The 576716-nt window shown below is 39.1% G+C and overlaps 1 protein-coding gene across 1 annotated transcript; it reads right to left on the bottom strand.

The window, feature by feature from the left end:
* Nucleotides 1-258342: 258342 nt before the first annotated feature.
* CNTNAP5 (contactin associated protein family member 5) lies at nucleotides 258343-522597 on the bottom strand. The gene is made up of 24 exons (XM_059852775.1): nucleotides 522279-522597; nucleotides 452560-452670; nucleotides 445285-445478; nucleotides 401716-401863; nucleotides 394632-394835; nucleotides 392492-392676; nucleotides 388803-388946; nucleotides 378518-378782; nucleotides 376038-376187; nucleotides 374751-374922; nucleotides 360765-360871; nucleotides 347671-347790; nucleotides 336463-336663; nucleotides 309019-309175; nucleotides 300230-300357; nucleotides 299890-300060; nucleotides 297616-297834; nucleotides 291538-291777; nucleotides 290024-290248; nucleotides 276076-276206; nucleotides 274529-274613; nucleotides 264727-264945; nucleotides 260496-260567; nucleotides 258343-259498 (listed from the first exon to the last, which is right to left on the bottom strand). Exons 1-24 carry the CDS (start codon nucleotides 522352-522354, stop codon nucleotides 259302-259304), a joined length of 3921 nt encoding a protein of 1306 aa, XP_059708758.1. The 5' UTR covers nucleotides 522355-522597; the 3' UTR covers nucleotides 258343-259301.
* Nucleotides 522598-576716: the final 54119 nt, after the last annotated feature.

Raw genomic sequence — 576716 nt, 5'->3', positions numbered from 1 at the left:
AGAGGAAAAAGAGACAATAAACCCCCTGGTGCATTACAGCAATTTCTATGCTTTAGCAATGCAGATTTCCTGTTTTTGGATATTTACATGAAAATTTGGTGTTACTGATTCTTTAAAAAAAAAAGATTTCTACTAAGCTAAAAGCTTTAAGGGATAAGTCAGGTGGAAAATGTGCTGAAGACAAAACAGGTGAAACCTGGCTTAAGTTTCTATCCTTTTACAGCCCTCTGATCCAGGGCTGGTCACTTAGGCTAGGTTTTCAAAGATGTTTGGTTGCCAAGCCCTAATTTGGAAATTCCTAGTACCATTAAATAACTTTGGTCTCCAAGTTAGTTTAGTTTCCCTTTTTCTGAATTGCCTTTTTTTAGAAATTCACTGTTTTCTTCCCTCTTCATTGAAAAAAAAATGTTGGTAGTATTACAGAAATAACTTAGGAAGATGGATGGATGGAAAGTATCACTTTTATTTTTCCCTATTTCAGTAAAGACTCCAGACTTGTAATGTACTGTGAACATTCTGGTAAATTGCCTTCAAAGTTTCCGTATTTTTCTAAGGATATCATTTTGGAATTCTGGTACTATTGCTTTGGCATGCAGCATTTACTCTGTGCCTTTCCTCACAGTGTATCATGTAGCCACCATGCCATCTGTGTTTTATCTTTATTTCAGGCATGGGCAATTCATTGAAACTTGGATTGGATGGCAGTCTGCAGTTGTGTCTTTTTTTAATATGTGATAAGACTGTGTATAGATAGGAAAATCTCATTCTATTACAGATAGCTTTTCTAGTCTTCTTCTTCAGTTTTGGCCACCATAAACTTCAGGTTTTTAAGTATCACCCTTTCTTCCACAACACATGAGGTCATCCAGTTCTTCCTATGTCTAATCCCCCACCAACCCTGTTTTCCCTCATTTTTACTACCTCCCATATGCAGAGTCACAACTATTTAAGAAAAGAAAAAGATATATCCTGGTTGACAGCTGTGACAAATGTTCATTCATTACTTTCATGCATAATTAAATTACTTTCTTAATTGTATCCAATTAATAGTTAACTTTTTTACATTCAAATTAAGACACTTGCATTAGGAGAAGTTTCTGAGAATTATGAAGGACTGAAACCATACTTCTCGTGTTTCTAAACTAAAAGGGAAATTTCAGACAGTATACCTGAAACAAAACCAAGGAGAATCCATGAGGAAAATATCTTTTGGTATTCAAAGTGCACTTAAAGCCAAGTCCTACCATTTTTAAATTTATGCATAGATAGATGCCTCTATGAAGCTACTGTTAAGAGGAGCATAAATCATACCTAATAACTGAATGCATCTAAAATTTGGGGTCACATCTGTCTGCCTTGCTACATCTGGCAGACTGTGATAATTAGGTTTTCTCACGAAGATGAGAATTACAACAAATGTATTTGTTGATATTATTATCCCTTCAAGAGATTTCAGATCCATTTTTAATTGATGTAAATAACAGCTCTGCTGAAGCCAGTTGAACCCTGCTGTTAGCTGCCTGCAGGGAATCTGTCCTTCCATTCCCAGGTCAGATTTGCAAGAGCTGAGTGACCCACAGTTGTTTTTGCTTTGACATTCTCCAAAACATTTGTTATAATTTTATCTTAGTGGGAAGGTTTCTTCACTCTGTTTTGATTTCAAACATTTTATAACAAAAAGTAGTTGAAGTAGAAAGAAAGTTTAAAGCACATTTGTTTACATGTTTAATTAAATGTTTCACTAACAGCATCAGAATTATTTTGTTTTGGTCCAAAACACTTCCCTAAAATTAGCGCTGTCTAATTCTGTTCAAAGGCACAAAATGCCTGTCTACATCTAATACAATTATAGAGAATGAGAGAGTATGTTTTCAACTAATAAAGAGAAAGTTTCTTCACTGTGGGTAAGTAAACTGTTAGGGAAGAAGCAATTAATATCTATTTTTATGGCTTTTTGCACTTAGTTGCATTTCATCTTGCATACAAACTTAAATGCAGCATAGCTGCTGTTTGTCCCTTCCCTTTCCACACCCTGTGGGACTGTTTCAGGTGACCTAATGCTGTGTGCAGAAGGCAGCTACAGTAGATTGAACAGGAGAAGGATTTTGCCCTCATTAATTTGCTTTTAAAGAATGGTGTCCAGGGTGAAGGATGGATGTTTAGTAATGCATAGGCAAGAAGGTCAAGAAAAGGCTTCTGTTTGTTTTCATAGAATCAATCCCATAAATACTTTTGTACAAATCTGTTGTGCCAAATCCAGCTCTATAATGCTAGGATTGATCAGAGAAAAGGAAAAAAAAAACCAAACCATGCAATGGGAACTGAATTTGCAATGCTATCATATGGGAAGGAATGCCTTCTTGACCCCAAGTTTATGTCCTGAAGAATAAAACCTGATAGAAGCTGTCAGTTTTATCTTAAGCTGCAGAGCTGTAAGGATTATTTCAGCTGAGGATCTTAATATTGGTCTCTGCCTTCACACAAGAAATGACACTTATGTAAGGAGATAGCAAGAGCTTTAAGAATTAAAATGAACTTAAACCGCAGGCTCTGTAGGGTAGGGATGCACTTTCTGTCTGGATTCACACACACACTGATTCTTTTTCCAGTGCTTCTGTAACTTCCACCAAAAACCAAGTGAAAACTCAAAGGCCAGATGCAGCAGCAGGGTACGCTGTGAAATTCCCCATTTCCATTACAAGGGTTTGTGCCCTGCACCCCCAGTGCCTCTGCTACCCCTGAGGGGGCTGTGCTTTTTCAAAAGAACAAAGTCAGGGCTTTGGCATCTGCAAAGTCAAGGGAATAATTTTCTCTAAAATTATGGCAGCAGAGTCCTTTTTCTTACCTTAAACATGGGTAATAAACATGTTTTTCACAAAACATGCAGCTAGAGGCACAGAAGAAGGTGGGTGGCAAAGAGAAGCACAGAAATTATGTTGGGTGAGAAGCAGAAAATTTCACATCAGTTGCATGATCAGGATGTGTGCTGGAAAAAACTTTTTCTCTATGCCTCTTCTTCAGCACATCTCAGGAAGGACCAGCCAGGAAGGGGAAATCTATAGCAAACTTTAGGTGGAGAATGATGGGTCAAGGACAACTTAGGATAGTATTTCCCTGTAGCTGGAGACCTAGGCTTTGGCTCTCAGTTACAGAAAAAATTTTTGAGGACACTGAAAACTATCCCAGATAAAAAGAGGAAATTAAGGACTGTTTAAATATCTCTCATTTCTTGTATATCTTCTACTGGGAACTAGTAAATAAGAGACATTTCTTAGGGAAAATGGCTGAATGCCCTAAGAAAAGAAGAAAAAAAAATTAAAAAGAGAAAAAAAAAAAGATCTCTTGGCAATCCTGGATCTCTCTAGGCAATTTTAAGTACCTGTAATAAAATTCTTTCCTAATCACCATCACTGCTGCTTGCTTGGCTAGATGGAACTTTCTTTATCAATACAAAATACCAGCTTTAAAAAATTTTGCAGTTTGCTATGGCTGTGAAAATTCTTTCTGATATACTTTTAGCTGCTTTAGAGATTACTGTCTTTCCAAAACTAGACTTTTCAAATGAAAGAAATAATTTTTTTTCAGTTTTGAGGAGTCATCCATAAGATATCCAGCATAAAACATCCTACAGTGGTCTATCATTCAGTAATACTCTTCTCATTTAAAACTTCATAATGAAGGGTCTCAGCAGGCTCTAGAACATCTCTGGGGTCAGCCCATGATCTTCCAGTGTTGTCTTAGAGGACATGTGCAGATCAAACTGCAGTGCTCACAGTTCCTTATTTCTATTATTAAAATCTTTAAAACTCAGTTCAAGGGTCTTTAGGCATCTAGGAATGTTTTCTTGCAATAAGTACACTTATTGGTCTAAATTTCTTAATCTTCCCTTTTAATTACAAATTGATGATATTCATTCTCACAGTGTCCTCTCAAAGATTTAAATGGGATCTGTTGAGAAATATATTTTACGATAACAAAATTAGAGCTGAACAATAGAACTACATTTTAAGGGGGGGTTATATAATGCAGGAATTATTTAATAATAGTTGTGGTGTAATTAGTTTGAAATTATGTATGCAGTTCATGTGTGATTTTTTTCTTTAAATGGATTTAAAGCAATGAGCATGGAATATTAAAGCAATGAGCTGTCATGAACTCCAATAAAATAACATGGCTAGACACACAGTGAAGCAGAGTATTTAATAAGCACTCCCTGGAATATTTTTTAATAGTCCAATATTTAAAAAGATTCATTAGAAGAATACTCAGTAGTTATGAATTGTAAGCAAAGATATTTATTAAGCTGTTGACACCTTAGATACAAAAATTCCTATTGTCTGCAAATCTTAGAATAGCAGCAGAAGTTTGCTGATACTGAAGTATCTAAATAGTATCTTAGAGAGTTGTAAGGATTTTAGAAACACTTCAGTGTCATAATAAGAAAATGCAGGAGAGAAATACATATTATAGATTGAAAAAATCACCTTGTTTGTACATTTTAGGCAAGCCTATCTATGTGTCATTTATGGATAAATCAGAAAAATATATTTCATCTTTACTCTTTTTCCCCTGTTGAAAAAACCTCCAGAGCAAACTGCACAAATAGGGGCCCCAAAAAACCAAAGTTATGTATATAAAGGGGTTTGATTCTTTCTCACCAGGATAAAATCTGCTCATAGAACTGAGTTTAAATAAGAAATTTATGGGAATTACAAATAAATGAAGAAGCATTTAAAAATCTGTCTTATCTGTAATTAATCATGTAGTATCAGAACAAAGACCAGATTTTTTCATAGTTCCCAGCTCTCTCTTTCATGAAAAACAAAATAGTTCCTGGGTTCACTGGTTCAAATACCTGCCAGTTTATAATTATATTTTTCTCCTCCCATCCCCTCATGGCAAATCATTCCAGCAACTTTAGCCTGTCTTTATAAAACTTTCTTGAGAGATTTTGTTTCTGTTCTTTATTTTTACTAGCTGTGCAGTAGAACTGCTGCACTAATCTGGGTTTCATGTTTTGGGTTTGTAGTCATCCAAACTCTGTTATATGCTACCTAAAGGAGCCCTGGAGCTGCTTCTGGACAGACATAGGAAAGCAGTTTGGTATCCATGTGTGTCTGAGTAGAGGCATGATAGGAATCCTGCCTCCTCCTGGATTTGCAGTGAAAATGGAGAGGGAGAGATGAAGCAGGACAGAATCACCACCTGTGGATCCTGTGGCATCTCATCTGTCCTTCTTCACCCTGGGCTTCTGGCTGGTGGGGGTCCCAGAGTCTTCTGGGCTGCCACCTTTGCACAGTCCAAATTCTGGGGATCCACAGGGTGGTCACAGGTGCCCTTCCCATAACTTGGGGTGATGTGTATGAGAGTTGCTTCCTTTCCCAGTTTGCCACCGTGGAAGTTCTTGTCTGGATGTGTTATCCTGAATGTGCTAACCCGATTTTACCTCTGCTAGGGCTGGAGTTATTGCCTTCCTGTTCCAAATTCCTCCCTTCTGTGCTTATCTGAATTATTCCCAAATAATTATTATTATTTGCTTATCATCTTATGGCAAATTCCTCTTGTGGCCTTGACACTGTTTGAGAAAGGCAACAGGGCTCTTTAAGTCCTTTCAAAGAGCCATTCTTGGAAGTTTTTGTTACATGTTGCAAATAAAATATAAGGAAACTTCTTTCACATTTCAGGGAGGGCAAATTAAAATGAATGTAATTATTTCTAGACTAAGCATATTATGCACGTGTTAGCTACCACAGCTTGCTTAGTGCCAGGATATCAAATCACAGCACCTAACTTCATTCCAGTTCTGGTATTAGAGGTCTTTGTTAAAAGACAACAGTATTTTCAGCTTTTGCAACATAAGAGTATTTTTATGAAACACTTTGTGAATATTCAGGCATGTGAATGAGACTGAGAATGGAGCAGGGTGTGTGTTATTAGTGGAACCATATGTACAGAAAAAAATTCTTAAGAATGCTCCAAGACTATAGAAGAGAGCTAGAAATTAGGACCTGATTAGCAGTCTTAGCTAAACAGGGTATGTCATATTTTGCATTATGTGCCCTTATTTTATCGACGTGAAATGTACTGTCTGGCACATCACCTCAGAGAGCTTCCTCAGCTGATGCAGAAACTGACTGTGACAGCTGTTTTTATGGCAAATCTCCCCTCCAGTGTCCTCTCTGCTATAAAATTGGGAAACAAATGAGAGAACTTGATGAATAGCAGATTCAGTTTATTGGCAGTTACATTTATTTTTCTATCTTTATATAAAACATGAAGTATCAATATATCAATCTTTATGTATGTGACTGTAACCATATTTTTCCAGCCTGTGCACAGTGCTTGTATTCTAGGCTCATAAGGTGTGTGGGAAAAGGTCCTCTGAGTGTTTGAATAACTCTTAGCACAATAGAGCTTAAAGGATGATTTGTGCCTTTGGGCACTGCAGCTGTGTAAGCACAGAACATCTGAAATATATTCTGGAATATGGAACTGAAAATTAAATGGGAAATGCTCATTATGTTGCATGTGTTATGATCAGCCTAATTTGTAAGTACTGAAGTGGTTTGTCTTCAGAGGGACATTAGGTAATATCTGGATGAACCCAAAGCAGCTTTGGCTCAGATTTACAATGTTATTCAGGCACTTCCCTTGCACTGATTTCCAAAGGCAATGGGGATAGATTGACTAGACTCTTGTGACCACCACCATTTATTCTTTTTACTGAGGGGATGCTTTGGAGCAGATCGGTTGCACAAATCCTGATCAGTCTTAGACTGATGACACTGTGACAAACACTGTGACAAAAAGCCTAGGGAAACAGAGATAGCTCTAATCACAAACAGATGCCAAACTGACTCTTTTGGCCTATTGAAATCTGTACTTGGACATTGATTGCAGACTTAAGCATTGGGAAACCACTTACACTCTTCTTAATTCAACTCAAATTTAGATTTAATTTAATTTTCAATTCAGATTTAGATCTTAATATAAAATCTATCTATGTTCTTGAGTGGATAGCACAGGATAGGGTGGGTAAAGGGCAATGCTGGGTCTAAACTGGCAGCTGAGTTAGGTACACGTGCCCCAAGTACAGGCAAGCCTGGAATGTAGGCTGTAGCAGGACACTGGTGCTTGTTGGAGACATTTTCAGTAGCCTTTTTTAAACATGGAACTGAACTGCCTCTATAAACCTAAGTACATCATTCATCCTGTGGGTCTTCTGCATATCTTTTGAATGCTGAAGACATCTTTGCATGCTATAAATAATTATTGATATTTCACATAAGACACACTAGCCATACTCCAGGACTTAGGTGTTATTGATTTAGCCATTACTTTTCACATTTCTCCTTTACCCTTAGAAGATTTGCTGTTAACTGGATTTTATAATTATTGCACTCTGGAATTTTAAATGCTCCCAGAAACTCCCCTGCCTTTCAGTTAATAAAACAACAGGCTAGTACATTAGGTAGGATATTTGCTTTTGTTTTTAACCTCGGGTTTATGTCTTATTTTTATCATATCTGGATAAACAAAAAAGTTGTTTATCCAGATATGATAAAAATAAGACATAAACCTGAGGTTCTATATATTAGAAAAAGCCATGACATAAACCTGAGGTTCTATATATTAGAATCCTAATATATAGACACAATCCCACTGGCCATAAGTCTCTGGAAAGGAAGATTCCATCTTGACCAGAACCTTGTGTTAGGTTCTATTTTACAATACTGACCTGAGAAGCTGCAAAGAAATAATGTAGCATCAGCTATCATAAAAGAAATCACCACCTTTCTCCTGCCATTATCCCACATACTTTGAATTCAGTATTGTCTCTTTACCAAGGAACATGCCCTACCTGCAGTTGCACACACCACACCACTGAGTGTCCAAGAAAGTGAAATTGCCAGCACTTAGTATAAGCAGCACCTTCAATCATTGGAAAATAACAAGATTTTAGTAGTGTTTATGAAGAACAGCTAGGAGTTCTTCACTTGATAAGCAGGTATGTATTTTCACATGTGCAATGTAACTACGTATGGGTTTCTCAATATAGGTACAGTATACATGTTCTTACTGCAAAGATGAAGAAAATGAATGTTAAATTGCTACTTTTTCATTGTGGTCTACATTTTATTGTCCTACTGCAACAGTTTATCTTCACGCTGACCCCATTTTTTTATTTCTGTAAAATGGGAATACTCATATTTACCAGCATATGGTGTTGGAGATACATGTGGTCAGTACAAAATCACCCAGAAGTAACAAATTAGGACAGGATAGAGACGTGGATATTCGTTTGTGCTTCTTGGTTGTGCATGGCTCAGTGTTTTGAACACTAGTCTATGCTCACACATGGCAAGGATGTAGAGTGAAAAAACAAACAATGGAATTAGACAGCTGTGTGGCCTTCTTTTTTCCTTCTCTGTGCTTTAATTCCTCTGCCTTTCATAAGGAATACTGGCTTTTTCCTTAAACTTTAAGTGACTTTTAATGTCTTAGAAGAAAGGAGGAATGCTACAAAAACCCCACACTGGGTAAAAGGGATAGCTTGGAGCTAATCTTGAGGACATTTAAAGTCAGCTTTCTTCATGTTCTTTTAATGAATAAGAACACTGGTTCATTTTTGGAGCCATAAATTGTCATAAAACTCATGGGTTTTGCCAGTTCATAATTGTGACTCCAAAAAATACTATATCTAATATAGTGTATATCTTGTATAACAAGAAATAGTTGATAGGCAGGCAGTAGAATTGTTCCAATGTTTCATTTTCTCCCAGTTTTCTCTTTTACTCTTTGTGTTTGGTTTTGAGCAATTTTTGGGACCTCTGATTTGACACAGGCAGAAAAAGATAATTGGACTTTTTTCCCACTAGTCTCCAAGACAGGGTCCAAGTGCTTCATGGAAACATAAAATTATCAGTATCATTTAACAATAAACATTTTCCTCCCTTTCTCCCTATCTTCATTGTGGTACTCCAGAGGATCTTGGCATCTGAAAAGTGCTCAGTGCTAAATTAACTGGGTCACCCTGTGACTGCACAGATGTTACCTTTTAATGGCTTCCATGGCTTCTGGCATTTACTGCCTCAGCAGGCTGGGAGGAGGAGGATAGGAAAATCATATGCAGTAATTATATAGCTTATTTGCATGAATAGTGTCTTTTTAAACAAAAACACATTTTGGTGTCTTTTCCTTTGACAAAATATTAACAAATTACTTGCAAGCCAAAAACCATCAAGTATATTTCAGTTCCCATAACCAGTAAGCTGAACTTTTTTTTCCCAGGTTTCTGGCAGAAACATTAGAAATTCCTGGAAAAATATGGCTACTACTGGATTTTTAATATGAAACGTTTTTAAAAGCAGGTCTAATTATTGTTAATATCCTCTCCTTCATGAGGAGAAGTGGAGGGCCAGGCACTGATCTCTGCTCTCCGTTGATCACCTATAGGACACAAGGGAACAGCTTGAAATTGTGTTAGAGGAAGTTTGGGCTGGATATTAGGAAAGGTTCTTCACCCAGAGGGTGGTTGGCAGTGGAACAGTCTCCCCAGGGAAGTGGTCACATCACCAAGCCTGAGAGAGTTCAAGAAGCATTTGGACAACACTGTCTGGCACATGGTGTGGCTCTTGGGGTGTCCTTTGCAGGGCCAGAAGTTGGACTCAATGATCCTTGTGGGTCCCTGCCAGCTGAGAGGTTCTATGATTTTAAATATGTTTTCACAAGCAGAGTGAATAAGCATGTCCACACTAAAATCAGAGGAACTATGATGATTGTCAGCAGCCAAAAAATTTGCCTTGGAAAACATGAGCACAAGGTATTTAAGCAAGTTAATTTTTTGGCTTATTTTTTTCCCTCCACTGATATTGTCTCCTCTCAGAGTCCATTTATTCAAGCTGGGATCAGCAGATAACTCCTCCTGAGCTGCTAAGATAACTTTATGTTATACAACTCACGTTAATGGTGTTATTTTAATAACCTAATGATTAGTCCGTTCTTAATCTGTTCCATATGCAACAGGTTAGTCTACTTTGACTTTAAGCAACATAATTTGAATTTCAGTCTCCAAATTTTAGTTTCAGTTATTGCTAATCAATATCAGTTTTAATAATTCCTGTTTCTAAAGAGTTTCATAATCATGTGTTCTGTCCTGAATTGATGTCCATTTTCTATGTTTAAAAGTATCTAAATAATTACATTTTGTACATAATATATAATGCAACCTCAAATGCATATACTGGCCCATTTATTTTGATAATTACCTACATTTGCCAAGCTGAACCGTTCAGTTACTCTTATTTTTGTAACACAGCAGGTCTGAGGAAGAGATGAGATATGAATATGAACCAACATTTTTCAACGTAGATTCATAACTATGAAAGAATCTTTTTCAAAGAATAGTATAAGAAAAATACTTGGAAATCTAAGCACATCTACATAAAACTATGAGAAAGAATACTTTTTCACCTTCCAGGAAAAACAGGTTGCAAGAGCTTTCTCAGTGTCCCCTAAACATCACAAATGTGTTTTCCTGGTTTGAGAGCAAGAAGCATGAGATAAGACAAATGTGTAATTACTTCTTGACCCACTCTTCTGGGTTATACATTTTCATGAGGTGCCATGATTCATTATTTGCGTTGATATGTACAGAAGGATGGGGCTGCTTAGTTGATATTCATTTATTCAACAGTCTGTAATCTATATTTAATAGAGTACCAGACTGTGGCATAATAAACCGTTTAAAAAGATAGCTGCTGCTTACACAGGGGTTATTGCTTGCATAACCTGTACTTACTTTTCATTACAAAACTAAAAGAGCAAAGCATAATTCACACAAGAAAATGAAGTTAACATTTAATGGCTTGAAAAATGATAGTGTACCATAATGCTGTGCAGCACTCTGAACACTTATAAAACAAAACAAGGGAGCAAAAAAAAAAAAAAAAAAATACAAATAAAAAGGCATTAAGAGTGCACTGTGAAATATGGGCATCAAAGCAAAACAATGCATTCTAGTTTGCCACCTGCTTAGCAGGACCACTCAAAGATTGCTAATTAATCTGAAACAAGTTACTGAGCACACAAAAAGACCTACAGTGGCACAAATGCTCAGATATTTTTTGTTACCCTTTTTTTCTTAGATTTGTTATATTTCTGTTCCTTACATTTTCTTCCATGGAAATAGAAGTCTTCACATCATATGTAAAGTGCTGTTTGCTCTGCATATAGCCATGGAAGCTAGTGACAATCATGATTGCCTCTAGAAAGAAATCTTACTGTAGGTCAGATACCATCCAGATTTGTTAAGATGAAAAGCCTGATATTGAAACTGATAGCAGAATGAGGGAGATGTGCCCTGGTAACCACAGTCTGTGAGGAGAACTTCAAGGCAGTTGTTGGGATGATGGTATTAAGCCCCAAATTTTGGGGCACTTAGAAGTCTAACACCGTTGGTTATTTCTATAGTAACAGGGGTTTCCAAGTCATCTCTTGCTGGACTTCTCAATGAGCTTAGCTCCTAAAAACCAGTGCTGGTTCAGTCAGCATCTGTAGTCCTGAAGAATTCTGAAGTTCCTCAGACTGGAAAATATGACTTTTGTTCTTGGTGAGAACTTGGCTGGAACATGTTCTTGCATGCACAGGAAGTTATTGAGTGCCAGCAGCAGCACAGTGTGGGCTCAGCAAGTTCAGCTATTCCTCCTTTGGGAAGTCATGGAGTCCCCAGCACCACCCTCCACTGAGACACTACTGGAGGGACCTAAAAACCAAACCAACAGATGGAAATGTCAGCAGAAAAGCCCATCTGTGGCCATCTCCTGCTGGCATAGGAAGGTGAGTTCACCTACAGTGATTTGAAGGGAAATTTTCACCTTCCAGGCAGCAGAAAATTGTTTCCTGTTAAGTGCAGTGACTGCTGTTTTAGACAAAAAACACCCACATAGTCTTCTTAGATTAATGTCAAGAGAGAAAAAAAAGCCAGTTAAAATAAATAAATAAAAGAAAACACTCTCAAGGGTGTCAGAAATATAATTAAATTCGTGGCTAAAGAATTTCAAGTGCCAATTAGGGGGTCATTGTAGGGTTGAAGAAATTGGAGAAGCTTTTTTTTAAATCTTTACATTTAAGAAGCTTTTTCTGCTTGTAATGCTATCACATTGTATAATTCAGTGAGTAAACGTGATATACATAGAAAATTAATGATCATGCCTTGTTGCCTTTTTAAGTTCCCTTTTTCTCTGTATGTCTGCTGAAGAACTTCTCTATTTTAATGTCTTTGCTTGCTCTCTTCTGCGACTTGCATAAACACCACAGAAAGCTGACACCTGGGAATCCTTGCAGTTGCCTTAAGGGCAATTAGCTATAAAAGACAGGGCTAAAAGCTAATTGCTCTGGTTTAGTTCTCAAAGTGCAGGTGAAGTTTGTTGAGAAATGAAACTTAAAGGGGAGAAAGGCCAGTTAAAAATTTATCTCTTGAGTTTAACTGGAGCTTTTAGGACTGAAAACTTTTGCTGGTTCAGCAGTAAATTTCATGTTCTAGTGTCTGCTGGAACGAGGTCCCAAGTTTTCACTTTTTTGTTTACATTCTTGGGGATATTTTGTGCCTTTCCTTCCCTTTTTGGGGAGCTGGCAGAGGATGAAAGGGAAAACAGCACCAAAAAATATGATGGGACTGGAAAGAAGAAAAGGTCTTGACTGTCAATGTTTCTAGAGCTTGTGTGTCTGCAAAGTGTGCTGGGATTTAAGTTGGATGTATGATGACAACTGGTGGAACCAGCAAAAGGAATTTGTGATGTTCTTCAGTTAGCTTGGTAACTAAAGAAAACACACTGTCTTCCCTGGTACTTTTTACATTGGATATGTAGTAAAAAATGGATGCTAAGGAAAGATTTGAAGCTGGTTCTATTTATTTGAGTTTGGGTGTAGGAGGACTGCAATGGAAAATTATAAAATAGCTGTTGTATTCTGAACAGTCAACTCACTGGAAGTAGGAGAGGAAACGCCTTCCCACCTCAAAATCTCGGAGTTTGCAAATAATTTTCCTGTCATGACTAAAGATTTTTGAAATATTCAGTTTGCAACAAGCACAATAAATGTTTGTTTCAGTGTCTCTAAAACATCCTGTTTCTACCACTTTATGGGGCTTTTTTTGACTCTACTATTTGAGAACAAAATTGAGACAAAAGGTTTTCTTCTGTTCATTTTGAAATGTCAAGAACAGTTGTATGAATAATGAGTTAAGAGAGGAAATCACAAATCTGTATTCAGAAATCTGCCTAAATTACCCAGTTCTACAAATAAGACTGATAATGCAACACATCTTCAAAAAGCTCCCAGCTGGCTCTATTTCCATGAAGTAGACCAAGATTTACTGACAATCATTTATTGACAGTGTTGAACAAACTGTAGTTTGCTCCCTCATACTTCAAAAAGATGTCTTGGTGTAAAGTGTGTATCCCAGAAATGGCAGGGTGTCCATGTTTTCCATCTCCCTCTCCACCAAGGGGTGGTTGTGTTTTGTTCCCTGGTATTTATCCAGCTGCAGAAGATCAGCCAAAAAGAGCCCATTCCATGCACCTGTTTCTGTGCTTTTGTTTCTTTCTGATTAAGAGAAGTTATTTGACCTCTCCTGCTACCATGTCCTTTGAGATTGATATGAGATAGTGCTTAGCAGTTTGGACAGGAGGGGAAAATTAAGAAGGGATGAGACCAGGCATGTTCTCACCACCTGACCAGATCTGTTACATGTCCTTTGCTAAGACTGAGGCAATCTAGTTGTCAGAGACCCTATTTTACATTTGCTAAATCTATATCCTTGCTGTAATGAAAGATAAAACAGAGTTTAGCAGTAAGGCTATGTAAGAATGGTTAATAATTTGGGAGGTTTGGACCCAGATACAGCAAATTGATTTGGTGAGTGTGTGCAAACCTCCTCCTACTGAAAAATGGAGAGAGGACAGGTCTTGACATGCCCTGGAGAAGGACACTGAAACAGGTAGATGTGTGACTTGCTAGAGGAAGTAGAAATGTATGGATTTGTGAAATGTGCTGTGGAAGGATATGGTATTAATTTTATATGTTCAAATGTAAATATGAATGACTATAATTGAGGCAAGGTTGTCACACTTCTTGAAGGGAAATCCAGAAGTAGTTTGTCCATATTTCAGAGATCACTGTTGAGACTAGTAAATTGCTGGTTCCAACCTCTCCAGAACAGTCAAGTGAAATTCAAAGGTGAGATATTGGTTTATCTTCAGTTTAATGTAAAAAACCACCCACCTTCTTCTATCCATTAGCATTTTCATATTTTCAAGCAAATCAAGATTACCTTGATATGTGTGGGCAAGAAAACTCTCAATTGAAATATGTTTTAGGCTGGTAGTTAGAGCATGCATTCAGGAGAGGGGTTCAAACCCATTCAGGGGAAGGGCAGGTTAGAGTGTAGGGCTCCCCTGCTGCATACAGAAGCTGTAGCCCCAAGATAATGGCTGGAGAGGCACCACCACTGTCTCCTCTCTCTTCCACTCCCAAGTGGTTACCTAAGAACTGTGTTGGTTCCCAAAGGCCAGTTAGCTGAATAAAAGTGAAGATAGCAGCCTATGTTTTAGATATAGGTTTAACTCCATGGTTCCTCATCTCAAATACTCTGTTAGTTCCTGGTAATGCTAAAAATGGGCACAGAAATCATCAGAGACATTTAAAATGGATGAAGATGAGTGCCTCAAGGATCAGAAGTGGCAGAATTTTCATAGGTCTCCCTTTAAGATTGGGTTGTTTTTCTAGCTTTTCAAGTATTTGAGTGTATTTTCTTGCTAAGTGCACTTTTCTAAGATAAAGCTGAATAAAGCTGGCAAAATCAGTTCCTGGTGTTCAGCACTAGGAAAGACCAATTGCCTGCAGAGGAAGCCAGCTGCAGCAGGGAGGGACCAAGGTTTCCTGGCTTGCTAGGCTGATCCTGAAGCCTTTGATGACAAGGTCTGCCTGCTGCTCCAGGAGCAGGTGGGGACTGAAAATGAACCAAAGAAACAAGTAGCAGGGGAAAAAATATCAGGGCATGGAAAGGAAATTCTTGCTACTTTGAAAACACCATTTCACTAAATAATTGAGTTCCCTCTCCACATGCATGCTTGTTCCATATGCTCAAAGTTTAAGCTAAGTATTTTCTTTTTATTACTTCTCTGTTATCAGTACAAACATGTAATCTTGTGCTTATTGCTAAGTCTGTATCTGTCTTCAGTTTTTATGCTTTGTAATTCCCAAGGAAATCAGTTCTGGATATCTTGCACTGAAAAACTGTGCTCACTCTGCAGGCTAGAGGAGTTTTAAAACTGTAGGCAATGATTGTAATCCTTTGTGTAGTTACACTGGTGCAAAGCCTGGGTAATTTTAATGTAGCAAAGAGAAGCATTAGGGTTGCTGTTCTCAGGAGGATGCTCACTAATTATTTCTAGATAAGGTGGTGGGAATAATCAGTGCTAGGTATTGGAATGAGTATTCAATGTCATTTGTGTCCACATAATAATACCAACATCTACTTCTGTTCAACTTCTATTATCACTTTTCTTTTTTCCTTTTAAATTGAGAAGGTGCAAGAAAGCTTACTAAAAATACATGAAGTGAACTGTACATGGATCTTTTTGAACGCTGTAGATCTGTATCAGGCAGTGAAGTTTATTAAATGAATGGAGTTGTGTGGCAGACCCCACTGGCAGTTGGATCACTGTGTAGAGGGGATGTTGCTGAGTTTGAACTGAACTTGGTGGCACTGAGTGCTTGGGTAGAGGTTACAGAGAACAGGCTGACCCACCCACAGCTCTTCAGGGAAGAGATGCAGTTTAGGTTGATGGAGAGGGGCTTGGTTTCCCATGTTGATCTAAAAGTGTGTCTTCATTCTGATCAGTTAAGAATTATTCCTAAAACGTTAAAAATCAAAGTTCTGCTCCAAATGGAACCACTGTGTTTCCAGGTTGGTTCCTTTTCCACAGGGAGCCTAGTGAAGTATAGGACATTTCACCTTTCCTTGGAGCATAGCATATTGAGATATTTTTTGCCTGGAGCTATCAGGAATATATTTCTCATGGCATGCACAGAAGGACATGGAGATTACAGTTGTCCTAAGTGTAAGCATCTCATTCTGAGTAGTCTTCTGAAATCATTAGGATTTTTAAACATTTTTCTTATAGTTTGAGGAAATTCCTCAAATCCTATTCTCTTCCTGGAAACTGCTGACTCCCAAAAGCACCTTGCACACTAACACCTTTTTTGGAATAATTTTAGAATAATTTTAGCCAATAGTTTGTCAGCTGTAGGAGCCTACTCTGGCAGGGAGCCTATTTTGTGCTTTTTCCTTTATAAGTCTGGTTTTCAGTACAGGTTTGGGCTTTGTCAACCCAACCCAAATACACTTTTTCAGCTGGCATTACAATGCACCTTTAGAAATAGCCAGGCGCTGACACTGAGGAACACTCTGATGTTAGAGCTGTTTTGTTGTTACAACAGCAGTGACCTCATGGCACTTCACCTGTAATTTCCTTTACAGAATCCCTGGTACCTTCAAGTTCAAGCATTGAGTAATTTTATCAGGCCTTCAGGTGATGCTCCCACTCAGCCATCAGGGATCACCTGGAGACCTTCCCTTTCATTCCCTGCAGTCACCATGAGATGGCACTTGTCACTTGCTGGGCTTGTTTCACTCCATTTGAACCACAACGACTCAAAGCTTATTGATCCTTGGAGACACTGAGCTTTCCAGCCCCGCTGTTCGCAGCGTGCAAGTGTGAAACTTTACAAGTGACTTTTAAAGGCAGCCAAAGAATGTGTGAGACAGATTGTTAGGGGAAAAAATGCAAACCAAAAACAAAACAACAACTCAACATTATTTAATTTGATGGTGCAGAGCTTTATGCCAAAATAAGGCATGTGTTTGCTGTTAGCAATCAAAGAGGTTTAGCAATGAAAAGTGACATTTTGTTTATGGGATTTTACAAGCAGGGGCTCCCTAGGGAAATTAATTTGGCCCTCTGGAATGCTGCCCTCCTCCATGTCACTATCCCTGCAGTCCCAGCATTTTTTTTTACCACCAAGCTTTATATTAGTTTTTGGGTAGATAGAGCCCAGAGGGAGGGATGTGGGTGCAGTAGGTAGCTTCCCTAACTCCACACTGCATTGTAAACCCATGGCAGGTCTCCAGCATTTTCAAAGTGCTCCCTAATAAATCATCAGAGCCAGATCCTGGACTGCAGCTAATAAGCTACCATCTAGAGAGCTGGGTTTTATTTTGTCCTTTCAATAAAATCCCAGAGCACAAACCCAAGCTTTTTAAAATAGTGGTCCCCTAACATAGCCTGGAGGCAGTCTAAATAATTTAGGTCCTTCTTCATCTATGTATTCTGTGGAAAAAAAGAGAAGCCTTGAAATTCTCAACTTATTTCTTAATAACAGATTTCTTCAATTTGTGTCTCCATTCTCTCTAGCTATATTCCCACCCCATTTTCAGCTGCACAAATTATTCTCATCTTTTCATGAACTGAATGGTCTATAATTTTTTTCAATGTGTGTTTTCAAACAGTTGCTCCCCTCCATCCCATAGGTAGTCAAATGATATACACATATAAGTACATTGCTTCTTAGTGATTTTTTTTCTTTGGTGGAAATCGGTAGAACCTTATATTTATAGCTTGCAAATTTTACCATCTAATTTTGAGTGTATCTTTATTTCTTTATTTCTAAAACCATGAGAGGGTACTATAGTTGTAAAGCATTATCATCATCACTAATTTTAAAATAATCAATAAAAGACATCGTAGTTGATTATATCCTGGGGGTTCAAGAAAAGGAAAGTGATAAAAACATGTAGAATTGCTGTGTTTTCAGCCATTTTCTTGCAATGCCAAGGTTTGAACCATGGAAGTGATCTTTCACTGTCAGCTATCCTGATCTACAGGATTGATAATGGAGGATGAAATTGTATTTTCCAATGCTTAGTTTACTCCTCTTTGAAATGAGTCCCTGATTCATCTAGGCTAGAAGGGACTGAGATGTATATATCTGGGCTCTTCTATAACAGGATGTTAAATTTCACCCTTGTAACAGACAATTTCAGAGCAAAAAGTAAGAATTGGTTGAGGAAAGGCATTGTGTCCTGGCTTTGAAGAGATGATAAAGGCTCTACACTTTCCTCAGGAGTTTCTCAGTCAATCTCTTTGTCAAGCATGCATGTAGCAAATTTCTCAGTCTTGCATATGTGATTCAGTTTCCAGACTCTTGTTATGCCTTTCACCAAAAGATTAAAGGGTTCTGTGTGCACCATACATCCTCTCTTTGAACGTACATATTTCAACCAATTTGTCTTTCACTCTTCTTTTCTGATTAATTAAGCAGATTGAGCTCTCTGAATCCCAAAGTCAAGCATTTTTTTCCCAATCTTAGAAGAAATTTCTGAGAGTCACTTTATATCTTTCTGGTATAGTGTTTCTCTACTGATTTATCCGTGCTCTTCAGCATCCTAAAAAAAAAAAAAAAAAAAAAAAAAAAAGAGGTATTTTGCAGTGCCTGGTATCTAGAAATCTAATGAGCTATAAGTGTTTGAAGCTCTAGATAGATGCAAGAGGTCGTTTAGTGACCAAACTTTTCCTGCCAGAGGCTATGAGGGAAAATCTCTCAATCTCCATTGGAGTCCATGAAGGAAGACAATGGTAAACAAAGTTCTCAAACTACCAAAATCAGTTCTCTTAGAAGGGGAAGACTAAATTTTTTCCCCTTTCCATTTCAAATTATGTCATAGACTTTTTTTAAAAAAGGACAATTTTAATGGAAAAATAGGAATCCATTCCAGAAAAAACAGGGTCTCATGGTTGTCTTTCTCCAGTGAGCTACCTAGTCTCAATGTGAGAGGGTGAAATATATTTTTCCAATGTCTCTTAATGACTGTCCATGATATCATGTGTCTGTTTCTCTCTTTATGGGGCACAATCTGTCCTTCTCAAGGTTGTTTGATCCACCAGTGTTTCCAATTCAGAAAAAGGTGGAAAGAGCAGTACAGAGGAGGACAAGACTGGTAGATTGGTAGCTCTAGGGCAGTACAGACTGATTACCAGTAGGAATGTTAGAGAAGAACTGAGTGCTGTTCAAGAATTTTTAAGAGTCTGGATAGAAAAAAAGTAGGAAAAAAAAATAAAAGTAAGTAAAGTTTTGGATGGGAAGAGTATTATCCTGTCTCTCATGAACTTTTCCTTTGCAGGAGTCTCTGCCCTGATTGGGAGTTAGAAATTAGAATCATAGGCAGAAAATAAAGATGAATAAAGAACTAGGGAAGAAAACAAACAAAATCCAACAAATCAAAAGATCTTCACTCTGGCAATTTTTCTAGAATATCTTTGTGAATGCCTGATGAAAAAAAAACAGCATAATATAGAATATCAGAATTTTATTTCTGCTAAGAGAAGGTGGATATTTTACTAAGTTTTTTTTTTCCTAAATCTGCCTATAACAACTTTGTAACAGTGAAGAGCATTACATGTTTATATATATATATGTGTGTGTGTGTGTATGCAGGCTTTTGATTTAGCTTTAATCACATTTTAGTCTTTTTCTCCCTCCTTCTCTCTTTCCATCTCTTTCCCACCTGTTTGGTTTAGCGGTTTTGTTTCACTTCCAGCAATTATGTATTATGCATGCACAGTTCAGCAAAGCTAACAAGAGTTCTGCAGCACACTATCTTTGTACATAAGTGCTCCTCTTGAAAGCATAAAATCAGATTGCAATTGTTTAATAACAACTGCTTTTGTAATAACAAAAGAAATTAGACTCTGCAAGACATATTTTTATGGGGACATAAGCCCTGTAGATACTTTGTTGGTTTTTTATTATTCTCATGATTCTTTGGTTATACACAGAAAAATATTTAAAAGAATTATTTGTTTTGCCTGGAAATTGTCCTTTCCTATGTGTTCAATGCTCAGTATAAGTTCCCAGTTTGGTTAATGTTGCACTTGCTTGATTTATACTACTGGGTTTGCTTATATAGGTAGGCATATTTCTGAACAACCTACAAACCAAAGACTTAAAATACTAGAGCTTTGCTAATATTTTAATGCAATAAAATGTACTGGCTTTAGAGAGGATATTTTTCAGAACTTGTAACAGGAATTAGACTGTTTGGATTTTTTTTGCACCTCCCAAATCTCTAATTTTGGTGTACTAAATGTACTGGAAAACAATTGTTCCCTTTGTGTGACTGCTAAATGTGAAATAGATTTCATATGAAAATAATAAAAAGAAAAAATAATAAAAAGAAAATCTCAACTATGTGCATTTAGGTACCAATAAAACATTTACAGGAGAATGTTGGTGTTAGTGGTTGGTCGCTCAGAAATTCATTGACAGATGGAAAGGAGTAAACACAGTTTGCTCTTCTTCAAGGCATGCAAACCTTGTATTTGGCTTCCAGGAGACATTTCTGACTTAGAGGACAATTCCTTGTTTTGGGGGAAAAACAGAAAAGCAAAAGAAAATCCCACTCCAACAATCTCTTTCTTCTGTTTTTGATATCTGAGCTTTAAAGGTTGAATGAAATAGGAAGAGGAGCACATCTGGATAGGCAATAACAATAAAGAGTCCAAAATATCTTACCACATTCCTGTATAAAATAGAAGCCAACCATTGAGATGTGAGAATATGAGAAGAATAATGACAATGAAAATATAATCCTTTATCTGTTAACAGTCCAACCATACAGACAAGACATAAAGATATCTACAATGTCTTGTAGTGTGATTTTTCATTTCTACTGATTTTTTTTTCCTTTTTAAAACCTAAGCAACTTAGTAAAAATAAAATAATTCACTTAATATCTCCAAGTTGCAGAATCTGCACTTTAAGTTGAATTTTTTTCCTTCATTTTCTTAACTAAAAATATTTTTCATCTGAAGCCCAATTCCTACAACATCAGCAAAGCAAGGAGAAAAGAAAATCCTACTTTGACAGCGTGTCTGTTTCTTCATTTTGTATTTGGAACAGCTCTGATCTACAAGCAGGCTCTGACTTTGTGAGGAGCAGAGATGGGACCTGGGGTAAGGCATGCTCTATTTCTGTGCTGGCTGATGACAGCAGAGCTGGGTGAGTGACAGAGCTGGAGCCCGGGGGGAATCAAACACACGGCAGCAGCCGCTGCCACGGGCTCCTCGCTGCCACTGCGTGCAGGGGACTTCTAAGGCTGGAGTTCTCCAGGGATTCCTTGAACTTGTCTTTGTTTTTCCTTTTGTTGTTATTGTTGCACTTTCCCCATTTTTGACTCTCTGCTCGGCTTTTCTCTGTTGCTGCTTCTTCTTCTTATCCCTTCTGAGGCAAATTGGGAAGCTGTGAATATCTCCTGGTCTTCAGAGGATATGAATTTTTAGTCATTATTATCATCCATAAGCATCATTATTTCTTTGCATTTATGTAGTGCTGAGGGTCTGGCTAATGGTTTTAGAGAACGGGAAAGAAGGTCCTAGCCTAAAGGATTTTACAGTCTATTTGTGAGCCAATCAACATCACAGCACAGTCTGGGAGCCAAGGGGGGCACTGGGATAATGAAGCCAGAAGAAAAGAAAGTATCATTTAGAGCGTGTTTTCCTCTTAACTTGTCTGTTTATTGACTTGCCTTACCTTGCAACAAAAAACTTCTGTGAGTTTGTCTGGTCAGGTGTGAAATTGGCAGAAGAAATGTAGAAAGATAAACAAACACAAAGGCCAAAAAAAAACCCCAGACAGACTTCATGCACTTACATTAAACTCAGGCTGAATGAGTTGAATGTAAGTGCATGAAGTCAGAGCCACCAGCACTTTTTTTTAAGGTATTCTCTTCTGGATTTGGAAATTTAGGAAAGCAGAGATTACCAGTCCAGTGTGGAAGTCAGCCTATCTCAGCCAGCACCACGTCTTAGACCACTTTAGAGATGAGGACCTCTCTAATTACAGATTTGTGGTTATCTCTCCTAAGAATAGTCTGGTCTCTAACAGCTTCAGACACACAGGTCATTGCAAACTTTTGAATTGCAAAACACATATTTTTTCATGGTACCCATCCATACCCTCTCTCTTCTGAAACAAGTGACTATAGGAAAGGGAATAATCAAACCACTTAGAAAGGCAATCATTTCCTTGGCTAATAGCCCCAGGATAGTGTCAGCAGACATGCTGCTGGCACATATAATCCATTTAAAGTGAGGGTAACAAAATTTTGGCAAATGAATGAGTCACTGGAATAAATGCAGGCATCCAGGAATGTAAAATAGATGGAATGGAAACAACCAGTGTATTTGCACTGATCCTTACGTGGGAATCTCCTGGTTTTACCAAAGGGACAAGCTGGTTTAGATAGGGACAAGAGCTGCAGAAACATACTGCAATCTAGGAGCTAGAAGAAACGTCTTCTTTCCTAATATGTTGGTCAGAAAATTGAGGAGAGGTGATTATTTTGGGTTCTGTCTGAAGATCACTTGCAAATTTCAGCTGAGGAAGGAGATGGTGGCTCTGACTGCTTCTTGGAGCTGGCTGCCATGAACAGATTAAACACACTTCCATCTGCTTCTGGGTGCAATTCAGCATAATTTAAGGCAGAGCATTATCTTCTGTGTCATTCCCCCTTCCCCACCACACACATGCACACTGAGATCAATGGAGATTAGCAAAGGTTTTGATTTGTTAGAATTTGTGATGAGGCTTAGACATTTTCCCAAGTAATGAATTATTTGACTCCCACTTCAGGTAAAAATTGTGAAGTATTCAGCCTTTTCACAGCAATCATCCTGATGATCTTTTTTTTTCTTTACAGAGAAGGCTATGCCTGTGTACAGCAAGGCAAAGCAGCTTACAGAGCATTTGTTTAATATGTATTCTGATTTTTTTTCCACAAAAGCTTTTAAGAATGCTCCTTTTAAAAAGAATGTTAGAAGAAAAAGCTTTATCTCTGTGATAAAAAAAACCCAAACTCTTACATATTTGCTGAGTTATCAAGATGCCCTCTATGTTCATGTTCTCATTCTTTAAATTATATTTCTTCTGACAAACTCATTTTCAGTCACAGTAATGAGCAGATAAACAAGGGGTAGCAGTGGATAGCTGCAGAGTGAATAGAATAATTCAGAAGGGGAACTTTTTTCCCTGAAGAGCACGTCAGCTCCTAAAAATTTATGCATCTAGCCTTGAGATATGCAAGCCATATGCATAAATAAATAAGCTTTTGAATGCACACCATAGGGTTTGGCAGTGCTGGAGATTCTGGGTGGGGGGGAAACCTGAAAAAAAATTCAGTTTTTCTTGACTGTTGAAGATGTACAATTATTGGGTGTAGTAATTAGACAATTAAGCTGTCCCTAATAAATCTGTCTTATGGCTCTTGGAACTTTGGTAGCCATGAACATGAGGTTTGTGCTGAACACTTTACACCCTTCTGCTGAGCATTTTATCAGCTTATGAAATTTTGAAGAAGAACATGTCCATTCCATAAGCTCACCATCAGAGGCAGAAGAGACAGAAGTTAATAACATTAAGAGATACATTGCCTTTTCAACAAACAGCTGCATGACAAATTGTACTCTTTTCATTTATGTTTCCAATTTGTACATACTTCCTTGCTTATCTTGAAATCTTTAAACTAATTTTGCTTCTTGCATCACACCAGAAACATCAGTGTGACACTGGGCACTGGCACTAGAAAGGGACAGAAAAACAATCATAGATTCTCCTAATCACTCTCCTGGTTTTTTTCTTTGGTTTGGACACATCATCAATGCAGTTTTATTCCTGAAGACCTGGGGCACTGCGTTGGCCAACAGAGAGTACATGCTGAATGCAGTAAGAATAAAGTTGAAATTCTTTTCTACCAACCTGTAGAACCCCAAGCATTACTCTTATGCTTGTGAGTAGTGAGAAGGGAAGAGAAATGGAAAATTGAGACACTGTGCAGAGGGACTGGGTGTGTCGTGGGACACAAAGCTTGTGATGTCCCATGCTTTACACACCTGAAGTCTGCTGCTTTGTGAAAATGGTGCAAAAAGAACCTGGGTGTCAGTTTTAATGTAATGGACATGGTGGTTTATAACACCTGAGATCTCATCCAGTAACATTTGTTTCCACTGTGGGGCGGGGAAGGTATTTGGGCATCTGTTTTGGTAGAAAACTCAACCACCTCCACTGCTTTTATTGAGACAACTTCCATTCCTACAAGCTTGGTGTATAAGCATCTGTATTTGAAAAAATGAAACTAAATTCACCCTTAATCTGGATTCAATTTTCTCAGCAGCTTTTGAGGGTGATTTCTGAAGATTAGGTATAAATATCCAAAGGATTTAGATTGACAGTAAGAGACTCTGGATTGAAATGAAAACAGGGAAAAATATAAAAAGATAAATTTATGATCTTATAATTCTGTTGAGTCCCAGCAAGCTAGAGCACATAAACTTTTAAATGCTAACATAGGGATTTTAAAATCAATGGAGTGTTTAATAGAATTCTGTACAATGCATGCAAAACTGGAGAAACGTGGCAACATACAAATTTGGAATGAGTGAAACCTTGAATGTGGCTTGGTTACATAATTAAAACTAGACAAACAAAGGAAAATGTCAATAATCCAACCAAGAAGTCACACAAATATAGATTGGAGTCTTGCTGTCAAGGAAAAAAAAAAACTAATCAAAACAAACCCACAGCTTGGAAAGCAGATGACATTTCAGAAACTGGAAAGAATACAAAGAATTTTAAGTAAGGGTCATATATGAATTGCTGAAATTATGCACTGAACTCCCCAGTATATGATTCAGTTGAGGGAACACCTGGGATGACCATTCTGATACATCATATGTCTGCCCTCAGCAGTGTCCAGCAGTAAATGTAGTGTTTTCCCTCCTAAGAGACCTGGAGCAGGGATTAAAAAAAAAAAAAAAAAAAAAAAAAGAAAAGTGAGAAATGCAGATATGATGCTGTTACAGCAGTGGAAGTATTTTTTTGGGTGACTTTGTTTGTGATATGATTGGGAGGTCTTAGGCTGAGAGGTTGGCAAAGATGTCTTAAATGTAAGATATTTATGTTTTGGCAAAGCAAGGACAAATTCAGCAACAGCCATGCTGATAAAGACCAATCCTTTCCATCAAACTTCTTTCCTACAGAAAGAAACATTCTTCACCTTTTGCTGTAGCTCATGCCCTATGTGACTTTCCTAGATGCCCAAATGGGTTTGTTTTCCTCTGGACCCCTACGACAACAGCGGACAGAAAAGTGGAATTTATCATGGACAGTTAGGTCCAACTGGGGGACTTTCTTGCAGGGAGACAAAACAGAAACTGCCTCAGTTTCTAATTCAGCTACTCCTCTTATGGGATCACAACTAATGTTCCCAGTTTTTTTCCATCTTCCTCTTGTCCTCTTAGATTCATTCTCACTGCAGTTCAGCAGACCCTCATCCAGGCTGGGGCATCTCACTGGAACAGCAGCTTCACTGCAGGCCTGCTCTGTGATTACAGTGACAGAAGTGTGCCTGATCTGAAGAGTTTTATGAATTAAAATGTACTCAGCAAATAAAAGGTTTGAACAGCAGCTATTTTCACAGATTATGGGGTACTTTAAAAAGAAGTGCTTGGATTAAAGGAGTCTTGATTTTATTTTAGAAGTCAAAGACATGTCATACCTTTTTAGCAAAATGTGATTAATACAAAATTTCACAGTCAATTCCTAACATTAATATGAAAAACCAGGCAGAATAACCAGAAAAATCTGGATTTTTCATTCCATCATCTATTAATCCCTCTGAATGAGAGGCATCAGATGCAATTACCAGGTAACATCACATGAGCTGGTACTCAGCAGTTCTCTTTTCTGACTGAACAGCAGTCGGTCTGCTAAGATTTAGTCCAATGAATTTATTTCACCAGAAGACTCCTGGATCTAGCAAATGGCCCCAGAGGATTCTGGTTTTGTTGGAATTTGGGTCTCAAAGCCCAGCTTCAGTGTGAATCCTTTGATGGCATATGAAGGCTGTATTTACATGGTGACAGTCTCTTCTGTAAGGCCACCAAGGGTATCTGTGTGGTCCTGGCTGTTTTTATTAAAGAAAGGTGTTACTGTGAGATTTTCGGAAAGGTGTTACTGTGAGAATTTTAGCTTCTGCCATGTTTGTAGAAAACTGCCCAACAAATCCAACAGAAGAGATGGGGAAGGGTTTGTATCCCATCCCTACCTCAGACAACTCCAAACACTTGCTAATTCAGTCACACCTCTTCCTTAACCCAGGTAAAAGGTCTGTACACTATCCATGCTCATAAATTTATTTCATACAAGCAGTTTAAACTCCTAAAACAAACCAATTTTCTCTCCTGTCTAAAAATAACATTGTTATACATCATGGCTAGCACTTCTTTTTTCCTTAAACTGAAAAATAATTAAGAGCTTCATCCTTTCCCTCCATCTCCCTACCCAGCTCTGTGATATCTCAATCCATTTTTGCATTGCTATTACCAATTTTAATTCATCCATATTAATCCTGTGGTGACCTTCAATGATTTCAGTGCAGTCAGTCCATGAGATGAGCCCGTAAGGCTCAGATGATTTGTAGGACAGGTTTTTTTTCATTGCTGATGTTCTTAAAGAAAAACAGTATTTTGCCCAAAGAAGGATGAAAATACATTTTCCTGACAGGAAGAGAGGGAACATTTTTGTTATGATTGAAAAAAATCTCAAAAGTTGTGGGGATAAAAAATGATGAAATTGGGATGCAAAAATATGCAAAAATAAGAGGTTAGGGGAACTTGCTGCACAAGCAAAGTGCCAATACTCTGGGCCTGTTCCTGCCAGCATGGATATTTAACAGGGATTTGGCATGGTATATGTTTCTGATCTCACCTGCATACATATTGTAGCATTAACACATCAGAGCTTGTTCTTTAAGGCCCAGGAACCCCCTGCCATGATTTCACTGTACACAAGAACAGGGGTGAATGCTCACATGGAGGCTTTCTGTACCTTAGGGAGTTAACTGCCAGCAGCTGTGGGTGAGGCTCCCAGTGAAAATCCAAAAGATAAACTATTATGGATTAACAGTGGAAAGGGGGCCACACTCACTGTGGTTACTGAGCATTGAGAACACCATAGGATCCCTATGATGCCTCTAATTGAAGGAACAAAATAAAAATTACACCTTAATTTATCTCCTAATCTGGGGATGAACCAGGAATTCTGGCTGCACAAAGGGTTGCAGTGCCCTTAAGGACAAAGTCCCTTAACACTGGTCACGTGTACATTCACATTATACAGGGAGTGTCACTGAATGCAGTCAGTTACTCTCGTGTGTGAGTACTGTTTAACCAGCAGGGATGACAAAATCTGTCTGCTTATTGCTGACTCAATTCATGTTTGATCAAAGCCCCACTGATACATCTATCAAACTTGCTGCTAGCTTAATCCCTACTGCTCTCATTTCAAATGACTGAGTCATTTCCCCCTGTTATGTTCAGCCTGCTGTAAACACCAGCACTTTCTGTAAGTCTCTCTTTTCACCCTGCTCTTTAATAATCTCCAGAGCTTTTTTTCCATGAAAAATGTGTTCATATTTCTGGAAATTTTCATGCTTATTGCTTTTGTCATTTAAGCCCTCCTAGCACTGTTGCCCTCTGTTACCTTCTCTGCTGTGTACTTGTGCCCCCATGATGTGCACAAATGCTCATCTCTCTGGATCTTCATGCTTCCTTTTCATATGTGTTTCTAATTACATCCCACAATTTACAAGTTTTCAGTATGAAAAATTATTAGATATAATGACTATCTGTGGTGAATTTTTCCCATTCTTGGGTTAAAACCCAATTTCTTCCTCACGTAAACATTTATTCTCCTTTATTCTAAATTTACTAAATAATAAGACTTGTTGACGGCTTAATGTTTGGATTCAATTAACTATTATGTCCCTAGGCAAATTTTAAGGCAAAACTTGACTAATTCTTTTCAGAGATGTGTGATACATCCTCAGGCAAAAAATCTGCTTGTATATTTTCAAACTCCTGAGCCTTCATGCGAAGTATGAGCATTGCCTCCTCTTAGTCCTCCTCAATTTACATCTTATTTATATATTTTTTTTGTACAATAGCAGTTATGTCATAAAACTGACTAGGAGTAGGCAAAAGTATTTGGAAGAAGAGTTAATTAATGACAACAAAAAAAAATCCAGAAACTAAGGTTTCAGTTGTGGACATACATTTATATATATATATATATATATATATATATATATAAAATATTATATATATATATATATATTTATTTATTTATTTATTATTATATAAACACTGTGTAGATATATATGTGTATATAGATTATATTTAAGTATATTATGACTTTTATATTTTATTATTATTATTCTTTTAGGGAAGCAAGTAATCAACCCATATGGTATTGGGAATATAAATAAACTACCCATAAAAATGATTGAGATTAAAAACAATTTAAAAATCTAGGAAATATAAATTCATATTATGACATTTGGAGTTTGAGAGAAATCTTGTAGAGTTTTTTTTTTTGTATTTGCAATGGCCAGAACGAAAGTCCTCATGATTGATGTTAGCTTTCAGTTCTATGACTTGTTCCAGTTTGTGTCACAATATTTGACTGATGTAGGAGTGTATTGTTCTTTGTTTGGATTTTTTTTTACTCAGTGATGTGTGACAGCATCACTTTGCAATCAGTACAGAAGCAGGGCAACATGTCAGCTTGATTTATTTAGCTGCTTTTCTGTTAACACTCCTCATCATGTTGGTAGAATGATCAGGTAGCTGGCACTAATGTCATTATGCAAGGGGCATTTTATTCATTCAATGAATATATATATAATATCGAAAAGAAAAAAAAATGTTTTCCCCATGTTTGGGAAGACATGTTGGCAGGACGTTACCCAAGATGTGCCAATCAACAAGTGGCTAAGACCAGTTGGATGATCTGTCCTGTCTGATTTGATATCAACCAGATGTTTTGCAAGCTGCTGAGTCACAAGGAAGTACTGATTTCAAAAGTAGCCTTTTGCACAAAGTGAGTCTTCATTAGTTTTCCTCAGCAGACAGACTCCAGTACCTGTACATTTATAATTTTTACTGCATTTCTGGCAGTTGCATTTCCCTGGCCATCATGGTATCTGCATTACAAATTAGTTACTGACATTACTCAGTAATTTAAATAGGGCAAATAAAGCAGCACCTAAAGATCTTTCTTCCTGGTTTGAGTTCTTGTTATCAGTTGTCAATTACCTGGCTCTGGTTTATATTGGCAGTTTATATTGCCACTGGTGGGCTTGTTCTTGAGTCCTCCACACCAGCAATCACCATATTAATTTTGGCAATTTTCAAGACCATTTGATATCTTATGGGTTCTTTTAATCCTTGAATGAAAAATGTCTCCAGTCTTAGGAGAGAGTTCATCAGCCTTGCTGTATCCAAACAACTGTAGGTAGGATGATCTGTAAGTTTAGTTTGAAAGAAGGGGCAAAGCTGTCTGCTGATTGCACTGGGAATATCTCACAAGTGTCAAATCTTCACTGAGTGTAAATTAAACACCAGTCTTTCTGATTAATTTACGTAGGTGTCACCAGCTTGTTCAGGTTTTCAATTAATTCCTCCCACCACCTCCCACCCCAATTCCAAATGGCTCAAATTAGAAAAAGAATTTCATTCTGAGCTGCAAGTGCTCAGCTCTTTGCTTGAAATGTCCAAAAGGGCAGGTAGAGGTGACCCTTGCAGAGAGTGCACATAAACAGCTTCACTCACTGACACGAGTGTCCCACAATTGCAAGGAAGGACTTCAGTAATTTTATTTCCCAAACTCTTAAAAGCACAGAAGAAATTGGATGGAGAGTTCTCTTCGCTTCTATTATTCTCTCTCATACCTCTTTTTCTTTGATGCTTCTATGTGGTTTCTAATGTTATACTGGAGTAATTTGAAGGGACAATTTTTCTCTATTTGTATAGAGACACCTGATATAGCACTTTAGTCCCACAGTATTAAATAAGAATTTTAAAAAAAATCTTTTACTCTAAACTTTCCTCTTCTTTCAGTAGTATGCTCTTGTTTTCCTTTTATTTATTTTTTTAAAAATTCTTGATGGTGAAGAGTCTTTCCCGTGGGAAATGAGAACAATTTTGAGAAAAACATGAGAAGAATCTGACTTCATCTGTTTATTTTGATCATTTCATCAATCCTGTGGTGCCCTTGAGTAAACATTTTCCTTTAAGTGTTTCATTGTTATCATTCCTCACGTCCTCTGCAGTATGAGTTTTTCAGCTTTCTCATGAAAGCTTCATATATATTCATCTTAAAGAAGCTCACACTGCACCACTGATCCTTGCTTTGCTCTCGCCTATAATTCTTTTATGCTTAATAGATTTTATCCATGGACAAGTATTGTTTTAGGCTTTTTGCCAGTGTTTAGTCCTGTGAGCCAGTTTTCTACACAAAGCAGTTACAGCAGCTCTCTGTGAAGAATGTTCTGGCCTTGGCTTATACTGAGACCCAAACTAGCAGACCTGCACAGACTAATATGTGGTGTTAAAAAGACATAAATCATTCTTGGCCACAAATGAAATGTTTTAACTTTTGTAAAGTAGTATTCGAACTAGAAACTGTTGAGTTTACACTTTTCTTTACCTAACCACTTTTAGAATGAAGGAAAGAGTCCACATTTCTCAGACTACTTTGTCCCTCTGGTTGGTGCAGTGTGGACTTGGACAGTCTGTGCCATATCTCCCTGTTAGCTCCTCATTATAAGAATGAGAGAGAGCTGGGTCATAGCCACAGTTCAGCTTACAATGTGGACAAAGGGATGCTGACATCTACACACCCTGCAAACCTGTGAGAATGGATGTCCTTGTTTTTTCATACATTTATTTTGGTGAAAGATGAGGTGGGTGGGGTTTTTTTTGTTTGTTTGTCTCCTCTCTGTTATTTCTGAAGTTGATATCCTGAAAAACAAGAAAATGCTATTCCAAAGTATTCCTCACCTCCTACATTAGTTTAACAGATCCTGCAAAAACATTTTGAACAGCAAGAAAAAAAATGTAATCCTTAGGATAACCTGAACAACATTTCAATAGACAGCATATTAATAAAATTGAAAAATATTTGGAAAAGTAAAGCTGCAAGTCAAAGAGCATTCACTTCAGAAACAGAGGTGATCAGAGAGCAGTGTCTGTCTGTGAGGAGGGGAAGGTCATCAGTTCAATCCTTGGTGTTACTTCATTAGCTCTGGTTAGGGGAGACATGACAAATATGGCAGGATGGGGGAAAAGAGGAGAATTTTTAGTCACCGATCAGAGTACAAAGGATCTGATATTAATGAATAGAACTTTCTTTTCATTACTGGTCTACTGAGAGAAAGCAGAGATGTCTGCAAAATTTTACTAAGTAACTACTTCAAGACATAATGGCCAGAGCTGTTTTTTTTTTTTTTTTTTTTTTTTTAATTTGCATTTTTAAAGTTATTTTTCGCATTAAGTACTTTACCAACTCATATGCAAATAATTCATCAGGGAGCTTTATCACTGTCAAGCAACTAGTTTGATCTGAAGCAAAGTCAGAGAAGCCACAATGGTGAGCCCATAGCCAAACTGAATCTGAGCAGAGATTACTGCTCAGAGTTTCTGGGCTGCTTTGGCTGCTTTATGGAGAGAGATGATGTCAGGCAATGCCAATACCTCTCTTCCTCTTTTTCACCCTGAAAAACATTTTTTTGGGTTACACATTGCTTACTGTTTCTAGTCCTCCAGTCTGTAAAGATATCAGATGAAAGTCCACAGAGGTGTCTTCTGGTATTTGTAAAGCCTCTTTAACCATACCACTTTCACCTGTGGTTCTTGAAAGCAGACTATGGTATTAATTTAGACTAAGAAGAAAAAGGAAAAGAAAAAGTATCACAAAGAGTTGACTGATATTTCTGTGAGTATGCTGACACATCTAACATGGACCTCAAAAGGGGAAAGTTTCCTCATGGTAGAAGAAGAAAATAGAAAAATAAGGCCTGAATTGCATATTCTCTTTCCTCATTGAGTTCTATGAGTTTTTACATCTCTGAATCTGTTTCCCCAACTACAAAATGTCACAGATGTCCTCTGTTTGGACTCTGGAGGGAAATACATCAGCAAATGCAAACTATTAAAACTTATAATTTTTTTGTTGAGCTTTAGAAATGTTGCATGGTGATTGTTTCACCTGTTTTCAGGCTGGGTATGTGGAGTCTTAGTAACTGGAGAGGGAATATTAAAGGCCTGTGGCATTCAAGTGGCTGATATAGAACTAGGAGCCATTTCTCTAAAGTTTTACTCTTTCCCCTCTAAAATAGCATTTTTGAAAGACAGATAGTAGTTCTATATATTTATATAGGTGTTTATGTTTGTGCTTAAGAATACTCTGAATCATATCAATTACAAGAAATATATTAAATGTACCGGTGCCAAATCGATTTATGTCAAGTATTATTGATTTCCATGAAGTTTCAGCTCAAGATATTTGTGTGGTTTATTTGTTCATTATTTTTACTTGCGCCATTTCTAAAATCTAATTTAAAAAAGGATTAATCTTTATGTCAAATAAAATGTTTTTATTTTCAACACTTTTAGCCTTAAAAAATACAAGTGGAAGACACTAATTGTGGATTAAGATGCATGAATTAATTTTTCAATGTTTCATTTCAACAAAAATAAATGAAGTATTTCAATGGTATAATTTTTTTAATCTAAAAGTGTTGAAAACAGCATGATGTTACAAAATGTCATTGTGTTTTCTACTTTCATCAGAAAGGAGACACAAGTGAAAAATGGGTGGAAAATGTTGTTTCCTACTACCTTTCAAGAAATGTGGTTCTCTAATCAAGCTGCTCAGATTCCCAGAATCATGGTGAATAGCAGTTAATTTTAACTCCATGTACAATAGCATCCATGTGACCCTTTTTGACCCTCAGAAATTTTTTAAAAGCCCCAACCAAAATCACAACAGACCTGGTAAATGTTTTTTTTTTTTTTCTCTTTTAGATTGGAGGTGAAAATTGATAAGTAGACGGGGGAAGACTGGTTGTTATTAGTAAACAAGAATCAGCAGGAAGCGAAGAAAATCAGTAATTGCTTTTTTGTCAAAGAGAAAGTGCCTCCACCTGGTGTAGAAACATACAAAGCACCATGGGAGAACAACTCTATTGGAAGATAAGAAGTAGAGATAGAAGTCTTTGCACTTTTGAAATATGGTCTGTGCTGCACTGTAGGATGTTTATGGATCCTGACTGTGGCTGAGCAATTCTTGGGGTGACAAGGTGAGTGTTAATGACCAGTCAGGGACCTCAGTGCATCAGGAAAAAGGCACGGCCTTCACACATGGCACTGACCAGCTGCTTTGGTGATCTGGCCTGATGTGACAATCCGTGTGTGGTGGGAGTTCAGCAAGCCTGGTGCCAGGGCTGGGAGTCAGAACAAAGCATGACATGCTCAAGAGGGGAAAAGTTTTGAATTTTCCGCCTCTTTTGGTTTGATTGTTCTTTGCTTTAATTCCAGACCAAAATGAATGAACCATTGTTGCTTCAGTGGGATACTAGAAATGAGTGAAACACCTCAGAAATAGATGTGTGCCTTTTTTCCCCCCCTCTTTTATTTCTCCCCCCCCTTTATTATGTAGCAGGTAGCAAAAGAAATGGGATGACCATTTTGCTGCTTGCTTCCAACCAGCTGGATTATTTCTAGTTGGCTGGTCACGTCTCCTACACCTACTGATATAAATGATGGGCTTAGTTAAAATGGTCTGTGCTTTTAAATTTATTTTCCTTTTTTTATTAAGACAATCCAGCAGATTGCTTTATTTTTCTCAACTGCAGCAGAAAGAGCATGAGTGAACACGCCTGGACTCCTGGTCCCTGGAGAGTAATCACACATTTGTGCAGACATGCTCCTTGACCCTGTGCTAAAAGGCTAATCCTAGAAAAACAGGGCAATGAGGTCGTTCACTTGTGTGTTTTCTCTGTTGTTGCATTCTCTTTCACCAGGGTTGTGATGGTGTATTGCTGGATGCTTTTTCATACAGTCAGGTTGCTTCCTCCTGCATCTCAACTCTTTATATAAAGGTGTATATTACCTTCTTCAGTGTATATATATATATATATTTATACTAATATTTGAGGCTAATCTGAAAAAGGATACCAATGCTGAATTCTGCATCTCTTTCTGTAACAAGCCCTGTTGCAGAAGAGCTGAGTTTCTGCCATGCTTGGTGTGGCCAGGTACTCCACACTCTGGGTTTTGGAGCCTGTGATTCAGTCAAAATTTATCCTATGTTCAAAACTTCCACAGGGGTGTGCAAAGTAAAGGATATTTCTCTATTTGTCCTCCCTTTCTAGTTCCTTCAATGTACTCCCTCCTACTTGATTCTATCTCCCAAAACTTGTGTAAAACCAGGAACCAAATTAACGTGGACCAAGTAGGGGGAAAGCTCCTAAAAAGCATGTCAGATGGAAGTCATGAACTGAAGAAAAATTGCTATAATTTTGTAGTTTAGTGATAAGTGTTTTTTGGCTGAGAGTAAGAAAGCTAAATTCTAGTGCCTGATCTTCAGGCTTTTTTTCTTTTTTATTATTACACTTATTGATAGCAAGTCTAGTTGAGAAAACAAAGTTTAAGTTCATGTGTGTGCATGCACATGTCAGCTCTGCCTAATAACTTTTGAACTTGTAGAACTTGATTTCAACCAAATCTGACATTAGTAAAAATGTGATTTGACCATTTGTGTGGGGTTTTTTATCTGTTTGGGGTTTGTGGTTGTGGGAGCATTGAGCTTCTTGAGGGGCAGGGTTGTTTGTATGGTTTTGGGTTTAGATGTTTTATTTTGTGGTTTTTGTTTGTTTTTCTAGTGGGATCAATCACTGAATAAAACTGTTGAGAAGAGGAATGAGTGCTTCCAGGAGAGAAAAGCCACAGGGGTAAACTCATCTCTGGGTTTACATAGCAAAAAATCCCTGCTTTTCAAATTCAGACTGTTCTCTGTCCCAGGAGCATTCAAATGCTGGGATAATGGAGCCACCTTGCTTCCCTCTTGGGTTGCTGTGGAACAGAGCTGTGCAAATGGCTGTTTTCTCAGTTAATTGGCAATTTAAGAGCAAATTGTCCAAATTCTAGGGTGTGATGTAAATTAAGGTTAAAAACAATATAAATATATTTTAAGCCCCCTAACCCTTAAAATGTTTCTTACCAAATAAAGAGGCATAAACTTGCGAATAAAAAATAAACTAGAGTGTTCTGAGATAATTCTGAAAAAAGCATTAAAACGATATCTTTAGATAAAAATATTGCTATATGTAAAGAATTGCCTGTTCCCAATGGAGGTAGTGGTGCCAGTTTTTGAGGTCAGTTTAGCAAAACCAAAACCACTTCTGATTTATTTATACTCTTAACCAACCAAACATCCTTTTTTTTTTGCTTTTGGGGGCCAGTAAGGGAAACGTCAGTCCTGCTCCTCAGCAGCCATCTAGACTTGACTCAATTTCTAAGTCAGACTTCTTTCTCCATTCATGCCCTGCCAAGAAAGAGCTCAAGGTTTCTATAAACACTATTTAAGGATTGGCAAGCAGTGAGGTTTGGGAGCTGGGAATGTTTGAGACAGCAGACTTTGTGCATGGAATTTACAGGGCTGATTTCAGTGGAAGGAATGCAGCAGGTGATCTGTCTCCATTGATTCCAGAGTGTATCCAGGGAGATTAAGGGGTTAACCTGCCTGCTGTAATTGCTTATAGCTGAGATGTGTATGCACTGCGCTCAGTATATGAAGTGAGACAGCTGATCCACGGTGTGAGGAGTCATTCTGCAGAGAGCAGGCTCTGGAAAGGCCCTAAATAGACTTGCTTTGCTGCCTTACCCTCTCTAGGTCTGCACTGGGGTATGCTGGGGTGTCCTTGCTGGCAGGGCTCACTGAGGAGAAGCAGCCCAGCTCTGGTGCTGGCAATGAGGAGCTTTTTCTGCCTGCTCTCTCTGCTGGCCTGCTGCCTGCTTTTGCAACCAGCAAGGCAGGGACATCCTCCCCAGCAGCTCAGATCTAAATCCCAGATATGGAGATTGATTTCCAGCACAGCCTGTGCTGTGTGTAAATCCTGGATCAAACAGGCTAATCACTGTTAATCACTGCTAATCAGCATGATGGTGCCTGTAGACCCTTGCAGCCCTGCTTACTGGCTAGGGGGGACAAACTGCCAGTAGATGCTAAATCATTAACAGTTGCTGTTGAATTTAAGTAGCTGGTGGTGCTGAATTTAAGTGACTAGTGCTACTGTCATACACTGCCAAGAAATGAAATATTCCAGAGCTGTGGCATCACTGTGCATTTTTCTCAGCACGACTGTGATTCAGGCTGAGAAGCGTTCGACTGCCTCAGCACAGGAGCAAACTTAGTGGAAGAACTCCTTCCAAATAAACCACAGAGTGTTTTACTGCTGATTATTTTTGTGGTTTTTTTCATAACTCCATCATAGGTTATGTTACAGCCCTCTCCTACCTGCAGTTTAGCATTTGCACTCAGCACTTTGGCTGAAAGGAAAACTATCACTGGATCCCAGACTGCATCATCTATCCTTGTTGTTTACTGCATGGTCTATTCTTGGATAGCTATGGAATTTGGGAAACTTTCCTACAGGCTACTGTGATTTTCATGCTTTTATTTGCACTACACAGGTTTGATTGACTTTTTTTTTTCCCTATTTCTTTCTTTTAATTTGCAAATTGTATTTCAAAATAGTAAGGAAATGTGGCAGGTTGTATAGTTGTAGAGAATTATGGCCCCTCTCTGGTAGTTAATGTACCCTGAGCTTTTGGCTTAGGTGCCTCATAATGCCACATGAGGCATGTGGAAACTGCTCAGAAACACATTTGTTAACTGTCATGTCAGTGCTTAATTATATCTTACTTCTGTTTCAGTGCATCATGCATAAGCCTGCTAAATGTTCTGTGTGAATCCAAACCTGATTTATAGGCACAAAAGTACCTTAGAGAATACCAGTGGAATAAAAGAGCTCCTTTTAATGTGCTTTGCTATCTGCAGAGATCAAATTTAGTGTAACTTTGTTAATCTTTGAATCAGTAAACAATACAGTGTGTAGCTTTAATTTAAGCAGATTGCTTACTTATGATCTTGTTCTCATGTGTGCTGTGAAAATTAAATTTTCTTTCTTTGCTAGGTTGTAGGAAGAGTTGAACCTATGGTGTGTGTGTTTCTAGATCCTCTGCTGCTGCTGTTCAGGGCAGTTTCAAAGCCATGACAACACCACTGATTTATACCATCTAGTGTTCAGATTTTGCTGCTGTTGGTGATGGGAAGCAAAATACCATTTTGAGGCTGCAGCTTTCTCCCTGTAAGAACCTGAACTAAAGGAATAGGGAGGGCAGAAGGGAGGAGATTGTGCTTAGGTAAGGAAGTGAGCTCTTGCTGCTGTGTGCTGGGGGTGTTGCTGCATTCTTCTCAGTAAATTATTTTAGTTCTCTCAGGTGGTGGCAGCAGCTCCAAGATGCCATAAGTGCTTTTGCTCTGAAATGAGATTTACTGAGTGCATGAGCCTGGAGCCTGTGAGCTTTGGGAAGCTGCTGAATGGTTGCTCTGCATGAGCAGACTGAGGGCAAAGTAGCATCACAGTGTTTGGAGAGTGAGGTTCTCATGTGTCCTATGATGCCAAATAAAGAAGTTTGCTGTTTACCAGTGAGGATGATGCAGCTTCTCTATCCCTATCCAAACACTTGTAGGGGCATTGGATGAAGGAATAACCCTTTTCTGCTTTGAAACTTGTGCTAAACCTCATGAAGGGTTTTGAAGTGAGTCTTGCTTAGACTGTTAACACACAGGGGTTTCTTGCATTGATAGCTGGAGCCTGTGCCTCCTTGCATTCCTTCTTGTCTGATCTAATACATGTGAAAGGGTGTTAGGCCTGGAGTTTACCAAATACCTGGAAGCCCTAAAAGATAGGGGCCGGGTGGTGGAACTGAAACAGCCCGCCTCAAATTTCCTGGTAAAGGAAGACAACATGCTCAAAGCTTGTGAGAAGGGGTTTGTAAGGAAGTTGTCCAGAATGGGGATTGTCTTTCTTGAGAAACTGGTCAGCCATGGAAAGCTGTTGGGGTACCCATGGAAGAGATCAGGAGTCGGTGGTCCTCTTGGAGTGGCATTTAGGTGAGCAAGGATATGAGGTGAGGCTCTGTCTGGGATCAGGCTGTGGGAATGCACACTTTCAAAGAAAAGAACAAGATTTCTGTCACACTATGAAAGTGAAGCTAGCAGTGAAATTTAGAAATGATACCAAGAAGTTAATTCCACAAATTAAACTTTATTTAAACCAATAGACTTTTTACAATAGCTCAACTGACCTGGAATTTCATCCCACATAGCTCATGGCTATCAATGGGTATAATGGGAGCAAGAGGAGATAACAACAAAGGTCAGAAACGGGCTTTTAAATATCAGCTTTGAATTGGAGAAAGCTGTAGAGAAGGCAGATATTGCAGTTTCTTAGAACTTAGTTTGAAAACTTTAGATTATGATTGCACAGGACCTTTTCGGAAGGGACATGAAATGTCTTTAAAATGCTTTTATGCACATAAAATATAAGGTTATGAAGGTTTTTCTTTTTTTTCTCCTTTCATCATGGTTGCTTACCACAGGCATTTCCCTTTTTATACTTACTATAAACCCTGGTGCAGCTGCATTGTTGTTCACCTTAGCAGAAGATAAACCAGGGAAGATTTGCATAGCTACAGTTGCTTATCTCTTTGCTGTTTTCTCACCATGCCCAGCAGGCATGGTAGGAATCCATCATTTACAGTGACTTTATACAATCCATGAAACCCAGAAATTTCACTAGGAGAGGAAGCAGCTGAAATCTGTCTGAATTTTTTACAAGTCAGTTCTTCAATGATAATACTTGCAGGACTATTTAATGAAGATGCCTGTGTTCAGTTATATAAATACACACATGTAAAAGCCCAGGTGATGCCCTTTGTCTTGTTAGATCATCACATTCTGTTTCAGTCTGTGCAGTAAGGAGTGAAACACCATTTAATTATTGAAGGATAGACTGTCTCTGCAAATTAGCTCCCTTTAAATTTTAGAACAGTTTAGGGCTTACACAGGGGTCCTGCAGTCATAATCTTCAGGGCTTTAAAAGCTGCTCGGAGTTGACACAGGAAGAGGGAATCCAAAATTATTGCTGCAGTATGCCAGCCAATGAAGTCAGCTGTGCCTGAGGCAGACACAGCTGCTAAAACCCTTGTGCTTGAATTCTGCATGGGCACCCTGAGATTCCAGCTATCTCAGTGCAGACTCTGTTTGAAATGCAAGAACTTCTTCCCACAGACTCAGCTTCACAAAAGCCTTGATCTGTGTGCTCTACTCACAGCACAGTTTTGACAAACTACCATCAACACATAGAACAGGGTAAATAAATAAAGGTTAAAAAGCTGTATCCTAGGGTTTGAACATCTTGAAATGAAGACCTTTGATTCATATGTCTCAGATGAGTTCTACTAAATATTCAGTGGGGTGTTGCTTAGGTAGATTGGCACCTCTTAAGGCAGTAGAGTTATTTTGGTGGCAAAACAGTTTAATGGATGCAAAAAGACTAATGATGAGAGTTGATGCCCATGTAACTAGAGAATGCCAAGAGTTGATTTCATTATTAAAATAAATTTTAAATTTAAAATGTTATTTTAAGATCAGTATGCAAAATGGGCATTAGTTTAGTCTTTAAGATGCATTTGATTTGTGATTTCAGGTACCTGAGCCCCTAGAACTAAGGTAAAGTTTGAATCTTACCAAAAAACCAAAAAGGTGATCCATCAATGTGCTTTTTGTTTATCTTTAACAGAAACTGTCTTTTTGTTTAAAGTTCAAGTCCAAAACCAACATTAGGTGTTGTAAAGAAACATTTAAAGTATTAAAAGAAATAGTAAATCCTGGGCTATTAAACATAACTGCAGGCTATCTAAAAGAGATTTTTTTTTTTTCTGTTGGAGATCTTAAATTTAGACTTCGGTGTGTGTGTAAAAGAGATCAACTTCTGCTGCATATAGTATGTTGAGCTGAGGAAGATATAAGGTTGCAGTTGTTTAGGAAGCCTTTGGTCCTAAAATCTGCACCCTCTGTCAGACTCTGGTCAGGCTTCTCAGAGATGATCAATTTAAACCATTTCTGTCCCTAAAGAAAAGTTTATAGGAGCTTTTTGTTTCTAATTCACTTTATGCATTTTTGGTGATTGAAGAGATGTAAAGAGTGTCTTTCAGTAGCAATAGTTTCTGCTTCTTGAAGGACTCTGCTAGGAGATATTTTCTGCATGATTTTCACATAGTCTCTATGAGCATTCACCATTAGATAAATCTGAAGTAAAGCTCTCTTGAGGAACATGCAATGAATTCAGCCATCTAATGAAAGGGAACAAGATATTCTCCAGATGGGATACTCTAATGTCTGATTCTCCTTTGGAAGAGAGAGAAATTGACCTTTAGGGCATGGTCAGCCCTTGCTGTCTGGTGAAAGAAAAAAAAAGTAAAAAAAGTAGACTACATAAATATGTTTTTTTCCCTTCTTCCCTCATAGGGACAGGTTGGTCTTTTTTGTTAGGTCTTTGTTACTGGAATGTGGTAGATGAAAGAGAAGTTGAATGGGTAACACTGGCAAGAAAATTTGCTTTACTTTGAAGATTTAAAATAGGCTTATGAGCTGTTTACATCCTCTCTTGAATGAAGATATTAACAAAATACAGGTATCTCTGGTACTATGCACAGCAATTCATTGGACACTTACTGCTTTTCAAACATACAATTATTTATTTACTGTCTCTTTAAGGGTGTGTTAGACATTTTTTAATTGTAAAAAGTTTTCAAGAGATATTTTTTGATTTAAGAAGCTTTCTAAGATAATCCCTTATCTACTAAGCATACAGAAAGAGCCAAACCCATCAGCTCAGCATAGTCTCTGAGTTTTAATGGGTGCTTTGTGATTTTAGAGTGTAATGAAGTTTTCCAGGGAAGGGTTGGATTAATCCTGTCTTGTAGGAAAGCTGTGCAAAAATAAATCTATCCATGTGAGCAAATTTTAAATAAATGGGTACATTTGCCAGTCTCTGAACTCAGGATTAATTTTTATGCCTGGTTGATTCATGTGGGATCTAAAAACCATGAGCCTAAAGTGTTGGAAATGTATAGGAAAATTGTCATTTGGTCATAATTCACCTTGACATGAGTGATGGAGAATTCATATGGGTAAGTGAAGCCTTTGAGGGCATGGGCCACAGTTATTAAATCAAGCTTTTCTATGAATACAAGATTTCATAAGGTTGCACTTGCAACAAAACCTTTGTATTCAGTCAGACTGTGGGGAAGGAGTTAATAACATATTTGTGAACATTTGTTTGCATCTGACATGGCTTGTTCATTTAGTCAGACTTTTTTATGGCTTCTCACTTGCCCTGCATAGAGTATGCAAGTAAACTGAATTTTGTTTGCTAATATTCAGACAGGGTTTTCTCTTGTTGCTTTCCAGAGTGTCTCCAAAACACACACATACAGCTGTGCTAATATCAGAACAGAAACTTTGTCACTGGTGTCCTTTCTTGATTAAGTCACTGCCCACCCTGAGTAATAAAAGAATCTAAGCAGAAACTGTGACCTGCTGCATCTTTGATAGACAGAAAATCATTGCAATGTACCTACCCACAAAAACAAAGGGTGATTATTATTCATGTAGAGAAAAGTTGTGGATAAAGGAGATGTTTACAGAGATCAGAATGAGTTTGCAAAAGATTGCATGGGAGACTTGCTCCTTTTCTGGGTGCAGAATCTTGATTGTGGCGGAGCTTACTCTGATGACCTGATCACCTATTTAATTATATCTTGGATAAATTTGTTTTACAGTCTCATGCCCAAAATATTTAATTGGTTTAAGTTACAGAAATAGGATCAGTTAGCAGCAGCTCAGTTTTCTAGCTGTTAGTGTTTTTGCCGTGCCATTTTTGGTGTAGAAAGGTTGTCTTATCTATGCTGCATACTTCTACAAATGATTAAAATTCTTTTTTGACATATTTGTGATTCTTTCAATGTACAGTGTCTCTCAATTTTTTCAATTCTTAATCATATGCAAACTATGAGGCTTTAATATTTCTTCCCATACCCAAATTTTCTTAATGTACAGTAAAAAATTTGTCCTTCAATTATGTGGGATTTTTTCTAATTGGTTGTAATTGATTGTATATGAGGGGTAGGGAAAGGTAATCAAGTCTATTACTTGCAAAAAATCATACAGCACTTATCCCTTTAAAAGTTGGGCATCTGACCAAAATAAGTGCATAACTTTGCCTCTAGTCTTTGAGGAGGAATCAGTCCCCTTGTGAGCTGAATCGTGTGTCTGCTCTAGTCTCTAACAGCAAAGGATCTCCAGATGCTTAGTTTAAGTAAACACCTAAATTTCAGACTAAGTTCTCATAAGCAAATTTCTTAATGAGTTCTGCCCCCTCATTCCTCTAGTCCAAACCCTGTGGTCAGTGGCTCTCTACAGTCTGTGTTGGATCAAGTTTCATGCTCCATTACACCTGATTCTCTTCCCTTCCCAGAATGAAACTCTGGCTACCAGCTGGAGCATTAGTAGAGACTTTTCTCAGCTCTCTGACTGACACAAATGGTCTTCCAGTGTCCTCTGGAGCTCCACTGACTATGTTGATTTATATCAGCTGCAAGTCTGGCCCAGTGGCTGTAACCAAACTATTGATAAAATCCAGAAGTTCAACTAATGCAAAGAAATTGATTTTTTAATATACATTTCTATTTGAAGGGTGGTCCTTAGAGTCATTCTTTGACTCCGAGTTGTAATCATATTCGTGTTGTTCAGATGATATACTATGCCTGGGGTTGCAATGTGTCATGAAAACCACATTGTGTTGGATAAAAATACAATCTGCAGTCGAATAAGACTTTTTTTCACCGTTGTCTATCAAAATTTCTATTACTAGCTCAGTCATTCATTAGCAAAAATACAAAGCACATGTTCTGAGCTCTGTACAGGACCATCAATTATGCTAGTCTTGTGAAGAAGTACTGGCATTCATTTTGAACTGGACAGCAGATTTTTTTCTCTTCTTTTCACAAGGCTATTTTTATTCTTTTATAAGTGTAAACAAACATCCTAGCCCATCTTCCAGGGTATGTCCCTGACACAGGACATGGAATGACTCATTTATAATGAAGCAAAGCTCTACTGAATGCAGAACTTTAAAATTTCTTTCTTAAACTCGGCTCCTGAATTAACACCTCTTGAGAGAAATGTTAAGACTCTTGTATTGTCTGCAAAGAGTAGCAAATCTTTGATGGAAGAGCTCTTCTGTCTGACAGGGAACTGTAAGTTCAGTTTTCTTGTCACTTCTTATCTGTGGCTATTTTTGGTAGACCAGAATGCTTTAGAATATTATAGACATTTTTTTCTGTATGGTTGGACCTCATTTCTAGACAATTCTACTGCCTTTATAAATTATAAGTTACTATTATCATTGTAGTAGATTAAATCATCATAATTTGAGGGAAGCTTAATCAAGACCTTTGTCAACAAAGGCTGGTTAGCACACAAATTATTAAATAGGTGGAAATATAATTGCTCTTTAAAAAGGATGAAGGGAGAATGAAGCAGCCAGTCATAGTCAAGAAAGATGGAAAAGAAAGCAAATATGCCAGATAGCAGAAAATTAAAATGTATAACATGCTATTTTTCTAGACATGTGTCTGTACCAGGTTAAAGTTTTATGGTTAGAGATTCATAATAATAACTTCTTTAGAGTTAGAGGGACTGAGTAGAAAAGGAGACCCTTTTTGGAAATTGAAATCTTTGCCTATCTAAGAGCATAAATTTGTATTTTAAGAACTGTATCAAAGGTCTCTCTCTTTTTTTAAAAATACTTTTCAGTGTGTAAATTGGAGCTTTTACAAAGGAGATTTAGTTTGGGGTGGGAGAGAAGCAAGAAATAGACTTTTCCTTTTTGTTAAAATTCACAGGTTTTCAGCCCAAAAGTGCAGTCTTAATGAAGCAATATTCTGCTGGAGGAAGTTTTCTAACCATCAGTTTTAAAAACTGGGAAAAAGGAGGTAGGAATAGCCCAAGCATAGCCCATTCATAGGCAAGTAGCTTGAGAGGAAAAAATAGGTTATTGTGAAAATATGTTTTCTAGGATTTAGTCTTGTTGCTATTAAAAATGACAATGCATCATTTTGAATAGAATGGTTCACCACATTAATATTGTATTCCAGGCTTAGCTAGAAGCCTTTTAATGATGCATTAATAGGAATGTATGGAGACTCCAAATAAGCTGTACAATTCTCCATTTCACATGCTTGACCCCAATGTCACACAACATGGCAGGAACACCAAATTTGTATGTTTACCAGCTGTTAGCAACACCATTGCTTGTATTTGTGTCTGTGCACAGCTTGGTGAGTCTCACTGTTTGTTTATGATCCCTGCTTTGCATTGCTGTCACATAATTCTCCCCATCAATAATAATCACAGACGTGTTTACTTTAGAAATATGGGGAATGAATATGCTTTACTTCAACCTAAGGGAAATTTCATAAATAAGTACCTGTGAAGGAAATAATGAACCTGCTGATAAACATATGTATTTTTTACTGGAGACTATTAAAGCATTTACTCATGTGTCTTGAAACAGACTGAGGAAACACAACTTCATCATAATTCTTATTTGACAGTGACTAGGATAACATATACCCTGCATACTCTTTGTTTGTTTGTTTGTTTGCTTTCCCCTAAATGCTTTCCTGTAAAAAATGAACCAAAACTGAATTTAGAATGGAAAGTATAGGTTATTTTGTTTATTGTGTAATATAACTTAGGATTTCTAGCCTAGCATCTTGCTCTCCCATTTTCTTGCTCTTACAATGCAGCTGGGGAGAAACAATCTATTGAGCTTCATTAATCCTTTTAATATCTGTTGTCTGCATTATTTGCTCTTTACTTTGTCTTTAGAATTAATATTTAACTTCCATTATGCAAAGTCCATGTAGCTGTATTAAATTCTATTTGCTAGACTTCTGTGTCAAAGTACTGTTGGGACAACATTTAGAACCCAGTATCTCTTCCTATTCTAACATTTAGGCAAATCTGTGAATAGTCTTTATTAGATTTCTTGAATTTCCTGAAGGATTTCTTATTCCTTCATCTACATAACTGATAGAGATGGAAAACAAGAAATATCCCTTCTACCCTGTTTGCCTCCTTCATAAACAATTGCCTGTTACAACTTGATTTCCAATTTCTAGCCAATTTTCTACTTGACTTGCTGGTCTTTTTGCTTAATTCTCTTGGTACAATTGACTACAGGCACTTTTTTTCTCATGTATGCTTGTTTGCAACTATTTGAAGTAGACTAATTCTAAACCTTACTGTAGTTGTGAAGACCTAGATTGGGAAGCTATTTTTGCTCTCTCTTTATGTATTTTAATGATGGTTCTTAATGGGGCATTCTTAATTTTCACTGCAAGCACACTGGGAAGGTGTCTTGACATGATGTGACCTGTCCAGTTGCTTGTTGAGTGGCCAGATTAAATGAGGACAGTACAGCTTAGGCAGGGATCTCTTCCTGGTTACCAGAAGCTCTTCAGGGTACTAACAACCAAAAACCACCATGTCCTGTGTTATAGGGGCATCAGTGAAAAAACCCAGCTGTCACTGAGGCACTTCCTGTTCACTTTGGAGAGAATATCAGATCAATGTTGTTTTCAGCTCTATGAGAATTTATATCCAATTCTTCTAATTACTCACAAACTAGTTGTCAACAGGCTTTATGGATGGGATTAATATAGCTGAGTAAAGACTCTTGAAGTTTGCTTTCACTCTTTTCCCTGGAAATAAAACACAGACTCTGGATGAATAAAGAATTATTTTTTTTTCAACTATCCAAGCTTTGCTGAAGTGCTTCAATGTTAAGTCTCTTCTAGTGTTTCCCAAATTAATTATTTGACCTTCTTGTATATGTCTATAGCCCAATCCTGGTCCTGTTCTTGCTTTGAAACTAAACAATAAGACTGCTGAGAAGTTTGAACAGGACATAACTCTGCTGGTTTTCGTGAAGCACCATCTTAGGGTGGAAACAATGCTTTCAACTTTCGAGAAATTCTCGGAAAATTAAAAAAAAAAAAAACCACACAAAACCCAGGAAAAATATCACTTCATTCACTTCACCATTTTTCACTCAGATCATTTTTCTCTCCTAGAAGTGCTTGATTTTTAAGAAAAATTGCTTTGGGGGTTTTATTTATACCAGTAAAAGTAGGGTTCCAAAAGCATCTGGAAATCACCAGATGGGATGGTAATATTAATTCTGACTCAGCATGGAAAATATGGAACAAAAGTAAATACAAGAAAAAGTATTTGTAAATAAATGAATCAAGATCAGAAATCAGGGCAAATTGGAGAAAAAGTCTTAGAACTTGAATCAATGAGCAGTAACAGCTTCAGTGATGCAGTGTGAAATTTGAAAAACATGTAAGCAAAAGGATAAACACATTTGAGAGTAGACTCTAACTTTTGGGGAGCTGTCTGGGAGCAGATGCTGAAGTTTTGTAGGACAATAACAGGGGAAAAAATTCCTTGTAGGTGACTGCAATGTGATCATCAAAAAGATAGTGATCAATGAACACATAGGGGAAAAAACAGAGCATTGAGCAAAACAGAGCCCCTGTTCACAGGCAGGAGCCCAGTGCTGGGGCTGCCTGCAGTTCTGAGACTGTCCCAAAATCCTTTCTCCCCAGAGGAAGCTCAAGCCTGTCTTTCAAATCAAAAAGAAAAGGAAACAGTTATAATAAAGGCAAGCTTTGCAAAGTCAGCTCCAGCCTGCTGTCTTCGGTTTCCCCTTTGTCAGCAGAAGCTGTTGAGAGGCAGCCTGGCAGCCCACCTGTGTTTGTTTTTCAGGTTATTAAATATCAAACCTGAGCCAAACAGAGTGGAAGTTAGAAAATGTGTCAGAAATAAGGGATAAAATCTTAAAGGATCAATTCCCGCAAGTGTCACAAGGCACCTAGGGGGAATGTGATCAGTTAAACAAGCCTGAGGGACACTGGCAGATCTCCTGAGGCTGGCCAGAGTCTTATTAAGCTTCAGGTTTTCTAATATTGTCTGGGCAGTTCTTTATTGGTGGCTTATGGACAGGAATGCTCTTACCATTGGTAGGAAGCCACTTTTACAAGAATGAAGGTACCAGCTCTTCAGCAGGCTCCCCAGTGTGAAGTTTTAGCTTTAATTCCATCTGTAAGAATTTGGGGTACTCATATTGGCACTGTATGATAAACAAAGACTTAAAATCAAGGCACTTCACAAAGTATGGACTGTCCTGCATTTGATGCCACATTGTATTGGGTTTGTATGGCCACCTTTTGGTACTGGGGCAACGACAGGGTTGTTTTCTGTGAGAAGCTGCTGGAAGCTCCCTGCCTGTCCAGCAGAGCCAATGCCAGGCAGCTCCAAGAGGGATGTGCTGCTGGTTAAGGCTGATCCAATCAGAGATGGTGGTAATGTCTCTGTGATAACATATCGAAGAATAAGGAGAAATGTTTTTGCACAGGTGTAATTGCAGCCAGTGAAAAACCAGGGCTGTTGCAAGAATGAGAATCAGAAAACACCAACATTCTGAGTTTACCTAAGGAAAATCACATTCATCTTTACTCACTGTTCAGCAGTGGAGCAATTAGTTTTTGTTTCACTCTTGTTTGTTTGGGGTTTTTTTAGGAGGATGCTTTTTTGGTGATTTCTCTTTTTAGGTTGTGAGTCTCTTTGGGTTTTTTTCCAGTGTAGAATCCCTAAATAATGTTAGTGACACAGACCACATATTGGGAATATCCTTTCCACGGAAAGTAGCTTTGTTTTAATTCTAAATTATTTCAAAGGTATTGCAAGCAATTCTGTTTCTTACCTTATAAAACACAGGCTGAAATCTACCACTACAAAGCAAGTGTAGGGCTGTGCCTATTCCCAGGGCTCAAACAGCCAGGTGAAGTCAAGCTGGACTTGAGTCGTTTACTTCTCAGGCAAAAGCTTCATTTCTTACAAAAGTACCAGATAATAGAAATTTCACAGTATGCTCTTGTGCATCTAGGAAACTGATATTTTAATCAGAGCTGTAGAATTTCTTGGGAATCATTTGCTGTGCCTAGGAGAAAAAAAGGTGGCTGCTTCCAGCACCTTCTGCTCCTCCACCTCCTTTGTGTAATGCATCATTAGTGTAAATTGTTACTGTGCAACAAGAGGATACCTTGAGTTGTACAGCTTGAAGAATTTGTCCTGATCCTTGTTCCAGCTGACAAACAAACAAGATGAGCAGCCTGAATGCTCTAGGTTTTCCTAGATGATTTGCATAATGGATTTTTGAGTCTTGGCATGCTGGCCTGCAAGCTGCGTGCTCCCTCCTTTTCTTCTCCAACGTGGAAATGTAATCTGAACTCTTGTCATGCATTTGGGAAATGAACCCAGGCTTGTGATTCAAGGTAATCAGGATGCAAATCGGGTCCTGTGGCCCAGTAATCTCAGCTCACCTGTATGTGAACAATGACTCTGACAGAAATAATGATATTAAACCAAAGTCCTGCTCTCTTGTGTGCATGTGAAAAATCAAGGAGGCAATAGATTTATTCTTATTCTCTGACAGTAGAGTTTGTCTTGGCCTCATTACTGTATTTCTGCTTAATTAAGAGTTTCAGGCAGTGCTAAAGAAACATTTCTTGCACTAAAACTACAAACTGATTTGGAGTTTGTAATGTTTTCTGATATGTTAGCATATCCAGTAGGTATTTGTAAGAGGAAGTTTTAACAAATCCCAACATCTGAGGATTGCTCTTACATAATTAGTTCATGGGAGATACTCCAAGGCAGCACAGTCAGATGGATAAATCATACTGGGGGAAAGCTAGGAAACCCTGTTGTTTTGACTTTCCCAGTGCTGAAAACACTGTGCCAGGGCTGTAAGTACTGTGACTTGGGAAAGGAAAGAATCAGATCAAGAATATTTCAAGTATTGGCCTTTCCCACCAGTCGTGTTTCTGCTGCTCTTGTCCCACAGCCTTGCCTTTGCCAGTGCCCCCGCACTGAGGGAAACATAGCATGCAGTGGCCAACTAGTCCCCCTTGAAAAGCAATTTATGCTCACCTTAGGGACTGCAGACAGTGGAGTTGTGTCTGGCTGCCTCAGTGGCAGTCAGGCACCTTTGAAGAAGGCTTTCCTTAGGCTTAGTCTGTACCCACTTGCTACTTGCCAGGAGCTGTCAGTGATAAGCAGAAAGCCTGGCTGTTACATCTATTCTCTGATGCCTTTAGTCCTTGAAAAGTCAGAAAGGTGACTTTGCAGAGAACATTCAACACTCGTCCTGAGGGTCCCCTTGCAGTCCTACCTTAATTGCCTCCTTCAGCTCAAAGTGTCTTTCCTCCTTTTGCCTTGCTGTGTGGCAGAATCTCCTCTTATGCTGCATTATTTAGTATCTCAAGAGTGGGCACTGTGACTTCAAATGCTTTGAAGCCTCCAAGCCAACTTGGATTATTTAAAGAAATGAGGCATTTCTCTGTGGTTCTGAACAACCCAGTTATAGGATTTTTTTTTTTCTTTTAAATACTGGACCATGGATAGCAAATGCTCTGCCTGGATAGAAGGAGGATGTTCAGCTTAATTAACAGAGGAAAGTTCTTCCTCTCACTTTGGCTTCAGCCCCTTCTGGAGAGCTCCAGCAGGCCCATGTAAGCAACTCCTCTTTGGCTACACAGTTCTTGACTTAATCTTTGGGAATTACCACTTATTTTTTGAATTAGTGTCAGTGTTATGTTATAGGGAGGTGGGAAAGCAGACATGTCATTAGTGAGTGTGGTAACAGTGTGTTAGGGATGTTACTTGATTAAACCTTAAGCACAGCACTACAAACCAGCAAAATCCTTCTGGCAGAGTTCTTACCTACTGAGTATCAGATTCTTTGGGGTATAGATTTCAGTTCAGATGTCAAGAAACTTTTCCTGATCTTTTTCATTGAAATACTTTGCTGATGCTGTAACTTTATTCTTTTTAGTTTTCATTGATTTCTAATTTACAGATGAGCTAGCAACCCATAAGGAGAACCTTTGCTATGATATTTGTGTACTTCATCAAACAGGATGATCAGGACAGTGCTGAGAGAGAAGTTTAAGTCAACTCAGTTGACTTCAATTTCAACAGCCAAATCTTCTCTTTGATTCTTGCAGTGAAGGCACTTCTGATGGTCAGTCTTTTTTTGGTACCAAATCAGAAAGTGTACATTTCTATTATTGACCCCTGAAAGCTTTTAGAGGTGTCCTGAGCTATGCATGTTTTTTATTGGGGTGCAAATGACTAGTTCCTGACTTTTGATATGAAGAAAAGCTAATCTACACTGGGAGCTCTCAGGCTTCAGAGTGCACACATTTGGTAGGCTATAAATACTGTTAATATCCATGGCATCAAAGATTAATGATATTAGTTTTCATTTGTTCTATAGACAGGAGAAACTTCTCATTTAAATTTAACCAAGTAAGATAATCTTTTTGACACTTGATGTGAACATGCCACTGAAAAAACCCACGTAATTTATTGATTAAAACTTATGAATATTTTAACAGTACTTAAAGGAATTTTTGTAGGAATGTATGTTCCAATGACCCAGTAATTCAAAGGATTAATTGAAAACTTGGAATTCCAGATGAGTTCAGGAGGATACAGCTAGCAAAGAGTTTTTAGACACATGTCCTAAATAATATATTTATCTTTACGACCTGAATTAACTTGTGAAGCTAGTGACTATTAATGCTGGTCAGAAACACCCCAAACCTCTAGTTTATTACTTTTTCTTTCTCTGAAAGAAAATGGGAGGTGTTTGATTTTGTTTTTCCTTTTTATTAAATAGATCTGATTTCCATGGGGAAGCTACTGATTAAAAGAAACAAATGAAAAAAAGTCCCAGGCATTTCCATCAAATTTCTGGTTTTGCCTGACTGTTCATTGTGTAGAAATTATTTGTTAGAGACATTTCTGGGGATATTTCTGGGGTACCTTGCCTACATGTCTACAGCTCTTGATGAAAAGACCTTAAGTTTTTCTTTGTTTGATGGCTTTCAAGGGCTTGCTGCTTTGAAGTTAGAAGCACTGCACTTTTTTCCCCTCTACCAGTTTTCAGGCTCAAAAGCACTTTCACAATGCATATAGATGAAGGCTGCATGCAGTCTGATTTCTGCAGTGGTGAAAAAGGCACAAGAGGAATTTGCAAAGTTCCTTGGTTTCTATCTTCACTGTGAATAATTTGGTAGTCTTTAACGGACTTGAAATGTTGGTAAATTGCTCAATTTTATGTATTTAAAAACAAAAAAACGGAAAAAAACCCAAAACATCAACCTATCATTTTAATTCTTTGCTCATCATCTTGGGAAAGAGTTTCACTGCAGGCTTATGCCAAACTACTGAGACCATCATCCTAGATGTGACTTTGGTCTGTTTGTGGGCTGAAAGTACCAAAGATATACTGACACTGTTTAGACATGAGTGATAGCAATGCCAAGACACAAAAATAAAAAAGTATTTAATTTAACATGACTGTCAAATTTTCCAATATATTGTATGCAGGCAATTATGTGAATGTACTTGAAGCTTGTTGGATTATACAGTGTAGCTCCTACTTCACCAGAGGTGATTGGAATTGTAATTAAAGATGCATTACTGCATCTTTAAGTGAAAACATGAAATATGAAAATCATTTATATGATATGAAAATCATTTAAATATGAAAATCAACAACCATCACTCAACAGAGCTGGTAAAGGTCATAATCCAAACTTATCTGGGAACTGTGTTTTATCTTTCAACATGCTTTCAGTATGGATTTTTCATAGCTAAGAATCTATAAAAAGTAATATTGCCCCAAGAGGGACTCCTGAAACCATTCACAGCATCTCAAACCTGTCAGGATTGTATGTTTCAGCAGTCTAAAAATTTATCATTCTCATCAGTCTGTTTGATGAAATGAAATCTGTAAGCTGGTTGCTGGATATAAATTACCTGGGAGGCTGAAGATTAAAAGTAGCTCCTGAACAACTGGAATGAGGGGGGGGGGGAAAATTGAGCCACATTACCCCAACTCACTGGATTTTTATATGGAAACCTATTCCCAGGCAATTGATTTTACATTATTCATTATTTGTTTGAGATTTGAATGGCAGCTAGAATATTATAAAAAATAATGAAACTCTCCAAAGGCACTGGAAGTACAAATTCAAGCCCAGTTACAGGTATATGGCTCAAAGAATGCTCTTATCCTTGAAAATGAGCTTCATTTATTTTCAATATGCTGAGGAAAAACAACTGCATTTGAAAACTCAATGTTTTGTTCATTAGCACTCTGTCTTACCTGTCTTGTTTTAAGCTCCCAAATCCTCCCACTATTCTGATTATTTGCCTGATAGGGTGTGATTTCAGCTGAAATTTAGGAGATCAGGAATAGCCAACCAGGTAATTCATTCTTGAAGAGCCACAGGGATTGCTTGGAGCTTGTGAAGTTGAGCAGGGAGAAGGAACTCTATTAAATCACATACCTGCAGACAGAAACATCCCAAGCTGGGCTGGGGGGAGTTTGGATAATGCTGGAATTTTGCCTTACAGATAGGGAAAGGCACATCCCTTCCCAAAGTTCTGATACCATCAGTGCCATGAGCTGTGGCCAGACCATTTCTGCAGAAACAACTGTGATGGTGTAAGACTTTATTCCTTCCTCCCTCTTCTCCCATCAGTGCACTAGTGCTGTTCTGCTCTCAGCTACTGCCCATGCAACAAAGCTGAGGAAAGAGAAGCACAAAGGCTTAAGTTTCTTGAAGGATCAATGCTAGGTAGTTTTGTATCACTTCAATAAAACCTCATCTCTTTTTAAATTGTATGTTTGTTCTTGAAAATTACAGAAGTGTGTTCACTGATACTTTCTCAATGGGTTTTGCCTGAGGTACAGACAAATGTTAGGAAAGTAGAGCCCAAGTGTTTACATTCAGCAAAGGTTGAAGCAATCAAAGTTTCCTGTGATCTATTGGGCACAGCCTGGTATTGGATATTGCTGTCACCCATGAGAACAGGCAAAGTGTTAAAAACCCAAATAATCAGAAGTCAAAAATTACATGGGGCTTTCTCATCTCTGCTCACAAAAACAGAAACTTTCACATTGCAACTGATCATTGCATTCAATGTACAATTTTTTTGTTTTATCATGTAGAATCATTCAGAGGAGGCTTTCAAATGTTTTTAACATATAATCACTTTTAAAGTGGTGGTGAAAGAGGCTGGCACTGATTTAAAAATTTTATTGAAACATTTTATTTTTGAGGAATTTTGACCACATTAAAACAAAGCATTTAAAAAGCTAAGTAATTTTGAGGTCTGTCAGTCACAAGCAGTTTTATGGGAGCAATTGTTCCCTCTACAGCCACGCAGACCTTGTGTGGCTGAAGCTCACAATCCTGAACAGGCAAAGTGTCACCAAAAGATGTCCTGGTCACTTGTTCCTCTCACACTTCCTGTGCTGAGTCTAATAGTGATGTGATTACTTCTAAGCTAACTGAGGGATTGATTCAGCTGAAAACTTAAAAAAAGAAGATAAAAAAATTCTAAAATTCTTCCTGGACTATTTGAATAATTTCAGCTGGAAGAAAGTATTGTTGTCTCGGGGAAAACAAAAAGCTTATGAGGAAAAGCCTTTCCCATCTTTAGCTGTGGTGATGGATTAGTTTTTCTACAGGTTTCTCTCTAGGGCTTTTACAGCATTAATTTTCATAGGCAGGATTGTTGCATTAGGACTTAAAATTGCTCAGGCCAAAGGGCTTTTTGTGGTGTTGTTTTTTTGACTTCGCTCTTCAAAGACATTACTTTGTTCATGATGAATCCATGGAAACTCAGTCTAGATTTGTTTGCTACCCAGAGGTGTAGCTTAACCCTGTGCTACACTGGGTGATATAAATGATGTTTATATGATTCCAAATGAAGTAGAAATTGATGTCAAGTCTTGTGGACAAATTTTGTCATACAATGAGGGAACTAGAATAACCAATGCATCCAGGAATAGTATGGGAATGATAGGTGCTTGTCAGATTTGAATATTATTCATTCTCATATCCAAGGCTTATGAGACATCCTGTTTAATCCACACTGAAGTTTGGTGCCTCTTGGGTTTAATTAACCCTGATGTAACTCTGATGACTTCATTAAAGATGGACTAGAGCAGTGTCTGAATCATTCACAGGAGCACAAATGTGGTATTTTAAAAAGAGATTTAAAAAAAACCCCAAATCTGTGGCAAGAATCTTTGAGACAATAAACTTTGACTGTATTTCCAAAAAGTACTGAACAACTTCTGCATCCATACACATGTTAGTGGGTTATATTTCAACAAAGACTAGGATTTGTTGCAAATTTGTGTTTGTCTTGACCAAAGAACTAAAATGATTTGGTGTCTTCAAGAGTAAATCCCAGACCTATCAGATGGGTTAATTAAGCAGGATGGTTTTTGACTTGTGTTCAAAGGGGCCATTCATTCCTGCAGGTGATTATTTAGGTCAGCTCTCAAAGGTATGCTTAAAAAAGGCATTGCTCATACACACCATGTGTTCTTTTATCCCCCCTGGTCTCCCAAGGGTGTTTCTGTCAGTTCCCAACAGAATTGCATTGCTCCTGCATTTTCTCAGAGCCCTTAGGTGGGTTATTGAAAAGAGTGGCTGTAGGGATCTGGGAAAGGGAAAGCAGGGACAGAGTCATGACATGAGATATGAATAAACCTCTTCCATTGAGATTCAGAGAGCTCCCCACAGTCAGTTCTGCTCTCACAGTTTAAAACCAAATGTGAGGAGGAAATATCCACCGAATAATAACCTTTTACTCAGAGAGAGTCATCCTAGGCAAATTTTAGTCAAGCACTGGCTAAACTAATCTGGCTTGACACCAATAATAAATTGTGCAAATTCCTGTGACCTTCATCATTCTTATTTTGTATTAAATGTCATCTTGTTAGATCATGCATGAATGAATGGCACAATATGATAGATAGCATGAATTATTGTTCACTAATAGATTTTGTTAAAATGTCTCCTCTCTGGGCTGGTCCTTGAGAAATATGCTCAAATTTATTTCTTAGCAGGCCTTCAAAATCAGAGTTGAGCCTTGATAGGAGTTGAAAAAATTGCTTCTGGTTGGTTTTGGTGTGGAATTTTTTTTTCCTGCTTTGGTTTGGTTTTAGGGTCTTTTGAGGTGTTTTTTTGTGTTTTGGTTTGTTTTTGTTTTTTTTTTTTTTCCACCATCTTGGTTTTTTTCCCCTCAATTTAAGACTAGGTTTTTTTTTTTTTTTTCTGTCCTTTTACTACTGCATGATTGTAGACACTTGGAGTGATATAAACACAAATACACAAGCTTAACTTGGGTCTGACTCTGCAGGTTGTGGTCATCAGAAACTTTGAGAAAGTAAGATAGACTATTTCTGAAATACATGAGGAACACCACAGACTAAGCAAGGTGGTGGTTAAATTGACAGCAGGTGAAAACATTTCAGTTTACAGCCCCTTAAGGCCACCACTTCCCACCCACGAAAACCCATGTTTTCATGCTCCCTGCACAGCCCTGCCCCATGGATGCTGTAGCATGGCATTAAAGGGAGTTCAATAGGCTTTTTGCTTTCCCCTGGCAAGCCAAGCTGCTCATCAGCAACCCTTAAAACTCCATTAAAAGAAATGCACTAGAAGTGTGTTTGCCTCTGAAATTACAGAGTCCAGGCTATTGAAAGACAAAGATATTTGCTTAATAGTTTAGAATAATTAGGATGTTACCTAGGCTGATCCAATAATTTTGTCTCCAAAATGTTCTTGTCCCTGAACATCTATCTCTTGGCATATAACCAAATTATTAAGTTTACTTTTCACTAAACACTGTTGAAAAATATTTTTAATATACTTGCAGAGATTGTCAAATAGTAAAAATTTTAATTGCTAGTGGTTTTCTTGGAGAACACAAAAATCCCCTAAAACTATCATCTTTAAGGCTTCAAGATTGTAGATAATTAAATGTGATCCATCTTTAGCCCAACTCCTTTTTCTGTCCACAGTTCTATGTAGATATATCTCTGCAGATGTTTAAAATGCCAAACATAATAATTCCACAAGGCAAAAGACACTGCTGTCTGCCTCAAATCCCTTCTTTCCAAGAGGATGGATTTTGTGCCATGGTTGTGTGTCTCAGGGTGTGGTTTTAGTCCGAGCCATTTTCCTTCACATACACATGATATCTCTGACATAACCACAGGCCCTCTAAATGGGCACTAGGAAATTGAGACTGACTACAATGTCAAGTTTTCTGATGCCTTTCTCTCCCACCTGGGGTTATGTTTTTCTTGTCAACCAGCATAGCTTGAAGCCATCTCTAGGCTGCTTTAAAAATGTTGGTGTTCAGATCTGATATCTGTAGTTCAGATGGAAAAAAAACCTAACTAATATTGAACTTTTGATTGGAAGGCAGCAATCTCAGCTTCCATAACTGAGTAAAATCCTTATTAAATGTTTCTGCATCTCTGCAGCAAATTTCTGTCAATGGACTCAAAAATCCTAGAGCATTTTTAACCTTGAATAAGCAGCACATTTTTATTCTAACAACTATATTTCTCTAAAAATCTTTTGCTGTGTCATTAAGTAGCAACCCATTTTGCACTGGAACTGATGTTTCCCTCTCATCCTGCTGCATAATGGAATTGTCTTGGGCCCTTTACACTCAACTGCACTTTAATTGGGTGTCACAGAAGGTAGGTGGAAGGTATAAGAATGTTCCATCTGAGTAAGCTTCAGAAAATTTGGCTCAGAGCAGAAAACAGCAAAAGGAGCATAGTGGTAGGTTCCACAGTGGCTGCATCTTGTCTGGGATAACAGTATAAAATCAGATAAATCTGGGTACATAATGTGTCACCACCCTGGGGAAATGACCAAATAATTGGATAGATGGTTTTCCCTGCCTCACTGTTGTTCTTTGCCTTATTCTTTTTCCTCATCTCCTTCAGTCATTCTATTATAGAAATACTGAAAATAATTATTTGAGGAACTTCAAGAAAGTGTCAAGGAGATGTTATTTCTGAAGTATATTTCTTCAGTCATGCACCTCTTGCCTGAAGCCTTGAATATAATCATGAGAACAGTTACGTAGAACAGAACAGGCAATTACAATATGACAACGTGAAGGGATTGAGTGCTATGTTGGAATTTTTTGTACTTAATTTTACTTATCAGACTCTACACTGAGTACCTTTTCTGTTTATTTTTGATAGGTGTATAACAGAGTTGTTTGTGGGGTGTTTTAGTGGTTTTTTTTTTTTTCATCTCCAGAAACTTTGTTGTGTTTTGACTTTGATGTGTTGCCAGTTTGATTTAGGTGCATCCAATGCAAAAGTGAAATTGTGACTAGTAAAAGTTACTAGCTAAATTGTTCTTTTGGGACTATGCCAACCCTACAGAAGGTCCAAAATCACCTTTGCCTTGAAGGCAATACCCTCTAGCTTAGATTTTTCCTGAAAAAATAAAGTTCAAAAGGTGGGTACTCAATTTAGTCTGCTTTTGGCAGGGATAAGATTTAAGACTAAGCAGGTATTTTTAAGAGTGGCTGACCCGAGATTGAGAGTTGATATGCCAGCAAGAACCTGCAGTGCATTCATTTCCCAAAGATTTCAGCAAATCCCATCCAGAGATATTTAACACAGGTGTGTGATTTCCTGTGAACCTCCTGCTTCTGGGACTGGGGAGCTCTCTGATGTTTCACTTTCCAGTGTCTCATTCAGTAAGTCCTTCTCCCAAAAGGAGGTATTTGTAAACCCTTACTTTATTCTATCATATAAAGTAAGAACAATCTTGTTGAAATCAGTGTGAGTCTAATTCAAATGATTCTTCCAAGAAAGAAAATCTTAAAATCAAAAGTGTCTACATGACATTGCAGTGTAGTGTTTATTCTTACCACGTTAACAAGCAGAATTTGGGAAAATTAGGCATGTTGATGTATGAAAAATAAAATTTGCAAAATTTAGGATTTCTTAGCATGAGAAACAGCCTAACCTCGCTTTAATTTAAACACTGAAGATATAAAAGATATTTAAAGAAACCCAACCAGTCCCAGATTTTTACAGTCTTTCATAATTAAAGGACATGAGGTCACATGAAGATAATCATGGATAAATTTCAAGCAAATGAAATGAAATATTTCCTCACAAAGCACTTAGATTATGCTGGAGGTCAGAATCAAACAGTGGAGCTGCACTTGTGATAAACACGAGCTGACTTTATCATGGTCCATAAAACTTTTAGCTGACTTGCTAGATTGGGTTAGTCTGAGTTCATGGCTCAGAGCATTACCTGATTACAAAATAATTTAAAAATATTTTTCTTTTCCCTATGCAAAGCATGGTCTGTTGGCACATTAAAAAAAAAAAAAAACCACCAAAAACCAACCAAAACAAAAGTGCCTTTATTTTTTAACAATGCTTTGTAGTAACAATACACACCAAAAAAGTAATGTATTGCTAAAAGAATGATGCATGTAGCTGGGGCAATTTGAAGTGATTTTATTTCAAACTGTTCTCAGAGTATATTGATGTGTCCTGATGTTTTGTATTTGAGCTGATGTCGCATACATCTCTTGTCCTGATAAAATGATATCCACGTGTGTGTTGCTCTGGCTTAGCATACAGTTTTAAGATACTACTTGTGTTTGTTTTCCATCTTTTTTTCATCCTATTATTTCAGGTTTTATTAGGGTGCACTTCTTCAGGTTTAATAGATCATGAGCACAATACTATTTTGTCACATTAACATAGAATGCTTTAAAGTCTTTCCTGTCTTAAGAAATTCTGAAACATTCAATTCTTCTGAAACTACTATCCCTTTGAAAATCAGCTTTAAGCTGTCATCTTATCCTCTTGCAAATATGTGATCCTACTGTCTGTAGGTCTACAGAACATTTTATTCAAAGATACTTTGTGTCATTGAGGTAATACTACAATGCAACTGAAGTTCAGAAATTATAAGAAGTTCAGAAAATATATGAAGCTGAAGGAATTGGAAATAGACTGTTTTGCCTGGAGCACATCACCTCTGATGTCTTCCCATCCCAGGTTCACTAAAATCCAGATTGTTTCACTGTATGCATGGCTGCCAGGGCTGGGCCAAAGAAGGTCCCAGGAACGGGAATGCCGTGTGGAAACTGTAAGTCAGCAAGGCTGTGAAACAAGAGGTGGGTGCCCGAGCCTTTCACTCAGTGTAAGGTAATGAGGATTAATTATCAAATCAGCTTCCAGAAATATTTCTATCAGTACAAAAGTCTTTGCAAACCCCCCCAAAAATCCAATTGATCCCTAAGGTCCTGTAAGTAGACCATGGAACCACTGTTGACTCAGAACAGTTGTCAGCAGGGAAAGCAGTGGCAACTGCTGGTGAAACTGCAGTTACCTTATGGAAAGGATGCAGTTATATCTGAGACAACTTCACTGTTCTATGCTTGGAAACACAAAAAGAGGGACTGTTTTAAGTCTTAGGACACTTAAAGTTATCAAATATTGCTCATTTCTGATGGTGTTCTGATGTTCAACAACAACCTGTAACAATTCCAGTGGGGTTGTCGTTATTTCCATCAGAGTACTCTCAGGAAACTTAACTTTGGGCCCTTTCCTTCTGCCTGTATCCTTCACTTGTTAAATAAATGCAATCCTGACTGCAATGAATTCTACTGCCAGCTTGGAGAGTGGTGACCTTCCCCGTTGCAGAGGTGACTGGAGTTTGTTCCAGGGCAGCAAGCAACAGAGGATGTTGGAAGTGGAGAAAGGAAAGCAGTGAGGGAGGGGGAGTCCCTCATACCCAAGGAGAAATGTTGCAAGGGTGCAGAGAGCTGTTTTGTTTCATGGTGGCAATTTTCAGTCTGCAGGAGTGCTGGGTCAGTGGGAGAAAAGTGACCCATGAGTTTGAGACTGAGCAGCGCCTTGTTCTGGGGTTGCCATTTAAACCCTTGAAGGAGAAGTTAAAATTGTGAGTTCCTCAGTAATTCTGCTGTGAGGAAGGAAACTAGGAAAACAGTGTCTTAACAACATGAAAAGATCCTGATCTATTTTTTTCTCCAGGCATATTTGTTTGATCATGCTGGAGCTTTGAGGCCAAATAGCCTGCAAATTGCTTTCTCATTTCAGATGTTTCCATTGCTGCAAAACAAATACTTTGTTTTGCAGCTTTTAAATGATCCTCCCAAGCATTTCTCCTTCTTATCCCATTTCTCTTCCTTGCTTCAGCATTTTCACTGCTGCTGCCATTCATCTGCATTTCTTTTTTCTTTGATATTTATGAACTCAGCTTCAGCAGCAGAGTTCACAGAAAACATCCCCTCCTTCTCTGTGCAAGACAAGCCATGTAAAAATAGTCTACTGAAATGAAGGAAGGAGACCAAAATTCTTACTGGTAAATCAGGCCCTCAGGCCAAATTTCACTGTGATGTGGGGAGTATTACCTAGTTATCTCCCAGGGGAGGAGGTCTGGAATTAACCTTCCTTCCGAGACGTAGAAAGATGTCTCAACCTAATTTAAACTCTTCCCAGGGGAAACAGTCCTGTAGGAGTCTCACTGGAAGAACAGGACAGATTTCAGCAGAGTGAGGGGTTTCAGTGCCTGAAGGGTTCCGATGCATGAGACCTCCTTGGTCTCTCACGTTCTTCTAAACAAGTTCTTCCATCTCTGTACCACTGTGTCTTTTCTCCCACTCCTATTTCAATAATACACTTTGACAAAAACTTGTGAAGAGGTCTGGGTGTATTCCTGCCTTAGATCTGCCTTGAAGGCAGGTACTAGTTCTGTTTTAACTACCATTGCTTTCATTGCCAAAGTGCCTGAGACACCCAGTATCCGTTTGTTTGAGGTATGTTTAGAGATCCACTTGATTTTTTTTCTCCTTGTATTTTTTATTTTTGATGGTGGGATAATTTTCCAGCCCCTAATGAAAACAAACAAAAGATATCCTAGATTTGCATGGGCAGGAATCCACAGTGGAGCTAGAATTATGAGAAGGAAAAGAGAGAAGGAAGTTTCAGAAATTGGAATAAGACGATTTTCTCTTTGTTGTTGTTTGTTGTTGGGTTGTTTAAATTAACATTCACAGTGAGCAGGCTGAGCTCCCAGAAAACATGAGTGTGACAAACATTCCTATCTATAGGAATGATCTTATTACCTATATACAGGTAATAAGATCATTTTCTCTGAAACACCCCTCCCCTAGCTGGGCACTGGAGGCATATGATGCATAAAGGGAAACTGGCAGCATTTTCCGGCAATTCTTCACTGATTTTTTTTTTTCCTTGAATTATTATTATTTTTTTTCCTTGAATTATTATGTTTGAATTATTTTAAATATTCTGGATAGCTAATTTCTGAGTTTGTATATCTGAGTGTGTATGTGTAAATATGAAATCTCAGAACACTTTATTTATGCATAAGATTTTTCTCCTTCTTCCACTGCTGGAATTACTGCATGAAATCCAGACGAAGGATTCTGTTATATGAGACATTAAAATAAATAGTGTGAATAATCTCTTGCAGCTTTAAACATCTATGAATCAAAATCTATTTGCTCTCTTCATTGTTATGTTCCTACATCTCGATTAATGAGATTTCTGAACAACAGTCTGGGAGTAAGAGATTTTAATAGAGTAGATAAACTGAAAAAGTTGAAAGGAAAAAAGCCTGAGTGGGAACAAAAAGGAACTGTCTCCATCTCTTGGATTGTTAATATGCCTTTCCTGTCTAACTTCTGCAGACATTCTTCTTGAGATCAATTAAGTCTCATTTTAAAGTTCACATTTCCTCACATTTTGCTTTTCTTTCTGGTTAACACTTCACACTTTGAGACTTATTAGCTGTATCCTGAGTAATCCTGTGTCCTCCTCTTATTAGTCATAGTGACAAGAAAAGAATGGTTGGGACTGTTTGTCTATAAGATATTAACCCTTTCATTTATCTAATGGTGTCTTGCAAGATTAAAGACACAGCAGAAATCAGCCTGAATTCTTACAAGTCACACAGGATTGAACTAGAAGGAAAGCAGCATCCCCATCAACCAACAGAGGGCTGGAAAGGGGGATTGTAGGTGATGCTGGGAATCACAAATATGTGCAAGCTGGTAATACACAGTCAGCATGGATGGCTCCTGCTGTATTTGATGGTAGACGGCATTCCACTCCTTCCAGTTTAACCTTACACTTTGCTTTTGTGTCCAAATATCTTGCAGACATTTTGACTCCTTCCTTAGTCTCAATAATGTTGGCATGAAGGACTCCAAGTGCCTGAATGCTTTATCAGTTTGTGTCCCCTCTATCAATTACTGCTCTGTGTAAGGGCACACAGCAGTACAGAGAGTACTCTGCTCTCCCTGTTCAAAACCCCCCCACAACTATTATAGTGCTAGAGTTACTGGTCTGAGCTGAGAGCAAGTTAGAATTTAACTCTGTTAATGTATCATCTTTCCTTTCTCTCTCTGGAAATTCCACAAACTGAATGTATTGAAATAATTGAAGTCCTTTCATGTGTTTCAGAGTGTGATGGGAATGGGAAGGAAGCTCTTTCCGACCAAGCTGTAGGGCTGGAAGTTCCCCGAGCCCTCTAATAACTTTCAAATTTATCAGCCAATTTCAATAAAATGCAGCAGATCTACCAGAGAGTAACTTCCTACAAGTTTTCTGACAATCAGGTGCTAGAAAGACAAGGGCACCTACAGAGAGAAGGGTACAGGCAGCCCAACCCTTAGTGATCCTTGCCTGGTTTGCTCAGTGGGAATGGCCAATGACAAAATGCAAAAACTCAAGGCAAGGCAGGGCAAACTGGGTTTATTTTCCAGCTAAGGATGTGGGGAGGAGATGAAGATAAGGAAGGGGTGAGGTCTAGAGATCTTAACAGAATCTTGGGTATTGTCAGGGGTGCTTCAGTGACAGGAGTCTGAGGAGGAGACTGCAGTCTGCAGAAGAACTTGCTAATAGGTTAGTGGATAGAAACAACACAACTTTAAGAAAAAAACTCCAGATTTTCTGTGACCAATGTAATAAGTTGTATTTCTGGCTAATCACTGGTTCTTGTTTATCATTTTCACTTCAAACCATGAGGTTCAACTCATATGGGTAAAGGTGAATCACACTACTTTTATTTCCAGATTGTTTTTCAGCAGGCAATTAGAGAGAGTAAAAGGAAACAGTAACAAAAAATACAGAAAATTGCAGGCACAGAAGAATCTGGAGAATTAGGTATATAATTCATGTGGATATGTTTTTAGGACAATCATTCATTTTTTAAAACATTTTCTGATGTTCAGTGGCTTACAATGGGGCAAGTTTTTAATTAAGATTCCTATCTATGATATTTTCATTGTAAGCTCCCTTAGATTGCAGCTTCTGTGTGTTGTGTTATTAAATTTCAGAAACAGTGTTGTCAGATGATGCAACCACCATTTCTAGGACTGAAATAATGAGAGGCAGCTTATGAAATCCTGTGACGTTTCAGAATCTGGTAGAAATGTGCTGAGTGAAAACAATTGATATCAAGGTTTTTTCTTTCCCCTAATACATTTTAAAGATCTATAATTTCAGATTTTTACAGTATATCTGGAAGAAAGAAGAAATGTGACTTCAGATTTCAGCACCACCCAATGAAAGGACAAGATAATTGTTAATTTAACTTAGCCAATGATCAATCCATACACAAAATGTCATGATAAACAGCCCTCTCTGAAGTGCTCTGTGCTCTTCAACTACTTCCCCTAGCACCCATTTTTTTAATTTGCTTCTCCCAACAGTCTTTTGTTTTTCTCCCTGTGTGCTAATTTCTATCTAGTTCATACCTTCCTTAGGTTTCATCTGACTGTCTTTTCCTTTTTTGGCTTCTTCTGTCTGATAAAAATTAGATTCAGCAAATTAAAATAATATACTTAAAGCTCACCCAAAAAAAAAGCAAATAAATAGGCTGGGAAAAGTTTTTGGCTTTAATATGTTTTGTTCTAGAATACTGAATTCTATGATTTTTTTTTTTTAAGATTTCTGAAGCACAGGATAGAACATATTAAAAAAATAATAGTGCATGTGCTGTGGGAATTGTTTGTCCACTTACCTGCTTTGAACAGATTCTGTATACAGTCACAGGCAAGAACATGGCTCTTGTCATTTGTAGAGATTTCTTCTTTTTTTAATTAACTCTTAAAAAAAAAAATTAAATAAATTCAGGTTTTTAAAAATATGTTGAAAATAAGTGTCAAAACATTAGAACTTGCTAATAAAGCGTAACTGGTTTCCAAGTAAACCTAACTAGAACTAGGTACTGCTTTAACCCAAGAGCAAAATCTGCTTTTACCCCACAGGGCTATCTTGCTGTTACATGTAATACTGGTAGCTGTGGAGGTAATCACAGATTTTCACCCAGGAAATCAATAAAAAGCTTTTCAATCAGCTATTGTCTACTGACAAACAGATAACTCCAGCAGCCTGTTACCACCCACTGGCTCCTATGTTTAAGAGGAATACATGCTTTGTGAGTATTTTCCTGGGGATAGTTATGTCTAGATTCTTCCTGAAAGGCATACAATAAATCCCTCTAATCTGCAGTCTGCCAGCATTTGATTTCTGCATACTCAGCCCAACCCAGCTCATGACAGGTGAATGCAAAACTATGAGCTAATGAATCAAACAAACATTCAGCTTTTGTAGGAATTTGCATGGTGGTAATATTGGAATAAATGATAAATTCCAAATGAAATTCAATGAGACTGAATCAGCCTTTCTGAGATTTATCTGTCTTTTTCTCCTTGGAAAGTATCTGAGAGCAAAGTGTTTATTCTTTTTTTGCTAGATTTGTTTGGATTTAGTGTTGGACTAGGCGGACTGGATCAGACCCAAGTTCCACACTGGCCAATATTTTGTCTTCATCATTGACCACTGACACAGACTTCAGAATAAGGCAAAAGAGATCTGTTGGAAGCTGTCATGGGAGTCTTGCTCTCTGTTTTATGACAAGGTTATCCCAAGCTGCAGATCCCTGAGGTTGCCCTTAATTATATATTCAGCTGTGCTCTTCACATTGAGGTGTTCTCCACAAACAGAGGAGCTCTGGGAATCCCAACATAAATGAAGACATTTAGACACTGGCTTCTAATCTTGTTGTATGGGCTCTCTTGCTGGTTGATAGAGAAAGATGGGCTCTTGTAGGATGCAGTTATCTTGCTGTATGGCAGACGTCCAAGAGATCTGTCTTGTGCCTAGGAGAGACATTCAGGGAGCTGTGTCTTAGATAAGTCCACTTCTTTCTACTGATGGCAAAAGCAACCTGTAAAACTAGCTCAGAGGTACACAACTACAGCTTTGTGAGATTAGTCTCTCTCTTGTCAGCTTGAAATATGTAGGTAGGACATAGTGTTGGTTTTTTTCCAATTCTAAAACATATTTTATCCTTTCTTATAAAATGCTGTTAGGTTAGGAGTTCAAGAGTTATTAGAAACAGCAGGAGAAGACCACTGGAGTTCCCCTGGGCTGAGTTGACAGTGATAGCAATGAGAATTGCTGTGTAGACAAAAGCCCAGCTATTGACAAGCGCAGGAGTGCAGCTGTTCTCCTGTTGGTTGGTTCAGTGTCTGCTGCATGTGACTTGCCACACTATGATAAAAACAAAAGAGACAGGACAGGCAGAACACAAACCATGGAAGGTGATGAAAGTGTGCTGGAAACCTTATTCTCCTCCTCCCTGATAGCAAGATAAATGTGAAGACAGCAGAGAAAGCAATGGCAAAATAGTTCCTGGAGATGAGCACCAAGGGCCAAAGATAAAATGTAGCAAATACTTGGGTCTGTGTGGAGAGATATGCCTGGTTTCTGAGAGAAGAGAGATGTCCTTTAGGCAGTGTGTGTATGTGTATGTATGTATATATATATATATGTGTGTGTGTGTGTGTGTGTGTATTTATATATACTGCCTAAAGGACATCTATCTCAGCCTTTTATCAAAGCCTTTTGTCACCTTATTTGGAGGGAAATTCCTTGATGGCAAGTTACCAAACTGCAGATGACTCATAGGACTGAGTCAGCGTGACTGGGTCACACTTGCATTTGCTCAGAATCAGAGAAAAGGTTTTTCCCTCCCTTTTCCATTTCTTCTGTGTAAAACTTGTATGTGTCTCTAAAGAAGGTATTTATGTGGTTGTTTCAATGCTTTCCTCTTTTCACTTATCAGATTTAAAATCCATGTTTGGTAAACTTGGAAGGAGAATGTGCTTTATCCAGGGAGATATTTAAAGTTTAAAGTACTTTTAGTAGTCTTTTTCTTCTCTTTTCTTGCACTGGATATGGCTTTCAACAGGTAAAAAAAAAGATACTTCAGGCTTTCTATGGAGAAAATCTTGCTGGATACTTTATGTAACACTTCATCATTGCCTGTGTACACAGAATTCAGCTAACTTTAGGAAGCAGCATTTTGGTATCATTTTTTCTACTGGGACATGTCCAAATAAGAAAATAATTTATCTTTTCAATCTTACTCTCATGTATATTTTCCATTTTGGTTTAGCTTTCCATTCATCATGTGGCACTGGTGCATATTGTATTAGGGTATTAGATCAAACTGTCAAAAAGCTGACTTTTTTTTTCCCCCTAAGCATATGCATTTTTGGAATAGTAATTAATTCAACCAACTGGAAGTAAGTAATTAGTGGGTTTTTTTCCTTGTGCTTGTTGCAAGTTTTGATATGAAGCATTTTTAGAAGGTTGCAGTTTTAACATCTTAAAAACCCTTATTTTTGGGTACCTTGGTTATACAAGAAGAATGTGTGATCTTAGGGAGTACATTAACACACACGATGCTAAAGATGGTTTTTGGAGGGAGAAATGCCTAATGACCTTAGAGAAGAGCCTTGTGAATGATCAATGGTTGTCTGCATAGGTGGTTTGAATATTCAAGACTTCATGTTTCATAATTATAGCCAACTACTGTGACTATATGTAGGATTAGTGTGTTCCTTTCCTGAAGTTCTGTGTGCTGTAGGTGACAAAAAGTTACTTTAGATGAACCCCATGAAAAGCCCAGCTGTATGGGACCAGTGAGATTGTGACTGAGAAACAGCAAGATAATAGAATCAAATGCAGAATGTTTGTGCTCTGCAAGGACTGGAAAGCTGTGCACAGGAGGGTAATGCTGACAGGGCAATGTACAAATATAGCAAAGAGATTTACACAACATAAACTGAACCCACAATGCTTTAAAAGATGGACATGAAAGTATGAAAAGCTATGCAGAAAGTCACTGACCTATTTGAAAGAATGTCTAGTGGAACAATGGAGGATAATGGCTGGCAGGAGAATGACTAACACTGCAGAAAAGGGCCTGATTCATTGTGCTTAGGAAAGGAACTGAGGTTTGGATGCAGGATGCTGGGCATTGAATGCCCACTGTGGGCTTTTCAGCCATACCTTTGCAATGTTGAACTTCCTCCCTGCTGGCCTGAATAGACAAAGTTGTGCATAAATCCAGCATCCCATTATGCTGAGTGAATGTTTGTCCTGGGAGGGAAGTATAAGGAAAATGTTTGAAAGGGTTTCTAGATCCAGCAGGTGTTCTCTCAGCTTGGAATGCTGGGACTGAGTGGAGGTACTGGGAATGCCTGGAGTCCTGGGACCACAGGGAGTACAGGATGGCTAATGTAACAGGGAGTACTGTTAAATTGTTCAAGTGATACAATAAATGAGCAGAGGATACAGATCCTCTCACCTTTACTACCATTCTGATCTATAACTTTAATAAAGATTCTTTAACCTATGATTGTCTGGGCTGAGATGGGCTCACCTCTCCCTTATTCAACCTGTGATTTTGGTGTATTTATACCATAATATGGAGAAATTAATTTGAGGATGGTGAAGATGACTCATTATCTATTTACTAAAAAGGGGAAATTTGTGACCTAGATAAGATCCATGATTTCATTTCACATGACTTGAGGTTGTTTAGTTTCGTTTAGTGCAGCAAAGGCAAGAAAGGAAAAGAAAAGCTTTGTTTGGGGGTTTTTACTTCCACTATTCTCAACCATGTGTTTCCATACCACATGACGTGGTCCCCAAACAGAAGGCTTTCTTTTCACTTTACAAAATACTTATTGGAAAAAAAGGATTATTTAAAAAAATTTGTTGCTTATTTATAACCTGCTGAAATTTCAAATACCTGTTTAGGCCCCATAAATGCTGAACAAAATCCCCACTCTGTTTTATCAGTTGGACATGGGGTGAAAGCTACTTTGAAAAGCCTTTTATTTTCATGTGGTATTTACCTGGCCTCAGACCATTAGAGTCTCATCCTTAGTGAAGAGCTGGACAGTTCTTTTATGTCAGTCTAAAGACAGTTATGCCTTTTTTATTTTGGTTTGGTGGGGCTTTTTGTGGGGGAGGGTTGTGGGGTTTTTTTTTTGGTTGGTTGGTTTTTTGGCGGTTTATTTTTAGTTTTAGTTGTTTGGTTTTTTTTTTTTTTTTTTGTCTATTAAAGAATAAACTGTTAAAAGAATAAAAGGCCAAATGTGTTTGTTTCCTTTTACAAGGAGGTGAATTAAAGGAAAAGAGATACTTGGGCTTAAAAGGGCTAGATCTTCCTGCTGCCTAGCTGGCAGAAAGTAGATGAGCTGTAGTCATTTATGAAAAAATAAGAGTGAACCCAAGGCTTTGTCCGCCATTGTGTTCCTCCTCTTTTACCCCCATGTGAGCTGCTGCATATCAGTGGGATTGGGATAATGGGCTATTCATGCTTTTGTAGGAGAATGGATTATTGACATTTTTCCCCCAGTATTCAGGGAGGCATGTTATGGATAAGAGTAAAGCATTCATGCATACATGTCTATGTGTGTGTCTGTGCAGAAGTATGTGTATTTGTACAATATAATTTGTGTTAATATGTATGTAGTGTTATTCTCCCCACATCCCTTGTCTGACCTCGTCCAGAAGACAATAAATATAGTATTAGCCTTGCTGCTTCTGGGACTTTTATTAACTTTCTCTAGCTGCTTTAATTTTCTTATTGTTAATACCTCCTGTAATTCAGGCACAGTACTGCCCAACTGCATGGTAATTTGGAGCAGGGGGAAGTCAGGCTCTTTAGTGACCTTTTCACTAGAAATTTCTCAAGAAAGCAACTGTTAGCAAGTTTGAATGTGTCTTTTGATAACCTTTAAGGTTCAGTGTGTGTCCTTCTAATGAGCTATTCAATAACTCAGTGCCTCAGCTCTGCTAATACTTGTCATATTTAGCATGTGGTTGTGTGGCCCTGAAATTCAATCTTTCTTTTTCAAGGAAGAAGTAAGCAATGCTGAGAGCCTGGTAAACAGTTTGTGCTAAGAGATTTGTTGCTGGGAACACCTAAGATGCCTCTAATTCTTTAAAACCAGACAGTAGAAAATATTATGGCATCATCTTAGCATATGCATAAGCAAATAATGATTCTTACATTCTCTCCTATCCAATCTTACAGAAATTTTTAGTATTTAGTAGAACTTGATCATGGTATTTTTCTCCCATGATTTTATCAAATTAGGTTTGAGACAATATGAGTTTTGAAAATTTTCAAAAACATCCTAAATGCATGTCACCTTAATTCTTTTGTTGGTTTTGTACTAATAAATAATTATGTTGGAGATTTTTATTTTCCCCTCCACTGTGGATCATCTTTTTAGCCGTTACAATACACGGTTACAGAGCCATATTTTTTATAATTTTGTGTCTGGCTGGTTCTGCCCAAGGGTTCTTGCTGAACAGAATACTAAAAGTCTTATCCTGATCATCTTAGAAATATTAGTGTGTCAAAATTTGCTGCTTGCCAGTTTCTTTCTAAATTTAATGATTTTTTTATGTATTCCAAAATACTCTAGAATGTGATCTGAGCCTGGTTTTTATGTGGGAGCACTGATAAAGAGGAAAAAAATATCTTTTGAATTTGACATTTAATCAGAGGTTAAAATGCTGAGCTGTGGCTAAAGAAATTTAGTTTTCATTCCTAACTTTAAAACAGTTTCCTTATTTGACACAAAATTTGTTTCTCCACCTGCTTTATTTGTTCCAAGTGGGCTGATAGCAGTTCCTTAACCTGCAAGGATATTGCAGTAATAAATTTCCTAAATCATCAAAGGATCTTGGATAGCAGATTACTGAGGGCTGATGAAGTATCCAAGAAGAGCAATAGAAATCAGTTACATGCACACTTTTCTCAGCACTGTACTGCAGTACTTTAAAAAAATTTTAAAAATGAAAAGAAATTATCTTAAGTAGCCTTAGTAAGTTCATGTTTCTCCATCATCCTTCTCTCCATATCCTGTTGTCTGTAACAATCATTTCAAACATAAAAAGGCCCAGAAAAGTGCAACTTTTAGGTATTGTAGCTTCCAGTCATGTTGGTTTGATGCTTTGTAGGCTTTTCTCTTAGGGTGTTTCTGTTCTGAATTGCAAGCAGCATGTCAGATTCCCTACATGCTCATTTGGACCTGCTGCTGTCTTTGACACAGCCTCTGGTCCTAGCTGAAGATTTCATGGTTGTCTCTTATTTTTCTTTCTCTTTTTTGTGGAGTCTAGCAGTTGTGAAGGCTTTGTTTTGATAAAAAATTTGTAACCCTTTGAGATAACATGCATCCATGGGTTCCTTATCAACAATAACAGCCAATTTAATAACCAGGAAAAATTATTACTGAAGGTAAGGTCCAGCTGTTGAAACAAAGCTGGTCCTCTCATCCATTCCATTCAGGAGAAGGCAAAGATTTCTTCCCCCATTGTCTGCTGCTGGCTAGAGGTTTCACTTGTCATTCTGGATGCATCACATGGTGCAAAGATGGTCTGGGACCTTTATTCTGGAGAGTTCAGTGACCTCTTTGAAGAAACTGGAGGGTTTATGTTTTGTGGAGTAGGGAATCATGAGGATACTCAGCCAGTAGAAGCTGTGTAACAGCCATCACCTCCTGATGGTGAATATGTGCTGTGTAATGAGGGAACATCCTGAACAGAAATGCAGAAGAGAAGAACCAAAGGCAGGATTTCCACTCAGCGCCTCTGCCCCCTTCTTCTCCTGTACAGAACTGATCAGAATCACTTCCTTGAGAGGTATTCTAAGCTCATTTTATCTGTAAAAAGTCTCCTCTTGCATTATTTATTTGGGGCCTTTATTGCAGGAGTGGGCTGGGGATTTTCATGAGTGATGACAAATAGAATGTAATTTCCTAATTTCTTGCTGTCTCTCAGTTCTATGGAAATACAAAATGTCTCTCAGCTACTTTCATTAGAGGAAAGTACAGGTGCTAACTCTGAAACAGAAAAATGCCTTTTCCCTTATAGTCTTCTGGCCATTTTTGGAATATCAGTCCCTCTGGGTGAAAAAACTATCTGGATTAAGTTAGATATTTTATTCAGAGTAGCTAATGCAAAATAAACAGCTCTATCATATTTTTCCTCTCTTCCTGGAATCCAGCCAGATTTCCTGCAGTGTTGCAAATAATATCTACTCTTTCAATTAACCTTAGATAGAATGCTTAGGCAAACTAGAACTAAATTGCAAGTCACCCAGTCTCCTCTCTAAAATCAGAAAACTGCAATTTAACCACTAACTTCAGGCAGAGATTGTTTTTATCTGTGAAATTATATCTGTGTTTTACAGACTAGCCACCAAGATAAACACACATGTTTTTCTTTATTCTGTCTGTGGGTTGTCAGGGCGTTACACAAGCTGAAAACCAGGTATGGGGTCTGGTAAATAAAGGCAACACAGCTGGAACACAAACTGTCTGGAATGCTATTTACTGTAATGCTCTTTCTTTAGTAGACTTGTTATTTGAAGACTACCTGTAAACCCACAGATACTGAAATTTAAGAACAACTTGTGGTTATACCTGTTACTGATAAAGCAGACCCATTTTGTTGGTGTTTTCAGCCTAGGGTCTAATGATAAATCAAATCTACTGTGCATCTGAATTCGCAGGTGCCAAGTTTGCTTGCTGAAGGTGAAACTAGGTGGAATCTTGTATAAAATAAAATGTCTCACTGCCCTACACAAAGAAGAAAAATCACTAAGGTAACATGAATTTCTTGTTGACTTCTTAGCCAAAAGCAGCAGGGAAATCTGTAGCGATAAGTATATTCACCTAGAAGCTCTGTATGTAAAGGGCAAAGTTGCACAGATGACAAGCTGGATGTTTTGAGAGGAGTTTTGCTGCTGAAAAGCATAAAGAGTGTTAGGACTTGTTATTTTTTTTCTTGAAAAACAACTGGTGACACACTCTAAGGTCAACATGTAATATCTTTTCCATGCTCTTCTAAAAAGTCAGATTAGTCCTTTCAGCAGTAACCTTTCTCACATTGAGCATGTTTGCTTTCCTGCCTTTAAAATTCATCTTCTCTGTTTGTGATTCTGACAGCTTGTAGGATTACATTGTTCATATATCAATGTAGATGTGCCCTCTTTGTCATATTTTGATTAAAAGAAGTATACTTTTACTTATGCTAAGATAATATAGTGTACAGCAGATATATAACCTTTTAGCAAACCTTCATTTTTTTTTTATATTTTAAAAGAACCTTCAGATGCCATGTAACTATTCAAGCTCAATACAGTAATACTGAAACAGGGTTTGGTGGGTTGAAGAAAAAATTGTCTCTTAATCTTTAGACAGATACAAAGGAAAGCAGGGAAATGTGAAATAGAAAAGTCCTTGGGAATACTTGAGTAAACACATATCAAACATTACTCATGTCCATTTTAGAAATAACCCAATAAACATGGGTTCATTGTGCTCATTGTCACTTACTTTATAGTAGATAACACTTTTCATTTTGAGGGCTTTCACATCCTACCACAAAAGCCCTGTCTGCACACAAAAAATTTGTTCTTGGAACATGAATCTGAAATAGACCTCCTGGGCCACTAGGTCCAGTATTTTTACTTTGTTAGGCAACTATACCTTTTATATAACCTGTATATTTTTCAAGTGAGTATCAAAAAGAAAAAAAATAATAAAAATTTGTTTACTTAGTTAGCACAATACATTTAAAAAACATATAATTGTATAGTGTTGTATTTATTTTTATTTAAAAATAAAATCACCAAAGTGAGACATGATTTAATTATCATTACTCTGAAGATATTTATTTATATGATTTTGAATGCTTAGTCATCTTTTTTTATTTGGTTCTTCCAGCTGAAGGAAAGAAGTGTGAATATATGGTGTGAATAATAAGGAATCATCATTTGTTCTAAGCTAATTTTATAAAATATGTCCTTGTTCCAACATACCACTGCTTGTTATCACTTTTACTAGGAGTTAATGGTATTACTGTGTTATTTTGCAAAAAGATAATAAATATCCAAAAAGAAAGTAATTTCTCTAATTGTACCAAACCAGGTGATAAGATACCTCACTGGGACCAGCCACCCCATAACCAGTTGTGTTCCCTTTCTTTTGGGCATGTTGCTTGCTTTCTGTCTGCTTTGCTCCATGTCTTTTATTGAGATCTGTCAAAGGTTTTCAGTCACGTGAAAGGTTTTTATTATGGGGGGCTAAACAAACAAGGCTTACTCTTGGTCTGCCCACTTCCCAAATATTTTGATCAGATACCACTAGATTTAGAATTAGGTGGATGTCAGCAGTCTATGAAGCTTTGTGGTAATGTAGGATTGGGCAGGACCCACATTATCCTGATTTTACTTTTTTGTGGGATTCTTCCCACTAAGTGACTGTTTTCTGCCATAGAATGAATGAGCTTTTTCATTTTCTCTGTACTTTTCATTACTCCAAGCTGTGCTACTCTATTTCCTCACTAGCAGTGACCTTGAGGTTTCAAAATTCTTTTACCTTTCAGTCCTGTGTTATATCTGAAGAGAGCTCCATTATTGCCACTTTCCTGGCAAATCAAGGTGAGATTTCTTAGTCTCTACAATGGTTTCTGAGTTCCCTTGGGTATCCTAATGGCCAGTCTCTTCATCTGTTACCATTTGAACAAATTTCTCTCCAATACAGGTGGCCAGAATTTTGTTCAATATTCTGGATAGAGGCTTTTACAGCATCATTAGTAACTTGTATCACTACTGAAACTACTTCATCTTTTAGATCTAGCAGTCATTTAAAGATCCTGGCAGTGATTTGGCTTTTTTTGTGATCACACCAAAATAATTGCTTCTCATAATCTTCTCATGGAAAAATGCACCTCAGGTCTTCCCCCTCTATTTTTTTTAACTGATGAGACATCAGCATAGATCAGATAGTCTTGATGTTAGTCCCTATGAGTATGACCTTGTACTTCATGGTAACACAGAGCTTATTAATGCCTCAGTTTCAGGCCATATGCACTATTAATTAGCACATGCAGGCCTGGTTTACTGGGGGGGAGAGGGAGGAAAAGCATCCCTGCTCCCATCTTTGCTAGCACCATCTTAAGCTGGGCGTGCTTTCACATCGTCGGCCATGGAGCTGCACCACCCTTCTGCACAGACTGAGATGGTGTTAGCACTTGCATTCCTACTTGCAAGGATGACCTATATCTCTCCTATCTACACGATGATAAGGTTTTTTGGTTTTTTTAAAATTATTTCAGTTGCTCTCCTATGTTACAATCAGAATCATAGACCTTGGTGTGAGATTGTTTGTTTCCTCGAGTCCCTTCAGATGGGAGACACCCTCCAAGATGTGAAGGTTTTGTCATTCTTTAAGCATAGCTGAGAGCTGTGGAAAGACTGCTATATATTTGGAGAAAAGCCTAGGAAAATTCTATAAACCTATGCAGTATCCTACTGTCCAAATGAGCTGGTCACATTTTCCTGATGAAATGTAGGCTTCTAATGGGCACCAAAGTGTTTTCAATTTCACTGGATTTTAGCGTTTGTTGAGCTTTCCCTGAGTATTCATTAATCTAATTGTGAGGCAAATGCCAGCTTCAGACTAAAGGTGACCTAAATGTCGCACCACTTTTAGCACTAAAATAAAGAGTGTTCAAGAATTAATGAGCATAGTGGCCACATTTCTTATGCATAGCAACTGGTGAATCTCAGCTCATGTCTCTTTGACACAGAATGCTCCTCAGTCAACTCTCTATTTCCCAGGCGAGTTGCTTCTCTTGCAGTTGTCAGATAGCTGTTTTTTTATCAGTTTATGACAAACCACAGGGGCAGTGGATCAGAGGAGTTGGGGCTTTTGATTAGTTCTATGCAATATGAGAAGTTTCCTTTCCTTCAACAAAATCTGTTCAGCTTTCTTCTCAGTGTTTTCTCCAAAATTACAGGATATACTTAACTTTCCCCTGAGATACTTGAGAATAGCATCCTGACTCCTTTCACTTCTTTTCAGATATAGTATTTCTATTTTCTTTCCTCTTTCATCTTGCTTTTTATCCTTTGTCAAATGGCAAAGGACAGCACTATGACTAACAGGGTAGCAAGAAAAAAAGGAGGAAAAGACATTTTGAAGGGTGATGTGAATTACCCAGTTAACAGGTCATAGATTTAGCAAGGCTTATGTTGGAATAATAATAAGTCTTAACCATTTTAAACATGTCTGTGGTGTATATGAGAATTAGGAATTTGGGCTATACCTGCAATTACAGGAGAGAAACTTTGGCTGGAAAGGGCAGGGAACTTCTCACTTTAACTGTGTCTGAGCAGCCATTGCTGGGGGACAGCTTTAACCCGTGTAGGTGGGAGCACAGCTGTGCTTAGTAGGGCAGGGGTTAATAGGGACCTGAGCAGTTATTCCAGAGATGGCACTCCTTAATGGTAATGAGCAGTCCTCTCAGAGCCTGTTGTGTTACTGGTGAAGCAATCACAAGGCCTTTCAGCACTTCCATGAAGTCTGCCATCTTCTTTACCACAGAATAATTTTTATTGGCAGAAAACTGTCTTGGTTTGAAAAGACAGGTGTCTGCTAAGGAAGGCAGGAGCCTCTCTGGAAAGTGAAAAATGTAAACCCCCTCCCCTGAATTATTAAACTTTTGAAATTAAGGAGCTCTCAGGCAAAGATATGGGAATAGAAGTAACAGTTATTTACTAGGAAAATTAAAATCAAAATACAGTAATACAGAACAACACTGACAGAATCAGAATATGAACTGCACCCTGTTAGTCAGGGTGGTGGTAGCAGTCCCATTAAATGGTGGCTGCAGTCTTCCTGCAGTGGCAGATGTGGTTCTGTTGAGGCAGTGATCCTGTAGAAAGGTGCAGTTTTCCTCAGTCAGTCCAGTGGTGGTGTAGATGGGCCTGGTCTTCCTCTGGGAATCCAGTGGAAAAAGGCTCCCTTGGTGTTCCAAATCTCAGATTTTTATCTAGGTAGGAATGCTTGACTCCTCCCCCTGGGTGGAGCATCTCCCAATGGGATGATGTAATTTTATCAGTCAAAGATTCAATGGCTCATTAACAGGACATATCCCTATGGAGGGAGGATGGGTCATGGAAGAGATAAAGAACACTGCTCCATCTGGTTTCAACAGATGGTGATAGAATACTTACCTCTGGTTACATCTTGCATTGCAACCTAAGACAAAAACTTTGACATCTCTGACTGTGATTTCCAAGCCACTGCGGTGGCCTTGGGCATGAGTGTAATTTTTAAATTCTTCTGTGAAATACAGGAATTTAGTCCTCAATAGACTCCAGTGATTTACTAATATTTAAGTTACTGGATTGATCACTTAGCGTTTGGGTAACGTTCCCAGTAATAACCAGGAATATGTCCTTGTGGCATTAAACTTTGTGGAGCTCTAAAATACACTGAGACCCCAGGCCAGAATATCTGACATGTGATTTATGTCATATGTCCTATGTCTCTGCACTGCAGTCATTCCAGCTTCCCACATTTTCTGTAATCACCATGGTTAGAGTTCATTTTCTGTCCTCCTATGTCTCACAGGCTAAACCAGAACATTTTTTTTGCCTGGTAAAGAACTACATATGTACAGATTGGCCAGCTGCCATGCATGCCCAGGTGGCCAAGCTACTTCATGCATTTTAAATGTGCAAGGGTTGAGTTTGGTCTGTCCTTTCCTCAACTAAAAGAATAAATTTAGAAAAGTGATGTTAATCAACTGTCTAAACATTGGACATAAGTGTGGAAAATTATCCGGGTATTTCTATTTCTGATTCAAATGCCTATAGGAAGAAAAATTATTAAAGCCAGATAAGTGGATAGCTAGGAAAATAGCTGGTTTAGGTTTGTGTTAGGAGGTGACATCCTATCCCCAGGACCTGTTAAGAAGTGTATGGAGAAAGTCTGGAAGATATCACATGGTAAGGGTTTGAGGATTAGGAAATGAGGGCAAAGAGCAAAGGCACTGATGTCTTGCATGAATAAGGATGCAACTTCCTGTTGTGGAGAGGAGAGTACCAGGAAAGAGTGATTTGGTCCAGAAGTGTCCGTGTTTTTGAGCTTCAGGACATCAGCAGGTCCTGTCTGCTTTATCTCACAGTTATAGCATCCCTGTCTCCTCTTGGCCATCATGCTGTGTGTGACTGCAGTGAAACAATTGATTGCTGATTAGTAACCCTCCCGCTCTTCTGTCATTCAGTGCAACTCCTATGTGCCATCTTCAACTTTTGGTGTCCTGTGCCACGGTTTCATAAATTCTCCAAAACTTCTTTTACATCCTTGGAGAGTATACAGTCAAACTTTTGGGGCTTATCAAGGGTGTTTTGCCTCTGAAATTCTGTGTGCAGTGGCCGTCCCAGCTTCAGAAGAATCTCTGACAGGCAGCCATATTTGACAGCTGTATGACTTAATGTGTACAAGTCTCTTAACAACTGATTTAGGCTTCTAATTCTAACACTGCCCAGTGATGTCAAATAAGAAAACAGCTTTTAACTTGTCATGCTGAATATTAGTTGACATTATACTACTATTTTCTTCCACCTTCAGCCTGTCAGCAAAGAAGAGTGAGGAAATCTAGCTATCTAATTTTAACTTTACTATCAATATAATCCATCTATTTTCCATTTATAATCTATTTACTTTCCATCAAATACATATCATATCAATTTTGCAGTTACTAAGGCAGTCACAGCATTACAATATGTGACATTGCCATTAAAATTTAATACAGCCTTTGTTTGATCTTTGTTGAGGGACAAGAATGTTGATGATGGTGAATTGCACCGATACAGTGAAGAGTTAATCTAAGAAAAATTTTTTCTCAATCTTTTAATAATTTTTCTTCAAATCTCATTGATTTCTCTGATAATATATATGATCACATTGTAAAATAAAACGTGATTGAGACTTAATAGTACATGGGCTCAATGCTAAGTGATGATAAAAAGTAAGAAATTTCAATTAATACATATACTCACAGATATCTAGAAATACAGTCTCATCAGTCCACAGTCATTTTGAGTAGCATGCTCTAACTTCTAAATTTAGGAGAATCTGACAAGGTCTCATGCTTTCATAAAATTTGGGTACTACTTCCTCCCTCCAAGTGCTTAGCTTAATAATTACCATATCATTACTGAAATGGCTGCCCTTTCAAGGTCTGTCTTTTTGTTAATGTGCTTTTCTGGTAGCTGGCCATTTAAATGTGGCCAGGATGAGCTGTCATGCACTGCAGTAAGTGGATATTGCAGTTTTCTCCCTCCCATCTATGCAATACTTTCCAGCTAAAAGAGCACGTGAGATCGAGAGGGATTCCTCAGCAATGAAAAATGAAATAATGGTGTCAGAAGGATTTTCAATTTATCAGAGAAAAGGCATAATGAAATCCAATAGCTGGAAGAGAAGGCAGAGACAGACTTATTAGAAATAGGGTGTGCAATGAAGGATAGCTGTCTATTGGAAAAGCATATCTAAAAATGCAGTGAGATCTATGCTACCTGGAATCTTTATGTATAAAAATTGATGAGTTTTTAAAATATACATTTTAACTTCAGGAGAAAATATGAGCCTCTTGTCGATATTTTTTTTTTAAATTATATCCTCTGTTCTGTTCAGTAGATGGAAAAATAAGTGATAACAATAACTATTTTCTCATTTCCCAGGTGATAAATATATGCTCTACTGCTTCTCAAAACTCAGTTTTAAATAAAATTAAGAGGGAGTGGGGGGGAAACTGTAGCTGAAGTATGATATGTCTATATATTTTTAATCTTTTTTTAATCCTGTCTCCTTTTGATCCTTTTTGACTCCTGACAAGAAAATAGAGAACCCTTCTTCACCCAGAAAAAAAAAGTATTGGGAAGCAAAAACCAAAAAGATGATGATATTTAAAATAAATTTTCATTTAGAGATGAGCCAGGAAAACAAAACAGAGCACCCAATCTGTAACTATTTTAACTAGTCTTTTATCTTATTATTTTCATAATGAACCAGCACAAACTAATCCTAAACATGTGGTAGGTGACTGACTGGGACATCTTAAGTACCTAGTCCAGCAACTTCAAAGAGAAGTAATAAATGTTCAATCATATGTAAAGCATATCAGAAGAAAAGGTGTCCACTAAATATTCACACACCATTTGATGAGGCATGAAGATGGCCTTTCCTACCACTAGTTCAGAATTTTTGTTGGAATAGCATTTTTGGAAGAAAGGTTAGTAAGGAGACAGGATGGGTTTTATCAGTGGTATTTTGCTGCTTTTTTTCCCCCCATCATTTCACATGTCACTCCTCCAGTTGATTGTGACTGTTTGAAGGATTGCTTTATGTGTACAAAATGAGTTATCTGACTTTGCCTACCCTTCTTTTGTGTCTAGAGATCTGGTCAAGCCTTTCTCCCTTATAGAAATAACCCATTGATTGTGATCCACAGTCCATGATGGAAGGCAGTGCCATGGGTCTAGTGAAGAATTTTCAGGCCAGTAATTTTCATGGTAAATTTTAGAGATTGCTTCCTATAAGAGGTGTATCTCTGTATAAATGAACCTGTATCTTTACCCTTAAGAAATCAAGCAAATAAGACAGACTATTACTGATAACATAGGCCACCTATACTTTTTTTTTACTTAGTGGCTTCATATTCTGGGCAAAATATTTTTTCCAGTTTTCTTTGTCTCTGATATACATAGTATCACCATTAATATGTATATATACTTTTATAAAAGGAAACTCCAATGTCAAAATGACACATTTATTGATATAGATGCAACAGGCTGATATTTTTCCCTTACTGAAGTGCTAATGCAAAATTTATGTGTCTCTGTAAAAAGAAACATTTTGGAATTTGGAGTGGTGAGTCATGGGCCTCTCTCCAGAAAGGGAGTGCAGATAAAGAATATATCTTTAATTGCAGCTTGGGATAACACTTTTCAAGTGCTAGGTACAGGGCAGCCAGGCTAACATGGAGCTAATAGCAGGTGGCTGAACCAGCCGGAGTAGAACTGCCACCTGCTGCAACATCCACCATTAATTAACTAACTCATCATTAATTGCATGGCCTTCTAACCAAGATCATGTGGAATATCTGTATGCTATCTAATGAAATCTCTGCTTCTGAATGATAAATCTGAACTCTCAGGGGGACTGTTTATGACCTAGTTCTGAAGACACTGGATGTATGTTTAGAGAGAAGCCAAAGTCCCAGGAATGCAGAGTTCACAGAGCCACATCTCAAGCTGTTTTATTTGGCACAGTCCCACGTCAGCTGCCCTTTGGGGTCAGGGGGGCAAAATCAATTTTGGCTTGCTGAGAATCCCAGTCTGGAGGCCTGTGCTGAATGCAGCTTCATCCTGCTATGGATGCTCTACTTCTCCAGAGACAGAAGGTGATTATCAATCACTAAAGGACCTCAGTGCTCTGCAGTTCTTTACTGTAAATACTAATCAATAGCAACTCTATTGTTAGCAACCCAGAAACTTCTGGTCTCTTGGCTTCTGTCAGAGGGTGAGGTTTCTGTATTTTTCCTGTACCAGCTACTTAGGTTACACCTCCTTTTGTAACGAGTGTCAGTAATTCTGAAGAGCAACATGAGTCAAAGAAGCAGGGGTTACAGTACCAGCAGCAGCATGGCTTTGAAGCTGCAAAATAATAATTCGAAATTAGCTCAGGAGGTCTTGCTAATTTCTAATACAGCTCCTTACAGTCTATCTAAAAATACGTTGGTTTTTACTTAAATATTTGTTGATAGAAGGACAGGGAAGATCTACAGAAACCCAGCTACTGAAGCAGCACTAGTAGTGGCTGAAGACAATGTCTAATACTTCCATCTTGCCAAAAAGGAGGATTTTTGGCACTTTGAGTAAATCCAGTGTTCACCAACACTGTGATTTGGCTGCTCAACAATGTGAGCAGCCAAAATTTCTTCTGTGCAGCACTCATGAAAGAGAAATCCAGAGGAAGGGAATTTTCTGTTCTGTCTCTGTTTGGGCATTGAAACCTTAACCAATACAGTAGCAAATTGAAAACTACTCAAGTAAACTATCAGTGTATGCTTTGATGTTTTAAGACAACATTTCTTTTCAACATTGGGACTGTCTGATGTAGAGTCAGCATTTTTGGGTCCAGTTCTACTGCCTATGTAAATCAAGTTCAAGTGCAAGTGGCAAGTTATTGCTGGGGCACTTTATGCAAGTTTTCTGCTTGACAATTTCTATGATCCTTTCTGGCTCACAATCAAAAGCAGACATTGTGGTTTCACTGGAATAAATAATACACCAAGCCTGATCAGCTTGGGGAAATGGCAGGTTTCAGCATTTCAGGTTAATCTCAAGCCAGTAATTCATTCTGATTCTTAGCTGCTGTTCTTGCTATGATGCCAAAATACCAGTTCCTCAGCTGATATATTCATATTCTAATTTTCCAGTAATTAGTGTCCTCCTGAAAATGGGTTCTTTTTTCTTCATTTTCAATCACAATGTTTAATTGAAATTCAAAAGAGAAATGCTGCATCATATTTATGGATTGAAGAATGTGTGGTAGACAATTATTATGATTTTAAAATACAGCTTGCTTAGAAATAAAAAATAGGTGTTGTGAGTTTGATTCATTCTTTGAGTTTGAAATGGAAATTATTATAAATATGTAAATAACTTGTGAATGAAATGAAATTAGTTTTCTATTTTTGTCATTAAAAATCAGGAAAATGAAGCTCAGATGTTAAATGTAATTATTTTTAAACATTAAAAACCAAGCGCTAAACAATTGCAAAAAGCAGAAATTGCAAAAGAAGAAGTTGATCAGGAAAAGCTCACAAATCCAGGGCATAGAGAAATCCTAGGTGAAAAATAGTAATTTTTTTATTATGTTTATTTAAAAGATCTTTAAATCTCCTGAGCCAAGGACAGTGCTGTTCACTGCTGAGCTAGTTTAAAGAGAAGAGAAAAGCAATTGTCTTGAAGCAGAGCATTTTAATGTGCATTTCTACCCCTTTTAGTTCTGATCTCAGTTAAATTGAAAAGCAAGTTACTGAGACTGCTCAAAGCCCTTAACATGAGGCAAAGGAACAAGAAAATTCTTCTGATTTGCAAATGGAATAGGTGTTCAGACAACAGACTGGTGTTTCCTATAAAATGAGCCTTTCTCATTCTCATGAAAAATGGTCTTGTGTGTCTTTCTGTTTCAGGAATGTGCAGCTTTTTTTTGAACAGCAGCAGTAGCAATACTGGTAACATGTTTAGCAGGTTAAACATGAGCCTGACCACTGGTGGGGGTTTGGAGTGGTTTTTTTTGTTGTAAAATAGTGCAGTTTTCATAAGAAAAAAATGATAAGAAAGTGGAATGTGTGGAATGGCATTGAGCTGTTTGCTCAGGGTTGAATGACATGACATGATCATCAATAGGATGTTAGTGGAGATAACTTTCAAGAGAAGTAATTTTTGTTCTTACACTACAATGTCCTGGTATTTCTATAGTTAAATCATAGAAGATCTAAATGATTTAAAAAATTGGCAGAAAACATAATTCTAATCTCAACTTGGAATTTTTTCTGGATGTCAGAATAATAGCAGAACAGGCAATCCCTTTTGGGAACCATTGCAAATCTGAACTCACCAAGATATATTTTTTAATCTCAAGAAAGTCCCCCAAAATGAATAAAGACCCCACCCCAAATGGAATAAAAAGGTCCTTTGATTATCTTGTTTTGTGATATTCAACTTCACATGGTCCCTGATTAGGTCCAAGATTGCCTTTTATTCTCAACATGGCCAAACCTTGCTATTTTGTTTTCAGATTTCCATACATTATGGCATCTTTTGTAGCTGTAATTCATAATCCAGCCTTGGATCCTGCCGTGTTATGGCATCTCCCACCTTTCACAGGGAAAAGATTTATTTCCCTGAAAAATAAGTATTTTCAGCTTTCCTGGTGATATAACTTTCACACTGATATTCTAAAATTGAGGAGTAAATATTCTGAGACATGATTTGAAGATCTTTATGGCTGTGATTGCTTCTATCTAAAAGAAATCTCCTTCTTTTCTTTTCCAAGATCCACATAGTACCTGGGAAGTGGCAGTCTTGGAGTATGTTGTGTTTTTTTGTAAAAATGTGCTGCACTACATCTATGCAAAGGGCTTCCTTTTGTCATCATTCAGGCTTGTCTATTGCTCCTCTCCTTTAAAACACTTTCAATTCTACTTCTCAGCAATATGATTAGGCATATATTATTATGAGACAAAATGTTAATAGAAAAATAAAGGTTGTTTAGATGACATAGGACTAATTTATTCCATTAATTAGAGTGAAATTTTATGCAGTTATTCAAAATAAGTAGACATGCAAGTTATTCAATAACTTAATAAATTACCATAAAGTCTACTCTAAATCTAATATCTTTCAATTCCTCAAAGATGAACATTCTGATATCAATGACTTTAATAAATTCTACAAAGACAACTTCACTTTGGCATAAACACAAACAGTAATAGAGTTAATAGGAAGTATGTTTCTATACCAATTAAATTTGACCTTGAGGACCAGAAAGTCAACTGATATCATGTGGTGTATAGTCTATTTAGGATATTTCATAGTATTAAATCCTATGATGATATAAATGGAGTCCACAGAGAAATAACTTGTTTTTATCTTTCTAAAACCAGGCTGATATATGATTAGTTCCACAAACCTTCCTAAAATTAGTTTAAATGTTTTCATTCAGGACTTTTATTTTGACAGAAAGGGACATTGCAGGGTACCTTGGTTAGATATATTTTCTCAGATTATTTTCTGTTAAAAATGAGATCTTCATAATATGTATTTTCAAAAATCTCCATTATCATGATTTAAAAAAAAAAATCTTGTTTCTGGATAAATTACTTATTTTGATCTCTAAATTAGAAAAAGATACTTCATTCTGTTTACAGAACAGCTTCCTCTAAGAGTTTTACATATAATAAGAGGGGTTGATCTATTGCAGTCATTAAACATCTATTGTTGTATGATGTCTCAAAATTGTGTGTCAGTACAATGTTATTAAATAAATTGAAAAATGATTCTATGTTGGAGGTATTTTTAAATTAGTTCATTTTTGAAATGTCACTTATTAGCAGCCAACTTTTAACAAGCTAGATTTTTCCACAACTTCCTGAGAAGTTATTTTCGTTCTTGGCAATTTGACACAAAAATAAAAGTTGAAACATTGAGATTTTCAGGAGAAAGTCGGGTTTGGTTATGTTTTGTTTGCTGAGGTTTCCTCAGCTTCTTCTCTTTCCTGGATGGCTACAAGGAAATCAGTACCAACCTGATTTCTCCTGAGTCTGAGTGGAGCATCTGTCTCAAAATTAAATGGAAAAAGTCCTTAATAAATTACTGAAACATAAATTAATAAACACGTAGTACAACACTATTGTCTGGTGTTAAATGTTGGTCCAGCTATTTAGTTAATTAAAGCACTTTAGCTCTTGCCAATTTATTAGTGTCAGCTTATTGCTTTCTGGGTTCAAACCCCACAGGCATTCAGTCTGGAAAGCAAGGACTAAGGCAACAACTGGATTTCAACTTGAATGCTGCAGACTAGACATTGTTTTCATAATTTTTATGCTGCGTGCCTTCATAGCAGTAGAAAGATAGTCAGCAACAGTGGTAGTTAATATACATCCTTCTCATAGTTTTGAAATATGTTTTAATAATCAGTATTCTTTCAATATTTTCACATTGTATTTTTGTAATAATTATATAATATTTTTCCCTTACTTGTCAAAATGAGTTGTTCTTCTATGTTTTATGAATGTGGCATCCTATTTAAGATGAATAATTATTTAGAAATACTCTTATATAGTGTCTTCTCTTGTGCTAATTTAATCAGAAAAACTGATTCTGGCTAAATCTGAGCTCTTCAGAGAAAATACCATTTCCTGAAAAAATTGGATTCAGCAACTGGTATCACTTGTGTAGTTATTAATGTTTCACTGGACTAGTATTATCTGTAAAGTAATAAGGGCCTGTCTGTGGATCAATACTGAGGATAGGTCTTTGAGAACAAGTAAGCCTGTTCATTTCAAAGTGTATTACTCACCTGAATTAAGATTGTGAAATAATACTATCAAAAAGAATTAAAGCCATTTTAAATTGCTTTAACATAATTCACTTTGGAAGACAACAGAATTGAATTTTGTTGAATTCAGACTTTATTTATTTAACCTGGATGGGCCTGTCCAGAGCATGTCTCCAGTGACAGTGGCTGTTAGATACTCTGGGATTTAAATGGGCAAAGCAAAAGGCAGAGCTGGAGCATCCTGCCTGTGGGTGCTGACAGCCAGGCTCCTCTTTGTCCTCCCTGCCTGATCTTCCCAGGAAGGAGCTCTCTGCCCACACTGGTGTGCTGTCACCTTCACCTGTGGCTCCAGCCATGGAAAACACATGGAGGGAGGTGACCTTCCTAGCAAGACTGTAAAGCTTCCCTTTAGCTGTGGGCTTGGATGACAACTGTATACATAACTCTTCCCATAAATTGTGAGATCAGTGGATTTAGGTACTCCCTCAAATTCACCCCATAAATCAGTGGAAGCAGCTTTCCAAGACATGTGCTCCCTGCTCTAAAAACAGGGTGAAGGCTGGCAAAGTTGTTAAGTGTAGGTGCTCCATGTGAAAGGGGAGATGGAACGAAATGTGTGTGATGGGGGAGGGTGGCAAGTGGGGTCCCAGCCTGCTCTAAGGGTGACGGGTAACAGAAGCAGCAGAGCTGTGAATGTTCTTCCTGGCCAGGATAAACAGCTGGGGAGTTGTGTATTGAGGGCAGCCAGAGGAGATACAGTGATAGGAGGGGTGAGTGAAAGAGAGATGCACCACCAGCCCCTCTGAAATGGCAGTAGAAATTTCACAGACAGGATTTCAGAGCTAAAACCAGAAGTTTGGGGTGGTTTTTTTTTTGTTTTTTTTGTTTTTTTGTTTTTTTAAAGAAAGAATAGTTTTTCAAGTGCATGCATGTATGTATATATGTGTATATATATATATAAGTAAAATCCCCTGTATTTTCTTCTGCAACTTTGAAGTTGGTTTCAAACAGTAATACCAGAGCTCTTTTTTGTTTTTTCATTTCCCCTCAGCTTTCCTCTCCTCAGAGAAAAAAAAAAAAAGAAGGAGCAGGAAGATACTAAGATTATGAGTGGTGAAGGGACTCCTTTTCCCAAAGCAATTTTTTAAAAGCTACAAAAAATTGCTAATAGTGTTGAAGCTAATAGTGTTGATATTTATTCCAGGAGAGAAAAGCCTCCAAATAATAAGAACAGCAGGGAGTTAATTCCATTCTAATTCAAATAGATATGAATAAATAAATAAGCCACAGTATCAGAGTTTTAGCTATTGGAGGAAACTACCAGAGGAAATTGCTGGTTTTGTAGGTTTTGAGTCTGCAGACAAAGTTTGTTAGCAGGGTTTTTGATGGTCTGTCCTATAAGCCCTTATTGTTTTGAAATAATTGAATTTCACATTGTTCTGAAAGTAGAAAGTTTTGGAAAGGAACATGTCAGGTGCAATCAAAACTACCTTGGCAGGAGCAAGAAGTGATCAGGCAGCCAACAGGAATGCTCTTTGTGAATTCTTTACCAGCCAGGACAATGCCCCTGCCTCTATCCAGAAATTTCTTGGGCAGAAAATTATTTGGGTGGAGCAGAGGAGGACAGAAATTGAGGGGTGGAGGGGGGAATGGCAAGCTGGGTTGCTGCAGACCAAGAAATGTTCAGGGGCAGGAGTGGCTGCATGTGTGCCTCTAGAAACTGGGCAGGGAAACAGCCTGGCAGTCATGCAGGAGGCTGCAGTACTGCATGGCACATGCTGAAATTTAATTTTTCACTGTCTGTGTTGGTTTTCTTTGTTATTTAACAAAGATAGCAACTTTCTTTCAATATTGGGTGTCTTTGGGTAAAAAATGAGTTTTAGTTAAACATCAGGGCCCTTCATTTTCAGCTCACTGAAGGTAACACAGTAAAAGGTAATGTTGTCTGGCATGTTAGATGGGAAGGAAAACTTGATGAACTAACGATCCCTTCTAACCTTAAATCTATGAATCTATTACCAGCTTGACTTATCAAGATTAAATGTTTGTTTGCCCTCCTTTTCTCTTGCACAGCAAGAACAGCAAGGGGAATATTCATTGTGTTTGGACTGCTGAGGAAAAAGTGTTATAGAATAACAATCTTACTTATCTTTTAATTTGCTTTGTCCCAGGTTTTTCTGGAGCAGTGTCTTACTATAATTTCAATTAATACTGTTCTGAGGTAAAAAATGCATAGCTGCAGCTAGAATTCAGGAAACAGTAACAGCAAAAGCTTGTCAAGTGATTAATGCATGTGTGGAATTTAGGATGGCACATTTTTATAACCTGTCTAGGAAGCACTGACACTGGTGGATAGCAAGCTCTCAAAGAGCAGTAGAAGATGATTATAGATTGGGTCGCCATTGGTTACGATGATGGAAGTACCTGATTAACGACTTGCAACAGTAAAGAAAGACCAGAGATTAAAGTTGGCAAGGCAGTCAGCCTGTGCTGATGGAAGACAGATAGTTGCAGGAGAGGAGATGATTTTTGTAACCCAAAAAATATGGGAGTGAATATGTGTGGGAGCAAAATCATATGGAATTAGATTTTTTGTGTTGTTATCTGTGCCACTACCATGACCTAACAAAAGATCAACGAAGGTAACACAAATAAATGTATGCTTTTTAAGAAATTGCTCTTTCTGAAAATTAAGCTGGCACCCTGTAGGAATCAAATGTTCACATGCTAGAAATCACTAAATTTCAGTGGGTTAATGTTTATTTAGAGCATTGCAAAATCTGTTAGAGACTTAAGCATTGACTTCCTGTTTTGTTACCCTCTACCTGAAATTGGCACCCACTGAGTAAGGTAAGCTAGTCTCTGAGGGAGCTGTAGAGCATTGTTAACATCAGCACCAGAACAACTTTTACCTGCTTTGTGTTTATTTTTTATCAATGACTGAAATATTCACCATATTTGTTTAGCACCTATTCTAAGCAAGCAAACTCCCTTCTGCTTGTTGCTCATTCAAGAAGGCTCAAGTTTTGTCTACATTTCCATACATGTTTATGCCTCCTTAGAGTTTCAAGAACTTCCCTGTTCTGAGGAGTTTCTGATCTATCATGAATAACAATTTTCTTAGCCTAATTGTGTTCATTATTTTCATTATATCTAACTGGAAATATATGCCTATAGAAAAAAATTGTGCAGTTGCTGCTCTGACTCCAGTTTGCTTATGGCATTCTTTATTTTTGCTATAAATTTAGGATTTAGGTGATTAGTAAGCTCCATTCATCCTTGAAAAAGTAGCTTGTGCATTTCAGTGCAAGAGCTACAAGGGCATGATAGCTTTGCCAGGAAAGCAATGTGTCAGGGACAACCTTGTCAGTTATCCTACAGTCTTTACTCTCTCAATATCAAAGGAAATTATTGGGGAAGGGGTGAAACTTGAACACCTCAGGAGTCCTTTGCCCTCTCTAGATCTGATTTTAGCAAAGATAAATTATCGACCATGTGCCAGACATGCTTTGTGGTGATGACAGAAGATAAAAGCCAAGACAGTGATTTCTGCTTGTGCCTTCAACCCTTCATGGTGGTAACAAAGTTCTCTGTGTCAACGGGAGATTCAGTTTTGTAAAATTTGTAAAACAATTCCATTTTGTGTATGAGTCCTGAAATCACTGGAAACCCATTTAGTTGGAAACAAAGATCAGCATTGCTGAAAGGTTTTCTGGAATTCAGACTGAGCATGGCTTTTGATTTTCTTTTTTGTTTATAACTTTCTAGTTTTTTAAACTATTACCACTTGTTCTGTGGGGCTGTTATTACTTTGCTGTGCCTTAGTAGTATGATACATTAGATCATAGTATGATCTCTGGTTATCTCCTGCTGAATTGTGTGCATGCTTAATATTTGTTTGTAGCCTCTGGTGTTTGAATAAGGGTTATTTGGTTTTCCATATGACCTGAGAATTTATTGCATTTCCAAATGCCTTTCACTCATAGACACAGAAATAGTTAATTAGTAAAACTTACACTGTTGTTTTAATAACATAGGTCTTTAGAGATTAAAAACCCCCCAAACATAGGCCTAATTGCAAAAGCAGTGACAGGGTAAATCCAGATTACACCTGAAGGAAGGTGTTGGACCATTTTGGATAGAAAACCAGATGTACATTTACCAGTACATGCACTTTTTCCATTTGCTAGAGCCCATGTACCATCTAGAGTGAAGGCATGGTTAAATGGGCTGAAGGGTGGGAGAAGAGCTACAGGTATGAAAGAGTTTACTTGCTTTAAGTGATGGATCAAAAAATTATAGTTGGTACACACCTACAGCTGTTTTCTTTTGAGGATCAAGAAAAGGAGGTATTGCAGAAGAGAATGGTGAAAGCAGTATCATTTTCAGTATTAAATTATGTGCATTCAAGTGATGCAGAGAAGTTGAAGAAATCCATTGGCCCACATTAAAAGAAGTAGTTGCATTCTGCTGTGGAAAATGTATTGATGTGCCTGTGCTTTGAAGCAAAACCAGGGACGTGCTTTTAGAGCTCTTTGTGATATTGGTTTACATATGTTTCGTAGTTCTTTAGATCTTTAGCAAATAAATCCCACAAAGAAAATGTGTTCCAGTCCAAGGAGTGCAAGAGCTGCAGCCCCCAGGGATGCTGAGACCATGGTGCACATGGGCTTGGGCACCCTGGATGAAGTACACAGTCTCTCCAGCACTCTGTAGTGCATATTTCAGAGGGTGACAAAACAGGCCAGGAGGATTTTTGTGCAGAGGAAGAAAGTGGCAAGTTTACAGCATGGGTTTGAAGAAGGGATATCTGAGATTTGTTATCATAATTCTTTATTTTCTGCTTTGAAAATTTACCCAAGCTTTAGATATTTGTCCAAAGCACCTGCACACTTATCCATGCATCATCATCTGCCCCCAGTACTTCTGTTGGATCTTGGCAGTTCTCCAAGAATATGCAAAGCAGTTTTGTGTAAGAGTAACAATTCCTGAAGGTGTGGGAGATTTGCCTTCTTGTGAACTCTTCTGTTGATTAATGTAGGTGTAATCAATCTGATCTTTCTGAGGATCACTGTGTTTATTTAAGTGTGTAGCTCATATTTCTACCCAGGAAATTCAGCGCAGGCACCACTTCCAGAGAACTATTTCATAGCTCATCTTATATTTTTAAAGAGCACTCAAACTCTCACAAACATCCTGCACAAAGAAACCCAGCAATTCATTGGGATAGTCTGCCATAAATCACAAATGCAATGAGACCACTAGCTTCTGATGGAAAGGGCCTTACTTGATCTGCCATCAGAAAGGATTTTCTGTAGGTATCTACACTGAATTTTGAGTCTGATGGGAAAGTTTTCTTTGATCTGACTCTGAGCTTCTCCTAATGGATGATTTGATAGAGCTCCTCCAACTTATATATAAAATGATTATTTAAATGAGACATTGGAGATTATTTCATTAAAAAATTCAAATCTTGAGGCACCAGTTATTTGAAGTACAGACCATAATGTATGTCAGAACCTGCAGCCTTTTGCTTTTAGAGGCTCTTTGCCTGACCTTAAATCTGGAGTCTAGAGTCCTATACTCTTTTCAGCTCAGGTCATTAGTAGCCATTTCATCAAGAGATGGTTTTGTACTTGTTCAGACTCCTTTCTTTCTAGTCTCTCTTGTCTCTCAGACTTGGGGATGATACCAAGGTTTATTTTGTTTGGTTTGGTTGCTGTTTGGTTTTGTTTGTTTATTTTTAAAACAGACACCTCACTAATCTAGCTGGTAATTTTTATCTAACCAAGAATAATGTCAAAAAATTAACCAATAAAATGAGATCCAAAACACTCAGCAATATCCTTTGAAGCCTACCTGCATATTTCTCCATTTTGCCTCCTCTTTCTCATTTGGCTTATTCACAAGCTGGTATTGTGTAGTATATAACAAAGAGAGCAGTATTATTCTGGTCAGAATAGCAGGCAGGAGAGAAAGGTACTATCTGTCCTACCAAGTTACCCAGCTGAAAGAATCTCTCCAGCTTAACCTGTCTTTTTCTCTTTTCAAGTGATATCAGTTGATGTCTGCAAGATTGCTGTACTCCCTGGTGCTAGTGCCTACCTCTGAAAATTTCACCAAGCAGAATTTACAGCCTTCCAGAGAGAGATAAGACCAGCCATCACTGCAATCTTTAGATGATGGTTTTAGCTGTTCCAAATTCAGCACTCTTGGTCCTTTGCCAACCAACACATTAGCACAAACTTTATGCATTAGGTGTTAGCTGGAAAACAATTCAGACTTGGAATGTATAGATCTTCCAAGAGGAAGTTTCCCTGATATTTATGTCACTAACCTTTGCAATTTTGTTTTGCTCTTTGAAAGAGTGTAGCCTCTATAAATAACAGAGGTAAAGTTCTAGGCTTGTAATCAGTCAGCTGTTATTTGAAGTAATTGAAAAATCCTGGTTTCAAGTTCAGCCCAAAATAAGCATCAGTGTCTGACAAAGCTGCAGGATTTCCTGCAAAGCAAGATTTAGTGTCTTTATGTAAGACAGTAATTTCTGGAAAACTCTAGACACAGCTGAGCTTGAAAGACAACAATTAATTTGTTGATGATTTGCAATATTCTTAGGGACCTGTTTCTCTTCTGACTGAGAGTCTACCAAGGCATATCTAGAGCACCTTTAATATAATGTCCTTTACATGGAAAAAGCTCTAATTTGACCTTTTGTTTTATTGAGGAGTATTTCTGACATATCAGTGAAAATTGAATAAGCTTTTTCAGTTTAATTCAGGCAGATTCATAAAGCTGGGTGGTAGCTGAGGCAGGTGCAAAGCTTTTGCAGACAGCTTAGTTGACACTGGAATCACTTTGTGACTGAAACAGAAGAATGCAGTTTATGCAGAGGTTTTCATTTCCTCCTTCCTAAACTAAGCGCTTAAATATGGCCTTAGGAGAGGATTTTTTATATATATGGCAACAGCTGCATCATTTTTTTCCGTGGTATTGTTTCCAATCAAACAAAACTTCTTTTGGTTTTTTTTTTTGTCAATCAGAGAGAGAAACAGTGAAAATCAACCACTTGAGTGTCTCTGATGCCCTGACACTCTGTTTTCCTTCCTTCAGTCAGGTTTGAGGTATTTTTCAGGCATGAGTTTAACCCACAGAAAAATTACTGAAATTAATTCTACTTTTCCACAACTTCTGGCTCTCCCCAAAAATGCTTTTTCTCAAACTGTTTCTTTTGCTCTAAGGCAAAACCTAGGAAACCTGGTTTTGTGAGGAAATAAGAACATGTGGTGTGCATCTAATGGGAAAAAAAAATTAAGACTTACTGTATTTTATCTATTATACTCCTGATATCAGTCTTTTGGAAAAGCAGATTGCTGGAAATGCAGACACTTTGACTCTACATTAATAACATGCTAAAATGCAGATGCTTAATTAAATTAACATGGTAGTAGTAATTTAATGGTAATTAAATTACAATGGAGTAATTTAGGTAGGGATGTGGCAGTGGAGGTTGTGTTGCTCAGTGTGCTCAAACAGACCAAACTAACTAGGCCAAGTCAGAGCTTTGTCCATGCAAGTTTTGAATATCTCAAGGAATAGGATCTCCTATTTAATGGCAGACATTGGGGTTGATTCTCCTTTGCCTTTCTGCAATTCTCAGTGCCTGAGCAGAAGTGACTGTGGAGTGCTCCAGGACTGAAAGTCATTTTGTACATGCACTTTGCAGAGGCCTTAAAATCTGCAGTTAAATCTCAAATCTTCCCTCATTCTCAAAGTTTAGAGACATCTGTGGCATTTGACCACTGTAAGCTCCTCAGGGGAGGCATGGACTGTGGAGTTCCTGTTCATCTTGAAAAATGCTTCTCTTTTTCTTTTTTCTTTCTAAAATTCTTCTTTGAGGAATTGGTAGTGGCCTCTTGACCTGAAAATATCTTCTACTTCCATTTTAAGACCTATAATCTTTCTTTTAAGAAGCCTAGCTGTAAGGCATCTGCTTTCTCTGATAAAGGATCTATCATTTACTTCATTACACTGCTGCTGGGTCCTGAAGGTTTGTAATTGTCCTGGTGATGTCAATGCAAATTCCCTCTGAAAGTCTCAAATTGTAGAAACTTGTGGTAAGCAGAGACAAGATGAAATAGTGATCACACTAAAACAGGGTATATCCCACTATGGCTCAGGCTTATCAGAAAGCATTTTTGCTAGTTTTAGGGCAATGCTGTGAGACAGTTAATCCATTGGGAGAATGTTAGTTTTCTCTTTGATGCTTGTAAGAATTAAAGGTGCTAAGCACCTTCCAGGAGGAATTCTTTAGAAAGTTAACTCTTAATTTATTCTTGCAATGGGTCACCCTTGTTAGCTTTTAAAGCAAACACTTGTTTTTTTGCTTTATGCATAGAAAGTGTCATGATAATTGATTTAAGAGATGTTATATAACACTACAGTATTTTCACTTAGACTTAAATTAAGATATGTTAAAGTAAAATTCATCATCCAAAAGAGACACATTGGGAGAGTCTAGTCTCACATTTTGAATGAAAAATATTTTACTCATGTTTCCTTTTTAGAAATAAAATTAACATTTCACATGTTATTTCTGGAAATAAGGTTCAGCAGCATCACAATTTCTCCTGTCAAATATTTTCATGACTCTTTTCCTGACTCTTGGTGCTGGTCCATATATAGTGTTGGGCTAGAGCAGTGGATTGTGATGACTGGGGAATCCTACAGCCTGCTCCTGGCAGTCACTTCCCTCCTACTGCTCCTGTCTGCCCCTCTATGCCCCTTCCCAAAACTGCTTTATTTATATTTAGGGATGGCATAGGTTTTTGTAGCTTTGATATAAATCAATATTTCACAATTTCGCCTGCAGTGCTGATCCTCAAAGAAATGTCAAAGAGGTGGAATGTACATTTTGGAGCAACTGAAGAAGGAGCGGGAGTCCCAACTTTGAGGCAGAGGGAGAAAAATATTTATTGGGTATCTTACATTTGTTTCAGTCAATTACTTGGATCCAAGCAAGAGGGAGAACTGGCCACAGTATGGATTCGTGCTGCTGAGGAAGCCTTAGAGGATTTAAGGTCCAGGCTTCCTCTTTAGTCTGTACCTAGAAGTCCAGCCCCTCCAATAGCACCATGCTGTAAGAGATTGGCTCGAGGTAGTCCTGGAGGGCAGGGCACTGCAGCCTGCTCCTACTGTCTGCATAACCTGGTGTTCCCAGCTTGTCTCTCCTCCATGTACTCAGATGTGCTTGACCTTACTTTGTAAACATAATATGGAAAAAGTCATGGGGATAATGTTGCAGGCTGAAAATATAATGAATATGTGCAGTACTTCATGCTGTCATTTTTTATTACCTCAAATGTCATGTCAGTCTTCATTACAGACAGGACTAAATGCATCCGTTCTTGCCTTCCTTCGTGGCATTTTCTCCCAGCTCTCTGTTCTATATTTCTCGTCTCCTAGTCCTCAGTAGCTTCCAGCACGTTTAGTGCAGTGATATTCCTTTCATTTTATGTAGTTTAGCAGGCCAAATGTATGAGTCACTATTCCCAGCTTTATTGTGCTTAAACCTGTGTCTGTATTGCAGCAATGAATTGATGAATTCTGTGATATTATTTCTAATGTGATGAATCAAGCCAAAATATTTTTTGCAGTTTCCCCAATTTGCCCAGTCTCATGATTCAGCCTAAAAAAGTACCAGGAATACATCATTGCATCTTCTATTTCAACAGTTTCTCTACATTGATTTTTAAAGTTTTTGTATCCTATATTTCAGTAATTATTTCTCCTAGTTTGTTCTCTTATATTTTATTGGTATCTCCAGTCTTTTAATCACTTTGGGATGCAGAAAGTAGTTCACAAATGCAATTAGAGATAAAACATGCACAATGAGATAAAGACATCATAAAGCATTAAAGTGAAGCTCAGTGGTCTCGTGACTGGAGCCATGGGACAACATTAGAAGCTTATTTCTTCTTCAAAACTTAGCCTAGGCTACAAATCTATTTCATTGAATGCTTCTATGAAATAAAAACTTAGCCTAGGCTACAATCTATTTCACAGAAATGCTTCTGTGCTGAAATGCTGGAGCCCAGGACAGAGGGGTTCACCTTCCACCTTTACAAAGAACTTCCTCTTAGGTTCCCACCTGAACGGGTCACCAAGTGAAATTCTCTATCTGATGGACTATGACAAGGCCCAGAGAGGACGGCAATTAACTCTTCTGCTGCCTTCTTGGTCACACCACACATTTTGTGTCTTGCAGCTTTACTATTTTGTAATAAATTGGAGAGTGAGACATATTTCTCCTGGCTACACGAGGGTGTCTTGTTTTGCCAGCTCTTCTTGAGTGATTTCTGTTTCTGGTATGTATGCAGAAAACCCCCAGGCTGAGAGAACAATTTATCCATCTGTCCTCCCTGGCACCTGCCTCCTGCAAGCCTCTCCATCCCTCTTCTGTCACTTAGGTGGAAACCTGTCCTATTAAATACAGGAGATGACTAGATTCTTGTCACACACTGATTAAACTTCAGTTTCCAATACAAAGGAGTAGTCTCCTAGGCTTCTGTGTAAAAGGATCTTGCCATAATAAACAGATGTAGTGAAATTCTTTATTTGAACAATATTACCAATCTAATCTGAAAATCTAATTCTCTTTAATCGTTATTTCATATTTATCCTGAATGGCTTGAGAATGCAAAGCAATAATTCTCACTGTCGTAGCTTATTGCCAGTTAGTATTTGGGTAGAGGAAATTGTTATGATTTCCTAGCTGGGAATGTAGACATGATTTCTTTCACAGAGTTGAATAGGTAGAAACATCTTTCAGTTAATGTGTGCAATTCAGGTTTCTCATATTGCATTATGCAAGAAAGTAAAGCAATGGGGGAAGAAAAAATCAGCCTGATCAATAAAAGACCTTTCTTGTTTAAACCTTTTTGAGGAGTAGGGAGGTTTCTTATTATCTTACCCCTACCCATTCTTTTGCATTGCAGTCCAGCTAGGTAGCATCTTAAAATGGATTATATCCACAAGGATAAATGGAGGAGTTTGTATTGATTTACTAAAATCACACTATAATGATATAATTAGTCTACTTATGAATTGCCTCTCTCTGCTGCGAAGTTAAAAAAAAAAGGACAGCAGAAAAGAAGTTCCTGCTTGCTCACTGAATGCTGAAAAAACAAAACCCAGGCAACACTTCCACATAATGTTATGACTGAGACTTTTACATGGTTACTCATACAGATTTCCAATGTGGAGTTCCACCTGTAGAGTTCTTTGACTCTCATTCAAGAAAGCACTTAAGTATTTACTGAGCATTTCTGGTTGCTGCTCTTTTTGACACCCAATTCTCACATTCTGCTTGGATGATTAGACCACCTCCTTATCACAGCACAGGGCTAATGCATCTGCAGTTGTGCTCTGTTGTGCTGGGACAAAACATTCTCTCAGTTTTTTACAGTAAGATTAGCATCCTCTATGGGGTTTAGCATCCCAAAGGACTGAGAGCCAAGCACAGGCATTAACACTGAAATTCTAGAAACAATGCAACTGCTCACTTTCTTTCTTGCACTACCAGCTTGAACTCATTTGCAAACTGCATGATAGTAACGTGAATCCTGACTTGTGAGCTAATAGTAGGTGACAGCAATGAAAAGAGGACTGCTTAAAAATAAAATAAAAAAAATAGCAAGAGAAAAGGGAACAAAAGGCTCTTTGATCAATTGAGGAAAAGCAGCAAATTGAAATAATGAAGCAAGCTTTTTTGTAAAGTCCTGAAAATGTGTCTTCAGAGTATCCCTTTTGCCTTTTTCCGTTATTGAAATAATGCTTACCTGGAAGGTGATAAAGATAACCCTGAAGTTTTTAAATGAAAAATTGAAGTTTAAGTAAGCCCTTAGGATTTATCTTACTGAAATTCTTGAACCTTCTACTCAAGGTGGTGATATTTTAACCCTTGTAATTGTAGCCCGATAATAGAATTTTCTAGCTAAAAAACCACAGTGGGAAGTATAGAAAAAAAAGAATAATAAATCTCCATATATAAATTCTATAAACTTTATTATTTGTTGGTTTTTGTAGGTTTTTTGGGTTTGTTTGGTTTTTTTAATTAGTTAGCATGATTAACAGGTCTTAAAAAATACACAGCTTCTGTTTATGGCACTGACTGTCATTAGCTGATTTAGGTAGTCAATCCAAACTCTATAAAATATGAAAGAAAATTCAACCAGTGCAGAATTCAGGTATGCTGAGAAATGAAAAATACTCAGTGATAACTGAAATTAGGACACCAGTGTCTACTGATCCCCCAATTACTATCAGATTGTGGCATGAAATATAATTCCACTGTACTCCTCAATTCTCCTTGAAATTCTCTCTCCTTCACAGATCTGAATCGAGGAGGGGCTGTATCAAGTACAGAAAGCTAAAAACAATCCATGCACACACAGACCTATGAGGAAAGGTACATTTCAGAGATAAGGACCTCTGGAGAATTCATTCCTCTCCTTTTTCATGAAAAGACCTCAGTCTTGTATTTGATCATAAAGATAATAATGCTGCGTTCTACATACCCCGAGACAACCATTGCCTTTTGCAAACATAATAATTATGGAAGGGGAGAAGTATTTGGGTATTTGTGGGTTGTCACTGACCTGTGTAAAAAGTTTACCAGCTGTCACTAGCTAGAAGCACAAAACAGTGAATATAGATCCCTTTTTGCCTCTGCTCAGAGGTGTAAGCCTTAAACCATGACCTAGTTTGGAAGCAAGGAGCTCGTAAGGAGGAGATTCTGGTTCCTGATTTTTATAGGCACATGGCTGGCAACAGTGCGTCCAAAGTCTTAGGGAGGTGATGCTCCTCAGACACTATTTAGCCCAGTTTGTCATTTCTGGAATTTTCTTCTGGTATCACAGTTTCTGAGATGTTGATGTCTCTCTACTATGAACCTCAAATTCTTGTGAGAGTTGCCCATAACAAGGGTAATTTCTTTGCTGTTGTACCTGATTTTTAGGCAGCATACTGAGAAGTGTTTTAATGAAGACATCACTTTAAAGTAAGCTGCTACCATCTGTTCTGCCCTCTAATTACAAATAGGGAAAGGAGGGAGAGAGGGAGAATAATTTGCAGTTGCATCATAGAGACAGCAAGGATAAAGAAGTGACATAAAGGTGTGCAAGTCTCCAAATATGGCCTGCATCACTTATGCTGCTTTCATGATTCATGTACAAATGGAAGATGAAACTGTTCCCTTGTGAGAGGAAAAGTTCCCTGTGATGGTAATTTGTTTTCAGGATATCTGAAATGACATGTCTGTAACAATGTATACCACTGTGCTCTGTTTTGGTGTCGGTTACTTAGTCCTGGGGAAAGCCATAGATGTGAGTTGTGTGTGTTTGAGGGAAAATAAATGTTAAAAAAAGATGATCTGGTAGGCAGTGGATTTAGACACCAAAGAATTGAGTTGAATTCCAATTTCCATTTATTTCAACCTAAATAAACAACAATTGGGTGTCTAATTTCAAATATACCTCTAGATTTGATGTTCTGTGAGCCTTACATAGTACTTGCTCGCAATACAAGAATAACAACCCCATATAGCAGAGGAGTGTTGCCAGGATTCAGTCAATTTAATGTTTGTGAGACAGGAGGAAGCCTCTTGCCTGAGAGGAAGCATGTAAGGTGCACTGAGACACAAGAGCTTTGATTTGATTCCCTGCAGCCTTTCCTGCCATGCTCATGGCAGCAGTATGTGCTACTTTTACTTACACTTTTGCAAAAAAGATGGGCTGGGCTGACATAAGAATTCTCCTCAATCCCTCAGTGGTGTCAAAACCACATATCCTTGTTCCCAGAGGTGCTGCCCAGCATGGTTTATGCTGCTGCAGTGGAAAATCTCCTGTGGTTGCAATGTTAATCAGAATCTTCAGACATGAGAGGGGTGGCTCAGCAAGGAGATACCAGCTTGAAGACACTTTCTTCTCCCTGGCCATCTCAGAGGTGGGAGGGCTCAGACTCTCTCTGAAGGCACTATGCTGCAGCTCCTGGTTGGCAATTATGTGCTGCCTTAAGCTGGGGAAATGACCACCTCCCGAAGCAAATTCCTGCAGGTCTTGCAATGTGCTTATGCATTTACTTAATCAAATTATTAGAGGATTTATCTGAAAGCATCTGAGCACACTGCACAAACTGAGCAAGAGCAAATTCCCATTTGATGCAGGAAAACAAATTCAAAAACATGTGGCATAAAGGAGACTTGGATGATAGTTAATGAATCCTTCCTGTCAGGGAAGATCAGTTGGTATTTGATCAGTGTAGACAATCAAATAATTGTGCATTCATGCACATTTTCTTAAATATCCACTGATGATTTAGTAGTAGGAAGCATGGTGTTCAAAAGGAGGCGACTCAGACCTTTTTACAGCCCTTCCTTTTTTTCCATTTCTCTAGCCCCAGCCTGAAAATCTGGGAATCTGTATCAGGTCTCCCATCAGTGAAAGGGTTCATTAAATCCTTTACCAAAATATTGACAATGAAAAATGGAGCAGAATTCTCTTTTCTCCCTCCCCCACCAACCCCAGTAGTAAAAGGTAACAAAACAAGTTGTTCAAAGACATGGCCATTTGCCAGTGTACAAGTGCAATCAAGTATTTGCCACACTGAGGGTTCCACAAATATTCCTGAATTGTGTTTGAGTAAAAGAAGGCATAAAATCCAAACCTGCACTAACCAGTAATAATTTTCTGCAGCCATATGGCACAAGAGGATTTCAGCCACAGTGAATGCTCTCACATGCTTGTTTCAGTTAATGTCTCAGGCTCAGAAGAGATTGCAAGCCTGCATTTAATCATGTTTCTAAAACTAGTTGAACTCTTAGGCACTATGGGAATGCAAATTACTGTTAAGTTTGAATCCTGAGCATAGAGCTCAGAGGGCAGTGTGCTCTTGATGCATTTCTCTGTACCTAACTGTGGCAGACAAAAGATGGTGCATAAAAACTCTCAGCCAGCACATAAATATACATCATTCAGCTTTTCATTCAGTTATGGGAAAAGCAAACTCCAGGCTGATCTTGTAAAAATACACTTACCAGGAAGCACTGGAAATCTACCTGCATTTGTAATTATGATTTTGCTTCTTGATGACTAAAAGGCCATCCTAGGACAGGAGGCAGGCAGGTGCTGTCCTTCACATTCCTGAAGACAAAGGATATTTGTATGGCTATGAACTCTTCATACACAGATCATTGCTGCTTGGAGGGAAATCAGTGGACACAGGACATTGTTCTGGGGTTAGGGCAAGGCTAAAGTACCACAGAATGAATGAGGTTGGAAGGGATGTCTGGAGGACATCTGGTCCAAGGTCCAAATGTACACCAAGCTCTCCAGCTTTACATTCAGAAAAAGTGTCATAAATTTGGGCATGTAATGGGATTGGGTAAAAGGAGAGGAATGGTTTCATAGCACTTCTGACACTCTCCTGCAAAGAGATGTGCTCTAAGTCTGCCCCATAGCTCCCCTGAGACAATGTGCTGTCTCTCAGAAGAGAATGTGCTGTCTGAATATTAATGTCATTGTGTGACAAAGGTTCTTGATTGAGCTGTGTGAGCAATATTCCTTTACATAGCTGAGAAACCTTCCCAGTCATCTAATTCCCCAAAATGGAGATTGCAAGGTCAACCTGCTTCAAACAGAAAATTAAACTAGTATTGAAAATAAATGTAAATGATAAATGATCATGCAACTTCTGTGTTATATTTTTCTGCAGTCAGCAGACCATAGTGAAGAAATAACCTTGGATTTACTTTCTGGTTCTCTGCAAATACAGAAATTAGTTTGAGAGACAAATACTTCCAGGAGTCTCTAGTGTACATATACCATGTCTCTAATCTAAAATATTTTCATTTATCTGCAATGATCCAATAGAAGAAGGAAAGACATTTTATACCTTTCTGTGTAACAAAATATTTTGATGGTCAGCAGTGACACTAATAATACTTCAACACTCCAGGTAGTGCTATTAGCAGCTTTTTAGTTTTAGTTGAGAGATCAAATAGAAAGGAATAACACTTCCTAAATGTACAATAATCACATTTTTTAATTAATTGTTTGGATCTATAAATTATGTCAAGGAATATAAGGTCCACAGTAGACAGGACCGCATTGTCACTATTAATATTATCATTTCTATTAATTTTTGTTATTTCTGCTTTTTGCCAATATAATTTCCAATAAATTATTTGAGGTTGCTTTATTTGTTTCTGAGCTTGCTCAGAGCTCAGGGAAAAAAAATGGAATTTTGAGGTGGTCTGTGGCAATAAAAATATTTCTATTCCTTTGTTGAGGTATGAAACTTCTGTTTTGTTTTGTTTCTTTTTTTTTTTTCAATTTTGATGTCTTCTGGTTGCTAAACATATCTTAGCATTGGAGGAACATTATTTCAAGGTCAAAAGCTAAATATTTCTTTTGTTGAATAAGCATAAATGCTAATTAGGTTAACAAGTTTGTGGATTGGGTATTCAGGCTGAAATAATTAGCTTGAAAACTATTGCAGGAAAGAATGGCATCTTATTATTTAACAGAGGAGGTCCATATGTTTGTTCAGTCATAGTATATTTTGGCTAGAAAGAGAAAAATAACCTTTCATTTATTATTTATTTTTCTATTTATTTTTCTGTTAGCTCTGCATACTAGCTCATTTTGCACAAACTAAGTTGTCTTCTACTCCTCTCTGCAACAGCAAAATAATCCCTCAAATACCACCTACATTATTCCTTTGCTTTCTGTGCTGCTCTAGGCTCTAAGAAAGCACACAGACAGACTCCACACACGGTTTATATGAAATGTTTTTGTAGATACAAATTTCTGTGTTTCTTACAGTCACTTTTGATTCTTATGTGTGAGGGTTTGAATCGTTCACTGCCATGAATCTGAGCTCGCTTCCCTCATTATACAGCAGTCAGAAATGTAAAAAGAAGTTATAGTGTTGAGACAGGACAAATGAAAATGGAGAAGGGAAGACAGAAATATTCAAATGTATGAAAGAGTATACTCTAGGGAAGGACATAGTTGTAAGAACAGCAAAATGGGTTTCTCTTCAAATATTTCTGCAAATACTTAATGGAAAGTAATAGCAGTTGAAAGAATATTACAGTGAGAATAAAGTAAAATTGGAAGCATTTTAAGAAAAAAGCATCCTGACTTTTTGAAAATAAAACCTCTTTTCCTTCATCATTCTGGAGCTGCTTGACAAATAGAAGGTTGTTAATGTTTGTGTTTCAGCTTTTCTCAGTATTTTTCTAACCCTCAGATTTTGACACGAATACTTCCTTTCTAAATGTGGAAAGGCTAAAGTAATGGGTTTAGTTTGGTTCCTTCAGCTGGAATTAAAAAAAATCAGGCTTTGGAAGCAAGGAGAGAGCCATAGCTGATGGATATTTCCCAGTCTGACCAGCTGCACAGAACAGTTTAACATTTCATCAGGGTCTGGGAGGGAATGAAGTGTGGCAATCCTCTTCACAGTGCTTTGATGCTGGTAGTTCCAATGCTATTCCCAATCCTATTCCTCCTCCTCTGCTTGTCCAGGTTAGGAAAAAAGGAATAATTTAGTTCTCAGGCCCTGTTTGATTTTTAATTAAGGGCTATGTTTTCTCAAGAAAGATCTGTGATTATTAATCACAGATGGAAAGAGTCACACAGGCTTTGAACAGTGGGTGAAGTTCAATATTTAGAGAACTTGCTCTGGGGAAAATCACCCAGGTCCCTCTCCCTGATTCCTGACTCCTCCCATGCATCTGTGAACATCACCACAAATCAGGCCCTGGGGTACTTTTGTGGGCCAATCCCTCTGTTTAGACACTTGGAATTTTTTCATGAAGCCCAAGAGCCTTTTTCTCAGAGCTGACATCTCGACATGGTAATGAGAGCCTTGTGTATTTCATCTGATAAAGTCCAACAAGGAATTGAGACATCAAACTAACAGGAAAAGTTTTCATGTTTGGAAAGCTGACTTCTTCTAACACACATCCTCACCATGTTTTCTTTTTTTATATAGAAAAAAAGAGAAGCATTTGCCTCTGCAAGAGGGTTAATTATATAAATGAAGCACTGTCCATTCTAAGATACAGAATTAATGAAATAAAATCTTGGGACCTCTTGAAATCTGATCCAAGGGGAAATAAAATCAAACACAACATAGGCCAGTTCGATGAACGTGTTAAATATAGGCAGAGAAGAGAGAAAAAAATTGACAATACACATAAGTTTGAATACATTAAAAAAAAAAATAGAAGTTGATGATGACTGAACATTCATATTTCCAGGGTGCTCCCAAAGCAGAATGCAGCTATTATTTGGCATGGAAACAGTTTGTGGAAAGTTGACAGGCTGTGTTAATTTAAAGGGCTCAGAATGATACAATGAGCAAAAGAAAAGTATAAAGACAGGTAAAGGTTCTCCTAACTCTTAAAAGATAAACCCAAAACTCAACAAAATCTCTTTTTCCAGGTATGGTAAATGCTTATTCTCAGACTAAATTTCAGTGTTGCTGGGAAGAGTTCAGTATCCTGTGTACAAGTACTTCCATTATGTCCTTTGTACCCATTTGAAGGCTGCAGAGTAGAAATTGCTCTGGGTTTGTTTGGGTCTCTCCCCCTAGGTGAGGAAGTGATGAACAGGAAGCAGCCATTTTTCTATTAGACATACCTATGACAAGAGCAGCCTTTCTGAGAGGGAAAAAAACCAACCCTGCAGGTTCATCCTGTGTCTATTGGATCTGCCTTGTAAACCCATAAAGAAATCCTCATTCAAATTCATGGCTGCTTTCCACAGCTTTAGATGTGAAATTATACAGGTGCCCTGAACCTCCACTGTCATTTAAGGAAACATTGCTAGTGAACACTGCATTGTGCTAGAAAACACAAATCCTGAAGATGCCTAAATCATGCAGAGGGTATAAAAAGAACACTAAGTGTATTTTATAGCTTTTGTGATCTAACTGATGCTTTTCAAGCCCTTGTGTTAAATTTCACAAGGGCCTGGTCCTGTTGGTGTGCATTAAACTTGCTGTGATGAGAGACCTGACCCACGCCTCTCCTACGTGGATGAAATCCAAGGCTGACAAATTTCTGGATCCCTTCAGTGGTTTGAGACTACTCTGCTGTGATCAGCAAAAGCTGCCAGTGCCTTTGGCTGTACCAAGGGAGGTTTACCCAAGGATGTAACTCTTGTGACCAAGAGAGGTCACAAAACCTCAGACATGAAAGGACTGAAGTCCTCTGGGATCAGGAGTGTTCTGGATTTTAATTTTCAGTAGGAGGATTTCATGTGCAGATTATGTCCCTTTTGGATCCCAAGAACAGAATGATGAAACCAGGCAAGTTGTTTAGTTTGCTTAATTGCATGGTCAGTACAGTTCTCAGACTGAGAACACTTTTTAAGGCGTGATTTTAATTTGGTTGTTTGGTTTGGGCTAAGTTTGGCTGCTGAAACTACACTTACTAATTTTTTTTTTTTTTTTTTTAATATAAGAAGCCTTTTCTCATGTTCTGAAGACTGCATTTAAGCTTCTTGAAATCACAGGAGCAAAACCAGGAGTCAACATTCTCTCTCTTCTGGCAGGGATGGATTCAGTGCCCGTGTCCTCTGAGAGCAGGTCAGGATAAGCATCTCCAGCTGGCTTAATGCTGCAGAGGATTTTTCCCCCTCTGCTATGATTGGCAGCACATTTCAGCCTGGTTTATGTGAACAAAGCCAGCGAGCAAGAAGCAATAGGGAACGGATCATCTGAGGCTTCAAAGCCAAGTTTTTCCCACTTAAATGTCAGTCAACTGCTGTTTGTCAGCAGCATGGAAAGCCCTGACAGAAGGAAATTGAGTCTTTTCTGCTGGTTTAATACCCCTGTGGCAGCGGGCTGTGCACAGTGGCACACCGGGAAATGCAGCATTCCTGGGAAGTGCAGAGCAAGGAGAGGCTCCAGCACCCTGGGAACAGACACTGCAGCAGGGCAGGGCACCCAACCCCTCTTTTAAACACTCATCTCAGGGGCAGGGGAAGGCTTCCAATCTGCTTGGGTTTTGCTTGGAAGAGTGTGTCCTAAATGCTCTTTCCATACCTTACTATGCATCTCTTTTGATGCTTTCCAAAGTGGGTAATTATTCATAGAGGTCCAGTGAGCTCTTCTAGGACAGCCTCTGGCCTTTTGTATGAATTTGTTCTCTGGCCCAACACTGGCAATGTGGGAAACACCAGCAAGGCTCTGTCTGGTCTCTGGGGGATGAGAAGTGAGGTATTCCCATATGTGAAGGCATTAAGGTCAGGGTTTCAGGAACAGGAGTCTTCAGTCCTTTCTTCCATCACTGACTTTTGAGGGGTTTTGCTGGAAATCAAGGAGGCTGTTTATGTAAGTGAAGGTGTTTGGGAGGAAAACGATCTGGAATCTGCTTGTCTTATAGCTGTGCTGAAATCAGGAATAGAGTCTCTGTCATAAAAATATAAACTACAGTTAAAAGGCTTACTCTGATAAAAATTTATATTTATACAAAATGAATCTTTAGCCAAGTGCTGCAGATGAGTCACTGTTGAGTGAAGTTCATACTGCAGGTATCACTGTCTGAATAAATAATGCCATTAATTGTTTGTGTTTAGTTCTGTTTGTAAACTCTCTTGGACATGTTATTTGCACTTGTCCTCAAGATAAATTTGCACCCTACCAACTGCAAACAAGGACTGCCTTTCCCACCAGTTTATTCTTGCCAGTGGTTTCAATTATTTGAAATCTGAAATACACCAGTCTTAGAAAGAGAAGTACCATAGCTAACAAGCCATATTTTCTCTGTGTCAAAATAGCAATATCACAACGAAGGTCTGAGCTCAATGACTGGAATGGAACTATGAATAACAGTATCTAATCAAGATATTAATTAAAACTTGTAATATCATCTTAATGGGAACACGTTGCAGAGTTAAATTGGATTTTTTTCCCCTTTTAAATTAGCACAGTCAATTAACAGGTGTTCTCCATATGTAATTATTTCCTGTGGAATGAAAAGCTGACTTACACATTACAGCTGTATAGGGGTAGATTACAGTCAGGCACTTTAAGAGAATGAAGGCTGAGAGGAGTGAAAATGTGGACCAGGATGCTCTGGCTAAATTCCAGCTTGCTAATCACATCCTACTTTATCAAAACTGCCTGATAGTTTCAATTAGTTGCTGCATTGTCCTCATATTTCCTTGGAGGACTAGGTGCTTTGCAGTATAAAATTGAAAAGCTCCTTCTCCCCCTGTGTGCCTGCCTTTAACTCTCAAGTGACACAAATTTTAAAATCAGATCTTTTTCAACATCATTTTTTGTGTGCAGGAAAGGCTTCTCAATTTCTCTCTCTCTCTCTGTATACATATGTATCTATGGGCACACTTGTGTATGTTTTTCTTTAAAGGCTACCTACAAACCTAGCCTTTCTGTGAGTAAAATAGGGCTTTTGCTCTTCCCTTGGAACATTCCTGGGTGAAAACTTGGCACATTGTTTTTGCTCAAAAATCTGGTTGTATATTTTCTGGTTGTACACCTGATAGCCCCACAGGCTGATTCCGAGTCACCCAGGCTGAGTCTGAGTGTTCTGCCAGTGATGGTCAAGTCTGAGCTTCTAGAGCAGGAAGACTTTGGATTCTGTAGCTCTTCATGGGCATGTGGTAACAGGGGAAAAAACAGGGATACTGGGTCTGAAGACATGGACAGAGGACAAAGTTTCGTTTCTCTAGGTAAACACAGATATTTTGTTATCTTGGTATTTGTAAAGTAGACTAATGATCATCTATTGCTACCTCCATGTAGAGTCATCAATGTGACTTGTTCATGTGATTTATGTCCCACAAACCTGAAGGGATGGGTCTGCTCTTCAAGTAAGACAGGAGTCCCTTCATAAAAATCACTATTTACCTTAAAAATTGAATATGCAAGTGAACAGAATCTATTTCATTCAAAATCTCAAGCCTGCCAAAATCAGTGGAAGACTTTCCACAATCTTCAGAGAACTTTAGTTACAAGTAAAAAGAATTAATTTTGCAAGAATAAAAACATCTGAGCAGCCTTTACAAGTAATAACAAAATGACAGAAACAGTTTTTATTTATACAGAACTCTTCCCCTAAGGATTTCATTCTTTGAAAATGGACTCCTTGACCAAATTTTGGCTCCATTTAAATATGCATACATATAGAAAGAGATTATTTTATTTAAAAAGGCTTTTCTTTCCCCCTACCAAGCATAATATCTTAATCATGCATTTTCTCCCCTCTTTCTGGATTCTCAGTATTTTTCATCACCTCTAGCCAGACATTAGATTTCCTAAGACAGCGAGATCCATGTCTTGACAGGTTATTAATTATCACAGCTGGAGGTAGGGTGTTGTGGCTGTTCTTTGCTGTTTGTCATTCGACAGTAAAACCAGATGAAAACTAAGGCTTTGGAAGGAAATAGAAATAACCCCAGCATTTGTATACAGTGCACATTGGCTGAACAGCTGCTGAGTTATTTTTCAGACCATCGGTGATATCTCTTATCCTTCTTTCTTGAACTTCTTGTCTCTGAACTCAGAGATATTAAAACAAAGAATAATGTGATAGCAGACCAGTACAGAAGGCAGTAAAAGGCTTCTGAAAATATCTTGCCTTACCTAAAAATATATTCTAGAAATCTGGGGAGTGAGATTGAAGTGGGGTAATGATGAGAGGATACAGTCAAAACAACGGAAGGTCCCTTCCAAGAAGAAGGCCATTTACCAGGAATCATTTGGGGATCCTAAATTCCCTCCCTCTCACTCTTATCTGGAATGTCTCACTTGGGAGAGGTTGATTTGATTTGGTTTGATTTGATTTGAGGTGGTCTCCAATTTCCTGAATGCCAGCAGAGTGGTGCTGGTGGCTGGCAGGGGGGGTGGGTGTTTGCAGAATGATGTTGTTTGAGTTGCCAGGCAGTTCACCTGTGCCCCTGTCACATTAAGGTGAAGCAAGGCTCTCTCAGGAGCACTCATGGGCCTCGAGGAAACTCAGCCCAGAACAGGAAAGTTCCAGCACCTATGCCAGGAGGTGTAAAGGCAGCCAAGCTGTCCCCTTGGAGCTCAGAACCTACAGAAGTTGTCCTTTCCTGAGCTTTTGAGGCACCTCTGGGAATGCTGTCAAGCAGGGGCATAGAGAAGGTGTTGGAGGAGTTTGTACAGGCCATGCCAGGCCATCTCCTGAGAAATCTGAATTTATATTTGTGTGAATTTTCCCTTTTTCGCTGCCGTTCGAGGTTTAGCTGCCGTAGGAAAGCTCTGAGGAGCAGCGAGCACCCAGGAGAGGGCAGTGCTGCTCTCAGACAGCGGCTGCCGGAAAGCCGGCACGGGGGTGGCAGTAGTGGTGCGGATTGTTCTTCTCGTGTAATCGGTTCAATTAATTAGGGACAGATTCTTCTGCCAAATTTACATTAATTTTATTTTTTTTATCTAGTCAGTCCCTATCACAGAAGTCATGAGATATTGTCAAGGTAAATTGTGACAACAGCATTGCCTTCTGGTTTTGTTTTGTTTTGCTTTGTTTTGTTTTTGGTTTTGTTTTTGTTTTTTTTTTCCCAATTTGAATGAGATCTGGTAGTAAGAAAAGGGTGGATGGTCATCTAAAGCTTTTATTTAATAATATTGCCAGCAAGTAAAGAATTTATTATATGAGAAAAACTTTCCAATGTTTCCTGAAAGGGAGCAGAGTCTGTCTCCTTTCCCCCTTCTCCAGAAGTTTCACTGTGCTCAGATCCCTCAGCCTGGGTATCCATCACTTGTAACTCACTCAAACAGTCTGTCAGGTTTCCTCATTTATTTCATCCCAAAGGACCCCAGCAGCCTTGACAACACTCAGTTGTAACTAAATCAGTTGAGATCAGATCATTTTGTTGCTTTGCAGCATGGTACCAAGGCCTTAAATTGTGGAAGGAGGTAGGGACTGAGCTGATAACAGGGATCCTAAAATATGGAAGAGACAAAGGATGTGTTTGAACCAACTGGAGCCAGACAGTGAACTGCAGGGATCCAAGTGGACAGGACAAATGCTCAGCTCAGCCTGGCCTCCATCTGTAATAAGGGGAGAATGACAGATACACTTGGGCTCCCAAGGAAAGATGTATCTGTGATCTGAAGTGTACCAGGAGCCACAAGAAGTGTCTTCCTCTCAGTGCTGGAAAAGAGGGTGTTTTATGCCCAGCAAGCTGAAAACTGGGGCATCAGCCTGTGTTTGTAAAATGGATGCTCAAAGTACCTGCCATTTATCTCTTCTGTACTTGTTTTCCAAAACAGCTACTTCTTTCCTGTCTGAGTTTCTCTTGCCAAGTGTCCTGTTCCTGCACTGAAATGGAGAACTGGACAAATTCTTAAAAAAGTATCTCTTTCAACTCTGAAAAGATGTAGTTGAGAAACTAAGCACAGTTTGGAAAGTGATGCTCTGGGCAGTCTCCATTGACCAGTTAGAAAGACTTCTGTTATATAGGCAAAAAATCCCAAAACTGTTGCTGGCTAGCTGAGTTTTCATCTTTATATAAGCCAAACCTCATAGTGCTTAGTCATTAGTTGCATATTAACATCAACATTCAAATAAAAATTGTTTGCTAATTTCTCTTGAGGAGAACCTAGTGAAGGTGTTCATTAAATGACCTCTTTTTCAGTTCACCTCCTCCCTGAGGGCTTTTTGGAGTCACAACAAGCCTGAAGATGCTCCTTAAATGATGATCTCAGACTCTGCAAACCAGGCAGGGTAAGGACTGGGACATATTTGACTGGAGAAACTTCTAAGACAAATCCAGCTACCCCCAGGAGGTGACATGAGAATTTCATTCCTGAACCAATGTCACTGGATGATCACTGTTACTGACCTGGCTGCTTTGAACAGCACCTCACCCTTAGGTAATGCACTAACCTACGTATGAGGGTATTCAATGATGTATTTGTAAATGGAACTCCCTCCACCTAGGGGGAAAGCTTTCAGATGTTGGTTGTTAGTCAGAAAGCTCCCATCAAACCCAGTGAGGGGGTGAAATTTTTTAAATGTTAATGTTAATGTGGGGAGAGGTGAACATAAAGGAAATTTTCACAGACAATACATTCTATTTGCTTGACATCTGCTGCACTTTCTGAAGTGAAATTATACCCAAACATATCTAGAGTGCAAATAACTGTGATAGAAAATAGCAAAGTATTTCTCATGTCAGTGACAAACCTTTTCAAAGGGAAGGTCTTACTTAGGGCCTTATCATAATTCTGATTCATGCTTTCTGAGAGAGACAGTCATTTGGGGATTGCTGAATTGTTGCTGTTTTGAAATTTCAGAAGAGGAAAGGCTGAAATCTGAGCAGTCATCATCTGATTACACCAGTTCCTCCTGAAATGTTAAGTGTACATAATGCTTTTTCTTTATGGAGCTTAAACTGATAACAGTCTTGCTGTTAAAATTCTATATTGTGAAATGGAAGAAGCTGATGCTTTCTGCTGGGTAGTGCACTTTTGTCAGTGAAATTTCTGTGGAGGTGATGGGTTCTTTAATATGTTCTATCCAGGAAGCTCTGTTCCTAGCTTGAATATTTGCAAAGTACAAACAGGTGTGTCTGCAGTGGGAAATAAAATTCTCTCCCCCACCTCACTGCTTTATTGCACTGAATCTCAGCAGCAAACACGTTGCTGGCAGCCTTCTATTTACCTATTTTATCTACACACTAAGGTCAGTCAGTCCCCACCAGTTTTCATTCTCCGTCTGTAATTGCTTCTCACATTGAAAGAAATATTTTTTATAACTCTCTGCCAGTGTGTGTTTGTGCATAGCTCATGGCATGGATTTATTTCCTCTTCCAGCTTGCTGGCATGGTCACTTTTAGTTCATTTACTTCTAATTCTTTTTCAGGAAAGGTTCTCTAAAACCATATGTGTGTGTGTATGGAAGGGATGAAGCCTTCAGTTTGATAGTCATTACTGCTGGCCCCATAAATTCAGCTACAGTTGGGTCAATATTAATGAAATAAAGCAAATTAACTAGGTTTGTATTGCAAGTTTTAGAGACAGTTTGTTGAGTGGCAAAATATTTCAGTCACTTGCATTTACTACTTTGCATTATCTTGCATGAGTAAAGTATACTTGTGAAATTTCCCTCAGAAAAGAATAATCTGGGAAAAGTTATTTAGTTTTTGTTACTCTGTGTTGCATAGCTGAGAAAGAGGCTGCCTTCAGCCAGAAATCAAAGCTTTGTCACAAAATCTAGATCTTCTATAAGAAAACAAGAAGACATTTGGGGGGAATAATAAGGAAAGTATTGTTTGTTTTTAGTGAAAAATCCAGTAGCATGAGTTAATAATGTGTATGATTAAAATTGGGGGTAAAGTATTCTCAGTGAACATTGCTCAATGCATGATCTAATAGGCACCAAATTTTCATGCAGTCCCAGTGTGCTTGCAAACCAGGCCAAGGTAGCTGCATATGCTGTCATGATAGACCCAGAGTCAAACTAGACTTAAAAATGCAAATAAAACTTTTCATTAAGCTGGTCCATCTTGGTCATCAAAAATGTAGTCCTTGCAGTTCTGGTTTTGGTGCGTGCAAACAAAGTGGGGCAGTGCTGACCTTCCTGTGCTCAGAGCCCACCCTGCCCTGCCTCTGCATCTCTGTTGGAGCAGGCAGAATGCACCCAGCATGTTCTGAAAGCTTCATTTTACATGCTGATGTAAGGCCAGCTTCAAAAGTAGCATAAGGTAATATGTCACTCCTGACTTGGGTGTCCAGCCTGTAAGCACACAGTCCTGTACAGTGTGTGGGTGTGATAACCACTGAAAAAACCCACCCTGTACTCCTGGGTTGGATTGCCAAAAGCCTTTGGTGTCTCCAGGCCTGGCTTCTAGCTGTAAAAGAGGTTAGGAAGGTATATGCCCAAACTTCCCCAGTGTGCCATATCAAAGATCACAAATGTGAACAGAGCCAGGCTGAGCAGATGACTGGTGTCGTTCTCAGCATTGAAAATTGCAGGATAATCTGTGTCTGTTATACTTTTCCTGGTTTTCCTTCTACAGCTAGTGTACCAGAATGCAAGTGATTTAAAGGATCAATAATTTATTCTGCCATTTCCAATGAAATCCCTTGCTGATATGTTGATGAAGCTGTACTCAGATGAAGAGTCTAAATAAGAGCACAGCAGTTGACAAAGCTGGCTGAATTCAGTCACCATCCCCTGCAAAGCAAGTCTGACCAATATAAAAAGGCAGGTTTTTTTTCTGTGGTTTTTTTTTCTGTAAGACATTAAAAAAATTTTTTAAAATTCAAAAAATTTAAAAAGGACAAATTAGATATATATTAGGTATATATTATATATAGGTGCATATACATACATGCATATGTAAGTACATATATAGCTATAGGTGTAACAGAAAAAAATTGGGTTGGTGTCCTTGTCCAATTGAATGAAAACAAATCCCTTGGCTTTTGCTGAAGTGATAAAGATTAAATATCTCAGTGGCTTTCCAGAAATTTCTTCTTTTTTTGGCAGATTTCTAAACCACTAAATAATAATTTTGAGCCTTAGCCAAACCCTTTCCCCACCAAGTTCACTGAGATCCCTTTTGCTGAATCAGAGCATAACATTACCATGTGTGTTTATGGTAACAGCTCCACAACCCTTTTTGGCTGGAAAATTAGTGAAACTGCCCATGCTTTTGACTAATTGATGAGTAATCAAATATCATCTAATATCCAGTTTCTTCAGAGAGCCTGCTCATTAGGACTGAATTATAGAGCTGAGGGATATAATTTTCTTTTGTTAGCTATCACTGAAATGATATTTTACTGTTGGCCAGTTTTATTTTCCTGCAGCCTTTTTCTGTAGTAGTTTGTTTTCTTTATTTGGGGGACAGATAAAATAACTGAGATTTGCATTGGATTTAAAACAGTTAAAATCCAAACCATTCTCAAGAAGGATGCTGCTCTTTCTCCTTCCATCCCAGGCTATCAGTTTCCTTGTTCACTTTTTTGCCACACCAAAGAGAGTGTAGGTCACTAAAGAGCCAGGCCAAGGAGCTGCTCTGGGTGAAAATTAACTTAAAATAAAAATCTGGAGAGGTTTATGCCAGTCTTGAGTACACTGCATTAATGTAAATGGGAAATCTGAAATACATCCTGCTGCACAGAGCATAGATTTGAAGAATCCTCAGTTATCCAACACTCATATTAATCATAAATTACCCACTTTGGTAGTGTCTGTATAAAAATGTTCAGTGTTGATGGAGCATTAATGGGAACCAGAGCTCAGAAATACTTCATGAACAGTTTAAGATGCCCAAGATGGAGATGGCTCTGGTCCTTTCCCACAAGTCTTGGTTCAGCATAATTATGTCTCACCTGCTAGCTTTGCAAATCCTCCAGAGATAAGCAAAATTATTTGCTATTAAATCCTAGTAAATTAATTAGGTTATTTTGATGGGCTACATTTCAGAAACCACTCCAGTTTATGCATTCCACATCACCATTCTGAGTGCATAATGTTTGACAACATATGTTCCTTTCATGCAGATTTTTCTAGCCTAAATCCAGCACTGGGCAAAAAGCAGTTTTTTGTTCAGAAGTGAAGTTTTTTAAGTTTTGTCTTTAGCATAAACCATTTCTAATTCTTGTATTTTGCTTTGTGTAAGGAAACTGGAATGAATGATTCACAACATAACCATTTGGTCATAGTTGTTATAGAACAATAAAGATTTTGCTTTCTTTTTAATGTTCTATCTGCAAAGTGGGGATAGAGTTTCTGTCCTAGAGAAGTGTTACAAAGATTTTTTGGTTAGTGCTTGGACTGCATTTTTATCTGTGCTAAATACCATATAATTATTTAATGTCCCAGTTACAGCTGGTTGACACTGTGTTGTATCCTTGGAGTATTGCTCACTTATTTTATTTTTCAAGACCGAAAGTCTGAATGATAAATTGTCAACATAAATGAGAGCAATGTTTCAAACGTCAAAGAACAAATGTGGTGGTTTTTAATATTGCTAAGAATAATACTCCAATGCATAAATTTTTCTGTTTGCTCCTAATACACAATATGTTTCTATCATTTTATACAAAACTGACAAAAAATTCTTGCTGTACTTGTTTTTAATCTCAAGAAGGCTCTGAGATATTTTCTTCTTCCTATGGCCTAGATTGTTTAGGTTTTATTGCAGCACTCACCTTTAGAAGATAGAGCTATTTATATGATCAAATTTCAGGTGTGCTCAAAAACATGAGTGCAGTGTTGAGGAGTCTAATAAAAACTCATCACTCATTAATTGGAAACTAGTTTCAGTATGTGCAGCTGAGCACAAAAAATAGCGAGGCTGAGTCCCAAAAACTGCTGGTAGAAGAAAGTCTCTGCTGTTTGTGTTAAGTTGAGGGCTTCAGGCCTCAACACCAGACCCTCCCTGGTTGTGGCAGCCACTTGTCACAAGCACTGTTATTTTGAGAGGGTCACATTTATTTCATTTCACTTGCTGGGGTCTCTAAACCCAACCCCAGACAGCCCAGATGCAAGTGGATGGAGAGCAAAGCAAGCAAGAGCATGTCTCAGTGGTCCAGAAATTGTGAATCTACTTCACATTCATATTTGCTGGGTTTATAAAAGAGATCTAAATGAACAGAAACAATTAAAAAATGCCTGTATGACTCAGTTGCCTTTGGCATACCCTGCTATGAGTAGTGCTCTGACTATGGCACTAGAGAGTCGTGCCCTTCCTTTGGTACTATGGAGGATCTCATATTGCTGAATTTGTCCCTGGGGGTTGGATGACTTTCTCTCCTTCCCTCACAGTGGTGGGACACCCTCCAGGGGAAGGGGCCTGACTTCTTGCTGTGGCAGTTGTCTTTGTGGTGAGTCTTACCTAGTACTTCAGGGATATCCCAGGCTTTCCTTGCACACAGGCTGGAAAGCAAACAAACAGCCTCCACTGTCATTTCTTATTAAAAACTTGTCCTAGGAATTTCTGGACCAAAAATACAAATGCCTGATGACATCAGAGGCTGCTAAACTGGATTGCTAACTAGTGTTATACTATACTGTAAGACTAGGAAATTAAGACATCCTTCAAGTCCAGTTTTAGATGTACAAGTTTTTTTCATTAGACCTGATCTGTGGGTTTTGGAGATTTGTCTCCTTCGACAGTTCAGGTTGTATCTGCATTTTCATGACTTTCTGTGCTTGGTCCTTGGACTTCCTGTTGCCAAAGCTGAATCACAGATGAATTTCAGAAATTCAGCCTGCAGACAGTGATCCAACTTGTCACTAAAAGACATCCTTAAAATAAGAGTCTTCAGCTGTGAGATATATTTGTCATGTGTTTACCTTCATTCTCTGAGATAAAGAGTCTTATGGAGGGACAGACTTCAAAACCCTTCATTTAAGGGAATCCCCACTTGGATAAGACCTGCCTCACTCTATACTTTCAGAACCTGCATCCCCAGAAAACAGCACCCCAAACTTTTAAGTACACCACTTCATACCCACATCTTTCTCTATGTTTTTTAACCTCTTGGAAGATATGATTGGTTCTGGATGCCTTTCAGTCTGATGTCTGTGATCTCATCCAGCTCCGAGTTCTCTGCTGTCCAGCTTTCTAGGCAGTTGGTCACTGGCTCAACACAGGTCCTTTGCAAGTTGCTACCCATTATGCAGTAGAAAACTGCAAGAAACAGAAGATTTTACCTCCCAAAGATCAGCTGCCATGCAGGGTCTTGTTCCTGCTTGAGGCAGTAGCTCCTAGCTCTTGAACTTTCCATTTCATTTCCATACATATTGCTGTCCAAAATTAATGCCTCTCACATTTCAGCATGCTAAAATATGCAGTTAGGAAACCAGCACATTTGATAAGCAAGCAGATCATGAGCTGTTTGTGAGCCTCTTTTTGGCCATCATTATTATAGTTAGATAGACAGAGAGAAACTACAGAAAAAATGCCCATAGTATCTAAATATGGCAGCTTTGAGAAAGAAATTAACAATTTCTTTATATTTTGACAACAGAAAAGTATGTCTATGTCTCTCCTGAAATTCCACCAGAGGTACAGCAGGGATGAATCTGCTCCATAAAAACAAAATTACACAAAAGAAAATTAAACTAATAAAAAGAGAGAGAGATTACAATAACAATAAAAAACAATTGGCAAAAGGGAAAACAACTCCCCCTCCTTATTGTTATGCATTCAGAATCAGTGTCTTACTCATTTGTTAAACTTTTATGGCACTGGCAGTCTCAAATACTAGTTTTGTTCAGCATGAAAGTGCCCTTTTTAATGGGATGAATATAATGCTTCCAGTGCAAGCAAGAGCAGGCATCTGGGGGATGCTAATGGTATATTCTACTCCGCTGGAAGTTTCTGGACAAAGCACCTTTGCCTTTTTTTTTCCTTCCACTCTTGTTCTACCCTAACCTGCTGATGCTGCAAGAACACCTGGTCAAAACCCACCTGTTATAAACAGCTGTAAAATAATTTTGATATCAACATTTTACGATTTTCATTGTCAGGCTAAAAAAATGGCTTTTCCACCAAGCAAAATCTTTTGCCTCAAAAATGAAATGGTGTCCTTGTGGAAATTACATCTGCATTCCTCACAGGAAGTGCAGCCAGGTGATGTCCTGCCATGGCTGTCCATGAGCCACCCACCTTCCATGCCTTCCATGGGACATCATGGTGGGAATGTCCCTTGCAGTCTCTTAAATGGTGAATCAGAGAAGGAATTATCCTAGGGACAGGGGGAGAAAGAAGCCCTCTGAGTGATATTTATGTGCAATAATGGGAATTACTGTAAGAAAAAGAATGTCCTTCATCCTTCTGTGAAAAAGGAAGAATTAAAGTTCTCCAAGTGACAAATTGAAAAACCCGTGTACAGTGATGAAAGGCTTTGCTTCAACATCTTCATATGGTAAGCATACAGCTGAGCCCAGCCTGATTGGATTTTCAGCATCCATAATAGAAATAATTAGCTATACTGGTACATTTGCACAGGTTTTCATTATTTGCTGAGCTTTATTTAGTGCCACTGTGTGTATCCTAACAATACACAGAGCTCTCCAGGACTTTTGAAAAAGTAGGCCATTTAAACAGGCAAATATCACAGAGTAACCTTAACTATTGGTAAGAAGATAGGCCAGAAATTATGTTCATGGCCATACTTGCAAGACTCTGATGATAATAACAATAATAATAAAAGAAGATATCATGCCATTGACAAATAGAAACAATTTTATATCTAATAGGATTTAAGTAATAAAGGCTGAAGGGCTGCAACAGCTGCAAAGAGATTAGATACGTTATGTTTTCTCAGTGTAATAAAACTTGTCAAATAAAGCTGAATAAAATCTTCTTATCTGTGTCTCTGGCTTATTTTTCCTGCAGCCTCTTTCTTTTCAGCTGATTGCAGGAATCACCATTTCTCTAGAATGGTTACACACACGACAGTTCAATTAGAGTCAAGTTAGTGAAAGTTATTGCTGGATTTGCTTTTGGTCGCACCTTTTTTTTAAAGCAAAAGACATCTGCAGCATTTGGAAAGAATGAAGCAGATCAAAAACCAACTCTGCCAATCTCTTCTGATATTCAGTGGACAACTGGACTAAACTGTGCATATCAGTGTAGTACCATTTAATTCTTTATTGCTTTACACAAGATCTGGTTCTGCTTTAAAAATCAACCCCATCAGAATAGAATAGACAGCCACCCTTCCCCAATCACACTTGATGCTGCCTTGGCTACCCCAAGGCTGCCCTTGTAATATCTCCCTTTTCTCACCTGTCTGCTCCCTCCTCTGGGCACTCTCTGGAGTTCTTCTCCACTCTTGCTGCTCCTCCTGCCTCAGTTTCTTCCCATGCTTAAAGAAAGTATCCTGGTTTGTCTTTCTAGGGCTGGGCTGTTAATCTTTGTGGAGACCTTTAGGATACACAGATGGAATTTGCATTCTGAAGAGTGAGTTGCTATTATTAGGGTTAATTAGATGTGACAGGCTGACATTCTGCTAATGTTTTCATTAATTCCGAGGCCAAACTTTTGTCTGGGTTACAAGCATGCTTGGATTTTCCATGTGATCCATCCTTTGATCCAGGCGAGTATTTCTGAACTTACCTGTGTGTCTGATTTAAATAGCATGAGCACCTAAAGCAAGGGTATTATTTTAAATACTGAATGGGAAGAGCAAGTGATGTGTATGTTTGAGCAGTGTTGCTGTTGCCTTTGGCATGTATTTGAACAAAGTATTTACTTCCCAAGGCAAAGCAGTGAACCTAGTAAGAAAAGCCAAGGGATCTGTCCAAGCTGATGTAATAAGTAAAGACACAAACATCATCCATAAATCAATAGGCATTGATTTAGGTAAATGAGAGCTTTGCCCTTAGGTAAGAAAAAAATATACTTATTTATATGCATGTGTTTAAACTATTTCATGCAGAATTTCTGGGGACACCTACCCAATATTAATTAAAATTTAAGTGCATCGTGTCAGTGCCCACAAACCCATTATTTAGGATTTTTTATTTTTCTTTTTTTCAAATTAAAGCTTTTCTCCTTCACTTTCCCCTCCAGATAGAAAATTCAGGAAACCAATGCATGATGACAATATGATATCCAATTAGGGAAAAAAACCCCTGAAACCAGTTGCTGGTGCTGAAACTGCTGTCAGAATTTACTGTGTATCTGTGCTGAAACAATTTCTGGCCACCTTTTTAAACATATCTCTTCCTTGGGGTAGAGGGGGGAAAGAAATTTCGGTATAAATTTAATCTAATAATTTAAATGTGTCACTCCTAATTGCATGGAACTGGGAAGACATTGGAAAATAAAGGTGAGTGTAAAGCCTGTGTCACCCTGCAGAGAAGAGCTGCAGTCGGTTCTGAGTGAGCCAGCGTGAGTCCTCAGGGAGGCAACTGCATTAAGCAGAGTATTCCCAGCCTCCAAGCTGGCATCACAGAGCCTGGATGTGCAGGTTTATTGGAGGATGGGGGAGATTCAGATGATTCTCTTCTTTTAATAGCGCAGGAAATCTGATGACTGGAAGGATGCCTTACTCTGAATTTGGAGGCTCTAAAGCAAAGAGACCAATCCATCTGTCAGCAGGATGTACATGCACATCACTCTCATCTTGCTTGTCTGATCACAACTGCAGCCCTGGCCTCCAGCATGGAGCAGGCTGAAACGTGGACATGCACCATGTCAGTCCAGCGCTCAGCATCTCAGAGGGTCCTGGGCTCTCTTCCCCATCTCCCACTTCTCCACCTGTATGTTTCCATCACTACTGCTACTGCAAGAATATTTTTCCTTCCTCACAAGGTAAGGGAGGAATTTTATTGGGAAAATCTCTTCACAGGTTTAAATCCAGAATGACTCCACTGATTTTAATGCTGTTCATAGAATCATAGAATATGCTGGGTAAGAAAGGACCTACAAAGATCACCAAGTCCAGTCATAGTCCCTGCATAGGATAAGTTTGATTGGTTTGTTACCAGCTGAAGTTGTCATCCATTTGTTTTGAAGACCTTAGGTATAGCTGATGAAAGGTATTATAATAGTAGTTAGGGGGAAGTAGTTAGTAGTTAGAACATGCAAACCTTTTTCACTTTTTTCCCTCTTCTGTAATATCAAGTTGTTCACAGTGGCTCAGGTATAAGTAAACATAGGGAAGAGACTACAAAAATTGTCCAAGGCCAATGGCACCTGGCCTGTATCAGGAATGGTGTGGCCAGCAGGACCAGGGCAGTGATTGTCCCCCTGTACTCAGCACTGGTGAGGAGTGCTGTGACCATTTCTGAGCCCCTCAGCTGAGGAAGGACATTGAGGTGCTGGACTGAGTCCAGACAAGGGCAACAGAGCTGTGAGGGGTCTGGAGCAGCCGAGGAGCAGCTGGGGGAGCTTGGGGGTGTTTAGCCTGGAGAAACAGAGGCTCAGGGGAGACCTTATCACTCTCTAAAACCACCTGAAAGGAGATTGCAGCTAGTGAAGGTAGGGCTCTTCTACCAGGCAGCCAGGGACAGGATGAGACGACACAGCCTCAAGGTGCACCAGGGGAAGTTAAGGTGGGACAGTATGAAGAATTTCTTCACAGAAAGGGCAATTAGACATTAGAACGGGCTGTCCGGGGAGGTGGTGGAGTCACCTGGAGGTGTTTAGGGAAAGACTGGACATGGCACTCAGTGCCCTGGTATGGTTGACATGGTGGTGTTTGGTCAAAGGTTGGACTCGATGATCTCAGAGCTCTTTTCCAACCTAAATGTTTCTGTCATTCTGTAAAGCCATTCCTTTCCCTCACCTGGTCAAAGGCTTTTTCTAAAAATCCCTTCCCACCAAGGTGCAGTTTTCTAGTTTGACAGGAGATTTTAAAAGGCACCTGTATGTCTCAACCCTCTGCACACAAAACTCTTCATGTAGGTACAAAGCCATCTTGTTTTTCTAGGAATATGAACAGGAGTCAAGAGAGCATAGATAGTGGAGAATTACATCCTCTGCTTCAATTTCTCCCCCTTCCTGTCTTCCTTTAAGGTTATATTAGAATCTTGTGTGCAAGTAGACACTTGCTTTAGCTCTTGTCAGAAGTTCATATTTTAGTATCAGCTTCTTTCTGTTTTGTTTGGGTTCTCCCATTTGCTTTTGCTAGTAAAAGCTTAATGAAAGGTAGTCTGACAGAAAAGACTGTGATCCAAGCTGTGGATAGTTTATTGCCACCAAAGTCCTTTGAGCCTTAGAGCTCATCCTTATCACTGCTATTGGATATAACAGCATTTTCAGATTACTTTCTGGCATCAGTTTTCACACATGATTGACAGACATAATAAACAGGTAGGCAAGAAATTCAGCTTGTTGCGGGACAATGGATATGTGCATTAGAAGCTTTCTGAAATGCAGAATGTTACTAAAAGCCATAACCTGATATCATCAGTGAAGATAGCTGCAAACCACTCATGCACTTCAGTTCTTAATATTTCTTTTTTGTTTGTTGCTTACCTTTTGTAATAGATCAGCATTCATGTCCTCAAGGCATTTTTTGCATACCAGGGGCCTCTAGGACATGTAAACCAATTAAAGGCATTGATATTCCTGCTTCAACATTAAGCCAGGGAAAGAACTGACAGGAATTTCAAGTTCACTGTGCATGCAGGAGCTGGTTATCATTTCCATATGGCTTTTAGACTGTCTTACACTAAAACCCACACCTTAGGGAGACCCAGAAGAGCCTGGGGCATGATTTGCTCAAAACTGCTTTTGATTCCCACCAGCATAATTTATTGGAAACTTTCACAGCCAGTCTGGGAGCTCCTGAAACATATTCCTGCAATGTCAAAGAGATTTTGAAAGACAGAGCTTAAAGTAGCCATGGCTGGACAAAATACCTTGTGACTGTCCTTGCAGCAGGCCCTAGATCATGCATGCACTCATGTTTTCAGTCAGTTCTTTTTTGGTTTTGGGTTGTTGTTTGTTTTTTGGGGTTTTTTTTAATATTGGACATTTAGAAGTCTCACTGCCAGGCCAAGCTGGAGTCTCAGTATCCCAGCCTTGCAGAAGCAGGATTTCACCAAACTGAACAGCTGCTGCTCACATTCCCCAGCTGATGCTGTGTGGAATGCTGTGCCCAGGAAGGAGAAGGTGGAGGAAGGAGATCCTTAAGGACTAAAGAGGTGATTATCCATCTGATCTCTTAGCTCAACACACTTTGCAGCCTGGCCATGTCCTCAGGCTCTGCTCAGGAGCATGATGTCAGCTCCAGTGTCATTATATGAACAGCTTTTTCCTTCCTGAAAGAGGAGAGAGGCATAGTGCTACAGATTCCAAGGATTTCTGGGGAACAGCTTGGTATTTCTAATTTTGTCTTGCCTCTTTTACCCTCACCAGCAGCTCCTCAGTTTTTGAACACACAAAGCTTGCATAAATATAAGCACTGTATTTCTCAGGAGGAACCCCATAAATTAATGGAACAAAAATATTTTATAAAAATGTCAACCTTCATTTGATATGTGTGTAAGGTCCAATAGCTGTATTATAGATGACAACCTTATGTAATTACATTGCTGTTTTACCTGTTCTCATCCTACTGGCAAATCTTATTCCCAACAAGTTCTGACTAAATAAAAGAGGTTGCTCAGATGACTTTCAAGGTGAAATTGTAGTATGAGCCACCCTCTTCTTGCACCTTTTCAGTCCCCCATCTATCCCCATTTCAGCCCTAGGGAAGAGGTGACTTGCTCTTTCACCAGCAGTTTCTATGCATGATTACATGGCTGCAGTGTTCCTCTGCAAAAGCCATTGTGTTTCAGGGAGAGGTGGAAATGGTGCTGCTTACACTGCACTCTGTATTTCAAGGTTGCCCAGACACACGTCTGAGATAAGGGACTAGGGATGTTTCTGATGAATATACCAATGTTTTCTGTCTGTGCAGCAGCAGAGATGGACCTGCACTGCTCCAAGTGCAGCAGGTGCATCTAATGAGAGCCCATGGCTGGGAAGAGTGAGTAGGCAAACATTCATCTTGCTGACCTTGGCTATCTACAAGATACAGCTCTGATCTGACTGCCTTGTCCAAGCTCCCTCTGTACCTTGTGGAGAGGTTAATAAGTCCCTCCAGTTTCAGACACCTCTCTCAGGCTGAGATTAATCATCCCAGGTGATAATCGTTCTCTGTTGGCTCTAGTGGAAGCTGATGTGGCTAACATGGATTAGATAGTTATGTTTCAGATGAATGATTTCCTTATACCATTAGGTTTGGTAAACTGAAGACTTCTGTGCAGAAAAGAAGCAGCCAAAGCCATCATTTCCTGATGCATGGTTCCAGGTAGTGTGACTGTCAAGTACCCACACATCTTCATTTCCTGTACACCCAGCTTGGGAACAGGAATAGGAAATTGGATTGTGATTCTTGCTCTTCAGTAATTTCTTCAAATAGCAGATTGATAAGTGAGCACAAAATGGAAAACCACAAACATGTAATAAATCCAGTATGTAGCAAACGATAATGAAGGGATTCTTTTGGTTGGGGTTTTCTTATATTACATAGAATATTAAGTCTGGTTTTAATTGTTGAAGCTAAAGAAACACATAGCATCTGATTTGTCTCTTAATGACTGAAAATCTAACAGCATGTAATATTGCCAATTCCTTCTGACCCTGTGGAAAAATAATCATAAAAACAACAATACTCAGGGCTCAAGGTGAGATTATCTGTCATTCTCAGCAGCAGGAGCTGCTCAGAATGTTAATCAGTGCTGTTTCCAAGCTTGAAGCCATTTACTTCCAGGAGAAAGCACCTAAACTCTTCAGTCTAAATTAAGTTGTCCCAGTGGAATATCTTTCCTTCATGCTCTGCTCCTTGTACCACTACAAGCCCACATGTAACTGTCAAGGGCTTAAGAGCCCCTCTTCACTCTTATAATTTACATTTACTATCAGTGAAACAATAGAACAGGTTTCTTAGAGAGGTGGGAGATGTCCCATCCCTGGTAACATTCAAAGTCAGATGGAGCAGGACTCTGAGGCCTGATCTAGTTGGAGATATCCCTGCACCTTGTAGGGGGTTGAACTGGATGGGCTTTAAGGGTCCTTTGAATCCTAACTCTTCTATGATTCTGTGAGCAGTGATCGTGTTCAAAATTGACAAAATTGAAATGAGGAATTAGGAAGGGTCATTTCTGTGCTCTGGCAGGGAAGATGTATTGCTATACGGTCCTGGTGCTTGGCATTAAAGGTTCTGCCACAGTGTAGGTGATGTATTCATGCCCTATAAATAACCAGTAAATAATTTTTTTAAAAAATTGAAACTGAAGCCTGCAAAGAGGAAAAGCTCATAAAATCTGGCATAATCTTGTGGGCTGGGCCAGACTCTAAGTTGGTCCTTTCTTTCATGGTTTGTTCAGACACCAGCTGGTGTAAAGCCTCCCATGCCTGTGGTGGGACATTTTAATATTCCTGTCACAGGCCCTGCTGCACTACTGCACCAAAGGGCACAGGGTGCTGCTCCTTCCCAAAAGGCTCCCTCCAAATGCACAAGGGCATGGCAGGAGAGCTGAAGCTCTCTGTGTGCTCTATTCAAGGAGTAAGGGTCTGAAACCAGGAGTAGCCATTTGCTAACTGATTTATTTTCATGGCATAGCATTTAAAGGAGGAATTTGACTTCACTTGGAGGAAAGGACCAATATATAATTTCCCCCAACTTTTAGAATTAAAGCCCTGTTTAAAGAACTTGAATGAGGATTAAGGATTAAATTAAAGATGCTGGTATGAAGAAATGGTGCAGCATCTGCATTTTCATCACCTATGAATAAAACCAAGCAGCAGGACCGTGGAAAACCAGCATGAAAAATTCCACAAAGAGAGTATTTTCTGATTTAATTATATATTTTATGAACAGGAATCTGGTTATTTTTTGGGGAACTGCAATTAGAATTTACATATTCTGCTTGTAAACAGTTCTTGGGGCAACTTATCTCTGTTTACAAATGGCAGTTTCCTTCTAAGTATTTGCTGTGTTTAGTGAATGCCTGTGTGATAAACACAGGTTGGAGGGCATCAAGACTCTAACACTGTATTTTTTATTTTCCAGTTTTCTCCTCCCCTGTGTTTTCTTTGGTTTGGGTTTTTTGACCTCCTAATGCCTTTGCTCCCTTACCTGAAACATCAAGAAGCATATCAAATCTCCATGGGGGAAAGGTACTCCTTAAAACTTGTTTTGGTTTCCAATGCAGCAGCAGCAGCACAAAGTTAGAGCACTTTTTGACACAAATAACCTCCATCTTTAACCTGCAGCCCTGCTTTACATAACATTCAGTAGTTTTGCCATCATGTCAAGGAAAAAAGTATTCCTGAATTTTTCTTCTTTGAGGCAAATAAGAAAGCATTTGTCAAGGAAATGCATTCAAATATCAGAATTATAGCTTTTTCTTTTTTCTTTTTTCTTTTTTCTTTTTTCTTTTTTCTTTTTTCTTTTTTCTTTTTTCTTTTTTCTTTTTTCTTTTTTCTTTTTTCTTTTTTCTTTTTTCTTTTTTCTTTTTTCTTTTTTCTTTTTTCTTTTTTCTTTTTTCTTTTTTCTTTTTTCTTTTCTTTTTTCTTTTTTCTTTTTCATCTCTCCTACTTCAGTCACTTTAGCAAGATGCTTGGTTCTAAGTGTTGGTTCTTGAAAACAGTATTTTTAATTTTTTTTTTTTTTAATGGATGCTGTTGGCTGTAAGAGTTCTGGGGGAACATTTTCAATGTATGTGAGTCTTACTGTGCTCCCTGTTGAAGATGCATTCCTGAACATAAACTTTTGGCATCTGCCATGAGGAGTCTTTCTGTCAAAACAGAGAGGAGCTGCTCTTGTCGCAGCCTGGGACCAGGGCCTGGGAAGCACCAGCCCTGTGCTGTCTCTGGGGGATGCTGGCTGCCTGTCACACATCCCCTGTGTGGCCTTGGGAAAGTCATTTGAGAATGGTCCAAAGGCAGAGAGTTTCAGAGGTTTGTGAATCTGCAGAGGGACTGTGCTTGTCAGCGAGTGCTTCCTGCTCCTGGAGGAATTCCCTGATTGAATTTATCTTCAAACTTTGTTATCTCTTTGAGTAAAACTCATGTAAACCTGTCTTAACTTTAACATGCCCTGTAACACTACAGCTCTCAGTTCTCATTCCCCTGGTTAATTACTATTCATATCAAAGAAACCTTTGTGTTCTAGAGGAAGCACAAAACCTGGAGTTTACATTTTTTTTTCCTCTATAATATAATTACATAAAGAATACAATAGAGGAAACAGGATTTAATTTCTGACTTACAAATGCCACTACCTCAGCAATACAGCAATACCTAAGCTAGTTGGATGTGAGTCCAGATCCCAAAGCAGTTTAATTGAATGTGCTGATTATTAGTTCCTGCAGCCTGAGTTGTCAGTCAGAGTAGAACTGTATTGAACAGGAGCACTGACCAGCTTGTGGCTTCTCACCCCAGACACTGTGACACCTCTTCACAATTCCTGTTGGTGCATGCCATGCTTACAAGGGAGGCCTATTTAGACAGGAGAGGCTTCTATGTAGAGCTCAGATTTTGCTTACAGACATCTGGAAGCCGTGGGGAATAATAACACTGACACTCAGGCCAGGCTTCCAGAGTCTAACCAGGTCCAGCATGTGGCCAGCTTTTAAGTGCTGAGCTCTCATTTAGCCTGTGCAAGAAAGAGCCTTGAAGAGGCACAATCACATCAGGGATGCTGCAGCTCAATCAGATGAACAGAATTGTGACAGACTTATTCTCCATGTAGTTTGAGCAGGATTAAGGTGCCTAAATGTAAGCATTCAGGTGACCTCACCAGATCTTGACTGTTTTTAGTGAGTGTTTCTGTTTGTGCAGAACAAGCAGGAAATGCTGCTTGGAAATGTCCAAGGGAATTGGAAAGGGCTCTAGACTCCAATATATGGATATTCAATGACAGCAGCACTAGATGAAGAAAAATTCCTAAATTTACTTGAGTTTATCAAGAAGTGTGCTTTACGAACTTCAGTGACCTACTAAAACATCTTCACAAATCTAGGCTGCTTAAACCCAAACCAATCCATTGTAGACTTAGTCCTTTAACACAGGGTTACGAACCTGTGTACCAGTGTCCCTTCTGTGGTCAGACAAATGAGAGGTACATCTAAGAGGTTATCTAAAATCTAGCAGATCCTAACATGGGATTATTCCAGGGTCTCCCAGCTACAAGTTCTTGGCCAGATACTTTCTTCATGGATACTTATTTTGATCCACATGTGATGGATTTTTGCTCTGTGGCAGCACTTTCCCTGAAGTAGAAGTTCTGGATTAGTCCAAGCTTGTGGGTGACTGTGCTGCAGCCTGTGGAGCTACATCTGCTACTGAAAATGTGTGAGAGTAGAAGCAGGTGCCCCCATTGTTCAGAGAACCAATCTGGATTTCAGATAAGATCCAGCATTTGTCTACGTGAAACTCCCTGGTGCACCTGATGAAATAGAACTCTAGTTAGGTCTTGTTACCCTTTTGTCATACAGATCAGAACTAGCCAGATTCAAAACAGCTCTGCTAGGGAAAGGGAGAGGGTGGGGGAGAGGAGAAAACTTAGTGATGTGTGAAATGACATTTCAATGAGAAATTTGCCATTGAAGTGACAGCTGACATCTAAATTTTACGAAGATGAGGAGCATGGAGTCACATGGGCAGACCTTACCTGCTGTAAGGGCTTGAATTTTTGAGGTATGAACTGATTTGGAGATGACAGTTTTACAGGGCATCAGACCCAAATGGTGGGAGGAATGGCCCAGCAAGGGGAATATCCATAGATTGTTCCCATGTTTTGTTTTATGATATGAACCTTTTTGAATGCATTTGTGTGATAAATAAACAAATGAATGAAGTACATCACTGTCACCAAGGGAATTTTCTGATATTTATCAGAGAGACATGCTGGTTTTTTTCTTCTGAATAGCAATGCTTTTTGCTGATGACAGATTCCTGTAGGAGATTCTCAAATTCTTAAAGGAGAAATGAACAGATTTTTCAGCAGAATTAGAACATAGCAAGTGACATAATACAATGGTTTTGCTGACTTAGCAGCCCCAATAAACCAAGAAACTTAGATATAGAAAAAATCCAATGTATGTCTGAAAGTCTTGAGGCAAGTCTAATTTCTGAGACATAAGAATCAAAATGTATTACAATGTCATCTCTCTTTTAATTGGAATGGTGTGTTTTATACCATTGAATAACTATTGAAGCTGCTCTGATATTTATAGCCCTTTTTATACCATTTTATTGGGTCTTACTGCTGATAACCTTAAATGGATTTCAGTGGTCACCACATTTTTCTTCTGGAGCATGGTCTGATCTCTAGTTTCAAATTATATTTTTTTAAGAATCAAATTCTGTACTAGTCAGATTTCTTCTGACATGTTGTGCTAAACTGACAGTGCCCTGCCCTGCCTATAGATATGCAAATAGAGAGGCAACACATGGGTGCTCCAGACTGTGTAGAACTGTTTAAGAACTCGGTAGGCACAGTGAGTTCCTGTTAGTTACTCCATAAAGTTCTTCAGCACAACTTCCCACCAGCAATCAGCCTGTATTCCTCAGCTTCGCCTGCAAACTTTCCTGCCCCTTGTTAATGCCAAAAAATTGTTGGGTTCATCCTGCACAGCTTTGCTTTCTGCAGCACAGCAGCACTTTTGTCTCAAAGAAACATTTCTTAGCCATTCAAGTGGCTTAGAATGTGTCAGCCATCCCCCCCCCCCCCCACCCCATTTCTATTCTTCAAAAGAAAGAAACAAAAGAGGTGAAAGTTGAGGTGTTCAAGCATGAGTGAAAGGACACAAGTTAAAAGATGGGACTTGTATTGAGCATTATCTGATCAGCCAGGAGTACTCCCTTAAAGGAGACAGACTGAAAACAAATGGAAATATTCAACACTAAATAATTAAAAGAGATCTTTAACCTTCTTCATCATTACTGCACTGGGCAAATTCCTCCTTCTTTTCTTTGTCTTTCCTTAGTCTTGTTCACAGTTTTGTGTCTACATTTTGCAAGCTCTTACAGGAGATTTCAAAAAGTAGAGTTTTCTATTGCATGGTTGTAAAGACTGTTGCATACCTCTTCTGATCCAATACAGTCCAAGGATCTATGACATGAAAACACCAGAGACTCAGATGTAGCCTTATGGCTCGGAATGCCCACCATGCAGAGGTGGTAGAATGAGGTGTAGCTCTCCATCAGCTGCTCCCAGTTTACAAACTGGATGGGAGATGAAGTTAAGTATATGTTTCTGGATTAGGTTTCTGGAGCTGGCTTCAATTCCCAGGCTGCCCAGCAAAGTTGTTGAGTTGTCATCCTTGAGGATATTTAAAAGTGTAACTGTCACTATGTAGGGCCATAGTTTGGTGGTAGATTTAACAGTTGGATGTGATAATTTATAATTCTTTTCCAAGCTAAAAAGTTCTATGATTACAAGATTCATCATGGAATTTTTGCAGGACAGGGAAAGTAGTTTATTATAATGAAGCCTCAGTTGACCATTGTTAATCTGTGTGATGATGCTGTCCTGTGTCCCAGGAATGTTACTGTGGCCTGAATCTATCACTGTGTATAGGTAGTTTAATAACATGGCTTATGTGGTAAGGCTCTTTCTTCAGAGAAGAATTTACTGGTCACTGCATCAGATGAAAACTCAAAACATTGTTTTATATTGAGTTAATTTTCAAAAATAAAAAAGTATATAATCGACTTTTTTCTTCCTCAGGCTTTCCATAAAATCCTTACGCTTTTCAAAAGAAAACGTCTTCATTGAAAACATAATGTATGTATTAGCTAAAATCATTTCTCACTGATAAGTAAACTCCTCATTTCTTTGCCATTTCTGAGCTCCTGACTTCCCTCTTTCTTCCCTGTTCCATATGTGTAGTGATTTCTTTGGGTGTGTATGATGCAGAGAACTCATTAAATCTTCCCAACTGTTTGAGAGCTTCACTTAGATAATTCTCTTCCATATCAACATTATTTTTTTAAATCAAATTGATAAGTACTAACAGAAGGTGGGTTCCCTCCCCCCCTCCCTTTGGGTATACAAAGAACTTAAACCTGTTGTTTATTCCTGCTTCCCAAAGCTAAATATTAGGTTCGAGCAGATGGCATTTTTTTATATTAGGCAAGGCTCAACCTCTCACACAATGAGAGGGGTTAAGGACAGAAAAGTGATGGAAAAGCTGACTTACATCCTTGGGACAGTATTGGTCTGCCACTTATCCTCACTGTGTCTCAGTTTGCAGAACTATAAAATTCAGTAAGAAGCTGTGAGCACCTCTTCTTTATTTCCTTCCCTCAAAACCTCTTTCCTCCTTGCTCCCGCTTTTTAAATGATCTGGGTTAAAAGAGGTCAGGCAGAACATTTCTGCTTCATACTGCCTTAGGACAGGAGAAGGCTTCAAGCAGTGTCCAAGGGACCCATTTGTGGTGGATTGGTGTGCTCAAATTCACCACTCTCCTGCTCTGATAAACACAGTGGTCATTTACATGCAAGGGCCAATCTGGTTCTCATTTAAAATTCTTCAAAGAAGTTTTCAAGTTTCATTTGCTGTAAAACAGAAACTTTCTTCTCTCTCTGCCCCTTCTGCTTCTAGCTGGCTGGTAGATTGCTGATTCCTTGTCTTTAACTGTGTTGGAACTATACCAGCAAAAATATAAATACTCATTGTTTAAATCTTGTTTGCATTAAACTAACATCAAAATGTTGTGGCAACATTAAGGGAAGAGAGAAACAGAAAATGAAATCTCCCATCAGAATGCAATTAACCTGCTGCTCACCTTCTCCTCTATGGACTGTCAGAAGGAAACTTTCCACTATTTATGTCATGGCAACATAAGCATTTTTTCTTTCTTCCTTATCACACGTCAAGATGCAATCAGATTTCTGGTGATACTCAGCTGTTGAGTTCACTCGAGTTTTATAAAGACCTTCCCTGAAGGTCACTAGAAGCTGGAAGAGTATTCCACAGAGATATCACTGTAGAATTGTGTTAACTCTGTATTTGGCCCTTGCTGTTTGCTGTTGGGGCAGGATCCTGTGGTCAGTACACAGCTGGGCTGATGTTGCCCAGCTGCTGCTCTGTATCTGTGGAGTAAAGAAGCTTTCAGTGCAATGGCAGGAGCAGAGTGTCCTGGCTTTACATGGGTGTCTGCATTTCCTGGCAGTGGCTGGCTGCAGGTCAGGACCTGTAGGAGTTTTGATTTCTAATACAAGTGACACATTTTGGCTAGATGCCAAGTTAGTAGTTCTGAGAGATCAAAATCCCATATTTCCTATCCAGTGGTGTGGAAGGACTGCCAAATATGGACACATGTTGTCTTTTCAGATCTGAAGTTGAGACTGAAGAGAAGGAGCAGAAATGCAAAAGAACATCAGGCTGGCCTTTATAATGAGGAATCATACAGATATATGAATCCATTTCTTATTCCTCTGTTTCTGGTCCCTTCTGATTTATTAAAAGTGCAAAGAGTCAAAAGAGTTAAAAAAGGAAATACACCCAAAACCCGTAAGATTTAACATTTTAAATTAATTTTTTGATTTATTATCATATTACGAGGGTTTTGTGCAACATTATTTCCTGGGTTCAGGTGAATTCAAATACAAAAATAGAAAAGTTGCCTTTTTTTTATGAAACACTCCCATGTAAATATAAGAGACTATATGGACAAATTCAGTAATAGGAAAATACAGAGGAAAAGCATGTCAAAAAAATTGAGTAGCAAGTTAAAATACTTAGCATTGCAACATATTCACCCACCCATATATTCTGGTTATTTATTCCTTTGTAAAGCAATTTTCTTCAAAAATACATTCACACAGAGGAAAAATTATTTTTCAAGATCCATTTTTACAAGAATAAAATTGCCACTTGTCAGCTCAAAAAACCTCAGAGGGCTCTGCTAACTCCACTACTGATGAACCTACAAGGCTGAGCAAATCTCTTAGCTTCTTTTGCCCTCATTTCAGCTTGCACAAGTGGTCTGTGTCTGATAATTCTAGTATTTGTCTCTTGGTCAAAGTGTATCTCATCTACCTCCTGCTATGCTACATGTCTGTGCAGCCCTTAGGGTGGCCGTGCCCCAGTCCTTTGCTGTCATTGTTGTGCTTAGAAAAATAATAAACCATATTAAGAACAACTGGTAGCAAAGCTAAGGTGAAATTTTTGTTAACCAGAATTCTACTTTGTGGGCTACTCATACTAAACTGGATTTTGACAGACAAAAATCAGAATAATGCTATTAGGTCCAAAAAAGCTGTTCCAGTTTATCTTACATAATACATAAACTTACTCACTGAAGAAATCTTAAGCACACAGTTTTTGCAGCTATGAGGTTTTTTCCTCATTTTTTCCCCCAAAGAACTGGAAGAAAATTTACAGTCTACCAAGAGGACATCTAACATATTAAATTAGATCACAGACGAAATATATTAGATCAACATCTGTGCTCCCAGAAGAGGCTTGCATACTGTCAATAATACAACCTGACAGCTTTAGGATCAATCATCTTATTAAAACTTTCTTCTCTCTCTTTTTCCTCTCTCTCTATCACTCCTTGAAGGAGCTTGGCAAGGTTTATTTTTTTGGCTGGTAGCTTGCTTTTTTCTGCTTCAGAATTTCTCTCACTAATACTTCCATAAGAAATAATTTGCCTCAAATAGCTTGCATTAATCTGGGACACAATAATGAATAAATATTTGGAATAAATAATGCATAATGTCTAAGTCTGATAATTATCGTAATGATGAGTGACATCCTCCTAGCACCTTCCAATCCCAAATCCCAAGGCACTTAATTGAATGACTAGAGTTTTGAAGGCTGGGGGAGGAGATGGGGAAAGATGCTGAGCTGCAGCAAGCTGTGAAAGCTCTGATGTTGCTTGGGCCTCTTTATCATGCACACAGTCTGCTTTTGTTGGCAGGACCCTCACTGTTAGCTATAAAATAGGATGCTTTTTATTATGAAAATGGCTCCCTAAATTTATTTTTTTTTTTGGTCTTGGCTTACTGGACAAAGAGATGTAAAAGGACTCTACTTGGAAGAACTTACAGGGTACTAGGAGAGTGCAAAAGTATTCAGGGTAGCAGAACTTCTGGGTTCCACCTCTTGATGCAAAAGTTGTTCACTGTGGGTTGGGGTTTTTTTTCCCTCTCAGCTGGCAGCCCTCACAAGTAAACACATTCTGTTTAAAGCTGGGAGGTGCCACAGTGACTCTTGGTAACACTGGTTACACCTTTCTCAGCAGCCCATTCAGCACTGTAAAGTTTGTGGATCTTCTACAAGGGCCATGGAAATGCTTGAACCTCAGGTCTCAGCGATATGCTAACCATTTTAAAAGTCTGCTTTGTCCCCAGCTAAATTCTAATGGAAGAAGAAAATCTTCCAGATAATATAGGGTTGGCTCTGAACCCATATGTTCTGGAGCAGATCTATACCAGAGGAGCACAGCAGGGACTTGTTCAGGGAGGAGTACAGATTTATCATCAGGGTCACAGCCTTTGACGAGTCATACACAACCTCCATTTCACAAATGCTTCAATGGAACTGTCCACAGGAGGAAAGATAATACAATGATTTGCCTACATAAGCATGACAGACAGAAACACAATGTGCAGCTGGAGACCGATAAGGGAAATTGATTTCTTTTTCCTATTCCTTTGCACTTTATTTCTCCTGCTTGGCAGCAGCAGTTCTGTTCATCAGTACATTTCCTCCTTCTCAAATATGGGGATTTTCCAACGGGCTCGAGCCTGCTGCAGGTGTACATATATATTGTATTATATATTGAAAAATCTGCTTCTTTAAAATAGAACTGAATTTTCATGAAGATCTGCTCGGTGTTGTATAAGTTACTGGAAAAAAGGAACATTTTCCTTTTTCCTTTATATTCTTCAGCAAGCTGCAGGACTCAGAGCATTGTTCTGACTGTCACGCAACTGTCCTAATCAGCTGCTGATCTGGAGAGACACGTGTCACCAAATCCATGGGGTTCCTTGCCAGCTCTTCTTGGTGTGCTAGACATGGTATTAAACACTTAACCACCCATAAGATTTCTGTGCAGCCTCTGCTTGTGTTTAGGCTGCAGATGAAGCAATGTCAACACAAGCATGATAAATTGGAGGTTTCTTCCCGGAGCACTTGCACTCGCACAAACAAACACTTCATTAGCAAGACGATAAACAAAACAGAATCCACAGCAGTCCCCACCAATGTGTCAGGAAATTGCTTCAGGGTGAGAAAACACCCTCTGCATCCACTTCAGGGTATCATGGGACGTGCTGCCAGGCTGGAAGCATCTCTTGGCGTGCTGCCCCAGTCAGAGGAAGCTGCAGAGTGGAAATTTTCCCCTCGCCCAAAGGGCAGGTCCTGCTGGCACATTTCTGGCTCCTGCAGCTCTCCAGGATTTGGTTCTTGGCCTGTAAACCAATCCTGTGGAATCACTCCAGATGGAGTAGCTGGAGTTGGTGAATTCTGCCACACGTGGGCTCTCTCTAAGGACCAGTGTCCCCCTCCATTTTAACTTCAAGGTTCGAAATTCTGCTACAGGGACTTATGCCCCTTAGGAAAAAGGGAAAATTTGGGTTCTCTTAGCTGCAAGAAACAGAAGAGATTTAGAAAATCTCTAACTAAAAGTTTCAGTGCTGTTTATATTTCTACAATCACTTTGGAGAGAAGGGCTTAGGAAGAACACACAAACCAGTCCCATTAGAAAGTATATTTTTCCCTAGGATTTTTCCTCTTTAATTTTTAATTGTAATTTAAAATGTTAACTAATGTAATAGGTTTTGCTGTTGAGCACAACAAGAAAAATTGTAACTATAGGATTCAGCTCTTTTCCCCATTTATGTATCTGTTCAGCTGCCTTGACTTGTTAAAAGGTAAGACAAAGTACTTTTATTTTTTGTTGCCAAAGTGGTCTAAGATGCATCTTGATTTTTTTGAATAGGTATTTTTACATTATTTTTTGTCTCAGACTGTGCAGCTATTGATTTCAAAGGTTGTAAATGTAAAGAAAATTAAATGCAAGAGAAGAAAGAAAAAAACCAGTACTGAGACTCACTCATGCAGGAGAGTTTGGAAATGAAAGTGGCAGAAGAAAAATATTGAGCTGCAAGTATTTAAAAATACAAAAGAAAAGAGGAAAAGCATTATATGTTAAATTTCATGAAATAAAATTAATATTGTAATGGTGGATTATAAGTATATTTCCTTTAAGGGGATTTTGAAAGGATTGAGGCTGGATTTTTTGATGAATAATTTTCTCTGTGACTTATCAGATAACTGGTTCATATGCTAACTTTAGACAGTGTGATGCTTAGATCCTCTAGAATCAAGGAAGCTTAGGCTATCTTCACTCATCCTTTTCACTTGCTGATTCAAAGTATTTCTTTAGGAGAATTCAGTGGAACTATAAAAAGGCACACTTCTTTGAAAAAACATTTTTTCTTCATAAGGACTTGAGCAAATTTGTCACTACTGACAACTTTAAATGTCTTATGTTACATATTATTTCTGAACCAATACAGCAAGGCAGGAACACTGGAAACATAATCCATATACATTTGTGTTCTTCTGAAATTTTTTTTTTCCCCCCCTTTACCCCCTGCTGCACATTTGAGTGAAGATGCCTTTAAATTGGTAAAGGCTTACAGGTGTGATTTTTGGTTTTGCAGCTGCATCATGGTGACCTGTCTCTGTTTACCTGCTTCTACCTAGTGAGTATTCTATTTCATTTTATGGGCTTTTTTTTCAGTTTAGTTTTTGTTGGTGTTTTTTGGTGTTTGTTTGGCGTTTTTGTTTCTTGATATTTTAATTGGTGGTACTTTGGTGGTTCTGAGCTTGTTGTTCCAGAGTATGCAAACATCCAACTGAGTTTGTTCTGGGGTCAAATAAGTAACTGCTTGAAGTGTACCAGTGTTCTTATTACATAAGAAGCCTGAATCTTTCCCTCTGAGTGAGACAACCTTCTGGGTTTTAGCACGAAAGGAGCCCAGTACTTAAATGTCGTGTGTAGTCTGGTTTCTTTAACAAGGCATTGAAATCAAAGGCATGAATTCAGGAAAATGTGTGTTGGACCTGTGAAACAATCCTTTAGACATACAGTTGAATTGTTTGTCTTGACAGGTAGGCTTCAGAATTTTTACTATGTGGTTGCATAGGCTTTTAAAGGCTTCCTCTGAATTTTTAAGCTTCAGTTGCTTTGAAGATGTGTTTTATACTATGCAGTCCTATATTCATGGTTCTGACCCTTCAGTCCTCACTCAACTAGTTATTTCTCTTTCCTTTTCCATTTCTTGTCTCTTTCTTTAATTCAGTTTAACAGAAGTTCATGCTTCTTATTGCCGAAATCTCTTTTTATCTCTTTGTATTTTTTTTTAAGCTTATGTATGTAATCCTGTATCATGGGTGGAACTCAGCTAATGAGGAGCCTGGAAATCTGAATCTGTAGTAACAAATGTTCTAAATTTCAGATAGATTTTCTTGCATTCATTCTTCTCTTCTAAAAAGATCAATCATGACTAGGATTTTACTTTTCTTTACTATAAAAAATATTTCAGAGTGTTATGTGGGGTTCTCTTAGGTTAATAAATTAAATACCTGTAATGAACTGCAAGAAATATGGGAGTGATCACATCAGAAGTGTCTGCAGTTGAAGCCCTGTACTGGAGAAGTTCAGTACTTTGTACCATTTAGCTTGTTGTTTATTATATCACTTATATTAAATCTAATTGTTTTCAGGCATTCAATTAGTCACTGCACATGAGAAAATAACAGTTCCTTTAATTTTATGTTTTAAATATCACCAAGACTCATTGTTTCAGAACTAACTCTGTGTATAGAAGTTTGATGCTATGACTGCTGTGTATTCACATCCCAAATAAAGAAATATGAGACTTTAGACAGAACTATCTATGTCAGATGAATTAATTCCACAATGTTTTGTATTCCATGTGTGAATAATAGTTCAGAAACATTCTTTTTCAGTTTTTGCCAAGCTTTACCTTCTGTGTTTGCATTTGGTATGATGTTGGAAGTTCACACCATCACAGTGTTTTTCCCACTCCCCTCCCAACAATATGGTAGGATTTTACAGGGATTTATTTAGCACTTCACTGGGAATCTGACTCTTCTGTTTTATCACTTACTTTTCTTACAATTTTTGTTACTTACTATTGCCTGAGTAAAGACAAGGTCTCTGGCATTTAACATACAGAAAACTGTGCTTAAAATAACATTACTGTTGTAACACACCAATAAATCCTGGAGAATTCATTTGAAAGGCTGAAATTATATTCTTAATTTACATGCTTTTGCTTTCCCTTGTTAAGAATAGTGGTAATGAAGTGTCATCCTTAAATTTGAATTGCCCAGCATCTGTTGGTTTGTGGCACAGCCCAAACCCCTAGCATTATTTAAATGTTTTTTTGTGCATCTGAATATTAAATGGTGCCCTGAAGATCCAATCGAGCAGTCAGGACTATGGTAGTTACAAGATTACAATTTCTCTGTGCTCATTTTGTGTTCATACATCTATCTAACTAGTTCAGAAAACAAACAAACATAAAAAACCCAACAACAAAAAACCAAAAAGGCAAACAAAAAAACCTCACAAAATCCATAAAACACCCTCACCAATAAAACCCAGGGAGAAGGGAATCCAAGTTATATTTGTGGAAATACTATGGAGGTAGGGTTATCAGCCTGTTTCCTTCCTTGAAACTTTCAGTTTAAGTCCCCAGAGCAAGGATACTTTTAATTTCTCACAGGGCTCAGTGTTAGGTTTGCAAATCACAGGGTTCATCTGTTCTTAAATTTGCTTTGGTTTTCCTCGCCAAATTAATAGCAAAAACATATGCATATAAATATATATATAATAAATGCATCAGCTGAGAGACCCTGAAAGCTGGAACCTGTTTCAATCAGAAAAAGAAGGTGGAACTAATTTGAGAAGAGACCCATCACATTCATCTCAGCCTGCAAATGGCAGCAACCTGCCTCCGTCCAGATTGTGTTCTCATGCTCTGCCATGACTTTGTATGTGTTACACAGGTTTAAGTGGTGATAAGTTCAGTAACTCTGTTTCAAATGCACAGATGGATTGCTAAAATTTGGATTAAAAGTAGCATTAAAAATAGGGCTTTTGTGAATGTGGGGTTTGGTTCATTTCTTAGGATTCACAGAGGTCATTTTTGAGACCAGACAGTTTATGTAGGTACCTTTTTTATTTCAGAAGAACTGTTGTTTACAGCTAAATGAGCTGTTTTGTTAAAAATCTGTGTAACGCTGTGTAAAAACTTTACATGTTTTTCTGCTTAGATTTCATATTTGTTCCATCAACCAAGTTAGGGGGTTATCTTGTTTTAAAAAGAGATTTCGAATCAACAATTAGAAAAAAAAATGCTGATACAATGTTGAAACTAGTAAATACTTTTTTACTGAAAGTATTGCTTCTTTTGAATGCTTGTCCCATTTTGCATTCCTGGTAACTTTAGCTGTCTTCTTCTCAGGGCAGCTGCTAGATTTTTCAAGGGGAAGAAAATGCCTTGTTGAGGGAAAAAAAGTAAGAGCAATCACATTCTTTCTTCACATTCTCTGCATTTATTCATGTCTCTTCCTCTTAATTTTTCATCTTTCTTATGTGGCCTGGAGCAGAATCTCATCTATTTACAATAATGGGAAAAAATATTGAAAAATAGTAGATCCTTTTCAGGGTCCATTAACTAAGCAATATGATGCATGTTGATGAAAGGTGCTGACAGCCTCTCATAATTCAGGTCTGGAGAGTGATTCCATAACCAGTGTTGGCTCCATTGCTCAAAGCTCACCCTCAGTGCTGCTGCTTAAGAAGGGCACATGAGGGATGCCATGCTTTGGCTGGGCTGACATTGGCACGAAGCCTGCAAGGAGCTGGATTCCACACCTGGTTCTCTTGTGCTGATTTCTTGTTGGTTTCAGGGCAGTGCCATTGCAGACAGAGAGCCTCGGGACCCCCAAAGTGCAGCATTTTCTTTGAGTTCCTTTGAAATTCCTAAGCAAAAATCATAGTAAATGGTAGAACTGCTTCAGTACAGCACCTGAAGGCTTTTGAATCACCACTGTGTGCTCTGGTTTGCAACAGGTCCTGTTGGCCAGCACTGCCTTGTTGGACTCAATTTCTTTACAGTTATTTCCTTGGGTGCTTTAGGAACCTCTTTGTGAGACTATCGGAGTCCTGCTGGTTGTCAGTGACACCCACAACTGAATCACTGCATGTAAACATGAAAAATGTAAATGACATTTGAAATGAAATGAAAGAACTGAAAGTGAAACATATGTGCCTAGAATTATATAAGGGCAAGCCAGTGAGGGCTGGTGTGCCACACAAGTATCTACTCTAAGCCAAATGGGAGAATTAGCTCTGATTTCCAATATGTTTTCATCCAGAAGAGAGAGAGAAACAGACTCAAACAAGAATGTTTTTCATCCTGCCTGGGTTGTTGCTTCCCAAGGTGTTATTCTATTATGTGAGAAAGATGTGCATAGCATAGCTGTCAAAACAGCAAACATCCACATCCAGGCAGTGGCTGAGCACCTGCAAATCCCACTGAAGTTGTGGAAGGTGCAGCTGCCAAGCTGTAGCTCAGCTCTTTGAAGGGATTGACTAGTGAATAATAGCAAAAGGAATTAAGAGTCACAACTACCTTGCAATGTCTATTTTAGGGAGACTGGTTATATATTGTAGAATGTCAATCTCCATTTCTCTACTGGAAATAAAGAGATTAATTAACTGTTGCACACCAGTGACTATTCCAGTTGTTATCTAAAGCCTGTGTAGGATTTTTTCTGCTCTATTTTTTTTATTTCATGGAACTTTTGGTGGTTTTGCCTCAATAGCAGTTATGCCAAGTTTGAAGAACCTGCCAGAAACTTGAATAAGTACCTTATTTAAATTGTTCAGAAGGATCGTGCATAACTTTAAATAAAAAGCAGTATCACAAAGAGATTGCCATACCTCATACCTACAGAGGGCTTTGGCCAGTGTAGCACTCTCAAAATCTAAGTGCTAAATTAAGATCACAGCATCAGCAGGAGATTAGCAAGCAGTCATCAAACTGAGATAATGAATTTATGATTAAAGAAGTAAAAATCACCTTCCCTGAAGAAGGAGCAGCATGAAGGCCTTGAGGAGCCCAGTGAAAGTCAAGCTGTGTGTGGCTTCCAAAGGTGCCAGTAATGATCTCTACCTCCATTTGCCTCAGTGCAGTGCAGACAGGTAGAGATTTGCAATATTTGCATTCTGTGTGCAGTGAGCTGCTCTTTCTCCAAGACCAAGTAGAGAAAATGGCTCGGAAGGCTTCAAGTTTCACTTTGTTAGAAATATTTTCCTTAAAGAGGAAAAGGCTGCTTGATTCTTCAGAAATGTCTTTACATGGCTATGTTGACCATGTAGATTGCATTCACTTCAAATCTAATTCATTTACACTTTGTTAAGTAAATCCCATGTCGTCATATCCATTTTTTGTCTTTTAGAAAGATGCAAATGGTGTTTTTGAAGAAAATATAGATTGGTGTGCTTCTGGACGTTTTTCAAGCCTCTCCATGGGGCTTCTGCCTTTCATTCACAGAAAAAGTCATGGTTGTGAAATACCTGTTTGAGGTGCCCTTTTAAACTTCCCCTGTGGGACAAAGGAGGACTGCATGAGTCATCTTCTAGCTTCATTCATGAAATTCTCCAAGTAATTTCAGTTTTACAATGGCTTTGCATGACTCTGTGTGTGATTTCTTCTAATACTTTCTTCTGCTTGTTTTAAGGCCACACTGCCCAGAACAAAAAATACTGCATCGGTTATTTTATTGATGTATGCAGGGGAACTGCTGGGAATAGAGAGAATAGAATTGATTTTTTGGCTAACTTTCCCTTTGTACCTGTCTTTTAGACCATCCTCATAAAGTAGACAACTTCAGTAGCTGTGCATGAGCTTCAAGCAAACAGAAGCTTCTTTGTGTTTGTTATATTTTCTTTGAACTGTCATCATGTCCTTTCCTCCTTTGGGTTTTTTCTTTTTTTTTCTTGTTGAACTTTTTGGTTTTGTTTTCTTTTCTCTTTTCCCTTCCCCTTGATTCTCTTTTGTGTCTTGGGCCTTTCATATTCTTCTACTTCAAGTTAAAATGACCTGTGTGTAGTTTGCAGTGCGAACACAATTTCATTTATATTTGACAATTAACCATCAGGGAGCAAAGCTCAATGTCAAATTAACACTACTTTGCTGTACAACTCCTCAGGTTTTCCTGACTTTTTATGTGCATGTGTGTTTGGAGGGCAGGTTGCTTTTATTTTGTGACAAATATGCTTTATTTTTTTTCTTTTTTTTTCCCGAGAAGTGCCAAGAGCTAGAAGCATCACCCTCAAAAACAAGTGCCACAATCAGGGTTTTGTGTCTGGTTTAACACACCCTTCTCATTATGGCTTGACTGTATTCTGCACAAGATACCTGGTCTGAGTGCTGCTTTGCCCTGAGGACAGGTGTGACACTGGGGCAGCTGCTGGTGTTGGTGGGCTGCAGCCTGGCTGCCTTCCCACGTCTTTACCTTGCTTTGGACCCCAGACTGAAGGTTGGAAGCACATGCCACATCTTTTTGTTCAAAGTATAGCAAATGTGCTTGCACACACACAAACACAGCATAGGTTTGTGTGACAGCCACGCTGTTCTGATCACGGATGCAGCAGTTCTGATCTGGCCATGGATGCAGCAGTTTCCCATGGCTTCTCTATATGGAGCCTGTGGATGCAGCAGTCTAGCAGCTCAGTAACTGTGTAAAAGTAGAAGGGTTTGTCGTGTCAGGTTTTTGTGGCATTTCTCTGGAGGAGGGCTGTGGACATGGAAAACTGGTTTAACTTGGTGTCACCGTTGTAGTTCCCTGACTCCTGGAGCAGTCGGGCACACACCTCAGGTTTGTGCCCAAGGAAACACTACTGCCAACCTGTGTGCTCACCACAGGAGGGCTGGGGAAGCTTGCCTTATATCCTACCAGCTTACACTGCAGGATAGCAAGGAAAAGACTAAGGGCACCTGGAGACAACAGAGCGCATTCAGTTCTTAAAATCTTATTGACTTCATAGATGGTGATTTTGCTTTTTAAAAAGGAGTGGGGTTATGGAGGTAAATTTCATATATGTTCTCTGAAAATATGGATGTTGATATTTCTAAGAGATTGTGTATTTGGTGAGACAGATCTTGTTCCCAGTTCCTTTCCTAGAGCTCTGGAATATCACAAAGCGGAAGCACCAATTAAACAAGATATTAACCACTTAAGGAATAAAACATTTTCTTTTCCTACAGACAAGCTATTCTGACTCAGTAAAATATTTAAGTTTTTTCTCATTTTAATACATTCAAGAAAATAATGTTATTTTCAATTGCTTTCAAGGTTGGAGGAGAAACTTTATTACTGCCTAATTTGATCTCTGCTTTAATGCATTCTGTGGGCTTTTTCCCTGTAACTTCTATTTGCATTATGTCATATATTTTAGAGAGCTTTTAGCCTTTATTCAACTGTCACAGATAATGAAGACTTTACCACATCTATAAGCAGTTTCTCCTAATGGCTGTTAATACCTTGCTGTTAACAGATTGTTTTGTAACTACTGTGATGATGTTTTTTTGTTTTGTTTTTTTTTATTTTTTTGGTCTGCTTTGTGTTTCCAGCCATTGTCTCTCACTATCTAAAAAAACTTGACTCGGCAGTTGTGGGCAAGTTGCTTTATTACCCTATATTGGTTAAATGATATGGAGAGGCTTTCTTTGTTTCTGCTGTTTTACTGCAGTTTTACAGAAGTGTTGGTTTATCCTCTGGCTCTCACAGCTCTCCTGTGACTGTCCCAGCCTGGAGATGCAGTGTGCTTCCCAAATAACTCTAAGGATGAAATTCTCCAAGGAATATCAATTTTACAATGGCTTTACATGACTCTGTGTGTGATTTCTTCTAACACTTTCTCCTACTTGTTTTAAGGCCACACTGCAGGGCTTTTTTCTACTCCTCAGTGCATTTTCCTTATATCACACCAACCCATGTATCTATGGCATTACACTTGGGTTTGTTGTTTTCTTCTTCACCAAACCTTACTCTGGTTGCCTCTGGGATTTGGATAAGTGTTGTGCTACTTCAGGGCTCCCCCATTTGCTTTAATAGGTTTTGGTAAAATCTGTGTTTGAAGAAGCAAAAAAGATTTGGTGAGAGTCCCCTTCTCTCTAAATGTGAACTGAGGATTAGTGGAATTGTAAAACACTCAGACTTCTGCACAAGTGCAATGTTATCCCAAGGTTCTGCAGCTCTCTCTCCTTTGTGTCTCCCACCACAAGTAACTTTTTTCAGATACAATTCGTTAAAAATATAATTATCTGAACACTGACCTTAGGGTAAGCTGACCCATTGGCTCTGTGCATTTAAAACTATTAAATCTCTGCTAACATATCCATTAGAAATGAATGAAATAATGATGTGGGTGAAGCTAAACCAAAGCACACAATTAATTAGATTTCATTTTATATTGTGATGGATTCCTGGAGCTCCGTGGGCACTGACCAAAGATACATTTGCTTTTCTCATGCAGGGTAATTGGATTACTAGGTAGTATGAGCCTTTAATCTTTGCAGATAGAGTGAGATAAATGTCTGCTAAACACACTGAGCAAACAGGAGTAGCTTAAGAAAAGAATGACAAAAAAGGTGTTGTGAATATAGAAACTTAAGGAATATTTCTTCTGGTGGTGGAGAGGAAAAAGCAGTTCTGTTGTCACTTGGCTGGTTAAACACACTGTGACAACAGGGGTAGCTGCTCCCCTGCACACTTTAATAGTGTCTCCCTGTAGGCATTGAATTTTGAAATGGGGAGTCTCCTTCTTGTGCCTGCATAAATGCCCCTACTTTTCAGGGAATGGGTGTTTGAAAATACTTGGAAATTTGTCTCTGTGAGGAACTCTGAAATTGAGGTGTTGGTAGTCATTTCTAGGGCTGAAAATGAATACTAGTTTTTCATCCTGTGATCAGGAATGAAAATACAGTGTGCTTTGGTAATTTGGGGTTGGGGTATGTGTTTTATTTTTTCAAGGTATTGGAACAAAAAGGAATATGACAAAACTGAAATAGCTTCACAATTCTGGCAATTCATCCTACCAATCACCACCCTGAAAAAACCAATGCCACTCATCTAGGACTAGTCATAGGCCTCCACTCAAGTGAAAACAGAGCACAAAAATAAAGATTCTGGGCTGTGCTGCTTGGTAGGGAAAAATAAATAAATTGGTGTTGGGCTGCTTTGAGACTGGATTTCTTGTGGAAGACCTTTCCTCCCTAGCTGTGATTTATGCCCTGCTTGAATACTTAGGAAGAACCTGATTTCTTTTGAATATGTGAGAAGCATAGGATAAAGCAATTCCCAGCTGTGGGAAATAACTGAGATCTGAGTGCCTCTGCAGAGTTCCAGGGCTGACCTACATTGCCAGAGAGGGACTTTCAGAGGGACAGAGTGTGGCCACCTTTCCTTAGAAGCCACCTGGGCAGGGTGTTCAAAGCATCCAGGGTGCCTGGAAAACACATCCCTTCCAGGAGCAGGTCTGGATGACTTAACAAACAGCTTGAAATCCAGGGGGCAGATGTTCTCCAGAAGTGATGATATCCTGAAATCCTGGCTTGAAGGCAGCTCTGGGCTGTGAATGAGCTCAGTTGGCTGCTCTCATTCTGGAGGGGTCAGATCACTGTCAATTACAAATTCAATGGGAATTGATTACCAAATTCACTTGTTAGAGCTTTTTTGAATGGGTATCCTGAGTTTGCTCCATTTTAGGAATGCCACAAAGACCTGACACCCAGATCACTCTCTACAGATGAACTTCCCTTCTTTCTGGGTCATTTTGGGGCTGTAGAAGTCTGGGAGATGTGGAAATATATCCTGAACTGTTTCATAAATGCCAGAGAGGTCAATCATCTTTCCTTGCTATTTCACAAGAAAGTGATTGATGCCTGGCACTTCTGTATAATAATAAAACATTTCCAAAGCTTATGGTCAATAAATTTGTGTAATAAATATTGCATCCCTATGCTATTAGAGTTCATACCTCAATAACTTTTCCAAGTTATTTTCTAAGGCTAAGATAATGGAAATTTTAGTCACGCTTTTTTTCCTTTTCAAAGAGCAAAGACTTTGAAATTCCTTTTAAGCCTAGTGCATGTTAAGGTTAGTGTCTCCTTGAAGTAGTGATTTCTGCTGGAGTGTAAACTGTGATTTTGATTTGAATTTTCTATGAGTGTCCACAAAATGGCATGGTCTGTGCTTAGGTGTGTTCCAGATATCTTCATGTTGCTTTTTGTTCTAGACACTTCTGAATATACTTTTATTTTTTAGTGAAGCAGCCAACAAAACTGGCTTTCTGTTCAGGTAACCTTTATGAAGTGTTTTGACATCCATGATCTAACCCCAAAAGTGGTTCAATCACTGGTTAAATCTTCACTGTCTCTAGCAATACATGAATAAAATCCCCAGGCAATGTGATAATATAAAAGCACTCATCTTTCTTCAAGGCATAAAGTTTATAAGATCTTTGTTTTTCTATATTATTTTGCCTTCTCCTTTTTGATTTTTTTTTTTTTTTTTTTTTTTTTTTTTGCCAGCAGTCCCTTCTTTTTTTAACTTTGGATTCAGATAACAACAGTAAATGTGGCTGATAAAGAAGGGCCTGTTTCCACTGATGAGGATGTAGGTTTGTGTTAAGAACTGTGCAGGTTCCCAAGGGTTCACATGAGGAATGTAATAGAGGTTGGAGACCAGATTAGTGAGATTTTCAGTCGTACAAATCCCTAACTGTTCCAGAACCACATTTCAGCCAGCTTTAGAAATCAGATTAAAAGTTTTAGATTGCCTTGGTTTTCCTTTTAAGACCTCGTAGCAGGTTTTGTATGTGTTAGGGCACTTTTTGCCTTTGCTGTTTTCCATGCAATCATGATAATTGGGCTCCCATTCAGTTGCCAGAGAAAAAATACAGAGAAAGGGGCACAATCAGGCTCCTCAAACACTGCAGAAGGGGAAAGTTACTCTCTAGATCCTGTGCCATACCTGGCAGATCCTGTGCCATACCTGAGCACCTCTAAATCTGTTGTTGTCGAGAATTGATATCTTAATGTTTGCTTTTGCTTCCTTTTGAAAATGTGACAGAAGAAATAAAAGATAGCCTGGACTGAAAAAGCCCTGAATTTTCTTTTATTATTAATTTAGAATTGAACAAGTTTTGGGTAGTCATTCTTGATTTAACCCCTCCTTTCCCACAAAATTCTAGAAGTTGACTAATAAAATTTTTAGAACATGAACTAGTAGAGAACAGAAGCTGCTTAATTTGTCTCAAGTCCCTCTTGTAATAAGCTATTCTCTAAAAACTGCTTCTGAAAGGCAGTTTCAAGAAATTAGTTTCAATATCTGTGGCAGCTATTGAGGACACATTCTATTCTGGGATATTTGTCTGTTTGGGAATGCCTGTTCTCTGTTAGGCTGCTCAGGTTTGGTGGGGCATTGCCAGGAGGAACATTAAAAATTAGAACTGAGACTGAAGGAAGGTGTCAGTGGACAGCCTTGCAGACTTTGCTTGACAAGGGTTTCATCTTGCCAGGCTGAATTTAGCCAGCTTATCCAGGTCCCCCTGATGGAGAAGAATGATCTCCAGGAAACAACTTCTCCCACCATCCTGAGAAAGGTGTTACCAAAACCAGAGGCCATGTGAGATTGATCCTAACCTACCTCTTTACCTTCCTCTCAAGTCGACTTCATGGTCAGAAAACTATGACTTAAGACCTTTGCTTTCTGTTAAAGAAACAGAAAGCAAATAAAATTTCTTGATAAAATGTTTACCATTTTTTTCTTCAAGCAGTCTTGTCAGGAGATGGCATGTGATCTCTGCTATGTCCTCATGCCTCCTGCCACTTTTTTGCTGTCCTCCTGCATGCTGAAGTCATGTGATATTATAGCTTTTTCTATCAAAAAAATGTAGAATCTCATTTCTAGAATTACCCAGTCCTGAGCAGTAGCTGATATCTCTATCTGCTATCTTTTTGTACTCATTCCATAAAGGCCAGGGCAGAATTCTGTGCATGAGTCCTTCAGCCTCACTGTAGCTCTGGCACCCCAATTTATAATCTAATGCCAGCTGTTTTCCTCCTTCTGATTTGCCCCACAACAGCCACCTGCAGGGAACATTGATGCCTCCAAATTCATACCTGAATGCCAGGGATTAATTTAGGCACACAAAACAAGTTCCTAAGGAGTCCCCAGTGTCAGTGTGTAAAAATGCTACAGTAGAATTGCAGCTTTTGAGGCGTGAGTTTAAAAGAAGAAAGAACAACAACTGATGGACAGAAAGAGACTGCATGGGGGAGAAAATACATGGTCACTTGTAAGCTGCAATCTGCTGAGACCCAGAGGGTTCTTTTAAGTCTATCTTTTCTCTGATCCGTGTTTGTTTATTTCAGCAGAACATGTTTTTGTCTGGAAGATATTTTGTGCTTTGAATAAAGCATGCAGCTTTGCACAAAGAACTCTCTATTTTAAACTGGTATCAACCTTTTATGAAGTTCCTTGTGGGAACTGCAGAAATAGAAATGTGAAGATTCCAGATTTAAAGGACAGGCTTTTCTCTCTGACTGGGTAGGTCATAGTATCTATCTCTTTTCCTTGTAAAATTTGTATACTGCAAATAAAAGAATTTGAGGCCTCTTTCTAGCAGATAGGACAGTTTTTACATGCTTGGACTTAAAGCTTCTTGTTACCAAGTTCTGTGAACTGTTGTTTCCTTTAAGTAAAGAACTTGGGCTTAAATCAGAAGTTTTTTCTTTGTATAGGTCCTCCCTTTTTTTGTTTATTCTATTACAGTCAAACTGAATATTGCTACAGAAACTGAATCACACTGTATACAATGCTATAAATAATAAGTTACACTTTCTGGGCTGAAAGAACAAACAGGCCAAAAAAAGGAGAGGACACAGAGGGGGAGTCAAGAAAAATCACTCTGTAATTGCTGGGAACCTGAAGTTCAGAGCTTCTTCAAGGTCACTCAGGAGCTGAACACAAATGATGAGATTTAACCAGGCTTTCCCAATCTGGGGCCAGCCTTACAATCATTAGAATATCTCTTCATCCAGAAGTTTGCAGTCACTTGACATTTGTGTTAACGCCTGACACTTGACTTCAGCATTTCAGCTTTGATAAGGCCACACCAGCTCCACTTAAGATGAAAAGTGTTTAGAAAAAAAAAGAAAAAAAAACTAGGGAACAGTTTGTTGTGCAGGCTCCTCCATGGAGTGTGAGGGGAGATCACTCACTGTAAGTGAATTTGTATGAGAAACAGTCAGAGTAAAACCTGACTGTAAGGATAGAGCCTCAAAAGCTGATTATGATCTGAAAAGTGGTTGCCTGTACTGCCACTTGAGACAAAGGTGGCATCTTCTCCTTTCCGCAGGAAAAGCTTAGGGCTAGATTGTCAAGAAAAAACAGGGTTGTTTCTATGCTTTTTCCCAAACATATTTTTTTATGTCCTTATGCTTTTTCATGTTCCTAAAGTCTTTTTTGTGTGCTGCCCAGTCCTTTAGGGGAGGAAGAGGGGTTGGGGTGAAAAGCAGGAATAAATCTGAGCCTACAGGACACACAGCTTGTGCAGGGGTGTCACTGCAGGGTAAAATGATTGGCAGAGGCCACCTTGTGGAAGCCAATAGCACAACTGTACCTTTCTGCAAACCAGGGGGAATTTTCTAGTTTTTTTTACTGACTATTAGCTATTACTCACTAGGCAGGGAAAATTGGAGCCCTATTTTTGAGAATTCTGTCACTGCAGTTTCATGAGCTGACATACAGAGTGCTTAAGTTGTAGCATTTAACCTAATGGAGGCAAAGAGCTCTGCAATTTCAATATTTTCAAGAATATCTCCTTCTCTTTTCCTTCCCTTTTTCTTGTACTCTGCTGCCAATTCCCTAATTACTACTGTGAATCTGTCTATTCCTAATAGGTTTTAAAGGCACAGCTTGTCATAATATCGACAATGACTCTCCAGGTTTCTAATTTGTTACATGTTTTTCTAACACTGCTTGCCTCTACGTCTGCTCTTTTCCCATGTTCTCATAGCTGTTAGTTTTCTGTTGGATTATATTCAGAAAATTGGTTTTTTTAACTATATAGTTAAGGTCACTTGCCATTTTTTATAGAAGGAAGAAGGGACAAGTAGCTATAAGCAAAGAACAGCTGTTATGTACCAAAAATGACATTAAAAGGGTAGTCAATGGCAGATTCTGTGAACAAACAGCTCCTTCCAAGGTACACAGGTACCTATCCTAGGGATAGGGACAAAGCCACAGCATTGAGGCAGGATATCAAGTACCCTGAAAATTTGGGTACAGTGCTCCCATGTGTTTTGGGGTGGGGGTATTTCTTGTACCTCTTATTTTCCTGTGGAATTTTCCTTGTGTTATCATTCTGACACATCAGGTGTGTTAGAATGACTAGTGGCTAGGGTTTGCCTTGAACAAAGGAAGGCCAGAGAAGGCAAATGGGACATTTTATCAGATAGGATAAAGAATGATTTGCTGTGCTTTTGGTTTTTTTTTTTCCTTGTTAAAGTAGAAGTGTAAAGCACGTGTGATCATACAATGGAACTAGTGCCAGCCTGGTTTCAGAACCTAAAGAAATAGGAACATGCACAAAACATTAGGAAGACTAGTTTATATTTTTCTGCCTGAAAGGAGAGGCTAAAAAGAGAAGTCTTGTTAGAAATTGCAAAAACACCTCTATTCAAGATAGTTCAATTATTTTGTTTAAAAATGTGTGAAGTAATCACACAGAATAGAAGAGAGGGACCTGTTTTTAACTGAAGAGGAAACATGTCAAATGAATTGTAAATATGCTTGTTGAGTTTTCCATTTGGAAAGGCAGAGACAAGTTCTTTTTAAAGTACCTAAATGAGGGTTGACTCGTCATATGTCATCTAATAAATTGAAGGCGTGACAACTTGTCTCCTGATTGATTCCTTGCAGTCACCCCTGCTGGGATCCTAAGGGGAAAAAATATTAGATCGAGTCTTTCTCCTGCCTGGCATAGCAGTAATGTGTTACAGCAGAATGCAGAAAAACAGACCAGTAAAGTGGTGGAGCCTCCAAAAATAAAGAGAAACCAAACAAAAGATGCTCTCAGTCAAGGAATCTGATGGGTGATGGCAAATGATGCCTCATCACTGTGCAGAGAGGACCAGGAGCTGTTTGTCTGAACACAACCTGCATTGACACAGCCTGTAAATCAGTGTGCTCTCCATGAGAGGAGTGGTGGGGAAGCTGGTGTTAATGTCAAATTTATGTTAACATGTGCTGAGGAAATCAATACAAGGTAGCACTGTTTGCATAGGGCAAGCAGATTTCTGGCATGCTTGCTGCTTTTGATTAGCCAAAACTCGTGTGCTCAGAGCTGAGTCTGCACTGCATTGTGCAACCAGAGGGTACTTGTGTGTGAGAAAATAACACATTTCAATAAAGCATCAGAAAGGGCTTAGAGCCAATTTCCCTGTTGCTTGGCACAGGGGTAGGGGCTGCCCTTTACAGCAGCGTTTCTTTGGTCTGAATTGTATTTGCTTACATGTTGACTTGTTTTTAGGGCAACCTCTTTAACTCTGCCAGGAAAGTGTAAACCGAATTGCTTGTATGATGAGGCGAGCATGTGGGAAATCTCAGACATAACCAAAATAAAGGACTTAGAAAAACCTGCTCTAAAGAAAAATAAAGTGCATGCAAGGATGCTCAGAATGTTCCACCCTTCACCCAGCAGTTACATCTGAAAGGCTCTATGCAAATCTAGTCAGAAATAATATTTGATCCCAACTTTTTAAGTGCTTTTTGAAATCCTATTCTGTTCTCTCATTAGTGGCTGAAATTTTTATGAGCTGCAAGCTAGATTTTTAATAAAAGTTGGGAGAATTTACATCTCTGCAGCTCTGATTTTTTTTCCCCCTATGGAAAGTAATACCTGTTTTATACCTTTAATATCCAGTTGTTGGTTTATTGTAACTTCTTCCTAGGAGAGCTTTTAGTGAGCCTGGTCTCTCACCCCTTAATGAACCATGGATTGTTTACTGCTAATGAAGCTCACAGTAGCCCACTTTAATTTGAGACTAATTTTCCTGGGCCTAACCTATAAGCCATAAAGAGTGTAAGTGGGACCTGACCGAGGGCCTGAGGTTGTTCAGTCCTCAATTCCCTCTCCTGCTCTCATGCTGCTAGAAGTTATTTCTTTTTGTAATGCACCAAGGATGTGACATTCCCTGCAGGATGTGACATTCCCTGCAGGATGTGACATTCCCTGCAGGATGTGGCATTCCCAGCAGGATGGGGAAGCAGGGAGCTTTTGCCCGCTTTTAGCTGCTGCTACTGCCCAAAACCAGGACTGGGGTTTTGGGCTCCAACAGTGCCTTTGTGCCCCAGAAGCAGGGCATACCAAGCTTCATGTACTTATTGTCATTTTTCAAGAGCACCAGTTTTCCTTTTCACACCCCTGGGACTGGAGGTGCTTCCAGTTTGGGAGTTGATAGGTTCCATCTGATCTTTTTGACCTGTTTGGGACAAGTTTCTTTAAAGGAAAAGCTTTTTTTTTGGTGAGAGAGACACAGCACCTCTTCACAGAAGAGCATATTTCCTTCTATCCCTCTCATACCTTGACTGAGCAGGTTGGTTTTGTACAGAAAACTGTTGGGATGTGTTTCCTTTTAAAAGGATCCATCTTGCCAATCTCAAAAGTGCACAATTTCTTTTTGTGATGGTAGACTTCTGCTGAGATTCCTATTTAGGTAAGAAAAGTAAAAAAAAAGCAAACATTGCTCTTTGGTACAACTTCAGTCCAGACACAGCAGCAGCATCTGTATAATTTAATTCTAGACTGTGTGCTGCTTGCTTTCTGCACCACAGGATGGAAGACTGATTTTCTCTCTGCTTCTCCCCTACTCATCAGTATTAATAATCCAAATAATAAATCTAAAAAGGACTCCTCAACTCCCTCCCTTGCAAGAATAGCCTCTGTGTGTTGTGTTTTGGTTGTTACAATATTTCTGCTTTTTTAAATTCAGATGCATTTATTTTTCCTTCCATCATTCATTTTACTGCATTAAGTTAGTGGTTCTGTGGGGTTTCAGTTGATTGATGACTAATTTCCATTCTATGTCTGCTCAATAGGAACCTACTTTCACAGTACTTCCCTCCAAAATAATATAATCTTGAGAGAGGGGGTGCAAACAAAAACCTAGTAGAAGGGCAATGGAAAAAATGGGCTGAGATAAGAACATTTTCATTTCAGCAGTTTCCTGAGTGTGAGAGAACATCTCCTGACCTGGATGCCTGTAGTCACGCATTGGTTTTGACTGCCCCAGCAGCTGAAGATGGCACTGTCACCTTCCGATTGGTGTCGTGACCCACGTGGAGGTTCAACCTCTACTGGCTTAACTGACTGTCTGAATTCTTTCCAGCTTATTTCAGTTGCCCTCTTAGAGAGATAGAAAAGCATTGGTAAACACAGAGTCATGATCTCTACTCCCCTGAGAGGGAACTGAAGCAGGGGCAGAAAGTGCATTGCTCTAGGTTGTGCTACAGATTGGTGGCAGTCAAGAATTGGTCACAAATCCATTTTCTGCTTAGCTTTTCATATTTACACTTCTGGTTCATACATTGCACTCCTGGTCTGAGCTTCTCCAAAATGCCCCATAAACACTCCCTCAACTGCTAAGTGTATCCTCTAAGACACTGAAACCCAAGAAATGAGCAGTCAGCTCTCAGTGATGATGGAAGATCTCCAAAACCCCATCCAATGCTTGGCAGTGTGTGACACTTCTGTGTCTCTGTCTGTGCAGAGAAGAAGATGGGGTCTTTGTAAACGAAGCGAGCCTGGAAGTTTACAGAAAAATTTATTCGGGTCCTGGTAAGACTTCCTTTGCAGGAATATCAATTTTTTTTGCTTGCAATGATCTGAATTCCATTGCTTTGCACATCACAAGAGCCATAGTTATCTATCTGGCAAAGGACACCAACAAACTCATGTCTGGTTACTTCCTCATGTTTCCTCTGAGAATGCAATAATCTTTTAATAGGTATTGCAATGCAATCATACATTATTCTTTCTTTTTTCGCCTTGTTGGAGAAGAACCAGATGCAAAGCTCCATGGCTAAATTAATCAGAAAGAAAACTACAGGTGCTCTTGCAATGCTGCTTGCAGGAAGGCAGATTTCCTGATAAATCAGTTTGTCTGACACACTGTTAATGAGAAATTAGGAACCGTGTTGTATTCTGTTCCTGAGTTTGACTGACTTAAATTTCTTTTCTTTCCTATTTGACTGTAAAGTATTCTGAGGAGGGAGAAAGTATAGTAATTCCTAATGCAAGGTAAATTTTTTTCTCAATATGTACACTTATATATGAGTCTAGACACACACTGTTAATATCCTGATAGGGCTTTCATTTTCCAGCTGCCATGGGGCACAAAAATTGTTCTCTGATTACTAGCAACTAAAGCATCTTGTCAAAGTGTTCTGAAGTAAACCTGTGAAGTAAGATGTTAGAAATTATTAGGTAGCATCTTACTAAAATCAGAAGACAGGAGAACTGTAGTGTAAAATCCATCCCCAGAAAGAGCATTCCTGTTCTGAACTGTCATCTTCTCCTCTCTTAGACTCTGACCCCGTGCCTGTGAGCTGTTTTGTGAGTGAAGTTTTGGTCAACTGTGTTGGATAGACTGAGCTATGGACATTTAGGTTCTGATCCTGCAAAGCATAAAGTGTCTTTTAAGAGCAATGCAGTATCTAGTGTCAGTGTGATGAGAAGTGACAATCTTCAAATGCTATATCTCTGGTTATGAATGGAAAATAGATGTTTTGGCAATAAAATGGTTCTATTTTGCTGTTATTGGACCGCATCAAGTGAAAAACAGGCTCAGACTCCAAAACAAAGAGCAATGCCCTCGCCTCGCCTGTTTTCCTGGGAAGCTACCATCCATACCAGGATGGGAAAAAGAGAAACAGGATCCCTCAGCTGTCACAGTTCATAGTCACAGCACAAACATGACTTCCCCAGGCATTAGACATAAGATGCCAGACTGAAATGTAGCAATGGAACCGTCAGCACCGATTCCCCTGTGTTAACCTCCACGCACGAACTGAAGATTGCAGCTGGATCTGATAAGGTGTTAAACCACAGCAGTAAAAACATTTAGACCCTCTCTCCATCAGTGTCAGCAAGGACTTTGGCTATGATTTTTTTTTTTTTTTTTTTGTGGCTTCAGTTTTTCTGGGTTGTTTTTAGTTTTTTGTTTTGTTTATTATGGAGGGGGGGATAATGTTGGGTTTTTCCTACTGCTGAGAGCACTGAGCAGGTTGTGCTGGCCTCAGTTGTCTAGAGTCTCTCTCAGTAGAAGATAAGCTTCATGCTGGGCTAACTTATGATGCTTATATGCTGCAATTTTATAATAGTGTCTGAAATTTGTTAGCTGTGCATGGGCAGACTGGTCTCACAAGAACATTTTTCTTCTACAGATAATTACTTTTCCCCATGAGATCTCGAAGGCAGTGCATATGCAAACATACACACGCACACATTCTGTTTAAAAAACAATCTGTTTGCTGTTTCATTAGGATGTGAGTAGATAATCTGCAGGTCTCTAGTGATACATTCTTTGTGTTGAAAGTCTGTTGATCTCATGTTTTACTGGATTAATTGCTTCCTGTCTATCCTTCCTTTCTTGCTGTGTCTCTTTGAAAAGATACTTTTCGTGTTTGACACAGAGTAGAACCAGAATATTTTTTGATGCAATAGCTGTTAAAGGCATGGTCCCCAGGGTAGGTCAGTAGCCAAAGGTGTGTTCGTGTTTTGCTAATGTAGATTAGAAGAGTTCTGCTGAAGCCAGCAGAAAGGAGCCAGTTTGTACATAGAGATGTGGTCAGTATATTTAAGGATGGAGCGAGTGCTTTTACAAAAGTGAGTTAAATGGATTTTTTATCTCGTGGCTATTTCTGTTGGTCTCACCTCATGTGCAGTTAATATTATTTTCACAGTAGACTAAACCATACCGTGTTACCACTCATATCTACATGGACCTGGGTTCCTGGGAATGCCAAGGTTATGAGTATTAAGCATTTTTGTCTCTGTTCTTGAGGTTAAAGGTGGGAGCTGAATTGTTGGCTGAATAGGCTGGTGTTTAAATAACAGCCTGTCAACACAAAGTAACAGACCAGTGAACATCAGCTGGACCCCCCTAGAAATTGTGTTCTGTGCTTCATGATTAATTATATGAATTCAAGACAATCTGTCTGATCTTTACTAGTCAGTTATGAGGAAAAATCACAGATAAGTGTGATTCTACTTCAACTTCAGTTGCTGAAAGCTGCTCTTTTTTTGTTTGTGGGTGCTGTTTAGTGTGAAGGAGGCTTTCATTGGGTCCTTGGTGACTTGAGAGAGGCTGCAAGTTCTTCTCTCCAGAAAAAGGGCTATCAAAAAAGTGAATAAGAAAATAAGTGTTGAAAAATCCTTCCAGTACATTAATCTGAGAGGACATATTAATGAAAGGGCTGTGAACAAATGTATAGATCAGCCCTTTTCACCACTAGATATGTGAGCTGCTAAACAAGATCAGCCTTTTTGTCTTTTCACTCTGACACCTGACGTGGTATCACACCATTCCTACCTAGCTGGTAATGTCCATTTTATTTTCTACTTCTCTGCTTATACCCCTGCATAAGTAAAATTTGCAGTAATTAAAGGCCTGGCTATCGTTTCATTGACCTGACTGGTGAAACCTTCACTGACATCAGCAGTATCAGATAAAACCCCAAATAGTTCCATGCATTGTAATAAAACACCCAAGCCTTGTTTTCAAGGGCTGCTTAAAGAGGGATTCCCTAGGACCAGAACAACAAGGTCCTACCAGTCCTCACATCCCCAGTAAAAAGCCCTTTGGCCCTGGATGGGCCTTATACAGTGACTGCTCACCACATTCACTTGCACCCAATGATTGTGAACATTTAGTGTTTTACAGAAAAACATGCTTCAGTTTCCACCATGGGGCAGATTAGATGCTGAACTCTTTTTTATCTTTTCTCATTTTTATCAGTTGGCATACATCCTCCCTCACCAAAGAATAGCTGCATACAATAGCAAGGCACTGCTTACAATAATTTAGTTGTAAGCCTTTGAAAATGGTGTGTGGTCACAAAAAGCACAGTGTTATACAAAGCAAAGCGCCAGAGAAAAACAAATTCTTATCAAAGAAAAGGAAAAGCAAAGAAAATCAGAATGTGTGTTAAAGATAAATCTTATGTCACGACCTTAAAAAGCTCCAGCTGGGATCCTGCTATTCAGAATAGCCTTTGGAAAGTATTTTCAAAGGTTAGCTGCATGTGAAAAAGGAACAAAATAAAGTTTGACCACCCAGGGATTTGCAAACGTGTGTGGGAGCCACCACTAGGTCCCGATGAAGGTGAAGAAATAGTGCAGCTTTCCAACAAAGCAAGAGGGAGTGAATGTTCAGTAAAAATTTGAATATCAAAGGAGGCCATTAAAACCATAACCTGACTTCACAGAGAGCCAATTTAATGAACACATACCAGAAAAAAACATAAATTGCAGGACTGGAATACTTGGTAAGGTCATTTTGATGTCTGTCATTTTCTGAAGACTTTTCTGTGCAGGTCAAGAAGCAAATTCTGATCTAAACCTTGTCATACGACTGGTAGGGCAAGACAAAAAAGCTCAGGTTCAGAAAGGACCTGGATTAATGTGTAACATTTGAGAATGCACCTGGAGCCAGCTGCTACTAGAAAAACAATAGACACTTGGAATATAGTAATCCTTTCAGCGTGTTTAATGAAGCTTTGTCTCACAGAGAGTCCCTTCTGGCTTATAATTCATTATTACTTATTGCTAATGAAAGAGAACTATCTAAAGCTGTGTTGAATTCTGAGCTTGGTTTTTGAAGCATCTATTTAGGTGGACAAAGGTACAGAGAAGCCTTAAACAGCTGTCATATGGATGGGCACCTTGAGGAGAACAGTTCCAGTGTGGTGAAGGGGAAATGACATTCCCATCAGTTTTGTACTACACAGCCCTATGCACCAACAACTTTCATTTACTTCCTGTAAATTAAATGCAAAAGCATGAGGAAAAAAACCAATAAAACCCTCATTCATTTCTACTTCTTTCATTTCCCCTTTCTGGAACTCATTTCAAAGTATCCGGGCTATTTTGAATCTCCTGAAGCTTCACATTGTAAAAGACTGAAGCAAAGAACCCCAATGTCTGTGCCTACCCTGGGAAAGGTTTCTTACTGGCAGAATCAAGAAAAAAAGAATTTTTTTAATAGGGTCAAAAATACAAACAGGTTCACCAAAGGGTTAGATAAGTTTATGCCTCTTAATAGTAGCCTGGTTGTTACTTCCAACTCCAGATGTCTCTGTACCACTAATTACAATAAATCAGGAAACTGCACTGGCAAAAAATTGTTCTCAATATGCCCTCATTATTACATTTCTCAATTAACTCTAGACCCCTGGTGGAGCCAGGAGGCTGAACTCTATGGGCTCAGCTCCGCCCCAGTGTAATGTTTGTGCTCACCTTGTGTGTAAAACCTTTACAAAAGCAGTCTGGGGTTGATAGAGAAAGCCGACAACTGGCAGCAGCAATGTAACTAAGCTGGAAATACAGGATCAGGAATGCAAGTATGATCAGAGATAAAAAGGAAGAAAGAATTCTGTCAATATAGATCCACTGACAGCAATGAAAATGTGCTGGTTTACACCTCCTGTAGTCTTTACTAAGGTAACAGTATAAAGGATCTCTGGGAGTGTAACAAATGTTTCTCTCTGGGCCCAATGGATCACAGCCAGCCATGGCTGCAAGCTGCGTGTGCTTACACCAGGGTTCAATTTGGCACAATAGCTGAGAGCGTGATGTGGCTTAGCAACTGATTTATGCTGGCTTTGTAGGCAGCTGACAGCAGACACCTCCCAATAAAGCCTTATCAGGGAGTTACAGGAAGAGAAGTGAATAGAATCTTGAATGGTGTGGCCACCCAAATCTGTACAACATTTGTGGCATCTTGGTACACCTCTGTGAACAAAAGATGCAGAGAAAATTAATGGCTCAGCCACAAATTCATTGGATCAGGGGTGGGCAGGTGATGTCATATTCCCCTGTGAAGAGGGTCAGAAGGGGTAGTGCTCCAGGGGTCACTGGGGGGGATGCTGTCCCCATCTTGACGCTGGGCTTGGCAGAGGGGACAGTGTGGTGTGTCCTAAGGTTAACAGCTTCAGAAGAGATGGTGGGAAAAATCCATTGCTCTAAGAAAAACTGGCATTGCTATGTTTTCCCCTGAGGTGTTTGGAAATGAGCTAACAGAGCTGAGCTATTTGGTCTCATTTGATATCCTCGGGAGAATAACAACTTGGGCAAATTCAGAGGAACAGCTCTGTGCCAGCAGAAAGTAATGAAAATGGAGCATGCCAAGGATATTGTGAAAGCATGAGCAAACTGTGCATCACTGAAAAATAATACAAAAAACATCCCTGAGTATGCACAAAATAACAGAAGTTCATATCAATCATTAATTTGAAAACAAACAAACAAACAAACAACCCTTTCTCTATGGTAAAGGATCCATGTGCCTGTTACATGTCCTGGCTCTTCTACACAGAATATGATGTTTGCAAGCAACAGCATTTATTTGGAAAACAGCATTTGGAAATATTGTTCTCATTTTTTAAAGTAATTAGTTATGAAAATATTTTTAAGACAGATATAAAGGAAAAGGTAATATTTTAAAGTTTTTGACTCTTTTCATATTTTGCAGTAATTAGTGTCCGGTATGTGGCCACAGGCAGAAACAGAACTATGGTTTGGGGCTGTGTGTTCCTGGATTAGTAAATCTGTGCCTTTGCCTCTGAGTGTATCAACCAGGGGAAGAATGATGACTGAACTGTTCTTCAAAGACAAAATTTTGTGATGTGGAAAACTGAAGCTGTAGTGTGTGCTTATACGAGCACAGGGAACTTACAGCAGCTTCCTTTACCAACAAAGCAGATATATAAGGATAGATAAGGAAACATAATTATTACTAATATGAGAAGGTAGAGTAGAATATATGTTGAGACTATTTACCATCATTAAACCATGCACTGGAACACAAAGTAATGCTGTGATTAGCACACTGTGAACTTCCCCTGTTTTACCTCTGAAACTATTGGAGCTCACCCACCTGTTCTGTTCTGCAGCTGGCTGCTCCTTGTTGTGTATCCCATTAAAACATAGCTTAAAATATTAGCTTGCATTGTTGGCTTTCTCTCCAGCATGGACCATATAAGCAGATGCCACCAAAGGATTCATGCATGGTCTAATGGTCATAGACCCAAAATAACAATGGAATACACCCAGAACACCCAGATTCTGTGCTGTGAATGTAAGCAAACAGATTTGGCAAAAGGATCGGGAGTTAGATTTTTTTGTTTGTTTGTTTGTTTGTTTGTTTTTTCCTTTCATTTCATGATTTTTCACCTTTATTTTGTTGGCTGACAGAAAGGGAGTAAGAAGAAAAAACAGCCAATGAAACACAGTGTTCAGTATAAAATCTGTGCATATTAGAGAAAGCTATTTGCTAAAAACTTTCTGTTCTTCCCATCTAGTCTATAAAACATGACCATTTTGAGGCCAAATGGTCTGTGTTAGGCAGAATTGTTAAAGTTTTTGGGGGGAGGAGCAGGGGGAATATAACTCTTGTTATACGTAAAGAGGAAAAAGATGGTTGCTTTTCTTCCTAGCAATGAGAAACCAGAAATCTGCTCCCCATGCTGAGGAAGGTAACAAGACCAGGATCTTCTGCATAAATTTACCCTCTAGGAATTCTACAGGATGACAGTGTTTTGTTCCAGTCTATTCTGGTTTTGGGGAGAAAAATCCTAAAACCTCTGCCAAATTATACGGACATTAAGAGAACTGTTTGTATTTTTTTCTTAAGCAGTAGCTGAAATCCTCAGATTTACACAGATGTAGATCAAAACTAAAATGCAAATGGGAACTCACTAATGCAAGGGCAGTTACAAAGCACCAGAGGAATTAGCAGGCCAGACATGCTTTGGTGAATACACTTTAAAAAAAGTTTCTTCATGTGAAAGATTATTTTGTCATGTTTGTGTGAAGCAAACTATGTGAGTAAAAGATACTGGGGGAGGAGGAAGAATCATACAACAAGCAGAATTCCTAAAAAGAAGCTTCCAAATCTCTCTTTAATCTTAGCTTCTCCTCTTCTGTGTCCTCTGTTACTGTAATACCTTCCTTCCTCTGCCTCCTTTCTGTTCTCACTGATCTGTGCCTTGAAGTTGGTTGAGAAGAAAAGCCAGGACTCTGCAGAGGAGGGTTTGTCTGTGTGAAATTTTGGGTTAGTGTGGCTGGACCACAAGCAGGATCTAATAAACAGCTTCCCTGAACCTGAGCTTTGTACCATTGCCATGGCACCAGCCCTTCCATGTCCCTTGGGATCCTGGTATTGGATTTTGTCTGCAGTCAGTGGTGCAGGTGAGGCAGCAAATTTAAACAAGTCAGCAAGTCCATCTAAAATGCAGAAGATCAGAAGCCAGCAAAGAGCATGAAAACTGTATATAATCCTGTAGTCCTCCAGCTTTGTTTTCTTGTTTTAGAGAAGAAAATACTTCCTTACTTTTTTTTCCCTCTCTTTTAACCACTACAAGCAAAATTGCTTGCGTTTTTTTGGGGTTTATTTTGTGTAGGTAGTTGTTCATTCTAATTTGATTGATATTCCACTCTGTTTGCTTCAGCAACTTTAATTTAATTTTATTTTTATCTGATTTTTCAAGTCAATATTTTCTTAAAATCAGTGTTAGTTGGTAATCTGAGGTACATTTAAAGATTTGAACCCAGTTAATTTTTTTCAGAGTGGCAGGAGAGTTTAAGATTGTATCAGGGAATAGAATGCAGGTCTTCCCAGTCCTAAAAGATACCCTAACTTCCCTATCCAACAAAGAAATTAATATAGCAACCAGGCTGGACAGCATGACTCTCTTCATGATTCTTTGTCCAGCTTTTCTTCTTTCTTCCCTTTCCTTATCTTTTAGTAGCAGCAAGGATAGATTCTTTTTACTTCAGCAGTGTCGTACAAATATCTTCCCATCTGAGACCATCAGCAGTCGTATTAGAACTGAGGGTTTAATTTTGTTTGCTAGTAGGTATAAGCATTGTCTGATGCTTGCTTTTCTGATGCATTTTTCATCTTATCAACCTTGTTTATATTAATTCTCTTTCCTGCTTCATCAAGATCCCGTCCCGCTCTGTTAATGGCATGTTTTTAGTTGTAAAAATTATAAAAATAAATTAAAAGAAGACCCCAACACTTAAAAAAAAAACATATTGATAATATTCTCCAGTTGTCTCAGATTCAGTTTCAGCACCAAATGTAATGCAGAGTGCAAATACCCTTCACTCTGATTTGTGATGTAGCAGCTCCTGGAAGTGCTTGGTGGGAGAGGTGCTCTGCATAGGTTTAATTAAGGCCCTAAATTGCAAACACTCTCAACAAACATGACAGAGTCAGGAGGCAAATGAGGGTCTGAAGATTGCATAAAACCAGATGGTAGCATGTACTAGGTCAGTAGGAACCCTGGTAAATGGCAATCAAGATTTGGCCTCATCTTGCCTGAGTTAAGAGTGGCCATCCTCTGCCTCATTTGAGAAATCACCATGGAACAAGCTGGAATTAAATAAGTACCATAACTCTCATCCCATATCTCCTGCACTAGAAGAGAAAAGTATGTTTATATAAGAGCACTTTTTACTGTTCTTACACTTTCCCACTCTCAGCTAAAGATATTAATGTTATTCTCACAGTATTTATTTATAAAGAAAATTTATTCCGTTGGGGGGTGGGGGTGTGACATTTATGCTGATTTTACCACAGCCTTTTCACTGCCTGTGTCTTTTATTAGAGCTGTATTTCTTTCATAGCCTGATGTTCATCCCCTCTTAGAAGTAAAATATTTTACCAAGCTGACCATCTGATGAAACATTTTTTCTGCTAGCTTCAGAATATATTTACGAAGTAGCATTGCAGGAGTAAAGGCATATAACACTTTCAGACAGTGTGCCACAGCATAAGGGTGATAGAGGTTTATGGGAGATGTAAGAGGAAGGAGGGAATCACTTTCTTAGGGTGATTAAGCAGATTTTATTTACAGCACAAACTGGAAACATGAAAATTGTGTCTCTGTTAAACACAATGGTGCTTTAGAATTTAAGGCAGGTGGAGAATGCTTTGGTATTAATTTTCACCTAGCATATAAATGTTAGATCAAGTTAAGGTTTAGGATGTATCAACTATTTTAAGTTTAAAAAAAAAAAGGCATGAAAACCTAGTATTTTGCAATTATCCCTACAGAAACCATTGCACGTACAATAAAAAGAAAATGGAAAGTCAAATTTTCAAGGCAAGTAAACCATGTAAGAGAAAAAAGTGCAAAGCTGAATCATAAAGGCTATTTAAGATCTGCTAGCCTGTTTTTTATCAGAGTTCTTTCACATCATTGCAGGAAGTGGTGAGAACTGGTAGAAGTTAGGTTTCTTTTCCTGTCTTGCTTTTCCCTTCATTCTCAGCCTTGATTCCCAGCAGAGGAATTTGTGCTTCCCACTGCTGCTACTGTGTGCAGGAGAAGGGGTTCCCTTCCTGGCGGAGGAGGCTTTTGGATGATGCTCAGAGTGCAGCCTCGGGAGGAGGCACACACTCCAGAGGGGCTGATGGAGGCCCAGGAGATGCAGAGAGGTTGAGACCACCTGGCTCTGGCACAGAAACTGTTGATTAGAGTAAGTGGGAGAAATTAGTAAAAGCCAGTCTGGACCAGACCCAGATCAGTGAACAGTCACAGTGCCAGCTGTTCCCCCAGCCATATTGTGAAACTGCTTTTTCCCACCTCAGACTAAACTGAGAAAACACAGCATGTGATTGTGACTTCAGAGTGAATTTCCTTGCATTATGATAGAACAGGGCCTAAGGAACCTTTTCTCTGGTGGGCTCAGAGCTGCCCCCAGCTCACAGCATTTCTTACACAACACCCCGATGTCATCGCCCTGACCTGCTGCTCTCCATGAGGTTCAAATCCTGTGAGCAATACCAAGGAGCTCCTGCTCTTGCTTGCATACCTGCATTGGGTGTATTTCTGCAGAGCTGGACCTACGTTTCTGACAGCAAATAGGTCAACATAAAGCAGGCACTCTCATTTCTTTCACTTAATGCCATGTGCTTTGCATATATTCCTCCTCACCTTCTTCCCATTTTTTTTTTTCACAGGAACAAAAAAGATGCTAAAATGTAGGAGATAAAACACTCACTGGCTTTACAGGTTTCAATTAAACACATATATTAATGTTATTCTCATGTGTTTATTTATAAACACAGTTTATATTTTTCTGCAAGTCATTCATGGAGCTGCTATGAAAGTGCTTCCCTTGACTGCATATTTTATTATCAGAATATTTCCTTAGCTACTTTCTTTTCTCTCTGCTTTAGAAATAAAATATTTTATTAAAATGTCCATCTGATAAAAATATTTCCCTTTAGACATACATTTACTCGAAGAGTATTTGAAAAGTAAATTTGTGTAGTATTTAGGGCAGGAAGTGGTGCCAACAGCAATAAATTAGCAGCAGGCTCACCTGCAGGTTTGTAGGCATTCTCTTCCTGCAATCATTTACACTCTGTCCTTGTTAGCAGGATGCACGCACTCCTATAGATCCCAATTCATGAAAGATCTATGCACAGGATTTGAACAAAGTCAAGTGCTTCAGTTATCCAAACTGGAATGGGCTTTAAGTACATATTTGGACTGCAAAGGAAAGCTTCCCTGGGAAGTTTGGGGGTTCATAAGGCCATGTTCTTTATGAGTTCCCAAATTAAAGGAACCTTCAGTTAAATACTGAAGCCAGTATTTATTGCATGTGAGCACAGTGTTCATTGTAAGTTTAAGAATGGTTTTTAGTTTAGGACAGATTGCATTTTTCTTTCAGAGTTCAAACATATCCCAAACCCCTCAAAAGAATTTTCAATCAACCCATGGGTTTTCCACCAGGGGCTGAACGCAATTAGCTGCCAGTGCCCACATTTCAGCTAATGGTGAGATGTCCTTCCCTTTGGCTGTACCAAGCCTGAAGTCTGGTTTGTTCTCCCCTCACTGCCCAAGTATCACAGAGCCAATGCACATATGTGGCCAAGGCAGGAGTTGCTAGCTAGTTGCTAGTTCACTTTACACAACTCTGCAGTGCAAAAAATTCCTGGTCCAGCTCATCCGCTTCCTCTCAAACATCTTTCTGGAGTCTCAATTATGTGTCCACCTGGTAAAAAATGGTGTAGCTGCTTGGCTTAAGTGTTCCAAGTTCTCCTCCCTGGAAGGATATAATGAGTCTTCAGTGTGACTGGACTCAAAGCTCATAAACACTTTAATGTCCTGAATGAGATGCATCATGAATTATACAGGCCAGAAAACAATGCAAGGATTTACCTCACTGTACAAGTCCATTTCCACAGTCTCCTGCTTACTACATTACATTTGCTGCCCAAGGAAGCCTTTAAGCACAAAGGTTCTGAGCATGGGGAAGAGCCCCAGATGCCAAGTTAATGGAACAGGGAATTTAAAGGTCATACTTGTGTAGAACTACTCAGTGTGGACATGGTACCTTAGGCCCACATTAGCTCAGGGATCCTGCTTTCCCAAATCACTTCTCTTTTCATCATAGTAACCTCAATATGTGTTTTTAAAGCCAAAAGATACTGGAATGCCTAACATGATTTCATGTTTTCTTCTTTACACTGGTTATCTCTGCTCTTCTCTTGTATAATCCCAGTCCATGACCCGGTGGGTTAGATCTGCATGACGGTGGAGCTGCCTTTCCAGGGGTATGCCCTGTTCACCTGTCTGTGCCCCTGCTAAATGTGTAATCCTCTCTTTCTGACAAATTAATCTCTTTTCTTTGCAAGCACTAACCGTGACATTACAAGCAGGGGATTATGCTTGCATGCAGAGAAGAAACAGCAGAAGAACGTGCACTTTAAACACTCCTTGAAGTTCCTCTTTCTTGTGTATCTTAGTAATAAAGATGTATGCAAGGGTAAAAAATGAGAATTTCTAAGATTAGTATAAGCTAGTACATCCAACATGCATTTTAAAGGCCTCATAAAGTCTTCTTTCTGCCATGCAAAACCCTTAAGTAAATGAATATTGCTTCTTTGAAAATCTGGTTAGGAATATCTCATTGAAACAGGTTTTGAATTTTGAAGGAACTTTCAGATAAAAAGCACAGGTTTGAGTCTAGAAGGAGAAAGTGGATGTACAGGTGTACAGGTTTTGGGCATTGTCAGTGCTTGTTTGTCAGTGGTCAGCTGGAGTGACATGGACACCCTGTCTGCTTGCAGGGTACCTCCTGTCCTGTCACTGGACCCTGGTGGCATGTGACCTGGTGTGGCTGGGGACATCGGCCAGATTCAGAGCACTTCCTCACATTTTCCTTTCATTTTCACCACTTTGCCTCCAAATTAGGCATTTAGCACTAAACTCAGCTCAGGAGTGGTTTCCCACAGGGTCAAATCCATGGTTTGTGACTTAAGGTGCAGGTGAGACGCCCACTCCAGCTGGTGCCATGGGAGGGAGCTACAGCATGGCTCCAGTCATTCTCCTCCCACTCCTCTCCCCTCTCCTCTGCTTTCTGACATGGGAAGATTAGCAGGGTTTGCTGCAAGATGCTTGCTGATCCTCTTCCCACTTCTGCAGCTCTTAGGAACTTCACAAAATCCCTGTTTTGGTCTGCAGCCATAGCAGCTGTTCATGGAGGGTGGAAGCAGGTGAAACTTACTGTCTTAGACAGAAGTTTTATAGCAGTGGAGTGTTCAGGCCACAGATATCTTTAGCTATTTTGTTTATGGGCATTGGTGCACTACTCCTGCCCTTGGTGCTGTGGAACCCAGAGTTCAGGCTGTAATGTGGTGCAGGATGACGCAACTATTAGTAATTTTTCATCCTTGGCCTTTTCTTTCTAGCTCTTCTCTTAAAACTCCACTGAATCATCCCAGACTAAAAAATCATTTTAAACCCCATTGATTTAACACCTATCCAATAATTTACATTGAAAAAAAGAGGAGGATTATACTTCTTTTTATAGTAAAACCTCCCTATCTTATTTTTTCCCTACTGAAATGATAATCAGCATTTCTTTTGTGAGGTGGGATGAAAGAAAGATAAAATATTGAATAGGTATAGGCAGCATCTAATTAGTAAAAAATATTTGTCCTTGAGTATAGCTGGATACATTATAGGGTAAGTTTGGGATACTTAAAATGAAGGAGAGAATTCCTGCTGGTGATCCCAATGATACAGAATGCAGACCAGCATCTATAATGACTGATACAAAAAGTGAGTAAAGTGAAAAAACAATTTTCAGCTGCCTATTTGAACTCATTTCTAATATTTTCTAAAACATCTAATATTTCTACAAAACTTTGGGAAAATTCTTGTGCCTTTTTTCCAAGAAACATTTTAATTATTACCTGCTTTTGTAATAAAAACCTTTGTCTTCAAGCAGAGAAAGAGAGAAAAGGAACGACCACAGGTGATAAATATTTTCACAATGCTGTGATGCATTAATAAATACAGGTTTTTCTAATAGAGTTTATGATTATTAAAAATACAAATTGTTTGATTAATTATAAATTATAATTTGATTTATAAGATGGTGTTACATATTAAATAATGCCAGATGGTGCCATTAAGGCATTAGCTCCCTGTAATAGATTCTGGATGACAAGGGAATTAAAAGAGGACAGAGTCCGGGAACCAAATTAAGTAAGCACTGAAAACTCTGCCAGAATAAAAATAGTTTCCAAAGCATTTTTTTCTCTTTCTCTCTCTCAGTCCCCTCTGTTTTAAAAAAAAATAAAAAAAAAAACCCAAAACCTACTTTGCCTTCAGCACTTATGATTGCAGCAGTACTCCAAAGGCAGTAAACCATGGGTTAAATTTTCAATAGCTTCACATGCGTTATGATCTTTAATAGTTTTGCATTAGTTAGTAAAATATCTGTTGCCATGTACCACAATTTGGAAAATGTTTCTGGAATTAGAGCAGCAAGGCTTGTTGCTTGTACTGCTCCTGGGCAATACAGATGCCTGTCCCCACCTCAGCACTGGCGGCTGAGGTACAGCGTGGTCTGAAGGTGCAGTTCTTCTTCCATGCAGTTTTTAGCCATGCACTCATCACATTGGCTTCACTTGTAAACAGGACTTCCAGGGAACAGAATACATGCTTATACACAGAAAGATCCAAATACTACTAGAGTGAATTAAAAGATCTTCATTTCCCAAAGGTGTGAGGGGGGTAAAAGAACAGAGGATGCAAATATGTAGATTAGGATTACAATTATATAGAGGTGTTTAAAATAACTTTTAATGTTGATTTTTCAATAGGAGTTTCCTTTGTCCAAGTCATGTGTGGAAGGGGATTCTGTTTCAGCCCTTGCCTTAATGTCTCTTCTCCTGGCTCTCAGTTCTGACTTCTTTTCTTCAGTGTAATTAAACACCTACCACTGCCTATGCTTTCTTTGCCATGGTTAGTCCCACAGTGTCTTGCCTCTTAAAGGGGTATTCTGGAGTCAGCTAAAACATGCACCTTGTAGTGGCAAGCCTTATACTGAGAGGTTCTCATTAGGAGTTTGCTTGTTCTTAGTCCAGTGCCCTGTTAATGCGAGCAGTGTCTGCTGGTGCAGTAATATCCCACAGAGGGTCATGTTTGCAGCTGCCCCATCAGGTGCATTCTCATGTGCTTCTGGTTTCAAGTTTGGTGTCCTTATTTTGGTATCATATTTTAATATCTACACAGACTTTTCTTTTCCATCCAACAATACCTTGATGCTCCCATACCTGGAATGCAGGGTGGGTGTATGAGATGAAACTCTGTAAAGAGATCCTTGTTAGGAGCTGCAAGAAGCATCTACAGAGCCTGAGAAAGTGTTCAGACTTAGCAAGTACCACTTTCCTCTGAGAGCTGTGCTTCTTTCTATTTGCATCCTTTTCTTTTTTTGTGAAAAAACAGTGAAATAGTAAGGCTATCTTTCTTGAACTCAACCTCATGTATTTTATTTTGAAGTGTCTGATTCAAGAGCAGCAATCTTTTTTCTTGTACTCTTGAAGTTCTTGTCTTGATATATTGTCTTTCTATTGAAAAATGACTGATGACTTCAGGCTCTGCCTTTCAGGCGGTGTTTATAAATGGATCAGAAAAGCAACGTTGCATGTATGCATAAGAAGATAAAGTAATGGAATTTAACCAATTTTATCTCTGAAATTCCCTATTTAAAGTGTACTTCTCTTCAATGTAAGATGGTGTATAAAGTATTGAGTCTGGACTTCTTGCCTTAAACTTTGAATTTCCATGATAGGTGATTCCAGCATTTCCAAATTTGTTTGGTATTGAATAAATAGAAAAGTTACATTGTAATATAAGTTAGTTATATTATAATGCCAGTTATGAAGGAAGGCAGAAATTTTGTTTTATTTTATTTTGTTTTGAATCAACCTGAATAAGCTGTCTCTTCCTCTTAAGGTTCAAAATTTTTTTTGAACTCTTAAGGTCCAAAAATTTTATTTCAGTGTTTTGTTTTGACATTTATTTTATTTTATAGTTTTAATTCAATAAACAGTCAATTTAAAGATGAAATTATGAATTTCAGTCAGTATTGGGTAAGAATAGGGAAATAAGCAGGATATGGAGTATGAGAAGGATTCAGTGCAAAAGGAACCTGCAAGCTTTGAAGGAATAAATAAAAAAGAAAAGCTAAGGGACAGTAATAGATTTCCAAAGGAAGGCTACCCAGTTGCTTGTATTTCCATTTTCTTCTATTACTTAATAAAGGAATAATTAAAGTCTCCAGAAGGATACTTAAACAGACTAAAGGAAATGTCTGTCTTTTGTTTATTTATTTTTTTTATTATCATATTAAGCATTATATGACAAATTTATGCAATGCTATCCTGAAGGGAGGGATGGGAGGAAGGAAGCTTCTATCTGAATCATTTGAACCAGCTACATTGTAGATAAATCTCTCTTGAAACGTTCAACTCCTTAGTTTTCAGGACTGCTCTTTTAGTCAGCTCAGGTTAGGAAGCTTGTTTTCCTTGCTCTGTGGAGGTACCTTTTATAAAAGTGTCTGTGAAGTACTTCAGTCTGGCTTCCCATTGAGGAAGACTGTTGATCCCATTTGCAGCTGCTATTCATATATCAAAACTAATCACATCCACAAGTAATTCTCTACCCCACAATTACTTTTAAGACCTGCTCCTGAAAGGGTTCTTTAGGAAAGCCCAACTTAAAAGAATTTCTTACATAAAACCCCCAAAACCAGATCAAAAATGCCGAACAAAAAGAGAAACAAACAAACACAATCCCCCCTCCCAAAACCCAACACTACCTAAATAAAAGGAAAAACTGTTGAAATTAATTTGGCTTCTTATATTTAGCAGTTTAAAATATTAGACAGTTACAGTGAAAACAGCCCAGCATTGTCACTCTTTCTCTGGTATCTTTTGTTTTCAGGAGTATTTATATACTGTCAGTCATCACATGTATGAAATCAGGAGCAGGTTTCATATTGCCAGCTCTTTAACCAACAAGGAAATTTATTGGTGTGTATTTCCATGGGTGTGCATTTGAGAGCAAGGTAAGCTGCAAGCTAGTGAGAAGTTGGGAGAGCAGAGAATTTATTCTTATATAAGGTATAGTTGTCTGGTTTTTCCTTATGTGACTATCAGCTGTAGAGGTGAAGTACCTCTGAAAGGGTTTGCTCAGGTACATGACTCAATAAGATTGTTGTTCTTATAAAAAGATTCATCTAGGCTGGGGCTTTAAAAAGAGAAACTTGACAAAACATGAAAGATTGTTGAAATATATGTACAATTAATTTAACTTGTGTTTCTAACACACACAATACCAGGCATAATTTTTTTAACCACCCCTGCTCTCTCTCTCTCTCTCTCTCTCTCTCTCTATTCATTGCACATTTAAATTCATTATGGAAAAAAAATTGGAAAAAAATACTGGTAGTTATTTTTATGATCAAATACCTTTTCCAATTAGTCTTGGCACCTCACTATAATCACGATGAATGTTATTAATTCAGCAGTCTACATCCTATTAAGGGTTTCATCATAGCAGTGTGTTCAGGAACTTAATGGCTTTTGCATATTAATGCTGCAGCCTGTGGTCTTGTGTCCATTAGTAGTGTGTAATATGATGGGTTTGCACGCACACATGGGTACACAAACACAGAAACATATGGTTACACACAATTCTCTATCAGGCAAATGCTGGGTTATGAAACAGTATTTGGAATTCATGAAAGCAACTCCCTTAAGGTTGTTGCACATTCAAAGCATCCTCCACGTAATAAAAGAGGTAATCAGATTACAAATCAGTAGGATTTCAGTACAGAAACATACAAGACAACAGTAGCAGTTGCTGCCAGGCATGGTGCATGTGGGGGTGGTGATCTTTGAGGTCATGGTAAAAGTACACCTCACATGTGCAATATTACTGTCAAGGTATTTTAGTAAAAGAGTGGTTCAAAACAGGGACAAGGTGCTTTGTGAGAAATTGTGAAGGTTTGCAATGATTTATGGGACAAAAATTTTGGTAAGTAGGTAATAACAGTCTGACTGTCTGCTTTGCTTTCTGGTAACAGCAAAATAATTAGGAAAATATTTGAACTATCCAGCCAGATCCAGATCCTGACATAACACTGCCTTTTGTGTTCTTTCTTATTAAAAGGAGAAGGCAATATTCCTTGATAATGCCACTGCTGCAAGTCCCCTAGTGCTGGGCAGGCCTTAGACTTGGGAGGGAATGGCCCTATTTGCTTCAAACCTGAGCTCTTCCCCTGTTTTCCAAAAAGAACACTACACAAGATCTATTTAGGTATTATGCCCTCATCAGAAAGTGCATTTAGAGCTAAGCAGTGAAATAGTCCTTGTATCACTAATTAAAATTCAGTGATGAGGTTGCTTAATTACTCCCTCCACTGAAAATTCGTACTTTACTTTTCACATTTATTCTGGTAATAATGTGTTGAAAAGCTCATCAGCCTCTGAAGGAAGGCAACATTTTTTCTCATGCACATAATCATTAAACTGACAAATAGGCACAGCACCATACAGTTATCAGTATTAGCACTGCAGACCCTTCACTATTAAAACTCTTTGCAGCAGAGGATTAGGTGCATAAAGGGGGTGTGTGAGGAGGGGGAAAATGGTAGGAAACAACCAAGTTTGAAATCCTCCCCTTCCTTCCCTTTTCTGTCAAAGCAGTCCCCTCAAATCAATTCATACTGAAATTCTTCCTTCCTGTACAAAGGCAAGATAACTGAGTGCATTTGATTCTGTAAAAAATTAATGACCTTATTTGCTCTTTCTTTATGGTTTAGACTAAAATGCTTTTCTCTTTTTCTTTACTTTTTTTCATTCATGTTCATAAGACCTTAAAGCTGATGGATGAGTATAACTGGCTGCTGCAGGCTGCTTTCAAAATCAGTCACCAGCTCTGCCAGTGAAACGAGTGGGGTAGATGGGAATATTTCTGAATTTGCTTGTTGAAAATTAACTTGGGCAAAATAACCATTTGCAGCTCCTCAGCCATCTTCTCTCTTCTTTTTCTTCAATGCCACCAGGATAGGAAATGGAGACCCAAAAGATCCCCTGTGTTGTCATTACCATTCCCCCAGGCAGCCTGTGTGGTGCCTGGGGGTGTGTGCTGTGGTGCTACCTGCAACTCTTCCTTGCTTCTGCTAGTGCCCAGCTCTGGATCTAGAGGTCTCTACACACTACAAATAGGCATGGCAACATTGCCAAAATACATAGTTTAGAAGCACTAAAAATCTCTCTGAATAAAGAAGGAAATGATAGCAAATTTAAGCTGCTCAGGAAAACAGCAGCACAATAAATAATGTATGGAAATAGGATGTTTCCTTAAGAGATGGAGGAAGGAACTCTGAAGCTTTTATTGAGCAGTTAATGCCTTTTCTACTTATCTTTGGAGTTTTTAAACCTTATGGCAGTCAGACACTTTAAAATTGAAGAATTTAATCTCTTCTACTGTGAAAAAGGGGGACCCAAAATGGATTTGATCTTAAGTTCTGGTATGTTGGTTTAATTTTGCAGAATTCTATATTTTCTTTGGTTTGTTTTCTTGGTATCATTTTACTATGAGTTCACAAACAGGGAGATAAAGCTTGAGACATATATCTGGAGTGTGTTGCCTAACTTTTACAGGCATTTTTTGCCTTGGAAAGGCAAAGATTTCCTGTAGAATAAAAATTACAGTGTTTCCAAGTTTGCTGGTGATAAGGCAGGTGAAGCAAAGTCCAACATTTCTAGGAATCACATCTTGGGCTAGTATTTTGAATTTAAGACCTTTGCTCATTGTATGACCTTGGACTTTTACATACTCAACTTTCTGTTCCAATCCTTTGAGGTACATAAAGAATGATTAAGAGTAGAAAATCCACATGGCTTATATATTTTTGTCAGCATTATCAAATCTTATATCAAAGATAAGATTATTTCATCAAATAATCAAAATTGTCAGTGGCAAACCACTGAAATACTGTGCAAAATTTCTCAGTTTGGATCAGATCCTCTGGAAAGCTTTGAGTATTTAATGCAGTCTTTATTTTGGATGCATGACTAGGAAAAAAATTTGCAGTGGATTACACGAGGACTAGATTTCAGGTAATGGAAGTCAGGCTTTCTTTTAGTACTTCCAATTGCTCTTCATTACATGGTAGCCTGTCAGAGTCACTAGTGGATGAACCCTCTGGGAGGGAATGGAGGTAACTTCACCACTTTGGGTTATTTAAAAGCAGTCTCTTCAAGCAAAAGTCATTGGGTCTAATGAGGTACTAAAGCAACATTTAAGTGCAAAAAGCCCAGATGTAACTGAGAACTCTCACGCCTCTTTTTCTCATAGTCTGAGTTTCATTAAACGGAGTTGAGGAGAGCAGCAAAATCAAAGGCATGGCCTCAACTGAGGGCTGGGATCATTCATGCCCAGGCAGAACACACAGTTTGGAATTATGTTTTCATCTAGGGAAATGATTTGTCTGAAAATTAATATTGTGCTGGATATGTCATCTAGCAATTATACAGTCTTTTATGCTTTCAAATCAAGAGATGATTATTTGCTATTCTTAACCTTTCTAAATTTTTTCTGGGGGGAAAAGCAAGTGAAAGCCATTTTCCCCAAATTATATGCTCACACAGCAAATTAAACAAGCAAAGGAATCATTCAATGGATGTCACACTGTGGTTGGCTATGTCACAAATGCTTCTATTCAAAAATTATTTATAGCAGCTCCCCTCCCCAAACTTATCTGGGGTTAAAGAGCTTTCAGAGATTCCCAACTCTAATTTATTGTGCTGTGTAACCAAGGATCTCAGGAATTATCATACTTTGTATGGATTTGCTACGGTGTAATCTTCTTGCTAAAAGATGTTTTGGGGGTTTTTTATGTCTCTCACTAAGCACTGCTGAGAATGCAACAAGGATTTTTATTTTCTTGCTCGTTAACAAAAAAGAAAAAAGAAAAAAGAAAGAAAAACAGAAGAACAAACACCACCTCGCATCCCAAACATACACAAAGCAAAGAGCCAAAATAACCCCGTGCTGAACCCTAGTCTGTTTGCAGTGACAAAGTACAGCTGATTAGTAAGATATGATTATCCTTCATACTTTCCCCCTACAGTGTCAATGATGGCATGCAAAGCTTTTTCTGTCTGGAAAGAGCCTTCCCTCTGAAAGTATACTGAGATATTTAATTTGGAAGGATGGTGGTGTAATCAGTTACCTATCAAAATGAAATAAATGGAAGTGACATTGTGCCTGAACTCTGATATCTTTCTAACGAAAAAAGTATTTATGGCTGTATTTTCAGAATTACACCATTCGTAAAATTTCCATTTGGGAAATCATTTGTTGGAAGGATACCGAAAATTCAAGCTGTAAAGGGACAAGAAAATCACAGCTCATATGTCAAAAAATGTACCTGGTATTTTTTTCTTTTACTTTTTTTTTCTGTTTTTTTTTTTTTTTTTTTTTTTTGGGTAACAGTGGGATATTATTACCTTTTCTGTGTAATTTTTGGACCAAGAAATATGTCTCTAAACGTATTTAGATATTGAGTTAGTTTTGAGAAAATCCCTGTGGTTGATAAGTGCAGAGGAATTACCAGCTCAGCTGATGAAATTGTGAGTGTCCTAATCACTGGTCCCTGAAGCTGGAGATGTGATGAATCCTCTCCTGTGGCAACTTTTTTATTTTGGTATTGAACATATCATCCTCACTGGTGAAGAGAAGATGAGAGAAATGTCCTCAGCAGAGTATAGCTTGCCTCACAAGTCTGAGAAAGAAAGGTATAGCCCAGAGAACTCCATGTGTTGATTAGGAAAATATTCTGCTTGATCAGTAAGGGATTATTGAAAAATTAATGCCTGAAGAAGATCTGAGGGCTTCAGTGAAATAAACAGCTGTAGCAATAATATGTAAAGACCTCTTCTAGGTTAACTGAGTGCTAAGACTCCTACCCTTGCTAGCAGAATCTATAGGATCTGATTTATAGACTTGTCCACATTTTAAAGCACAGCAGAAATATTCTTAAAACAACTGCTTGAGGGGTTGTTTTTTGTTGGTTTTTTTTCCCCTTGCAAACCTGTGATACAAAATGCTCTGTGTCTATTTGAAATGGGAAGTAATGAGCTTCTGAGCTGATGAAGCTTGAGCAGTGACTCTGCATTATCCCACCAGAGCTGATGAGCACAAATGAGCTCTAACTCAGTGCAGATCTTAAAACTGCCAAGGATGCCAAGCAAGGGGCAGAAAAAATAAAAGATTTCCATGAGTTTCATTCCGGTGTACAACTTTTGGAGTCTCAAGTAAGTCTTGAGCTCTAATTAAATATTTTTCAGCTTATGGGCTGTTTGCCACATCTGTTTTCTTTTCCAGCTATCAACTAATAACATTTGAATTCACAGTGCAGTTTTGAGGGATTGGGATTTTTTAATGTTGTTTTTTTTTCTTGTGAAATAATTACAGAGTCTTGTTCCTTTAACTGGTTACTGCTTATTTTTATGTCAAACTCCTGCTGTCAAATCTGGTTGATAAAGGCCAAAGAGCTAAAACAATGTTTAGAGAAGCATATGCACAGACAGTATTGGTAACATTTTTTGAGGAAAGAAGTGCTTCTGGTTCCTGGATCCCTTGACCACCAGATGCCCAAGAATGCTTTAGTTCTTAATGCAGCATGGCAGAACAGAGCCGAGGGATGGAGCTGGGGTCAAATTGCCAGCCTGTGAAATTAATTTCTTTCTTTTATTTCCTTTCAAAAACAGAAAGTAGTGTGATTGGAATGCAGGATTGAGATGTTAAAAACTATTCACAATAGTAGCTTTGGAGTTCAAAATAGGGCAAACACACTGAAAACATTATTGCAGATGTTTACTTTCCTCCTCCAAATGTTGTCATATCACACCTCTTTCCTGGAAAAGGAACATGAAAAACTGTGGACTATTTTTGTGTGTGAGTGGGTATTGTAACCTGATTTCTCTTGTGACTGTAGTTTACTGACTTAAAGTTTATCCAGATTCCCAGGTACCATATGTTTTATACTGGGTCACCAGCTGCAGTTTTATCAGCTGTCCTGTTGCCAGGCTGTTCTCAGTAGACACAGCAGTGCTGGGCATGATGAGGTTGTAAGGATGAAATAGAGAAAAGAAGTAACCAGCAGAGGAGTGGAGAAAGGCAGAAGGCAGTGGGGAGTGGGATAGGTGGTTAAGTGGAAGACGTTGTTTTTTGTGGAAAGCGTTTGTACAGTGCTCTGCACCCTGAGGTTTCCCTGAACCCAAACAATGTAGGGTTGTGCATTCAGCTGGATGGTCACTCTCCTGTAATGCTGAATATTCCTATTATTCCTTCCTTCTATCTGTCTGCCTGGTCGATAAGTTTCCTCTGTGTAATACCAGCATGTGACATTATTTCATGAGCTGAATCTCTTTGTACTTTCTTTTGCTCCTTCACAGGACTCTTTGTTATTTCTCTCTTGAGGGGTGTTTGCAGCTTCTCCTAAATTTAAATTATCTGGGAATTTAAATAACATGAAGTTTGTTAATTCTGGAATGTAAATTATTTCATTAAACAATCCAGACAGATCCTGTCAATTTTCTGCATTACATTATACTAAAGTATGGTGGCAATTAGTTAATGAACCCTTCTAATGAACCTTTCATTCTTAGACCAGATCTGTAACCAGTACAGAGCACTACTGCACATTAGCTTGGCTCAGTCTCTGCTTAGTCCGAGAGGGCAAATTGCAAACACTGGATCACTGAAGCTGCTGAAGCCATGTGAAGGGATTACTTGAAGAAAATAATCTCCCTGATTCAGAGACCACACTCCATCTCACCACAGATGAAAGAAGAAGGTATCAATTTCTATTTGCTTTAGTGGGGATTTCACCAGGTTTAGCCACAAATTAGATTCCTACAAACAAGGGAGGATGATTGGCGCAATTTTATTCTATTTGTTTTCTCATTTTGCCTTTGAAACTCCTCTTCCTTTCATCAATACAAAGAACAGGCAGACAGATCAAATTAATGATCTGGTATGGGAGGGGCAAACAAATCTTATCAGGCTGCAGGAGAGAAGAGAAATTATTTGAAATGTCCAGTTGTCCCTGACATAGTCTCCCCTGCTCAGTGGTAAAGGGTCAGCAAAAGGCTCTGGAAGAATATGGATGTCTGCTCTAGCAAACAAGCAGGAGTTCAGCTTTTTAGGAGCTTTGACCTCACAGCAGTCTTGTGCCACTGGGGAACTAAGACACAAAGAGATGAGTGATTAGTCTGTGGTTACAGCAGGGAGAAGACCCCTCACCGCTGATTCTCTGCATCCCCTTCTTTATTAACTAATCCCATACCTAATTGTGGACATCAAACATATCCCATTTTCTTCATGAAAGGAGAAGTACACTGATTTCCTTTCTGAAACATGTGGCTGTTTCTACGTGTGGGACACCTTTGTTTCTTACAGCTTGAATTAGGATGAAGTAATTTTCAGGATTTCGTACTTAATTATTGAAAAGGGTAATACTGTTGATTCCTTTAGAAGCAGCTGGTACTATCCATTTTTAAAGAAAAAGAATGAGGTTGCCCATTCACTTTCATCTATAAAAAGAATATATTTGCACTCAGTCTTTTATGTTTATATTTTAACATAAACATTGCAAATCTATCACGTGAGGAACTGAAAAACGCTATAGTTTCTCTATGGTACATTTTGATGTTCTGTCTAAAACTTCAAAGCATTCATTTCTTGAATTATTTGTGAAGAAAGAAATTCTTTGTAAAGAAAGCAATGTATGGTAAGAGCTTATAATCTGTTTGCATAAGTCGCTCATGGTCTGCTGTAGGGATGCACAGGATGTGATGTGTGTGCAATGTTACTCAGTCACCCTGGCAGGGAGAGCTGAAATGCACTGGATCTGTCTGAGAAGGACATCTTGTTCTGTGACCTCTGCAAGAATAGTCCCTTTTTGTCCAAAATGATTTTAAGAAATCCTGGAGGAATGTTGACAGTGACTTTTTAAAACTGTGCTACGAAGCTTGGCTTTCTTAGTTACATTTTATGGAATAAGAGAGAACGGTTTGGGGAAATTACACAGACACTTCTGTGCCCCTTTCCAGATGAAATGTGGTTGCCTTTGTTTTTATTGAAAATTCCAACTGATCTTGTAAAATTTATCTTTGAAAATCAGCAAGAGACAAGAAATTACATTACTGGTCATGGTGAATGAAACTGGAATGATTCATTTTTCTCTGTATTTAAGTCCCAGGCACACCTTATCTCTGCTTTGTAGCTTGGTATTTTCTCCAGTGACTTCTGGGGAGCACCCAATTATTTGCACACCGAGATTCTCATTGCAATAAACAACTAAACCCTTATGAACATGCTCTAAGTTTTCTTAGACCAGCTGAGATACCTCTGACAAAAAAAGACAATCTGTTTATTGTCAAAAGATGTCCAAGTAGAATACTTTAACTGAAATAAGATCAATTATTTTAAAAGGTCTATTGCTCACTAGGGGATCTCAGAGTCCCAAAGTACAATGAAATGTGTGGATTGAACTTCAGAAGTGTTTCCCTTCAACGTACCTTTTTCAATTATTTTCTTTTTTTTGCCTGCTTAATTGCTTCCTCTGTATTTCTGCTCTGTGGGAGAGTTAGAGAGTGATTCTGAAACAGGAGTATGTCATATTTATTCTGTAGGCATTAAGAGTTCTAATTACTCCCTGATGATTCTCATACACAAAGCATTATATTTATGATGCTTTTTCTTAAATGATTAAACTTGTATTGGTTAAATGTTTGCTAAATATAAGGGCATCACATCCTTGACGCTGCTTCCCAGTAGGAAAATAAGAATAAGGAAATAGTAGGTAGCTGTTACAGGAAAGTCTTTCCCAATAGACAGTAGCTATTTATCAGACAGTACAAGCTGTCCTGTTTTTAAAAATATATATGTAATTATAATGCGTATTTTTTAATATGTGGTTCCATCTAAATTGGTTTTTTTTCTGTTGTTGTTTGTGATTTTTCCTGTTTCAAATCTGTTCCGTCTGCTCTTCATCACATGAATAAAACCTTTTGAGGTTTGACTTTGTAAAATATATCTCAGGTAACTCATTAGACTCACTTCTTTGTTTCCAAATTGACAACAACATTTCTTTTAAAAGTTCTTGCCTTCAGCATGCTGGAGATCAAATGGAGTGTGTGCAAAGCAAAGCAAACTGAAGGACACAGAGGGGAATTAAGCAGGGAAAAGCCCTGAGTTGCTGCCCTAGGGATGTAAGCCTCATAGAAGTTATCTCTGTATTTCCATTTTGTTTGGGACCTGTCCTTGCCTGCTCCTTTTTCTCCCTTCTTCCTTATTTCATATTGACTCTTGGGATTCCCTTTACCTAATTTGTTCTTGCCTTAATTGACATTATTTCCCTTATCCCTTAACAGCTCTGCTTTCTTGCCAGCTCCCCCTTCTCCTTTTCACACACAGGCTGCACATTGAGATTGCTGGTGTTGCCCAGTTCCACAGCATTTTCTTGTACTTATTTCCTACTTGTAAGCTGCCATCAGTGGGAAGGGTGACCCTGGCATTTGATGCAAAATTCTGCACCTGCCCATCAGCTCCCATCCTCTGTTCAGAACATGGTTGCCAATAGCCTTGAATGATACTCTGAGCATGTGTGTGTGTGTGTCAGCACAAGAGGTACACTGGGGAGAGCTGGTAGAAAAGCATGCAGGATCACGCTTGTTAAAAGCACTGTCAGTGGGGAGATGGGCACAAAGTGCTCAGGCAAGCCCTTCTTCCAGCTCTCAAACAGTTTGTTGAATCTCTCTCTCCATCCTTGGCTGGTTTGTCACATTCTGAATTTTTGGTAACTTCTTCCGTGCTCTCAGTGTGAAATATATGCACATCCTAAAATGTTGTTACTTTAATCTTGATGTAAATAGGGAAGAAATGATGTATGCCACTGCCATCATTGTATCTCTTTCATCAAACAATACCTTTTAAGAAAAACAAAACACAGAGGCAGCAACATAAATGACTCTTGGTAGTGCATAAACTAAAATAACCATGATCATCATGGATAGTTGATTTTTCCAGTAGAACATGTCAAAAAAAAAGGGACAAAATGCTTAAGTTGAAGATACATTACAACCTGTAATGAGGATGGAGTGAAGCTTTGAGCCCCACATGGACTTAGGACTTGTAGGTTTTGTAGGCCAAGGAAAAAATGCTTTGAATAATGCTGTCCTCCTTGGTGTAGTGTAGAGGGGCGTTCCAAAGATGTATGTCAGTGGGGGAATAAAATGAAGCTCCGTGGGCAGGAAGTACAGCTCCACCATGGCTCATAAGGCTGAAGAGAGCTGTGGCTGGCTGGGGAAGCAGTTCACTCCTTGCAGCAGCAACTGGGTAAACACCACTGTTCTGAGATGTCATATTTCACTCCTCCACTCATTGACCAGGTCTTGAGAGCTGAACATCACCAAGGAGTGCATTTTTCAGTGCAGCATGATTGGTAAATTTGGCCAGCCTTAAATGTGTAACTCTTTGTATGTCAGGAGCCAGCTGTGTGTGGCGCTGCAGATAAAAAGACAGGATGAAATGGATTTCTTCAAAGCATTTTTATTTCCTGGGCTCCTGCACAGGATAACTTGTAAATTCAGAGCAGCTGCACCAAATCCAGGGCTGGATGGCATTTACTCTGCTGTGCCTGAGATCAAAGTGAGTCTGGAAGACGAATGCATTTTAGTGCCTGTAACTTTATGTATTATGCACACAAACCCACAGCTCCTGAGCTCAGTTCCTGCTGTTAAGTGCCTTCCTCACAACCTGCAAAGGCAGATTCTTTAATTAACCTTTAAATGATAATTATTTCACTGGCAGTGCACCAACCTAGAATCAAACTCAGTTCATCCTATATTAGGCTTGTCTCTGGAAAATATGTTTGATTACCTGGAGTACCTTGGTGCAGGTGAAGACTGCTTCACCTACCTGTTTTTTATCCTGGTGGATTTGTGGGCAAATAGAATAAGAATGGGGAGATATATGGGGCAAGGCAGATTATTTGATTTTCTGAGAACATTACAGAGTGGAAAAGACAGAGTGCAGTAAGGAGTCCTTGGGGAAGCAACACGAAAACGTACTGGGATGTCCAAAGGAAAACTGTCCACCTCTGTGACTTTGGAAATTACTTAAATTTGTTTATTTGGAAATTACCTTACTTTGAGAAGCATTGCTGTGCAGATAGACAGAAACTTGCTATGATATTTGAGACATACATCCACTAAATAAGTGACAGAACCTTCTGTCACTTTGGTGAGCTGAGCACAGAGCTGCTCTGTTGCACAGGTGGCTGGTTCTCATGCCTGGCCTGTTGGGGTTACAGAGAGCAATAGGTTAATTCCTCTCAAAACAAGGGAGGTAAATGATTTCCCAGGCATTTATCATGTTTAATTTCTGACCATTCCCTCATTCCTTGCTGAGTTTTATGCAGTAAGTCCATATATGTCTTGATACTTGTGTGCAATCACCTGAACCAAACACGTGAGCAAACCTAAGGAAAGAGATGAAGGCAGGTGTTGCCTCCCTTAGGCCTCTCATAGTGCAGTGTCCATAAAAGCTATGGTAGAATTGCCTTCCCCAGCCTGGGAGAGAGATGCCACTGAAGAGGAAACATGTCTAAGCATGTTGCTATTCACTGCAGAGCCATCATTATAGGGAAGCTGATGGTGTCAGGGCAAGCAGCCTTCTTTCTCCCCACAAGTTGCATGTTTCCTCCAAGTTTTCAGGAAGAAACTATCATGAAACAAAAGAGCAGAAATGGTGGGTAAACCATCTTCTGCTTTCAGGGCATCTTTTCAATCTGATTGGAAATCTCCCTGAGAGAGAGAGTACTGCCTTTTGTTATTTAACTCCAAAATATCCCAAGAAGCTTGATGCTCCCATCTTCACCTTTTTGATTCTGTCAGCAGCACGTCTCTGGAGGTGTGCTTTGCTCTTCACTAAAGCCCCATTGTGGCTGTGCACATAATTCACTGGTTCCCATTTATTCCCATGTGCTCATCAGCAAGTCTCTCATCTGAATGACTGGAATATATTGCTGTCTCCAGGCTAGTAAAGTAAGAATAAATGGATGAGACCACATTCCTTATCTCCAGACTGCAGAAACTTTTGTCAATCCACAAGATAGACTGGGCAGAAGCAGAATGCATAACAAGATCATTTGGGGTCATGGTACAATGATTAGATTCCTGCAGCCTGTGTTACTGTAGATTAGTACTCTGACTCCCTGGAGGAAAAACAAATTTGAAATTCTGCATTGCAGCCAGATGCCAGGCAGGCCATCATAAACAGAGTGTGAATCAGGGAAAACTTACATCCTTTTTAAGTTACTGAAATCTTTTCCCAGCAAACTCTAATCTTGGTCCTAAAAGGAAAGCTCAGTTCAGCTTGCAGTGCTGTACTCAGATGGGATATTTCTGGCAGCTTGCATGGGTCACAGCTGTGGTTTGGTAAGTTTAGGGATGGTGCTTTTTTCTTGAAAGAGGGAGAGAGGTCAGAAATGTACAAAAGCTCTAACTCTGACAGAATGTTTTCAAAAGCCTTGTGCTAAGACCTAGACAAAGCTGACCAGGGATTACCTTTGTGTCATGGATTCAGCTATGATACCCACTGAGCACACGTGAGAGACCACAATGAACTGCTCAGAAACAAATGAGTACTGGGCATGGGACAGGCAAAGGAGGTGGTCTTTATTCAGCACTGGCAAAGGGAAGTTTTCCAATTTTTGGATGTCTGGCTGTGGTTTCATAACATACACAGCAAAGGGCATTCTCCAAGTCAAAGCCAATGTTCATTTATAGTCTGTGCATTTGCTCCTGGGACAGGGATTTGTTCGTGTTCCTCTCTCACCTGACTTTTGCAGAACAGACTTTTGCTTTGGATATGTTTTGGCTTATAGAGAAAAGGGGCTTAATCCTGATTTAGAGGCAGCCCCTTAGAGTTCTTGAGAACAAGTACTTTTGTCCAAAATCTTGGCATCATGAAATGAGAGAAGTTCAGATTTCTCTAGACATATTTCATACCTTCCATAGAGAAATACTGTTGTGGGAAGCTGAATTTCTAACACAAGCATCAAACAGGGAAGTATAATTAAGCCTCATATCATAAGAAGAAAAAAGTAATTCTCTTAACAAGGCACAAACCCAAACAACTCCCTGATCCTTCCTTTTTATGTGGCAAAAGAAAGAGAAACATTTCATCCTGCCAAAACCCAGAAAACAACAACAAAAAAGGTGTTAGCAAATGTGATCTTATTCCAGCAATGTCCAACCTAAGAGAACAATTTGTGCTTCTGCCAGTAGATACTGCAATTGGATACTATTTTGTGGCAGCAGAATTGTTGTAACTGCTGTGAAGGCACAGCATGCTGCTAAAAACCTGGCAACTTTTATGAATGCCATTTATATTACTGTAGGCTTTCTATAAACACTGGCAATAAAAAGCTAAACTGTTTTAGGAATAAGATGCAGATATTAAAGATGAGCTTTTCTGCAACAGTAATGCCTTTTGGCAAGTGTGCTGACATTTAAAGAAAAAATAAAAATAATAAAAGTATTTCTTAGAGATACAGACTTAGTAACTGCAGCCTCGACAGCAAGCAGAACCTCTTCCCCAAGACAGAGCAGCAGCTGCAGAAATTAACAGAATTAGTTCTATTGCTAATCTTGCAAGACCATGGGGACAGAGCACTGCTCCCAGGTAGCAAAGGCATTTATTTTATGGATGAATATTCACAGGGGAAGGAGCCAGTTTTTTTGGCTGCCCTCTATTGCATGGCTCCACTAGGTAGAACACAGCTTTACAGATATTTGCATTTACCCATTGGAACTCATATATTAAGAGTTCAAGGCTTTGGTTTGTGTGGCTTTGGTTTTAGTTTTTGGTTTGGATTTTTGTTGGGGTATTTTTTCAGCTGCCACATTCTAGGGTTTTCCTTTGGGTCAGTGGACTTTCCAATGAAGACTTAGGAACACATATTTATGGACATCATTGTAATAGGCCATCCTGATGGCACATATATATATATTGCAAATTCAATATGCATGTTTATATATAGTCACAGATATATATTTGAAAGGTTTGAACTACATCAGCTTTGTTAGTTTTCATCCTAGCCATAATTTCTGTTGGTTTCTAGAGTTAGAGAGGTTTCCTTGCAGTCAGGTTCAAAATTGTCTTCAGAAGATCCCTGAGCCAAAAATGGCTGCAGGTAAAGGAACATGCATGGTCTAGTTTTATACTCTTCACTGGTCCTTTTAGCCATCACCAGAGACTGGCTACTAGGCTTTGGTCTGAACTAGATGAAGATGTTCCCCTATTTGTATTTTCTTGTTTACTGGTGATGTTTTCCATCAAACAGCTGCTGGGCAAAAACAAAGGGGAACATAATGGGAAATATCTTGCTGGTTTTAAGCTCCAGGATCCTTTCATACAAGAACAGCTGTATACTAGAAAATCAGTCATGTGGACACTGTTACACCTTGCAAGAATGATCCCTCTGCCCCAGGAGCTCTCAGTTTTAAGAGAGTGTGCATAAGTCTGTTTTATGCTTTCCTGCGTGATTTAAAATATTAATAGAATCCCACTCATGCCTAACCACAGAGAATTTAGAAAATTTGATATATTGTAAACTTATGGGGTACTTATAGCCATTTACACTTAATCATGGGCTAATGGAGCAGTGTGGGAACGGTGTGTGCAGCTTTCCCAACAGAAAGCTGTTGCAAATCCATTGAGCACCTGCTCCCCAGCCCAGCAGTGGGGCTGGGGTTTGCAGGAGCCTGTCTTAGATTAGGCTGTAGCTCATTGTCTGCAGCACTAAAATTATGCCTACCCAAGCTGTGTTCAGTGCCTGTTATTTATCTTACCTGGAGCAGGATAACAGGAGACCATGATATCAGTGCCTACTCTCCTGATCATAAGCAATTATTTCCCTCACATTGTAGGAGGCTGTGAATATAAATATAGTTAAATATAGTTTTACCCCTATTTCCCTATTGTTCCACAAAAGCTTGAATTCTCTCTGCTGCATTTGGTATTTACTGTCTTGCAGAGCTTGGTACAATATATAACTTTTTTTTTTTTTTTTTTTAATGAGACTTTATTCTCCCTTCCATTTGTGGATTTCTGGAGAACAGCTCGACGTTTTCTCAAAGTTATTCAGTATGAGAATAATTAGGGACATTGGAGCATGAAGTTTGAGGGAAAATGGAAAAAGAAGGCAGGTTCACTGGCTGTATATCACTTTAGGGATGGTATTTACTGAGCACTGAGATTCAACATCCAAGCTCTTTGCATTCAATTCTCTAACTTCAAGGCTTTGTTTCTCTTATTTGAATTGTAAGGAATCGGGAATCAGCACAGTGGAGCTTTTTTTTTTTGAAAATAATTGCTCTCTACATTAAATCTGAAATATTTGCTTACAATGACATTTTGAGTAAAAGTTTAAGCCCACATGAGTTTGTGAGAATTGGGTGATGTGACTTAAAAGGTTTATGAATAAATCTTAAGAAACTTATTTAAATCTTTCCTGAAAATGCACAGAACTTTTTTTTTTTTTTTTGAGGTTAATCCCCAGTTTATTCATTAAATAAATGTTTCTGCAATTTTCAGTTGCTGAGGAAACATATCCAAAAACTACCAAGAGTCAGTCTGCTATTAGTAGTAGTAGCAGTAATTAGATTTGCTAAATCTGTTTGACAAGAGCCTCCATAACCCTCAAATCCTCTCCCAAGTGTGCTCTTACACCCAGAGCTCCATCAAGCTCCTGCAGGATTCTTTAGAAATCTGCTTTCAAAGCTAACTGGGGGAGGCTGGGCAGAGTGTGCCCCTCCACACACAGAGGTGTCATTTGGGGTGCCAGGGGTCTGTGGGCAGTGAGCTGAGGGGAAACAGGCCCTGCAGGGTACCAGAATCCCTCTAGAGGAGCAGCTGGATGTCACTCAGCACATCCTACATTTCTGGAATGACCTTAAACATGTTTTTATAGACTCACATTGTTGAGGTTGGAGATCATCTAATTCAAACCCTGTAATCAAAACAGGACAGCTAGAGCAGCTTGTCTACAGCCATGTCCAGTTTTTTCTAACCATCACCAGGGATGGAGACTCCCTTTGCAACCAGTTCCAGTCCTTGTGTACCCGCACACTAAAAAGGTTTTTTTCCTGTGTTTCGAGGTGCTCAGATGCCAGGGCAGCTTAGAATATGAATCTTGTTCATATTCTATCCTGAGTGCTGTGGTCACCAGCCATCTCCCAGTGACATATCCAGGTCCTTTTTTGAATAAGGGGGGCAGGAAGTGCAGGCAGCTGAGATCAACGTGCCAAAGATATTTCAAACGAGTGTACCTTTAGTTGCTAAAATCAGAGTATATTACATTAAATTCACAGTGATCAGATTCTTGTGATGGGTAACATGATGTGACTTTAATTTATCTGATGCTCAGATTTCCTTGTGTCCCATCAGGACACCTTGTATTTCCCAATATATGTTGAGATATTTAGAAGTACCTGTCCCATGGGACAGAGTGTCTGGGAGGGAAAGGAATCATACCTGTCACTTCCCTGCCTTCACCAGGAGGGCAGGAGCTGGGAAATCTCACCTAACTTCTACCCAAAGGAAAGAACATCAGCATCATGTAGATAATTTCTAAAATTTGCTAGTGGCATAAACATGCAGGGGTAATTCACAAGGCAGGGAGGAATCAGTTGTGCTATAGGAAGGCATCCTAGGCACCACCACATTGATGGAGCCTTTTGTGAAGAAATAGAAAACAGCAAATAGCTTTGCTCCTCGGTGCAGCAGCCCAAGGATGGGAACAAGCTGCAGGAGGGATGAATGTGAGGGAGGCAGGGTGTGGCTGCAGGGTGTGGCTGCAGAGGATGCAGAGTGAGCAGTCCCACGGTCAGTGCCGCTCCCGGCCGCTCCCGGCCCAGCAGCTCCCAGTGTTTGTCCCCAAGGCAGCTGCTGTGCCACACAGCCACGGCCAGGGCTGCCTCTGCAGCTCACAGCCCCACCACCCACGAGGAAATCCCTGTGTCCACCCGGCAGGCTGCTCCCAGACCTGCAAACCTCTCAGCTGAAATGCAGACCTGCCGTGTGGGGGGAAAGGGCCCAGCCCTGGTGGGAGCACAGGCAGGGCTCTGCTGAGAGGGACCAGGGGCTGCCCTGCCTGGCACTGCCACCCAAGGAGTGGGAGCCTGGGCACTCTTGGGTGCTGCTCTGGTTCTCCCCGTGCTTCCCTGCGTGGGCAGGCACTGGATTAGCAATGAGAGGTTGCACATCCTTGCCTATTCCCTTCAGTGTCTCTGCAGAGCTGTTTGCCACTATTTATTTCATTTATTTTGAAGATGTTGGTATTGCTTTCTGCCTCCAGCTTCCTGGGGCAGCATTTTTTTGTGGATTTTTATAATTTAATGGAATATTTGAGGTTTTTTGTTTGGAATTGCTATTATTATTATATAACAGGGTAGCTTTGGGCCTGCTCAGAAGATCAACACTCTATCCAAAACTCACCTAATGTCATAGCCCTTGGTACCTTTCCAGTGAAGGAAGCCAGCCACCAACCATTCCCTTCTAGTCATTCTATGCCTTTCTTTTGTTTTTCTATGGCAGAAGCAGCAACAAAACCAGATTTTACCCCATGGCAGGATAAGGAGGGTTGCAGCATCTCGTTCTCCAGGGTGGAGCTGCATGCCTGCCAAATGGAAGCAATTAATAACATCACTGTTGCTATGGTCTGAGAATTTTATCTTGTGTTGATTGGATGTTTGGGAACTTACTGATCGTGTCAGGTAGAACAAAGCTGGGTGAAGAAAGATCCATACACATTAATAATTTGAGTCAAAATCTGAATATTTCCCTACTAATCATTGCAGATGGGATTGTATAAGCCTAGGCCATGGTTCTGCATGACCTAAGCTCAAATAGGACAAAATACATCCCATGATTCTAAATTCTTGAGGACAGGGACCATGTATCTCTTTCTTCTAGAGACAAAATATGCCTCAAGTATTTAAGGACTTCACCCTATCACTATCTACAGGAACCTGACCTTGTAGTAACACCTCACCTAGGAACAGCAAACCATTCAAGTTTTGCTAGCATGAATAATCACAAAAAGAGAATTTCAGAGCAAGTGGTGGCGGATTTTAAGCTAATGGCCCAAGAAGGAGAGTGGAAACAGTACTATGTGATTTCCCTGACCCTTGGAACAAAATCATAGACTTGCTCAAATGGCTCATAATAATCTGTAGGCTTAATATCTGAAACAAAAAAAAAAATCAATGTAGAAATCTGAATAATGGATATGTTTGAGGAACTCTATCCTCCCCAGTGATAAGCAAAAATAAAAGGTAAAATTTATCAGACACACTATTGGGAATTCATTGAAATCTGTTCTGTGGGAAGTGATGTGGGAAGATATCTTCCCCCTGCAGATCCATGAAGCATCTTTCATAGAAATAATTTAAACTTGTACAATTCCATTGCCGCCATAAGAACTTTGCCAGTTTTTACGAGCTGGAGTTGGTGAAATTCTGCTGCTTGCTACCTGCTCAGTCCCTTTGAATGGAATCTTTACTGCAGCCACAAGCAGCTTGGATCCTTCACAACAGGAATAAAAGCATTACAACTTGCAGTTAAAACTAGATTTTTTTTTTTCTTCCCTTCAGAGGAGCATAGGAAAATGGGAATTAGGTTTTTGTTGACATATCCCTGATTATTTTTTATCCTTTCTCTTGATGAAAATTTTAGGAAAGAAAAATTGTTCAGTGAAAGTGGGTGTGTCTATGAAGAAGAAAGGTGCTGTAGAAGCAAGAACATTCAAAACACTATTTATCCTCAAACAACCTAATTCTCAGATGTAGTCCATCCCCCCGAGAAAACTTAATTTTGATTTATTTGGCTTGAGGACAAATAGCCTTTGGACCACCCTCGCTGGCTCTTTCCACTTGGGATTTTGCTGACATGGTTCCCATGAGATTTGCTGGCCATTTCAAAGGATATCTGAAGTGTAGATCTGTTTTGAAAGGAGCAGGTCTAGAGGATGAATTAGTCTGTTGAGGTGCACCTTATACTCTTTCTTTCCTTGAAGAAAATTTCCATTGAAGGAGGAAAATAAAGTGGGGTTTTTTTCTGTCAGCTGGCACCAAACACAGTGTGATCTGTCTTGAGGTTGTTAGCAGGATTCTCTGCAATCTCTTGGTCTGGGTGCCAGCTTGCACAGGGCTGCAAACACAGAATATCTGTTCTGGTTGTGTCCTCCACATGGCTGGTACTTTTTCTTCCTGCCCTAGAGAGATCTCACTGCCTTTATATAAAACGCATTGCTGATTTCTTTGAACTTCATTTATTTACATTCTCACAAATCCTTTTTAATCAGGCTATTTACTAAATTTGTTTTCTCCAGAAATAGCATGGCATTAACTTGTGACAAATGACATTTTAGCTTGTGACATCTCTCACTTAAATTAGTTTCAAGTGGTTTTGAGTAACATTAAGCACAGGTTTTAAAAGAATATTTTGCCATCCAGTATTCCACATAGTAATGAGGTAGAAACTCTTTGCATCTCACCTTCCTCTGGCAGTATGCAATGAGCTCAGTGGCTTCAAGGGCTAAACCATTAAGGTTTTGCACAGAAGAACTAGAAGAGCTGAATCACAGGGCTTTAAGAAGAAAAGATGATAGAAGCATGTCACAATAAATCCAGGTTCTTAAGGGCCTGTTAAGGGGAGAGGGAGGGAAGATCCCTAGTAATCTCTGTATATCTGACAGGTATCAGGGGGAAGTGGGTATCAGTCTACCACTCAAGTGCTCTCTAATCCTGCTTTGGAATCTTAATAATCTGTAGGATTTTATGCATTAAGTAATTTCTTCTCTATTGTAGAAAATAATGTTTAAAAAATCTAAAAATTCAACAGTTGAAAAGTGTAAACATTGAAAAATGAGAAAGTAAATGGTTGTGATTAAGTAGGGAGATAATGAATTTAAATATTCATTTTCAAAAGACCTAAGAGAACAAGACATCAACATGTCTCCATTTCTCACCATGTGGGCAAAAAGAGGCCACCAAAAATGCATCTAAACCTAAGAATCTCTGGTGTTTTGTGTTTCTTACAACCTGTGTGCTGACTCTGAGCCAGGAGCAATCCTTGCTGTGAGGTCAGAAAGGAGGTTTTGTCCCTCTCTCCGCAGTGAGCGTTGGTCTCCTCCCACCACGTGCAGAAGCCCTGGTGGAGGGCCAGCCCTGCAGCTCCTGTCCAGGAGCAGGGTGGGCAGGAGCCCTGCAGGAACACTCCTGGGAAAGGCTGAGGGGGACATTCCACACCTGGCTTGTGCCATTTCTCCTGGACAGAGAGACAGACAGACAGACACTGCCCGAGTGCCCTGTGGCAGCAGTGGGTGGGCAGCTGCCCCCAGGGTGGGCTTGGTGTGCAATCCAACATCATTTTATAGCAGAAAACCTCTCCTACTGCTGGCAGCAGGCTCTCAGACTGCCTGCTAGGTGAGCAGGGAGCTTTATTGAGCCCAGACACACGGAAATAGAACTCTCCCCCATTCCCCAGCACTGTTGCTCTTCTACTGACTAAAACCTCAGTTAAACTTGCTATTCAAGCTGTTGATATTCTACTATACAAGGTTTCAGCTGTGTGTTGCTACATAAATCGAGGATTCTTAAAAAAATGTCTCAAGAAGCAGCTGCAGTGTCTACCTGAAAATCTTTTAAAAGTTTCCAGATCCCAAGAGATTATGAAAAATCAGAGAAATTTGAGGGTTCTTTTAATAGCAATGAAAGTCTAGTTTGATTTTTATTGATTTTTTTATCACTTCAGTCTTCAATTTGCATTTTTGTCACATTTTCTGTCTTTTCTCCAAAATCACAAGGAATGAAGTCTATTTGAAAAACAGTGAAAAAGCAAGAGCAAGAAAGCCAAGGCAGAAGTGTTAACTGGCTTAATGTTATTGAGCTTAAAACATCAAATATTTTGAAAGTCAGAAAGAAATGTTATGCTGTTCCCTTTGTTTGGAAAAAGAAGCAAATCCCATTTACCAACAAATAACTCAGTAATTAAAAAAAAAATTATTCTTAATTTAAAACAAACAATCACTTAGAAAAAAAGTGTGAATAGCAATTAACCATTCTTATTCCATATGCCCGTGGTTATTTATTTTTCTTCTTTTTTTTTTTTTCATATATACTCTTTTTATGAAATGATTGTGTTTAACTTGAAAGAACCTTAAAAAATTAGTCACTTTGTCAAATAACCACATGTAAGCACCAGGGCACAATTAGGCTGTGGTAATGATTTTTGTACTGGGACTTCTGACTTGAGTTGCTAGAAGCCCTCGTTGCAGCTGGTTTTTGTTCTGATGAATCCATCTCTTTCTTCTAACAGTCTAACAAAAAAGGCACATAATTTTAGACTTCAAAACTCTTTCCAAACATTTAAGTTTGTTTTGGTTTGCTTTTGGGTTTGTTTCTATGTCCCTGCCTTTGACAAGCAGTCAATCTTCAGTACAAGCTTGATGATTTATAGCTCATACAACTGGATCAAAAATGCTTGTGAGGTTCAGGTTGTTATATCAGTCTTCTCCAGAACCACAGGATATAAATAAACATAGAAAATTTAGGCTGAATTTGATAATAAAAGGCCACAAATCTTGACTTCTGCATTTAGCTACCAAAAGGCAGGAAAAAACATTGAATATGCATGGAAATTTTAACTCCAAGCTGGAAACTTTATCAATCCCCTGAAAGCCTTCCTAAGACTATTACAAGTGTGAATGAATGGAAATAACACTGAAATCAAATGCTATTTGCAAACTCATTTGACAGGTGAGGCACTGAAAAGATTCTGAGTAGAAGGAGGACTTGGCAGGTTGGAAGCATCCATAGCCTGTGCTAGCTTTAAGGCTTGATTTGGTCTTTTCTGTTTGCCATGCCACAGTGGTTCTGCTGAATTCCTGGGATCAGTTCTTACAGAAAGGCTGATTCTGCCCTGGACTGCTGCATGGTGCCCTGGCAGTAAATAGGGTGGTACTGGTGGGTGGCAAGGATAATTTTATGACTGGGATGACATTTATTTCCATTCATTTTTTTAAGCAAAATGAGTAATCTGATAAGAAAAAAAAAAAAAAATCAATGCAAAAGGATCTACATCTACAGTTATTTGTTTGGGAAATATATCCCAAAATCTGCTCACAATAATCACATTTCTGTCTCATTTTTCAAGTACAGTTAAATTGAGAGGGGTAACTATATTGCTGTTCCTCTCACATTATCGAAGTTCAAGTGAATTTTCATAGTTATATAAAAGCTTAGAAAGAAAAATGCATCAAAAATGTTAGAATGTATTGGCAGCGAGAACAGAGGAAAAAAAAAATCTGAAATTTGAGTAACAGCGTTAAAAAAATGTTTCTCTTAGAGAAGTCCCAAGGAAAATTCCACCCTGAAAGGCAAAATAATGATTTGTTTCCAGCTTGCTCCCTGCCAGCATGTCAGGTACATATATTTGACCTCTTCAACCATAGACCTTTTCAGCTTAAAAAAGCTGTCTGGGTGCAGCAAACTGCTCTTTGGAGAGGCAATGAAGCTCACATGGTAGGAAGAAATTTATCATAGGCAGGTACCTGCAGAAATGGCCAGAAACCAGCCAAGCTTTTTGTAATTCTTATCTAAACTTCTGGCAGACCCAATGGGACTTGGCTGGCCATTCCCAGCCAGTGTGAACTATTCCATGTCCATCCAAGTTTTCTCTGGCTTGCAGCAGTGTTTAGGGGACTCATGTTACAGCAGGAACCTTCAGGAAGGAGAGTGTTGGAAGGTGGAAAGTGGAGAGAAGAGAGAGGCTAAGTGTTTCCATCTGGAAGTGTTTGGAGGGTGTGCATGAGGTAGGAAACTTGACTTCATACACCAGGCAGAACTGAGTTGTTGAGGATTCTGCTTATTTTAAGATATCGAAAATGCAGATGAGCAGAGTTTTTTTTCATTAAAATGATTTAATCATATGAGTCTCAAAATATGTCACAAATATAAAGAGATAAAGAAACAAAGGAGTCTGGGAATGAAATACTGGACATTGATCATAAAGCTGTGATTAAATATTTTGCTGTCAAATGTCTCTGTGGACAGAATAGCTTTCTTTACAGAACATGTTTGTCCATTGTATTTACATTTCAGTGTTTTCCAGTATCTTATTTTTAACAAAAATATAGCTCAGAAAGAAGTGGTTAAAAATATTTTTACTCAGAAGGTAATCTCCAATAAAATAATAGGTTCTGTGAGTGCAGAAGAAATTTCAGTGTTTCTTAATAGCAAAAAAATTGATCACATTCATATAAATTGGGGATTTTAAAACAAAATCTTATTTTCCATTACTAAAAGTGTTTTCAACTTTGTGACTTTTAAAATTGAAGAGCTGTCAAGAAGAAACACCTTTAGGAAATGCATTGCATTTATATCTCCCTAAAAGAGGGTGAATTCAGAGTATTGATTTACGTAGAAAAAGAAAAAAGCCCTTGCAGGGTCTCTAAACCTTTTACTTTTTCAGCTTTCTAACTTCAAGGCTTTATTGTATAGCAGATTTACATCTGACATTTGGAGTAAATTTCAAGAGGTCTCAGAAGAACCTGAGCTCTACAAGCATTCAGTACCCTTTAAAATCTAAGAGCAGAGTTGCTCTAGTCCAGACCTGCATTAAAGAAAGCACAGCTGGGTAATTTGATGTTCTCAGACTTCAGATTTGTGGGCTGTTATACCCAATCAGTGTAATCATTATAGCATTATGCTCAAAAACAAAGTTGTTCTACAGCACCATCTCTGCCTCACTCCATAATAACAAATATGGGGCTTCAGTGATGTGGTGCAGTTTGAATTATTTTGTATGGCATGAGTATGCATAAACAAATATATTAATCTTTTAATGGAATCTCTTTCAAGTAGGAAAAATAGCAATATGTCAATTTATGCAGGCTGTAGACCCACTAAGTAAGCCACAAGCATGTTTTATAAGCCCTGCCTCTTCCTATGAGCCACACAACATTTTGTGACCGTTCCAAACCCCTTCACAGCCTTGATCTATTTATCCATAGAGATCTCTGTGACTGTCCATGTGCCCTCTTATCCAGAGTCTGCTCTCACACTTGACTGGAGTCAGCATTTAACAGAGGAACCAGAGACAAGCTACACAGACACAAACCTAGCTGGTTATTGTTTTCATTTAAAGCTTTCCCTCACCCATTCCCACTTCTCATTCACTTCTTGTTGGACTAATCCCAGTGCATCTGGAGATTTTTCTTTGCTATGACAATAGTCTCAGTTGTCTGTAGTTCCCAAGCCAGTACAGCTGGACTGCAGATATATATGCTTCTAGGTACACAGTTGTTTTTTAATCCTTTTTCATTCATCTGATTTTTGACTCTGCAAAATGAAAAGAAATATGTCTTATTTTGGCTTTGGAGAGGGAAAATGCTGTAAGAGAAGTAAGTTTTTTTGTGACTGTTTTCCTGGCCTCTCTCCCATTATTTTGACTGCATTCCACTTTTGATATTTTCTTTTTAATATATCTGGGTAACCATCATTCTGCAAAAATAGCATTTAGTCTGAGGTAATAAACAAAAGATGTTTGCCTATTAAATTCTGATTTTTGGTTGTAATGTTTCTAGTTCTATATGGCTGACTAACTCTCCAAAAACACATTCTAGATTTCCATGTTTGCTTGTTTTTGAGCCAAGGTGACAGGTTTTTTCACACTGTTATATTTCAGCTGAAAAGAACATTTTTGCGTATTAAAACCAGCAACATGCAAGGAATTTGAGGGACAACAGAATGAAACATGGCAGAGCAAAGTGGAAGGACACCCCAAAGACCTCATGTCAACCACTGTGTTACTGCACACCTCAGCTTACCTTCCTGCATAAATGTAGTATGTTGCTTTTCCCTTTTTGCAAATACTGATAGTATCAAGGCTCAAACACTTAACAAATCTGGGGTTTGGGAAGCACTGTGAAAGAGCCATGTATTTTCTTAAACTTGAACCTTTCAATAGCTGGCTATAAAATACAGAAATGAGAGGAAAATTAATTTTTATTGTTTTTAAAGAACTTGTTTCAGATCAGGAAATATCTCTCCTGGTTGACTTGACTGTCAAATTGTCTACCCCACATCTGCAGACTTTTCTTTTTGTTCTTGTGATAATTGCAATATTCAGTGTGCATCTTTGGTGACTGTTCAGCTGATGTCTCAGTGTGCAGCAGAGAGGTAAGATGCTTCCCTCTGCAGCAGATTGATAATTTGCAGATCTCCTGGTTATTATATTGGCATGGTTTACAAAAGGAGAAAAAAGTTTTTAAAAATTACCAAAATCAATTATTCCTTTTATGATCAGTGTAATGAGAATGACTAGTCACTAGTTGTGATTGGGGGGAAAAAAAAATTCAAAAGTGAGTAACAAAACCATGATGCTTGAGGTGACATAAGAAAGATTTGCTTTTTTCCTGTTGTGATCATCAGTGGCTGGGAGCCTGTGTCTCTACTGGCAGAATACACGAGCAACAGGATGCTCATTCCAGCTGCTATGTGAGGTTGCATTTTCTTCCATCAAGACAAGTCAAACACAGATTACCAGCTGTCTGACACTTCCTTCATGAACAAAGAATTGGATCCCCAAGTAATTACTTTTACAGTGACTTCTATGAGCCCCTTGTCAGGCCCAAAATTTGGATTAGAGTCGCATTTCTAAGAGCTAAAGGGCTTACCTGAGATATGAGGGATGTATGCTGGATGTGTTCATAGGGATTAACAGCAAAATGAATATCCAGGTCCCAGAAGCAAGCACAAAAACTGCCACTAATGTCAGTAGAAGCTGGATAGGACTGCTAAAATATTTCCTAGGTGAAAATAGGACATTTCTAGTTATACCTACAAGGAAAAATGTCTCTGGAGAATTACTCCCTGCAAAATAGTGATGCAATATTTGGAGCTTTTGTATTTCCTTATTTCACACCCTTTGACTGACCTGAAGTTTTGCACAGTCAGATATGAACTAGTTTTGGAGCTTTATGTAACATATCACTATGTTGTTTAGAAAGATACATTACTCTGTATTTATATTTAGGTCAAAGAGTTTTCTCACAGTTCTGCAGTGAGTGTAGTACATAAAAGGATAATGTAGATGTGAAAAATAGTGAAGTTTGAGGTGATTTCAAAGGGAAAAGGGCTTTGTATAAATCACCAATATATTTCAAATGGTCTTCATCATATGCAAGCACAAAAATATCTAATGCCTTCACTGGGAATGGAAGAACAATAGAAGGAGTTTAATTAGTACTTCCCTAATCACTCACAACAACCGTCAGCTACTGGGAGAAGGGATGAAGGAAGAATTCTAAACTCCTCAAAAACAATTGAAAGATTTTAATACATTCTTTGGATGTTGAATAATTTGGAGTGAGCATTGAAAGGGGAGTGGCAATTTCTGAAAATTTCTCTGAAAAACTTGAACTTGCTTGGGTAAGTAACAGGCGTTGCTTTGTAAAAGGGCTCAGACCTCTTTCATGTTCAAATTTGGCTTTTTCTCACCTCAACACTTTTTGAAGCAAAGCACTTAATGTGTCATCAAAACAGGAAAAGGGATAATTTTTTTCTTGTTCAAGCTATCCTTACATAGACTAGATACATAATGAGGACAGTCCAGAAGAGGACAATGATTTAAAAACCTATAAAATGAGTAACGATGAGAGAAATTGGAGGTTTTTACTTCAGAAAAAGAAAATTCATAGGAATTTTCTGTGGTGTTCCCTAAATGTGAAAAATATCACTGAAAAGACAAAAAGAATAAACTTATTTCTGAGGATAATGTACTGAATTCAGCCACAGGCAGGTTAGACACTGAAAAAAGATTTCTAGTAGTGGGAGTTGGGGAAGCAGTCAGGGTCGGGACACATAGGGTCCAAAAAAGTTAGAAAATGGCTGTCAGGAGAGTTGGGTAGAGACAGTCTTTATCCTATGTTAACTCTCTTATCTCCTAAATAAAACTAGTTATATCAGTTGAGTGGCAACATAGTTCTCCTTGGGGCTTTAATTACCTACCACCTGCTGAGACCCCAAATTTTAAACAAGATTTCATTTGTTATTATCATGTTCATCTCCAACACTCAATTCTCTGACTGCCTGGTGAACCAAATCCTCATTAAATCAGTGATTTCTAATTGTTTTTCAAATCCATGTACAAATCCTAAATTTTCTTTTTATTAAGTATTCACCCTGCAAATTTGGAAAAGTAGTAATTTTGTAAAATGATCTTTGTCTTGCTGAGGTTACTGCTTGTTGGTTCTGGATTTGCTTGCATTGCTATTCAGTGCAGACAGTTGACCTGATTTTTATCAATTTATTCCCAAAACAAATTTTCATCTAAAATTCTAAAGTAATTCCCATTTAATTTTATACAAATTATTTTCTTTGTCTGCTAAGCACCAGACAAAGTAGGATTAATCCTCTTTCAGAAGGGGGGGGGGGGTGGGGGGAAGGAAAAAAATGTGCTATTATCAGCTAACATGTGTATTTATCCCAAACTCTTGCCTCTTGCATTATGCAAGCTCAAAATTATAATAGTATCTAATGTTTCCTAACAAGAATGGGCTGTGCCTAATGCATCAAATTATCACAGTGGCAAGATAGCAAAATTAATTTTTTTTTTTCATTATCTTCCATAGTGTGCTAAGTATTTTAAATCCATCATGTATATGAATTGATCTGAATTAATGCTTTAATGCTTTATGTGGACAATTGTCTCAGATCCTCCAAAACACAAATTCAAAAGCAGTAGAAATTTTTTATGATCTATATTGACCTGAAATTATAGCCTCATGACAAGTTTTTTCAAACATATTTTAAAATAATTTCATCTCAACTTTTGACAAAATTTCAAAGTTAAGTATAAATGTGGGCAATGAGTTTTCAAACAAATTATTTAGAGCCTCCCTGAGTAGGTTTATTAAGCCCTGGTAATGGAAAAGACCATTCTGATGAGTAAATATTGAACTGAAAATTAAGCATCCCTATGTTTTGGACAATTTCCTTTTTATTGCTGTTTTTGGGGTTCATTCTATGTGTAAACTTGATGACAGCATTAAAATCTAGGTATAGAGGATAATTTATATCTTATACTTCCTCTTTTCGTTGGAAATTATTTTTCTCATAGAGGGTAATTCCCACAGGTTTCCCAAGCTCTGTGATGAGATCACCATATGATGCTGCCTTGAAAACAGGAGCTCTGGTCTCAGGGTCAAGTGCCCAGCACTGACACTGCTGAGTGAAATCCCAGAAACTGTGATTGGAAATAGGATTATATATTACAGATCTGCCACTAGGTCTTAATTCACTACAGGTGTCAACTTACTATTTTTATTTGACATTAAAAAAATGAAAAAGGAATACCAAAGATGAAGAAGCAGCCATTTTCCATTTTGGTTTATTAATGTGACAGCTCTTCAGAGGGCTGGAGCACTGGTTCAGAGAAGGAAACAAACTGCTGGGAAACAAATTCTCTATGTAGGTGGGATCCAATACATAACCAACAGGGTTATTAGTTCAAAGGCCTGATGTGGAATAACTGACTAAAAAGGCCTTGGGGCATGCTCCATTTTCATTTGGGAGGGATGTGGCTTTTGTGAGGGCGAGTTCCACTGATAGTGCAAGGAGTTAAAATTGACCTACAGAAGGGTTTCTCTGTACGGCAGACCTGATGTGAGCACGAGAATCAGGACAGTTTGGGGGTTTAGACTTGGAAGGGATATGATTTGAATAGGGTCAACAAATACTGGCAAGGTAAAAAGACTTCTGAAAGCAGACTGATGATCTGTATCAGAAAACTGGACATAGTGGAAGGAAATTGAAGATGTTTGACTCTTTAATAATAAGGTTCCAATGCCTATTTGAGACAACAGGTAGTTTAATAATTGGAGTAATTCATCTAGTGATATGTTGAATTCTTCACCCCTGGAAATCAAAGATTAGAAATATGTTGAATTCTTCACCCCTGGAAATCAAAGATTGGAAATCTTTCAAAAAGTAGATAAAATTAGAATTACAGCCTTGATGCAGAAATGCAGACAATAATTGACTTATATTGTCCAAAGCACAAATTCACAATCAAAAGTAAATAAATGACTCAAAATTATTTAGCCTGTAATATGGAGGTTGCTGGAGGAAATTATCAGCTGACACTTCAGTCTTTAAAAATGGTGCCTGAATTGGTACTTTACATCATGATTTGGCTTTATTAACATATTAACTATCATAATATTGTCTAGAATTCTATTATGTTGGCCTTTTCTATGGTACAGCTATCTCTCTTTTTTTTTTTTTCTTTCTATATCCTGGTGATGTTTTAGAATCATAAATTAATAAGAAATTAATTTAGTTGAAAACACATGCACATAGGTTATGGGAATTAGTTCTCTAAAAATAAGTAAAAAACAAATTGTTCTGATTCCTGATACGATATTTCAGAGATTGAAATCTAATTTACCCCTACTAAGAATTCAGACCAGAAGTGACATGTTTTCATATCAGATTACCTAAACATGGCAACTCAGCAGCTGAGAACCACCATAGACAAATGGGCCAGAATGTGGTCAGGCAGGTCATTTCCCTGGAGAATCAGTGCTCTGCAGCTTCATACTTCCTTCACTCCATGTATTTGTTCATAACAGAGTATCTCTTGTACTCTTTTGACAGATACTGCCAAAATTGCTGTTTGTGTTAAGTATAATAAATTCTATCCAGCTCATAGTGCTCTGAGACCTGTCACTAAGTCACTTAAAAATCCTTGGAAAAACATTTTTTACATGATAATATTTGGGATCTATCACAGACTAAACAACCAAATGAAAACAAAATATGTGACTTAAGCAAAGTAATAACTTGAGGGTTCTAAATAACATAGTTATGTCCTTTATTGACCCCAGGCATGGGAAACAGAAATACTGAACTTGCTGAGTGATCCTTTCAACTCTACTGGAATCCAAATTCCAGTGTAAAATATAACTTAATTTTAGAAGTGGATTTTAAAATCTATTTTCTTAGGAACAACACTGCTGTGACTGACCTTGAAAAATTTGTCTCTTTATAAACTTGCTCTAAAACATCCTGCCACTTCTTTTTTTCCCCCAGTGTTTTAAGTGGCGATGTATTGATGTTAGTTTTCAGCATTATTATTTGTTCTGCAGAGTGAACTTATTGTGTAATTATATCTACCAGTACCAGTAGCTACCATCAACTGTCACCCAAACAGAATTACTGGGTAAAACAGTCCTCCACAGAAGACTCTTGCAGTTATTCTTGTGTTAAATCCCACTGTGTCACTCCCCAAAATATCCCACAACCAGATGTGTGCTGCATCCTAAAGGAAAGGGAACTGAAAATCACAATGGTTTCTAGATAAAACAGAAATGATGGCAGCATCATCTTCCCTTCAAACTCATTCTGGGCTCCTGTGATCCTTGCAAAGAAGTGTTACATTTGTGTGGTCCCTAGCAAGTGCTGATAACACCTTGCTTGCAGTATAAAGGTGCCACTGGGAAATCTCAGAGATAAGCAGCAGTTAAACTCGGGCTGTTTGTTGAAGGGTCACACGTGTTAGGTGCATTATCCACTGGCACTTGGCCATAAGCCTTGCCTGTGATTACTGCATCAATCAGTTGTACATAAAAGGGAGGATTGCCAGGTTTTTCTTATTACCTACCAGTGCAGTGCAAAAACAAACAAAAAACCCCAAACCATCAACAACAACAACAAAAAAAAAACAAACAACAAAAAACAAACAACAAAAAAAGAAAGATGTTGGAGTTGATTTTGCACTCCATTAGAGCTCTCAAGTTGTGTGTCTGCATGGCAGGTGTGCCAGCAAAGAGGCTCATTCAGGTGCCAGCCCCAGCCCCCAGGTCTCTGCCTGGCAGGTGAAGGTGCTCCCACCTCATGAGTGGGACATTCTTGATGGCACTGTCCTATGGCTTTGGCCACTCCCACACAAGGGAACTGCTTCAGCACACACCATTCCCTTGAGACAGCACCTTGGGCCTCCTACTATAAACATGAGGCAAATTTACACCTAGAAGGTGCCACTTGAGCACATCAAAATGCTAACGCAGGTATTCCAGTCTGCTCCAGGCACCAGCTGTAGTCATTCACTGTCTCATGCCAGCCCTGGATGTTGCCAGCATAAAGCATTCCACAAATAAAATGCTCATGTGAGAACAGTTCCCTAAGAATTTTCTAGAACTTCTTGAGCCCTGATAGCAGTGGAAGGCTCAGTGCACTCAGCATCTGAGTGGTATATAAGGCACTAATGAAATACTGAGCCAAACAATTCCTGTCCACAGTCAGACACCAGCACAAGTGCTGGCAGCACACATTCCCTGTGGCAAGGAACCTCGTGTACCTTGAAGTTTCCTATCGCACCAAATGCATACGCTGTTCTGCTTTGATTTTGTATGAGACATGCTTGTTCCATCAGATATTTTCAGGGATGGAAACTTATAAGAATGCTTGTTGTTCTGTGTGATAGCAGCAGGGTTTTGTTTGCTTCCATGTGCTTGAATAGCCTGAGGAGTTCACAAATGTGTTTGATCTGCATTGAGTGAAGAACCTTAGAAACTGCTGGGAGGAGCAATGAGAAGCACAAGTTAATACAGCAAGCAATTGGTTGGTGTGCAACTCTCTTTCATTTTAGGAAAACTAGATGGTTTTATTTAGTTTTCCAGTGATGGCATATTCCTGAGCTGAGATCAGATTCAGATAGTTCAAAACACCTTGTAGATTGCAACAAAGCAATCTTTGCAGACAATAGACCTTACAGGTCCCTGGAGTTCATTCTTCATTCCAGAGCCAGTTTAACTATGGGGTTTTGCATCCAGACCCACCTGCAGGGGCTCTGAAGACATCTTCTGCATACAGTGTCCAGTGCATGATTTATGTACAAACATCTGGAAGCCTATACACTTCACTCCCTCATTGCACAGCAAGGCATGGACAAGCAGGTCTTCCAGTGGGAAATTAAATGTACCTGTAGCCCAGTCTCTAGAGTATTTATTGACAAGTATTCATTGACTGTCCTCTGGGGCCTTCCAGAGTATCACAAAAGATTAAATAGGGACCTCTATCATGTCTTTGGAAATGCTGATTGAAAATGGTGGGTCAGCAATTATACTGAACATGGATAAAAAAGTAGTCATCTATCAGGGGTGGTTAATCTCTTTTTCAGAAAGGAGACCATATTGATCAGAATCAGAATGCTTGAAGTTAGGTACACTTTAAATGACAGTATTGGCACCTAGACATGCATCAATAAAGCTATTTTAATGTGTCTTATATCATTCTGCTCAAATTATTTCATTGGCTCTTCTATCATCCTTCTAAAAACGTATCGATCTCTTAGTTTCCTTTATAGTTGTTTTATGCCAGGGTGTTCTTTGTTGCACTTGCAATCATGTTGCAGGTTTCTAATGCTGTTTTAATTTCATCAAGACTTTAGTTTGTTAAGTTACAGTCTCAGAGTGTAAATAGGTAGTGAATCTAATGGACTTGCTTTCAGTCGGTGTCTCCTAACTCCTGTAGCTCTTGTTAAAGTAGTCTTACTAGGAAGTTTCAGGATTATTCTTAAACTGTCAAAAAATGCTGAAATGAAGTCAAGGATAATTTTTTCTAGTTTTAGCGGAATGAGAGTAGGGGGAAAAAGAGTAATTTTATGCCACTTTTTACATTCTTCTTTCCTTTTTCAGTAATTAACTTCATTTCAAATGGTGAAATTTTCACTTTTTCAATCTTACTGCTCTTTCCCCTGATTAGCATCAAGAACATGATGAGAAAACATGGTTGTGGATGAGTTTCAAACAGCCCTGAGTTTTAACTAAGGGTAAATGTAAAGGGACTACTTCTGTAGATCATCACCTCTGACAGAACCTAAGGCAACTATAAACTATTGAAAAGGACATAACCCAATTTTCTACTTTGTTTGTTTCCTTTCTTCACACTGAAAGGGCATATAAACACGATCAGCATTTCAGTCTCTGGAAAATGTCTCCAAGACTTCACACAGGAGATGAAAAAGTGCTGAGACTTTCTCCTCTTGCTGCATTGGCAATATCTTCCTGCAACAAAAGGTCATTCATGGTAAAAAGAGGGGTTGGCTGAATGTGACGTATTTAATAGGTCAAGCTGGCATGGAATACATGATTCATTTTGTAATGAGTTAGCCTTTTTATTTTTTTTTCCCCATGCTGGTTGAGTGATGGAGCTGTTTTCTCATATGGCTTGTTCCATTTAAAAGTCCATTTGTAGATTTCTCGTCAAGGTAAACATGTCTAGATCATTAAACATACCCTGCAAACAGCATCACTAATAGAAAAGCCTGCCTGATTCCACACACAAAGAAGTGTTTTGCACAAAGGCTACATTCAAAGAGTGCCTTGTATGGAAATATGTGAAGGGAGTACACATTACTGGCATTACAAGAAAAGCTTGACAAATTACCGCTCTGGACCTGAAGAAGAAAAAGACCTCAGAACTTACTATTTTTAGGGCAAAAGGATGAAAAGAATGGTTCACGGTTCACCAGAAGTACTTGAAGAGGTGGGATTGGTTTTTCTGACATTGGGAGATTCATAGCTAGCACAGCCAGTTGTAGTTAGAACCTGCAGGTTATTAGGCTGGTAGGACACAGATTGCTAGTTCTGCATCAGGCAGGCAGTAATCTGCACTGTGGCAAAGAGTCAATATGACACGTGTGATGGTATATCTTGCAGCAAACTAGAAGTGTTTGGGTATGAAGTAGGTTTCAGTGTAATTTACAATCTGCTCCAGAGTTGCTTTCCTTGAAGAAAAAAAAAAAGAAAAAAAAATTTAAAAAAAGAGTATTCACCCTTCTACTTTCTGCGCCATGTAACTGAATATAATATTTGACGAAATTTCAAACAAGCATTTTGGCAATCAGGACCATATGCTCTGCAAAGAGTCCATCAAAGTCAGAATGCTAATATGAGTTGTTGTTTGCTGCTGCTGCTGTTTTTCCCAGAAATCAACCTTTCATGCAGACTCTTGACAATTTTGAAGAAACCAGAAGAAAGCACAGATTCTGTAACAAGTACCATTTTAAGAGCTGTTTCTTTAATCTGTAAAACAAGTCATAACATACTCTGGAGTTATGTCTTTTAAATTAATCATTTGGCAAGATGCTGTGCTAAGGTACTCCATGATGCTAAATGAATAACAAATTCTCTGGGACTGCCTTTGTAATTGGATAAGCAGACTTACATGCCATCACAAAGACCTTAATTTACTACATTTTGTATTGGATTCAGTCATCAGCTGTCAATTATTTGCACTGTGGGTTGTTTTTCTTGTTCTCTTCATTTTTATCTGTGCCTCAACTGTTGTCTAGAATTTGTGACACAGTTGTAAACTTCTGGCCTTTTGCAAAAATCCTCATTGAATCAGCAGTTTCTGCTATCTGCTTTCAGGCTAGATCCTTCTCAGCACCAAAGGTGTGTGTTGGTGTTTCTCTATGTCTGCTGCACATCCTAAAGTCTTCCCCCACTACAGCTGCACTCATTCCCCTAATCCACTGTGCTTCCAGTGTTGAAAACTTTTCTCTTGGCATTTCTTTTATAAAGGCAGAAATTTCAATCCACCAGTGACTTTAAAGAAATGGTTATCATCTTATTGCTTGTCTCCTGGTAATGGGCACAGCAAATCGCACTTTGCCGTTTCTAATACCCAAAAAGCAGCTCGCTTTTCCTTACCATTGTTGTCAGCATTATCTGTTGTGTGCTAATCATAATCTCTTACTTGTAATGCTTCCCAAGCAAACAAGGCCATAGGTTAGAAAAGTGCAGTTGTTTTGCACATTGTTATTAATCTACACAGGCTGCCCCAGCCCACGTGTCAGGACCTGCTGCCCAGCCAGACCTGGACTCCTCACTGTGTGCTTCCTCTGGGTGTGCTGGCAGCCATGAGCCTGAACTACAGGGCTTCAGCCCTCACTTGTTAGAGCATTCCTGCTCTGACAAATCCTGTGACTGCCTGTCTAATGCCAAAATGTCTGGGAAAGCAAAGGACCTTTATATTCAGAATTTTCATCTCCTTTGAGCAGCCTGGCGTGGTGAATGCTCTGTCCTCCTCTGCTGCACTCTGACTTGGGTCACCAGCTGTCCATCTCCTCAAAATATTGTTATCAGTGAGGGAATACTGCACATGTGTAGCTGTCACTGCTACTGCTACATAACTACATCAGGATTTACTTTCTACACATGCTCCAGCTTTTCAAAGCTTCAGAGGAGTCTTACCAGAAGATGTGGACCACCTTCTGATCTGTTTTCTGTATACCCTGGCCAAGATGCACTCTAGGAAAATTCCTGTGATCTGGATAGAGCTGAAGTCAAGGGAAGGAATCCTGTTATATTAACCTTTGGATTAGATAACTACTGAAGAGCTTCAGCTGTACCAAAGTTTTTCTGTTGGCAAAACATTGCAAATCCCTTGTTGCTGTCATCTGTAGATGCTGTTCAACAGAAACAAAATGTAGACTGTTTAACTTGCTTTAGAGGAGAACTCCTGGGGTAGCCTTCAGAAATTTAGTCAGGAAGTGGATGAAAACACCCATGTTGTGGGATTAGTTCAGAATGTGTGACAGATTTTATCACATTAAGAGGCAGAAAAGGGTAATCACAGATTTTAACACACAAAGATGATGTTTTGATCCCATAATTTAACCCTTCTTATAAAGTAGGCTACATAGTCACCCATTTGTTTATCATATATGTTTATCAGCTATTTCTTAAGCTGCAGAGGTGTGGATTTGGGATAAGAGGAATATAACACAGTCTCACATCTGTAAGTCTATTATCAAAATATCAGATGTATGTGTCTTCCTCTGCTGTACCAGAACTTCACTTACTAATGAAGGCTTTCTCTGTCTGTGGCTACCAGTCCTCTGTGCTTCTCTTTATGTTCTTGTATATCTTTTCCATTTCTACAAATGGGAAGAAATCAAAATGCACAGTGACTGTATGTAATTTGCATACTACACATACTGTAATTTCTCCAAAGGTGACATATTGACAGTATGTACAAGCTATTTATCTGCAATAGGTGTGAGCTGAGTTCCAGAGGAGTCTGCATTGCTAGGAAATAACTCCCCCTTCAAACACCCACCAGCTGCTTCCCTTTTTCGCCCTTGATGGTGTTTGCATCATGTCACCACCTGACATCATTTGCCCTGGAGGCTCCAGGAAGGAATAGAATGGTTGCCATATTAATTAGAGGAGAGTGATAAAACCTGATGTTTTATTTATTTTCTTGAAGAGAGATTTGTGTTTCTTATCTTGTTTTATGGTAATATTTTATGATGAATTTTCTGAGGTTTAGCTCAGAGTCAGTTCTCCTGAGGAACAAGGGATACAGCAAATTACAGAGGCCTGCAACGCTTGAGATTTCTCAGTAAAATTAACCCACCCATGACTGCAGTTAATTACCTGCCATCACATGCTCAAGGACCCTAACTTAGCTCCTGATGTTATAGATAGAATTAGACAAGTGCACTGTTAAAGCATTTATATTTGATGACTGAGGTGGAATCTGTACTGTGATTAAAACCACTAGTTTACAAACACAGCAAATCCCTGACAGTTGCAGCAAGTTATGCCAGGAAGGGAACAGAGTTGTCTAGATCCATTTCAGAGAGGTTCAGGATCTGAACACCTTTGTGGATATTGGCTCACAGTGGTTCTTTTGCCTTTGGAGTAATTGGGTTTTGGCAGAACTCATGGAGTATGGTTATTGCATTGCTGTAACTACAAGGATAAGTCTGGATATAAGAGCGACCTATGGCAAGTAAAAGAACTCTCCTCTTGGAACAGAGCTCGACTAGAAAGCCAAGCAGACAGAGAAGAACAATTGTGGGTTTTTTTCGTCTCAAATTAGTAATAGTTCAAGTTTAGTCTTCAGACTGTGCTGTCACACATAATGAAACCTTTGTTGAAAATCAAAGTTTTAATCCCTTCCTTGTGAATTTCCAGAGGAATTATTTAAAGACCAAAAGGCAAAGACCTGACTTCTGTGGAGATGTTGTTTTACAGATCCATTTTACATGAAGAATTTGACTGGACTAATCCACACTGCAGTTTTGATATTTATATTATTTTGGCTTTTAAGATCTCCAAGCATGTACATGGTATCATCTTTCTAAATACCGTGTATAGTTCAACTAGATGATACAGTTTCCAGAAACATCTATAACACAAAAGAAAGCTTAAGTGGTGTCCTGGTTTTGGTTGAGAAAATTTTCTTCTTAGTAGTTGGTACAGTGCTGTGTTTGTGTTTAGTATGAGAATAATGTTGGTAGCGCACTGATGTTTTAGTGGTTGCTAAATAGTTCATGCTAAATAGTTCTGAGTCAAGGACTTTTCAGTGTCTCACCATCTGCCAGTGGGGTGCACAAAGAGCTGGGAGGGAGCAGAGTCAGGACACCCAAACTAAGGAATGTCCCATTCCTCAGGACATCCTCTTCAGTGTTTAAACTGAAGGGGGGAATTGGGTGGGTGGCACCAATTGCTGCCTGGGGACTGAAGGCATCAGTCAGTGGATAGTGAGTGATTGCACTGTGCATCACTTCATTTCCTTGGGTTTTAGTTCTCTCCTTAACGTTACAATTATTTTTATAATTGTCATTCTTTTTATTGTTTATTTTACGTTCCTTCAATTTACCTTATCTCAATCCACAAGTTCTGCTTTTTGTTCCAATTCTCCCCACCACCCCACCAAGGAGAAGGGAGTGAACAAGTGGCTGCCTGGCAATTCATTCCCAGCTGGGGTTGAACCACCACGGGTGGAGAAAAAAAAAGTCCAATAAGAGAAAGACCATTTAGTTCACACTAACTTCAAGCACAGATTAAAATCAATTGTTTATTGGGGCTGTTTGAAGCAATTGCCGTATGAATGACAACAAAACCACTAATATTTTTCATTAATTAGTATCACATATCAACAAAAAAGTACCTCTGAAAAACATCTTTCTTCTTCCAGATTTTTTGGTTTTTTTTGTAGTTTCTACTGAGAAAACCTTTTGGGTTTACTTTTAAGCTCTTTTCCCTGGCTGTGATTTTAAAAGAAGGGGTTTTTTTATGCAAATAGTATATTATTCACAATTTTTCAGTGTATTGTGCTTGATTACATTATCAGCTTGCCTTCTGTACTTGCTGTCTTGCTGCTAATAATGTTACAGATCATATAATGAAGTTAATAATGAAAGCAACTGTGTCACTTTCATCATCTGTACCACCAGTGTACACAAATTAATAGAGACTGCTGCAATAATTTTGGAGACTCGATAACCCACCATGTGTGAGAGGCTTAACCCATCAGGTGTGTGTGCTTTTGGTCATGCTGCACCATTCTTCACCAAGTTCATTTCTTGCTGAGAAAAAAAGAAGAATTTTCATACTGTTTTCTAAGGTTCTATCTTTAGATTTTATTAAAATTATTTGCAAAAAACAAAACCAGACAGACCAAAAATAGTACAAAGACACAATTTTTTTCTCTAATGTCACAGATTTGAACAATATGTTCTTGCCTACAATTAAAATGCATCACTTTACAAAGCTGTTTATTCAGCACGTGAATTACTTGGAATAAGTTTCATTATGGTGATTAATATGCATGACACTGCAGCACAATATGAAACCTATCAAGCCTGGCTTGTTTATTTTATTGTTGTTGTTGTCATTCTTTTGATAGAATGCCATTTAAAAGCAAAACTACCCCCACCAAGAAGATCTCTGTGTCTTTTCAGAGGCTCAGTCTCAGTTCATATTTCCAAGATGTGATCACGGTTTTGAAAAGATAATTTATATGCATAATACCTTTGTTACATTCCCTTCAAAAAGAGCAGTTGAGTTTACAATATATACAGGAAATAATTTTCACATATTTGGGGTTTTGTGCTTTATGATAGACACTGTAGACTTTCCATAGAAGACCTTCAGTTAAGGCTGGCCGGGGATATGTGCCCAAAGACCTGTGACTTGGGTTTGCATCTGAGCAGCCCTGACTCCAAGTGAAAAACAATTTGAGCTGGAACTGCCTAGGTTTGCTTCTTTCTTCTCAAAGCCTTGTAGTGCTGTGAATGCTGCCCAAACCTTGACCTCAATGGATATTTGTATCACTAGGAAGAATCCAAAGTATGGTATAAAGTATAAGATCTAGGGAGTTTCCATTTGCTTTGGGTTTCATTTAAAATGTTCCTCTGAGTTTTGGTGAAAAGCACCTCAGTAGCATTAAACCATAAAAAACTCCTTGGCAGTCCAGTTTCCATAGATGTAACCTAGTTAGGTTTCTGTGGAGCTTCTCATATTTTTTTAAAAGAAAAAATTATTGACTAAGATTAAAAGAAATAAAACTACTAGAAGCCTGGAAAGATGCATGAGAAACTGAAATAGGGAAAATATTGGGTTGAAGGAAGATTTTTAATTGAGAAACTCATCTTGCTTCATATGCCCATCACATATTTTGTTGTGAGAAGCATGATATGCAATGCTTTTGAAACATGTTAATATTTCAAAGGTAAAAAGAATACCAATAAAGAATAAGGATCCAGGTACTATACAGAATTTGCTGAGTGATCTTGAGGTCCTGAAGTAATGGAAATAGAAGGTCCTGCATACCAGAACTAAGAAAAACATTTGGGCAGTGTTTAGCACTAGGAAGGAAGGAAAATATGTTTGGTGTTTTGCTCAGTCATGGTAGGACACTCCTATACAAAAAAGAGAATATCATTCTACTGTGTCTCAGTCAAGGAGTTTACAGCAGAAATAGCAAAGTATTAGCAGCAATATGCAAAGGCTCTACAGTTCTTAATTCCTGTGTTGGGGTTGTGTGACAAGTGGGGGCTTCTGTTTCTGTGAGAAACTGCTTTAATCTTCTCTGATGTCTGTTCGAGGGAATGTTGATGGCCAAGATCTGTCCCTATCTCAAGCCACAAGATTTTATTTTTATTTTCTCTCCCCTGTTCAGCTGAGGAGGGCTGTGGCTTTGGTCTTTCCAGCTGTAGTCAACACATCACAGTTCCTTATATACTTTTCTACTCACTTGTGTAAGAAAATGATTTGAAACTAAAACAAGTGCAGAGAAAAATAAAGGAATTAGAGATTTTATAAAGGAGAATTAGAGTGGTTTTTTTTTTTTTTTTTTGCTTTCTAAAACTAATAAACTCAGATTTATTCCTCCTCTCTCTAATTTTCTCCAGAGAAAACCTGAAGGATGGATATCAGATAAAGGGCAAGGTGGAAAAAGAATAAAGTACATATAAGTTAATTATGTTGGAATTCTATAAACAAACCCCACATTTTCAGAGCTATGATTTGGTATCCCGTATCAAATGATGAGAAACCTGCCTATGTAAGCACAGATCAGCACATTACATTGAGGACAGGAATTAAATGAGGTGTCAGATGTTGACAGGACTTTGATAGCCTGTGAAGGGCCTGGTGACTCAGCTGAACCCTGCCTAGCCTTACACGTGCCTCTCTCCCCAGCCCAGTGTCATGCTGTGAATGTGACTTTCTCTGGCAAACTTTCGTATTTAACAATCCATCCTACCATCAAAATGAGATGTGAAAAGGGATATTTCTACAGATTCTTGCCTTGTAAAATTTTGTCCTTCTGAATGAAACAGAAAAGATTGTTCTTGATAGACCAAGTTCCAAAGAAGTCATAAGGATGTTTTTGTTTCTTTTGGTTTTGATTTCTTTCTCAGAAAAACAATCAAGGGAGTAAAGTATTCTTAAGGATAAAGAAAAAATAAAGAAATTGAGGCATGGAAATGACACAGCTAGCATTGTCTTTGTCCATAAATGGTGCCCTGGGTTTCAAAACAGCTCCTTAAGTCCTGAGGTATCCAAAGGGGGAAGATCACTCTGCCCAGCAGAAGATAGAAGTGGTGATTTATATTTCTTTCCCTCAATAGCATAGTTAAGCTCTGGTGCACATCCACTGATGTACAAGAAAGGTGAACTGTCAGGGTGTTGTGACTCACTAAAAATATCTGGTGTCAAATCTTGTAAGACTAAATAACACAGAATGTATTAGAGGCTAATAAACAGCCATTAACCACCCAGCATTCAGATTTACCAATTACCACACTGTTCTAGGCCATGGACCTGCTCGCTGTGGCTGACAACATCACATTAATGAATCTCAAGTCTTAACCTCCTTGAATTCATGAATAACAATTTGACTCCATGTAACTTGATTACTACGAAATGGAAACTTTAGTTGAGTCTAAACAGTGGTTATGAGGTTGAGATGAGAGAAAGACAACCCTACTCCATCACTGGTAATTTAAACTCGTATGAAACCCAGCACCTGTCACAGTGATAAATGGGTTTTCTTGTTATCTTGCTGTCGGTATCATTTCCCAGTCAGATTACTATCAAACACCCAGACAGCACTGTGGAAACCAAGGTACAATTGTCTTCATTTTATTTCTCTTCCAGAGAAACGGGTAAAGGTTACAAGATGCTTATAAATGTGATTGATTTCATTTTCTTTGAGTCATTCCCAGAACACAGTTTAATTTACTTGTATATGCAAATGTAAGGTTTTTATAGGCACCACAGAAGAGAGAGCTGCTCATTGTTTACTGATGCCAAGCTAAAGCTGCAACCACCCTGAATCAAGAGGTGCCCCTATGGGTTACAACTTTCAAACTCCATTTCACTGTGTATGATTAAGAGAAATAAATTTTTAAATCTGTTTTGCTTTAGATCAGTGCCTCCAAAATTTAAGTGTCTTCAGACTGAGGAATGAGACTGAAAGTATAATGTGGACAAGCTCCTTCCTTGCAATTCCAGCGTGTTTTTCTTCCAGGCATGTTATTTCTTTTTTCTTAACTCAATCTTTTTGTAAGGTTTTTTCTTGTTTTTATTATTTGCAGAAAAGATGTAGAAAAATAAAGGAAGAAGAGAGGAGTAAACCTCCAATATTTAAAAATATTCAACTTGGAAGAATTGTCTATTAAAGAGCATGTCTGAATAGACAATCACTGCGCTCATTTCTCAGTGTAGAAACTGTGCACAAGCTGTCACCTGGTATCTGTATGAATAAAGATCTAGCTGATGGGTTTAGGATTAGCTCCATAATACTGCAAAGTATTTTTATTCTTTTACAACTTCAGTGCCATCCATCCAACAAGATGATAGTAAATTTTCATTCTCTTTTGCTGGGCTGTGGTTCTAAAACATATATTTGAATGTTTATGGATTTTCCTGGAAGCTGCACAGAATAGCTTGTAAACATGGAATGAGCCATGAGCCATAACCTCCAGAGGTTAGAATAATATTATGGATTTCTTTTAAGTTGTAGCTGATTCTCTCTCCTTTATAGAAAACTTGAAACAAGCAGAAGACTCAGATTCTTTCTGTCTCTACCTTTTGCTTTTCCATATTGTCTCTAGAATGATGCGAGTAGCAGACTGTGGGTTGGTTGTTCCCTGTTGAAATTCTCTCTTTGTAGAAAAAAATATTTATATTACTTGATTGTGAAATAGGAGGTGAGAAGAGTGACAAATTTTGCCTGACAATTAACAGTTTTCTCTTGTTTTGTGAGAAAGGAATCCGCTTTTAGAAGATGCTATAACAAGTGCTGCTGTATTTTAGCTGCTAGTAAAAGAAGTAACAATCCTGGAGAAAGGAATGGAAGGATCCTTTTCAAGAGTGGCGACAGGGTTGTTTGCACGTGTAAAAAACAAATAACCCAATGATGTGTCCTCAGGACAGCCTCTTGTGAGGGGCACAGCCCAAGGCTGTGAGGTGCTGGCTCTGCTTTCCAGCAGCTGGCAGAGCTGTCCTGCTGCACTCAGGCAGGCAGGAGAAGCAAAAGTCAGGAGTGGAGATGGGGAAGTGGCGATGTAACAACATGGCAATTGTCACAATGTTCCACTGCAGAATCTCTCTGAGATGTGAAACCGAGTTCTGTCAGATAGAGCAGAGAATAGAAACCACTTCTTGGGTGAACCCTCATCTGTTAAGTCTCTGTGTATCCAGGGCAAGTACGTGATACTTCCTCCTCCAGTTAAGTGTGAAAAGGACTGAAGTGTGCTAAGCTCTTTGAAAAAAAGATCCTGCAAGCCAGCATTTCAGGAGCATATTTCAGGCTTCTTTCTTACACGAAGGGGGATAAAAGTTGGTTTTTTCTTCTCTCCTATTGTGTACTGGTTAGGTTTAAGATGCTCCTTCTCAGCTGCTGCCTGCTTTGGATGCAATCTGAGCATCTCAATTTTCCTTCTGTTCTGTGCATGGGTTCAAAGCCAGGTTCAATCCCACTCTTAAGCTATTACTGTACTTCTCATTAGGTCATTAGTGAAGTATTTTACTTGATTAACAACTGTGTACTTTATGATGCTGCATAAGTCATCATAAAGAATAAAATCCCTAGGATTCTTACCTGTATCCTCAGGTTCCCCCTTAATCAATGGCCAGGAGAAAGAGTCTGTGACTCTTTGGGAGGTAAAAATGGAACCTAGCTGGAAATATGTAAAGTTCTGTGGAATGTCCTCCTTTCTTCAAAGAAGGCTAAGAAGGCAAAAAAGAAAAGTACAATTTATCCCCTGTATTGACATTTGGATTTGGAAACTACAAAATTACGTGAGCTGCCCGTACTATTAATATTAATAAAGTTTAAAAAAATCCTCTCACAAGGGCTTTGTGTTAATCTTACATGATTCAGCTCCTGGCTGCATAATGAAGATCTTACATATTTAATAAGCAAATTGAAGTAGTCCCAAATGAGTGAACAACATAGCTCTGTAAGAAGAAATGGGGCGGAGGGGAGGGGGAATTCTTGTCAGATGAGGTGGCTGAAAAAACACCAATCTACTGGCATTTTTATGTCTCCTATCAAATGTCATTGTGAATTGAAAAGGCATGTCTGAAAAAAATAAGAAGCAGCAAATTTCTATATAACCTGATGAATGTAACTCCATTGTTTCCATGAAATCATATTAAAAAGGTCATCACTCTATGTAAGAAAATACCAAGGCAGTTATTCTATTGCTCTTTCAATTTGGAATAGGCACTTGAATATCATCAAAGAGAAATAGCTGATATTCTATAATTAAAAGTAGATTTTGATTCACAGTGGGGAAGAAGATAAGAATGGATCCTTCCATGCCACTGATGTAGACACGCGTCTTACTCAGGAATAAAAGAAACTGTCTGGAGGATGAAAGGAAAATATGATTAAATTAAAATGTCTGGGGTATAAAAATGTGCATGTGAAAAGAACTGAAAAATTCCCCCTTCTTGTGGTGTTCTACAAGTAACTCCTTTGGGTAATGCCTTTGCCATAGCAACAGATAAAACCTTTATGAGGTGCAAAGTTTTGCTAAGAAAATGAAGGCTTTCCATTCCAGTTCAGCTGATGTCTTGAAATGATAATAAGTCTGGCATAAGATTATAATCAGTTTAAAGATGCATTTTTAAAGACTACAACAACAAAGAGTCTGTGGTGCTTTTTCAAAGTAAGATACACATATGCTCTGCTGGAGATGGAGAGAAGAAATCAGAACTCAAATGAACTGTGGCTGTGCCCACTGTCCTGTTACCTGTTCTTTCTCTTTCATGTCTCATCATTTTTGATATCTTCATTGCTATCTTTGCTTTTAGCCTCTCTATGTCTTCTGCATTCTATATTTTTAACTTTTTTTACAAATAGTTACAAATACAAGGAAGCATTGGGAAAGATGCTTAGATTAGGGTGTAACTTTTCCTTGTACTTCTGCTGGCTCGGTTCTTTGCATTACACCCCTTTCTACCTCTCGCTGTATTGTCTCTTTCTTCTATGGAAAATCAGAGATCCAGGCCTTACCTCATGCCTTGTTCTTGATTTTGTGTTTCAGTCAGCAACAGCTCTCCATGACACCTGCTCCTTCAATAGGCTTCCACTTCTGTTCATGGTGAGGCTCTCAATGCCTTTTTTTTCAGGATTTCAGCTCTTGCATGTTCTCAATATTGCCTCTCTGGATAGTCTAAAATTTAAATTGTCTCATTATGTGCATTCTTATGAAGGATCCTAAAAGCAGAGCTACCAAGGTTTCCATTATATCACCGTCCTCTTCACTGAAGGACCCCTGGCTCTTCACAAGATAGAGGCAGCTATCTCAGAGGAATAGAGTGACTCATAAGAGGATCCTCTGATTGCCTGACAGTGCTGTGAGTTTCTTGGCATTTGTGCTTTTGGAATTTAAATGGTGTCAATTATACCTTCACATGGAGCTTTTCCTCAAACTATGCCAAAAAACACATCTTGCCTTTTTGCCTCTACATCAGTTTGCAGAGTGGAAATTCTCTGAACACTTAAACACCTCCTCTCCTTTTCTATTTTTTGTGCCCTGGGCTTTGTGGTTATTTCCCTTCTTTTGTCCCTTTTTCATTCCTCCTTGCATGAGGGATCTGTCCTGACATTGTGGGACTGGGATTGCAGGATTAGAATGGAAATGTGTGAAATGGAAACCTCTGTCTATCACTTTGCAATCAGCACTGGCACTGCACTTTCCTGGCTGCTATCAAAACTCCGAGTTACGCTTTTATCGGCTGGTTTGCTTTTATTTTTATTTTTTTATCATGGGCTGGGTCTTTGAGTGCTTTTTGAAAGCTGGAAGGGCAGCTGAGGTTCCTCATCCTTATCTTTGTCTTGAACACAGCTGCTCAAGGTCTCAGAAGTGAGGGACTCGAGAAGGACTGAACGGGGGATCAGAAGCCAGGGCTGTGCTTTGGCACTGTGTCAGCAGTGGTGGGGATCTGTGCTGAGCAGGATTCCCACTCACTGTCTGTGGGAACAAATGAACTCTGGGGAGAGCAAGGAAAAATGGGGCACCACCTCTGGGGGTCATCTCATCACCCCACTCCTTGCATCCCATTGTGACTGAGGCCTAAACTGCAGTGCTACCCTAGCTTTAAACTGTTCTGTGGAAAGTCATACCACAGGAAGGAGAGCCTACCTCAAAAGCAAAATAATATTGCTAAAATGAAAAAGGGTGTTTTTGCAAAAAAATTTCAGCCATTCCAACTCAAGAATTTTCTTCCTTGCAAGTGACAAAATACTCTATGTACTCTTTTTTTTTTTTTTTTCATAAAAACCTTGAGGTATGTGATTAAACTTACTTCTCAGAGTAATTTTGGTATTAAAGCACCTTGTTTACTGCCTCTGGCACTTCATTCAAAGAGAGGAAGTAGAAAGAAAAGTGAAAGCCAAATCAATTATATGGGGGAAAATCAGTCTTTTCTTTAGAAAGCAAATTTTTTTTATTAATCGCCATATGATTTATTTTCCTCTAGTTGCTCTGTAACAGTGGGGAGAGTAAGGATGTTGATTCCTGGATCTTTTTGTCCTTCTGGTTCAGTGCAGACAAATGCAGTTTGCTCCCCACCTGCTTCCACATGTGGCTGCCTCTTTCTTTCAGTGTGTACATCGTTTTTGTTGGATGATTTGGACTAAATTTGGATTTTTATTGTTATATATATTAATAATTTGACTCTGAATTGATAATAATTATTTTTTCAAGCAATTACTTTATTTCCCAAGTGTTCTTTATGCATTGCAACCTCCCTGAATTATGAAGACCACAAAACTGCCTTTTGAATTCAGCACAACGAAGTGGAATCTCCTGATGTCCCAGTGCAGGAAATCTTCCCATCTTCTCCCTTTCCTTTTCTCACTGAAGTTCAGAGCTCTGTAAAAGGGCCTTGTCTTCCCCCTTCCTGTAGGCAATTCCCAGAAACAAAATGAGATAAACAAAACACACATCTACAGGTGTTTATTCAGTGAAAATGTCAAGGCAGTTCAAAATCTTGTTTTCTATAGCAATTAGAGGCCCTGCATATTAAACTAAGACTCCACCACTCCATCTTCTGCTTTCTTAGCATCACACTGTATGTGAACCTCAAAATCCAGTGTCTTCCAGGAAATCCAGGTCAATAGTGAACAACAAGGATGAACAGGATGAAAGTTCAGGATCCAGACTGCTGCTATTACTATTTTCAAAGTCCTCAAGGTGATTTACTTAGACACTTAGGCAAGTAGAAGCAACCCTCAGTCCTTTTTTTAAAATGAGTCACAGAGAGGTGCCATGAATATTAGCACAGACTGACCATGCCTGGGCTCCCAAAACTGACCTGGGTCACCCTGGGCTGGAATCCTCTGACCCTAAGGAAACCTAAATGGTGACAAGGCCTTCTGTCCATGGTTAGACAGAATTCTCTGGAAGCATTAGGATCTGAAGCTTGGTCTCTTCAGTCTCAGGACACTATTTTTATTTCCATTTCTCCTCCTGCTTTCATCCTCCTAGGCTTTATGAAACTACTCATTATCTGTTATAGACTAAGTTGCAGCTAATGGCTGAAATGCTTTCACTGCAGTTTGTCTAACCACACCACTTTGGCAGTGTTTATGCAGCCACTTCCTAGCAGCATTTGGTCACTGCAGCAACTTCCTAGAAGTCCTTGGTGTTGAGCAAGCTCTGAGCAGAGCTCAGCCCTGACCAGGATGTTCAGCAAAAAGCAGGAATTCCCACAGCACTTGCCCTCCTGTGCAGCACGTCTGACATCACTAATGACTCAGTTTACTCAGTAACCCAAAGGTACACTATATCTCTTTGAGTAATGCTTGTGAGTTCAGCACTTTTTATACGGTACTGAAGTACAGCGACCTACAAGGCTCGGGGTTTTGGTATCTGAGTATTAGAAGCAGCAGACCTCAAAATGCATGGGTTTGTGAATTTATTTAATTTTCACCAAGAGATGGTTTATTACGAGTGATGACCTTCTATTTTCTGTTCCACCTGAGTTCTTTGTGAGCATCAGGTAATGAAGAGTTCCTCAAAAAACAACCCCAAGGAAATCCCCTTTTACTCAGTACCTTATGTCTTACCCAAAGGATTGCTAATCCCAGTGGTCAGGTTAAACTGAAAATCTAAGTGTCCTCTGCACCTTCAGGCCTTTGAGATTATTTTGGCTTTGTTTGCTTTTGCTCCACATTTTCCAATATCATTCAGGAAAGTGAAGAAGAAAAGACAGAGTTAATTTTGTCTCTCAAATGAAAATCCCTCAGCACTGACAAAACCTGCTCTGCTTGTGCCAGGTCTCTAACAGCTTGAAAATCAAATTAGGCCAGAATTATTGCAGACACTGTTTTCTGTCAACAACCTGGGGGAAAAAAGCAACCAACCAAACAAAACCCTAAACAAAGAGAAAAAGCTTTCTCCTGTAATCTCAGTAAGAGCCATGCTTCCCAATCCATTAGAAGTGTCTCACTCCAGCTCAGGTGTTCTCTGTTGCCAAGTGGAAACAGGGACTGCAAAAAATGTTTTAAAAAGTCATTTGAAAGGGAGCAGAGAGATTGCATGCCAACTTGAAAGCATGACAGCAAGAAATCTCTGAACTTGCTTTGCCAGTGATGAGAAAAACCTCACCAGATTCACTCTTGGTTGAGCTCACTGGGGTGGATGAGGGGCCTTTAATCTCAGTATTTTTAAGTTTCTCAGTGTAGCTGTTTGTGCCACTGATGGCATTTTTTCACAGGCAAGATGAATGTCAGTGCTGCCTTAGCTATGGCCACCCTCCTTGAATGTAAGAGTAGATACAGTGGGCCACATTAAAAAAACTTCCCTCTAGCCAGGTCTCTAGCTTTGATCACAAGCAAATGTCTAGAGTGGATTGAGAACAGCACAAGAATATGTGACACTCCCCCCAGTGCACTCTGGAATGTGCTGTCAATAATAATAGTTGATGGGCTCTCTGTTGTGAACTTAATTACTTTAGTGTTCAATGCATATCACCTGTTAGCAACTACAACATCCTCCAGCTGCATGTTCTGTGAATCTCCTGCATCCTAAGGGGCAGAAAATTCCTGTCTTTCCTGTTTGTTTTATTTTCATGTTTGTTTTGAAACTTCACGTAGGATACCCTGTATCTTGTACTCATGAAGAGATGAACAATGAGGTCCCGTTCTAACTCCCCATGCTCTCCATAGTCCTGATGTTTTCAATGTCTTTCCTCGACCACAGGAATTTCTGTATATTTGCTAAGCACTGCTGCTCCTCTCTGAACTTTTTCCAGTTCCAATATGTGCTTGGAAATAAATGGCACAATGGAATGTCTTTCTGCACAGTCTCTGTTTTTAGCAGAGGCTTTTGCAGCATGTTGCTGCTGATGGATTTGTGCAGTCATCACTGGTAAAGCTTGAGGCTGTCAGCAGCAGCAGGTGAGCAATTTCAATTTTAAAGAGTTTTTCTTTTCTCTCCTCCCCAATATTGCTAAGCCAACTCATCATATCAAGCTGCTTTTTTTTTTTTTTTTTTTTTTGCTTCCTAGTTGTAAATGTAATCTTGCCAATGTGGGGTTACTTTTTTCCAGCAGGAAGGTAATGCAGGCATTGTGAATCAATTCAGACCTTAAGTTTTCATTTTGTTGAGGGGAAAAGGGAAAAACAAAACAGAGAAAAAAAAAAAAAGAGCAAATCTGGGAACAATAAATTAAAATCAAGCAAGAACCCTAGAGAAACATTTGTCAAACCTCACCTTGCCTTCTTAAGTTACTAGCCAAGTTTTCTATAAGCTACTTCTAACTAATCAGAGAGAAATCAGAGAGGATATAAAGAAATGGAACTTCTTAGTGTGGATAAATTCTGTAATTTTTGTTGTCACTCCCTCTAGACATTTTACCTGTTTTCGTTGTATCATGCTGAAAGGAAAGTGTTTGTTTTGATCTCAGCTTTTTTCAGCACAGTGTGCAGCTTGTTTTTGTGTTAGTGTTTAATGTCTTCCAAGAAATCCTGTTGAGGGTTTTCAAATGCCTCTTGTTTGCAGACAATAAAAAATAGAAGTGGGTGGAGAAAAGATAGAAATGATCTGAAGGTGATGAAAATGTTTCGAAGAAGAAAGTTGCAAAAACTACAGAGGAATATTGAATTTTACACTCTGGGTCAATTAAAATTGGACAGTATCACATATCCATCATAATGTGAATTTGCGTTGGACTTGAGGGGTAGATAAAACACTCTGGTTGGATTTGGGGATGAGATTTTCAGAAGCAGTCAATCTGCTCTTTCTATTTAAGTGATGATAGTGTTCAGTCAGCATTCAGCACATTTTGAATATCCTAGGATTCGGCTCTCTGGTTTTATAAGCTGAATCTTCAGCTCTTTATCAAAAGAAAATATCCTGCAACACGAAGACACATTTTCCTGAAATTAGATGTTTCTTCAGGCTCCAGGCTGCTAAAATGCAGTCTTATTCTGTAGTATTTGAAAGTCTATCAAGGAATCCTTTGGTTTTGCATTATCTTGGATCACTGTTGAACCTTTTTTACAGTCAACTGTCTCATTCCCTCAAGGGTCCTTTCATATTATCAGCTTTTGGGGTAATATCATCCTAGTAAATCCATCACTGCTATAGTTGTGGATCCCTGCCTTTGTTATGTTTAACTCTGATAGTGGAAGAGTAGAAAACCTACATTTAAAACATCCCAATTTGATCAGCCTTGGGAAGAGGAAACTAAAAACCTCACAAAGTCTCACCTGATTTTCTTTGAGGAGCATACGGGAGCTATTAACATGTGCTGAATCCATACATCATCCTGTGCAAAGCAGGTCTGAGTTGAGCACGTATCACAGTGTCTCCTGACCCTGACAAACTGCAGCTGCAATTGCTCTTCTTGAGCTAAACATGCACCCTGAGCCAGTTGTAGCACCCACAATTTTGAAGATGACTTTTCTGGAGTTGTAGGCTGAGCTAGATATCTCCAGATATCCCCTTCAGCCCAAGTTTCCGTATGACTATGGTTCTGGAAGTGGCAGTAGGGATTCACTGAAATTATTGTAGGGATTCACTGAAATTATTGTAGGTCTGTAGTTCTAAAACCACCAAAGGACTGCTCTGGGTACTGACTTGTGAAATTGCTGAGGACAGGGCACTGTCAAGAAACATTAATGTTTGAGGCACACCTTCACTTTCTCAGTGTGTGTTCTAGGCTCCTTCCAGTCCTGGAGGATCCTGCTGTTTCCATGTTTCTGCACACTTTTCTCTTGAGTGGAAACACCAGTAGATCTCCTGCATATTCCTCTCAGGTTTACATCTTGCTGTCACAGCTCTGGCTAAAAAAAAAAAATCACAGTAAAGTTTGATGGAGCTAAAAATAAGATATATATCATTCCTTAGACAAGTTTCAGGTCACTGAGATTTAGCAAAAAACAGTAATCAAGTGGGAATGTCTGAAGCTCACTTGGAGCCCAATAGATAACACATTTCAATTTGTAAGCAATCTAATAACAAGGCTTAAATTAAACCACATTCATCCCTGTCCTCCTTTTTTTCTTTTTTTTTTTTTTTTTTTCTCTTTATCATGCTTCCACATTCCCTAAAATGATTATTTGTTTCTTTCTAGGTTGCCTCTGGAAAGGGGACAAGCCTAAAGATTTCAGACTAGTGAGATAGTAATCATTGGTTCACACTGTTTCCCTTCTAGCTATTTGCTGTAAGCAAGACCAAGAACAACAAAAAAATAAATATACAAGACAGAAAGAAACAGAGCCTGAGGAGAGAACATTCATATTGTCATTTAGATGAACTATGCAGCTATCTCTCTTGACACACCTATTCCACCAACATGCTTCTTCTCAACCTGGTATTCATTTTCTGTCCTTCTTCATTACATTAGTGATCCTTTTCTCCTCTCCTGCTCTGACTACAGCCTGAACCACTCACTTATTTTTTGGCTATATTAGCCAGGTTGTTTGTATTGCTGTCCCATGGGTGACCTAGCAGCTCAAACTAATAGCACATATTTCTTTGTCAACATTTTATTCTCCAAGCTTGTTGAAGACATTTTCTATGTCCAAATTGCAGCGATGCATTTTGGGGATAATAACACAGAAGTGGAATTAATGCCTCTTGGATCTTTCCTTTCTAGCAAGATTGGACTGGACTGGATAAACAGTTTTCTTTCTTAGCCTATTTTGGTTTTCTTTTCTTTCAAACCCCCTGAATTTCATAATGTTGGTTTTTTCCTCCAGACCTCTTCATAGAATTTTTTATGGTTTTTTACTTTGTTTGTTCTTGAAGAGCAGGATCTGCAAGCTCTGGTTCTAACTAAAAAAAGAATAGATTGAGACATTCTGATATCATGAAGGGGAGATTGGTTTCATTTACATTGCAGAATGCCTGGGCATTTATGCATATATAGAGGATCTATCATAATGAGGTTTCCTGACTAGAAATCTGGTGCGTGTCCAAGATTCCTGACACATGATTGAGACAATGTTCATTATAAAGATAAATTAATTTCAGAAAGAAGGTGGATTTATTTTTAGTCTCCCTCATTTATATTATCATTAAACTTTTAGGAACATTGTACCTCCAAAACTGTGACCAATTTTGCTGAAAATGGCCAGTCAAGGCAGATGGGCACGTAAGTATCAGATGATCACAGGAACTTTCTGTGCCTTGAGAAACAAGGCTAGAGAAGAACTGGCAAAGAATAGTTATTTCTTAACTATGCAATAATGCAGAGAAAGATAAGCTGTCAGAGCACATTGCAGGAAAGGCACAGCAACCCACATTCCTCAGTAAAACACTGAAAATAATAATTTTTTTGCAAGCAATATCCACAGCCCTTATGAAGTAGAGATAAGGCCTTAGGAAACAGAGATAAAGTTTGATTCTCCGGTAAGACTCCATCCACATGCAGGAGCAAAACTTCCTGGTCCTGCAAATGTTAGGATATGAAAGGATAAGAAAGCAATGAAAACAGTAGAAGAAAATAAATTTACCTTATTTTTAACACCTGGAGGATTTACACATGTTTTAATTTAATTTCAGATCCTCACAGGAAGTTAGGTGTCCTAGGGATTTCTTGGGAATTAGGTATTTAAATCCTTGCAAAGATTTGTGTGGGGACTTACCCAAGGAGATGCACATAATCTCTGCAGGGTTGAATGGGACCACATAAATGTCACTCCATTGCCTTACCCAGCTTAATTGTGTAAGGTAGGGTTGTTTTGACTGTGCTGTATCTCACATGGCTGTGCTTTTGAAATGCTACTGCTGGGCACAAGTACGGGTTTGATTTGGTCTTAGCATACGGAAACAAGTTCTAGTCACATGTTCATGCAAAAAACCCCTGAACAAAACAAAAGTAACAAAAGTTTGAAGTTCAATTATAAACCATTAACATATCTAGTCTAACTTTAGGGTTATAAACCACAGAAATTAACCAGTGAAGTTGTGACCTAGTGCTGTAGAAAGGATGCTGGTTTGTTTTGCTGCAGATTGCCACCAGTAGCTCAGGCTGCTTATTAAGTTCCTCTTCCAGGTAAGGTGTGTGTGACCATGTTAGTTCATCTGCTGTGCCCCACTGGTCATTAGCCAGACCACTCCAGTGTGGCACCCATCTGGAGCATCCCAAAAGTGGGATGAGCAATCTGCTTGTTGGCTCCAGCCTGCCCGCAGTGTGGGTTCAGCTGGCTCCACGCATTGTCTCTGCACACTCAAACAAGGTACCAAAGACAGTGCAGTTCCCTGAGGCTAGGGATATCATGGAGAAGAAAGGCTACTTCATCACAGAGACCAATCATGTTTAATTTATTGAGGTTGGCAAAAAAAAGGGTGAAGACTCAGAGGGCACAAAGGCAGTGGAAAACCAGGCATGTTAATATCATTAAAAATGGGCATAAACTGGATGTAATAGAAATTGGATGATAGTTTCTGACCTCCAGAAGTCCCTTTAAATAGTGAACAAAGTTTAAAAGACCTGACTTGTTTTAAGACAATATGGATCCCTTTTCAAAAGTACTCTGTTCAAATGGCTTAGTAATTTCCTTTTCCTGTCTGAGGAACATGACTTACCTCTCAGGGAACATTGTGGGGAAAAATGAATGGATAACTGTGGGATGCTAAAAGAGCTAATAAATACTAGGTAGCCAGAGAGATTCAGCTGTGAATATTGACAATAGCTCAACGTGTAGGATTCAGGATGTCTTGTCTTCAGGCCATCCTGAAGTTTATCCTACCATATCCTTTCAAATTAGCCAGGTTCCAGCAATATGTTATGTAATGTACATGAGCCAGTGTGTCGTGAAGGGAAAAAGAAATAATAGTTACCACACTCAAACAGCAGATTCATGTAGGTAAAACAAGCCACAGTATTTGAAATGTCAAAATTGTTAATAGCTTTGCATTCATCTGGGTGTTAATTTGTATTTATATTTGAAGCAACAAAGTGTGGAAGGAGCAGGTGACATGCTTTCACCAAAGTATCTACTGCAATCATTTCTTGATGATAAAAGCATTTAGAATGTGTCTAAGAGATAAAAGAGCCTTTCTGATCAACTGAACCAAGCACGAGGGTTAACTGTCTCCCCATGTTCATGAGATACATATTTATATACAAAACCCCAAAGAAGATAGCTTTGATATACTCTAAGCCTTTTCAGGAGGCAGATTTTAACAGCCTGTGTGTATTCTGTCAGTCAAAACCCTTTTGAAATGGGTAAGGCAAGCTCAAAGCATTAACACTGGTTTCAGGGATTTCTGCTGGAAGTCGGGGACCTTCCCTTCTCAGTCAGTAAAACTCTTTCTTTGGGTATGTGCAAACAGCCAGAAGGGGAAAAGGAAAAAACCAAAAAGGAAGTGGTTCTGCAGTAAGGAAACAAATATTCTTAACAAGTGTAAAGTGATGGAGTTTCAACATGCACTGTGATCACAACCCAACCTGCTCATCGACTCCACAGTGGTTACCATTCCTACAGGTCCAGCAGATTTCCCATTCTAATCTGAGGAAATAGCTCAATGCCAGCGTAAATTTTCCTAATGTGCTGATTTTTGGTGACAGCTTGCACTGAGGGCACCAGCCATCTCTGACTGCATGCTCTAGAAATAGAAATAAAACCAAGTTATCTCACTTGAGCACTTATCCAACATGAAATTTTCATTTCATCAGGCACAGTGTTGGTGCCTTGAATTCTAAGCATTTGGCCTTCTGCTGCTGTAAACTGCTATGCGAGCTCTAAAGCAAACCAGTGCACATTTTCCGTGGGTCAATGTTCCTCTTTATTCCCATACCAAGATAATTCTTGATGAGGTTGCACAATGGGCTTTTTCATCTGCAAGCTGCTCTCACTGTAGAGAGCTCCAAAATCTGAACTTCAGCACTAGTTCTTGTTTATCACAACAACAGGGAAGGGGGAACTACGTGGAAAGAAACTAGAAACTAAATATTTTACTTTTATTTTTTTTAACTTCCTCATATACTGAGCAGTACTCAGTATATCTGTGTGCTTATGTACAAGTATGCAAGGGTGAGCACCTATTGACTTGTGACTTGTATAAATTGGGCACATATTTAGTTATCATCCTTGTCATAAAATTCCTTTTATAAGAGTAAATTGTTGTTTACTGCCCAACACTTCTGGCTTCGCAAGAGAGAATCAGAATCTTTTTTGTTTCTTTATTATTGCTGTTGTAACTGCAGGTTTGCTCATCTCTGAAGTATTGGAAGTACATTATAGACATCATTAAATTTATGGCTCTTGTGGTTAGGAAAAAGAAAGAAGTGGTCATACTGCTGACAAGTTTATATCAACACCTAAGCATTTAAAAGATTAAAAGGTAAGCTAAAGAAATTTGTGCAGTTCCCTCCTAAGTATGCTTCCTATTACTGGCATTTGATGTTTGTCCCAGTTACTCATCAATCATCAAACTTCAGGTATTTTGCCAGTAAAATTAAATCAGGGTGTTAGTATGGATGGAACTGCTACAAATTTAGACAAATTGCCTCTTTCTCTCTTTCTCTTTGGTTTATACATTTGAAAGGAGTTGGTAAGTGTGAGACACCAAATGGTTTTGAAATTAAATGAAATTTGAGGCTGTTTCTCTGAATAAACACTCAGAAACTCTGACTATAATGTAAAATATACTCCTTTTTATAATGTAAAAAGAGGAACCTAAAAGGGTCCCTGAAGTCTTACATTTAGCCTAGATTCTCCTAAAGAACTTTCAACTGTGCAGTTGCAAATAATATTGGGTAACAAAATGTTTTTCCCTTAATCAGAAAGTGCATTGAGATACCTTAGTTGTATTCCATGTTTATAGAATGATGACTACCTTTCCACTTAGTCACTTCATGCACCAGTATCAGGAAAACATTAAAGAAGCCAAGGAAATATGTATTTTTTTCTTCTCTCTATAGCTTTAGAGGCAAGTCTGCCAAGAGCCTGAGCTCCACTTCCTTCCTTATGGCTGAGGGTAGTATGCAGCAAAAATATATTCACATCTGTAAATTTGATTTGTCTTGCTGTTCTAAAGCAGGAGAAGGAGGTTTGCCACCTTTGCTTCATGTGCACAGGCTGAGATCTGTGAAAAAGCCTGGAAAAGCTCTTATGCCTTTGGACAGAGGAGTAAAAGGAGATTTTACCTGCAGAGGTGATGGTGGTTCTGGAATGAGTTTATGCAGAAAGGTGTCCTGTCCCCATTACACCTGCACTGAGCAGCTCCCTGTGGACCACAAGGGACTCACTGGCTGTGACCTTCCTTGCAAACATGCTCAGAGGCAATATTGAGGGCCAACACTTGAACTGTGAATATTTTTTCAGCTTTTCTTCTCAGCTCATCTCTCCCCCTGTGTTGTCAGAGTCTCCAAAGCAATTTTTCATGCTGATCCTTTTGAAAAATGTCTGCGTGCTGGGGAAGACCTGTGATTAGCTGCCCAGTGCTTCCTTCATCAGAGCTTCTGGGAATTCCTTTCTATTGCATTAACAACCAGAAAATTGTAGAGTTTTTGTTTTTGTTGTCATCATCTGTGGGGTTTTTTTTTAATTAAATGTTGTGCTGTGGCATTTCATGTATGTAATCCTTCAAAGTTTACTGTAGCTGGTGGAATGGCTAAATGATGAGCCAGCTTCCCTGTTGTCAAACCAGAGCACAGCCTTACATAGTGAGCCTGGTGTTGTTTCCTTTCCTGTCTCCATTGATTTGTGAATCCATACTCATCAGAGAGTGTGATTTTGTTCTTGTTTCTCACACTCCCCCTGAGCTAACTGTGACTGTTATTGTGTTTTGGATTTGGCTTCAGGTTCCAACTGAGATTTTATATCTTCAATGCAGAGTGTGAATTTAAAAACAAAAAAAAGTAGATAAAAGCTGTTTTAAAATGTCTGTGAATCTTCTTGTACTTTGAGGTGGCTTTCTAACCTGGTCTACACACATGGCTTTCCTTCCTGAGTTATGTCTTTTAACCCCAGAGTAACCATTGCAGTTGTACACTTCATCTCTTGAGCATTGGTTGAGAGGTGAGTGGACAGGAGAGTTCATCTGCTGTAACCAAGCCCATGGAACAGCTCTTCTCTCACTGGGCTGCTTGCTGGGATGTACCCTTGGCTCACCACACCATAATAGATCTTTTTGCTTACAGAAAATAAAGAGGAGTGAGGGAAAGATGGAGGAAAGATGAAATTTATGAACAGGAATTTTGGGATTGTTTCCCAAAGGCTTTCCCTGTTTGATGCCTCTGTTTCTCTACAAATATTGAAAATATTGTAGAAAAAGTGAAACTCAGGTAAGTGCCAGGTGTGGAACTTAAGGTCTCAACATTTGGGATGGAGAGCTGTTATGGCGGAAAATAAGGATTGTACACAATGGGGAATGATCAGATATGGGACCTTAGGATAACCTTAAGGTTTATCTTTATCAGTAAAAAAATTATATATATATACTCTGTATTCAATTTGGAAATCCTAGGCTCAATTCAGATCTCTAAGTATGGAACTTAAAGAAGCCAGAATTTCTTGTCTAGTTTCTTGAGCTGACACAGGATCTTCACTATTCCAGTTTCCTTTAGTCTAAAATTGAAATAATCTATCTTCTAAGAGACAGCATGCTGATGATTTGTTTCATATCTCACTCTAAAAATGACATATTATTATGAATCCATCCCTTCTTGCAGCGAGTGTGTGATGATAAGGAATCACTGTACCTTTAAAGCAAAGGCAAAACGTGAAATAACAGTTGCTCCTTTGGAATTGATGAGTTAACCTGGATTTTTTTTGTATCCCAGGCTATCCAGACTGCAGAACTCAAATTGCTACCATTACATTTTTCTGGGGCTTCTTCTTACAGAATTCCTTTGAAAGGTTAATTGTCAAACTTTAGTTTGGAACTGTATAATGTGCTTCAAAACTCCATAACTTTACTGAAGTATTAGCATAAATATGGTGGGTGATAAAAGGAGTTGTTTTTCATATTTTTTTGAAAGGTTGAGCTCGTATCATTATTCATGATTGAGTAAATAGGTTTTTATTCCAGGATACTAGCAGCACTATAAATACTCATTTTAAGGCTTATGAATCTCACCTGAGTCCCACTAAAGTAGATGGAAAAGTATATCTTGATATGCATGTTCTTTGGATAATATTCTTTACCTGGGATGACTATAATTCACCTTTCCTTGGTTGTTTAGGGCACTATTTTCAAAACTCTCACAAAAGAATTAAGTATGAAAGCAGATGGTTTTTAAGCAAATGCTTGTGTTCTCTTCTTCTCCTCTCTGGTGAAGTAATGGAGGAATTGTACAAATTACAGTGATTGTTTCCTGCCCTGCCCCATCTATCAGAAAGGTGTCATCAGACAGGTCTTTTTTTACTAAGTCCTTGGAAATGTATCAAGGGAAAAGTGCTATGCAAGAATTAGGTGGAAAAAGTACTGCTGTTCCTATTTGTTTTCATTTTTCTTTAACATTGTACATAGACTTGTGTCTTCTGAGCACAAGAACTCAGCTGGACAAAGCCATCTTCCAAATTTCATCTTGTATTGACTGCAATACAAATGTTTTCAAAAGTAAGGATAATAAGGAGCACTGACTCTGAAAATGCCCTGGAACAGATTGCTTACAAAGGCTGTGAATGTTCCATCATTGAGCATTTTGGAGAGAAGGACAGGGAAACATCCATCCCAAAGGAAGACACTTTATTGGGAAGGGGCAGCAGAGTAGAGGGAGAGCTTCTTTTTAAAGGGGGATAATTTTTTTTAATTGATTGAAACATAGCTTGAGGCAAAATAACAGCAGGTAAACAACCAGGGCCATTCTTTTCTTCAAATTTATGTTATTTTTGATGATACCAACCAAAAATTGGGAAATATTTGATGGCAGCTGTTCCTGTGGAATAACATGGCATTGCAAAAGGTGAACCCACAGTTTACTCCTAATAGCACTGAACAGGATCATCAGTCACTGTACAGGGTGTCTGCTCTACTGCTGCTCACCAGGTAGGAGGCAATTACACAGGATACAGAGAAGAACCCACCAGGGAAGGTCACTCCTCTCAGCTGCCAGGTTCTTTTATTAGGCTTTGCAGAAGCTAGGCTGTGTGTGTCTGAATCACAGTGATGCACAGCGCTGAATGCCCAGCACGCAGGAGTATCTGGGCACCTTCAGCACTGCCAATTCCTCCAGCCATGCAGCTGGGGCTGGATGGAGCCTCAGTTCCTCCTTTGCTTCCTGCTGTGACCAGCAGAGCTAAGTTACCATGCCACAGGACTGAGCTGTGGCAGAGGAAGACCAGGTGCAGGTGGGTTCCCTGAGAGAGAAGTTATCTTCAACTTAATCATTCCTTTTGGCTGGGAGTTGCAAAAATTTGTCTGCTCCTTTGCTTGGAGCAGACTGCAGGGTGTCCTAGATAATATTTAAAATCAATTAAGAATGTAATATATATATATATGTATATATGTATATATGTATATATGTATATGCATGTATGTGTGTATCTATACATGTATGTGTATGCATGTACATATGTTTATATATATAATATACATATGTCTACATATAAAATGCAGATATATATTAGTGTGTGTATCTATGTATACCTAGTGAAGACACAGTGAAGAGATGTATAAACCAAGCAAGTAATAAAATAAGTTTATGTTAGTTTTGGACAGTGCTTTCCTGGCAGGAAAATTCCCATAGATCATTCTGTCACTGGACTGTGGTTGGGAGTTGGCTGCATCTCTGAAAAAGTCCTCTGCAGAATATTGTCTTCTGCAGATAAAAGTTGAGTGGCTATTTCTGTAAAGGAATTTTGTCTCTCTGAGCACAGTTTCAGGACACAGCTGCATTTACGTGAACCTTGTTATAGCATTTCTTAGATCATACCAGAGAGACTTATGACCTTCATAAAGCCAAGAAGGACAAACATTGCTGCTTTAAAAGCTTTTAGGAACTGATCATTTTTCATGCCCACTTGTCTCTGGCAGTTATAGTAAATTTGCTGTTCTCTACATGGTTCCAAGATACACTTTCCCTTATTACAGAACCACAACAAAAAATACTGTAGTAATATATGATTCCAGCTTCAAATGCAGTTGTACTGCTTTGGTTAATTTCCATTTAACTTAGTAGCATTAGCTACATACCAGTGGTTTTTCTGCCTCTAAAAGGTGACATCTAGAAGTCCACAGAGAAGGGGTTGGTTTAATGTACAGCTTTCTTAGATCCAGATGTGCCTAGAAGTATTATTTTTGCTAGAGTAGTAGGTGCTCACCAAAATCCAGAATCCTCTTTTGCTCTGCTGTATGTGTTTCATAAGGAACAAGACCATTCATTCTCAGAGTATATTATTTCTACTGTTTTCATAATTATTATTACGAATTAACTAAGCAGCACAGTGATTCCCAGCCTTAGGATTTATCAGGCCAGAAGTGAATTGACAAACAGAAAACATTACTGCCAGAGAAAACAGGAATCCAAAGGATTTACCTGGACCTGCTGAGCTGCATGCTATACAAACAGAAACAGTGATCTGACACCAAATATCTTATTAATTAAATGTATGACAAGATAAAAAGTGCAGACTTTTTTGAAACAAAAGTAGTTGTGATAGACTCTCCTGAAAGTTCAACCTCAAGGAGAGCTCAGTCTTGCTTGATCTTTCTTATCAGAGCTGTGATATAAATAATTGACACTTTGCTAGAAAGTGTCCTTCAGGTAGAAATACACAGTCAATTAAGCTTTCCTTAGTATTGCTATTCTCTTTTTTTCTAACAGTTTCCAAAAACAGTATTAGTGTTGCCTTTTTTTATCAAGGACAAGAGAGAATTCACCAGGCAAAAAAAGCACAAAGTTAACTGTGCAATAATTCCTGGATGTTTGTTTTGAGATGATTTGGCATGTTTCAGTTTGTTCATGTAGCAGTGGAATGTTTTTTTCCCAGGTGGCACTTGCAAGGGTTTCTGGCATCAAGTCTGCAAGGCAATGTGTGCCCAGGTTTCCAAAAAAATGGCTCCATTTCTGAATAGAGCTTAATAGCTCAAAATGGAGACTGGAAACAAGAATTTCCTCCTGTGGGGATTTTCACAGATCTTGGTCAAAGGCAGTAGTATTTGTTTTTATTGATATTAACCAATTAGACAACTTAAAAATATCCTCCCTCTGGAACAGAATTCTTTAGAGCACTTAAAAATTCCAATTAAAAAAGGAACAGAAAGCAGGTCATTTACTCTTAATTTGATAGCAGTTGTCCTTAAATTTTTCTAACCCAGCTATATCAACATTAGAAAATAGTAAAATATGCTAACAGAGAAACAGGAAAAAAAATGTAAATAGCTCAATTTTTTTTTTTGAGGGGGAGGGTGGAGAAAAGAAACAATTCACAGGGAAAACAGTAAAAACTCAAATTATTTAGGAGATCTGTCTTAGTAGAAGAGAGGGGATGAGGTGCAGCTGAATCTCCCATGAGAGTATAGTCTCTGTGTTCATAGTGCTGTGCTGGTTGTGAGGGATCTGCCCACGGTGGTGGTTCCTGGCTTGATCAAAGCCCCAAAAGGCAGATGCACCCCCTGGAGAGCCACCACTGTAAGAGATTCTTGCCAGCCAAAGATGTAGAAGAACTGACTCAGGCACTGGAAGTCAATCTAGGGAATTTATAAGACTTCATGAAAGAAAAAAATAAGAACATGATGCTAAACAAAACAGCCTCAAATGTGCAGGCACTTTTATTTCAGAAACCAAAGCTGAGCATTTCTATGAACTGAGATGCTACAAATACTGCAAGATTCATGATGAATTATTGAGTGCTGGTAAGACTGCAAGTTTTTGGAGTTAAAGGTAGTGAGACCTATGCCATGTGAAGACTCCCTGACAGCTCATTGTCACTGACACTTTATATACTTTACCAGGGAGAAGAAAATAACTTGTTTTTTTTGTCTTTTTTTTCTTCCACAGAAATATTCTTTAGTTCAATGATGATGATTCACAATGTGGTATCAAACATTAATGTTCTTTACAACATCTGGAAAATACTGACTGGAAAATTAAGAGGAGATTAATGTTCCTTCTGATATTTTTATCCTCTTCATGCCTCATCATCATGCCCACTGTACCATGAGATCAACAAGATTAGATATCTTTGAAATATGCTCACCAGCAGAATGTGATATTCAGGCTGAGGTAAGAAGATAACAGCAACTGACCTGCAAGATTAAGGTGACAAATTAGACATCCAACAGGACATCTTTGTTCTAAATAAGTGAGGTATGAATCCATGATGCATAGTTGTGTTGACTTCTCCTCAGCTAAATTGTAATTCATAAAAAATACAGAGAGTGTTTTGTTTCTGATTGTTCATGGTTCAAGTGACAATGAATAACACTGGTCGACGCAGAAGATCGACACAGGAGGGAAAGAAATAAAGAACTTTGAATAAATAAAATGAAAATATTAATAAATAATGTATATGTAAATTGCACAGTATATAATGTAGCATATAAAATAATCTATATGCAATACATACATATATATGCAATATATATGTATAAGTAATATATGTGATAGATAATAGATTTATAGATGCCTATTCAATGCATTTATGTATAAAAATATATGCATATAATCTATGCAAAGCAGAATATTTTCATATAAATATATACATATATATGCATAGATAGATAGATAGATACCTAAGATGTAGATGTGGATATAAAATGTACATGAAAATCAAAATAAACCATTGTCCATCTTCCTTGAGAAGCAGCTCAAGAAGCAATTGGCTCAAAATGCAGCCTGATGGGATAGACCTTGGGAAGAATCCTAACAATTACGCTCATGGATCATATGGAACAAAATAGTTTATGTTGTCAAAAATGAGCACGAACGTCTGCTGGTCATGATAAAGATCCATTTTATCCTTAAGATTGCCTTTCAGCATCTTGCCAGCCTTATGATACTATATCCCTCCAGACTTTCAAACTCCAAACATCAGTAATGTGTTTAACCTAAACAGTAATGTGTTTATCCTGGTGCAGCATTCAAAGGACATACTGCTTCTTTGGATTTATGTATTATATATATATATAAAGGGGCTATCTAATGAAGAACATGCTCCTCTGCCCAGCAGAGAGTGAGTCATTGTAGGATTTATCCATGTGATATAAAGGAGCACCTAAACTTGACAGTGCATAAAGAAAGTAGAATTAAAGTTGAAAATGGTCACCTTTTCTGGGACAAGGTGGGGAGGGGCAGGAAAAAGCCAAATAGCCAGGTGTATTTGTGCTAGTGATTAAATATTCCACTCAACATAGGTTTTAATATGACAATGGGAAAAAATCAAAAATCTTTCTTCTTTCGGACAATTACTCATTATTTATTGCTCAGAATTTTTGTTACACAAGCACATAGAGGGCAACTAATGCACCTTTTTTATAACAATTATATTATTTGTGAAGGAATTTTCCAGGACTCTCAGGATCAGATAAAAAGGAAGTGGTTTGGAAAGGGCACTACTAAATAAATGCATTCTAAAACAAATGTTGAGTAATTCAATCATCAGAATGTATGAATAGAGTAAGCTCCAAAGTGAAACACAGTGACCAAAGAAATTAGTGGAGCCAAGTTGCTAAGCAGAGATAAATAGGGGTCTAATTGGTTTTATACATCTCAATTGAGGTACTTACTCATGTGCAAAAAACTCACAACATTAAAAATAATTTGATTTAGAAATTGTTTTCATGGAAAGCATTTGGTATGAAGCTCTTCTATCAATGTAATATAATGACAGCAGAAGAGAAGATATTTCCAATTAAACACTTGAAAGCTTCATAGCCATAAATTAGTTGATAGGCAACAGAGTTTGCATGAACTGTGACGCTGAATGGGAAAATATGTTCTCTTCAGAAAAGTCATGCAATTGAATGGCATAAACATGATCTAAAAATTCAGATAGGTCAGTACTTTTGTAGTTAAATGAGAATTATGCTTTCTAATATGTTTAGCTGCTGTCTTCTACTGGAGGACATCAAAGTAGCTTTAAATATTTGGGTTCCCATACGACTCAGAAGCAACAAAATATCAGAATCACAGAATATGCTGAGTTGAAAGGGATCCATAAAGATCACTGAGTCCAGCTCCTGGCCCTGCATGTCCATCCCTCATGAATACCTCTTTGGAACTACTTTTTATTAGTCAAAATTGGTTTGGACTGCCATTACCCAGGACTTTCCAACCTCAGGCAGATGAAAAAAATAAGCTAGTAGCTAGATTACCCAGTATCATGCCCTAGTTTTTCACTCCTGTTTTGTTGTTATCTAATTCTTGCTGCTCAGTTAAAGAGGGGTGCGAGCAACGTATTTAAAAGCTGACATATTCCAGCTGGAGCTTCAGACCTGTCCAACTCAAGATGGAATTTAACATGGATGTGTGAACAGATGGGGGTTTTGGTTGCTAGAGTTTTCAAAGTAGTCTCTGCTCTCTTACATGAGGAATCTCAGCTGGTCAACCTCCTTCAAAAAATTCACAAGGAAAAAGAGCACTGGCTCCAACAATTTTGACCCCATTGTCTGGGTCCATGTGAGCCACATTTCTGGTGGAGGGACATGCCCAAATGAGCAACTTTGGACACTAGGGCAGGTCTCATAATGGATTCAGACTCCAGCTTTGGGCTACATGCTTCCAACCTGGCAGCTTTTCTTCCTAATAAAGAATGCTGCGGGCACAAGAGCCCTGCATTTGTTGTGCCTTTGTGAAGAAAGACATTTAAAAATACACAAAACTTGGCTAGAATACTGAGAAAATGCTTAAAGCAGTAGCTCAGAAAAGCATTTGGTAGATCAGCCAAAGACAAAATCAGACACTGACCATCTATACTCTTAGAAGGAAACAAGAAACTTATGGGCACTGCTGTTTGCTGCAATTTAATGAAACATGCATAATTCAATGAAAAGAAAAGAGTATTCTGGCTGAAAAGCATGCTTTCAAGACAAAAAGATATTACACATAAATATTGACATCACCAAATTAATTTTGAGTTTTAAAATACTAAGCTTTAATTCAAATCGTATTTCAGTAAATGGGAGGTTGCAATAGTTCAGATAAAAAATAATGTAGAAGTTTTTTTCCTTAATGGAAATTATGCCTGCTTCATACTCTTCTAACAAAGTTTTGAAATATGTAATTTTGTTTCTCAAAACAAGGTTTTATGTTTTAACTGATATAATAGTCCTTGCATGTTCTGAACATACATTTGATAATGTTTATCTCCTACATAATTTTCACCAAACTTAATGCCCTAAAGTCCATTAGCAAGGAAAAAGAGTGAAGAAACATTTCTGAAAAATCTGTGTAATGAATGCTGAATGACAGCTACTCAGGAAAACAAAGGATTCATTGTTTGTAAATGAAAATCAAGATCAGCAGATGGCTAGCTTTGCTAAAGAGGATTGTCATTTAGTACTCAGCCCCAACAAAAAGGATATAAAGTTGAAAGTTTTGTGATTGAGGTGAAGACGTGGTCTGATTCACCACACCTCACTTTTTATCATCCTGGTTGGAGTCAGTTATCAAAAATTATCAGTTTAAGATTAATTTTTTTAAAATTGTTTTTATTACATGTTCCCAGTCAAAGGCAGCAAAGGCCAGAGACTGTCCCAAAGCCTGGAAGTCAGTGCAAGAATTTCATCTTTCCATAGGTTAGCTTTGATATTTCTCTTCCCTCTGACTTGTGGGCTTCATACCAGAGAAACAATCAGCAGAAAACCAGCTAATTTGACCACAGAAAGAAATAACTCAATACTCTAAATTTTTCTAACCTGTCTGCATTTAATTTCAAGCAAGAAGGGAGTGTGACCCCCTTTGGGAGTCTGTTCCCCTTGCTTGAGTTAACACAATGCAGTCAATTTTCTCACTCACGTTTCACACAGAAGGCTATTTCCCAGCTGCTAGAAGTAGATACTTAGCTGCTTTTAAAACTTGAGGAGTTCTGTAATTGAAACACTAAGTTATTCTGTGCACAAAAAACCTCAATCAGTTGCTGCTCATGGAACAGATGCCAAACTTTTGGGTTTGTGTTATTTTGCTTCTTTTTCTGTTGAAAACTCTACAGAAAACTGAATTTTTCTTTAAGGAGAGGGAAAAGCCCACATTTTTTCCTAGTTTTGATAGTTCTAGAGGGTATTTTTTCCCTCTAGGGGTTTGGTCTATTGCTTAAAATGAGCAGATTTTATGTTGAATGTATTCAACGGGATCAGAGATATTTTGAACTGCAATAATGTTGTATAGTATCTGGAGTTAATACTAAACATGCTGTTTACCACAGCTAGAGAAGTTACAGCTGATTTTCATCCTGCTGTATTGGACAGAGTACATACTTTTTAAAACTTCTCTTGAAATGCAAATAGCATTAACAGCTGTTTATACACATTTGTATGTGTATATATATTCCAGTGTGTGTCTTAGCCTCTGAAGCTGGCTAAGAAATAATTAGATAATGATTTTAGAAAGTGTGTCTTGCTTAAAAAGTTTTCAAGATATTGAAATAAATGAGCCACTTATAAAACATAATGCCTTCTAAAGCCACCAACTTTTGAATATATCATATCAAATAATTTATAATCTTTCTTGAGGGTATATGTTAATTTTCTTACAAGAACTACAGCCCAACTTCTTAAAGGTATTTTACTTTCTAATTCCCAGGGAAATCAGTGTGGATTAGGGACTTAAATTGGCATTAGACTTTTAAATAATTTTGAGACTCTGGATATAGTCTCTTAACCGCAATGGCATTTATAACAGTTAAGAAAAATAATACTCAAATTATAAGTATAAAGTAGTTTTCATAATTGACTGAAAAAATATCTGTCAATACACCAAAGCCAGTCCTCTAAGTCTGGGAACACTCAGCTGTTTATTGAAATTGTTGTATGTGAGAATCAGCAGGACCAAGCCATGGCCAACACCTGGATAGAGGTGTTAAAAAATGAAGGAATCTTTAGTTGCTGTCTGCTGGCCCCTGAGGGACCCAGTGAATGTCACCAGAGCTGTCTAGCCACAGACCTTAGGACCACGTCTTATCCATGTTGAAACTAGCTTAGGTCACTTGTCTTGATCCAGGTCCAGGCCATCTACTTGTCCCATCTTCCTATAACTTCATTCAAATGCTGCATCCCATTTTGGTTTTGTGTTGTTTTCTTGACCCTTGAAATATTTACTAAATGCTACCAAGTGACAGTTTTCTTCTGCCCCAAAGGTGGCTGCCATTCATCTCTGTGGGGGCTGAAATCATCCTTGGGCAACATTCACCTTCATTAAATGCTCATGGGCACTCAGATGAAGATGGTGGGTATCATCTCCAGGGAAGAGAGTATTTCCCTCCTGCCCAGCTGACAAAGGTGGCTGAATTATGTCAGCTGGTGTAAGTATGCATATACACACAGAGCCATATTTATATAGCTTGTAGAAGCACTGCATTCTCACCAGGCCATTGTGAGTTTTTCCATTTCTGCTGCTAACTTAGTACAACACAGCATTCCCATGCATTTGCTTTAACAGTCACTTTTTTATCCAGAAACTGTCCTTTCAATTAGCTGCTGCTAATTAAAAAACCTAACAAATATCCAGACTGTTCTGAAAATTGGTGATAGTCTATGTATTAAATGAATAAGGACAAGTAAAAGTTAAGCTCATTAAGGCTTACAGGGGTTAACGAGCAGGAACATTAGTTGAGCATTGCTCAGAATTTTAAAGAGGGACTTCATTGGCACATGAGCTAACACAGAGGCTGGACCTGAAGTGGTGTGTGAGGACATGAGCAAAATATCACAGGTGAGGGCAAGGAGTTACAGACATCAGCTGCTCCAGAGCTGCTCTTATGGAATGGCCATTATGTTGTGAAAACATAGGCTGGGTTTCCCTCTGATGAAAGAAGGGTAAGTGGCATTAACTGTGTCCTGAAATGGCTGAGAGCTGTGAGACTTGTGGAGAAAAAACTTGTGCTTGGAGGCCAAGAAGAACAGGGCCAATAGTGCAGCTAATCATAGTCATTTGTGTCTGTCAGGAAAGGCTTTTGGGGGACAGTATGGCCAGCAGGAGTAGGGAAGGGATTCTTCTCCTGTACTCAGCACTGGGTGGGCGGAACCTTGAGTCCTGGGTCCAGTTCTCAGCCCCTCAGTTTAGGAAGAATGTTGAGATGCTGGAGTGTGTCCAGAAAAGGGAAACAAGGCTGGTGAAGGGCCTGGAACACAGTGAGGAGCAGCTGAGTGAGCTGGGGGTGTTTAGCCTGGGGAAAAGGAGGCTCAAGGGGAGATCTTGTCACTTTCTACAACTCCCTGATAGGAAGCTGTAGCCATGTGGTGGTCAGACTCTTCTCCCAGGCAACCAGTGATGAGGAGGCCACAGCCTCAAGTGCACCAGGTGAGGTTTAGGTGGGACATCAGGAAGAATTTCTTCACAGAAAGGGTGATTGGACATTGGAATGGGCTGCCCAGGGAGGTGGTGGAGCCACTGTCCCTGGAAGTGTTTAAGTAAAGACTGAACGTAGCACTCAGTGCCATGGTGGGATTGACATGGTGGTGTTTGGTCACAGGTGGGACTCTATGATCTCAGAGATCTTTTCTAAGCTAATTGATTCTGTAATTCTATATGCAGAGAGGAATTGAACTCTGTTACTGCAGAGTATGTATTTCATATATATACAGGTAAAAAACATGTAGTGTTTTATCCAACTGCTGAGCCTGTGATCCATACCACACTCTGGTACACTGCAGCATTCCCAAACAGCTCTCTTAATGTCCAAACTGTCAATTGCAATAATCTCCAGGCCAGGTTATTTAAAATAAGCATAGAAAAACCCTGAACCAAACGAGATTTAACAAACTATTATCCTATTGTTTCAAACAGACCCAACTAGTTAATGCCCATGAGTTAATAAATGTTTCATAAATTGGGTTCAGCCACACAGATGCTGTGACTGATGTATCCAAGAGAATTTGTATTCTGCAGTAAGGTGGCCACTGTTTTTGTAAGGCAGCAGAAGATGCTTGCATTGGCAGGAGGAAGGTAATAAATGTCATTTCAATTCTTCCAAATGTGGATGATAAGGGGTAATATGAGGGTGACTGGGAATAGGAAAACCAAATCTGGGTAGAAGCACAGGTAGAAACGGCAATTAGGCAACAACAAAACTGAGCCAAACCAGGCCTAACAGCAGCAAGGATTTTATTTTTTTTTTTTAATAGAGGACCTAATTATAAACGACTGCATTCCTCATGTACATAAAGGGAATTCACTCTTGAATTAGGCATTTACAAAAGATGTTTGCTATTGGCATCCTCTCTGAGAAGTGGCTGATGGATTTAAGGTTCTCTGTAAGAGGGGGCTTGGCTGGTTTTAGATAAAGTAATGGGCTTGATTTGCATAAAAATACTAAACTGCTTGTATTAAAGACTTGAACTCTTAGTCTCAGGGGAACCAGTGACATTTACCACAGGTGTTGACCACACTTGAAGCATATTTAACTGCTGCCTGGTACAAACTCTGCTGGGGGTAGAGTGCATTGATTATTCTAGAGGAAGCTTCCTCTAGTAGTCAGCTGAGAAAGAAAACAAATCCCTGATGACTTGCAAAGGTCTTGGCTTTTTCCTGATATTTTTAGGTAAGCTGAAGTATGAGGTCTCTGAGGCTCAACAGTTTCATCCTAGCTTCCCTGGGACCCAGAATCCTGTATTACAAAACACTTAAATAGGACTAGCTCCTTTAATCTTATCTGACCTTTGCTGCACAGATGTGTTTTTGTAATTCTTCATTGGTGATAACTTGTCTGCACTACATTCTGGGGCGGGGGGGGGGAAGCATTAATAATAATTTAACAAGTATCCACTGAGTTCTCAGCAGAATGGTTGCATTTGAAATTGTTATTACCTTTTCTTATGTCCCATATTTTAGGATCAATGAGTAAACAGAAGTAAATTAACCTTAATCTAGCTCCTTTGTGTGCATCTTATTAACCTTGAGTATGTAAGGAAATGTGTCTGAACATAGATGGAGATTATCAATATTAAAAGGTCATTTTCATTATAATTAATATATGGGGGCATAACTGGGGTACCGAGGGTGCTGTGGCAACTATTTTAGTTTGGGGCCTAGGGAATAGAAAGCAGCCAGTTTGAGTAGCACAGAAATATTACAGGAAGTTCCTTTGAAATGGTGACTTATTGTTTTGAATTGCTATATAAGGTTGGGGCTCCACAAGTGGCACCATTGCACAATATAAAACCAATCTTCTGCCCCCAATAGATGGATCAAAATGGGATTGCCAGCAAATGCTTTACAAAGGCCAAACCAAATGCCAGAAAATCTAATCTTTCTGCAGAAAGATGCCACACTTCTGATAAGCCTGGGCCATGACCCAGTCTTTCTTGAATCCTAAGCTGGACAGCTTGTCAGCCACAGTCCAACCCTCCAACCCTGGCTCAGGGTGTAAGGGAGGATTAGCATTCATTTCAAGGGGCTAAAGGTCACATTGCTAGATTTTGTTGGCTATTTTTTTTTTTTAGTAGTAGCTTCTCACAAGTAACAAAGCACATGGGGTCTTGGATTTGGGCAGGGTGCTGTGGAGGTCTGCTGCTTAACCTTTGGTGCTGACTTGCACTAAGGTCTATTTCTTTGATGGGGGGATTGGTTCCTGAGTCTGATATTTGAGGCACTTTTTCCTGATTTGTGATTTATTCTTTTCCTTCATGGGAAATTACATCAATTTGTTACAGATCAGGGCCATTACAAGTGCAAAAATCCTCTTTTGAGATTTGTACAGACAGTTTTGCAGATATTTGATTTCTTGAGTAGGGGAAGGTTTCTGCATAGAAAGCTCATGAAAACTGGGGAGTTTGTAACAAAGAATGTATTGACATGCTTATTTCAAGTCTTAATTTCTTTAACATAATTTGAAAACCACCCCATCTTTTTTGGTACATGTCTGGCTGGTTGGGTGAGAATTTACAAAGGAATGTTCAAACCAAATTTTGCAGACAATGCCTGTAGATATTTTGACTACTGGGCAGGGGGTTATGCCTTTATATTTTAAACTTCTTGCAAGTTGATTATAACTGAGGGTAGATGGAAATGTGTCATATTTTTGGTTCTCTGAAGAAACCAGACTCCTGATCCATACCAGTGGGAGCAGTGGGTGTACAAACATTCTGAATGTTGCCCACCAGCTAAGGACCACTATGAATTGGTAGTGGTGGTCAACACCACAAACACGTTCCCTGTGGGTCAGTCCTATCATGTGGGAACACTTTGTCTTCAGGAATCAGGAATGCATTACCATAATGACTTCTAAGGCAAGTGCCACTGAGGCTCTGAATACTTTAGTAGATGCTCTGAGCTACTTCATGGTATGAAAGCCTCCAGGTGAGAGAGCTAGGATGATATCTTCAAAGAACTTCTTCAGAACTGAGAATATTCAAAGTTGCCTTGAAGATATTTTTAAGTCCCCACTTTTCCTAGTAAGTAGTCATCCTTTGCTTAGGTATCAAATATTCTAGAAAATTTGCTTGAAATTCAACAAAGTTTTGACAGAAAAGAATGAAAGAATTTTTTTTCTAAAGCTAACTATAAAAAGGGAGGGAAGATAATTAGGAAAGAAAATATGCAAAATAAACAGTACTTACTAAAATTGAATAAAATATATATTTTAAATTAGTTTTGCTAATGAAAATGATAGCGAGTTACAGAGTCAAGTAACAAGGGTGTTTTGCTCCTCCATCTGTCTTGAGAAAAATACATTATTTGGAGAATGAGTAGAAAAATCTTTTGTAGAAAATCATCTTGAAAGTTCTGGGGATTTAGTCACATAATCTAGGAAATCTGGATTTACTGAATATGTTCTTTCAAGACTCTTCCTTACATGAGTGAAGAAATTGAATCACAAAGTTTCACCAGAAGAACAAACGAGGTCCAATTTTGCATGGCTTTGGATATTCTGATTGAGTTATCTGCTCTCATCTAATGAAATCCAGGATTAAGCTTTTCCTGGAGCTGGTTCTAGCAGCTGGCTTTCCCCAGGCCCAGAGCAGGAGCTCCCTTTTCACACCTTACACGTCTCTGTGCTTTCTTGAAACTCGGAGGAACACGAATTTGTCGAACCCGTGCCCTGCCAAAGGCCAGAACGAGGGATCCTTGTGTGCTGGGAGGCGGCTCCCAGGTGGAATGCCAGTAGATGGCGCTTGGGAATGTGCAATCTGCGCGCTCCGGGGAAAAGTGAATTATTTGAATTATTTCTGCCTCCAGTTGATACAGGATAACAGCTGAGACGTGACTGTCTTAAAGTAAAACCATGGGAACACGATGACCCGTAATTTCTTGCAACAGAGAGAAAGGCAACCTTTTTTTTTTTTTTTTTTTTTTTTTTTTTCAATACAACCTGGAAATATTTGACTCATTGTATTTCCCTCTCAGTGCAGAGATCCCCTGATGGCCCTTGGAAGACTGGCAGTGTCTGTCTCTGGGAAGTGCTTGTGGCACTAGAAAACACAGCAAGTGTTTGCTACCCCTCACTGTTGCCTGCTCTAAGGGAAGGGTGGTAAAAGTCTGCTGCCTTTGATGACCTGTTCCCACACTTTTTCCAAAGCTCTGCCACCAATGCTGTAGTGCTGAAAGGATTTCAAGTTAGCTTGGATTTTTTCATTCCATTTCTGCACTGCAGAGGTCTGGTAAGTTAAATGTCCCATAGCCAGCTACTCAATTACACAACAAAGGCATTTGTTGTGACTGAACAAATAGCAGAAAAGGAGAAAAATGTCAGGTGTAGGGGAGTGAGTGGAATTTATGCCATTTTTCATAGATACCACTTACCATTTTCCTAGCAACTTCACCACAAAGACCTCAGAGCTGTAGATGGAGGCAAACAGCTTTGCTTTAATGTGAGAAAGAAATTCTGCCAGCACTTTGCCAGAGTAATGGGCAAAATTATGCAGCTTTTTCCCCTGAAAAGGAGGCTGGGTTGCAATGGGCCTTTTTATCCCAAAGGAGCAGCTGAATAATATTTTTGACAACTTATTGTGAAGAAAATGCACAGGGTTTTTGAGAAGGGTTTTGTTTTCCTTTCACATATTTGCAAACAATTTCACCTTTTCTCCATTGATGCATACCATACATCTGAGCACCCCTTTCTAGCCTTATTAATATGGCATATTTCATATCATGTAGAAGATTTTGAATAACTTACTCATGGAAATGTTGACAAAATCTTCACATTTCTGCAAATTTTATATGTGCAAATAAATCACTGCATTTCCATGAAAACTGCATCCAGGATTCTTATTATTACCCAGATTTACATTTGTTTTCTATAAACCTTTCCCTTCCAAGTGGCTTCAGAAACACTAATCCATAAAACCTTGCAGCCAGTCTTGATGACCCAAATCTGAATTTCCATTTTATAATGGCTTAGACTCTTGGTTCAAATGCAAGTATATCAGTGAGAATTTTTCCATGAATCAAAATCTCACAGAGACACTTAGTGTGCAAGTGTACATGTTTGTTTTCTATTCCTTGAAAGAGACAATAATCCTACTGTTTTCAGTTCGTATTGGAGCAGGCACTGAGCATTTTGGCCGAGTTGCACAGGGAGTCAGTTTTAGTGGAAGAGATTTCGAAGGGTTTTACTACACTGTGAATTCCTCCTGCATTCATATAATTTAAATCCTGAAGAGAGATCAAATCATTCATTAACCTCCCACAATTAGCCCTAAAATATTTTATGAAATTCAGAACCTTCTATATGCAGAGAGGTGAAAAAGGTAAATAGAGAGAGGAGTGTGGGTGAGGAAGGGAGGGAATATCTCATTTAGGTCTAGTTGACCCTTGAGCACACATTAAATGGATGAAGAAGAAAAATGAATAACTGCAAAAATAAGAAAACAGAGAGAATTTGATATTTCTCTGGAGGATGAGGGTGAGAATGCATGCACCTTAGGATGCTTGACAATTCTCAGAATTCAGAGCAAAGCTGGCTACCATTCATCAAAACCAGAGGACTGTACAAAACTGCAATAGTGATAATCTTTCAAAAAACAAATCTGTGGGTAAGATAGGAAATTATCTGGGGAAATTCTTGCTCAGATATTGTGGTAATGGTTTAGAAGATAATGCAGTAGCTGTAATACCATGGAAAGTGTGTATTAATAACAAGGGAATTTAGTTCTGGGAGAAATGTCCTAGTTGGGTTAACAAACTGCGTCACTATCTATTACTTGGTAGAGAAAAATATAAGCAGCTAATTAATGCTTTGGGGACTTAGGAGGAAGAAAAAACAACAATGAAAAAACCCAAACCAGAGTTCTCCTTCCCCAGGAATAGGGATATGCAGGAGGTAGAAAATGATTTATTATTTTCTGCTATTTTATTTCAGCCAGAACTTTGTCAGAGGGCTACGAAGTGTAACTCAGCTTTAATCAGTGTAAATTTTGAGCTTGATTCATTTCTGAGTAGCGTTAAATTTCACTGGGTTTATAATCACATAAATGCAGAGCGCTCAAGGTGATCTAGTCCTTAATAGTTACCAGTGAATTTGGCCCAGACATTGCATTAGTTAACTGTACCATAAGGATGCTAATGAGGTGAAGGGTAAGTCAGTAATTCTTTGCTAGAATAATTCCAATGAACTCTGAAGGAATTTATTATGCTGTAGCTTGGTTCTTCTGAACAGCATAGTCTGTAGTGCAAAATAGCAAAAAGAACTTTTGGTTGGGTGGAGAAAGTTAAGACACATATTTAGCAATAGAGGTTATTTATAGATAAAGAAATAAAAACCACCAAAATGCACACACAAACCTGAACACAAGCCATGTAGAGATAGTATTTTGAATATAAGGTCTCTGGAAAAACAGTTGTTAAGTACTTTTAATGGAGGCAAGCTGTAAAAATGTAAGGATTCTGAAAGAGAGGACATGGACTGTTTGACAATTCTGGGTAATGACAGGAAAGTTGCTGGAACAATAGGAATGGGAAAAGCAAGGTCCCTTCTGACTCACTGAGAAGACAGTTTTGACCTATTGACGTAACTCAAGAAATTCCTGCTGATCTGCCAGGGAATGAGGGACTTTGATATTTCCACTCAAATCTGTCCCCTGCCTTCCTGCTCCACCCCACCACTGCTCAGGGGCCTTTAAACAGTTCATCAGTACCTGAATCAGTGTCCTGAGATCCCAGATGTAAGATTTGTGGAAAACAGTCAGTTTCACCATTTCACCTGAATGTCAAAATCTGCAGCTTGTATATGGTGAATGTTAGCTGGGAAAAAACAGCTGTTCAGTATTTTTTTAAATATGCTGATTATTTTTAGTTCAATTCCTCTTTAAACCTGAACTGCTCACTTATCACCATACCTCTGAGAAATCTGCCTTCTGGCAGAAGCCTTTTGACATTTGTGTTTTTGCCTATGAGTTGCAGATGCTTAGCAGCAAGTCTATTTTCCTTCCTTTGCAACCTCTTCATCTGAAAATACAAAAGAAAACTTCACCCAGATTTCATGCTGTCCATGAAATCAGAGGGTTATCTGGTAGATTTGTGATTTCACTGGATTTTGTGCTCATGTGGAAAAAAACCAAAGATTTGATTAAAATGGGAACTTGTGCTGCAAAGCTCTGCACACTGATGATGTTTTGAAAGGATGCTAAGGTGTGTTGTATTTCAGTTGGCAGCCTGTGTGCTCTGTGTGTGTGTGTCTGTGTGCACGTCACACATGCAGACACCTCTTGCAGCTTCACATTGTGAGGGGGGCTCAGCTTGCAAAGCAGGATGTCAGCACCTCTGCACTGACAGGGAAGTTAAGGGGGGTCTGGTTGCCTAAATAATGGCATCTTGTGCTATTATAGACATTTTTGGTTACACTGCTTCTTCGCTATCTACTGTTCTGGTACTTCACGTGCAGTCCTCCATCGTGTCTGCCAACCACACATTTTTGTTGCATAGTGAAAATGCCTTTAGGAATGTATTTTAAGGAAGAAAATTGAGCCCCTAAGTAAGGTTACTCACCATGAAGCTGAATCCCATCCTTGCCAATCAATCATGATAGATTTCAGCCTCACATTCACATAACTTTTCAAGTAGAGGACAGTGTCTCACTTTAAAAAGGCATCAGTTTCTACCTAATCATTAGAAGGATTCTGTTCCTGCCTCTTTTATTAATGCTCAGGAAGCATTGGCACACTGTCTCTTCCCTTCTCAATAGACATAAGTCCTCTCTAGTCCTGCCCAGGCTGCCCATCTTTATGGGTCTACACAGACTGCAGGTTTCTGTTTGTACTCTGGGTGTTCTGAGTGAGAAAGTAGCAGACAAAGTGCATGAGAACAAGACTCAGAATATATGTGATATGATTTCCTAGCTGTGAAAGCTTTTTTTTTTTTTTTTATTCCAAATATGCATGGTGTTAAACCTGTAAAGTAACACTGATAATGACACTACTGTTTTTGCAAATTCTGCCTCGGGCTCTTTTGTGGTGCTAAGCATCCAAAAGCTTGTGGAAGTGAATTATGTGCTTGTGTGGCTCCTGCCCACTGATCCTGCCCAAAAGAATTTAATTAGTGCAATACTGGAACTTTAAATTTAAGCTCTTCTGAGCATAGCTTGAGGTTCCTCTGCTCCAAATTCTTGTGGCTGATGAATAATAATTTTAGTCTTGGTTCTGGATCTCTTTCAATAGTGTATGCAAGGTAGTTACTGTTTGAAGGCAAGGATGAGCTTGTTGTATCTTTGTATTTTGGTGATGACAAGTTAGCTCTTCATAGCATTTCTCTAGAGACATTTTCTTGTATTAGACTAAGAAAGAAACAAAGAGACATTCAATAATGAAAGCTCTAGTCTGAAACTAGCAGATGTTGTCAGTTTTTTGCATAGGATAGCAACTATCAATACATAAGAAAACATCATGGAGATTTGGACTCCAGAAGCCTTAAAAAGATTCACAAGTCATTTACAAAGATTTTACTATAATATGAGAGCACTGTCAAATCAAATGCAAATTTAAATCTAATTAATTCCCTACAAGGATAGCAAACCCCTCTGCTGTTTAGTTTACATGAAAACATTGCTAGACTGGGCCTGAAACATAATCCTTAGCCAGAAAATACAGCTGGGAGATGGCTTCAGATCCAGAAACCACTTCCTTGGTGCATTCATGTAGTGCTGCTGTCAATGTTTCCAATTTCCCATCCTGGGAAGTCGTTTCTGTAGCACTCTGCAGACCCAGGCCCCCAATGCTGGGGTGGAACACCAGTGCCCAGAGGGCTGGGGAGACCCACTGCCCTTCAAAATCCCCAAAATCCTGAGCTCAGGAGCCCCCTGAGCCTCTGCAGCTCTCCCCCAGAGAGGCTCCCTTTCAAACACAGTACCCCCGTCTAAAAAAGCTGTCTTGCTGCTGGACCTGCCAGCCCAATGGCAGCAGGAACCTTTCTGTAATCTTTTTCATGGAGCTTTCACTCAAAGAAAAATTTCACAAAAGCTTTAAAAGAGCTTTCTCAGAGACAGTTTTGTAAAGAAGTTACAATTTGATTCTTTGCCTTGAGATGTCTGGTCTTTTCCTCTAAGATCAAATTTTTTGTTTGTTTTTAACAGCAATCTCTCATAAGGAAAGGATATTTAAATTATTGTATTTTATTTTTTTATTTTAATACCAAAAAAATGTATCCTCACCAGTAGGCAGCAGCCATACTACGGTCATGAGGGGCTGAAGCAAATATAAAGGTGACTTTTTGAAAGCACCATGATTAATATCTCTTGCCCAATTTGTGGCTTATTATCTCCTGTAGCTTTTAGTGGATCATAATACACTCATTAATTGTCCTCAGTATCCCCAGGTTTCAGGTTTGCCAGGCACATGACACTAACCCCCTGTGTCACTGGGGTTCAAAGCAGAGCCAGTATTTCCCTTCACCTCCCTGTGCATGCAGCCAGCACTTGAGCTGTGGTCCCAAATGCATCAGCCTTGTGGGTATTTTGTGCCAGGCAACAAGTGGGATTTAGGATGTTGAATACCACATGGGATAAGAGGCAAGAAGCAGTGCAAACTTCTTCTGCCTTAGCAAACTCAAGTCCCCTTGCTTTAAAGGAAGGGATTTATTCCAAGGAAGTAGTAACCAAGGGATTCTTTTCAATAGCTGAGAAGTGGAAATGTATGTCAAAGAGGGCTTACACATGTAAATGTGTATATAAATATATATAGATATGTTATATATATAAGTACATGTAGGTTGAATTAGTTTATTTAGGGTGTGTATATATATTGGGTGGGTGGGTGAGTACATGTATATATTTTTGTATTTGCACATATAAACCAATATTGGTCTTGAGGAATGACTGATTTTCTTTTTTGCCCACAGTAGGGTCTGACAGTGACATGTTTGGTTTCATATCCCAGGACCACCACCTGCCCCAACAGATACATGAAGTCCCTTTGGACTCTGCTCCCAGTATGGAGTTTCTTTAACTTGATGGTGTTGAGGAGCCTCTGGATCACATTCTAAGGATCCTGCACAACAGTTTGCTTGGGAAAAAAAATCCTTTCCTCATGCAATAGCTTTCTTATTGCAATATTTACTGAACCCTTGGCAGTGTTGGTGGGGGAAACAGAACCCCAACATAATCTCTTTCATGTCACTTTTTAAATGGTCTCCTCCCAGCTGGAAGCAGATTTCTTTCTTCACAGCAGCTTGCAGTCTTTTAGGAGGATGGGGTAAACTAACACAGGAAGATTTTTGCTTAACCATTTGGGGCTGAGGTGCTTCTCCATGCTGGGCACCAGCAGTAATAGGAAACAGAGCTGATGTCTGTGCCAGGCTGCCCCTTTCTATACATGAGCATTTGTAGCAGCCTCTTAAACCATCCCATGGATGCCCCATCAGTGTTTTGGTTTGCAGGGTGGTTTGGCCTCCATCACTGCACAGGTCTGAGAACATTTTGTTAGAGAAGAGTGCCCAAACAGATAGTCAAGGGAGTCAAACAGGAGAAGGGCTGCTGCATGGCAGGAAGGGATTGAGCTGCTCTTTCCATTGCTTTGGCAATAGGACAAGCTGTAATAGGCTTAAACTGAGGCAAAGGCTATCTAATTTAGTCTTTGAGAAAGGAGGAGAAATTATTTCGAGCTAAGAAGAGGTAAATACAGACATTGCTGGTATGGGGTTTGGGAAAAAAAAAAAATATGACCTTGTATGGCTGCTTTTTATGATTACTTGGAGGCCAACAGGTACAGAAAAATAAGCACTGACTGCAGCTGCCTAGTACTTACACTGTGGGCAAAAAGCAAAAAAGTGCCACAGCTGACTCCAGCAGGGCTCCTGCCTTTCTTTCACAGCAGCTTTCACTTCATGGTATTTGCCTGGATACATTTGCCCATGGGCCTTTGGCTGAAGGAATAAAGCTTTAACATGAAACACCTGCTAGTCACGTGGAAGTTGCAAAAGAGGCTTTTTTCCCCTCCTTAATTCTGCCTGATGGTAGAAAAGGAGAGCAGGTGCTGAGGAAGGAGGAGATTTGACCACAATGATATCTTGTCCTCTCTTCCAGACATTGCTAACTAGCCATAAACTGCAATAAATGAAGTTTTGTCAGTCTGCCAAATAGATATATGCATTCCCATTACACAAGTGCAATTATTTAGTGTAACCTCTGAATAATATCTTTAACTCATGGTGTTCCTACTCAGGAAGAAAGAAGCATAATGCATTGAAAAAAATACCAGAAAAGCCTGAACTATTCCAAAATCACGGGGGAGACTAAAGCACCAAATTAAGATGTTAAGAAAAAGAAAACAGTTCTTCTCTCTCCACTCAGAAAAATAGAAGTCAATTAACATTGACATTTCCAGACTGTAAGCCTTGCAAACTTAGTTTTCAATGTCTGGATTAAAAATAAAATTGTAGAAGATTCTACTGTCCTTACTAACCTTTGTAAGGTTACTGCTCCCACTATATTAGCTATGAAGAAAGTCTGAAAGATTTGTATAGTTCTGTCTTGCTTTTTTTGTTAATTTTCCAAGTAAAGCAACTGAGTGTAGAATTAATTGTTACTTGAAGTTTGTCTAAGAGAGGTGATACCTACCCCCACCTCCTGCAGCCAGCAGGGACAAGGGGACACCAGGAGGGCTCTGTGGGGTAGGATGGCTTTGGTGCCTGTGTTCTGCATGGCAGAAAATGTTCTGCATGGCTGGTTGAGGACTGGGATGCCTGGGCTAGGCTGGATCAGCCCCACAAGAAGGGCACTGTGCCCTGCAGAACTCCAAAGCAGCACTGAAAAGCTGGCCTGCCAGATAGCCCATCTCCAGGCAGGACTACAAACCTGTGCTAGTCCTGCCTTCTGGGTCACAGGCTGTCCAGAAATGAAAGGGAAAAACAAAACTCACAGAGAAATTCCTAAGATAAGGGGACCCACATCTCCTCTGATAATATGGAAATCTTTGGCTGACTGAAACACAAATTATGTAAGTACCACAAGTTTATGGTGAAAATTGCAGCAGATCCAAGCATGTGAAACTCCTGAAAGAGTGCTCCTCTCTGTACTTCCTTGGATGTGCTATTTTCTAAGTCAGTGTTTACTGGTTCTTGGTTGATAGTATCAAATACTGTGATTTTCAAAGGAGACTTAGAGATTTATGTGTTCAGCTTCCAAGGAAGGGGAAAAAGTAATCAGACCAAACACCTAAAGCCCAGACAGAATCCTTGAGGCTGAGCCATGTCCCATTTATCGTGCCAGGGACACATGAGAGGGCAGCAGGCTGTGAGTGTGACCCCTGTGACAGCCAGCAGTGCAGCTGCTGGGTGAGGGGACCCATGGAGGGAACAGAAGCACTGGATGCTCCTGCATGGCAGGCTGGGGAGGGAGAAGATGTGTGCACACCTCTGTGAGTGAGCGTGGGCACAGAGCTACAGAGCTGTGACCAGGAAGGTTTTCTAACCAGAACCAAGGCTTTTCTGCAGACACAACTTTTAGTCAGCCCACCAGCACTAATGAGGTATGTCAGGGATGAGGGTGAGGACTAGATTTCCTCTGACATTAACTTTTAGCCATAGCTGAAATTAATAAATCATAGTATCACCTAGTGAGGTCTATTGGCTTGGAGTTAACATGTAAACACCCAAAAATTTGTTTTCCCATAATCAGCACTTTTTAATGTTCATTCAGCTAGAAGATAAAATAAAAACACAAGAGGAGGCATTTGTCTTCGACACAAAATCATACAAAAAGTCTTTTTTTATTAAATATACATTACTTACAGTTTAAGTCTTTCTTCTGTACAACAGTAACCATAGAAAACAAAAGAAGCTAAGGCTAAATTTTTTCAATCCCTTAACAGGGTATTAAGACATGTTACATTGTCTACAAAACTGACTTAGACTGAGGCAACGTCCTGTGGAATTCTCTTTAGAAAACCAGATAGTGAAAGGGGAATAATCTAAATCTCCATTTTGATTTTTACTGTAACTGAGAGACTCTTGCTTTACCCTTGGACAAACCATTAAGAAAAAGTTCTTTTTTTTTGCTTTGCTAATAAAATGAACAGAGCTCTGAGAGATTTATTTAATAAAATTTGAGTAGAACAAAGTAAAATGAATGATGAAGGGCTCATCTGTAGAAAGAACCAATTTTTTATTATTACAAATATTTAATCTCAGCTGCCATTTTACTCTTGGGTTTTTTTTTTTTTTTTTCTTTTTAGGGTGCCTTTATCCATTAAAATCCCATAAAATCCTTCCAGTGTTAGTGTGCTGGCTCCTGAATTGGTTGACAAGACACCACCCACAGACCAACCTTCCCAAAACACAAATTTTAGAAACTCCTAAAGCCATATCATGGGCTTTGTGGAGATGAAGTTCATTGCCTTATCCCAAATTCTATCCATAGTTCTGCTAGAAAACAACACAATTTCAGTGAATGCAACTCTCATTGACAGCGGCAAGGGATGAAAAACATGAGGTCCTGACTTGGATTAATATATGTCAGCCCCAGTTTGCAGGAGATCATCAAAGCAAGAGCAATATGAGGCTAAATTCATCTGGGATGTATCTACATTGACCTAAATAGGGTTACAACCAGGTCTGCAGCTGTCTCTTGTTTCTTTCACAAAGGGGGTTTCAAAGCAGGTCAAGTACGACAATGCCAAGGTTCTCACTATCATTTAGATATGATGGTTTGTGTTACAGATTTCATTTGCAAAAATCACAGAGTAGAGATTTTTATGACTGGATGACTGAATAAAAAAATGTACCTGTTTGCTCTCCTTAAGGTCCTGAAACTTCAATGCCACTGTGTTGTGAATGGAAAGTGAGGCTGTGACTGGCTGTATCTAAGCTTTACCTAAGAAACAACCCTTCTTCTTTCTTGACAATATGGGTGCTGCATTGGCAGCAGTGACAGAACACATCAGGAAAAGATGTGTCCTGTAAAGGAGCTGTAAAGGGCATGCAAAAATGAGTAAATAATTTCCCATGCAGAATTAGTTCCAAATGGACTCTATTTAGGGCTGTGGGACTGAAATTTGTGAAGAGAGTTATGACTGGCATGTCAAAAAGTAGTGTTGCGATGGGAACAGCAGTCAGTAGTTTAGAAAAAAGCTGCCACAAGCATCCTAAACGAGGGAGTGAAAAGTCTCTAAGCAAAAATTCTTTGGATCACCTGCTGTGCTTAACGTTTGATCAAATGTTATGATTGTTTGAGGGAAACCTTCCCCAATTCTCCTTTGGGCTACCTGGGAGAGTTCCAGCAATCTAACTGGGGAGATATGGATCTGGTATCAGCCAGAGCTTTGAAATCCTCTCCCACGTTTGAATCACATCTCTGATATTTTACAGACCATCAGGACAACCAAGACTATGATTTGGCAGACTAAGTAGCAGCAATTCATTCCATGGCAAGAAAACCTACCACTGAAAAATACCCAAAAGCCTCATATCCACCTGATGTTTACCAGGCATGGCTTCAAACAGTGCATGTTTTCCAAGAGCTTTTGCCTCCTTCACTGCCCCATCACAATGGCAGTTTGAAATGTTAATGTCCTCTTTTCCTCTTAGAGGTCATCACCTCTAGGTGACTCCATTGCCACGATGGAGTGTAGTCTCCCCTCTGCTTGAACACCCAGCTGACATTTTGGTTTCTGTGACTGCCAGGAGAAAAATCATAATCTTAATTTGAATTGTGAAACAAGCTCCTCTGACTCCTAGCAACAATTTGATAGCTCCACATATTAAAGAGAAAGGAGCGATGAAGAAAACAGAGGTGAACTAGATATGAAGTGACACTGTCAACACAAACTGTTGCCTTAATCCTTCCTTAGCTCGGCTTGTAGACTCAGCACATTACAAACAACAAACAACGAGCTTACAAATTACAAGAGTTCACCAGAAAGTGTGCTTTTTTTCCAATTTTCGTTTTTGTCAGAGTAACTTAGTGCAAAAGATCACAAAAATAAGCACCAATACACTGAAATATTCAAACTCTCTATATGCATGTCTTAAAATAAACAGTCAAAGAAAAAAGCTACTTCAGACCCAAAAGAAGAATGTGTTTAGAAGTTTCATGTACAAAAGTAGCAGGGAGGAGGGGACCGCCCACACTGAAAGAGGACATGAAGAACTTTCCACTGAGAAAGAAAGTGCAGCAAACTGCAGAACCCAAGGGAACAAATCATGCTTTGAAGCTGTGATGGCAATCTGTGAAGAAAACCTCCAAAAACTTCAAGGGCATGGTGCAACTCTAACTGTAGTCAAGCAAGAGGCCTCCCACCAACCTCTAAAGATGCTGGATAATTCCTTTGGTTTGGCAGGGGTGAAACTATATCACTTGGCTTGTTTGGTAAATAGACATTAAAAACTGCAGGAAAACTTTGAAACAGCACTCACAAGGTCTCAGACTTTGCTCAAGTCTTTTACGAAGGATTGCTTTGTAAAAAATAAAATGAAAAAAACTCCTTTGTGTCTGTGGAAAAACAGCAGTGCAGAAGAATATTTAAAACGAGTCTTGTTTAAGGTAAACTTTGTGTAGGTGAAAGTAACAACAATGGCATGAGATGGTGGACCACAAAGAGGTCAAGTTCTGCCTCCCCCACACTCTTACTAATTTGAAGTGGAGCACTGCATGTCAACTGACTGGCTTCCTTAACAGAAGGAAGGTTGATTCTGTTCTGAAGATGGGATTTATTTTTTCAGGGATTCATCTCATTGAGAACTTAGGGTTCCTGGATGGGAACTTATTATAATTGGAAAAGGCAGCAAGTATCAGACATAGCTACTTGGGGTTAACAGATGCCAGGATATGACAGACAGGAGACTTGCATCCTTCCTGGAGCTGCAGAGATACCTCGGAGTCATCTCAAATGGCACCAGACATGTAGAAAGGCATCTGAGAGGGCTGAGTTAGCTTTAGGTTCAGAAATGTGTGGATCTGGCTTCATGTATACTATCTGCCAAAGCTCCCATGGGAGGCAAAAAATGGATGCTGGATCGAGAACAGACTGAAAGGAGAATTATCCACTTCCCCACAGATTACTGATCAGATTGTCACTGGCTCAAAGCGGTGACAACTTTGAAAATCGATTTTCATGTATTTGGCTTCAAGGAGATGTATACATTTATTAGGCAGAGATGTTTAGAGTAATTTTTAGAGTAATTTGGATGCAAGATGTTCTTCCTTGACCCCAGCTGTCATCTCAGAAAAAAAAAAAAGTCACTTGTAATACCTGTGGAGATGTGTCTATTTGATCTTCACAACTATTGTAAAATTTGGATTCATAGGCAAATTCTGCTAGCAGTAACTTCTCTATCGCCAGGAGACTACCCTGTCTCTATAATCAATGGAGAGAAAAAGGCATCTGTAGGTATTCATTTAATCTCACAGGATGTTTGAGACATTTGCCCTGTCCTCACCAGCCACAGGGCTGGACAAGACTGGATGACAATTGTGAAACAGGGAGCTGGTAAAACTAAACGCAAAATGAAACAAACCCAAAAAATAAAAGCAATATCCAAGTGCTTCATAGGTCTTGGACTCATCATCAGCAAAAGCAATACCTGACTTCATTAGGAAAAGATTCATAACCCCTCACCATAGTGAAACAATATGATATATTGATTGCTCCTCACTCAATATGTGAAATATGTGATCAGCTAAATGCTAATATAGACAAAGATCTCATTAAAATAAGGGTTTGGATTACAATGTAAAAATTGAACAACTGATAAATAGGATGAGTTAAAGTCTAGCTAGATCAGGTTAAAATAAAGCTGAGAGAAAGCATCTGTTTTTTGTAATCTGGTTGTAGTTTTAACTTAAGTATCAGGGGCATCTCATGACTGAACACACTCTGATAAGGACACAGCTCCCTATGTGTCATTTTTACAGTCATATTTACCCAGGTGGGAATTCTGGCTTAGCCCATATGAGTTAAAAGTATGTCTTTTATTTGGCTTTTTCACTGCAGACATGATCTAAGCGTGGAGCCGTGACAAGAGCAAGAAGAAATAAAAACAGTGTACATTTTAAAAATTGACCCAAACCACTTGTACTGTCTTGTCTCTATAAGTGAATATGGACAGATGAAATATTTTCTGCCAATTACATAAGTAACTTACTTAGGACCAAAGATTTATTTCCAAAAGAGAAATGGGACTCGATTTTCAGAGATTTAAATGTCTTGTAGTATATTAGAACATTCCACAGCAAGGCAGATACAGAAATTAATTTGAGTTAAATGCTCATTTTGTTTAGTCACTTAAGCATTGATCCACATCCTCAAGAGACTAAATTCCTTGCAAAGCCTATTCTTCACCCAGGTGGCAGCCAAGTTAGTTGGAGTTAGCTTTCTGACATCCAGCCTTCCTTTGTTTTCTATAGCCAGGCACTGGCACTCATAGAGAGTTCTTCTGCATGACTAAATATCTTTAAAAGCAAGGCTATTATTGGTCAAGTCTTTTCTGGAAAACAGGAATTTGCAGTGCTGAAATCCATATCTAAGATACTTCATAGTTTCACAGCTTGCCTCACAATAATAATTTTCATAGGTTACATATCATATCACCAAGAGAAAAAAAACCAGACAGTTTCCAATCCTTCTACCAGTCCCTTACTTGTCTTGGGGAAGGAAGAAAACACAAACTGCCTCCAACCAACTCTTTGACAGTCTTCGGTTTTCCACTGAAATGAAATCTGAAAATTTATGTATAAAAAGTATTATCCCCTGGCTTTACATAAAAATATTATCTAGAATGACAGCTGAAAGGAAAAGGGAATACACCCCATTTAAAAAGAAACATTAACAAAAATAGCAGAAATGGCATCTGCTTTAAATAGATGGGAAAAAAGCTCTAATTTGAACTAAGGAAAATGAATTTTAGCTCTAGAAGATTTTTTTCAGAAGCTGATTGTATTTCTTCTTGAGTGTATTTCTTTTATTAAAAAATAATTAATTGCTTTTAACTGATATTGAAGGAAATTCGATTATGCTCTCACTAAAGAAAGCATTAGAACAAAACAAAAACCAAAAAGGAGTATATATTTAGAGTACTTCATTTAGTATATTTTAGTTATGTTTAATAAGAATAATTTGACATCCTGATTTAGAAGTCCATACAAGTGTGTTCATTTGTTCAGCCTTGTAGCATAAAAATCTTCCTGTCTCAGTACATCCACAGGTATAGATGCATGTCTCTGCATACTAATGCATACATTCATATGTAGTTCTTTCTTTTTACAGATGCACCTCAACCTAGCTAAATTTTCAGAGTTTTACCTTCCTAATCCATTCTTCCTGTAGCCAATTAAGCACATTAGCACATCAGAGATGTCTCATACAGAGGCCATTTCAGAAAAGATGACTCAAACACAGGCAGAGGCGCCCATGAAATCTCCTATTCTTCCCTTCTGTCATGCCAAACAAAGCAGCTTGATCTGCAGGAAGGAAAGAGAAAAGAGAATTGCTTTGCCAGGATTTTACTGCCGAAGATAAAGCAACATAAAGAGAACCCAGCTACTCAATCCATCATTCCAATACTCATCACACAGAAACACTGTCAAATAATTGTGTTGACCATGGCTGAGGAAGAATGGCACCAAACTAGCTTCAATATAGACAGCTTTATAAAATTGTTCAGGGAACAGTTCTGGTTGTAGGGCTGGCATCATATTCCTCTTAACATAAGAATGATGTTATTCCAAGACCGCTTTCTCTTCCCTGAATGCTCCAAAAGAAGTGGTAAAGAATCACCATATTAAAACAGTCATATATTTATTTATTCTTCCTTGTCTGCTCTCTCTTCTCATAAAAAACCTCAAACCAAAAGCTCAAATAAACACCTATGTACCTTTGCAATGGACTGCCTAGAAAAACAGCGCCTGTTGCAAGTGTAAGCTCATCTCTGGTTTGCTGTGGGCTACTACCTCATACTGAGATTGCTTAATTTTAAATCTATGTAAAAAGGACCCCCGTGTGGAAACCCCAGGGTGACTGCACAGAGTGTAGGGCAAAGAAGGAGATTTAGCTGCACGATCAATTGCAGCTCGAATTAAATGAAGAATATGAATAAGATGAATCAGATTTTTCTTCCCCTTAACTTTAGGCTTAATTCTACCACCTGCAAATTTTACATCCTCTTTAGAAGCCCTGCAAAGGCAGATGACACACTGACAAAACAGGGTGTTCAAAACCTCACGGGCTGGGACTCCTTCATTTCTTACCCTTAGGATGTTTGTGATTGAAAAGGAGGTTTTTCATCCTCACACTGTAACCATGCAGCACAAGTAAAATGGGCAGAACTTGATTCTTCAGTAGTGTTCCCAATCAGGAAAGGACAAAAGACTTAAAAAAAAAAGGCAAAGATTAATTTGAACTAGAGTATTTGGGATCTCTTTGTTTCCCTAATGTTCTTCCTTGTAAAGAAGGTTTATCAAATATTCATATTTTTAAACATGACCTCAGATCTCTCTCTATTTAGTTTTTGAGAAATTATTCCAATTTCTACAGGAAATACCAGTCAATCTTTCATGCAGTTTTGGGAGTTTTTTTTGAGTAGTAGGATTTTTTCTTTCTTTTTCTTTTTTTAGAAGAGATGGCAGAAGGTGTGAGTCATGTTTAAGATTAAACTATTTTGGTTTTTCTTCTCATCTATGTTCTTTTTCTTTTCCACAGGGGCAACAGCGTTTAACCTCAGTGTGTGATAATCCTCCATGTGGCATGAACAGGCATATGCTGCATTTCTAAAATTTCAGACAAATATAGAGCACCTAAGTCCTAGCAGCTTCCTAAACCCCTTGGAGATTCAAGCTACTATTTTCCATGCTTCAGCTAGGGTTATACTAGTGTATGCTGGGTCTACGTAGTCAGCCTTATGAGATGGAGGTGAAAGAGGTGCATGGGAATGATACTTATTGTTGATACATATATTGTTGGAAAAGTACTGAGAAGCCTAAAAGTTACAGTAAAAGGACAGGAGGTTGGGGGAAGGAGCTTAACGAGGACAGTTTTATTTTCCTTTATGTCATACCAGTTTTTCAACTGGTACAAATTAAACATTATTTAAATCAATAGACAATATATCAATTAATAAAATTTGAGAATTTACTGGTTCTTTGTGATTGTTGTAAATGAGCCCGTGAAATAAATCAGCTGTTTTGATCTCATTCTTTCCCTCTATCCTGTCCCAGTATCTGCAGAGCTATGTGTTCAACTACTTTACCTGTACTTTACATAGTCCAGCTCTAGTGTAAAAGCAATGACTTAAATGGCTCCAGAGAAAAAATAACAACAAATAAATGTAGGAACTTTGAAACATCCAAGAACTGACAGCAGAAACCAGGTGTGCATGTGGATCTTGTTTTGTGCAGGATGGGATAACAGGTCTCTTGAGCTGCAGAAGTAAACTGTGATTGCCAGGTTCTTGTGCAGAGAATGAGGCACTGTGATTGTTCTCAGTGTTTCCTGTGCAGGGTGGTCTTTTCCAAATGAAAAAGAAGCTAGCAAAAAATGAGTTTTAAAAAGAAAAAAAATTTCAAAAAGAAAAAAGGAAGGGAGAAAGGAATAAAGAAAGGGAGGTTAGGGGAGGAAGAGTAAGAAGAAATTGCATTGTCCATCAGATAAAATATTCCCGTTTGCACTCGCTCACTGTGTTTTGCAAGTCAATGTCAGCTTTAAAGGAGCTCTCCAGGTTGTCTGGGTATTCCTTCTCCTTTTTCTGGCTATTTCGATGTGCTTGTTTGTGTTGATAGAGGAATCTGCTCATGATGGCAATGATGCAAAAGATGATGAATATCACAACTGCTATTACACCTATAAAGGGATAAAAAAGGAAGGATAAAATGAGTGAAAACCAAAACAAAAGGCTCAGTTACCTCAAAAAATGTGTTTACCAATGCACAGCAGCTAGTTGGTAGATAGATCAGTTCATCTCAGCCCATACACAACCATACGCCTCTATCAAACCTTCCGTGGTAGTTTTTATTTCTATTTTGTCACCTTAGGAACACTATAAATAGAGCATGTATTGATATAATTGACCGAATTTCTTTAAAATTATGCTTCCACTGGAAATAAAGTTAGTTCAGTGTGTTTGCTTTTAAAACACAAGATCTGCTCAAATAAATTCCTTCTCTCTCATATTTTCTTCTGTGTTATCTCTGGGAACCTTGCACAAGCCTTTTACACTTTGGTTTATAGCTTCTAGATATTATCAAAGGCAGCATATAAAATGATACAAGGCACCATATAAAATAAACAGAGATAAATTGTCTTCTAGGCTATTACAGGAAAATTAAAACCACCCATGAAATTATGAGGACAATGTTCCCAAGCATATAAATACTTCCATATTACCTGGTGAGTTTCACTACACCACCAGATCACAAATAGAGAGAGCTCAGGAAATACGAGATATGTGAATACTCTGCCAAGTATTCACCAGCGTGGTGTGTAAGAAAATGGGTACTTAGCTAGGTCTTAGAACACAGACTCACATGGAATCACCTGGAACCTCTGGAGATCATCTTATCCAGATCTCCTGCTCAAGCAGGCAGTAAGACGATTTCAATTATATTTTAGGAGATTCAGGTTCCTGATGATCCATGTGTGACCACACAAATCCATAATGCAGTTGTCTACCTAAATAGCTTGACACAGATAGGTGCTAATAAACAAAGCAGATACTAGATCTGCTTCAGATTACAAAAAACCCCTTGGACTAGATTTCATGGAGCCCAGATTTAAAGTCTCCTAGATTTTTGCCGTGACAGAATTATGTTTTGACTATAGTCTTTAAAAATGAAGTTACCTCCAATCACAGCTGAATCACTTCTGACTGCATTGGTGAGAGGTTCTCTTTCATCTGTCTTCCCAAAAGGATCTGCAGTTGGTTAAACAAAAGAGAACTAATTTTCTGTATCAACTGTTTATTTTCCCTGTGGCTTAGACAGAAGTGTCCTCTTACTTTCATGAATTCTATCTATTTTCAGAAGGTGTAATTTGGGGGATTGGAGAACTGAACCAGAAGGGTCTGAAAAATAAAGTGAGTTTGAAGAACAATTTTCTCCTACACCTTCAGGAGCAAATTATATTAAGGGTATATGTAAAATGAAACGGAAATTTCACACTAACAGCTGAAAGTGTTTCAGTTTATCAGAAGAATCAGAGAGACATTTTAACTAAACAGCCTATTGGGAGCTTTCCTCAGTCAGTGACGTATTATTATCTTTTTTATTGTTACCTAAGAAATGATACCAGAAAGAAGCCAAAAGAAAGGGATGCTAGGCAGATTTAAATCTGACCGATCTTGAAGGTGAGATATACAACTTGGATTCAATCCCATGAAGAGAAGCAGTCTCTGCTTGGGGCATCTCATCTACTACATTTGTGGGACTGGAATGGGAGTAAAAAAAACACTTTTACACACAAATATAGAATGCATCATAGAAAAGGTTAGACTGGGAAGGAAATCTGGGGGTATTTAGCCTAATCTCAGGCCTCTGATCATAAGCTTAAACAGGGCCAAATTCAAAATTAGATCACAGTTGGTAATTATTTTGCACATCATCAGTAGATTAATCTCATTTTATTTTTCAGTATACACAAGTTATTTAAATCGAAACTAGTAATTTAGGTAGTTTTTTTTTAAATTCAGTCAAAGAGGAGAACGACCTACAATTATTTTATACCCTAGGATGGCTGTCAGAGATTGATAGTGTGACTCACTTACTTCACAAACTAGAAGAGGAGAGCATTCATTTTTTCAGACTGAAGATGAGTTAACTTTCTGGATAATGGAAGTTTGGTGAGATATTTTTTACCCCATCCCTCAGCTGAAACCAGTGAATTCAGTGACAATTAAAAATTTACATCTGCTCTACAGCAGTTCTCCTATACTAGTGAGAAAATCACAACTGGTGCCAGTGCATGGCACTAGTCAAAAAAATAATGAAAAATTATTAGCTATGTATGAAAAAAGGATGAAATAAAATTTTTTATTAAAAATTATATAAGATGTTATTTTTGCCTACAAGATTATTTGACACCTAATGCAATCAGCACTCCACTATTTTTGGTTACCGGAATTTAAGCACTGAGAAGAAACTGGAAAAAATGTTGAAGAGCAGTTTCAGAATGGAGGCCAACAGCCACAAGCCCCAAGAATTATATATTTATTATATTTTTAGAGAAATAAAATCAGGATACAAGGAGAGCATGGCTTTTTACAATGCAGCAGATGGCCTGTAACAGCAGAGCCATCTCCACTGGGAACACAATAAACTCTGAAGCCAAGGAATAGCAATACTGGGTCTCATCTAAGACCTTAACAGGACATCCTCCTCCTTTTAGATAAAACTGATGGCATTACAGCTTGACTCACTGAGGTTGGAAGCTCTGCTGAGGTCACAAGGCTCCCTAGAAATCATCCAGTCTAAACCCCTACTCAAATCCAAGTCTATGAGAGCAAGACTTTCAGAGCTGTATCCATCTGGGTTTTGAATATATCCAAGGATGAAGACTTTACAACCTCTCTGGGCCTCACACCACTATTCTTACCACGTCTGTATCCTGAGGGATTCTTCCAAGCAGTTTCATGAGAAGGTTAAAGGTTGCAGTCATGCATTTCTGCCTTTTTTCCTTCCTCTCAGGATCCTCAACTTCACCATCTCATAATTGCTACAGACAAGGCTGTCCTGGCATATCCCTAGCCAGTCAGAGCTTGTTTGGAAATACCAGGCTCAGCACAATTAGCACAGTGAGACAGAACTTCACTGTTTAAGGTGCCTTTCAGAAGGAAATCTTTTCTGTGTAGTTCCAGACTTATGGAAGTATCTGACATTTTTTACTTTAAATGCTTGAAGAGCTGCTCTCAGAGGACAGGCAGCTCAAGACTCCACCATTCACACAGCTGAATCTCCTCTGTAATTTTTACAGCAGTTTAATATAAAGAAAAAATACCACAGGAAAAGTCTATTATCTCTATACCATCAATATAAAGTTCAAAATACCAAGACTTTTACACGTGTCTCAGTGAGGAAGAAGGTGATGTGCAGATCTTTGTTAAAGATCAAAAACCACAGTAAGCGACCTCTCATTTTGTGCTTCCTCATCAGAAGAAATGTGTTCAGATAACTGTGAATGGATTTTGTTCCATATCTGTCTGCAAGGAAACTTTTTTGAATGCAAGTATTCCTTTCTGAAGGAAACAGCTTCAATTGTTTTCAAGTTACAAATATAGAAGGCTTTTTTCACACACTTAAAGAGTTTTCCTAGTGGGCTTTCTTGTTGTATCTGCCCATTAGAATATCGACATAGACATGTACAGCCTCCTTTGAAGTTCTATTTTTCTTCTTAGACATTCAATAATGAGAAATTGGAAGTGATGAATTGAGATATGAGCACTAAATTTGAAAGTTAATCCTTGACTCTGTTTTCTTTTTATTTTTTAAAATGTGTCCTTTGCATGTAAAAATGTAATGCTCAAGTACATCTATAGAAATTATAATTTGCTACAAATTGGAATTTTTTTTTAAACAAGAATCAACCACCCATTGCTTTTACTTTCGCATATAAAGACATGAAGTCTTCAGAGCTCACTTGTTCTAAAGATCTTATTCAGGCTTTAATCAAATCCAGTGTGAATAGTGAGACTGGAATGTCAGATAATTCATCACATTGAGAGGAAATCATATTTTAGAGCACACAGTGCCAAGACAGGCATAAGTTTTTATAATAATTCTGCATTTCTGATGCAACAGTGCTTAACCTTAACAATAGAGTGCAACTGATTGTATGCTTTAAATATTTAAGTTCAAATGCTACACTCTGCTCTGTGTTCTGCCCTGAAGTTCTGAGCCCCAGGTTTTAGTGCTTTCTAAACTCCTTAGAAAAATTGTATCATTGAGGTGACAGATCACAGGGCAAAGAGTGCAAATTTTCAGTATCATTGCCCATTCAGGACTCACAAGACACATTTGTCTGTGCATCAGAGCAGACACCTCAGACAACTCGAGGCAGTGAGAAGGGAGTGGGGGGCTGGGGAGGAGCACATGCACACTGGCTGCCACTCTCCAGAGTAATCAGCAGCCTTTTTCCCCATGCAGAATGCTAATAGCATCATTTGTTTCCTGCTGAACATCTTAGGCAGAAACTGCAGGAAATGGGGATTTGATATAAATACAAATGTGAAAGGAATTGTATTATGATCTAAACCAGAGTTTTATTAGTTATCAAAAAGGAGAAAGTAGCTTTATAGGTCAAGGGGCAAATACCAGCCTTTAATTTCTACCCTTTTCTGGTCATTAAGAATTCTGCCACATCCACTGGTGACTAAAGCAGCAACTTGATAGGCCCTGTTCATGGTGACAACACTTCCAGCTGCTCTCAGTTTCCTTCTCTGCATACAAATTCACATATGCAAAACACTTCAGATTCCCAGAGGACAGCTTCAGGATTGCAAAAGATACACAAACGATGGGGATCATCTTGCTGGTACTGCTCAAGTAGTGCTCCCTCTCCTCAGTCTAAGAGAATGAAGTACAAGCATTCAGTGAAAGTCACACATGCCAAAGAGTTTGTAGAAGAGTTTTTGCTCATTTCTGTTACGGCAGGAACAAATTTGAATTGTTTTTTATATGACTTCTATTGCTTTATCACCACTAGAATACAGAATCTGTGTAACATGTAGGTTCTCCTTTCATATCTGCAGCACCAGAATTATCTGGAGTGGATAGAACGACAAATCAGGTGCACAACCAAACTTTCAAAGCTTTTACACTATAGCTTAGGGACTTTTTTGTTTGTTCTAGGTAAGCATGTTTTAGGCAATCCAGGAACTTAGTCTGAAAACATTATTTCAGAACAATGACTTTCAAAGGAGCCTTGGCTAATCCCGGTGCCCATCCTCAAAACCCCCGATTCGGAAAGAAAAGGGAACTTCCCAGTTCCACTGTTCATACAATTGCATTACAGCAAAAAGGAGGGAAACCTCCCTCTACACTATCCTTTAAACTCCCCAATGCCCTCCCAGCAGGACATACCTGATGAGGAATATATTGTGGTTGCTGTGTTCACGTCAGCTTCCATCATGGATGCACAGCTGGATTCTGTCAGAGAACCTTGGACAGTCACGGGAGCAACGCTGGGATGGCGTAAGGCAGCCTTCAGGGGAGAGATGTGGTTGTACTGAACAGAGGACAGGCAGCCAGTGAAACCATAGGCATTTGCCTTGGAGACTTCAGGGTCCAGGGACAAACTGTCTGCAGTGCAACAGAAAAACACTCTGGCAATTGACTGTTTTATGAAGGCATTAATAAAAGGAATTCTCTTTTGGCTTACCCACCCCTTTTACATCTGCTATCCAATTTCAACTGTTCAGGTTCTCCTTCAGCAGCCTACAAGTCCTCCCTGGTCTCGCCCATGAGGTTCCCAAAGTCCTTTCTCTATTATGCTACTTACCTTGAATTGTCTTGCACATAAAAGCCTGCACTGCACTTTTTTCCTCATCCATTTTCTCTACTAATGGACAATATCTAGCACATCATATCTACTAACCACAGCAATAGCAACAACAACAACAACAATAATAATACTAAGTAAAATAGCAACTCTAATAACACTAAATACCATAGAACTCTAGGGCTGATAATCTAACTTTTTTTTTTTAACAGCATCAGTTGCACATATATGGACCATACTTTCAAGGCATTCTGCCTCCTCCACTCTTTGGATGAAAGACCCTGCTCTCTGTTTTCTGTCATAAAATGCTTTATGTGGCCTGTCACTGAATGGCTTTTTTACCTAAGCTTCCCATCCTTCTTCAAGAGTTTATTATTCAGCTTTGCTGAAGCACCTATTCATGTTACTGCTTTTTCACTATCAGAAATCCTAAGAATCTTCCTAGTTATTAGACAGGCTCTCGCCCTACTAGCCCTATTTCACTAATAAAATAAAGAGCAAAACTATAACTTTTCTTATCTAATACAAAATTAAAACACATATGTATCGCTGCATTATTTTCCAGCCTGTAGATAAAATAACATAAAAACCTTTATCTGTTGGTATGTGTTCAGTTAAATTTCACACAGAGAAAGTAAATCAAAGGCAAGGGTTTTTTTTATATAATCATAGAATGGTTTGTTTTGGAAGTGACCTTAAAGATCATCTCATTCCAAGCCCCTGCCATGGGCAGGCACACCTCTTACTAGACCTGGCTGCTCAGGGCCCCATCCAAGCTGGCCTTGAACACTTCCAGGGATGGGAATCCAAAACTTCTCTGGCACTCTGTTCCAATGTTCCACCTTCACAGTAAAAAATTTACTTCCAAAAGTTTTTAAATCAAAGTTTTAATATCAAAGATTGTCTGTGAAAGTCAGGGAAGGACAGTGAAGCCATTTTCTATTTTCTCCAAACTCACAGTATTTACTTTCCAGAAATTGAAATTCATGCTGCTCAGAGGTCTCAAACATGATGCGCTTTGTATCTAGGTCAATCAAACAAGACAAAAAACCTACAAATGCACACAGATACAGTATCAAAACTTATTCAAAGTCTTAAAAAAATACCTGGTAATGGAAAAAAACCCCCAACCTTCTAGCATTGAAAGTTTTGGGAATACTTTCAATGGCATTGGGAAATAAGGGTTCCTAGCTTTTCAAGTTTGTTTTCAAATCTTGAAAGAATAGGATGCTAAATTTTTAAATAAGGTCCAATTTCCCCATTATTATTCAAATACAATGGTTTCACAAGTGGTCAGGATTGAGGGAAAAAAAAAGCACCTTCTCTCAAAGCTGAAATTGCTATTTTAATTATATAAACTTCTTTTTTTGTATAAGAAATTACAGAGAAATCACAAAGCCAGCCCAAATCACACATTATTTTTGTGCTCAAGATCTGTGACTGTTATGCCATGGACCCAGAGGGAATTAGCTGAGAAAGATTTCTAATTATGTTTGAGTGTCTTTGTGGAAGTGTAACACAGAAGAGCGTGGCTGTTTCTCAGCAAAGCAGGGTACAGTACCAGCTTGCCCTCCCAGGGGCCTTACAGGAGAAACACTCAGTTTGCAGAGCTGTCAGGGGCACAGCCTCTGAGCTGCAAGGTGGGAAGGGAAACAGTAAGGCTTTGCCACTGGAAAACCTGTAATCTTGCAGAAGTTCACATTTGCTGTTCTGAAAGTATGTAGAAATTGACTGCATTCAGATTTTTAATGAGATTTTGGCCAGGATGCTATAAAACAGACAAAGAATTGCTTCCAAGTTCCTGCAAGAAGGTTTGTATATACTAAAATACTGATTTACTGTATTTGCCATCTTTGTTGAATTTATAAAACCCTTTGTAAACATTCCTACCCTCAACCTTTATTGTTTTCTTAGCTCTGGCACAAAAGGTGAATTGGTTGCTATCTTTTATAACCAGGCAATCTAAGTTTTTCTGTTCAGCCCCAATGGGCAAAAAGTAAAGCCTAAAGAAATAATGTGTTCCTCTCTTGTGGTGCAGTAGTTTGAAAAGTCTAAGATTCATTACTTTTGCAGGCCTTTTTAAGAGTTGCATCAAGGGCCAATTCCACCAGTCTTGTGTCAAAGTAAGTTTTGCGTGAATGAGAACTCAGAGATTTGTTGTTGAAAGACTTTGAATTTTGGAAAAAGAAAAAAAAAAGAAATCAAAAGAACAAACCAAAAACAACCCCAGAGTCCTCTGGTAAAAATTCCACATGCACAGATACAGTTTGCTTTATCACAGAGCTTTGGGTGTGTGCCTAATGTCTGTCATAAAGAAGGACTTCCACTGTTCTCAACAAGAAAGCTGCACAACTTGTGAACGACTTGTGCTGCCCTCTACATTCTTGAGAGGATAATGTAAATCTGTGATTATGACACAGTTAGCTCTATGGAAAGGTTTATGAAAGGACACTCTGTCCTTTGGAGGTTTTGCATCACAATAAAATGTTTTTCCAAAAGGTGTTTTCCCTACATGACACAGTGCTCAGTGAGAAAAGCAACTCGGTGAAGTTCTATGGTCTGTGCTGCAGCCAAGGTCATAGGAAACTTCAGGGGCCTTGCTGTGACCTGGCAGTGCTGGGAATCTTTCCACGCATTTCACTGGTCTGGAAAATCACACTGAATTGCTGCTGATGGCTTGGTTTGATCTTCTGACATTTTAGCATTTCATTTCTGTTCCCAGCACTAGAGAATAAGTTATTTTGGCTAATTTCTACATGGAGAATAAGAAGGCAATCTTTTTCAGCTTGTAGTAATTTAACTGCTCATTCTCCACAAATTAAGTTTACCCCTACATTTAGGAAGTAATTTTTAAGCTTTATCTGCTGAATCTTGCATAAGTTGGCCTGGCTTCTTGTTGGGTCCTGTAGCTGATCCCTGGAAGCTGTCTGCAATGTCACAGCTCAGCAAGCTTTATGTTGGTTGTCCATGTATTTACAATGGCCTTCCATGATAACATGGATTAAGTCTAACACGTGGTTGTATTTTTTAAATGTTATAGATTGTATCTATATTATAGGTATCAACATAACTTATGTGCTGATGTATTCCTATTCAGAAAATCAGACATCCTGTTCCCCTGCTGTTTCGTTATACACCTCTGCCACATACAACACACTTGTTTTAAGATTTTAGATAAAGTAATTTTGAGTCTTCATATCTCAGTAATGGCAAATTAATTTTCATCAGGAACAGAATTCCACGAGAATTCTCTAGGACCAAGCATCAATCTGCTCAGTAATGAAACAGCAAATTGAAACAGAAAATGATAACAAGTAGGACAGGTACTGGAATCAAACACAAATCAAAAGTGTTATTTTTGTACAGGGAGAGAGGGTAAAATACCCTTTTTCTAAAGGTTTCATTGTGTAAAACAGGAACATAAACATTTCTCAATATATTTTCGTTATTTCCTTATCAACATTATTTTCATGTCACTCAGAAACTTAAACCTCATTTTGCCAAAGTGCTGAACAGGACTGGCAGGACTGGCAAGATTACTTCTTGGACATTGTCACCAGATTTTAAGCCACGACCTTGAGGTAAAAGACACTTGTAGTCTCCACACACTGCACCTGTCTCAGAAGAGCTGACTACAAGGCACTGTGCAGGTACCTTGAAAAATGTGCTGCTGTGTCCATCAACAATCTCAGTAACACTGCTGACATTAACCATCCAGTTAGAAAGGGCAGAAAGTGTATCTTGGGTTAACCTGGAACCCAAAAATATAACCTCAGAATAATCTCATTTCCTGGTGTGAGTCTGCCACAAAGACAGTGGAGTGAAAACTACAGAAGTTTTCCTGGTAACAGCTGAGGTCAACCAGTTTGACTCTTGCTTAACAAAAGGATGAATATGAACAGGGGACAGGCTTCAGACTTTCAATGCCCCTCCCAAGCACTTCTGAAAAAGCAAGGAGCAGCAAGAGCAAAGTAAAGTCACTTCTCATGAGGCTCCCCAGGAATGAACAGAATGCCCAAACGAGCTCAGTGAGCCTGGATTTGTTTTGTTGCAAGTGAACATTTTGTGCCAAGTGTAACATTTAAGGATTTTTGTTTCATTAGGCTTTGCAGAGATAATTTAAGGCATGCATTTATTACGTTTTCTCAAAGACAGCTTACCATTGAAAATGAGGCACTTGGAGTTGCAATGTGAAATTTGTTAACATGTCATATTTGACATGTGAATCCTAATCTGTCACAACACAACCAGTCCTATGTGATTCTGCACAGGCTGAAAATATAATCTATATAAAGAAGAAAATATTCAAGAAGATGGAGAGATGATGTACAAAAGCATATACTGATGTACAATATATGCTAGTCCCAGAAGCAGACAGATAAAAGCAACTCAAGTAGCATGAATTCAGTCTAAAAATAAAATTTCTGGGTAGAAGCAGATGACCTTGGACTCCTATTTAGGCAGCATTGTCATCAAGAAAATAGGTACATTAAAGCACTGAGGTATGATCATAGGGTAAATGATATTGCTGGGTCAAAAGTAGGAATAGATCTGGCCACTTTTTGATAGAGACTTGATGGCATTAGCTTAGACCTTGGATTGCTTGGATGGCCTGGGGTAGCCAAAATTTGCTTAATTTAGGTGCTTTCCATCTTGGTCTTTTATCTCATGTAGTAATTTCCATTTTCCTTAATGCTTTACTATGCTACTAGGAGGAAAATCAATGTCTTTAAAGGCACCCTAAAATTCACCTAAGAGATCTTTGTTCACAATATGGTCTAAGAAATAGGTATTTAGGGCAAGAAGAGTCTGAAGCAAAGAAATGGACTTTGCAGTCACCAAAAGAGTCCAGCCAATATCTCTTGCAGACATTTTTGTATAAATTAAACTGTAAATTGTGATCTGGTGAGCTTAAGAACAGGATTGTCTTTCAGTTAAAAAAAAAAAAAAGAAGAAGAAAAAATGGACTTAAGCATTTTTCATAGAAACTCTTTAAAAGGAGGTACTTCTTTAAGGCAACTTTTGTATTTCAGAGTTAATGGCAATTTACCCCTTGTGATTTAATTTTCCCATTATCATCTACCCCTATATAATATTCTTGGATGAACTGCTCTGTGATCTCTTCAGTGTACAGATTCCATTTTCTCCTCATGAACTTTTAATAAGAAAAGCTATTGTAGAAATCATAAGGATTGTACTGCACCTACATAATGATTTTAATAAAATTACTTTCCAGATAAACTTTCTTTTATGTACACTTTATATCAAAGCTGAATGACTCAGTGGAAACTTGAGTGTGTTTTAGCTCAGGCTTTTAGAGATAAAAAATATCATGTTCCTGGGCTAGAATACACAATCATTCATGCTACCAGTGTGGGAAGGTCTGCTAATTGATCACTTTGAAGACACAAATAAATTAGCTCAACACTAATAGGTTCTAAAGAAATACTTGCAACCTTTTTCTTCAAAATCCTCTTGAATCCTTTCAGTGCTACCCTTTTACTCTGGTATTTCTACACAGCTACAATATTGAATTGCTCAGACACAAATACACAAACAATGAAATTCACTTCTCTGCATCAGAGTTCATTTTCCCCAGGGACAATAATGGTGAAAAATTTAGACATGTTGGGCACAGTAAAAAGTTTTCAAGGATTCATTAAAGTAAACCTGCAAACAAATAAAGTATATTTTCCACTGGGACAGCAGATTTTTGTAGACAACACCTAAACACATGCAAATGTGTCTCTGAGATCAGAGAATTACAAAATAATTTAAGTTCAAAGACACCTCTGAAGGTCATGCAGTTCAATCCCTCGTTCAAAGTAGAGCCAGCCTCACAGTTAGGTCAGAATGTTCATGTGGTTAAATACAGCAGTATGATCTCTGCAAGGAGCACTTAAAGTAAATGAACTGGGACTCTGGTTAAAATTTCACTGAGGCTTTGCCATAAAGTGAATGACCCACTTGGGGCCTGAATCCAGTACTCACTAAAGTCCATGGAAAAACTCCCATTGATACCAATGAGCTTTGGATAGGTCCTTGTGTGTCCTGACTCTATATTTGTGAAGTAAAAATGACAGCAAACTACAAGATAATAATATTTTTCTATTGCTGGTGGGTACAGTGAGGATGAATTCAACAGACATCTGCTGGCTACTTGAATGATGCTTCCTTTTACTCCCTTGTCTTCAAAGCCACACTTATATTTAGATTGATCTTTCCAAGGCAGCTATATGGTCCCATTACTGTGTAACTGAAGAGCTCACAGCCTTTAATGCTTTTATCCTCCCAGCACCCCTCTGATACAGGGCTGTTCTATTATCTATGCTTTACTGATAGAGAAGGGAGATAGTAAAGCTCAGACTGGTTCCAGTGGGAATAAAATGCCTGCTTACCTTTATATCTGCACATAAATGGCTCACCCAAGGTCATTCAAGTAGTCTGTGGCAGAGTGAGTGTCCCTATGTTTTGAATTCCAGGTGAGACTCCTCTGCCTAAGACAGAGGGTTTTTTTCCCAGAATTCAGAGCTGCAGCTGTGAATAAGGTAGCCATTGGAAAAAACATAGCCCATTTGAAAAGGAGGAAAAAAAATAATTAGAGTGTAAGTACCTAAAGAAAGTGTAATGGGGCTGGGGTGGGGAGGGGTAGAAGCAGGGAAACACTATTATTTAAAAAAATGGTCATTTAATAAAAGTGCACTTTTCAAAAGTTCCAGCTGTGCTGAAACAGCTATCATAAGAAAATCTGGTGAGGAAGGAGTTTCAAGCTTTCATGATGTCCTGCTGGAAGACCTCTTTGAGATTTCCCAGTCAGTGGAAAATTAATGGTGGAATCAAAAAAGAAGGTGGTATAATCATCTGATTAGGCAGCCAGGATCAGGCTTTTAGAGCAGACAAATGAGCAGGGATGTGACAGGAAAGAAGAGAGGCATATTTTCAGAAGTTTATAGCATGGATATGTAGGACATGTAGAACAGAGAGTTTTTTACATGGTTCTCTTTGAGTGGACACTTAATTTCCTAACGAATGCCTTTAGGTGTGTAACCCCAGTGGCATCCAAAATAAACACTACAGGAAGTCTAAGTCTACTCCAAAGCACCACATGCCTCTGGAAGTTTATGCTTTGCTGAGGGCATGAGCAATGAGAAGGAAAAACTTGGCAGATACTGGTTTAAGTCACCCGTATTCACCTGGTGAGCCATCACTAAAAGAAGCTATAGTCAACATTTTATCCACACAACAGGATAAATAATGATTTAAGATACCTATGTAAGTTCCACAGTCCCAAAATGACAATGTCTAGCTCTCCTCTTTGTACAACAAAGCAATGCTCTTAACATTGGAGCAGTAGGAATTTCTGGTTTGGTTTTGTGTCTTTCCATGATGGAATAGTGTGTAACCTGAGTAAGCTTGGAGAAGATAAAAAATGGTGGAGAGCAGTTGGTAGACCAGATGGTTGTGTCACCATTCAGAGGGATGTTGACAAGCTGGTGGAATGAGAAAACAAGAACACTGCATTTCAGCAAAGGAAATGTGAAGATCTGCCCTTGGGCTAGAAAGAACCCCATCCAGCAGCACTGGTTTGGGGCTGAGCAGCTGGTAAGCAGCTTTGCAGAGAAAGACAGCTTCCCAGTGGGAGGGAAGCATGGACTTACTGGAGTGAGGTCAGTGAAGGGCTGCAAAGATCATTCAGGGACCAGAGCACCTCTCCTGTGAAGAGAGGATTGATAGAGCTGAGAGTGTTTATCCTGAAGGGAGAAGACTGAGGAAGGTCTGTGATTTTCTGAGGGCACAAGGACTCGGCATAGCTACAGCTGTGGGAAAAAACCTGGAAAATTAAATCCTAATACAGAATAAACAGTTCGTGGAAATTCACTCAACATATGAAAAAGAAACTGGAATTAGAATTAGGCTGGAATTAAAGTGACTTTCTGGGATGCATTGTGTCATTTCCAGTATGGCAAGAGTACTTCACCACCTGGATGGCCAAGTTTATGGCTTTAGTGTCATTACAGAATATGAACTACTGCTATACAAAAACAAAACCCCAATAAACTTTGGGGCAAGACAGAAATAAAAGAAGCATAAAAGTCAATGGTGTTCAGTGGAACTGAATGCCTGACCTTTGGAGATACACTTGGGCTTTTTGGCTTTGCAACAATTTGCACTTGTGAAGTTAATCATATTTTTGTGACTAAATCTAGTTTCTCTCCATAATGCTGAGCTGCACCATGTCAGCTTGCTGGCTACATTTTTGAAGGTCTTTGTGCTACCTTCCATCTTTCTGGTAAAAAAATCCTTGCTTTATTGATTTGGTGTCTATAGCTCGAGTTCTAGGTAGAGGTCAGGATGAGTAATGTTCTTTTAGATTTTTAGCTCTACAGCTAAACATTGACAAAATTGGAATTTTGGCTTAGCTCTGAATTGGGCTGAAAACTGTCAGGTTCCCAAACCTGCCCACAAAGGCTTGGAAAACAGCTGCATTCTGAAAAAAAACCCCAAACATTATATATAACTAAGGAGATAATCAGGTCCTGCTTTTAATCTACTTAATTAAATGTGATGCAGAATGCACTCTTGTCACTCTGCAGAGTTACACTGCACAAGCAGGCACCAGGGGATGTCTGTAGTGCCTGTCTAGCTGCCAGTCCCACAGGCCTCGTGTGCTAATAATGAAACATATAAAATTGCAGTGGTGACTCAGATGTCAGGCTTGATATGGAGGTCCAAGTTGAACAAAGGACTGAAATGTCTGTAAAGAAGGTTGTATTTAGAATCTTACTGGGAAAGAACAAGACTCTAATATAAAGGAATATGACATACTTGACAATAAAAAAGAGCAGTTCTATTTTCTAAATTTCAGGCAGGGTTTTCCTGGTCTTGTAATGGCATTCTAGTGTGGAGGAGTAAAGATCAAGGAACATGTACAGAACATGTGGCCTAAGTGCTATATGCAATATTCCTTGCAGAATTCAAATGGAAAAAGACTGGCAGTGAAAAAAAGGGCAGAGAGGATGAAGGCTCCATTGTGCTGTTCTTATCATTAGGAAACAGAAATGGCTGGAGAGGAGGAAGCTGCAGTCAGCAAAATGGTATCATTAGGCTAAGATGCTGCCCTGTGCAACCACACAGGCTGTATGAATCACTTCACTGGAGGGAGCAGTCGGAGCACTTAATATTGCTATCGATGCAAACAAGTAAAGCTGCCAAAGTTTTGCACTGATGAGATCTATAAATAGAGTACTGGAATGCTCAGGCCAACTCTCCCAGCAAAAACCATCCAAACAAACCCCCAATTCCATCAAAAACCCAACACACAGCACAGACTAATTCCAGCACTGTAACATCTCATGAATCAGGAGTATATTTAGTAGAACCTACCTGTGACCTTGCCCAAGGTGAGTGACTTAATGGCCTTAAAATCAATCTCAGAAAAGTTGTGTTTGAGTTTGAGAACTTGATCAACCTGGAAAAGGTCAATAAAATTACTTCAGTACAACAGCACATGGACACCCCTAGATCTCATTGTACTCATTTCAAACTTCTGGGAATGTTCTCAGCTGCCAATCTGTTAATTCTGCCCCCAAGCGTGATTCAGTTTCTAAAGATAGCAAAGTGGATGTGCTTTGATTTTAGCATGAGAAGCTGAAAGGTATACCAGAATAGTCATATAAAGGACTTTGAAGAAACTTCCCCTGCAGAAAAGCTTAAAATGTTTGACCCTGAAATCCCCCTGCTTCCCAAAATCCATGTCTAGTCACTTCAAAATATACTCAAAGGAGGCCACTCTGGAAATGTATTATGAAGAATTAGTTCTGCACAGAAGAAAACCACAGAGCAGCAGACAATAAAAGACTGGTAGTTGAGGAAAACCCTGGCTTTTAGCATAACTCTTCTTCTTAGATAATGAGGCCTACCCACTGCAGTTGTTTGATGTGTGATTTTACCACCCAGAGATGGAAACTGTAGAGAGAAAAAAAATGCAGTGCTGTGTGTTTCTATCTTTTCATCCTATTGCTTAAGATACAACCTTTCTATAGACTCTGCCACCCTTCCTTGTTAAATGATTTTTGCCCAGATCTAGCCAACCTGTTTTGCAATATGGATGGCTATAATTAGCCATAGAAGAAAAGCAGAAGGAACATCAAGATGGTTCTCTTCTCCCTGCTTTGGAAAAACAGGTGATGCAGGGGAACAAGGCAGAGGAGGGGTTTTGTCCCTCATGAGGTTGTAACACTCAGGATGGCTTGCTTCTAGTTTCTAGGATGGGGCACTGCCATGTACATGGTGACTGCACCTTGCATTCCCTCAGCTTTCCCTTTTCTGTGAGAGGATAAGGCAGCTGGGATCACATTCTCCCTTGGGAAACATACCCTAACTCAAATTAAATTCCTCAGCTGTTTTCTCCCCTTTGCAGCTTTTCCATGATCCATAATGTGTGTTTCAATGGAGACTACAGATCACACAGACATTCCTAAGCCCCAGAACCACTCCAGGGGTCCAGATGAACTTCTGGCTAAAGATGTTTCCTAATTCACAGTCTGTCAGAAGCAAGGGAAGACCTTTCAATGGAGAACACCACTCTTGGAAACTTTTTGAGGGTCCAGGTGGAGCTCTGCTTGAAGCTACAGAGCTGTTCTGCTGCTGAATCAGTGTAAAACATTTGCCTCCTGCCAGTGAGAAAGCATTGAGATCGGGGAGTCTGATTCCCAGAATTCATAAATCTTGGGATGGAAGAGACCTTAAAGCCGTCTCGTTCCAGCCCTCTTGCTGTGCACAGGGACAACAGCCACTGACAGACCAGGGTGCTCAGAGCAACCTGGCCTTGAACACTTCCAGAGATGGGAATCCACAACTTCTCTGGGCAACCTGTGCCAGTGTCTGTGGCCTGAAGTGTTATTTAACACCCAGCATAAGCTGTGGCATACCTGAATGACGAGCTCTCTGCCTTCCCTGTTAATCTTCACACGGTGCAGCTCTCGGTTGGCAAAATTTCCAGAGTCAATGGTGAAAATGAGGAGCCCATCTTTACTCAGCTTGTATCGGACCTGTAAACTTCCTTAAAAGCAGAGAAAAATTGTGCATATAAAACCCGTGTCAGTAATGTGATATCACTCAATAACTTTACACAACAAATAACTAATTTTCTTTTTATTGCTATGGAGTAACAAGGTTAATAAGTCAAGAAGAAAGTTGAAAGAGTTCAAGCTGTAATGAAAAGCGTGAAGAAAATAATGCACTGGAGAAGCTTCCCTTCCTACTGGGTTAACTAACTGCTATGGAAACACAGAACTTAATGAGTAACTAAATACATCAAAGGCGAGTGTGTCTGTCTGCAGGTCAGACACTGAGCACTGCCACAGCTGATCTACATCATCCTGCGAGGGATCACTTCCAGCAGAGGGCATGCAGGGCTTGCACTGCTCTGCTAAACTAATAACGCTGGGGTTTTATCATTTCTCTTCTTCCAGATGCAACAGACAACACAGAAGACAGTGACAACTGCAAGAATTATAACTTAATTCCAAACAGTTAAAGGCCTGTACTTACATTATCATTTATATGAAATAAAGAAGTACCTTTACTTCTAACATATTTGAAGGAATTAATGTAATTCATATAAAAATGAATGCAAAACATCTCATTCAATCTTGCTATCAAACAAAGCATTGTGACTTCTGATAAATAACAGTACTGCAACAAATCAAAATGCAGAGGGAAAGGAGGGATCCAGTATGAATTTTAATCCTTCAACAAATGACTACAGGAAATGTGTATAGATGATAGATAGAGATAGATATAGATGATAAAGATATATACACACATGGAGCTACATATGTTGTAACCTAAGAGAAAAAGGATCTTTTCTGATAAAATCCTTTCAAGCATAATTTTCTGGGAATTAAGTAGTAGAGAAAAAAAAAATCTGAATTTTCTGAACTCTTTTTATGCATCAGCAACCAAAATTCATGGAACTGTAGAACCATAGAGTTCCAGAGCTTTTCTGGTGCTATTTTAAACTGTCTCAAAGAGAAAATAGATGCTGACAGCACCCCAACCCTGAGAAATGGTTCTGCATTTATTCCCTGTTCTGAAAATTGTCAGGAATCTTTCCACCTCTACACACCTCACAGTGAAGCTGGTAGTCATTCAAGATGGAATCCCTAGTCAAGTTAAGATCATTTCCCCTCCTTTTCCCTTGCCAGGATGTTTTCCTCCTCAGAGCTGTACTTTAAAAAAAAGTTTTACAAAATTCAGTGTGTCCCAGATGAGCACTGACACTCTCTTGGATTTGTAGGATAGAAAAAAAGCTTTCAAAATCAAGAGGGAAAATGAGAATGCAGTACTAGGATGAAGGCTTTTTAGCTGATTGAGAAGTCTGCTGGACCAGGAGAAATTTTAAGTTGAAATGAAAAAAAAAAAAAGCTATGAAAAGCATTTAAATTCTCACACATAGCTATGGACATTAGAGGGGAATTTGTGAAGACATCAAGGTCAGTAAAAGCTGCTAAATTATTCAGTGTGACATTACAGGTCCCAATTCAGCTGCCCCAAATCATAGCGAACAGCTCCCAGCCCTCATTGCATAGTGAGGGCAAGGAGGTGCTGTCTATCACCATCACTGTCACACCCAAAGGTCCAAACTAAATCACCATCACATTATCTGGTACTGAGTGGAAGATGCATCAACAGGGATTAACAGTGTAAACATCTTAGAAACACTTTAGAAATACGTGAGAAAAGAAGCCCAAGTGCAAGGAAGTTCTTCAGATTTGCTCTGGGCAGTGGGAGAGCAGATAGAAAGTAGAAAGGTTGACTGACCTTGCATACCACATCCAAGATGACCACACAGAGTAAGCTGGGACTAAAATATGGTAGCCTAACAGAGCGGTCCAAACTCAAAATCATGTCTCAGCAGAAGCTCCATATAGGCTGTCTCTTACCTGGAGCCTTTGAAAGGGATGTAAAGCAGAAAATGGAGCAGAGCCTGGGTGTGGCCTGTAACTTAAGTTTGTAAATGTGTAAATAACTTCTCTGCTCTTTTTGAAGGCTATGAACACACATGTGTATAAAATTATAATTATGTATGCAGGTGCAGGCAGGTGATCAACAACAACAACCAGCACATCTGTGTTCAAAGGGAGCCAGCATGACAGGCAGTCTATCCAGGCTCTCAGCTGCAGCAAACAGGGATTTACCCATTGACTTTGTCACGGAAGCAGTGATTTTAAACCAGAAACCATCTGTTCTATTTTTTGGAAGACAATGGAGGAGGCTCTTGGCATCCATTGGGAACAGATCTTACTTTCCAAAGTGGTGCAATTTCACATTAAATCATGTAAAGAGATGGGTGAATGGAATTTTATTTTGTCAAATTGCTTTGAGTTCCAGTGGCAACTCTTCTTATGGACAGCTGCTCTTCAGAACTATTGAATTCAAGTTGGCACGTTGCCTTCTGCCTATAAACCAGAAGTACATGACCTTATCTACCATGGTGCTTTTGAATTTTCACCGTTGTAGATGAGAGCTAATTTTGCCTTGCACTCAATACTAAAACTTCTGTGTTCAGATTACAGAATAATTTTCCTGGCACATTAAATTGCCATTTTATTACTTGACAAGCAAAATAAATGGATTGTTAATTAGGATTATTATTAAGAATTTTATTTTGTCCTCTGAATTTTGATTATCTGGTCCACTGACTTTCTCCATCACATCAGCCCAGTGTCAGAAACTGCAAATGGAAATCAGTGTATAAACCAGCTCTATTCTCCCAGTTCTGTATTTTGCATCATTTTTGCCTCACAACAGGGGTTCACACTAATCATGAGCAGTGTAATTTCTGTCAGTCTTGTTGTAGTCGTGCCTGTCATCCTCTTTTCAGCTCTCCATGTCTGAGCATGCACACCTGGAGTTTGGTAATGCTCAAGCAATGCACAAGAAGTTGCCTTCCTTCTCTAATGTACATTGAATTGCTGGAGCAATTGTTAAGTCAATAAGGAAGAGAGAGAAAGGAAAGGAAAGATATCCTTCTTTTGGCCTTGGGCTGGAAAATTTTAGTGGGCTCATTACCCCAGCAGTATTAGGTAAGAGTAGATTCACACATGATTATTGTACCTATCCATCCACTTCAGCTTTGAATTCTGCCCCTAGGGCAGCCTGAGAGGAGGTCAGGCTTAGCTTAGCCACAGAGTTACTGAGCACAGCATGGCTTCTTTTCAGCACTTCCTGAGGAAATGAATCCATGTGGGCTGCCATGCTGCTGGCATGAGACCACTGCCAGGGTCAAAGCTGGCTCGCTGCACATCGCTGTGGTCCTCAGTCTGCATCCTGCAACACTAAAATCCACGGCTGTGGGGCTGAATGACATCCCCTGAAGATATCAAACAGCTAAGAGCCATTTTAACAGGATTCCTGGGGGTTCCCTTGTGCAGAGGGAAGTCCTGGGAAACAGAGACCAAAGGGCACGATTTATGCCATCCCATGCTGGCGACTAAGTCTGAGGTGGCTTTTCTGAAACAAAACACTCCCAGGACACTCTTTCAATGATGATGGAGGCCAGCACTTGCACTTGCTGGAAGAACACTAATGATCAGTGCCAGCATAACCAACCTCCAGGCAGCTACAGGAGCAGCATGGTGCCTTCAAATTGCTTCTTTTTTTCTGAGGATGAGCTGCTCTAGCAGCTCTTATGTCTAGTGGTAATAAGGATACAAAACTGGTTAGAGATTTCAAAGTGTTCCATCTGAAGAACAAAAAAAAAAATATTCCCAGACTGCACAGTGTGAAGAAATAGTGTGGCCATGGTGTTACATATTCTATGTCCCAAAGCTGTGCTGATTGAACATGTCAACAGGAGAGCTGCCTTTCTTCTCTCTGTGTCTACAGCAGCATCTGAGTGGAATGTCAGAAATAATCTGCTGGCTTTGTGGCCTATGCCCACCAACTTTACATTCATTCTGGACTGCCAAAGCTTGTGTTGAAAATCAAACAGTAATTTTTAAATCATCACCCAGAAAAGGGAAAATGTTACACACTGTTCCAGCTCAGGAAAAGACTCCCTTGTTTGAAAGACCTCAGCCAGTGCTAGGTATTTGGCAACAAAATTAAAGCAGCGTTGCAGAAAAGAGAAATTGATTATCAGGACTTTGGTCTGTAAATCCATCATTCTTAAGTCAAATTCTTGTCACACTTGTCACCAGGACCAGAGGTCTTGTGTCATTTCATCTTGAAGGACCAAACAGCAAGGAAGGGAATGGCACCTGTGTGAGTCTGAGACTTCTCTGCAGGACCTTTATTTATGGAAACTGGTTTTAAACGAGCCCAAATTGAACCCAACGACTCTCGCCAACTTCAACAGCACTTTTTAATGACTTAAACTGGCTGGAGCAGCTGGTGAGACATCTTGCTCTGCTCAGAGAAGCTGAGGTTAATTCAGGGAGCACATGTGGGTGGCACATGTAAAATGTACAGATTTATCACCATTGTGTAACATCAGTTACACATTTAAACCAAGGCAGCTGACAACTCTGATTTGGGGTAAATGTGTATGCATGAAATAGTGAAATGCTGCATTAGATAAGAGGGCATTGGACAGCCCTGCACGTCTTGCCGCCTCAGAGTCACCCAGGGAAGTGTTTAGGAGTAACAAAACCTCTTACAGCTGTCTCAAATTGGCAGTCACCCTTGTTGGACTGCTAGACTTCAACTACACCACCACATGTTTTCTCCAGACTCACCCAAGCTGTAGCTGAAAGAGAAAATAATTAAGGAAAGCATAAATTAAACAAAGGGTGGAATATATTATTGAAGCTACTGATGTTGCAATTATGAAAAAAATGAAATTAAAAAAAGTTAAAGTATTGGCTCAAAAGCCATTTGCAGCTCATTAGGTATAAATGTTTGTTCACCCCTGATTGCAGAATAACGCATGACACTTTTCAGTCATCTCTACCACAAAATATATCTCTGGGAACTTGCACAGTTTCAGTGTGGCAGTGTCCCTCTTCCTAGCCCAGATATTTAAAAATGAACCACCGTTTTCTCGGTTAGGAGCAGCTGGCTTAGAAACATATTCCTTAATTAGCAGCTTCTCCCCAGGGATATTTACTCAGTAAATTTACTCTCCAGTGGAAGTGCTGCTGGTGATTTTAAGAACAGAGCCCATCTCTTCAGCGTCCAGTGGCATTTAACTAAGAAAGTACTTGCATTCATTTAGGGGCTAGCTCTTGCTATTTGTTTGGCATGGAAAAAGCAAAGAAAAAAACTGTTGAACATGTTTTCTGGTATCACTACTAAGCTATTACACTTGCTTAGACATTACTGTCTCATAGGGTTTAAAAGAAAAATCCACTGCTCAATTTTTTGCAGTTTCTACCTGTAATAAAAAAAAAAATATTTGAATGCCTCTCACTTAGTGCTTGAGACATTCAGGAATCAAGGATCATATTCAGGCCATCCTCTATTTAAGAAAAAAAAAAAAAAAAAGAAAAACAACACTTGCTCTTCACATTGTATTTGTTCAACTTAGAAAAAAACACACACAGCAAAAGGAGCCTATCTGGAGGCCCATGACCTCAGTTCACGCTACAATCCTGCTAGACAGCTGGACCCAGATTGAGATTGTCACTTAAACATCAATAAATGTAGCTGGTTCCCTTACATGACTGAGAAATGTGTTTAACCTTCACAGACATCTCATTCCCACCAGCTGCCAGTTGGCTGAACACAGACTGACCAGCAATTAACAAGGAATGGGCAGATGCTTCTTGCTTCAAAGGTAGAAAAAATAGCAAAATCTAAAAAATTACCCAGAGGACCAAAGTCAGAGAGCTCATGATGCACACACTGAGTGGCCTAAACACAGAGCTTATTGCAGAGATTTTAAGGGGAGCTCTTATCTGAACAAAACAGCTCATGTACATGGCTGATGTGGCTGGGTCTAAAATGGGAATAGAGCTAACCCATGGATGTGGGAAAATAATAAACACTGTCCCTCCAGTTCAGCTCATGGGTAAGCATACACAGTGGTGCTTTAAGTACCCTGGAGGCAACAGACAGAGTGCTGCTACAATTTGGGATCTACCAGCTTGATGGCTGCTGACAAACATCTTCCTTCTTTATACCACAGTTTATCCACTGGTAAAACACATGAATGTTCATCTGTTGGAGATTGACATGAAACCTCTGAGGCAGGAGCAATTTAAAAACACTGGATGTTAATTGTCTCACACTCAGACATTCAGAAGGCCCCGTGGTTTACACACCTTTGTATGAAGAAAAATCTTGCCAGGCTTCCATCTCCCTCTCTACATTTTACTTAAGACTCTCAGAGCAGCCAGGATGGCAGGAAGAGTTTTTATTCTTTACCCAGTGATTGGAATACAAAGTATCATCCAATGAATTTTATTTCAAAAGTTCAATCTTGCTTTGTAAATTATGCAACATCATTAATGCTGTGTGAACAGCTCTTGGGGGGAAAAAAAACCAGACCTGTTGTTGTGATACCCTGAGAAAGTTATCCCAGCCTGGCCTCACAGTAATTCTGGCTGACAGTTTCTTTTTTTCCTAATATCTTTTAACCATTCTTCTTTCCATTTTGGCAGTACAGATGCCTGTTCAAGCAAGGACTTGTGTCATGCCGACCTAAAAAATAGCCATTATGTTCAGCAATGAGAACACAGAAAAAAGATGGTATGAACAGGAGAAAAAGAAGCAATTTGAGCACTGCATGATGCCTGAGCAGAAGAGCGAGCAATAATCTTTTAGACAAAACTACTGAAAAGTAATCATATGCTTGTTCTAAAATGTCCTTTTCATTCCTAACTCATAATACAGGCAGCACAGAACTTTGTGGATTAATGGCTTTCTGAGGTTAATGGTGCCTGTTTGTGTTGAGCTCTAGAGGAACTGCCTGGCTGATCAGGAATGTCTGGGAAATTTTCCGCTCCTCTGACCAGCAAGTCAATCTAAGGATTGCCTATTCCATGGGCTATGCCAGTCCCTGTGAATGGAGATGTTGGATCCTTTAGTGAGTTACCTCCTGATTATAGCAAAAACTAGCTGCAACCACTGGGACACAAAGAACTGACTCGAGTTCTTAAGTCATCTAACGGGAAAAATTAGAGGAAGAATGAATAATTTACCTAGTAAAAATCCTTTTGCAAGAACCATATAATGGTAGCATTGTAATGACTTTTCTCTAGTAAAATATATGCTTGCACATATTAACTTCCAGTAATCTACCTCCAAATGCATACCTTTGTGATTTCTCACAAAACCATGGAATGGCTGAGGTTGTAAGGGATCTCTGGAGGACATGATGTCCATCCCTGCCCCACTCAAAGGACTCTTCAAGGGCAGGTCAGCTCTCCAGGGCCACATCCAGATAGCTTTTGAATACCTCCAAGGATGGAGACTGCACAATTCCCTAGGCATGATGTGCCAGTACTCAGTCACTCTCACACTTGAAGTCTCATGTTTTGGTTTGTGCAATATGAGTGGCCATGCAATGACATCTTCCAGTTCTCTCAGCACTTGTGGGCGCACCCAACCAGGGCACATGGATTCATGTGTGCCCAGTTTGCTTAATGCCAATTCCCAGATCTCATCCTCTTTCACCAAGTGTACATCTACCTTGCTCCAGACTTTTGCCCTGCAGTTCCTGAAGGCCACTCTCACTTGCAAAAACTAGGACATAAACATCCAATTCCACCAAGAAAGGCAAGAAGGAAGGAATCATCTTTTCATGATGCAGACAGGATAACTCATATGCTGTTACTATATGGATACTATATGGAAAAATTAACATGTTAATAGGGATACCACATACATGACAGAGGAGGAGATTTGTTTGGACACAGATTCAGTCTTCCAAGTACTGGGCTCCCCTGTTGTGTACAAACTGTTACACTGCTCCAAGGCAGCATTTAAATCAATAGTTCTGCTGGACTACAGTGCTTAGTACACAGATCAGTCTGTCCACAACACAGATAATCTAAATTAAAAGTAACTGAAAATCAACACCTATCAATTTTCAAGGCTAAAGCTTTCAATAAAAGCAGCTCTGAAATACCCTTTTTCAGAAATACTGAATAGCATATATATATATATATATATATATATACACACACACACACACATATATATGTACACACATATACACACACACACACACACACACACACACACACATATATATATATATATATTTATATACACACACACATAAACATATACCTACACATATATATGGAGAATCTATTCAGACAGGACTCTCTACCCTTCCTCTCATTCCTTTCAGGACAGTTCCAGAGAAATCCAACAATAAAAATGACTTATCAGCTGGAAAATATGAACTAGGAACTCAAGTCTTCTGGGAGATAAACACCTCCTATGAGCAAATGGGAACACAGCTTTTCTTCCCAGCTGATTATCTGCAGCCAGTGGTCTGGAGTTTTAGGCCAGACAACAGTAAGTTCAAAGTCATTCTGTATATAGCTAGAGCACAGATCAATTATTCAGCCTGTTCAACCTTTTCTATGTAATCTAATTACAGTTCCCTTGTTTTCCCTTGTGGGTCTCCAGAACATCTATTGGCCCTCCAGTATGGCAAAATAATCTTCATGAGTACAAACATGTCCATGAATTCAGCTAATGAGACAGATCTTTCAGTTCTCTCCTCTTGGAAAGCAGAGACAGAGATCTGCCAGAGTCCTTGGCTGAATTTTATGGCAGCTTCTTCTTTCAAGTTAGTTTTGCACACTTAGAAATTTAAAATGCCATATGCTGACACAAACATAAGACAGAATTGGGTTTGGGTGCCAAGCCCACCTCTTTCCTCAAAGACTTTTTAGTCCTGGATTTGAAGTGAAAACTCTAATCAGCACTCCTGTGTTCTGTGAAGTGGGCTTACGGCAAGGAAATATCTGCATGACCAGAGTGATTTTTTTAGATAAATAAGCTGATAGATCTGCCATCACAACCCTGCCTCCTCATGGTACCAAAGCCAGCTTCCCATTTAAGGCAACTGGGGAAAATTTCTTTTATATTCATCATCACTGATCAAACTGTCTCTGGTCCCTTACCCAGTAAACAAAAAAAGATTTCAGGGGCCAACTGCAACAGTTGCTTGCAATTATATTTAGAAGACATACATGCTATCTGCCACATAATGGCTGTGAACCAGAGCTAGACTGGGAACAATCCTCAGTCACTCGCAGTTACTTGTCTCCTCCACAAAGCTGTCTCCCACACTTCCCAACAGGACTTTCTTTCCTGCTCCTGATCTGTTAAAAGTAACTCTATCTGAACCTTGTCACCATTTCCCACTTCAGTCACATAAACTGTGCCGGTTGTTCAATGCCTGCTGCAGGGCTGTAAGGCACAAGGTTTTCTCAAAAGAGAAGACAACTGCACAAACAATAGAGTAGTTGAGAGGGTCTTTCTGAAGCAGTTAGTCAATGTCCCAGAGCTAAGACAGGAAGGAAAGTAAGTAAGGAAAAGGAACCAGAAGAATCACCCTCTGAAATCCACCCAAGTCCTATTTCCCATTTTAGTTTTGACCCATTAAACTTCAGAGTGTACAGTGTGAACAGGACCAAAAGATTTCTTGCCTCAAAGACTGAACTGGAGTTTTTGCATCTCTTTTCCACTGAGTGAGAAAAGCTTTGCTTGTTGGAGATGCAGTTCAAAATACTTGAAGGCAAAAACAATAAAGAAGTTTACATGCTTTCATTAGAAAAGCTGTTTCTGACACAGAGACTGGAGGAGATTACTGGAGATTAGGAGTTTATAAGAAAAAATGAATCAGTAGCTTCTCACTGACAATATTTGTTTCTTTTCTTTCTTAGAGTGTTAACCCATCTTACCTCCGTTACACATTGTGACTTCTTTTACTATTCACGTCAAATATCAGCTGATTTCAATACTTTCTAGGTTAGAGAAGTGCAGCTAATATAAGTCCTGCTACTGTTTGCTGAGTATCAGAGACTTAAGAATTACTTGAGATGTTTTCATTTGTACTGCCGTTTTTAACTGTGCCTTTTTCCTTGTCTTTAATTTTTCCTATGCAAAATCAGAGTCTTGCTTTCCAAAAGAAATGGAGAACACAGATCAGTGTGATGGCAATAGATGCTGGAAAGGTGGAAAAAGAAAAAAAAAAGGACTCAAATTGTTTAATTACTTATGAGATTAGATAATAAATACAGATAATTTTTCAATCACTCCAGCATAGTTTGAGAATTGATCTCTCTTATTTGATGCTAACTATCTCCTTTTTTTCTAGATTAGGAATCATATTGTTTCCATGGAGAAAGAAAACAAAACTGAGAATCAAAGACTTGTAAAAAAATTTTCTAGACAATATATTTCATCATATTCATACTGCATTTGATTATTTGCAGGAGGGTAGGAAAAATGAAGAAAGGAGAAATATAGTGTATTTCAACATTTTTTCTTTTAACACTTTTCTCTCCCATCATTTATTACCTTTAGGGAGCAAGGCAAAGATAATATTTCAGAGGTACTGGTTACTTTGTGAAATCATATAACTGCAAAAATGTACAGTGAAAAGCTAGCTTAGGAAAGAAAAAAAATACTCTTTTCTTGGTAGCATCTTCCCATGATATAGATAATTTCTGTGGATTGACACACTGAGAAGACTAATTAGAGATGTTTACCCATTTTCTGTAGCTTAGTAACAGGCACTATAATTTGAAATTTCTACAGAAAGAGATATTAAAAATGCCAATCATTACAGTACTTCTAATCTCTTGGATGTGGGGCATATGGGACTACATGAGCCTTACATGCACACCCACCCATATATGTGTACATGTATATGTATATACACACACCCATCTATACACAATATATACACATATATATGTAGCTGTAATTTAAAAATCCATGAAAGACTGGAGAGGAAAGGAAGATGTTCTTAGATGTATACAATTTTCAAATCACATGTGTGATTTCAAGGCATCAGTATTAACTCATGGAGGAAACAATCCCTAAATCATCTTTAAAACCATCAGCTTTTGAAACCTTCCCTGTAAACTTCCAGGACATGAGCTCATTGATCAGAGGCAAGAACAAACCTCTGAAGGTATGGAAGTTTCCACCTATATGTTCTATAGGTGGAAACTGCTTCTAGAAGTATTATATATACATAAAAATGTACTGAAATCAATAGGTTTTAGGAAGTATTTGACACCTGACTGAATTAGACCATAGCTGCCTATACAAGTTCACTTTCATATAAGCCCTTTTAGTATACTCTAATTATGAATAATCCTTGAAAACAGTTTCACTTATTTAATGTCAAATATTTAATGTGAGAAGTAAGAAGTAGGAAAAACATTCTTCTCATAGTTACTTTTATTAACTAATACTTTGCCTAGTTATTTTGTGAATAATAGAAAAGAGAATAGCAGAATAACATGAGTAGTAGCTTCAAAAATAGTTAAAAAAGGTGAAGTATTAAATTATACATGGACTGTTCCTACATAATGAGAGGAAGGGGACTTGTGATTATGGTAAGGAGTATTACTCCAGAGTTTGTTCACCTCCTAAGTGAGAATGCCCATTCCCATTTCTCTAGGAGCCTAACCTTTATTTAACCAATCAGCTATCCAGCAGGGACCTGCTTATGTCCTGTACACTGTCAGACACTATACACGGTCAGACTCAGCAAGATTCCTTGAAAGTGAGCCAATAAGAGAGAAGGAATCACACTCACTTTTAATGCTACAAAGGACATTGATATTCATAGTCCAGTAACTTTATGGCAAGCATAAACCTCTTGGAGGAAGAAAGAGTAACATATCTGAACACTATTTTCATTGGAATAATTTCAATTCCAACAAGACTAAAAAGTAAAAGGACATGAAATTTAACAAATTATTCCATTTGGGACAAAAGGCAGAGAATATACATGACTGAAATGACTGTCTTGTAAAAATGTCACAGAAGCATGCACTGAGTAATCCTGAAGGAGATTTTCAGGAGTTAACAAAGGTCAGCTAGTTATCTTAATCATTTCTTGCATAAAGTGCTACACTTTATAGTCCAGAATTTTGGAGCCTGATGTCTCACCAACACTCTAAACAACTGTTACCACCGTATTACCAGTGAATAAAAAGAGGTGCAGATCTGAGAAAAGCACATGGTTTGTACTGCCTGACTGTGCTGGGACCTGCTCCACCTAATTTCCACATGCACTGAGAGTGCCTGTTTCCATCTAAGTCAAGGGAAATGATGGGACATTTGCCGCTGACAAAATGAAAGGTCATTTTCACTGTCTCAAGCTCTGCTCATGCTGAGCTGCTACAGGACACCCTCATGTCTTGATCCCAACCCCAAGCACTATTAGAGACCCCCTCCTAGAGTTCCACAATTATGGGCTGCTTATAGTGTATTCCATCAATAGAAGTCAATTGACTCATGTTTTTAAGGTCATTTCAGACTACTCTGGCAGCAATAAAGGTGATTTAAATGGATATTACATTGTGATTAACTTCAGGGCTATTTCCAACTGCCTGAGTGGCATCAAGAGACCTGAGTGTAACCGAGAAGCAGATTCCAAGGTTTCACCTCAGAGGGACTAACCTCCATCACCCTGGAGCTACACACTAGAATATTCATACATCTGAAAATCATAAACACATATCTACAGGAGCAAATTAGAGATGGAAATCTGGGACTGGACAGGAGAGGGTTAGGGTCACCTCAGCAGTCCCACCTCCCTGCCAAAGCTTCACTTGGAGTAGATCTGTTCAGGCAGTTACTATTCCAGTTGCCTCTCCCAGGGATTAGGGTGCCAATCCACTATCCCATGCCAGCTTCAATACTAGCCACATGACATAACCAAGAGAGAAACTATTGCAAACTCCATGTCAGGAATAAAACCTTTTTTTTTTTTTTTTTAATCTTCTATGGTTCTTATTTGACAGTACTTGAAAGCTTACTTATTTTGGAATTTTCAAGGCTTCAGAGTGGTCTGGGTCATTCAGTCAAATCTACATATTCAGCCACATCACATTAACTTTCTATGTTCTGCCACAGGCTACTGACTCACAAAGAAGCTTAGTCATCACTTCCAGTGCTCCAGTGCCTGATAACTCTTGGAAAATTCAAATTTCCCCACTTGTCTAGGATGATGTTTGTCTGGACTGAGTTTTCTGAAAGCATTGCAAGGACTCAGGAGCCCGAGTTTTGCTGAGAAGACAAAGGTGTATGCCCCTAAAACCTTAACACATTTTCAAAAAGTACCCATATTAAGTATCTCTAAACAGGAAATCGGTTTACACCTCATGTTTTGGTCAATTAACCTAGAAAACTTTGACATATTCTGGATTTAATATTTAGACAAAATGGCTTTATTCCATTGAAACAATCCAGTGAGGAGCAATACATAGCCCAAGACAGAATGCAAAGAATAAAATTATAGCGTATTTCTGCACCAAGCGCTCTTGTACATGGTATTTCTCATTCCCTTATCTTGGTGGCCTAATGGATCTCACTACGGAATAAATAGCAAGGAAATACTATTGTAAAACCCTGCCAAATGGAAGTCAAAGCACATTTTAAGCCCCAACAACATGATTACTCAAAGACTGAATAGGCAAGTGTAGCACTGAATGCCAAATAAAGGGATATAAACAAGAGTGATGGCCATTTCACAAACTGAACAACATGAAGTTGATAAAGTTGAAGACACAGAAATGAACTTAAATCAGTACAGAATTCTATACTATTCTCCCACAAAGAAAAAAAAACAAAAACCAAGCGCACAAACAAACCAACAAACCAATCCCCCAAATACTCCACAGAGTTGCACTGGTCTCCCTTGGGTAGCAAATCAAGACTACTCACCATTCTTGGAGAGAATCACAGCCAAATATTCATGAAAGTAGGTGTTGATGTACAGCAGAAGGCTTGGAGTGTGTGCTGTGAGGAAGCTGAATGCAATATTCTCCTTGGACACGACAGCATCCACATAAATGGCAGAGCTTGAGGTGCTTGCATTCTTTGTGACAGGATAGGGTTCTTGGAAAGTATAGGTAACAGAAGTGCCAGCTTCAAATAATGCAGACACCTCTGAAAGCAGATATAAACCAAAGGGATTATTTCAGCTACTTCATTTTCAGATCTCCCAGGCAGGAATGGACCAGAACTAAACACCTCAGAAGGAGAACACTGCAAAACGCCCTTGATCCAGCTGACATCACCCTTCCTTCACTTGTATAACAGTGTGTCTTTCCTTGCAGACTGTTTGTCTGGCACAGAGAGAAACAGTGTATGGAGACATAAACTCAACTATTTCAGTGCTGGAGTCAGAATTCCACAAGATGGAACAGCCCAAATGTCTGTCAGCCAAATAAATGCTTTGTTCACCATCTTCTAACAGTGACATGTAAGGCAATATTCTCTGTCTTACCCCCAAAATAGATTTGTTCTTTCCGGTCTCCTTTTTAAAGAAAATAATTATGAAAGCAACGCTAAGGGAAGCTGTCTCTGGGAGCACCAAATAGAGAAACATCTGCCTGGGCATCCTCAGATCCTTAGAATGCATGTTTCTGTTTTCATTAAACACCTAAGCCAATTTATACCAGCAGATGATGCAGCCCACTTAGCAAGCATGTTGCATTTGTTAGGTGGGGGACAGCCGTGGAAATTAAAAATTCACCCTGCACCTTGCTGTTACTGAGTAGTGATTTTGTTAGTTCCAAAAAGCATGTTCTCCTAATTAGATGTTCCATATTTGCCCTGCTTTTTTCTGGTGTTGACAGCATTTCCTATAAGCCACCAGAAAGGTTCAGTGAGGACACATTCACCAAAGACTGAACCATGCAAATCAGTTTTCTACTGAATGCTTCATGCTTATTTTAAAAATTTCTTAACGTTTGGGTAGGCTGTCGTAGGAATGGAAAAAAAAAACCAACATAAAAAGACTACCTCTTTTTTGTCACATCAATGCTCCAAAACTTTGTGAAGAAAAACCTTAAGGATTTGTTAAGGTGAACAAAAGAAATGAGGTTTAAAAAACAAGCAACCTAAACATTCAGACATGGCTAAACACCTATAAAACATTTTAGCCCTATTTCCTAATGTCTGGGGATAGTTACATGCAGTGGAAAACAGGAATGATAGTGGGATATAGTGTTAAACTATTAGTACAACTAACACCATTTCAATTTCTGAGGCCAACACAGAAGTCAACAAAAGGAGGTGTTAGAGCCTGCTTTAAGATAAACATTTAAAAACACTGAAGGGACAGCTGATAATAGAACATCTTGAGATGTGGGGACACCAAACTGACATGAGTGGAATGGTGCTGTAATTCAGAGTTATTGCACAAATAACTGGGAACAAAGCTTGCTGCCTACCCTCCTTGCAGAAAGGTCCTTCATAGGCCGAGTTGGTACAGTCACAGAAGTAACCATTATACTTTTCCACACATTTTCCTCCATTATGGCACAGGTTCCCATAACTGCTGCAATGTCCTGGGCATCCAGGTTTTACACCAGGTGTCATTTTAGCTCTCTCCTCGAGGTCAAGTTTCTGTCCATTTAAATGCAGAGATCGAATACATCCCAAAAAGCCCTTCTGTCTGGAAGCTGTTCCCCCTGAGAAAGAGTGAAAAATGCACTCATTGATGAGTCTGAACAGTAATCAAAGCCATGAAGTGCAATCCTGAGGTACAAATACGAATCCACAAATAAAAAAAATACTATATATCAATGCATACAGTGGCAAAAGATGACAGATGGACAGCCCTGGAAACTAAAGGCGTCTCTCTATTTTTAAGAAAGAACTAGAAAGCTGTATGTGACATTTTCTTTTTGTCATTCTTCTCTTTTTTGGCTTGTCTACTGCCCTGTCTGGCATTGAAACTGAAAATTCATTTAAGAGAAATATTAGCTTCTTTATCTTATGCCTGCATATCACCAAATACATGAGAAAACCAAACTGAAAATGTTGGGGTTTTTGTTGTTTTTTCCTATTTGCTGCCTTAGTACAAACAACACCTTAATCCCACCAGCAGGAGAGTTACACATGCTGATGAGCCCAGATAGCAGGGATGAGTCATGTTCAGCACCAGGCCTGCTGGCTGAAGGGAAATGACTGGAGTCTGAATTTATGCATGACTGCCCAGCCTGATGTGTTGCATGTCAATGGTTCTTGTAGGCCTGAAACATGAGTTCAGCTCACAGATGTGTTATTTACTACAGTAGTTAAACATAATTGCTTTTCTTCCTGGAGACCAGAGCTTTATGCAAGAGGACAGTTCTGTCTCTACAAGCTAACTAGCATCATATCTGTCAAATGAAACTGCTAACAGTGTTACAGTGAAGGCACTTTTCCATAAGAAGTAATTTCTGAGAATGATAATAATGATGATTGTTGAAGTTCCCTATGAAAATATGACCCTTTTTCTTATCATACACCTTTTTTTTTTTTTTTTTTGGCATTTGCCAATGTTTTGCTTTTGAAGATACTGCAGTTTTGATTGCTGCTAGGAAATCTAATTCTGGTTCAGGAGTTATCAGCATTTGCAGACTCTTAAAAGCTAGCTTTATAGGTAAATCTCCTGCAAAAGTAGTATGAAAAAAGTTATTATTCTTCTGTAGAAATTGGCTCTCTTTCATAGTGTACAACTTAAGAGATTACATCACTTGATAAGCCCCAGCAGAAGAGCATTTGTTTTTTACTATAAATTAATTAAAGCAAGACTTCTGCAAACTAAAGAGAATGCAGTAACAGACTGAAAATGTCTGGTGTTCTACTACACCATTCTGTCATACTTTTCTTTCTGGAACACTAATAGCAGAAATTCACTGGATATGAATTAAAGTAATTGAACTTTAGATAGTATGCATGAGACATGTCTCTTTCATACACATTTTATGATGCCTTTCTCAGAGAAATAAATATTTTCAAGTTCCTCTTTAGCCAGCTATATTTTTCAGGTAAGCAAATGTTAGCTCACTTATTTCAAAGGCCCTCTGAGGACAAGAATAAGGCTGCACTGCACACAAAATCCTTTTGTTTGGAGATTTTGACCCAAACCAAAATATACCACACAGATTTTTCAATAAAGTCTATGTAAGTAAAAATGGGTTTTTTTCCCTTTAAGGCTACTGGTTACTCTGTTTTCTTTTGCATTGGAGGCCACCACAAATATTACAAGGATGAGTGACAGTTTCCTTGCCTCTTCTCTGCACACACACCAATCCCAGCGGTAACACACAAAAGATGAGTTAAAACTATTGTTAACTGTTCTATGGATGTCATGTTTATTGCAATACTCATATCCTTATTGCTCTCTGAAGCACTCTGGAAAGCCATATAAAGTTTCTCACTCTTCTGGTCTTCTATTTTCTGGAGAGAATAGAGCTTAACACAAACCAGCTATATGAACCTAGACCCACACAGCATTGATTAAGCAAATTGATTGCTTATTTTGGACAGTTTTCTTCAATTGACTAGACCTAATATTCATATAGATTTCTGAAAAGCAAAGGAAAAACTGAAAACAAACATAAAAAACTCTTCCCCAAATTAGGCTTTCTAAATCCTTCCAACTTTAATAGGAGCCTGATGGACTACAGACTTTAATGGATGAGACCTAAATGTCTTATTCAGGAAAACATATTTTGAGATAAGCCTAAGGACAATAAACACCAAGGTTAAGGGTGAACTTTGCTCAGTAGAAGTGACAGTCAAATAAGCCAAGCTGTTTTCAGCAAGGTGTTTATGCAGCTGAATTTTTGTGAGAAGCCCTTGAGAAAGGAAGGGAGAGTCTGAGAGAAGGGACAAGAAGCTCACAACTGAGCCCTCACAGCATAACTTGGTGACACAATTGGCTAAATAATTAACATTCTAGCAATGAGTTGAAGATTTCCTTTAAAAAAAACAAAGGAGTTTTGTTGGTAGAAACTGGATTAGTGAGACTGAAAATAAGTATTAGGTTCATTTGTGTAACTGATATGAAGAAAATGAAAGGGCAGAGAAGTATAGGAATCATAATCAGGAGCAGGAGAACTTGCTATGGTGTTCCTCAAAAGACCCTGAAGACCTTGAAACTTGCTATGGTGTTCCTCAGAAGACCTTTTTGGTCTAAAGCTGAAATATATACAAAGCATACAGGATACACAAAGAGATAGGCATTAATTCCTCCTCTTGGCCTCCAAAATATTCCAAGGTGTCTACAAATGCTTTTAAAACCAACAGCAGTAAATAAGCTCCTTTTTTCCCTATAATTCCTTCTCTCTATCTCCAGAGAAAGTTTCTCAGATGTTGACTGTCTCTGGGTTATGTTGCCTTTGGACTGTCTACAACAGACAGAGGAGGTTCACCCAAGGATTCATTCCTTGCTCACTTCTTCCCAAGACAAAACCAGGAACACAAACACTCAGCTTTGCTAATTTCCTAAATGTACCAAACAAATACCACAAAAACTTCTGACTAAAGCTTTGTACATCAGATTAATTTCTCAGGATTTTTATTTTGCTCCTCTGATGTTACCAGTCTGAGTTCAAAACCTGTCCTCAAAGTGGTCTGGGAGGACAGTCTTTCCCATCCCCATGATGGAATCTGATGCTCTTGCCTTCACCAGTAGGTAAGACAGGGCTTCATCTCAGACCATGCCACAATGACACAGCTACTCCAGGACCACAGGGAGAGCTGCCCTATACAAAACCATGTCACACATACTGAGTGCTGAAAATGACTGCCCATGGAAAGGAATGGTTTTTGCCTGCCCCTTCTGAGCAAGTAATTTGCTGAACTGGCTCGTTACTGGACAGTTTGCTGTAGTTGATGTTACTTAGCCTGCATATTTGTTTGGGGTTTGCTCCTTCTACTGTACTTATTTTTTAAATTTAGAGAAGAAATCTGGCCAGGTGCAAGGATATCCATCCTCTGACAGGATTATAATGCAGCTGGGAAGCAGTTAGCACCCAAGACCAAAAGAAAGTGAGAAATGGTTTTCTAACGCCTTTCTAACTGCATTAAAACCCAAGCTTGTTTGAGTGTAGTGGCAATGCAAAGTCATTTTTCTCTTCCACTTCACAGACACAGAGAGCTATCTCAAAAACCTGCCACACACAGTCATTAAGGCTGGAAACCCCTTAATCACTGTCAGTATGCAGAATACTGCAGAGACAAATATGCTGTGGATTATAGGGGGAGTAGGGAGCAATATTATGTGCTTCTGCTTCTTTCCTTTTTACAATGGTGTTTATACATTTATTTTTCAGATGGGTTAAAACTCCCTCTGCATGGCTGAGGTATTAAATCAGTAGCTTTTTATTAAGAGATTCAAATGAGACTTTCAGTAGAGACGAACTATATCACATCTGTGTATTGCTGGACTTCTGCCACCTTTCCCTGGAGCACCCGGGGATAAATAGTGCCAGAATCAGGAGGCAACCCAGGTTTCCAACTCTTCTGACAGCTCTCAGGAAAACTTAGCAAGTCACAGATAATTTTGGCCTTCAATCTGGCAGAGTTAAGGCCTGAAAAAGCACTCCCAAACTCATTTTTTTTCTGTCCCTTTTGTTCATGGTTCAGTAAAAGTGTGGATAGATGACACAATGCAACATATTTATTGCGCAGCAAGGACTCTTCACCTCTTGGCTGAAATAAATACCTATATCCTAGAGTTTTCTGTAAACACTCACTACAATCAGAGTACAATCAGTCAGAAGTCCCTGCTGGTATCAGGGACGAGGTTCCAACCTATTCCTTAAAGCATAGCTACATTCAGATGAGGTACAAATTCATTTCTCCACCAAAAGCAATGGGATCTTTTGGGCAGAGATGCTCCCCATCCTCTCAATCCCCAGCTCGTGGGGATGCTGATGCTGCTCTGGACAGGTGCAAGGCTTTGTGTTTGTCTTTGCTCGCAAGGGCTCCTGTTGGCACGTTGCTCTGGTGAGGCCCTTAACTACCATAGATTTTCATTACACAATTCATCAATTATGTCACTTTAAAACCACCATGAAATTCACAGAGGTAATCTGTTTATTTTGCTGAGGCTGAGGAGCAAGCTTACAGGCAGATAGTGTGAGATGGTAAACAGTTGATATATATATATATATATATATATATATATGACATATCTAATAGATGACCTATGGCAAGTCGATCATATTTAGTCCTTTAGAAAGAAACAACCAAAAAATGGCAAAGTCTATTCAGTCACTAAATATCTCATTTTCCTAACTGCAAACAGTGTGTTGGCTAAATTTCTCTGATGTTTCTAAGGTGTCTGGCAGCCCAAGCCTTCTGCCTCCAGGCCTGGCCTCCCACAGAACATGTTCTCAGGATCAATGTAGTATTTGAAAAACAAGTGATTAGCAGCATGCTTCATACCAGAAAACAGAAACCTTCCACTGTGACAGTCTTAAGCCTCCTTTCTGTGTGTTCTCCTCTCCAGCTGAGTCTAACAGAGATCATTTTAGGTATAAATCAACAGCTGTGTTGTAAGGACTCCTGACATTGATGCAGCCATATCTATTTATTAACAGATTAATTCTTTACTTTCAGAGCCCAGTAATTACTGCACACATACACAATAAAAAGCTCAAATGAATACCCTGAAAGCTACTTAAGTATAAGGGTATGAATACAGAAGTAAACTTTATTAAAATGCATTGACAGATTGAGGTTTGCTACAGCATTTCAGCTAAGTAAAAAAAAAAACATTTTGAAGGAAGGAATCAGAAGTTACCTGAATGGCCCTGAATAGGAACAGTTACACCCCACTCCATCATTGAGCAGATTACTCAGAAAGACAGCATTTGAATATAGAAAAGAGATCATTCCCTTTGTAACCCATTATCATATTATCAAATACAAACTAGTACCAATGCAGGTTTCTTGTGCCAGGGCGAAAATAAATTATATGCAGTAATTTTTCTTTCCTCTTTTAATTTTCTTTTTTCTTCTCTGAAGAATCACTTTCAGGTAAAACACCTGTATTTGCTTTGACTGTGTCTATACTTCTTTCACTCATGGACTCTCTAGCCAAATAAGGGTTTTGGTGGGCATGCTTGAAGGAATAGAATTTAAAGACCAAACTGTCTTCAGGCTTTGCCCCAGAAATTTATACGACAAATTTTTGTCTTTAACAATGTGCCTAAAGAGAGAGGTCACATTTTTTACAGCATTTTACACAGCCAGTGATGCAGAAGAAAAAAGGCCATTAACTCTTTGGCAATAAATACATTTTAGGAGTTTGACCCCAAAAATACCATCAAGTATAGCATGGCTAAACTATGGTTTTTGCTTTAAGTGCAAAGAGTTGTTATTTGTGTTAATCATGTTGTCTATGCAGGAGTAGAAGAAGAGAAAGCAAAATCAAGCTACCACATGCAAGCTGAATGGCGAGATAAGAGCATTCATCACCAAATTATGCGAAATGCTGTTATCTACAGGAACCCTTGGATTGTCCCTACCTACAAATAACTGGCTGTTGAGCTGCAGGCGGAAGTGTCCCTCAGCAGGGGCCTCCAGGACCTTCTTGGGGAGGTTGTCCACCTGCAGAGAGGTTTGCTTGAGGTTCCTCTCTGCCCGGACGTAGTGCCACTGGTTGTCATTGAGGGCTGTGGGAGACTGCACAGTGGCTTCTGTGGGACCATTCCCGACGTCTATGGAGAAGGTGATCTCCTTGGGGGCTGCAAGATAAACAGATGTGAAGAGGAAGTGAAGGTATGAACTAAATAGTGGTTTTGACATCAAGAAATCTTACATAAATATAGGGTCCATTAACTTTTATGTCAGCAAATAGTACAGGATCATTTACCTCCCATCTCCTACACAGCAGCTTATACATAAATTTAAGCCTGCAGCCTCACTGTTTGATCTCTGCTGTGATTAGGCTTGGTTGTGGGTACCCATCTTTTTTGCTATAAAAATCAGAGTGATCTAGAAATGGCACTTTTCTTTTTGAAGTAAAAGTGCTAAATGCTGCACAAAAGTCACATAATGGTCCCAGAAGATTTTGGACAAATAATGCTAAGATGGGAGAAAGGACAAAGATCTTTCCAACTAGGTCTTTCAAAATGCAGGTAATTAACCATTACATAACTTTGCTGCATGTGGTACAAGAGAATCCTACAAGCACTTATTTGCCTAAATCTGACCCAAGATGCACAAAAAAAAAATAGATGAGCACTAAAGCTATATATGTAACACACATCTAGAAATAATAAAGCTCCTAGAAACAGGACAATAGTTGAAAAACAAAAGCCACATAAAGGAGTCCACCTTGCTCTGTAGGAAGCCTGGAAGGGAACTTTTTAACATTCTTGCTACTGATTATTTTCTTCTCTTTAAAATGCTAAATGCACCATGAAGACCAAGAACCAGGTCCACACATCACACAACCAGAAGGCTATGGACTGAAAATTCCTAAAAACCTTGTTATTTCAAGCCCCAAAAAATTAGTTAGGTCTGGTTTTGGAAGCTGCTTTTTAAATAGCTAAGATAGGAAATGCTCCATAGGGATAGACAAAGATCTGTTCTTAGCCCCTGCACCTGCTAAAAAGTTGTTTCCCTTTGAAGCACCTGCTCTATGGAGGGAGCTTCCTTGATACAACGCCTTTAGGCTGCAAATTCCATCTGGTAGCAAGAAGCACAACAACAAACTACTGATGAGAAGCCTAAGTCTAAAAGATTTTTTCCCAAACTTTAAAATAACTCATTTCTCTAGGAGTACAGATGCAAACACATCCAGAAGCTTTCACTGAACAATCCTCTTAGTTTACAGTATTTGTTACATTTGATGCCATTTTTACTTCTATATCCCTGAGAATAAAATGTACTACCCTGAAGTGCAACCAAATTGGACCTTGATGTGCAGTTAACAGTAAATCACACCTCATTACCTTGTGATAATTCACCATGACATTTACCACCAGTTTAATGAACTGAAGGGCCTTGGGGCCCTGTTTTATTAAATTTTATTTTGGGGTTATTATAAGCATATTATCAAATGCATAGCACTCAGTTTGTTTTCCCTCAGCTTGACAGAATTTGGAATAGACATGTCATATTTCATGTCAAAGCCACTGTACTCTTTTGTCACTAATAAATATTTGAAGTCATCACTACAGGAGTGAGGCAAAATCTCAATAATTAAATTCCCTGCTATTTTCTTATACACTGAGTAGCAGTTCCACTGCACTCACTTAATAGATTTTGAAGTATTCAAGATCCATTACAACTGTGACTAACTTATATTGCATTAGTGTCTTGTCCTTCATAAGCTCTCACCTCGTAGCTGTACCATACACACTGAGTTCCTTTGAAACACTAGGGCTGCATCAGACTGGGTATGTTACTGATATGGAAATAAAAGTAACCATAAGAATGGTTGAATTAAATTTTTCAGCTTTCAACTAGAAACCTACCTAGAAACTGGTAGGTACCAGTAGTTTTTCCTCTAAAGATATTTAAAAATAAATATCAGTGTTGAAAAAATAAATTCATACTCTTGTTTAAGAAAGATCAATCTAGCCACAACAAGATTAAGTGTAATGATCAAGTCTATAAAGGGAAACTCTGACAGGAGAGGTAGGTACGTCTCGATAAAAGAGTCTTTATGTCTCCATCTTATCATCTCCAGGCACTTCCAGCCATCTAAAAACGGCAGAAAATGTGCCCTTCCCAGTTCTCTGCATCTGTCAAATTCAGCAAAACCACCAAGATTTCTGAGCAGTGAAACTTACAGCTTATTTCAATTCGTATGAAGTCTTTAATGCCAAGGTTTTCCAAGAATACCCCGGACAGGGCGGTGGTTTTGAAGAAGAAGGAGATGTCCGCGCTGACCTCGGCGTGGAGCGTGGGGAAGTGCAGGTAGGAGGCCTCCGTGTTGAAGGAAGCAGCATTCCAGAACTGCCCTGCAAACACAACCCCCTTCTCTATAGTTAATTGGCACAGGACAGCAGCTGCAGGCTGCATGTGGAAAGCTACCTTTTATCAGAGAAACAGTCTTTTTATAAAAAAATACAACAACAACAAAAAAGGAACATTCTGTACCTATGGAAATTGAGAAGAGCTAGTACTCACTGTCTCCATGGCAACGCAAAGGGCCGATTTTCCAAGCAGCCTCAGAATTTGATCTGTTTGTGTCAGTGATCACAATCTGAGTTACAGGCAAATGGTCTTTGAAAGCAAGGAGGCCAGTATCATTTGTCCTGGATTTTAATACACAAACAGAAAGAGACAGATTAACCACAGACAAACCCCCCAGCATTCCTCATGCAAGAGAATATTTAAAAGATGCTTACTTAAAGATCTTTTGCAGAATTACCTGGAAGAATTATGACAAGTACACACTGTCTGAGATAAATGTGCTCCCATGTAGGCTCTATGTTCACATGCAATACTGATCACTGAAGACACCATTTGGAAACACAATACTGGCTGGGATGGGCTGTAAACCTGCTTCAGCTGTGCAGAACTACTGTGAAGCTGAGGAAGAGCACTGCCATGCTGACTAATGGGCATTAAGGTAAACTGGGCTCTACAGAGTTTCCTCAGCAGGATGTATTTGCTGTGGATCAGGTCTAAGTCCAAGTCTGCATTTCTGTAAAGTCAGCTGGAGAGAGATAAGGGTGTTTAATGCTGCCTTTATGCTTTACCCGAGCAGGAAGAGGACGGGTGACCCACTGCTAGTAAGGGGATGCCAGACAGTTACTGATCCAGCTTCAGGATGGCTGGGACATGACTGACCCTGCACACTGCAAAACCAGCTAGACTGGCAGACTGAGTTCGGACCGAATCAATCCTTTGCACTGCACGCTGGGGACATTTTGGTTCAGCAACTGAAATACTCAAGGCAGATTTACTGCATTGTCAATCTTTTCATGTTTGGTTAGCTGGGCTTGTTCTTAGCTGTGACTAACTTACACATGGCTGCTAGAGAGGAAAAGGAAGTTTGATTCTTAAGGGATAATTTGTTTTTATTCGGAGTCAGCTGGACAAAAAGTTGTCCTCAAAATGCAGTGTGATGTTTCATGCAGGTCCTTAAGCCAACTGAGTGGCTTTGGCTCTGGCAGGGTACACAGATGTGCATTCATCCCACTGCACTTCATGAACCCAGCTGAACCCCCCAAACCAACCCTGACCTAACCAGAGCAGAACTGCCCTTCTGAGGTTTCTCTCTGTTGATTGATAATAGAGAGATGAGTGCTATGAATCTCCACAGTCATTTTCTCAAGGTTAAGTAAGGTTTGCTGTACATCTGGGCACATAAGTGTGGGAGAGCATCCTTCATGGAACCAAATCTCCTAAGTTTTGGAGAAAGAATCTCTACCTCTGCACAGCCCAGCAGGGTCTAGACTCAACTCACCTGTCTGCTCATAGGTGAAAGACCACATCCTGCACACGGGGATGGCAACGCATCCAAAATGCCAGTAACCCCAAATTTATACCCACTGCTCCTCCAGGCAGGTGTGACACAATGCCTCAGGAAATAGGTATCACTATTTGAGTGATGACACTGCCAGTCTGACATCCCAGGCAGGGATATCCTGCCTATATCCTCCTTGTAATGTCAACTTCTCAGTGTAGTTCCAGATACAGGAACAGACACAGACTTCTAACAAAGAAATAATAATCAGGACAAACACTGCAGCTGTGCTCTGACACACAACCTCAAATGTTTGCTTGGCTAAGTGCTCTACTCTGATTAATGTTAGACAAAAATAGGAGCATTTTGATCTTTTTCATAAAGGCTGCACACACTGCATTTATTTTTCATTGCTTATAATTGCTTGCAGCATAGTTAATTGTCTCATAATGCCAAGGGGGAAAGGAGAGGTACCCTCTCTGACGCTAACATTTTCTTCTTGCTCCAGTGGGTGTCTGACATGCAAATAATTACAGAAAAAGTGCAGCAAGATGAAATTCCCAGGCACAAGGCAGAGTGAGGCCTTCAGTACAGACTCAGAAGGAAAACTGTCATGCATGAATCAAAGGTACATGGTCTCTAAATCTCTTCAGTATCACATTCATAGGTTACTGTAGCAATATTTGAAATTTAGCGTAAATACTCTTAACAGATTACAAAACTACCGTGACAAAAGCAAAATTATTTGAGTCTTTCTTAGGAAGATGATTAAATGAGGTATTCCAGTGATGGAGTAAGAAAAGTAGGCAAAATGAATGAAAAAAAGGCAGAAAGATGCATAGTAATGGGATAAGAAATATTCAATATACACATGAGTAACTAAGGTGGTGTTTTCTTTTTAAAAAAAAAAAATTCAAAAATTGCAAAAATATTTAGGGAGCTTTCCTGGAAATTTATTTAAATTTAAAAAATGGTGCAATCTTTTTACTAGGTATGATCAGCATTAAAATAAAAATCTGTATCTTTCTACAGCTAGCACTCAAAATATCTACAAAAAACCATGAAATGGTGACATTTTAAAGATATCTATTCCACATCTCTGAAAACTGCATTGCTTATTAGATATTCTGCTGTACTGCATGAAGTTCTTTTATATCAAATTTTACGACTGAATTTTTACTACTTATATGCCAGTGTCACAGTGAACTTTAGCAGCATAACTCAAGTGTGAGAGAGAAATATATTCTAGAATTAATAAAAATCCTCACTTCTTTGTTAATGCCTTGAAAACTCAATCAAGCTTCTCTTCAAACTCAATAAGCACATTTTAAGCATTTTGTTCTCTCACACATGGAAAAAACCCTCATATAATGATACGTATTTTCACACAAGCAGACACTTAAATAAAACCTATCAGAATAATATTTTGTCCTTCAAGAACATGTCAGTGTGAGGAACAACACACCTACTGTTGCAGTTAATTATTATTATTTCATAGTAGGAAATCAAGTTTTTGGTGAAATACCAACCTAAGAGATTTCAGCTAAGAAAAGCAGAAAAGAGAGTGGAAGATACTGTGAGTGTTTCAAATTCCTGGTATTTCTTAAATTGAACTTATTTCAGACTCCATTTCTCACAAAGCACCGCAGTTCCTCTTCTCTATGTGCTACACCATGGCAGCCTCTCAAATACAACATATTATTCCTGAGAGAGGAGCAAAAGAGCTTCGTGTACTTGTACAAAAACTTCCTGGAGGCACTGCTGTGGCACTACAAAATACAAATATTCCAGGGTTTGGACAAAACATTTAAAATTTTGCCTGAAGGGGGTTAGGGGATCATTTTTCATGTACTACACTTTTCAAATAAAATTTCTATTTTCTGATAAAAAGCATCTGTACTCTGATGTGCAAATACATGATTTTGTCTTTTAAACAAAAGTAAAACCTTGTTACATTAATTATTTTTGTTTTTGTTCCTAGAGCTCCTTTTTACTTATATGTATTTTATTTTAGCACTTCACACACTTGAAACCAGATTATATTTGCTTTTCCACAGCTGCTTCTTAGGTTAGCCACTATTTTTTTTCTCCTTAGTGGATTTCACATTGCACTCTGTGGCTACTTCCACTAAGCACACCCCTTGTAAGTGAAGTCCTGATTTCACAAAAATCAAGGCTGGTTTTTTCCCTTTCCTGAAAGGAGTCCTCAGCTCACAGAAAACGGTATGAATAAATTAATAACTTCAGAAGTTGACCTCCTACTTACCAGACTTGGCACTTGTTTTGGCACAAAACCAGATGAAAATCTGAATGTTTTGAGGGTGGGAACAGCACTCAACAAGCAGATGTTTTTCTGAGCTCTTTGCATAAAGGATAGTGTCAATTTGTCCTTTCCACAAGCGAAACCCAAAACAAACAAATCCAATAATGCCCTTTAAATTAAACCACTGAACAATTGTTGTTTATGGGTATTAAATACAGTTGGATGTCATTTGTTTATCCATGTCTGAAGATTGATGCCTACATCTACCCAAAGGTCTTCCTCAATAAGCTATGAGGGAAGTCACACATCCAACAAATGCTCTATGTATGGACTAATTTAAAAAAGATGAAAACAATTTGCTACTAAAGGTGATAGTGCAGCAGCTGGGTCCTTCACAATGTAGTAAAGGCAGACTCACAGGTAAATGACAAATAACTATTTGGATGGTAACATTATGAAACTATTTTTCTTCTTCCTGGCTACTACTAAAAGTGTGCTCAACAAACCCTTGCTCAATGGTGTTCCAACAGTGTGAGCCATCATAAATTGCTAATCTCTAGGTAGCCATTTCCATACTTTTTGTAACAGATGGTGGAACAGTGGTGCCATTAAATATAATTTATTCTCATATGATCCCCTATTGGTATGTTTTTCTCTTGCACATTAATGGAAACTCTGGTGGGATCTGAGTCACAGTAGCTCAGATATTCAGTACAGATTTTCAGGAATACCATACATTTGGGGAAAAGAATACAGTCATCAGCAGATGGCAAGGAAACTCATAAGGAATGGGCCCGGGACATAGGTTTCCATCAGGAAAAGTTTAGAGGCCTGTGCAGGGCATATCATTAATAATCCAAAGGAATAAATTTTAATTGCTATCTTACCCATGAGCCATATCCAAAAATGTTTTACTGGGTAAAATAATCTACATTCGCGATAAACTAAAAAACACCAGCACAAGGGGACATACCTAACAGCTGAAGGCAAGATGCACTGCCTATATTTGGCTGAATTAGAGATACAGAGTTTGGTAATTAGTGTAATGAACTGATTCTCAACACCTCAGGGACCTGCTACAGTCAGCTCTCTGCAGGCAGATCTTCCCGGTTGTTGACAAATGTAGTCATGAGGCAGATATCCAAGACAACTCTGTACAGGCCAGGTCACCTCTGGCAGGGGTTATTTATGAGCTCACAGGCTCTCTGGAGTTGCCTGCACTGCTTCTCAGGGAATGGATTCAGTGTGGGATAGTGGCTGGGCAAACAAAACCTGTCAAATCTGGGCGCATCACGGTTTCTCTGCCCTTCCTTTTATCAGCCTGGCTCTGGCATAGCTTAGCACAAATATAGCTCATCCAAGCAGGGCTTCATTCACTTCCATTTGGCTTTGTTCCTTCTCAAACAATGTACTCGTTATACCTCTGGGAGACAAAGTGGGTCTGACAATAGTAATATCCACCCTCTGTTTTGTTCCCCTTCTTATCATGTCCTGTGGTTTTCCTTATTCTTCTAGTGCCCCAAAGCCACGATACAGAGGTGAATGCATGTTACTTTGGAAATGGCAGGACTCAAAGATTTAGTTCCCCAGTTAAGAAGACTGTTCTGGAAGATAAAAGAGGAGGATAATCCTCCAGTTTGAATAATAAGACTGCAGAATAGAAATAAAAGATGGCCAATCAGCTAATTGCTTGAAGCAACACCATCCATCACACTTTGCTGAGATGCCTGAGCTTCTTGTACAAAATGAGTTCTAGAGATGCCATACTTTCTGTACAAAATAATAAGCTGCAGAGTTCTCCAAATTCCCAAGGTTTCCAGGTGAATACAGTCAGCAAGGTTTGGTTTGATGACTGCCTTCAGTCAAGGGTCTGCATTTGAAGCAGAAAACGGATTCCAGATAGAGGGACCAAAGTAGCAAAAGGACTTCAGGACAGTCATGTGCTTCACCTCAGCATGAAAGAATTTTCTCCTGCTTAAATGCAAGGTCTGGTGAGCAGTAAGACCTTAACTGTCAAGGCAAGAGAATTTTGCTTGAGATGAAACACAACCTGGGAGAAGTATTTGAAGATCCAAAAGATCTCGTAACACTATCCTGTCAGTATTTCAGTAATGCTTTATTCTTTAGGTCAGTTTAAAACATTTTCCCAGTCAAGAATGCATTTTCATTTGAAAATGGGTGTATATTCTGAAAAACAATCACTAATATGTCTCATCTATATAGAGCTTTTCCCAACCTTTAATTATTGTCAGTGTGGGGGAAGAGAAAGACAGAAAGACAGAAAGAAAGAAAGAACATTTTCTGAACTAGGTTTAGCTTCTGCTTGAAGCCACTGGATTTTTATGAATGTTTCCACCCACTAGCAAGTGCTTTCAGCAGTCAGAAATCTTTCTTTTTCTTGGCAGCATGCAGCCAAGGCATGTCTTACACTTTTTCAGATCCCTTGCTTGGGTCAACAAAAAGGGTGCAGTTGCAGGTGCCTTTGCTTCCTCATCAGAGATCTCCCTTTCTCCAGAAAACACCATGAAGATGCTCCACTATTCTGAAGTGACAGATTTCACTGTCATCCTACTGTGGAGTTTGGAAGCATGATGAGCCATATGGAAAAAGATACTTATCAGTACAACAGTTTGATAAAAACAAAGATGAAAAACATAAAAGCCTTCCCAATCTAGAATGCTTAATTATAGATTCCCATTCATCTGGCCAGGAAGGCTAACTTCTTGTCAAGTAAGAGCCCAAAATTAGCAGCTGGCTCAGGTGTCTGCTCAGATATCACTTAAAAGTCAGCATGCCTGGAAGTGCATATTGTGTGCTGCCATATTGCTGTACCTGGCACAGGACTTTGTCAGGTCTGCTTTCCATTGTTTATAATTTCTCTTACTGCTCTGAGAAATTAGTGCCTTCTTCTGCACTCAAGATTTAGTCTAGGGAAAACAAATCAAAGAAAAATCCTAGGACTGTCTTCTCTACAGGAGGATGCTTCAGCTATTCTGGAGAGTTCCTACCTTGGAGCTGCATGATTTATCTAAAAGGAGCAAAAATGATTTTCTGGTTTTCCACTCTGCAGCACCCATTTTATTTCATGCTGAGGCAAATAAATGCATCTACTGCTGTCTTGTTCCTTCTACTATAATGTATAGCAGGTTAAAGTCACAGTTCAGATCTCAGCAGGTTTCAGATTCGAATGCTCGTTATATATCAGGGGGTCAGTGTTCTAGCAGGGAAACACAAAAGCAATCTTCAAGAGGCATGAAATTTCTTATGTTTAGAAACCCTTCATAAAGGTCAGGGTTTTCTTAGCTTTTAGAAAGCCAACCTTCAGCTTAGAATACTACCAAAGTAAAATTTTCTCATGGATTAAAAACCTAAGCAACTGAATCCCTGAACCAACAAACAGTAGGCAGTTTGGTGGAGGTACCTTGTAAGCATATTCTGTTATTATCATGAAATTAGGAGAAACAAGTAGCTCTCTGAGCTGCCAAGCTAACGATGCATGATTTCCAACATCTTTCTCCCATGAGGGTTTTCCAAAATCTAATAAAAGTGTACGCTTCCTTAACTTCCTTCTTGTGGGCATTAATTGGCTTTTTCCCCTCAGCCTGGCATAAATTTTCATAGAATGTGTAATTTGTAATACTTTTGAGACTTCTCTTTATCTGTCCAAGATGCTTGAAACAAATCTGCTTGTTCAAAATCGTTGGGGGGTGTGTGGGGGGAAATGGAGATGAACACTCACAGCATAACATGTTTAGGTCTCATTTCCTGAGGAGACTCAGCTGAAATATTAAAAAACTGCATTTAGCTTTCACCTTGCATTGGTTTGTACAACCTAGTGGTGCAGTGCCCTGCAGTCTAAGACTGCAACCCCAGAGTCTGCCAGCACAACACCCTGCTCTGCTTGAGCAGTGAAAAATGGAACGTGGATTATGAGAAGAGCCAAGCACCAGCAAAAACAGATGCTCGTGATGCTCATATGCAAACCTCGTCAAAAGCACATCTGATAGCCAAACATTAAAGAAAAGATTAGCATGCACAGCCCATGCTATTCAATACAAATTACATTCATAAGCCAATATTTACATAAATATCTTCCTGAAGAAATTTCCTTACAGCTATAATTTCTGAAAGTGAATAACGACCCCAGGGATTCAAAGGGTCCAAGCAAATAATCACACTGTCTAGAAATCAAGCAACCAAAAAAGCCCAACACTTACAGTGACAAGTAATTTCTGATTTTTTTTTTGTTTTGTTTTAAGACTCCTTACCATTCCTTTCTACTCACTTTAAGTGAAGGTTTCACAGGGCTAATTCAGACAGTGTTTCAAACACAGCAGCCTATGACAGCAAGACATTTCTTCTCTACTTCCATTATTCATAATATCTGAACTACTTGAGGTTAAAATATCTTTTTTTCAGAAAAAGGACAGCAGATCCTATCAGTGAGTGGTCTAGAAGGCAGACTGAGTGAGAAGAATTTTCACATGTATGTTCAGTGTTTCAAACTGTACTTCCAATAACACTCATCTGGCATTTCAGTCCCCTCAAACACGTTTGGAAAGTTCACCTACTAGCTCTTGGTGGCTGGAGTGTCTCTGAAAGTGCAGAGAATGACAGAAGATTGTGAGGTGGCCTTCCCAGATTCATGCAGCATCAGAGCACAACAAAGGTAAGAACCCAAGGAAAGCTCTGAATTTTCATGCTGTGACTCTAAAACTTCCTATGGAGACTGAACCAAAACCTACAGAAGCCAAACAACTCTTCCTATTGACCTTAAAAAGCTTGAGATCCAATGTAAAGGAAGGTTAAGGCACATTATACTGTTTTGTAGGAAAAATACAAGTGTTTAGTAGTACATATTTCTTGTTTAGCTGTATCTGAATTTTGCTGTCTAGGTCTCAATTTTCTGGTCTGATGCACACCTATGAAACCAGCTCATAGAGCCTTTATTCATGCAATGCTACAGTTGAACCAAACTTTTAAGCAAATAAAATTACCTGATTTGGCATTCAACAAAAAAGCCTTTTTTGTAGACCACCTATCCCAGCAACCTGCTTCAGCCAGATGTCTTTGTTCAAAATCAGAATTTAAGGTGAAATCAGAAGTCCAAATTCTAGTTTAATTTTCATTCTTGTCAGATTACACTCAAGCTACCTGAACTGTGAAGCAGGATAGATTTAAGCCTTCTTGCCCCACCTCCTATCCCTAACTCTTCACACAGACACATGTTAAAATTATTACCATTCTTCTCTATCTGCGTCACAGTTGCAAAAATATCTCATATCCAGACAACTTTCTTCCAATCCACAGGCACACTGCTGAATGCCTGGAAGAGATCCTCCCCAGTAAAGGTGCTTTTCATTGGCACGGCCAACCCACCAAGCAAATGGAACTCCATCTGGATGAAAGGGAAAAAAGAGGGGGGGAAAGAGAAAAGAGAAAAAGAGAGAGAAAGAGAACTTGATAAGCAAACTGGATTCTCCCGAGAATGCAAAAGAGAATGGAGGTGGACATGTAAGACAACACTCAAAGAAAAGGTGCAAAATGCAAAGTAACAAACCACAAACTTTGCCCCAAGTTCCATTTTATGGAATACATGTTGAGAAAGCAACAGTTCTTTTCTAATCCCATTAGGGCTCACGTGCCAGTTACTCATGAGAACCCTGGCACCTTTCAGCTGACAGGACTTTGGAATGGTGAAGCCAACACCAGTGTCTGCACCAGATGTGTCCAGTGGTTTTTGTGTGACACTGGGGGGTAGATCTGATCACTGAAGTAGACTGAAAACAATTCTCCTGCCACAACTCACACTGCACAGATTGTACTGTACCACACAGTACTGGACAAGGACTTCTTGTAGTGTCAACTGGTTTTGCAGGAGCCCCTAGCCCTTGATCCAGATTTCTTACCTTGGGAGTCAGATATAAAGAACAAAAATCTACAAAAATAACACACTGACTGATATATTACTATGAACTTAGCACAGCTCCTCTCAAAACTAAGACTAAAATTTCTATTGGTTTCTCAGGGAGCAAGGTTAGTAATTTTAATGGGCTGTCCATGGGTGGAATTTGCAAATGTAAAGTCAGATAAGATATTAAAAAAGGTAGGACATAAGTGGGAAAAAATATTTCCCTACTTGGGAATCAATTTATCTCTGTGAAGCTATTTTCTGCCTACAGGAGCTTTAAGATTTATGCATTTATATAAACCGAGACAGTTTTTTTGTTCACATTTCAGAATCCATTATGCATCAAGCATTAAGTATTAATAGTCAGATAGAGTAAGCAGAATCTGATGTAATGAAATTCACAGATGAACATTTTCTAAGACTGACTTTGTCTTCCAGCTCAGCTAACTTTTTCATTGACTCCTTAATCCTTAAATCAAGAAATGTAATCAGTTATACATACAGGTAGATGGCAAAATTTAACAAAACTGACATATCAAGATTTTTTGATCAAAGGAGCTTGGAAAAATAAACTGCATGGCTAATGAAGAAAGATGCATCAATTTATTCTTCTGTTTTTCTAACATTACTAGTAGGGAGTATTTCTCATTATACAAGGCAAGAAAATTTAAATTATGAAATGCAATCAAGGTTAACTGTAGAATGTAGGAGACTAATTAAAATGAGTTTTAGAATCACTTGGCAAAATTAATTCATATTTATTTTTCTTCTAAGCTTAGACTGCTGAACTGTAAATTCATAAAAAAAGGAAAATAAAAATAGGAAGAGCAACTACATTCTCATGATACCAACAATTAAGACATGACGAATTTGACCAATACCCAGAGGTACTCATTAGAAAAACACAATCCAAATAGATCTAAGGATTCATCCTACAAAAATATACACATTCATTTTAGGCCTCATATTATTGTCAACACATTTATATTTTCTTTCTTTTCTATTCAGCTGATTTTCTTGCAGAAGTTGATTGCTGCAGCCAGTGTAACAGTTCTCTACTATATTATTGGGAAATCACTCAGTAAAGCTTGGAATAGTAATGTTAATTGAATAAAAGGGTGATTTGTCTAGGAGTAGAAATAGATATTCAGAAGTGCTTAATCTAATTTTAAAAGTGCCCATTCTGGAAAAAAAAAAATTAGATAAAGATAAATTCTTCATGCCAACAGCAAATAATGGTGTCCATTCATCAAATACAATCTGTGTCAGTTTCCTTTGGTGGAAGCCATTATATACTTAAACATAACAGCGAAATAAGCAATCCTTCGTGTGTATTAAGAATAAGTAATTTCCTGACATCTTTTTCAGATCTGTTGTTATTTGTTTCATTGAGCAATACCAAGCAAACACATGCATATTCAGATTTATGCTACAGACTGGGGAAGTGGTAGAAGCACCACAGTTTGAGTCATTTACAACTAAATTAAACACAGTGCTAAAAAATAGAGCAGTCAACATTGTAAGAAACAATCTCAGATTGTCAAGGGAACAGGCTATAAAAAACCAGTGTATTTTCCAAAATTCTATTTATTAGGCAGAGTTCTGCCACCTTTACCCAAGACGAGTTGATTTTTTTCACTAACTAGTCCCCTAGAAATCAATTGTAGTATTAAGTAAAATTATGCCCTGATTCTTCAAAACTGTTTTCCACATGCTTAGTTTTTAACACATGAGAAATCAGAGCTTTTCAGCAAAGCTCTTCCAAATCTACAGTACTTCATCAACACCTGCAGAGTTTAGGAATTTTGAAACTTACATTGTATGTCATACACCTGTAATAGTGAAGTAAAACAATACTTCACAAACAAAACCAATCAATCAGAGTTCTTTCCAGAAAGTTTACACCATAATACCTTGGCAGAGCTGGAGGATGTCCTGCACTGAGATTGAGTTTGGCCAGCTTGTGTTCATTAAAATTTTCTTCTAAGTCTGTAGATTTGTCGCACAGTCTTCACTTCTATAATCGTGGTACTGCAATTTTTTCAAAGCGTTATCAATTCTCCACCACCTCAAAATGAATTAACTTCCCTTCTCTGGTGAAGCCACAGACCAAATCAATGACATTAAGTAAGGATCTTAAATGACCCCATCACCTTATGGTAACATAAGTCAGTAGAGTTCTACTTTAATATTTCTAAGCTAAAAAGTCCATTAATAAGAAGTGCTACTAATTCTTCATTATGTGCTTACACTGCTCCTAGCAACACATCATTTAGTAAAAAACATTGTCAAAAGCCTGCTGCACAATTAAAAGTATTATTTTCAATGCATTTTTTCCTATTATTAGTGGGAAAAAATTATAGTCTAAGAAAAAAAATTTAATGCTGTCCTTGAACTCCATGCTATGGTTTTGAAGGAGAGAATGCGTGTGAAAAAATATCCCAAACCAAGCAAAACAAGCAAGTGCCAAGTGAATGAATTTACCAAAGGTAGATCAGTAATGAGATTCTTTCCAGTGATTTCCTTCTGCGCTGCTTAAACTGCCTTAGGAAGATATAAATTTTGATAACAAAATCTTCAAAAAGGGCAATTTTTGGGTTGTATTTCCTGCAGTGGACAGGATGACAGAAATGTCATTGAATGGAAGCCTCTAGAAACAGCTGTTATATTTACACCACTGTTTTTTACCATCATTTAATATAGTATTATAGTAAATATAATGCAAGCATAATGTAACAATATCAATAACTTAATGATAATAATATATAATTATAATGAATTAAAGAATAATATAAAAGAACTAAGCAGGCAGACCAAATTTTGTATCAAACCAAGTATTCCTGTGTGCTGTCAGGCACAGACAGCAGAAGGTACAGCTGGCACAGATCTTCTGAAAGGAAAGAATTAGGGGTCTCATCTTCTGTGGATTCTCTATTCAGCGGCTGGGTGTGTGCATCCAAAGAGCCAAGTAAGATTCTGGAAACCCTGACATATACAATACTGCAGTACATGGACAAGAACTCAGTTTGTGCCCGTCCAGCAAGGCATGGAGGGTCAGGCTGTCAGTTCTCCAGCAGATTTCCCATCTCTGCTCCAGCAGTGTGCTTAACTCAGCTGCTCATTGCCAGCTCCCTGTATGGAATCTGCCTCAGCAGCAGCAAGGCTGGCACCGACTGCATTCTTCACCAGCACAGAGGCTGAGGACTATGGAGAGCAAAACAGACACGTGGAACTGGTTTCCAGTGATCCTTAGGAGATGCAGCTTGAGATCAAATTCACCTGCATTGCGTATCTGCCTCTTCCAGGGACAAGAATGGCTGAATATGTAGTTGGTGTCCTTCTACCAGCTTAAACTCTTTTAAATCTCCCTCATACTGACAGTTCTCTCATTTTCGTATTAGGAGGCACTGACATTTGTTGCAATACAAGTTATTTTCAAAGGTTTAGGTTTGCTCTTGCTTTAAATGGCATTTTTTCAAAGATTATTTGCATAGGCACTCAGAAGCTGAAGGAGTGGCAGAAGCAGCATATTCCAACAGCATTTATACACATTATATGCATATCACTGTGTGTACAAACTCCAAGCAACTTCTGTGGACTCAGTTTGCCTTTATACAATCAGAAAGTCTTAGTACTGACTTTTATGTTTATACAGTGTGACTTAAAGCCATGCATTTTTAGAAGTATTATATTTAAAATATTTGTCAGATTTGTCTGTATGATTTCTCTGTTTGTTCTTGCTATGGCAACAAAAAAAATCTAATTATGGAAACATAGCAAGATAAATTGGATCCTGTGTTAAACTCCTGTGCTGTATAAACCTAAAGTCTGACAGTCTGACACAGCACTTATTCCTAAGACAGTCAAGGTTTTTGGGGTACCCAAGTTATTGAAAGAGGTCAGTTAAAGGTCTTTTTCACCACCACTTCTGGTCAATTTATTTGCATTTGTCTTTTAAAACACTGAAAGCCTATTGTACTCTAACAACATTGTCTTGGCAATTTTCATGTTCATTTTGTCCTCAAAATTCAAACCAAGTTAAGCAGAACTGAATTTTTAAAATCTTACATCTGTAAATTTTACTGAAGAAAATGTAAATTAATTTACATCTATGCTGTTTTCTCTTAAAAAAAAAGAGATTCACATATCAAGAGGTAGTGAATAGTAGGAAAATGCTGATTGTAGAATTGCAGAGAGCAACCAAAGCCAATTCTTTGAAATCTCACTCAAAACCATATCTGTTTGCACTAACCACCTCAACAATATCAAATCCTGCAAATGGTTCACCTGATACATTGAACAGTATGTGAAACAAGCAGTTAGCAGATTTTGCTCATACTTATGCCTGTATATATACACATATATACACATATATATTTCAACCTAAGTAACTGAATTCAGAGGCCAAGTCAGTGTACAAATTATCATCTCAGATAATAATTTTTTTAAAGCCTCTTGAATAAATGGACAAAGCAGTGACAAAGGAAAAGTGACTCAATATTTTTGCAAGGGTTTACCAAGATCTTGTTTACCACACCATTTTTTTTCATCATAACATTTTTACAGCTTTTTATATTGGACTTTTCAACATTCGATTGACATAAAACCAAATTCTTCCTGTTTGGTCTTTCAACAGGGAAAAAAAGACAGTTTTGATAAATGAAAAAAAAAAATATTTAAATAATTCTGGATAAAAACAGGACAAATTGGAGAAATATTCCACACTTAGCTGAAAGCACATAATTAATACCTTCTTAGAGGCTGTTTATTCAGTGAAGAAGTCAGTGACTAAGGATCTGTATTGGTTTAAACAACAACTCCCACCACTGTGAAAATAAACTGATAACTCAAAGCAGGCTGAGCTCAGGCTGTGATGCATTAACCATGACGTGCTGCTCATTCTGTGAAGGGGATGCTGAGATTTAACAGTGAAAATGCTGCTCTTTGGTTCATAGCCCTCAGCGAGGGTCTTGTGGCTCTGCCCCTGCCATGTGGAAGCAACACCCACCTCTCTAGATGTCAGGCTCTCTGCACCTCACAAACAACCCTGCTTTTAAGTCAAGATCAGGTTACCTTGGGAAAAATTAAGTAATATGGACCAGGAAAAAATGAGGATCCCCAATGACATGGTTCCTTTGAACATTATTTACCTGGTGAGCCACCAAGTCACCCAGCTGGTTTTGTACCACACTACTCTGCTTCCATGGGGACACACACCTGTTTTATGCCCATCTCATCCTTTTTCTGTAGAGACATCATGACTATCTAATACTTCCTTCCTTTACTTTTAGCCTTCCCCATGGCAATTATACCAGTTTCACAGTCCTTTTTCTCTCCTAAAACTACAACCCACATATCACTGCCCTAATTTTCAGAGATGACAAACATGGTTGTGTTGGAAATCACAGGCGGTCAAACACTGCACCAAGACAGTCACTTTCTGTATTGTGTACCAACTGTGCCAGCCAACATTACTAAGAATCTCACTGAGTTTGATTAAAATTTCTGTTCAGGTTCTGTCATTATTCAAATCAGCTATCCAAAAGTGTAGTCCTGCTAAAGCCAGTGGAACTACCCAATGGGCAAGACCACAAAGTTTGCTCGTCATTCTAAAATTATTTTGTGAAGTGTGGTAAGGAAAAGGGGGGGAAAGGCAGTACCTTGCTGACATTTTGTTTCTTGTTATACAGCTTTGCTGCCAAGGTGCATTGCTTTCACAGAATCCCAGGTTGAAACCATTGCTTAAAAAAAAAAAAAAACACAAAGGAAAAACCACATAGCAGCATTTGTCTGCTTCTCTTAAGCAGAGAAACTGCTCTCCCTCTAGAGCAGCTGTTACCACAGTGTGCTCTGTTCTTCTGGAGCTGTTAGGGACTTCTCAGAGATGAGCATGGGCAGAAAGAAGGTAAATAAACATGGACCTTTGCTTCTTCTACATTTAACAGGAGCCTAATGAGCCGAACTGCTGAGCTGCAATGACAGAGCTAATGCCATGCACACTTAGAGTGCCTCAGCAAAATCCAAATCATCATCAAGCCTTTAAGAGACAGATTTGAGGATGAGCATAAGGATTTCAAACCCAAATACTTTTAGATGCTGAGGAACATTAAATCTACAGCCAAACTAAAATTTTGTGCCTCATGAATGTCCCAGCTGAAAGCCTAAGAAGGCTGAAAATATTATGAGTACTTGCATTCTCCTCTGCCAGCCCAGGCTGGGTTTTTATTTCAATAAATTTCTGGCCAAGTGACAAGCTTCCTGAAAGATGCAAGTGGGACTCCAGCCAGCAACAAAAACTATGTGAACAGCTGAAGGCATGCAGGTTGGGAAGGAGAAGCAACAACGAATAAACAATCCAAAGAAGATTATAGCTTTTAGGGACAAATGACAAGACAGGAGATGGCAGCTTTGAATCCTCAGCAGTTTTGCTGAAGATGAACTGGATACTCTACCCTGCTGAAACAAAAAAAATTATCTAATTTCCTTTATTTTCTGCATTGCAGCTCACCTTCACTTCAAAATTGTCCCTCTTGCTTTCAATTCCTTTTCCTCTTCCTCATTCCCCTTTTCTTTTCCCATTTTCTCTGTTTAGCCTAAATCCTGCAGGTAAATTCAGACAAACAAGCCTGACACTGCCTTAACAGATAAGCCCATGACATTGATGCATGTCCTGCCACATCCTTACTCTGTACTGGGACCAGAAACCCATCAATGCTGTGGATTCAATTGCAAGTGAATAATCACCATGGATAAGCCACAGTGGGCTCCAACACAACCCTGCCTGGGCCAGAGGAACAGCTCCTGCTCAGCAGATGTCTGGATTTTTTTCTTTATGTCATAGATATACCCAGTAGGGATAATGGCAGTAAGATGAAACAGTCATTTCTTGCCTTCACAATGCTCAACCAGCTCTCCTGTGTTCATCCTCACTACCAGCATCCTCTCACCTATTTCCACTGGATGCCACCTCGTGAGGTGTTTCATTACAGTGCCCAGGAAATGGTCTTTCATTCTTAATCAGCTCTTCTGCAGAAGTATAAAATGGTTAGTGAGAATAAATAGTAGCATGTGCTGAATTAACAGATTAATAAAGAGAAAATAAACCAGATTATGTAATTCAGGTTCGTGTGAAAGTGCTATGGGACACTGAATGATCCTGTTTGATTTTGGGGCTCTCTGTACCTGCAGCAGACCGACACTCCTCAGTGGCTCTCTAGAGCCTGAGGAAGACAAAAGGAATGACATTTGCAGCCACCCTGTAGTCAGACAGTAACACAGCCCACTCTCTCTGTGTCCTGCTGAAGCCTTATCCACATTATCTTATGAGCTAACTGGATGGGGTGCCCACGTGGAATGGAGGAAAGCATGGAAGAGATGAGTGAGATTGTAAGTTTAGACACATCATATGCTCTTCAGAGCTTTCTTTTTAAAGCATTTTATAATGGATGTGAAAGGGCCACAGGGAAAGGCCTCAGGGGAGAGAGCACTGAACTAATGCACCTTATAAAATACTGCAAGGTGAGAGTAGTAGTTTATCACAGCAGTTTTTGTTCTTAAATGCTACTTAAGTTTTCATAGATGAAAGCACTTTCAGAGGCTAGAAATAAGATTGCAGAGGACAGAGGGGAATAGTTGAAGCATCAATGACTATGAATGGTGCATCAAACCATAAACCAATCATTTCTCCACAAGAAAACTTGTTATTCAACTATTATTCATGGAAATGTTGAAGTGAGAAAACTTCTACAGAACAGTAAAGCTACATTATAAGCAACTGTCCAAGGAAGGACCTCCAGGAAGAAACACTTTATAGTTTATTCATTTCTTGTTATTTTCCAGGAATAATAATGGACAGATCCAGCAACCAGCAGAGAAGCATCCAGCTCCAGGGAAATCAGGGTGCAAATTTGCACTCACGGAGCATCAGGCTGTTCCCAAAAGACAGAACAGCTAAGGCCAGACAGGACCTTTGGAGAAGATTAGTCCAGCCTCTGTTCTGGAACAGATTCAGGATGTAAGAATTCCTTAGATAAACTCTGTGGCGTCACTGAGTCAAGCAAAAGCACCATCTGCAGGTATGCAGCAAGTGATATACAGGCCTGAAGAACCTATTTTTAAAGGGGGTAAAAAAAAGTTACTTATATTTGTTCTATTTACTCTTGAATTATCCATCATGACAGCTCAAACCCTTGGGATTGGGCGTGGATGAAGAGTAATGACCTTAACTGTAGCACTTTGCACCTCCTGCACTCCACCTGGTGGAACCATGGAGCCCCCAGCTCTGCACAGCTCCCAGGCTCAGGTGCTCTCACCTGCCTGACAGCCCGAGCCTTTCACCAAGAAAGCCCAAAAAACCCCAGGGCAACAGCCTGGCCTAATAGTGGTCTGAAAGTCAGGGTATAACTCAGAGCAGGTAGCTTGTTTATGAACACAAGCCAGCTAGAGTAAAGCTGAGGTGAATTAATCAAGGATTAATTCAGTTCTTGCTAGAAATCATGGACAGTTGGCTGGATTATGCCCTCAATGAGATGCAACTAGATAAACTAGAAAAAGAGTATAGATAAAATGGGGACATTTGGGACATTTAATAGGAGACTGGATGAGTTACAGAAAAACATGCTGTGGAAAGCAATCTTTGCTTGGTCCTTTGGGAGAAACTACATGCACTAATAACAGTTCTTCCCCACTCCTTTATTTTGAAAAGTGTCTGAGTAAAAATGGAATTACCTTACTCGACAGAACTGTTTCCTGTATATGCAGTTTCAACTACTAGCATTAATAATGAGAAAAGGATCCTTATTATCACTTCTTTTTTACCCCTGCTCACATTGCACCAATACACTCACCAGTGGCTCAAATGGACTGTCTTCAGATTTGACAACCCTCCACAAAAGACAGATTAATTCTGTTCCCATTGCACTTGCAATGGCAGCTTCTAGGAATAATAAAATCTAGATTCAGGTATAGAGAATCTTTATTAGCACTATTGATTCATGAAGCAACGAGAACACACCTTGTCCTTCAGCTCCCAGGTTAATACAGCATAGCTGACAGAGAATAACATCTATTTACATAGGGTGAATCTGACCAGAAAGTCATTAGGACCATGTCATTTCCACGGTGTGCCCTTTTGGAGTGCAACCACTGACTGGCTCCTGTAAGTGCCTTATAATAACTACCGAATTTCATGGCTCAGATTGATCTTAGAGAAATCAGAAAATATCATCAATTCGTATGCTGAATATCTGAACTGGAGTAAAAACAGAAAAACAGTCTTAATAGAACATAAATTAGAAGAGATAATATTGCTAATCACTTTAACGCTGGAATCCCTAACTAAATAAATTAGAGGATTTTCTTAAAACTGATAGTAGCACTCTCAGATAGTATTAGGATGGCATTTCTGTTTTGAAAAGATACCTGTAGAAAATTATATCACATCTCAAGTTCTTTATCTCAAGTCCTGTAATATTACCTGAGTATCTTGGGTAGGAGGGAAGTCCAGTATCTCTCCCCATGCAGTCACAGATAAAAAGCCCTTAGTTTGGGTGTTTTGTTTCTTTTACTTTCATTTAGGATTTTTGTTTGGTTGATGTTTTGTTTGTTTGTTTGTTTTTAATGGCAAAAAAAGCTGTAAAGTCCCTGGGAAGAGCATGCAATATATCCTTTGTCTTCTACAAGACAGGCATTGTAAACAAGTACAAAATTACACCAACACCCAAAAGAGAGTTCAGAGAATAATATAAGCACATTTCTGAGACTTACACCAATTATGAGCCAGCAAGGCAGCTTGGACAGTGTAGAAACCACACTTTGAGCCTCTCCTCCTACCCTTTTGTCACATCCCTACTGAACTAAAATCTCACTGGGCCAGTTGAACTGGATTGCTTATTTTTTGTTCTCAAAGCATGTTAGTTGGCAAAAGACAACTCTGAATTGTACCTCTTATGATCAAAAAGTCCTGCACAGCGGTGCAGAAAGTCTGGTTTTAAGCTTTATTAAAAAAAATCAACAAAAAACCAACCAACCAACCAACAAAAGTGAACAAAAAGCCTCCCAATAACTTGTTGAACTGTGTTCCAGTATCTCTGAGAGACATTACTGCAACTCATTAAACTTCTTTATAGTCTGATGTGTTACAACACATTACAGAGCAATTGTAAATAAATAACTGCTGATTTGACACTGCTTTCAACTGCAGAGCAATTCTGCTTTCCTCAATGTTACAATTAATGTCAGCAGCTAATGCCTTGAGTGGTGGAATCGGAAACTCAGCTACGATAAACACATGCAGGCAGATTTCAACTTAAGGATATACCCAAACTGCAGCATGGCCTTAGTTCAGCTGTCCCTGTCTCAGGCTGCAATTACAGTTCTGTTGGTCAGAGCAGCAGGGGTACCATTTGTCATCCTAAGGAAGGCTGGAGTGCTGTGAAATTGGGCACTTTGGAAAAATGCAGCTGTAGCAGAACATATGTATAGGCAAGACCATGAAATGAACTGGCTCCAAGCCAGCACGTAAAGGCAAAAACAAGAGAATGTAAATGAAAAAAAATCATAAAACACTGTACTCAGAAGATGCTTCTATTGATATATCCTGACCAGCCTTAAAGGTCAGGATGACAACAATCTGTCTTCTCTGTGGGACTGCTTAATCAATTTGCAGCTCTTTTTTCTTCACCCTGTTAGCAACAGGTTCACATCTTTCAAATAGATCTTCTATTTTTGCTGCTTAATTGGTCTCAGGTTCCTGTGTATCTCTCTATACAGCTATAACAAACATGGGTGTGTATTTACATTCCTGCACAGACTGTAGTGGATAGAATATGAACTGTTCAGCTCTGCAGCTCTGCTGTCACTAACAGAGATTATTATGCAGCTGAAGACAGTTTTCTGTTCCTGGAGCTGAAGGAAGAACTGAGCTGTACTTTGGCACTGCAGTGAATACGGGCAGAGGCTGCAGAAGAATGACAACCATGCAACCTCCAGAAGCCCTAGTCCTTCCTCTCTTTCCAAAGCTGAACAGGCCTATGTGTCTTCTGTATTTATTGGTGAGAGAAAGAACCAGCACAGGAGCCATTCTATCTACAAGCATTACAAAGTGAGAATCAAGAACTCTACATATGAAATAACTCTCTACCATAGGCCTTTCATCACAACTGATGAGACAAACCCTTCTGTGGGCTGTATCAATGCTGTGAATCAAAAGTCCATAAGACCATCACATCCGTCACCAGCTTTCCTTCCAGCAGTAAGGCTCCTTAGTTGAGTGAATATCCTCTAGCCAAGTACAACTTACTACAAATGCTGTCAACTACTGGCTTGAAAAGATGCAGGCATCTCTGTCAGGTAGTGGTGCTTGGGTGGAAACACCACAATTGAGGCAGGTAAGTTTTTCTCTCAGATTGGGGTAGGATTTTGACCAGGTATTAACACATTAGAGTTCTCCAATTGATCCCTCAACAGGGATCAATCACTTCCATTTAACTGTCTACATAATTTGCCTGCTTTCTTTTCAAATTTGGAGCCCTAGGGGGACCTGCATCAGGGGAAATGAAGTCATGAACAAGATCAGACCCAAGCCTCATATTTAAAATAAAAATCCCTGAGGGGTAAACTTCTTTTAAAAATATATGAGAGCCTCTTCCCTCCAGCCTCTTCTCTCTATAGATATACTTCATGCATATGTACACCTCCATAATGGAAGTTTTTCTATGCAGATTTATTCTAGGAAATTAATAAATACAAATTACATGTTTATGGCTGCAATGCACTTTAATGATTTCTGCCCATCTGAAAAGCAGAACAAATGCAAAGGCAAATGTTACCCTGACGCAGACTTCATTACAAACAGACTGCAGAAACAATCAGCAGTAAGCCATCTCCTGCAAAGAAAAGGGACAACTTCCCTCTCCTAATCTCAGTGCTATTTTTCTTCCCTCAGTCAAATAGCATTTAGCAATGTTGATGTTGAAAATATATTTTGTTGAAAATATATTTTCTTCCACCCACTGGCAACCGGCCAAGGTAAGGTGCATTTTCCCAGAGGTTTAGGTAAGAGGTATCTGTATGATGCCGTAAATTCAGAGATACAGAAAACTGATGAGTTTTTTAAAGGAAGCCACCCCTAGCACAGGAAGAAATTCATTTGTCTGAAATTAGATTTCTTTTCTCTTCCACATTGTGAGTAAAAATTTTACCATAAAACTTTGCTTTTAAATGGAATACATAAATGACGCCCAAACAGCTGTCCTACTTAGCACTACTATGTAAACATCTGTTCACATTCCTGCATGCAAATAAGAACATCAGCTTGCAAGTCTCTTAGACTCAGATTAGTCTTTATCAAGCCCTCACAGAAAACACGGGGGTGGAGGCCAACGACTGTGTGAAGGAAAGGAAAGGAAATTCTTTGAAAGGAAAGGAAATTCTTGAGCTTTTTTAGCAAATTGATCCTTAAAGAAAAGATGGACGATGGAGAATACAAAAAACCCAACTACATGCAAAAAAACCAACATTTTTCAGTGTGTTTGCTTAAAGGGAAGTTTCAATTCCTATCACTTTGTGGTGGTTTCCTACTTCATCATATATTTTAACAGCTTGTTTCATAATTGGACTCTGTGTCAAATTTTTATCCCTCTTTATTCAAACCATCCTTTGAAAGTTCCAGGGTCCCAGTTCCTGCTCCTGCTGAGATAAATGGGATTCTTGACATTGAGGTGAATGGAAACAGGACTGGGAAGGCTGTATGCCTCATTAGATACACAATTCCACAGCACCCTCTAAAATTCTGCTGAACTCTCCCTTTCCAGCAAATAAAGCTGGTAAACTCAGAGGCCATGAAATGTCACTATTACATTTCAGCACTTAAATACATACCTGATGAATTAGCCATCTTCTTGCCAGGCATCTTAGAAAACTGCAGCCCCTGAGGGATTTCCCCTGGCCGTTACCACTTATTGCAAAGTCAAAGAGAGAAAGCTAAGGTTATTGTTTTGCCTGTGGAATCAAAATATGCTGAGAGGGCATGTTAATCCCCAGACTTAGAGGTTTATTGCATTTCTAATTCACACCTAAGGTCACCATATGTCAAGTGAGTATGCATTCTGCTACCATGGCTACTGCCATCATTTTAACTCTAATGCTAAATAGTTCTAGATTGGAACAATACTGACTTGGAAACAGCCTAATTTAGTGCTTATAGCAGAAGACTGGTCTTCTGATTAACGATGGAAAATAAAATGTTCTGGTTCTACCCTTGCATTTGTCAGACTCTCCAAAATCACACAAGTGATTTAAGCACTGAACCTTCATTTCCACATCAGAAAGTCAAAGAACTAAAAGGCCTGAACAACAAGAGTAAACAAAGCTAGCACAGCAACAACTAAGTCTTCTACACTGAGAAAGGTTAATAAGTTAATCAGTGTTTGATAAAATTTCATTCAGCATTTAAAAATACAGTATGAGGTTTGAAATCTGCTACTTGTATCCTGACAGCATCACACCATGGTGGAGATGCTTCCCTTTGCATAATGCATTAATGTGAATTTGACCACACAATTGTCATTCCTTGTCATTTAAGTAGTCTTACAGTTAAGCAGCCATAATTGTCCTTTGGGTGTTATCTTAAATACATTAAAAAAGAAATTGAATGCTTTCACCACATTATAGCTGGGACACTTTTTCAAAGCTAATTTCTATGTCTGTGAATTATTCATAATACACTTCAAACAGGCTCTTCTGGATAAGGTAATTGACCTTGTCTGCATGAAGCACCTACTACCCTGCCTTGGGATAATTTAATCTACGATGTGGTCCATTATTCAAAGGTAATGTCTTTTCATTAGGTTAGGCAATATATTATCACTCAACTAGTCACCTAATTCTGCATTTAGCATATTCAAGTTTTCACTTTTTTTGTCATAGGTTACACTCATCATAGCAATATCTCACATTTAACTAGCATGGTGTAACAGTAAGACAGCATTCTCTTGATAAATGGAAGCAGGACTTTGAGGACTCTAATTTCAAGATTTACACGTGCATTTTAAACCTCAGCTGGCTTCGTGTTTTCCATGGGTGAAAGCAGCAAAGGGTATCCATTCAGTAAGAACTAGGGTAAGGTCAAAACACAAGTACAACTAATGCACCAGGTGCAGAAGTTACGTAAGTTCACATACTGTTCAGTGGAAACACTTATGTGCTGATGAAACACATGCCAAATCACATGTATGACACATATCTAACACTTGCACAGTTTTATTTTTCTGTGTAGAGAAACCCCTGGGTGGTCTGCCATGTGAGGAAGCAATTAGCAACGCTGGCTGTAGCTCAGGCTGCCTCTGAACCATTGCAGCCTTCTCTGTACCAGACCATTATTAGGACCCAATTCCCTGCTACATATTCCCTTGAATGATCTTGCTCAGGGAAGACCAAAGTAACTGATTATTTTTTGTGTATGTATGGAGTGAAATCTCTGAAAGATAAACAGTTGAGCACCCATCTCTCTCCTGTGCTCCAACTACTTTGAACCACTTTAGCAGAATTAAGTGGCTCTGAATTTGTTTTAGTCAGTCACTGACTAAGTCCTCCTGCATGAGTAAACTCTTGAGTGGCACAGTGATCTGGAGGAGCTCCTGCATCAATCCCACTCCGGGCTCCTGCAAATGGCCAGAGATGGCATTCTAATTTATACTGCACCACTTCAGGAACCAGGCCTAAAGATGCCTCTCCTCCACCCCTCTCTACTTCAGCATTGCAGGGTAAACCTCTGTAAGAACAGAGTGCTAGCTTTTTCAAACTATCAGTGCTCAAGTGTTTAGGTGCTGATTTTAAAAACTGCATTAACAAGCTATGGTTGAACTTGTTAGCTCCTCTAAATATCTCAGGTTTTAAAATGTTTCTGTGTTTTTTAGTTTGTTTTATACTAAAGTGGAATTTAATGAAAGATGTAAAAATTAAGGAGTTAATCTACCATCTTACCTGCCTAAATCAGTACAAATATACTGAATCCAATGGATCTGATCCTGCATATCTTTGTGCTTTGTAATTTTTCAGTTGAATAATTCGTTACTGTAGCTTCTCTCTAGCTGTCCATTAATAGAATGTTATGATTCTGTTAGCTATTCAAAGCTTTTTAATCATGTTATATAAACACACTTCAGTCTCAGAGTTGTTTATCCTGATTAGATATTGTTTGAGCGTTCACTTAAAATTACAAAGCATTGCTTTAGAGCAGAAATAAAGGCAAAGGTATCCAAGATTTCAAGGTGTTAGAGCGAACATTTACTCTTAAGGTCATTGGCTAAACTCCTATTTACATGAACATTCAGGAACAATCTGTTCATGTCTTGGAAAATTTCTGCAAAGAGAAAAATCTCAGTATCATGGTCCAGAATGATATGAAAAAAAAAAAAAAAAAAGAATTATGAAAATTATCAAAGTGAAACTGAAATTTCGGTAGAACAAGAGTGAAATAGGTGATATTTATAATTTTCCATCAGCCAAGGGAAGTGTTGTTCCAAGCAAGATTACCTGCAACTGGCCTGACAGCTAGATCATATTTCACATCGGTCGAGTGCCTTCCATTGTGTAACCACAGTTGTGTGTGCACACTGATGGCTCCTGTCGCTATAATATGGTTATGTTTACCCATTAGTTTCTGCTTTTGTGCCACAACCCAGCAACTGTGATATTACAATTGTTCTAATGGTCTGTTTCACTTTGTTCATTTACCTATTAATTTTGGCAATGGCATATTTCATGGAACATAAATTTCATCCTCTGAAAACATGACAACCTGTAGTGCAATATGGTCAGACAGATTCTGGAGCTTTGTATGGACGTAAAATGAACTGTCCAGGGTGGCATTTTGGAAAGGACATACCTCCCTCTGGAGGCATTGCTTGTATGTAAGGTGATTACTTCAGCACTAACAGGATGTAATTATTCACTCAGTAAAATTCTGCCTCTATTAAGAAGGTACTTCTAATGTTCTGCAGATTGACTAGTGGCCCTAGCATGTCTCACAGAGGTAGTAAACAAAATGCAACACAATCTCTTTTCATGAATCCAGAACATAAGTGTTGACTGAGAAGGAAGTGACCTAGAAAACTGCCACTGCTTTGAATATGGAAGCTCTGGGAAACAGGACCCCAAAGCAGGATCTAAAAAAATGCTCATTGAAGGAGACCCTTTCCCAGTTCAACAGCACATATTAGAGCAGCAAAACAAATGGATCAAATTGACTTTGCTTTGCCAGAGAAAAAGCCAAAGTAGAGCCTACTTTAGAAGATAACTTGTCCTAGAATCCCATCCTCTGCTGTTACCTTAACATTCAGTCATACAGATTTCTCTCTAAGAAACAGCCCCTAAACTTCTGCCACACCCCAAACAGTTAGTCTTTGATCAAATTTCATGTGTTTTCATGTGGATAAAATCTGAGACTTTGAAATCACATTGACAAATGGGAGGCAACCAAGTGCTAATGTACAGAAAGCCTTTACCTCAAAGGAGAAAGAGTAACCAACACTACTTTGTCTTGTACCAGGCCTGACAATATCCATATGGCCTAAAAAATGAATTACAGCCAAATTCCACTCTTCTTTTTCCTCCTAAAAGGAGGAAAGAAGATCTACACATATCTACATAAATATATCCCAAAAAGAGAGAACTCCATCTGCATGAATACATAACTTTATGGACTCCACTGACCGTTTGAATCATCAGATGAAGGAAAAGTTAGTATTTAAAATAAACATATCATTAAATTGATGTTATTCTTTTCTCAGAACCATTTTTCAGATCTCTGGTCACTTTTTAAACAGCCCATCATAGGCTTGGAGTCAGTAAAACAAACCTTTCAGACCTGAACTAGGTTCAGTAACACAGAACTGAGAACTGAGGTTCAGTAACACAGAACAGCCAAGAACTGCTATCTTTTCCTTCCCCCCACAAATGTTACTATGAACATTTTGCTCACATTGAATGAGACAGCATGAACAAAACTGATTACAGACTATACTGGGAGCACTTTTCATGTGCCATTAGTGGTAATATACTGAAATCCCTACATGTAAATTAGACATGTCACTTTAAACTTTTTGGGGAAATGGGAGATGTAAGAAAGGGGGACATGGAACTAAGCATCCTGGATAAACAAAAAGCACACATAGACAGGGACTGAATCTAGCACAACAGCAATGGTCCAAAGGTCTATGAAGGAACAGTGGGTAGTGATGCAGTTCAATTGAGTTTAGGATGAACGTTTGGTTTGAGCTTTTGTTCCTTTCCTTAAAGGAGACAGACATTTCTGTATCTGGCATGGTGAGAAAATACTTACATCTGCATCTCATTTTAGCCCAAATTAAGATTTCCTTTTAGTGCTAGGACCCATGGAGTGGGTCTCTACTGATTCTAGCAGGCTTTAGATATTAATCACAACCTAGTTTTCTAGAGAAATGAGACATATTGAAACATTCTTCATGATTTTTTGTGCACACCTGTGTCTATTGCTCGGGTAACTCAGCAACCCACTGGCCAATTCCAAGAACATCTGACTGAGAAATACATTCCTACAGGCTCCAGGTACTGCCTAAGCAGAAAACAGGCATTACTGCTAGGAAAGCTCCTTCTAGTACTTAGCCCAGTGAAACTTGCAATGCATTTTTATTCCTCTGTGTATATAAAAAAATCCATACAGAAATTCAACACTAAACCACAAAACCAAAGGGGAAATAACAACATTTATTACTCTACCAGTTACAGTGCAAAATCAAAGCTTTCTCCTTTTATCTGGCTGAATACAACCAAAATCCTATTATACCCCACCTGAATATACCATTAGCTTCTTTGCAGTTTGGTAGGTCCATATAAACTCACGGGATCACATCTTCCTGCTAAATCACCATAACTCTGGTGACACAAAAGGAAATGTGTCTCTAAGGAATGGCACGTGCATTCTTCCACTAGTAGCACAAGGGCAAAGCACCAGAGGTCACTAGAGAAAGCTCACACTTGGAGTGAAAGACATCAAAGGTGTTCAGCTGGGAGGAAACACTTGTATGGTTCTTTTTTGTGGCTACAAGAACTTGGCCATTGGTTTTGGAGGGGTACATTTAAATCCATCTAATGGCCCATTCCAATTTCAGGCAAAATTGGTGTCAGTTGAAGCCTGATGCCTCAATTTTCCTCTCTGCTAAACAAGAAAGCTACCTTTAGAGGAGAACTGCATAGATTAATTGGTTAACCTTTCTAAATGCTAATGTTAATAAAACAAAAACAAAAAACTTTTCTTCTGGGGCTTCTGAATTCTGCTCTTGAGAGTAAAGGAAGAAGGCTCTTGATGTTGTTTTGAGTCCTGGACAGACCAAGGGGGAATATACACCTTGGCTAAACCAGCCTGAGTCTTTCTCTTGTCAAAAGGACTTGGAAAAGATTCAGGCTCAAAAGCTTTTTCATTTTTGTTCTCAATCTTTCGGGCCAAGCAAATCACAAGAAAGCTTCTCTAAAGAAGGTTTTAAAGGGGTTATTTTCTTTCAGGTCATCACATCTTTATAACTACTAGTCAAGTCTCATTCAGATCTGCTCTTCTCCAGATCCAGGTTGGGGGGGATGCAAACAATTCTAAATTGCTTTTAGGTGCTTCTTCTGAGTGGAAGAAGTACACAACTTTTTCTCCCAGTGTCTGGAAACATTTTCTCAAAGTATGCCTTCTTATCCTCTACATTTTGGGAAGTTCTTTTTATAAAAGGAAGTCAGAGAAACTGAGAAGAGCTACTTTTATGCTCCTTTTAGCACCAGATAGCTCATCTAAGAGTATTTAGTTTAGTGTTTTGCTTAGGGAAGATTTTGTTCCCTTTTTGTTTGAACACCAAGTAATGTCAAAATGCCACCTTCAGCTGATTCTCATAGATTCTTTTCTCCTGTCCCTGCGTTCCCACTTCCAAACATGAAAATAAATTTTCCACGGCTACCTTCCTGCAATGGGGGTAAAATTCCTGGACTTCAGATTTACAAGCACTGAATCTGAGCAGTAACCTCATTATTCAGAACAAAAACCTGTCATTTTTTACCATAGAGTTGCATTTTCTTTCCTCCTAATTACTCATATGATTAAGTTATGCTATTGATCTTTTGGTGCATAGCCTCTGAATACCTCTGTTTTCCTGGACAGGTCAAACCAATTCCAACAAAATCTAAGCACAGGGATTCCATCCCAACTGATTTTCTGCAAGTGCCTTGCTATGCACCTACTTTCTTCCCCAGGTCTAAAAGAGGACTCAAATGAACCCAGAACACACATAAAACTGAGAAATTACAGCCACAAATGCTTTTTTAGCCTCAAAAATAATGTAAATACCAATGAAAATTACTATTGCCATTTACTATTGCCACTCATGTGGCATCTTGGTGGAAGAGGTTAGATGAAAACTCTTCCACTGCTGTAATTTACATCTTCTGCTCTGCAAAATCAGAAAACATCACTCTCTGCACTGGCCCAAATTTGACAGACAAATTGGTTTAATGTCAGTAAGACAATCTGAGTCTAATGGAGCCCAAGATGTTTAAAGTAGGACAGCTGAAAGAAGCAGACAAATGGAAGCGTGATGAGAACACGCTCCCTGCTGTGGCTCTAATGAGGGAGAAGGCACACTTTTCTGCTCAGGCAGCAGTCCTGCTTTCTTCCTTGAATGGAGGACAGGTTGCTGTCATAGCTAATGACCCACTAATATAACAAACCATGTATTAGCTGTTTGTTTCTAATCACCATTATTTATTTATTGTTAACAATACTCTGAGTCCTGCAAATTAAAAAAAAAAAAGGAAAAAAAGTGACTATTACTGCTCATGATTAAGGGAATGCTGGCTGAAATAGCTTGAAAGAATTCTGTCCTTCTTCCTTCTTCACACTGAGTGTATAAATAGTTTATATAACTGGGTCTCTCAAGCCAGAGGTATCATTAAGATGTGTTTGATTCTGGCACACATGTGTGCCTCATAAAACTATCCATTTCCAAGCTCTTATTTGAACTGCAGAATTCCCTGAACTCAATGTTTCAGCATTACTGAGCTATGAGCACTTACATAATCCCACAAGTTTCACAGGTTGAACAAAAGATATTGACTTTACTCCAAACCAGAAGTTCTTTGGGATCAAAAGTCCCAAACCAACAGATTGTGGAGGTCAGGTAAACATCTTGCAGCATCAGCTCACACCACCAACTTCCTCATAGAACCACCAGTAATAGTGTATGCAATTAATTCCAGAATTCAGGCTCAAAATCTGTTGTCTAGATTTACACTTCATTTACATGTTCTATGTGCCTTCATTAATACCCCTGGTCAAGCTTCCTGTATACTGGAAAAGATAATTTCCATGTCAGTAAAAGACAGTAGATCTATTTGGTTTGGAGTGCAAATATGTTTTCTATGTAAACTGTAAAAAGTCTTAAATGCAATGACATTTGATAAAATAAAATAAAAGTATAACTCCAAAATTGCTCCTCAGACTTACAAAAATGAATTCATTCAAGGAAGGGGGAAAAACTGAAACAAACACACAACAAAAAAGCAACAGAAATATCCAGTGACAGCAGAAATATGAAGGATGTACTTGATAGAAGCAAAGAGGAGTGTAACCATAGAAGCTCTCTCCTCACTACTCCATCAATCCTCACTTGAAGAAGTGTTTTTTTAAATTCACCTGACACGTTGTGTCTAAAGCAAATACGGATAATGGTGCTCCAGTGTTCACTGGAGCCATCCCAGGAGACTCCTGCCCTGCTGCTGTCCCTGCAGAATTATGTCAGGTAGCATTAGAAGCCTGCCCTGTCCTGCAGTGGGTGTCAAGGAGGGAACATGCTTTCCTTCCACTGTGTTAGAAACCATCCAGTGTGTGGTTGAGCAAGGATTTATCCCCATGTTTTTCCCATCATTTAGCTTCTTGGCTGCATTTCAATCTCAGAGAAAGACAACAAGACTGGATGAGAAGTAATAGCAGCAAGTAGCTGCCATTCCTTGCTTGGCAGCTGTAGCACACTGTATCTCCCTGCCAGCCAGGGAGGATAGTAGAGGGAAAGGTGAGTAAAGGGTCAGAAACTGGGATAATGATATTTCCACTCTTCACAGGTGTGTGCAGGCTCTGTGCCAAGTTACCGCTGCAATGCCACAGGTTTTGTATTCTGCTCAGACCCCCTGCATTTTAATCAGCTGCACACAAAAACCAACATAGCATCTTTAAAAATGTCCTCTAAATCTCTCCCTACAAATAAGGGGGTTGCATTGCATTACTATGGTGAACTCTGTTCCAAAGTCTCCAAATATAGCACAAGTTGTCTAAAATTGCTTGTGAGAAACTGTCACTGCCACTTTGGGGGGAGAGACAAGGTATGGTGATGGAAACACAGATGGAAAGTCAATCATTCTCAAAAATGGGATTCTATTTACCCAAGAATAATTGCAGCACACAATCCACACCTGCCACCTATCCACCACTCCTTCAACACAAGCCACTTTTTGAGGGCAGACTGCCCTGTTCTATGTTATTTTGTGCAATGAAAAATAGTCTCCTGGTAATGCAATAACAATTTAAAGTTATTTTGTACAAGAACAAATAGTCCCCTGGCAGTGCATTAACAATTGAAAGTACTGGAATGATAAACTGGAAATTATATTTAAAAGGCATGAAATACCAGTGAGCAAACCCCCATTGGTAAATGACTGCTTGTTATAGGTCATTTTATGTCACCTCCTGATACATCTATGTAAAATACTCCGACAGAACCCAGGCTTCAGACTCCTTTCTTCAAAAAGATTTACTTTAAAGTGGTGAAATCTTGGTGCAAACCATATCTCAAAAAACTTTGGGCATTTCAGGTGAAAAATACTGGAGTTAGTGAAAGTCCTAGATGAGTAACCAAAAGCACTATAAAAGCTCTGCCTGGGCACAAAACTGTGTTCCAAGGCATCCTGTAATACAAGAACTCAGTGCACTGAGAGAAACAGCAGTTAAAACACATTAAAAAATGTAGTTCTGAAAAACAGCTAGTGGGGAAATCCTGGAACTTGCTTTCCTAGAAGGCCACAGGGCAGGCAGCCTAACAAAGTTCAAAAAGTGATTAGACAAGTTTATGATAACAGATCCATAGTGGATACTAAAAGGGATTGGCAATAGCATAAATGCTAATGCCCTTGTCTGAGCAGCTGTGGGTGATGGGGACAGACTGAGGGACTGCTAAAGACATCAACTGGTGTGCTCACCCTAAGCTGCATCTTTCCAGCAGCCACTGCTGAAGGCAGGGCCTGCAGGACATTTCTTAGCACCTTTTGCTCTCACATCACTGGCCTCACCTGGAGCTAAGGAGGGAGCCTGCACAGACAAAGCCCTAGCAACATACAGGGCATAGATAAAGAAAAAGAAAAGTTGACCTGTCTTAAGTCTAAACTAAGAAATTCTGATGTGTTCCCTGCTGTGAGGCAGAACTACATCTTTCCCTCCAACAGAGAGTTACAAAATGCAAATGCACCAGTGAGGGCAACCAGCTGCCTGGCATAAGGGGTCAGACTGTGGGACACACCTGGTGCAGCCTGGCACCAAAATATGGGACTAGCTGGGGACCAAAGAGGAGGAGAGGAGGTGTAAACCTGGGTGCAAGTCATATAATAGTGAGACTTGACAGACCATAAATTCAGGGAAGAGGTGTGTAGTTTAGGATGGATGTAGCTTAGGATCAATGTTTGACATCAAAGCTTAAGGTGACATGGTGTAGGAATTCTACTGGAAAGAGAAAAATAAGGAAGAAGTCAGGAAAACCCCATCAGCTACATACATTCCTATTTCTTTGATTTTTCTGTTGGACTGATCTTTTCTCAGTCCCTGCCTACACAAATGTGCTATGAACTTGACAGACTGTCAGCCAAGTATTGTAAAGCAAGCTATGCTGCCACTGATAGAGCCATCACTGTGCTAAGTCCTTGATAAGGTGGATGTGAAGAAGCTTCCCAAGTGACAAGCATTTGAGTCCACCCACTGCTTCTAGAAAACTGAGCAAATTCAGTCAAGAAATGGAGGGCTGTGCAGTTAAGGTTTTCACACCTTCAAACATCTTGTATGTTAGCAGCTCAGTTAAACATTCATCTGCTCCCATGTGGCTATCCTGGTACACGTGCTCTATCCTTAGGTATTGCCTGAGATGCTCTGTGAAAAAAGGAAATCAAAGCCCTGGGGGGGGGGGGGGGGGGGGCTACATTTCGTTTCATACTCTCAGAATACAGAGAGGACATTTAGAGGCAGCTCAAGCTTCCTGCCCACCCCTCCTCTCCTGCTTGCCTGACTTGGCCTTACTTGCAAGGGTAAGTCTGCAATCTTTTTCTAAGAGTGTGGATTACTTTCCTAATTAATGCCCACTATCAGATTTGCTCTGGTTATGTTACTATTTCTCCAACAAGCCTGGGAAAGTCACAGGAGGCTTGTGATTTCTAGTCATACAGGTTTCTTTGCCACCTTCTCAAGAAAGCCAGCTATGCCTTGATGAACAGACATCTATTGCAGCATTCACAAACCTCCTGAAAAGCTGTCTGATGGCAGAGATCTACAAAACTACAGTTTAGGGCAATTTAATTTTTGCTTTCAAAGACACGCTTGCAGCTAAGCTGTAGTATGACAGGGAGAACCAATAAGGCTGTTCCAGACAGCAGGAGGTGGAGATGAGTAAACTCCTCTGCCAACTGCCAGACTGCATGTCTGACACATTGCAGATGTAAATCCAAGAAACTCAAAGGGATACCATGCTCAGTCACACCCGCTGAGGATGTGCCTGTGTCTTTAGGGTAGGAGGGATCAGCAAAAGAAGAAAGAGAAATTCCTTGATATAAACTGGAACAATTTTAAGCAAGCCAGGAGCCTCCCTGGGCTTCTCTCTGAGGCAGCTCAGAATGCCTTGCTTTTCCCATTTGCCCCATGTCAAAGCTGTGAAAGCCAAAATTGCTATCAAAGAACATACATCTTTGCACTGTGATGCAAAAGGAAAGGGCAATGTTTTTATTGCTTCTCTGTGAAACATGATAGTATTTAGATCCTGAAGACAAGGATTTGGTGTGTTGGTGTTACCAGCTGTCATATCCTAATCATGTGTTCCATGCCCTTGTGGGAAGAAAAAAAAAAAAAAAAAGGCAAAAAAAAGCAAAGCCCAGAATGAGAGGTAGCTCAGCAATGGACTGGATTTCTTTGGAAATCCTTGGGATTGGATTACCCCTTTGGAAGAGGAACTTTTATAACTTTGTCAAGATTAGATATACCTCTGGGAGATGTACTTCCATTAGGCATTCACCACTGAGCTCAGTCCAGAGGTAATATTGAGTGGAAACATTCAGCACGCTGGATTAGGTCAGGTAATCCTGCTGGCCTACAGATGCAGTATTTTCATTAATCCATGGGCAGTGCATATTGAATTGTACAGTCAGATCTGAAGTGTTGCACACTAACAGCAATTACACAGTAAGATAGCCTGGCAACACAGAGGAACACAGTGCTTCAGGCTAGGTCAAACAAAGAAACAAAACCCAAGAGTTTTGATCTTTGTTCTGTTTCTCTGGCCCCAAATATGGCAAAAACAACACAGATGAGAACCTTCTGCAGCAGGTCCAGCAAAATACCCTGAGGTCACTCACACTTGTAGCTCATCTTCAAGTTTAGGAGTGGAAATTCCTTAAGTCCTAGAACTCTTCAAGACATCTATAGTGTTCAGCACTGCTTGGTCTCTAAGTTCCTCTCTAACACAACAGCATTTCACTACAAAATTAATGTCAATTAATAGAGCTTGGGGAAAATAATGCTTTTCTACAAAGATACTTAATACTCAGTTAAGAACAAATTACCCTTTTCTTGTCATTTCAAGAACTGAAATGTTGTTTTTGAGCATGTTTCATAACTTGCCATATCCTTAGACTACTGAGAAAGCTGAGGATGAAAAAAGGCAAATTTGGAAGTGTAATTAAAGCATACTAAAAGAAGAAAAAAAGAGAGAAAAAATGATGGTATCTATTACATGCAGAGCACGAGGATTGCAATTTTTTTTTATCAACTGGTGCTGCAGAAAAGACTAAATGAGTTGTGCAATTCTTGTGTGGTCACCTCTCAGGACCACAGTGGCACTGCACCAGCTGCAAGAGCACAAGCCAGACTGCTGGACACCATCCCCACATCCTTTCCCTTGAGGAATCAGCCACAGCTTTGGTTCTGGACAAACAGAGGATGAGCTGCCTGTCAGGAGCCCTCTTAGCCAGTCTGCCTGTTGTTTGATAGCTTTAGTCTGGAAGATGCACAGTTTACACACTGTCAATTTACACAAGATTATTTTTACTTCTTTTTTTTCCCCAAAAAGTTTTGGTTCTCAGGAAGTGTCCCTAGCTTTAGAGAGGTCCCACATATAAGAGTCATCTCAAAACCCATTCACAGTGTACATTCCTGTATACACATGACCAAGTGCCTCACAGAAATGTGCAAAAATAAACACATGCAGATTTGCTCTAATATTGTGGTATTCATCCTTGAAACAACATTTTGGAAATAGCCTCTGTGGGGTTTTATCTTTTAGCCATATCAAGTGTGTTGTGGGATACAGAAGCCAGCAACACTGAAAGTACTTGTATGACATTAATTCCACTTTATGAGCTGTTATGCCCACAATTTGTTTTCCCTTTGTGCTCTACCCTGGATGCTGATATTAACATTTCATTCTTTAAAAAAAAGATTAGCAATACAATCAATTCTTGGCTGGTAAATTTGATGATAACGAAGGACATAATTCACAGCTTTTAAAAATAAACTGACTGTAAGGCATCTGATTACTGGATCCATAAAGAATCAGTATTATAGTAACTTTGCTGGAACCAGAAGGGTTTTGACACATCTCATTAGGCAATATTGTTTTAAGAATAGGAACTCCTACTGCCAACTTCCCTTCAGGCTTTCCATAGTCTTTCTTCTAAACTGCAAACAAATTTAAGAGTTGCTAATAATCAAATCATCACCAGGACAATACAGACATCATAAGTAACAGAGGAGACTTGGAAGTCATTCAGAAGTCTACCTTTTGTGTCATTCATCTCTCTAGATAAACAAACAAAATCCTGACATCAAGACAGAGTTGACTGGAAGCCAGACATCCTGAGTAGCCACTGGAAATTTGGTGCTGCAGAGAAACACAAACTGATGAGACCCTCTGCTTCCCTTTTTCTGTTACATTAAGACAAGGGGAAAAAATGTCTACCTTCTATTGCAAGGGGAAAGTTAGTTTTGCCCCAGGAACTGTACTACCAAGCACTTTGAAGGTCATATTCAGGGCTGTGGGACTCAGAAGAGGTTACACCCCTCCCCTACATAACATTATGAGTCCGGAGCAATCTGGATGCTTTTTAATATACAGGTAAAAACTGTAAATGAATAAACTCATCCATTTGCCATCAGCTAAATACATTTTTTGAAGTTTCTAGGTAGCACTTTCCATCATAGAAGCTTTCCTAGTCTGGGGATGCATGAACGTGTAGAGTGAAAACTTCCCTGAGGGGTTCAGACCCTCCTGCACCAGAGCACAAACACTGCACAGCAGCATCCAAAACGGTAAAAGGTTTTTCACTCTATTCCATATTGCTACTATTAATTTGGGTGTTATTATTGGTTGGTTTTTTTTTTTCTCCTTAGCTGCAGCATGGCCTCTACCTGCTGTACAGCCAATAGGAGTTAAGAAGGAAAGATTTGGGCTGGTGGCACTTACTCGGGGTGTTGAGGAGCCGTGACTTCCTGCAGTAGTAGGCTGCCTCCTGCTCGCAGTACTCAGCGCTGTTGATCACAGCCTCCAGCTGCTCTGCACTGCTGCTGTAGTTGAAGGACATGGTGTAGGGCTTCTCTGGACCAGCTGCTTGCACTCTGGTCAGCCCTGTGCTGTTGTGCTGCACTTCAGTCCAGATCTTATCTTCTGTTAAATGAAAAACGATTGAACAGGAGGTTAACAGCAAAGCACTTCCAACAAGCAAGGAACAAAATTAACCAACTGAAATGTAACATTGTACTGTAGTGGACAGATCATCAGCAGGACCCTGGGCTCCTAAATGGGCACTTTGTGATTAACACCAACCAGGTCTGTTTCCACGAAAGGTCAGTGTGGCCCACAAAGATGTTTCTCCCTGAACCAGCTCAAGCAAACACTGCACTGCCTGCTGAGCAAGACAGAAACTACAAGCTTCCTGGGAAGCACAGCAGACCTTCAGCTTCTTCTACTACCAGGTATCTATATAAAGTTAGATACCTTTCAACTGGCTTTGTCACTGAGAGAAAACAAATAGTAATATGGTTTATGGGGGTAACATTCACCTTTTGCCTGAGAGCACAGCCCATGCTGTTGGAATAACAAATGGAAGCAGAGAACTGCAGCTGATGAGCTTGCATAAACTCACCATGAGCAGAAAGCACAATCTCTTGCCAGAAAGTTAAACTGAGAGTATGTTCTTACCACCCAGCTGGAAGTCAAATCATTCATTTCACTCAGTTCTCAGATTTTTCTGCATATAAGTTGAGTGATGCCCTACTTGGATGATGGCACAGAATGCCATATGACTTGGCATCTGTAGTTAACTCTAAATATTGATGCTTTTGCATGCTGGGGAGCCCATTCTCCTTTCCTTCATTGCATTTACTGGCAGATCAAGGGATTGTGTAGGTGACAGAAAGCAGAATCTAGGCTTAAGTACAACCTGCACCCTCCAACCCAGCTCACGATCATCACTGGGGTTGGCATAATGAGAACACCACACTTAGAAGCAATTAGTTTCCAGGAAGGCTTTTTCCCAGTTGGTTCTGGTATAGCAATGGGCAACACAGAAAGGCCAATTTGCTGAGCTGACACAGAGTTAAAGACGAACTCTTCAACGAGGATTCACAGGACTGAGCCCTGCATATGCCCAACACTATTAGTAAAAGTCACAACCAGGAAATTTCTTCTTTTTCAAAGACCCTGCTTGCCTAGGGAAGAAACAAGATACTGACAGGGCAAAAATTTAAGGCAGCAATTTTCAATGATTTGATGAGAAGCAGATTTCAATCTCACTTGCAGAAACACACAGACAGTTACAGAGGAAGAAGTAAGATCGAGGCAATAGATTTCTATTTTGTTATTTATGCTTCATCAGGAAAACCCTAGATAACAATGAATCATATATTTTCTAAGCTGATCTTAAAAACTGTGCAGTTAAGGATTCAGATGGTTTTACCACATTACCTGGCCTAAGTTCTTCCAGGCCTGAGCTTTCCAGTAACTCCCCAATGCACTGGCATGATGAGCCCGACAGCTCTGTGGACACTACAATGCATTGCAGTCAAAGTGTTTTTCACTGAGCTACATATATGCCCCAGATTACTTCAACAGAATGCTGAGAGGTGTATAAAAATCCTAAATGGACTATCTGTGCAAAGACACAGATGATTTGATGGATTGTCATTATGGAGGCATTCAAATGACAGGCAAGTAACAACAACCATCTGGAGACTATCTAAAGAGGTCTGTTCCAAGACCTGGCTGCAAGTGACAGAGAAATTAACTTGCATTAACTGTAAGGACAGCTTACACAGAAGAAGCTACACATTCACTCACAACCCTCTCATCTTTTCTGTGATGTAGACAGAAAGTTTGCTCATAGGTCTGCAATTCTGTGGTTCTTACTGACTTCAGGGAGCTGCTTGTGGACCCTTGGAGCTGGAGCTCAAAGAAACATTGCTGCAATGTGCAATACACGAAAGTCAGATTAAAATGGTAAGAAATACTACAAATTTATTGCTTGTAATACTTGTCCCAGTGGTCGTAATCACAGTGAACACTGCAGCACAATACCCTGCACAGTCCTGCACATATATTGTTTGGAACACAATATACTTCAATGACTTTGTAACAGACATCTTGTACATGTTAAAGTAGCTATCCTTATCAGCTAGTCTCTGTTTTCTTTTGCTCTCTCAAGACAATATTGACAAGAACAGAGTGGATTTTTCAGAGGCAGTCAAGGGTGAGTTAACTCTCATCTCACAAAAGCTGACAGAAGTTTAACTTCTGCCTTAACTGAAATAGCTACTAAAAAGACAAACACCGAGTTGCTGATAATGTGAGACATAAAACCAGGAGATGATGGAATATACTGGTTGCTGAAATTCCAGGTGGGCTGTGAAAAGCACCTCCACACTGAGAGTTCTGAACATAATTTTAAGAAAATGCAATAAAATCAATGTTCATAACAGTGGCTACAGTGCTGCTCAGGAAGTAGAGCAGCCTAATGCTCTAGTTGTAGAGTGGTTAACACTGCTGTACTTTCCAGGCTGTGCATCAAGAAAGGTGCCATGTGGGTACCTGAAAAGTCAAAAGCATCAAGAGCTACCAATTTAGAAGCAAAGAAGGAATACTAGGAAAAGCTGATTAAAAAAAGCATAGCACAAAACTGTCCTCCCAAAAAAGGTGTTGGAAATATAATTAATTGACATGTTTGAAATGAGGTTGGACAAGGTATCAGCAAATATACTGTTAGCAGCCAGCACTCATTAACAGGTGTGCTGGACAGGAAATGTGACAGGTCTTCCTCTTATCTTCCTCTATGATTGTTCATTAATTTTCAGCAGTCTTGTTATCATTAGAGCTGCACACAGCTGTCCTGAGATCTGAACTTTGACATTCTAGACCTGCTTTTCTCCACAGGATCATTTAGAAATAAGTTGACCTATTTTCCATCCTCTAGTTTACACAGGAAAAGGAAAAACAAACCAAGTTTCTTTCTGTATTCAAAGTAAATGTCATTTAGCAAGTACTTCAGAATGGAGTTAAAAAAGTTACACAGAAGAGAAGAATTTTGAAGTTACATTTCAGAGATCTCCTAACCTACACATGCCTAGTCCTTTAGGCTTAATACTTCAACAGATCAGATCTGTGCTTTAGTGGTCACTTCAAAGTTTCCCTCTGTGCTTCACCTTTGAAGTAAAGATGCTCATCAGTTCAGCTTCTCAAAAAAGATCTATGTTTTTCTCGTGGATCTAGTGACAGGAGAGTCACAGCCACCCACAAGCAAACCTCGGATCAGAAGGGCAGCTCAACACAACACAGATAGAGCTGGTGGCAACAAGGTCAGAGGAAGAAAAGAAAGAGAAATCTCTTCCACCATCTCAGTCACACTTCTTCCCACTTCCCAGGGAAAAAGTACTTCCATTTTAGAAAGCAGCACGTGAGGTGTAGAGGGGCGAGGAAATGCATACAAAGTCAAACACAACCTGCTAAAAGAATAAAAGGATTACATTCACATCACAGTAAAAAAAAACTCAAAAAAACAACCTTCCTTCTTTCAAAAGGACACCCTTTTGTTTAAATGCAGCGAGTGAGACTGAAAATTATTTAAACTTTAGATTGCTTTGGACAGAGTAGAAGAGGCAACAGTGCTCCCTCCTGCATCTCCACTGGTTGAGAGATATAGAGGGCAGTAAATCCTTGAGCCATTCAAAGATAATATCAAGACTGTTGCACCTGCTTCCATAGATCAGAAGACCACTCAGAAATAATCTCAACATTTCTTCTGAAGACCATAACCTTTCAGATCAGCCCTTGGGGTTTATTCAAATCCCAGTTTCTCCAACTCAAACTTGGCAAAAACTAGAAAAAGATCATTCTATTTTCTCAAATTCACTTGCACAAGTTTAGCTAGGGCTGCTCCCAAAATATCACTGCCTGCCTCAGTAGGAGGTCAAGGCATCCTACCCTCCCTACTTGACTGGCAGGTCCTCTGAAGACTCCTGACAATGATCTGTGATCTGGCACTTCAGGCAGGTTCAGGACCTGTGTGAGACACGTAGCTGCCATCTGAATGTGCCCACAGATCACTCCAGCAAACAGTGAACAGCTGTCTGCACCTGAGCTCTGGCTTTGGCATTTGCCTTTAGAGACACACTCTACACCAGCAATGCCCACAGCTTTTGAAATTGGGGCTTCAAATATTTGTTCCTGTTTCATAATGCAAGGATTTTTATTTAATCTTTGCTCTGTTTTGTTTACACAATGACCCTCTAACTGCAGGTGCAAACCAAGCTGAGTGCCACTACCTCCTTCTAGACACTTCCATACCTGGAAACTGTTAAACTACACAGATAAAGCTCTCTTCTCATGGATTTCAACTAAGAAGTTGCCATTATGTTTTTACATCTGTCCATACTGCACATTTTTTTCCTGTTTATTCCATTTAACGAGTTCTCCTTGCACTTACGAATCTGCAATGAGAATTATAAAGCTGTTGCCCAGGCATAGGTTACTGTTAATTTTTATCTTCTATTACTCCGTTCTACTCTTTTATTACTTTCTCAGCTTGGTAAAATTTCAAACTAAACACAAGCTGGAAGTCATTCAAAACCAAGTAGGAGACTGCAGCCACATCTTCTATTGTATAATGTGGAATAGTTTAATTCAGCCCTGAAAAGCAGATTTCCTAAATGCATGTTAAATTATTTCCATAATTCAAAGGTGACAATGCTTTAATTTCAGGGTAATGCTACAGCTTTATGACTTCACAGTTTTATTTAATGGTCCAATTCACTAGGATATTATGCTGTCTGCATTTGGCCCTAGGAGATGTTTTTACAGCATGGGACTGCAATGCATTAAGCACATTTTAGACTCTCTGTTTAGCCTAGCCCATAGTTCTATCATCTTGCTGGAAACCTCCAAGTTGCTTTTGACGGCACACAAATTAAATTGTGGGAAATTAGAGCAGCTGGAAAACTGGCTTTCAATGAATTCTGTATTGTCTAATTCTCATTTTTATTCTTCAACTTGAAATATCCCTGTAGAGCATATTCCACCCATACAAACTGCATCATTCCTTTGTGATTTAGGAGGTTTGTCACAAAACAAGATTATTCAGACTGATTAAATTGCCAACAAGCCAAACATATGGTAAATGCTACATGAGAGAAAAAAATAACTCTCAGAGCTCATACGATGCATTTGTTTCATGGTGCTCCACACTGAATGCCAAATTTTATCCTGAATGCTGTACCTATTACTAAAAGTACACAAAAAAGAAAAGACTTTTCTTCTTAAACACTGTACTGTTCGAAGCTGCAGTGGCAGGTCAACCCAGCTACTCTAATATAAATTCCCCTCAAAGGATATTAAAAGAGCAATTTCTTATCACAGGCACTTTAATTCACTGACTCCAAAGAAGTGTTTCCTGAGTCTTCTCTGAAAGCATCCCATTACTATTTTTGTATCTATTTTTTTTTTTTTTCTGCTGGCTGACCCAGCAATATATGCTTCTGCAGCTTGTTTTCTGCTCATCAGCTTCCTCCTGAGTTCTGATTCAGCCACATCCATCCAGGGCACTGCAATGCATTCAAAGCAATTCTCAGCAGAATGACCATGCCAGATGTCTCTGATGGATGACAACAAGACACCTTTTTTGTGACATCTTGCACCCTCCTTCCCCAAGGTTCTGGAAGAATATTTAATGAAAATTCAAAAGAGAAACATATCAATTGTCAGAATTACAGTGTGCCAAAAGACCTGTAGTGTTTGAGGGATAAACTGTAAATCTTCAAGGGATGCCTTTAATCTAAACAGTAGTAAATAATTTGTATGGAATTTCTATTTTTTGTTTTCTCTTGTGAAAAAGTCAATCATAACTACAGACAGTAAGCTACAGGGTAGAGGGAGTTTGGCCATTTAAATTGTTGTTCCAAAATCCTGTAGCTGCAGGTATTAAAGGCAGAATTAAGGGCATGCCCTCCTCCTATCTGTTCTTGCTTCAGCCTGTCCAGGGGCAGCCCTCCTCTTCACATGAGAATTTCCCAAGTCCACAAGAAATGCAAAAAGGGCTGAGTACATGGGGACTCCTGCATCTGTGTAATTGCTATAGGAAGCAAAAAGGAAATGGTTTCTTATGGAAAATAGATTTAGGAATTCTATAAGCAGATGAGCTGAGATTCACATGTGGAAACAAAAGGAAAGATGGATTCCATGGACAATAATTCAACTGATTGTTTTAGGAACAGCAGTGGGGATACATACTATATGGAAGAATAAAAATCTTAATCATTGTTAGCTGAATGAAAAAAAAGACACAATGTGCAAAAAATTGCAAGTATAATTTTAATTATCTACTTCAAATCCTATTGGAATTCCTTATTTTTTCTGAGATTTAGACAGTTTCTATACAGTTTTTTGAGACAGAGAAAATAAAACTTTCTTTTTCCTGCAGCAGAGAAATTAGCAGTATTTGCACTTTGAGGTGAGACTCCAAAACAGAAATTATCTGCAACAAGTAGAGATGTATTTTTGTTAATTATTGATTTTTTCACTGGGGCAGTTTAAAAAACATATCTTGGACCATCAGCAAGACCTGAGAAAAGGCTGCATCTTTCCCCAAACTGCAATCCTGGAAGAAAAAAAAAGGGAAGAAAAGAAAGGAAAACTATTTGGGAACAGCAAAAATATCTGGCAAAGATAAACTGAACCATTGATCTAGTCATGGCAAGTTCTAAGCATTATTGACTTGATAGCCCAGGGTCTGAACACTGTAGAACAGCATCAGTAGAGAAGTACAGTGACAGGATGACTCAAGTGTACTGCAAGCGAATCTTTCAGATTTCAAGGGTAAAATTTATTCAAAAGGAGATGAGAAAAGTTCATTCTACTTTTCAAACAGGACAGTAAAACAAGCACATGCAAGTAGATTGCATGTCTATAGGCTTTGTCCTGGAGAACATGGTTATTAGCATTTAAGTAGTACTCCAGAGAGACCCAAGAGATTTCTAAGCAGCATGAAAAATATAAGCCTCACAATGACAGAAAGACTGACAGACCTGAGGTTCAGAGGGTCTATCAGTCATCTTTTCTGTTGACTGTTATGAATCTTTAATAAAGATTAATTCAAGTGGGCTGATTATCAAACAACCAGCCTGCAAGGAAAATCTTTCCCAGCCCTGGTGGCTGTTCATTACCCCAAAGGATGACACAACACATTCTTTCTGCACTTTAAGTCAAAAAGGTATGGCCATAAACCCCCATAGATGACTGGAGACCCAGGAAAAGGGAGCATAGCTAGCTTACATTCCCATGTGGATGGCCCTGGAAACATGCCAGATGTGTTCCCAAAGCAGCCAATGCAACCACCCCAATTTAATGATCCCTGCGTGGACTCATTCACATCCTCATGGTGTCCTTCATGGCATCCAGCTGCATCCAATCATGCCTTGGGCACATACCTTTGGTTCACTTCCCCACACACAGATGCATATTTGGTGTGGATTCCTCAGTCTTTCTTACAACTGATGAATTTCCCTGTGACAGTGACTTTGCTCTGTGTACAACGGGTATATAAGGTGAAAACAACATTATGTTAATAAGGTGCTGTCTTTTAGATCTAGTTTTGAGGGTTTTGTCTTTCACTGTCATTGAACTGTCTCTCTTCTCCTATTGTAAGAAAATGAAAATGAGCATTGCTTCTGTCAGTGATCCCCACTCACTTTGAGTCTTCCCATTCTGAACAATCCTGGATTATTTTCTGTTAACCTCCCTTTGTATAGATATCTTTCTCTGCCTTTGATTAGGCACATCAGTGTTCCTGACAACCTCCTATTTCAACAACATATTTTACCTCGAGTAGAAATAAACAGCCCCCAAGGTAAGATCCTTTTGAAGTGCTTGATAGGCTCTTCTCACTCCTAGACCAATAAGTATGCTATACTTATAGTATACTTTACTATTAAATAGTAGCATGTCATCAACAGTTTTTTGCCACCTTGCTTTTTCAGCCACTTCTTCAGACAGTGGATAAGTACATTTACCCACTCTAGTATCAGCTATTCATCAGATATTCTGTGACAATACTGTTAAATTTCTTGCCGCGCTGAAAATTGACTTTATATTTTTTAAGACTTTTTTTACTTTTTTTTTCTCCCTGCAACATTTCCTTTCCCTTATCTCTCTCTCCCTCTTTGTATACTGTCCAATTCCCTCTCAACACATACAATCACGATTTTCTGCCTTATTCAGAATTTCTATTCAGCAGTGGGCTCCAAAGATGACAGGCTTTAGAGAAACCACTGCAAAAATAAACACAGTAAACTAACTTGTAATGTTGATATTTCCATATTCATACAGGACACTGGATACCTATGACCAGACACCAATCTGAAAGAAATCTGTTGTTTATCTGCCCCAGTTAATAACTGCTATAATAATTCAGATCCCTATGTGAATCCCTTCAATTAAACATATAAAAATGCTGTTAGAAAGAACTTATAGAAAGGAACTTAAATTAGAATTAGAAAGAACTTTTAAAAAAGGTAAGTGAACATTAAAAAACACTTTTCTTTAAATGCAATGATACTGCTCATTCCTGATGGTCTGATTTCTTCCTTGAATTCATCCTTCACAGATTAAAGGCACTGGAATTCCCAGAAGGCATGAGCTCTCTGCACCTCCACTTTTAAAAACACTAAGTGAGTCATTGCCCTGAATTTTCCATTCCACCTCCAAATTCTTCAGCTTGAACACATTTTGGGCATAAAGAGGTTACTGCTTCTTGAACTGTTTACAGAAAGAACTGCCAACCTGAGTAAAACAAAAGCTTTATTTAGCCCAGGAGCCCACCTCTGCCTCTGAGGGTGAAGAGAAACCCAGGGAAGCTAAAAGGTTTTCCTGAAGCTCATTCCCATTTCCCAATGGTCTTTACCTCACAGCCACCTGAGTGGGAAGCTGCAACTAAACTTCCATGTTTACTTGCACCTTCTGAATCTATCAGACAAAACTGAGGCTTGTTCCAGATGGGTTGCATTCCCTCTCTTGATCTATCAGCCTCCTTGCTGTCCTGTGGTGGTTTCAAGTTGAATACATTGCATCAGGAAAAAGTAAGCAAACAAAAACATCCCAAATCCCGCTGTGTAATCAATTAGGTGTCCCTTAGCTCATATGTGATGAAAACAAATAAATTCCTCTGTGTTTTCTCTATGTCACACATGATCTCCCTGCTCTCCTGTGACAGTTCCCCCCAACCATCTTTTTAATTTGCTTCATCTCCCCACACATGGAAGCCATCCACGTTTCTCTATTCACAGGAGGTGTGTTACAGATTTATGCCACAGAACAATAATGTTTTTTCTGTTCCTTGTATGTACCTAGTGTAACAACACAGCATTTTGTCTATCACCTTTCCCTGAATATGGAGCACTTTCAGAAAACCAAGCAAAAGCATCATCTGAAAAAAGAAGCAAATTGAGACTCCATCTTTATGTACACAAACTGATTTTTTTCCTTCTTTGTACTTAATTACTGTAAAAATTTTTATGAGAATAACAATAAAAATTCCCAGAGACAAAAGAAGCTCCTGTGATTAAGGCACCCAAACCCATATTTAGTTGACCCAGAAGCATAAGTTTCCCAGGCTAGGAGGTTCTGCCAGTTTTCCCCACCTCCACCTTGCTCATAACCAATGTTATGAGAATGTCAGCAAGTTCATTACAGATAGAGAGAAAATCAGGTGTATGCCTTCTGGATTTCTGCCAGATAAGATTTTTTAAGGAAAGCAAATGCAAGGTGTTTGTCAAAAATCCAACTTCTTCAGCAGAGATAAAAAGCACTGGCAATGTTTTGATCACACATATTTATATGATAAATAATAAAAATGAGCACATTTCCCATACTGAAGATCAAGGAAGGATATTCAGACAGAAAGGTGAAAGTCTGTTTCAGTTCTTAGGAGATTCAACAGCAAAGGAGACACATCTTATTAAATATTTGTTACACTTGAATAAAAAACATACTTAATTATTAACTGTTGTGCATTTAATTAACATAATCTCTGCCCAATTAAATAAAAATGAAAATTTAATTTGAGGCACTTTAAGTATGAGGAGATTAAGGATCAAATATGAATATCCTGAGTCCTCAGTTTTCAGCACTGAGTGTGGAAGTAATATGTGGCAAAGTAGCTCAGCCAGAATTAGCAATTTAGAAAGGGTAATAAAACATTTCTTCATCTGCACCTGGCCACAGGAAGACAAAAATGCCAAACAGGAGACGGTGTGGGAAATTTCACCTCCATGTAAAATATAAAAAGCAAAAAGGGAGCCCTACCATCCATCCCCATCCACAATAAGGGCTGTGTCATCTTTTCTCATTTTCTCAATCTTTTCTCACACTCTTGGCTTGACAATCCTATACACAAAATAGGACCCACTTAAGGGGAGAATTTGCCAGACAGATCTGTTCATTTGAAACAATTCTTATTTTAAACCTACAGAACTGTAAGGTTAAAAAGCCTCAACCAACAGGTCACCTTGCCTGTTGGCTCTTGCTCTGCTACCCATCTCTTTGGTGCCCCCTCTCCTAAGATCATCATGCATTCTCCTCCATACCAATACCAGGGACAATCAAGGTTTCCACTCCCTGGAATGCCAAAGGCAGCACACTTGTATGAGGGGATGAATTGCTGCCTACATCAGCCTGGAAGGGTTTATAGATAGCTCAGTGAGAGGAATTTAATAATAATTCCCAGATCTAGTATTCTAATAAACCAGAAAAACCATTCAATTACAAAAGAATGGTTTGGATTCTAAGTTTATACCTCTTTAGTAAAAAACAAACATCTCATCAAAAGTTAGGATATTACGAAGTGCCCTTTTTAAGGTGCAGACACTGTTGCATATATCACTTAGCAAGGCAAGTCCTTCAAACTTATTTTAAAAATCACTTTTACATGGATCCAATTTAAGGAAACATCTCAAAGTGAAACCTCAGTTAGAAATTCTCTGCTTCTCCCACACTGAGCTGCAACATTATTGACATCTAATAACACTGACTAAATAATACTGAGCTGTGCTATTGACATCTCTATCATTTTATTAAGACCATCTCAAATGACATTAGACCTGAGATGAAGCAGCCAAGTCAAGGCTAGGTCATTACCTGTTATATTGCAGAAAACACGGAGTGGTCCCAGTGGTCCACTTCCATCAGAATCGATGTAGAAGAAACCCGACGTCCTCCCTTGGTGTCGGTAAGCCTCGCAGGATTGCTCATAGACAGCTTGGAAAGAGAGAGAGAGGGACTGCATCACACACAGAACACAGACAGACATGTTTTATACAAGAGTACTGCATTAATTATTGCCATAACATACCCTGCTAGCACACAGCTGATTAGCATGTGACATTTTACTGCATCTGGGCCTGAACCCATGCTCTAAATCACACATTTATTTAACTAATTCCTTTAAATTAATGCATGCCGGCTTTAAAGATACGGGTTCTTGCTTTATTTTGGATTAAAGGATGGAAATACTTAAATAAAGGGATATAAACTTTCAAATGTGACATATCTAGTCATGGAGAGGTACATATATTCACCATGTATGGTATTTCAAAGATATACCTACATACACACAGGTACACCTGACTTACTACCTAGGCATGCACAGATGATAGATATTTTTGACAGTCCTTACCTTCCCTGCAGGATAAGGTTAACAGGAAGCATTAAAGCCCCATCATAGTCTACTATCCAAATGAAATCTATTGTCCCACAGCAGAAAGCTCAAGCTCAGACATGGTCTCCATCCAAGGTTACGATTTATGCTTTAGACCTAATTTTATACAACCAACTCTTTCTCTCTGCTTATCAATATTCTTCTCTTACAGAAACTGTGCCCATGAAAATCCAAGTGGTAAATAAAACAAGTACAGCAGGTCACCAAGAGAAGGAAAAGAAAGAAAAACCCACTTGTATTTGAGGTGTATTTTCAGGAAAGCTACAACTGTCACTTCGTATGAGGAAAAGAGAAAACTCACGCAGAGAGGCAGTCCAGAATAGCAGAAAGTCACATGTATGATCCTGGACCTTGAACAACAACCTGAAATCTCATTTCAGGAGAGTTGATTTTTTTCCTCCCCACCTGCTTTAACACTTACCTGATTATACTGACAAAATTATTCTCAGTAACAGTTTATGACTGCTGTGTTGAGGCTGTAAACACAAGTGCAAAGTTCCCAGTGCTTTTCATCTGAAAGGAACTCAGAGAGCTTTGCAGGTTGATGGCAGGCCCAGAACTTCCTCATCACTCCTCAACACAATCCCTGCAGAAGACAGCAGTTGCTTCACAGCAGCAGGAATAGCTCCTTACTCTCACTCCTGTGCACACATGGATTCACATCCTTCCTTTTCCCTCATTCCCTTAAAGAAACTTCTCAAACGAAACTTTCAAAAAGTTTTCACCATATATGAAGTTTCACCATATACTTCTCCACCCTGAAGTAGCCTTGTCTGAAGAATGCTGTAAGATAGTTCACCACTTAGATATTGGACATTTCTTCACTTCTGCCACCAAAACAGAACCACAGTTCTAGGGGCTCTGGTCCAAACTGGCTATGGATTAAGTCTCATAGTTCAATCATTTGTACACTCACCAAAATATGCTTTTCCCTTGCACACTTCTTGCCTGACCAGAATCTTTAATAGACAGAACATCACTGAGTGCTAAACAAGCACAGCACTATACTTCCCAGGGTTAAGAAGCTGCTTAAGGTACTCAGCACCTGATGAGACAGTGCCTTAATTAGCATCCATCCTATAATAAATAGAATTAGGAAAGGTTTTTCCTCACAGCCTGATGTATTCAAGCATGGTAGGAGGCCTGAATATCTCTAAATTCCCACTGTGATAGCCGGCCAAGAACACTTATTAAATTCAAGTTAAATAAAATCCCCAAACCAGAACCTATTCTTCCAGTGTTCAGAACCTGAGGGGCTGGCAGAGTCCCTGAGTTGCAGAAGTGCTGACAGAAGCAGTGGGCATATGGAGGTCAGGAGAGAGATGGTAACAGGCAATTAAGTAAGCAACCAAGGAATCATGGTTTGATCAATTTGCAAAGTTCTCAAACTGCAGTTCACTCAGTGAATTTGCTGTCATCATCGTTACAGGACACTTCATCTTGTCTCATTAGGGAATATGCCAATTGCTTCCTCTGAATTGTTTGCTGAGTGTTTTTGAAGACAAAGGATGGTGTGAGGGGTAAGAGACATAAAACAAATATGTTGTCAGTGAACTGGCACAGCAAATCTCAGTCTTCATCACAACTTGTTCTTTCTAAGTGATCTTCTTGACTGTCATTTTGGCTGGAGCCCAGATCTACTTTTTTCAAATTAGTAAGGAAAGAAGTGAAGATTCTGCCATTAATAATGTGGGCAGATTCAAACAGAGATGATCTACTCACCTTTAGATGGCCCCTTTATCACTATAACTTCAGGGAAAATAAAGGCTATACAGAGCTAGAAATCAGGCTAAGGGTGCTCCACTGGTATAAATCTGAAAGGATACACAAGCTTCCATAAAACTACAGTTATGTCTGCCAGAAGGAAATCCATCCTGGTATGTTTGCCTTTCAGTTATATGAGAAATCCAGCACTACATACTGGGAAGTAGCAGAAGAAAGGGGAAAAGGCCATAAACCTCGAGCTCTAGCACATAAAACATATTCCATCATGATCAGTGAAAAGCAGTTTTGGTGGGCAGTTTATTTCATACCCGCACACAAAGTTTCACATGCCTGTATCTGTAGCACTTGGTACTGCACACTTCTAGACTGAAAGCAGATGGACCATTGATTTTAATTCTCTTTTTTGCTGTTTTTTTAATATAAAATGCATCAAGAAGAAAATTATGTTTGTTTTTCAGTCACTGGCAGATGCCCCTACAGACATTTTAAGTGCACCAACCATTCCAAGCTCTGCTCAACTCCTTTGTGGCCTGAGATGATTGCTTGCTTCAGAATAAAGTTATGCAATTCCATTTGCTGAAAAAGGCTCTATTATGCCAGTAACAACAACTTGAAGCCATCTTTATGGGTCCATGAAAGACAAGATCTGTTTGCAGTCATTATTCTCTTTTTGCAATCAAAAATATCATATGAAAGTAAAAAGCAGACAAACAGTCAGCTGTGACTGTTAAGACCCCAGAACCTCAACTCTGAAAACTGCCTTCACATTTATGGTCTGTTACATGTTAGGCTTCTCTGGTGTAGATGGAGTTGTGTTCATTTTGGGAATGCTAGGGAAACCATTATTGTAATTGTCATTAAAGAGTCCCCAACAATTTAAGCATTTAAGGCCCCACTTTCAAAAAGCAAGCACCAAAGGTAATGATAGAACTGTTGATGGGTACACACATTTTAATGGCAAAGAGAACTGGTAGAAATTGCACCTTTTTAATAAAGGAGAGGTATTCATCAGTTCATTCAGAGTAGAACCCAGCATGAATTTTCAAACATTATTTTTACAAATATTTAAAATTTTTTAAGTAAATAAAAATCAAAATAAAAATTAGTGATTTTATTCCTTTCCATGAAGTATTTCAATAGTCTATATTTTTCTTCCTCCAAATTTGTTTTCCTGTTGTAAAATATTCACCCAAATGGGACCAAAACAAGAAAAATAGCATTCTTGATAGGCTGTTCATGCAAAGCTTGTTTTCTCATTAAAATACTTTAAAAAAAGCATAATTTTAAAAATGAAACCTTTAGCTTGCCTCTTGTCTAATAGAAGCAAGATCAGCTTTCCTTTTCCAACCATCCCAATTGTTTATTTTTTTGTTTGATTCTTTCTCTGGCTAAGTTTGATTAACACCAGCCACTGAAGATAAAATTGCGCTTTCCAGCACCATTTGTTTCAGAGAGCCAGAAACACTGAAAATCACACTTTAGGACTTTGAGCCCCTGCTGTGTTTCCTCAGGCCCTTGTGGGTGAGCTGCCCTGCCCCTCAGCAGTGGCACTGAGCTCCCACAGGCAGCAGGCTGGAGCAGGTTCACAGAGCTGCATCCTCAGTGCTCCACAGAGAGTGATGGAGCAGCGCCAGGAGCCCACAGCAGCCCCTGCAAGCTCGGCCTGCCCCTCCCAGGCAGGTATGGCTGGTACAAGCATTAGGGTGAAGCACAGCACAAGGCAAGAAAACAGTGTAAAAGGTGTCACAGGGCTGTACCTGGCTACAGCACAAAGACCAAACAAGAAATAACCTGACTCCAAGGTCCCAGATTTAGCAAGGGACACAACATCAGAAGTATCTGTTTTACTTGGTCACAAAGGATGTCTTTTACTGCCTTTTTTTGTTTTTTCCCCCCAGAATCACTTGTAAGTTATAACATTGGATAGAACCTAGGCTGGCATTTTTGCTCTATAAGGATTTTTTTTTTAAAGGCTGCTGCTGTGTTTCAGAAAGAAATTTAAACTCCTCCCAGAGCTGGCTGCTGAAAGTGCTGGAGCCTGAGAGCCCCATTCTTTAGAGCAAGAGCTGCTTCTCTAAGGAAGTGCTATCTGTGCTCTTGCCTGCCTGCTAGGATGGGCTGTGCTGGTGGTGTGCAGGCATGCCCTGCACTGACAGAGTTCAAGATGTCTAGCTCCAAGCCTCTTATAATCCTCTGTAAAAAAATATACCAAGTTTCTCCCTCAGGTATCTCTTTCAGTCTCACGTATCTCAAGCTGAACTAGCTTTTCAGATCAACAGCTCATCTCATCAGAGCATTTGTTTATAGCACTGCTTTGCTCACTGATCATAATGCCTATCTTTCCTTTAGTTCTCACTTTTCATCTTCCCAGGTGCTTAGGAAATAATTTGTCAAATTTTGAACAGAATTCAAAAAATAAACACTTTACTCCCAGTCAGAGCAACATCACCTAATTCTATGTATTTTCTCATATTTTCTGTGATATAAACATTCATAACAACAAAAATCAAAACTCTGGCTCTGAAATGTATATATCCCATGTTTTTTCAAGCCCCCACAGAAAAAACCTAGCAAAACTATATATATTCACTTTGGTTGGTCATGGTTCAAGCTACAGATCCAGGATTCAGACTTCAGTGTCAGAAAAGCATTATCAGATTGTTATATCATTATAATAAAACCTTTTTTTGACCTTTTATGTATAAAAACCATTCAGAATTTCATTTCCTAATTTCTGCATCAAGACCTTTATGACTGGTCAGCCACAGCACAGCAGGAGCTCTCTTTTACTCCACAGTCAGGTCTGAAAGGACTGGGGTCACTCTCGGTTTGGGTCTGCAGTTGAAAATTCAGCCTTTATTCAATATGCTTCACAAGCCTGAAAGGTTTTAAATATGAGCAAATGTGTCTTGAACATGATAATCCAACTAATTCTAATTACAGTCCTTAAACCAGAGGTGATTTTATCCCTGCCACAGCTGAAATCTATTACAGTATATGGCTAAGCACAAACATTTCCAAGGTCAAACTTCCATTTTTTTCCGATATAAAATCTTTTTTGTCCACTATTACACAGACTGCCCCTTACTATATTGACATCTGGCTTCCAATCTTACTTTTGCCCCAAGCAGTTCACCTGCAGTCTCCATGGCAGCCTTGCTAAGCACAGGCTTCCTGTTCCACTGTGGAGCTGCTCAGCAGATGAGCCTTTAGATGCTCTCAGTTCCTAAGAGCTCAGCTCTGTTTCCTTTGCCCTGATGTTCCTATCTTATGAAACCTCTGCTCCCTTTCAGGCCACTTTTTTTTTTTGTTATTTCACCTCCAGTCCTACTTTGGCCTTTAAAAAAAAAGGCCATTCTTTGCACAAAGCCTTGAACTTCTGCCAGTAACTGCTCAAGAACTTCTGTTCTCAAGGAGCAACATATATAAAGCCCCCCCTCTGCAATGGGTGAATGAACCTGCTATTCACCCAGTTGGATGCACCTCTTACCCCACATTTAAAAATCCTGCTTGCTGTTGGACTCAATGTAAAGGTTACAATGACACTGATCAGTTCTGCTGCTGGGAAAAGCAGGCAAGGCAAACCTCTCTCTGCTGCACCCAGCAGCACATTACTAACGTAGATACCATCAAGAGTGTAAACTTCCAAACAAAAACAATTTGTTTGGGTTGTTTTTTTCCTCAGATGACACTGTCCTTTTCAGATTTAATGGACACCAAGATAACTTTCCTCAAAAAATAGAAGCAAACCTTAAAATTCCCCATATTTTGTTCTGACTACATTCCCAATTACTTTGGAAATTGATTTCATTGCATGAAATGTGAGCTAGGGATTCAGAATTTGAGCTGTACTAGTTATGATTACCAAAATGAGTCCTGTAGTATTCCTGCTTCAAGATTAGATTCTCATAATCTAATAAAAGTAGCTGATAATTTTCAATTTCTCAGAGGGAGAGACCATTTTATGATTATATAAAAAATAAAATACATTAAAGGGACCTAAAGAACTTTAATTCTTGATTTCATTGGGAGGTGATGACACTGTCCACTTCCCAGCTAAAATTTAGCAGCAGTGAGTTGCTTTTATCATCCCTAAAAATTGTAAAGTCATGAAAAAATGTAGATAGAATACTTGCAGCAACATCATTTTAGACTCATTTAATCATTGTGCAATTCTTTGCACATTAGACAAGAAGAGTAATAATAACCCCTATAATGGTAATTAGTATTGCATTCAGAGGTGAGAACTTATGCACTGGTTAGACTGGAGAAGCCAGTAAGAGCTGGGGATTCTGCCAGGATATTCAACCAGCCACAGACTGACCTTGGGGAAACAGATATACACAAATGCTGAGCAGGCCAAATTAAGTATTCTCAACAAAATGCTCAGAGCTCTTGGAGGCAGATCAGAGATGACTATTTCAATCTCTGCTCATGTACCTTAGGCCTGACAGGTCTGTTCTTACAGACTTGGAGTAATGAGCAATGAACAAAAGATTTTTCTAAATAAAAATGAAAGCAATATGTAATGGCAGGTTTCTTATTTCAACAACAGAGGGATTAGTAGAGCAATGAACTCAGGGAATGATCATCATTCTCACCCCTAAAATACAATTGTCTTGTTAAATGCCAGAAAAATGTACTCTCAAAACCTGGATTGTGACAGCTCTGCTCTTGACAGAATAATGCAGTCTCTGCTGTGACATGCCTGGATGACAGACAGCTTATTTGTTCCTTTTTAGAATATGTACTTGCTCATCTGGTAAAGAATACATTATTTCCATAAATGGAATTAAAATGCCTTTGAGCACAGGGTCTCCTAAAGGGATGCTTGGGAGAGATGCTCCCATTTCACCTGGTTGTTAGACAATCTCCCACCATCCAAGCTCAGGCTCCCCCTGGCCAAGGCCACGTGGGGCCATCCTGCCCTGTCACTGCCCTGCTGTGGCTGGAAGGCAGCTGTGACAATCACAGAGCCCAGCCCAGTGCTGGTGCAGGGTCACCTGCAAGCCCTGCTGCTGCTGCAGGAGAGCAGCCAGGGAGACCCAGACCACAGTAAGGGAGGGACAGGAGTGACCAGAGAGGTGAAGGATGCTGTGCAGAGCTCGGCATTTCCCTCTTGCTGGGAAGTGCCCTCAGGGGATGGACACACCTAAGGATGGCTGGCTTCACACAGGACTGAGTGAGTTTGACTCATGCTCCCTTCTGCAGGAAAGTCCTGAAGAAAGTCCCACATCCAATGTGTTATTTATAAGGAAATCTCAGGCAAAGGGAAAAACTTTTTTTAAATGAACAGCACTGAAGGGAAAGCATTAATAACACAGTAACTTATTACAAAATAAACAATGAAAATTCATATTCCAGAAGCATGGTGTGAACAAAAATATGCAGGAACACCAAGTGCAGTACTGAAGGTTTGATATGAATATTAAATGTGTTTTCTTTAGTCAAAGAAAACCAGTGTGTTTAAGCACACATGGAAAAAAGCTGTTCGAGAACTTTAGACAGGAAAATTGGCTACTCAGGATATGCAAATTGCACTACCAAACTTACTAGAAGGCATCTATCAGCCTGAAACTCTCAAAACCTCATTTTCCCATCCAGCAAACTGTACACATCTCCTACCTTGGAACACAGGAGAATTACCAAACCCCCAGCTGGCATTTTAAGATGCAGCTCCAGAACTGCTAACAATCTGGCTGAAGCTATATTAAGCTTTCAGATTAAAAAAATGATATATGCTCTAAGCATAATAATATTAAAAAATACACTTTCAAAGCCTGAAGTTATGCTAAGTTTATACCATATCAATGACTTTATTACATTTCCATTATTGGATGACTCCTCCAGTAATTACCCAGGCCAGTAAGACATATACCTATACATGTGAGATAGATCACACACCAAAGCAAATACCCAGAATTAAATTACATTCTGTTAATTATCACCTTGCAAAGCTTTGGGACATGTTGACAGCCCCAAAATATGAGGAATTAAATAATTATTTTATATTTCTCAACATCTTTTATATCAATGTTCAGCACTCTTTGGAATTAAAAAAATTGTGCAAGACTAAAAACTACCTGAAAACTATCATAAATAAAAATAATAGAAATACAGAAATACAGAGGTTTTCAAAGGGACTAGGATAGCTCACCAAAAGATAAGATTACTAATCATTATCTTGCATATATAATTTATAACATTCTGTATCTCAGGGCCATTTTACACTGGTCTACTGCTCTTACTATCACATGATAATTACAAGACATAATATTATGAGAGGAATGACTATGCAGCTTTCAAATGATGCACTTTCAATTAATACATATATTTATATATATGTATATAGATATATAAAAATTAAGATCTGTAATTCACTTACCTAAGTTTCCCCCTATCTCTCTTCCCACCTATAATTTTGACCTACCTTCAGCTGCCTATTCTATGTCTAAGCTAGGACAGATGACAGACTTCAGAGGTGGTCCATGAGCTTCCCATGGACACCCTAGCTCACAGTGAGAGTAGTTAAACTCTGAAAGTAGCTCACATTCCTTTTTACATATAGAGAGAGACCAGACCACTATCTTAACTTGGATGTCACAGTACCAAGACAGGAAAAGATAGCTTAGCTGAATCCCACCCAGCCCTTTTCCCCAGGCTGTGTACTAACATCAGTGTTTGTATCTAGAAGAGGAAAAGAGAAAATTAACATTACATTATTATCTGTTTTGCTATGGTTCCCACATGTAATGGATCCTCTCTATCTGGATTTTATCAGACTACTCTAATACCTGACAGATCAGCAGGCTACCCACCACACTAGAGAAATTGGGAAGGTATCTATCCCTAAAAGGCTTCAGCTGAGCTCCCCTTCCAACCTATCTAAATGCAAGCTATGTGAAGCACATTGGAAAGATAAAGCAAAAAGCAAAACCATACATTTAAGAGATTGAAATATGATTGTACCCTCAAAGCACTGTCTCAGCTCCAGATAAGCTCAAGTAGCAATAAGTTTCAAAAGAAAGAGCCCACACAATTTCAGTAGACGATATAGATCACACACCTTTTAATATATCTGCAAATTGGATCCTATTTCCAACAGAGATGGAGAAACTAAGGCACAGCAAAACTCTTACACAATGAAATGTAAATCACCAACAGTTGGCTTTATATCCTACAGGGTTATTCCACGACTCCTGGTTTCCCCAAACTATGGGCAGTGAAATGGGCATCTGGAGATGGCATCAGTTCTATATTTGCCATCAAATTGCACATCCATGTGCATTTGTGAGAGCAAGGCAGAGAATGTGCTTTGGGTTTCACAGCTACAGAGAGCACAGAGATGGAGACACAAGTGCCCGTCAGTGCTGTGACTAGCCAGGGAGAAGATGTGAATTGCACTGGAAGATGCAATGATGAGAGGCAAATCTGAAAGGAGAAAAAAACCCCAAAGCCAAAACAAGCCAAAACAACAACAACAGCCTTGGAAGGCATCAATAACATTCCATGCGGCTGCTAGCAAAGGAGGACTGTGACTGAACAAAGGAATGTGCTTATGCATCAGGCAATAAGCTTTGCAAGAAACTACCTGTTAGGAAACACTGATTCCAGTGAAACCCAGAAAACATATACAGGTTTTAGCAAGATTTTACTTGCATTTACCTTAAAGTTCAGAGGAGAGGAGAATGGAAGCGGGACCTGATGACACTTCAGTGTGAAACTTGTCTGCCACAAAGTAAGGCTTCAATGGCACAGGACCACATCCTTTTCAGTAGTGGACCCTTATCTGGACCAGGCAGATTGCCAAACATCCTGTGACAGTTTAGGAGCTTTCAGGATCAGGAGGGGTTTGGAGTGAACAGGAGGATACCTGAGGTTTGCAGGCAAGTAGCTGCCTCTAGTAAGATTAGATTAAGGCCATGTCTAGGGCCAGGTAGCTCTTCCCATGTAGCTTCAGATGCATGCTTTTGCTTCATACACACTTCCTGAATTTCAACTACACATTTTCAGACATGCCAGACACAATTTTGTCCCACATATCTGACACAGTCTTGCAAACGCTGTCCCAGCTGAGTCTTCTATCAACTTACTGCTCTTTTCTGACACTCTCTAATTCCCTTATGTTGCATCAAATGCAAACTATTTATCTTTGCTTTTCATGGCACATTTCCAACCTCTTTACCTGTCATGACTCTGACATTTGCCTTGTCAAAAATGTCAAACTCCTCTGGCCATAGCCTTATATTTTTCAAACAAGCACATTATTGCTTTCTCCCATGTCACTAAGCACTCAATTTCTTCCTCTTTTTAATCTCTACCTTATGACTATTTTGCTATAAGAAATCCTAGAAATAATTATGCACCTGGTAGACTGAAACTGCCACCTGTAATGCTGATGAAGCCTTTCTAGCATTCCATCACCTGTGCCAGCATGTTTTTATACCCTCAGAAACTTAACTGCAAACTCTTTGGAGAAGAGATAGTATGTATTGTTAGCTGTTGCTCACAGCAGGATCCAGAGTGGTCTGTGAATATTTGGAACTAAAAATAAGTCTGCTTATAGACTAACCATAAAATGTATTTCAATACTTCAAATTTGATGACAGTAAGTTAGGGACAATTTCTCTCAAGATCTCAGTTTTTAAAAGGGCAAGATGTCCCAGTCTGAAGTGGTAAGACACAAACCAATTAAATCTGGCTTGCAGATGCATGCCATGCAGTTTTTCCTAAGAGCATGACAAAGAATGGGTCTTTTTATTGTTTTCAACCAGTGGCACCCACGTTTTACATACCAAAATCAGGTAAAACCTATGGTGATGTAACTCAGACCAAAAAGAAATCCAGGAAACACTGAAACAATTCTCACTGTTTTTCTTGCAGCAGATTGCCAGCTAAATCTTTCCCTTGCTGCTGCATGGATCTGGGTCTGAAGGGCAGTTTAATAAAAGAAATAGCCTCTCCAAAGTGGTATAAGTTCAATTTCGAGCCTGTCAGCATCAGTGTTCTAGAAAAATAAAAATCTCTTGAGGTAATATTTCAAACCACATGAAATTAGATGTTTTATTTTGATATAACTACACTGAATTATATGATTGGGGAGTTTCCTATACATTGAGGATACTCTGGAGTTATGCTGTGATCCAATCTGTGCCTTTCATTCACCTGCTAAAAGGTACTCCTGCACATCAACCACTATCAGCTGAAAGTGATAACATTTCTTGTTCTGCAAGTTTCATATCACCAGTCTGCATTTGCCCACTGGCTTTGAGTTGGTTTCATTGCATATTTCAAATAGATGAATGCATTTCTCCAGACTAATGTTGCTATTTATCAGCACTGCTTGGCTCACAGGGTAGCTGGCTCCACAATCTAGCTGGAATCAAATTAGCTGTTGATAAATCAGTTGTAAATAAGCTGAGCAGCTGAATAGCTGTACATCACAGGTGTGAGCAGCTTAACACAAGAGCTTCCTGAGAAACTTTTCAGAGTAGTTTCACATCAGTGAACCTTAAAGAACTACAGCTAAGTTATACACCTTTGAAAGGCAGACACGAGTTGACAGAAGCAGGAGGCTTCACTAGCTCCATGGAAGTCTCTGTGGGCAAAACTAGTCATGACCCAGCTCTCTGTGGTATGAGATGGTCTCCTTTGGACAGAAGCCACACTGAGCTGGCACAGCCATAGTGAGCCTCAGCTAATATGACAGCACAGATGTAGCCCAGAGTTGAGTGTCCCTAATCACCTTTGACAGTCATTAGTGACAGTTCCCTTCCTTCCCCAAGGAGCTCCTCCCTTCTCACCACCTGACTTGGCCACCTAGCCCTGTACCAGTCATCAGCTGGTGTAAATACTCTGCATGGCCTCATGAGCTTTGAAGGGTTGTGATGCCTTTTGGAACAAAAAAAGCAATGGACAGAAAGTAAGCCCTCTTTCTAAAACTATAAAGTCAGCCTTTTCCTTCCTTCTCTTCATCTGGCTTGGCATGATTTCTGCCCAAACCCTTGGCTTCCTTTGTGTTCACAATGTAGAGTTCAGGTGACAAATCTATGAACAGATCTCTCAAGCGAATCTCTTGTCAGCTGCATACCCCACAAATGCTTTCACTGTTAACTACCAAACCATTAAAGTCTCCAAAATGACAGTATGGTTGCCAATATTCTCAGCTTCAAACCACTAAGTACCTTTTCTTCTCTTTGGCTTTTTAGTTAAACAAGGAAAAAAAAAATCCATCTCACCAATGTCATCCTATCTGCGGTCCAAGTGCTCATCAAGAATCCAGAGTGGTTCCTGGAATTGTTATTCTCACTCACAGTTTTTTCTCTTTATTTCCTTTGTTAGAACCGGAACTTTACCTTCATTTTCTATTTTCCCTTTTAGTCAGCTGTATGCAGAGGCTTTATTTTGGCTTATCTTAGCTCTGTCTATTTTTTACCAGAATTCACAGCATTTTGTGCCTCTACTGTTTGATGGGAGTTTTTTAACCTTTAAAACATCTTAATATTCCTTTTGCTGTGGATTTCAGTAGACAAATGTTTCTATATTCTTGTTAATAGTAGCAGCCCAAAAATAATTCAACAAAATTTCAAAATCATAAACTGTCAGAAACTGGGTTCTTGCTACAAGGACTTTCATATGATCTGAAAACAGAGTCCAGGGTGTTAAAATTGACTTAAAGCACCAAACACAGATTAAAATCAGCCCAGCTAAATTCTACTAAATGTCTGATGGCCTCTGTGATTATGATGAGAACGTAATACAAATGATAACTGCACGTGGGTTTACTCACAGTTGTGACAGGTGGCTCCCATGTAGCCTGTATTGTTACAGTCACAGTAAAAGGTGCTCCAGGACTGGGAGCATTTTCCTCCATGTTCACAGTAGTTGGGTAAACATCTAAATTGAAACATTAAAAATGTAATTAATTATAAATATTTCTGCAAAAATAATGTGCTGCGGGGGAAAAAAAAAATCAAAACCAACAGAAGTGTCTCAACTCCTCATACAGGCAAGAGTTTCCTAGGGCTGAAACCGCTCTGTAATGAAAGAATTATTTATTTCGCTGGGATTCACATCCAAACCCTGAAGAAAACAACATTTAAGCTATCCAGAAGATAGGCAAAGATCACTGTAAATAAAAATATACTGCTTGTTAGCAATTATAGGGTCATGACCTTTCTGACCACAGAGCAAGACAAGTAGCAGGTGAAAATGCTATTCAAATCTTGTTCCAAAGGAGACTCCCCTGTTCTCTGACTGAACAGGCACCACTGTTATCAAAATTAGGCTAAGTTACATTTGTGGTAACACTAACAGCATGCAAATCTCTAAAGTGAGAGAAAAAATTGCTTCAATTATGAGTTCTGTACTCTCTTCCTCATTTTCGTTGGTGTGCTGCTGAAGCATTATTGTGAAACAAATTATTAAAAGAAGAAAGAGGCACAACAGCATGCAGCTCAGGAAATGAACAGAAATAAAGCTGTGGGAGATAAATTCAATCTCCAGGACAAGAAGTGAATGCTGATCTGAACTCCCCTGGTATAAACGTAGGCAGTGCAATGGAGTTACACCAGCTTAAATGGGAACAGATTGTTCTCTTATTTGCCTTTTTTTCATTTTTTTCCCTCTTACTGTATATTAATCTCTTTTACACAGTATGTCTGACTTTTAAAAAATAAGTAACTTGTTTATACTGCTGATTCAATTGTGATGGGTGGGTGGAGAGGAAACAGGCAATCAATTTATCCTTTACACTACAGAACTCCATTAGAATTTGCTTTGCTGTAATTTGAGCTTCAAAACTCTTTCAGCCCAGATCTTTCCAGGGTGTTAGTGTGAAAGCACTGATGGTACCTTGATTTTTTTAGCTGAAGACATGGTTTTATTGCAGATCATCTTATCCTTAGGAAGGTTTTCTGCATTCAAGTATGTATATTGCCCTTAGCAGTGGTCTTCAATCTGTTTCTTCTAATTACTGACAATTAAAACCCATTCCACGCAAGCAAGCAGAAAACCTGTATGTCACTAACAGCCATCTTCACCAGCCTTCTGAGCCTCATCAGCCAAGTTTTCATCAATTTCCTTGAGTCCAAGGCTGTTTGGAGCTGCCAAACCTTGACAGGCCAAAGGAACCTGTTCATGTGCCCAGAGGCCTGTCAGCACAACCTCTTGTCCTCAATATGCTCCCTGCTCATTCCTACAAACTTACATCTATTCATCTCTATCAGTGAGTCTAAGATTCATTGCAGAACACAGCTTCACTTGATCACTCTTTATACTATTATATATAAGATTATAAAGGTCATATAAAAATATTAGCATGAAAGATTATTTTTATTAATACTTGCTCAATTACTGCAGTAGTTACTTATTATTCAAATATGAGAGAAATAAGGAATTCAATAAGAAAGTATGTTATTTATAACTATCTGCAACATGTTTTAAAACATTTCTAAGATATATTTGTCTTGTAAAAATCATTGTCATGGTTTCTATTAATCATTGAGCTCAAATACAAAATAAGGACAGAGGATGAGAATTACTTTCCTAGTTTCTTAGCTCTCCAGGAATCTACTTCCACTGCCGTGGGAGAACATCTTGTTTCTAAAACAAGAAAGAAACGAAGGGGAAAGCCAAAACTTCTGGGTTTGTCCTACCCTTATAAGGCAGGAATTCTGAGAAGGTATGAGATTTTGTCCTTTAATGGTATGCTGAGCAATCATCTATCAGTCCAACAGCCTGCTGGTACAACGAGAGCCCAGCCAGCCCTTCTGCCATGACACCTACTCCTGGCAATACTGAAATGAGACTTAAAGCTTTTGGTTGATGCTGAAGAGAGCAGGAGCAGCCCTCTGGGATGGTGCAAACAGGACTGTGTGGTGTGCCCTGCAAGACCCTGCCAGCCACCTGAACCAGCAGCTCCCCAGCAGCTTCATCCCAGAGGCAAAGCCCAGGGGTACAACAGCTCTGTGGTGTACATGTGAATTTCACCTGTGGGAGCACATTTACTCATATTCGTACTTTGGTGGTGCCTGCCCTTGCCCTCAGCACACTGCCTTTAATTGCACTTGCTATTGAGTGATAAACATTCCTTTATGTCACCTGTACAGCAGCAGCAGCTCTATTCACATCACAGGGAGGCTGGTGAGAAGAAACATATGATGTTAATAGAGCTCTTTGGAGAGACAAAAAGAATAGTGCTGTGTTATTAGCATAACTCACATCATCAGTGTAATGGACAAATATGCTTTTTGCCTACTTTAAACTACCTTTTATTAATTAACCCAATGCAGTAGAGCTAATTACTAACCATTTCTGGTTTGCCAAAGGCCTGTATTAGAGGCTTAGCCACATTTATTCCCTTCAAACAGTTTCCTTTTAAAGACTTTACAAAGTTGAAGGTCACTTCTTATTTCTACTTGTCTTACAAATGCAAACACTTTTTCTTCTCCCAACAATGCACAAAATGCAAGTCAAACTAACCATGTCAGCTTTTAATGATATTCATATATTCAGAATTAAATCTTTTTTTATTCCTTAGTCTATTTGCTTTAATTAACACCAACTGCATTGATCTTGTTTTTGGTCAGATAACTAACCCTTCTAAGAGCTTATGAAACAAATTTCTTTGCAACTCTAATAATTACCATAATCCCATTTTAGCTGAGCAGTTGTGTCTTCATTAGAAGCAAAATTTTTCCTAATTGTGAGAGAACTGAAACTTAAGAAATAGCTACAATTAAAATTAATCAAGGCATGGATAAGTCACAGATTGTTGCATTTGTGAACTGTCCTAGATCTTCACGTTGAAGGATTTAAACACATGTAATTTAAAATATAAATTAATGTTTGCATTCTAGTAGAAAAAAACACTTTCAGCAAAAAATGCACTGGTATCACAGAACATTTCATAGACAAAAATTTGTAACAGGCAGCCCCTGACCTATTTGCAATTGAAACGAACAAACAGCTCAACTCAATTTTTGCAAGCAATGTAAATGAGACACTTGAAAATTTATGGATTTGCCCAAGAAAGCTTGTGACAGACCAGGGACTCTGATCTTCCCCATTTATTCATATAATATATATCACAGTGAAAAATTATTATTCTAAAAAAATAACTGAAGCAAATAAATTTTTCCCTCATTGAGCCAAGCTGGAAACTGCACACCTTAGCCATCTAAGTGAGCAATATGCAGAGCCTGCACAAAAGCTTTCCCTGTCCCTGGATGAAACATTCACCTCTAAAACCGTAGGTGTGCTTCCCTTGAAATCAAAGGACAAACTGCACAGACATTAGGAGGGAGAAATTCGGGCTTTTGATGGGAATGATGAAGAAATAACAATGGCAAAATTACTTGAGTGGGAAGGCTGAAGGAGCTCTATACATTTGATGTTACACTTGACTGGAAAAAAACCTAGTGTACTTTCAATAAGCACCGCTGAGATTTTGTTATAGTCAGCACAACACATTCAGCATTACCCTCGATTCCTCCCAAGTAAAGAGGAAGGAAAGGGAACCATCACAGGGAGAAAGAAAAAAAGGAACACACTCCCTAAATATCAAGACTGTATATATACATCATTTTTAGACAAGCACTGAGTCCCTACAACTCAATAATGCTGTAACAAAAAAAACACATAAACACATGAAATTTTGGAAGACTATCTATCAATAAAACATTGCCTTAAATATTGTATCAAATTCATTTTATTTCAGCATGTTTTCCTACTTACAGCCAGCAGCTATTTAATTAATAATTAACAAAATTTAACATTAACAGAGATTACATTATATAGTGGCCATATATGACTGATGAAACTCATGGTGTTGCTGCAACAGACTATATTTTGCCTTAGTAAAATGGTGTCTTTCCACTAAACTCAATAGATTGAGGGCAATTGCAACAACATGGATTTCAGCCCTGCTGTGCTGAGCTGTAAATCTGGGAAACTCCTTGCCAAAGGTTATTTTTGATACAAGAAATGGCTTCAAGGGGAGACCAGACACTCATTTCGAAGAGAAATTTAGCAATGCAACCAGGCAGACAATGTGTAACAACTTCAGAGCTTTACCAAGGGGAAAACTAATGAAGAACTGAGAGCATCAGAAAAAATATTGCTAAAGCACATCCCACTCTTTTTTTGCCCTGGATGTTCTTTTGTGGTAAAATAGCGGGCTAGGTGTCCTTAACTAAAGAAAGAAAAAAGAGTTACCAGAACCAGTGTAAGAGAGAGAAAGTGTGTAAAAGCAATATTACAATGGGCTGCAAAAGAATCAACACTCTTCAGACCTCTGGTTTACATCAGCAGACATTTCCTCCCCATCACCACACATTCCAAATTCTCTTTCCTCTTTCACCTTTAGAAAACTGACCAACAACTTACTAAATAGTCTTGTGACATTCTTTATTTTTTATTTTTAAGTCATCTACATTTTCTTTCCTAATTTTATTATGTTATGAGAACACATGGAGTACAAAGAGAACAAGAATAATGTGAACAGACAATTCCTCTTTTCCATGATGGAAATCAGCTGGTATATCCTACTGAATTGATGCAAAAAACAAAGCAAACAAAACAAAAAACCTCAATAGTTTATAAAAAAGGTAGGTTTATCTTCATTGTGAGATTTGCAAAACTTGATGAAAAAACTTTTAAATATATTCCTTTTAAATATAAATAATATTTATTTATATAATAATATAAATATATTTGCACTGTTGGTCACCTTGATTCTTAGACCCTGCACTTGCATACCACTGAGAGACCAGCATTTAAAAGATCTGAACACTTATGCCAACAGCCCTCGGGCATGTGAGTAGCACAAAACTGTGGAAGAGGTTGTATTGGGACTGGCCCTAGTGAAGGAAAAGCCTGTTATCTGTGCCTTAGATAAAAGGCATTTTTTAAGGTTTGATTGCTTTGTTGTTAGAACACCTACATTTTTAATATAGGTAAATGTGCTGACAGTTTGGCTTAGCATCAGCAGAAAGGATTTTATATAAATAAATTTGAAAAAGAAAAAAGGGAAACAAATAAACCATCCTGTACAGACAGCTGTTCCAATTAGAATTCATCATTTTACAAAGCAAAAGCAGAAAAGCCATCTGCAAAAATCAAACAAAGAAAGAAAGATATGATATTATATTCTACTTGCATCCCCATATCTGGCCTTTAATTTGCCATGGCATTGCACGTCCCATGGATTTTTATTCTAAAGGAACAGCAACAGGTGAGAACACCATTCAGGTTCCTCCCAAACTCAATTCCACACTCAAGCAGGACTTCAAAAGCTAATAAATTAGCCCCTTACCTACTTTAAAACTGCATACTTTCTCCACAGGGTCTCACTCAGGACAAATCCCCTCTCCCACTGTAGTGAGAAGTCCCTACACTCACGGGGACAAAGCTAACTTTCTCCAATTTCAGCACCGTTCCACATGTAGAAGTCACTGCAGTTATAGAAAGGTGTTCACCCTGCTCAAACCATTTTTTTGCCTACTCTCAACAGGATTTACTGGATGATACTGACAAATCTGAAGCATCTGTCTTTATTTTGCTCTGAAACAAAGCACTTATGGAGACTAGTGAACACTTCATGGGCCTGGATTGTCATTTTCCGCAGTGGTATTGCATGTATGGAACAAGGACAGGGAAAACACAATTAAGGAAGGGCAAGCAAAACCAATTGATGGCATTATCCAAATAATCTGAGCATTCCTTTTCATTCTCATTAAAGAAACACAAAGCCTAGAAAACTGCCCCTTCCTCAGCAATAGCATTTTCCACTGTAACTGCCTATTTTTTTCTGGAATTTGCTTTGTACAAATGTTTTCTTGCTCTCTATCACAGAGCAAGAGCATCTGACAGTGTGAAGATCATGTCGCACTCCAAGAGCAAGAAACTGTGCTACATGGTTTTATTACACTTCATAGTCAATCAGCCCTTAAGCTATTGTAGAGAAGCTCTGCCATTACCTGTATTATACAGCTGCTTTAAACATTAGAATAGATATGAGGAGATGAGGGAATGCTCCTCAGAATTACAGGGATTTTAATTCCAACACCCAGGCTTTAGATGCCTGTGGGTTTCAATTTTTTAAATCTTGCTCTGCTTTTCTGCATCCTGTCCTTCCATCTTAAAACCTGTGTGATGTTGAGAGGATTTCCAAGATCACACTTCAAAATGCTACCCACAAGGGGTAATTCCAGTAATTTAGTTCCATTAGTTAGCATGTCTCATTTGTGATATAGGTGCATACTATAGGGAACCACCCAAGAGACTGTTCAGCTCTCCCAGAACATCATGTCCTCCTCTATTTCTAATACTATTTTCTTCAATGTATAGTGATCATTAAAAGGCCTTAAGTCATTAAGATACATTTTTCCCTTTTTCGTTTCCCACCACATAATATAGCTTGGATTTAAGACACCTTGCCCATTCCATTTCCACATCCATTTTCCAGGCCCCAAACCCCATCCCAGTGTTGATGAAAGAAAAAGACACATTTCTAACAATATCCTAATTTTTGCTGAACAAGAACAAAGTAAAGTGTTTTACAAAGTAACAAGCACAAGAAAGGGAAACTTTTTGAAAACTTTTTCCCATTTCCCTTAATTAATATAGAAATTAGAAGAAGACATGAAGCTTCAGTAGCCCTGATCTATTTGTCCACTGAATCCTAAAACAGGCAAAAGAGACAAAAAGGGAAAATTTTCACTCCCAGGACTGAAATCACCTATTTAAGGTGAGACAAAACATCAGAAGAATTACTTATCTGGACCATCAGATCCCTATAGCTAGCCAGGACAGTCTCTCCTGCATTATTTAAAGGGAAAAAATCTAGATCTGGGTATTCCAGCAACTGAAGGTGTGCAGTCCAAACACTTTTTTTTGGCTGAGGATGGAAATATAGTTGGGCAATTCTCAAAACTTGGGATTTATACAAAATCAGAAACATTTTGAAAAAGGACACAACATCCCCTCTAATGTCTTCAGCTCATTCCAGCTTTGATCACCATCCAAATTCAAGAAATGTCATGTAAAAACATCCCACTCATTGCTATAAAAGCAAGAAGGGGAAACATAAGAGGATTTCCTGCAAAGAGAAAGTAATATGAACTATAAAATAATTGTTATTTCTGCAGAGAAGGCACTAAATACTGAAAATAGGAAAAAATTATAGAGAATGAAAAGGATGGATGCCAAATTGGGGGTTGGGATTTTCTTAATTATTCTTTCTGCAATGCACTGCAAATATTTATGTGGGGTTAAAGGCAATACTAAAGGCTTGATTTTCTAATCCCAGCCTGGGACTCTAACAAAAAAATTAAAATTCATTTGCCATAATTAGCCAGAGTATTTTTTTCACTTGCATGGCCAAGCTAGGGGGTGAAAGGATCATATGAAGTTTGGCTTCTGCTGCAAGGCATACATTAAATCTAAGAGGAGAGTTAAGAACTATAAAAAACCACTATGCTTTTATCGGATTTATCCTAACACCCTTCACCTGCAATAGTAATTAATTTCCCAAAGGCCCATTTTGACAGTACAACACAAGAAGCAATGTTAAATTCAGCACTAAAAGTAAAGGGAGAAAAAGTTAAAAAAAATATTCTTTCTTAGAAGTAAAAATTGATAATAAAATATAATAGAACCTACAAAGGAAATAGGCATAAAGAAGGTTTTAAAAGGTCAGCTCTTTTAGCAAGGAAAAAGTACACTTTATGCTAATTTATTTAGAAAATACCATGAAGAATTTTCACAGATAAAACAAGGATATGGTTAAAAGAATAGGGACTAAGCACACTATTTGTGCTCCACAACTGAAGCAGTTGAGGGAAGCCAACTCCTGAATCAACTCCATATATTTCTCCCTAATGAGGTAAAAGTGTACACGCCAATCTCATCACAGTGATTATTATGGATACCACACGCCCCTCTCTCCATTTGGATTTGCTGGGAGAATTGGAATATGCAGATGAATCTTGGTTTAATGAGGACAGTAACATCAGTGTGCCTGTGTCTGCTCACTGATGCTCCAGAGATGGGACCCTGCCAGGATTCAGAAGGAAATATCTGAAGTCAGGACATATCTGTGCTCCTCGTGCACACGTCACTGGAATTCCCAGGATGTCCTGCAAGATGCGCCATCCGTCCATCTGCTAAGGTGACTTCAACAGGAATATTTTTTCCATCCCCCTTTCCCCCCAGGTCACTTTAGGGAACTGAAGTCCCTGGTGTTGTCCTTGACAAGTACTGTCAGTATTTGCTAGAGCAAGGGCAAGGTGCCAGCCAAGTAAAAATAGGACAACCCAGGCAGAGCTTCATCAGCGCAAAATCAACATGAGCTGCAGCAATCAGATTAAAGTACCTCAGCAGCTGTAGGCAGGGAGAGCACACATCCATTATCTATGCAAAGTTGTGAACCTGAGCCTAAAGAAAAGCAGGATCTGGCTACCCTCATAGCTCCTTTATGGATAATGACAGGCTTAACACATAACAGGCTTTCCTAATCCGAAGACATCCCAGTCTAAGGTATTCAAGTGCAAATCATGTATAGAATTTATGACAATAAAATAATGGGCATAAAACACCGTGCTTCTCCATCTGCTTCAGCCTCACCTCTGTCCAGGGAAACTGTCACCAAAAAGTCCATCACTTCAAGGATTTCATTTCTGTCAGGATTGACAGAATCATGAAATTTCAGACTTCTTAACAGAGTTTTCTCTATCACTGGGCAACAAAAATACCTCATCCTTTGTGATGGGGGATGAGGAGTTAAAAACATGAATGGAACCAATGTCATCACTATGGTTGTGTTTCAAGAGGATTTGCTTCAAAAGCCTGGTGAATGCAAACATTTGTCCAGCACCACCTTGAGGGGCAAAAGAGACTATTTCCATATATGAGGTGCCAATTCAAAGGAAAAAGAGACCACTTCTCTACTCAGAACAGCTCTTCAGCACAAGCTACCCCAACAGCAATGCCCAATGCCTCCTAAGCACTTTTCCTCATAGACTTTGCAGGAACTGGCAGGGGAAACCACACCAGCTCTCACCTGTTTGGGTACACACAGAGTGAAAGAACTCCTGCAAATGGAATTTTCTTCTCTGAGACTAACACTGCAAAGCAGTCTGTCCCACTGCATTCAAGAAGTGCATGAGATTAATCAAGGCATGCCTTCAGGCTCTAGGCAACACTGCAGCCCTTGCTGTTGTATTCCAAGGGGTCCATCTGTGGTAAGAGCAGCCAGCCTTACTCAGCCCAAAGGGAGCATCTGTGCTGTATGATGAAGGACTGGGAATCCACTGCATTTCTGGACTGAGGTTTAATGATTTTCTGGCACATTTTCCTAATAACCATGGTAACTCCTGAGCTGCAATATCTCTTGAGCCCACATTCCTGCATCTATTCTCTGAACAGGATGCCAACCACAGCAAACAACCAACTCAGCTTCAGGACTGGAGCTAGTATTTCTAGTCACAAAATCTGGCATTCAAGCCAGTTGCTGAATGGGAAATCCCAGAGCTTCTCAACTCTGTGGCCAAATTCTCAGCATCTGCATATTTGTTTTCCTACCCATTTCATTTATTTTTAAATGAGAGGCTGACTGAATTTTCCCCAGGCTATGCCTTCCATTGTTGGCCTACACACAGACAGACCCACACGCCCACTATTTCCACTGACACAAAGGAAGAGAAAGCACAGTGCAGAACGTATTAGTACTTAGCAAAATGCACACTGAGATTCAAATGTATTTTGAGATTAGCATAGCTATGATGCTATATATTTTGGTTTTGAACAACAGAGGTACAGAGAGCTGCATACAATGAAAACAATGTTTCAGAAACAGTGAGGGACTTGGACTTCCTAGTCCTAAGTTTATCACCTCCCTCCAGACTTGCTTCAGATCAACAGTGCCTCTCCTTCAATTTCCCTACTCTGACAGTGCCACAGCAAAAATGCTGATGAAATAAGTTCAAAAGCATCCCACTGAACACATTGCCAGCTTCCAGCCATCTGTGGCTTATGAATTCACGAGCACCTTACTACCTTTTCCCTTTACACTTGACCTCTACAGCATCTAAAAACATCCAATTTGATGTTGTGTAAGATTTGAATTTGTGAGAAACTGCACATTCTTGTTTATTCACCTCCTTCCTCCTCTTCATCACACAACCCTGCCCAGCTCTCTCTTCTCTAGGCTGAAGAGTCCAAGCCTATTTCATCTCTCCTTACAGAGAAAAGTTTGTAGCACACCAAAGAACAAAGTGTCAGTTTTAAAAACAGCCATGAGGGCTGAATGACAGACTTACAGACTGTGCAGTCAGAGCTGCACACAGCACCTCCTCTGAGTGGCCCAGAGAGGACACACCTCCTGCACAGAGATGGTCAGGCCAAAGAGGAGCTCAGTGAATACATCCAACTGGATTTGCATTTCATCTTTTAGCAGCTAAAACAGAGGGTTCTGAAGGGATCCATACAGAGCTGTTATCTCGATTTACTACAGATGCTTCTGTAGTTCTCCAGTGCCTCAGTCCCGGCCTTCTCTAAACTTCTCACCCTCATTTACATCACATCTGAAAGAGAAACAGGCACCTCAAGAAGTCAGAGGACCTCAAGAAAACAGAGGGACAAGTAGAAAGGGATCAGGTTATTTTTAATCAAAGAAAATAATACCACTAACCATAATGGAATTTGAACCACCATTGTAGACATCATGAAATTTGCAAAGATATCCCAAAAAAACCCAGAGCAATAAATTCTGCAATCACACAGCTTTCTTCTGAGTTGTAAAATTGAATCATGTGTTTTTTAGAAGCAAAAAGAACAAATCAGGACATATGAATAGGATCTGCTGCTCCTTCTCTTCCATTTCATATATATCTGTACCTATCTATATATATCAGGTTATTGAAAAAAAAACAACTATAACTTTGGGCTACATAGCTCCTACTCACAGCTGCAGTACTGGCTTAGATTGTCTAAGAGATACATCTACTAAAATGAGCTTTTTCACAGGTCTGAGACTTTGTGAGCTGAATTCCTGAAAGATTTTTCCCATGTTTTTGGTGGGGTTTTTGGTGTTTTGTTTTTTCATTTTTTTTTTTCATTTACACATTGATATTGTTGACATTTCAGAACCCCCAAAGCAACAACAGGGCACAGCTGTTCCAGCTGCAGGAAAAGCCTGAGTGAATGCAACAGAGCTGGAAGGAATCTGGAAGATCACTCAGTCCATGCTCACACCCCAAGGCAGGATCACCCACACCCATGTTCCTTATTTCTCACAGACTCATCTAACTTTTTCTAAAGCCTCCCAGTGACAGAGGCTTGACAGTCACCTCAGGCAGTCTGTGCCATGCCAGCTCTCCTGTACATCCTGGGCAGAAAGGATGATTATTCCCTTCAGTGCTGCAGCAGCCTTTGAGTACCTAAGACCATTATGCTGCCTCCCCTTAGCAATCTCTTCTGGTTAAATAATTCAGTCAATCTGAGCTCTGTCAGGCTTGGTGCTGTGACCACTTCTCTGGGAAGCCTGTTCCAGTGTCCAAAAATGCTCTAGGTGAAGAACTTTTTCTCTAACTTCCAACCTAAACCTCCTCTGATGTAACTGCAGGCCATTCCCTCAGGTCACCACAGAGAAGAGATCAGTTCTGGCCCCTTCTCTTGCCCTCACTAGAAGCTGTAACTGAGTGAGGTCTCCCCGCAGCCTCTTTTTCTTCACAGTGAACAGACCAAGTGCCTCAGCTGCTCCTCACACAGCTTCCCTTCAAGGCCCTTCACCATCTTCATTGCCCCTTTTGGATGCTCTCTAAAAATTTAATATCTTTCTCACATTGCAGTGCCCAAAGGTGTCCCCAGGACTGCAGGTGAGGCTGCCTCAGTGCAGAGCAGAGCAGGACAATCCCCTCCCTTGCCCAACTGGCGATGCTCTTCCTGATGCTCCCAGGACAGGGCTGGCTCTCCTGGCTGTCAGGGCACTGCTGACTCATGTTTAATTTATCATCAACCAGGATCCCCCCTGGACTCCCTTTCTGTGACACTGGTCTCCAGCACCTCCTTCCTCAGTCTGTCCAGGGCTGCCCCATCCCAGATGCAGAATCCAGCATTTCCCCTTGTTGAACTTCACACAGCTGGTGATTGCCCAGCCCTTTCATTTGCCAAGTCTCTCTGCCTTGAGGGGGCCAACAGCTCCTCCCAACAGCTCTGTGTGAACTTGATCAAAATCCCTTCCAGTCCTATGTCCAAACCATTGATGAAAATGTTGAAGAGCACAGGGCCAGGATTCCATTGGATTTCCTGGCCACCTGGACACCCTCTGGCTGGTCCAGCCTCTGTCAGTCAGCACCCTCAGGTCCCTCATTACATCACACGTAACTTTATTTTGTCTGTGTGATTGATGTATTTAACAAGAAAGATGGCATTATGTAAAACAATCCCACTCTTATTTATCAGTAAATAATTTTATGGTATGATCAAAGACTAATGCTTGTCATCCTTGGGACACTACAGATAAGGAAGATATTTTCAGTAGTACCACCAAGTTGCACTTAGCCTTGACTTGGTGACAATGAAGGCACTGGAGATGTCCCACAGCACCTCTGCATCATACCAGAAGAGTTCTCTTTTGTTTCAACATGCAATCACATAAAGGGCTTTTAAATGGTCCACTCAATCTTAAATAATCTGTTTTTCCAAGAAAACAGCAGAATTCTCTCTCCCAGTTCCTAGGACAGATGACATTTTGCTTCCTTTTGTAAAATTAGCTGCATCTTTTTCCATTCTATCTTGGAGTGGCAGAATTCCATCTACTGTTTCAGGCACACCAAGTATGAAATTCACATTCCCCTGAATTCAGCCACCATTAAATGTGGAAAGAGATTTGATCGGCCAAGTCAGTAATTTCTCCATATAAAAGAACAAAAATGAACATACAAAGATGAGCACAAAGGTCTCATTTCTGCTTTTCAGAACTTAGGTAGATTAAAAAAAAAAAAAAAAAAAAACCCAAAACAGAAACAAACAAACAAAAAAAGTACACAGAACCTCCTATTCCACATACTAACTTCAAAGTACACTTATGCATAAACGATTCAGAAATATTTAGATACTAAAAATCCATAAGCAGTAAAAGAGATTTACAAAATACTTCAAAAAAATTGGTTTCTTATTTCCTCTCTGCTGTTTATGGGAAATTCTGGGGTTCCTGTCAGGTTTCATCTTAGGAGGGATGTGGATCACTATTAAAACTGAAATGTTTCTCTGGCAGATGCAGACATTCCATCATTATACTGTCCCACTGAATGGGCAGTATTGCACACGAGATGTACCATATCCTCATCATGAACGTGCTGTAATGGCTAACAAGAAAAATTGTAGATGATTTATTTAAGCAGAACCAGCTTATATATTAAGGGTATGACATGTTCTGATGAATCAACTAATTTTTCCTTCTCTTTCATTTCCTCTAGAACTTCAAAGCAATCAAATGTTGTTTATGCATAAAATTTAATCCTTTCACCAATCTATAGTTTGATTGAATTTGCATACTCTATTTCCTACAAGTCAATGTGAAGAGAGCCTCATGTAATTGAAACCATTTCCCCTCCAGTCCTCCTATCTTTGTTGCAGTATTTTCTATTAGTAGCTCTATTATGCCTAATATCTGTAATGTTGGCAGATCAGAATTTTCACTTAATGCAACCTTTATTTATAAACCACTAGGATGAAAAAAGAACAAATACAAGAAAGAGGAAATAATAATTACCTGTCTTTGATGCCACACAGATCAATGTGTAAATCACTAAAATTCCCCAGGGAGCCTTGCTGAACTAAAATGAGGTCCTTGGGCTGGTTATCAATAAAGATGAGCCTCATACAGCCTTGAAAAGCAGTAATGGGATTTAAACACTGGGAATCGGTGAAATTGTCAGGGCACCCTGTGGGAAAAAGAGAAGAGGCAGAGAAGAATATTGGAATGTTCAACTATTTCTGCTGGGATTTCCTGATGCAAGAACTCAGAGGCTTATTATTCCAAATGTTTTTATTCCTTTTGCTATGCAACATCCTGTGTTATGAATCCTCTAGTTAGGGGAAAAAAGAAAAAAAGAAGAGAGAAGCCAGCTACTGAAAGTATCGCAATATGAGGTTTCCACCTTGTGAAACATACTTGTGGTGAGCAAAATCAAAATGTGATTTTTTTCATCTCTTTCAACTCCACAGCAACTAAAATATGAGTTGTTAAAAGAGTTGTACAGAATGTAAAATCATTATGGGTTAAATTCTGCTGCTGAAGCAATGTGCAGATGAAATCTTGTGGGCAGCAAGAAAGCCAATTGTATCTGAGCCTCCCCAGTATTTAGACAGCTCTGAGATCCAAACCTCCTGTACATCCTCACTTAGTGCTGTATCCACAGGATTCATTAAGATCAGAAACATACTACAGTAAGCACTACACAGAAATATGTTAAATTAAAAGACAGTTAATTACATTAATGTTTGCACTCTGCTCAAAAAAAAAGCAGAAGATAGTATTTTCCAAGACTTTTTTCCATTTTCTAAATTAAGCTAAACCTATCTTCATTTTCCACAAGAATTTTGTACCTAGATACCTTTGAAGATTTGAGCTGTATATCACCTAAGCTCCAAAAAGTCACTGAGCCTGATCAGAACAGTGGTATCTACAGGAATGCAGATAACATTAATAATTCTAAGGCCTTTTAACCTGGAAAAAAACCCAAAAAAAAACCAAAATCAAAACCACTAATGGTTAATATAGCTTTAGCTTTGCATATTTTGCATATATTGTCAGATAGATGTAGTTACCCATTGACTACCACTACCCGTAGTCCACTTTTACAGCTCTGCTTCCAGTTCTGCTTGTTCTCCCTCTGCCAGGCTTGACCAACACCCTTCACCCTGTCCATGGTGCTGAATGCACTGCAATTTAATCATGCCTTACCTTTGCTCTTAGCTGCAAACAGTGCTCCTAGGGAGAGCTCTGTGGTGAGCACCTGAGGATCTGCATCATGAAAACTTCCCTGCAACAACCTACCTCCAAAGTAGTAGCTGTTCCCAGAGTAGATCCTGGAGACTGTGGTTGCATGGCTGGCGGTGGCAGCGTCGCTATCCAGCGTCAGGGTGATGCGATGCCTTCTGGCGTTGATGTTAACAGAATGCCAAAGCCCATCGTGGAGATTAGTGCCTGGCAAAAAAACGGGGACAAATCGAAAAAGAGATGTGCAGGAGACAACTGTTTTCTTTAAATCTTCTTTTGCTTCCAACTTGTGACTGCAAATATGCAGCTGAGCTATAAAAGGTGAGAACTGTAGCTGAAAAGAACTCACTACCTCTGGAAACAAGCTGGCATAGAAGAAAGGGCCCAGGAAAAGGAAAGTTTTGAGAGTATTTAAGTAGGTTATCTCACATTTTAATCTAATCTTGTACCACTGCAGGCACTCATCAAGCTAGCCCAATCCTTCACCTTTCTGGTATCACACTGTACCAATTAGGGGGTGCTGATGTCAGTCTTCAGTCTGTTGGTAAATGCTTACAAGTCCAAGAGTGTGCAGAGATCTCTACTGAGCTTCTGGTACTAAACACATGTGTGAGGTTGCAGAGGATTAGATTCAGTGAGACATTCATAGCCTGTTCTCAGGCTCCAACCTGAAAGCTGACTGACTCCAACAGGTATCAGTAGGATTTGTGTTTCTTAAAACCTTCCACGACCAATGCAGCACATGGTACTATTAATGGATGCACAGAAGCTGGATTTCTACACGGATGTTCTGAGAACTGGGATTGTTGCTCTGACCAGGAACCTCTAAGGTTTGAGGGATAGACTAGGCAGTCTCCTTCTCTTCTAGACACCCATGTGAACTGGGAAATTACCTGTCTTGTTTCCCTATTCTGAAAATCAGTGCTGCATTGTGTGCTCCTGAAATACACAGAGCTAAAAAGAAACTCCACATCCTCTATTCTGACAGCCATGAGAATCAGTGGACAAGCTTCTGAACCCGCACACAGAGGGGCAGATCAAAAGCAACCTAATTACAGTTCAAAATATGCTACCATCAGGCTGAAGTGACTGAGATCAGGCACAGACAACTAGTATTTACTCCCCACCCTAACAGAATATTTTTGTTAATGCTGCTGTCAGAGAAAACAAACAAGCAATTAGGAACACAAAGAGGTGAGAGAACAATTTAAAAAAAAAATTTAAAAAGTGGGCGTTAGGTGTGTGTAAAGCCATTTCATCATGAATTTCAAAATGAAAATTACTCAGTAATGGCTGTTAACACATGCACAATTACCAAAGAATTAGAGGCTGGTTTTCCAGCAAAAAATGGATTTTCAACTAGAAGTGCAGTTTGAAGTGGAATATGTTGTTGGGGTTTGAAACAATTACAAGAGGAAATAGATCCCATTTGGGTGAAAAAACAGGTCCATTCTAGAGCAAGCATGAGTTTATTGTGAGTACCTGACATCTGCAGAACATGGCACAAGCACCTTCTGCACATTTCCCATGTGCAAGTAGGCAGTTTAGCATGTTTGGATAGGCTGGACTCAGGTTCATTATTTCAGAACTACATAAAAACAAACGCAGCCAACCAAATATTGACATTGTCTCAGCTTTGTCAACAATTTCATTAGGACTGCAATAAAGGCTGGAATCCCAGTCTTCTGTGTTCAATTGCAGCGAGCTATGGCTGTAGCACTCTCCATGAGTAAGGATAGATGCAGGGCTGCCTCATTTTTGATCATAAAGGGGAATGAAACATGCATACAGAACAGTTCTGCTTTGACAGCTCTGTCAGTTTTTTATCTCTGCTTCTTTTAATAGATACATCTGCCCTCTTTTAGTCTGTACAGGGAATATTTTAATATTACATGTTTTTAAACATCTGCGCTTTTAGAAAATATAATATTATTATTGTTGTTATCATCATCATCATTATTAATATTATTATTCCCCCAGATTTTAAATCAGAGAGGAAGCCCTATTTTACCCTCTTGCATCCCACCAGCTTTACTACACAAAGCAACTAGTCAAGTGTGTAAAAAAGCCTAATAGGGAGTGTAAAGAGAGGAAGCCCATGGTCAGCCACTCTTCTGAGTATAGCATAAAGGGGGAGTCCAAAGCTACAGTAAGAGAAAGAAAATCAGCTCTGAGCCTCCCTTAAATTTTACTGGGAAAGATGCTATGGCTGAGCTGGCTTCCAGTTGATTTCAGCACAGTTGAAGATGGGAACAGGAAGGGCTTCATGTGACCTGACTGAAGAAAATTGAGTGTGACTGCTTAAGAACATAGAGACTCAGCTAACTGTCAGTGAGATTGAGTCTGGAGATTTCAGGATGCCAATTTTCCAAGCTTAGATCAAGCTGTACAGAGCAGCTTTACCACTGGAAAGCAAGAGAAAATTTAAAAGAGAAAGAGAGATGGTGTGTTTCCTTATTGCTTGATCCTTTCATCCCAGGGAGCTGAACCTTTGTGTTTTAGAAGCAGACAAGTGAAAGTAAACAAAAAATAAACACCTTCAGAGATTTCCACTGGGTTCTCAGTCTCCTTTTGAATAAGTAGCATCAATCTCCCACCATGAAGATAAACCAAGAGATGTCCTGAGTTTTCAGACAGCTCGGTGAACAGAAGTAAGCCATCTCTATTCCACGTTCGGAACTGGAAGCTGACTGACAAGCCATCAATCTGAGCAGTGCCGGGCAGCAGCAAGTAGCTTCTACTGGCACTCACAAAGGTGATAGGAACAATTTGTGGTTCTGAGCAAGAAAAGGTCACATTCCCCTGCAAAAAAATAAAAAAATCAAACATAATCAGCATGACTTTTTTTCAGTCATCCCAAAATATCTTCAGTTAAATAAGCTCATTGGATTTCTAATCGCCCTCAAGGCTGAAATAGGTATTATTATTCAGGCACATATCTTTGGAAATCAATAGGAAATGTATCTGTCCATCTTGGGAAAACATACCTAACTTCAAAATTTTACTTCTATTCCAAATGCTGAGGACTAAAAATCAAAACCTTACTTCTTAGAAGGATCTAAATGTAACCAAATGTCCTTATCAATGCCACACCCTACTTGATTATCTCAGTCACCCAGCCCCTAAATCAATTTGCAATTTGCCCAGAAGAGAAGCACATTCACTCAAAGAATCTGCACTGGATTGTATCACTGGAGTTGATGGAAGAAATTACTGTATCAGTTTGCTCAGCTACTGTAGATTACCCACCAGATTAATCAGGCCATGGTATAAAACCTAACAATATATAAAGTCAGGATGCACTTAATGAGTGACGTCTTTCAAAGCTACTCCAGGAGAAATTGTTGCAGCCAGCTGCTTTGAACATGGCTTTGTAAAATACCAGCTGAATCTGATCAAAACATTGGAGTGTAAGGCTTTCTCCATGATAACACTTCTCATCAGAGCCTGTACCTCACTCTAACTGGATAATTATAACGAACAGCACTTGATGGATGTGCGGGAAGTTGCACAGTGCTTGGGGAATTCCTGCCTGCAATCTCAGACAGATGATGAAACTGTTCCTTATCACTTTCAAACATCTTTCCAGTCTTTATTTATTAAATAGAAAATAAGGTGCCAGAAATAGACAAAGTTACCACTGGATGAAGCAATCCTAGACAGATTCTTATCTATATGGAGCTACCTGCATAGTACCTGTTAGGTTCAGAACACTACCAGCCAGATTTGGCAAAAGGAATCCATGAGTATATCATATTATAATATATTTTGAGATATAATCCAAAGCTTATCTGATCTCCACTGAATATTAGTCAGGTGGGAAGTAGGATGGAAATTTGATCTCAGCATTTAAAAGGTTTCTACTACCAGCTGGGATTTGCTGCAGGAAGAGATAGCACAAACTTTTTTTTTTTGCCATTGTTACATTTCTACCTCAGTTTTTAATCAAAATTCAGACCAGAAGTCCTGCCCTGAGACATGATCAGGAAAGAGTTCTGACTTCAATGCCAATACTGGGACATATGGACAGGAGCTGCACATCTCTTCCCTTGCTTAACCTGGTCAGACTTCAAGCTCTGAAGTCTGTCTTCAACTTTAGCCTCTCCACTGTCTAAACTGAAGCAGAGCAGGTGTGGTTCCACACACCATAAGAACAGACACCTGGAAATGCACAAAGGTGGTGCTGCAATATTCCATGTAAATGGGATTAAAGGTGCATTTGGAAGACAGACAAGAGGTGTGTCTGCCTTTTGGGGGGATTCTTTTCAGGAGGTATTTTTGTTACTCTTATTCAAAAATTGAGACCTCCACGATATAAGGGCCACAAGTAATTGCAGTCAGGACTAAAAACTAGCCAGGATTTGTAAAAAACAAAAAAAAAGAAAAGTTAAGTTAAACAACTGATGCCCCAAGAACTTACACCAATTCAACTGATTAATTTAGGAGGGAAACACCTTAAAGCGGCATTCCAGAGCAAAGCCAGATGATGTAGTTAAGACACACCAACAACAGTTGTTGACATCCTTACACTGACCAACCTGTTTACCTTCCTAGAGACAGTAACAAAACCTGAAAAAAGACATACACAATTGTTACTTTGAAAAACATTTTTCTACTGAAGTAGGATACGTTCCCTTTAAAAAAATTGTTAAATTTGCTGTGAGCGTTATTCTCAAACAAATTATTCCAGCAGGTCTAAGTCAGAAAAGTAAACAGCTCCCCCTAAACCTTCATCTGATCACAAGCATTTTGCATTAATTGGCAGCAGTTCTGGAACTCTCCAGGGTATATGCCAGATTTCTGGAAGACACTTGATTTTATAATTGAACCCAATTTAACTGAAAAGTAAAAGCTCATTGGCTAGGAAATGGGAAAAGAATGCTCTAATCTCTAGAGAAAATAAAGGAGACGCTCAGCTCTACCCAGCTGCTGGAAACTTTAGCTATCATGTGGCATTTGAGAATTCCATTGAGTCCATCTCCAGACTGATTAACAACTCCTCTAACAAGCAGTGAAATCTTAACAAAATAGTTCTTATTGTTGTTACAAGAGAAAACTTCTGAGCCTAAAACTGCAATGAAGATACTTGCAATTTTTTCCACTGGCTGCCATGACAGCTGTCTTAAGAAAAGAGTAGAGGCAGCCCAGATTTCTGCAGGCAGGGTACAGCCTTAGACGTGGTTCTTGTTCAAGTGAGATGTTGAATGAACAGGCAGCAGCATGTTACAGCATTTTAAAGAAGAACCAGAGCCTCTCCTATTAAAAGAGAATGGAAGAACACAGTTGCTAAGTGATGAGGATAAAAGTGGATTACATAGAAGATCCTCTGAGCCATAAACTTCATCCAAAACAGACTGGAAACTTTCCAGTGACTTCTGTGGGACTTCAAGAAAACCTGTGTAACTTAAATGAACCATTTCAGTCTTTTCTGGCCTTTCTTCATGCAGTATTGTGTGCTGCTCAATGAAAAGGGAAGACAACACCACAGTCAGGGCAATTGGTAACAAATTCTTTATACATCCTCCTTGCTCTCAGAGAATACTAATCAAAAATAACTTGGGAAACTATTCAAACTGACAGCTGCAGTGCAATTCTCAGCACTTAGCCTACCAGAGGATCCAGGCCAAGATCACAGCTTGAAAAGAGAGAACAATAAATGAGTATTTCTGAGCTCTCATTCTACCTGCAGTTTAGAGCATCAAATGGGCACTTAAACTTTCCTCATTAATCACTCTGTGGGTACTGTCCAATAAAAAGAGTATCTTGCTTTCTGCAGAGGATTAGAAAGGATGGTTTCATGTGACAGGTAAAGGGACTAAGATCCCAGGCCTGGCTGAGATAAAAATGTGGTAAACTGGCAAGAATATCTCCAACTTGGAATTGGAGGACTACTTCTAGCTGTGAAGGGACTGAGTTTGCAGATGAATTTACAAGGAGAGTAACAGAAGAAAAAGGTGACTTTTGATGCAGTTTTAAAAGGATAAGATGAAAAATTGGCATTCAACTCTGAGAAACTGGATTTTGAGAATGAGGGAGGTTCCTTCAAGCCCTGTTTTCAAATTAATTCTCTCTAGCAGAACAAATGTCAGGAGACCCACACATTTCAAGTATTTCTCAAGACTGTGCTGAACACTACATGAAAAGCAAATCAAAGCGAGATACCAGCTCCAGCCTTCTGAAATACTGCTGCAAACTGTCTTCAAATGGGATACAGGAGCACCAAGGTGCACAATGTTCCTTCAGTTAGGACGAGTCCACTGAGTGAGCAAGAGCAGGGGACCAAAAGTTCCTATACTGAGATGGGTTTCTGTTTCTCTGAGAAAAATTTCAATATAGAAATCTGAAAGCTTTCCTGATCCAAGTTACATTGAAAGTAATACGGCCCTGTGATAATCAATCTCATGACAGAGAACTGCCCTATCTCCACTTACTGCAAGTATCATGAATTCTAAAAAAATGTTAATTGTTTATCACATTGATTTAAATTGTTTACATTATAAAAATATTCCCAGTGGGGAGAAAGTAACATTTTACAAAAAAAAGAGAAGGCATATAAAGACTGAAACATTGTGACTGTGAGAGAAAAAGGGATTAGATGCTTGGCTGGACCTTTCCAGATGTTCTTTATCTCAGACTCCTAAACTGTGTCACTGGCCAGAAGCAGAACAAAGGATTTTAGCATTTTTATGACCATAGTAACTGTACATTACTGTTTCATTGCATGGTGCAACAGTTAAGAGATGTTGACGAAAGATGAGAGCAAATACAGAAATATTTTGGAAACATTCTACATTGTTTTCCTCAGAGGGACAGGAAAAGAGGGAAAAAGACCACAGGAGGAAACACACACACACAGAAAATAGTGACCACTTAGTATCTTCTCTCTATGGTGTGTTGACTTTGTTGGGATGCTAGGAAGAAAACCCTCTTGTCTCAAGAGGAAGGCAGCTCAATAAAGCAGAAGCAAAGGCTGCACACAGAAGCAAAGGAAAACAAAAGACTTAGTCTTTACTTTCCATGAGCAGGTGATGCCCAGCGACTTCCTAGGAAGCAGGGCTTCAGCATGTGTGGAGGCTGCTCCACTATAATGAACACCTCTTCTCTTCCTTTTTCTCCTGGCTTTTATTGCTGAGCAGAATCATTTGGTGTGGAATATCCCTTTGGTCAGTGTGGATCAGACTTCCTGCCTACGTCTCCTCCCAAGATCTCACCCACACCCAACCTCCTGGTGAGGAGGAAGATTCACTTTAAGCAACAAGTAGGAATGAAGCCAGCCTTTGAAATTCACCTTGCTAGAAGTGAATAAGATAGATGTCTTAAATCAAACTGGAAAATTATTACAGCCCAAGTCAAATTTTTGCTCCACTTCCAGCTAAAGTGATCTACAGTTTATTAGTTTTTATTGCCTAAAACAAAACACAACAGCAATGAGATTTTTTCTTCATTATTATTATGAAAACAGAACTACATCTACTTTAAAATAGAAAAGTGTATAGAAAGCAATTCCTATCAGCATTTTTGATTTTTTTTATGTATTAGTTTCCTTTAATAAATTTTCTTCTTTTAAATTCCAGTTATCTGTGTATCATAGCACAACACCAGCTTAAATGGTTGGTGTGAACTGCACACAATCCAGGCTCCTGACTGTGATGGGCTCAGCTTCTGTTATGCCAAGTGCCAAAGAGTTCCTAAGGCCTTACCAATTGGAATAAGATCTTAAAAAATATACTAAAGCCTTGGCTTTGAGGAAAATTACATTTTCTCCCATTTTCCTTATCTCCTGCTAACTCCTATGACAATAATTAGCCATCTCTCTTCCTCTCCTACAGGGACTAACAGCCTTATCACCTCCCACCTTGAAACATCCTCCTCTGCTCAGCAGGCACTAACTGCCCTATTCATTCAATTTGACTATCCAGATAATGTAATAAATGAAACCCTGAACAATTGTTTCTAACCTGTAATTTGCTGAAGTCTGATGACTCTCAAAAAAGCCTTGTTTGCTCAGAAACATGTCATTTTTTTCTGCATGTCATCCAGTCCTATTAAAAAATGTGGTCTCTCTCCCTGAAATACTTCCTTCATTTGTTGCCATCACAACTATCAAAACCCTAACACAAAGAAACTTTTATATCAAGGAGAGTTTATTAATGCAGCTATGTGCTGGATCATACATTTGCACGCTGAAACTCTTTAGAATTGTGGACAAAGCCAACTGAAATCAATGTGAAAGATGTTATTTAAATAGACTTTATTTCAAGACCTCAATTGAGGTGACACACTTAATTTCTTTCAAAATAATCCTGTTATATCCTTCAGCAACAATAAAATAGGACCTTAGAATGAATGCTATTTATATAGACTTCCTTGCTATTCCACAGTGCAGGTAGAATGCTCCTCTGAAGACCCAGAGACCACAAAGAAATATAGAAGAAAATATACAAACCTATTTTTAAAAGAACCAAATATTTCTAGAATCTGAGTTCACCTGCCTTATCTAAAAAAAAAAAACTAATTCAGTCCTCTCTTTAATTGTGTGACCCAACACTTGCAAAAAATAATTGAATTAATTATTCTTTTTTTTTTAGAAATTCATCTTGGTCCACAGGAAGTTGTAAAAAAAGTCACTAAAAACTTCCAACATTTTTTATATAGGATTGCTGTAGCCTTACAGGAGCGCCAAAAATTGGAAAAAGAATCTAACTTGTGATTCTCCAAACCCTAGGAGGGGCCTTCACAAATCAGCAGCCTGATGTTCACAGCTAGATCAACACTTGCCAGAGCACTTTGGTAGAATGAGACATTCGCAGACAAGCAAATTCTTCTCAGGATGAAGGTATCTCAAATCAGCTTAATAAAATAGCATGTTTGGATTCTCTATAAAGAGAATGAATTATTAGTTTACATTCTCCTGTCACTAGGTATCTTCCCTTGCTCTTTGATGCTGGCAATTGGTTATTTCCCCAAGGCACTACAGTGATACATTTACATGTCACCACATCCCTCGCTGTGCTGAGCTGTCACTCTCACATTCAACATGGCAGGCCAGCGTAGAAATTCAAGCGTGTCTGAGAGCTGACAACTTCTGCCTTACAGTACCCTGCACTCCTCTGGAGCCAGCACAGGGTTTGCTCTGCTAAACAAAAATGCAACTCCAACTTCTATTAGCCAGAGGTAATGGAAGAGGAAAAGAGATCGTGTTTTTCTCAATTTCAGTGAATAAGTAGGGTGGAACATTGAGAAGACCAAACACAGCGTCTTTTCATGACCTCCTAATTTCTTTTAATGAGCTAGACAACTTCCTAATTTGGCATCACAAATCAGTGAAGCACAAAAACAACTTAAGACACTGGCCACAGGTCACATTCGAGCAGTTTCTAAAGGTGCAACCAGAATCTAGCATTAATGGTGCTAAATTCCACCCATCCATGGTAAAATGGATTCTGTATTTTCAGGAGGCTATAGCTATTTTTTTCTCTTATCTACTCCCTCAACCAGATGTATTTAGCAATTCTCAATGGATTTATCTTCCTAAAATTTGCCCCATCTCTTCCTGCATCTACATATACTCTTACCAAGCACAAAATCCCTAAATGAAGACTTCTCCATCCCAGATATCAAGAGATAAAATTTCCTTCTGTGAAGAAAAATTTCCCTTCTGCTTCTTGTAAATGTGGCTCTTACTTGCATATTTTCTTGCCCCTAGTTAATTGCCCAAGAAGTGTAACTGCTGTGCAATTTCTCATAATGAGCAGTCTGCACTTCTCTTGTGCTGAGAAGACATTTCATAAATAGGGCAAACTTTTAGATTACTATTTTAAAGCATTTTATGACGTTTCCCAAGGGTCCACCCTAGGACCATGACAGTGGTTAATTACAGAAATTTGACTTCTCATAACCTTTTGCAGTAATCACTTAAAAAGCACATAAAAGATTCCATATCATTGCTCCACATTCAATGATGAAGGGAAGGGAAAGCGAAATGAACAAAAAAACCAAAAAAAAACCAAAACAGCCAACCTTCCCCCACCCCCCCCCCAAAAAACCCAATCCAACAAAAAACCCCAAAAAATCAAACCAACCAAACAAAAAACCACCAAACCAAAAAACAACAACAACAACAACAAAAGAAACGCCACAAAGCCTACAACATGCCATCAGGGACAGAAGAAATCCCAGAGAGAAGAAAGATCGCCTGTCCAAACAGACAGTGCTATGTAGGGAGGTTAAGTACCAGGCAATATAAAAATGGAATTCTGAAGGCAAGTTCCAGTTCAAAGAGACAGGCTGCCTCGTTATCTTGAGATGCCTTCTCAAGGGGATTTATTGCAAGCCTGAAAACTGCAAACGAGTTACAGAAAAGAACAGGCAGAATGATAATCACAGCCACCACCCAAGAGTACAATACATACTACAGCACTCTGTTATTGACAACCTGTAGTTTCTTCCTCTGACTTTACATGCAGCTGATTTGGGACCATTATTTATATGGGTGAGGAACTACATCATAAGAGGAAATCTATACCTCCAAAGCTGGTGTATCATTCTCCTGCTTGTGTGAAAGATGTCAAAAGTGAAAAAAACCCAAAGCTGATACGTACAAAAATCCCCAAGTCTGGCTCACTGACTGTGGCAACATTCACAAAGGCACAGAGAGCGTTGAAGTCTGCCTGCCTTTGGAGGCAAAAACTGATGCCACTAAGCATTAATGGCTTTCTAATCCAAAACCAACCAGTTTGCCATCAAATATCTTTTTCTAGAAGACAAAGGTATTTTGGGGATTAACAACACAGAACCATCTCAGGTGATCTCCAGCTTGTTGAGAGAGAATGTAAATATGCAACATATTTTTGGAAGGAGTAGTTCCAAGTCGCTGTTACATTTAATCATTCTTCTGTGCTGATCCTTTCATTGCATTTCCACTTCAGACAACCTTAGTGACTACAAAGATAAAAAACAGAGAAGCTTGCAGCTCCCTGTGGATAGAGCTTGTTGCTTGAGAACCTCAATGCACTTTGAGTAAAAGCATTTAGTGCACAGTAACTCTGGCAGGCAAAACACTAGATTTACAAGAACAAGTTATTTTAATTTGAGGAAGTTAATTGCTAATGAGTGCGGAAGAGTAAAAAAGGGACACAGGATCAGCCTGAATAACCTATAAGTACCTGAGAGTTGCTAGAAACAGCTGGGATGCAAAGAATGTTGGAAAAGATATTTTCAGGGCCCTTTTCCAATAGAAGGCTGTTCACCTAAGATTATGAGGCACTCTGAGCGTGGCAACCTGTCCATGCACTTTGCATACCCAAGTGTCCCAGACACAGCACAGAGCAGCTCATAAACCTTGAAAAATGCAGTAAGCAGCCTGCCTCTGGAAACCATGGTGTTTAAATCATCACTTTTGTGAAAGAGATTGGAGGGTGGAGGCACATCCTCACTACCTTAACTTGAGAGAAGGAGCTGGATTCCTAGACCTTTCATCTAGCATTGTCTGAACCAAGAGTAGTGATAACAGAGTTTCACTGCTTGGAGCCACTTACATCCAGACTATGCCCTTCTGAGAAAAAGTGCATTGCAAAATTTTGCTCTTCCCCTTTAGTAAGGCCTTCCCATCACCCAGCCAGCAAAACAACCAGCTGTTTAATGACCTAAGAAGCAGACAAGGGCTCTTTGCTCCCCCATTAGAAAGTAAGCTGAGGGAAAGAGCAATTTAACACAGCTCATAGGATTTCTGCCTTGGAGTCCTCAGTCAGAACAATCAAACTCAAGATTATTAAAGCGAAGTCTCTCAGTCCCAGGGGAGTATCCTGGAGGCAGTCTTGACTGCCAACAACACAGTGAGGAACTTCTCACCCATCACCTTTCCATTTTCCAACTCCCTGCCTATTGAGCCTTGCCCTAGGCAGGGAAAGCACAGAAAGAACTTCCTTGGTCTTGCTTTGTTTAGTGTATCCAAACACATTGCTACAAACTAGAAGATGCCATGGGAGCCACAAGCAGTTTCATCTCCATGTTCTCCAAAGACACAGAGCTAGCCAAAAGGCATTTATCAAAGCACACTGTAGGAGTGAGACAAAAGCTGAACAGAGTTGAATTATATACAGATTGTCTAGGCTGCATGGAAGTGTAGTTAACTCTTTTTACAAAAAAAAGTTTGTTATTTTTTGATATATTTTAATAAATCTGTAATGTTGGACCTTATTATGAGTTAAGTTATATTTGTGGTTTATGCCATCAAGCTGGGTAAAACTGTAGTTCCTCTTGCTTTACCTCTACCATTCCACATTTAGAGATAGTAGTACAAAGTCATTGGCTCTCAGAACTGCCAATACATTGAATATAAGGAGCAGCACAAAGAAGACTGTTTCCAGTGATAACAGGAGTATTTTTTCTCCTCTATAATATGAACTGAAGTATCAAAGTAGAATTCTGCTAGCGCTATACTTCCCAACAGTGACAGAGAATAGTTCAGAAAGTAAGATTTTATCTGAGTTAACCAGGAAAAAAAAATCTCTATGACTTCTATCATATCATTAAATATACACATTTTTATCTTGAAAAAAAACCCCAAAATGTATTAGAATTTGCTTGGGGAAACACCAGGAAAATCAGAGAAATGCATTGGTTTCCACATGTGTCTCTCAATAACTCTCTCCGCAGGAGCCAGCGCTGGCTGGTGTTAACCTCAGCAATATCATTTTAACTAGCTAATTATCCCCACAGCTATCCAAATCTGAACTCTGCTCATTCAATGCAGCCAGAAACACCACAAGAGCACAAAAAGCATGGAAGCAAAGAAGGAAAGCACACAGCACTGCCTCTTACCACAGTATAGATCTGAGGTTTGCGTCTTTTGGCCAGGTCAATTATATTGACTCCGTTGTAATAAAGGTTCTCAACGCACCCATGGAAATTTTTCCTCTGAAAGGTTCCTGGCTTCCCCGGGACAGGAATCCCTCCAAAACTGAGCTTTTGGAAAGAATAAGAACAGCATTATTTATATTATATATATGTATATATGCATGTGTATGTATATCCTACAATACATTGTATATCATCCCAAAAGCAAGAGAGCAGAGCCCCATACATCCACTTGGGGTGTTATTTAAGAAACAATTCCCACCAACAACATCACTGGAAGCATGAGGCAGGCCCTGGCCACCTCTCAGGGGAAATTACAGCCCCCATTGCATTCCTGCTGCTGGAGAAACACTTCTGGCACAGAGAGCTCACTGCTTTGGGAGCAGCTCTGAGGTATCTTGGCACAACAACCTAGTGCCACCAGCTCCCCTCCCAGGAACTCTTACACACAAGGAAACCTTCCCACACTGTGCAACCCACAGCCCCACTGGCCCAGAGGGTGACACCAGGCTGCAGCCCACAGTGCTCAGGAAGCTCTGAGCAATGGGGGAATAAACTCTGCCTGCCCTCAGAGCTCCGGGCTTGCCTGGGAGCTGCGGTAACTCCTTTCCACCAGGCACGTGTCTGAGCAGTTCTGGTCTCAGCCAGAGAAGGGTACTATCACATACACAAGTACCCCATTTGCACCTTGCAGTTTCACTGTGCTTTGGTCTTTACATCTGTCACATGTGGCATTTGGGACTGAGCTTTGTAATGGAGAAGTTCTGCAGGCTACACATTCGCACAAAACTTCTGCTGTGCTGTTGTCTAAGTACTGGCAGATGTTAACACTGCGCAGGTTACAGCTCCTCACTCAACTGGAGGGCTGAAAGCCCTGGGAGGACCAAGAGCCTAGGAAAATTAAGCTGCTCAAATACAGCATAATTGTTTAGATTTTGAAGAAAAGAAAGAAAACCAAACCCCACAACCCCCTAAAAAATCTGATAATCCTGCCTTCATTTTTCAAATGTCACAGCTGTTTTCTAATTAACTTTACTGACCTTTCTGGCAAAGCATTACTGGTGGTACCACTAAAGTTTTACTCATTTTTCCCATCACAGCCAGCAGCATGGTGAGTGATACAATGCAGATGGGGATCCTGCAGCCACCCTTGATCAGGACCTGTGCCGCAATCCTGCTGCATCCACTGCAGCAAGACCATGCACTGCTGCGTGGCACTGCTTACAGGCTGACAGCTCCTGGAACCTGGTCAGCCCTATTGCCTATCAAAATTCCCAAAGCCTTACCTCAGCTCATTATTACTGAAATAAAGGGCAATTTGGGGGTTATTTTTCCTCCCACTCCACCTAACAAGCTGGGATACATAAGCAAGTGAAACCTCCCTGGGTAACCTTGAAAACATTTACTTGAAAACAAGTTCTTAATGAACTTGCACCTCAGCTGTTTTAATTGATCACTTCAGAGAAATAAAGAGTGAACAGACTGCTACTTTACGTCACTTGCAGGTTTGTTATTGGCATGAGGGCTTATCTGGTAGCAATGTTGTTTTTTTTCCAGTGAGAATCATTAGTTCTTTCTAAAACACCAGACTTTCCTTCTTTCATGTTCTATTCTTCAAGTCTCCTGCTTAGGGAATCTGTACTGGGGTTTCAAAACCAGAAGAAAAATCAATATCAATTACACCAATGCATTATTAAGAAAACAGTTTCCTTTGTGATTGGTAATAATTTTAATTATGAAAGTAATGATTTTATTACCCTCAGTAAGGCCTTTAATCCCTAAAGTGTGCTGAGATAAACTTTCAGTAGACTGCTTTGCTGCAATGTTTGACTGAAAGATTCTCTCAGTGCAAATGGAGAAAAAAACACACTGTGAAAAACTAAGCTCAGGGAACAAGGTCTGAGTGCCAAAGTAGCTGGTGGTGATGCTGATTTACAGCACCTGGAGATCTCCTCGATCATGTTCCCTATTTTGGAACATCTGGAAAAATGTTCTGCAAATTAGATTGGAGCCAGAGTTTCCCCTAGTTGGCACCAAGCAAGAGGTAAGAAATTTTATTATTTTGAAATTAGAAAAGCTGATGACTCAGTTATTTGGTTTTTCTCAACTCCATCTTAAAAGAAGTTACAGTTTTGGCCCCAATAGTTCAGTCTAAAGCTGGTGCAGAACGCCACTGTTTCAAGTGCTGACCCTACTATATGTGCTCATGATTTGGTAGAGCAGTGCCAGGGACAGGTACCACTCTCTCCACCCTGCTTTGTGAAATGCAAAGAAAGGAATTTCCTTTGGAAGATGAGAGGAGATAGCAGGCACCTGCCACTGCTGAGCTGTCTGCTTTTTTCCCTTGGGTGCGCTGGAAAATGATCCTTTCCGGAGAAATGAATTCAAAGTGCAAAGGGGGAACTTGTGGTCTCTGAAGCAGTGAACCGTGCCAGCTCAACACACCCAGACAGGGTGATGGCTCTGTGCAAGCATGACCCTCAGCCTTGTGGGCAAGGAAGGCTTGGCAGACAAGCACAAGGGGATAAAAACGAGCAGGGGGAATTTGCACACAGGTGTGCGCTGGTGGCGAACAGATGAGGAGCTGCCTTGCATACAGATAAGAGGATATTTAGGGCTTTAAGGTACTTTTTTAACAACTGTCATCCATAGGCACTGAATTGCTGGGGTGATATAAACTGCACTCTGCCACACCGTGGTCTCATCACAGGGGAGCGCACCAGGCTCAGGTTTATGGGCAGGCAGGATGTTTCCTCTGCTGAGCTGCTCTGGCTCCCTAGATCAGCATGCTCTGCAACATGCTCAGATGTGAAGGGAACTGGGTCAAGCTGGTGGTTGTGAGAATCATAGAATCACAAAATTACTAAGACTGAAAAAAATCTCTAAGACTGAGTCCAACACAGCACCCTCATGTTCATGACTAGACCATGCCCCCAGGTACCACTTCCATACACCTTTGGAATACTCCCAGGGATGATGATTCCACCACTTCCCAGAGCAGACTATTTAAATGTGTGACCACCCTTTCAGTGAGGAAGATTTTCCTGCTATCCCATCTAAACACCCTCTGCCCCAAGTTGAGGCCATTTCCTCTCATCCTGTCATCTGGGAGAAGAGACAGATGCCCACCTTGCTAAAACTTCCTTGTATACTGGAGGTCTTTCATTCCTAGTGGGAATACAATACCTTTCACCTGTTTATGTGGAGAGCTGTAATTCAAGCAAGTGGTGTCTGGATAGAGGGACAACTCAGGGCTGGAATCCCCCCAGTCATGCTCAATTCAATGCAGGTATGGTGCATAGTGATGACATTAAAATCATATTGGAGATGATAACACAGCTGCTCCCTGAACATTTGACTAGAACCCAGGCTATGACTTCACATTTATTCAAAGTCTGCCATACTTTGAGGTGCAACCATAATGCAATGCCTATTTGCACAGAGATTTGCCACTTTCTGATGCTGGCATATATGGAATTACACTGACGTAGTTTATGCTGGTAAAGTATGAAAGGAGCTCTCTAGGAAGGAAATATTAAAAAATTATCTTTGCTGGAAAGAAAAAGCTCATAGGGTGGTTGCTTTCCATCATATTCATTTTATAGCAAGTCATACCTCAACTCACAGGTTATAACCTAAAAGGCTTCACACACCTCATAATCAATATCCAAGTGATCTGAATCCCCCTTTGTTCGGAAGTGCTGGGTGTGCTTGTCCACTGTGAAGTTCACTTGCTTGTTGAAGCGTTCTATGAGAACTGAGTGCCAGTGCTGGTCATCCAGGAGGCTGCCCAAGGTGACAGAAGTGTGGCTGTTACTGAAGTGCAGGTTGGAGTCCCCTGGAGTGGCACAGAGAGGCAAAAGACACCAGAGTTACCTTCAGACTCTTAACTGGAGCATGGGGACTCACGGAAAGCACAGAGCAGAGCTCCAGGATGCAAGCCAGAGCTCTTGGAAACAGATCCTTTTCAAGGACTGCCTTAGATTCTTTGGGTCTCTTATTCACATACATGTGTGTTTATGCCCCCTGCCACACAGACATTCTTTCCCTGTGAAATCCTTGTGATGAACCAGGAGGTGTTACAGATGTTGCACTCACACAGTGCAGCAGGCAGGGCATTACTGCTTTGTCTTTATCCTTGATTCTGCCAGGCCTTTTTGGTCCTGGTGGCTTAAGAGCTTCCTTTGGGTAACACAAAAATCTTCTGTCTGATCACATCAACAGACCACTCCTGACACTTCACTGTCAACTCTGTGCTTTCTGCATTTTAACAAGAAAATTGTTTTAAAAAAATGGCACTAGTCAGTGAAGCAATAAGAGTGTTTTGTTCAGCTCATAAAAATTTTTAAACCTGGCCTAGCTCTCCAAAATATAGATCACAAATCATAAAAATATTTAGGCTGGTAATTTTAACCCAGTAATTTCAAGTTCTCTTCTGTTTTCCAGCTGGCTACATGTCTGAACACTTTAGAGCCTCTCACTGAAAGGGAGTGTGTATCCTCTTCTACATTCCCACAGAATGGAGAGAACACATGCTGCAAAACTGCCAGGCAAGATGGAAGCAGATTCAAGAGAAGTCATCAAAACCCTTGTAATGACATATGAATGCAAAAAAGAGGACCTGAAATGGCTAAAAATTCTGTACACCTGGGGCTACAGCTGAAGAAAAAACCCAACTCATCTCAGAATACACGTTCCCAACAGCATCTCTTCTGGAAGAAGTTACATAATACAATTAACTGTAGTATATTCTTATCCTAGCACAAAAAGTGTATAAGAGGATAGTTCAGTGGGGTAGATTCCCCCATTCAGAGCTTCAGGATGTAGTTTTTTGGTCCAAGTAACATCCACATCCCAAATCAGAAAATACTGCATTATCATTTCCAATCTTTGCTGATAAAGAAAGAAGGAAAGAAAGAAAGCACAACATGGGGACTCAACAATTAATGAGCTTATGTAAAAATGAAGTACAACAGCTGTGGAAACTAGTTACTGATTTTTAAAACAAACATAATTAAGCACAAGGGGAAAAATGCCCAACTTAAACCCCTCAGTATGAGAAACATGAGCCAGCAGAGACTGCTGAGGCCAGTACCATGGGAGACCCACAGATGAAGCCAGTGAAGATTTTGCAATAAGGCTGGGAGAGGGGGGTATGATCATTCCTACTGGAGTAGTCTCTATCATTATCAAAGTGCTTCAGAGTATTCATCAGGGAAAAAACAAGCATCCTTCTACAGAAAAAAATTCAGCCAGCCTTTCCTCTGATGCTCTGATCCAACATGATCATACAGGGATAGCCTTACAGATTTTGAAGAAGGAATATTCAGAGTTTTCAGGAAGGAAACATACACCAGTGTGAACAATGTTTTGACCAGAATGTTATTGCTGAAATTCTGTATTCTCAGCTCAGCTTCGAATCACTGAGTGAATGGAAAAAAATTAGACACAAACCAAAACCAAACCTTTTCTGCAGTCCAAAGACCACTTCCTGAGAATGCTGGTCTTAAAAATAAGACAAAAACCCCACACACTTCCAGAAAAAAGAAAAAAAAAAGAAAAAATATAAAGAAAAAGGAGCTATGTGAAGAATCAGAAGTAGCCATTAAGCAGTTCTAGTTCTGCCTTGCTCAACGCTAGTTAGAGAAGCCAAGGTCTCTTCTTAGCTCAACTATTATGTCCTGCATGACATCAGCACACACAATGTTCTGCTGATGTCAGCTGGAGTTTGCAGATACTGTCTAATATAAAGAATAGATTTATATTCAAAGCCATAATCCCAATTACCCTTACCCAGGCTGAGATGCAAGGAGAGCTTCCCTTTCTGCAGTTCCAACGTTATGTAGTCTCCACGCTGTCCTTCTCCATGGAATAAGACTCCATCCCCCTGCATGCTCTTGAACTTCAAGGAAACTACATCTTTGAATGTGCTCATAAGCTTCTGGTTGAACCTGTAGAGAAGTGAACTTCTGCCATCAAAGTCTGCAATATCTGACTCTGGAAGAAAGAAAATGGCAAAATGGCAAGGACGGGCAGCATCAGAAGAGATACTATTTTTTTCAGGATCTTTTCAAATACACTTTGGAGTCAGGTATTGTTCTGAGTGTACATCCACAGGATGTACAGGTCATTTGGACAACCACATTTCACCCATTTCCAATCCTCTCCCCCTGCTGGAGAAAGGGAACACAAGGATAAAACCAGAACCCGTCTGCACTTGCCTTCCTCATACAACACTTCTCTCTCATTTAACTTTTGAGAACAGCACAGGTGCCTTCCATCACATTCAGATCTCTAGAACATCCCTTGCCACATTTGCTGTTCATCTCAAATGCATTCAGGATGTTATTCATTACTTTGAACACTTCAGTACTCACTCCACTTTTGAAGCTTCACAAGTGTCTGTTGAGCTCTTCCTGCATGCCAGCCATGCCTGCATCCACCTCTGCATTCTGATAAGGATCCCCTCAGCCTCCGAGGGCTGGCTGCTTGCTTGTGATGGGCATTTATCAGCCATGTTTCTGCATGCAAATTGACTAGGCTGGCAGGGATAGTCAAATATCAATTCAAAAAGCTTTTGAAGAGATTTCATGGGAACTGGGCATCTAAACTGATTATACACCTTTGAAAATCCTATTAGAAACATATTTTCCCCTTCAGCCAGCCTCTAAAATCCCAATCATTCTGGTAGGAAACAAGCTTTCTGTTCCTCACTTGCAATTAATATTTTCTTTGGCAGCAGCAGCCTAAAGTACTCTCTCTGCTTCATAAAGTAGTCTTTTAAGCAAAACATATTTTTAAACAAAATTTTAAATGTATCTCTAAGCAGAATATTTCAGGTAGCTTTAAATACTTTTAACTAATATATTGTACACAAACATCTGACTGACATACATTAGTTCAGTTCCAATTTCCATCCAACTGCAATTTGACACAATTTATGTATAAAGTATCAATTTTGTCAACTGGTGTTTTCTGTTGTCAAGAAAAATATTAAAAATTAAGAATACCAGACAATGAAGAATTTGAACAGAGGTTTACTAAACTACATAACTACTGAGATACATGCATAAAACCAAGTAACACCTTCCTAGTGCCCAAAAAGAAAGAAGGTTGATTCTCTTTGTTTGCAAACCATACATTTCAATGATAAACCAAAGCTACCAGTTTTCTGTTTTCTTCTGAAAAATAACTGAGCGGGTCATATGATCAAGACTTCCAGTCAGCAACTGTATCATGACTCAAGTAAGTAATTTAAGTCAGCTAAACTCCATTGAGAGCTCTTTTATCCTTTTAAGCATTAACACTAGTTTCATCTGCTCCTTTGTAAAAACCAAAAATAATAAGAGCTGGATAGGGAGGGTTTTAACCTTTTTTTTCTCTTTTTTTTCTCCTTTTTTTAAGTGAAAAAAATTAAAGAGATTTGCAATTAACAACTATTAAAAGCTCAGAAAATAAAACAGCTGTTAACGATTTGTAACCATGGAAACTACCATGAAAATTTCTGCCTATCAGTATGACAGTTTGTACAGGAGTTTGATGGCACACTTAGAAACTTGCAGGAAGCACCACAGTTCAATCTGATGAAAAAATTCTGTAACTCCATAGCCAACTTCATTCCAAAGCAGAAGGCAACTGATTTTTTTTACGAGATTAAAACTACAAAGAAACTCAGTCCTGGGGAAAATTCACTCTTGAATAAACTAAGACCAACTTCTTATCTGTGATGTCAGAATTATAACAGGCTGTTTCCCTTCATTTGTGGAACAGTTGCTAGTTTAGGAATTATCACAAATACAAAAGTATTCCTGCCATCTGTTTTTAACTTCTGAATTAGGTGTTATGAAACAGCTTCTTCGGAATTGCTGACTTCTCTCTATTGACACCTTGACTGCCAGTTTCTAGAAAGGGAATTAAATTGGTAGTTTAGTTCTTGTGAATTTCCCCTAACTACATTAAATACTACAATTTGGTTAAACTAAATCACAAGTGTCTTATAAAAATGGTTTCATTTCAACACAGGCAGCAATTAGGAAATAGCTTAAAAAGAATTTACAGTCTTTGATTTCCAGAGTATTTTGCAACTAAAGTTGATTTTTCTCCTAGCTCTTAAAACCAAAGGTACCGCAGGAGCAAGGACGCTCTGATTCAATTCTTCTCAAAAAGTGGCCCTTCTCAATCTTTTTCCAAAGATTCAAGGCTCCAGCCAGTCTAAATTCACACTTCAGTTCTTGTTCTTAACTCTCCATTAACCCACAGCATAACATGATTTCTTGAAGAGCTCTACTACTGACATTTACAGAGCGTATCACAAAGGAAAACTTGTTTCTGAAAAGCTCTGCTCCACTAATTATCAGTTGTGAGCACATTGGCCAATAAATAGCCCTGAATGAAACGAGAATATGTCAAATAAATGCTAACACTGGCAGCCAAAAGTCATTAGTGGCAGCTTGCATGACAACAAATCGTTGGTGCCTGTAAAAAACAGCCACTCTAGAAAACCTGCTTGGTGTTTGCTTAGTGCTTATGTAGTCCATGTATGTCCATAACCCTCTTCCAGCGAGAGAACGAGGATCCAAAATGTTTCAAGTCTCAGAAAATCTGTAGTAAAAACAGACTAAAACACAACATGTGATTTCATCCTGCACTGCCTGCTGGTGTTCTTACACTCCCTGAAGACAGACTTTACCCATTCTGGGCTCTTCTCTACATTGTCCTCATCAACAAGGCTGTTGACAGGCTGGCAGCAGTTTGAGAGCACAGAGCCTACTCGTGCAGCAATCTGCTCCCAGCAGCAGAGAGGATACACAGCCATACTCAAGAAGAAAGTCCTTCCTCTCAGTGACTTTGGGAAAAGTGAACACTTAACAAAGATATTCTAAATCACGAGTAACTCTAGGAACAGTTGCCATGTGAGACAGGAACTTTCAGTCTTGTGCTTGCACCGATGAACAGAATCCTTAACTCCTAGCAGAAGGGAAGAGGACAGCTCCTGGTCTGAACAGATGTGTCCCCTGGCCAGTCACAGCTTCCTGCCTTGAATGACCCTAAAGCCATGCCCACCTCTCTCTCAGACACAAACCCAAGGGATGCATGTGGATGACTACTTCAGAGGTGACTGCTCTGCCATGCAGCTTCATCCCTGTCAAAAATCTCAGCTTCATTTGGGGAAGCAATCATTTGGGTATTTACCTTGTGCATTTGATTACAAACAAGACTGGTCAAGGTCCATCAGACATTAAGCAGTTCTCTGCAATGAGTTATTTTCTATCTCATAGGAAGACAAAGAAGAGGATGAAGGAAGGTGGGGGAAAAGAAAAAAAAAAAGAGGAAAAAAAGAGAGAAAAAGAATCCAGTAAAAATATCATTTAATAAAAAGGCACGATATCAGATCATATTCCCTGAAGCAATGACAGCAAAATATGAGAAAGCAGAGTCCTGAACTGCAAATGAAGAATTCTGCTCTCACAAGACACCCTGTCTCACACCCTATCACTGTTTCTCCTGTGGTATCCCAGCCTGTTAACTGCACATACACCCAATTCTGCTGATGCACCTTGGGCTGTTAACCAGTTATAGAATATGATCAGCATCCTCAATGCTGCTATAAATCTTATCCTATAAAAGCAATTGTGCCAGAAATTTTCTTTTTTCTTGTGCTAAGCTAACAAGACTTTTCCCAAGTATAAGGATACACTTGTCACCCCTTGCCACCTCCAACATCATAAGCAATTGGTTTGCCATTTGTCTGAGCATGTCCTCTGCTGCAGCTCTGCTTATCTGTTAAAAATACACTGCTGGAGCCACTGCTGCAAAGGGATAGCAAAGGCTTACACATATTTCTCCATGGAACTTTCCACAGAACTCATCATCAATCCTTTTCTGAACAGGAAACATTAATGTATGTTTTCAGATCATCATCTCCTTCCTATTTTCAAGATCCTATTTTGAGGATACCAGATGAGATATTTACAGGAATTTAAAAAAATGTAATCAATTTCATTTAAATACATACTTTCTGAAGAAAGTAAACATTTAGCAGGCTATCTGTGAATTACAGCTTCTATGATGGCCTTGGAGTCCTTTATTCATAGGAAATTCAGTATGTATGGGATAGAATCAGGTACACTCAATCTGAAATAGCTTTTCTGTTCAAAACATGTTTTTATTTTTCCAAAGAAACAATGTCAACTGGTACCCAAATAGAGGGTTAAAAGAAAAAGGAAAGAAGGAAAAGAAAAAAAAGGACAAAAAATGAAAGCTCTTTTGTTTGACAAGAAGACTTGATGAATAAATTCATAGCAAATTATTTCTAGCAGAAGCAATAAACAGCAGCAAGTGCCATTCAGCAGCAGCACAGTACCATCACAGGCTAAGTTACCCACTTTGGCACCCAGTGCACTCAGCAGGATTCCTCAGCATGTTTTGTTGCTGTGTCCTGGCAGAGTGTCACCTGGCAGGTGACCTACAAGACCTGATGTCTTCCATGTGCCCCCTACTTAGACATCAATGAAAGCTTCACTTGCAAAAGTTAGCACAGGATTGTGTTCCTGGGGCCTCTCAAGCAGAGAATACTGCATAGGAGAGTCACACACCAAAAATGAGATAATAGAGCCTTCTGCTGCCACAGGACTGTCCCATTCACCTACAAAGGCAGCAGGGAAGCCATATCTGGCTCTTACAGATCGATTTATATTGGCTGATGCTTTTTCTTCTCTCAGCATCACATCCCTTCTTTCATGTACATACAGACACATGCATGAAGATGGTGCACATTCAATATACTTGTTCTTTTATTTCAGTTTCCTTCCTGGCTTGTTCAACAGCCTGTTTCTAGAAACTTAAGCTTTGTAATTTTAATTTTTTTTCCCCAGATTATTAATATTTCTTATGCTACAGCTGAAAACGGTGGATGAGTCTGTCTGCTATCAACTTTACAAAATGCAGTTATGTAGTTGTACACCAGCTCAGGATCTGCAGCAGATATTCTGTCAGTACACCAATAAAGATGACATTTTATAAATGATCAAACATTTTTTGTACAGTGCTGGTGTGTCTGGGTTAGGAGTAGCCAAGTCACTAAAACTATATAAGCACAACTTGTAGACAGGTATTGCTTGGCATATGCAATTTGCCAGAGAGAAATGTGAATGGCACATTTATATAAATGGAATGAATATTTCAACACCCTGTAAAAGTTTTATGAATCCCTTTATTTCTTTTCTGGCTGGCTTTAATCTCATACCTTAATTCTGCACAAGCACTTTTATTTCCTGCAACTACAGGGTACAGGACAAAGATGAAGACTTAGATGATAACACAAGGCAACTCAGCCTGCAAGTTATTCTGAAATCTTTGTACCATAGAAAATACAACCACAGTCTGAAATGAAAGTAGTGCTCATGCAGTACATCACATGGACTACCACCAAAAAAAGAAAAAACAGCCACAAAAGTTTCAATCTTCCTAAAGTTCAAGTTCTATTTGTTACACAACTGTTTGGACTACACTCTTCACTGCGGAGGTCTGGAAGAAGAAAGCTCTTGAAAGCAGATTAGCTGGCTGTTTCAGAATTATGTCACCAAAGGCAGTTGATCCTGAACTTCAGATTTCAGTTTACATGTTCACTGATACACCTGGAAAAGGTCTCTTGCCCTAATGATGGTGCATCCAGACCAGGTGGTTGTAGGTCAGCCAACAGTGCCTGTGCAGGTGGACAAACAGCATCTAGAAGAAGTTGAATGGACGGGATAGACCTACACAGAAACCATAAGAATCTTCCTGAGAAACCATGTGAAACAGTCCTAAGATCCATGGGCAGTGACAAGGCCTCAGAAAGTCCTGAAGTTGTGTCTTTGTTCAGTGGGAACATGTGAATCAAAAAGTTTAATAAACTTCTCTTTCATTTAGCTTAGATGAATTTAGGTTGTCTCCCAAATAGTTTTCATGCTTACTCTGTTACAGTCCATTTTTTGTGTTTGGGAGGACTTTAGCTAAATGGGGAGAAGCACCAGTACAGTGGTGTCACATGATGGTCACTTGTGCCACACCACCCCAAATTTATCAGTAAAATGCTGTTAATCCCCTCAACTCTCCACAACAAAATCTCCCCCATTTCCAGCAGCATCTCAAGTCACAAAAATGAACACAAAGTCACCGGAGAAATAAATATTGGACTTGTATTTCCTCATGAGTGGACTTCCATTTTCTGCAATGGAGGACCATCTGTCCTTTTGCCTTATATTCACAGTCTGCCACAGTCATAGGTCATACATCTGCAGCGCTATGACGAGATTTGTCATCAGAACACCCCAAGCCAGCAACATTTACCAGCTGCTCCAAAGCCCAAAACACTACAAATGTTATCATCAAAGACCATCTCCTGTTAAGAGTGGCCAAAGAAAGCTGTCATGTAAAAGCAATTAAATCAGCAGACAGGTTCTCTGCACTCTGAAGCTATAAAGCCATCAGCCCCAAATACAACCAGAGCTGCAGAATCCACAGCACTTCAGAACTAGGTAACTGGCCTTAAACTCACAAATGAACTGTTTAGGCAAATATAGCCCTATAGAGCTCCCAATTAGCCTTGGGACCTCCAGTGGGCAGGAGATTTTGCAGCATCTGACTCCCGGCACTCCCAGAAGCAGCAAATTGCTCTGTGGTGGGCTCAGCCCTGAGGAGGCTTCACCAGCTGAGTGAGATGGGCAGCACATCCCTGGGGAGAAAGGCAAGAACAACTACTGGAAAAAGTAAACAATGGCAATGTGTTTCATGTTACATTTTAACTCATAAAACTTTTACTGCACTCTCCCCTCAGCACCACCAGCACCAAGAAAAATCTCTTTGATAAAATGTGGGTTAAGATGCAGCCACTTACTGTAAGAGCAGCCGAAGACCTCAACTCTCAGTCCTATCCGCCCACCAACATTCCACTTCAGCGGGATGAAGCGCAAGAATCGAGCTTTCATGGAGTGTAGCAGTTTGTGGTGAACCACACTGTCAGCATTGCTGTTCCCTGTGAAAACCTGGAAGGACAAAGAGAGCCCTGGTGAGACATTAAGCAACAAGAGGTGAATGCAGGACTCTGAACAAAGCCTGTGAACTGCAACGATTCTTAGTCTCAACAATTACTTAAAATTATTTAAATTGATTGTCAAGCTTTCTGCTAAGTGCTGCATCTCTTATGAAGGGAAACAAGGGAGACAGCAGCACCTCAGCAGAGTGGGGATGTATGCACAGAGTTACAAAAGCAGGTTGTAGACAGGGATGATGCTGAAGATGCTGCACAATTTCTCCTAAGCCAGGCTATTCCCGTGCACTGTAATACTCCATCAACCCCTAAAATAGTCAGAGTCCTGTCAGCACAGTGAAGGATGTGGCTTGATTTAGCTTTTGGTGCACTCATGGAAGCACTAAATGATAGACACAAGCCACTAAAGTTCTTGAGAGTCTGGGAAGAACAGGACTTCCAGATACCCAACAGAAAGCTCAAGCAAGGAACAGGAAGAGATAAAAGCCTGAGTAAGTGCACAGGAGAATCAGCATTTTGACTGTGTTTGCACCCAAGAGAGTTAAAGCATGCAAACATAATAATTTAATTTCTTTCCTTAACTATTTAATTAATTGCTTGCAACAGCAAGCCAAAATTAATGGCCCTAGTCAGAATTACAACTTAGCAAGAGGAAATTCTCTCATGGATGAAGAATGAGTGAGGGATTTCAAAGACAAACCTTCAGAAAAACTTCAAGGGTGTATTCCTGCCTGAAGCATTTTCAATTCATCTTTACACCCTTATCTGTAATATTGGCCCAGGAATATCACAAGACTTCCTGCAATCCTCAGAACATTTCAGTAATTCAGCTAGGATTGAAATTTGAAGCTAACAGTTTTGTAAAACATGAAAAGCAAAGAGAGAACACACAAAAACATAATCTCACAGGAGAGCCATATTTGTAAAAGAGGTCCTGCATTTTGTAAGCATAGAATTTCATCACAAAAAGTTGTACCAGTTTAAAATGCTTTTCCAGTTCAAAAATTGGCACCATTCACCTACACAATGTAATTGTGAGCAAAATTGGAATAAGCCCAATAAAGCAGACCTATGATTCATTTTGATTGTTGAAGGATGTGTCAAAGAGATTAGGGGTTCATCTCCACTCAATTTTTTTTCCTCAAATACAAGCATTCCAACAATTTCCCAAATGTTATTGTAGATGGTGTAAAACCACAAATTCAGTGTATTCTTGTTTTACTAAACTCAGCATTCAATTGTTTTATTAGAGCTATACAAGACACATAAAGGAGACTGTTGTTTTCTGTTTGTTTGCTCCAAAGGCTCATGTTCTTGGAGTCCTGTGATTATGTAAATGTCTCACCTTTAATAAGATAAAAAAGAAAGAAGAAAAATAACAAAGGGGGAACAGAGGGTTTCCAGTCCTCCCAGTTGTGAAGAATGCAGTGACTAGAGTGAAAGTAAAGGTGAAAAGTAAGAGTAAAATAAAAAAGAAGGCCTTAATACTGTGAAACAAGCAAACTTTAGGGACTGCCTGTGCCATCAAGGAGTTTGTGGTTTTGCCAGGGAAAAGATTCACAGCTGTACCACACCCACTGCAAGCTGATCTTGCTGCCTACCCGCTGGCGTCTGTGCTAGGGATCTTCCCCCAACATCTCAAGCAAGAGCCAGAATTATTCACATCCAGCCTCCAGATCAGTTAGTTCACTCCAAACCTGATGGGCAACTATGTAAAAACATCCTTCCCACACTCAAAGAGCCACACTGGTAAAAAAAACTATTCAGACGTCCAATACAGCCCTTACAGCACTTTTTTTCCCAAGCTCCTCTAATAAGCAAAGAGCTAATGACCCTTTTAGAGAAAGGAAATCCACAGGCAATGCTGTACCCATTGATCTGTGCCTACGAGATGGTTCTGGTGCTGCTGGCACATCCCTGCTTGCTGCTACCGACGGGGCATCACTGTGTGTGTGCCTTCAGGATTGCTTTGATTTTCCCTTCCAACTCCCACTGCTATACAGATCATCTTTTGATGCTTTATGGACCACCTGTGGGCTATAGACCATTGATTGAATAATACCAATTGCCACAGACGGTCACTTGAAAACTTAAGATCCACAGCTGACACAGAAAAAAATCCATCCATTAAAGGAGATGAAAGTAGGATGCAGTACCAGATTTCACAGCCCTGGAGGTTCAAATATTGATTAACAGTAAACCTATCGGTGAGAATGGCAGAAGTCCTCTTGAGAAATGGCCTCTATTACAACTTGTTGTTGATAAGGATTAATTCCCAGGACCAAAATGACAAGCAAGTGCAGAAAACAAAGCACTTGCATTTCCCATGCAACACAGTTGCTCAGGGAGGGAGCACAGCCCTTCAATCTGTGTATTTTAACAAGCCCTGTAAACACAACAGACGGATGATTTACATGGGAAATTCTGCCTCTGGCATTCTATGGGGCTTATAAATCAAAGAGCTCCATTAGTGCCAAATTTTGCCACCAGCTTCTTGAAGGCAAAAGCTTTTCCCCAGTGCCATCGGCAGCAAGGTTAACAGCTGGCCAGGGCTGCTCCTAGGACCAAGCTTGTTTCACAATGCCTGGCTGCACAGGGCTCTGCTGTGACACAGACCACGGCACCACAGTAATATTTCATGAGGCTTTTTTTATGAGCCAGCAAAGGCAGGTCCCACTGGCATGAAAAGGTGAGGGGAGAGCAGCTGCAGTGGTTTGGAGCAGGGTCCGACCGGCTCAGTGCTGCCTCTTGGGCAGCAGCTGTCAGCATGTAGGGAAGAATGGCAGAGACAAGCATACTCAGTGCTCCTCCCAATGCTCAGCTCACCTAGTTCATGGATTATAGTGAAAAGGACAAAATGGAATTCCAGTTTAAATGAAAAAGAAAATTTTGAAAAGAAGCATAATTCTCAACACTGCTGTTGTGGCCTGGAATTTGCATGGATGAGTCCCTCAGGAAAAACAGTGATTCAACTAAATGGGCTGCTTTCACAACTCTCCCATTCAGAGGGATCCCCAAAGCTTTTCAAGGGCAGCTCAGGAGAATGTCACACAACTGTGGTGAAATACGACAGTTTGATAACCCTGAAGACACATATTTGTTTCTTTACCTCATGCATTGATTCAGAGCTATGCCAGATCATACCAGTGGGACTTGATGAGCTTCAGATCATCCTTTGGCCAACCTCTTAGACTGGTCTCCACCTCCCGACAGACAAGTGGAAATTGGATGCTAGTGTCTGCTCATGAAAGCCCAGTTAATGCAAAAGATAAGATCAGATGCAGGACTTTACCTCAGCCTTCCCCAGCACGAACTCTCTGCACCCTAAATGGCAACTTACAGATTTGCAGAAAGTGGTTCCCATAATGCCTCTGCTGAATACATTCTGCTCTCCCACTTTGTTAGATGGGTGATGGGATGGGTTCAGAATGAGTGTGCAAGCAGCAACATTGGCACAATCCTCAGCCCTGTAAGGTGAGCAGGCAGACCTGAGGTTAACTGCCTTCTAGGGGAGGTATTTTAGGACATATTGAGAACTCTAATTTCTGCCAAGTAACTCTGATGAGCGGAATTGAGGGGAAAGAAATAATCAGATTATGAATGTGCAGAGGGCATCCAACACAGATGTAAGCAATTTACAACGTTTCAACCTTCAGCAGAAGAACTACAAGCACGGAAAAGAGCACTCCACCTTCAAATCTCACCTGTGACATCAGAGTGAGCTATCTCCAGTGCCTGAAGAAAAAGAACAAGAGGGCACTTGATTTGAGCTATCCAGAGCTTAGTGAGGGAACCAAAGGGAGACAAAAAGCATCTAAGACTGTCATAAATCCCAGAACTGCAGTACTTGTGAGCAAAACAATGTCATTCTCCCCTTGAAACTTCCGTAGCCAGATGAGAAAGACCACGAGCTAGGAGTGATACAGAACACACTTCCTGGGAATAACTCCCATGTACTTGAGTGTACATGCACTTTAAGGAAAGAATGAATTTTCAATGAAGAAACAACCATGAAAACCTGAAAGAGGAAGGAGAAAGCATTGCCTAACTTTTCACATTTTTCAGGCTGAAATAAACTCTGACTTTTATCTTCTCCAAATGCAATGGGATTTCTGTTCTGCTGAAGTTTGTGTTACCTGGAATGCAACTCAGTGGAGTATTGGGTGTGGGTACAAAGTTCAGGTTTTGAGGAAGCCAGTGACTAAAACCAAGTTATGGCAGGGGTCCTAGGTCTCCGTTTGAATGTGTGGAAAGAGACCAAGGGCTACCATGACAAGGACACAACACACACACACCACATAGAAACTCAGCACCCTCTGTTTTTAATGGGATGCTGCAGGTTTCTTTTCACAGAAAAATTATACTGCATCATTGTTTGCGAGCTGCACCTTAGGCCTGGACAGGTTTGTTGCAACAAATTTCTGTAACAATGAAAATTTAAAAATACATTTAGTTTCTGCTGCAAAACAAAAGTAACTGTCAGTTCACGCAATTGTAGAAACTTGCCACTTTCACCTCAGCTCAGCCCTAAAACACAAAAAGATATAAAAACTAAAATATAATTTCAAAGTCAAAATGTTTGGGGTTTTTTCACATTTTACCATTTCTGCATCCTGTGAATGCCAGCGGTGAAAAATGTTACTTTGCTTATGTAATGGAAAAAAATCCTGCCTAACACATCAAGCCAGAGCTGTTAATATCTTGTCACAAAGCAACACAGTGAAATTGCTTTGCTGTCATCTCCATCGCCCTGTGCCCAGACTGGGAGCTGCTAAAAGCTCCTCCTCATTTGGAAGGTGAGTTCAGTGCAGCTGCCCAGCTCAGGAGTTCACGGCAGGACCTGGCCCCTGGGAGTTGTTCTCTTTCAGCATCCGGCCTTAAAAAAATTCTTTTACTGTTAGAGGGGGCCAGACCATGGGGAGAAGAAAAGGATGACAAGGAGGACTGCTCAGCTCCTTTAAGAGCTGAAGTTCAGAGCTCTGTTTTCAATACTACAGAGCAACATTTGGTACACTGATGGCAAACCTAAGTACTTTTCCCACCTTTCTTTCTCGAAAGGCAAGTAAATTTTATTTCAGTATTCTTTCAAACCTTCTGCAGAAACAAAGTAAATTTACTTGGAGGAACTTGCCTGCTTAGGAGAGTAAATGGGAGATTTTTCCACTGATTTAAGCAGGTTTCATCCTGAGCCCAAGAGAAAACAGCTGTCAGCCTGGTCCAGGGACCAAAAGCTGGAGGGCAGGTTGTGTCCACTTAGCCCATCAGTCACCTCTGAGCATCTCTTTCCAGTCCATGTCTCTTTCCTGTAAATGCACCATGGTCTTCATGACAAAAGGTAAACAGTTATTTCTGGTTAACACCCTTCTGAGCTGATCTGCCTGTTTCCAGACTCATGCTTCAGCTTCCAGCTCCAATACTATGACGCAAGCCAGTCTAAACCTTATCCTACCTTTATTAAGAGAAGCCTCCTCTCTGCTTATGTTTCTTCTTTCCCAACAGCAGCTACATTTTTCTTTGTGAAACACCCATCCTTGACAAGAACTTCAGAAATAATATCCCCTGGCACACTGTCAGACAATAACCTCAGAAACAATATCCCCTGGCACACTGTCAGAGCTGCTATTAGGGAGGAGCAGTGGGGGAAACAATAGAAGAGGCACCTGCCAAAATTATCCTCCCATAACATATTATCTGAGGAAGTGACAGCTTTCCATCTCATCCCTCTACCCCCTAACAGAAAAAAAAAAAAAAATCATCTACAAAGAGGAAGTTAAACTTCCCTACACAGCAAGGATTAAAATGACTCCTGATCAAGCAGGAGTCCTACTGGGACTGCATTACACTTGTTACTTACTGAGGGGCTGACTGCTGTGCTCCAGCAATGCAGTGTCCACCTGGGCTCCTGAGCTTTTTTAGACACCTCTGAGCTACTGGCAGTTTCTGTACAAGCAGGGGAGAGGAGAAGCAGTAGTGTGTCAGGGTCCATACTTCATCACTTCCCTAAACGATCTGCTCAAGTGAGAAGGTTATTTGCTGCTCATCCACCCCATTACACTGCGTTCATACCTTTCTGTCTGGTTAACTGCTTTCCAAATACAGGAACAAATGCTGTTAACAACATCATTAACATCAGAGAGATGGCTGCCCAAAGTAAACTACATTTATATTAAGAATGCTGCTTATTATCCTTCTCCTGACAATTGGTATAACTAATCCCGGTGTTTCCAATAAAAGCCATCATTTTTACATAATCAAAATATTTTGCAAGCAAAAGCATTAAAAATATAAAGAAAAACCATTGAGACAATCTATATAATATTTTTTTCTAAACAGGTCTGTATCAAAATAAAAAACTGGTGTAATGGTGACATTAGAAACATGAAGTTTCTTGGGTCCCTTAAGGACAGTGAAACACTTCTGTTTAGACCAAAGAAAATGAAAAAAAATATTGGAGAACTTTTTAACCCTTTGCACATTTTTTTTCCCCCTGTTCTGATCCACCCCTAGAAAATTCTAATTTATTTTCTTGCTTTGTTCAGCACCACATTTCTATACTGAAATGGACAGTTTGATCTTTAAACAGTTTGAATGAGTGTCGATCTGTCTGCAGAGTCTGTTTCCAAACTGTACCTTGGCAAAGTCTGAGATTCTGCATCTGCCAGAGACCTTTCCCAATAGGCAACTTGGGTACAGTGATCTCTTTTGAAGAAAAGCAAATTTACCAAATGGATAATACACAAGCTGCATCACTTAACCTCAGGATGAGAAAATGGTCTCTGTCTTCTTCCATTTCCTCATACAGACCAAAATGACTGATCCAATCTGTAGTTGGGCAGGTTGCCCTTCTTCTTCCCAGCAATGAAGCAAGTACAACTTCCTTACCATGCTGAGACATCCTTTGCATATATATGTGAAGTCAAATCTCACAAAATTGCATTGCATTCATAGAGAATGGATCCCTACTTTAGATTTTAGAATCAGCTTTGTCTTTGGAGCACCTGGAGGTGAAGCTGTTATCACTGTTAATATCATCCCTGCTACATAAATAAATAATAATAGAAGCAAGAAGCAAGCAGCAAAATTAAACCTGTAAATTACAAGTCTAAGCTAAAAGTCGGCAGCTAATTCCTGCTTCTGTTCAGCCTCCTGCACTTTATCTTAAAGGCAATCCTACATAAAGACAGTATTTTAAACTAAATCACAACAAGGATAAATATTTCCCTAGTACCTTGACTACATTAACCTTAGCCAACAGACTGAAACTGCTCTTCTGCTGCCAACACTAATCATAGATTTCAGCTGTTCTGCATAAATCTCATGGAGACCTTCATGCTTTACATTAAATTAGTGGGATTAACAATGCAGTGAATGTGTTTATATCTGGCAGTGTTGGGAACTCTGGGAACCTTCCCTCTGTTTAGCTTCATCAAAGTACATTTAAATAGCTGGTGCTGTACACTCAGTATCTCTCTGGTTGTAATTTGCCAGACAGATCCAGCAAGATGACACCAGAGAGGTGTTAGCTATTCCATGCAACAGTGACCTTAGATGAATACTGTGCTTCATTATCTTACATTATTTCGCTGTTATAAAGTTTCATAGCATTTGCATTTGGATCAGTAAAGTAATATCCTGTGAAAGAAGGAAAATAGGTAGGCTTGATTTTCTCCAGGGTTCTATAAAGCACTAAAATGCAGGTGCCTACACACGTATTTCTTGTTATACTCTCTTCCCCCCTGCCCTAGAGCAAGTTTCATAGGGAAGAAAAGACAGGTTATAGTAGAAGGCAACTCCCACCTCAGGGGAACAGAGGGTTCAACACCCTGGACAGATCCTTCTCTTAGGGAAGTCTGCCCCCTTCCTGGAGCCTGGGTTAAGGACATCACCAGGAAAATTCCCAGTCTGGTATGGCCCTCAGACAATTACCCATTACTGCTCCTCCATGTGGGTGGCAAGGAAGCCACAATCCCACCCCTCAGAGCAGGGAAACTGGCTCCAGTTTCCATGTACATCAGCCATGGTCTTGGCCCAGTGAATTACATAGACTTGTCTCTACCACAGGAGGGCTATATTTAATTGACATATTTTCCTCCTACAAAACCGTTCCTGTAATGCTTGCAGCATCCTAGAGTCTTGTCATTGCACTTTCACATTGAGGTCCATCACTGAACCACATTAAATTAATCCTGAGGACACTAAAGCAACTTAAAGAAACCACATCTCTTCCTCCTGCAATAAAGTAAGATGAGCTTTTGCAGCATCTTGGCAGGCAAATGTGCAATGTCTTCCAAATGCATGTCTACCCATTAAGTTTCGACCACACATTTCATTATGCCAACCACACCAAACAATCCTCAGCAGGAGGCTCTGAAGATCATGATGTTCTCTAAACTATAGCACAAAAAATAAAAATTAACTTTCTGTTAGTGATCCAAGGAGGAGGCCTGAAATTGTGACTCTGAAATGTAATTTTTTCTGGCATACAAATAACACCTGTTACTGTTGTTATAGTGGGACATATGGAGTTGTGATCAACTTGGCAGGCCCAAGATCACATCAGACCATCAATAAAAACTGTTCTACTACTTTTATTTGAGAAATTAGAAGATTATGGGAATTTCTCAGTGAGTTTGAAATTTCAATGCTTGTAAAAAACAGATTTTGAAGTGACCATTACCCCCATGAAATGGTACAGAAGAGAAGGAAGGTGGAAATAATTTCTTAAACAAGAGGAGTTTCTATGCAATGTTTCTGTAAATGTGCAAACTGGGAATCACACTGATATGAAGGTCCCTAGGACCTTCAATAGCAGTTTCAGTCTTGTCCTTTCCCCAAGGAGGATCATCCAAGAGAACCTGTTTCTCTCTAACAGCACTCTCTAACAGCAAGGTATGTGATGCTGCTTTTTGTAAGCTGCCCTTTTTCCTTTCACTTCCATACAGTTTTTCCTTAAATCATAGCTAGGCAAACACTTAAAACTAGAAATCTTAGAAGCCTCTCCAATGGTATCAATATTTCCCATTTAAGTATGGCAAAAGTGGTGGGAGTTAGGGGTGGGGGGGAAGTATGGGAAAAGAGGAGGGAGTTGAGGAGAGAGGAAATCAATAGCTCCTTAACAAGCCCTTCTCCTGAGGTGTGAAATCTAGCACAGAGGGCTCTTTTATTCTTTTTATCTCCTGATCATAGGTGAAAGAAAGGATCTATGAATAGGATCTATGAAAGAGCTCGTCTTTAGAACAAGAAATAAGAACACCTAACATCTTTTGCAAATATTAAGATGAAGGCATTGTGTTTAAGGTGTTTTTCTTTTTATCCTGAAAGCACTACGAGTAGCTACACCTCGAAAAGTAACAAAGAAGGGAAGAAAGAAGCAAGTGTTTTTAGACAATGCAACCCACAGAGAGGAAAATTAACCTATTACAACATTTCCTTTCAAACCCTTTGCACACAGTGAGGCCTGAATAATAAGCTGGGTTAGGATGTACGTTCACAGTTCAGTCTTCAAAGATGAGCTTGTTCTCTGGCAAACAGAAGAGAACTGTGAAAATATACAAATTTAACTTCTAGTAAAGAAAGACACTGATATACCCTCAAGTGCTTCTGCATCAATGCTACAGTCTCATGCACGTTTGAACTCACCAAGTTTCTGCAGTACAGCATTAATGAACACCTGAACCAGTACCCATGTGGAGAACACATAGCTTTGACAGCAGTTTCTTAAAACACCACTAAATCAACACATTATTAATAAAGGAAAATGCAGCAATTCTACAGGCTCCCTGATCACTTATTTTATGGTATCCTTGGAGAGCGTCAGATTAGCATTTTCAAAGAGCCCAGTTTCTCCCCATACTGGTGGCCATGTGATTTCCTGAGGAATGAATTGTGCTGAAGTCCATTGATTACTCTTGACTACAGGAGAGAAATGGACAAAACACACTCATTTTTACCAGTAAAGCACAGCCTCAGGAAATTTAGGCCGAGCCTGTCAATACAGGTGTCTATGGCTGTGTCAAAGGCACATGTGCCAACTCTGGAAGTGTAACTAACCTGGGTTATGAAAACACATCCCAGCAGATAGAGGAGTGGAAAGCAGTCACATCAAGGAGGCAGTAAAGGGTACAGAGCTTGTAAGGATGCAGTGGGAAACACTGCTAAAAAGAGAGGTACTATGTTTAAAAGAAAGGTTAGAAGCCAATAGGGACAATGTTACTACTGACCACTCTAACATCCATATGGATTGAAATTTTTCCACATTATTATGTTAGGTCTGGGTTGCCAAAAACATGACCACGTGATGTTATTTCACTCAGTGGTAGATAAGATAAGGCATTAAGAAAAGATTCAAGACTAGAGAGAACAGAGAAAAGCCTTTGTCACCTCTGACTAAGGAGGTGACATTTAAAACTCCAAATTTTAGAAAACAGAAATGCAAAATTGCTGAAGTTGGCAGGCAAGGTACCCAAGACACAGACACAATGTGTTCTTTAAACTTAACTAGCACTCAGGATGAAAACACTGCTATTGAGGAGCTTCTCTATAACACTGTCGACACAAAATTGTAATTCAACACACAAATGCAGAACTACACACAAACCTAAAGTATTACTCTAAAGCAGAGATGAACTTCAAGAAAAAAAAAAACATAAAACCTAGGATCTGCTAGTTAGAAATTAAAAGTAACAACAGGACAAATTATTTTGAGAACCATAAAAGTATTTTAAAGCCACCATATTAGAGATTTAAAATAAATCAAAACCACTTAGGCTGAAAACAAATTTCTTTAAAGGGAAAGAAGTAAAAACCATCTGGTAAAATCAGAAGCTGAGAAGCTATTTGAAGTAGGAAGCCTTTCCTCTAAAGAGGTCACAATTAAAGGATAAAAATGGAAATTAGGATCAGCTCCATAAGTATAGAACCAGCATAAAACTGAACTTTGAAATTTCTAAATAATTTTATAAATGCATAAGAACCAGTAATAAATACCTTTCTGAACATGTGATAAGAAAAAAATGATAAAAATGCTGCAAGATAGCCTTGAAAAAGACAAGGTCATCTCTGAGATGGTGAATTAATTCTTTTCATGAAAGCAGAGTACTGGATACAGCTTAGGGTAATTCCAACTCTAGGCTCTTTTTCAGTTATGGGTGAGAAAACTATTTTAAATTGAAGTACCTAATTAGCAAATAAAATAAACAGAAAAAATCCACTAAGATCAGTTATATTTTTCCACAATTTTGAAATTCAGTATAAAATTGCTCAACTATTGGCTGTGATGGCTATCCATTCAAGGAAATGTACTTCATTAGCAGAGAAACAGAAGGTGGCAAATGCAGGAGTATGTTTTAAGAGGCTTTAAGACAGACCGTGGTACCCACTTACAAATAAATCCATAAATTAGGAGAAATTATTTTAAAAATCAGAATAAACAAACAAGCAGATCATTATATAATGACTAAAAGACATCTTGTTTTTTAAGAGGAAATACAGACCTTACAAATTTATTATTACCCTTCAAATGAATCAGTTTATGGATTGATAATGATGCTATAATTGATACCCTGCACTTGCATCAACTTTTGTTGAAAACACTGAAAGAAGAAAACCAAACAAACCAAGCTCATATATGACAAAATAAAATGTGCATTTTTGGGGTTCTATTCTGATCTGTGCTATTTCTGGCTTCCTAAATGTCATATCAAAGAGAACACATAGTACAGAGAACTAGCACAACTCAGTGATAACACTGAAGTTGTTGGCTTGTGAAAATAAGGCTGACTGAAAAGCTGCACAAGGATCTGATTGATATGGAATGACCAGGCAGTAAAATGGAAAATAAAGAGGATCAGAAAATGTAAAGCACCACACCACACAGACAAAATCATCCTCACCACACAACCCATGTGAAATAGCTTGGAAACCTGCCACTGTCATTCAGGAATCCTGAAGCCTTGTAAACTGCTGGATGCAAACATCAGCTCTGGACTCAAAAATGGACAAAAGCCCAAAGAGGCTTTTAGGAATTGCAAGAAAAAGAAGAGAACCAGCCATCCAGAAAGCACTGAAATTGCTTTATATATTAACAGTTATGTAACCCCAACTTAAAAACTGTGATGGTTTGTCTCTCCATTTGACAAATATATAGTTGAATTGGAAAAAAAATTATAGTAAACAGAAATAAAGTAGGCCAATGATATAAAATATTTTGGAATGTTGAAAGATTAAACAGACTGGGATTTTTTAGCCTGAAAAAAAATTATGTCTGAAGTAGAATACAACACAGAGCTATAAAATCATGAATAACAGACATAGCAGGAGATTGGGGAATTATTATTCATGTTTACTAGAACATGAAAGCCAAACACCCAACATAATTTTCAGAAAACCTGTGGACCCAGTAGGTTTTGTTTTACTAGGGATTTCTAGATGTGTTTTCTTGTCAGATTTCAAGGTCTGTCTATATGAATTGTCAAATCTATTGCTAAATTTTACTGATCTCTTCATCAAGCCTCTAAAGAAAAAACAAAACCTCAGAAACCACAAAACTAATAAAACATATAAGCTGTTAGATAAAGGGGTATATTGAGATTCATAATTATTCAGTGTCTCAAAGCATATGCTGACAGAAGAGTTGAAAAACATCTATTTCTTTTCCCCCAGTGAAACATATTAAGGAAATTTTTTATTTGAAGCTGGTGACATTTCGTAGGAAACTGTGAATAAATGGAAAAAAAAAACCTGCAAAAACCCAACTAATTTTATTTGTGAACTATTTATTCATTGGCTTATTTTCCAATAACTATACTGAACAGGAGAACTCTGAAAAATGATAAAAATCTAACTTAATTTCAAAGTTTCTCTTTGAAAAATGTCACCAAAAATGATCCTTTTCCTTGAACAAAAAAACCCAGTACTGACACAAGTAGTTTTTCAAAGAGAAAGTTTATCCTTAATTTGACTGGTCAGAACCAGGGATTGCAACTGCAAAGTTACCTGGAAATCAAACACAGATCTGGTATTGTGGTCCAACAGTTTCCTTCCCCTCCCTCCTAGCCACCCAGCCTTACAAACTCTATCTCACTGAGGAAGATTCAGTATCTGAATACACATCCACACTACTGAAAAAAATACTGTTAGTGCTCATTTTAATAACATCCTAACTTCTCAGAATGTATTTATTACTTTAAATGGACATTTCTGCCTCAAATTCATCCAGAATTAAAGAATTGAAGATTATTACTTGAGCATTTCCAGGCAGCTCTTACCAAAAAAAAATCTTTATCTCTGGGCTGGACATATCCTGCAGGTGTCTCTGCTGGAGGTAAAGGCAGGGGGGATTCCCCAAAAAGCTGTCAGCAACCTCAGGAAACCAATTTGTCCAGGTGGCCCAGTTTCCAGCAGCATTTCAGACCTTTATGCCAGCCAATGTCCACAGAGTCAATTGTGAACATCTCAGCACCCCCATCTCTGGAGTACTTTAATTATGCAAGCACCCAGACAATTCTTCCTGCAATTCCCACCCCATGTTCTTTTGCTGGGGCAAACCAAAACACTGCCCATCAGAGAGAACAGAAAGGGAGGGGGGGTGTGTGGAGTGGGAGGATGCACAAAGATTCATCCATCATCGCCATCACATTTTAACTAAACTGATGCTACAAAAGCAGCACCTTTCTTTAATACATCTAATTTTATGCCATTGTTCTGACATGGCTTAGAAAAGTTCAGCTGCACCCCAGCAAGGACAATCACTTATTCATCCTCAGAGCCCCCAAGATGCAGAGCTTTATCTCAGCCATCAAGAAGCACCTCTCTTGGCAGCTCTTGGGAATTTTCTTCTCAAAGCAAATCCAAAGGTCCTCAATCCAAACGCTATTTCCAGTTCCAAACCCAAACAGATGGAGAGGGACACACTGGGGAACACTCCAGCTTCCAGGCCTTACAGGTTCACTACCAGCCTCCTCTACCCAGGGGAGAGCAGCTGGCAGAAGTCAGGAGGGCCAGGACACACTCCTAACGTTCATGGGAGCTCCCATTATCTATAAGGAAAATAGAACTGAACATTTGAAGGAGATGAACTCTTCTTTCTTTCATTTTGTACCATAGAGGTAGATAGAAAAGACATGGTCTATTCCTAAGGTCACCCTAAGCAGTAATTTTCATCACAGATGGGTGAAAAATCACCAATTCTGCCCCTCCTTACCATAGCGACCCAAGGCACAATCAGATCACCCCAAATACAAACTGCTTCAAGCCCCTTCATGTGCTGCACAGAACAAGTTCCATGTCTGGTGCTTAGGGCAATGTGTGAGTTGATCTGTGCCCCACTCTAGACAAAGGAAATAATGACACAGGGCCAGGAAAACCTACCTGTGAGCTTTGACAATAAAGAAAATTAAATTGGACTTGAAAGATTTTGGAGCCTCTGGCTAACAAATGTTACAAGCTAACTTAACTTGTGCTGATGATCCCATTAATTATGTATTATTTATGAACTAATTTCTCTTTCAGTGAGCTTGATTAAGCCATTCCCAGCCTGAACTACTATAGAACTGAGAGATTGCTGTCCCCAAGACAAACAGAAAAGGCTTTGCCAGCTGACTTGGAGCTCTCTTTAAAGGAGAGACAGAACCATTTGATAGCTTTGCTCTGTCATGATTTATTTGAGGCTAAATCATAGCCTCAAATCAAGGCTCCACCAGGAACTTCACAAACCATCTTTATTTATCTCTTGCACAACCAACCATTCCTAACTGGATTGAAGGGGGGGTTGAGCAATCAATCTTGTTAATTGCCTTCAATCAATTAAAACAGACTTCTGTTATTTCAAGCAGGAATGCTTGGTTTTGTTTGTTTTTGTTTTTCTTTTAGCTCAGAAGTAAAATGTTTTATTTATGTAAAACACCCTAAAAAACTCAATCTTCTGTTGAATAAATCCTGCATTTGTAAACAGAAAAATAAAATTTATGCCCATATAATGCAACAGGATTGAGAGGTGAATGAATTGAAGAAAAAGACAAGGCAATGAGAATGTTTGAAACTGGGACTCAGTCTTTTAACTCATATGATTTCATGTGTCTAGATGTGGCTTTTTATGACCCTATCTTCATTTCTGCAGTTTTGGCTAACACACACTCATCCTGCAGATGTGTAAGCCAAGGCTTCTCCATGATGACCCAAGAAACTGGAAAAGGCTGCAACATGACCTGTGTTTATTTGTTATGCTGATGCTACAGTGGCTCTCAAATAGCCACTTGGACTCCTGCAAAAGACTAACTGCAACATAAACAAATCCAGATGGCTTTGTTTTGACATATGTAAAATCTTGAATCTGCCATCGGACTGATGTGAGAAATCTCTAGCTTTCCACCATCCAATTAAATAAAAACAGCCTATTTTTACTGCTCAGGCAGATGAGCACACAGCTCTCACCAGGGTAATATCCAGGGCATTTTAAACTCTCTCCAAAGATCTGGAAATTCCAAATGCACACATTTTTGTATCCTCATTCTGGGAATGCACAAAAGCCCTAGTGTTGAAAGACCCATAGCAATTAGGTTAATTGACATTACATCCTATTGCTCCTTCCTTCTAATCTGGCAGAAAAATCATCTGGCCCCAGAAGGAGTTAATAATACAACATTACAAAGTGCTTGGTGTCTGTAATAATATATTTCCTCAATGCATCATGGGAAGAATGTGCTTAATTGAATTATGTAAGTGGAAGGGTTCTGTGGTGTTTTCTTTTGATTTTTAGCCTTCCAAGTTTTTTTCTGTGTTTTCTTGAGCTTTTTGTTTTAAATATTAAATGCAGAAAATATACTAAAACAGGTAAAAATAGAAATAGGTAAACAATAATGTGACTGTATCTTGTTTCTTAATTTCATTACTAACTGCCCCACTATGAACTCATCAGAACATAATTAATGTCAACTTGGAAATATGAGGTTTTTTTCTCCCTTTTATGGGGGAGAGTGGGCATGTGTGGGAAGCGGTGTACAGCTGTCATCAAAGCTCCTCAATTCCTAGCTGTGAAAACCTTACCTAACCTACACTGAGGAGTTGAAAACCTTTGCTAAGGACTAAAAGCCTGCCCTACTGACTACCTGCAATGCTAGTTTAAGTCACTGAAAATTCTGCCCATCAGTCTCCCTCTGATGACTGACTCTAGCATTACCCAGGGCTAGAAAAGGCCTTTCAGATGTGCCTGAAGCAAGCACTGCCAAGGCTTTTGATGCATCTACTGCACCACGGACTTGTCTCAGTCATGGCAACCCAACATTCTCCACCAGCCCTGCACAGAGGCTCTGCCAGTCCTTGGCTTTCTGCCTGTTTGCCACGGGAGGATTTTGCAACCATCTTCAATTGAAATCTTGGATTTGCAAGGCAAGATGGGTTGAGAAGGTGTGAAGGACATTGTTCAGCAACAAACAGTGGCTAACACACTGCTGGGAATGCACAAAGCCAGCTCACTTCTCAAGGTTTATGCTGATCTGGACAAACAGATCTGATCTCACAAACCCACACTACAGCTGATCTCACAAACCCACACTACAGCTGCTGAAATAAGTTCCATCTCTGAGAACATGACTAAGGAATGTCACTAGAATGGGTTTCAGCAATACATTCCTTCATCACTGAAGTTCTGTTCATTTCACTGGGACATACTTTAATCTACACTTGAATTTTGGTTTCATGGAATGATAGAATGGTTTGGGTTGGAATGGGTTGTCCATTACAAAGATTATCTAGTTCCAACCCCACAGCCATGGGCAGGAACAGCTTCCACCAAACAACACTACTCAGAGCCCCATCCAGCCTGGTCTTGGTTTGGCATTGCTGCAAACAGAAGACAATGCATATTGCTGTAATCACAACTCCTGTGTGTATATGCAGAATGAAAACTGGTGTCACTTGCATCTAAAGCCTTGTGCATTCCACTTTGTGATTCAGAATTGTATTTCTTCAGTCACAATCATTATGTTTTGGGTGGATGTGGTTGTTAAAGTAATATGCAATTTAAGAAATGATACTGTAGCAAAGCAGTTTCCTACTAAAACAATTCACACTGCAGATAACAAAGATGTTCTTGCAGTCTATTTTTAGAAAAGAAGCAATACTGCTGAAACTGCCTTTAGTGGTGAAAAGTTGTATTAAAAGGCACTCAGGTAGGTTGAGGGGATGGACAGCAAACATTATTAAAAAATGGGACAGCTTAAATTCTTCAATGGGCAGAAATGCAAACATATAGTATGAGTTTTTCCACAACTCTTTCACCCTCCATTGTCCCTTGAAATAGTGTACAAGAAAATGTATCTAATTTTTTGCAGTAATATGACACCTTACACTGAACAGCACCTAAAATTCTTTCAGGCTGCAGCCTGGCACCAAAATTATCAAGATAGCAGTGTGCTCATTCCACCTATCCCACAAACTTCCTGCTTCCTGGTATCTATGATTTTACAATTTCTTGTGCTTCAGTGCTCGTGTATCTTACAGTTACTCTGTTTTGTCCTTAACAACTTGCCAATTCTGCATAATACTCAGCAATGAATATGAAAATATGAATTAGATTTACCATTATTAGAGACAGTCAGGAAATCATATTTCCTCTCAGAAATGATCTCCACTAACAGCCCAGCCTGTTCTGTACACATCCTGAGGTGCCCAGAGAAATTATATTCCTTCTATGCCATTGAACTGCTTCTCATTCTGACACTACAATCACTCAGCTCCAGCTCATCCCGGGCTGCACAGCAGGAGGGCTAATTCAGCATTCCTGTGTAGTGCACTTCCAAATGAACGCCACAAAGTGACAGCTTAGCTGCTGCATCCCCAGCCAATTTCAATTCACTGTGATCCCACTAAGGTGAGGAAAAGCACATGAACCCCCAGTGTTGACTGAACTGAAAAAACCTTGTCTTTCTCACAAAAGCATCGTGTTGTTCTCCTATCAAATAACATCATTTTCTCTTTTTTCTTAAAGAAAAAAAATCCAGCATGATTTTCAGTGACACTGAGAAAAAGCATTTTATAATAGATTCTGTTAACTTTGGCATTTGCCAGTTAACATGCATTATACAGCCAAACAGAAGTATTTCAGAATTAGCCATTACAGGTTAAACACTAGGAAGTTCACCAGGCTCTAGTTTAACATACATGGGCTGCTCTCAGGGTGGCCCAGTCTCTCTGGTGATATCTGAAGTGCATCTATCTAGCTCACTGTTTAAGTGGATATCTTGGCCTTGTCTCAAGATGCTACACTGACTGCTGACCCATCTTTCCCCTGGTTCTACATCCTACTCCCATGCCAAGAGAAATTAACGGCATAAACCATGAGGAATTTCTAACATTCTCCAGATCCAACTCCCTGGACTGAACAATAACAGGACACCAGGACTCACAAAGGCATTTATTTTTTTTGCCACTTAATCCAGACAGTCCCTGGGTCCTGACTTCTCATCTGTCAAACAGGGGTAAATAACACTTTGTCAGTCTTTTTCACCTACTTACAGCTTCTCTTCAGGACAAATCATCTCACTTGATGGATGTTCCTGGTGCATGGCAGCACACAGCTCTGATCTTAGCAAAGAACTTGTTCTACACTTTTTAAAAAATCCTATAAAGTAATAGCAGTGTAGAAACATATTATCTTTTTCTCTTGCTAGAGAACCATTATCCAGAGTCCACCAAGCTATTACCACTAACTGCAGGTGTCAAGAAACCTGACATCACTTAAAAGAGCTAAAAACTAAAAGGAAGTTCTATAATTCAATTTACAAATGGTTTTCAAGGTATACAGAAACTGCAATGGCCAAACAGTTGACAACAAAAATGGATAGAGGAGTCATGAAGTTACTAAACTTGTAGAATATAAGCAGCCTGTGAAAGAAAATTAATGGATTTTGATAAAGGAAAGAGAAGAATGCAGGCAGAAAGAAAGAGAGAAAGAGAGAGAGAAAGAAAGGAAGATCAAAAGACCTCTAAGAACCCTCTTGGATGCTGCATAATATTTTTATGGAGGCCATTTTAGGGGGAGTCTCTCACCTATAAACTAAATAAATACACAGTGATAGATCCCAGTATCTCATCACATTTACAGTTAGGAAAATTAAACAAACAAATTCAGAGTCCAGCATCTCACCCAAAAGGTACAGAATCTTCACATGCTTGAAAAGAGAGACTTCAGCAATTTTCCATCGGGTTAAATAAAAGAAATATACTGGTTTCAAAGAATTTTTACATGTTTAAACCTGGAGTAACTTTTACCTCTTTGACATCCTGCCTCCCTAGCTAGACATTAAAATTACTGACACACACTGGAATGTCACATTTTAGGGGATCTAAGTTAAATTATTCTGCCATTATTCTTCCTTGTAGCTGCTCTGTGCTCCTTTGATTGAAGCAGAATTAATAACAATTTGCATGTTAAGTTCTTTATCACAGACGCAACATTTCCTTCCCCAGCAAACAGAATTCATGCTTGTAAGGAGGCATCCTAGGGAGGATAAGGGCACCTCCAGGATTACATTCCCCTTGGGATCTGTCCTCTTAGACTTTGCCCATTATTCAAATAGTTTATCCAACCCAAAAGATGGCAAAGTTCATGGAGCTGACCAGGAGAAACAATATTAATTTTACTGTGGCCCTTCATATTTCAAAATTATCACCTTGCTTTAGTGGTCTTTCTGAAAAAAACTCAGATCTAGTTTTTCAGGGCCTTTTACAAGTGATCAGACAAGGAAAAACGAGGTGCTTCTGCCTGCTACAGACATTCAATAGCAGCAAATATGGACCTCTCATCCTAGTTCTGAACCATGCAAGACTCAATAAAATCACACAATCAGCTTTGCTTATTCCACTCTTGGTTCCTTTAAGATACCAGCATGCTTGCACACCTATGTTTACACACCCATTCATCCACCATTCTGTGTCAAAAATATGAAGGCTGCCAGGCAGATGTTAAAAAGCTGGAAAACATCAGCATTCATTTCTGCAGGCTCTACCATGAAGTCCTCCCCTCCTCTCTCTTATATGGTCAGTTATTATTTCTGCAGGACCCAGGCTTCAGCCAGCAGTTGAGAACGTTTCTGGAAATCTCTGCTGTTCAGATGTAGTTCCCCAATAAAGCAGGTGTTCCCACTAATATCTGCATCCTTACATAAATTAAAGGAGAGGGAATCACAATAAATGAGGAAGAGGAGAGGAAGCCAGAAAAAAATAACAGTTTCATTTATAAGGCCTGTGAGAATTCACTTTAAGCTCACCTGCACTAGAGATGGAGCTACCAATTATTGTATAACGTTTTTATGGAGACAAACTAAAATGACAATGAAGAGAGTTTTTCTATAATATTGATTACATTTCATCAAAAATGCTGACTCATAGGAAGAGCTACTATAGTCTATGACAGCAAGGCAGAGTAACTGATTTCAAGGTTTTCAACCACAATTTGGAAATTTTGAGCTCAAATCCTTATTGACCCTTATGCACACCTGGAATGTGGTCATTTAAATAGAAATCTGTAAACTTGTTTTGAACTATGCCTTAAGGGATAAAGTTCTGGCTCATTTCATTTAGTGCTGGCACCTCTCTCCACTTGCTTAAAAACACTAATCCTCTTATCAAGAGATTGATCTGGAAGTGAGAGAGTGGTCTCAGTGACAGGTCACTCCTGCCTCTCAGGCAACTACTTATACTGCTTTGCCTTAAATGATTTGGAGAGGCCACCTTGTGGACAGGGTGTGAGGAAAACCACACAGATGGACATGCCTAGAAGAAGGAGCAAGGACGACTTTGCTCATCAGCAAAAGGCTCAGGCTGCAGCTGCCAGGAGTTCACCTTACACCACCCAGTAACTTTAAAATGCAGAGCAAGTATCCATTCCTGGGAATAGAGGAGGTATTTTATTCCAATAGCTACCTCTCACTATCACCAGGGTTGCTCTTTCTGATTCACAGCAACAATTTTAAATGCAGCTTTCTACCAGTGCAAAGCCAGTGGCTCAGTGCTTTAATGACACAGCAAGGGAGGCAACAGCTCTCCTTGGCACCAGGCATGGTCTTGCTCTCACTTGTTTTTGTCTTTTAACAGGTCAAATTCTTGTTCTCAGCCTGTGCCGTGATGGGGGTGAGAGGGAGGATAAAAAACTATTTAAAATGCTGATATCTGATTTTTTTCACCAGGTAGTACATGCAGCTTAAGTAAATTGAAATTTTTCTTCAAATGCATATAAACTCATTAAATAGTTTTATTTGCTTTCAGATTCCAAATTAATTTATGATTTTTCTTTGTGACACAATTAACTTCCAAAAAACTCATAATTACCCATCATCTCATATTAAAATAACAAATATTTGTAAAATAGATTTGCTTGTGAAGTACACTTCACAAGAATTTCCCATCGAGAAATGAATAATTATGGGTCTGGAGTTGGGTTTGAAGAGCATACAGTGAGTAAAACTTAAGATGGCATATTGAGGAGAAAACAAAATATTGAATAGTTGCTCATTAATTAAAGACTATCCGGTTTCTATGCTGAAAGGAATGGAGGATGCTGTGCAAAAAATAGTTTGTGATCAGGTAATTAAAGCCCTTCACACTGCACACACATTAGGGGGTCTAATTAAGTTTGCAATGACATTTTCTATCCTTCAGGTTTCTAACTTCATAGCTTAATAATGTTCTTTTAACATTTATTTTTGATTTGCAATAGCTCTCTGCAATACCCCAACAAACCAGTTATGCATTAAGATGTTACATATAAATGTATCTGGTTTTGATCTTTCTTAAAAGAATTTCTCAGCCTTTATACCACAGACATAAAATGAAATATGTAGCACTTTCTTCCCTACCAGGAAATTCAATATCTCTCTTTTTTTTTTCCCCACAGACACTTTGAGCACATAGAATATGCTGTGGGATCTCCATATTCATTCCACTCCAGCTTTGGAGTTTACAGCTAAAGAGCTCTCAGTTGCTCAAGAAACAAAGTTGATGACATCTGTACCACAGATCTGTAGATAAGGTGGGATTACCACAGAAAACAGCCTTTTACAAAAGTCTCTATCATCTACAGAGTTCTCTGCTTTTCCCTATGAGCCTGGGCAAGCTGGGTAAAAACAGGGAAATCTTCAACCCTGTTTTGCTTCTTTGCTCACTCTTTTACAGAACCAGTTTACAGACAATGTTGCGTTGTTCAAGTGCAAAGTATGCAGATGCAGGAATCTTCCAGTGTGTGCAAGACCACTGCCCTTCCTTTGCTTCTTTATCCTAATAGGGAAGAAAGCTTTTAACTCTAAACTTTAAAAGCATTCAACTATAACCAGTTGTAACCTAAGAAACAATCAGGTGGAACTTCCTGGGCAGAAACTGATGCAGACCAAGTTCTACCTGAAAATGAAGAATTTCTCTACTGTGCAGTGACCAAGCACTGGAACAGGCTGACCAAAGAGGCTGGGAGTTTCCCTCACTGGATGTACTCAGGAGCTGTCTGGACACAATCCTGTACCACGTGCTCTGGGATGGCCCTGCCTGAGCAGAGAGGTTGGACCAGATGAGCCCTGTGGTCCCTTCCAGCCTGACCCAACCTGTGAAACAGGACACAGACCCCAAAACAGAGGTATCACTTAGTGTTGTGCTGATGAACACCACCTTCCAGCAACATACTAAAAATCTTTCTCTCTTTTCATGAGCTGTGCTTTGCTCCAGCAGCCAATAGGCCCAGACCAGGTGCCTTTTCCTCTGCAGCATCTGGGGGTGCCTGGGGCTGAACTGCCCAGCCCCACACTCAGTGCTACTCGAGAAACAGAGTATTAAAACTAATATCCACACCCCTTCTCCAGAGCCTGCATCCCTCCCCTAGGATTAATAGAACCAACCACACAGTATAAAGTACAGGTTACTTATACATTAAAGAGAGCAATGTTTATAAATTACCCCTTCTGTGCAGTGGACAGTTACAGCCAGCACATCATCTTATCACTAAGATTTTTCTCCATCTAATTCTATTTGCTGTTCCTCAGTGAATATCAACAATAACTCATTTAGCTTTAATGACATTAAAAGTAGAGACTGTCCTTGAGATAGCATCTAATTTTTCTTTATGAAAGCCAACATAAATTCTATGTACGAGGTCTCTGACAGCCTGGTAATAGAGGTGTTGTTAAAGTGAGCTAAAAATACAAACCAAGATAAAAAAAAAAAAAAGAATCTTTCAGAGGAATCATTAGAGAAATTGATGAGGTCTGTTTGCTTTCCTTGCAGTCTCTGAGGACATATTATGTATATAAAGCGTGGAGCTAACACTAAGTCTGCCACACAAAGATACTAGTTGAACAGATCTTGACCTTTCCTTCCATCTATGCAATAAAGATAAAGGTTATTACAGGAGTTCTGCAAGAGCCCCTTATTATAATTATCTCACACTTAATATGAGAGTCAGTAAAATTGTAGCCAATTTTTCCCTTCTAGGCATCACCATGCAGGGGAAAAAAAGCAAATAAATACAACCCCTGAAGTCCTAGATCAAAATGCAAATACTAAGCAGACTCACGTCACCCAGGCAAATAGTTCTACTATTTCTTAACTTTCTGCTTGGTTTTGTAGCCTTGCTATTTGTATTAGTATATAGTTGTGTAGATTAATGCAATTATTAATAGAATAGTGAGTTTGATATGTACAGCTGAGTGTTCCCTACTATGAATAACAAAATTACCAGTACAGTCCAGGGATTTGGATCTGGGATTTGGCCCCTCTAATTTCCTCCCATCCATGACCTCACAACATCCTTGTAGTCCTCCTGAGTTGCCTGCCAACTTTCCTTTTTAACCTGAGTTACAGACAAAGAGAGAACATCACCTGAAAACAGAGAAGGTGTAGCATAATATTCAAACCACAGAACTGCTTGATGCAGTGTGGTGACAACACCAGACATTCCCACTGCCACTTCCATCAAGGAAATGCCAGGCCACACTGCTCTGAAGAAGACACCCCAGTTCTGGTCAAGGACATTCCTCCAGGCTGATTAAATATGGATGGAAATTTTATGTTCATATCCCAAGCAATGCAAACCTTCAATTGCTTCATAATGGAAAAAAACAAAGTATCTGCTGAGCAGAGAGTTTTGTGGGAGAGAGAAAACACCAAAGTTGCACATTTCTCTGGAGTAGCTACTACCAGAAGGGAAAGAATAAAGGAGGCAGGCACCAGACTGTGCTTAGCATGATATCAAATGATATCACTGATTTTGCTCAGCACTTTTATGTGTTTGAATTACACATGTAGCTCAGGAATATGAGGTCAGCATTACAGTTTGTCCTGTGTGGCATTAACTTAAAGTATCAAGAGGAAGAAAACTCAATATTCATGGGACAATTTTCTTGCAAAGCCATCTTGTTCTGCCATCTTTAACTGCTCTCCTCAGGGAAAATAAAATACATTTGTGGAATTCTTTTCTAATATATTTAGTCAAGGACATTAACTACATTCTTATTTTTACTGTCTGTGGGAAAAAAAAAATCATCCTATTTACATAAAATGCTGATGTGAGACAAGAGCTGGTTCCTGGAGCAAATCAAAATCTTGTAGCATGCCAGCAGTGTATTTCACCATCGTAAATGTTATGCATGACTTTATAGTTTGCCATGCACACGTCAGCCTGCAATAAGGAAAGGGCATCCTTGAAGTTACCAGTCATGACTGCTAATAGACTCTTTCCACAGAAATCCCCATTGGAGTCTGAAAATGCAAATTCAGATGCTCTGCCTGGACTGCAGAACAAATGAGCCTCAGAGGCAGCCCCACTGCCCCAGCCCTCCATTTGTGCCCAATCCTTTTTGAAGTGCCTGTTCCCCTCCAGGCCAATGCACCCAGCTTTCCAATGGCAGCAAGCACCACATGAAAGGTGTCAGGGAGGAAGACTGTGTGGCTTATGCTGATATTTGGGCTGGGAAAGGTCAGGGTGCACGGGGAAATGTGCTCTACCATCTCTCAAAAGTCCTGCATTTAGAGTGGCTGAAAAACCCTGGGAAACCTCTTAGTCCACATCTATCTTTAAAAAGAATCAAATACAATAGTTTCTTTAATAATGAAGACCTAATCTATTTTTAAGAAGAGTTTCCCTTCATTCCCTTCACAAAAAGCCAAGAGAGAAGAGAATTAAAGTTTGTGCAACCGTCCAGCCAAACTGTGATTAGACATGGAGTGTACCCAAGAGTAAATTATTCCACAAATAAACATTGAATTGTGTTTCTGTATTTGACTTCAGCTTTCTGTAAGTCTTCACCTAAGCAATTTTTCTGTTTGTGCTCTGGTTTCTTCAAGTTTGGTTCCTGTTCCTTTGTTACTGGGTAAGGACAGTAAGAGTGTACTGAGCTTTACAGTAATAACTCTTACACATCACATTCAAACAAAAGAATTTGTGTTACTTCAAATAATTGGAGGGAAAGCCAGTATTCCTGAAAATGCAACACAATACTTTTGAAAAAAATAGTGATACACTGTAAAGTGCACATCAAAGATAAAGTAGCTAATTATCTTGCATAAAGATTTGGTGCACCATCAAATTACCACTGCAAAACATGACTTTCATAAATGTTATCTGGAGAAAGCTGGTAGGAAAGACCTTAAAAACAAGTTTCTAATGCAGAGTGAAAAAAAAAAAAATGTACTTTCTGACTGTTGCTCTGGCTTGCTGGCTCTTGTTCTGCCAAGAGACAGCAATTTTCTCTGAGTCTGCAAACACTAGCATTTTAATAGCCCAGATGAGTAGTAACCTTTGACAGGTTTGGGCAGATAAGGTGGAATTAATGTCAAGTTCTTTCTGAAGGGATTTATTTACCCTCTGTTTTGTCATGGATATTAAAAGGTCAGATCCAGCTCTGATCGTGAGCTTCATTATATATCTCTTAATGCTTCCAGGCCACTTGGATCATGAAAACTAAGAAAAAAATTGCAGCTAATGTGGATATTAATTGTGAGGGTATTTGATAGCCTCGGGAAGAGGAAACATCCCTCTTGGACACCTGGCAAGAATACATTACAAATCTAGACTTACATGAATCCAGGCTAAAATTCAAGCAAACTTTGTGAAATCATGCTGCAGTGATCACTTACACAGAAGAATATTAATTTGAAACTTGGTGATTGGCCAGCAGTGATGCAGGAAATTTGAAGGTCATGATTTTGGCCAAAAAGAATAGAAAAAAAACAACCAAACAAAAAAAATATAAAGGCTCAAAAAAAAAGAGATATTTCTGTACTACTAGTAAATCTTGCCTGTTCATTTTCTAAAGCAAGTAATAAAGAATTATTGGTAATTCTGGATTCATAATTTATTAATAGCACTGCAGGACTACATGTTGAAAATTGATAAAGTATATTTATCAATACAGCAATGAATTTAAGTGGCAGCACATAACTTCAGATCCTCTCAACTGGGTAGCCCTAATATTTTGTCAGCCCCACAAATCCTTTTCTTCTACCTTTAAGTTTCAATTAAAAAAAAAGACAAAAAGTGTTATCTACAGTGTTTGCAGCCTAAAAACATAAATCTCATTAAGCAACTATATTATCTATTTAAAAAGTTGAATAAAGCTTTTTTCTCAGTTCCAATAATTAAATATAGTAAAACTTAATACCAAGGTACAACAAACTTCTAAAGATTTTGTTAGAATCCATGCATACAATAGGATCCTTTGAGGACAGGTACTTTTACTAGCCAGCATTGGCCTGTCCAGTGTACAATTCCCTTTTTCCTGCAAGTCCTACCTCTTTGGCCAGGATGTTCAGGAATTCCCTTCCCTGTCCAGATGCCCAGGAGCCACTCTGGCAGTCCCACTCTCACACCTGGGCTAGGACCGTGGTGCGTTCGCCGATCTGCACCCAAGACTTGCAGCCAGACCAGGTTTCCCTAACATATCTTGAAATAATTTCTTCTTGATCCAATTAGTAAATAACAAAGTAACAGCTTGAGCTGGTGTCTCCAAGGGCAGACTCTGAACAAAGGAACCTCTGGTCTTTTGTACCCTCACACTCTAAGGCAGGAAAGTCTGGGGGCTGTCAGCTCCTGGCCCCCTAAGCTCCACCTGCCGCTACTCACTGAGATCCCTGCACTGGACGTGCTGCTCAGTGAGAACACTTGTCAGTGCCTTGCTAAAGGCAATCCAGGGGATGTCTCACTCCAGTACAAATGGTTTCCAGGATGAGAACAGCTTAAAAAATTGGGCAGCACTGGTGACAAGTCACCAGGTGTCCCAACTGATACTGGAGCAATTAAACCCCAAGCTGAAGAAAGCAAATTGTGACTAACCTACGGCATATTAAAACATGAATAGCATTATTCAGGATGTATTTCCAAAGAGGCCTTTAATATTTTACCCACTGGCTAGCAGGTCCAGAACTGCCTCCAACATCACCAGAAAATTGAAGCACACAAGGACTCATGAAGCCTGGAAATGACCCTTGGGATCACAGAATGAAGTCCAAGGTCACACAAAACAGACACAAATAAAAGCCCTACTTACAGCTTTCGTTTTGAGAACAGTAGTGGACTAGAATTTTCAGTTGGATCCTAAAGTCAAGGGAAAATTATAAAACTCCTCTCTAGCTATGTGATTATGTTCTCTAGAAAAATTAGTATACAATGAGAATTAAGCTTGATGAAACCAAGACTTTTTTTCCTTGTTTTTTTATTCCTACAATTTGAGTTCATGTTGTTTCTTATAGCAATGGTACCAAGGTACTCCCTTTGCTACTTCTCAGAGTAAGTAGTGAACTATATTTTTTTGTATGCACTATATTAATGTTTAGTAGCTAAGTGGCAACAAAACCTGTGCTATAAAAGTTAATAAAAACACTAAAACAAATAGTATGTAAGAAAATTACATCCAGCAAAGCTGGTTAAAGGACTAAATAATATAAGCAGCAAAACTACACTGAAGAAAAAAACTGGAAAATAAAGGTAAAAAGAAAGAGAGAGAGGTTCTCTAGAAGGAACTCTACCAGTCTCTGTAAGCAGGGAAGATGACTCATTGATCTAAATAAACACTGAAATCTGCTGATCTCCATGCAAAGCAAACACTTTCAATGGGATAACCTTCACTGTGCCCCACAATAGCACCGATATTAACACTTGCAAATTTTCTAGCTTTCTTTTTCATTCATAGTTTAGCTTTTTACTGAATGAGCAACTGCAGAAGTTCAGTACCTTGCCTCAAAGTATTCTGCTCATCCTTCTCAAAAAAAAAAAAAATCAATATTTTATAAATATGGTTTTAATACATTTATTATTACCTTCCTGTTCTACCTGCTATTTCACTTATATGCAAGTTCAGGGAATTTTTTGCAAGCTCAGGTGTTTTGCCCAGTGTCACTGACCATCTCACACCTCAGCATGCCACAATGGCCCAAGAAATCTGTGTCTGCAGCAGGTTTTTAAAGAAAAGGTCATGTCTACAATACTGAATTAGTCCCCAAATGCACACTGATTAAGCAGCCTTTGCTCCTTTCTTGCCCCTGACTGTCAGCCCTGCTAATTAGTAAAATCAAGCCTCTAAGCTCCCACATCTAATGTGTTCTTCTCTTCCTTTTTTTGGGAAGGGTAAGGCAAGGAGTGACAGCTCACATGTGAGATAAAAACCAACAAGCAAACAAAAGAAACGCCTTTTGTTCCCCTGTAGTTACATCTATAAAGGAGGTACCTCTGAAGCCCCACAGAAGAAAAGAACAAGTGACTGCTCAAGTTTGATTGAGTGTGAAGCCAACTTGCACAAAGTTACTCCGAAGTTTTGCAGTGAGCCCTGAAATCCAAGATGTTGAAGGACACAGCTGCAGCTCCCTCAGTGTAGAGGCTGACAGAGGCAACCATTTGTGCCGCTTAGCGAAACGTAGATGCGTTTGCTCAGCCAGCCAGCGACTGAGTGGGTTTAACAAGCAGGATAATAGCTCAGGGTGTCATTTTGATCTGAATACATAATTAAAGGGGATCAAGAAAAGGCTCAGGTTTAGAAGTGGCCTTGAATATCTGCAGCCTAATTAGGATTGATTTTGCCAATCACTGCTCAGAACATGACTCTTCTGCTTGCACTTGTTTCCAGCAAAACATGTCGGCTGCCTAGAAATCAGCATAGCTTCCACGGGCCCTACCCACCTAGAAAACGGTGTGGGCTCAAACCTGGCCTACGATGCTTAGATACAAATCCTATGGGCTGCTATCTTTTAGCTTTAGATTACTCACGACAAGTGCAATCAATAAGGCTTGTTAGCCTGAGGCTCAGAAGGGCTGCAGCTGTTTTTTCATCTTAGCCTGTACGTGTAATATGATAGGGCAGTGAGGGGGCACAGATGAAGTGGCTTGTTATTTATGACAATATCAATCAATGCACTCTATTGCTAAATGAATTAAGTAGCATTGCAATAACTGGTTTTTCTGCTGCAACTTTGGTTTTTAAAAATTGCACAGAAGAGTGATATTGATCTGCCTAAGTCTACTGCCACTTTATTTCAGTTCTTTTGCAGTGGAATAGAGTCCATTCTACCACTGCCGAAAAATTTATGTAACTATAAAACTAGATTAATTTAAAGACTCACAAAAGGATTTGAGCAGATTCAAGCCTTTGAAATTTAAAGCTGGGATCTTAAACCTCCCAGGAAAACATCTGGTTGACCCAGGAGATTAACCATTGGACACAAAGGTTCCCCAGTTTCCTGCAGCCCTGTTTCTCCGTATAACAGTCAGATATTTTGCTGCTGCTTCTCCTAATGTCCTACCTGAAGGTGCACCTACTAAACAGGCAGTGGTCCCTAATGCCAGCAGTGCCCTTGATGTCATTACAAATGGAAATGGCTGGGAAAGAATACAAGATAACAAGAAAAAGACACCTTGGGAGTGAAACACCTGTGCTCATTTGGAAGTGAAGGACTCGGGTTCAGCTCTGCGTCTCATCCGAAGGAAGGCTCACCATGGAGCCATCATTTCTCCCATTATTTGCCACTAAGAGAAGAGTCATTTCATTCTGGCTCACTGGGCCAGAAGATCAGAAAACCACAGGGAACCTGAATGCGTCTCTGGGCCACAACCACTCACCTTGCCATGGGAATACCTCAGGAAATGAAGCATTTGGTGTTGATCAGCTGTGCTTTCTCCCCCGAGGGAGGTCCAAGGCATACCAAGACCTAGAAGAATGATTCAAGGTAGCAAGAAGTATATGGCTGCACAGAGATAAATGCTGCAGTCTCAGCTTGTAACCAGCTATTAAGAACATGGAAAAAGTTCAGTCTATTTGCCAAATCTGAATTACAGTGACCCCATTTATATAGCCATGTGCTTTAAAGCTAGCAGGTGTAATTGGGCCAGGAAGGCAGTGATCAGCATGTGATAAAGAAAGATTTCTAATTGCACGATTTAAGACAAATTGATAACAGACAGGCCACAGCTCACTGTCTATGGCTGCCAGACATGTAGGACTGCCTGCACTGCTCCTTCATCTGTGACATTTTGTTTATCACTCTGCCTGCTGCTACCCAGACAAATAAACCCTCTGGGACCATTTGATGCTGTATTAGGTTTTGTGCTTGAATGCATAAGGGTCCCTAGAAGGCAGCAAGAGGATTCTAGTTACTTTGTAATCTTACAGACAAACAGCATCAAAATTGATATTCAGCTTAAAATGGAATTCTGGGAAAATATCCAGGAATTTGGCTGTGTACATGGACATCCTTCAGTTACTCATTAGCATGCCTCTTTCTTTTCACCTCAAAGTCAATGGCATTTTTAGTTTTGGTAGATTTGTTGGGTTTTTTTGTTTTTTGGGGGTTTTTTTGTTTTTTGTTTTGTTTGTTTGTTTGTTTGTTTTTATTTGTGAAGGGTAGACGGCTTGGGACAAAATATTTTATGGCTACAGAGCTGTCAAAAACACAGTCAAGAGTAAAATGGCTTCATATGTAACAAGGGCTTTGGAGGCCATGAAATCAGATTATTTCCTTGAATGACAATATTAGGATGGAGACAACCAGGTAAAGGCTTTGGTGGGCATGAAAGCAAACACAGAGCCTGAATTACCCCAATTAAATCTAATTTGACCACTGAACATCCAGCAGATAAAATGTGGAAAACATGTGTTTTGAAGTGTGAATCAGCTAATTTCTGATACCCACTGAAAGCATCTCCAAAAAGGAGACATGGATGGCTTCTGTGTGAGGGTTTAATTGTGGTTGGTTTTTTTTTTTAATTGCTTTTTTTTTAAACCAGGAAGAATAAACAACTATTGCAACCAATAATGAGGATTCTGTTAGTGTAGATCAGACTTTGATTTGGTGTATGCAGCTAAAGGAAATTTGCTTCCTTCCACTTCCCTTTTACAACCAACTGTATGAAGTAAAAGTCTGGAGTAATTCCAAGGGACTAAACCAATTATGATAAATAGCTAAATTTGTGAATATGTAGAATCAACTGATCATTGCATAATTACTTATACTCCCGAGGCTATGGTAAAAACGTGGCAGCAGAATCATCGTTATTTTCAGCACAGTAATTATAAATTATCATTGTTGCATTCTTGCAGATATGGCTGGATGAATGCCACCTGAAACTCTGCCTTCCCTCTGTGCCTCAGATTTGCTTCTCCACTGTCCTATGAATTTAAGTTATTCTTACACATATACACACAACTGCTCTGCACGTTTGACAATAACTCTTCAAACCTGCCTTAAATATCTGTGAGTCTTTAATTTCATAAGAATATTCCTTGCAGATCACCATTTCTGTTAACCTTTATAGTGATGTATGCATAACCACATGCATATATTTCCTAGGCTGGAATAGCACACATATTTTACAGGGCTATAACCAAATAATGTCCATGGACCTGAACCAGTGTCCATAAACATTGATACCATTATAAGCCTTCAAATACTAAGGCTAAGCACTAAATGCTGACCTCCAGCTTGGCAGAACAAAAGAAAGAAGCAAAGTTAGGTGAAGGACAGCGTGAAATCAAGGCTTTATTTCATGGCAATGTGCTGCTCCTGCAGTTTGTTTTAAAAATCAGACTGCAGATGTGCATTTGCTTCTGATGACTCTGGCCATCCACAAAAGGTAGGCAAGAAGAAAGCCCCTCAAGATGAAGAAATTGGCAGAGAAACAGTTTTGCAGGGAAGAAAAGAAAAAGAAAAAACAAGCTTCAGAGCAAATAAGACAACTAAGTAAGTAACTTTCAAGTTCAGCAAGTATGTAATTCCAAAGCCCCTACTCTACAATATCTTATGTTGAGCACCTCATTACAGGTGTGGGATGAAATCCTGGCACCACTGGAAGTTTTATTACAGAGATATGTGGAATCAACATTTCAGATTTCCTCATTTCTAAATTGCTATGCTTCATGGCTCATTCTGTAAATGTAAATGCATGAGTTAAGTGCCCATATGTTTGCCAGATCACGGGCTAAAACCTTCATTCACATGAGTAGTTACTTGTACCTGAATAACCTCACAGATTTTAGAAAGCACTGTTCAAAGTCAGTTACTATTTGCTTTAAGTAGAGGTAACAGGAAGTGTCCCACTAAAAAGGAGGTATTAAGAACTTCCAGAATCTCTATAACTGTCTTTAGATCCTTTTCCCCTTGATAATTTCCACTGAGAAAGTAAACATACCTCTGAATTCTATAAATAAAGCCTATCTAGGGTAATCTCTGCTATCCTCTTCACTATAATATAAACTCAAGCTGGAGAAGCAACCAAAACATAAGCAGTCTATTGTGGCCCAGTCTAGTGGGAGAAAAGAGTAGTTAAGGGAAAAAGTAAAATGAGAGAAGAAAAAAAGAAAAAAGAGGGGAAATTACATTAAGGATAGGGCATGAAGATGCTTTTTTCATTCCTGCAGTACTCAAAACTCCCCTTCTCCTGTGAGGAAATTCAGCCAACACATCCAGAAGCAACTAGACATGACCTCCACAGCCATCAGATTTCAAAGAGCCAGTTTCTTAAAGGATGACTATCTTTCCCCTTTTTTGTGCATAATTTCCTGAGACCCACAGGTTCTGCAGATGGTAAGATAGCAGAGCCCATCACAATGTTTTCTCCTTGCTATAGTATTTATACTTGAGATTTGCTGCCAACAAGGAGTTGCTACCTGTAAATGTGTCAATCATGAGCTACGTGACTGCGATACAAATCACAACTACTTGAAATTTTTGAAATCTTTCTGTAGGGATAGCCCTGGCTTTGGCTGACTGAATTTTTTTATAGTTTGTTGGGTGTAATTTGTCAATACTAAGTGCTCTCTACAAAATTCAGCTGCACACTTCAGCTGTCTGCACTGACGTAATGAGAAACTTGGGCTCTCACTCTGGGATCTAACTCTGCTTTAGACATTACAAAACTGTTCTCAACACTAAAACCAAGAGTTCTGATCTCCCTTTCAGAGGAAACAAAACCAAGAAGAGGCTGCACATTTCAGTCCACTAATCTCAAACTTTCTTCAGCATAAATCATTCATGGATTTGGTAGTGTGCTTGTGAATTTGTAACAAGAAATAAGCAGAAGTTAGCAAGTGTAAAGATATTAGAGTGCTTATGAAGGATCCCATATTGGATGTACATAAAAGCCTGAATACATACATCTGGAACACAAATTAAAGGCAAGGAAAACTACTCATTGTGAAGACACATAATGAACAAAGTGACAGATGCTTGAACAATGATTCCACTGCAAAACAATGTAGAAGCCATGATGTGGAAATCTCTCCTAAATCTCTAAAGAACAGTTTTTTTCCAGAGATTGCTTTATGGGAACAATACTGATGTATGCCCTCTCCCTTGGAGACAAAGTCTTTTCCCTGCAGTACTGTGTGATGCAAGAAGGCAGTATTTGTAAGGTATCCTTTAAGAGCATTACTCTTAGTATCTGCTCTCCAGACTAAAATCTATCTCCAATAATTTACTGAGTAACAGAACACAGAAGGCTTCTTGGGAGACATGTTTGCAGTATTTTTTCCTTTCCTTATCCTATTTAACTTTTTTTAACTGAAGCCTAAATAAGAAAGCATCTGCTCAGCATATGGAATTTACAAGTATTACCATTAATGTATACTGCTAACATTAAGATTTTTCCACCAGGCACACACATATTCTAACTGGCATACAAACACTCTTGGTCTGAAGGACTCAGCAAGGAGAGATGAGTAACTGTGGACCAGCTCTGCAGTGCAGCATGAGCATTTGTGCCCAGAGGAAAACAGAGGTTTGGGTCTGACACAGAGGGTGTAAAACATGCTCTAGATGTTTAGAAAGTCCCCCTGTGTCATCAAACTGTATAACAGAAATACAAAATCTGGATCCAGAACACAGACTGCATTTTTCTTTTGATACTACAAGTAAACTCCTGCCCTGCAATCTTAAGAATCTCAGTTTTCCTCCAAAGCACACACAGAAAAGATTTGCAAGCATCAGACAAAACTGGCTATCATGCCAGTGCCAGAAGGACCTGAACCTCTTGGATCCATGGGGATTTATGGAAGGAGAGTGAAGAGAATTGCTAGATCACCAGAATTGCTTTAGTCTTTAAAACAGCTCCCAAGCAAAAGGTGTAAAGCTCTTTTGCATCAGCTTTCCTAAATTAACTAGGACAAGTTTGGATGCTTTCTTGCCTGTCTATGAAGACAATGACTCTCCTGAGGCAACCATGACATGGATTTTAAAATGGTAAATCTAATTTCCAAATGGAAGTTATTGTAAATGAAATCATCATTTTTGCAAGCTGAATCTAAACTTGAAATTCTCCAAGGCAAAATCTTTCCATACAAATTCTCCACAAAGTCTAGCAAACCTTATCTCGAGAGAGCTAGAATCTTTTCCAGAGAAGATTTGCCCATTCTTATATGGGAGTCTCCATATTTAAAATAAAAATGTGGCTCACATCTAGTTTCTCTGAGCACAACAGCTGACTAGTTTTTATTTGAGTCAAATCTCAACTCTCCTTCAAGCTGTAAAGGTGTCTATATATGGCACCTCTCATCATGTTTCCAGAACTGCATCTGCACTCTCAACTCCCAATATATAAGAATATTTATTCCCTGAAGGGCAGAAGTCCTTCAAGTACTGCTGTGTCAGGAGTTACTCTTTACTTTGGTTTGCAGAAGTTTATTTTTATGTTCGATTGCTAATGCTACAAATGTAAACTTATTTATTTGTACCTCAAGGGATCTTCTAAGGACTTCTATCCCCATTCCCTGAGAAACAGCTTTAGGAGTCATAAGTACAATTGGTATACTAACCTTCAAGATTATTGACTATGTAAGTGTCTTGAAAGTTCTCATGCACTAAAATTTGGGAGTCACTGAAAGATGTAAAATATGCACTACACATCTGGAAAGGCAATATATTAAAAGAGGTCCTTCATAACAAGAATAATAATTGAGTAATTTTTTTAAATATCACTATTTTCACTTAATGTTCTTTGTTTTATAACTAGGGAAAAGATCTAATAAAATATATTAAATATTTATATTTTTTCTATATTAATCATTAGAGGAAACACTGTTTCCAGGCTTGGACTATCCCAGTACTAGACAGTTAAAAAATAATAAATATCATAAAACTAATTTCCTAATGACAATGAAAACAAATAATTTTAAAGCTCTTTATGCAAGGTAAAAAGTCCCCTCTTCAGCCTAAAAAAAATAAAACTTTATTAGCTGAAATGACTAGGGGTTTAGGAGGAAGTCTGCAAAGATCACCTTTCCAGCACTATAAAAATTAAAGTTCTTGGTTTACATAAAAGGAAAAAAAAAGTACTTATCAGACAATTCTAATTATGTGACTACAGTTTTTTTCTCTCCTTTTTTTTTTTTTTTTTTTTTTTTTAATATATATATAACAAGGTCACCTTAGCTTACACAACAGTTAAGAAGAAAAGCAAAGAAAAAGGCATTGGCACCTGAGTTCATTCAAGGAAGAACATTTCATTATCCTTGTAGTCTGGGGATCCCTGAGGGGAAAGGGCCCCAGGGACAGCAGCAGGCTCCCAATCAGACCATAAAAGAGCAATGCAGCAGAATTTCCACACGACCAAAGACACTTGCAGAACATGGGACCTTTGACAAATAGCCTAAGAAAATTAGTTTAAATAAATCAGGGGCCCCCCATAAATCATGTGGATCTATCTGGTGTTCCATCTTCCCATTCCTGTATTGCCACTATGCTGAAGAAAAGTGCTGAAGAAAAGTTTCTGTGAAAAAAACACTTTTTCAAGAAGGTACCTCAGAAACAGTTTGTAGGGGCCTCTCTGCAGCTGATGGGTGTCTAACAGCAGGAAACACTGGGTTCATTAACCCAAGGAGGAATACAAATCTGCTAACCTAGGAGAAAAGAAGAGGATGAGCAGAAATGGAAGACCCTCAGTTTATGCTGCTGCTGCTGACTGCAGATGTAATGAAATTGTTCTTTATTCCATCTTAGATACCAAAGCTCTGGTCCTCTGGTCACTGACTACAGCTCTCTACCTCTCCATCTGTCTCTGTCTCCCCTCATCTCCATTCCTCTCCTTTCTCCTCTTTGCAATCAGCTTGCAAGTATGTCTCATCACTAAACCTGGTAAGATCACAGCCCTCTGCCAGTCCTGGAGGGGTTTGCAATGGTTTGTTCATTGCTTGCCTCTCTTTCTCATGCACCATTTTCACTAGCCACAAGCAATAGGTTTCTATTTCTCTGCTCATGAGGTTCTCACTACTGGATTAATCCAACATTTAGAAAGGGCTCAGAGCAAAATCAGTACAGTCTTGGAACAGCTACTGAAGACCTGAACTCTACAACTCAAACCAGTTTATTTATTTGGATTAATCGAATCTAAGAGTGAATCAGTAGAAGTGAAGTAACACACTTTTTAGCAGCAGGAAATTTGTCTCATTTTACAGTACATAAGAGTACAATAAGAGTACTCTTGTTAGTTGGTTCCCCACAAAAGAACTGGTTTTTCAGACAGCTAGAGCCACTCACTTGTTCCAAAAATGTACCAAACTGCAAAGAAACTCACTGAGCTCTCTAGGCATATGGATTACATAACTATTTGTTCCATATTTATTCAGAATTTGTAAAGGGACCTTTTTAAGCCTTCAAATGCCATCGAACATAATTTGAAAACAAAAATAATGAAACTTGGTCTACTGATATAAAAGAGTTGCTGGCTAAACTCCACCATCTAAGAGGAAATGTCCCCTATTTTCCACATTAACCATCCTAGCATGCCACAAACAAAATTTTCTGTCTTAGTAGATGCCTGGAGAGGAGACAACACTTTTCTGGCTGTGGCAAAGAAAACTACTGGAGATGATTGGAAGACACTTATGTTTTGGGACCAGACATCACCAACCAGAGCCATGCCAACCACTCTTCCCATTCCCATCCATTAGGGCCAAGCCTATGGAGTCACACCCTACAGCTGCTAGCACAAAAGCAACAGAGACAAGATCATGGAGAATATCCAGGATGTAGGAATGAAATTTAGAGAACATTTCTCAGCCTTCCTGTGTGAGATGGTTACAGAAAAGATGCATTTCAGGCAATTTGCCAAGGCATAAGACTGGGGTAACAACAGAACACACTGTCAATAACCATATTTCTTGCAATTTTTTCTGTGTCAGAGTGAGTTTCTGCCAAACATCATGCACAGAGAATTCCTGAGGACACTGCTGATGGATAACATGTTAATATCAGCATGAAATTATCTAGACTCCACCTTAATATCACTTTACAGTTAACCAACAATAAAAGCACATTGTAAGGTCACGGAATTCATACAAAATTCAGTTAGCTCAAGGCTAACTCCAGTATCTCAACAGTAGAGGGTTATTTGAAATCTAAGTAGATCCATTTTATTCAGACATATATCCACACAGAGTGCACTTAACAGAAACAGATATACTGACACTTTGAATTATCCTTCCAACAGAAGAACTGCTCTGGCAATATCAAGAAAGACAGATTCCCTGAGAATGTACTCAGGAGGCCACATTTGCAGCCAGCTCAGTGTGTGAAACCAGAATTAGAAACAAATTAGTAACATCCAAACAGCATCTCAGAATCAGGCAGTCTTAAATCTGAACAGTCCTAATTACAACAAAGGGATAATGGTTGCCTCTCCAAAATCTGTAATAACATAGCAATGAAAACTTCTGGAAAACCTTGCTTCCCTGCAGCAAGAATGAAGTGCTTTCTTCATTCCTACTTGAAAGTAGCAATTGGCTTTTTGTTTCTTCTTTTTCTTTTCTTAGAGCAAAGGTGGAAAAGGAAATAATCCATAGATACTTACCACCTAACACTTATTTGACTGGCAATAATTACTGTGCATAAAGGAGTTTAAATATATCTTAATACTAGTATAGCAGTAAGCATTATAACAAGACAAGCAAAAACTCATCCTGTAACCCAAGCAAACAACATGGGACTTCTCATTGCTACATGTGGAAATTTGCTCTGGTCTTGCTTGGAGGGTGTTAGGACTAGGAGCTAAAAGATGCTTTAGAATAAATTAGCACTATTATAAATCTGACAAGAAGATTAATATTCTAACTATGTTCACAATAATTAACTCACCAAAACAGTTCCAGAGTCATTATCCAGCTGGGGTGGAATGGGAAAGTTTACAGCACCCCTGTAGATTTATAAGCCAATTAAGGGTGACCCTCCTCTAGACTTCATTAGAAAAGCCTCTGGTTCAGCAAAAGCTCACACGTGCAAGTAAGAAGTTTCCCAATGAAAGGGAGTACAAGGGATCTTTATCACCTCTGTTAAACACTTTTCCTGCTCCCCTGGAAATTACACATTCCTAATGCATCCTCAGCCTCCTGCCAACTCTCCAGGCCTCGCAGAGCATTCTCACACAGGCGAGAAGCACCACTGGGGCACTGCTCCGAGAGGGGAGCTCTGCTTTACTCCCTGCATGACCAAGGGGTCATGGGCCAACACTAGAGGAGCACTTCAGATCTTCTGATGCAGTTCTGGGGTTAGGGCTCACAGCCCCTCTCCCACCCAGAGCCATCTTCTGCCTTCCATGTGCCGTGGACAGCAGATTTATTCACCAGCAAAGTCAGCTGATATCAGCTGGTCATCACTAACCAGCACACTCCTGCTCAGTGTGCACTAGATGTGCATGGGACTGCACGGAGTGTCAACTATCTCCTTGCCATCTATGCCATTTTCCCTCTTCATTGCCTTTCTGCACAGATTAATTGTTCTAATATAAAAGCCTTCTCTGCCACTGTCAGAAAAGTCTGCCTTTATCTCCAATTCCACAAGCTCGCCTTCTCCTTTCAAAACTCTGTATACAGAACATCTCTTTTCTCCTTTTGTTGCATGCATCTATGCCTGTTTCATCCCTTCCTTTGTGCCTTCCTGCATAATTGTGTTTTTCAGCTTTGTAAGTATTTTTCAATATAGATAGCATAAAAATTGCAATCTAAAATGAAATAGCATTGTATCACAACCCACACTTTTTTCCTAGTAAAATACACAATTTGGACTGACTCAAGCTGTGATGTGTATGCAGGTAAAGCAAATGCTGAATTATTCAACACTTAAAAACACTGAAAAATCATTTACTTGTTACAAGCAATAAGATTTATGTTTTATGTCTCCCAATCAATAGCTAGTGTGTCCACACATAGCTGATTTATCCATATTGAAAATATAATTATAAGTCTAGTTTGCTCTGAACCAGAGAGTCCTTTTGTAACAAGATTATTTAAATACAAATGGGGTTGGAAAATTGGTTTTAAATGGCTAATCTGTCTTGTCTTCAACTCCAGCTGCAGAATTTACTAACATCATAAACACAGGCTGAGTGAAAACTTAAAAGGTTTTCTGATTCTCCCTGTGATCTGTCTATGCAGTCCTCATTAACAAGGAAGTTGATGGGAGCTGTATGCAAGCTGGAGAGGAGGATAATAAGCCTGGTAATCTCTATAAAGAGAAAGGGACTTTTACTGGTGATATGTCATATATGCTGGTGTGCAAACATCTGTCTTATTGGCAGCCCAATAAAGAATTTATGCACCCAGGTCTCCGATGCACTGCAGAACATCTCTGCCATATGGGTGGACCAAACTTATACCCACAACAACTCCTCAGAGCATCAGAGCACTTGCATAGGGACCATCTGACATTCTCAGGATCATTAAGAAAAGTTTCATTTGGACAGATTTACTTGGGGATTACTGAAGGCCCTGCTGCCTTCCTGCCGTTCCCACCATATGTGGCCAATGGCCCGGTGATATGCAGTAGGGAAAGGCTGGGCCAGTGCAAGCTCCTCCACGAGAGCACTGCAGTGTCAGCAACTGGGAATACACCATGGCTTTCTTTCTTTGTCATGCACATAGGCTGGGAGAAAATGCAGATCAAATCTGACCTGGCTTGAGTAGAAATTAAGGACTGGTAACTTGCCACCTCACCCTGATAGAGGAAACTACTGCCTTAAATCCCTCTTGGACAGACCATCCCACCCATCCCATAAAAAAAAAAAAAAAAAAGCTGTGTTTAACTGTTAATTTTCTTCATACCAGTGTAATTGGTATGGGGGTCTGGTTTGGGCTTGTCCTGGAAACAGTCTTGATAATTGAGGGATGTTTTCATTCCTGCTGAGCAAAAAACATCAATGAACCAAAGCCAGCACGGATAGAGATTCTCAAGTCTAGAACTACCACACTTGTGACAGATTGGTACAGTGTACACTGCCACAGATTGTGACAGTGGAGGTTGCCCTGGGGGGGCTGCTCTCCCAGCCCTGTGAAATGGTCCACTACCTTAAGTCAAGGGCAAGGGTTCTTTCCTAAGGGGTGTGCAATGCAGAACTTCCCTTACAGCTATTCAACACCCAGATGTTCAGGACAAGCACCATGTTGTGCTTGTCCTCATTTCACCCAAGGGTCTGAAAAAACCTTTAACATTCAGCTGGACAGCACACTTTTATGTTTCTTCTTAGTTGGAAAAAACCCTAAGGAAAGGATAACTGCCAATAAAAGAGGAACACTGCACAATTTGAAATTTTAACTCTATACACGCTTCTGAAAGCCTCTTTGGCTTTCCTACTTGTGCTCTGAATGGCTCTCTAGATCTAATTTAATTCAGTGAAGAAAATCCAAAAGTGACAGGGAAAAAAAAATCCACTTTTTTTTTATTTAGAATAAAAATTGTACAGAAGAAATTCTTGATCTTCATTAATTCCATGAGTAGGCATACAGGCTCCTAAGTGTTAGAGACTTGCCAGTTCAGGTAGACTAAAGTGTCTAATGAAATGTCAAATGAGCCCACTTTGGATTTACATTATCAGATATTTCCACCAGGAAAGTTTGGGGAGGCATCCTAACAAACCCTTCAAGCCCTCTGGGAACATGGAGCAAATGGTTCTTCTGGACTGGAATTACATTACTGGCTCACTTGGTCAATGTGACTCCTACAAACTAAGGTAATGGGAAAATTATCCAAATCCTTTGTTTCCTTTTCAACACCCAAAGTCGATTTCATTTTTCTTCAATTATATAGAATATTATGCTTTGTAGTCTATGGTGATTTCCACTAGAAACATTGTCAAAAATTCTCTCTCCAGAAAACAAGCATGCAGGTCTGCTAAGGCTTTGGAAGTTGTGTCAGTTTCTGCCCTGAATCAACTTTATGCCTGATCACTCTAGTAAAACAAGAGAGCCCAGGTTGCTCATAAATCCTAATTCACTGTTAAATGCCTGCCAGGCTTGTTCTTATTCTCATGTGCAATATTAGGTGCCAGATAAGAAACTCATAAATTGAATCCTTAGGGCATTAAGATTTGCTGTGGTAAATTCTATTTGTTGTCTTTTCAAGTTTCCCTTTGAGAAGAAAAAGTTAGAAAATAAAAAGTGTTTCCAGAAAAGAAAAGGACTGAAAAGTTTGACACGTAATAAAAAATTAATTTGTCCTAATACAAATTTTTAACAAGCCACAAAATATTTTCAGGCAAAGAAGCACTTAACTGACACCAAATCTGTAAAAATATCTCAGCACGGATTTCAGATTCCCATGGGTGGAAGTCAAGAGACAGATTAAATGATCACTATATTCAGTCCAAATTCCACAGCTTTTATATATATATATATATATATATATATATATATATACACACATACACACACACACATACAGTATATACCTATATATACATACACATACATATAGTACATATACATATTTTCTATATATACATAAATGTGTGTGTGTGTATATATATATATATATGTATGTAAGTATCAGAGCAAAGACAGCCTAACATAACATTTTAAGCGACAGGTGAAGCACTTGACAACTTTATGACCACCTTAGGACCCAAGTTGCTTTTCTAAGGGAAGAAGGATTTCATTAGGTTTCCCTGAATCAGACCATGACAAAGCAAAGTGATGATACAATGGATTTTAGATGCACAGAAGTTCACCTCACTGTACATGCATCTCCACTGCCACCACACACTTGGGGAAAAATTAAGCAGCCCCTCTCCCCTCTTCCTGCTGTACCCTAGCTCCCACCACTCACAGTCCTTGTGCTCTGGAAGCAAAATCTGCTTTTGTGACACAGCATTTAAGCAAAGTATTAACCAAAGACAAAACATAAGTGTACTTGGTCACCCTTAACATGCTCCCCTTTATTTTTGTGAAGAATCTGTTTCTTTTAACACCATGTATTTTCATGCTACCAGGGCTATTGCTGCACAGAACTACACCACATAGCATGGGGAGAATCCCACCATTTTTTACCCATTCACTAATGATTGACATTTTCGGTACAAAAAAAAAAACCTTGTAAACTTTTCCATCCATACCTGTGGTGCCACTGCTGGCCCCATGCACTCCTACCAACAGCACCTGGCACAGCCACACACTGAACCTGTGACACAGCAATGGTCAAGTCTGCATTAAAGTATTAGAAAAAGCCTTGATCACTTTTAGTGTGTCTCCTCAATCATCCCACAACCCATGCTGCAGATCCAGCTGAGGAGCAATTTACCACCCATGTTCCTCAGCATGATCTCTCTTGTTCTGGCCAAACATGTATAAGGCATAGAATTAATTTTCATCTTTCCTGGAGAAAGCACGGAGCTGATTAGCCCCATTTACCCTGGTGTGCCTGAATCACAGCCAACCAGGCACAAAAGCACACAGGTCATTTTAAGTGCTCTGATCATCCTCATAGTCTGAAAAGCAATGTACTCCTGAGGCCTAAACTTGTATTACACAGACAGTCGGTGACATAACCCATTTAGATCAAACACCCCGTGGGGTCGCTCAGGTCTGCTCTCTCACCACTGCAGCACTCCTTGGATGTGAAACCAGAGCTGCTTCTCCAAACACCCAAATGAGCCTGAACCAGAGAGCTCTGGGGCCAAAGGCATGGCCACTTCAGACCTACCCAGACGGCGTCGTCCTGTCTGTACTGCTTCCAGTTGCGGCCGGTGTCGCTGAACATCAGCGCGTAGCCGGTCACCCAGTCCGAGCTGCCGTACCTGCCCTGCGTGGCCACCGCCACGATCTCCACTCTGTCTCCCAGATCCACCTGCAGCCACTGCTGCTCGTTGGACTCCAGCGGGGACCAGCCACCAGCTCCTGAAAGAGTGGATGAGGAGAATTTAGATGACAGTGACAGCAGAAAAAAAATTATGCTTGATAAAGAACCATTAAATTATTTCAGGTCGTCACAGAGGACTCTACTTGAGCATGCGGCTGTTTTTTCATATTTTATATTAGGAAATACACTACATGAGGTGTGCTTCCATCAGGTTATTTCCATTAACCTAAAGCTCACAAAGAATTTTGAATTTCTAAGGCATTTTAAGGAAATTTATTCTTTTTCAGCTGTACAAACATCAATGAGGTTGGTGCATGCTCAATCACAAAAAAAAACCCCAAAAAAATCATATCTATTCCCTCCTTGCAGTTCTAGGAATGTGAACTTGTAACTTGCAGTTTGCGTTGATATTTTCCTTTTTGCTATGTTCTGAAAGAAATGCAAAGTGTTAGTTGTTTTTATTTGAGCCCTATTAAGTATTTGAAAGAATTGTTTAATTGCACCTTATAAATGCAGTTCAGATAATTTGTTGTAAAGCTAGAAACCATTTGATTGAACAACTGAAAGGACTGCCTTCACACTGGAAAGCAGGCTGTCTCTGACATGAGCTTGTGATTCATATTTGTTCTTTAAAAGTAAAGATTTGCACTGTCCCTTGAATTCCTTCATTGGTTAAACAGGCCTGTGGAAACACCAAGGCAACGAAACAGAACTGTAACCACTGCTTGCATTTTACCACTTTGCTCACTACAATAAATGGAAGATTATGATTAAAAAACAAACCATTCCAGACTGGAATATATTATTTTATGGTCTCCTGCTTTCTTTTACACCCTGAAATTACAGGCTATGTTTATTTTCCTTTAACTTGTTTCTCATTGCACACATTAATTCTCTGCATACACCCAGTGTTCCATTCAGCCTCACCAGTAAGCAACCAATGCAGCTATGAAGAACACAAGCCATCAACCAAGTAGCCAAGACAGCAAATTTTGAGGCTGCCACTGCTTCTGCAACCCAACACCTTTTTGTTTTGTCATTATTAATGAAGTATGGAAAAGCCCTCCTGTATGAGTACAGTGAACACAATCACATTGGGAATAAAACTGAACATATCTGTCTCAAAGTTGCTGCATGAAAAGTTTATTGAAGTGAATAGAGTTGAAAGATTAATAAATGTGCTTTCCACCAATGAACTCAATTTCAATAACTCTGCACTTCTACAGATTTTTTTTTTTTTTTCTGGATGGTATTGTAGTTTCCAACTCACAATTGAAATCCCTTTCTCTAAGAGTGGGCGTTAGAACTGTATTTATTTACAATTTATTAATATAGGATTTATCTGAACTCCTGAAACAGAACCATATCTATTCCATACCTGTATTGTTCCTGCTCCCCTGGATGACTCAGCCTCCATTCTTCTACAAGAACTCTCCAGGGAAAAAAGTTTGCAACCAAACCAACATATACTGCTTCTTAGTGCCATGATTTACCCTCTTCAATCACAACAGAAGTCTTCATCATCACTGATTATCTTACCTGCCTTAAACTGAATACTTTGTCCTATGAGCACACCATGAAACACCTAATGAGAATACTAGGAATTTCATCACTGATTTCTTCTTTGCCTACTTTATAGCTCTTTTAACTCCATACCTATATATAGCTTATATAATACCTCCTGTTAAAAGTCCTAACAAGCTTACCACCCACACCAGCACTTTTTATTTTGATATTTTTAGTGTCATATAGAAAGTATGTTGTCTGCCTTTAAGGTACAAACTACAGAGCTGTATTCAAAGACAACAAACTACAGATTTCTCCTACACACCATTGTGACTATTGCACACAGGAATCAAGGGCAAACTTCCTTTGGATTGTAATATCCAGTATCTAAAATAGACTCTAAACACAGTAGTTGCTGCCTTTTTTTTTTTTTTTTTTCCTCCAGTTTTATTCCAGGAACTGATATAAAAATCTGCTTCAGAAGTTCTGGCAAAGTTGTTCCATTCATGACTCAAAAGAGCCTATTCTAGATGTTTTCAGCACATAATAAAAGAAAGTTGGCATTTTCATCTTTCCTTCATTCAACATAGAGAATGACAACTAGATGAAGGAAAATAACACGTAACAAAAATATTTGGTGAATTTTCCATTAAAAAACACAAAAACTTTGCTTTCTATGTTCTAGTTTATACATAAATTTTTAAGCCAAGCCTTTTAGCACAGATGCTTCCCAGCAGTATGTCAAACATCATAACTAAATATCTACTTTATGCTTTCTCCCTTCTGCTGCTAGAAGTGGCAGGAATGTGATACAATTTCAACAAAAGTGTTTGGCTTTACTGTGCACTGCTATTTTCCAGCTTGAGCACAACACCACAGGCTTCTAATTTCGAAGTCAAACAAATGATACACGCTGAACAGAAATTTGGGAGATCTGTGTTGAGCTTGAGCCCTAAAATCATAGATTGCATGGTATCTCTGAACTGCATCTCTCTTTACATGACAAGCACATTTATTTGCTGGGAATGTCACTCTTTAGATGCAAGCACTGCAGGCACAGCACTGCCACCTGCTCGTAGCATCACCTCTCCAAAGCTGGTCTTCCAAGAAAGATCAGTTACAGGCCATGTCTTCATAGAACAGCAGCTGATTCATATATTTTTTCCTGTGGAGAAGCAAGCCCACTTGTCTCCTCTCTCCCAAACCTTCCACCATTACCATTTCCACAGGTGAACAGTAATTCTGCTGCTGGTAAGAATGGCAGCTAAAATCCTGGCAACAGCAAAGCTGCATTGGCTGCATGACTGAGGGCAGAACTGAAGCTTTTCCCACTGGGCCTCTCTCAATTCTGCTAATAAAGCAAACATGTAGCTTCTGCTTGCTTCTGTGGTTATCCCAAATCCTCACCAAATACTGCTGTGAGTGCCAAAAATCAATAACTGTTCTTTTTCCTCCACATTTACTCCGTGATACAGAGCGGGTGGCACAAGAGCTACTGGCATTTTTTCCAGCACAGTCTGTCTGCACACTTCTTTTATGTACATCGTTCCTGATAGTGTGTCAACAACTCATCCTGTACTTTTTTTAGGAAGTAGCAAAAAAGCACAATCAAAGCAGAGCAACTCTTTAGAGCCCTTTGCTCCTCTACCCACCTTGATGCTTGCCCTTTGGACTGTTTGCCAGAACAGGCCCAAGAAAAAGGACAAGAAGGCTCTAATAGGCAACAACATGGGCTACTGAAGACACAACTTACAGGATATCAAGTCCTCAGAACAGATTCAAGCATAACCCAACATCTTTTTCCTGCAATTGGGCACAAACATCTTGAAGAGGACCATATAACTTTTATTAACTGTGGCAAATTCAAAATTCAAACCAGACAAAAGATTTGGCTTTGATTATGCCCATCAGATCTGCACACATGTTTTAGGTGTGTTAAGATGTCACATGGGCTCTCAACAAAAACGAGAGACAGGATGCTCAGTATTTCCCCTTTCTGCCCACCATGTTCCCACTGGCATTGACAGGATTCTGCCCATTGTGCTACACCATCATTCCTCACAGCTGACACATTTCATATCTTCTGGGAATCATTTCAAAGGAGGCATTCAACATGGAATGGTATGGGGAAAATACCCCAGTGGAGAAACAATACCCCAGGAATCTGATATATTGTTCCTGTTCTCCATGGCAACAAATCATAATGTTAGAAATATGTGGAGAGCAAGGATCTGATGGTTTCTCAGCTGGAGACCCATATGATTCCAAGAAATATGATCAAATACTTTTGTTTCTTTTTCAGACTGTTTGTACATTTTGCCATAGTTGTTTCAAAAATTGCATTTAAGCCCAGTGTTACACAGTCAATGCTTTTTGATGTTCCCCAGGGCTGCTCAGGATGCCCATACTTATTTGTAGTTGATTATTACAAAGCAAAGGGAATTATTATTTCCACCCTACCTGCCTTACAAATAGCTCAAATGGCTTTATATACAGTATATATTACTAAAAGCTCCTGGACTTCCCACTGCAACTAAGTGCTTCCCTGCTGCAGAATTTTGCTTTAATGCCCAGATCAAACACTTCCTGGCCATAAAATAAATTCTTTTTGACACTATATATGCTTTATATTCTCATACATAATTGCATATACTGACTACTCAGGCTGAGAGCTAATAAGAACTGAAAAATCTTAGGTGATACAGTCATACTGTAGCAATTTTCTTATTATTTTTCATTATTTATTTACTGTATATAGAGAAGCTGATAAATCCCTCTCATGGGCAAATAATATATTTCATACCTCAGAATCTTATTTATCAGAATTATACTAGCTCTTTAGCATTACCAGTACAGATTTATCAGCATTTTAATTAAGCACTTTCAGCTGTTCACACAAAGCTTTACTCATGGGTACTTTGTGTGTTTGTTTTTCTAAATGGCACATTCCACTACTGCAGGCCTTTTTTTTTAAACAACAGCCTTTTACTTATTGTTATCTATTACTGAATAAACTTGATGAATTAGTACTTCCTGCCAATAAAGAACTGGGTTGTGCTTTATAAATTCATCTTCACTTGTTGCATTCATGTTTACATTAACAAATATATTAATCTGGCTTTCTACCCACAGGCTCTGTCCCTTGCAGCACTGTCTTATCAATTACAAGCAAAGCTAAGCCAACTCATCAAAATATTAAACACTATCAGAATGCCACAGCCCAGTCCTTGTTAAGAAATATTATTTCCTGTTAAGGTATCTCCTATTTGCATTCAAGTATCAGTCCAAAAAAGTTTCTACATCCACCATCTACCACTGCTTGATCCTCCAATCCAAGCTCAGGCACTGCTATGGTGAGAGAAGACTTAGTTGTCTTCACAGTACCTGGTGCAGGGCTAATTGTGCTGGAAACAGTGTTGACAAAAGAGAAATGTTTCTGTTATTGCTGAGAATTGCTTAACACACAGGCCAAGGCCTTTTCTGCTCCTCACACCCCAGCACTAGTGAAGAGATAGGGGTAAGCAAAATTTGGGAGTGGACACAGCCAGGACAGCTGACCCCAACTGACCACAGGGATATCCCATCCCATATAGCATCATGCATCACTTACAGCTGGGGCAGGCAGGAGGAGGAAAAGGATGCTCAGAGTGATGGCTTCACTTTTACTCTGGTGATTCTCTGCCCCATACCAGCAGGGGGAGGGAGGCTGTGCAGGGCTGAGTTGCTGTGTTGGTCCAGGACATGTGCCCCATGTGGGCCTCAAAGGGTTCGAGATAATTGCAGATTTGACTGGAATGTACTAGATTGAATTTACAGCTGTTACTGCTGGTTAGCTATTAATCAGCAGCTTCTGTGTTTGCCATGGGGCTTGCTTCCCTTACTGCTTATTAGAGTCTACTGTTCATTAGCAGCTACTTTTTGCTTTTGCTGCTTGCTGTACTGCTTATCATCTGACTGCTGGGCCTGGGAACCATTTGACAACAGCAGTGCCCATGCTCCTGGGCTGGCAAGTGGCCAGGGCATCTCTGCTGATCTGTGCCCTGGGCAGGCTGGATCTCCAGTGTGAACTCAAGCCAAAGGGGTGTGACCTGCAGACGAGTCCCTGTGGCAAAAGGCCAGCCCAGGTGGCTGTGGCTGTGGCTGTGAAGAAGCCCATGCCAGAGCAGTGATATCTCAAAGTGCCTGTGGCTGTGTTTACAGCAGTACCACAGCTGGTACCTCTGAAGGGATTGTGGGCCAAGGGTAAGTGCACACTGCAGGAGGTACTCCCTGAAGCACTGTGGCTGAGCATGAGGCCATGCTGGAGTATGTCAAAGCCCACCACAAAGCAGGGACTGCAGCCTTGGGAAAGGCAGGAGCAGGCTTACCTCTGAAAGGACTGAGGCTGTGGTAAGGCCATGTTGGAGTGAGCAGCTGTCTGGGGCTTCATTGTTTTTGGGGGTTAAGGCACAGCAAGTCCCCATATGAATTCTGCAAGCACTACAACTATACATTACTACACAAGTCCATGCAGCAAAAGAATTAGACAAGGTAGGATTTAGCTTCTAGGTCCCTGTGCAGCTTGACTTGCAATACTGATTTTGAATCACTTCCTCTTTTCTACAGATAAAATTAGCTATTAGAGCCATCTGCACAATCACATAAGCATATCTATTCACCAGCAGTTGGAGACGAAGGCAGGGCAAACTCAAATATCATGCTCAATGTTTACAACTTTCTTTTGTTGAGCAGTAACCATATGACCTTTTACTTCTGAGGAACTCTGTTTCAAGAGTTCAAATATGGTATTGTAACTCCCATCTAACACTTGTTTAATGGCCAAGCAACTCCTTACCATTTGTGCCAAGCATATAAGAGAGAGCCCTTTACTGTCTTTCTATAGATTTATCAAATGGTGTTTGATTAAAACAAACTTCAGGGATGTTTAAGAATGAAAATTCTGATTTATTTTCAATTAAACCCTTTTTTCTAGTAGTGATCTTTCTAGTGTTTCCTAAAATGAAATTAATATGTAATATGATAATACATGGCTTTCCACTTTTAGAGGCTCTGCCTTGGAAGTAAGATGAAAACTGACAACCTGAATTTACAACAGGATGTCAAATGATGCCTGAAATACTGCCAACTTCTCCTTTCTGGTACTATTCATATTCACAGTTCCACCTGGTGTGTGAACTCATTACCTGGACCTCAAACATTCCTGATGGCAAATGTCTGAGAAGTTGTTTTTCACGTTCACTATTTCTGCAGGGTTGTGTAATCATCGAATTCCGCTGGAATTTTATACCTAGTTGCTACTGTCTTTAACACATTTTCTGCAGGTCTCAAACCTAATGACCTTTAAACTCTTAAAATATGGGAACTCATCCAAAGCAAAAGACTGTCTGAACTTCTTTGATAATATCTCTACAATGGAAGAGGAGATCTTCACAATTAATAGAAGCTTACTATAATAAAGGAGGAAATAGTTCCTACATAGCACACTCTCAGGAGCATAAATTAACAGCTCTGTTCAGCTTGGCTCTGAATGCACTGCATACAAACAGCATAGAAAGATATTCTTTGTGAAAGCAATTAAAACAAATAGTTTAGGCATTCATACTGCAACCTTACCATCTCGCCTGTTGAGTTTTGCAAAGCTGGGACTGTGAGTACTGAAGAGCTCAGAGGAACTGGTAAGGGCAGCTGAAGGTAAGGGAGATACCAATGCGTCATCACAATTATCTAAAAAGGAAAACAAAACATAGAGAGGTCATCATATGAGCAACACATATGCCAACTTGTGCTATTTCCAGGTGGCGTTTTTCCTACTTAGTAAACAGAGAATGGACATACAGCACACTTGTGCTTGAATTCACATATGAGAACTGAAATTAACCCTCCAGAATGTCCCAGTCTGGTGGGACAGCAACCACATGGGAGCTGCTGTTAAGTCATCAATGGCTTGAAAAACTGGAAATGCTGTCCTTTCAGTGAATGAGCTTTGACTGTCTACCCTGCAGTTAAAGAGGGCATTAACTCATGTTGCAAAAGCCACTGGAAGAGTGCAGTAATGGCCTGGCAGCCTTTAGAGAACACCTCAGGTGTTCTGTGTTCAGTACAGTTTTTCCACAGAACAGGTATGTAATGTAGGAATTGCATCTTCATACTTCTGTGTGGAAATGACACACAGGAACGTGCTGTGGGGGCTTTTACAACATGTAAAAGTGTTTTCATGCTTCACAGGTGCCTCAGACTGCACTAGAATCTCAAAATATGAACACCTCCATCATTTCTTCCCCAAGCTCACACAAAAGTACAGGGCCAAATTAGCTTTGTTCACCCACATGAGCAGTCTCTACGTTTCTCCCCTCTTTCTTTCACAACTGCTTCTGATGACAGATGGGCTATGCTAATACTCCAATGGAATTTTTGAGCCCATAATGTTTGAACAGGGACAGAATTAAATAAAGTAAATTTTCTCATTACAATGCTGTCACATAAACACTCAAGAACATAATGTGGAGTTTCAGTAGGGAATAATAATAATAATAAACCCCTCTCATTTTTAATTGAATCTCCCATGGAGCAAACATGGACCTAATTACTGGAAAAGGCCTGCAGGTCACCAGGATCTCAGGCCACCACAGTGTTCTTGCACTCAGAGAGTAGATATGCAATTTGCAAGGATTGGGGGGAGGGGTGGCAGAAAGGGCTACAAAAGACAATAAAAGTAGAACTTCCTGGATAGTTATGAAAATTAATTTAGATTATTTCAAATCTGAGTGATACCTTTTTCACATTGAGACAGATTACATTAAAATATTCCTCATCCCTTTCCACAATGACTCCTAAAACAACTCAGATACTTTTGTAATCAAAATCCAGCTCTATATGAAGGAAAATCAAGGCAATCAATATAATTTATATCAGTGCATTGAATGATGGATCTCACAAACCAAACTTCTATCCAAAACCTCTTCCATCTCTTTGATTCCCAAGAGCAAAAAGGCCTAGCAAGTTCTGCAAGATAGATAAATTAGGGACAAATCTGCACTGATGTTGTAGCCACAAGGATAATTAGCCAACAAAACAAGTATCGTGGTCCTGAGCAGATGCCCTATGACTTCCACCCTTTGAATCTCAAAGAGTGGAGTGCTTGAGGTCTCCTGGTACACCGTGAGATCAGGCCATAGCTGTTGTATTCGGACCTAAAAAAATCCCAAACAAAACACCTACAAATTGAGGGTCTTAAATTCACCGTCACTCATGACTTGAACAGAGATTTAAACAAAGATTGGAAATGGTGAGTTCATGAGGGCACTGAATTCACCCAAACTTCTGCATTCTATAAAACCATCAGAGGGGTTGGGAACCTCTCAAAAGAAAGTCTAAAATCATTGTGGACAGATCTACAGGACTATTCAGCAACACTTAAAACAGGAGGCTGGAAATAACTGAATGCAGAGATTTCACTTTAAACACTGTGTAGATTGCTGGCTCTCTTCAGCTCCCTGTGGTTGCTCCTACGCCACGAGAGAACCCAGCCCATCAATCAGCCTGTGATCCAGTTGTCCACCACTGTTCCCCAAAGGCAGGACTGGATACCTATGGGACACCAAGTATCTCAGCATCACAGCAAGAGGAAACCATTTCAGAGCAGCACATTTAAGGTTTTCCCTGGGATATCAGGAGGCTCCAGGCTGAGAAGTGACAATTAGGTCCTGTAACTATGAGATGCTTTGTCTAAATTTCCATATCCTTTGCTTCTGTTCCAATGCCCATTTATCTGTATCTCTTCTGATACAGAACTGCAACATCATTTCCACACTAAATTCTGGGATCCTTATTCTGCTTTGTTCTAAAAAAGAAAGGGGAAAAAAAAAAGGAAAGAAAAAACAGCTGAACTACAGCTAGGAAACCTTCCCTGAATTAATATCTAACTATAAAAACATGTAAGTTTAAGGCTTCAGGACAGCATTAAAAAATTGATGATAGTCCTGAGAGCACCAGGACTAATACAGCCCAACTTTCAACAGATAAGAGAGTAACGATTGATTGATTCAGAGAACATGCAGGAATCTCCTCCAACTGAAGATTATTTTTGAATGGGTACTCTGACAAGATGCAAGGTCACTCTTCTGCCCTTCACTCAGTCAAAACCAACTTTGCACTGAACCAAGAGCTTTACATGTACACACCTTCAATGCAGAACATGCCACAGTTTCTACGTGCCAAATGCAATTCCAGAGTACAGCAAAGTGCTTGGGGGGATGCACCAGTCAACTTGTAGATGCACAACAATCCAGGTCATTTGCAGAACAGCTCTGAAACATCCCTTGTCAGAGACCCAACGTGTACAGATTTGAGACTGATATCTCTTTGTAAAACTTAGCTGAAATTGGGTACAGAGTTCAAAAAGGTGGGATGCGCATGTACAACGAGGGTCATTCCATTGGCCTGCCTCCATGAGAAGGCAATGCTGAAAAGCAAACAAAGCAACCACCAAAGACACACCTCTCAAGATTATAAAACTCTCCAAAAAAGAATGTTATTATCATGCTTCTTTTTGTGATGGATGCAGACAAGAAAGACATGAAAAATTTTGGGCTTATGCAAGATCAGAGAAGATCCATGGTAAAACCAAAAGCAAAACCAGCGTATATCCTGATTCCCACCATACAATCCCAATACACACATTTTAAGAGGCTTCATACCCCCCACTTGATGTGACAGAAAAAAAAACCAGTATTTCAGGTGCTCCCACATTTACAGCTCCTTACCTATATTTCCTGACCTATTTCTCCATTTGCTTTGGAGTCTTGCCTGTCAAGACAGGAATTTTGCTTCTTGGAGTTAACTGCATTATACACCTATTAAAAACATTGGTTTTAACAATGAATAATTCTACACTACAGAACCATTTAAAACATCTGGACACTCACAAAAGTGCATTTACTAGCCAGTTGTTCAGTTGTTTTCTCCTATGTTTTCCTTGACAAGTTAATTAGCAAAGAAATAATGAAAAAGAGGGTCTAATTGTACCTATAAGGCAACTGTTTTATGCAAACCACACAACAATACAGATGTTGATTTGCATTTGAGAAAAGGGTGCTGACCTTGAACATGCCAACTTCTGAAAAACAAACAGTTACTGACAGTATTTACAGTGTTATGAGTGTTACTAGAACTTTCATAAGCAATCTTGCTTCTGGAATTAAGAAAAACAGTTACATATATCAACCTGAATTTTCTGGGTTTTATTCACTAATTATTTTTAGAAAAAATTACAAAATTACCTAAAAAAAAGGAGAAATTCATCTATTATCTTTTTTATTTTAATATTATGAAGTTGTTTTATTGATTGGTTTTGATTCTTTTCTTGTAGCTTTAATTACCCACCAAATAAAAACAAGGAAATATCTTCTCCCTCTTTGCCCATGCACTTTAATTTTTTTACAGAATGTTTTGAACAATCCCACAAGTATAAATGTTATCAGTTCAAAATCATTCAAGTGACATTTAGACACTAACTCTTAGGCTTCTTTGAAATATGTCAGATAATACCAGCTTTAACTAAAAGTACACAAAATGGAATTTCAGAGAAGGCCTTTTGCCCAAATGCCTGATTAAACTTTGTACTTTGTGAAGGCTTCCAACATCTGTGACATGTATGAAAAAATAACTGAAAAATATGTATCCAAGGCCTAGAGAGACAGTATTTCAAATGCTCCCGAAGAACAGCAGGTTTCTCAAATACAGCTAACAAATTATCAATACAGAGTTTGCACAGAAATCAGAGATTCAGACTAACTTTACTACTTCTTCCAGGACACATTTCACACCGGTGTTGGTAGGCTTGGCATGATCCAGTTTATAACCTTCTTCAAGGCTGAGACAGCCTCAGCAGCAACTTCTGATTAGTGGGCACTGAAGACATTTAGAAAATCACAAACCCCAGGAACCCATCATGATCACACTACTGCATCTTAGAGCAGGTCCTCTCAAGAGGATCAATCCCTGGAACAGAGGCAGGGTCATTACAGGCCAAATTGAGATGCATTAACAAATCTGTCCTGCTCTGGTTTCCCTGGTTCACCTGAAGAGCCAGTGGGACAAAACACATTGATTTCCACTTGTGAGGCCATCCAGAAAGGTCACTAATATTTCCTGAACGAGAGCTTTGATAAAGAGGACACCATCAGTCAAACATCTTCAGTCCCTGGCCTCCACAAAGGTTCAAACATCAGCCTCTAACTGCTTTTGGTACTGCTGTACCTTCACCAGGACAAACATGCAGAAAATCCTTTACTGCAAAGTTTGCATTTTTTTTTAATGTGGTAGTACATTGTTTGTCAATATCTCCTATCGTTAAAATAAGTAATTATTAATACTGATACTTAGACCAACAAGCTCATGTCACCATTAATGCAAAGTATCTGACAAGCCACAGTAAGACTCAGATCTATGCTGCAGCTACTCTATTAGCAACCAAAAGCATCCCAAAATAATTATAAATACCATGAAAGCAGCACTCTAGGAGCATGAGACTGGTGTCACCCAATGGTGCAACTGAGGGAATGGTGTGGGACAGGACATAGCATGCAAACTATTAACAGAGCCAAAATTGCCTCCTCTCTGCAAAATACAGAAACTGAAGATGAAAAAGGAGAGAATTACAACTCAGAGAATGGTGTGGTTAGGTGCCATGATGGAGGCAAAAAGACACATTCAGAAGAGGGTAACTGTCATGCCTCCTGTTCTATCATATGGTAATAAAAGCATTTTAAGGGAAGGTGCCTCCTGTAGGTGCTCTTCTTCAAGAACACAGGGCCTGGCACAGCACCAAACAGCTCCTGCAATAGACCTTGCTCATACATCTCCGCTGAAGCAGATGCAAAAGGTGCAGTGAGGGCAGGAGTGCTTGTGGCCAGCTGTGCAAACCCCTGCTTGAACCCCAATCTCCAAATTTCAAAGGAGTTAAACAACACTTCACAGAATCACAGACCTCTAGCACACTGATAACTATTTAAATATAGATTTGTCCATTTTTTAATTCACATGAAGGATATTTCAGGGTAAACCAGAGGCCTTGTAGCTTAGTCTTAAGAGGTCTCACTTGGAAATTAAAGATATATTATTTCAGTGAGACTTTTGTTGCCAAGATATAATTTTATTCATTATTAAAATACCAGCAGAGTTACAGATGGTACTGAAGTTAAATTGTGTGCATCATTTTGATTGCAACTGTAAATTGTCTCCGTACTGGGATTTGAAGTTGAAAAGATTCACTGGTATTTATAGGCTAGATAAAATTCCTCTTAGCATTACCCTCTTAATGGCATACTTTGTTTTAAAGATGCAAACCATGCGTTTTGTACCACGTCTCTTAACAGTCCTCAGGAGTGACCACTGATGCCTTTCACTTCATCTGTTTTCCTCCTGCCTTCTGTAGGTACAATTCTCCTTTGAAAAGGCAAAAAATACATACTTGGACTTACTGTGGAAATTAACCTTCACTGTTATAGTCCAATGAGATATATGTGCAAGGGAGAAGGACGAGGTTCTGTGAGGGGTAAAAATAATTACATGCACAAAAGACACAGGAAGTGCAGTAAGATGGAGTGTTGCTACAGATTTGGAAGAGATTGGGAGATTATCCCTACAAAAAGCCTCTCAAAGGAACTACCACCTACAACTAGGTTCTACTACCAATTTAACGACCTTAGTAAATGATGCTTGAAAACATGACGAGAAAAATAAAATAAACCCCAAACAACCTGTTTTTCTGTAAAAAGAAATTCCTTCTTTTTTCATTTTTTTTTTTTCCTAGGGACTGGCTACACGTACATGCACAGCTGTGAACTCCATCTGTTAGCTGAAATGCATGGCATATTTTTCAAGATATAAGACACTAGAGAAAGTACTTAACAACACAATGTTCCTTTTTCTTTTCGTGCTATACTGCAAATAAACGTCAATAGTTAAGCTAATCATGAGCTTTTCCTAAGCAACTGTAAATTACATAAGTGTTCCTTCATATGCCTGTAAAGACATAAAAGTATTACTCAATCAGTGCATTTATAGAGTATCTTTCATGACACAGTGTGCACATATAACCTTGTCTCACAAAAAGTGGTCAAGTCTAATTTTGAACTCAAGGGGCTCTCATAAAACTGACTCAATACTGGGTCTTATTTTTTTACTGAAACAAGCATGTCTGCCATGTAACTCCTGCTCACAATAATGAAGTAGAATTGCATTTCAGGAACAGAGCGACAGGGCTCAAACTATGAATTTCAAATAGCCATCAGTGCAGTTCCAGTAAACTAACATGCAGAAGCAATTCTTGTTTTGAGAGGGTGAAAGAACATCAGACTAAGCCAATTACCAACAAAATATAGTTAAAGAAGAATGATCTGATGCTAAAGGAAGAAGTGTTCTCCAATTTCAGCTCTGTCATAGTCCATGTCATTTAGGTGAGTCATGTCTGCAGCTACAAAATGAAGGTACCATCACTTTATCTTACACCGCATGCTCTTCATTACATCAGAGGCTTGCTGTCAGACAGGAATAAGCTGTTGTCAATGAACAGAAAATCCATCACAGAAATCAGTTTGACACTCAAAAATTACTGAAACTGCTCTGTATGGAAAACAAAAAAAGACTTCAACAAAAGGATGTGCTGACTCAGCCTTCCAACATTTATATTTCTATGAACAACCTGCAAAAGCGTATTATTGTCCAAAGCTGTGATTTACTCTCAGCAGGTGTAGCAGCAGTTGCCCAAGATTCTTACTACTTTCTCCTCAGAATATAATGCTTCTTGCGCCCATTTGCCTCTCCTTTCCACATTTCTGATAGCCTGTTAATGTGAAAATGCTTCGATCTTTGACCTGAGAGCAGAATCCTAGAAAGCTGGCACAACAGATGAAGCGAGTTTTATACCTGAAGTCTGCCCTTTTGACATTCCATGCACTTTAAAGAGGAGGCAGTATAAATCCCCTCACACCATGGTAGGGAAATGTATCCTGAGATGACCTTTCTGTACAGGAAAACACAGGCAAGTGACTTTGTCAGCACAGGGCAGTTTTCGCTACATTATTTTAAAAAAAAAAAAAAATCTAAGAACATGGAGGCCCTTTTCTCTGGGCAACACAGCATCACGTTAACACAAGCACTCTCTTTTTACCTTGGCCTGGATGAGACTTATTACTCATGCATTTCAAACAAAGTTTGAAAGTTTATTTATACCAAAAATCAAGACTGTCTTTTAACATTTCACAAGTTTTAGCAGCACTCACAAAAAGAGAAATTTGATGCCTTTCAAAAGCATCAGACTTTGTTACGAGCATTCTCTGTTCACCAGAGGCCATCACTGAAGGAGTTCAGGGTTCCATACATTAAGCCATGGATTCTAGAAACAGAATAGTATGTGCTTTAAGATATCATAATACAATTAAAACACCACTAGATTTACAGAAAAAATTATTAATGTATGTGCACCCATCAGCAAGGCTGCCAGGATCATTATTAGAAGAAAAACACAAGAATGATCAGAGCCTGCTAGACTGAGTTCTGTAGACAGTCACCTACAGAAAATTAAAATGCAGAGGGGGTACAGCAGATTTTCTGCTGATGTTACTCAGTGTTAAAATTGTTCAGGAATTCATTGGTGAAGCATTTTTCTAAGTTTTGCAAATACAATTTCTTAAATGGAATGTAAATACCTGTTTCACTGAGAATAAGGTTTATTGAGGAAAAACCCAAACAAATGAGCAGGAGAGAAATAAGAAAAACTTCTGCACAAAAGAAGCAGCACATAGGTTATCATGACTAGAACATGAAAACCAGTTTCAGAAACACAAGTGCTTTATTTGCAGGTTAGTTATTTCAGATAACTAACACTACTAATAAAAAAATTATCAATTTTCTAGTAAAATTTGGAAAAATAATTGTTTAAATTATTTAAGTAGAGCCATTATATCTTCTACCACTTAATGTTCAGCCAAATGAGGCAGAAACATAGTTCTGACTACTTAGAATCACAGAATCATTAAGGTTGAAAAAGACCTCCAAGAGCATTGAGTCAAACCTTTGAACATCACCACATCAACTAAGCCAGAGCTGTGCCATGTCCAGTCATTTCTTGAACACTTCCAGGGATGGTGACTCCATCACTTCCCTGGGCAGCCCATTCCAAAGCTTAACCATCATTAGAAAGAATTTAAAGAAATTCTAATGTCCAACGTGAACCTCCCCTGGCACAGCCTGAGGTTGTTTCCTCTCATCTTGTTACTGGTTTCCTGGAGGAAAGGCCGACCTCCACCTGGCTGCAACAAACTTTCAGGTAGCTGTAGTTAGTGATGAGGACTACCCTGAAGATTCCCCTGAATCTTCTTTTCTCCAGGCTTTTCTCCCTCCTCTCCAAGCTGAGGAATCTTTCATACAGATGGACGTTTATGCTATTCCTCACATTTTGAGTCACCTTAAAATTTAGCGTGCTTGTGGCAGCACTGCTGCCACACACTTCAGAGCAGCCCAACACCAACTGCTCATCACCATCACACCTGTGACCATGGACACCAAAGATCAGACCTGTAAGGGAAGACTCTGCTGCCTTTGTAGAGATGCACAGTGAGCTGGGGTACCTTAGAGAAGAAAACCAAGAATCCAATTACCATGATTAGGCTTCCTTTTGGGGAGTCACACAATTTTCACTAATTCACGGATGAATGCAATAAGGAAAATTAAGGAAGAATCAGCTCTTTGTAAGTTCTTGTCTTGTCCTCTTCCCAGCACAGTACCATAGTTCACATACTCCCAGTTTCTTTGAAATCATACAGTTTACCCCCACCTTGCAGCAAGACCCAGGAGTATTTGCATGAGTGTGATGCCTCATTCCCAATCTCTCTCTTTTTAACCCAACCACTGCTCACTGCTTCAGAAGAGCAATGAGGTTGGACAACATCCATCATGTGGGAAACTCAATCAGGCTGCAGCTTTCACCTTCCTGAAGATGATGTTTCTGCTCTGGTTCCCATGGACCTCTGTGGAAAAGGGCCCATTTATACAGGCAGACTTTGCAAAAACTTTCAGACTGCCATAACTTAATGCCATAACTTTGTCTGGTAAGGTTATATTGTGCACATCTAAATTTAGAGCTGCTATCTGTAAGCAAACAACAGAGGCAGATTGTGGAATGCTGATGAATTTCGCAGGCATGCCCAGCTAACAATGCAGAGCAATTTAAAAGCCATCAATAACCAAGAGGTTGTCCCCTGAATTTTCAAATCAATCATGATAAAATGCATTCAATTTTTATTTTCCCTTTGAATCTTTGCAGGTGAACTCATGGATAAAACTGATTAAAGGGGAAAGAATACACAGTATGGAATTCACTAAGTGTGTTCTGTTTGGAGGGGTTCACTAAATATTTTCAGTTTGGAAGAGAGTCTCTTCAAATTGTGCAACATGCAGGATGGCACACTGAAAACCAATTATAACTGTGAGAATTTCAGTGCATCCCATAAGGCTGAGAGAATGTTCAATTTGCAGGCTGTGAGCAAGGATTAACAGAGATGAAGGTAGCGGTAAGTGCCCATGTACCATTGCATTTAAATGTAATGTCATTTCAAGGGATGATAAGTAATCATTTCATGTCTCAATAACCTCCAACAAAAATGTCTTATTTAGCCCCGAAACACCAATTTTTAAGACTCTTCTATGCAAGTTAATGGTTTAGATAAGAGACAGGACTGAAAAAAGTTCAAAATTCCCATTTTAAAGCAAGGTGAATGCAGCTTTGATGTCAGTTTAAAGATGAAAATTTTCTTCCAGCATTTCTTAGGGCACTGTGTTTTCTCTTTATCAGTCACAGTGGCATTTTTAGTGCCACAGGAGAAAGGAAACATAGAGATCTCTCAGATTTAACATGATAGCAAACAAGCAAGACAGTTTATACACAAACTTTTCAAACTACCTGTGATTATTTTGAGAATCAGTATTTGAGAGTATATCGATGCTACAGTCTTCATTACAAATTTATGCAATCTTAGGGTCTAATCCCATGCTCTGAACAAGACTCATGGCACTGTATGACCCCAGTCCTCAGCCTTTCCATCACTGTAATTCTGGTCCATAACTCAAACCCACTTCAGCATCTCTGTCATTGTATTTTCTTTGAAGTGGAAGGTATTTCCTAACCCTCTGCAAAACATATCTGCTAATTATCAGGATAATTTGAACCCATATAGTGTTGTCTGCATTATCTTTCAGATACAAACAGTAACTCCTGGATTTAACAAAGAACACTGAAGGTGGAGGACTCATAAGCTATGTGAATACAGGGTAAGAGAAAAAGAAGGGAAAAGGACCTACCCAGAAGAAGTAGGACTGTCCACATGAGGATTATGCAGAACTTGTTCTGCAGCAAGTTTATATACATTAATAACAGAATTAATAAATAACAGCTATACAATACATTAAGGATTGCAGTGCAGTATTTCTTTCACATGGGAGTAAACAAAACCAGAATTCTTAAAAATTCTTTTACAAACAGTGAAAATTCAAGCAACTAAAAAACAAAATGGCCAAATTCAACAAAATGGCAGTTTTGATTTTAAGTATTGATAAATGTATCAGTTTGAACACCAGCAGAACTCTAGCAGTCAGCCACCTTTTGTTTTGTCTAAAGTGGCCATTTTTCATCCAACAAGGAAAAAGGTTCACTTTCTATCAGTAGTCCTCGTTGTGAGGAAATTTGCAAACAAAAAATTATAAAAGTCTTAGTTACAGAAAAAAATAAAATCAAACCAACCAAACTCCCATGTTTCACCGTCCCCTGCCACAAACGGTATACAAACCTGAGCCATCTTTACAAAGTTACCATAAGAAGCCTTTCTAGATACAGTTGTCAGATGTGGAACAATTTGGGTAATAATTTGATAACTTTATTTTCAGATATGGCAAACAGACAACTCCCCCATGCTCCCTAATTGCATGTCATTTTGTTTAGACAGATCCAATTCCTTCAATACTGAATGACTAGCTCAAATGCTTTCACATATAATTATGGCTCAATCCAGACACACTTTTTAAAAAACAAAGCAACTGTATATATTAGGGTAATAATCTTTTAAACAACAGAGGAAAGCTCAGCTGTGTATTTTCTTACTCAATTTAAATCAAATTCAGATCCTGCTTGGATTTCTGCTGGTTCACATCCCATTTTAATACACAAACTCCCACAGGTTTTATCTCTTCAACAAAGCAATTAATAAACCGTGGCTCAGGCCATTAGAGGTTTGTTTTATGCCCCTCTCAATCCCTTGAGATAAATAGAAATTGATGTTTATTTTGAGCCTTTTGAAATCCAAATAATTTCTGCAAAGTCCTGCAGCCCTGAAACTAAAATCTAATTACCTGCAAGTGTTTGCAGATGTAAGTATACATTCAAACTCCCTCTTCTATGTGGCAAGCTTTTTAAAGATCAAAGAGTTACCTCTAGCCTTGAGGCTCCTTATTTGAAAATGCACATTAACATTTAATGGTGTCACATTCCAAAGCCCTACACATAGCTTTGAAACATATCCCTCAGTGGTGGAAACAGCTTTCCCTGCTGCTAGCACTAATCAAAGGGACAGGAATATGCTTTCAGAAGATCCATGGCCAATACCTCCAACACAAGAAATGCAAAGCCTGTATCTCACAAGCAGTTTTTTACAGCATCACAACCTAGTACATCAGCCCAATGAAAAAGTGAAAAAGGATTTGCCCCAGAGGAGTCAACAAGTAGATCTTACTGCTTTCCTTGCCATTGAAAAGGATCACTCATGAAATTCAGAATCAAAGAGGGGCTAAGGTTGGAAGGGAGCCCAGGAGAGCACACAGGGTTCCCTACAGCAGCTTGCCCAAGATCAGGTTCAGACTCACATTTATTTTAGCAAGGCTCCTCCCTAATCCTTAGGGGCAGTGAAACTATCTTGAGTTTGTAGATTCAATAAGTCTATCCTTTCATACAACAAAATGTGGTATTCAGGAATAACAAAGTTCTTGTAGTGTCCTGATGGCTTTAACTTGGAGAAACTCTATGAAAACCTTCCTTCTGGATGTTACTAAGCTGAATGGAATCAGGTGAACTTCAGATAAATTATTTCTCCAGGACACAAGAAAAACTTTAATACAATAATTACATCTGTAAATTTATGTTTATATGATAATGCAGAGCATTAAAAGAGATGATTTTGTGGAATCCGTAACATTTTTGAGGAAGAATTAAGGAAGGCTGATAATTTTCTTCTTTTCAACTGTATTATTTCTATTTGTTTTCTTTTTTCTTGAAATAGAAACCAGTTCCAAACCTACATGCTAATAGTTGCTTATATTTAGGTGTTTATCTCTGTAGGTTTGTTCATTGGAAAGGCACATCTAAAACATGGAAAGATTCAGGGATATGATTAAATAATGGAGTGGGAGGGAGACAGATAATTTGTTTTTTAATCTCAGGATGTTTCAAAGTGTGAAAACTAGGAAAACAAATATGTCAGAATGCAAATTCTAAGGCATATCCTCTGTCACACTTATTATTAACTGTATGAATCCCGGGTTACCCAAACAGCACTGAGGTTGGACCACGTTATTAGAGACCACATAAGACATGACACTGGCTTTTGCTACTGTTGAAATTGCTCCTTTCACCTACATGGTAATAAAGGGAATAATGAGGCAAAAGTATAGAAGCCCCTCCCAGCAGACCCATGAAGCTCCAGAATGACCTGACAGCCAGTCCCTGTCACACGCTCATCCCTGGAAGGTTAAGTGGATTTTGATGAAGCCATCAGCTTCAACTGCAAAGATCTTGAGCCAATGCCAAATGAGGTCAAAGGGATTTTTTTCCCCTCCATTAGCTTCAATGAGCTCTGAATAAAACCCAGTGGGCTCCAGTGTGCCTACTAATTGTTAAGGGAATTAGAATTCCAGTAAATCATTACAACTATGGTCACTTGAAACCAGAATGACAAAGGGAAATTACATGATCCCCTGCATACCTCTGTGTGAACCACTAAATTCATGTTAAAACCATGATAATGTAGCAGAATTTAGGAGTATCACCTCAGGCTATTGAAACCAACACCTACTACACCAGGTTAATTCCTGTTCTCTTGAATTCCAGGGCAATAATGCCTCATAAATTCAAGTGACTATTTATGTACCCATATCAAACCCCCTAAAGGGCCTCTCCTACTCTAAAAGGTACTTTTCACAAAAAGATTATGAAAAGTCATGTCTATTGGTACAAAGCCGAGGCCAAATTCAAAGGCCATGAGACTATTTGATTTATGAATAAAAAGTGCAAAAGCTTTATAAAGATATATGTTTAGTATATTATTATATATAATATACACTACTAGGATATAACATATATACACACAGTATATATGTTTATTTTTTAAATAAAGCTAATTTGGTAATCAAATTCACATCACAATGACACACAATCTGTTGCCATTCAAATTTCATGCTGAACCATTCCTTTAACCTTGGAGACCAGCATGATGCTATGCTGCCTTTATTTACCTCTTACCTGGAGGATGTTTATAGCATTTTGTCATTGCCCTGGCTAATGCTGAAGCATGATCAGAGTCATGTTAGTCCATTTCAGTTTCTTGCCTGCACCAGTGTCTCCAGCACAAGGCCACGTCCGTGTGACATTCACGGCCACGCTCTGCAGCCGCTGCCCAAGCAGGAAAATGGCTGTGGGCTGCACGCAGCTAATCAAGCCAAGTCTGGGTAAATGAACAGAAGCAAGCCCAAGCTTGTTTGCTATTCCAGCTGTAAACAACAGTCCTAAGTGCAGTAGGGACCACACAGGGTAGCAAATGCAGACAACAAGGGACCCCTCTGGAATGGTGCTTTTTATGACATGAGGCATGGCTTCCCGTCCTCTGGCAGGGCACGTCACTTTATCCCCATGCTGCAGAGATGGAAATGAGGCAGGAGACAAGGTCACACAGAAATCCTCTCAGTAAAGTGGGAACTGAACATCCTTCCAGAGTCCCTCAACACTGAGGAGCCTTGCTCCCATTACTTTTTTTGCTTGTTCTCATAGAACAACAAGTCATTTGAAACTCAACAAATGCATGAAAATTGCCAGAATTGAGTCAGGGAATAGGATGGGTAAACTAAAGGAGAAAATTAAAATAAAGGCATTAGGAGAATAGATTAGGACAAATACAACAAAAAGAGAACAATCATGGACAGTTAAAAGAGCCATCTGTTAGGATGGTGTTTGAGTAAAGAAAAATGGAGTACTATGAGGACTGGTAGAATGGAAGCTAATTTAGGTGTATGTCTGGAGCTTAGGTTGATTAGGTCATTCACAGCCTGAAGCTTTCTGGCCATAATAAAGCCTATTCCAAACCATCCCTGCTGTGTCTCACTTCTGTTTATTTGACTAGTTCTGTTCAAGGTCCAGATTTGGCAGAGCTTCTGTTTCCCCCAAAGTGCATTTCATTTTCAACCATCTGCTAAAGACTCCAAGCCCCTTCTCTGAAATTTGAAAGATTTAATGACAATTAGTATGAAAATACTCTTTTTAATTTTATTAACAGATTGTAGAATCAAGGAAATTCACAGGGGAAAAATGTATTAAATAGCATTGCCTTTCCCCATCACTAGACCTGCCTACCAAGTGGTACGTACAAGGCACATGTGGGCAGCTGCAAAGCACTTGGCAGGCAGAGCTACAACATTAATCCTGTAAGAATAATCACAACAGCCAACTTGTGCTATCATATAGCTTTACTGACACCAGTAAGACCTCGTAGAGATGCACTAAGCCATATGCAAGTCATTCAACAGAATCATGTCATTTTGTTTCAAGTCCCCTACCTCTGGCCCAATCTACCAGCTCCCTGCCTCCCCCCACCAGGCATCAAATTGAGTAAGTGTTAGAGGAAAGCATGTTCTCACACTGCTGGTCTGAGAAGTTCAAGGGAATAAAACTTCATCTGGAAAGCTTCATCCCTGCATGATACATGCACTATAGGGGACAACTTCCCTATTTTGAATAATTTAAAGTTTTTTAAAAAAACAAAACCACCTAAGTTTCCTAAGAGATCCATAAATTCATGACATTTCTACATGGTCAAAGGCTTTCATTTCTTGGAAACTGCATTTTTTTAAAATACCCACTGTCACTGCAGACTCTCAGCTTCATAGTAATTTATGCCATTGGCAACCTTTAGAAACTCGACTTACACTGTTAATGCAGTAAAACAAGGCAGACATGTAATTATGCCCTGAAAATAAAATCTTTTGTAGGCTTTAACAGCATCTCAAGCATTAGCGGAATTAGTTCCACCTGTCAAGTGGTCAGATGGGCATTCTTGAGATGTATCTACTTGAGAGTGTATGCCCAACTATTTATATTTCTTGCAAAGGAGGAATCATCTCTTTTGGTACACTATGAAGCCAAAATATTTAATTTTCTTTCCAATTAGGAGAGACATCACATCTTTCCCTCTGCAAGCTTGTACCCAACCCTGCCTTACAGCCACAATGGCAAAGCACAGCCACAGTTTGTGGCCAGATGTATTCATGACTCAGATTCCACTGTGTCCTCCTAATGCCCAAGCCACTGATTCTGCACAGGACCAGCCAGATCAGTGCAACTTGAGACTGCTCTCAGAAACAACTTCTCCATGAAAATCATACAGACCACAACTGTTTAACCAGAGCTGGAGGAAATACAGCTTTTCAGAAAACTTGGCATACAAAAACAATCTAGAGTATTTTGGGAGTTCTGTTTACTTTCCAGCCCTCGAAGTTATGTAATCTGAAAACCTTACATTTCAATGAGCTACAGATACAAATAAGAGGGTGAGTTGCCTGTGTTTAAAGAAGATACATTTTTACTGCATTCTTACTGCAAGCACAACTTAGTATTTTTGGAGGCACCGAGGGAGAAGGTTGGATTTTGGAGCTAATGGGAAAGCAACAGCTAATAAGTCAAGCCACTGCAGCATGAAAATACAACTGGTCCAAAATTAGCTTCTGTATTTCCATGCCAACCAGAGTGTGTTTACTCATTCATAATCAAGTTTCTCACACCTTATGTAGTTGAAATGGATTTCTGGCAACTTTTACTATCATAATACTTTTCTTAATAGCAGAGACCCTACTAAGAAAAAGTGCCTTTTGATCACACAAACAGGGACTAGGTCTCCAAGTCCTGCTTTCATATTTTGTATTATTATTAAACTCCTAGCAAACAGCTTTGGTTTTAATTTCTTCTATTAACCAAGTAGGCATTGCATAGCTCAACAAATACCTTGTAAAAATATAGGCCATTTGTACAAGGGGAAAAGTTTTGTAATCTTAGAATTTGTTTTATTTTTGAAAACAGGTTTGTTTCAATCCTGCTAACCATTCTTCCTCAATACATTCCAGAAGTTTTGTACACACAATATCAGTAACATTCATTTTAAACAAATTCATATATTGTAATACTGTCATATCAGTTTGGCATGTGAAATAAGGTATCCCTTTATCTCTCTATAATTCAACAGACTGGGTATTGAAAAAGCTTCAATCAACAACTAATATAGAAAAGTGCTGCAGTAAACTAGAAGTATCCAACTCTTATTTGAACAATAGTCAATATACATTCTGCCTTCCCTTCTTGGGGGAAGATACCTGAATAATGCATAATTAAATCCCACAGGTATTCTAGAAGGAATTTTCACTTGAATAACTTATTTTAAACAAATATCTTCACTGACATTTTTTTCTTGATTTCTCATTTTAAGACCCTATACTGGAAGTCTGAATTATTCTTTTCACCTTGCTGTGTGATGGACCTGCTATTTACATGTTTGACATAAGGGAAGGTTATTTTTCTCATTTCATCATCTGGCTCAAACAAACTACAAACTGGAACCTATTTTCAGTTCAGACCTGGAAAAACCTGGCATTCTAAAAGCTAAGTTTGGTTTTTAAACATGACAAGTTGTGGGGGTTTTTTTGGTTTTTTTTTGGTTTTTTTTTTTGTGAAACTTTCCAAGCACTGTTATTTGCACTGGTCTTAACAGTTCTCCAGGACCGGACTATGTTTTACTCTCACTAAATTCTTATTGCTGCTTATCTTTTATACTTGAAAAGAGTTGTTTCTGTTCTAGATGACTATTAAAATTTATAGTTAATTGTCTTTTTGCATTAAACCACAGGTCCCTGCAAACCACTGGAACCCAAAGGTCTTTTACACCCTGTTATTCGGAAGCACTCTGCAGCCCAGCCACACCTCAGCAAGTTCTCTGGTGAGAGATGACATTCTCAGAGTCTTATCCAACAGCTGCTTCCTCCCTTCTTCCCAAAGGATCTGGGAACAGCTGGTTTCACAGTGGAAGCTTATGAGACCACACAAAGCCTCCTCAGAGAAGGAAATCCTACCACTACTGCTTCTGGCTCGTACTTTCCCCCATCCTCAGAAAGCAGCCGTGGAAGCCCTTGCACAGTGCACTACAGCAAAGTACCTTTTTGTACCTTTGCTGCCCACCTTTGCTGGCCCTGGGATGGAGAAGCCCTTGCCATAACCCCTTCCAGGACTTCCAGCTGTGCCTTTGCACCAAGGCACTGCAGTGCAGAGGGAGACTTCTCTCCATGAGAATGTGCTCCGAGCCAGAGCTCATCTGCTTTATCTTTTAGTCCTTCACTGCATTATGCCTTCATTTTTGCTAGACTTGCTAAAAACTGAACCATCACATAACACTCAAAGTAAGCTTGCCTTTAGGCCATTTCTTCATGATTTTGTAGGTGATTTCATACACAGCAAAGGGAAGTCTTACTTGCTGAACTAGATGCACCAAATACTGTCACCAACTTTTTCACTGCAGGCATTTCACTGTGGCTTCATTTCATTACCAAGTCAAAAAGACACAAACACAAATCCCAGAGGATTCATTTCTACTTGGGATTATTCACAACTGGCTATTAATTGTGGGTGGTATGGAAAGAAACTCCTACTGATGCATCTTTACGCAGTCTAGCTCTGTATCTAGATCTATGGATTTCTGAGGATTGAAGGGACTGTTACCTTGTTTAAACTCCAGAACAACTCAGGCTCTAAAACTCTGCATAGACTTTTTTGTATAAAGTACTTGAAAACTGATTTAAGGTTTGTGTTGTTTTGTTTTTAGGTTTAATTGATAATTTGTAATTTTTTTTATTTGCCCATTTTGTATTTTTTTAAATGATTATAGGTGGGTTTCTTTAAGAGAAGAGCAAAAAAAATAAAAGATACAACAAAGAATTTTTTTTTATGCATGCAGAACTACTTTTTTTTTTTTTAATGTGCAATCTTGTGCTTCCTTCCTGCACTGTGAATTACTGTAATCCAACCATTATTTTCATCTCTGCACATTTGCAGGGTGAGCACTGACTATATCTAGCTCCCCTAAAGGCAATTCTGAAAATGTTCCTTCCTGTACTTTTCCTGCATAAGAACCCTAACAAAGGTGTTATTTAAAGATGCCCCCAAGCCTCTGAACAGTAGTGGCACATAAATGCACAAAAGTAAAGCTTTGCTGATAAAATGGGGAAAAAAAAGTTGAAAAGGGGCTTGTGTTCATGATTCAGCCCCTTGAATTAAAGAGAAAAGGCACATCCCTGTGAACCTCATTCCTCCTCTTCCATTCCATCCATATCACTCAAGATCTCCAAACACTGACACACCTGTGCTGCACTGCAGACTCTGGACTACTGCTCATAAACAATCAGGAAAAGGGGACATAAAGAGATGGACTATTACTAACTAATAACTATTGTTATTAGTTAACTATTTTCAATATTAAAATTAAGCTGTTATATTTGGTTGCTATTTTAGGGAGGGAAAAAAATGCAGACAAAATACCACCGTGCTGCTGCTGCCACACAAAGCTGAAACCATCAGTGAGCCATTGCAGTTCTCCCCTAGCAAAGCCAGCAAATTTTACTCTTAAATATCTTGAAACTCTGGAAGGAGGAGGTCTGACACCAAACATGGAGAGTGCTGCTATCTGCCAGCATCAGAAGAAAGGCAAGTAAAGAGGTAAACAGTGAGAAATGAGCTTCAGTTTGAGGATGTGTTTTTTAAAAGATGAGTGACCTGAGACCTGGACACTCTGCTCTGACTGCAGCACAAAGATTTTTTTCAGAGTATTATCACATTATTAACCCAGAGAACCCACTGGTTCTCTGCAAGCCTCACAGACCAGACAACAAGCAATGAAAGAATGATTTGGGAAGAGGAACTGCTGTCAACAAAGCAACCTGCTTCCTTCAGAAACTCTTCCATGAGGCCCAGAAAAATGATCAGAAAACTGCATATGTGGAGACCAGAGACAAGGGGAAGTTTTCTCTCAGCACTCCATGGATCAGACTGAACTTTAGAGAATTTTATGATCAATAAGAAGGTCAGATAACTGCACAAATGCCACAACATCTAGATTATTGCCCCACCTCCAAAGAAGTCATAAAAAGAAAAAAAGGAAACACCCAACATATTTTACTTGAAAAAAAAACACAAAAACAACCAACCAAACAGAAACCCCTCATTTTCTTCATGTGCAAAATGCATAAATCATCTGCTTCTCTTAAGCAGTATTTTTTCCTTCAACTCTCATCTCATTTTTCTCAGGAATATGACTGATAAAGTAAATTAAATAAGCAAACTAGGAAAAAACAGCACCTGAGTATTTTGAGAACAAAAGACTGTTAAAATGAAAAGGAAAAATAAATTGCCCACTAACAGAAACAAGAAACACACACATTTTAGAATATTTAAAACAACTGAAAAGTCTATTTTCCCCTTTGATCCAATATCATAAAGATGCAAACATCTATTCACCCAACAAAGAAAAAGACTACAAACATAACCAACAAATACTCTAGGTCGTTAATATTCCCTATTTCTTTCTTTTTGCCTATATCCAATAGAGATATTACTCTTCTTCACATAGAAATAGCAAGATGTAGCAGAATTTTTAAATTTTAGTACCTTTCACAGAGAACAGAGTATTTTAAAAAACAAGTCAAAAACAGCACAGCCCAGGAACTCATTAATAATTAGACACATCCTCTGCTTAACTTTATATCAGCCAAAATGCAACTCCTCATCATAAAGTTTTTTTCACACACCTAGCTTCTGGACTTTTGAACTCAAACACTCACAAATGCAACCATCCACTTTCTCTTAGCACAAAATCGATCATCTGTCACTCCCAGCAAATTGCACATAGCCCCAAGAGTTATACAAGCCCTGTAAAATGCCTATGGAACCCACACATTTCTACCTCCAATTTTAAATGAAAACAGTTTAAAGGGGTTGACCGACATCATGGCACCTATTTCCACCACCACCCTCCCCCACCAAGAATCCTCCAGTTATTTTTAACTGCTCTGCTATTTCAGCTGCTGGGTTTTTAAGACAAATGCCATGGAGAGGCCTAAACAAGAAATATTGCAAAAAATTGCTCCTGGTGAAAACAAACAGAAACCAGTACAGTGGTCAAGATGTTATGAGGGCTAAATTAAAACAGAAGATATCCCCCATTCTACAGGATTCTGCCTGTAGGGCTACAGTCGAAATTCTGTACATTACTAAAAGCAATAAACTCGTGGGGTAATTTTCTAGCAATGTCTTCTCTTTCAGCCAATAGAGTTCAACATAGCTTAGCACAGGGAAGAAAGTAACTGGTTTTGCTGTATCAGTTTATATTTTAATGTTGCACATTGAATTTAAGGATTTTTAATGCTACCAAATAGGAAGCTATAACAATCCCAAAAGAACATTCAGAAGCAACAACTTACTGCATGCTTGGCCAAAAATGCCTCTGGGTTTGTTTTCATTTGAAGGGCTTCTCTTATTTTTCTGATAGGAATAAGCATTCTGGGTGCTTGAATGAAAAGAAGGATCAAGTTTTCAAAAGGTACTTTGCAGTAAGAGGTTACCTATATACAACCTAAGCAAAGGGCATAGCAGTACAAGTCTTTTGCCAAATGATCACACAGTTTTGTAACAGAAATATTATCTAGGGGTTGGTCTATGAGTGAAGCACCAAAAAAACAGCACAAAGAAAAAGAAAAAAGCCTACACTGGTAGTACAGGACCCCATTCCCAGGACAACAGTTCTAGAAGAAATACAAACATCATCTTCTGTCACAAGTAGGAAGCCGCAATGGCATGGAGGTTGCAGCATATCATATATCCCTACTCATTTCTTGTTAAACAAAATGAGGGCAGAACTCCTCCATAGGAAAAATTAGTCAAACAACAGAAAACAGGCAACAAGCCAGATGACGATTTATAGAAGCTGTAGTCAACAAGATTTGGAGACAAAGGGCCACACTGCAAGAGTTGAAGACTACAGAACACCATGAAGTACCTCTCCAGAAACTAGTTTATCACCATTATCAAGTGGTACCCTCTTGGACATGATGAGGCTTTGTCAACTTGTGTTCTTTATTCTCTGCAATGAGTCCACCTGGATGAGCTCAAGTTGATGCTTGCAAATTCACAGATGTGAGAGAATTAAATCTATCATTGAAGGGTGCAGACACTTTAAAAACCAACTTGCTTAAAGGTTTCATAAGCATCACCTTCCCCTTTCGTAAGATCTTAGCTTGATTTTTATTACACTATTTTCCCTATGTGTTTAGGACTTAAAAACACTTGCTGGAGGCCCTCTAAGTGCTAGGGAGAACAATTAGCTCTTAGGGAAAAGGCAGGAGAGTTTTAAGATCCGCATCTTCCTGAAGCACAGGCATATGGTTAGCTTGTGTATGAAGAACAAATACCAGCTGAGTAAAGAAGAGCTTTCCCCCATCCAGAAATCAGCTCTTTTCTTTGAATAAGCCTCAACTGAAGGCAAATAAGACTCATTTTCATATGTTTTGTATCAGTGGCTCAAACACCAGGCATATTATTGCTATTCCATTGTGATTATCAATTCATGCAGGGATGATGCATACTACACAGTAAAACACAACACAGTCCTGCCTACACAGAGTACATCATACTTACAGTATGATAGGAACAACTGGTAATAATTGTAGAGGAGTTGTCAGGCCCAGTTTTTATATTTACATTTGGGTAGGCTCAGGAAAAAGAATGCCTCAGGGAATGTGAACAAAATGCAGATCATTCAGGTTCATCCCAAGAGTGTTTCAAGCAATGCTGGAAATAGAAGCTCTACATCTGCTACTATTAGGAAACCATGAAGGTGTTGAAGTGCAAATGAATATCACTCTTGAGGGGAAAATACACTTCTTTTTCCACTTGTGAAACCTTGTCAGTTCCTTGAGGCTGAGTGCTGTGCCCTGAAGGACATGACTCATGTGCAAGGACAAGCTCAGGAGATGAACGCCAAGGAAAAGCCATGCGTTAGTAACCAGTGCATGCCAATGCACTTGGCAAACATGTCCTGTTACCTTCCCTCTTACTGGGGAGCTCCCCAGGACAAGCTGAGCTCTGACTGCAAGTTTTACTGCCTACAACCAGGCCCAGGTATCCTGTCTGCACCTTTCTGACCTCCTCTGTAAGAGAAGCCTCCAAAGGTGAGAATTTGTCCTTCATTTCCCTACACCTAAGCCTGTGAAAATCTACATCCCTGCTAAGCTTTCTTTCATTTGAAGGTCAGCTTATCACTTTGGGAATACTTAATTTTAAACTGAAATATGATAGAAAAAAATTCCTGAGCAGCCCTAAATATGATGGGGTGGGGGAGGAGAAAAAAACACTCTTAGAATATATGAAACAATATTTTTCTTTTGCTTTGCTACCTCCTTTTATTACTATTTTCTACCCACTTTTAGAAACACACGTGTTTCTAAAAGTTAATATTCTTCTGAATATTAATATTATTAATATTCAGAAAAATATTACCCCAGTTAATATTTTTCTGAAAGACTTTATTCTCCAAATCACATGAGTGGGTGATAACCTCATCAGAAGCAGCTCTGTTACTGTAATCCTATACTGAAGAGACCACATATATGTCTGAAAATTCTTCTACAGTGCTGTCCACCATATCTCTTTTTTGTAATAGCTCTTCTTTCAGGAAAGAGCAAGACCTATTGGTCCTAAAATACCTGTGGGGAAAAATGCAGTATGCTTTTTGTTTGGTCACTGCTTTAATTTATTCTGCATTGAATAGGAGAACAGAAAACCCAATTTCCTCACTGAAAAAAACTTTACTGAAGCAACAGATAGAAGAACTGTTTATCTCCATCAAACCCGCCTCTATACCCTGGCAAATCAGCTTGTCATAATGAAGTCTGCCTTTGCTGATTTACCTCTGCACACCAGGTATTAACTATATCTATAAAAGAAAAAGAAAAGCAGCTGCCTCTCGACAGTATTGAAAGTTCCTGCATATGCAGGAAATTGCTCCCCCTCTCTAACTCATGCTAGCTTAGAATGTATTTGCTACCACAGACATTTCTGCTAAAAAGTAACATGGATCTCAATTATTTTAAAGCTTATTTTAGCTTAAGACAAAGCTGAACACAGAATTTAGAAGCCAAAAAAAAAATTGAAAATAAAGCAGTTGATTTAGATTTGTACACTGGGGTAATTACCTTATTTCATATATTTTAAAAAGAGTATCACTGCACAAAACAAAACCCTGTCTGAGCAGGAACCAGATGCACCACATCACTGTCAGCACAGCAGTGAATATGTTCCTAGTGAACGCTGAGTGGCGAAGTAGAGCTTCCCACCGCTAATGAGAGCAATCAGAGCACACGGGGCTGCAGGCAGGGAGCGAGCTCAGGGAGAGCACTTCCAGGAGATTCCTTGCCAGAGAGAAGTCAATTCAGAAACACCAGAGCTATTGAAGGTGCTATAACCAACCAGCTACTGGGCTCTTTTAAACAAACAAAAGGGGCAATGTCCCAGAAGTGCCAGAATAAATATTTGTGAAATGCCAGTTGAACCCTCCTGGATGTGAAATCTTTCATGACACAGCCCCGGGATCCTTGGCTAGAGAGGGGCTCCAAGGCACTCCTCTCAGCAGAGAAGGATCAAAGCCTGGGCAACGAAGCCTGTGGGGTGAGTGATACAAAGGGTCATTATCAGGAATTCTTCTACAGGACCACTCAGGTTGGAAAGCATGAAGTGAATACAGTAGAGAAAAGAAGAGAAAGGCCATTTCAACCTCACCCAGGAGATCTTGCAGCTGTCTAAAGAAGTAGCAAAGACAGTTTCTAACAGGGATTGCTTTGCAAAAGGGTTAAAACTTACAGAAATTCACCTTCTATGTTCAGAGAGAGGCTTAGCATCAAGATGAACAAGCAAAGGGGTTTTGATAAGGGTGGCCTCACTGTATCTGCCAGTCAGCAAGGGGTTTCCTCACCTTAGAGTGTGTAAAAGCAGTTTCTATTCTCACCTCCACATTCACTACTAACCAGCCTCTGAAGCCATCACCACTTCTCCAAAAAAATCTGAAGTAACATCATATTATATTAGCTTTTGCCTGTGCATGTCAACACCAGCTAGAGCAGGACCCCAGCTTTAAGGATGCAGTCCTGAAAACACTTCAGTGTCTTCACTACCCTGGAGTAGTAGCTTTTTATCCAGCTTTTGAGCAAAGGAACTGCAGAAATATCCTAATTAACTCCTTAGGGGCTTCCCAGCATTAAGATGGGATACAGACTAGTGTCAGCTCTGAATTATTCCTGTTTTCAAAGTCTCCTGTGTACAAGTCATTAAGTTATGAATTTGTTTAAAGGCACAGTTTGGATAAAAGAAAAGGGAGTATTATTAGTTATAATAATTGATTACATTAGTTTTAAAGACAGCTTTGGATGCAAGAAATTTAATTTTGTTTTTACATCACCTTTTTTCCTACTTAACTGCTGCAGAAAACATTTTCTTTCAAACAGCTGAAAGCATGTGTTCTTTAAAAATCACAGCAGGAACAATAATGACAAAAAGATTACATTTTTATTTCTCTGCCAAGATCTACCTAACCTGGATGAAGATCTTAAAATGAATATTCTATAATATGCATGTCTGCAGGGAGGAAAGATGAATGAAGTCACTCTGAGGTAAAGTACCAGCTGTTGAAATCTAAAAATCAAATTTATCATAGATGCATCAAAGTTCTGTTAATCCTCCAAAAGCCATGCAGGTTTTAGGAGGGTTTTAGTGAAAGGAAATTGAAGCACTCCTGCCTTCAGACAAATTAGGACAGAAAATCTTCTCCCATGCTTAGCTGGTCTTAGATTATCAGATTCAAAATGGTATCTCAACTTCTATTGTCACTCACTTCCCAAGGTCTGCAGACGATGATGTTTCAAAATGCTTTTTCATTTTTTGCAAGTATTACAAGACAAGCACACCTGAAAGTCAAGAGATTTTATATTTTAATATTAGTAAAATTCTCTTCTAACTTACATGGAGGATACTGATTTACAGTAATCTTTTAAGTGAGGACTAATAAATATGTATGACATTCATCAACAGTAACATGGCTGTGCTTTCTCCCAGACTGCAACTCACTTTTGCAGTGAGAAATATTACTTGAGGCTTTTAATTTCTTCTGTTTAACAATAAGTTATGCAGAGGTGAACAAATTAGATGTCTGCAGTTTCTAGTCTCAGCTCACACTGTGGAAAGAAGACATTATGTCATGGTATTGTACAAGACTTGCACTGTATTGTATTTCCAGTTTCAACCAGGACCTTGAATCATCCAAGCTGAATGAAGCTAGAAATACCAGGACTATACAGCAAAGCATATATTTAATTATTTTGAATGTGATTTTTATTTCATTTTAAATGGTAATGCTGTTCTTCCTAATAACAGTATGATTCCCATGCAAAATGTCAATATATTTCCACATCTCCTTCAAAGCCAAGCTGTGTTGCTGGAATCCCAGCCTGGCATATTTTTATCCTCATGCCAATTACTTCAGCCAAAAGACTTACTTGACATATTTAGGAAGGATTTATTTTTATTTAATGTTCAGCAAGCAAACAAGGACAAGTCTTGAACAATGAATGAGATAGTACAGTATACTGCAAAAATATTAATTTTTTTCCCAATCCTTTAAGTCATTAGCACTGAAGTTATCACTTTTTTTTCTTCTTTGAATCTAATTCCCTTAAGGTATAATACTAGTAAATGGAAGATAAGATCACCTTTCTACATTTCTAGAGCTGTCTGGAAATTTTCTGTCATGACTTTCTGCTTATCAAAGCCAGTTTCTACAGACTCTTAGTCTTCCATGGAATATGTTTTCTCTGATTGAAAACCAAAGTGAAAACTGACTGCATCCTTTAAACTCACCAATTCTTTTGTGTACATTTTCTTATTCAGCAAACTCAAAACTTGGAGACCCAAACTGGCCCTTCCTTTCTACCCAGTTTGCACTTAGGTTACTTCGGTATAAATTAAGAAAGTAAGAACTAAAGGATGTGACCTTTTGTTTGCAATTACAGAATTTGAGATCATATCAAGAGCCCTTTTCACATAAGCTTGCTAGTTGTTCCACATAAATACCCTTCTTGCTAAACACAGCAGAAGTACCTGGTCAGATTCCTCAGCTGGCATTTTTCAAAACTGCCCCTGGGGTTTTGTGTGACTGAGCATAAACATCCCTTTCTATATTGAGATGCTGACACTGTCCATAAGACCTTTATGGCTCTCTGAGAGATACAAATCATCCTAAAGAACATCTCCTCAACACATTAGAGGTAGAAAACATTCAGTGAAACTATTAGGTATGTCTCAGTCAAGTAAGGGTCTAGTTGTGAAAAGAAGAGAAGATGCCCAGATAACTCAACTTTCCTTAAAATGCAATACCTAACACAAGGTAAATAAGCTTAACCTGACCCCACCTCAAACAGTTCTTGGGTGTGAATATATTCATTATGAAGGAACAACTGCACAAATCAATGGGGTGAAACAATAGTTCCACATTTTCATTCTTGTATTTATCACCAAATGCTATTTGTGACCCACTAGATGTATGAATAGAGCCTCAAATCACTTACACAACTGAACACCTATCTCACAGGTCTGTCATTTCAATGCTAAAAAACAATTTGCAGCAAAGATACATATTTAGAAGCAGCTACCACTCACTTACATCTCAACTGTATTGCAAGTCCACAAACTCTTTGCTCCAACCTTCGTAACTAGAGTCAAATTAATCTTTTATTACAACTATTCTGTAAAACAAAAGCATTTCCATAATAGCAGGGAAAAAATGAAAGCACCTGAACCCATGAGCATGGACATGCATTCTATTTAATGTGGCTGTTGTTGTTCATGTGTAACATGCTGATGTACAAATTCTACAGACAATTCACATATGGGGTTTGGGGGGAGATTTATATTGAAGGGCAAGACAGTGCCAGGCTGAGTCTGAATGCTAAAATGCTGAAAACAGCAGCAGACCAGAATTAAAGCTGTCTGACATTTTAGATCAGCAACATTTGAGGACAGCAATACTGAGGAAAATTTTTCTTAATCAAATCCCAGGTGATACACAGGAGGGGAGGATGACGACGTTATCAAGCCAATTCCTCAGCAAAAAGAAGCTCAAGGTTCCTCTGACTAAGATAAGAATATGACACATTAAATTTAAATTTTTAGAGCTATGGTAAATTTTAAGCTGGTAGAAGGAGAGAGATTGGCTGCAGTGAAAATTAATTTTTCTCTGTACTTAGAGAAAAAGGTAAAAGGTAGAGCAGGACTAATTTTTCCCTTGCAGAGATTGTCCTGCTGACGTTATTTCCCCCTTCACCCTGACATTTAGACTCAAAGCTAAAAGACCGTGAAAAAGAAGGGAAAGATGTGTGAAAGAGAATAAAAATCTCAGCTAATCCACAACTTTTAAAAAGAAACAAACAAACAAAATTTTTTTTTTCTTTAATTTCTTGCAGGCTGAAAGAAAATGCTAAATTGTCCTACAGGCATAATCTACTTTCTAATTGAAATATATGCAACTGTTACAGAGCACTGCATTATTAAATGTAACTCAGTAATACAATTTGCCTTAATGATAACTGTATAATAACCACAATGAAATATCACATATGATGTTTTAATGAGGATTATGGCATGTTAATTTTAAACTGAACAATAGGGCGTGTAATGTAATCCATGCCCTGTGTACAGTTCAACAGCTGCTAACGTGTTGGACTCATTCGTACTTGTGCCTGGCATAGGTAAATAATGACCCAATTACAGAGCTGCTTGGTACAAGTATTTATGATGTCAACTACTTTTCAGAACACTGAAATGAAATTCTGAGGGCCCCATTCTACCATTTTCTTGATCTTTTGTGCTTCTACAATGAGGACAACATTTACAGCCCCAGTGTTCTTCCATTTATCTATTTTTACTTGGGAGCACATAAATCAACTGCCCAAAATGGGCTATATTGACTGGTCTAAATAAAAGTTTTCTTTTCCTCCCACATATAAAGTTTCAGCAAATTTGGTATTCTTCTATACTACTGCACAGGTCTGAAACCAGTTCTCCTCAGTCATTTAATAGGTGATGGTTCAAAGATAAAAAGGCAGGCAATCATTTCATGTGATCCAAGTACAGTTTTTGTTTCCACTGCTAATATCATCCACAGCAGACAGTTCCCACAAAGTACAGGAGTGGAAAGCCTAAAGCATGAAACGCAATGAAATGCTGCTCCTAAGCAAGCAGGTGTTGAAGGTTCTCACTAAAGCACTGTGGCACCAAACTGGCACAATCAGTTCAACAATTCCTACAGATTCCAGGGACTTTGAATGAGTAAAAAAAACCACAAGGAAGGTTATTCTGAATTACAGGCCAAAACAGACATGCTTTCTAGAAAAACCTGGAAGCTGGAGGTTCAGGTAAAGAAGGAGTTGTATGCAAAAGACGACCTTTTGTTCATGGGAAAAAAACAAACAAAACCCCAAAACAATACCAAACAAGCAATACAAAACCAACCAAACAAAAAAGCCCAAACCCTGCTAGGAGCTCCCAGGAAAGCCATGCAGAAAAGAGTCTTTCCCTTGCAGCATGGTCACACTGAAGTGCCTTCAGCTAGAACTGAACCTTGCTCTGCAAGATCCTGGTCTTTGGGGAAAAAAAAAGGGGGCAGCAAACCTTACCAGTGTTGATATTTTGCTTCTCTGTAACCCAGATGTTGGAGCCCCTCCCCTTCAGGAAGCCCAAAGATGCAAAATGGCATCAACAAGGCTTTTTAAAAAAAATAATTTTATTTATTTATTTATGTACAACCATACACCCCTCTCTGTCATTTAGTTGTGAATTAAGATCTCTTTCATCACAGGAAGGCTAAGTAGCTGAGTTTTCAAAAATCCTTCCCTCTCCTCTGCATTTTCAGATGATTACATGAGAAGCAGCAGACTAATGTAAAACAAAACCTCTTTTCATGCTAGGAGGATATTTTAGTAGGGCTTATGACATATCCTGTTTCATCTGAAAAAAAAATACCAAAAATATCATTAAGCAGCACACATTCACCAAAAAAAAAAAAAAAAAAAAAAAAAAAAACCAAAAAAACCCTCTCCTCACAAATACATAAGAGGAATGATGAACATTTCTCTCCTAGCTTAACTGTCAGATAAAATATGAAAATCTAAGCAGGTTTTCTTTGTTTTTTCAGGATTGAAATACTTTCAAAAAGGATGAAACATTTTTACATGACTAAAAGCTTTCTTCCATCCCTTCAATTTTAAGTTCTGACATGTCTAAAAACTAGAAACGGTAAGAGGGGGGGAAAAAAAATTACAGTCCACCATGGCTGAAATTCAGGAGAGATTTTTCCATGTTTCTGCCCTTCCTTCCCAGAAATGCACACCTTTCCAAGATAGTTCATTATGTTGTTTTGTTTTTTTTTTTTCCTTGCCAGTCTAAATTGTTTTAATTGGAAAGGAAACCTGAAGCTGTAAAAGACTTCAGCCTAAAACTTTAGGCAAAGAAAGTTGAATTTGCAGGAGAAATAGAATTTAAAATAGAGAATTCATTCACATGAATAATTCTGAAGAAGCAATAATGAATCTGGCATTAAAAATGCCATTATCTTAAGAGACTTAATTTTGATGAATCAATTTTTGGTGGTCTTTACCTAAAAAAAAAAAAAAAAAACCAAACCGAAAACAACCAAAAAACCAAACCAAACAAAAAAAAAACCCCCCAAAAAAACCACGCAAAGGTTTTATTAAAAAGGTCTAACTCAAGAAGAGAAAAAAACCCCTTTAACTGATTGTTTCCATATCCAGTCAACTGCTTCCGAACTGTTACAGTAAAACCCATGGTACCTACATCTGTTTTCCCTTCCCTCCCCAAAATTGCCTCCTTTCTCTGTTATTCTCAGAGGTCATACATTGATACAGGGATGTGCAACTTTCCCCACCACGCTGCAGGCTGCCCACAATGAGTCAGACTGAAGAGACATTTCTACAGGAGGACGAGGTAGAAAGCTACCAGCTTACCTACCTCGGAGCCACAAAGCTGCTGAGCTCTTAGCACAGCTAGACAACCTCCCACCAAAAACTCCTAAAAACACCCCAAATACACCTGGGACACAGTACAAGATGGCTTTCTTCCACTGCCAGTCCTACTTCCACTTAAGGCTCTGGCAGGTGTTCAGAGACAGCAGGAGCTGTGTTCCTGAGAGAGCCTCAGCTCCCCCAGACACACTGTTATGTGCTCAGGCCAGCTCTGAATGAACATAATGGCTGTTTTGAATTATTTAGGATTATGTGAACAGGTCATAATGTAGTTAAATGTGCCAGGAATGAATATGGCAGAATTTGGGCTCCTACAGGCTTTAAAAAGAGGGGCTGTGTGAACGTTTATTATTTGTTTCAGCAGCTGATTACTTTAGAAGGGAGAAGTTAAGCTCCTTTGAAACATGCTTGACTTCTTCTGCAAATACTGAGCAACTGCATTACAGAAACACAAATGGTACTGATACGGTCAATACAAGAAAGTGAGTGTCCAGCACAGCAGATTTTCTTCTGCATAATTCAGAGAGCAAGTGTTTTCTGTTAAAAATCTATGTGCAGAAAATAGAATTCAAGGGAACCAGTCCTTTTGGTTTCCCCTCAAACACAGTTTCCACCTTCAAGACTTACAGGCACTCAATCCTACCGTGAGTAACTGGCAACAAAAATAATCAGTTTTCTTTCACTACTTGATTTCCACTTTTTGGAGCACCTAAACCTCCTTTGACAAGGGCAGGGCAATAAGGAGCAAGTAAATTAGGAAAACCATCTGAGCTTTATCCTTCCAGACCTAAGGCACCAGACTGACTGAATATTGTATCCTCTTCACAAGCAGCAGTTTTCTTTGGGAAAGAAACTGCAAAAAGACATCATCCAGGACTGGAAAGTGGGAAAGATGCACGGGCAGTTCCCCAATAAAACATCTATTTTAAGAGGAGCTTTTTTCTAGATGAAGAACATAAACAACAACATGCATGACAAACATGATACTGGAATATTTTATGTTGGGCAGAAGTTGTTTTCTCAGTGATGCTATATGACCAAGAAAACTGTTTTCCAAAAGGTTTCATTTCATTTTGTAAGATATGCAAGCCGCTGGTACAACACTCATAAAAGTTGGTATTGACATAGGACAGGAAACATTTTCTCCTCAGCCCCAATTCCCTAGTAATTATAATGCAAATCATTTATCAACCAAACAGAAAAAGAACTTTGCCTTTCTCTAGATGCAGTGAAAAAAACCACACACCAGAACCTCACAACTTCACTGTGGAGACTGCCACCAATTTGAAACTGGTTCAAAAGCACTTTAAAAATAAGGAGTTTAAAGTGCACACAATAAGGTAACACTTGTAACAGCTTCTGAGACAGCCCAGACAGACTTCAACACACTAAAAAGGAGTGGGTTAGTCTCTGTAGTAGAGGGAGAATGCAGTTTTTATGTATATTAAAATTTTGCGTTTGCTCTTGAGGCATTGCCCTGCATAATACAAAGGAAGAGTGACAGCCATGCTTCATCAAGGAAGAGAAACATTACAGAAGTGAGACATGCTTAAGAAGTGAGACATGTTTAAATGCTTTGGAATAAAGACTCACTGTTAAGAATCCATTACTATAATTTTAAATGTTTAAACATGGACTACAACAAAATTCACTTAATATTTTTTTGCAAGTCCTGCCTTGCATCCTCAGTATTTCAGAGCAGCTCACACTACAGCATCTAAACCCTAACTACAGCTGTTCAGAATTATAGACTATTGTGCTTTGAGGATTTCACAAGTGATTTTCCCCTTTGCATCTCCTTTCATTTTGCAAGCTGATAATTCCGTATCAGTGTGATGGGGTTTGATCCCATCTTACTTCTTGTCACACAAAGATTGTATTCTCTGTAGATCTTTTGATGATCATCCTTAAGCTTGCCTGGAATAGGATATTGTCAGTCAGGCACAAATGAAGCAAGGCTTTACTGTACATCCCTTGTCCCATCAACACACTTTGAGACTGCAGGATTTGAAATGTATGAAACAGTAATAGGATGTACACAACAATTCACTGAGCTGAGGGCCTGGCTTGCTGTAGTAACCCAGTCTGGAAGTAATAAATGTAAGTTATATCTCAACCAGATCAGAAGTGTGAGGGGGAGAGAAGCACACAGCTTCTCTCACAGGAAAAAAAATGCTGCTCCACATAACATCTGTCTTTTACTTTGGAAAATTAGCTGGTGACTTTCTTTTCCAGTGTGTCCTGGATTAATTTGGGTGAAGGAACAGACTTTTTGCTTAGGACAAGCACTCAATACACACAATATTAAGCATTAAAAGGGCAGCATGCTGTTTAAAGCAACAGGTACACCATTGTTTAATCCCTTTCAATACATTTCCTGTATTTCTATGTCCACTTGCTACTTCCTCACTCTGTGGTCTGGATTCCTTTCAGCCACTGCTTCAACAACCATGGTCCAATACCATCAGATGCAGCTCCCCACCAGTTAGCTTGTGTGGATGCTTTGGGACCAAACCACAGCTGCAGCAGGTCAAAGACACACATAAATCAGAATGAGAGCTGGTCATGGCACCTCTATGACCAGGCACAGATCTGTGTAACTGAAGTTGTACGTAACACCTCCCCTAAACAGCACACATGGCTCTTCAGAAATGCCTTCCCTTGGTGCACCAATAAAAAACATTAAGCAATGAGCAGTCCTACTGAAGCTAAAGAAGTTACTGCTAGCATAAGAACAATTTAAGTGAAAACTTGAGGAAGGAAGTGTTATTAGCAGCTACCAGGTTTTCCTCTTACCCAGCTCAACAGCTGTAGCAGCCAGGCAGATATTTTTCTACATTTCCACCATGATGGGACTATCTTCAACTCACAAATGAACTAGAAAGGACTGGTCTAACAAGCACTCGCTTTAGGTTCCAAATGCAGCAACAACCACATAAATCAGTCCTTACCTCCCCTTCTCAGAACAAAACTGACCTAATTACACTGTGACATTTCAGCTGAAATAATAAGAGGAAAAAGAAAAAAAAAAGGGAAAAAACTCACCTCATAAACAACTTGTTTCATAGACAATACCTTTTTTCATTGCTTAATGACAGCCTACTGCAACAAATTCAGATGCTCTTCCTCTGTTAACTACTCATTTATCTTTTAATCTTTGTGACTTCTCTTTTACGAATAAATACTGCAAAATTTCTCTCTCTACTGATGCAGCTCACTTATTGCCTAACTAACTTTTATTACAGCTGAGAGTTCCATAATTCACTTTATTTCTCTCCCAGTTCCTTTAGCTAATAGGCATAATTTCCTCTTTTTCTTGGGGCAGCAAACAGAATATCTTCCTAGCTTTCCTCATTATTTTTGACACCCATCTTTTCCAGTGACACATACTCTGCAAGCCCATGCTCCTGCTGTTTGTGTTTGCAGCACTATACATTTGAAGCCTCTTTGGGCTCTGGTTATATGCACTGCAATATCTGAAAAATTTATTAAAAAAAAAAAAAAAAAGAAAAGTATACCCATGGGCAAAGAAGTATCTTCTGTTTGTCCAGCTTGTTGGAAACATTCAAAAAGCCCCTAGCTCCCAAGTAATTATGAAGACAGCTTGAACAATTTAAATACTAAAAATGCATTTTATTATTTAAGCATTTCATAAGAGAAGCATGGAATCGCTGCAGCAGACAAAATCAAGGTACAGTCAGAATTCCAAGTGCATAGTATGCTGTCAAAAAGAAACAGAACTTTTCTGTATTTGGTACAATATAAATTTACAAACCCTGCAGCACAAAGAGGGAAATTGCCTCATGTTAACCTTAAGTACAGGGCTCTGTAACAAAGCTTTGGTCACAGCTTGTGAACTCCCTGCTTTGTAGCCATCATAAATTCACTGCCAGTGTCTACTGAGGTACCATTCTGTTCAAACTCAGATCAGCCAGGAATTTTGAATTATTTTACAAAACAAGCAAGTGTTTCTTCCCCATCTCAGCTAAGCTTTAGTGTGTGTTGCCTCGAGTAACTGGGTCACTAACACAGTAGCTTGGGATAATAAATAGGAGTTTGGTTTAGGGGTTTTTGCTTGTACTGGGTTTTTTTTTTGAGATGAGAGATGAGAAGAAAGAATTGAGGGTAAAACAGACCCAGATGAGCATCCAGCCTCCTTGATTCCTCCAGAGATTCACATGCACACAAACACCAACTGCCAATTTATGATTAAAGAACATCATCTTTTAATGATAAGACAAAGCTACAGCACCAGGACAGATGCTTTTGTTTCTTGAAATGTACATTACTGAAGCTGTGCCTCATTTTTTGAGAGCTGCTATGGTGGCACTGCTCTCAAAATGCTGCTGCCTTCCTTAAGAGCAGCAGAAGCAACAAGAGGGCAGAGATAAAGAGGATTGCTTATGCACATCTTGGTTGATCCCCACAGTGACTTCAGTCCTGCTTTGGCTTCTCCAACCCAAGTGAAACTGTCTCTGTTATCTGGCCTCTTCACAGATTAACCTTAGTCAAAAATCTTTCCTACTGGTTGATAAGGGCCACAGTTTCCTAACTACTTCATTTCAAATATGTTTCCTTTACACGCCATCAAAGAAGTGTCAGTTCTCCTTCCCTCCTCCTGAAAAAGGCTTTTAAAATTCTAGAGTTCTTTTGACCTTCTATTCTTTCGTAAATTAAGGCTGGTAACCTATTTGAAGCTGAAGACAAGAACATAGAAGTTAACAGCCTCCCTCATTGCTTTCTGAGCACCATAATGTCTTTATCTGTAGCTATTATACGCCTGTCTTGATTGGGTTTCACACAGACCCCATTAAAAGTTACAGCACTAAGCATTCATGCAAGATGTGCTTAATAAGATACCCGTAGTTAGATGAGCTTTATTTCCCTGACAGATCCCCTCCAGACCCACAGTTACTGTATGTCATTAGTCAGAGACCAACACTTCCCAGCAGCTGCACAAGCTCCACAAACTTCATATTGTGACTCCACATCAAAGGAAGATCTGAGCAGTCAGTTCAAAGCTTCAGAGACTGACTAAATAACCAACTACTGAAGAACAGCCCAAAACCCACCAACTAGTTTAACCAAAATGTCTGTTACCCGTGTCATCATATCAAACTTCAGGTCTAAATCATCCTAGGATAAGAGAGCATTTCCAAGATGCCACAAGACTGCACTGAGACATAAAACACTTTAAAAACAGTGATTGCTGGAACTGGGGCTCCTTGCTTCTGAAAACCACCATCTTTCCCACCAGGTGCCCCACCCAGAAGAGAAGCAGCACATCACTGATCTTGTACAGGTTCAAGCCTCTTCTTGTCCTGCACATGGACAGTTTGCTCCATGTTCTTGCTGGTGTCTCAGGCAGTGTCTCCTCTCAGCAGCTTTCTCTCTAAGCCTTTTCCCAGGCCAAGTGTTACCCAGCCTTCAGGTGTGTGTACTAACTTCACCACTATTCCAGAAATGGGTGGAATGCAAATAGGAGCTCCTAGGGACAGTCTGGGGAGTCCTGGACACCTAGACACTTGAAGAATCAAGTGAAAAAGTACAGGTGAAGAAAATTTACTAGCAATCTATCTTCCTCAAGCACTGGGCAGCACTAACCAGGTGCAATGCTCCAAATAATTCCAGCAAACGTAACTGAAAATAAAATCCTGTGCTTGGAACTGTAATGCAGCACTAGAGAGAAGCAGTCTTTATTTTGCAGTGTCCTATCTGCAAGGCAACATCTCAACAGCAAATTTAAACCTTTAATACAGACTCAAACACCTCAAGAGGCTCCTGTGCCAGAAGAAGAGAACACAGAAATCTGGGTCATGCGATAGCGTGAAACCTATTCCAGAGGAATGTTTCTGCTTGGTCTCCATGTCTCTGCATACTCAGTGAGATTTTACAACAGTTCTCTTGCCTTCCTTTTTCCCCATGCAGCCATAATCAAATTTACTAGACCATTCTTATTTCTGCATTACCTCTTACAAGATTTGAGAAAGGACATTTATCCCTGGATTCAATCCAAAAACACACTTAGGCACACTTGAAACGTGAAGGACACAAGTAGTTCAATTGTAGTCAGTGAAACAGAGCATACATCTAATTTTCATAACACCAGCTGTCCAGCAAAGTTCCATCTTTTTCCCATTTATTTTATTAAATTTTAAAGCAAAATGAAAACTTTGGACCTTCTTGAAATTTTAAAATGTTATTATTCCTTTCCAAATAAACATGACGCAAGATGAAGCTTTCTGACACAACATCTAACTTAGAGGAAAGCAGAAAATGTCTTATTTTCCCTCCTCTAAGTCAAGCTGTACCACTTGAGTTGTTGTAAGATTCTTTCTTTTGCCCCTTTTCTTCTCCAAGAAGATCTTCAAAGACCTTCTTTTGTGATGCTCTGTGGTGGGATGAGAAAGGATGCAGACAGTAATACCTCATGTGTGACATAACTGAGCCAGAAAGCCTGATTTTGGTAAGAGAACCAGTACACTAAAACCATGAAAAATCCAGGGTTTTTTAAGCACCAAAGCATGTCCTATATAAGTATTTAATAGATCTAAAACATTTGGAATTAAATGGTTCACTAAGTGTTCCTGCAGAAAGAAAATTATAAAGATGAGCTTCTGGGCAAACTTATACATTAGAAAAAAGTCTCAGACAAGGATGTTTCAGTCTAAAAATACTGTAAACATACAAAACAAAAAAAATATATATATATAAATCCCAGCATATCCCAGTCAATCTTTAAGAAAATTAAACAGGCAAAAGAAAATTTAATGCATTTCAAAGAAACACAAAGGCCAGTAAACTTAGTGATATGGTAAAAAGGCTGCAGCAAAAGACTGAATGCATTATATTTGCAGTAAATTTGGCTGCACCCAGCTGGTTCTATATGTGTGCTATAAGAATTTTGGTTTTACCTGATTTACATATAACAGTTATGGTAATTACCCCCATGACACATACATGTACTTCATAGCTGGCATGGCTCCCAAATTTACATCTGATATTTATGCAGAAAGTGAGGCAAAGGAAAAAGACATATGCAGCTTGAGATGGCTAAAACATAGCTTTTCTGTAAGAAAATTTTCAACTGCAAATATTCACACCATGTCTTATTCTGCAATTTCTTATCCCCTCTACTTCCTATGGCACTGAGTTGTTGCTCTCTTCGCTTTAACTGAGAGCTTTTTGAGAAGACTCCTGTTGGCTACAGATTTTCAGGATTTTCTTTTTAGCTTAGAACTTTATTTTTCTTTCAGTTGCATTTGTTCGTTACAAAATTCAGGTTTTTCTAGTCTTGCCCTCTTCCTTTCCTAATTACAAGCAACCTGCAAGTGAATGAAGTCATCCTCAGTTAGCAGATACTTCCGTAGCAAAACATGGTTCAGATGTGCTTTGTTAGGTTGAGCTACTGATTGTTGTAGCTCCAGAATGTGTCCTAATTGTCTGAGTAATGCTCCTGAAATACACATGCATTAATATACATGGGGGAAGAAATTTTCATACTCCTGCAGTGATCTGTTTCAGTTGTGAAATATGGTATTTGTTTATTTACAGAGCAAAATGATCATATTCCAAACATGAGTTTGTTCCTTCAGCTCCATTGAAGTCACTGCCTGACTAGCTATAAATTTATATATTTCACTGCAAAAATATGTTATGTACTTCTTGGTGACACTGATAGATGATTTCATGATGTGTTGGAATGTGTACCTAATCATCTAGACATAATGGAAATTATCATATGGCCTTTAACTCCTGTAAATTACTTTCTTTATAACCAGAAAATAATCTTCCTGGTCGTTTCTCACTCACTATGGGACTCTGAATTTTGCAGACCTTGCTATGCCAGATCTGTTTCCTCTCCTCTGGGCTTTAATTACAGTGTCTCAGACATTTTATACATGATAGCTAAGTAGGACAAAGATGTCTCTACTCAGATTTGGCCATATGTTTCAAGAGCTACAAAGTTGTGCCTACTTTGTGATGATCAGCCTCTTTCAGAAGATCCATCTTTGATCTGACATCACATTCTACAGATTCATATTTATTAAAACTATAGGTAGAATATGAGCAACACTGAAATTTATCAACAACTCTCTGGTTTTGGATCTTAACTGACAAGACTGATTGCCAGTGGAATAAATCTATTTTACACTCGCTCAGGAAATCACTGTTGGGAGATGTAACACAGCATGAGGAAGAAGTATCCATTTTTTCAAAACTTTCAGTGCACTCAAAAAGATACTTTTTCTTAATGCACAAATGTGCATTAAGATGGAAAATGGAAAATGTCTTTTCCATTAAAATACAGACAAAATGTAGCTATGCTGAATTAATTCTCAGTTGTGATAATCACTAAGAAAAAAATTAACCAGGGGAGGAAAAAGGGACTACCCTATTGCACCTGGCAAGAGCACAGCTGAAACCACAAATTGGCCCTGCTGGACCACCTGTGGTTCTGTTTGTTCCATGAATCAGGATACTTGCAGAGTCAAAAGATAGCTTCTATATTTATAACCCAGGAAGATCATTAGTAGTTAGGCAGTGGCAAAACTTTTATAAAAGAAAACAACATAACAATTTCAGAAGGTTGTGGTGTTTTGTTTGGTTTTGCACCTACTTCTTAATTTTTGGCAATATTTCCTACTGACAAGCCCTGGGTGTCTGTTTCACACTAGTTATTTTCATAGTGTACAGGATCCTGAAATTATTTTCCTTGGTGTGCATTTCTCTGATGTTTTAAAGAAGGAACAATACTCGTTAATAACTCACTATTAAATTTCAAAACTTTTAGTATTTCAAATGAGCACTGCATACTGCCAATCTGACTTTATTAATGAATCTGAATTATAGAATGTATTTTCCCTTGATTGCTACTCCTTCTCTACTACTGCAATGCATATAGACTATTCCCTGCTAAAAGTGCAATGGGAATTAAAGCTAAGAAATACAGGGTGTTGGTTTTTTTTTTTTCCCCAAGACAGCAGGAAATATATGTACAACAATTTGACAGGCAGTAATTGCACTAAAGAAACATGGAAAAAAAGAGTCAGTTAAAATGAGTAGTATTTACATGGACAAGATGTTTATTTTTACATTGAATTATTTGCCATATGCAGTTATGTGAAATGGATCCAATTTCAATTCTCTGAATGAAGCCAACCCACACATACTGTTCAAGATCATGGTGAGTTTTCCACTGAAGAAACCATGAATATAGCAATACCATCTTAATTATGTTGCTGTAGGACATGAAAATATCAAAAGATAAATTTAATCCTTTCCATGCAGCTCGAATAACTGCACTGAGGAAAGAGGAAATAAGATTAGGGAAGAAAAGCAACGCCCACACACACAGACACACACCCATGCACTTATTGCCAGTCCTTTGTCTATCTCAAAATTACTTGCCTGAAATGTGTGTGACCCAAAAAACCATGAAATGATGCATAGAATGTAGTCATTGTGAGATTCAAGTGTAGGAGGAAACACGGGGGGAAAAACTGAGACTGACTCTGAAAGAGAATCTCCCCCCATTTGATCAAGCCCTCAGTGTCTTTGAACACTCCAACAGCACAGCTGATCCCCTGATCTGAACCAGCCCTGATCTAGGCAGCAGGAGTTCTGGGGTCTTAAAAACACAAACATCTAATAGATAATTATCCAGCTGATGAGGAGATATGTTTTTCTTAAGTACTTCCATTTTTCTACTGGTTTATGTCCTTACTGATAGTTGGTAAAATAAACTTGCTGCCTTTTAGTATATTGAAGTCAGAAAATTATATGAGCTGCAGAGGAATACCAAGAGGGAGCTAAGAAAAATAAAAAGGGAACAAAGACAGCAGAAAGCATATAGTTCTGTGCTCTGTTAAAGCAGGTTTGCAGATCCACATCTACAGTAGAAATCCAAAAGCAAATACAGAAGTCCTAGAATGAACTTATCTATTTGCAGTTAGAGTAGAACGAGAAGGGATTTGAGACACCTTGCAAAAATGTACTTCAAGTGAACATTTTGTAGTCAATTCCAGACATCACTCTAGCTGCTTCAGACATCTACTCCAAAACATTGAAACAACTGAAGAGAGGTAATTACAGGTATAAAAGATCTGAATAACAGAAAAGAGATGTTTGGCATTGTTTGATCTCTCCTCACCTTGGGCTGCACTACAAAAGCAGAATATGTGAGATTATTAGTACAGGTAGCAAGATCCCTCAAAGGCCTCCGGATCAGTAAATCCAGAACCGCTCTAAGGAGGGACTTCTCTAGGGGCTGGCAGAATAGATCCTACCCCACTGTTCACTGAGAAGAGTGAACAGTGAACAGAATTTATTGGGATTTTACACAGTGATTTTCTCAATCAAACAGCCTTACAGAGTTTATCCTGAAAGCCTCTCAGAAGTCTAATGGTGCCAGGTGTGGCTGCCTTGTACTGACTCCAGACTGAATGTCTCATTTGCACTAAATTTTTCACACCAAACTTCATAAATCATCACAACTTTCCAAGTAAGTGAGCCTGCTCTGAACCTAAATATGGACATAAATGGAGCAGAAGTTAATCTCTCTCTTCACAAAACTCACCTCTACTGAACTTTTGTGAGTCTTAAAATAATGCCATCTGTTCCTCCTAGGAACTTTAATAGTTCCTTTAATAGTTCCTGCAACATAGCTAAAACCAAACAAGTTCCTGCTGAAGCAAATGGGGGAGGTTGTGTCAAATACAAAACTAGGAAGGGGAAATAAAACAGATGCTTAGTGCATTGCTACTTTTCACTCCTGATAGATGAGCATTGAAAAAAACAGTATTTCTCAATAGGTTTGTTATTTACTGGTGAAGTTAAGAACTCACTAGATAAGAGTTACACTCATGACCCAGCAACTTGAATCTGCTCAATGTGTACTCAAATATAAGCTGAAGTTAAACATTCATGGAAAAAGGCTTTATTGCTTGGCTACAGCAGAGCACATGTAAAAGACCCATTTACAAATGGGATGCCCTTGTGCAGGGGTATCAGGGCTGTGCTTCACAGCAGGTCCTTCAGGATAATCTGTGAACATCCTCTTCTCAGAGATAAGCAATCCTATGACATTTAGCCAGTATGGTAATTATGGTATTTTTTTTTTCCCTGGTATATAATCTTTATGTATTTTTAATGCATATCCCCAGAGAAGTTCTCCCAGTGTGGTGAAGGAAAAACTCCCTCAAATCCCCCCAGCAGCAAAAATGAACTGGGAGCATCCAGAATTGGGACTCATGAGAAAGGTGCTGATGTCACCAGCTGGCAAAGATGTTTACCTAAAAAATGGCAATGACAAACTGAACAAACTGATAGAAGATTATGTGTGAGTAATATCAGATTCTATTCCTGGCTCTGCCCCTTCTTCTTCACAAGGGTCAAGGCAATCCATCCATTTCCCCCTGTATAAAATTTGGATTAGTAACATTTATTAATTTACTTTAGAGTTACAGAAAAGATTAGTTAATATCTGTGGGGTAATGTGAATATGTCAAATGGGCAATAAAGATTAAGTATGCTTCCCACCTCCATCAAGAGGCAGCTCACACCCACCTGTAATGTGTGAATTATGTATTTAACATTTTAAAGCTTCTTTCATAAATCACTCCCATTTGTCCAAAGAAGCAGATGGATTCTTGAAAAGCCCTTACTAGCAGACATGCAAAGCACCCAAATACAGGCACAGATGCAAAGCTTGATACATTCATGCAGGAATTTTATATTCCCATGGAATATGCTGGTATGTCATAATACTGAGAAAAAGCAAGAAAACATTTCTTTTTTTTGGGTAAACCCACCAAACTTCCCCAACTGGAGGAAGATTTTTTTTTTCCTTCTGTATGTCTCGTATATTTCACTTGCTAAGTGTTTGGGATTTTTTTACACACACACACACAAACACACACACAGAGGACTTTAATTATATATTGTATAAAATGTTGCTGAACTTGTCTAAAGTCAACTTTTGTCTCTGTGCCATCATTATAAGATTCACTTCATGGCTAGCTAGCTAATAAATAAATAAATTCAATGCAGTAGCCTTCCATGTAATGAAAGCTTCCTACATATTGTTCTCAAACTACTTCAGCATTAATGAAAACATTATTACTAGCCACAGCCTAAGTGCAATTAATGTAAATGCCATGAAGATTCTACTCATTTTTTTTCCCCACAACTTAATTGGGATGGTGAGATTTTTAGTAGCTCTGCACCTCTTTCCCCTAAATGAAGAAAATCTCATTGTCCTTGTAATTCTTACTTTCATTACAACAGCAGCATGAGATGGATTAGGTCCCTAATGAGCCTTCGAAGGAACAGCCCTGTGAACTTGCTAAGGCATTGTAGTGAGAAATGTACATTAGTTAGGCTTTGGCCTTTACAAATTAGCAAAAATTCAACATGAAAATTCCCCCTCTTCATTTTCCCACCCCATTTTGAAATGCAGGACGTGGAGAATAAAACAGTCTCATGAGCAACTGCATCAAAGCCTGCTATCTGCTGTCCACTAAAAAGGGTCCTTTTTTCCCTTCATGTTTTAAGATCACTTGATCAAAGATTTTAAACCTCAATAAACTAAAATTATGCATTAAGTATCTTCATGCCATTCCATTTTCTATATTTATTCTGAAGGATAGCTTTTCTCATATAGCCAACCTAAGCAGAGGCTAAGAGCAGGGCTATGAATGTGCTGGGCTCTATACTAGTGGAACTTGTGCCCTTGTTAGCAGTTAACACTGGTGCAGAAGCTATTGTATTTGTGGGGTGGTGGATGGATGAAGGAAGGAAGGAATGATGAATCTGACTCCATGTTCTTAGAAGGCTAATTTATTATGTCATGATACTATATGATATTAAAGAATACTAAACTAAACTATGCTAAAGAATACAGAAAGGACACTTACAGAAGGCTAAAAAGATACTAATGAAAACTTGTGACTCTTTCCAGAGACTCGACACAGCTTGACCCTGATTGGCCAATAAGTCAAAACAATTCACATGAAAACAATGAAACAATCACCTGTTGGTAAACAATCTCCAAACACACTCCAAAGAAGCAAAACACAGGAGAAGCAAATCAGATAATTGTTTTCCTTTTTCTCTGAGGCTCCTCAGCTTCCCAGGAGAGGAATCCTGGGCAAAGGGATTTTTCCAGAAAATATGACTGTGATAAGAACCTTTAGTTTGCATTGGAAATCGATGTAAATATGTGTGATTCAGTCACACCTGTCAAAACAAAAAATTCTGCTTTCTTGATCTGAAAATCAAGCCACTGGAAAGACCAGTCATGGTCTAGTGACCTTGAAGTAGAGTCTGCCTTACAGAGTGACCCATGACATCTGAACCACCCAGTGACTTTTTGCCCATACAGTTTGCTGAATGAATTTCACTTCATCACAATACGTGCATTGACTTCATCTCCTAGCTAAATCCCAAAATCTGACCTAAAAATTCCTTTAAAATTTAATAATGCTTCAGCTTTTCTCTAATGCTGAGGGAAACAATCCATAGTACCTCTGACTACACCTGTTCATATTATGAATATTCATACTGCATTATTTACATTAATACTAAAGTAGATGTGTGAAAAATAGGTATGAACAGAGGTAAAGATATGGGGAATGGAATTTAAAATACAAGAACATTTATTCTGACAGGAGAAACCCCTTTATACTTCTCCAGCCATCCCTGGGGTATGTGTGTTCAACACCCATTAGTGGCAGAGCTGCTTAAAAGAAAGTTTTTATCCTGAAGTACTTTCTGCAGTGAGAAAGAGCAAGCTTCACCTTGGCAGAGAGGACAAGATAACAAGGGTTTCCCTGGGGTACCAGTAAAGTTGATTTTCATGAAGCATGGACTTTTCCACAAGGAAATTACCAGGGATCAGTGCAACAGCTGTCAGACCCCCTGCCTCCAGCCCTTCTTTTGCATTTCTGTCCCCTCTGTGCCAATCCCTACAGACAAGGGCAGGGCCCATCTCCAGAAGCTCAGTCCTGACTATTGAAAAGGTTCAACACGAGGACGAAACACACAGGAATTCATTGTAAAAAGACATAGGTAGGTCCCATGAGACTTTTAAATCCACACAAGGTCAAAGTCTTCTTGTACAGTCTTAGTAAATCTACTCAGAGGATCCCACTAGCATGACAACCAGAGGTGGACCTGTTGGAGTGCCTGCCTCTTCTCACTAAAGTAATCCCACAATTCTAAATGTGCTTCCAACCAGAAAAAAAAAACCTTTTACTAGCAGATAAATTAAAGAACATTTTAAAGTAAAGAAAAATTAAGAGATAGTGGCTAACAAGTCTCCCCAGGTTTCCAGTGTCCTGAATGGCAGGTTACTTCCCTAGGCCTGTTGCAAGTCCAGCCCATATTTTAAAGATTAGCAGTCTTCATGTTACAAACATTTCTTCACTGTCTGCCTCAGGTCCCTTGTAAAACTATCCTATATTCCACTAGGGCATGGCTGTGTATCTGATAAGTGCTCTTCCAGTGGCCTGTGATGTTACTCTGCTTCCCTCTCAAGCTGTCTAGCTGCTCATCTTTCTTTTCCTCCAGCTGGCCCAGATGTGCTACAGGGAAGTTCCACCCCCTCTCACTTTCCTCTTCTAAAGTGCAGAGTCAGGACAACAAGCAGCCTTCAATACCACTGTCAAGTCACACTTCACAGATCATCAGAGAATCATACATAATCCTTCCACAAGATTTGAAAATTTATTGTTTTCAGGCAGAGTAGGGTTTGAAAAAGTTCTAACAATGACCATGTTTTAAAGTGGCTTTGAAAATGAAGGATTAAATGATGATGTAACAGCTGACAGCTGTTTCAAAATTGTTTTCCAAGCAGCAAGCCTGTATCAGAAGAAACAATTTTTAATCAGGGAAAAATAATTTTCTTTTGGGGAAAGGTTTCAGATGTGTAATCACCACACTATCTATTTACCCTGAAAAAGGCTTCCCAAGCAATAAGATACAACCTGGCAAGACAACCTCATTTTTCCCTGAGCTTGAGATTATTCTGTAACATAGACCTGTTGGAGAGAATCCAGAGGGCCACAAAGATGATCAGAGGACTGGAATCCCTCTGCTATAAACTGAGAAAGCTGTTTGTTCAACCTGGAAAAGAGAAGGCTCTGGGGAGACCTTAGAGCACATTCCAGTACCTGAAAGGAATTACAATAGAGCTGGAGAGAGACTTTTTACAAGGGCATGGAGTGACAGAACAAGGGGTAATGGCTTCAGACTGAAAAAAGGCATGTTTAGGTTATATACAACAAAGCAGTTTCTCACTATAAGGGTGGTGAGGCACTGGAGTTGGCTGTTGAGGGTGCCCCATCCCTGCAAGTGTTGAAGGCCAGACTGGATGGAGATTTGAGTAACCAAGTCTAGTGCAAGATAACCCTACCAACGGTAGGGAAATTAGAAATAGATGATCTTCCAACCCAAACCATTCTGTGTGGAATTTCATGTGTAAAAAAAGGTGCTTTAGTGAGCTTTTAGAATAGAATGTTGGTGTCCTGCTGCCCTCTGGAAATGAGATGGTACATTTTAGAATGAAGGCATGCATTCTGTATCAGGGGATGAAGAATCATATGATGGGGGAAACACTGTTTTGTGCAGGCAGGCAGTGTTAAGGAAGTTTCTTATCTCAACAAAGTTAAAGGCTTTATCTCAAATACCTTGTAATCAAGTCTGTTGGAACATGTAATTTAAACATAGTTACAATAGGTTAAAAAAAAAAATAAGCTGAATTCATATGATCTCAGCCATCTAAAATGTTTCTTAAATGAAGTACGCAAGTTTTGGTTAGATAAATGCCAGCTCTTGACCCTATTTCTTCAGTATTATAACATGTCAACTAGTGCTAGCCACTCATCTAACAAGAAAGATGGAAACACAAGGTCTTCTCTTTGAAGATCCTCTTCAAAGAAAGCTGAAGCGGAAGCAATTCATATTCACATCTACTAGGATATTGACTGTAAAAATCAGACAAATATTTATTTTGATAATGACACATATTTGTGTGTGCAGAGAGCACCCTAAGGCTGCTCTGCTCATACACCCAGAAAGAGACAACATTGAGTGTCCTCCAGAGAAGGGAAAGGCACCTGACATCAGCTGCTCCTGGCTGCCTGACCCCTCCTTAGGGAACCTCTTGCTCTCCATATGGCAAACAATGCCAGATAACTTAACATGGCATAGGGAAAACCAAGCACCAAATCCCTCCTCCCAAGTCTTCCTTCCAGGCAAACCCTTGTGGTCAGATCCCAGCCCTCTTCCACATAAAAGCCAAGTCAGAGATTATCAGGAACCCCATCTCTAATCAGTCACTACTCAGAGTTTTGACTGATACTTTATGATATAAAATGAGACTCATTTGCAGTATTTCTGATGCACACAGTTTAATTGGTAACATCATCTCTCTGGGCAAGCTTTTGTCAATTTTGTGTTTCATAATTCAGTTTGTAGCTGTCTAAACACAGGTCCTTCATGAGTTCATGTAGTAGCCATGAATGGAGTGCACATTTATATGGGGGGAGAAAACATCATTATAAACTTTTTTAAAAGGATGTATCAGCACTTGAGATGCATTCAGAAGTGGCTGTAAAGGCTGCCCCATTTTCTGCACTTATTTTTCTTCAGTGCCTTGCATGGTAGCTATCAAGTTAAGATTTTTCTAAATGGCTGTTCACATAGTAATTTGGAATCTGGAAAAGGCTAGACTCCTCTTGTTCCACACAGCCCACTGCTAGCAATTTTCCCATGTATATATATACTCTGAAATGCATGGAAGCTGAGAAAAACCTAGGCACCTTTCTGCATCCACACTGTCTGCACAGTGCTGACAACAGTAAAACCAAATACTCTCCTTGGCAGCAAATCTTAGCAGATATAACCTGGAAGATTTCCAGGAAAGTGATATTAGTAGCACCAAAGTACAGCACTGATGGAATCATTCTTCTGATCCTAGAAATGCTTTTGAACCTGCTGTTCATTGCATTTCTCATTTGTTCCATTATCAAGGGAGCAATTGAAAAAAATCTGCTTGTTTTGTCGAAGGTGAGAACATTCCTTCTAAGTATCAAGACAAATTAAAATCTGTATCCTAAATCTTCTGCCAGAGTTTAGGGTTGTGATGATTTTTTTTTTCTTTTGAAAGTAAAAGTTATATGACAAAGTACTGAATAAATGGAAAAACTATCTGCAGTCTGGAAGAAAAAAAATCATTCCCTTCACCTGAAATACTGCTGACTGGTATTTATGGCCAGTTCCTGGGAGCAGTGGCCTGTGGATCAACTGTGGCCCTTTATTCCAGTCATGCAGTTCACAGACAGATTATTTTCCATCATATTATTGCCAAGGAATGCTAACATATCTCTTAATGTGCCCTGTGAAATCTGTTTGAGAAACCTTCAGAAAGGGACAGGTTTCCTTCCAGCCCAGATGGTGCAACCCAGAGCTCACAGTACAACCAGCGCCAGATAGTGACAGAAAAGGTCCCTCTTTCCATCAAAAATGTGAATTAGAAATAAATGTGAACATGGATATAAATATATGGAAATGTGTAACATGAAAAGTCTTGTGATCATTTGGAGACAAGTTCCAAAATACATAAAGTGCAAGGGGAAAAAAATATAGGAATCATTTTTGTAAGCATGTAAGAGAATTCCTTCTGAAAGTACCCTGGACCCCTGGGACAGCCAGTTTGGAGCCTTCCATTTTATCTCCTCAAACCCTGTCCCTGCCACCCATCATTCTGTAACTCCTTTGTATTTCATGTGCACCACCCCTAAATACCTTTCCTAAAACCACTCTTACTTTGTTTTTTTGTTTGCTCTAAGGGACCTCTGCGAGTCATATGACAGGAGGGAAGATTTAACCAAACTCCTAAAGGATAATGTCATCTTTAGATCATGCTCATTATAATTCATAAGCACTTCTCCACTTGACAGCTCTTCAGTTGCAGTTTCAATCTTGTGCTAGTTTTCCTGAGAGCCCTTTTCAATTTTCCACATTGCTAATGGAGCCTGAGGCAAAGCTAAAAATCATTTGGGCTTCTTGAAAGGATCAATAATTTTTGTGTGCCGTGCATTTTAGAATACATCGCATCGCTGACACAAGCGCTGTCACTGCCCTGATAAATATAACACATCAAAGAATGTCACAAGTTTCCACAAAACATTTAAAAAAATATTCAGTAACTACATGCAATCCCATGTACAGCAAGCAGCGTTAAGTATATTAGAGTAAAAAAAAATGACTTAAAATAAATTTATCAGAAGACTGATTGCATAAATTCTTTGCCAAACAGTGTCAATTTTTCTGTGCCTTGGCTTACACAAGAGACTGTGCAGAGAGAGAAGACCTAAGACATTCACTATTTTGAGGTTTATACCACAACGAAAGCTGAATGAACTTTTTTCTAACACCCATCCAAGCAGTCAAGGATATCTGATCAAGTGCTAAGACATGCTATACTCAGTTAGCTCAATAAATTATTCCTTCAGCACCATGCAGAGCAAATTATATTTTAGGCGGACAGCATTTTGTTTGCAGTTCATCCGCTTACAAGACAAGCAAAGGACTGCAGTGAAAGAAGGGGAAGGAAAGCACCACTAACACAGAGCTGTGCTCTTCTCAATTGAAAACTTCTAAAGAAACTGCCCTTATGGAGCACGCTGGGGCTGACAAACTGAGGGCTACTCTGCTTGTGTCTATTTAAACCTTGCCAAGAGCATGTTACTTAAGACAGGTTGAAGCCTCAAAGACTTCCTGAAGACAAAATGGAAATGCTTATTTCTCAGGGAAAGCAAGGCTGAAGCAGCAGTAATCAGACCATATTGCAAATGTAGTTTTACATAAATTATTCTCTCATAAAGACACTGCAGGTTCAGAGTATAGGGAAATGAAGAAACATAGCAAACATTCTTTACTGCTCAAAGGCCTTTCATAAAAATATTCATTTTGACCAATTATTGCTTAGGCATGCCGAAGAAACAAGTTATTTTTAAAAATGGGTGCTACATCTCACCCCAACCTAAATTATCAAAACTTTCCATGGATTCAAAAGCTTCTTCTTTCCCCCCTCTGGGAAAGAATGAAAGAATGAAAGAATGGGGAGAAACTGTACTCTGTTCTTTGTATTCAGAGAACAAAGTGTCACGGGTGTATTGGGTCCATTCAGATGCATAAATGAAGCCATCTTATTGTGAAAATATGTGCAAAATACCATTTTTTTCTTGCCATCAGGTGGGAAAGCCTATTACCCTTCCCCCCCAGCTTTTCCAACCTGCTGTACAAGCAGTGACAGATCAATCCCCATCCTGAGGGAGGTGTTCAGTATGATGGAACAAGCTGTGCTTCAGCTTTTGGATCCAGAATTTAGGAAGGATTCCCCACCTGGGAATGTCTCTGGTTTTTGGTGTTGGGAAGAGACTGAGAGGCTCTGTGTGACAGAAAAGGAAGCTTCCCAGGGGGAGAGGGCTGGCACTGAAAATGAGAAACACAGAAGGTGCTGCCCACACCACTTAGTTAGAGAAAGGGCACAAGTGGAGCTGCACATGAACTGGGCTGGGAGCACAGGTGGAAGGACTGAGCAGGAACTCACTCTCTTCCATGCCAAATGATGGACAGAGCTGGTGCTAAAATAGAGGGTTTATGTGCCACCTTGATACCCACTTGGCATACAAATAATGATGATGATACTCTCCTTACCCAGGCAGGTGTTCTAACTCTTCATTAATCTGACTGAGAAGTCTCCTTCTCCGTTTTAATTTAAATAAAATTTGTGAGGTAAAACATGAGATCAACCTATGGCTCACACTCAAGTCATTTTTCCCAATCTGTAAAGGGAAATTGCCTCAGTTCACTATGCAGAAGTCCAAGTAAACATCTTCTATCCAGTGGCTTCTTTTTCTCCAGCTACATATTTCTTTTGCCTACCCTGTTCCTTTGCTATAAGCCTAAATTGTTGCTTCAAAGTTTTAGGAGATGTGCCTTTAATAACTCCCACACACTCCTCACTTACTGTGCTACCACCCTTTCATCAGACCAGCTCTCTTTCATCATTGTTTCTGAGCTAATTATTCAACATTAGCTGAACTGAACTGCATTTACCATTCATGAGGTATTTCTGAGCCAGAGATGATAATAAGATCCAACACTTCTTGGATTTCCTTGTGGCTTGTTATGTGCTATGTTCCCATAGTTTAGTAGCATGTTTAAATTTGGCTTTGAATACCATCATTGGGAGCAATTTGTACAAATAGCACAAATTGCAAGACATGAAAGATAATGTAGAGCAGCAATGGGAATCTTTATAGCATCACATAATCAAGCCATCCTGCTGAAATGATGCTGACAAGTCTCCTGTCCCTTTGGATTGAACCCACTATCTGATAAAAAGGGGTTGAGTCCACTGCAGGCTAAATGGCAGGGATTCCTAGTGGGATGCATTACAGAGACTATAAAAGAACTGTTAAAGAAAAGAGGAAGAAAAAAGTCTGATACATGTCCCCAGTTTTTTGACTCATACATTTCCACTTGCATTGAAATTTCATTTTTATGTTAAAAAAATGGAAACAGGTTTTGGAGAGAAAAACAATTATCAGCTCCCTCCTTCCTGCTTCTTTATTTTTCTCCTTCCAAATGGAAGGACCTATTTTTTTTTCTAAACTACTCCAGTTCTGAAAAAGAATACAAAGATAAGAAATGAAATAGAGGAAGGGAGAAAAATCAGGGAAATAAAAGGGGGTGGAAGATGAAGTCTAACTGTTTGTCTCTTTGAACTAATAATAAAACTTAATGATAAAGTCCCCTTTTTTTAACAAATCAAACTCATTTCTAAGTAACAAAACTTTTTATTCCAACTGTCAAGCCTTTGCATATGGAAACCCTTTGAACATTCTCAGCCCATTTCTCCAGTGGGATTCTGTACGCTGCATAGATCATTATTTCCCTGCAGTTTTTTCTCTGCATATTTTCCCTCTGTTAATGGCTTTTGGAGTCCCTGTCCCTATGAAAGGGTAAAAGGGGATTTAAAACGCTTTCTTCTTCGTGCCTCAGATTGCCTCTGAGAATTCTCAACACAGAGTTACAAAAATACACACTTCCTTTTTAAACAGAATTTAACTTTCACTGTAAACTTCATCCTTCTCCTCAGTTTTCTACCATGATAAATAGTGCTTTGAGACCCATTCTTCTCTGGGTATCATCAGCTACAGTCACAGACTCAAACTAGAACCATGGAGTAATACCTCCCATTCCTAAAGCTCCACACACTTTAACATTTGCTAACTCCCATCCCTCAAGTCTCAGATACATTAAAGTCTGAGTTTTGTGCTGAAAACAGAAGTTAAATATTGTACAGGGAAAAATATTCCATCTTCAATATTGATTGTTTTCTCTAATTCAGAAGGCAAACAGTTCAGTTGCTCTGTGAGGACTGCTTGACTTCACAGAGAAAAAGTTTTGGAAATCCTGCCACAATGCTGTTTTCTCCTTCCCAGACATTTCAAAACAAAAAAGCTGCCATCACTGCCCAAATATCGCACATGTATGTCATCCCTGACACGGTCAATCTACCAACACACTTGATATGGGACTGAAAATTAGACCAAGGCCACATTAAAAATGCTAAAAAAGGCATGCTTAAAAGATGACTGTGATACAAAAAGATTTCTGGCAGTACCAATTGAGAAACATGTCCCAGTTCATCCTGCACCAGTATTTTTCTGGAAGACACATATGTACACAAACCACTGGAGAGAGATGCTACGACCAAAATCAAAATAGCACAAGTGGGTTTGTCTTACTGGCAGAGAGGAGTCTGCTGCAGCTCCCTATGGAGAATGCAAGTCAATAAGATTAGTGATGAAAAATAAGACACTCTACAAAGCCAGAAAAGCAAGCATGAGAGACACCCAAGGTTAGTTGTGGATCACTGCCCTTAATCCTCGTGTTTGCCAACAAGAATGAGGAGAGCGAGCCACGGGATATTTACAACCAATATCCCTGTGGATACAGCACAGGAAGGGCCCTGGCACAGGGCATCCATGGGGCTGTTTGGGGGCACCTGCTTGTTCCTTGATACAGAGTGGATCAATGTGTTGCTGTAGGCACATGTGTGCTTCTGAATATTCATGGAAATCTGTTTACTTCATATTGCATTTTCACTATTCTGCTTTAGTAACTGCTTTCCATCATGCAAGATTAAAGTTGTGTGGATTTTTAAACATGGTAGTTAAAACTTTTTATCTGTTTATCTTCCCTAATAGTTAACCTTAATTATATTCTAGGCAATTTCCTATCTGTAACTATGTTTCATTATCAGAAAAATTATTCTTATATTTGTCTTTATAAATATGATAAAATATTTATAATATTTTTATCCTGAAACAATTGCACCTTAAAACCAAGAAAACTAGCATGTTTTATAAAACAGGGTAGCTACATCAGAGAACCAAAAAGCAAGTCCTCCTATCTATCTTGTGAAAATTTTAAACTTCAGTGGTTAGTTGTGGTCATTCCATTCTCCTCCCACTTCACTCTAAAACAGAACATAAATTGAAATAATAAAAACTGTATGCAAAAAAAGCTAGGATCTGGTTCAGATCATTGGAAGATAAACTGAGCAATAAAAATACCAATTAAATAAATGGAGTATCTTTAATATGTCAAAACATCCCCTGATAAGTATTCTGTGGCTCAACTGACTCAGCATTTTTGAGACGAGAACAATAAAATTAAAGCACTACCAAACCACTCTCCCTACTTCTGTAGAGTATGCAAGAAGATCCAGCAAAATGTGGGGTATAAAGCTGGTAGTTTGCTCAAGCCCACACAAGAAATCTTTCTTCTTAATGATGTTGTCCAGCTGGCTAACTAGCTGCAGTAATTTACAACTCTTATTTCTGCATTAAAAAACCATATAGTTTTCAGAGAGGACAAGTCTGTAGACTTATCTGGACTTGATATATATAGATATTTATTCCCTAAACTGCAAAACCTTTTAAGCCATTCTAATCCCATTAATTCAAAATTTAGTATCTGATTTATTTTTCAGAAGAGATGCTAAATGCATCCTACAGAAAGGCTCAGTCTCTTCTTCATATAGAGGTAGCAGACAAGATGTAAAAAACTCTCCTGTCTCCAAAGAACCACATTATATTACTCTATATAGCTCTGCACAGGCTTTTGATAATTTTTGAAATGAACATTTCAAAAATGCTATAAAACCTATATGTACATATTTAATTACTTTTGGGGACATATTTGTATATATTCTAATACATATTTATACATAAAGCATAGATAATTATCTTTGATTGTTTATAAATATAAACACGTTTATACTTGGGTGCAAATATAACAGCATGAAAAGGAAATGGGAATGAACTTTGAATGCCAGGTTCCACAAAAGTTTGGACCTTATGGCTTGGAAGAGAGGACTTTCCAGAGCCAAACAAGCAAAAGAGGAGGTGCTAGGCTGGAGCACATAAAGTAGAGTCTGCTGTCTATGAGCTCCTCATTCAGCCCAAACATTTGCAAAACCTACCTGCAGTTTCAGATAAAATTATGTTTTCCTGCTTCTAGCAGGACTTGTGTCCCTTTGCTTGGAAGGTGATTTTCCTGAAATCAGGAGTACTCCTAGCATTTTTCAGTATTATTATTATTATTATTTTATTAAAGACCCTTGGTTTTCCTCCTCTTTTTACTTTATGTACACTTTCACCATAAAACAACACTTTCCACATGATTTACCACTTCTAATAGAAGAGACACAGTATTGTATCTATCAGCATGACACAGAGTTGTAGAAAAACGCATTCAGTCTTGAGGAAGAAGTACCAAGATGTGGACACAGGCTGCACTGCAGAAAGACAGGGGAGTCTACAGTGGTAAGGCTGAAGGACAGGGAGGACAGTGATCCTGAACCTAAAAGTGGTGAGAATTGGAGCAATCATGGGAGAAAAAGCAACTCACCCTTTGGTTTATCTGACTTTGAGAAACAGATTAGTCATTCAATTAGAGGGCTGAGCAGAATAAGCAAGAGGAAAAGAAAAAGGGAGGAAAAAGAAGAGGTCAAGCACTTGCAGCATGACTGAAGACAAGTTGAAAGCTAGTGAGAGAACTGACTAAATGGCAGAGACAGAAATCAGAGCACATCGCCTGCATAAAGGTCCTTCTGGATGTACTCTTTCTTCTTACCAGAACAGCAGCAGGCTCTTGAGCAGAGAGCTTGAAGGTGTAAAGGTAACTAATGATGCCCCTGTCTAGGCAACTTCTTTGGTATTCTTAAAATCAGATGTAATCAGTACAAAGAGCCCACCTCTGACACCACAGAAATATTTCAGTGCATGAAATGTACAGTGAAACAGGAGAAGTTTAATCACAAAGATTCCTTTAGCTCATCACAATGTCTTTTTCTTGGTAATGCACAGCCACAACCTCACTAGCCATCATTAAATGAGAAATGATAGCAAGTCACAAATTAGAGTAATTCTTGGAAAGGATTGCATACAGATCAAATTCCAAATGACTCATCTACAAAAAAACTGCAAATGTCTAATTAACCAGGATAATGAAGCTACTCAGTCTTAGAAAATTATTCTCATCTCTAAAGAAAAAAGAGTGCAACAAAGGCAATAATAAAACACAAAAATTTAAATTAATGGATTTAATTAGGAAAACCCTTTAATACAACACCTCATTTTTTGTTTTATTTTAATAATTGAAAAATGGATTTCTATAAAAGCAGCAACCTCTAAGATACTATCCTGCTTTATATGAAGAGCTGATATCGTGCACACCTACAGTTTTTCTGTTAAAATGTCATATACAGGTAAGTGCACACACAGAAGTCAGTAGAAGGATCTGGAGGTATTATTCAAGATCAAATTTCCAACGAACTAAACAGTCGGCAGAATTTAGGAACAGCATCTTCTGAGAATTTGATATCTCATTGCCAGAGCTGAGCATTCATTATTTGATTTCAAGATGGAGGAACTAACATTTAGATGATACAGTAAAATAGATAAAAATAGGTTAAATTCTTTTAAAAGAAGGAGAAGAGAGAGAACTTACATCCATCAGCTCTACATACTTTTTAATATTCAGTGTCAATTAAGATTTATAAATACTTTTCTTACATTTGAACCATTCTGGCTTCTGATGCTGTTTACTTGAACACTGGACTTCAGTGAGCACACAGAGTACTCAGTTCAGTTTACCATTGCTTAACTGTGTTATTGCTTTTCTAAATGTTAAGCTAAGAATGAAATCCTCTGGACTGAACTGAAACATGTTTATACTGTAAAACACAACCTCAGTAGTCCTAATGAGATTCTGTAGCCATTTACTTTTCAAAATACAAAGGTAGGAATTTAAATGTTAAAAAAACAAAATATGACCTGAAAAATGAAGATAATTTCCCCAAAGATTCTTAGAAATAGCTCTAGGAGTGCCATTTCACGTATTATTCCATCAAAACTGACCAACAACCTTAGAAAACCATTCAGCCATTTCTAGAAGACATCCATCTGAGACAAATCCTTTACTGACCTCAAAAATACCAGTGCTTGTCTGCTTACAGGGAGGTCTTTTCTATTGCCTTGCTGATTTGACACAGTTGATTCTGCCAGAATTTCAATATTGGAGGGACTCAGATTTTAATCTACCTGAAGTGATACCCCAATGCCCAAGCAGCCAGATGTTGCCAGATCTGGGGACTTTGACAGGACGGTGTAATTGAAATTGCTTCACGCAGAAAAAAGAAATACAGGACAAAGCAGGGGAAGAGAGGCCATTGCTGAGTCTCTTGCTATCTGGAGGGAGAATATTGAAAACAGTACTTGTACAGATGGGAAGGTCCAAACTCATGAAGGAGGTGGTCCTATTTCTCCAATTCTTTCCTATTTACACCTCAATACTTTCCTTCAGAAACCACCACTTTTCCAAGGCTCTGGCAGAGGAAAAATAGGCACGACTTATTATTCTGAATTCTCATTGAATCTCTTTTTAATTAAACTTTTCCTTCCCTCAGGGAAGCTAAAATATATTAAAAAAAAAATCAGATTTCTCACTTAATATAGGCAGATTCACTCTAAGCCTGGTTTATTTGCATAACTCAGGACTGTTTCACTTTGTTCTGATCTTCTTGGTCTCTTCAGTGAATGAAGTGAGGAAATGTGTTATGTGCTATTTATTCATAACACACAAAGTACAAGCACAGGATTTATTTGTTCATACATGTAAGAATATTAAAGGAAGCAGTTTTTAATAATTCTGACAAAACTGGAATGGGATAATCACATGGCTGCATTTGGCTTTAAACATATTGGTGCTAGCCTCAGACCCTTTTTGCTTCATACAAGTATGGCCCCAATGAAATATATGGACTTACTGATTAATGCAATGCTTTGAAGTATCATGAATTACTTCTGCCTTCTTTCACAGGTTTAGGGAAGAACCTCAAAAGAAAGTTACAGACACAAAAAGGAGGAGAGCTTTTCCATCACTATTATTTCAAGGAAAATACAAATATGTGGATGGTGGATATCTAAGAACTACTGAACTATTACCTTCAATATCAGCTTAATGAGTTATCTGTTTCTTAGTTAAGGACTATTCCAAAAAACTTCTCATTCCTTGAGAGCTGGAGGTTCAGTTTACTAGTCCCAGACTACAGAGGTACAAAGGCTTGATGTTTTCATCAAACCAGCTATTAAAGACTGCCATCAGTCAGTGACATACAAATTTGCCAAAGAAGCAAAAAATGCATTTGCATTCATACAGAGCCTTCAGAGAAGAGACTTTGCTGTTATCTTTATCATGCATAAAGAGAATCCCCCCACTAGGATAAAGACCTTGTGCTTCACACTTACTAACACAGAAAACCCATTCCTGTCCTGAAGGAGTCTAAATCAATTACCCTTCTCTGTGCATCTCGTGGAAGAGAAGAACAGGCATTTCCAGCTGTGAACTGTTTTTTCTCCCTGCCTGAACACTGAAATAAGTGCCTGTCTGAATTTACAAAGCTTAGTAGAACATGACTTTATAGATTTGCTCTGAATTTCCTCTAAGCTAAGATTATCATTTTCCTTAATGTAAGAAATAACAGGGATAGTCCTTCTCTTATGCAGGTCTTCTGTCTATCTTAGGACAGTACTTTATACCTATATTTAACTAATACTATTCTTCAATTTAATATGAATGCATCATTTTCATCATAAAATTTCAGTTTAGTACCCAGGTAAGCAACTTGGTGCAAACTTACATGCTCTTGTAGGGAGATGCAAGTCAGCTCTACCTGCATGTCATGTAGAAACGGCTGGAAGGACACACTGCTGAAAAAAGATGTTTTGTTTTCCTGGTTGTCAGCCAATGAGCCCATAGCTCTCCCACTGAAGACTTCATAATTGCAGATTTATATGCAGACCCTGTAAAAGTTGCTGTGTACTCACCCCAGGATAGAGGGCCAGCACAATCAGGTTGGTTCAGAGACTCCATTATTCATGGATGCAGTTGGTAATTTTAAAAGAAGCATTATTGCTTATATTAGGTTATTGCTTAGCATAAGAACTTCTTCCTCCAGCCCCTGCTGGCAGGTGAAAGTCTGCATACACATGAATGTGGCATCATGAACATTTAGCCTTAATGAAATAGGTAAACTCAAGCTCAAAATAATTAAGCACATCACCTAATGATGCCTGGGAAAGCTTTCAAAAAGTCAAGCATCAAGCCCAGGCCTTTCAAATTTGAAGAAGGTGCCTCTTCCCTAACACCCACACTTTCATCCTAACAGTTAGGAGGTTTGTGCTAATTTTCACATGCTACATTTTTCAGTGCAGCAGAAAAACAGATAATTTCACTTGTAATTGTGGTGTACCCTGGTTAAGTCTGTCAGGTGTTAGAATACTGACCTCAGTGCCTCTGCTAATTAGATGAAATTGAAAAAAAGCCCAGGCTCTATAAATTAGATTCTGCTAAGGTTAGGATGGGTGCAAGATGGAGAGGGTAGGAGGAAAATCTGTTCTCTTATATCTCTGACTCATTGTCTGCTTGCCATCAGAGAAAGGTTTTCAAATCAGGACTTCCTTATTTAATCCACAGAAACCATTAATGCCTGGAGCCAATGGCAAAAGTGGTGATGCTTGGATCAAGGCTGTCAAGGCAAGGGAAATAACACGTATTTGTGGTGAAATGGGATGAGTCGTGGCAGTTGACACCACCTCCTTACAAGTTTAAGTGGAAAAATGACTTGTGTTTAGCGAGCAGGTCTTTCCTCTATCTCTTCTGCTGAGGTCTCAAGAAAAGAAACAACTTTCTTTATACAGGTTGGCCTCATCTGACAAAGCCAGACACAACTCCTAAGCAAAAGCACAGATGAAAAGTACATCTCCACTGCTTCTCTGAAAAACAGTCTGGGCTTTTGCAAACACTTGGTTATGAATGTGGGCGTGTAAAGGAGTTTGTAATCCCAACTCCTAATGCAGCAGTAAAGAGACTGATTTGACTCATGTGCAGTCTCTCTAGAGGAGGCCCCAGGAAACAGGACCACCTACCAAGTGTAGGTTTCAAAAGGAAAATAGTCTAGAATTTTCAAAAAAAAAAATCTTATTTTATAGTTAAAATGTTTAACATTAGTAATTTAGCAAGCACATGTACCTGATGTTACTAACAAAAAGCTAGCTACATGTTTTCTAGGAACAAATTCTCATCTGTGGACTCAGGACCATCAGCACCATGAGCTCATATTTGCCTAGAAGAAATACCCTTGGACTATCAGCTTTCCTGAACACCTAAAATGTTTTCTGTAATGCTTGTAAAATGCTGTTATCACAGCATAATCCTATGTATTACGGTGGAGTGTATTCAACTCAACAGAACAGGAGGGTTCTGAAAACACAATTGTTGAAAAAAATGCAAAGTGTGCAAAACAATGTGCAACTTAAACTGCATTTTCAGTACATTGCATACAAGGGTGGCACAGAATATGACAACAGAACAGGTCAACTCACTCTCAAATGAGGAACTCAGAAGGAACCATTAGCAAAAAGGATAGCTCTTCCCACTGCTGACAGGTACAAACTTGTATTGCATACATTGCCAGACAGATTTCAAGGAAAATAAACTTCGCAGGAGAACAATAAAAGGGATCTGCATGCTGGATGAACAGGCTTCTGAGGAAGAGATGATCTGAAATTCAAGTACAAGTCATTGCCTTAATTTTCTCAAAATTTAGACCAGGTCCTAGATGAACTGAGTCTGCACAAGAATTCAATGAATAACTGTCTAAGAATAATGAGAATTAATATTACATATAGGATGAGCTCTGTACTTAAGAAGCAGAGCTGGGAAAAGGGAATTTGATAATCCATAAATATTTGAATGCTGCAAGCTACATCTGACTGAAATTCATCAAATTTTCATTTTCTTTTCCAAACAAACAGTCTCTGTGAAAAATGCCATAGCTGTTTAATCTTCTTCAGGGTTGCTGAAGGAGGTTCTTCCTCTAAAATTAAAATGCAAACTATTTTTCTACAAAATTAAAAAATAGTAAAACAACACAAACAAACCCCTCTGAACTTCTGGGGCAGTTAGGAAGCAATGCAGTGGCACTGTTCTTTCTGTGTAAGGTTTCTCCCTGCTTCCTGATGCTCTGTTTAGTGTTGACACAGGAAGTGCACCAAGGGTTGGGCAGCCTAGGGGTAAAGAGCCCACCTAGAATCCAACACACTCAAGTTCATATTCTGTTTTTCCAGAGACTTCCTAGGTAGCTTTACAGAGAGCACCTGAGCTCCTCTGGAACACCAGTCCCTGTAGGGGCACTGATCTCTCCTTCCCACTGACATGTCCACCCAGGGGGAGATGGGCAGATGGCCGCCAGGATTATGTGAATACATGGCATTCTGCATGTTCCAGAGCATGTGCTCTGCCCAAGAGAGGCTCACTGTAGGCATTTTCACAGGCACGTGGAGACCATGAGACTCGAGAGTCACTAAAAAGCCTCCATCATTTTCATGTGAGGTCAGTTGTACAGGATTACTTAGATTTAGGATTATTTAAAGGATTATGTAGGTGCACTGAGAGTCCTCCCAAGGCCAGGTCTAGAGGACCATATCCTGTGAACAGAAGCTCCCTCTCCATTGCGTTTGCCATTTCTATTTGGTTTAGCTTACCCTCTGCACTGTGGAAAATGAGGGTTTCTTAGCTCTTTATCCTGGGGGGCAGGCATTTATCAAAATCTATTAAATATTTAGACCTTTATATAGCAAGTAATGCTGCTAACTTGTTTGACTTAAATTATACCCCACTGGCAAATCAAATTAGAGAAGATTTGAGAAAATCTACCTTTTAAAACAAAAGCTGATTTTCTACATGTTCAGCCATTTGTGGGATTAACTTTTTTAATGGGTTTTTATGTGCATAGTGTTTTTGTTTTCATGGATACTAGAGAAGGATGAATTATTCATCAAGGAAAAAAAACATCTACAACATGCATTTTCATAGCTTATTTGGTCCCTTTTGTCCTACTCATAAATCAATCCTGATTACTACAAATGAACGTGTTCCCACTAAGGGTTCACTGATGACTCACTTGGACCATTAATTTAGACCTCTTCACTGAGTGCATTAGGATGCTGCCACTGGTAATAGGAAACTGGAAGAACATTCTTTGTGACCTCCTCTCTTTGCCTGCACATCCCAGACTCCTTCTCCTGCTCCATTCCTTGTGTATAATTTTATAGACATAACACATATTCTTGAGTTAGAACATGCCATTTCCCCTCTTGTTCCAGTGACAAATTTGCATGAAGGGAAAGAAGAAAATTATACATTAATCCCCAGCAGGTTGCTTCTATGACCTAGGAGGATGGAGAGCAATGGCTCAGTATCTACATCCTAAGTGGGGGCAAGTGATGCCCAAACATAAAGACATCACTGAATTGTTATGAGAATGACTACAGATGTGTCACTGGTGGCATAGATCACAAGGCATTTGTCTCTGTTCCTGAAGTGCTGACGAGCTGTCATCAGTGAAGAACCACTGTCATCGAGGAACAATGCTTTGCCATTTAGAGCAGTAAATGGAACAAGCCAATTCTTATCCAGGCAGTACAGAATTTATCAACTCCTTATTACCCAGCTGGGAACAAAGAGAGGATTCTACCCATTCGAAAATTATTATTATTATTTACTACTTTATTGGCAACACAGTGCACAGAATAGTTTTAGAAGAAAAATTTATGCCCCAGAATTCCTAAGGGTCAACACTCAATCTTTCTCAATACACACAATAAAAGAGAGAAGGAAAACACATTTGTTTCCTTCCCAGTCCAATTGCTGCAGTGCCATAGTGGTTAGCATTGAACACCATTCTGTTTCATGTGCCGGGGCTCTGTGCTGAACCCTAATTACCAATGTCAAAAGAGAAACATTCCTCAGAATGATACCAGTTATTCTTTGCAGCTTCCACTGCTGTGGTTGTTGCTGAATATCTTTTGAGTATTTTCAAGTACCAAGCTGAATGGAATGCCGTGTGTCCCACTGCAACTCAATGCTCTTTATGCCATAAAGATATCACAGATCCCAGGCAATTAACAGTTTGGAAAAGAGAACATTAACACCAGCTACTAAAAGCCTTTTATAGTCTTGAATGGTATTCACTGAGCAATTACAAAGTTAGCTTTTTCTTGTTGCTGCTCTTAGGAATCCACCTAACAGTGATGCTTACTAAAAATACCCCTTAACCTCAGGTTCAGAGTTGTACTGTCCAGCATGGGAACAGTGAAGGCATTTTACAAGTTTATCACTGGTGTATCATGTTTGATGCTGACTGAGGCAGGAGGGAGTCACAGAGACTTCCCAGCAAACCTCCAGCACCTACATCCAACTCATTGATAAGCCAGTCTCTATCAGGAATCTGGGCTACCCTGTTCCAATACAAGCACACCAGCACAATCCTGAGCTGAAACACCCTCCAGACCACGAGTCACGGCAGTGCTGGATGCTACTTTAAATTTAGTTACTTGAATAATCTCAATTCCTAACAAAACATATTGTTGAGCTGCTGCTGTCCAAAGCCTGTTTCAACCAGGCTCAAACTGAGGGCTCACTGGAAGCTTCCTCCTACCTGCTACACACCAGCACACAGGGCTCTGAGTCCAAGCCTGACTCCTCTCTGATCTAGCACGTGCAAAATGAGGACAGAGGGTGGGCTGCCACTGATAGAGAAGACACTAAGGGCCTAGTTCTGCTTTTGTGACATGAACAGTTTCTTGACTTTTCTTTCTAACACTAAAACCTTCTTCTCAACCACAAAAATGTCTCCAACTCCACGTACAGTGTTTGAAAAAGACTAGACAAGCAACTCTCTGCCAAAATTATTTCCACAGACAACTTCTGCCACAGAAGTAAAAAATTTTTTATCATAGATGTCCATGAATTATCACATCCTGTTGTTCTGGCTGCAGCACACTCATGGTAATTGGATTATTCAAGGACTACACAGGTTGAGATCCCTGGTGTTGCATTAGAGAATGCAAAGTTAGAGAGGTCTTTATTATGGTAGAGAAACACTGGGTAAAATAAAACCTGCCATTGCCACTTTGTGCTCTGTACCTTATTTTCAGTTTAAGTACTGCAATTGTACATTCAAAAAAAAAAAACAAAATATCAACTCTGCAAGCCTCTAATTGACAGGTTACAAAATACAGCATAAGAGAATGGACCAGGACTCTCAATGCCCATTCAGTATTGTAGATAGGTAGGCTCACACACACTTCCACTGCTTTATGCTGAACTTGTACTGATAATCCATGGGCACAAAGTTCTGCAGGAGAGTAACCAAGTTATCCAAGTTCCTGCATATGTTTGTAAGACTGTAGAGAAAGAGCTAGCATCATGCAAAGGAAAAACACAGCTAGAAAAATGGGATTTCTCCTCTAGAATACAGACCAAGCAAGATCTTTCATGACATTACAAATGGCTTCAGGCCCTCCCTTTTACTAAGCTACCTTCCTTTTTCTTTTGGAGAAAATACCAGCTAAAGTATTAAATATTTTCTGCATATATAAAAATATATCTGTGTAGAAGAGCAGTTAGATCACCACACTATGAACTACCAATTTTTTTAACTGCTTAACAGAGCAGATAATTAAAAATAAGAAAACCCATGCTTTGCCATCTTTCTTTCCTCCCTCTAAGTTCTATATTGAATTATTTTCATCATTTAAAACATCAGTTGCACTCATCTAGTAAACAAATGACATTACTAGGCCAAGAGTACCTGTGCAGGGGAATTAAAAAAAATAAAAAATCAGTGACCACATTAACACAAGGAAATTAATAATAAATTATATCAACCCAGCACTGTGAACCAAGAAAAATAAAAATTAACATTTTTCTCTAACCTTACAGACATGACAAAATGTCTGCTTATGCTTCCTGCCTTATCAAGTGATGCTTTCAAAGCCTTCATGAATTGCCTGTGATTTTAAACCTTTATTGTATCATTATTATATTATTTTCTTCCCCTTTCTCTTAGTCTGAGTAGAGGGAGCTTTGTTAAAAGCAAAAAGAAAAAAAACAAAACAAAAAAACCAGTTCATTTCTCTTAAAGACTCTACTGAAAGCAGAAGGAAAATGTTCATCAGATCTACCAGTTCTTTTCTCTTTTGCACAGACCCAGTAGAGATGAGTCCAGCAGGAACCACATCCTACAGAGACAATACTTGTACCAGTAAGGCCACAGCAGACTGAAAAAGTAGATGCTACAGAACCAGAAAATCATTCCCCTAATTCTGAGAGTAGAAATACACAGCAAAGTTCTCTATTATTAAAAAGAAAAAAAAGCACAGCAGGTTACCAGGTGCCCTGTACAGACAGCCCTGGAACACTTGGTAGCATTCTGGAGGCTGGCAGGCAAAGGGGAAGGAGACAGACAAGAGCCTGGCACGTGTGAGCTGGCACATACACCTTCAGTCCTCTCTTCCTCCCCTTCTTGTGTCTCTTTCAGAGGAGGGGGTAGGTAAGACTGTAATTCAAGTTTGCCTATAGAGCTGAAACCGGTCATATCTACAGAAAATCCATTTTGGGGGCTAAAAATAAATAAATGCTACCTCACACTCCCACTGCCTTTGGATTCCTATTCATTTCAGTATTCAGATATCCAAACTCCACTTGCTTCAAATAGCAGCAGAGAAAGAAGAAGGAGGGGAAGAGGAAATGAGGAGTAGTTATGGATTTAGAAACTACTACATATAGCAAATATGAATATGAATTTACAACAGAGAATGGGAGACAACCATGCCAGATGGGATCAACTCAATTGACCCCTAAGGCTTTATTTTAGCTACTTAGATTCTCACACTGATTGTACATTCATCTCTTGTTTATATACACACCTTCAGTTTCCCATTGGTAAAAGAATGATTACAGTACTTAAAAAAACCACTTCACCAGTCCTACATGGACTGCAGTGCTGGCAGAAGCCTGTTCATGCCATGTGCAGGGAGAGCTTCACAAGTAGGTTGTTCTACCCACCATATTTTACACTTAAAGTCTATGCTTTGTACAAATGTACCAAGCACATTTGAAAACAAATTGTTCTTGCTGTTAATTTATAAGGAAAGACCTGCTGCATTTGCATGATGTTAAGAGGGGAAAAAAAAAAATTAAATGTCCAAGCAGATAATGCAGCTAACGTATTGGATGCTGAGATAACAACCCTGGATGGATTCCTGTAGCTGCTAATGCCATCTGCCTGGTGGCTCCAGAATACAAAGACCTCTGAAGTCCAGGAGTCCATGGAATGACTATCTTGAGTCTGATTCACAGCCAGTGAGTGCTGATTGAGTCAAAGGGATTGAAAGCTAGATACTGACAGGTATGAAAAGGGGGCACCCACCAGCTGTGGGTCATTCACAGCTCTTCCCTCAGGAAATCTCATTGGTTTGGACTATTTCTCCATTGATACATATGAAGGCATGAAAAAGATAAATGTTATGTTCTCCCCCTCCCCCGTATAAAACTAAGAGGAGGAAGGCAAGTCTGAATATTGTTCTCTTGTTAAGAATATTTAAGTACTGGAGGCAGAGGAAAAGCCTGAGATTTGTCTGATGCTCTTTAAGCAAGCACAGGAGGCACAAACCAACAATCAATACTCTACCTTATTTCAGCACAGCTTTTCAAACTTAGCATTTCTGACCACACAGATAGAAAGGTCACTGTTTAAGAGACCTCTTGCCTTTGCCACTGTTGACCTAACAGGTCTCATTTGTGCTGTTTTACAAATCCCAAACACACCCTCCTGATCTTGATAGTCTCAAATATCCAGAGTCAGACTTGCTCCTGTAAGTTTTCACTTACACTTGGCTGATTCCTAGGCAATTATCACCACGGCAGAGAAAGGAAGGCTAAAATCAGAGTGAACACTGTCTGCCCAAAATAAATAAAAAACTATATAATACATATAACTTTCGTGTTAAAAAAAAAAAAAAACATTTTCTTCAGTATTTTTTTTCAAAATAAAAAAAACCAAACACACATTGACTATTTTTAACTGAACAGAATTATTAAAGACAGATGTGTCCTGTAAGGCCACATGGAAATCTACTGCAGAGCAATGGACTGTACATTGACCATATATTTCTGCAAGAGTAGAGGATCTCGTTCTACTACACACTGAATTTGAAGATCTCATTCTACTACACATTGAATTTCTGCAGCTTTGACTGACACTTATGACTGGGCTTAAGTGAAAGGTTTGAAAGTCTCCTGATCAGCTAGTAAGTGCTGGTGAAAAGGGATAATAAATGTTAGCGATGCTGGAGGTGGCAGAGGCAGCTGTGTTCTGGAACAAAAATATGTAATAATTTGAAAATAACTTTTGCAATGGGAGTTAAAAGGTACTACTTGACCAGGAGGTGTTTTAATCTGCTACATCTTTTCAGGCCATGTGTGAAAAGTCAGTCGAGAAAGATACAAGTAAAGGGGGGGGCAGGCATAACGTGTAAAATAGCAATAGAGGACATTTTTTAAGATACACAATTCTAAACTGGGTGGAAGATCACTAATGGCTCCTGCAATTCTTTTCTGCAGCTGCAGAGTAGCTCTGAACTGATATAGAAAAGTGCTTGAGAAAAACATGAGTTCATGTCTCCTTTCATTTTTTTACTACTGCTCCCTCCTTCCAAATTTAAAATTAAAAAGGCAGGGAAAAAAAATGGGGCTCAACAAGTCTAGACTCACCAAAGCTACTAATGCTTTCAGATCACAGAATATGCTGCTAAAGGGCAACTAATTTGTTATATAGCAGGCAAGGCTTTGTGTCTCCTTGTCTATCTGATAAATGTTGAAGTTTCAGTTCTCCCAGACATCATATGCAACACATTTTTGGTGTTATGTACATGGATATTTATTCATTTTCTAGTAATTAGCAACCTGGGGAGAAATCCGATTGCCACTCTATTTACCTAATTTAATAAAATATTGCAAAATGCAAAGTGGGAGGAATTTCTAATGTTTTATTAGCATTTGGCAATTCTGATCTTTCTAATGATGTCTACTGACCCCTAGCCTGTAGCTGTGTTTCAAAGCAGTTTCTTCACCAATTCTTTCTTTAATTAAAAACTATTACCAAAGAGAAAATTAGAATCAAATATCTCAGTGGCAGAGAATATTTTTACTTACTCAGGACTTTAATTTTACAGCAAATTAAATAAGTGAGAAAAGAATAATTTTTTAAGAGTTTTATAATTTAGAAGTAAGGGAAAAAAACCAAATTATATTAAAGACATATTAGATATTAGGAATAAAATTAAATGAGCTGCACTCCCCTCACCCCAGCCCCAAGCATAGTCCTTTTCAAACTATAAATACTGTTCCCTGTTTTGTTCTTATTCACAAAATCTGTCAGAAACAAACCTATTGAAGTCATTGTGAGCATACCAGTTCTGGCATCTGAATGCAACTCCTTTGGCCAAAGTATTCAAATTGAGGACGGTGCAAAACCCATCCTTTCCCATTTGAACTTGACTTTCAAGTAGAAGCTTTTGACAGTTGCCTGCACCAAAGCTTCTCATATGTGGAATTCTGTTATTTCCTTTGGTTACTGGGTACCTGGAAGCTCAGCAACCCTTTAAAGCTATAGCACTTTCATACAACTACTTGAATATATTTCAGGATACTGCTTCAATATTTTAGCCCACATATGAGCTTTCTTGGCCCAATACTGAGGAAGAGAGCACAGCCTCCCTGAGCTCCAACATAAGGAGATGATTTATTTAAGCAGGTGATGAATTTTCATACTGGGTGCAATTATTGAGGTCCGTGCGAGCACACATAGATCTTCACATGCGAATCTAACGAGGTTTCTAGGGAACTTGCAGCTATTACAGATTCACAGGCTCCTTCCCTCAGCTCCTGGGAAAGCACTTACAGCTGATTCCATGCTAATTCATTGCTCAATGAATAAGTAAAATCTGTACAGTATAATAAAACCATTGATCATCATGCTTTAAGATTGACTCCTAAATATTTAGGAAGCAGCGCGTATTCAATGGAAATGTTTATTGGCACTGTGAAATTAAACTGTCACCCGTGAAATAGTAAAACTCATTAACGCGGAGTTTCTTTTTAAGTGTTAGGAATTAACTTTATGGCCGCATCCGTAATGGCAAGCCTCAGCCTTAAATCGCCTGCCATTTAGTATTCGCGAGCGATATTAAAACATATTAACCGTGATTTATTTGACTGTAAATTAAAGAAGATAGAGGAGGAAAATACATGTATAGGAAAAGAGAAGAGAGAAGAAAGAGACCGGTCCGGGCTGCTGGGAGGGGGCGGACGGACAGACGGACGGACGGACAGCGCTGCCCGCGGGGCTCGGCCGGGGCAGCGCCGCCGGCGGGGCAACAGCGCCCTCTCGCGGCTGCCGCGCTGCGCCCGCCCGCTCCGCCCGACGGGCCGCGGGGGAGGCCGTGCCGAGCCCTGCTCCAGCCCCGGGGAGCAGCCCGCGGAGCACCACCGCCTGCTCTGGGCTCCGGGACTCGCCGCACCGCCGGTACCCGGCTGCACCGGGCTCGCCCAAGAGCACCCGTAGAGCCGCCGCCGCTGGCAGCCCCCCGGAGCACCGCAAAGCCCGGCGGCCAGAGATGCTCCTGCCTGCGGGAACCAACCCCGCAGGGACGGCAGACATAGGTGGCGAACTTACGAGCGGATATCCCGGGGGAAAAAAAAAGAGTGAACGACGATTTCCCAGCCGGGAAATGCTGGGGCAGCAGGGAGGGCGAGCACCACGCCCCGGGACACAGCCGCGCCCGTGGGAAGCGCCCAGGGAACCGACGGTACCGCCGGGCCAGGCGAAGACAGTCGGTGCCACCGGCGCAGCTCCGCCAGGCTGGAGCCAGACTGCGCCCGCAAAATCGTGGCATCCCCCGGCTCTTGCGGAAAGGACCGACCCTCCTCACCAGGCAGAGGGGCCACCCCGGCCGCGTCCCGGCTGGTGGCCGCAGCCGAGGCAGAGCGACAGCGGCCACTGACCGCAAAAAGATGCGGCCGGCGGAAGGACAACAGATCGTGTAGAAAAGCCCTAGCGGCTCCTCACAGGCTCCAGCGTCTCCCGGTCACTCCCACATCCACACCGGCAGGACGGTGGAGAGCACTTCCTCCATCTGGCCCCAACTTTACATTTCTGAGCTCCATTAGCAAAGCCGAGATAAGTTTCTCAGAGGTCATGGCGCAATAACCCCCTTTTTCCGGGAGTTACTCCCCATCTCTTCCTCCCGCCCTCGACCCAACCCCAGGCAACTCCTCGCACTCCCGTTACTCACAATTTGTTGCAGTTAATCCCAGGTGCCATAAAGTGAAGAGCAGCAGAGTGAAGCCCCCGAGGGCTCGGGAATCCATCTTCAGCCCCGGAGGGGGAAGCCAGCCGCCCGCCTGTCTCCCCTGGTCCCGGTCTCCGAGCGCCTCTCAGCCTCTGTGCGCTCGCTCTTCCTCCGCTCATTTACTCCATACAGCATCCAAGCACTCCGGGTGAAGGGAAGCCGGGGCCGGCCGGGGGACTCTTCGCAGCCCTTGGAGGAGCCGCTCCGGACGCCGGCGGCGGTGCCCGAGCCGAGCCCGCTGCCCCGACTGCCGCCGCGGCGATTCACCTTGCGAGCAGCGGCTGGGTGGGAAGCACCAGTCGCTCGCTGGGCACCTCCTTATAGGCGAGTGCCGCGCTGCACTCCACCTCCTCCCAGCCCCCTGGAAGTTGCTCCTCCTCGCCTTCCAGGGAGGATCCTTACTGCAATCTTCACGCGTTGTTGATAAGCGTCAGAGTCACGGAGTAAATCAGATGCCTAGAGGAAAAAAAAAAAGAAATTAAAATCTTCCTTTTTTTTTTCCCTTTAGGTAGCACTGTAGCTGGAACATTTTAAAGATCACCAGCTCAGATGTTTGTTTGCTTATGAATACATATGTTATATACACATACATAAAATATACATGATATCCTGGCATGTACAGAGCCGACAGAGCCCGACGAGTCCCAGCCCCGCTGCCGAGGCTCAGCCTCACGTCCAGGGAGGGGGGATGAGCCTCGGACGGGACTGATTCTCTACCCGCTCTTCTGTCAAGCCTGGTCCAGAGGTTCCCTGCCTGGCCCTCCCAGAAGGCGATCAGAGGAGGCTCCAGGGCACCCAGAAGAGACCCGGGGAGCTCTCGTTAGCGCCCCCGGCCTGAAGAGGAACGCGGCCCCCGGGATAGCGGACCCGGACCCGGACCCGGACCTGCACCCATGGTCTGTGCCCCCTCCCGTCTGGCGAGGGTGATGCTTGCAAAAATCAGATTTCCTGACTGATTGACTGATTGATTACCCGGCTGCTCAGCAGCTGAACGGGCCGGGATTATCTTCCCGAGGGGTGTAAAGGAAACTAGAGCTGAACGCGCATCCTGCCCTCCCCTAGCGGGGGCTCGGAGCCGGGCCCCCAGCGCCCCGCAGCCGCACAGGAGGGAAGGCACACCTGAGCCCAGGGACTCGGCTTAATCACTGCCGAGGTCTAACCTTGCTGCTTTGCTGCGGCGTCACCCCGCATCAATAGAGTGCTGCATCAAAGTCAGGCCAAAATTGCATTAGCGATTCCGCTGTAATCTACAAGGAGAGTGTGTTTGGGTCGTCTTTGGGGGTGGGGAGGGGGAAGCCGATGGTGCTCGAAAGCCGCTGGTGCTCAGCCATAATCCCTCACAGTGGCAAGGAATAATCAGAAGAGATGGACTGTTCTCCAAAGCCATCCCGACCTGCCGACGGAGAGCGGAAGTTTAAATTGCTGGCCTGCTGTAAACCTCATTTCAAAAAGCAAGGAGGGTGGAGAAAAGACACTGTGCTTAGCTATTAGGCACTAACTATACCAGAGAGGTGTCAGGGGGACAACTTTCTTATCTTTAAAGGAGTAGCCAGCTTGGAAAGCAGAAATCCACATTTAAAAATTGACCTAATTATTTCAGTTTCTGTTGTTACAAGTGACACAAGTGACACAAGGTTAAACAGGAAGGATAGCTGCCTAGCACCAAGGCTCTCAGTCGGAGTCAATAAAGGATTTAGTCAGACAAAACTAAGACTTAGGAAGAACTTAAAAGCTTAATGAGCTCTACAAGTGTTTAATTTTTGATTTTAAACACATCTGTACACACCGAGTTTTCATCTTTGCTCATGCAAGGACCTGACCCAGTTGCTCTGCACTTGTGTCTGAGCAGAATGAGATTTTGGAAATTAGGGGTGGCAGTCAGACCAAGGCTAAGTCATCTGCATGAAGTGCTGGCTTTCCAGGAGAGCTTTGTGCAAGGGCACAGGCACCCTTGTGTCTAAGCAGGCCCTGTTTAGATGGTAGCGAGCTCTGCTCATTTCCCTCAGCGGATGGGAAGAGAGAGGGTCTCACACCTATTCATGTTTTCTGATCCTAGCCATAAACATCTCATCTTCTCCATACCAATCATAATTGGTGATTCTGGCCCAGAAACTAAGAACTGTATTGCTTTGCTGCATTAGGCCAGGAGGTTGGATTACTGAGAAAATTATGCTATTAACTTGACTTTTTCAGGTGAGTGATCAAGTTTAAGAAGTGCTAGCAGAGCTTCCAGAGCTACCACTTGAGTAAAGATAAGCAGTAGAATACATCAGAAATCTTAAGCCAGAGTGGGTTTTCTCTGCAGTCACAGGTCTTTGACACACTCATAACCTTGCAGCTATGTATTCTGAAATTAGCAGCATTCAAAGACGGAAATTAAAAATGGGGAGGAGTGTTTCATGCTTTCCTTTTAAAATATAATTAAAAATTAAATTGACTGAGTTTAGAATATTTTCAGTGTCTCTTTAAACTCTCTGGCACATTGGTACACTTTTTAACTGACTCACAGAACTAATTAGTGGCTTGTTTATATGAAAACAGATGTGGAAATGAATTATGCAGGCTAATTAAAAGCTATCAGTAAATATGAGCCCCATCCTACAATGCATCCCAGTGGTCACCAATATGGATCTGACTGCAGAATCTGGACCCCAGTAATAATATTGGTTTTCAAATCACCCTTGTGAGACACACTTCTTCTATAATCTCCTTTGTATCATAAAAGCCAGGCATTGCCTTAAGATTTGTGAATGTTTGGGTGAAGGAGCACTACAACTGAGAAGTTATGACTGGAGTGGAGGGCTACGCAGCTGTTTGTTGCAGGAAATTATGTAAATAATGTCATGTTTAAGGGCTTTTTGCCAGAAAGATTTTTATTAGAGTAAATTTATTAATAACTATTAAAGATGTTCAGACAAAAACTGTGGCTCATCATCAATTACATGTCTGAGTACCCTGGATTTTGGGAAAACTCAGTTGTTTTTTTAGTTTTAGTGGATCTGGATGTTATTCAGATCATGATGATGGTTGCCACTGAAGGTGTTACAAAGCCTTGGCTAGGAGTGGAGGCTTTATTACACCTATAGTTATTAGTCCTCTCTAACTCACCAGTTTTTAACTCCTTTCCAATTCTTGCATTCACTGTGGCACATTTTCTTCTCCTCAATGAAAACAAAACTGACCTTAACAGGGAAGACCCCGATTTCTTTCCTTTTCACGTCTTCCTCTTCTTTGATAAATTTAGTTTATACCCTTTTGCCAGTCCCTTGATGTTCACTCCCTGAACATCAAGGGGAGGTATTGGTGTGTTCCCCTTTGTTAAACCAGGGGAACACACCAATACCTCCTCTTGTTCACGTGGCAGGAGGAGAAATATCCAAATGTCTGGCAGCTGTTCAGAACCTGCAGGCACGGTGATCATAATTTTGGAGACAATGCCAATCATCATTAGTCATCTGGGGCTGTACTGGAATGGCTGTGTGAGTCCTTGATGAGAAAGCCTAACATGGGAAAAGAAAGCAGGTCCTTATTCTCAGCACCCCAATGGCAGCTGAGTGCCCCCGTTAATGCTGCCCAGGTCACAGGCAATGCATGACCTGTGTGATGGGAAGAGCAAGACAAGCAGCATTACACCAATAGCTGGTCCCATCACAGCCTTACTGGCTTTACAACGCAAGCCACAAATTGCTGAAATTGAGCATTTAAGTTTTTTAGCCTCAGTGTCCCCAAGTCTGTTCTACCAGTCTGGAGCCTTGTTATTTGAGCTGAAGGAATCATTTGTGGGAATTAATGAATAGGAAAGCAAAGGAAAGACATGAACACATAAGGAGGAGCAGAAAAAGCTGGCTGCCACCAGGGAAGTTAGGGAATGTATTTTTTCATTTTGAAGGAGAAAGCTTTTTTATTTAAATGTTTATCTGAGGAGGTAAGTTTATCTGTGATCAGATAAACTTGTTTTCTTTTCTAGAGTCAGTAAACAGCATTAGTACTGCTACAACCCATGTTGAGTTTGCCACTAGAAGCAATAGCAGTTTAGCCCGTGAATACAAACAATCCAGCTGTTTGGATAATTGCAGCTGGAAGCTTTAGCTCTGACCCCGGCTGTACAGAATCCATGGAAGGAGAATATCATTACATATATGAAAGCTTAATTGTACATGGCTTTGGGATCACATATTGCAGTTTCCTGTTGATAACTAAGAATTTATCTGAAGAATATGTTTCCCATCAAAAAACCTAAAGGTCACTTAAAAAAAAAAACTCTGAAGGTCATTTATTTCTTTTTCCTTTTGAGTATTGTCCTATAAATAGAAAGGACTCATTCATTAAAGAGAATATGTGGGAAGCTTTCATAAAACACACCGACCCCAACCAGGTGAGTGCAACAGCAGGCTGCTCATTATCCTTGGATAGATCCACAGCATACCTAAGTCCAGAGGATAGGAAAATGTAATGATCTGCTGGGATAATCTGATGGCCAGTAGCATTTTTGAGATGCATGCTGAGATTAGGTAAAAAGAAATCAGATGTCAAGCTGTGCAACGATTATTGGAAGACAAAGAACTAAAATCACCACTTCCTCTCCCTTGCCTTCCCCCCCCATTATTTTACCACTGTCTGCTGGTATATTGCTTTCATTACATTATCTTGTCTGCCTATGAAGACACTTGTGTCAATCATGGCCAGATACAGCTACCGGTCTTAAAAGATCAATAACCTGAGTAAATAATAGTACTAATGACTATGGCTACAAATTACCTAGGGACTGAAATAGGCCTTATTTGGGACACAGTCCTCCCTGGTGTGATTCCAGTGACATTGTGCATTGCAGTGCTGGAAGGAGTCACAGAGGGCACAGCCATGGTCTGCTGTCTGTGCTGGTTCCCTACCAAACACAGTGATCAGCTCTAGCTGGGCCAGTCACTGCTGTCTCCCTGAGCAATACTGCTTTTTTACTGAAATGCAGCAAAATCCTGGTGCAGTTATTGTCCCAGAGCCAGCTTTCCACCAGTGTCCAGTGAAGAGATGGCCTTCATGAGGTGTTGGCATAACTGCAAACCCCATTCCTGAGGTCTCATCAACTGCAATCAGCCCTGACGAGAGAACTCCTACACAAACTAAGTAACACCATTTCTTCCCCTTGTTCTGAAGCCATACAAATTAGAATGAAGAAACCCCTAAAACGTTCCCAGACAGTTAGGTGTCACAGGATGGATGTAGTCCTTGGAGTACAGCTGGCTAACTAATGGGAACATAGGTAAGGAATAAGGTGTATGAGTCTCTTAGCTAAAGTCAAAGCCCAGCATCTCTCTCACAATGCTTAAAAACTTCAAGGCAAACGAGACCAAAAGAAATTACAGAAACTGGGGAAGCATTTAGCAAAAATCTCTGTTTGATAGGCACCCCAGTTCAGACTACAGAGTTGGAAGGGAGGAATGTTTTCCGTATGAATGCCTTTTCCATTGATAAAGAAGACAGCTTTACTTGTCACTCACTGGTGGCTATCAAGTCTCCATTTTGCAGAGATTCAGTCATTCAGTCATGGAATTATAGTGTCTGCCATGTCACCGATGTGAGAAATGACATTTAATGAATAGACACTGGGATAGATTTTCAGAAGCAATTAGCAATTTTGCATGAACAACCAGGGTATCCCTTAAGGGGCATTTTTTTCAGAATGATTAGGGCCTTTACTTGCTCAGTGCCATGATCTGCCTGTTCACAAAAGACAGCTAAAAGGAGAGGCATCCAAAATCATTAGCCTCCATTGAACATTTGCACCTCAGTCTACCACTAATCCATAGGCTCATGCTCTAGGAGAGAAACAATCACCTGGGCCTATATACATAACAAACAACTTTGAATGTCTCCATGATTTTACTGATGAAGTTTGCAAGGAGTGAAAAAGAGAGCTAATTTCACCAAATAAATCATTTGTGACGAATGGCTCATCCAGTGCTTGCACTCAGAAAATTATTATTAGCAACAGCTGGGCTGGGTATGACAACCTATATTCAGACATTCCCTTTACTTTTCTGCCTGTCCTTCACTAATCTCTCGTTGTGAATGGAGGTCAGAGAGGAGTGAAAAGAGGAAAGTTGTGTGGAAGCTAATGCAATCATTAGGTCATTTTTAACCTTGCTGCAATTATCATACAGAAGGAGTCAACTGAGAATAATGAAAGACAAAATGGTAATTTAGACTCCCTTGAAAAAGAGGAAGAAATGAATACACCTTGTCTCAAAAGCCATCAGGATTTCTAAATTCAATCCTGTGGGAATGAGCAGCTCCTGAGCACTCCTGTGTTGCTCCCTTCTCAGCATAGGCACAGGATATTCAGAATCTCAGACCCGTGTTTTTGCAGATACCTTCCTTTCTAAAGGCTGATGCTGTAATTTCTTTGACGCAGACTTTAAAGGACATGGAACAGAAAATGAAATTAATAGAGATTCTTTAGTCACAGTATCACTGACCTGCTTCTAGACAAAGCACTTGCCGAGGGAGGAGCTGAAAGTTAATCTGGCCTAAACTATGAAAATTCCCATTTATTTATGTTGTGTATGTGTGTGTATATCTGTATACACACATGCATATAAATACATATATTTGTACAAGTATATACAGACACACAGAAATCTGTGTAAGACATGAAATCAAACAAGGTAAACTCACCCCTCACTAGGAGATCCATTTATTTCCTACCTACTGACTAAAAATGTTTATTTCCTTTAGGAAGTGAATGCATTTGCATCAAAACTAAACAGTTCCATGTAGACCTACCACTGCCTTTGCAAAGCAAAGTGATTTTAACTCAGTGAGAGAGAGATGATTATACAGTAATGTGGAGGCCTGAGTCAGACACGCTCATCTTACTTCTGACTGCAGCCAGCTTGAGGTATAGGAAGCCTCTGCTTTCTGCCAGTCTGGATTGCAGATTGCACTGGAGATAATGAATCCCTCCTGCTCACTAAAGATCTGCTGACAACATGAGAATATTAACATATTGTAACTAAGTACAAGGGTGGGTATTCAGGGTTCTCTAGCAATCAATGTATTTTGCTTTAGTTATTACAAAAACAATAAGTGATTTGAGCAACCACTATCAAAACTACGCCAAAATTAAAGTCCTACCTATTTTTTTCGGACTCTCAGGGTCTGGTTTTTTGCTTGTTTTAAGGGCAGCTTTAGTGGATGGTGATGCAAATTCCAGGGTAAGGAAGAAAATCAAACTCACTGCTGAGAATTTTTATGCTAGGGATTTAAACTAGAGCAAACAAGTCCCACCAGGTTCCCATTAAGGAGGAGGAATCCCAGGAGGCCAAACTCCTGTGCACTTACTAGTTGTGTGTTGAATCAGTTGAGGTTCAAGCAGAAAATGTGCAAGATTTCAGATTTTACTGAGCCTGCATGAAGGGAGCTTTCTTGGCTGTGTGCAGGGCTGAAGACCAAGGGGTGAAGTGCAGTAAACTGTGCCCTGGAGTTCAGCTAAACCCCTGACTTTAACCTGTCATCCACACAGTGTGAATATGAGCAAAGTTTGAGCTTGAGACTGGATTCAGACTCACTTTCAAGGGCTGCAGAGATGTATCCAGGGTCAAAAGACAGGATCAAGCCACAGAAACAGTGTGGCAAAGCTATCCCAGGTTTTCTTTGTTTTCTTAATTGGATTCATTGTCCCATATTATCTCTCCAGCCTGAAAATCAGTTTCATAAATGTAACAACTCAAGAGAATTATAGCCATCAGTGGCAACAGCATACAACTCTAATCCTATCTGAATAGGCAGCAAGATACAGCAGAGACATTTGACTTTGTTTCTCCATCTTAGGGGTTAAGATGTTCATGGCAAGCAGATCCAGGCAGCAGAGAATCTCAGCAGTGACAGGAAGGTCACAAGCATGCAGCTGTGCTCTGTAAAAACCTTTAGCATTGTCTAATATGAAGAATCAAATGTGGAAATGAGGAGTATGTATTGACATCTACGTGTGTTAGTACCACTTATGTAATTGAATTTATTATAAACAACTTAATTCCCAGAGTGCAATTATAACAGATGGATAAACATGATGCAATATATTGTTCACTTTATGACAATGATCACATAATTCCAGCTTCAATGCTTTTACTGTTTGCATGAAACACTGATTAATAAAGCTTTGAAAAGCTGTCAGACAAAGATATATGAATGTGTGATATGAGTGAAATTACTCCCCAGTATAAAATCTAGGGATGCCGTATCAGGGATGAACATGATCTATTCTGTCCACCAGGTTCTCCTTGACAAAGGCTGAGCCGTGACTACAACCAGCTACAATCGTTATCCTCCACTTTCATTCCTTTTTAATCCACTTTTTTGTCCATTTACATTATGAGCCTTTGAGAAACAGCCACCTTCCTCCCTATCCATGTCTACACATGCTGTAGTTCTGACCCCACTCTGAAGGTTGTAGAATCACACTATTACCATAGGTCAAGAATTACACAAACAATTAGCACTCTGCCAGAACAGCAGTGAGCAAAAGTCACAATATCAAAAAAGGAAATAATCACCAAGAGCTTAGGAGGATGAAGGGTTAATTCATTTACCACAAACCCATGTCACTGGAGATGCATTCTGTGGATTAACATTACTGATACATCCATTTTGTTAAGTGGATACAGTTGTCTGCTGACACTGCTTCACTTGAGATGATTGTATTATTGAGGTACCTCACAAAAACTGATACCAATTCCCGTTAGGGATTTTAGCAAAACTACAACCCAGCTTTTAAGATTTTGAGTATTTTGAAACTAAAGAATGGACCATATAACAATCATTTTGGTTCTGAATTAGAAAATGTGTTTCTTAATAATTGTATTATTGGTCAGTTTCAGAAGAAAAAAGGATGCTTAATGAAAGATCAGATACCTGGCTATACCTAGGTGAAATCTTTCCTGTTCTGTATCACCTCAAAGATGATTGAAATGAAAACTCAAGGTTAAATCTGTGATTTTGAGGGGTTAGGTGATATCCCATTACTCTAATTTATGGTTCTCGTACCTAAGATTTCTTTTTTCTGAGAACTGTTTAATTCCCATATCTGCTGATTATGCCCTATTGCCCTATTGCCCTATTGCCTTTGGGAAGTGCTATTTTGAAAACTACTGCTTCAACTTTCTGGGTTAAGCATCCCCTAATGGAACCGTATGTAGCTCCACTTAATTTTAATGCTCATTTACATCAGCTGGATGTCATATGTTGCTAAAATGAAATGCAGCATCCAAATTCTATAGGTTTTATATAAGGTTTTATGCAATTTTAAGCTACCTGGAAAAACTGGGAGTGTTTAGCTCTGGGAACTTTGTGTTACCTTGTCTTACACTGATACAAGGGAAGATAACATCAAATGAAAGGGACATGGAGCAAAATGAAGAGAACATGGAGCAAATGGATTTTTTTTTAAGTCTGTGCTAATCTTCACAGGGGTTTTGTTTATTTGTTTGTTTTGGGGTTTTTTATTTTGTATTTTTTCTCTTTCATAAGCTCTTTCTAAACTGTAGATGATAGGTTTTTACTGGGAATAATCGTGTTAGGAGGATAGTGTTGTACACATCCATCTATCCATAGATCTCATGCTCCTGGGACACCAACATTTGAAATCAAAGAGTGATATCTAGCCCTAAAGAGAACTCCAATTTATTGCATGCTATAATCTGTATGTGTGATGTCAAATCATGAAGCATAAACTGTAAAGCAGAGGTGAGAAAGACTCTTAGAAAAAGAAAAGTTTTGTCTTTTTGATAGCAAGAGATTTAGGGTGATACAAAATTCTCAGTAAGCTCTCTAGTGTTTGGCTTTCAGTCTGCTGAAAGACTAAACTACCTGCCTTCCTTCTCTATTAAATACTTTTCTGAAGATAAACAGTTATAGAAGATTGCATAATCATTGTGAAGTCCTTGAGCTTTCCACTGGCTGCAGATTTCTCTGTTCAAGTCCAGATGAGTTATACAATGTAAAAATGCATTTGGTAAGTTTTTCATTGACATTACCAGGAAGGTGTAATGACTGTCACTCTGATGTCAGCGGGAGGTGCTGTCAAGAAGGGTAAGGAAAAAAAACCCTTAAAACCCCCTGCAGACAATCAAGAAGAAATCTTGTACTCTTGAGTAATTACAATTCTCAAGGAAAAAAATAGACTTGGATAAACCTGGAGGCACCTTTATATTTTTCCTTTTGAAACCTTCCATCTCACTGACATTATGCTTTGCTGTTCTGTCATTTCTGTCATTGTGTCATGCTGAGATAGTTCTTTTTTCAGGGGGGAGGGAATATATTTGGTCCAAATACCCCACTGTGCCAATATTTAAAACAAAGCCTTTGTTGAGACTTTTTAAAGAAGTCTTTTAATGAACAAACAGATATATTCTTTGTCTGTTGGAAGAGAAGCTGCAATTATCAAGGGAAATTCATTTCAAATGGCAAGTACTTTTTTCATGTGGGTGGTGAGGTAGGAAGGCATCTCAGTGGTAGGTTACAGTCATGTTAGTTATGTACTTTGAATGTTACTTTTCTGCTTTCAGTATAGTGCTTTTTTTTCTGAGGTGCACAGGAAGCCTGGAGCAGTAAAGAGCCTCCCTTCCATGTCATTTTCCCACTTGTAAAGAAATTATGACTGAAATTGCAGTTGTGAAGGTATGCAGTCACGGAAATTACATCCCAGGGAGGTGTCATGTCTTTCTGAAAGTTATTGCTGTCCCTTTGTCTAGGCAGAAGATGCCTGAACAACTCTCTTGTGTTACTCCTTTCCTTCCAGTTCCTTCCTGTGAGGATAGTTTTCTCCGCCTTCTTTCTCATTCCCCTTCTTTTCACCACTCCATCCACATCCTTTTTCTTTTCAAAAGTAATTCATGGTCCAGTCAGGTCACGTGCCATCAAATTATACTCCTCCTTATCACTTTTTTGGATCTCATATCATTCTCAAAACCATCTACGGTGTGGTTGGGTTTTGCTTTGTTTTGGTTTGTTGGTTTTGTTGGGTTTTCTTTACATTTGAAATTGATGTTGCCTTTAATTGCTTCTTCTTCCCTGAAAGTCCATTGTACTCTCTGCATTGTTTCTATCTCTCCTTTCTGACTCTTCCATTAGTGCTCCTCCAGGCTTACAGAGCTCCAGTGAGAGCTCTGCTATCTTTAGCTTTGCTTCCTGTTCTCCAGTTTGGGAGAAATACTTTTATCCTACTAGCAGCAATTTCCCTATTCACTCTTTTTCATTGCTTTGCATGTTGCTTTGTTATTTCTATCTTTACAAACCTATCTGCACCTGTCACTGTCTGCCCTTGATGTAAAAAATGGAGGGCAGGCTGTGTATCTTGCTGCATGGAGGAAATGCTGCTGATAGAAAGCTGGAGGGCTACAGCCAATGGCTAAAATGCTCAAACTTTTCTATGCAAAATTTCCCAACAACCTCGTCTTCTTGATCTATGGTTGTTTTATGACAGTGAAGCAACCACAGATTAGATTCATCTGGCCTAGTGCTTCCATATTTCATCTCTGTATGTGTTGAAATGTATTTGCTATTTGCTGTGCATATTTGCTCTCGCTCCTTTGTGTTTGATGAAGTGTTTTTGCCATCTTGCAGAGGCTCTTTGGGTGGGACTCAGCAGTGTGAGTACAGGCACAAAGTGCTATTTTAACCATTGTGGAGTTTCCCATTTGGCCACCAGGAAAATCTCTCCAGAAGGGTGTGAGGCTGTCCCAGGTTGTGTGCTCCATGCAGATGGCTCGTACTGCTGCAGGATGCTTTACCCTTCTGCTACTGAGTATTAAATGGCTGTCACTGACAACACAGCATCTCTCACCTTATCTTGCTATCTTAAGCTTTCTCTGGCAGCTTCTCAGGAAGTCAGAGGAGTCACACTTGTGTGGAATCCAAAGGGACAGACAAATTGCAGCAAATGAGAGACAAACCCACACTATAGAGCAAGAATTTCCTAGTGCTAATACCTCTGAGTGAAAATGCAGAGTCAGGCATAGTAATGAAAGAGAAAAACAGAAAAAGGAAAAATAGAAGTAAAATAAAACAAAACATCAAACGTAGCCTTATCAGAAAGCCCTGTTAAACACAGCATTTATAGAGGCCAGACTGGACTGCCAAATCCCTCTCCATGGCTTCTGTTAGCTTAACCCTCACCTTGAGAATTCTGTGCTCTGCAGGTCTTCTGCATAATTTTCTACTGAAAACTTTTTTTTTCCCCTTTTCTCTTAAATGTTTTTCCTGGATCTGTTTACAGTCTGTTTTGGAGTAGCATTGCTGTGTGCATTGAGACTGCATACATTTGTTTATTACTACAGAGGCATAATTATTTTCACAGCACCTCTTTCAAAGATCTGAGACCCACTGTAATTCCGCTGAGTTAAACTCATTAGTATGAAGTCTTTGCCCATATTTATGTCTTACAGGAAAACCCTAAACATTATTTCTAGATAAATTAGAATGTGAAATATATCTCATTTTTCCCATATATTTCCTCCTTCTTTTATGGACTTCATATCCCACATGAAAAAGTCAAGACAGAAATTTCCACCTATTATTTCTTAAAAATTAACTGCCAACAAAATTTTCTGTAATTAAAGGGCATCTCTAAATGTTAGAGGTAATGTTGAAATGTTGACAGGTGTCTAACTTCTACTGGCGAGGAATGAATAATTTAGTTAGGATGAGATAATCATGAATTTCCAGTGGAAAGCAACAGCTCTCCATCCTGGATAAAAATTATTAGTTTAATAAGGCTTGAAATCATAGGCACGATACTGTGATAGCACATAGGATGAACGGATGAACCAGCGTGCAAAACCAAAAACCCGAAATGGAGCTTGGGTAGGGATTTTCTGACAGATTATTCAAGATTATAACAATAGTCTGTTAGCCATGGAAATAAGATTTATGATTTTGCATAAAACAATTATTTGCAATCTGGGGGAAAACACTAAAAAAAAAGCCTGAAGGCATTTTCTCCTCATGTCTTTTTCTGTCTTTTAAAAATATTTTGCTTTTTAATATTTAAAATGCCTTTTCACACTTTATTGGGTTTTTTTCTGTTATCAAGGATGATACACAACTCAATTCTACTACTCCTTACAGGCTTCAGGATATATCTTAGGCTATCATGTTAATACTACATGGAAGTCTTTTTTTTCTTAGGGTGCAGGCAGGGTTGCTGTTGATGTCCTTGTTGCATTTTATCAGCAACAACACTAGACAGAAACTACCCCTGGAAGAGGCTCATTACAAAGCAGTACCTGTGCAGAACCATGGCTCTCCTGGTAGCCAGCTTGGTGAAGGGTGTATCTTCAATTTCTATCTCTAACTGTCTCTAATTGTCTCCTCACACCCTCTGTTCTTTGTAAGCTGAAAGGTCTTTTGGGAGAAGCTGACCAAATCTACTGCACGAAGCTGTGCTTGGCACAACAAGACACAGATCTTGGCTGGAGCTTTTTGGCAAGGCAGTGATCCTGATACTGCACTGACAATGCAGGTTTCACACAGAAAGATCAATAGGGACAAGGCCTAAGTGCTTTACAGCCTCCTCTCTTCTATGATTAGTAGGGAACAATTCATATATAGTCCATCATCCTCGTAAGAGTTTTGTGAGAATTAATTATACAGTGCTGGCACAGTGCTTTGAAGATGCAGAGGCAGATCCCTGATGTGTAGCAGTTCAGATAGCACAAACGACCCTAACATAACCAAAGCAAAAGATCATCTACTGCTTTTCTTGGCTACTCGACAGCACTTGCAGAGGTTATTTCCTAGCCTGGCTGTGAGGGTGAGAAGTCTCCTGCCTCTCTCTAGGCTCAAAACTTCTCAGGGATGGGCTCAAGACAGCTCTTGGCAGAGAGGAGCCTGAGGGTTCTGAAAGTTCTCCTTCATGTGATCTGGATACAGCAAGGCATTAGAGAAAAGCACAAAGCAGCAGCATTTTGTGTACCAGATCTCACCTTGCTCAAACCTTTTGTGTAGGGAGCTTTCATTATTGTAATTCTCTGTCTCCATGTCTTGTTGCCATTTGTCACAGTATTAAAAATAAGTGTGAACAAAAGTGCAAATAACTACATAAAGCAAAGCCTAAGGGAAAGAATGGATAAGAGGGAGGAGTCAGCAGCCTTTTTTTAATAATGTGCTCTTATTAAGGAAAAAAAAACTAGGTAATTCTTGGCTTGTTTGTTTTTTTTTGGTAGTTTTTTTTTTTTTACTCATAGAATTGTTAAGGCTGGAAAAGACCTTTAAGGTCATTGAGTCCAGCTGTTAACTCAGTACACCAAGTCCACCGCTAAACCATGTCACCAAGTGCCACATCTCCACCTCTTCTAAATACCTTCAGGGATGGGGACTCAAACACTTCCCTATTCCAATGCTTAAGAACAGTTTCAGTGAAGCAAATTTTCCTGGCATCTATCTAAACCTCCCCTGGTGCAAATTAAGACCATTTCCTCTTGTTCTATCATATGTTACTTGAGAGAAGAGACCAACATCCACCTCAGTACAGTCTCCTTTCAGGTAGTTGTAGAGAGAAATAAGATTTCCCTGAGCCTCATTTTCTTCAGGCTAAATAATCCCACTTCCCTCAGCTGCTCCTCAAAGGACTTATAACAAACTTTTGAAATACCAGAAGCACTTTTGAAACACAACAGGACTGAAGAACTTGTGTTCAATTCTGCCCATTTAAGCTTTTTAATGGGTCTAGATGGACACCTTTCAAGGCTTGCACAGTCATAAAGCAAGGCAAATTCATGCCTTCCTGAAAGTGCTATTTTTTTTTTTTTTAAATCTAAAACAAAAGCATTTCTTGGAAATAGAAGGAAGAACATTTCCCTCTACTTTAGAATAAACCACTGGAACAACCTTCCTATAGAACTGTACTTGTGGTCTTCTGATTGTATTTGGTGCCTTTATAACAGAAGGGATTCAATGCCAACAGAAGTTGTTTGCCATAAGTCACTTCACAAAATCTATGACTTGTATAATGGAAAGGGTGCTAGAAGCTCATAGGTTTCGGCTTAAATATTTATGTCCATTAATTTCTTTACAGAAAATCACACCTCAGCATCAGCATTCACCTGTTTGCATGGCAGAGCTGGAAACTGGTCTGGATCTTTTCTACCTCTGGAAGCCTATGCTGCAATTTTGGTGGGGTAGGCATGGAATAATCAGTTCATTTCCCATCAAATGATGGGATTCAGTGTACAAAAGTGATGGAAGTCAGGATAGAGAGATGTGATATTTTTTTCAGAAGCAGAAAAGATTTTATGAAGAATGAGAACCAAGCATTCAAAACAGCATGTGAGTGCTTCAGATGCTCTGATTTTGACCAAGCATAAAAATGTGAAGAGCTACTTCTCAAGCACTTCTTGTCCTCTGTTGACTTCCATTAAGAATCACAGTTCTTGCAAGCCTAAATAATGTATTTTTCAGTGTGTGATTGTGTGTATGTATATACATAGGTACAAGCTTTGTCGTCAGGGAGGATGGCAGGATCTGATGGAGCCCTTTCTTCAGAGCACACACAGAGCACCCCCTGGCTTTCTCCTGTTTAAAACCTAAGCACCTCTAGAGAAGCTGCTTCTTCCCAGAAAGTTCAGAGGCTTTATTCTCAAAGAAGTGCTTTATGAAACACTACAAAAAAAAAAAAAAAAAAAAAAAAAAAAAAAAAAAAAAAAAAAAAAAAAAAAAAAAAGGCAAGCAAACAAAACACTTCTGTACTATGAGTAATGTAATTGTACAGAAGGCATAAGTCTGCCAGAGCGAAGCACAGTGCACCTCCACTGTGAACACAGAGGTTTCCTGGGGCTCTTAAATAAGATTTAGTGTCAGGTCTATTCCTTTTGAATTCAGGATTCAAAACAATCTTTGCTGTTCTAGATTTCTGTTTAAAATATACATAGGAGTTGCTCTAAAAATAATCAAACCAGAATGTTCCTTCTGCACAAAATGTCATGATTTTTATTGCTTTCCATTTGCAGGAAAATGGAAAATTAAAAATTAATTTTTTGTATCAACAGAGAAATTGGAAAGTTTTGAATTGACAATGGTAGTATGGAAACTTTTGAGGATGCTTTTGCACAGAGGAGTTTGCCACTTGAAAACAATTTTCTGTCCCTTAAACTAATTTTATGAAATTTCTGAATGCTTTTTCCAAGTGAGTGTGAAGGAAGTAATGTGAGATTTTTCAACAGGAAATGCTCTGACAAGTTAATAAAAGCCTCTTAATATCTCCAGAAGATGCTGAAGAAGTAACGTAAGTGCAACCAGCATCTGGAAAGGAGAGGGTGGCCCAAGCTAATCCTGTTTGGGGTCATGTGCCTGATGGTGCCCATAGGAGGAGTCAGCAGCAGGCAACAACCCCCAGGTCGGAGCAGCTCACTGTAGCTTCTGCCCCTGACCTCTGACAGGCACTATTTTCCAAAAACTGAGCACTTTTCATGCCACTTCTAGTTGCTATAAATGCAGATATTCAGCACCTTGGAGAAATTTCTCTGCTTTGTTTGGGGCCAGTCTCAAACCTTTTCTGATTAGAAGTACAGTTGTACATTTGTACAACAGAACTAATGATGTTGAGCAGAGACAAGTAGTAGATGGGAGATGCAACAAATTTTGAAAGATTTTGTTTTTCTTTGCTGAAAGTTATTCTAGTAGTGGGAAAATAGTGTTTTACTATCATTTCTAAACAGATTTTTGAAAGGTAATTTTAACTGGAAATACTGATTTAAAAGGCAGAAGTCTATTTTAATACTGCAAAGCCAGTAAGGGAAAAATGAAGGCATCCTCTCCTTTTTTAAGCTGATTATTTGAGTTGGTTGCATTTTTTGTTCATAGCTATTGTAAAAACAAAATGTAAATTGCACAATTAAAGATTTGGAACAGCCTCCTTTATCATTGCATAATTTACAGTGTGTCAGGGACATCTAATAACATCCCATTACGGATCACTTATCAGATAGTTGCTGAGTTAACTGCTATTATCTTCTTTGCCACACCCCATAATTTGATGTGAATAGTTTCTGTTATTTGCGAGATGGTGATAATCTTCCCACATGGTTATGAAGCCCTTTTTCTGTCATTTTTCTAAGGTCTCCTGTTCTCATTCTTGTCTGGTTTGTGTTATCACCTGGAGGTAGCACTATATAGATTTTACTGCTTCATGCTTGCTCTTTCCTTGCACCCTGCAATTGGCCACTGCTGTGGATATTGCTCTTCTGCTGTGATGGGGCTCCGTTTCTATCCGCAGCTGCTGCTGGTGCTCTGTGTTTTCTAATGCAGATTTTCCCAGGGTGGCTAAGAGCACTAAAGCTCCTGCATTAGCACTGCCTGCCTGCAGTGGACATTGCAATTGTCTCTGACACTCCCACCATGCCATTATTCAGGCAGAGCTGCGGCTGCCTTTAGTGCCTGTCGCTGACTAATGCTGCAGAGATGTGGCTGAGCACCACATCGGAGTGAAAAGGAAGTAGGGACTCACACACCACTTCCTTTTCACTCCCCTTTCACTGGCTACAAGCACAGCTGTTTGGCTTGGCAAATGCTGGGATCACTCTGCTGCTGCTCCCTGGGGCACACAGCAGCCTCAAGCTGGAGCATGGTGAGCAGTGTCCCACTCCCAAGGCCAGGCAGCCTGGATCCTTGCTCCCTGCCAAGAGCAGCTTCTGCTCCTCCGCTCTACTGAGCTCCCTCTGTGGAGCAGTCAGCTCCCAGATTTGCTTGAAGATGTCTGCAGACAGCATTCAGCCACGTGTAGGGGAGATGGGAAGAGGCAGGAACCACAGGCTCTGTGATCACCCACCAGTTTCCAGCCAGCTTTGTGCCTTGTAGCATTTTTCAGGTTTTGAGAAATCAGGCCGAACAGTTCTGGTCAGCAACCCCAAGGTGGTGAGCTCTGTTTGCTCTTAAGAAGGAACTTTTGTGCCTGTGCAATACCTGATAGCAGTCAATGCAGGCAAAAAGTTCCAGAAAGCTGATGAGGGTCTTCAGAATTATAGTGCAAGCTTCTTATTTTTTATTGTTCGCTTTCAGTTCTGATTTTTAAGCACTCATTCTCTGCTACTTCAGGACTTCAGGCTTTTCAGCATACTCTGGTGCATGTTGTATCAGTTATAATGTCCAAAATGCTCCTTTAACTTTTCCAGACTTTTCTCTTTTACTAGAGGAATTTAATTTTTAATCAAATGGCCAAGCTGACTAAGCAGTGTTTTTATAATACTTTCTCACCTATAGACTTCAAGTTGGAATGCTTAATGCATCCTTAGTACTGCTAGCTACAGCAGGCTCACCTTACAGTGTTAATTTCCCTAACTAGAAATACCCAAGACTTATGGGATAACTGTTGCCTCTCTCCCTGTGAAACACTCATGAAAAAAGCTTGAGATTATTTTGGAGCCATTCATAGCAGAATAACAGAATGTCTTGTGCTGCATATCTTTTTTTTTTCCCTGTCCAGATACTAATTCAGCACTCAGCTCAAGTGACCATAAAGTACATGAACACATAAAAAGTGAAGTTTCCCTACAGGAGCAGTGAGCTGTCAGCTATCTTTCTGACTCCCTTTATTTATTTTCTGCCTTTCCCTTTTGTTAGCTCTTGTCAAATTTCTCTGGAACATTTTTTCTCTGCTATTCTGCAAGAGGAGAAGAAAAGAAAATTGGGGAAAAAAAAGTAGGGGCTTTAAAGTTTAAAAAATAAACATGATTTGGGAGCTGTAGAAGCAGCTGTTAGTTGCACAAGCCATAATTTATTAGAATACACAGGGCTGTAGTCAGCAAAATTAGTGTTTGCTTGGGTTTGCATTTCAGGCAACTCACCACTTTTGAAACTAGCATATAACAAAGACATCAAGGAAAGCAAAGGAAAAGGGAGTTTTTTGGTGTATGGGGTTTTTTTTTTTTAATTCTAGCACACTTATTCTCCTTTAAATTACCCTTCTGCAAAAAATATGTAATTTCTTTTATTTTATGTTCACCATCATCATTCTATGAATATCACCAGCCAGTGTAGTTACTAGCAGCTCAGTCTCATGGAAGCCTGAGTTCAGGATAGTATAGGAGTGATTGTAGATGCAGGAAGTTTATTAATTGGGTGAAAAAGCTACACTTGTTTGGCTTGACTACATTTCACTTCCCTTTTAGCAATGTGTATACCAACAGTAAAAGATCTTGGTGAGAAAAACCTCCCTTGAAGGATCCCACTCCAAGGAATGTCCGTTCCTCTGCTTATTATTGGGAAAAAACCAATCACATTGCAAATGCTTCGAAATTCAGAGGGAAACGACCTGACTCCTTCACTTCAATGCAATATATCAGCTAACAAAAATAAATATTCCTCAGGGGAGTCTTAACCTGCTGCTGAATCCAAGTGGACCAAAACGTGACTGTGCGTTCCTCCATTCCCTCGCAGCATCCCTTGTGACCTGCCCTGCTGCCCCCCTTGAGGCTCTCTGCCAGTCCCACAAGCTGTGGCCAGGGCAGGACAGTCAGAGCTGGGAAATCACAGGCCAGCTCTGATCCTGTGAAGCTGAAAGGCCAGTGCTGTGCCATTTCTCCCACGTGTGAAGCATGCACACAAGTGAACATGGTCATGGTTTGTTTGTAGATCTGGAGTAGAAGGGGTAAATGGAGGGAATGGAAGATGTTCCTGATAGAACAGAAACTGCCAAAAAAGTCCAATTCAAAACACAATCTAACTTAGAAGAGGTTTTGCCCAGGAGTTTGATTTTTCCGTTAATGGAAATCCTAATTCTTTGGAGGGCCCAAATGCTTAGCAAGAGTCCTATGAGACACAGAGGAGTTCAGATGATCTGGTTCAAGCCTCTGCTCAACCATCATTTTTTATGTAATCTTGGCAAAACTCCGAAGATAAAATTAAGAACTTAATTAAAGGCTGAAGGAAGTTAGGCCCCCTAATTACTGCAGTACTTTTGGAAATGTTTACTCTTTGACCTTTTCTATTTTCAAAACATGCTTCAAAGTTCTTCCTTATAATGTTGCCAGCATAAAGCCATTAAAAACTGCGATGCTCACGAGCAAGAAGATAAATAGCTGTGGTATCTCAGTAGCAAAAGGCAAAAAAAAGCCCAAACAACTCACTATTGTTTTATGGTTGCTACTGGGTTCCTTAACAAAATGAGACATAATAAGAGACTATGAAACAAGTAGCCCTTAAACAACTGTCAACACTACAAATCTGGCCTTTCTTCTTGCTTTCACTTTAAAAATAATTGTGTATGTGAAAATTAACCCTACTTGCCCTTCAAACCACTGTTCATTATGGCATTACCTATCAGTACCACACTACCACAGAAATGTTTGATTCAATAGATATTCCACAAGCAGCACTGACCCCAAATTATAAAAGTAATGGGAGGAAACAACAACTAAGATAAATTTTCTGATTAAATATTGATGTAGAAATTATTATTTGTTTCCTGACTTTCCTACATTTAGTACTTGTTAACAGTGTCCCTCAGTCATGAAACATTAATGATCTATTTTTATAGCTTGCTTTTGTTCTTAATCTAAGTTATTTTATGAAACTACTTTTTTTAAATGGTGCTGAGGATTCAGATTCTTTTTACCTATTGAGCTACACCATTATTTTTAAAAACTAGCAAATTTTTAAAAAACTATTTTTAGAAGTAAGGAGAGTTCTCTACAGATTAACCATTGAGAGAAATTTGAGTTTGCTGATGTTCCCAGGCTGCAGAACACCCTCCAGACACATTTCATTAGGTGTTGTGCTTCTGACAGAGAGGCAAATCCTGTCAGCCTCAAGGCAGGTGAAGTCCTGAATCAGTGCAGTGACAAATGCACATGATATCAGCCACATGAGACCAGCAGGAACATCAGGACAGGCACAGCCAGTCCCACTGTGCTGCATTCAGCTCAGCACCCACTGGCCAAGCAGGGCTTGTGGCAGATACTTCAGGAAGAGTGTAAAGAGCGTATCCTCAAGAAAAGGGTAATGTTTTCTCACTGTTTCTTTCCTGATTTCATCTAATCTGCATCTCAGAAACTTCCTGAGTCAGAGATAATATCTTGGTGTTTGACAGTCTTGGTGTAGTTGTTTGTTCCTGTATTTGTCAAAAGCATTTTGTGGGATGCACATCCTTGGGCAGCATGAGCTGTGCAAACCCATCCTGCAAAATGCAATCTATCTGCTCTTTGTTTGGAACACATCACTCGAGCATTTAATTAATTTGTCCAGATTTTGTGTTTTATAAAGCAGTGAACAATCATTTGTCACTGACTTTCCATGACCTTCTCATGATCCTGCAATCAAGTACTTGTTTTTTTTGAGGCCTGAGTCTAATTATTTTTGTCACTCCTCAAAAGTAAGCTATACTTTACATTTGATCAGCTTTAGAGTACTTTGGACATTTCAGTTTTTCCTCAGAAAAAAGAAAAGCATGGAACTAGTGGCTATGATTTTGCACATTTCTCCTTCTTTTCTCTATCAGTTCTGCTAGTACTCATCCCAACACAGTCTATGGGGAAATTGTACTTTAAAGTAGCTCTAGAATAACTAGTCATCAATAAAGAAATTTGGATTTTTGAGGTCTTGAAAAGCTTCTACGATCTCTGTTAAGTTTCATCTTGCTTATGTGCAGAAAAAAAAAAAAAAAGCAGCAGTTCAGAGAAGATCTTCTGCTGGTGTAAATTTAATGGCTCCCACAGCTGGTGTATATTGATGTAGGTCTATTGATTTACAGACTCCTACACTGATTTATATCAAGCAAGGACCTGGGCCTCTATGTCCCAGCAGAACCTAGTGATAAACTTTGTTTTAAAACAAGTTGGGGGGAGTAATTCTGTTGAAGTACATCCTTGTTCCAGGTACACCTTTCCAATGAGCAGTGTGTGGCTGCCGCTGGTCTCGGCAGGGCTCCCTCTGTGCCAGCAGCAGCTGCAGCAGGAGGAGAAGCAGCAGGAGCAGCAGGAGCAGAGCTGCAGCGTGGCCACACGGTGGCCGCTGCATTTCTGAGCGCGGCTCCTCGGGAGCTCCAGCACAGAATCACAGAATCACAGAATCACAGAATCACAGAATCACAGAATAATGAGGTTGCAAGAGACCTCTAAGATCATCGAGTCCAACCTATGCCCTAACACCTCAACTAGACTATAGCACCAGGTGCCACGTCCAGTCTTTTTTTAAACACATCCAGAGATGGTGATTCTTCCACCTCCCTGGGAAGAGCATTCCAGTACTTCCATTTTTCCCGCTCAGATGGGAAGGCGGTCACCGGCGACGGTGCCATTGTGCTGGAAGCTCTCGCTGTGTCCCAGCTGCCTGTGCGACATCACGGAACACAAAAACCCGCAGGAATCGGCAGATGCGGATATGCTTTAACAGAGGGAAGCAGCCTGGAGGTTGGAATTGTGGGAACAGAATGCAATTCCTAATACCACACTGGTGACAGACCACACCCTTAATGTGGCTGTGCCAGATTATTCCTTGGTCTGAAGACACCATCCAACCTCTGCCTGTCAGGCACAGCAGAATGGTCCCAAACAGTTCGTGGCACCAAGAATGGGATGCTGACAGGGCAGAGCTGGTGTGTCACTGCCTGTCAAAAGGGATGGAGTTAAGGCATAACCTGTCTATATTTTGGGCTTGAGCCTGAAAGTGTGATGTGGCCAAGGCAGTGCTGATCTGGTAATTTGATCAGCAATCAATTCACCACTGTGCAAGGTGGTCATTGGGAAATCAGATTGATAAAGCCTAGCCTCCTGGTGTGTACCACACATCTAAAGTTTCAGCATTACAGTGGAGGAATGCTATTAATTCTTTAATCTTTAAGGATTTTTTCAATAAAATAATTTCTCCATTTTACAATTAGAAACTGCAAACCACTCATTAATCTCTCAATGATTAACATCTGAAGTTTGTTCTTTTTTTGTCTATTTTATCAATTTACATTTTATTAAGAACATCAGAGGTTTGTATATCTGTTGATTTATTGATGTGTCCACTGACTCATGCAACAGAGGAATAGAGACAAGAACAAGAATTTGAAAATATAAGTCTCCTAGAAAGGATTTAACTGAGTATTTCTTTTTCAACTCCTGCACCCATCCTTCTCAACTAAAAAGAAGACATCACTGTCTCTCTGTTTATCTGCATATGGGTAAAAGTGCCTGATTCAGCTCATGGTGGATTAATCTAAAGAAATCCCACTTTGACTTCAGTAGGAATAGGATGTGTATAGAAGAAAAAGAACAGGCTTGCAGTAACTGCCTCTATTCATGTGACAAATTAGCTGATGACACCTAGTCTAGCTCTTCAGGCCTTACAAACTTTTATTTGACCCTGATTTAAGAGTATGTACTTAACTACACAAGAACTTCAGGAATGTCACACAACAGGACCACTTATGAGCTTATATTTGTGTTCTCAGGTATTTTGCTAAAACTCTGTTCACTCTTTGAGATATCATTTTTTCCTTTTATTTCCTACAGCATACTGAAAAGACAAAAAAAAGCCCCAAACAAAACAAAGCAGGAAACCAAGCAACTGAAACCGAAATGTTCGCTTGAAAGCAGCTTCATAGATCATTACTATTCTTTTATAATTACAACAGAAATAATGAAATCATCAATGAAATAGGTGTCTGCTTTTGGAGAGATCCTTTGATATAAATGGTTTCATTGATTGAAAAACAGTGGTACCAAAATACATATGAGACTTACTGAGATCTCAGACAAGCATTGAACAAGAAATCATGTAGCAGGAACATCCTCTGAGCTGCTACAAAGCTTCATCTTCAGCAGTACCTGCCCAGCAGTCTAATTGGCATCCTTTTCACAGAGCTGCTCTATATATAGGCTCAAGACCAGGAAAATCACAATTTTTTATATTTTAGGAAAATCTTCAATTGTATCAAACAGCTTCAAAAATCAAATGTTTGCAGGAAGTAGTTTTTGTATGTCAGCAGGCTGGTATTATAGCACTGAACAGATTCCTAATTTAACTGTAGATAATTGGAGTATAATTAAAAAATGCACATACACCATAATGCCAATATTTTAAAAGAAGTAGCATAGCAAATATTAAGGTGGCATGCACCTATTAGTTTCTCTCTGACATTTGGAATTAAGAAGGAAGAAAGCAATTTGCAAATGTAAGTTCGAATTGGATCAAGAGACCATTGAATATTTTAGCATTGTCTGCCAGAAATGCTTTCTGAACAGTCCAGCTGTCATGAAAAAACAACTGGGACATCAAATACAAGCAGCATGTGAAATGCTGGCACTGTTCTTCTAATATTCCCCTGGTGCACAGAGAATGTATGGTATGGAGCATTCCATGCACTTGTGATCATTATGTGGTATTATCACAGTCTTCATACACTTTAGACTTAAGGCAGGATTTTGTGAGCATAGTATAAGAATATGGAACCACAAAAAGTGTTCATTCCAATTTCATGAGGGAAATAAAATAAGAGCAAACAGGTGAACAGCAAAACAGAACCTAATATTATTTGAAAGAAGGATAAGTCATGATCTGACAATTTATCTATTGTGGATGTTTTTTGTATCAGACATCTGAAAAACATTTTAACAGATGAACTGACAGGAGACAATGAAGTGGCTTTTGTGTGTTCCTTGGGAAACATCTCCCAGAGAGCAGGACGGAATGACAGAAAAACTCTAAGTGCTTGCTTGAAAATTTATCAAGTAAAGTGGGGATCAGGACATATTGGGAACAATGAGTTGAGCTCTTTGCAGTTCATAAAAAATATGATATGGAGAGAAAACTGGAAAGGACTTCACAAGAGGGACAACTCCTTCACACTTAAATGTTTGAATGAAACCATTAAAACTGTCAATATGAAAATGACTGCAGTCCTGAGTCCTCTTTCGGATTCAGGCCCTGCTCAGCACATCAGTCAAATAAATGCTCATTCTGCAAATCATTATGAAATATTTCTTACTGTCCCTGCACTGGACACTGAGGTTCCATGACCTTTCCTTAATCTGCTTCAAAAAGACTCATTAAACCATTAAGGAAAGTGGATTGAATTTACCCCACTCATTTCATCTGAAGAGGATTAGGGAATGCTAATCCATTCCCTACAGATTAGAGGTTACTAAGCTTTCCAACATCACTATAAAATCTAGAAAATCATGTTTATTTATGACCACATTAAAATTTAAAAAAAGCTTAGGCTGGACATATCCTATAACCAAAGAAGTGATTTAGACTTTTACCCAGCTAGAGTTTGTGACATGCCTTATAACAGGATGTAACCAGGCCCTGGAGTACTCAGCGTACCTTCTATGGCACATGCTCCACACGAAAAGATTTCAAATGGTCCCTGCAAAAGGAGGGACAATTCCACACAGGAGGCTAGAAAGCTCAACTCTGCCTGCTTGGACTGCAGCTCCTGGAGGTTCTTGTACCAGTCAGTGCTGGGAGCAATGTGAGCAGCAAATCCTGCAGTAGGCAGAATTCCACAGAATTTCACTAAGCTTTGAAAAATCTTCTTAGTTTGGAATGGATTTACAGTAAGACTATAAATTGACCTGCCCCCACCCCCACCCCGACTTGTTGATTCTAGCTCTCACAGGCATCTGCAAAGACATTGTTAAACTCACACTTGTTTTCCAGCTTCTCATAAGAATATCTGTCATCACAATTACACTGGGAAAAATGTTGATGCAGTCACACAAAAAACCCTCTTAATAGAATAGTTTGGATTGGAAGGAACCTTGAAAGGTCAGTCCCACTTCCAACACTCTTTCCATGAACTAAAGTAAAGCAAAGCAGCCAATAAGCTGCAGCACCTTTCCTCTCCCCAGTCTCAACTGTCACTAAACAGCATCTCCTAATGCTCACCTGTGTCCTGGGACAAACTAAAGTTCATCCTTGAGCCTGTGGCTCATTCTTTGCCAGCTTTAGAAAGCTGAAAGTGAGGCTTTATTCCCAAGGTGAGGGAACTGAGACCTCTGCATCACCCTACAGATCAAAGGAAAAAGACCATGACAATTGCACATCTTCTGGAGCTGGGCAGGCTAATGGGAATGAAGAGTGGCCTTTGACACCCACCAATTCTATTATCTGTCAGCTCTAGAGCCTAGAATCATATTATGTGTCTATCAGAAGCAAAGTTTGGGCTGTCTTTGCATCATTCAAAGATTCAAACCTCTTGGAGGGTTCATGGACTGAAGGAGCCCTACAATGATGGGACTGCAACTCAGATGAGCAGAGGCAGAATGGATGGCAAAGCAGAGGTCCCTTCTGGCTGCCCCTCCTGCTGACACTGTCTCTGTGACTTACAGACATCCCCCTCTGCCTTATCAGTGTTTATTTCTTTCCACCACTCTCCCAGTCTGGGCAGAAAAAGGGTTGCCTATAATTTTTGGCATTGTCACATAGTGGTTCTATCCTGTCAACAAAGATGGTACCTGGATGTGTCCTGGAAGATTTGGGGCCACCAGATAATGGGCTTTACTCTGTTTTTATTGCAAAGAACACAAAAAAATTTCAATGTACTATTTTGCATATTATTCAAGAAATTTTAGAATTTTAAAAAAAGCAGCTTTGCATGAAAAGTCCCCAGTTTCAGCCATGACATGGTTGGTATTGTCCGACCTGCATATATTATCATTGGTGATAAACTGTTTAACAGCACATGATGCAGAAACAAAATTTATAAATTACCTTTTTAACTTGGCAGAAAAATCCAGGGATCATCCTTTGCAGAGGTCAGATAATCTATCAGGGGGAGAAAGATCATCAGATAGCCACATCCCTCCTTAAAAGGAGCACCTGATTATTCGAGTTGGGTTTGAATTGTCTCCTTTTTACAAGTGAGGTGTTATTCTAAGATTTCTTTTAGAGATTGTACTCTGCATTTAAAATCTCCTTTATGTGTAATCTTCAGCTATCTCCTTTGTTCTTGTCAAACAGATGAAGGAAGGAACTCCTGCCAATTTTTTTGTTTCTCATTTGGTGAATTGTTGTAAATTGTACACACAGACCTTCATAAAAGATTATATTCCCCATTTTTTATTAAGGATCCTTATGCAAGAGTATGTGTCTGTATTTATAATCATCTATATTTGAATAAAATGGAAGAGGCCAGAGACTCAGAATAAAACCAAAAAAGAATGCAAACCTTGGCAGTGAGAATTCAGAACTATAAAACTGTAAGGCTCATTAAAAAATTTGGACTAATTCATGAGAGGTTTTGTCTTTGAAACTTCCTTCCTACATGCGTTTGCTTATACAAGTACAGCACATCAGTTAATAAACCAGAATTCTCCAACAATATTTCTTTTTTTTCCGAGCAGTTTTCCGAGCAGTCTGCTATAATGAGGTGTTCTGCATTAGAACCGAATGTGATTCTTTGTAACTATTATTCTGAGCATAGTTACATATGCATAGTGCACTTTAGAAATACAAGGTAGCACTACCTAAGTGCAATGTATTTATTCAGTGTAAATATTCATGGCGCCTCCCATGTCAATAGAAAAAACAAATTATTTTGTGCTTTTGGTTACGGTGATCCTGATCTCTGATTATTCCACTGACTCAACAGTCGTTTCTAGACTTTAATAAGTGTAACTAATACAGGGATATGGCCTATGTAAAAAATATGGAAAGAAAAAAAAATATAAAGCACTGAAGTACAAGGCTTTTCTGTCTCTGTGTTCGTTCTGCTTTGAATTCTGACCTAGAGATAAATGACAGGCATTTTGCAGTCAGACTTGAAACTGAAACTTGCACTGCCTACCTTGGGAGAAACTGCAGGCATACAGAACCTCTTTTGAATGTTGATAGTAATTTTTAAGTACCTGACAAAGACTGTTACTAAGAAAGCACTGTTTACTGATCTGACCTCTAAACATTCAGATAATTACTGTGATAATGGATATTGCCTGAGTTAAAATAGGTAATGTCAATATGACAAAATATGTAAGAGGAGAAAGGAGGGAAACAAGTGAGATTTTGCTCAAACTATCCAGATTGTCCAAACTTGTCATTTGCATAGCTACAGGTGAGCCCCACTATTGTTCTTTTTCAGTATCACTGCATTTAATCAGAAACTCTGGAGAGATTTCATATTTTAGCAATTGGAGCAGTCATCTGGTACGTGGCAGATGGGAAGTCTGAGTCTCAGTGTGAATGAATATAGCAGGAAAGCAGAGGTTTGCAGTAAAAGCACTCTGCAATACCTGTGACTTAGCATTTCTGAAATCAAATAGCCTGATTACAGCTTTAAGAGTAAACAGTGCAGATCTAAAGCTTGCTCCTGATACCCAGGTGATTTTGGGACACTGGTAGAGCAGAGTCTGGGCCCACACCATGGACATCTGTTCTGGGGGTCTTTGGAGCAGCATAAGATGAAGATCTTGATGCTCTCTTTTTTTTTTGGAGATTTTTTTTTTTAAATGAGGTTAGCTGAGAAAAAGATTATAATATTTTTTTGTTCCTTTTAAGTTTTGAATGTTGATATGATACCTCATCTACATCTCTCAGAAAAGAAAATCATCAAATGAAATTTCAGTGCCTTCCTCTTAGATGGGCATCTTAACCTTCACCAGCACATTAATGGTGCTGGCTCTTCCTTCTTTGTTATCGAAACTTGAAAATATTGTACTTTCCTGCTTCTCAACAAAAAAGAAAAACTGAAACTGAAAGAAATAGTCTACAAATTATGAGATTTGTAATAATGAGCAACACCACTAGATTCTAACATAAATTATGTTACCTGTGCTGTTTATTTAAAATTGGGTTCTCAATTTTTCATAGATTATGATTATTTTTCTTCTCTGAAAATCAGAGATATTTTTGCCTACCATAAACTAGGATTGATGTACATAAAAGGCAGACCAAGGGTATAAATTTCACAGATGTTTTATAAGTGCTTTATGGACTAACACAAAATTAAAGGTTCAACAATTCACCTGCTTGTACCCCATTATAAGCTGACCTGCTGCAGTAAAGTGACAGATCTCTCTGCTGAGTGCAGCCTGAGGGGGAATTTAAGGCTATTTGTATCAGACATGTGTTTCTTTCATCTTCAAAGCTGATGATAAATATTAACAATATTAACAATATCATAGAATCACAGAAGTGTTTAAGTTGGAACAGGAATTTAAGATCATCATGTAAACCCAGCACTGCCAAGCCCACCCCAAAACCATGTCCCCAAGTGCCACACCGACACACTCCAGGGATGGGGACTCAACCTCTTCCCTGGGAAGCCTGTTCCAATGCTTGAAAACCCCTTTGGGGAAGAAATTTTTCCTAATATGCAATCTAAGTCTCTTCTGGAACAACTTGAGGCAATTTCCTCTTGTTCTATTGCTTGTTACTTTACTCAGGTAGTTGTAGAGATTGTTAAGGTCTCTTTTGAGCCTCCTTTACTCCAGGCAAAAGAACTCCAGTTCCCTCAGCTGCCTCTCATCAGCCTTGTGCTCCACATCCTTCCCCAGCTCCGTTGCCTTTCTCTGGACATGGTTCAATGCCTCAGTGTCTTTCTCACAGTGAGGGGCCCAAAACACAGGATTTGAGGTGCAGCCTCACCAGTGCCCAGTACAGAGGGACAATCACTGCCCAGGTCCTGCTGGCCATATTACTGCTGATCCAGGCCAGGTGCCACTGGCCTCCTTGGCCACTTGGGCCCATACTGGCTCATGTTCAGCTGCTCTCAGTCAGCACTCCCAGGTCCCTTTCTTCTGGGCACCTTTCCAGCCCCTCTGCCCAGCCTGTGGCATTGCATGGAATTGTACTGACCAAGGATAGGACCCAGAACTTCACCATGTTGAATCTCACACTGTTGACCTCAGCCCATTGATCCAGGCTATCCAGATTCCTCTGCAGAGCCTTCCTACCCTCCAAGAGGTTGACAGTCACAGAGCAGATCAACCAGCTTGGTGTTGTCTGCAAACTTACTGAGATTACTGGATCCCCTAGTCCAGATCGTTGACAGAGACATGAGACAGCAGTGTCCCCCAACACTGAGTTCTGAGGAACACCACTGGTGACCAGCTGCCAGCTGGATTTGATTCCCTTCACCACCTCCCTGGGCCTGGCCATCCAGACAGTTTTAGCCCAGCAAAGAGAGCCCCTGTCCAAACCATGAGCAGCCAGTGTCTCCAGGAGGTGCTGTGGGAAATGGTGTCAAAGGCTTCATGAAAGTCCAGGCAGACATCCACAGCATTCCCCTCACCCACTCCATGGGTCACTTTGTCACAGGAGATCAGGTCAGTCAAGCAGGACCTGCCTTGCACAAATCTACTGATCCCCTGGTTGTCCTGTACCTGACATATGATGGCCCTCAAGACGATCTGCTCCATGACCTTCTCCAGCTCCAAAGTCAGGCCTGGAGTGCCCTGCGTCCTCCTTCTGGCCTTTCCCAAGTCACATTTTCTGACTTTGAATCAGCTGGAACTTCCCCAGTTATCCAGGACTGCTGGTAAATGATGGAAAGTGGCTCAGTGAGCACTTCTGTCAGCTCTCTGTGTACCCCGGGTGAATCCCACCCGGCCCCCTGGACCTGTGTGTCTTAGTGGTGTTGTAGGTCACTGAACACTTCCATTTGAATTCTGGGGACATCATTCTTCTCCCTGTTCCTCTTCCAGTTAGATCTAAAGGGGAGGTACATGAATTATTTATTTCCTTCTCAAAGTCTTTTTCTTCTGTGATTGCTTTAATGGTCATAATGCACATGGGCCTTCGCAGTTTTCAGAGCTGTGTCCTGTATTTGTTAGGAAGACATACAAAGCTTTCTATGCTTTGTCACTGTCCACTGCCTTTCAACTGGTGAAGCACCTTTGGGATGCAAATATATGAGCTGGTCTGTGTCCTTTTAGGATTCTTTACCAATGGGGCACCTGTGCATGCTAATATTGATGGTGGTTTCAGTGACATGGATCCAGAGATCTCAGCCTTTCCAGTCTCTTGATATCCTCCTGATTTCTTAAAATGCAATCAGAAGCTTATAAAAATGCAAGATGGGTATAGTTGGTAGGACCAGTCCCCTACATATTTGTTTGCACCTCTTTGGAAAATTAATGATCCCAAGGACAATAAACTGCAGTTTAATTTCACCTTAGTTTAGGCAATTTGAGCTGCCCAAAGGGAATATATCTGGTCATAATTACAGATTCCAGCATGGTGTGGGTAAACAGAACTGCCAGTGCTGGAGTGGCTTGTAATAAATAAAGGGAGAACCCCCACATTTGCTGCCTGTTCTGCTCACCACCATATTTCTCCTTCTTCATGGCAGTATGTTTATACTGGCCAATTCTGTGAGCAGCAATTTTGTCTTGCCCTCAATATCTCGAGGCAGTGAGCCCCGGAGCGTGCTCCGTGGAGCAGTAATTTATCCCCTGCATTTTACATCTGGACAGAATAATTTCTTTGTTCTGGGAAAGTAAATAAGAATGTCAGATTTACCTTCCTCAGGTCACATCTCTCTATATTGTGATTTTTTCCAACTCTGCTCCTCTTTAAACTAAACAATATTAAGCTATTTCAATCTTTTTCTGTCATTAGCCATAATGGACTTTTGGAGCTAAGAGAGGTGAGACTAAATATGAGAAGAGATCATTGGGTTTTTACAGAAAGCTGATCATATAACTTTTGTTTTACACAGCTCTCAGCTGTATACTTATTTCCTGATTTAGCAGAGATGTTGGAATAGAAATGATGATGGAGACATCAATAGTGAGAGGGTACCATAGCTAAACCAGTTTGTAGAAGAGATTGGAAAGGAAGAAGTGAAATCACTTATCAAACCACACAAGAGTGTGATCAGCATGAGGAACAGCATTACAATGGTAAAAGAAGGGTATAAGGGGCTGAACTGAACCACCCACAGGTCATAGCACTAGCTGAAATATTTAATGACATTGTTGGAGAGTGTTGTCTTTCTTGAACAAATTAAACCATGTGTTTTCTATAGCTGAAATAATCAACTAAATTATTAGAGACGTGATTACCAGGCACAAAGATGTGCATAAGGAAGAGAAACCTAACCATGAAAATTCCCTATGTTTTTCTGTGATAACCTGTCACTTTTTGGCTAAATGTCTTAATATTTTAGGGTTCTTTGGTATTTTATTTTGTTTGGTTTGGTTTTTTGAGTCTGGATTATTTATTTTTTCAGTCCCCTATGAAGAGCACTGGGGAATTCTGGAATTCTCTGTGCTTTGATAAGCTGTATAATTTATAATCACTAGAGAAGAAGATGATGTTCTGAAAAATCAGCTATATAATCTCTATATTATTGTATTTCTGCATCAAAGCTGTCACAACCATTTCCCCATAGGAGCCCCTGAAGAAACCCCACAACAAATAAGACCGAAGAAAATATCCTACACAGTTTTTTTGTTTTAGTGAACTAGTTTAAACAAAAAGGCTTTGGGACCTAGCTACAGATTTTGCTGAGAATGAACAAAGCAGAGGAAAACTCAGTTTCTGCTCCCTTATGCTGAATTTTGTCAGTGAAGTGGAATTAAAAACTGTAGCAAAAGGCAAAAAGCAGTTCCCAGCTCCCTCCAGACAGCAGGACAAGTAGCATTTTGGCTGGCCAGGTCACAGAAGCAGTGAGTGATTTGAAGTTTCATGCTTAATAGAGTTAATAGGGCATTTGGATGAAAGAGAAACCACAGTGAGCCTCCTACCTTACTTTGAAGTTATAGTTTTTGAGAGAGGGCTTTTTAGTACCACTTTTGCAACTCTTCTGGAAGAACTGTGCACAAAGGGATGCTTATTACTGTCATTTAATCTAGATCCCATTAAAATCATGGGAATACTCAGACATTTAACAGTGCATTTTCAACTGTTACATCATCATAAGAAATGGAGCTGGAAGTAACACACACCAAAGCAGTGCCAGTCACATTGGAAGCAAAACTAGAGAAAATTGCATGGATTGGAAGGACAGTTTAAAAACCTCTTTTTGAGAGAAGAGTTCTCTCAAAAATCACATCTTCCTGTCTAGGTTTAAATGAGTATTTTCAGGGAAATTACATTATCATCTGAAGCAGACTATGAAACAGAATTTCTGTATTCTCTACCTTATTCCTCTGCTATACAGACTCAGCAACTTGGTCTGTTTTCTTCTCCAGTCATCTCTCTGTGCAGCTAAGTTCTTTCTTAAGGGGTTTATATACATAGAGTGTTGAGCATACAGAGTCTGCTTGCAGTAATTGTTGCTACTATATAAATTTTTAACATCAGTGCTCATGAAGGCACAGTGATGTTTAGTGATGAAATTGCCTCATGACCTTTAGAAAAAAAGGTGCACTAAAATATATCAACTGCCTCCTCCCTCCTCACTATAATGCCAGGAAAACCAGGAAAATAACATGGATATGTTACCATAAATTAAACTTTTTTTTCTGGGATGGACTTCCAGGTATTTTTGTTGTTGTTTAGAAATCATGCCAGATCATTTCCTTTAATAAAGGCATGGAGTAATTTTACTTAACATGTCACAGCTACTCTAGGTTTGAAGAGCAATTCAATCTCCCATTCAGATAAGTGGAATAGTAAGAGAATGTATTAAAAAAAAATAAAAAAAAAAAAAGGAAGCCTCTAAAGAAACTTTTAGTTTAAGCTCTTGATAACATCACTGATACCTGTTTGTTTCTATGTTGATGAGCCCATCAACATTTTGAAAAGCTGGAAAGGAAGTGAATACCAGGAGTTCCATTCTCTATACCCATCTCAACCAAACCAATGTCTCAGGTATATGAACAAACCAAAAAAGTGGGTCAGTATCAGATGAGAGGATTGCATACAGCTTATTCTGAACCCACTCTGGCAGGGAGCTTTGTGCAATCTGTATGCCCTGATCTGGAACTACGTGTGGAATGCACAAACTATCACCAATCCCTTCAAAACTCTTCTGTGCTCTGAAAACCAAGAGCAATTGATCCTGCTTCACAAAGATCTCTTTACTTAACCCTTTCTAAAACCTACAGATCTGTTATTTTTTTAACTTATGTGAGGCAGAAAACTCTCCTTTGAAGTAGATTGTCCTGACTCATTTTGAATTTTAAGTTTGAAATTGAGTTGCCTCAGCATGAAATTTGTATAAAATAAGACATGGTTAATTCCACTGAGCTAAGGCAGTGTGGGGAGAAAAAAGCTCCATGGACTCAGGAGCTCTCTTTGCATAGACTTTCACATATCCATTAGTTTCTGTGGACAAATGTGAACTAGGGCTTGGAATCTACTACTCTGCATAATCTGGGAAAATACCTTACAAGGAGAGGGCTCATTATTTTTGCAAGGAAGCAAAGAGAAAAGTGCCAAACAAACATTGTTTGTCTGTTCTCAAGGAAACAGGAAAGGTCTGTGGCATTTTCCTCTTCACTTACCTAGGGAAATTCTGCAGCTGCTTAATCTGGTTATTTAGGGACTCTGGGAGAGGTCATGAATCCATGCAGAACTCTAATGATGATAACAATAACTTTCTCAAGAGCAGACAAGGTAAGACAAGGAAGAACACGGTAATGAAGTGCCAGAAGACCTGGCAGTGGATTCTCACTGTACCACAGTTCTATCACTATTTTGTAGCAAAGCATTTAATGATGGAGGGGAATGCCTGGCTGACAGAATCACAGAATGGGCCAGATTGGGAGAGAGCACAGTGGTCATCTGGTCCAACCTCCCTGCTCAGGGAGGATTATCCCAGAGCACGTGGCACAGAATTGCATCCAGGCAGTTCTTGAACATCTTCAGTGAGGGAAACTCCACACCTCTCTGGGCAACCTGCTCCAGTGCTTGGTCAGTGCAAAATGAAAAACTTCTGTTGGTAGCTCTGGGTGCCACAGATCCCATAAGACAACTTTGAGCAAGTTCTTTGAGCTTTATTGTTTTCTTCTTTGACTTTTAGTTTCTTATTCCACATAGCATATGAGACTCTGATGAGTTTTTCTGTGTTCCCACATGAAATTCCATGAGTGATGACCTGGATATTTTCTCTGCTTCCAGTAGTTATCACTTAAAGAAATCTTCCTTTACAGAGCAGTGAATTACTAGGGTTTTTTCTGGCTAAATAAACTCTTCCAGAAAATATGATGAAGGTTGCTGATTTGCAGCATTACTTAGATCTCCTTAGAACATCCCCTCCACAGTTTTGCAATGACTCTGACAGCCTCTCAGCTGCTAGAGGATTCTGAAAACCTGAGAGTAGCCATTCAGTTTTTGTGACAGGGATAATTTTGCTAAAAACCTAATACCCCATCAGCTTCACATTTTCTATCTAAATCAGTGCCCAGGTCAATCTAGCTTTTTAGTACTCCTCTATATTCAGTGGAGAGAAGAAGGAGAAATTCAGAAGGTTTTGCTGTACCTACTTAATAATCAGCACATGCACCGGTGTCTGGTTAGGAACAATCACTCCCTGAGTGATTAATCTGTGCTCTTCATTGGCTCAGGGCAAGCTGAGACAAGGTGCTAAAGCTTTACAGGGCTGAACTTAGCTGAACATCTATCCCTCTGAAGGTCTGTGAGGACCAGGAATACAGACAGATACACTGTCCTGTTTCTTTGTTTACTCTTCCCTTTTTCTTCAGGAGTATGAAAAAATAATGATGTGGTTCCATTCAAAGCACTTATTACAACTTTCAGATTTTGAATGGGATGAAACAAGGTTTCCTTCCTCCAGAAGACAATAAAAAATTAAGATATCACATTTGAGCAATCTAAGTGTCCGACCTGTGTAATTTAAGATTCATTCTTCCTGTGAATAGAGGCAGACAGGCCTGTTCTCTTCACCACAATAACAATATTTTGATTTATTCTCAGACTTTCCCACAATTATGTGAAAGAGCAAAATGCTTTCCTAGAGCTGTAGAAATCAAATTCTCAACTATTTTTCCCATGTTCCTTAAAATGCATCAACCAACTTAACGTTGCAGCTCCTTCGGAAGCGCGCTGATTCCCAGGCTGGTTCTCAGCTCCAGCAGACAGCACTGGTGCACTGTGGCAGCAGCCCAGGTGTGCCAGGGGTTGGGAATGTAGGAGGGGACAGACAGGCTTCAGCCAGTCCTTGGGATTAAAGAAATCTGATTTACTGCAATGAGCTTTGGTCTGGCTCTTAGTTTATGCACTTTTCTGCTGCCCATTCACCACAGAACATCATCATTTAATGGGGCTCAGTGCTGCCCTTTATTGAGCTTAGAGAATAACAGATAATGGAAAATGGAAAATTAATGGTAAAGAGGGCTGGAGGGATATTAGGGCCTATACTACCAATGAATCACTGATTTTTTTGCCCACTGCCACTAGAATGGACAAAACATTGATGAAGTTCTTTATTAGAGGTTGATGATGATAATCAAGGGATATTTTAGGACTTCCTCCAGTTTAAATGATGCTCTGGAGCTCAGGAAGCAATGTAAAGTTTCTCTCTTAGTGTTGGTCAAACTTTCAGACAAATAATCTCTTTTTAAAAGAACAGGCTATTTTCTTTTTGTCTGAGAAGTGAATGATGTTGAATCAACTGAAATTCTTTTTTTTTAATTTCAATACAAGTATTGCCTGTTTGCTTTCCCTCCTTAGATACTTAAATTCTGTTAGGAAGCATATAAATTTTGGCAAAGGTTTGCTTTGTTTGTTTGTTTGTTTGTTTGTTTTTGATGCCAGTTTTGGTGAGGGAAAAGACATTTAAAAAAAGGAAATTTTATTGTGTGATAGAAATCCAATTTTGTTATGTTTAAAAATACTTTATAAGAACTAGCTTTAAGTAAAAATTATTTTTTATTAGAATAATACATAGAAAATACTACCATTCATTCATCCATCCATTCATTTTTGTATTTATTTATTTGTTTGTTTATTTTAAATTTTAAAAAAAGCTTTATTATAGGACTCCCTGAAAGAAATAATGCAATCTTTCATCATTGATGAAATCCCATCTTTAAACATATCACTCCCTTCTGGCTGAATTACACTGTATTTTGGAATTTTACTTTGATGAAAATCTGCCTGATGTCTGACTTTCTATTCAATATGGTTGTTAGAAGGGCTTATCTGCAAAGCAATTGCTTCATAATATACCTGTAGCACAAGAGGCTTTTTTGGGGGGGTTTTCTGGTTTGTTTGTTTGGGTTCCCTTTTCCATTTTCAAAGAGAATCCACTTTGTTTTCCTCATCCCAAAAGGCAGTGCAAGGTTCTGAGTGTATGTAAAACTCTCCTGGCCCCCAATGTACGCACAAAAGCTTCCCTTCAATTTAGCTGCTTGCTTGCCTCATTTCAAGCTACTGCAGACTATTAACTCCAAAGTAAAGCTTTCTTATAGCAAGCTCATGACCTTGCTTTCTCTCCCAGCTGTCCAACTATAGTTTACTTAGTATTTGGTATTACAAGGTACTTTGATCCCACAGGATAACACCTTGTCACTGGAGGCAGCTCTGACTGCCCTTTATATGGACCAGCAAATGATGCAGCAAATGCAGATGTTTGAAAGCACAACCTGACTTTCCAAACTACTGTTTTCATGCCAAAGCCATTATTGTTCAGAATCTGACTGGATACCAAGTCATCCACTCAGTCTGGCTCATCTTCATGTCAAAACAGCTGCAATTTCAGAGATAGCACAGAAGTAAAAGTTTGTCCAACAAACTACGCCACTTGACTTTGGTATAGGCAAGTTTGTCTCCTTTATAGTCTGGCCAGGGAAAGAGAGAGTGTGCAGTGCTCCTTCCCAAGGACAGGTTATATTGGCCTTGGCACATGCTGTGCTAATTTCCTTTCTGTCTTCTACATCAAGAATTAGCTAAGGCACTTCTCTGCTGTGCTTCCTAAATCTCAATCACCTTCCTATTCAAGAGATTTTTCTCTTTAGCAAAAGAAAAAGATTTCATCCTTTCTCACAAACTGGTGTTTTACACATACTGCAGGATATGTTTGTGGGGAGAAATTCCCACTCCTATTCTCCAGCATCAGATGAGCAATCCCCACTGCACCAAGCAGGGGGCTGAGTACCAGTTCTTGGCTTCTCAGCAGAAGGACCACATCCCCACTTGAATGGGAACACTCAGACTCTGAAGTGAATGTGTCAAATCTTTGAAAATCAGTTTCCAGGAGCTCAGCAACTTGTTTGTGTGTCACCACATATTTTGGCTGAAAACACTCCTAGCAAAAAGAAAGTCAGTGCCGAGAAGAAATAATTTTCCTGCTGTGCATGGCAACATTATTCATCTGTGTGATTAATTCTGTGGCTATTAAAGAAACTGCAAGGCACTCTCTATTTACTTAATATCACTAATAAATACACATCTGTCACTCAAAATACCATGTACTCAGCAATGTTGTTCTTACAATATTAAATATTTACTATTTATTATGATTGTTACTTTTGTTATTTATTGGCTTGTAGCAGCCAAAAACATGCCAGGCAGCCTGGAGAGCAACTAGAAAAACATTTTTAAACCAGCCTGCCTTAAAGTGAGGCAATTAAATACAGTGTTAGCTATTTTGGCCTTGATCAACAGAAGTCCTTGTCATTGTGTGTCCCAATCCCACAGGGTGGGTGTTAAGCACATGCTGGAGTTATTGGCTGAGGAAGGAAGAAGCTAAGAGGAGTTTTGCTGGATTATGCTAGTGGCTCATGGCTAGAAGCACCCTCCCACCTCTCACTGAACAAAGCTCTTCTCTCTTAGCACTGAAAATTTGATGGAGATTCACAGAATCTTTTTCTATAGAAACATTTCCAGCAGATGGATCTTGATATTGTGTTTACACTTATTTACTTCTATTCTCGGCCTGAGTAGTTAGAAATGTCAAAAATTCCTCTGTCTGAGCTGTACCATTGGTCTGTAACCCATTTAGAGAAGACCCCACCAAACCACTATTGCATTTCTTAGACTTCACAGCCCTTCTATCTCTTTGGACCTGCAATTCTGAAAGCAGAAATACTGTGAATAAGAAGGAAGCAGTGAACCAGCTTACAATAGTAATAACTTAGAAGAATGCTTCTGATGTAACACACTAATTTCTGTTCAAAATACATGCATTGGGTTTTAGGTAGCTTTTATGCAACTGCTATTACATTGTGGATGAGTATAACTATAGCAAATACTGCTTCTTATCATGTCATCATCTCCCTTTTCTTACGATTCTGAAGGAGCTGAATGAAGCTATGATAATAATTGCAGTGATGATAAATTTCCATGCCTCAAAAACCAGCAGAGTTTTGACAGGAGGGACATTTCCCCTCAAGATGTAAAATTGTTTAACTTTTCAGGTTCTTTGCCTTGCCTGTAAGTTCTTACTCAGCTGGCATTAAGGATAGATTTTAGAGAAACAAAACAGACTAGATAGAACTAAATGAACATTCATCCAAGCATTTACTATAAGCAAGGAGTTTTCAAATTGCTAATGAAAAACAGAGAGAAATTTCAAGTGCAGAAAAAATATTCTAGTCATTGTTTTTTGTTGTTTCCTGCCTGGTGTGACTTTTTCTGCCATATTTGTATTGCTTTTTTTTTTTTTTAATACCTTGCAAAATGAAGGCAAATTGTGTTCTCAAAGCATTTCTTTCTCAGGGTTTGATAATTGACTATATTTCCATGGACTTCCCTGAATTGTCTTTAATTGAGACCATTTGTTATGAGACAATATCAGAGCTCAAGACCAACGGCTGCATTTTCTCTTCACAATGTTGCTCCCAGCAAACAATCAAATTGGAGGCTCCTCAGAAACATAGAGCCTTTTTTAACTAGCAGTATAACTCACTAGAAAATACAGAAGGTTATAACATCTTAAAATAATTTATGGTACTGTCAGGCCTGAAGAAGAAAAGACTTCTCTTGGGAAGCAGTTTCAGCAGGAACTTCAAAAATTGTATGTTTGATAAATAGCCCCACAACTAACAATGTTCAAAGTGCAAGGATCAAGGGAACTTTAAATTAGGAATTTAGACTCTCAGGTCCACATAAAACTATTATGGAGGAAGATGCTATGACCAAGTGAAAGACAAACATTTAACGTGTCAATGAAATCAACAAGAGAAACATATCTACAGATCTTTTGGGATCTGGGTTTTGACTTGTCTGTACACCAGAATGTCACTGACAAAAGTGTGAATTTTTATCTTCAAACAGTATTTTCCTGCTATTTAAAATTTTTGAGAATCTAAAGCATTTTTCTATGTCATATTTAGTCAATGGCACAAAAAAGAGTAAATGTAAATATAGCAAAAAAAATGAAATGTTACTGTTATATGATTTTGTAGTTCTCATAATTTTTATCTTTCTGAGATGTATTTTAGCTGATATGTAAAAGAATTTAGTTGCTTCATCTGGAAATGGTTTCAAAAAGAAATGCTCATATTTGAAAATTTAGATTTCCTTTAAAATGAATTTCATCAAGAGGTCCACGGAGACTCGTGAACCATACTGCTTCTTACTAACTGGCATTTTCCAATGAAAAACACTTTATTGGAAGATTCCTGACAAGTTCTACCCCTTGTTATAGGCTGTGACTTTTGGAATAGAGCCATTACTCAGGACATGGAGTCTTTGGCTTTGAAACCATAATATGCTTACCCATAGTTTATCTAAAGGTGGATCAATAGATGGGCTTTAAAATTCATTCCTCATGACCATACCAAGTACATAAAGAGTTAAGTTTTGTTAAGGCTCATTTCAGCTCCTTTGGACATAACCACTCAGTATCCTGAATTTAGAGGACATCTGCATTAGGCTCCTGTTATCTTGGTTCCTCTGCTAGGACCATATGCTTTGACAGAGATAAGAAAGAGAGGATTTGCTATTTGTGAATACTCATTATAAAGGTAATGAATGAGATAACACCAATTAACAAAGACATTAGAAGTTCTGTTCTTTGGATAACAAGGTACCCTACTCCATGAATCCATTTAAGTACTCAGGATTAAACAGGCGAGTTGTCTACTGATTCTAGTTTTTTGGAGTTTAAACACCTGGTTTAGTGTTTTATTAACACATGGACCCTGCAACAATTCCATTTTTCATCAAAAATTTCTTCTAAAAATAATCAGAAAAATGAAAAATTATGTTTTGAAAGATTGAAAACAATCTGCTCATATTTTGAAGTATGCAAACAGTTGCACAAAATATTTTCTCTAAGTCCACACCTTTGTCTATTTTTGCATCACCAGTCAATGTAATGCTCTCCTTTGAAAGATTTTTCACTCTACATTGTTTAGAACAAACTTTCCAATTTCCCATTTAAATTACTATTTGAGTCACTGCACTGATTTAATGTTATTTCTTATAAGAATCACTGTGTTTCCACAGAGAAGAAAGACTGCAAACAGCATCTCTGGGCAAGATACCTGGGTAGCAGAGAAGGGAATAGTAACTTCTTTCATGGATAAAGAGGTTTCAGGCCTCATGAACACGTTTCAGGGAGGACCCCAAACCTGGGCCACAACAATAGCTTCATACTGGAATGGCCTAAATAACACACAATATTATGAAATAGGAAAAAAAAAAAAAAAAGAGAAACCACCTTCCTGCTATTCCAAAGCTTTCAGTTTCAACTAGTAGCCTGCATAAACACTCAGATACACAAACACACTCCCCTCCATACACCTACACCTCTTACTTCTGCAGTGGGTCCTACAAAGGTCCAGACAGTTCTGCACATGATTTGTGTAATACCCAGTCTAATTGGGATTGCTGTTCTGATTGAAAAACTAAAACCTTGGAATTTGTCTTCAGCCTCACTCTTGAAAGTGGATCCAGCAACACATCTGCCTGCCTGTCAGTCTCCTCGTATTTCTACTGAACTGATCACTAAGGACAATTTTCCCAGATGTGCAAAGGCAAATTACAGTGATGGGAAGTCTGTGTCGAGAAGGGTGTGGGCATGACAGCAGCCCTTGGGAGAGAGGTGCTTTGATATGCTCTGTAAAGGTGTATTTTAGCAGCAACAAGTAAGTTGCACATGACCTGACTTTTTAAAGCCTCTTTTTTATCATCACAACTTCCAAGACTCTGGGACAACAACTTGTCCCACACAGAGTTCTTTTTTCATTAAGTTTTTACCTCCCCAGTGCCTCTGTTTGAATGTCTTGCTCTCTCATCAGTTGAAAACCATCACAGATGTCTAAAACATTTGCCAGGTCCCACACTGCGACACACGCAATCTCAAAAGGCAGCCTGGCTTCTGTGCTATTGCTGCCTGCTTATGGCACAATGGATCTTATTTATACCCAAAGTTTTACTCTCTTTAAGTTCCTTTCTCATGTGAGAAGTTTTTGAAGTTAAATGCACAGTGTAAGCTGTGATACAAAATGCAATGTCAGGGAGCTGTTTCACCCAAACTGGAAGAGCTGCCACGTTTTCATGCGTTACCCTTCTGCATTGCCCCTGAGACCAGGGCAGGCTTCACCTGAGAGTGGCATTCAGATTCAGGAGTTTTGCTGATGTGATCCTTTGCCAGCAGATAATCACCTCTTAAACCAGGCAGGCAGGCAGGCATCATTGTGAGACGAGCACATTTCATGATCATAAAGTGCCATCTTCAGAGTACTTGCAGACCCCACACTGTGATTGCAGGCTGCCTGCCCCCCTCATCCCCCTTTAATTAAGAAGCCCTCTCGTGCTCATGCTGGGACTTTTGCAAATGTTGAACCTTGGCATTTCCAGATCCATTTCTCTTCTTTAAAGCCTTATTGCTTCTACACAATCTGCAGAGACTGTTGCATTTCAAATGCATCTTTAATGCTTTCATTTGTACATAACTTTGCCCCAGAAAAATTCACAGCAGGAACACCAAGCTGCCATCAGCTTGATGTACACATGAGGATCAGACTTAGTCTGACTCCAGGTAAGTAGCCATAGCCTCCAGAATGTTTCATCAAAGAGATGGCAAAAAAAAAAGATTTTCAGCATATTTATTGTACCCACTTCCCATCTGCAACCTTCAGTGTAGGTCCATCAGGCCAGGTATGAGGGAGGCTGTGGCACGTTGCACTTTGTGGTACAATATTTCTACAATATTGCAGTCATTGAATCAGGGATGAGGATGAGACACACATATAAAATGAGGTGGAAGGGGAGAAATAGAGACAATCTCAAAAGCAGGCTCAGCCTTATGAGAATCTTTTTCCTCTTCCTCCCCCTCCCACGGCAGGAAGGTTAGCCCACCTCCTCTTTTGAAGTGGTTAAATTCACTTCTACTGATAAGAGAACTGAGTGCTTGGAAGATTTGGAATCCAAAAAGAGTCAAAGTCAATCTCAAATAATCTTAATGTAAATTTTCTACTCTTCTGGTAAGATTACCTCATTATTCAGAGATTCAAGACATGTCTGCAGGTTTTTCAAACTGGAATAGCCTGACTTTCTAAGACTGGTCTATTCAGCTGCTCATGGCCTTAGAAATCAAGAAATAAATCACATTTTTATAAAGATCAAAATAAGGTATGAATGTACATATTTGTTATCAGATTTTGTCACAGTAGGCATTTTTTCCTTTAGTTATTCTCCAATGAACAGTTGAATGTGTAATGGGAAATTATTTATATATCCCTTTTTGTCTCTTGATACCATTTTATAGAGGGCTAAATCTGATGTAAAAAAGTGGGGAATTGGTTTAGGAGTTTGCATGTTTGTTTCCTGTTTTGTTTTTAAACAGTCAAATATCAGCTGTAGCAGCTGCTACAAAAGATACAACCTTTACAATTTATACAGCCTTTGAGAAAAGAAGGGATTAGAGTGGTGTGTCCTCAACTTGGAAATTATCATTGTTCAGAAAGAACAATAATAATGAAAAAAAGATTAAGTGTCCATATCTAAGCTGGAATTGCTGTTGTAAATGAGGCTGTAGACAGAGGAATTGACCCTCTTACACAGAACAGCTGAATCCTTCTGTGAATTATGGGACACCCCTACAAGTTAACATCTTTCTACAGCCTGTGATGTTTCATAGTAGCTAGAGAAATTATGTGCTATGATGTGGTCCTTGCCACATATTAGTCCAGAGTGTTAAATCTGTCTAAAGTGTCCCAGACAAACTGTAGTCCCAAGGAAGTAATTCTGAAATGCCAGGACTCCAAATCTATGCTTTCTTTCATCTTAGGGAATCAGAGAGGAAGTCCCTGCTGCCACATTCAGCCTATCACCCTTTCATGGCAGTATGTTTTTTGAGATGTATCTCCATCTGATTTGCTTCGACTTCTAATGATGGAATAATCACTATTCCCAGATTTTCCTCAGGAAGTCTGATTTTCTGGGAAATCAGCTGCCTCCAGGAAGCTCTTTTTAATAATCCCAGGGTAAGCCTGCTGGAGTCAATGCCTGTAATTCTGGCACAGAAGCAGATATGCAGCAAAATGACATCTTTGTAGAATTATTGTCACAGTCCTTGCTTGCTTTGGACAAGCCTGCAAGGCAGGGGTGAGCAAACACTTGCTTTTCAATCCATTATGAAAAGGCACTCAGTGAAGCATTCCCTGGAGGCAGGACAATGACTTGGGATGTGGAAGATTCAGGTTCAGCTACCTGGTTCACTGCAGAGGGAGCAGATAGGGAGAATTTGTGCCTGCATTTCATCTGCTCTAGCTCCCAGCCACGTGTGAGCACAGAGGCACCTTCCTGGCTCAGCCCAGCAGACAGAGGCTGTTAGCTTTAACATGGATTAGTTACCACACCACTGCTCACAGCCTGCCTGGCAAACTTAGGTGCACTCTCAGAGGTTTGTGAGTGTCACGACCTAAACTGAAAAGCAAAATATATTCCCACTGAGCTTGCTTAAATGGTGATGTCTGCATTATTAAGTACTGCACAAGTCTCTTCACTCTTTGATTTCTTATTGTGTCTTCAGACCTACCTGTAAAGCACTGAACAAAATTTTAACAGCAGATAAATCATGGGAAAGAATAATGGTTTCTGATTGTTTACACTATATGATATTTTTTTCTAACCAGCCCTTTCTCACAACTCTCCACAGATTCCAGCCATGGACTTGGATGCTGTTTTCAAATTTATGTACTTTTGACTGCAGTCTCGATGTCTCCCACACAGCTAAACAATTATTTGACTATTGGTTCTTTGCTGTTAATACCTACCTTTTATTGCTTCATCAATACTGAGCACAGGGTGAAATAGAGCCAGCTACAACTTTTTAAGGCATAGAGATTGTGGTCATGAAGATGACAGAATACAATTCAATTTGTCTATAGTTTATGAGGTTTCTGTTATTCCTCACACCAGTGACATATTTTTGGCCACAAAAAGTGAAATACTAAATTCACTTAATGCACCGAAGGAGAGATGATGAAAGTCCTCCTATTGAATAAACATCAAGTAGCCTCAAAAGACTTAAAAAATAATGAAACTGGATGTGTAGCTTTTCTATTTTGTGAAGGAAAAATATTGAGCCTTTCCAACAACACATTCATTTTCATTTTTCTCTTTAGCACATTAATTCTCTTTTTTGTACGTAAAATTTTGTAGTATTTGTGACCAGATTCTCAGCTGAGAAATTTGCAGCTGCAAATAAACAAGATGTTGAAATGTAACAAGGAAAGCAATTTGGTCTCATGTCAGTAACTGTGCGTGTGTTTCCTGATCTGGAGATTTAGCTGTCAACTTTTAAAAACAAACCAATGAATGCTGAAGAATAACTTTATTCCTTTAGGACTATCTTGGATTGTAGACAGCTGAAACCTATTTGTGTGCTTTTGTTGCCTGTGTTGCTTAAATGAATATTAATTAATGAAGCATAAGAGATTGTAATTACACAGTAATGCATGAAGCCAAAGATCAGGTAGAGCAAAATTCTCTGGTATAAATCCTGTGTGAAGCTCTTTTAAATGAATGTAGTTACCTGGCACCTCTTGGGCTGTGGCTGTTTAACATCAGCAGAGAATTCAGAAAAATGAGGTGCAAGAGCAGGGAATAAAAGAAAAGGACTTTGCAAATTTGCCCAAATCAAGCATTGCTCACCTGTCAAGCCCTGCTCCTTTGTCATCCTTGTGCAAAACCATTTTCATGGAATAGTTGGGGAAATTGTCAAAACATATTGAGGTTTCCCCCTCAGAAAAGGTACCCAAATCAAAGAATAGATAGATTGGAAAGGACCTCTTGAGATCCTCAGGCCTGACTGTCTTGGCTGGTTGCACAGTGAATAGTCACTCTCAGTATTTAATAAAGTCTGTCACTCAAATGAGAGAATATGGTATGAAAGCATAAAAGAAACAGGGAAGAGTGCAAAGAAAACACTGAAAACTAATTATGATTCCTGGTAAATATTTTTTGTTGAAAATATTTCATGGATAATGGGTTTTGATTAAAACTAATATTTTTGCAAATAATATTGACTTTCTGCAATTCTTGGATTTTGAGAGAGCCAACCACTTGAAAGGGCTTTCTTCTTAGTCTGAGAAACTATTTTTCTGATAAATATATCATTAAAATGTTATAAAATACATACACACGTATTTCTTAATATATTTTAAATATTTATCTATATTATGAATATAAAATGGAAAATACTTCACAAATAACTCTATCATTAATTATTAACCTAGAGCTAGTTATAACAATTTATCCACAAAAATTCCTGTTTCTTTTATATCCCAAATACAGTCATGCTCTGGAAATACAGAAGTCCTCAATCAACACCAAAGCATGTTGACCTCAGTGGCACAGTGACTTTCCCTTTTTTGGGGCACTGTGTCAGCAGCACTGCCCCCCATGGCAAGGAGATATGGCAAGGGCAAAGGCAGACACCTGTGCCCAGATCCCAATCACTTAGCAACATTGCTAAATATGAGAAAAAAGAAACTCCTGAAAATGCTTTGTAATGCTATTATAGCTTAGGAAAAGGATTAAATGGTCTGTGCCACCAGGGGAAGAGAGATAGTCAGTTCAAAGATACCAGTAAAGGCAGTCACAAATGCCATGTCCCATCCTTATCTATAAAAGCCTTCCCCTCAACGGGTTTTGATGAAGAAAGATGAAGGCAGAGTTTATTTTCCAGAACTTCCTTGTAGCTATTTCTCATAACATGAGACATTTCACTGCCTGTCTCCTGGTGAGTTACTCCAGACATGAGCACAGCACAGAGCTGACTCAGCTGGCCGTGTTTCCTGCCCACACTCACTACCTGTCTGCCTTGAAGGACAGCACTGCAGCAAAAACTAGAGGCACCACCTGCTTTGGGAACCAACAGCTGAACCATGGAGAATTAGTTTCAAGGTAGAAGAAACTTAGAAACACAATTATTTGTCTTTTTACAATGTTTACAATGCCAGGGTTTTGTTGATTTGTTCCCATGCTTATTTTTTTGATACCCAATCTGATTAGACTGAACCTTCCCATTGGGTGCATTGGCAAACCATAAAGACACATTGAAGCCTATTGTAAAGTCAAAATCTATAAATAAATTTAGAGTTACACAAAATGATGCTAAGCACACTGAGGATTTTTATTATTCAATATGTCTTTTTGCTAGTGGCATACCTACTTAATTCTGAGACCTTTGTTTTACTAAGCCCAGCAAGCATTTAATAACGAGCACTTTAGAACAACTTTTGTATAAACAAATATTCAAAGGTACTCCTCAAAGATCCCAGATCTTTCCTTCAGTAAACAAATAGAAATCTAAAGCTCGTTGAAAGGTTATGAGCAATGTCTAGCTCACAAGTGAAAAAAAGAAACTTGTATCAAAACAGCTCAAACTGGAACCTATGCTTGCTTCTGGTGGAGCAGAATGTTTTTTATACAGATGCATCTATAAACTTATATTGTTTTTGATATCTAAATGAGATGTTTATGCTTCCTAATCCAACAACAGAGGTTTCAATTTACTGAAACCAGTGGGTTTTGGCTATTTCTTGTACAAATTAGCTCAATCAAACCTCTTTATTTATATGCCTAACACTAGAGGATGTCAGTATAGTACTCAGTTGAGTTCTGGTATGGCATCTGGGTCTCAGAATTCTCTAAACTGGTGGCATTCAGACCTTGCTATGCAATCTTTTTTGGAAGAGATGTTGTCCACATTTAAATCCACAGCTATCTGAATGCTGTCAATTTAAATTCTAAACCATTTTCCCAATTTAAACAATGTTTTCTTGATTCACATGAAAACAAAACCACTATAATGAAATGGATCCATTTACACTCTCTGCATACTCAAAGTTAAATAACTAATATTGGAAGAAGTCCAATGTAATATAAGACTTCCACTATCACCATAATTTTTGAGCTACTATGTACAAATTGAAAGGCAGACACTTTATGAAATCTCAGAGTTCAAAGATGTTAAAATCAGTTTCAGAAATAAAATGAGGCATCAAAGGTTTAATTTCAGAGATCATTATTTCCACAACTGAACATCCTCAGTTAAGGCCTACTTTTCAAGTGGACTGGCAACAAAAAAATCATAGTGAAACAAAGGAATGGGATCAATGCTCAGGAATATTGAATGTCTTGGGATTTTCTACAGATCAGAGTCCCAAGTGAAGCAACCAATAAGTTCTCTCCTTCGGTGTTATGGGGGTGACATTGACATTTGGCTGGAGATCAGGAGGAATTAAACAGCCATCCACATGTCTTTGAGGCATGGCTTAGTTGAGCAGGAAATCTCTGCCTCTTTTGTGGATGGATAACCCTGGTCCCAGTAATTCCAAGAGAAGAGGAGAGTTCTGTCTCTAGCTGCAGAGAGTCTGAGGACTGGGGTCAGGCTGTGTCAGCTGAGGTCCTGCCTTGTGGATTTGCCACTTCATTTTTATACAGCCTGAGTGAGGGCAGAAGCTGCCTCAGTCAAAGGGAGTCCAACAGAATTTCTTCTGAAGTCAAACAGAACTTCATCCACAGCAACTTGGTAAGAAATTTCTTAATATTGCAGTTTATGCAATGATTAACAGAATCTATCACTGAAGGCATATTAACTTACTAATTTCAAAGCCTGGTAAATGCCAGGGGAAGATCAAATAGAAGTCTCTGTCAAGTTTCAAACAAGGTGAACAAATGGTTTCCCAGGTAGAAGAGCATGTGAATATCTGAATTATGCTCTTGTTATTAGTATTCCCAGTTAGAACTGTCTTGAGCTCAGTAGGTTTCACTTTGTGAGCACTTCTAGACCCAAATGGCTGAGCCCTAAAGCTAAATATATAGTTGATCCATGGGTCATGTCAAGCACTAGACTTGAAATTCTTAATTAACTCATTTTGATAATACAGAAAAAGTAACATTATCAGCAAACCATCAGCCTCCACAGAGAATTGTAAATGCCACTGCATTGCATATTTAACACTTAATATATGAAAATTTATTTAAAAGTCAAGTAATATATATTATTTGCAATAATTCAATTAATTGTACTTTCTTTCTCTTTATACTTATTAAACCCATCTCTTGCAGCATTTCCCACTTGTATATAAACTACTATAACCCCTTTTAGTCCTAACACTCAAAAGAGATAAACACAACTCTCACTTCTCAGAATGCTACCATATTTTCCATGGATATGGTGCTTTCATTACTGTACTTACTGTTCTCTATTTAATCTTGCATATTTTTCTTTAAATCAAACACACCAAGCCACATGCCAGTAACATACAATCAGTTATTGTATGATTTTGAAAGCATCAGCCCAGAGGTTAGGCATGGTCTGCTGCAGAAAAACTGGAAAAGATTGTTAATATAAACACTGTTAATTGAAAGTTGATATTTTGAACTGACATTTTTTACTGATATTTAAATCAAAGTCCTGTGCAGAAGAAGAGAGGAAGGAAATAGAATTCCTTTATAGCAATGATGCATTCTGTAAAATATAATAGTAACTACTATCCATTGTCAATTTTGTTACAACTCTTTGGTTCTCTGGCACCCTCCAAGTCACAACTGCAAGAGCTTTGGTTGCTGCTGTAATTTATATTGATTTCTCAAGCTGCAGTTCTCATTGCCATTGCTATCATTGTGTCTGGATTTGTTGAAGCAAATTAAAAATCTCAAGAGACAGCTAGATTGCATCAGAGAGGTTAGTTGGTAGACTGTAGTTCCATTTTCTGCTTCAGTTAAGGGTCATTCTAAAGACTAGTTCTGCAGCACAAGCTGGGTAGAAGTAATGATAGTCCTTGCTTCCTACCAAAGTAATTTGAAGAGTTTTCCAAGCACTCCTGAATAAAGATTCTGACCTTTCCCTGAGAAAACAGTAAAATTTAAATGAACAGTTTCCAGTGTTGGAGTGTCTTTGTGATACTGAAATCAAATGCACTTGGCTGTGTTTGTGCCAGGCTTGGAGGTGCCTCGGTATCCTTTTTTCCTTGAGCCTTGTGATCATTAGATCAGATTAACAAGGGAACTGTTCAGCTATGCTGACAAGTAAGTATAGCTACAAGTTCATGAGACAAAGAAAACAAAATTCATATGCCAATCTTGTGAGGACTACCTTGCCACTGAAAATATCTTGCATTTGCACAGTGGGATTAGCACTGAGAAAAGTTTGCATTTTATTTTAAATATCTGTTTACTGTATTTTATTTTTGAGCAACGGCAAAAAATGAACAATTGCATCAATTCTGTCATCATCAGTGAGGCAATCGTTCCAGCCACATGAGCAGGTTAAACAGATTATACAGCCTGTCCCATTTCAAAGTGCTGTGCCATTGATATTTGGCATCCACATTTAAAGACATCTGAATTCTCTATTCTGTTCCTCAGGCCTTAATGAATTAGAAAATTTTCTCTGTTGCAAAACATGAGCAAAAAAACCTCAAAATGTGCCTGAAGCCAGCAAACTTGCTGAACAAAGTGTATAGGGAGTTGTTTAATGCTGGGTTTACCTAGTGATTCTCCACCTCAGTCAAGAGTCCTAGGTCCTTTGTTTTCCACCACAAGAGATATAAGGAACTGGAGCCTTCTCTGGTATGTGACAGGCTCTGTTGCAAAGGTTAACATGTTCCAAGGATTTCAAAAAAGAGAAAATGGTCCCCAGTGTGTTCACACTCCCTGTGAGCATCACCTGCATTGCTGCATCATTAGGCTGAGATCAACTCTCTCCATCATCTAATGATTTTGCAGTCAGTAGTGACAACATATTCACTTAGTATCCAGTGGGAATCTTGCCATGGACTTGCAATCAAGCCAAGATTTTAAATTAAGTTTTCAGATGGTGAGGAAGGGAGGTACTGCTTAGGCTCTCAGCAAAAATAAGGCAGAGAGAATGTGATCCAGTCTCCTGCTGTAACCCCCATGTGGCCCTGCGTGGTCTGAAGTGGCTCCCGAGATGCTCGCACAGGAGAAAACTTGGAAGTCCTGGCCAAGAACTGCTTCCTGAAGTGCAGCCTGTGAGTGCTCAGAGGCTGAGCACACGGGAGGGCATGGCACTAAGTGAGGGCATTTTGAGGCAGGGGCCTCTCAGGCACCAACCCAACTCCCTCCCCTGTCTGGGGACAGGACAATGGCACTTACAGACCCCCAAGGCTGTCTGAGCTGTGCAGAAGGGCTGTCCCACCCAATGAGCCCAGGCTGCCATTGAGCCTTCCCTTTCCCTTTCCCTTTCCCTTTCCCTTTCCCTTTCCCTTTCCCTTTCCCTTTCCCTTTCCCTTTCCCTTTCCCTTTCCTTTTCCCTTTCTCTCCTCCACCTGCTCTGCACTGCTGTGGAGGCTGTGCAGCTCTACCCAGAGACAGAAAATGGTTTGTGATGGCTGGTGTGGTTGATAGGTTTGCTGTCAGGGACCCGGTGATGTAGAATGACACATTTCACACAGTGCAGACAGTCACTGGTATCTGGGTGTTTATGGTATTTTTCCTGAAACAGCCAAAATTCATCCTTTTACAGCTTCTACATGATCAGAACACCGTGTTCATTGGCTTATTTAAATGTAAATGACATGATATTTTTATCTCTAGACCCATGCATTCTTAACCTAGACTTGCTTTTTGTGATTTGGGCCTTTTTAAAAAAATTTTGTTGTTGTTGTTTTTTTCTTTTACTTTTGACTGACATGTAGTTCATTTGATAGTATGATTTAATTTAATATCTAATAGAAGTGTGACTGATAATCTAATGCTTCACAGATAACTCCAAATTGCTATGTATCACTGAAAAAATAAGGATTTAAAATAGTGCCAACATGAAATACTAATGTCAGGAGAAAAACATTACTGCTTCCTACCTTCAAAGAATCAGGCCTTGTCATCCCAGTATCCTTTTATCATTCTCAGGCATTTTTACTTTTACCTATAATTTATTTTTTAAGCATGTAAAAAATGAGGTTTTAAGGACGTTCATATTGTCCTATTAAGTCAAATCCTTACATTCCACAGCTTAGGTTTTATCTTGGAAAAAAAGCATTTAATGAGTTTTTGTGAAATGTTAGATATTATTCATGCAGGTACAATATGAAAAATGGTTTCCTACATAGCTTATAAGCAAAGAAGTTCACTTGTAGGCATGTAATTTCTGAAGAAAACACATTTATTATTCACTTAGTGAAAACCTGAAGGAAAATTGAAAGGAAAAAAAAAAGAGCCAGAATAGAGCTTTTGGGAAATGCTGCTCTCATCCTCTTCTCAGAGGAAATTTAAATCAAATTAGACTTAGCATATTTTCATACAGAATTTATGAGCATGTCGATTTGGGGGGAAAATTATGATCTGTTTTTACTAATTATCAAAACTACTTTGATTTTTACAAGTATTTACAAAATTCAATGCACCCACATTCAGAATTACCTCTGGCTAACCACCCACCCCTGCCCAGATGAGTTCACACTACTGCTCTGCATCTTACCTCAATCCTTACTCAAAAAAATTAATCACTTTTTTGGACCATTTTAATCTTTGACCTGATCAGCTTCTCAAAAATTCTCCAGTGCTAACAGGAATAGGAAAGGCACAGAAATAGGAAAGGCAGAAAGCAGCAGCTCAGATTTAAATTGGCTGTTGGCCTCCTCCCCAGAGCAAAGCAGTGAGGTCTGGTGAGCAGGTCACAAGCCTGGTGAGACCTGGAGGAGCTGGGCGGCCCCTGGAGCCAGGGAAGGCTATCCACTATTACTGTAAAGACAGGGAAGAAAAGCAGATCATCATAGTGTAATAGAAGAGCCAAAAATTGAAAATTATATCAGTTTACAGACTGCATTATATGTCATTTGTATTTTGGAGAAGAGACTTTAAATATGAGAGGATGAAGAAATGATGAAATTGAGGCCCCACCTAAACAGTGACCAGAGTCAGTGAATGTACATCCTCATTACTCCACCTGGGAGCTTTAGATCCCACCAGAGCATATAAATTTCTTTGTTACAAATAATATTTTAGTTTTTGTTTTCTTAAAATCCTATGCATGAGCTGGTTGGTTCCTACTTTGCTATCTTCAAGTCTTCTGAAAATCTCACCTCTTTAAAGAGGACAGTGGGCTCCCACTTTAATAGAACAAGAACAAGAAGAGAAAAGAACAAGAGTCCCATGCAAGAGCTGCAAAAGGGAAAGATGTGGGCACCATCACATTGAAGTTCTTTCATGACTTCATTTTATATGAGGATAATCTAGAAAGTTACAGATAGTTGTTAATAACTGTGTTCTCCTGTTCACAATGCATGTTAGCTCGTTTCTCAAGAAGAGGGAATAATGGTGTTTCTATGGAAACTTCATAATTAACAGCTCACAGTGTTAAGCCTTTTTCATTTGCAGATTTCTAAATATTTTCCAGTGGAATTGCAGACTGCTGTACAACAAATATAAACTTACTAGACACAGTTTAGCCTTTCCTACCATCAGACCATTAGGAAATATTACATGGAAAAAAACCTGACCCACTTCCATCACGTCCTTGATTCCAAATCATTTAGGTTTTAGCTCAGTAAGTGGCTTAGGTCCCATTGGATAAATAAGCTATGTCCCATTAAATAAACATAATCAATTATTTTGGTTTCAAATATAACTTCTTATGTCAAATACCATCATGTACTGATGGATTGTTATGGATTAGGGTACAGCTATTAAAACCTTTAAGGCATAACTGCTGTATTTGTACCACTTTCATGGCAGAGTCTGCTGACACTGCAGAAAAAACCCCCAAAAAACAGTATTGGGCTTTCCTAATTTTTTCTGTTTATAACTAGAGCATACTTGCATGCATGAATACTTCAGATTTCTAGTTCAATAAATTAAGAAGAGAATATTTATACCAAACATCACTGGGAAATTAATTACCTTTAGAGGTCCGATTAAGGTCTAAATTATTCCTGGTTGTCTGTGATATCAATGATCTTCATTTAGGGAGTAAATTTAATTTGTAATATTTAAAGCCATTGTGATGACTTTTTTTTTTTTAATGACATGACTAAATGTAGAAAAAATTATAGATGCTCTCAAAAATTTGCTCATTTATAAAACTGGGCTTATTAACCTTCATTAGCTCCATTGCTCACATGGTCCATTTAT

This window comes from Haemorhous mexicanus, chromosome 8 (genome assembly GCF_027477595.1).
Source record: "Haemorhous mexicanus isolate bHaeMex1 chromosome 8, bHaeMex1.pri, whole genome shotgun sequence".
NCBI classification, from domain to species: domain Eukaryota; kingdom Metazoa; phylum Chordata; class Aves; order Passeriformes; family Fringillidae; genus Haemorhous; species Haemorhous mexicanus.
Note: the sequence above shows the minus strand (reverse complement) of the source record. Positions and strands in the feature narration are given on the sequence as shown.

Bases quoted from the DNA above. Each gene is read 5' to 3' on its own strand.
- CNTNAP5 (XM_059852775.1), bottom strand. From the start codon at position 522,354: ATGGATTCCCGAGCCCTCGGGGGCTTCACTCTGCTGCTCTTCACTTTA. The intron at 297,835-299,889 runs GTAAGTTTCACT...TTTATCTTGCAG, and splicing joins CATACGAATTGAAATAAGCT to CCCCCAAGGAGATCACCTTC. The intron at 264,946-274,528 runs GTAGGTTCTACT...GTTGCACTGCAG, and splicing joins CACCTTGGGCAAGGTCACAG to ACAGTTTGTCCCTGGACCCT.